This window comes from Poecilia mexicana, unplaced genomic scaffold (assembly GCF_051168715.1).
Source record: "Poecilia mexicana isolate PSO_F unplaced genomic scaffold, ASM5116871v1 scaffold_18, whole genome shotgun sequence".
Lineage (NCBI taxonomy): Eukaryota > Metazoa > Chordata > Actinopteri > Cyprinodontiformes > Poeciliidae > Poecilia > Poecilia mexicana.
This window is the reverse complement of record NW_028263387.1, coordinates 587091-1131977: the sequence shown is the minus strand read 5'-3', so window position 1 is coordinate 1131977 and position 544887 is coordinate 587091. Positions and strand designations below refer to the sequence as shown.

The 544887-nt window shown below is 41.0% G+C and overlaps 4 protein-coding genes and 4 long non-coding RNA genes across 15 annotated transcripts; 2 read left to right on the top strand and 6 right to left on the bottom strand.

The window, feature by feature from the left end:
- Positions 1–98269: 98269 nt before the first annotated feature.
- Positions 98270–363041, bottom strand: ablim2 (actin binding LIM protein family, member 2). 5 transcript variants are annotated; one of them, XM_088015825.1, is made up of 22 exons: positions 345610–345910; positions 317787–317951; positions 166654–166837; positions 156811–156923; positions 156533–156659; positions 155459–155552; positions 146557–146644; positions 145356–145414; positions 142533–142574; positions 138888–138965; positions 138061–138204; positions 133677–133794; positions 132999–133286; positions 120153–120260; positions 112675–112728; positions 110731–110768; positions 110473–110581; positions 110314–110372; positions 109585–109645; positions 101637–101644; positions 101458–101538; positions 98270–100441 (listed from the first exon to the last, which is right to left on the bottom strand). In XM_088015825.1, the coding sequence occupies exons 1-22, from the start codon at positions 345623–345625 to the stop codon at positions 100328–100330; spliced, it is 2148 nt and encodes a 715-aa protein (XP_087871951.1). In that variant the 5' UTR covers positions 345626–345910; the 3' UTR covers positions 98270–100327. The 5 variants fall into 5 exon arrangements, with proteins under 5 accessions (XP_087871951.1, XP_087871947.1, XP_087871948.1 ...); XM_088015821.1 differs by lacking the exons at positions 98270–100441; positions 101458–101538; positions 101637–101644; positions 345610–345910 and adding an exon at positions 362766–363041 and having other exon boundaries at positions 103350–109645; XM_088015822.1 differs by lacking the exons at positions 98270–100441; positions 101458–101538; positions 101637–101644; positions 142533–142574 and having other exon boundaries at positions 103350–109645.
- On the bottom strand, positions 335333–337482 carry LOC148153843 (uncharacterized). Its single transcript, XR_015766236.1, has 2 exons — positions 335975–337482; positions 335333–335852 (listed from the first exon to the last, which is right to left on the bottom strand). It is a non-coding gene; the product is annotated as an uncharacterized LOC148153843 (long non-coding RNA).
- Positions 363042–365549: 2508 nt separating the features above from the next.
- Positions 365550–390207, top strand: zcchc4 (zinc finger, CCHC domain containing 4). 4 transcript variants are annotated; one of them, XR_001415148.2, is made up of 14 exons: positions 365550–365733; positions 367840–367958; positions 368033–368115; positions 368218–368490; positions 368895–368963; positions 376379–376451; positions 376523–376673; positions 377183–377283; positions 382374–382495; positions 383661–383736; positions 383825–383876; positions 383955–384102; positions 384245–385139; positions 388307–390207. XR_001415148.2 is itself a non-coding variant. In XM_088015250.1 (14 exons), the coding sequence occupies exons 1-13, from the start codon at positions 365646–365648 to the stop codon at positions 384363–384365; spliced, it is 1476 nt and encodes a 491-aa protein (XP_087871376.1). In that variant the 5' UTR covers positions 365550–365645; the 3' UTR covers positions 384366–384376; positions 388307–390207. The 4 variants fall into 4 exon arrangements, 3 of the variants coding, with proteins under 3 accessions (XP_087871376.1, XP_087871375.1, XP_014825934.2); XM_088015250.1 differs by having other exon boundaries at positions 384245–384376; XM_088015249.1 differs by having other exon boundaries at positions 384245–384376; positions 385000–390207.
- Positions 370270–376337, bottom strand: LOC106905552 (E3 ubiquitin-protein ligase TRIM62). The gene is given in 8 exon segments (XM_088015251.1): positions 370270–370990; positions 371104–371234; positions 371314–371333; positions 371427–371660; positions 371773–371827; positions 371829–371866; positions 375505–375737; positions 376175–376337. Coding segments are annotated over 7 exon segments (1290 nt in total). The 5' UTR covers positions 375724–375737; positions 376175–376337; the 3' UTR covers positions 370270–370397.
- An 8943-nt stretch (positions 390208–399150) lies between the features above and the next one.
- Positions 399151–401559, bottom strand: LOC106912618 (uncharacterized). Its single transcript, XR_015766197.1, has 4 exons — positions 400578–401559; positions 400037–400255; positions 399777–399922; positions 399151–399480 (listed from the first exon to the last, which is right to left on the bottom strand). It is a non-coding gene; the product is annotated as an uncharacterized LOC106912618 (long non-coding RNA).
- Positions 401560–401729: 170 nt separating this feature from the next.
- Positions 401730–540988, top strand: pde5ab (phosphodiesterase 5A, cGMP-specific, b). Its single transcript, XM_088015949.1, has 22 exons — positions 401730–402050; positions 408534–409038; positions 419977–420150; positions 427160–427249; positions 435788–435859; positions 437201–437290; positions 437363–437500; positions 459490–459557; positions 487364–487472; positions 487555–487630; positions 487966–488141; positions 490806–490856; positions 511059–511205; positions 515618–515743; positions 516902–516996; positions 517089–517176; positions 529938–530038; positions 531044–531121; positions 531453–531516; positions 539221–539295; positions 539410–539493; positions 539594–540988. Exons 1-22 carry the CDS (start codon positions 401953–401955, stop codon positions 539711–539713), a joined length of 2625 nt encoding a protein of 874 aa, XP_087872075.1. The 5' UTR covers positions 401730–401952; the 3' UTR covers positions 539714–540988.
- On the bottom strand, positions 463970–466781 carry LOC148153842 (uncharacterized). Its single transcript, XR_015766198.1, has 3 exons — positions 465895–466781; positions 465217–465308; positions 463970–464350 (listed from the first exon to the last, which is right to left on the bottom strand). It is a non-coding gene; the product is annotated as an uncharacterized LOC148153842 (long non-coding RNA).
- On the bottom strand, positions 478263–484014 carry LOC148153841 (uncharacterized). Its single transcript, XR_015766199.1, has 2 exons — positions 481475–484014; positions 478263–481424 (listed from the first exon to the last, which is right to left on the bottom strand). It is a non-coding gene; the product is annotated as an uncharacterized LOC148153841 (long non-coding RNA).
- Positions 540989–544887: the final 3899 nt, after the last annotated feature.

Sequence of the window (544887 nt, the reverse complement as noted above, 5' to 3'; positions counted from 1 at the left end):
AAGTTTGATATAAATGTACAGCCTTGCTTCGCAAGGCTGTCAATTAACCTGAGTGAAAGAATTGCTAAAATGCTTATTTTAAGAAAGTTTGATATAAATGTACAGGCTGTCAATTAACCTGAGTGAAAGAATTGCTAAAATGCTTATTTTAAGAAAGTTTGATATAAACGTACAGCCTTGCTTCGCAAGGCTGTACAGTTAGAACAAAAACTGTTTGAAGCATATGAGAGGGCTGTTTGTCGTCTGATGCAGTTCACTATCCTGAGAAAAAAAACATAAAATAAGATTTATATTATTTTATTGCACTCACTTTTGTGAGTGCAATTTTCAGAGTTTTATTTTGAAACTTTCAGTAAACTTAATTTTCATAACCACACTAATCCAATGTGTAACAGTGGTTTGGTTAATCCACCTGTATAATGCCCAAAACAGGAAGTAGTTCTAACTGCCAGCTGAGGCCTCCTCTGTAATAATTGAGTGTTCCACCATGTTGTAGTTCTGACCTTCTGCTCTGCCCTCTGTATTAAAGTGTTCCGCCATTCTTAGGACTACAGAGTCTTTGTAGTCCAAACCCCAGCAGTTCTCCCTCTCTGCATTCTGTTGCTATAGTGATGAAAGTGCCCTGTGTGTGTCAGACTTATCTATCTTTATGAGACACCCAGTCAGTTTTAATGAAAAAAGCAGTCCGAACAACTGCTTCCCGTTCAGGATCCGTAAGGCCGATCCAAAAACCGTTTGAAGCAAATGAGAGGGCTATTTGTCGTCTCATTTAGTACCGCGATTCATATCTGTAGCTCATTCACAGTAATTGCAGTGTTGAGAGGAAAATGTTGTGCGCTGAGCTCAGAGATTTTTCAGAAATGTATGTAAAACACTGGGGAGGAGCGTCAGTTATCCTGTCCCAAAACTTTGCTCTGAAGCACCTAGACCGAAAACCGTAAGCCCTAGGGAAATTTTGAAAACATTTTACCGGAGCAGGCATTCGTATCAATGTCATGACCGACTTTCATACCAATAGAGCAATTTTTGCACCCATGAGAGCGATTTCAAAATTATTTTGGGGTCAAAATTCCACCCTGTTTCTCACTCTAAAAAAGCGGCAGTTGGTGTCAGTTACACTCTGCGTTTCGGCAGTTGGAAATTTCGCTCGTTTTTCGCTTTTTACGTCGCCATCGTAACTCCGATCCCCAATAAAAATAATAGCTCCCTTCTCGGCATCGAGCCGCACGATTTGATACCACTTTTGTGGGTGGGCACGCAGCGGTACGAGCCGCATTAACGGTAATGGAAGAAAAATAAAGATATATACTAGAAAATTCCACAGAAATTTTAAGGGGCCTGCCAAGTGTGCCCTCCGCTTTAACCCCAGCGTTTCAAATTAGCCGTGAAAAAAACATAAAAGCATGTCTGACATACTTATCCCACCACTAGAACACAGTAACTGTAAATATTGTCAGGTGTGTTATGAAAATATGAGTTACCATTGGGAAGCAGAATATAAACCCCAAGTCAGTGAAATTCAATCTGAGACCGACGACTATAAGCTTCGCACATGTGGTTCTTACTCATGGTCCAAAATAAAAAACATGAATAAAGTTGGTAATAGTTAATTTCTAAAAACTATTTCAATTTTCTTAGTAAAGATTTTAATTTACACTCAAAAATTCAGACAAGTATTAATTTTATGTAAGCAAAACATGAATAGTCACACGAAATATGTATTCTTCCCACAATGCATTGTGAGATCTGATTCAGCGCTGTGGGAATACTCACTGCCTCTGTCTAGGGCCCGTTGCTATGGTAATTAATGATCTGCACCTGGGCTGGCTCTCTCCCTGGTTTCTATACTTGTGAGACACCCAGCGTCAGTCTCCAGGACCCTGACAAAAAACCATAAGCCCTAGGAAAATTTTGAAAATATTTTACAGGAGCAGGCATGTGTATCTATGTCATGACCAACTTTGAGATAAATAGGCCTCTATTTATGCCTGTGAGGGGGAGTTAAACAGAGTTTTGGAGTCAGACCTCCACTTTCCTGTGTGTGTGTTTCAGAGAGAAATCTTAGTGATGCTGTGAGACATTCAGCCTAAACTTTTGTCGTTTTTCTCAATTTATGTCGTCATTTTTACACAGAATCCCAATAAAAGTAATAGCTCACTTCTCGGCATCGAGCCGCACGATTTGATACCACTTTTGTGGGGGTACACGCAGGGCTCCGAGCCGCATTAACGGTGACGGAAGAATAATAAATAATAATAAAGAGACATTCTATTGGGTGTAGAACAATAGGTGCCTGCCATGCAATGCATGGAGGCAGTGTCTGACCTGCTTTGCAGGTCAGTCACTGCTCTCCCTATGCATTGCTGGCAGGCCCCAACTAGAAAATTCCGCAGAAATTTTAAGGGGCATGCCAAAGTGTGCCCGTCGGTTTTTAATCAAGCGTTCTAATGCAAAAAATTAGCATTAATGCTAAAGAAAGCTTCAATGTAGTCAATAACCTGTGGTGAGTCAGAAACATGTTGACTAAACTGCACCTGTACCATTCAGTATGTTGAAATTAATGCATAAGCCAAAATGCTAATATTAGCGTGAAGACTAATATTCATGTAGGATGTTAGGATGTGCACTGCCTTGCGCAGCAAGGCAGTGCACTAGTGGGGGCAGTAAAATGCTAAACTTGTGCTAATGTTAATGAACTGCCTTGCTGCGCAAGGCAGTTCACTATCCTGAGGAAAAAAAATGCGAAAAAAGCTTAATATTATTGCAACGCCTACGGCGTTGCACTAGCATGAGAGGAATATGCAGACTTTTATTTTGAAACTTTCAGTAGGCTTCATTTTAACCACCACACCAATTCAATGTGTAAAAGTAGTTTGTTTAAACATTTCACATAAAGCCCAAAGCTGATGTGAAAAATATCAAGGCTTTTATTTTGAAATTTTCATTAAGCTTCATTTTAATTGACCACAGCAATAAAATGTGTAACAGTGGTTGGGTTAATCCAACTATATAATGCCCAAAACAGCAAGTAGTTCTAAATGCCAGTTCAGCCCTAATCTGTGGTATCTGAAAGTTCCGCCATGTTGTAGTTCTGACCTTCAGTCATTGTAGTTCTAAAGAGCAGCTCAACTATCATGTTAGTGAGACACACAGGGAGAGAGAATTCTAACTGTTTGAAGCAGTTAGTTTTTCTGATCAAAGCGGCTTACTGTTCAGCATCCATAAGAGCAATCCGAAAACTTTTTGAAGCATATAAGAGGGCAATTTCTTGTCTCCGATGGAAACACGATTTAAATCTGTAGTTGTCTCTGCACTAACCTGAGAGAAAAACATAATAAAGGCCCAAGAGGAATATTCAGGCTTTTATTTTGAAATTTTCAGTAAGCTTCATTTTAAATGGCCACACTAATCCAATATCTAACAGTGGTTGGGTTAAACCAGTTTATATATAATGCCCAGAACATTCTGCCCTGTCTGTAGTTATAACATTCTGCTCACCTTCTTTCTGTAATAAGTCAGAGTTCCACCATTATTTACTTCTTAACTGCCAGCTCAGCCCTCCTTTGTAATGATTGAGGGTTCCACCATGTTGACCTTCCGACCTTCTGCTCAGGCCTCTGTAGTAAAGTGTTCCATCGTGTTTAGAACTACAAAGATGGTGTTTTTGTAGTCCTAAGGAGCAGTTTGGCTTTTGTCTGTGTTCTGTTGCTATAGTGACCAAGCCTCCCCCTGTGTTTCTCCAGACAGGGGGAGAAACAATTCTATCTGTTTGAGCCAGCCAGTTTCACTCCAAAAAGCTGTTCGAACAACTCCTTTCCATTCGGGAACCGTGATACGTATTCGAAAACCGTTTGAAGCGTATGAGAGGGCTATTTGTCGTCTCATTTAGTACCGCGATTCATATCTGTAGCTCATTCACAGTAATTGCAGTGATGAGAGAAAAATGGTGTGCGCTGAGCTCAGAACTTTTTGCAGAAATGTATGTAAAAAGAGCAATTACATGATGTAAAAATTGTCAAGGCTTTTATTTTGAAAAATTTCAATAAGCTTCATTTGAAATTGCCACACTAATTTCATGTGTAATAGTGATCAGGTTAAATCAGTTATATAATGCTCAAAGCACAAGTTGTTTATAATACCAGCCAACTCCTCCTCTGTAATAATTGAGTGTTCCGCCATGTTGTAGTTCTGACATGCTGGTCAGGCCTCTATTTTAACTGAGTCTTGGCCATAGATAGAACTACAGTTATGGCAGTTATGGCTGCTGGTTTGTAGTCCAAACCAGCAGCCTTTCTCTGGATTCTGTTGCAATCTTTAAGACAACCATGAAATGCTAATGTTAATGAACTGCCTTGCTGCGCAAGGCAGTTCACTATCCTGAGAAAAAAAACATAAAAAAAAGATTTTCATTTTTGCATCGCCTACGGCGATGCACTTTTGTCAGTGCAATTTTCAGAGTTTTATTTTGAAACTTTCAGTAAACTTAATTTTCATAACCACACTAATCCAATGTGTAACAGTGGTTTGGTTAATCCACCTGTATAATGCCCAAAACAGGAAGTAGTTCTAACTGCCAGCTCAGGCCTCCTCTGTAATAATTGAGTGTTCCGCCATGTTGTAGTTCTGACCTTCTGCTCTGCCCTCTGCATTAAAGTGTTCCGCCATATTTAGAACTACAGAGTCTTTGTAGTCCAAACCCCAGCAGTTCTCCCTCTCTGCATTCTGTTGCTATAGTGATGAAAGTGCCCTGTGTGTGTCAGACTTATCTATCTTTATGAGACACCCAGTCAGTTTTAATGGAAAAAGCAGTCCGAACGACTGCTTCCCGTTCGGGTTCCGTAAGTCCGATCCAAAAACCGTTTGAAGCATATGAGAGGGCTATTTCTCATCTCATCTATTACCGCGATTCATATCTGTAGCTCAATCACAGTAATTGCAGTGATGAGAGAAAAATGGTGTGCGCTGAGCTCAGAGATTTTTCAGAAATGTATGTAAAACACTGGAGAGGAGCGTCAGTTATCCTGTCCCAAAACTTTGCTCTGAAGCACCTGGACCGAAAACCATAAGCCCTAGGGAAATTTTGAAAACATTTTACCGGAGCAGGCATTCGTATCAATGTCATGACCGACTTTCATACCAATAGAGCAATTTTTGCACCCATGAGAGCGATTTCAAAATTATTTTGGGGTCAAAATTCCACTCTTTTTCTCACTCTAAAAAGCGGCAGTTGGTTTCAGTTACACTCTAAGGTTTCGGCAGTTGGAAATTTCGCTCGTTTTTCGCTTTTTACGTCGCCGTCGTAACTCCGATCCCCAATAAAAGTAATAGCTCCAATGCCGGGATCGAGACACACGTTTTGATACCACTTTTGTGGGTGGGCACGCAGCGGTACGAGCCGCATTAACGGTAATGGAAGAAGTTGTTATAATAATAATAATATCCAGGCGTTCTATTGGGTGTAGAACAATAGGTGCCTGCCATGCAATGCATGGAGGCAGTGACTGACCTGCTTCGCAGGTCAGTCACTGCTCTCCTTATGCATTGCTAATGGCATGCCCCAATAATAATATCCAGGCGTTCTATTGGGTGTAGAACAATAGGTGCCTGCCATGCAATGCATGGAGGCAGTGACTGACCTGCTTCGCAGGTCAGTCACTGCTCTCCTTATGCATTGCTAATGGCATGCCCCAATAATAATATCCAGGCGTTCTATTGGGTGTAGAACAATAGGTGCCTGCCATGCAATGCATGGAGGCAGTGACTGACCTGCTTCGCAGGTCAGTCACTGCTCTCCTTATGCATTGCTAATGGCATGCCCCAACTAGAAAATTCCACAGAAATTTTAAGGGGCCTGCCAAGTGTGCTCTCCCTTTTAAACCCAGCCTTTCAAATTAGACGTGAAAAAAAATAAATGCATGTCTGACATACTTATCCCACCACTAGAACACAGTAACTGTAAATATTGTCAGGTGTATTATGACTATATGAGTCACCATTGGGAAGCAGGATATAAACCCCAAGGCAGTGAAATTCAATCTGAGACCGACGACTATAAGCTTGGCACATGTGGTTCTTACTCATGGTCCAAAATAAAAACATGAAGAAAGTTGGTAATAGTTAATTTCTAAAAACTATTTCAATTTTCTTAGTAAAGATTTTAATTTACACTCAAAAATTCAGACAAGTAATAATTTTATGTAAGCAAAACATGAATAGTCACACGAAATATGTATTCTTCCCACAATGCATTGTGAGATCTGATTCAGCGCTGTGGGAATACTCACTGCCTCTGTCTAGGGCCCGTTGCTATGGTAATTAATGATCTGCACCTGGGCTGGCACTCTCTTTCCGACAGGCTGGTTTCTATACTTGTGAGACACTTAACGTCGGTCTACAGGACCCTGACAAAAAACTATAAGCCCTAGGAAAATTTTGAAAACATTATACAGGAGCAGGCATGTGTATCTATGTCATGACCAAGTTTGACATGAATAGGCCGCTATTTGTGCCTGTGAGGGGGAGTTAAAAAGAGTTTTGGAGTCTGACCTCCACTGTCCTGTGTGTGTGTTTCAGAGAGAAATCTTAGTGATGCTGCGAGTTCCTCAGATTAAAGTTTTTTCGTTTTTTTTAATTTATGTCGTCATTTTTACACAGAATCCCAATAAAAATAATAGCTCCCTTCTCGGCATCGAGCCACACGATTTGATACCACTTTTGTGGGGGTACACGCAGCGGTACGAGCCGCATTAACGGTGATGGAAGAATAATAAATAACTAGAAAATTCCGCAGAAATTTTAAGGGGCATGCCAAAGTGTGCCCGTCGGTTTTTAATCAAGCGTTCTGATGCAAAAAATTAGCATTAATGCTAAAGAAAGCTTCAATGTAGTCAATAACCTGTGGTGAGTCAGAAACATGTTGACTAAACTGTACTTGTACCATTCAGTATGTTGAAATTAATGCATAAGCCAAAATGCTAATATTAGCGTGAAGACTAATATTCATGTAGGATGTTAGGATGTGCACTGCCTTGCTGCGCAAGGCAGTGCACTAGTGGGGGCAGTAAAATGCTAAAGTTTGTGCTAATGTTGTGCACAATCTTGTGCTAATGTTAATGAACTGCCTTGCTGCGCAAGGCAGTTCACTATCCTGAGGAAAAAAAATGCGAAAAAAGCTTAATATTATTGCAACGCCTACGGCGTTGCACTAGCATGAGAGGAGTGCAGCAACTCTTTGAAGCAGTTAGTTTTTCTGATCAAAGCGGCTTACTGTTCAGCATCCATAAGAGCAATCCGAAAACTTTTTGAAGCATATAAGAGGGCAATTTCTTGTCTCCGATGGAACCACGATTTAAATCTGTAGTTCTCTCTGCACTAACCTGAGAGAAAAACATAATAAAGGCCTGAGAGGAATATTCAGGCTTTTATTTGGAAATTTTCAGTAAGCTTCATTTTAAATGGCCACACTAATTCCATGTCTAACAGTGGTTGGGTTAAACCAGTTCATATATAATGCCCAGAACATTCTGCCCTGTCTGTAGTTATAACATTCTGCTCACCTTCTTTCTGTAATAACTCAGAGTTCCACCATTATGTACTTCTTAACTGCCAGCTCAGCCCTCCTTTGTAATGATTGAGGGTTCCACCATGTTGACCTTCCGACCTTCTGCTCAGGCCTCTGTAGTAAAGTGTTCCATCGTGTTTAGAACTACAAAGATGGTGTTTTTGTAGTCCTAAGGAGCAGTTTGGCTTTTGTCTGTGTTCTGTTGCTATAGTGATCAAGCCTCCCCCTGTGTTTCTCCAGACAGGGGGAGAAACAATTCTATGTGTTTGAGCCAGCCAGTTTCACTCCAAAAAGCTGTCCGAACAACTCCTTTCCATTCGGGAACCGTGATACGTATTCGAAAACCGTTTGAAGCGTATGAGAGGGCTATTTGTCGTCTCATTTAGTACCGCGATTCATATCTGTAGCTCATTCACAGTAATTGCAGTGATGAGAGAAAAATGGTGTGCGCTGAGCTCAGAACTTTTTGCAGAAATGTATGTAAAAAGAGCAATTACATGATGTAAAAATTGTCAAGGCTTTTATTTTGAAAATTTTCAATAAGCTTCATTTGAAATTGCCACACTAATTTCATGTGTAATAGTGATCAGGTTAAATCAGTTATATAATGCTCAAAGCACAAGTTGTTTATAATACCAGCCAACTCCTCCTCTGTAATAATTGAGTGTTCCGCCATGTTGTAGTTCTGACATGCTGGTCAGGCCTCTGTTTTAACTGAGTCTTGGCCATAGATAGAACTACAGTTATGGCAGTTATGGCTGCTGGTTTGTAGTCCAAACCAGCAGATTTGCCTTCCTCTGGATTCTGTTGCTATAGCGATTGGCCCTCAGCCAACTGCTGTGTGTGTGAGACAGAAAGCTGGGGAAGGATTTCAATCTTTGACACAACCATGAAATGCTAATGTTAATGAACTGCCTTGCTGCGCAAGGCAGTTCACTATCCTGAGAAAAAAAACATAAAAAAAAGATTTTCATTTTTGCATCGCCTACGGCGATGCACTTTTGTCAGTGCAATTTTCAGAGTTTTATTTTGAAACTTTCAGTAAACTTAATTTTCATAACCACACTAATCCAATGTGTAACAGTGGTTTGGTTAATCCACCTGTATAATGCCCAAAACAGGAAGTAGTTCTAACTGCCAGCTCAGCCCTCCTCTGTAATAATTGAGTGTTCCGCCATGTTGTAGTTCTGACCTGCTCTGCCCTCAGTATTAAAGTGTTCCGCCATATTTAGAACTACAGAGTCTTTGTAGTCCAAACCCCAGCAGTTCTCCCTATCTCTGCATTCTGTTGCTATAGTGATGAAAGTGCCCTGTGTGTGTCAGACTTATCTATCTTTATGAGACACCCAGTCAGTTTTAATGGAAAAAGCAGTCCGAACGACTGCTTCCCGTTCGGGTTCCGTAAGTCCGATCTAAAAACCGTTTGAAGCATATGAGAGGGCTATTTCTCATCTCATCTATTACCGCGATTCATATCTGTAGCTCAATCACAGTAATTGCAGTGATGAGAGAAAAATGGTGTGCGCTGAGCTCAGAGATTTTTCAGAAATGTATGTAAAACACTGGGGAGGAACGTCAGTTATCCTGTCCCAAAACTTTGCTCTGAAGCACCTGGACAGAAAACCGTAAGCCCTAGGGAAATTTTGAAAACATTTTACCAGAGCAGGCATTCGTATCAATGTCATGACCGACTTTCATACCAATAGAGCAATTTTTGCACCCATGAGAGCAATTTCAAAATTATTTTGGGGTCAAAATTCCACTCTTTTTCTCACTCTAAAAAGCGGCAGTTGGTTTCAGTTACACTCTAAGGTTTCGGCAGTTGGAAATTTCGCTCGTTTTTCGCTTTTTACGTCGCCGTCGTAACTCCGATCCCCAATAAAAGTAATAGCTCCAATGCCGGGATCGAGACACACGTTTTGATACCACTTTTGTGGGTGGGCACGCAGCGGTACGAGCCGCATTAACGGTAATGGAAGAAGTTGTTATAATAATAATAATATCCAGGCGTTCTATTGGGTGTAGAACAATAGGTGCCTGCCATGCAATGCATGGAGGCAGTGACTGACCTGCTTCGCAGGTCAGTCACTGCTCTCCTTATGCATTGCTAATGGCATGCCATTGCTAATGGCATGCCCCAATAAGAATAAAGAGACATTCTATTGGGTGTAGAACAATAGGTGCCTGCCATGCAATGCATCCCTATGCATTGCTGGCAGGCCCCAACTAGAAAATTCCGCAGAAATTTTAAGGGGCATGCCAAAGTTTGCCCGTCGGTTTTTAATCAAGCGTTCTGATGCAAAAAATTAGCATTAATGCTAAAGAAAGCTTCAATGTAGTCAATAACCTGTGGAGAGTCAGAAGCATGTGGACTAAGCTGTACTTGTACCATTCAGTATGTCGCATATGGTAAAATTAGCCAAAATGCTAATAATAGCATGAATGGTATCAGTAGAATGTGGGGTATCACCACCATGATGTCACCCACTGACTCAGTCCAACCAGTATTCTAAACATGGCTAATAAGTAAAGAAATTGGCTAAAAGCTTATTTTAGGTCAAATGCTAATGCGTGCAAGGAAGTGCACTAGTGGGTGGCAGTGAAATGCTAATGTTTGTGCTGATGTTAATGAACTGCCTTGCTACGCAAAGCAGTTCACTATCCTGAGAAAAAAAACATAAAAGAAGAAGAATATTTTTGCACCGCCTGCGGCGGTGCACTGACGTGAGGGGAGTATGCAGGCTTTTATTTTGAAACTTTCAGTAAGCTTCATTTGAAATGGCAACACTAATCCCATGTGTAACAGTGGTTTGGTTAAACCAGTTATCTAACACAAAAAAGAGCAATTACATGATGTAAAAATTGTCAAGGCTTTTATTTTGAAAATTTTCAATAAGCTTCATTTGAAATGGTCACACTAATTTCATGTGTAATAGTGATCGGGTTAAATCAGTTATATAATGCTCAAAGCACAAGTAGTTTATAATACCAGCCAACTCCTCCTCTGTAATAATTGAGTGTTCCGCCATGTTGTAGTTCTGACATGCTGCTCAGGCCTCTGTTTTAACTGAGTCTTGGCCATAGATAGAACTACAGTTATGGCAGTTCCTTTCTCTGGATTCTGTTGCTATAGCGATTGGCCCTCAGCCAACTGCTGTATGTGAGACAGAAAGCTGGGGAAGGATTTCTATCTTTGAGACAACCATGAAATGCTAATGTTAATGAACTGCCTTGCTGCGCAAGGCAGTTCACTATCCTGAGAAAAAAAACATAAAAAAAGATTTATATTATGCACCGCCTACGGCGGTGCACTTTTGTCAGTGCAATTTGCAGAGTTTTATTTTGAAACTTTCAGTAAACTTAATTTTCATAACCACACTAATCCAATGTGTAACAGTGGTTTGGTTAATCCACCTGCATAATGCCCAAAACAGGAAGTAGTTCTAACTGCCAGCTCAGCCCTCCTCTGTAATAATTGAGTGTTCCGCCATGTTGTAGTTCTGACCTCCTGCTCTGCCCTCTGTATTAAAATGTTCCACCTTATTTAGAACTACAGAGTCTTTGTAGTCCAACCAGCAGCTGTGCCTTCCTCTGCATTCTGTTGCTATGGTGATGAAAGTGCCCTGGGTGTGTCAGACTTATCTTTATGAGACACCCAGTCAGTTTTAATGGAAAAAGCAGTCCGAACGACTGCTTCCCGTTTGGGTTCCGTAAGTCCGATCCAAAAACCGTTTGAAGCATATGAGAGGGCTATTTCTCATCTCATCTATTACCGCGATTCATATCTGTAGCTCAATCACAGTAATTGCAGTGATGAGAGAAAAATGGTGTGCGCTGAGCTCAGAAATTTTTCAGAAAAGTCTGAAAATGAATGGTGGAGTGCCTGAAGGTACCCTGTCACTTGATTTTGCTCTGAAGCACCTTGACAGAAAACCGTCAGCCCTAGAGAAGTTTCGAAGACATTTTACCGGAGCAGGCATGCGTATCAGTGTCATGACCGACTTTCATACCGATAGAGCAATTTTTGCACCCATGAGAGCGATTTCAAAATTATTTTGGGGTCAAAAATCCACTCTTTTTCTCACTCTAAAAAAGCGGCAGTTGGTGTCAGTTACACTCTGCGTTTCGGCAGTTGGAAATTTCGCTCGTTTTTCGCTTTTTACGTCGCCGTCGTAACTCCGATCCCCACTAAAAGTAATAGCTCCCTTCTCGGCATCGAGCCGCACGATTTGATACCACTTTTGTGGGTGGGCACGCAGCGGTACGAGCCGCATTAACGGTAATGGAAGAAAAATAAAGATATAAAGAAATAAAGAGACATTCTATTAGGTGAAGAACAATAGGTGCCTGCCATGCAATGCATGGAGGCAGTGACTGACCTGCTTCGCAGGTCAGTCACTGCTCTCCTTATGCATTGCTAATGGCATGCCCCAATTAAGGGGCCTGCCAAGAATGCCCTCCGCTTTTAACCCAGCGTTTCAAATTCACCGTGAAAAATAGATATATGCATGTCTGACATACTTGTCCCTCCACTAGAACACAGTAACTGTAAATATTGTCAGGTATATTAAGACAATATAAGTCACCATTGAAAAGCAGGGTATAAACCCAAAGTCAGTGAAATTCAATCCGAGACCGACGACTATAAGATTCGCACATGGTGATCTCACTCATGGTCCAAAATAAAAAACATGAAGAAAGTTGTTAATAGTTAATTTCTAAAAACAATTTCAATTTTCATAGTAAAGATTTTAATTTACACTCAAAAATTCAGACAAGTAATAATTTTATGTAAGCAAAACATGAATAGTCACAGGAAATTTGTATTCTTCCCACAATGCATTGTGAGATCTGATTCAGCGCTGTGGGAATACTCACTGCCTCTGTCTAGGGCCCGTTGCTATGGTAATTAATGATCTGCACCTGGGCTGGCACTCTCTTTCAGACAGGCTGGTTTCTATACTTGTGAGACACTTAACGTCGGTCTACAGGACCCTGACAAAAAACCATAAGCCCTAGGAAAATTTTGAAAACATTTTACAGGAGCAGGCATGTGTATCTATGTCATGACCAAGTTTGACATCAATAGGCCTCTATTTGTGCCTGTGAGGGGGAGTTAAAAAGAGTTTAGGAGTCTGACCTCCACTGTCCTGTGTGTGTGTTTCAGAGAGAAATCTTAGTGATGCTGCGAGTTCCTCAGATTAAAGTTTTTTCGTTTTTTTTTATTTATGTCCTCATTTTTACACAGAATCCCACTAAAAGTAATAGCTCCCTTCTCGGCATCGAGCCGCACGATTTGATACCACTTTTGTGGGGGTACACGCAGCGGTACGAGCCGCATTAACGGTAATGGAAGAAAAATAAAGATATAAACTAGAAAATTCCGCAGAAATTTTGAGGGGCATGCCAAAGTGTGCCCGTCGCTTTTTAATCAAGCCTTCTGATGCAAAAAATTAGCATTAATGCTAAAGAAAGCTGCAATGTAGTCAATAACCTGTGGTGAGTCAGAAACATGTTGACTAAACTGTACCTTTACCATTCAGTATGTTGAAATTAATGCATAAGCCAAAATGCTAATATTAGCATGAAGACTAATATTCATGTAGGATGTGTGGCATCACTAGCATGTTTTCTGTCATTGATTTACTCCATTCAGTATACTGAACATCGCTAATAAGTAAGAAAATTATCTAATAGCTACCTTTAGGGAAAAGGCTAATGCTAATGCTATTGCACTGCCTTGCTGCGCAAGGCAGTGCACTAGTGGGGGCAGTAAAATGCTAAACTTGTGCTAATGTTAATGAACTGCCTTGCTGCGCAAGGCAGTTCACTATCCTGAGGAAAAAAAATGCGAAAAAAGCTTAATATTATTGCAACGCCTACGGCGTTGCACTAGCATGAGAGGAATATGCAGACTTTTATTTTGAAACTTTCAGTAGGCTTCATTTTAACTACCACACCAATTCAATGTGTAACAGTAGTTTGTTTAAACATTTCACATAAAGCCCAAAGCTGATGTGAAAAATATCAAGGCTTTTATTTTGAAATTTTCATTAAGCTTCATTTTAATTGACCACAGCAATAAAATGTGTAACAGTGGTTGGGTTAATCCAACTATATAATGCCCAAAACAGCAAGTAGTTCTAAATGCCAGTTCAGCCCTAATCTGTGGTATCTGAGAGTTCCGCCATGTTGTAGTTCTGACCTTCAGTCATTGTAGTTCTAAAGAGCAGCTCAACTATCATGTTAGTGAGACACACAGGGAGAGACAGAATTCTAACTGTTTGAAGCAGTTAGTTTTTCTGATCAAAGCGGCTTACTGTTCAGCATCCATAAGAGCAATCCGAAAACTTTTTGAAGCATATAAGAGGGCAATTTCTTGTCTCCGATGGAACCACGATTTAAATCTGTAGTTCTCTCTGCACTAACCTGAGAGAAAAACATAATAAAGGCCTGATAGGAATATTCAGGCTTTTATTTTGAAATTTTCAGTAAGCTTCATTTTAAATGGCCACACTAATCCCATGTCTAACAGTGGTTGGGTTATACCAGTTCATATATAATGCCCAGAACATTCTGCCCTGTCTGTAGTTATAACATTCTGCTCACCTTCTTTCTGTAATAAGTCAGAGTTCCACCATTATGTACTTCTTAACTGCCAGCTCAGCCCTCCTTTGTAATGATTGAGGGTTCCACCATGTTGACCTTCCGACCTTCTGCTCAGGCCTCTGTAGTAAAGTGTTCCATCGTGTTTAGAACTACAAAGATGGTGTTTTTGTAGTCCTAAGGAGCAGTTTGGCTTTTGTCTGTGTTCTGTTGCTATAGTGATCAAGCCTCCCCCTGTGTTTCTCCAGACAGGGGGAGAAACAATTCTATGTGTTTGAGCCAGCCAGTTTCACTCCAAAAAGCTGTCCGAACAACTCCTTTCCATTCGGGAACCGTGATACGTATTCGAAAACCGTTTGAAGCGTATGAGAGGGCTATTTGTCGTCTCATTTAGTACCGCGATTCATATCTGTAGCTCATTCACAGTAATTGCAGTGATGAGAGAAAAATGGTGTGCGCTGAGCTCAGAACTTTTTGCAGAAATGTATGTAAAAAGAGCAATTACATGATGTAAAAATTGTCAAGGCTTTTATTTTGAAAATTTTCAATAAGCTTCATTTGAAATTGCCACACTAATTTCATGTGTAATAGTGATCAGGTTAAATCAGTTATATAATGCTCAAAGCACAAGTTGTTTATAATACCAGCCAACTCCTCCTCTGTAATAATTGAGTGTTCCGCCATGTTGTAGTTCTGACATGCTGCTCAGGCCTCTGTTTTAACTGAGTCTTGGCCATAGATAGAACTACAGTTATGGCAGTTATGGCTGCTGGTTTGTAGTCCAAACCAGCAGATTTGCCTTTCTCTGGATTCTGTTGCTATAGCGATTGGCCCTCAGCCAACTGCTGTGTGTGTGAGACAGAAAGCTGGGGAAGGATTTCAATCTTTGAGACAACCATGAAATGCTAATGTTAATGAACTGCCTTGCTGCGCAAGGCAGTTCACTATCCTGAGAAAAAAAACATAAAAAAAAGATTTTCATTTTTGCATCGCCTACGGCGATGCACTTTTGTCAGTGCAATTTTCAGAGTTTTATTTTGAAACTTTCAGTAAACTTAATTTTCATAACCACACTAATCCAATGTGTAACAGTGGTTTGGTTAATCCACCTGTATAATGCCCAAAACAGGAAGTAGTTCTAACTGCCAGCTCAGCCCTCCTCTGTAATAATTGAGTGTTCCGCCATGTTGTAGTTCTGACCTTCTGCTCTGCCCTCAGTATTAAAGTGTTCCGCCATATTTAGAACTACAGAGTCTTTGTAGTCCAAACCCCAGCAGTTCTCCCTCTCTGCATTCTGTTGCTATAGTGATGAAAGTGCCCTGTGTGTGTCAGACTTATCTATCTTTATGAGACACCCAGTCAGTTTTAATGGAAAAAGCAGTCCGAACGACTGCTTCCCGTTCGGGTTCCGTAAGTCCGATCTAAAAACCGTTTGAAGCATATGAGAGGGCTATTTCTCATCTCATCTATTACCGCGATTCATATCTGTAGCTCAATCACAGTAATTGCAGTGATGAGAGAAAAATGGTGTGCGCTGAGCTCAGAGATTTTTCAGAAATGTATGTAAAACACTGGGGAGGAACGTCAGTTATCCTGTCCCAAAACTTTGCTCTGAAGCACCTGGACAGAAAACCGTAAGCCCTAGGGAAATTTTGAAAACATTTTACCAGAGCAGGCATTCGTATCAATGTCATGACCGACTTTCATACCAATAGAGCAATTTTTGCACCCATGAGAGCAATTTCAAAATTATTTTGGGGTCAAAATTCCACTCTTTTTCTCACTCTAAAAAGCGGCAGTTGGTTTCAGTTACACTCTAAGGTTTCGGCAGTTGGAAATTTCGCTCGTTTTTCGCTTTTTACGTCGCCGTCGTAACTCCGATCCCCAATAAAAGTAATAGCTCCAATGCCGGGATCGAGACACACGTTTTGATACCACTTTTGTGGGTGGGCACGCAGCGGTACGAGCCGCATTAACGGTAATGGAAGAAGTTGTTATAATAATAATAATATCCAGGCGTTCTATTGGGTGTAGAACAATAGGTGCCTGCCATGCAATGCATGGAGGCAGTGACTGACCTGCTTCGCAGGTCAGTCACTGCTCTCCTTATGCATTGCTAATGGCATGCCCCAATAAATAAAGAGACATTCTATTGGGTGTAGAACAATAGGTGCCTGCCATGCAATGCATGGAGGCAGTGACTGACCTGCGAAGCAGGTCAGTCACTGCTCTCCCTATGCATTGCTGGCAGGCCCCAACTAGAAAATTCCGCAGAAATTTTAAGGGGCATGCCAAAGTGTGCCCGTCGGTTTTTAATCAAGCGTTCTGATGCAAAAAATTAGCATTAATGCTAAAGAAAGCTGCAATGTAGTCAATAACCTGTGGTGAGTCAGAAACATGTTGACTAAACTGTACCTGTACCATTCAGTATGTTGAAATTAATGCATAAGCCAAAATGCTAATATTAGTGTGAAGACTAATATTCATGTAGGATGTGTGGCATCATTAGCATGTTTTCTGTCATTGATTTACTCCATTCAGTATACTGAACATCGCTAATAAGTAAGAAAATTAGCTAATAGCTACCTTTAGGGAAAAGGCTAATGCTAATGCTAGCATTAGTGGGGGCAGTAAAATGCTAAACTTGTGCTAATGTTAATGAACTGCCTTGCTGCGCAAGGCAGTTCACTATCCTGAGGAAAAAAATGCGAAAAAAGCTTAATATTATTGCAACGCCTACGGCGTAGAACTAGCATGAGAGGAATATGCAGACTTTTATTTTGAAACTTCCAGTAGGCTTCATTTTAACCACCACACCAATTCAATGTGTAACAGTAGTTTGTTTAAACCATTCACATAAAGCCCAAAGCTGATGTGAAAAATATCAAGGCTTTTATTTTGAAATTTTCATTAAGCTTCATTTTAATTGACCACAGCAATAAAATGTGTAACAGTGGTTGGGTTAATCCAACTATATAATGCCCAAAGTAAAGTGTTCCATCGTGTTTAGAACTACAAAGATGGCGTTTTTGTAGTCCTAAGCAGCAGCTCTGCTTTTCTGTGTTCTGTTGCTATAGTGACCAAGCCTCTTTGTCAGCTGGGAGAGAGACACACAGGGGGAGAAACAATTCTATCTGTTTGAGCCAGCCAGTTTCACTCCAAAAAGCTGTTCGAACAACTCCTTTCCATTCGGGAACCGTGATACGTATTCGAAAACCGTTTGAAGCATATGAGAGGGCTATTTGTCGTCTCATTTAGTACCGCGATTCATATCTGTAGCTCATTCACAGTAATCGCAGTGATGAGAGAAAAATGGTGTGCGCTGAGGTCAGAACTTTTTGCAGAAATGTATGTAAAAAGAGCAATTACATGATGTAAAAATTGTCAAGACTTATATTTTGAAAATTTTCAATAAGCTTCAATAAAGCTTCATTTGAAATTGCCACACTAATTTCATGTGTAATAGTGATCAGGTTAAATCAGTTATATAATGCTCAAAGCACAAGTAGTTTATAATACCAGCCAACTCCTCCTCTGTAATAATTGAGTGTTCCGCCATGTTGTAGTTCTGACATGCTGCTCAGGCCTCTGTTTTAACTGAGTCTTGGCCATAGATAGAACTACAGTTATGGCAGTTATGGCTGCTGGTTTGTAGTCCAAACCAGCAGCCTTTCTCTGGATTCTGTTGCTATAGCGATTGGCCCTCAGCCAACTGCTGTGTGTGTGAGACAGAAAGCTGGGGAAGGACTTCAATTAACATTAATGCTAATGTTAATGAACTGCCTTGCTGCGCAAGGCAGTTCACTATCTTGAGACAAAAAAACATAAAAAAGCTTAATATTCGTCGTGAGTGGACATTGCAGAGTTTTATTTTGAAACTTTCAGTAAACTTAATTTCCATAACCACACTAATCCAATGTGTAACAGTGGTTTGGTTAATCCACCTGTATAATGCCCAAAACAGGAAGTAGTTCTAACTGCCAGCTGAGGCCTCCTCTGTAATAATTGAGTGTTCCGCCATGTTGTAGTTCTGACCTTCTGCTCTGCCCTCTGTATTAAAGTGTTCCGCCATATTTAGAACTACAGAGTCTTTGTAGTCCAAACCCCAGCAGTTCTCCCTCTCTGCATTCTGTTGCTATAGTGATGAAAGTGCCCTGTGTGTGTCAGACTTATCTATCTTTATGAGACACCCAGTCAGTTTTAATGGAAAAAGCAGTCCGAACGACTGCTTCCCGTTTGGGTTCCGTAAGTCCGATCCAAAAACCGTTTGAAGCATATGAGAGGGCTATTTCTCATCTCATCTATTACCGCGATTCATATCTGTAGCTCAATCACAGTAATTGCAGTGATGAGAGAAAAATGGTGTGCGCTGAGCTCAGAAATTTTTCAGAAAAGTCTGAAAATGAATGGTGGAGTGCCTGAAGGTACCCTGTCACTTGATTTTGCTCTGAAGCACCTTGACAGAAAACCGTCAGCCCTAGAGAAATTTTGAAGACATTTTACCGGAGCAGGCATTCGTATCAATGTCATGACCGACTTTCATACCGATAGACCAATTTTTGCACCCATGAGAGCGATTTCAAAATTATTTTGGGGTCAAAAATCCACTCTTTTTCTCACTCTAAAAAAGCGGCAGTTGGTGTCAGTTACACTCTAAGATTCATCGAAGATTGGCAGTTGGAAATTTTGCTCGTTTTTCGCTTTTTACGTCGCCATCGTAACTCCGATCCCCAATAAAAATAATAGCTCACATCTCGGCACCGAGCCGCACGTTTTGATACCACTTTTGTGGGTGGGCACGCAGCGGTACGAGCCGCATTAACGGTGACGGAAGAATAATAAATAATACTAGAAAATTCCGCAGAAATTTTAAGGGGCATGCCAAAGTGTGCCCGTCGGTTTTTAATTAAGCGTTCTGATGCAAAAAATTAGCATTAATGCTAAAGAAAGCTTCAATGTAGTCAATAACCTGTGGTGAGTCAGAAACATGTTGACTAAACTGCACCTGTACCATTCAGTATGTTGAAATTAATGCATAAGCCAAAATGCTAATATTAGCGTGAAGACTAATATTCATGTAGGATGTTAGGATGTGCACTGCCTTGCTGCGCAAGGCAGTGCACTAGTGAGGGCAGTAAAATGCTAAATTTTGTGCTAATGTTGTGCACAATCTTGTGCTAATGTTAATGAACTGCCTTGCTGCGCAAGGCAGTTCACTATCCTGAGGAAAAAAAATGCGAAAAAAGCTTAATATTATTGCAACGCCTACGGCGTTGCACTAGCATGAGAGGAGTGCAGCAACTCTTTGAAGCAGTTAGTTTTTCTGATCAAAGCGGCTTACTGTTCAGCATCCATAAGAGCAATCCGAAAACTTTTTGAAGCATATAAGAGGGCAATTTCTTGTCTCCGATGGAACCACGATTTAAATCTGTAGTTCTCTCTGCACTAACCTGAGAGAAAAACATAATAAAGGCCTGAGAGGAATATTCAGGCTTTTATTTTGAAATTTTCAGTAAGCTTCATTTTAAATGGCCACACTAATCCCATGTCTAACAGTGGTTGGGTTAAACCAGTTTATATATAACGCCCAGAACATTCTGCCCTGTCTGTAGTTATAACATTCTGCTCACCTTCTTTCTGTAATAAGTCAGAGTTCCACCATTATGTACTTCTTAACTGCCAGCTCAGCCCTACTTTGTAATGATTGAGGGTTCCACCATGTTGACCTTCCGACCTTCTGCTCAGGCCTCTGTAGTAAAGTGTTCCATCGTGTTTAGAACTACAAAGATGGCGTTTTTGTAGTCCTAAGGAGCAGTCTGGCTTTTGTCTGTGTTCTGTTGCTATAGTGACCAAGCCTCCCCCTGTGTTTCTCCAGACAGGGGGAGAAACAATTCTATCTGTTTGAGCCAGCCAGTTTCACTCCAAAAAGCTGTCCGAACAACTCCTTTCCATTCGGGAACCGTGATACGTATTCGAAAACCGTTTGAAGCATATGAGAGGGCTATTTGTCGTCTCATTTAGTACCGCGATTCATATCTGTAGCTCATTCACAGTAATTGCAGTGATGAGAGAAAAATGGTGTGCGCTGAGCTCAGAGCTTTTTCAGAAATATATGTAAAACACTGGGGAGGAACGTCAGTTATCCTGTCCCAAAACTTTGCTCTGAAGCACCTGGACCGAAAACCGTAAGCCCTAGGGAAATTTTGAAAACATTTTACCGGAGCAGGCATTCGTATCAATGTCATGACCGACTTTCATACCAATAGAGCAATTTTTGCACCCATGAGAGCGATTTCAAAATTATTTTGGGGTCAAAATTCCACCCTTTTTCTCACTCTAAAAAGCGGCAGTTGGTTTCAGTTACACTCTAAGGTTTCGGCAGTTGGAAATTTCGCTCGTTTTTCGCTTTTTACGTCGCCGTCGTAACTCCGATCCCCAATAAAAATAATAGCTCACTTGCCGGGATCGAGCCGCACGTTTTGATACCACTTTTGTGGGTGGGCACGCAGCGGTACGAGCCGCATTAACGGTAACGGAAGAATAATAAATTATATTTATAACTAGAAAATTCCGCAGAAATTTTAAGGGGCATGCCAAAGTGTGCCCGTCGGTTTTTAATCAAGCGTTCTGATGCAAAAAATTAGCATTAATGCTAAAGAAAGCTTCAATGTAGTCAATAACCTGTGGTGAGTCAGAAACATGTTGACTAAACTGCACCTGTACCATTCAGTATGTTGAAATTAATGCATAAGCCAAAATGCTAATATTAGCGTGAAGACTAATATTCATGTAGGATGTTAGGATGTGCACTGCCTTGCTGCGCAAGGCAGTGCACTAGTGGGGGCAGTAAAATGCTAAGGTTTGTGCTAATGTTGTGCACAATCTTGTGCTAATGTTAATGAACTGCCTTGCTGCGCAAGGCAGTTCACTATCCTGAGGAAAAAAAATGCGAAAAAAGCTTAATATTATTGCAACGCCTACGGCGTTGCACTAGCATGAGAGGAGTGCAGCAACTCTTTGAAGCAGTTAGTTTTTCTGATCAAAGCGGCTTACTGTTCAGCATCCATAAGAGCAATCCGAAAACTTTTTGAAGCATATAAGAGGGCAATTTCTTGTCTCCGATGGAACCACGATTTAAATCTGTAGTTCTCTCTGCACTAACCTGAGAGAAAAACATAATAAAGGCCTGAGAGGAATATTCAGGCTTTTATTTTGAAATTTTCAGTAAGCTTCATTTTAAATGGCCACACTAATCCCATGTCTAACAGTGGTTGGGTTAAACCAGTTCATATATAATGCCCAGAACATTCTGCCCTGTCTGTAGTTATAACATTCTGCTCACCTTCTTTCTGTAATAAGTCAGAGTTCCACCATTATGTACTTCTTAACTGCCAGCTCAGCCCTCCTTTGTAATGATTGAGGGTTCCACCATGTTGACCTTCCGACCTTCTGCTCAGGCCTCTGTAGTAAAGTGTTCCATCGTGTTTAGAACTACAAAGATGGTGTTTTTGTAGTCCTAAGGAGCAGTTTGGCTTTTGTCTGTGTTCTGTTGCTATAGTGATCAAGCCTCCCCCTGTTTTTCTCCAGACAGGGGGAGAAACAATTCTATCTGTTTGAGCCAGCCAGTTTCACTCCAAAAAGCTGTCCGAACAACTCCTTTCCATTCGGGAACCGTGATACGTATTCGAAAACCGTTTGAAGCGTATGAGAGGGCTATTTGTCGTCTCATTTAGTACCGCGATTCATATCTGTAGCTCATTCACAGTAATTGCAGTGATGAGAGAAAAATGGTGTGCGCTGAGCTCAGAACTTTTTGCAGAAATGTATGTAAAAAGAGCAATTACATGATGTAAAAATTGTCAAGGCTTTTATTTTGAAAATTTTCAATAAGCTTCATTTGAAATTGCCACACTAATTTCATGTGTAATAGTGATCAGGTTAAATCAGTTATATAATGCTCAAAGCACAAGTTGTTTATAATACCAGCCAACTCCTCCTCTGTAATAACTGAGTGTTCCGCCATGTTGTAGTTCTGACATGCTGCTCAGGCCTCTGTTTTAACTGAGTCTTGGCCATAGATAGAACTACAGTTATGGCAGTTATGGCTGCTGGTTTGTAGTCCAAACCAGCAGATTTGCCTTTCTCTGGATTCTGTTGCTATAGCGATTGGCCCTCAGCCAACTGCTGTGTGTGTGAGACAGAAAGCTGGGGAAGGATTTCAATCTTTGAGACAACCATGAAATGCTAATGTTAATGAACTGCCTTGCTGCGCAAGGCAGTTCACTATCCTGAGAAAAAAAACATAAAAAAAAGATTTTCATTTTTGCATCGCCTACGGCGATGCACTTTTGTCAGTGCAGTTTTCAGAGTTTTGTTTTGAAACTTTCAGTAAACTTAATTTTCATAACCACACTAATCCAATGTGTAACTGGTTTGGTTAATCCACCTGTATAATGCCCAAAACAGGAAGTAGTTCTAACTGCCAGCTCAGGCCTCCTCTGTAATAATTGAGTGTTCCGCCATGTTGTAGTTCTGACCTTCTGCTCTGCCCTCTGTATTAAAGTGTTCCGCCATATTTAGAACTACAGAGTCTTTGTAGTCCAAACCCCAGCAGTTCTCCCTCTCTGCATTCTGTTGCTATAGTGATGAAAGTGCCCTGTGTGTGTCAGACTTATCTATCTTTATGAGACACCCAGTCAGTTTTAATGGAAAAAGCAGTCCGAACGACTGCTTCCCGTTCGGGTTCCGTAAGTCCGATCCAAAAACCGTTTGAAGCATATGAGAGGGCTATTTGTCGTCTCATTTAGTACCGCGATTCATATCTGTAGCTCATTCACAGTAATTGCAGTGATGAGAGAAAAATGGTGTGCGCTGAGCTCAGAGCTTTTTCAGAAATGTATATAAAACACTGGGGAGGAGCGTCAGTTATCCTGTCCCAAAACTTTGCTCTGAAGCACCTTGACCGAAAACCGTAAGCCCTAGGAAAATTTTGAAAACATTTTACCGGAGCAGGCATACGTATCAATGTCATGACCGACTTTCATACCGATAGAGCAATTTTTGCACCCATGAGAGCGATTTCAAAATTATTTTTGGGTCAAAAATCCACTCTTTTTCTCACTCTAAAAAGCGGCAGTTGGTTTCAGTTACACTCTAAGGTTTCGGCAGTTGGAAATTTCGCTCGTTTTTCACTTTTTACGTCGCCGTCGTAACTCCGATCCCCAATAAAAATAATAGCTCCAATGCCGGGATCGAGACACACGTTTTGATACCACTTTTGTGGGTGGGCACGCAGCGGTACGAGCCGCATTAAGGTGAACGGAAGAAAAATATGGAATAATAAAGAGACCTTCTATTGGGTGTAGAACAATAGGTGCCTGCCATGCAATGCATGGAGGCAGTGACTGACCTGCTTCGCAGGTCAGTCACTGCTCTCCTTATGCATTGCTATGGCATGCCCCAATAACTAGAAAAATAGCTGTTCCTAGCGAAACAGCCGTGAGAATGCATATTTGCAGAATGACTGCAGCAGAAATGCAAGAAAAATTTGAGAAAAGCAGAAGAGGCTGAACAGTTTGATATATGAATTGCTAAAATTGATTAAAGATTGCAGAACATCTTAAAAGTGAAACAGAGCTTAAATAGTACAGAACAAAATTAGTGCAAAACCAGAAATAGTTGAAACTATTGAACAGTGAAACAGCAAAAAGCTGAAATTAGCAGAAGCAGAAAAACCAGAAATATTTGTAAGAGTAAAAGAGATCAAAAGCAATAAGGATCAGAAGAAGCACAATATAAGCATAAGAAAGCTACAGTCATATTGTAAAAATCCTTTGCCCAGTAGTGGAACTTAGCAAAGGTGTTGCAGAATTCAGCTGAAGACACAGAAGTTTGTGTGCAACCTGAATTATTTGAAAAAGTCAAAAAGTGAAACAGAGCATAAAAAAGACCATAGTTAGCTAAATTATGGTCTGTATATATATATAGATATATTGAGATATAGATAGATAGATAGATAGATAGATAGATAGATAGATAGATAGATAGATAGATAGATAGATAGATAGATAGATATATAGAGATATAGATAGATAGATAGAGATATAGATAGATATAGATAGATATAGAGAGATATAGATAGATATATATAGAGACATAGATAGAGATATAGATAGATATATATAGAGACATAGGTAGAGATAGATAGATAGATAGATAGATAGATAGATAGATAGATAGATAGATAGATAGATAGATAGATAGATATAAAATCAGTGATGTGCTGTCAGATGAGGCAGGAGAGCCAGAGCCGCACCTGTCATCATGGAAAAATAATATATAACAATAAAATCATTTATAAAGATTTTTTCACCCTGTTGTTTTGTCCTATAAAGTCCCTATTTATCATTTGACTAAAATATGATGATGTTTTTTCTTCAAAATCGCTGAATTTTCCCATTAAAATGCTTGGAAGCGAAGCCGGTGAGGCAGCACCGAGCTGAGCCTCACCTGTGATTGCGCAACCTTTCGCTAAGAGCACCGGTTGCCATTCTATGAGAGCATGCTCCTCCTGTCTGTACGTCGCCAATAAAATAGTTAAAAACATTTAATGTATGAACCTATTTTCCATGATTTAGCTTATGTATTTAATGTACTGTGTTTTTATTTTCACCAACTGTGTGTGTCAACATGTTTCGTGTGCTGAGGAGCGATCATAAATGGCATATTATTTGAGACGGCAAACGCCATACAGATTAGAGGTGAGGCAGGCAGTTCTCATCCCTCATCGCTGGGGGCGCTCATGAACCCAGACATTGTGACTCCACAAGTGCAGAGTAAGAGATGGTAACAGCGAGCTGTCCAGCGAGCTAGCCACACAGTAGTTGTGCTGATACAGAGAGCGAGAAAGACGTGGTTTTGAGTTGCACTTTAACGGTTTCTCCCTTTGCTTTTAAGCACAGCACGAAATTAATAATATCTACATGTCTAAGTTTGATTGAGATCAAGGAATCATGAATGGCATGTAAAGGAATAGCCTTTTTGCCCTCCAGCATTGTAGCATGCGAGAAATTTCCTTATGTAAACAATAACATGCAGGGGGTCTAGATTTGTAAATCCGATTATAATTAAGTCGGTGCCTCACCAGGTATGAACCTCACCGCAAGTCACTAATCTATCTATCTATCTATCTATCTATCTATCTATCTATCTATCTATCTATCTATCTATCTATCTATCTATCTATCTATCTATCTATCCATCTATCAAATTAGTACAGATCCAGAAATATTTGAAGGAGTGAAACTTAGTAAAGGTTTTGCAGATTTCAGCTGAAGAAGTAGAAGTTTTTGTGCAACATGAATTATTTGAAAAGTCTAAAAGTGAAACAGCGTAAAAATATCATAATTAGCACAAGAGGAAATTAGTGCAAAACCAAAAATAGTTGAAACGGTTGAACAGTGAAACAGCAATAAGCTTACATTAAGGGAAGCAGAAAAACCAGAAATATTTGAATTAGTAAAACAGCAAAACCAAAAGCAAAAAGGATCAGATAAGCAGAACATTTTCATATATTAATTGCTAAAATTGAATAAAAATTGCAGAAGAACTTAGAAGATAGTAAAAACCAGTAGAACCAGAAGGCAAAACAGAAAAGCAGACTTGCAGAATGCATAGAAAGAGATAAAAACAGTGGAAGTTGAAGGCATAGAGAAAAGTTGAAAAGCTGAAAGGTAGTAAAACCAGTGGAAGGCAGTAGAAACCAGTAAAACCAGAAGGCAAAACAGAAAAGTACACTTGCAGAATGCATAGAAACAGATCAAAACAGGGCACAAGACAAAAATACATTGAAAGAATAGGAGAAAGTGTGTCATGGCTGTACTCCAGAGGAGTTTGGCAGAAAACAGTAAGACCCAGAGCAATAATACTAATAATTCCATAAAGTAGACACACGTAGCTACATTTTAATGCATAAATTATTTCTCTACAGTGAAATATGTATGAACAGCATCATTTTGTTTGTCAAAAAGCAGAAAAAAGTTCAAAAACGGCAGTTAGTAGAGTGTCCACTCTAGCAACTGACGTCTGTTAGTGAATTCCAGCATAGGAATGAATGGGGCAATAAATTTGCACAAAAGGGCAATTATTTCAAAAAGTGCAATAGTGAAGTTTACCAAAAGATAAAGCAAGATTCTCCTGAAGGAGCTGAACGTTTTGATATATGAATTAGTAGAATTAGTGAAAGATAGTAGAAATAGTTAAACGACAAAAAACGTACGGAACATTATATAATAATAATAATAACTAGAAAAATAGCTGTTCCTAGCGAAACAGCCGTGAGAATGCATATTTGCAGAATGACTGCAGCAGAAATGCAACCAGTGGAAAACCAGTCGAAGTTGAAGGCATACACAAAAGTTGAAAAGCGAATAGATATTAAAACCAGTGGAAGTTGAAGGCATACAGAAACGTTGGAAAGCTAAAGGATAGTAAAACCAGTGGAAGTTGAAGGCATACACAAAAGTTGAAAGGCAAAAAGATAGTAAAACCAGTGGAAGTTGAAGGCATACACAAAAGTTGAATAGTTAAAAGATAGTAAAAACCAGTGGAAGTTTAAGGCATACACAAAAGTTGAATAGTTAAAAGATATTAAAAACCAGTGGAAGTTGAAAGCATACACAAAAGTTGAATAGCTAAAAGAAATTAAAAACCAGTGGAAGTTGAAGGCATACACAAAAGTTGAATAGTTAAAAGATAGTAAAAACCAGTGGAAGTTGAAATCATACACAAAAGTTGAAAAGCTAAAAGATAGTAAAAACCAGTGGAAGTTGAAGGCATACACAAAAGTTGAATAGTTAAAAGATAGTAAAAACCAGTGGAAGTTGAAAGCATACACAAAAGTTGAATAGCTAAAAGATATTAAAAACCAGTGGAAGTTGAAGGCATACAGAAAAGTTGAAAAGCTAAAAGATATTAAAAACCAGTGGAAGTTGAAGGCATACATATAAGTAGACAAGCAGAATGCACTGAAACATATAAAAACAGAGCACAAGAGAAAAATACATTGAAAGAATAGGAGAAAGTGTGACATGGTTGTACTCTAGAGAAATTTGACAGAAAACAGTAAGACCTGTAGCAATAATAGTAATAATTCCATAAAGTAGACACACGTAGCTACATTTTAATGCATAAATTATTTCTCTACAGTGAAATATGTAAGAACAGCATCAATTTGTTTGTCAAAAAGCAGAAAAAGTTCAAAAACGTCAGTTACCAGAGTGTACACTCTAGCAACTGATGTCAGTTAGTGAATTCCACCATAGGAATGAATGGGGCAATAAATTTGCACAAAAGGGCAATTATTTCAAAAAGTGCAATAGTGAAGTTTACCAAAAGATAAAGCAAGATTCTCCTGAAGGAGCTGAACGTTTTGATATATGAATTAGTAGAATTAGTGAAAGATAGTAGAAATAGTTAAACGACAAAAAACGTACGGAACATTATATAATAATAATAATAATAATAAAGGGAAACAGAAACACTAGTAGTGAGAATGCATTGGATGCATTCTCACTGATAGGGAAACAGAAACACTAGTAGTGAGAATGCATTGGATGCATTCTCACTGATAATAAAGAAAAACAGAAAGACTATAAGTGAGAATGCATTGAATGCATTCTCACTGATTAGAAAAATAGCTGTTCCTAGCGAAACAGCCGTGAGAATGCATATTTGCACAATGACTGCAGCAGAAATGCAAGAAAAAGTTGAGAAAAGCGTAAGAAGTAGGGAACAGCAGAAGAAATTGAAATAGTTGAAATAGTTGAACAGTGATACGTAGCAAAGAGCAGAAATTAGCTGAAGCAGAAATCAGAACAAAACCACAAATAGATGAAGGTGTGAAACTTAACATAAAGGGCCAAAGAAGCATTTTTGCAGAATGATTGATGCAGAAATATAAGAAACTTGAGAACAAAGAGTAGGAAGTTGGAAAAAAGCATAAGAAAGCTACAGTCATATATTGTAAAAATCCTTTGCCCAGTAGTGGAACTTAGCAAAGGTGTTGCAGAATTCAGCTGAAGACGCAGAAGTTTGTGTGCAACCTGAATTATTTGAAAAAGTCAAAAAGTGAAACAGAGCATAAGAAAGACCATAGTTAGCTAAATTATGGTCTGTATATATATATATATATATATATATATTATATATTATATAATATATATTATATATTATATCCATCTATCTATCTATCTATCTATCTATCTATCTATCTATCTATCTATCTATCTAGGATAGATAGATAGATAGATAGATAGATAGATAGATAGATAGATAGATAGATAGATAGATAGATAGATATAAAATCAGTGATGTGCTGTCAGATGAGGCAGGAGAGCCAGAGCCACACCTGTCATCATGGAAAAATAATATATAACAATAAAATCATTTATAAAGATTTTTTCACCCTGTGGTTTGTCCTATAAAGTCCCCATTTATCATTTGACTAAAATATGATGATGTTTTTTCTTCAAAATCGCTGAATTTTCCCATTAAAATGCTTGGAAGTGAAGCCGGTGAGGCAGCACCGAGCTGAGCCTCACCTGTGATTGCGCAACCTCTCGCTAAGAGCACCGGTTGCCATTCTATGAGAGCATGCTCCTCCTGTCTGTACGTCGCCAATAAAATGGTTAAAAACATGTATGAACTTATTTTCCATAATTTAGCTTATGTTTTTAATGTACTGTGTTTTTATTGTCACCAACTGAGTGTGTAACGTGATTTGTGTGATGAGGAGCGATCATAAACGGCAGAGAACAGATGAGGAGTGAGGCAGGCAGTTCTCGTGTCTCATCGCTGGGGGCGCTCATGAACCCAGACATTGTGACTGCACAACTGCAGAGTAAGAGATGTTAACAGCGAGCCGTCCAACGAGCTAGTCACACAGTAGTTGCGCTGATACAGAGAGCGAGAAAGACGTGGTTTTGAGTTGCACTTTAACGGTTTCTCCCTTTGCTTTTAAGCACAGCACGAAATTAATAATATCTACATGTCTAAGTTTGATTGAGATAACGGAATCATGAATGGCATGTAAAGGAATAGCCTTTTTGCGCTCCAGCATTGTAGCATGCCAGAAATTTCCTTATGTAAACAACATGCAGGGGGTCTAGATTTGTAAATCCGATTATAATTAAGTCGGTGCCTCACCAGGTATGAACCTCACCGCAAGTCACTAATCTATCTATCTATCTATCTATCTATCTATCTATCTATCTATCTATCTATCTATCTATCTATCTATCTATCTATCTATCTATCTATCTATCTATCTATCTATCAAATTAGTACAGATCCAGAAATATTTGAAGGAGTGAAACTTAGTAAAGGTCTTGGAGATTTCAGCTGAAGAAGTAGAAGTTTTTGTGCAACATGAATTATTTGAAAAGTCAAAAAGTGAAACAGCGTAAAAATATAATTAGCACAAGAGGAAATTAGTGGAAAACCATAAATAGTTGAAACAGTTGAACAGTGAAACAGCAATAAGCTTACATTAAGGGAAGCAGAAAAACCAGAAATATTTCAATTAGTAAAACACAGCAAAACCAAAAGCAAAAAGGATCAGAAGGAGCAGAACATTTTCATATATTAATTGCTAAAATTGAATAAAAATTGCAGAAGAACTTAGAAGATAGTAAAAACCAGTAGGACCAGAAGGCAAAACAGAAAAGCAGACTTGCAGAATGCGTAGAAAGAGATAAAAACAGTGGAAGATGAAGGCATCTTCATCTTGAAAAGGTGAAAGGTAGTAAAACCAGTGGAAGGCAGTAGAAACCAGTAGAACCAGAAGGCAAAACAGAAAAGTCGACTTGCAGAATGCATAGAAACAGATTAAAACAGAGCACAAGACAAAAATACATTGAAAGAATAGGAGAAAGTGTGACATGGTTGTACTCCAGAAGAGTTTGACAGAAAACAGTAAGACCTATAGCAACAAAACTTATAATTCCATAAAGTAGACACACGTAGCTACATTTTAATGCATAAATTATTTCTCTACAGTGAAATATGTATGAACAGCATCAATTTGTTTGTCAAAAAGCATAAAAAGTTCAAAAACGGCAGTTGCTAGAGTGTACACTAGCAACTGAAGTCAGTTAGTGAATTCCACCATAGGAATGAATGGGGCAATAAATTTGCACAAAAGGGCAATTATTTCAAAAAGTGCAATAGTGAAGTTTACCAAAAGTCATAGCAGCATTCTCCTGAAGAAGCTGAACGTTTTGATATATGAATGAGTACAATTAGTGAAAGATAGTGGAAGTAGTTAAAGGACGAAAAACGTACGGAACATTATATAATAATAATAAAGAAAAACAGAAAAACAAGTAGTGAGAATGCATTGAATGCATTCTCACTGATGCCCTGATGCCTCCATGAATGCATGGAGGCAGTGACTGACCTGCTTCGCAGGTCAGTCACTGCTCTCCTTATGCATTGCTAATGGCATGCCCCAATAAATAAATAAAGAGACATTCTATTAGGTGAAGAACAATAGGTGCCTGCCATGCAATGCATGGAGGCAGTGACTGCTCTCCTTATGCATTGCTTATGGCAGGCCCCAATAATAAAGAGATCCTTCTATTGGGTGTAGAACAATAGGTGCCTGCCATGCAATGCATGGAGGCACCTAACTGACTTGCTTTGCATGGGCAATATGGGCTACCGCCCAGGGCCTTAGTTTTATTGGGATGGCAGGAGATCTCTGCGGATTGTAGCACAGCGATGAAAGCAAAACAGAATGAAATGAGTTTTAATTTATACTGGTTAAATATATTTCAGCTCTAAGTATTTATATCTAGGTGTTTTTATGGAAATGTGGATCTTTCAGATCAATCTGAGAACCAATTTTGATAGGTGCACTTCATTTTATTGTGTCATGTAGCGCAGGGCGCTGGTCTTGGTCTTGGGTTCGGTAGTCTTGACTACAACTCTGCTACGTGGCTCCTCGATTGCATGTCTAACCCCCCACACCTTCGTTCCATCACCGCAGTGAAGTTAGTTTCAAGTTGGATATTCGATATTCGAGCTCCGCGGAGTAAGCGGCGTTTAGCTCAAGGTTGATCCGATTTATGAACGCTACTGTCGGCCAGCGGTTCTCCACCGCTCCAGGCCACAGCGCCCGAAGGTTCACTTAGGGACTATCAACAAATTACCGAACCAAACATTCCTGTCAAAGAAATGTTAATAAATGCCTTGAATTGAAACCAACTAACTAATTGTCAGTGCTAATTCATGCTTTTACATGAGCCAAAATAGCATCTATAAAATTTTAAAGTCATATACAATATTTTCAATAATTTTAATATTAAATAATATAATGTTTTCTTCAATAGCTTCCAGGTCATTTGACCTAATGACTCAAAATCACTTTGAAATAATTATACTAGTCTCTTTAGATGAGGCACAGACATTTGATTTCCATTTTTAGCCATTTTCCATTTTTTATTGATTTTTTTTCATCAAAATTGAGTGTTTTTCTTCAATAGCTTCCAGGTCATGTGACCTATTGATTCAAAATCACTTTGAAATTGTTCTACTAGTCTCTTTAGATGAGGCACAGTCATTTGTTTTCCATTTTAAATAATTTTCAATTTTTTATTAATTTTTTTTCATCAAAATTGAGGGTTTTTATTCAATAGCTTCCAGGTCATGTGACCTATTGACTCAAAATCTCTTTGAAATAATTCTACTAGTCTCTTTAGATGAGGCACAGTCATTTGTTTTCCATTTTAAATAATTTTCAATTTTTTATTAATTTTTTTCATCAAAATTGAGGGTTTTTATTCAATAGCTTCCAGGTCATGTGACCTATTGATTCAAAATCACTTTGAAATTGTTCTACTAGTCTGTATAGATGAGGCACAGACATTTGTTTTCCATTTTGAGCCATTTTCCATTTTTTATTAATTTTTTTCATCAAAATTGACGGATTTTCTTCAATAGCTTCCAGGTCATGTGACCTATTGATTCAAAATCACTTTGAAATAATTATCATAGTCCTTATAGATGAGGCACAGACATTTGTTTTCCATTTTGAGCCATTTTCCATTTTTTATTGATTTTTTTTCATCAAAATTGAGTGTTTTTCTTCAATAGCTTCCAGGTCATGTGACCTAATGACTCAAAATCACTTTGAATTACTTATAATAGTCCCTATAGATGAGGCACAGACATTTGTTTTCCATTTTTAGCCATTTTCCATTTTTTTGGAATTTTTTTCATCAAAATTGAAAGTTTTTCTTCAATAGCTTCCAGGTCATGTGACCTATTGATTCAAAATCACTTTGAAATTGTTCTACTATTCCTTATAGATGAGGCACAGTCATTTGTTTTCCATTTTAAATCATTTTCAATTTTCTATTAATTTTTTTCATCAAAATTGAGTGTTTTTCTTCAATAGCTTCCAGGTCATGTGACCTATTGATTCAAAATCACTTTGAAATTGTTCTACTAGTCTCTTTAGATGAGGCACAGTCATTTGTTTTCCATTTTAAATAATTTTCAATTTTTTATTAATTTTTTTCATCAAAATTGAGGGTCTTTATTCAATAGCTTCCAGGTCATGTGACCTATTGACTCAAAATCTCTTTGAAATAATTCTACTAGTCTCTTTAGATGAGGCACAGTCATTTGTTTTCCATTTTAAATAATTTTCAATTTTTTATTAATTTTTTTCATCAAAATTGAGGGTTTTTATTCAATAGCTTCCAGGTCATGTGACCTATTGATTCAAAATCACTTTGAAATTGTTCTACTAGTCTGTATAGATGAGGCACAGACATTTGTTTTCCATTTTGAGCCATTTTCCATTTTTTATTAATTTTTTTCATCAAAATTGACGGATTTTCTTCAATAGCTTCCAGGTCATGTGACCTATTGATTCAAAATCACTTTGAAATAATTATCATAGTCCTTATAGATGAGGCACAGACATTTGTTTTCCATTTTGAGCCATTTTCCATTTTTTATTGATTTTTTTTCATCAAAATTGAGTGTTTTTCTTCAATAGCTTCCAGGTCATGTGACCTAATGACTCAAAATCACTTTGAATTAATTATAATAGTCCCTACAGATGAGGCACAGACATTTGTTTTCCATTTTTAGCCATTTTCCATTTTTTTGGAATTTTTTTCATCAAAATTGAGAGTTTTTCTTCAATAGCTTCCAGGTCATGTGACCTATTGATTCAAAATCACTTTGAAATTGTTCTACTATTCCTTATAGATGAGGCACAGTCATTTGTTTTCCATTTTAAATCATTTTCAATTTTCTATTAATTTTTTTCATCAAAATTGAGTGTTTTTTCATTCAATAGCTTCCAGGTCATGTGACCTATTGATTCAAAATCACTTTGAAATAATTATAATAGTCCTTACAGATGAGGCACAGACATTTGTTTTCCATTTTTAGCCATTTTCCATTTTTTTGGAATTTTTTTTATCAAAATGGAGAGTTTTTCTTCAATAGCTTCCAGGTCATGTGACCTATTGATTCAAAATCACTTTGAAATTGTTCTACTAGTCCTTATAGATGAGGCACAGACATTTGCTTTCCATTTTGAGCCATTTTCCATTTTTTATTAATTTTTTTCATCAAAATTGAGGGTTTTTATTCTATAGCTTCCAGGTCATGTGACCTAATGACACAAAATCACTTTGAAATAATTATAATAGTACCTATAGATGAGGCACAGACATTTATTTTCCATTTTAACATTTGTTTTTATTTTTTAGCAATTTGTTTTGTCAATATTTAGTATTTTAATTCAATAGCTTCCAGGTCTTGTGACCTATTGACCCAGAACCAGTGTGAAATTGTTCTTTTATCCTGTATAGATGAGGCACAGTCATTTGTTTCCTATTTTAACATTTTTTTTATGTTTTAGCAATTTCATTTGTCAAAATTTAGTATGTTTTTGCAATAGCTTTCAAGACATGTGTTCTATTGATTCAAAACTACTTTGAAATTGTTGTACTAATTATTAGAGATTAGGCACCCTCATTTTTCCCCATTTTAGATCTTTATCCATTTTTTACATCATTTAAATTTACAAATTAAAAAATATGATTTTTTAATATCTTAAATTTCATGTGACCGACTGAAAAGGAATAAAAAGGCCTAAATGGAATAAAAATGAGTTTGCACCACCTATCCTGTCTAGTAGAATAATTTCACATTGATTTTGAGTTAATAAGACCCAATTAACTTATGGGTCTTATGACCCATAAGCTATTGAAGAAAAATCAATCAATCATCTTCCTCTTGTCTGCAGTCAGGTTGCAGGGTCAGCAGAGGCCCAGACTTCCGTCTCCCCAGCCACTTGTTCCAGCTCCTCCAGGGGAATCCCTGGAGGAGCTGGAACGCTCGTCCACGCTGGAGAAACATCGTCCCTCCAGCGTGTCCTGGGTTTTCCTGTGGGCCTCCTCCTGGTGGGACGTACCCAAAAGACCTCACTAGGGAGACGTCAAGGAAGCATCCTAATCTGATGCCTGACCCACCTCAGCTGGCTCCTCTCGAAGTGAAAAATCAGCAGCTCTACTCTCAGTCCCTCCTGGATGACTGAGCTTCTCATTCTATCACTAAGGGAGAGCCCAGACACCTTATGGAAAAAACTAATTTTGGCCGTTAGTTTGTGATTTTGTTCTTTCAGTCAAGACCTTTAAGCCTATGCCATCGATGAAGGTAGGGACATAGATCGACTGGCAAATCGAGACCTTTGCTTTTCGATCCAGCTCTCTTCACCATGACAGACTGGTACAACGCCCACTTTACTGCACCAATCCTTCTATTGATCTCCTGTCCATTTGGCCCTCATTCTTGATGTTATGGATTCTGTATTTTCCTCCATCTCTTTTACCCTCTTAACACGCTGCAGCATACATACCATGTTTATATGTGACTGCTGACATGTAAACAGACTGAAACTGATTAGAGTACCGCTTAGGGAGGGTCCAGATTGCAGAGATGAATAAAAAGCTAAACTTGCTACAATCTTTGCCTCACTTGGCCCAACGCTGGACGGTGAATGTAACATAAGAAGCATGAAGTTCCATTTGGATGATAAGTATGGCTTGTGGAATTTGATCATCTTTTAGCATTAAAGTTTGTTTTTATATATAACCAAATCTCATTATTTCTCAAGGTCATTTACGATGAGTGGTTCTGGTCGGGTCCTGAAACTGGTTAACGGACATGGGTGGTGAACAGAGACAGAAATGAATGAACTCCAACAGTGAACAAGATCCTAAGATGCTTAAACTCCTCCTCTTGGGTCAGGACAATCTTCCCTGACCCAAATAAGGCGCTCTACCCTTTTCCAGCTCAAGACCATGGCCTTGAATCTGGAGGTACTGATCCTCCTCCCGGCCGCTTCACACTCATCTGCATACTGCTCCAGTAAAGCTGTAGATCATGACCTGATGAAGCCAGTAGGGCCAAATCATCTGCCAAAAGCAGAGGTGTGATCCCAAGGCCACCAAAATGGATCCCTTCAGAACCCCGGTTGTGCAGAACGTGGCCTCAGACAGAAAACACCCAAATCCAAAAATCTAATCAAATTTTATTTATATATCACATTTCAACAACAAGGCATTTCAAAGAGCTTTACACCATAAAAACACAAAAATACAAAGTCATAGAAACACAGCCAACAACTGAAACATTACATTATCTCACTACATATCAGATTGTTTATAAATGTTCCATTAATTATCGCATGGCTCTCATCTCGGGTCATGCGATGAGATGAGACTATTTCTAGTTAGAACCTCTCAACCTCACACACCAGCTCAGGCTCCCACCAGAAAGGTGATGCCCATGAAAAGTCTATCGCCCAGGGTCAGATGGCCAAGGTCCCCTCCCTCGGCCTTCTAACATCCCACATTGCACCCAGCCCTTTTGGCCCACAGTTGGTGAGCCCATGGGAAGGTGAATCCACTGTGGGCTGAGCCTGGCCAGACTCCATGTGTTTTGGCACCAGATGCTGCCAAGGAGAACCAACTCCAGGCCCGGCTCCAGGGTGGAGCCCTGGTGACCTGCGTCCAGGTGAGGGGACACTGTATCCATTGATTGTGTTCTTTATAAAGGGTCTTTGGGCTGCTCTTTGTCTGGTTCATCACCTCTAGCATTGGGTGACCCTATAAGGGGTATGAAACCCCTGACAACATAACTCCTAGAGTCACTTCAACACTCAAACACTTTCATCATGATAAGGTGGCAGCCTATGGAGGTGAAGAGAAAATAGGAAATATATTTTTTAAATATAAAATTGCCTAAAAAATAATAAAATGGGTCAAAATGAATTAAAAATGAGCATACCTCACTGCTCCAGTCTACTAAAACAAATTTACACTGATTTAGAGTAATTGGGTGAAAGTTTAGTGAGAACTCCTGCTCGGGTTCTCACTAAAACCAGGAACATAGATCACATAACACAAGTTTTAAAGTCCCTACACTGACTCCCTGTAGCCCATAGAATAGAATAGAAAAATACTGTTGTTAGTTTATAAATCACTGAAAGGTTTAGTACCACAATACATTAAAGATCTGCTGTTTTATCAACCTTCCAGACCCCTCAGGTCTTCTGGTTCTGGTTCTGCTCTGCATCCAGAACCAGAACCAAACGAGGAGAAGCAGCATTCAGTTTCTATGCACCACAAATTTGGAACAAGCTTCCAGAAAACTGTAAAACAGCTGAAACACTGAGAGCCTTTAAATCTCGACTAAAAACCCACCTGTTTAGAGTTGTATTTGAAACTGTCGAGAAAAGTCGAGATCATCCCACGTCCCCATGCTGGAGATTTAGTTTAATAATAAGAATGAATAAAGTTATCTTTAAAACTGATTACACAGGTGACATCAAGACCCAACAGTATAGTCAGACGGTAATAAAATTAATCTGGTTGTGTGTGTTGTTATTGTGTCCTGCAAACTTTGCTTTAATTCTACTTTTTTCTATTTAATCATAAAAAATCATAATCAGGCAGAAAGAGAGTCATGGAACAGGAAAAGCAGGTTTCCTGGAAAAAGAGGAAGTTTCCAGCCTGCAGTGATTAAAATAGTTCAGACTGCTCATTTTGAGCATTAAAGGTTTAAAGAATAAAATCTAGACATTTTGAGTAATTGGATAAAACCCAGAGTAAAATACTTAAATTAATAATGATAACTTATGATTAAACCAATAATTAATATTGGTTTAAGCAGTGGTTGATGTTGGTTTGATTATAAGAATATTTGCACTTACTCTTAAACTTATGGAAGTACTTACAGGTGAAACAAGTAACTTTAACATGGTGTCAAATAATTAGAATAATGGATTATTCTTGGTTTATTTTCAGAAATGTCTGTAATAACACATCATGATTATAATAAGGGTAACTAATAAGTAATGGTTATTATAAAATGATAAATGAATGCTAAATCAGAGAAACTAAAAGGTTATAAATGTGATTTTGACATTGAACTTGAAATGGTGTAAAATGTGTAACTGTAACTAAAGGTCACTGATGTTGTGTTGGAGGTAGATGGTAGGTGAAGGGTCAAGGAGAGCAGAGGTAGCCAAGACATAAGGTCATTAGAACAGACATCATGTCTCCAAGATGGTGATGGATATGAGATCATCTGTCCAAGCAGTCAGTATGGGAAGTAACAGGAAGTGAAACTGTGTAAGATGCACATAGGAAACAGGTGCAGATGGAAGAAGAAGAACTGAGAGTGCAACTCGGAAAGAAAGAGGGTTAACTAAAGGTTTTTGTTAACCAAGGAAAATGTTGACGTGAGGAAAGTTGTGTGGGCCTGGGGTCAGTGACACGTAGGAGATGGAAAAAGTAAAGATAAGGGAAATGAACGGATGCAGAAGGAATAAAAAGTAACAACGCAGAAAGATCGAGGTTCTTTGTTCCGCAGCGTTCGAGTCGAGCAGATGGAGAAGCAGAGTCAGATGAGGCCTGAGTAAAGACACCCCGGGATGACTGCTCGCTGCCAGTGAAAGGGACAAGATCCGTTTACCCACAACCCGGGACTCTGATTCGACTGTGGCCTCACGCTCAACCCAAAGGATTACATCGATGCTGCAGTGGACATGGGGAATATACCAAGATCCTTTTTGGATAACGAACTGAGTTCAGAGAGGATTCTCACCAGTTCAACTTTGGATTTATTCTGAAAGGATTCTGCCAAGACAAAGACAGGACTCCATCCATGGACGTTAAAGTTTCTTCTGCCAAGATCGTCTCTGCATCTGGGTTCGAGTATTACTGCCTCCCCCCAAAGTCTCTATTTAGATTAAGACACAGCGTAGGGTTAGAAGTAGGAGTAATTTCTGATGATTCTTAAAAGTTTTAATTTCTTATATTGTTTATTAAAATGCTGTATGTCCCTTTCCCCTGCTAAAGCTTGCTAATAAAAATACTAAAGTCTAATTTGAAGTTGTGGACAGTTAAATTAATTGAGTCATCTAGATTTAACTTCTCTGGTCAATGTAAAATTAATGGTTATGGTCCTAGTAACTTATGGTGGCTTCTTACGTTCTTTAGTTCAGATAAATAATGTCCCTGGGACTTATTCCTAGTCACTAAAATTATCCAAGTCGGTTACCAAGTGCACGTTAATTATTAGGAGATGAGCTACCGTGAACAGGTGTGGTTTATGAGTTCGGACATCGGCGGGGCTACTCCGATGTCTGGGCTATGAACTGAAGCGGGGCATAACGTCTGGATGAAGGTAGTTAGAACTTGGACGAGTCATCTCCGCTCCCAGCTTAAATAAAAGTTCTCTAAATTCTTATCTGCGGTAATACCCGAGAATTGGAGTCTTTTCGGACCCGTGAGACGGAGAGCTGGTCAGTAGTCAGTCTGCTGGAGTGGGGAGGAGTTAAGGGCGTGGCTGAGTACTGAGAATTAACAAAACGTAATCAATTACGAATTTAATGACAGCTCTTAACTTAATGTAATGTTTTGATTGTTGATTCTATGTTGCATAACTCTGTGTTTTCATGTTTTTATTATATAAAGCACTTTGAAATACCTTGCTGCTGAAATGTGCTGTACAAATAAAATTGGATTGACTGATTGATGACAGAGAAGCTAATATAAAAATACCTACAAATTATAAAAAGGACTAAAATCGAATATAAATGTCTGTGCCTCATCTATACAGACTAGTAGAACAATTTCAAAGTGATTTTGAATCAATAGGTCACATGACTTGGAAGCTATTGAAGAAAAACACTCAATTTTGATGAAAAAAATTAATAAAAAATGGAAAATGGCTAAAAATGGAAATCAAATGTCTGTGCCTCATCTAAAGAGACTAGTATAATTATTTCAAAGTGATTTTGAGTCAATAAGTCACATGACCTGGAAGCTATTGAAGAAAAACACTCAATTTTGGCAAAAACAATTCTTTAAAAATTGAAAATTATTTAAAATGGAAAACAAATCACTGTGCCTCGTCTATACAGACTAGTAGAACAATTTCAAAGTGATTTTGAATCAATAGGTCACATGACCTGGAAGCTATTGAAGAAAAACACTCAATTTTGATGAAAAAAATTAATAAAAAATGGAAAATGGCTAAAAATGGAAATCAAATGTCTGTGCCTCATCTAAAGAGACTAGTATAATTATTTCAAAGTGATTTTGAGTCATTAGGTCACATGACCTGGAAGCTATTGAAGAAAACATTATATTATTTAATATTAAAATTATTGAAAATATTGTATATGACTTTAAAATTTTATAGATGCTATTTTGGCTCATGTAAAAGCATGAATTAGCACTGACAATTAGTTGGTTACAATTCAAGGTATTTATTAACATTTCTTTGATAGGAATGTTTGGTTCGGTAATTTGTTGATAGTCCCTAAGTGAACCTTCGGGCGCTGCGGCCTGGAGCGGTGGAGAACCGCTGGCCGACAGTAGCGTTCATAAATCGGATCAACCTTGAACTAAACGCCGCTTACTCCGCGGAGCTCGAATATCGAATATCCAACTTGAAACTAACTTCACTGCGGTCGTTCCATCCCCTTTCAGTTGGATTTCTTTCTAAATAAATGTCACTAATGAAGTTCATGCTCTGTTAGGACAGGAAACTGAAAGCATGATGCATAAAATCACATATCTAAGTCTAAACTCTTACAGAGAATAAACACAATAAGAACATGTTTAATCTGTGACATTGTCTATTAAAATGGCACATTTATGGGGAGATCACGTGGGTCAGGACCAAGATGGACGCTTGAGGCTCTTCTCCGCTCCAGGCTAAAAATAATTTTACATCTTCCTCCAGTTAAACTCGTTCTTGTCTACTTTGAAACATTTCAGGGATGCCTCGATCACAACGTGAAAAAGATTTCCCAATTTTTTCCCCGCCGGGTTCTTCCGCCAGGAAGAAAACCGTTCCGAAGGAACCAAGTCAGGGTGAGGCTAATGCTAGCGTTTCGGAGCTAGCCGACCAAACTACAATGGAGCTGATTTTATCTGAGGTAAAGTCGTTGGCCTCCCGGATGAAAGATATGGATGCATCCATCGGCACCCGACTCGATACTATTGATGTCGCACTGGGCGATTTAAAGGCCTCTGTCGGTTCGGTCGAGAGCTCCCTGTCGCTGCTCTCTAGCAGAGCGGCGGACTTGGAAAAACGCATGGAGGAGGCCGAGGGGAGAATCTCCGGGACAGAGGACAGCCTCGGCGCCCACGGGACAAGCATAGCCGCCATGGAGAAGATAGTGGAACAGCTACAGCTAAAAATAGATGACTTGGAGAACCGTGGTCGGCGTAAAAACTTAAAAATCATTAACTTACCAGAGAAAGTAGAGGGCAACACTCCTCTTGTGGACTTTCTCCAAGAAATGCTACCGACCTTGGTCGGTTTACCAGCTGATCATCCAGCATTGGAGATCGAACGGGCCCACAGGGCTTTAGCTCCTGCTCCGGCCCCGAATAAACCACCACGAAGTATCCTGGTTCGTTTCTTGAGATATTCGCACAGAGAGGCTGTGCTTAATGCAGCAAAGAAGAAACGTGACATATTCCATGGCGGCTCTCAACTGAGATTCTACCCCGACCTGTCGGCGGAGGTCCTGAGGAGAAGGCGAGAATTTGGTGCTGTGGTGAAGGAGCTGATCCGCCGCGACAAATACCGTGGATTCGCTTATCCCGCTCGCCTCAGATGTCTTCATGAGGGGCGAATCCGTTTTTTCGATACATCTGAGGCTGCCGCTGCATTTCTGGACTCGCTTAAATGAGGTATTCTGTTTATTATTGTTTCTTTTTTCCTGCTTTATTCAGGAAATTTGGAGGAAGATGGACTTTATACCCACGCTGAGACCTAAAAAACATTTTCACTTTTTCTCCTTTTTGAACTTACTATGTTGGGAGGCCTCTCAGTGTGGCTAAATTTTATTTCATTTTATTTATTTTTTTTTGCCTGGACCACGGATGGTGTTTTGAGCATCCGGTTGTCGCTGTGTTCGAACTTAGAATCGGGAGTTGTATGCTGTTTGGAAACGTTAGTGACATCTTTTTGGGTTGTTCTTTTCTGTCGTTTGGGGACAGGATAGGGGAGGGTGAATGCTGCTGTTTGCAGATTCGGTATTTTATTTATTTTATTTGTTTTTATGTTAAATGTCAGGAACCTAAATGTGTTTTTTCTCTTTTTTATACATACACAAATGTCTATGTACAGCCCAACCTATTCAAATATGACACCCAGTGTTTAAGAGCTGTTTTCTGCCCTTATAGTTTGTATGTCTGGCTCTCTTAGGATTGTTACCTGGAATGTACAGGGACTGGGTCATGTGATCAAGAAGAAGAAGGTTTTGTCTTTCTTGAAAAAAAATAAACTTGACATAGCACTATTACAAGAAACTAGGTTATCTGCTACAGAACATTTGAAACTTAAAAGGGACTGGGTAGGTAATGTATATTTTTCCGCCCATTCACAAAATAAGAAGGGTACGGCCATTCTCATACACAAGAATCTTCCTTTTATTCTGGAGCATGATGAGAAGGATTCAGAGGGGAGATTTATTCTAATTACAGGGTCAATCCATGGACAACATATAACTATTCTCAATGTATACGCTCCTAATGATGACTCGCCTCAGTTTATGCCATGAATGATCTTATTGTTTAACCATCATTGCAAAGGAATTGGTTTTTTGGCTGGTGACTTTAATTGCGTAATGAACGCATCTCTGGATAGGTCCTCCTCTGCGAAATTGCCGAACCCGAAAGCTTCAGCTGTCCTAAAAAACTTATGCACAGATACTGGTTTGATAGATATTTGGCGACATTTACATCCTAAAACAAGGGACTATACATTTTATTCACATCCCCATAACTCTTATTCCAGGCTGGATTATTTTTTTATCCCCAAGTCGCTTTTACATTCAGTTCAAAGTTGTAACTTAGACCCCATAGTCTTGTCAGATCATGCACCAGTATTTTTAAGTGTTGATCCAGTATTACGTATGCCTAGAACTTTCACTTGGAAATTCAATGCCTCCTTCTTAGATAATAAATCCTTTTGCAACTTTGTCCGGAATAACCTATTGCAGTTCTGGCTTGACAACAAAAACTCTCCTGTATCTTCTGCTATGATCTGGGATGCAGCAAAAGCTACTTTGCGCGGCCATCTTATTTCTTACTGCTCTCACCAAAAAGCGGCTCGAGCGGAGAGAAGAAATAACCTTGAAAAAGAGGTGATTCGACTAGAACAAATACACAAACAATCACCAACATTGTCAAATTTAAAGGCACTAATGGCTGTTAAATCTGAGCTTAATATAGACTACACCCGCCAAGTTCAGAAATTACTACTTTATACTAAACAGAAATACTATGAATTTGGTAATAAGTCTAGTCACATGCTTTCTCATTTATTGAAAAACCAAGATAATAGTCGCTTAATCAATATGATAAGAACGCAAAACGAAGACGTCTCATATGACCCAATAATTATTAACAGCACTTTCCGGGATTTTTACACATCTCTATACAATACAGACATGGCAGACCCGGAAGATATCACCTCCTATTTGAGCAATATATCTCTACCTTCTGTCACGGGAGAGGATCGTGCCTTTTTAGATGCTGCAATCACTCCGGAGGAAGTTTGGGCTGCAATTAAATCTATGCCAAACGGAAAGTGTCCTGGACCTGACGGGTTTCCATTGGAATTTTTTAAGTCATTTTGGCCAGAGATTCAACCAATATTAATGCCCGCTATTAATGACATTTTGAGAAATGGCATCCCCCCCTCGTGGAGACACGCTTCCATCAGTCTTCTTTTAAAAGAAGGTAAAAGTCCCCTGGATTGTTCCTCCTTCAGACCTATTAGTTTGCTTAACGTTGATTATAAAATTGTGGCAAAAGTATTGGCCCGGAGATTGGAAAATATCCTCCCTAAAATAATAAACCCAGATCAGGCAGGTTTTATAAAAATGAGATATGGCACAGACAATATACGACGCGTTCTTAATGTTGTTCAATACCTTAACACTCACAAAAAGCCTGCTGTAATTGTTTCCCTTGATGCCGAGAAGGCCTTTGACCGAGTTGAATCGCAGTTTCTTTTTCAGGTGTTACATAAATTCGGTCTGGGCCCAAATTTCATCAACCTGGTTAAAAGCTTTTATTCAGACCCAACAGCCTCAGTTAACACAAATGGCTTGATGTCTGAGCCCTTTAAGATTCATAGGGGTTGTAGGCAGGGGTGCCCCCTCTCACCCTTACTGTTTACATTGTTTATAGAACCTCTGGCCGAGATTATCAGGACTAATCCAGATGTATCTGGAATCAATATAGGCGGTAGAAATCATGTAATTTCACTATTCGCAGATGATGTACTTCTGTATATGTGCAATCCTGAGAAATCAATTCCAGCTATCTTGGAATCTATGGCCACGTTCAGTGCTTTGTCAGGATACAAAATCAACTTAGGAAAGTCTGTCGCCACTCCTTTCGGCATCCCCCCAGAAAAGTTCATGCAATCTCCCTTTCATATGTCTATGAGAGGCTTCAAGTATCTGGGTATTTTTGTTACACCTGATCTGAATAATCTTTTTGGAGCTAATTATTCACCTCTAATTCAGAAGATAAAACACGATTTAATAAAATGGGCTCCTCTGCCAACTTCTTTCTTAGGGAGAATCAATATTATAAAAATGAATATTCTCCCGCGACAACTATTTATATCAAAATCTTCCCTGCTATTTATCTCCTGCACACTTCAAGTCACTAAATTCTCATTTATCTCGCTTTGTTTGGAACTACAAACACCCAAGAGTTAAGTTTTCTATACTAACTAAGCCAAAACATCTTGGAGGACTGTCATTACCATCCCTGCAACTTTATTATTGGGCAGCACAACTTAAAATAATTTCAAATTGGTTTATGAATAGAAGTAACTCTTTATGGTTAGATCTGGAATCCCAATCCTGTTTCCCCAGCAAACTTAATTCTCTTTTCTTTATAAGTGGCATAGACCAAATACCCCATCTCAGAAGCAACTTTATTGTTTATAATACCTTGCTGGCTTGGCGAGATGTGAAGAAATATCTTAATATCTCTCCCATCCTCTCTTCTTGGTCGTCGTTAACCTTGAACCCAGATTTACCAGCGGAGATTAGAAACATTGGTTTGTCTGAATGGTCATCTAGGGGACTGTCAATTATTATGGACATACTGGACTCTGACTCTGTTAAATCCTTTGAACAAATTAAGGCCAATTTCAATATTTCTAATAGAGATTTTTATAAATACCTACAGATCCGTCATTTTGTGAACTCTCTCAGGAGAACAGGAGACTTACGCACAAGATTGTCAGAGTTAGAAAATATAATTGTCATGACCAAATCTCCAAAAGGACTTATCTCCAAGATATATAGTTTATTATCTGGCTCTGACTCCTCAGCTTACGATGCTATGAAGCTGGTGTGGGAACATGATCTAGGGCTGAAGTTTGATCTAGCAGATTGGGAGGAAATTTGTATTGGGGTTTTTCCCAACTGCACCTCAGTTTCTATACATGAGCAGAACTTTAAATTTTTCTACTGAACTTATTATACACCTGTTCGCCTTCGGAGGATGTTTCCAGATACTTTAGATCTTTGTCGTAAATGCAAAACACATAGGGGCACATTTATTCATCTGTTTTGGTCTTGCAATTGTATTCAAGTTTTCTGGAAAGCAGTTCATCTGATGATACAAGAGATCTTTGGTAAACGGTTCCCACTAACTCCCTCCTTCTGTCTTTTTAATCATACTTCGGAAATTCTATATAATGCAGATACTAAACATTTGCTTGTAATCCTCTTATTTCTGGCCAAGAAATGCATATTACTGAGATGGACAGCACCGCAGGCCCCTACGGTTGATATGTGGATTTCACAAATCTCTGATATTGTTTTAGTTGAAAAGTTGACTCATGATTTTCATCAAAAGTCAGACAAATTCTGGAGGATCTGGGACCCAGTACAATCTTTCTTACAGAGACTGTAATCTTTATTTATTTTATTAATTTACTTGTTTTTTTTATTTCTTTACATTTTATATATCGTTCACTTGGCTGTCTGGGAGCTTTGACTATTTAGAATGTTGCCTGGGAATGTCTGTCTGTACTTTGTGTATGTGGGCTGTATGTATGTTTTTTTTTTTTTTTTATTTTATTCTATGTTGACACTGCTGTGCTTCTTGTTTATTTGGGGTGGGTTGTTTTTGTTTACTTTTGTTGATGTGTACATATAGTAAAAAAAACAATAAACAAATATTTTAAAAAAAAAATGGCACATTTATGATGTATTCAAATTAAATACTATCGGCACACTTAATGATATTAGCGATTAGGTTATGTATTCAGCAAGTACTTTTAATACTTAAGTATTTTTAAAAGCCAGTGCTTTTTTACTTTTACTTAAGTAAAATGTTAATGTGGTACTTTGACTTTTACTTGAGTACATTTTTGCCTGTGTATTTGTACTTTTACTTAAGTACATTTTTTGAGTACTTTCTCCACCACTGGAAATCGATGATTAAAAACATTTTTTCCATTTTTTTGGAGAAGGAGCGTTCTGCATTTTTTCAACCTGACTGCGTTCGGGATTGTGTTATATGTTACAAAACTGGACTTGGTGAGTTAAAAAGTGTATTTTATTTTCTGAGAAGAACGTATTTGTAAAGTATTTTTATTTCGTTGAAACGGAAAGCTAAAGTAGCGCATTTATGTTTTATGTTCAAAAACTGTGGAAGTAACGGATGAGCTGAGGTGGGTGAAGCATGTCTCCCCCACCCACACACGATGTTCAACCGCCAATTTGGCGAGTATATTACTTTGTTGGTTATTAAACGAGACCTTTTTAAGGTTCTGCTGGAAATTGGACCGGGAAATTCCGAGTCGATTGCTGAGTTGGATTCCGCTTGTGAGAATCAAGATGGTGAGCTGTAGCTCCTGCTAAACACCGTTTAGCAGGAGCTACGCCCTCTGTTGGATACTGCAAGTCATCCAAACTGGTATGACCTGCCCATGTTTCCTGCTGAAATAGCAGCGGATTCAGAGAAACGGAATTAACCCTTCAGGATCATCAGAGAGAAAAGACATTGATTTGAAGTACAAGTTATTCTGTCTTTTCCTGGATTGTGTCTGTTTTGTTTTATTGTTTTTTTCCCCTTTGAACCACATTCAATGTCTGTTGTTACAGTGTGTGAAATGTAAAATTGTCTGTTGGGTTTGAAATATAAGTAAGAAATGGTTAAAACAGGAAATTAAAAAAACTTTAACTTATTAAAAGAACACTAAACTAAAATAGATTTAAAAGATTAAAACAAACTGTGAATTAAATAGATTAACAGTATCAACTTGAACTTAAATAGAACTATTATGGAGTGAAAATAGTCTCAAAATATCTGTGCGTGTGTAATACTGGATTTGTAAACGTTAAAAATAAAATAAACCTTCTCCTACGCCTATACATGTTGAAAAAGTACACACAAATCACCTGGTACACACACACAAAACTGCATTTACACACAGATCCAGTTACGAGTGCACAACTATTTTTGAGACTCATTTCACGCTTCGGGGAAGCTCCCAGATTTGTGTGTAGATGGTGTGTTTACATGCTAGTAAAAGCTGGGACATCTGAGTTTTGCTCTGAGTTTAGTGTTTTTATCCTCTGACGTTTCTCACTGTGCTTGTGCCGAAGTGGCAAATACTTTAATTCGTGGAAAACGGAATATCTCAGCACTTCCTTTTAATATCCTAAAATTATTTATAGACATATTGTGCACTTTTGAGCGGTACAGGAGACTAAGTGGTCTGAAAAACGACCACTGGGTGGCAGAATGGTTCGCTGGTTGGAAAAATAGCCAGGCAAACCCAGAAGCAAGACGACGCGTCCCGGTGGTCTGTCCTCTGAAGTAAGTAGGAGCTAAACCTGCAGGCTTTGCCCTCCGATTATAATGAGACATGGAGTAATTATAAATGATTTCAGGTTACGTTTTATATGTCTGGTATTTTGATACTCTGCCCTCCTCATATGTTTCTGTTAGCGGGAGCTAATGTTTATGTCAGCTATGCTACTTTAGATGTTGGGAGCTGAGTCCATGTATTTTTATTGTCTCATTCTGCAGTTTGAATCTTTAATCCATAAAAAATGATCTCTGTGTGGTTCTTACAGTATCTGTTTTGCCCAAAAGGTTCCAATCACATTTCTAAGTCAAGTTGCTGACTGATATTTGTATATATAGTTTGTGAGATATTCTGATTTGCCTTGTACTTAATTCACTAAGTGAATATAATTAAGTGAAATAAATTGCCTTTTGATTCTAGTTTATTGACTTTCTGTGTATAAATAACATTTTATATTTATCTCTACACAGGATGAAACGGCTGTCTGATGGATCTGGTCTGGTGTTATTTGACTTTCTGGAGGATCAGGATCTTTCAGATCTCATCTACCTTCTGATCCAATGGAGCTGCTGCAGGAACACACTGATCCTCTAACAGGATCCTCAGATCCAGGCATCGATGTCTGGCGTCCTGCAACATTTAGATACATCCTGGTCCAGCACGCCTGAATTAAATGGCTGCTTAGGACAGTCAAGTCCTCCAGAGTCGTGCTAATGACCTCTGACCTCATGATTTGACTCAGGTGCATTAAAGAATAGACATCTAAAGATTGGAAGACACGACCTTTATGAACTGGAGTTAAAGTCCTGCCATACAATTTTCACTTAATCGTAATTACATTTATTTGCGTACAGTGGAAATTTTACCTGTGTTGAGGTAGATGAGTTTACATAGCGTCTTTACTTTAAAATCTTTTTGGTTTCCATTTGTTGAAAGTAAATTACAAACATTTAGCCATAGTTTGACCACTGCTTTATGACAGAAAAAAAGTTTGATGTCACAAATATATGATTTTAATAGAGGCATCATTCAATTTGTACTGTAGAAAGAAGATAAGTGTTTCCTGAATTAACTTTAATGTTCACCTAAATTAACTTTAATGCACACAAAGGACAGATTAAATATTTAAGATTGCAACAAATCTGTTGAATCTTTAACAAAATAGGTTCAAATTAACATGGGTGGTTTCACAGCTACCTAAAGTTAACAATTAAATGTCTTCAAACTTACATGGATGTTCAAATATTTACTATAATCAATTAACAAAAGAAAACACCATAAAGCTGTGTATTCAAATACGACCAAGGTCAGTCTGTACAGATTGAGGATATACCATAACATCTACCAACAGAGCAGGTTAACTACTGTAGTTGTTTGAAAGGCATCTTGGTTCAGTTGACGGCTTAGTTTGAAGCTTCAGGTTTTGGTGTTGAACCTCCTGGAATCTCAGCTGCTGCAGATTGTCTGAAGATGCAGAGAAAAGTACATATATACAGTTAGTCTACAGTTATGTTGATTTTCCTGAACAGCTGATGCACTGACAGACCTGACTGTGGCAGAACATTACTGAACCTGAAAATTACTTGAATCATCACAATGTATGTAGAATTTTTTCTTTTTATGTTCATCACATGTTTTACATTAAATGTTTTGCTGTGAAGGCTATGTTTGCAGTGGTGCTTTAAATAAATGCATAAAATATTTATTTTCTTATGTATGTCTTTATTAGCTCTCAATTGTGTCATAATATCAATTGAGAAAGAAATTTACTGCTTGTGAAAATCTAAACCATCTGAATACATTTTACCATCTACATTAATCAACTTGAAATGAAGATGAACAGGAACAGCAGGTTTGTCCTGGTTTGCAGACGAGGTATATATTTGTTTAAGGGCCGATGAAATGGGGTCCAGACACAAACTGTCATATTGTGTGGTTTGAGGTGGTGAGGATGAGGACGCGGAGACCCAGGTAAGATGAAGAATGATGAATTTAATGATAATTGTCCTGTCACTTTGACCGGCGGAGGCTCTGCGTTAAAGAAGGAAGTGAGGCAACAAATGTCTTTGAGGTGGATTTATTTGGGAGCTCCAAGTCTTCATTACACCAACACCTTTTTTTTAGTGAAACAAAGAAGCTGACATTTATACCTGAGGCAAGTTCCAACACTGACACCAGGTAAAGGGGTGATCAAAAAGAAAAGACAAACAAACACTACTTACACAAAACTAACAAACAATAAATGATCCAACAAATATTTACATGCATGCAAATTATTAAAATTAAACTAACCTAAAGTCAATCAAAAGTAAATATATCTAAATATAAATCCTCAGAGTATTCCCCCTCCTAATGGAAGCTGGTATGCTCCAGGAGCATTCGTCTCCCTCTCTGCTCCACCTTGCTGAGACACACCCAGAAAGGCAAATACTCAATTAACTCAAATTGAACTAATCTAAATCAAAACAAACTGACATTTTCCCCCACATTCTCTGAACAGGAAAGATGGCCAGTCTCCCTACCCAAAAAGAATGTTCACCAAATGTCACCATGTAACTGAAATAAAGAACTAATACAAAACACATTTTGAACTGAAAACAACATAATATCAATAATCAACATGGGATGGAACCCCTGGTCTCCATCACATTTCCTCCCCCGTCACCCAGGACAACAGTACTCAGTCCTCAAACATCCTTGACAGAGAGTCAGCCACAAGGTTAGACTTCCCTGACCGATACTGCACTGTAAAATCAAAAGGTTGTAATGATAGATACCATCTTGCAATACGCATATTAGAGTCTTTCATTTGGTGTAACCATTTCAGCGCCCGATGATCTGTCTCCAGGGTAAAATGGCGGCCCAACAGATAGTACCACAGTGATTCCACAGCCCACTTAACTGCGAGGCATTCTTTTTCGACTGTGGAATACCTGGTCTCTCTGTCTTGAAGCTTCCTACTGAGAAAAACAATAGGATGTCTCTCACCATCAATGTCCTGCAGCAATACAGCACCAAGGCCTACTCCAGAGGCGTCAGTTTGCAGTATAAACGGTTCATCAAAGTCTGGACTGTAGAGAACAGAGTCACTTGAGATTGCAGACTTCAGGTCCTTGAAAGCTTTGTCACACTCCTCAGTCCACTGTACTTTATTTGGTGCAGAGACTTTTGTTAAATCTGTAAGAACAGCAGCCCTGTCTGCAAAATGGGGAATGAACTTACTATACCACCCCACTAACCCAACAAAGGCACGGACCTTCCTTTTTGTTGTAGGAACTGGGTATGCATGAATCGCTTCTACTTTTCCCACTTGAGGTCTAACTTGGCCATGTCCCACCACATAGCCCAGGTATTCTACCTGCCTCTGAGCCAACTTGCATTTATTAGGGTTAATGGTGAGGCCAGCAGATCTAATGAGCTGTAAAACATGCTGCAAATGATGAACATGCTCCTCCCAGGTCTGGCTGAAAACCACCACGTCATCCAGGTATGCTGCAGCAAAGTCAGATGCCTCCCTCAGCACCTGGTCCATGAGGCGCTGAAATGTTGCTGGTGCCCCCTGCAGGCCAAAGGGCATCACCCTAAACTGAAAAAGCCCACATGGTGTTTTAAATGCAGTCAGTTCTTTTGCCTCTGGTGCCAAGGCCAGCTGCCAGTAGCCCTTGCTGAGGTCAAGTGTGGTAATAAAATTGCATCTCCCAACTCTCTCCAACAGTTCATCAATGCGAGGCATTGGATAAGGGTCAAATTTAGAGACACTATTTAGGTATCTAAAATCAATACAAAATCTTAAAGTGCCATCCTTTTTTGGTACTAGCACTACTGGACTGCACCATTCACTCACAGAGGGCTCAATGATCCCCAGCTCCAACATGAACTGTATCTCATTTTTGAGTTGTGGGACGAGACGTTCTGGAACCCTGTAGAACTTCCTGCGGGGTGCAGCATCGTCTCTGAGGTGAACCCTGTGTTTCATCAGGCTTGTGAACCCAGGTTTTTCCTGAAACAGCTCTGGATCCAAAAGGGGTTTCATGTCCTGCTGTTGGGATGGCTGAAGATGAGAGAGAGAAATTGCGACAGGTACGGAGCTACAGGCTGGAAAAAATAGCTCATCTTCCTCCTCATCGTCCACCACACGCACAAAGAGTTGCGGTACAACAGTTTCTGCATGCTCCTCATTCTGCATTGGAACCTGTTGAGATGACTGAGAAGCAGATGGCATTGCAAACTGTTGTGGTGAGTCGTGGTATTGTTTCAAAAGATTTACATGGAAAGTTTGATGTTTCTTCTTCCTTTCTGGCATATACAGTTCATAATTAAGCTTCCCAACACATCGTGTGACCTCATAAGGGCCCTGCCATTTAGTGAGAAGCTTATTGTCACTGGTGGGGAGCAACAACAACACTTTCTGTCCAGGATGAAAACTCCTCTCCCTAGCCTTTTTATCGTACCAGGTTTTTTGTTTTGCTTGAGCAGTTTTCATGTGTTGATGTGCCATTACAGCCATTTGTTCAAGTCTCTCTCTCATTTTTATCACATAGGACACCACATGCTCACCCGATGGACTTGGGCTTTCCCATTGCTCTTTAAGAAGATCCAACGGCCCCCTCACTTGTCGTCCATACAGCAGCTCGAATGGAGAGAATCCAGTTGACGCTTGTGGAACTTCTCGATATGCAAAAAGCATATAGGGCAGCCATTTGTCCCACTCTGTGCCAGTCTCTGAAACAAACTTGCGCAGCATGTTCTTCAGTGTTTGGTTAAAACGTTCAACCAGTCCATCTGACTGGGGGTGGTACGGGGTGGTGTTTATACCCTTTATACCTAACAACTGATAGACCTGCTTCAAAAGGTTTGACAGGAAATTAGTCCCGCAGTCTGTAAGGATCTCTTTAGGAATGCCTACCCTTGAAAACAGATGAAGCAAACAGTTAGCTACTTGTTTAGCTTTCACTGATCTCAAAGGAAAAGCTTCAGGGTATCTTGTAGCATAATCACAGATAACCAGAATGTAACGGTTACCAGAGGAGCTTTTCTCCAGGGGACCCACAACATCCATTCCTATCCTTTCAAATGGTGTGTCTATGATAGGTAACGGCTGTAGAAGTGCTTTAGAAACACCTCTGTTCGTAGTTAACTGACACGTGTGACAGGAAGAGCAGAACTGTTGCACCTGTGTGTACATACCTGGCCACACAAACCGACTTGCTATTCTATGAAGGGATTTCTGAAATCCAAGGTGCCCAGCCCAAGGAACTGAATGAGCGAGTTCCATCACTTTCCCCCTTAGCTGCTGTGGTAAAGCAATGGCTTCTGATCTACCTTTAACCTGATAAAGGACACCATTCTTCACAACATAAGTTGCATCTTCCAAGGCATTTATTTTACCCTGCTTCTTTCCCTCTACTTCTGTAACCTTATCAAACCATGGTTTTAATGTTGGGTCTGATCTCTGATGGGCAGAAATATCTGAAGGAATATCAAAGTCAAATAACGGGCAAGGTTTCATCTTTCCTTCCACCTCCATTCTGGCTGAACCTAAAAACTTCTCCTTTCTTCTTTGTGCTCTGGATTTGGATGGTTTTATACTGCCCACCTCCAGTTCTACATCATAGAATGGTAATTCCTTAAGTGAGTTCTGTACCGCCTGGGCTCTAGTAGTGACCAAGCTACAGATTGGAGAGGAAAGTTCTACTCCTGTCACTATGGGGACATTTTTCTGGAAGAGTGTAGTGTTCTGAGTCTTTAACTGTGTTCCCTCATGGCCATCAGTTTGAGTCAACTGTCCAGCTGCTGTGTTTGATACTAAATCAGTCAAAGTGGGGACATCCAAGCCCAAAATGACAGCATAAGGAAGCCTTGAAGCTAATGCTACAGGTAACAGAAATGTCTGACCTCCTATAGTTAGATAAATCTCAGCTACAGGATACTCCATTTCATCACCGTGAATGCAACTTATTTTTGTCTTAGCCTCACTCCATAGTTCTCGTGGCACTAAGCTAGACAGAACCACAGACTTGAAACTTCCTGTGTCTAACAAAGCTGTTTCATGTTGACCATTAACTAACACAGGGACTGTGTGAGCAGGTTCAGGGGCAAGGGATGGGGTGGGTGGTCTGGGAACTGAACAGAGAAGGGAGGGCTTACTCCGTGTAGTGGCAGGACATGTATACTGTGTATGACCCATTCTGTTACACTGAAAACACCTGACATCTGGTCTTGAGGAAGAGTAGTTCTTAGCAGGGTTGGGTTTAGCAACAGAAAATGACTTGGTAGCTGAATAACTCCTAGTCTGACCTATAGCACCACCCCTTTCACCCCCATCAGACTTACTTCTTCCCGTAGGAAAGTTTTCACGGCCAAAGTGGGCTCTTCTCGTCCCCGTCCTTGCTGACAAGAAGACTTCTGCCAAACTTGCCGCCTCCTCTGCAGACTTTGGGGCTCGTTCCCGGATCCACACCTCCAAGTCCGGATTCACCATCCACAGGAACTGCTCCATGATCATCAGTTCTGAAATGTTCTTCACTGTAGAAGTCTCTGGTTTGACCCACTTATAGAACATGTCTTTGAGTTGAACATAAAGTTCTTTTGGAGTCTCACCCTGATGAATGTCCAGGGATCGAAACCTCCTTCTATAGGTGTCGGCAGTTATCTCATATTTGGTCAGAATGGCATCTTTCACCCTGTCATACATGTGAGAATCTGCAATGTCCATCAGCACATAAGCACTACGTGCTTTCCCAGTAAGTAGTGGAACCAGTCGGACCGCCCACTCATCTTTAGGCCAATGACAGACCTTAGCTATCCTTTCAAAAGTTGTCAAGAAGTGCTCCACATCATCATCAGAAGCCAATGGAAGCAGCTTTGGCTCCCTCTGTGTGGGTGGAAGCTGGAAAGACATCTGACTGTGTCCATCATCATGGCTGTCTCCGTCGTCATCATGAGTGTGAGGATCCTCCTCCAAATAGTCACCCTCATGCTGTCGTTCCTCCTTCAATTCCTCCACATGAGTCTGGAGTTGTCGAAACTGTTGTTGTAAATTCTTCCATCTTACTTCTTGGCGTGCTGATTCCTTCTCAATCTGCTGGTCTCGGGCAGTTTGAGACTGCATCAGTGACTTGACGAGGCTTGCCAGCTGATCCAGTTTGTCATCAGTGCTAGCACCAGTAGCTGCTTCAGCTCCACTCATAGCAGCACTACTCTCTGGATTCTCAGTTTCATTACTTCTTTTACCACCTCTTGTCATCATCGTCTCATTGTTCCTCCAAAAGCCACACTTCTGACACCATTTGTCACTTTGACCGGCGGAGGCTCTGCGTTAAAGAAGGAAGTGAGGCAACAAATGTCTTTGAGGTGGATTTATTTGGGAGCTCCAAGTCTTCATTACACCAACACCTTTTTTTTAGTGAAACAAAGAAGCTGACATTTATACCTGAGGCAAGTTCCAACACTGACACCAGGTAAAGGGGTGATCAAAAAGAAAAGACAAACAAACACTACTTACACAAAACTAACAAACAATAAATGATCCAACAAATATTTACATGCATGCAAATTATTAAAATTAAACTAACCTAAAGTCAATCAAAAGTAGGGCTGTTGTAAACGAATATTTTAGTAATCGAGTAATCTATCGATTATTCTTACGATTAATCGAGTAATCGGATAAAAAAAATTATAAAATGAAATATTGGTAAATCTGGCATAATACCGGTGTTACAATCAGATATCAATATCAGTCCAATTTTTCATATTTGAGCATCCCTAACAGTTGCTTTTTTGTAGTTTAGAAAACTAACCTGTAACAATAATAGCTCACTTTCTAAGTTAACCAGAAGAAAAGTTATAGAAAAATATGAAATTATATTGAATTTAATAACAAAGAGGCAGGCTCACAAATATGCTTATAAAAAATGTCTACAATCCAGCTTTTAGTTTATGTATTCATCTTCAGTGAGTTTAATAGATTAATTAAACTCACCTTGCCACCTAACCTGTCACGCTTTGGGTTTGAAAATACGGGAAATGCCGCCTGGAGTGGGAGGAGAGGAGGAAATAGACCAGCGGACTGACGAACCGTTAGACCGGGGGACGAACACGGGGGGAAGCAATACGGGATATTTACGACACCTTCACTGGTCACACTCAGAAACTCATCTACCAGCCATGTACGATGCGCTCCGCCACCCGTTTCTTCAGACCGGGATATGAAATTTATTGTGCGGTTCGTCGGTAAAGCTACATTTACACGGTAAGCATCAGCTACTCAGCCGCCCGCCCTGTTCAGGCTATCCGCTCACCTCAGCGCTCTTCCCGCCGTTCGCTTTCAACCAGCAGCCCCGGAGGAGAAATGCTGCCGTACTCCAGGCATTCCCCCAGTCATTTTAAGGATGCTTATTGGTTCCCCAAAAACGATAAAAAGTCGGGCATTATCATCAATCAATAAAATCCCCACGGGCCAATCTTGAAGATTGAACTTTATGCCGCTGAGACTTAGCTTTTGTCAACAACTCAAAGGCGGAAGTGAGAGCTCCGCGCAACGCAAATGAAGTCCCGGCCGGAACACGGTGCGCTCACTAATAAAACATAAATTAACGAAGCTTCGAGGCAGGTAAATTTTCCTCGAGGAATTTTAGTAATCAAGGTACTCGAATCATTCGAGGAATCGTTTCAGCCCTAATCAAAAGTAAATATATCTAAATATAAATCCTCAGAGTATTCCCCCTCCTAATGGAAGCTGGTATGCTCCAGGAGCATTCGTCTCCCTCTCTGCTCCACCTTGCTGAGACACACCCAGAAAGGCAAATACTCAATTAACTCAAATTGAACTAATCTAAATCAAAACAAACTGACATTTTCCCCCACATTCTCTGAACAGGAAAGATGGCCAGTCTCCCTACCCAAAAAGAATGTTCACCAAATGTCACCATGTAACTGAAATAAAGAACTAATACAAAACACATTTTGAACTGAAAACAACATAATATCAATAATCAACATGGGATGGAACCCCTGGTCTCCATCACATGTCCAAGCACGGAACAACGAAGAACAGCACGGAGGAACACAGACAACAGGTGAGATTAAATACACTGGGAGGGTAATCACAGGAACGAGACACAGCTGGGATCACAGGACAGAGACTCACAGGGAAACGGGACTAAACACAGAAAATCTCAAAAATAAACATACAGAAACACGGATCATGACAGTACCCCTTCCTCAAGGGGCGGCTACCAGACACCCAATAGAAAAGTCCAAAAACAAAACAACCCAACAGGGTGGGCGGAGGGGTGACGGCAGGAGGGCTAGAGTCCAGAAAACAAAACTTAATCCAAACAGGAACTCAGACACGGAAAACCGTCCGGGGACCGACCACGGCACAGGAGGTGGACTTCTCGTGGGAGGTCCGGTGGGCGCCGCCGGCGCAAGGAGCGGAGTCCAGGAGGCAGGTCCGGAGGTCCGGCGGTCTCCGCCGCCGGCGCAGGAAGCGGCTCTGGAGGGCCGGCAGGAAGGCCGGCTGGAGGCTCTGGAGGGCCGACAGGAAGGCCGACTGGAGGGTCTGGAGGGCCGGCAGGAAGGCCGGCTGGAGGCTCTGGAGGGCCGACAGGAAGGCCGACTGGAGGGTCTGGAGGGCCGGCAGGAAGGCCGGCTGGAGTCTCTGGGGGAGCGTCCGCAAACTCGGGGGGCGGAGCCACAGGATACTCGTAGGGAGCGTCCGCAAACTCGAGGGGGCGGAGCAGGCAGCTCAGGAAACTCTGGAGCGGGGGGCTGCTCACATGCAGCGGACGCAGGAAACTCTGTGTGGGCCTGCCACATGCGTCCCTCACCTTTTCTGTGGTCGGATCCTACTGTCATATTGTTTGGTTTGAGGTGGTGAGGATGAGGACGCGGAGACCCAGGTAAGATGAAGAATGATGAATTTAATGATAATTGTCCAATCACGGAACAATGGAGACAGCACGGAGGAACAACTGACGGCACAAGGAAACAGATAACTCTTGACATACATGACAAGGATCCAACGACGAACACAGACAACAGGTGAGACTAAATACACTGGGAGGGTAATCACAGGAACGAGACACAGCTGGGATCAATCAACGGGGAGGACAGGACAGAGACTCACAGGGAAACGGGACTAAACACAGAAAATCTCAAAAATAAACACACAGAAACACAGATCATGACACAAACACAGTTTAATCTGAAGATTCTGGAGGATGTGTGAGTAGGCCTGTTACGATGAAAAAAAATTACCGTATGATAAGTTGTTCCAAAATTCTCAACAAACGATAATATAGTTCTTTTGAGACCATTTTTTAAGTTATATAATGGTAATGATGAAATAATAATGCAAGAACACATTCTCAAAGGTCATTAAACTTTAAATTCTAATGAACATTTAACACTGGAATTGGAAGACATTTTTAGTATCCAGAATAAATAAAACTAATGAATTTTGAAGTCTTTTTAAACAAAGTTGCTTTTCAAAATAAGGTCTAATCGAGACCAAAGTACCAAACTGAAGACTTTTATTATCCAGTTTTTGGTATAAAGAGAGAAAAAAAAGAGAAATAATAAATCATGCCAATGGAAATGATTGAGTTTGTTTTAATTTATCATCAGATTAATTGATTTATTGATTATACTGACAGGCCTATGTATGAACATTAAACTAAATCCTTAAGTATGTTGAAAAGTCAATATAAATGAAGTACCTTTCAGTTTGTTATGGTGAATAAAGTCTAGCTGCAGACGATGTTCCTGCAGGTCCAGATCTACCTTCATTAATGCTGAAGCAACAAAATACGGTTTCAGTGATAGTGACCAACATCTACAACTGCCATAATCTCCTGAAGATGCTTGTCGACTTCGGCATCATAAAACTTAATCAACCTGGGTTAAAGTTAAGACTGAAGACAGACTATCAAACTGTGCAGAGTGAGACAACAAAAATACACGGACTCAGCTCCCAACAGCTAACGTAGCATAACTGACATGAACCAATTGACAGTGATGGTATAGTTACTTTGAAAAAGTAACTTTAATCGGATTACTGATTACTCTTCGAAAAAGTAACTTAGATTACTATTTACTTTATTTGGAAAGTAACTAAGTTACATTTAAAGTAACCGTTTTAGTTACTTTCAGAAGCTGTTAGCAACAACACTCCACCACCTATGAAAACTACATTGATCTTTGCCAATACTTAATTGCAAGTTATTTTATAATGGTAACATCAACAATGTATCTCCAAGGTAGAACTGAATGGGAGATTGTTTAATAGTTACAACAGTACTGTTGGGAACTGGGGTTTTGGTCTCTTCGTGGGATATTTTTCTGTTTGGTTGCTGCTTCCGCCTTCATCCACTAGATGGCGACTAGAGGCTGCACACCTTGGAGGGTGTACCCGCTGACTGTCGGTGCACCTGTGATTCATCACTCAATCATCCTGGAATATATGAGGAGCAGGCTGCCGGCACTTAAACGCCTGAGTGTTTGCCAGTCATGGTACTCTGCGCCATAGACATAAATACGTAGATGCCTCATGGAGCAGGTCAGCCCGTTGCTGCGATACGTAACAGCGTCCGCCATATTGAATGTGGAATATGTGCCAGTAAGCTAATACAGGTAAATGAACCGAACTTTCTTAAGTTAATTGCCGTTCGACAAAGTATTTTGAGTTAATTCCTCTCATTGACATATTTTCTCACACACACTAATATATTTGGCAATCAAAGAAATGACAGAGTTTCTAACTTTTGATGTGATTATTTAATTGTTTCGGGGTATTTCTGAATAAAGAGCACAATGTTTTTATTTGATAGAAATGATTCTGATCATTTTTATATTAACATTGATGAACAGACACTTTTACAGGTTTAAAGAACATATTTACATAATTCCATAATTTAATGTACATTTAACATTTCAAGACAAGAAACAAATAATTTTCTTGTATTTATTTTTTATACATTGAGAAATGACTTTTGATTTATAAATCAGTCATTGTCACACATTAAACTACATATTTTTCTTACTTTTTTCCAGAGAAAAAGATATGTATTACAGTATGTCAACTCTGCTATTGACAGCAAAGCGTGAAAATAATTCTAACAGAGTAAATTATTCTTATTTCATTACATAAGCTGTATTAATACACTAATACTTCAGATTGTGATATTTAAAAATACACAAAAAGTAAAAGAATAAAACATTTATTTATTACACTGGGAACACTGATCTCAGGCAGGGCTTCAGTCTGCTGGTCACACTGGGAGAACTCAATGACTTCTGAGACGTCCTGAGACAGGACATTTAACATTTAGCCTCCAGCCATGAGACATGGTCATTTAGCCTCCAGCTTACTGAGACTGTAAGCTGGAGGCTAAAGCCAAGGATAAAAGAGAAATTATCCAAACATGTAATAGAAAATATGTTTCCTTCACATTCAGAAAAAGACATTTTCAGCATGTTGGGCTCTGACTTGTAGCATCTTTATAGCTAAATACCAACATGGTGAAGCTGAGCTGGGAAACTGAAGAACAGCAGCTCCAGCTCTGATCCTGACTGATCTTTCCTCACAAAATCCTCTGGTTTTTAATTAACTTAACAGCGGTTTTTCATCAGCTCTCTCTCATTAGGTAACAGTATGAAAACGTTAGCTCCTACGCTAACAATCAGCAGTTATTTCGGGCCAATTAAACTACATAGGAAATATTTTTCGGTTGTTTAGAAGTGAATTTCTGGCTGCAAAGTCAAGTAATTCTGATCTTTCCTGCCATTACCTGTGAAAGGTAATGGCAATGAATCCAGTTTGTTTAGTAAAACAGTTGAAACAAGTCCACGCAGCACAGGACTGCGTGGACTTGTTCCTGTGCTCCTTAAGTCACGCAGCACAGGACTTAAGGAGCTCCAATCACCCTGCTGCCACATAGAAGATAGCGGACGCTGTTACGTACAACTCAGCACTCCATGAGGGGTCTACGTATTGATGCCTATGCTCTGCGCCCCTCCGAGCTAGCCCTCTGTGTTATCTCTGAAAGAGCTTCTAGTAATGTATCCTTGTCGCCTCTCTCTTAGGTGTTTCCTTGTGATGCCTTGGAAATTCCCCTGTGAGCCCGAGATCCTGACTTCCTGGGGCCTCATGCATAAAGTGTGCATGCGCACAAAAAATGTGCGGCGCCATATTTTACGCACAAGTCGGCATGCATAAAAATTAACTTTGCGTTGGTGTGAAAATGTGCGGCAGCCACACAAACTTTTTCTGTTGATAATATCAAACTACAAAGCATCAAAACTCACCTAAATACACTGAAATCTGACTACATTCAATGTTATTTAGACCAAGAAGCATCAAACACGATGTTTTTTTGATGGTTTAATTTTTTTTATTGCTTAAATGTAAATGATAAAACTGAACTGCATTTACTCCCAGACAATAAGGTAACACGAACACAAAATAAGGAAAATAAAAATAAAAGTATGTGAAAACCCCACTTGAATGTGAATAGTACTTTTCCTAAGTTTTTGTCTCATAAAGATGTAACGTGTCGGTCTGTGCGCTGAAGTGCATGAAATGCATCTATGAGGTCATTTCATTCTCACTAACCCCCCCACCCAAAAAAAAAACAAACAAAAAAAACGGGTTGGATCAGCAGATTAACTCCAAACAGGTTTGAACATTTTTAAGGTACACAATCCCGTATGCAATGCCTGGCTGCTCAAAGATGTGCCGCATTGTGGAGCGTTTGACTCTGATGGATAACATCGCCAATGGAAGGATTCAGAGGGAGCATATGTTCAGAGATCATATTTATCTTCTGTTGATGGTTTATTAGTCTTTAGATTAATCCAGACTGATCATCCTGGAGCTCTGAGCAAAACTTAAAGAAGGAGCCGTGCGGTACTGGTACCGGTGCAACTGCAGTCATCGAGCCGCCAGCTTTGTGAATGCGCCTTTCTGGACAAAAAGAATCTTTATTCTGTAAATGTACAACTTATGTACATGATTCTACTATTTAGAATAAACGTCCACATTCCCCACTCAAAGACTCTCTGTCTGTCTTTAAATCACGGCTGAACGCTCTGCTGTTCTAACAAGCATTTTCAGGATCTCTTTATTTTATTTGGATTTTATTTTTTTCTTTAAAATGTATTATTTTTGTGAGGTGACCTTATGTGCCCTGAAAACACCTTTTTAATAAAATATATAATTATTATTTATATAGGGTTAGGGTTAGGGTAAGGGTTAGGTAAGGGTTATTTATGCCCACCAGCGAAATGACAGCAAATGTTAACTATCAGTCTTCAGCCGGAGATTTGATGACAGGAATATGTTTCAAACAGGCCTGCTCACAATTTCAGTAGCTTTGGTTAATTATCATTATCAACAAATCTTAATCAAATTTGGAGTTTTATGTTCTTTGAAATATGAAGATCAAAAATAGTGAGTGTAATGTTTTTCTGAATGCTCAGCTTAAGAAGGCAACAAGGCTCCTTAGTTTCAACCGTTGCCTTTTTATTTTTGCTTTGTTATAACAGTTATGTGCAGATCAGCCAGTACAAAATAACTTCAATGAACTCACTAAATAACACTTTATGAATAAAATAACATGGACCTCATTCGGACAATGTTTTTTGTGTACATACTCCCAGATATAACGTTTTTGTTTTAAAGGTTTCCAAAAGATAAAGAGATGAGGAAGAGGTGGGAAATAGCTTTGAGGAGGGATGGATTCACTGCAAGTGATTCATCTGTACTATGCAGTGAGCATTTCAAAACAGAGGATTTTGACAAAACTGGTCAGATTGTCAGACTGAGAGCTGATGTGATACCATCAATTTTCAGCTTCCCAGTTCACCTTCAAAGAGTAGGTGCATTATTATAAGTTCATTAGCATTCATAAATGTGCATAATGTTAGTCTTAAGGGATGGTGAGATATGTGTGTTTATGTACAGGTAGTACATACTGTAAAGTCCATATTCATAAGGTTTTTAATTTAAGGTTGAAAACTACAGGACTACAATAACTTCCACAAAAGCGCAAACTAGTGTGTCTGTACCCTCTCAAGATGACCCAGAAACTTGTAGTTCAGACCTGCAACCTCAGTCTAATGATTAGTATTTTTTCTATTGTAAACATCATATCATAATGGTCAAGATCATATTAAAATCTAAATTGTTTTTTAATGCTCATGTTGAATGTTCTCACAAATAAAACCTACACACAGTTGAAGACACACACAGTGCTGCTGTTGTCTGAAAGAAAGTGTGCCATAGTGGTGTTTAAGTGATGTGTGATATCCATCCCTCTGTCTATAGGATCATTGCTATGTCTTGCCAGCTTCTCTTACCGCTGTCACTGCAAAACTTAAGAGAGCCTTGGCAAGAGTGGAATATCTGGAGCGGGACAAGAAAAACACCATGGCCAGAGAGAAGAGGGCAAAGACCACAGCAGAGGTGCAAAAAGTGGGTATGCAGCGTATGCAACGCATAGGGGCGCAGCACCAGAGGGGGCGCCGCACCGATTATGTTTTCCCATACACTTCAGCGCGCCTCACGCTCCTTCACCTGTGGCACATAACGAGGTAAATGTAGCGATTTTTACACTTCACATAGCGTTGCCTGGGAAGAAGGGGGGGGGAGTGAGCGTCGCTCCTTCACCTTGACGTTCCTTCCCTCGGGGGGGAGGAATTTATGTTTTCGCATCCACCTGAATAATGTGCAGTTGCGCCACTGGACCACAGCAAAGTCACTTTTGGGGGAATTGAGTGAAAAAAATCTCATTACTGAAGAACTTAAAGAACGGCTTGAATTCTACTCTCGTAATTCAAAATTAATTCCTCAAAATTCATGTACATTTCCTTGTATGTTTTTTTTTCTCCTGAGCTATATCAGAAGGAGAGTTTATATTTTTTCCTCTTAAATTGTCAGATCTACAACTAGAATTTATGGAGAAAAAGGGCCATGAATACTCCAGCGAATATAGAGTTTGCCCTCACACTTCATCTCCATGACCCAAATACCTTAGAGAGAAGCGAAGATTTCCCCTCCCACATCCGCACACATTACAAAGGTAGCCTTAACATTGAAAAAATAATTTTTTTAATTTTATTTAACCTTTTAATATTGCAAACATGTCAAATATTGATGCTCCTCCTCCTGGTTGTGTTCAGTAAATGACAAGCCTGGCTTGAACAAGATGATGCTGGAGGTATGTATTGTATGTGTTCTAGTTCAAGTTCATATTGGTGGTTTCTGAAAATACCGTTTAGCGCTTTGAAGCAGCATCACTATGCTTTTCTGTGGTGCTTTTTTGAAGTGTCTTGTTTAGCCATGTTCAAAGCAATAAAACCTTTTTCTTTTGCAGGTACCTCTCTGTCATTGGATTTGTAATCAACATTGACACATTACTGCTGATGATTCCTGAACTGCTCCAAGCGTAGCAGTATGTCCTCACATACAGGTTCAGCCAAGATCACTTGGAGCTCCTATTTAATTCCATCAGAGCATCAGGTACTGTTGATGTCCTTTCAGTTACAATAACTTTATAAAATATACTTCATGAATGTGCTCATATGTTATGTCGTATGATTAACACATGTATCCTCCAAAGCTGTCCTCCGTCACATATATCGTTCGTGAAGACATTGGAACAGAAGACGTTTTCCAGCTTGGGGAACACACTCAGGAGACACAATTTGGCATTGACAATCATCATTCTGACTTGTTGGTTGTCACTGGTTGTGTCTGTGTTTCTGAAGATAAGGATGCACCACATTGCAAAAGTCACCTGTCTTGGTTTGCAGAAAGGCAGCACCAGAAAAAAGCTCTGCAAAACTGTCCTATTTCAAGGCTATTAGATTGTGTAAAAATGTAATGAACATGTAAATATTGATGTCACAACAGATAAGTATGTATGTATGTGTATGTGTCTATATATGTATAAGCTGTATATATATGTGTGTATATATATATATGTATATATGTGTGTGTATATATATATATATATATATATATAAACAGGAGAAGCTGGACTTAAAATGGAGCGACAAACTAGATGTGAATTATGACATAAAAACAGAGAATCCGACGCTGAACAGTAAAAAATCAACACATGATGTGAAACATGACGATTAGGCGGCGCAGCAGGTGATGAGTGAAGATTAATGATGGTCAATAAATGATAAAATAAATCTAACAACAGGAAAGAGACTAAAGTGGACATAGCAATAAACCAAGAGAGGATAATAATAATCAAAGGAAACTAAATGGAACTGAATGAAGAACAAAATGCAAGAATAAACTAAGAAACTAAAGTAAATACAGAGGAATAAACTGGTATGGCAAGACCTTTAGAGCAATAATTAATACAGAGACTGTATGGCAAGAATAAACAGACACTATTTCCAGATAAAAGGTAAAATAATATTGTTGAAATGTCATGGGTTTGTTGAGACACTTATGTTTTTAATTAGATTTGATATATTTATTTCTTCAATATTATATTTCATGTTAATGTCATGGTGGTGTTCAGTGACTCCATGACACTTTCAATTTGACTCATTAGGATTTGATTAAGAACCAGATTTGTTCTTTGTAATTTCTGTCCAGTGAAACTATTAATCTATAAATCAATAGACAATAAAGATATAATCCATGTTTCTGTCTCATATTTCTATGGCATTAAAAGGACCTGGAACTTTTGTTTTTCCACTGAAAGTTCTGGTTTGCACAATAAATGCCATGTGGGTGAAGTTTTATGGATGATACTCTGATGTCCCATTCTCCTGAAGGCAGCACAGAGCTGGACCACCAGAAACTCACAGAAACACTGAAGAGAAGAAAAGTTATGATTAATGTAGTTACAGTTCTATCCATGGTTTAATGTTGCAGAGCTCAGTCGTTTTGCAAATAGTTCAAAGTTTAAACTGGCATGTTGTTCATCTTTTATCATTTTCTAGAATATTTAACAAATAGAAAATGACAAAGAACAAGAATATTTTTTCCTCTGATTGGCTGCTCTTAGGTCTACAGATTTTAACTTGAATGTTCATTGCATTTTTCGTAGACAGCTGTGAAAATGATTTCTATTCTCATGGCTTTTTTGTTCTCTGGGAAATTATTTTTGATGATAAATACAGAAACAAGCATAAAAATCAAAACATCTACAATAGTGACAGTAATATTAATAATAAAATAATAGTCAGTGCAAAGTAGCCTACAAATTCTTTGGTGGGGGCGGTGAGGGACCTGGATAAAGGCTTGGGGGGCGCTGGGCCGAAAAAGGTTGAGAAACACTGGATTATAGCAACCTGGGCCACTGGTTGTAGGGAGAAACGACAACGTCAGCTTTTTGCTCCGTCGTACACTAAATATCCGCCAGCTGTGTGCTACTGATCGCTAACATCTACTGTTCTTAGGCAGGATTTTGTTCACCCAACCAATACAACGTAGTCACGTGACATAAAATGACTTGATGATGAATTTTGTCAATGCTGGCTACTGGCTGAACCGTGTCGCCGTGGGCGAATGGCGAATTTCAATCCGTCACCGAACGCATACAGTCGTCTCTAACTCATACATGCATCATTGGATTTGCACTAAACGTTTTATGATTGACTTTTGTGAACCTCTAAAGAGCCCAATAGCAAATTAGACTCCACTGCGCCCTCTATGTTATTTCATCAGCTATATCTCCTTGCTGGAACTTGCGGTAACTGTGGAAGAGCGTCTACGGTGGCAAGCGGACGGCGTTGCTGGAGCTTCCGCGATCGCCATGAGGCCAAAGCGATGCTGAGCTACCAGGGCCATTCAAGGTTTCTTGTGTCTTATTTTGTTTTGTGTGTCCACCACCAGTCACAGTCCAAACTAGACCGTATTGATTTATTTCAGAAAGACTCTTCTGAAAGACTTATTTTAGCAGAGGATTAAGGTCATTGAAAGAGAAAAAGAATTCAGACTTACTTTTCCTCAGAATTCTGACTTTAATCTTCTGAGATCAAAAGTCAGAATTATGATATTAAAATCATGGCGGAGGGGGAGCGTAACAATTGCTCCACAGTTTTTTTTTTGTTTTTTTTTTACCAGCAATATGCTCTATTGAGTATTAATAGAGCAATATGCTCTATTACATAGAAGTAGAAGAAAAAGAGGAACCAATCAAAGTCCATAGATAACAGCATCACACTTAGCAATGGGGTCAACCACACCTTCTCACTGTGATGGGAATTTCTGTTGTTCTCAGGAGCTGATTGAATCACTCCTGAGCTAAGACTCCTGGGCAGGAATTTTTAAGATGAGATGGGGCTCTATGAGAGGACTCTTGAGAATCTTTGTGAATATGGGCCAAAGTTTCAACAAAAACGTTCTGAAACATGAGCAGGCTTGTTGGGAAGTTGGACCTGAACTCTGCTTAGGAAACTGACCTCCCACAGTGGATCAAAAAAAGGAAATCTAGAGGAGAGCTGGTCCTCCCTCTGTTGTTACTGGGCTACGAGGTCAGCAAAGTGGACGAATTCCCCCCTGATAAAGGCCATCTGTGTACAGAAGGGGTTGGGTGTAGAATACAAACACACAGCTGTGTGTTGGAGAGTCTATGTGAGCAGTCAGTAAGCCTGTTTGGATTTCATATGATACACCCCCCCATTCCCCAGCAGAAAAACTGCAGCCAAACCGAGTAGAAGTACCTTATTGCATCCTTAAAGATGCAGTAAGGTACCCAATACACACACACACACACACACACACACACACACACACACACACACACACATTTCTCTGACAAGCAAAATGGGGCCTTCATCTTCTGTGGGTTGGACTCTCCATGACAACATGTGACTTTTCTTTTCACTGGTGTTGACAACCTCAGCAGTGTTGGAGGAATTGTTCTTTATAGAGGAAACCTTCAAACATGTCCCTGGTGTTAACAGTAACGCCTTTCAAATCTGCCAAAATTAGAATTATGGAATTGAGGAGCAGTTCTTTGTTGTGTCTGGTTAATCTTGAAGAGTGCAAAGGTCAACTGAGTTGAAGCCAGCTCAAACACCGACAGCTTCTTAAAACTGAGAGGAACATAGTGTTTTCTGTTAGTAAGAACTGAAAGCTCTTCTTCAGTCCTTGTTAAAAGAATAAATTACCTAGAATACCTAGAACAAGAAATTTTTTAAACAATTCACATTGTAGGATTAAAAGGTTCTTGTTTGGTCCACTGCATTCTTGTTAGCTCTAAACCAGGAGTGCCCAAAGTTGAGCCTAGGAAGGCTTAAAAGATAAGTATGATTTCAACATGCTTGTAGCTTATAAAATGATGATTGGTGTTTATGGTGGATTGTAATTTGTGTTTGGTTGTTTATCCTCTTTTATAGAACCACACATACACTCTTGATCAAAATCTTAAGACCAGTCAAAAAATTGCAAGAATTTTCATTTTGCACCATTGGATCTTAAGAAGGTTCTAAGTAGAGCTTCACAATGTTAAAGGAAGAAATCAGTGCAAGAGACAAGAACTTTTGAGCAGGGAATTTTCTGAAAACTGCATTTACACTCAAACATGATTTTTTTTTCAGCTGATCAAAAGTTTAAGACCAAAGTCTTTAAAAGCCAAAAGCTTTGCAAAAATCTGGATTCCATGTCATTTTCTGTCAAGTCTTTACACTGTCAAGACCTCCTGATGGCAAAACCAAAAAACCTCACTGACTTTGAACGTGGTAGGATTGTTGAGCTGCATAAGCAAGGCCTCTCACAACGTGCCATCGCTGCTGAGGTTGGACGCAGTAAGACAGTCATTTTGCATTTTTTAAATGATCCTGAGGGTTATGGAACAAAAAAAATCAAGTGGTAGACCCAAAAAAATTTCACCAGCTCTGAGCCGCAGGATCCAATTGGCTGTCCGTCAAGACATGGGACGATCCTCTACCCAAATTAAGGCCATTACTGGTGCTGACTGCAGCCCAATAACCATCAGATAGCATCTGTGAGAGAAGGGCTTCAGAAACAAAAAACGTCTTCAAAGGCCACGTCTTCTTCAACGCCACAAAATTGTCCGTTTGAACTTGGCAAGGGTGGACCAAACATGGGACATTGAAAGGTGGAAGAAAGTTGTCATCTCTGATGACAAAAAATTTAGCCTTGATGGTCCTGATGGCTTCCAACGTTGCTGGCATGACAAAGAGATCCCACCTGAGATGTTTTCTACACGGCACAGTGGTGGGGGTGCCATCATGATATGGGGTGTGATTTCCTTCAATGGAACAATGGAGCTTCAGGTTGTGCAGGGCCGTCAAACAGCAGCTGGCTATGTGGAGATGTTGCAGCAGGCATCCCTCATGACTGAGGGCCCTCGTCTGTGTGGTAATGATTGGGTTTTTCAACAGGACAATGCTGCAGTTCACAATGCCCGCCTGACAAAGGAGTTCTTCCAAGAGAATAACATCACTCTTTTGGACCATCCTGCATGTTCCCCGGATCTAAACCCAATTGAGAACATTTGGGGATGGATGGCAAGGGAAGTTTACAAAAATGGACATCAATTCCAGACAGTGGATGCCCTTCATGAAGCCATTTTCAACACTTGGAGCAACGTTCCCACTAGCCTCCTGGAAACACTGGCATCAAGCATGCCTAAACGATTGTTTGAAGTCATCAGCAAGAATGATGGAGCTACTCATTACTGAGTCCTTTTTTTTTTTGACACTTTGATTTCTGTTTTGGGGGGTTTTCAGGGTTTTTTGAGCTATGGTCTTAAACTTTTGATCAGCTGAAAAAATCATGTTTTTGTAATACTGGTGCAGTAATACTGGTGCTGACTGCAGCCCAATAACCATCAGACGGCATCTGCGAGAGAAGGGCTTCAGAAACAAAAAACGTCTTCAAAGGCCACGTCTTCTTCAACGCCACAAAGTTGCCCGTTTGGACTTAGCAAGGGTGCACCAAACATGGGACATACTTCATATGGCTGGTGCAGATGGTGTTCCTTACAACTTGAAAATCTACACAGGACGAGCCGTACCACCACCAAATCTTCCAGATGTGGGAGCTGGTGGAAATGTTGTCCTTTGCTTGGCTCAAATTCTACCAAAAAAATCAGAACTACAAACTCTTAAAAAAAAGAACCTGCAGCCCTAAGTCCTGTCACTGATGTGAATCTGGTCGCTACAACCCATAGATAATCAGATAAACAGATGGTGATTCCCAGGTATGCCAATAATCAAGTGCCAAAAACATGATGCACACATTTTTTCACATCAGCAAGCAATTCCTTCCTGATGTTTAACATATAATAGGGAAAAAGACTGATTTCAGCATCCTTAGTGATTCTAACTCTCCCAAACATACACATGTACAAACACACAAATGCTCGTTTTAGTAATTTGTGCAAATGTACCATTCATTAATGAAAGTTAGTTGTTTATTTTATATTTGATGAGTTGGAACCATGTCTGATTTACTTTTGCCAAAAAAAAGTTTTTTATGAATATAGTTTTTGTTTGATTTGTATTTCATTTCTCATAATCACTGTAGAAAACTTGGCGTTTTAGACCCCTTGTAGCTCAATGTTGACCTGAGGCAACAAACCCAAATCCGGTTCTGGGAGATGTCAGGGTCCGATTTTATGATTGATATGTAATTAGGGGCCAACAAGCTCCCAAAGATTGCAGGAAAATATTGAGAGTTAATTAACACAAAGCTTTAGCCTGTTATAGCCGCCGGAGAGAAACTTGATGTGTGAATCAAACATAAACTGGAAATGCGCTTTTATTTTGAAAAGAGAGCGCCATAACTTGTGCTGTTGCGCACATTAAAATCGAGTGCAGGCTGGCTTTACTGCCATTTCCGAAGAGACGGCTAGCTTTATCCCACTGATAGATGGGGTTTCCGATGCTGGCTGTCGGCTCCTAAACACTTCTGATAATGCTGACATTACTGTAGGAGCGCTAACGATGTCATTTAAAATATTCACTGTTGCCTCTGTTAGTCGCTGCCGCTCAGCTATTTTTCTGTCCGTGAAAATCCGCCTACTCCTGCCAGGGGTCCAATCAGAATTAAGTTAACTTCCGTTGCAATCAAACTCTGTAAGAGTTTGATAGTACGTGTAAGAGAGTTTGTAAGTTTTGGCCCATGGGGCCTCTCATACCATCTGTTTAAATTAGATTTAGACTCATGATTTAATCAATATATTACTTAATTAGTAAAACATTTTTCTTATATATAATAATCACAGTTTGATTAAACTCTATGCAGTAGAGTTTTTGTCTTGAGGTGGGGGTGAAGATACATGCAGTAGGACCCAGGTGGTTGAAGGTGATGATGGTTTAATGATGAAAAAAATGACAAAAATCCAGGCAGCACAGAGTGAGCAGAGAAAGTAGCTAATCTCTGGTAGCAACTGGTGAAACAGTAGCAGAATGACAACGGACAAGAGACAACTAGGCAGTGTGACAAGTCAGTATAGACAAGGACCTGACAGAGAACAAGAAACACAGGTGGGTATAAATACACAGGAGGTAATCAAGGGAATGAGATAAAATCTGCCAAATCTTGTAGATTAGATTTATTATTAAGTATATATCAATTATTAGTTTAGCTACATAATAAATGTTTTGTTCGATTTGTCTGGATTCCTGCTTATGTAAGTGTAGAAGGAAATGAAGAAGTAGATGTATTAGCTAAACAGGTCCTGATATCAGATACTATTAACTTAAGTATTCCTTTAAGCAAAAGTGAGGGGAAATCTATGATTCAAAATAAAACCCTTAAGCTTTGGCAGGAACAATGGGATAATCATGATAATGGTAGACATTTATACATAATTCAAAAGACTGTGGGGGATAATGGTTGTATGAATGAAAGGCGGAAAGAAGAGATAGTCATTTCTCAACTTAGAATTGGTCATACTGGACTTAATAGTTCTCTTTTCAGAATAGGGAAACATGAAACTGGGACTTGTAATTATTGTAATCAGATGGAAACAGTGGAACATGTCTTATTAGAATGTAATAAATATTCAGAGGAATGTCAGCATTTAAAGTCGATACTAAATAGAGAGAATATAGGATTGCCTATAATAAATCTTTTAGGAAATAAATCAAATTATGTTAGAAATCAATTAATTAGATTTAAAAAAAATACTGGGTTATTTAATCATATTTAAAGCGTATGTGTGTGCGGGAGTGTGTGGGTGTGTGTGTATGTGTGTATATATATATATATGTGAATACACACACATACATATATATAAATGAGTGTGTATGGATGTGAATTTGCACATTCGTGCATACCATTGAGGTTAAATTAAATTCCCTCTGAGATCACTGATGACCACACTCCAGTCTGGTAGGTGGCTGTAAATGCACCTTAAGTTGGTTGCCATCCGCCAATAAAACTCAAAAGAAGAAGATGGGAACTAAACACAGCTGGGATCAATCAAGGGTAGACAGGACAACACGGAAACTCAACTGACACAGAAACCTAAATAGACACACAGAAAAACTCAAGTCCTTACAGTTTATTTCATATTAGATAACATTTCTAAGTGTATAAGTCATACATTCATCTGAAAAATGTTTTTGTTCTTTATAACCAAAGATGCAGAAAACTAAACAGAAAATATTAAGTGTAATAGATGTCATAGTATTGCAATTGGTCATGAATGTTTTATACAAGTTTGAAAATATGATATGAAACGTGTGCTAATTTTTATAATCAAGATCTGCTGTTTAATGCACTGGGTCTTTAAACCCAGTGCATTAAACAAAAGTCAGGAGAACTCTGTGTGGTTCAGGAACCAGTTTGAGGCAATTTGAAAGGATGAAAAACAGAGATAGCTGATAAACTTCAGTCCCACTTTCTTTGACTAAAATGCTTCCCTATGAAATAAGCACATCTGTTGTTCAAACCCTGAGAAAGTAAGTGATGAGGATGACTTAGAGCAGGGGTCCTCAAACTTTTTCCTGCGAGGGCCACATAGCTGTTCCTTTCTCTGGTCGGGGGCCGGTCTTAGTTTTTGGAGAAAGAAACCTTAGAAAATTTTTGTGTGGGGGGGGGGAAGAGGGGGAGGGCTGTTCTGTCTCTGAAACTGTCGAGCGGGGGGGGGCGACACATTCGCGCTTTTAGATAGATTTTTACCCAGAATGCAAATGGAAAAAACCGTGAGTGAAACGGTGTCTGGGACTGACTAGTATATATTCCATTGAGGGAAAGTTAGTTTCACATCTGCTCAAGCCCCCTGGTGGTTGAAGAAATATAAACCAGAAAATACAATATATGAAAAAAAAAAAAACACTGAATGCTCTGTGGTATGAGGAGGCGGGCCGGATCTGGCATTGTTCAGGGGGCCGGACCAAATGACGTGGCGGGCCGGATCCGGCCCGCGGGCCGTAGTTTGGGGACCCCTGACTTAGAGAGTGGATCAGGGGTGAAAGTAGTTTTAAATTCTTGGGGGTACTATGACAAATATAAACTGGTTCTATTGATCCTGTGTCCAGACAGAGGGATAATCAGTAGCCCAGCATCATGACCTGTTTGTTCTGAAGATCCTCCAGCTTCCACTTCTCTTCCTAACATGGCGCCTCCTCACCCTGACTCTCATACTGACAGGAGGAACCACAGAGCTCTGTTAGGTTAAAGCTCATCTTCTGAAGTTGGGATATTTTTCCTCCAACAGGTTTCAGAGGAATCACCTCAAACCAGATGCTGGACTGGATTTTATTTCACTGTTATTTGTGAATGTTAGAGCCTCATTTTCAACAGTGGAGCTATAAAGGTTGAAAAAGGTTATCATTTTGGAGAAAATCTCATCAACATTAATATTTCCACTAAATAAGAGGCAAAAAAAAAAACAAATTGTTTGATAAAGGAAAAGCCTCTCAGACTCTGAGCCTGACAGCACCAAACTATTTTTTTATATTAGACAATTAATTTAATTTCAGATAATTATCGCGGTAGAAGCCATTTGTTTGTTAAATACTTAATGAAACATATTTACCGTGTTTCAGAAACTACAGCGGCTGTGAAGAGCCACAGCAAAGGTAAACAAAGGTAAAACAACCTGAACAGGTGATCAACTCTAAACCACTGGCACCTTTTTACTCTCCGTCTCTCTCTGTCATTTAAGCATACCCGTTGCCATGGCAACCTCCTGCGCTCCCCAAGCCGACCAGAGATTACGTTAAAAAAATAACATTCAGTCCGTTACAATATCAGGGTTGCAGGCTTGATATTTATTTTATGATCATTAATAAGCCCCTCATGAACACAGCGGTGGTTGATGAGTTAATTTTAAACTCCTGCTCTGCTCGTTATTTTAATAATGGAACCGAAACGCACAGAATTGCGCAACACCTTGTTGAAACAATAATCACTGAGATTATTATTGTTGTTGGGTCATTAATTTGAACACGTTTTGTTGATTTTTTTGTTGTTGTTCTTTAATAAAGTTATGAACGTTTTGATAAGCCAATCAGATGAGGACCTGCTGGTCTCAGCCTCCTGGCGGCGTTCAGTTTGTCACCTAATGCTGAGATCGACTCAAAGCCTTCTGCGATCGACGTTTTGCACCGCTGCTCTAGTAAAGCATTAAGAGTTCAGAAACAATATGAAATGGGGAAAAAAGTTATTTATTAACTGATTTAGATTGTTCTTGAAAAACTAATCAGTCATGGCTGCACAGTGAACCCGTTGATTCTTTACAGCAGACAGCCGCTCCCCTCTCTTGCAGGTACTCCATACCCCCTCTAAATCTTTTAGGGGTACGCGGTACCCAACTGTACCCCCTTACTTTCACCCCTGCGAGGCGGTGAACAGAGCTGTGCCACACGCTCACTAAGTGCATCTTAAAACCTAAAATAGAATTATTCATGTTGGGCAATCTACTGGCTGGAAGAAAATGTTTGTTTTGTACCCACTTAACTCCAGTCTATTTTTCTTTTATTACACTTCTAAATTACAAATAGCCCTAAAATGTTATTAGTGCACATAACAGTTGTAATAAAGAAGTTTTTTGATTCCATGTGTTTTCTATCTTTGGAAAGCTTAGAATGCATACCTTCAAAATTTGTAAGTAACTCAGAACACCAAGAAGATGTGTTCATGGTCGTATTGTGGCCAGTCGCATTTACAAAACAGTGCCACCATTCACATTAGGAGGAACAAAGACAATGAGTTGAGAAACAAATATTTAATATTAGTCTCTCAAGTTAGGTGGTCTGTGAGTGTTTGTTAAATAGGGTAAGTGGTAGGGGTGGCACCAACTAGTCAACTAGTCATTTGTGTAGCGTGAGCTAGTCAACGGGTCGCAGACTCGTGACAAAAATGATTTTTACTTAAGAAGATGGACTAGGTGAGTTTGTCAGACAGTTGTAATTGTATACAAATGTAAATAATTTCTCAAAGGGATTGTTACAGATAAATGATTATGTGTTTTCCTTTGTCTCTCTTAACTGCTTGCATGCTCCCATGCACACACACACACACACACGCAAACACACACGCATGCATATATATACAGACGCAAGATTAAGGACATGACCTCATAGGGGTACACCCTCTTTTATTTAGGGCATAACTTAGATCAGTGCTTCTCAATTCCAGTCCTCAGCCCCCCTGCTCTGCATGTTTTAGATGTACCTCTATACCAGAATAGCTGATTCAAATGATTGCATGACTATCAAGTACTGCAGAAGCCTGTTAATCACCCACAGATTCAATCCAGGTTTGTAGCAGAAGGGAAATACCTAAAACATGCAGGGCAGGGGGGCCTGAGGACCGGAATTGAGAAACACTGGCTTAGATAGAGGGCTAGAAAAGGAACTGGAAACTGTTCAGGGCCATTTTCTTTGTTTCCCTTGGCAAAGGACCAGTGCTGTAACAGTAAACTATTTCTCCGTTGTTCCAAAACAATATTACTACTTATATGGCTTTAATAAATTGGACTGATGATTTTACCTCGGTTTTCATGGTCATTCAAGATGATCCCTCCCAAGGAAAGAGTCCAGGCTGTATACCGCAGCAGTTCAGAATTCTACTCCCATCATCAGTTTCCTTGATCCATGGCTCTCTCCCCTTAACTTCTCCCCCTCCTCTCTCTCCCTATTTTGTTGGATTATTGTCAAATAAAGGCAACTATTGCCGAAACAATTCTTTAAAAGAAAAGGGCCGGAATACTGTGCTGCAATGCGTCATGATGTTATGCTTTTCATACATCCAACTGATCAGCATCAACCATGTTGACGGTTTTAACTGGCAGCTTCATGCTCTTATAAAAATACTGTTTGACAACATCTGGAAATGAAGTTCAAGCTGCATTCTGAGGATATGAGAAAGGCTATTTCTGCCACTGTCTGCCTGTCGGTTCATCCCACAAATCGGGGGGCATGGTGGCTTTTCAGAATTTAACTAATCAAACAGGATCCGTTCATAATAAGTTTAATGATTTTCCAAAAGCATAATTGTGATTAATGTAATAATTTGACTACTATATGTGCAGCTATCCTGATCATAAGCACTCGCTTCAAATGTTATCCGCCCATTGAAAGGTCATTATTAATGGTTAAAAAAAAAAATCAGGCCAACTTTGTGCAACTTTTTGGACCACCTCTGCTCCGCTGGGGATAAGGTTCTGCTTCTTGTTCTTTTAATTCTGCATAACAGACTTAGTATAAGTGGGTTTTTTGTCAATATTTGCCGTGAATATATCCAACAAAGCCTGCAAGTTGTTGTGACGTATTTTCACTTACGTTGCTTTGACGTCACTCCGACTAGTCGATGTTGACTGAACTTTTATCATGTTGTAGTCAAGTTTAAAAAAGATGAAGTTGTGCAACCCCTAGTAAGTGGTCCTCAGCCTGAAACGTTTTTGGAAACACTGGCCTAAACCCACCTATGCAAGTGTTTATCTGAATCTGCCTATTAATAATCACCTGTATTTGGTTTGGCATCATTGAGACATTTAACCAGTGCACACTCTGAGATCACCACCATAGTAGTCGAAACCCTAGTTGTGATAAAGATATTTCCTCTGTCGATCCCAGAGTTACTGGCTGTGTTCCAGTGTTAGTATGAAACACAGCAATAAATCAAGTAGCAGCAATATCACTGTGTGAGCTTTGTGCCTGTTTTCCATGAGGAACTATCACAACCCAGTGATATTGCATTAGCAGAGAAAAGGAAATCCCCATGTTAGCTTTCCATCACACCAACATGCCCCACAACAAGGATGTATAAAAAATGTGGATTTTGCTTTATGATCCCTGTTCTTTGGAAAAGAGGCAGCTAAGATGAGTTATTTTTCATCTGGTTCTGTTTGAGTCTGTCTGAAACGATGTATCATTTCTGAGTAAAGTCGTGCAAATATTCATGAAATGTCCAGATGCTTCACATTACCCTTTGTTAAACAAATTCTCACATGCCAGAGTTTCATACTTTTGCAAGAGCCCACAAAACACTTGGCAATGAAAGTGGAGATGCTGAGACGCAGGTAAATCAGCGTCAGTCGGCCATCACATGGCTGGGGCAGCTGAGGAAATGGGGTAATTCCACGGAAGCTAACACCTCAGTCTCACTTTTCACTATGGAAAGCGTACAGGGAATGATGATGTCAAGCTGCTGCAAATCTCAGGTGGCAGAGTGTCACAGTTGCCAGCTCTTATGTCCAAATCTGGAAGTCCCATCATCATCATCCTTTCTAAAGTCAATGAGCAGAATATGGAAGTGTATGTGACTGCTCAGGACAATGACATTAAACCTGTCTTTATAATAACAACTCAAAACCTGAACATCTGGACACAGTAAGTGCAATAAAGTTTAAGTTTCTGCTTTGTGTCTAAGGCAATGCTTATATGGGACAATGCCTGGGAAAAGTACCAAGTTTGGAAAGCACCGCCACACCTTGAGTCAGCTGTAATTGTCATGCCAGGCCACTAGAAGGTGCTGTGACTTTAGTATGTCATTGAATACACAATAGTGAAAGCTAAGCTTTTGATGCTTAGCTTCCACCTCATTGTAAACAGTAACCGGTCTCTGTCTCTCATGAATGAATTACTCATTTTACATCACTTATCAGAAATTATGTTAAGTTGAACAGATCAAAGTGTCATGAACACAATAAAACCACATGGGTAACACTTTATTTGAAGGGGGTGATTAAGACTGACATAACACCTGTCATAAACATGAATAAACCTTCATGAATATTTATGACTGTTGTCATAAAGCATCATTCGGTAAATTATGACACTTTTAATACAAAGTTGACATTATTCAAAATGTCTTTGTTATGACAACTTGACATTAGCCAAGAAATCATTACTGATTAAACTTTACCTTTAATAACATAAAGTTACCTCATTTTTAAAGTGCAATCATTAATACTTTTATAACAAATTTATATCAGTAATGATTTCTTGGTTAATGTCAAGTTGTCATAACAAAGACATTTTGAATAATGTCAACTTTGTATTAAAAGTGTCATAATTTACCGAATGACGTTTTATGACAACAGTCATAAATATTCATGAAGGCTTATTGATGTGCATGACAGGTGTTTATGACAGTGCCATGTCAGTCTTATTCACCCCCCTTCAAATAAAGTGTTACCAACCACATGCATAATTTAAAAAGATTAATTACTTTGCTTTCATTTTGTGTACACAACAGCTTTTAAAAATAAATTTTTGTCACAGAATTCTATAAATGCAGTGTTGCTGTTTTTGTCATTTATCTATGATTAAGACCACTACCACCTTTGTCCTATGACACTGGTTAGTGTTTTGCAGAGACCACATTCAAAGTAGTGCTACCGTCCACCTCCATCTTCTGCATTGTCAGAAGAGCACGGCTATTCCTGTTAGTATTTTTCATCACTCTACCATGTGGCCCGCCATTTTAAGTCAATCATCGGCCCGCCGATGATTCACATTTTATGTGGCCCGCCCCAGCATTTTATAGGCCGATGATTGACTTAAAATAGGTTTTGAGCACGAATTGAAAACTACATCTCCCATAATGCATTCCGATTGTTACCAGCCAACATTACGGCTTCTCACCACTAGAGAGCAGCAGAGTCACCTCAAGCTGCTTATTGATTTTCCCAGCGAATAAAACTGAGACATAGACAAGCTAACATCAAAACGTCCAAGAAAAGAAAAATCGATTTACAAGTAAGACTGTGAATGAAGATGTGTGTGAGTTGGTGTCAGGGCGGCAGGTGGCGCTAGACTTTTTTTGTTATCCGATATCCTGACCGACAACATAAGAAAAAAATCGGTCATGTACTATTTTTATCCGTGAAATTACAATCATATTAACATCGACTATTTAGTCGCATTTTATGCGGTTTAGTTAATATTCACCGTGAATCCAGATCCCATCACAAATTAAACCGATAAATGCATCTGCATTTTTCTCGTAGTGAGAAAAACCACTGACTGAGGCCCCAATAACTTTTAATAAATTAAATTAAGCGAATTTACTTAAATTAGCATCACTTCACCCGCTGGGGTCTGAACCTTCCTCCTGGTTCCCATCTGCAGAAAAATCTGCGCTAATTCATCAGTCAGTTGATCTGTTTGATCCAAACAGATCAACTGAACTCTGTGAGTGTTTTACCGCGGTCCGGTGTGCGCTTTTACCAGATTTTTTTATTTTATTTTTTATTTTTTGCGTGGTTTCGCTTCTCCGAAACGGACAGATGTTACGTCTGCAGCCCCTCCAGAACGCCGCTCTCCTGGGTAACGTGCACCAAGGCTCCATTTGTTAAATAAACTGCTGGATGAGTTACTCCCAGCGGTTTCTAATTCTTTGCAGCGGCGGAGCCACATCCGCAGTGGTTGAGCAGCGGACTGCGCATGTTACAGTCTAATTAACTTCTGCATCGTCATTTATTTCCTCAAGATAGACTGCCAGCTCCTCAAATGGATTAACACAACGTTGCATTCTCTTTAGTTTTCTCTGGTCTGTAATGGAGACTTGAATTTAACCAAAGGTTTGTAACGCGCTTCCTAACCAGACGCTCCAAAGCGTCCGGTCCATAACTCTTCAACACGCTGTCAGCTCCCGGTCAGAAAGACGCATTTAGTTCAGAGACCATGAGATGATATTCAGAAAGGATTTTTTTAATTAATTGATTTCAGTTGCCTCTGAGACTAAATCTTTGCGTAAAGTCTATAATGTCTGCCCATGTGATTGTTTTTATTATTTGTTTGCTTACCTTTAAACACTGATTTAAATATTGTAATTTTTAAACTGAGCAGTAATTTTACATCCATGGAAACTCAAACTTCAATACATAAATTTAGTTATTTAACAGTATGAGGTGGTGTTTAATTTATTTTTAGCATTGTATTTTTATATATTAATGCTAGGGCTGTTTTCCAGAGCTACCATCTGCAGCTTTAGATGCATTACTTCTCTAACTCACCTGGACCATTGACTCATTCGAAGCCTCTACAGAACTGAATGAGGGAAGTCAACCTTTTGTCTGGGATGTTTTAGCAGGGATGCACTCCTGATTTGTACCGTCAATGTGGCCCGTTGAGGGTGGCCAATATGCTGAAGTGGCCCTCGGTGAAATTGAGTTTGACACCCCTGCTGTAGACGGAATGTAGGCTGAACAAACTCTCACAAAAAAAAAAAAAAAAAAGTAGACTTGGTTTCATCACCCTGGTTTTTTTCAACGTATTGTTGGTTCCTAAAACTACAACTTAGGTTCTTGACTCATGACTTCATTGTCTTGACATCAACTTGCCAGGGTTTTAATTTACCTGTGTCATTCAATTAATAAAAAAAATATTTAATTATCCCAAAGTGGAATAATTAAGTATTTCAGTATATGCTGAATGCACTCATGTTGCATTTAAAGGCGGCTTGAAAAAACAGGTTACGACGTGTTACAACATATTAAACAGTTTTAACTGCTGAAAAAAGTGACAGAAGGCACAGGTATGAGAAGTGCGGAAGCCCATAGTGTATCAAATCAATATAGGAATAACAGAGAGTTGGCCATTCTGAGGTAAAAACAACAAACAGTTTCCAGTCCCGGGGGGGGGGGGGGGGCATGGGTGATTCTGTGGGCAGGCAATGTCCACCCATGCTGCTGGGCCTGATTGCTGCAGCTCTGCAGAAGAAGCCTCTGACTGAAGACACTCTGATGTTTTTTTAACAGCCTGATAAAGAGGATGCTCTTGGTTGTCCATAATTTTTCAGATTTTATGAAGAATCCTTCTTTGCATAAGCTGATGAAATTTGCAGTATATTAATTCCGCCACACTTTGCGCTATCTGAAAAATTACAACGGTTTCAGAAAGGGGAGACGTTAATGTTGGGAACTGGGGCTTTTGGTTTCTTTGTAGGTTTTTCTCTGTTTGCCTGCTGCTTCCCCCTTCATCCACTAGATGGCGACTAGAGGCTGCACACCTTGGAGGGTGTACCCGCTGACTCTGCCGGTGCACCTATGATTCATCACTCAATCATCCTGGAATATATGAGGAGCAGGCTGCCGGCACTTCAATGCCTGAGTGTTTGCCAGTCATGGTACTCTGCGCCCCTCCGAGCTAGCCCTCTGTGTTATCTCTGATAACACAGAGGGCTAGATAGTAATTTATCCTTGTCGCCTCTCTCTCAGGTGTTTCCTTGTGACACCTTGGAAATTCCCCTGTGAAGCCTGAGACCTAGCTTTCTGGATCCTCCCCCACCCCCTCATGACATAGTGGATTGTTACCCACTGGTTGCCCAAGTACCTTCTTCACTCCTGCAGATCTCCAATAAACTGTTCCCAGATTCTCAGCTGGCAGTCAGTTCGCTCCTCGTTCCTCCTGACCCGAACTTACCCGTCCTCCCTCCACCGCAGCCTCCACATCATCAACCAAGAACTCACTCCATCAAGACCTCTCACTGGAATCCAGACCAATTCAAGGACACCCAAACAGTGGTTTCCATACTCTGGAACGCATTTGGAGGTACATTTGAATTTAGACATCAAGGGATGTAGGAGTGAGTTTGGACATACTAAAAATAACCTAAAAGTAAGTAGATTTTTGCTATGTTGATGTCAAATGTATTTATATAGCACAATTTCAACAGGTCCAATTGCACAAAGTGCTTCACAAGTTAAACAAGGATAAATAAAATGCATACTAGTGGTACAATCAAATATTTGAAAAAGTCAATTCAGACCAATTATGCATTAAAGATTCCAGCTTGGTTCACCCCTTCAATGGCAAAATTACAAAGCTTTTTAAACTACCTAACTATATGTCGTCCTAACAAATATAACATATAATTAAATATAATATAAACATAACCTCACTAAATAAAAACTAACAGATTCCCACCACTGATGGACTTCTGGACATATATTGGATCTGATCCTTAGGATGTTTTCATACCCTATAGTCTCATCACCTGATAGGCTCTTGGCTAATTTTCAGCTGCTGAGGTTAATTTTCACAGCACTACGTCAAACAAACCAAACCCTTTGACCAACCTGTTCCCCCGCCTTGCCTGTGGTGGTGTTGCATCATGAACCATTGAAAGAACAAGACATCAGCTGTGACACCAGTTTCTAGTGTAACAGCCAGCTTTCTGGCTGAATATGCCTAACCTGCCGATTCCAATTTTGGCCAATACCAGTATTTTTGTTTAAAATGTTGCTCAATATAGCAAGAAAGTTGGCAACAGTGGGGTAACTATTGTTAACTATAAATGTGCAGACATAACCTGAAAGGTCAGTCTATCAGTCAAACCTTCTCATGGGAGAGCAAAAGAGCATAGTGGTTGATATTTAGACATTCGTCGAGCTAGATAAGATCGGCTGATCACCGATCTCCCAAAATTAAGGAAATCAGCGCTGATAAATCAGCTGGCCGATAAATTGGTGCACTTGTCCTAACTAGTAATCAGGCCTTATCTGGGCTTAGTGATGGACTCAGACCTGAACCTCCAGAGATGTATACAAACAGTTACAAGTCAGCTTGAAGAACATTTCCTGGCTTAAAGGACTAATGCAAGATCAAAAGAAACTGCATTTATCTTTAATCACATTGGTTACTGTAACAGTGTCTCTAAAGGTCTGGCTAGAAAAAAGTCAATCTGACAACTGGTGATGATCCATAATGCTAAAACTAGGAAAATAAAGCACATCACCCCAGTTTTAAATTTTTTACCTGGTTTCCTGTAGCACAGAGAACACACGGTTATAAATCACTGAATGACTTAGCACCAAAATGCATTAAGGGTCTATTGTTGTTGTATCAACCTTGCAGACCTCTCAGGTCTTCTGGTTCTGGGGCCTCATGCATAAAGTGTGCGTGTATACAAAAAATGTGCGGAACCACATTTTACGCACAAGTCAGCATGTATAAAAATTAACTTTGCATCAAAGTTTGTGTAAATATACGCACACTTTTTCGCTGGCATGAAAATGTGCAGCAGCCACACAAACTTTTTCTGTGAATGTCAAACTACAAAGCATCAGAACTCACCTAAATACACTGAAATCTGACAACATTCAGTTATTTTGACCAAGAAGTATCAAACCCGATGTTTTTCATGATTTTAATATTTTGTTTAAACATAAACGATAAAAGTGAACCGCATTTATTTTCATACAATAACGTAACACGCACACAAAATAAAGAAAACAAAAATAAAAGGATGAGAAAGCCTCACTAGAATGTAAATAATACATTTCCTAAGTTTTTGTCTCATAGAGATTGGACTGTGCGCCGAAGCGCATGAAATGGATCTGTGGGGTAATTTAAAAAAGAAAATGGTGTTGGATCTGCAGACTAACTCCAAACAGGTTTGATTATTTTCACGGTGATCAAGGTGTGTACACAATCACACATAGCCTCCTGACTACCAGTAGTTCATTGTTGTCCTCTGTAGAGGACATTTCTAAACTTGAATATCTCCCACCCCCTGCATTCTACTGAATTAATTCCTTTTGGTATCTGGAGAGGACATTTAGGGCTTTTCAATGATACCACATATGAAGGGGTGGGACTTTTGTATGTATCTTTTTGTAATTCATAAAAATTGTGTTCATCAGTAATAACACATTTTATGGGAAGAGACAAAGTAAGTGCATAAAACCTTTTATTACCTTACAAAGAATGTGGGATTTAAAAAAAATGGTGATTGGACAATATTTTTTTTCCTGGTAGTCTTATCAAAAGCTGCATAAAGGTGAGCCGCGTAATTGTGGAGCGCTTTGGCTCTGATGGAGAACATCACCAATAGAGGGATTCAGAGGGAGCAATTGATCAGAGATCATATTGATCTGACGGTAAATGTTAATGATGGTTTATTAGCGTTTAGATTAATCCAGACTGATCATCCTGGAGCTCTGAGCAAAACTTAAAGAAGGAGCCGTGCGGTACTGGTACCGGTCCAGCTGCAGCCATCCTTCAGTCGAGCCGCCCGCTTTGTAAATACGCCTTATGGACATAAAGCATCTCTATTCTGTAAATGTCCAATATGCACACGATTCCACTATTTGGAATAAACGTCCTCGTGATGGCCAAAGTCATGGCCACACTCTGAAGTCAGAAGTCGGAAACTCTTTTATGCACAATTTATTGTTTTCATACAAACACAACACTTTAGTTATTATTTAGTTATTAGTTGATTTGGATACATTTGTTCTTTTTGTTAGTGCGCACATTTAGTTAACATATGTATTTATATCAACTTAAAGTTTAATTTTGTTTGCTTAAGACTAACTCTTGGTTTGTTTTGCCGGTACTTACCTGCCTTCGAGTGGTCAGACAAAGACGGGGGCCAGGGCTCAGCAGGCTTAAATCCTGATTGGACTGCACCACTAGTTCCTGCTAGCAGGGGAAATGTGTAGTTTCTTTGTTTAGATAAGGTTTGTATTTAAGTAAATATTAGTATTTAAACTTTAATATTTTTTATTTTCATTGTTTGGGTCTTTAGTTTAGCCAAACTTAGCTGTACTGTTATTTGTTTTGTGTTATTTGTAATTGTATTCTTTTTTTGGTCTGATCAGCCAGTATATAAACCCCTGTGTGTCATTTCTTTGTTAGGTCAGTTATGTTTGTTTGTGCAGCCAATTTGTTTACATTTTTGCCTGAGTTCAGTTTTGTTTCTTTGACCTCTTTTATGAGCTCAGTTTATCTTTTTGTCATTTATAATCTTTGGGTTAAAATAAAAAAAACCCTATTTTTCTAACATATCCTGTGACTCCTTCTGTTTTTAACTCGGTCCATCACAGTTCCCCCAAAGAACTGTGATGGACCCACTCAAAGACTCTCTGACTCTGTCTTTAAATCCCAGCTGAAGGCTCTGCTGTTCTAACAGGCATTTGCACGATCTCTTTATTTTCTTATTTAGATTTTTTTCTTTGTTTAAAATGTATTTTTATTTTTGTGAGGTGACATTATGTTCCCTGAAAGGACCTTTTAAATATAATATATAATTATTATTATAATAAATACTTATACTGCTACAAACAAGGACGTTGCCATGGTTACTGCTTCACATGGTGGCAGACTTTCGGGTATTTATACAAATTTACATTTAAGGGTGGCGACAGGGCGGACCACCAGCTGCACTCTATTTACCTCGAATTAGGATTTCTAAAGGAAAGGTGTGCGACCACGTGTGTGCGCACGGCTTTATGTGTTTGAATTTTTTTGTTCGCTGCAATTTTCTACATTTTTCAGTACGCCAAGTTTTAGTGTGAAAACTGCGCATTCTTTTTGGGCCTGGTCTGCTATGCATATCCAGTACTAAACATGGATATGCCACAAACTAAAAACATAACTGTTTAGATTTGCCCTCAATTCAAATCTGGAACATCATTAATTTTAGTCTGGATTGAAGGGTTTTTTTTATTACTCCTCTTTATTTTGCGACTGCAATGTAATGTTTATTCCTTTGTTCATTTTCCACTTGGACCTGCTTCCTTCAAGAACGTCTCCAGCTGTCACTCACTGAGAGCGTCTGTAATCAGAACTGTGACTATAATAATAATAATAATAACAATAATAATAATGGAGGAAGTTGGGTTGCGGTCTGAGAGAGGAATTCAAATGATTGATTTTTTTTATCACAGAAAACACTTTGAATGACCTTGTTGCTGAAATGTGTTGTCCAAATAAACTTACATTTATTGCTTTGTGATTAATTGTGAACTGTAAGAAATAAATAAATCTTTTTTTATTTTTTACATTTTATTCAAGAATCCCAAATATGTAAATTTAAAAGGGAACCACTATCAGCTTCTCTCCTGGATGCTTCAGTGTTAAAGGGCAACATTCACAAGAATTAAATAAAACTGTGTTGTGGTGGAGGGTCAGAGGTCAGCCCTTTGTCTGCTGTGCTGAGACTCCTCTGGTCCTGAGGCCTCATGCATAAAAAAAGAGTGCACAGTTTTCAAACTAAACCTTGGAGAATGAAAAAAATTAGAAAAGTGCATCCGGATGCATAAAGCCGTGTGCACACACGTGGCTGCGCACCTTTCCTTTAGAAATCCTAATTTGCAGGAAATAGAGCAGCTGCTGGTCTGCCCTGTCGCCACCCTTAAATACATATGTAAATTAGTATAAATACCGGAAGTCTGGCACCACGTGAAGCAGTATCCATGGCAACGTCCTTGTTTGTAGCAATTTAAGTATTTATAATAATAATTTTATTATATATTTTATTTAAAAAGTTCTTTAAGGGCACATAATGTCACCTTACAAAATAAAAATACATTTCAAAGAAAAAACAAATCCAAATTAAAAAAATAAAAATAGAGATTGTGCAAATGTCTGTTAGAACAGCCGGGATTTAAAGACAGACATCGTGTCAGAGAGTCATTTGAGTGGGAATGTGGACGTTTATTCTAAATAGTAGAATCATGTGCATAAGTTGTACATTTACAGAATAAAGATGCTTTATGTCCATAAGGCGCATTCACAAAGCTGGCAGCTCCACTGAAGGATGGCTGCAGCTGGACCGGTACCGGTACCACACAGCTCCTTCTTTATGTTTTGCTCAGACTGATCATCCTGGAGCTCTGAGCAAAACATAAAGTCGTGCGGTAACACTCATAAACCACCATCATTTCCCAGCAGATCAATATGATCTCTGATCAATTGCTCCCTGTGAATCCTTCCACTGGTGATGTTCTCCATCACAGCCAAAACGCTCCACAATTACGCGGCTCACCTTTATGCAGCTACTTATATACGTGTGACTGCATACACACCTTGACAATAATCAAACCTGTTGATTATTTTTAATCAGGAGGTTTGAGTTAATCTGCTGATCCAACCCTGTTTTCTTTTTTTAGTGAGAATGAAATTAGCCCACAGATGCATTTCATGCGCTTCGGCTCACAGACCGACGCGTTACATCTTTATGAGACAAAAACTGAGGAAAAGTACTATTTACATTCAAGTGAGGTTTTCACATCCTTTTATTTTTATTTTCTTTATTTTGTGTTCATGTTAGCTTATTATCTGAGTATAAATGCGGTTCAGGTTTTATGCTTAAACAATAAAATATTAAAATCATGAAAAACATCGGGTTTGATGCTTCTTGGTCTAAATAACTGAATGTAGTCAGATTTCAGTGTATTTATCTGAGTTTTGATGGTTTGTAGTTTGATATTCACAGAAAAAGTTTGCGTGGCTGCCGCACATTTTCATGCCAGCAAAAAAAGTGTGCGTATATTTACGCAAACCTCGACACAAAGTAAATTTTTATGCATGCCGACTTGTGCGTAAAATATGGCGCCGCACATTTTTTGTGCGCAGGCACACTTTATGCATGAGGCCCCAGGTGATTTGATCCCTTCTGGCACAAGTCAGTGCCAAGAGAATGAGCCTCCGGGCGCGAGTGGCTATCCATGTGGGGAAGTTTATTAGGAGGCAGTATGGGAATCTGAGATAGACAGTTTCTAGACTGAGGTTTGTAGGTGGACCAGAGTTCACTTTATTGTTCCACAGCAGAGTTTGATTAAACATTCATACCTCCCCAAATGAAGCAGACTTTGTAGGAAAATTAAGTAAAGTTTGATTAAAGTTGACTAAATTTCAACTAACAGACTGGAGAACACCAGACTGAGACATTCTGTTACTCAGCTAACCTGAGCCATGACACCCACAATGATAATGCAGTCTTCTCCTCCCATAGCCATGTTCTGTAATCCATCCTCCCAACAATTTTACAGTAAAACCCTTAATTTTCAACAACCATTCTGAAAATCCAACTTCAATACAGAACATAAGATTCATTTAAAGGAGCAAAGATAATATTCAGCATGTAATTTTGTATCAAAACTCTGGAGCATGTTTAACCATGAAAGACCAAATAAGATAAAGAGCTAAGACCCTGTCGTTGACACCCACCCTGCAGCTCCCATCTTATCCTGTGCAGAAGTTCACAGGATGTTTACATGAGGTCTACCTGCCATTGTCTATTGTTCAATAGCTGGAGACAGCTTGTGGAGAAACTGTGCTGGCCTTTTACACAAATAACAAAATACCAAGACACACACACACACGTTACACACACACATGCAAACAAACTAATATGGAAAAGGTTGAAGTGAAAAGGAGCAAACACTAGTTGCACATGTCTGAGGAAATCTGGGAATTCAATTTGACCACTGTAGCCAGGTCAGCTGACGTAAGAAGAATCTGGCCAGGTGGCGCTGTGGTGGCGCAGGGGCAAAGCACAACCCATGTATTGAGGCCTTAATCCTCATGCCGGTGGTCGCAGGTTTGATTCCCGGCCTGGTGAAATTTGCCCCATGTCTTCCCCCTTTCTCATAACTCTCTTTCCTGTTGAACTACTTTCAAATAAAGACCACCAGAGCCAACAAAACCTTTAAAAAAATGTGATCTCTCATGGGCCTTGTGAAGTTTGAAACATGTCAGGGTTCACAAAAAGCATCCAACATGTCTGTCAATATTGTAGAGGACACTAATCAGCAGTCCCATTAGTAGCTTACCAAATGTTTAGGTTTCTGAAAAAGAAAAGCGTAGAGAATCACATGGAGAATCTAATACTGAAAAACTGTTGAAAAAATAGTTTCACAATACATATTTATTTGAAATATTCAGAATCTGTTAGAGTTCATAGAGTTTTGAAAAAAATAACTTTACCAAAATTTGTCAGGTTCCAAAGAGTATTTTGACTGGAAGAGTTGCAGAGAGCCGAAGCTCACGTGTGATAATTTGTGCTCCACAAATTAGAAACATAGGAGACATAGCTAACATGGTTAAGAAAATGCTTTGATCAGAGGAGACTAAAACTTAACTATAGAGAACAGAACAAATACTGAAGCATGACCACAGTGAAACATGGTGGTAACAGCATCATGTACATATGCAAGAACAAGAGCAGGTAAGCTGGTCGGAGATGCTGAGAAGATGGATGAAGCAGCTAAGTCCAGTATAATCCTGGATAGGCCAAATCCTTTTAGCACACCTTGAACACAATAGTCTTTTCCAGCATCCAATCAGATTGTTTTTTTATTTTGTAGCAGCAAAAGAAAAAACAGGTCCACATCAGAGTTTGATTACACATTCACACCTCCCCAAACAAAACAGACTTTCTAGGTAAATGAATGAATGTTTCATTAAAGTTGACTAAACCAGGGCTGGTGGGAACTGAGCCAACCTGAGCCATGACACCCACAATGCTAATGCAGACTTCTCCTTCCAAAGCCATGTTCATGTTAATTCATGTTCCCAACAATTTTACAGTAAAATCCTCAATTCTCAACAAGCATTCAGACGGATTTAAGTTGGATTAAAGAGAAGAAGCTTGGGGTGGGCCAAGCTTTGTCATCCGTTTGTGTATGTCACTTGTGCATCAGATTTATATCAATATCAATTTTCCAACTCTGGACTTTTGTATTTAAAAAAAAAGATTAACTGCATTGCAATTTTTAAGGCGTTGAAATCGATGTAATTGATTAATCGTAATGAGCTCTATTAATTAGGTGACTTCTCAAGGCAATTTCTTACACTGGATTTTATTTAAGAGTAGCAACGTAATGACTGCTTAATCCATATGTACACTACTCTTTTTTGATGTTTGCTTGCACAACGTTTTTAACACCGTTTTCTTCCTCGTCACAATTTTTCCTTACTTTATGTTGGTCAGTCACATAAAATTCCAATAATACATTAAAGTTTGCAGTTCAAATGGGACAAAAATTTGGAAAAGTTGAAAGGACATGAAAACTCACAGCCAAATTTCTCCATGCATGTTCATGTTTATGTCTCATGTATTTACTTAACAAGTCTTTTGGTAACATGTCTTTCAAAAAATGTGTAAATACAAATAGCTCATTATTTCTGCAGGTCTAATTAAACTCCATTTTCTAAGCCAGCAGATGTTCTCATTGATTTCAGCCAGCTTAATATTGATGCCAGGTTTTGCGTGAAGGTTGTGCTTCAATGTTTGATGAATTGGATTTATCCCACAGGCCTGAGTTACATTAACCGTGGAGTAGGTGAGAAGGGAGGAACATCAGTTTATGCCTGTGGTTCCTCCTGATTATACAGACCTTGTGAAAAATAATATTCTACTAAAATTACAATAAGTCTAATTAAAGCTACAATAAAAAACCAAGTCATGCAAATTATGGGATGTAACAAGCCCTGCTTTTAACTACTCAATAATGACTTCTGGCCTGTGGCAGACAGAAGGGAGAATGGGGTCCCAGCTGGTCTCTTCTCCTCCCCCACCCTGCCTCCTCCTTCTCCTCTTCCTCATCCCATCCTGTCCTCTTAGCCACATGGCTCTTTGTATACACTCCCATTCACCTCACTGTGTTCAACACACACTTTGCTTGTCTGATAACATGCATTTATGAGCAGCTTTCATTATTTCTTGTCAAATAAGCCACTACAATAGTTAATAAGCTAATAATAAGCTCAACTACTAAGAAAAACACACAGCATTCTAGTTGTAGAAATAACTGACTGGTAAACATGTATTTAGAAGATGTTTCAAATGTTACAGGCAGAAGACTTCCAAAATAAAGGAGACGCAAGAAAGCTGAGAGGCAGAAACACACCGACGGTTCAGATGGCCACTGTATGATCTGAGCCTCACATTCACTCAGAGACAGAGCAGCTGCATGGCCTCTCTGACAGCCACTTCACACCAAAGCAAACAATGTGCATCCAACCTATGAATGACACTGTTTTTAAAGCAGTAGTCAGTCTTACCTCTGTTGCTGTGCTTCTTTGTTTCCATGTTAGACCCTACTATTGCTTTGTGGACCGCAACAATAAAGATGGGCAGGGGGCACTGCTCATGAATGACCGACAGAATCAGCAACCAATTGGAGGCCATGAGCGGGGGAGGTGGGTCCTGTTTGGAAGCCCTTGTGTTCAGAGGATGAAAATAAAGCAACAAAGCAGAAGGTTGGTTGCTGCTTTGAAAATAATAAAAAAAGAAAGAATAAAATAGCTAACATAGATATGCAGGGACGACTGGTATACGTGGGCTAGTAGGGCTAAGGCCTCCCTGACATTTATAATAAAGTTGTTAAAAAAACAACTTAAAAATAACTACCTAAAAAATCAATTTTATAAATAATGTAACACATTTTGTTAAATTTTCAACCAACTTGGTGTCAAACTGCCAGAGGAAAATCCCTGGGTCGTTCCGGAGGGCTAGCATCCGACAGCCCCATGGACCTTACCAAACTCCGCCCAGAAACGCCCCCTAAAATCCCACGTGGCTGCATGTCTCACAAACAAAGCCTCGCGGAGCTTAGTTTCTATGTAAACATGGCGTCTTTCACTTCGACTGACTCTCTGCAGAGTATTTCTGAGTCGATTAGTGTAGCATTTCTGCCGGATTTTCAAAAAATATCAGCCACGACAATGTACAGGGTAACCAACAAGTTCATGTCATCTTTTTTGGACGACATCAAGGTGTTTGAGCCACAGGATGCCTCCAACATTGTGCGCGTCGCAGCTAAATGCTACCGGTCGATGAGGAAAACAGCAGATCCTCACAGCCTCAGCATAAATATAGCTGTGGACAAGATCACTGATGCGTATTGTTCTTGCAAGGTTGGGTAAGTCGGCATTCATGGTTTTGAGGGTTACTTTTGAAATCAGTGATTTCTGTTGTTGGCAAACAACAACAGAACAGGATGAGTGTGCCTAGGCCTGACACACTGTACTCGGTGCTAGCGTGGCTAACATGATTACAGTTTAGTAAAAAGCCTTTTCAGGTAAAATAAAATCTTTAATGTGTGTCAGACACGGTACACATTGCATATTGATCTGTTCAGCTAACGTAAGACTGTGTAGCAGACAGGCTTCAAGGTGTAGAAGTTGTATCGGTACTGCCATTATGCTGTACTTAGCTAAAAGGTTTTCATAATGGATGTGTTAATTATTGACTTTCTTTTTGTCATTCACTAAACACAAAGAAAGCAAAGCAATAATACTTACACCAGCACACACTCCTTTGTTCTTATTGATCCTACGACGGTTGAGCTGCAAATGCGGTCGTCCACAAGCTTTGATCCAAGCAAGGCATCCCGTTTCAGATTTTGGAAATCTGTGAATTTTAGTTCCACAAATACGATCAGGATACCTGACATCGCCTGTACAGATACTCCACTTACAGTGGAGAACCATTCTTTTTCGAGTCCTGACGCAAAAACCTTCTGCCGGTCTGCTAGTCCACAATGTACATTAGCATGTGTTTACTACTGTAGCTTGTGTTTGTGAGACCATAGACATAATATAAGCATAGACGCCTCATGGACCGCTCCGGCGCAGGAAATACGGCGGCCATCTTGGAGCGGTATACCCTCCTACTTTGCTCAATCAAAACAGCAGAAGATGCCTCAGCACTGAGGGATATTGTTGTTCTGGTCGATGGATTATTGATGTGAGGGCTCCACAGACAACATTTCACAAGTAAGATGGACATATTATTGTGTATATATTGTGATTAGAATATTACTTTACTGTATTTATGTCCACCGGCGAGATACCAGCTAATATTAGCTATAGTGTTTTGTGTAATACGGTTTCAGCCCCTCTATGAAGGCTAACTGAGATTCCGTAAATCTAAAAAAATTAATTATTCTCTAACAATGACTTAGATTATCTGACACAAGGGCCTATATTAGAAATGAAACAATATAACACATATTATAAAACTTATATTATGTTATATTATATCTATGATTTTAGTTGCACTGTGTAGCACTTTGAGATTTTTTTAATGAAAAGTGCGGTACAAATTAAATTGATTATTATTATTTTTATTGTTATAACATTCACCGGCAAAGTTTACACAGGTGGTAAAGACTATTATTTATATTCTTTCACTCTGTCAAAAATCTTCCGTTTTTGTTTTGAAAATTTCCTAAAGACACGATGTGAGGAAGAAGAGGGAGAAATCTATAAAGAGAGACGGATTCACTGCAGCACGGATGGATCTCACATCGGATTTTGGACTCGTCGGCTGAAAAACATATATACACATATATATATGTTTATATAATTCACTATTAATCATTATTTATTTGTGCCATTATTAATCTTTATTTATTAGTGTTTGTATAGTTATATAAAATATGTATTGATATTACTAAATAATTTATTAAATAAATTATGAACTGCTGTGTGCTTTGTAATATGCTCTTCATACATCGATATCAGAATATTCCATTCCTATTCTATTGTTATAGCCACTAAGCATATTTAAATATGATGAACTATGTATTAAAAACACTTAAAAATACAATTGTTTATAAATGTTGCTTTGATAGATGTTTGAATATGGTTTACAGTAACAAAAAAGTGTGTTATGATCGATTAAATCCGCTGATTGTGCCTGCTAAAACACATAAGGCTGAGTGGAGTGGAGTACCGCTCCAAGATGGCCGCCCTAAATCTCGTCAGCGACAATAGGCGAGAGCGGTCCATGAGGGTCTATCCTTATATTATGTCTATGTGTGAGACGGTCACGCACGTGGTAGCTGCGCTGTGACGTGAAATGGGCATTAGCCAATGAAATGGCCCCTGTGGTAAGGTCCATTCAGTGTTACTGTCTATCGCGGCTGACAATGATTGACGGATGTCTAGCCACGCCCCCTCAGTTTGGGCTCCATCCATTTTCTAACACCCTTGCCCTAGAGGTCGGGAGGGGCGCAGGTGCCTAACTCCAGCTAAAATTCCGGGCGAGAGGCGGGGTACACCCTGGACAAGTTGCCACAGGGCTGGCCCAAGGCGTAAACTAAGCAGCCGCGTAGGGCCCCCAGGCCACTAAGTGGCCCCCTCAGTTGAGCTGATTTTTTTTTTTTTTTTTTTTTTAGTAATAATTTCTGTCATTATAATAGCAAAATGTTTTTACGTCAAGCTACATAGCTGCTACATAGATGAGCTGCTGTATGCTGTAGTTGGGGATATGTTGTTTGCTGCTGAGCAGAATCATATTGTGGCTAAAAACATTATTTTTACATCAACTTCTAAGTTGAAAAAAGACTCAACTGATATAAATTACATTTTTAGCTATTGGAGTAATGCTTAAGAGAAATTTATCTAATAAAAGAATGTCATGAATATCTGTGTAGGGCTGCACTGATTGCAGTTTTCTGACCGATCCCTGGTTACCGATCTTTAAAAAGCCTGACCTGTCGATTTTAATTTTGGCTGATACCAATTTTTTTTGTCTGAAATGTTGCTAAATATATCAAGAGTCTCTTGGCAACAGCTGGGTGAACATTGTTAACTGCAAACCTGCAGATCTGACCTGGTGGGTCAGTCTGTCAGTCACACCTCTCACTGCAGAGCACAAGAGGACAGAGGCTGATTTTTAAACCTTTGCTGACGAGAATAAGATTAGGGGATAAGATGGGCTTATCGGCCAATCACGATCCTCCAAAATTAAGGAAATCGTTGCCCAGAAATCAACTGGTCGATAAATCAGTTAGCCAATAAATGTATCCTATTATACATGTATATAATGTAAACAGCACTGCCAGAGATGCAATAAGTTTATAGCAAGTGTGTGAATGATCTAATGATCGGACTGCTGATTGCAACCAGTCTACATTGTTAGCAGAACTAGAGGGCCCCAAAACCAAATTTCGCTTGGGGCCCCATGGATGCTTGGGCCGGCCCTGCTCAACAGAACACAAAAACCTAAAAAAACACACACAAAAAACTCAAATCACCACAATGTCATTGAATGCGACTGTTTACATGTGCTCCTCGAATGTGCCTTTTTGCGAGGCAGTGCAAGTACACCTCGCTGCAGCAAACAGAAAGGGGCCAGGACGGACCACTGTCATTCTCATACCTTATTTGGAAATGGGACCATTCACTCCGGAAGTGAAGGGGGGGCAATTTCCTATATTATTCGCTCTACTTCATAGGCAAATCCTGGGATGGGATGCACCCCTCCTACCCACCAATCTTGGAAAAGTCTAGAATTGTCCCCCCACCCCCGAAGAAATCATGAAAGAAACCTTTGTATTTAAACAATATCAATATAAAAAAAGGTAAATTTACCATTCCTCTATGAAAAAATAATAATTAATTTTTAGGTTCCCCCCACTATTGTTAGAACAATGGTTCAGTCCAAAGTGCAGGCGGAGCAACAGCAGCGCTGAACACACAAGTTCCATTAGAGCCGCTGAAGTGAGGAGCTAGCTGTTAGCTGTGGCTCTACAGCACTAACAAAAAACCCTCCAGTAAGTAAATACTTAAAGCAAAAGACATGCTACACCTTTTTATTTACTTTCACTGCTCAATAGGAACAAACATATGAACAAAAATCAGACTGCAGTTTGTTCATTTCATTACTTTGGCTGAATCATGATAAACCTTATGCCTTGGAAATCAAGACTAGCAAAACTGCTACATTGCTTTCATAGACTTAGCTCCTTTTTCTGTCGAAGGTAGCCAATATTCCAATTATATTTAGCTCTCTAACTCTTACTTTAATAAGAAGAGTCTGAAACGGGAGGGAGCGGCTGAGCATTACCACTCGCTGACAGCTCAGTACGGGAGCCGAGAGCAGAGGGACTACTGCAGCTGACGGTAAAAGTAAATTAAGTATGTCTTTATTTCTCATCATCTTCAACGTAGAGCCTTTAAAACCACAAAATAAAATCTGAACATTTTTCTAGAAAACTCTGGTGCTGACCCAACTTATTTTTAATTAAAGTAACAATAATAATAATGTATTATTTACAGAATGTGGATACATTTCTGCCTACAGGGCAATTAAAAATAATGAAACAAAAAACAGGGTAATATAAGTGAGCCAAAGAGCCACTGTCTTTGGCTCACTGATTGATTCATGGAGAAAAGAGTCCATGAATCAAGGGGGGAGTTCATTTAAAATCAGTGTTGAAGTCGTAAGCATCATCTGTATAAACGGTATGGGCTGCAGGTCTGAGGCATTTTGTTAGCATGTTTTCTATCATTCTTAGCTTGATATAAGCCCCATCCAAACTGGCAACCTACGTTAATAAAATGGTGAAATAATATTGACCACAAAACACTTTATTTATAAGATATCAATGTTTTTCCTACACAATCCTAACAAACATTTTTAATGTTGAAAAAAATAAACGGTTTCTCTTCACAATATTTATTAATTTGTTTATTAATCTATTTGTATGATTTGTTCTTTAAATTGCCATTTATATTATTTTTAGGTCTCAGGAAATGATTGAGGGATGAAGAGACTGATGTCTGGTCCTATATGTTCTGACGGGGCGTTCTCCTGACCCATTCTATCTGATATCAAACAACCCACTGTGCGCCACTGAATATCGCTGACACATTTTTTTAATGCCCATATTAAATTTCACTGTAATTCCCACTCACGTCTGTATTTTTGCCAGAAGTTTACTTCTGAGGACGGTGTAGAATCGGGTGGACATTTTAAAAAAGACGCGGGTTGATAGCAGCTCACCCGTATCTAAGCAACTGTGACAACATCGTCAGTTCGTGGGGGTGGAGGAGGGGGTCCTATTTAGGTCCCACAACGACAATTTAGTTGACCTTAATATCCTGTGTTTTGTTTTGGTCATTATTATTAGTTATTGTTGAGATGTGTATTATAGGTTTGTCTATCAGACATTTATAGCAATTCGGAATAAATCGCATCCCGTATTGGTTCAATACAGGGCGGAGACAACAACAGCCACCTGTCATTTTAGGTTAGCTTAAGCTAACCTGAATATTTGCAACCACTTCTGTTGATACACTGACATTACTTATCTACTGTCTTTCAACCACTTTGAAAAGCTTTTCTTCGTCTCTCCAACATCTTTATCCCTCCCCTTCTTCCGTTTTCTGTTTAGTGCCCCGGAGTTTTTTCTCTGGGGCACTAAAAAGCTTCTCCCAGCTTTAGCTCCCTGTTGTCGAATGCATTCCTACAATTCAAATTTAAAAGAAAAAAAAAAATGCGCCTCAGCGCGTTCTCGAAGGGAGTACCAAGCTAAATGTATGGGAAGCCGTGCGGTTAGCAGGAGGGGAGGGCCGCCTAATCAGTGCTGTTCCTGTTATTGATCATTTCATACCCAAACAGCTGTTAAGTAGCTACATAAAATACTGACTAGAAAAAAATACTCCCGCAATCGTTTTTGCGCCTCCTCTAGTGCAGCGCCCCTGTGCGTTGCATACAGTGCATACCCACTTTTTGGGCCACTGCGTGTTTTCTGTTTTTTTGTATTCTTTCTTTGGACTCTTATCAACTAATAAGCAATTTCCCTTAGGAATCAAAGTATATTCTACTCTATTCTTAAGTTACATTGATTACTGTAACAGTATCTTCACAGGTCAGCCAAAAAATAAAAAAATCAAACCTCCACCTGCAGCTAATCCAGAATGCTGCTGTTGGAGGTCTCTCTAAAACCAGGAAGCTAGAGAACATCACACCAGTTCTATAGTCCTTACATTGGCTCCCTATAGCTCAGAGTATAGACTTTAAAATACTGTTTATAAATCACTTAATGGTTTAGCACATTACATTAAAGATCTGCTGTTGTTGCATCAGCTGCAAAACAGCTGAAAAACTGAGTTCCTTGAAATCTAGACTATAAACCCACCTGTTTAGAGTTGCTTTTGAAACAAAATCAATAAAACATTAATCAATATTCTGATGTGTAACGATGGAACTTGACAGAACGTAATGCTTCAATTATTGACTGTGTTCTATGACTTTGTATTTCTGTCATTTTCCACTTTGAACTGCCTTGTTGCTGAAAAGTGCTATACAAATAAGCTTGGATACGGCCAAAAAGACCAACTCGCACTAAATTTCCATTAAGCAAATTTAATTTCAAAGTGTCAATTGCACCATTATGTGGTCAATGGAAACGTGGTTACTAACAGTGTCTTCAGTCAGATGCTTCAACACCGATTGCTACAGGAGATCCTTCTTGCCCACAGATATCAGAATCTACAACAACTCTTTGAAGAAACTTGGGTCATATGAGTTAAAACAATGTTTAATTTCCCTTTGAGATTAATAAAGTACTTCTGAATTTGAATTGAACTCTGATTGTTATAGTTGTGTGACATACAAAAGTGTGCAGTCTGGTCTGGTGTAGCGTGATTGTGGATACCACTCACATTCACCAAGCACAAGCACTGAAACAAACAGTAACACTGTCTGGTTAAAGCACTTTAATAGCAGATGGATATTAGAAATTCAGTGTTAAGATAATGACAGGAGTTAGTGTGATCTACAGGAGAAACATTTGATCATACATTAAGATGAAACTCAAAATGTGATATGTCTCTTGTCATCAGTTTTATCATATGATGCTTATGCATTTGACACTACACCCTAATCATTTAAAAATAATATAACTTCCATAAAGTTGCATTTAAATAAATACCTTACAGAAGCAAAAGTAAACAGTGAATTTAGGCATTTCATGTGACAATAAAATATTCAAACACTGATGATGTTTTCATACATTTCTAATATGAGGTCAGTAGAGAAACCCCATTATGTTCCCATCCTCATGCATGCTTAAAGATACACCAAGGCTTGTATACAGACAGATAAATCTAGTATATGTCCAAGTTTATTTAAACATACATTCTGTATATGACCTGATGGTGACCTTAGTTGATAGCCCATTAAAATCAAGCAAGCTGATGGCATTCATTTAAAATGTAGAAGTTTGACTCTATGCAGGAATTCATGTAAAACTAGCTGAGGACAGAATACAACATCAGAGTATCAGAGTGTTGGGTTTAAAATCAATCAAAATTAAAATTACTTCAACTCCACCTCAATACAAGTTCAAAGATCCTTCCAAAAATAGCTTATTAAAATATTCCTGGTCATGTGACCATTTCCTGACTCATGTGGTTGCTATCCACGTCCTTCCTGTTGTTGATTGAAGGGTTAGAAAGAAACTTGAAAGAAGAAACTTGGAAATGTTCTGAGGATCATCAGAACCATTCAAGCTCTCAAACTTGTAGATGAGGTAAAATGAAAAATAGAAGCATATGATACTGAAGAAGTACATCATCACCGCAGACAGTTTTTAACTTCGTCTTTGTCTTCTAAGCTTAAAGGTAATGGCAATGGTGTAAACCAAATCAACTTGTTTGTCAATGTACAAAACTATGTAAAACTATGCAAGCATTTTCTCCTAGTCACACAGCTGAGCTGTGTGACTAGGAGTTTGCTAGGAGACTAGGAGACAGCAGAGCTGTGTGACTTCATGTAAAAACTATGTTTTTATGCAAAACTCTGTTGATATTACACTAATGTTGAAAAAAATCAATTTCACAATTGCAGTATTTCCATTAAATAAGAAACACATCTAAATCACACGTGAATATGTTTGCTCACGCAAAAAGTCACTAAAAACATGCTTCGCCATAATACTCCAACTAACTACTTCCTGTTTTCTTCATAGTTTGGGCCAACAGCAACATGATGTTCATGATCATGTGACTTATGTGTTGTGAAAAAAGTGTTTTCATTGCAGTTTTGCAGAATAAACCAATTTCAATATGGCCAAAAGAATCACCTCACTCTGGTGCCAAAACTTTTCATCGAGAGTTTTTTTGAAACTAGTTTGTTTTGATTAAGAAAATGTATTTTCAAAATGTCAAATTGTGTGATTATGTGGTCAGTGGAGAAGCAGCTAGTGAGTTAGGAGGCAGAGGACAAAGACACAGAAAAGGGCATTGCAGCAAAAACATGTTGAAATAGGAGACAAGATGAACAGAGAGAGGACAAACAGGCAGAAAAACAAGACGGCTCATGTTTGAAAATGTAAATATTGGTGCACATAAAACAACCAGAACCACAGAAAGCCTGGGGGAAGGCCTGCAACTAGAATGAGAAAGAGCAGTTCTTTTTTTTTTTTTAAATCAGAATTTATGGATGCACCAGGAGAAAACTGGGGAGGATACAGAACTTCACAGGAAGCAAGGAGAAAAACACGAACCATGCAAACACATCTCCCCTTTCTCTTCTGTGGGATTTTTAATCAAACATTCGCACCGAACTGCATACAAAAAGCTACCCATACTATTACTGCCCCCGATTATGTGAAAACACAAGTCGCCTCTATGTAGCTGCACAGGCAGAATACATGAAGATTTGCAAGCGGAGAGTCTGAGGAGGTGCATACTGATATTTCAGGCGTTATCTTTTGCTTCCTTAAAGATTGCAGTTTGCAGCGGTTATTTAATGATGGCCTAAAACAGACGGGCCTTCTTCTTCATGTCGTTCCTCTTCCACAGGGCCATCCGGTCAAACTGTTCCAGTGTCATTCCAAAAACCTGCTGAAACTCGTCTGGAGATAAATGCCTCTGGAAATGGAGGACAGGTTGGAGAGACTTTTACTTGACGGTAAACACAACAGACTTAACACAATGCTTGAAAGCTATATTACTCAAAAGAAAAAAACCGCTTCATATTCTCAAACTCCTTGTTTTCATTAGAGCTAAATGCTCAGCTCCCAGAGTTAACAGTAAAGTATTGGAAGAACTGATCAAGTCTACCATTTTTTCTACATATGATGGTATCATTTATTCAGCATAATTCAACTGAAAACCCAACAAATTGGTTCAAAAGAAAGAAAGATAAAAGGCAAAAGCAGGGTGTGCCCACCATTAAACTAAGCATCAAAACAGATTCCATAGAAATCTGTTGTTCACAGCTAATCTGCCAATAGCAGAGCAAATTTTTGATTTAGCTCATTAGTGTTTTTACTGATTTTAAAAACTTTTAATGCACTTTTGCTTCCCCTAAAAATGTTTATCCACATAAATTCTAGAGGGCTAATTAACTTGTTTATTCTATAAACTATGGTGGCCCTGAAGTACAAAACCCCAATTAACTAAGCACAACATAATTAAGAAAACACAATGACTTCAATTAAGCACAATTACAAAATAAAAAAATTGCCTTATTTTGTAGTTGGCATTTTGCACAGTTGAATGGTTGGCATGGAGATTAAATGATTTCCAAAAACATGCACGAAAGAATCAAGGAAACACTCCAGGCAGTTTTTGATGAAGGAATAACATTATAACATGATGTAAAGCTAAAAAAACAAAATTTATTTTACATAATTCTGCACCTTTTATGTAACTGATCATACTGAAGCTCATCTCATTTTGTTTTCATCCATCTAAGTTGTATCTTAACATAGACTAAATCTTCAAAGGACTGTCTTAGGTCATTCCAAACAGCTGACCAGTCTTTTCTACTGTAATTTGAATCATTTCACAGCCATGTTTTAACATTTTCTCCAGGTTAACAGGCTGTGGAAAGAAGGAGGGGGCTGGAACTATAGAGCAGGGAGGAAAAGATTAGGGCTCACCTCCAGTCTGGTGCGATCTACATCTCTGGGAAGCTTCACTTTCACTTTATGTGTCACTGCTAGTATTTCATAGGGGTAGATCTGGAATAGAAAAAGGGTTGAGAGAGATTTGTCAGTGAGTAGTATTAGGAAACTTATGTAATCAGCTAATTTAATCATAAAGCGAGAATATCCCTTACCTTGTAATCTAAACAGGAGAGAAGGGAGAGAATATATTAAATATATTAAATGACAGATTATGATGCTAGAGTACTGAGAACTCTCTCCTTGGCAGATACACTAAAGACTGTATGCATATACACATGAAAGCAGAACATCACCTCTCCATGATCTCACCTTAGGTCACCAGAGTACAGAGCAGTCATGGCATAATTACTTTGAAAAAGTAGCTTTGATCAGATTACTGATTACTCATTGAAAAAGTAACTAATTAGATTACTAATTACTTAATTTGGAAAGTAAATAAGTTACATTTAAAGTAACTTTTTAAATTACTTTCAGCAGCTGCTAACAACGCTCTGCCGCCTGTGAAAATTGCATTGATCTTTGCCAATACTTAATTGTGAGTTATTTTATAATTGTAACATCAACAATGTGTCTCCACATAAGGTTGAACTGAAGGGGAGATTATTTAATGGTTTCAATAGTACAAAAAAACTTTAGTAATTTGTGCATGTTTTTGTGTGTTCCACTATTCTCCACTAAACTCTAAATAGGATTTTAGACCTCCCACCCCTCCCTGCCCCAGCCTCCAGGTTCTGCGTTACGGCCCTGTGTTTGCTGTCACAGCGCAGCGCACAGAGCTCCTCCTGTGGCTCCACAACTCAGACGGCTCCTGCACAGATTTGTGACATTTATCCTAATATTAATGATTATATTGGCGTTTAGTTGCACAACTTTATGAACACGTTCATTCATGTTTGCTTTCATGTTTATTGCGCTGTTCATATTAATCTCGATGTTTGCAGTTTGTTGTAGCGCAACCCATTCACAGCAAATATATTAACTTGACTTTACGAAAAACACAGCAGGACGGATCATCCGGGAAATGATGGACAGGGAGAGTCTGACTTTAGTGACTAATTAGAGGTCAGACAAAATCTGTTTATTTCCAAGCCCAAATAAGCAACTTCACGTTCAAAAACAGCCCAAAAGCGCAGCCCGCGACTCATTAAATTTGTTAGCAACTTTAGAAAAAACCAAGCCCGAAGCCACTTATAATAATCGGACTTGGTGACTGAAACTCAAAATAGTTCCTGTTTTTCCAGCAACAAAATGCGCATCTCTCTCTTCCCTCCATTGTTTATGTTTCTGTCGCTGCTGATACTGTTGCATAGAAACGGCGATCACTCCCCAAGACACGCAGAGGAAATACAATTAAATTACAAAAGAAAATAGTAACGCAAAGTGATTTCGATAAGTAACTATAATCTGACTACTGGATTTGAAATAGCAACGCGTTAGATTACTTGTTACTGAAAAAAGTAGTCCTGGTAGAGAGGGTCTCTATGCTAATGGAATCAAAGATTCATAATTATTGGAAAGCAGATATGGTGGTTTGTATGTTAATCCATGAAACCTGATATAGCTGATGGTATAACAGAGTCTCACAGGTAAAGTATCATGTCCCTTGAACTTTTCAACATTTTGTTCTGATATAGAAACAAACCTTTGTGTATTTTATTGGGATTTATGTGACAAACAACACATAGTGCAGAATTGTCAGGTGGAAGGAGAAAGAGACAGTTGTCTGTTCTGAAAAGAAAAATGTGAAAAGTGTTTATTTGTAATGAGTCAATACTTTTCAGAATGTCTTTTGACTGAAGGTCTTTTGGGGGTTGTCTCTGCTTTGAACAAACCCCAGCAATTTTATAATGTGCTCCTCACAACTCTTTTTATCAGAATAGTCTTATCATAAGATTAGTTAGCTACAGTGTCATAAACAGCAGGAGATAGGTTTTTGATCCTCAAGACTAAGTGTTACTTTCCCGACCCAGCATTTATCAGGATTGAAGCTGTCCTGGGTGTGCTGTGGTGGCACATGGGTTAAGCACGAACCATGTATGGAGGCCTTAGTCCTCGACGCAGTCATCGCAGGTTCGATTCCTGGCCTGGCGACCTTTGCTGCATGTCTTCCCCGTCTCTCATTACCAATTTTCCTGTCAATTAACTATCAAATAAAGGCCACTAGATTCAATAAAACCTTTTTAAAAAAAAAAAAATGGATCAAAGCTGTCCTCATTAGCATCAAACACAACCTCCTTTTATTAAAAAAGATAAATGGTAAGGCCATCTGTGTTGAGCTCCGCAGAATCCTCGGAGCATAACAACTAAATCTTCACAACTATAGATGACAACCTGCTGTTACAAGATCTGCTGATCAGAACCTAGAAAAGGCAGCCAGGATCAAATGTTAATTAGAGCAGACTCGACAAACTCCCTTGACTCTGTATTTTTGTCCTCACCTGCCAAGGTTTTTATAGGTTTCTTATTTCTTCTCATCCAGACTCTTGTTAAAGTACTTTTTTTTTCAACAACACCTACACACTGAATTTTTGTCAATCCTTCTTTGCAAAACAGCTCAAGCTCAGACTGTTTAGTTTTCTCATCTTGCCAGAGTTTTAAGTTGCATTTAGCACTAAGACATGGATATGCGTTGATGTAAACAGGGCCGGCCCAAGCCTCCATGGGGCCCCAAGCAGAATTTGGTTTTGGGGCCCTCTAGTTCTGCTAACAATGTGGGCTGGCTGCAATCAGCAGTCCGATCATTAGATCATTCACACACTTGCTATAAACTTATTGCATCTCTGGCAGTGCTGTTTACATTATATACATGCATAATAGGATACATTTATTGGCCAACTGATTTATCAACCAGTTAATTTCTGGGCAACGATTTCCTTAATTTTGGAGGATCGTGATTGGCCGTTAAGCCCATCTTATCCCCTAATCTTATCCTCGTCAGCAAAGGTTTAAAAATCAGCCTCTGTCCTCTTGTGCTCTGCAGTGAGAGGTGTGACTGACAGACTGACCCACCAGGTCAGATCTGCAGGTTTGCAGTTAACAATGTTCACCCCACTGTTGCCAAGAGACTCTTGATATATTTAGCAACATTTCAGACAAAAAAAATTGGTATCAGCCAAAATCAAAATCGACAGGTCAGGCTTTTTAAAGATCGGTAACCAGGGATCGGTCAGAAAACTGCAATCAGTGCAGCCCTATACAGATATTCATGACATTCTTTTATTAGATAAATTTCTCTTAAGCATTACTCCAATAGCTAAAAAATGTAATTTATATTAGGTGAGTCTTTTTTCAACTTGTTGATGTAAAATAATGTTTTTAGCCACAAAATGATTCTGCTCAGCAGCAAACAACATATCCCCAACTACAGCATACAGCAGCTCATCTATGTAGCAGCTATGTAGCCTGACGTAAAAACATTTTGCTAGACAATGTCAAACATTGAGAAGGTTCAATTATTGTTATCAAACATTATCAAACTCGGCGTTTTGAAGCCAAAAATACCTCAATAATATACAGAGCCAACCATGAGAATCAATTCATCTAAAGTTTAAACTCAGTTTCACACAAACACAAAGACCCTAACATAAATGTTTGGCTGTTGAACTTGGTCTGGTCAAGGTAATTTTCTATAAGCAGCTTTACAAATCTTTTACATTTGCATTACATTACATTACCAAGGCACATTAAAACAAACCTTTATCTTGGCTTTTTTCTATTCTTCCTTTCTTTTCTCCCTCCCTGAAGGATAAGTCCTTTTTTGAGACATTGTTTTGCTAACTTAACTTCTGACCGGAGCTTTGGACGTTTGGATGCTCTGCTCATTGCAGGGCAGCTCGTTACCGGCGAAGCGTGCGGTACCTACCGTGGCCACCAGGGGGGGCCCGAGAGCAATTTTCTTTTTATTTTTATTGATAAAATAATAATTTCTACATACATGATCAAATATATATTATTGTAAAAACAAGTAACTTCACAGTGAAAGTGTGTTTGTGATATAATATTATAATGACATAGAAACTATTACTAAAAAAAAAAAAAAAAAAATTAGCTCCACTGAGCCCGAAAATTATCTCGGGAGTGAAGCACGTCATAATGCATCAATACAACAAATCTAATATGGCATTTAAAAAACAAGCACTTGTCAGAGTTTGGCTACATGGAGGCTCAACGCAGGAGCAAAAGGACAGCGGCCAGACAGCAGGTAAAGCAGCGCACAGCTACACTCACCCGGATTAGCATCATGGTCAGAAAGCTAAACAAATAACCTAAAAAATAATTCAAGTCTTCGAGCTAGCTGTGTAAGACCTGGTTCTGCTCTTGCTCTTGGACCGCCGCAACGCGATAATGGTAGTAATATTTTACAGACATAGCGCTGCTCAACCTCCACCCAGCAGTGAACTCTCACACTGCTTAAAGCTGCAGCATGTAACGTAAACAACAAAAAAAATTCAGATATTAAAACTTTCACTATGTCCAAACATGAGAGATAATTTATGAAAAAAAAAAAAAAATTAAAGCTGCAAGCAGCCTCGAATGGCCCTCGCAGCTCAGCGCCACTCCGGCCTATTGCCCACCGCGGGGGTTCCAGCACCGCCACACGCCACCCACCGCAGACGCTCTCATGTGGCTCCCGCTCTTGTCCTCCAGGCAATACGCATTGATGCGTTCGGCAGCGCTCCTTGGCGATGCACAAAAAATCTTGTGCAGTTTGGGTCATGTAGCAAGGAGATACAGCTCTTTGATTAACCTAGTGGGCGCAGTGGAGTTAAATTACAATGTATTGCTATTGGGCTCTTTAGAGGTTCACCAGAGTCAATCATAAAAAGTCTGGTGCAAATCGGATGATGCATGTGTGAATTAGAGATGATCGTAGACATACGGCAAGCATTGCTATTCGCTATTTAGCCACGCCCACATGGTTCAGCCAGCAGCCAACATTCACAGAGTTCATCATCATGTCATTTTATATCAGTTGGCACAGGATTGATTCCATTTGAATCATAGAGTATAAGTAAGACATCCAGCAGAAAAAACAGGTGACTTCCTTTTGGAGGGGGGCGGGAATTAGGTGATGTCATCAATTCACCATGTTAATGTGATCAGGGCTGGTCTATAATGAGACATGGAAAGTCTGACGCAGCTCTGACCTGGCATTTGGAAGTTATTGCACATTCATGTTTCATGGAGAAAAATACAATTTTGACACTTAGCCACGCCCACATGCTTTAATGTACGAGAATTCTTTAGATAGCTTTTCACCTTCAATGTCTCAAGAGTGTGCTGAGTGAGTTTGAAGTCTGTATCTCAAAAGCTGTAGGAGGAGTTCGATCAGATGTGATGTGTATGAAAAAAAGGAAATGGTGGGTTTGATCCAAAATGGCCAACTTCCTGTTGGGTTTGCACCATAGCTCCAAGACACTTTTTTGTATTTCCTGACAAGATACACATGTGTACCAAGTTTCATATTTTTAGGTTAAAGCATGGCTTGGGGCTGATCATTTAAAAAATTCTAGGGGGCGCTGTAGAGAAATTAGGCCACGCCCATCAACGACTGTTATGGATTCCTGTTCGGGGATGGATAAGGATGCATCCTACTGAGTTTGGTGCAGCTTGGCTCGAAAATATAAAATTTACAGCCAAATGTATGGCAACGGAGTTACAGGTCACTTCACCACACCGCCATTGCCACGCCCTCCGTTGAAAACTCTTGGCACTTTAAAGCAAGTGAGACCAACTTGTTATCTGTCATCCAACACAGAATCATCTTGATTAAGTTGAAAGAGCCAGAGATGGAGCTTTCCAAGGAAAAAGAAGGCACTTCCTGTTGTGAGGGGGCGGGGCTTAGATGACGTCAGACTATGACGATATAGGATCGTAAGGGATCCAACCAGGATCACCCATGTCAAGTTTGGTGCAGCTCTGCTCATAATTGTGAAATCTAGAGCCAAATGTATAGCAACGGTGTTACAGGTCACTTCGCCACGCCGCCACGCCCACCTGCTCCATCGAAAACAAACAGGGTTGTAAATCCACATTACACCAACATGTTTTCTGTCTGTGGACACAGTTTCATCTTGATTAGCTCAAAGGGGTCAGAAAGGGACCATTCAGACTAAAACATGACACTTCTTGTTCTCAGGGAGTGTGGCCTAAGTGATGTCATCATTTGACCATTGACCATCACCCGATGATGATCAATCACTGAAAGTTTGGTGCCTCTGTGAGTTTTTGTGTAGGAGTTATAACAGTTTGGTGTTTCATGGTGAATAGGTGAACTTTGACCCCAGGAAACCCCCCTTTAGCAGGCACGAAAACGCAAACCTTTGATAACTTTTAATCGGCCAAGCCTTATAAACGATCTGACCGAGTTTGAAGCTGATTGACCGAAATCCCTAGGAGGAGTTCGATCAAATGCAAAGGCTGTAAACGGCCAAAATGGGGTCAAAATCGGAACTTCAATCCAAAATGGCTGACTTCCTGTCATACTTGCACTATGACATTAATTGTAAATTCTGAGCGTCTTGGGGAGCTCTACAAGTGTACCAAATTTCATGTCTCTGCGATAAAGTAAGGTAATAGGAAAGGGTCTTTTGAAAGTTGCTAGGTGGCGCCATTGAGCTGTTTCCTTTGCGATGTTTGCGTTGACCTTAAAATACGTAAATTGTTCACAGTCTCGATACGTCCGCCATGTTTGGTGAGTTTCTGAATATGATAAAAAGCCAATTTATTTTACGGAAGCATAATAATTTACAGCACAATTTCAATAGGCCTTCGCAGCGCTTAGCTGCTCGGGCCTCATAATCAATCTCCTCTGCCTCCTCCCTGTGTTCAGCAGAATTACTCAACTATGTCAGAACCAGCCAATCAGAACCAGCATTAATCAGCTAGCCGTGCTCTCAGGAAGTTTGGATTTTGTAACTTATGATTATTTTGATGGAACCTCCATTTGACTTTGAATGAATGTTTCCCTCTTTTACTAGACATTATTTGATATAAGTTTTATGAGATTTATTTGACTCGTATAATTTGGGGTCTAGAGAACTTTACTGTTAAATGTTGTTTAACTGGTTGCAGGTTTATCAGTTGTCCTTTTGACTGAGTAGCTGCTCTATTGTGCCTTCAAGTATGTTGCATATTTACGTTAACTAGGAATAACAAGGGCTCCAAAACCTTGAGGTATACCAAAATAAAGATGACTAAGAATTTGAGCAGCCACTCAGAAAGATATGTCGAATCTACTGTAAATCAGTGGTAGGTTTGCAATTATGTAATTTTCTTTCCAGAATGGTGCCCAAAGTTCAACATCATGTGTTGAAGTTGTGGTTATTGACTGCAAAGTGGGTGAAGACCGCTTATGCAGTAGTTCCATTGCCTCTCCTCACATTCTCTACCTGTGATGCAGTGCAGAAAGTGACATATATTCTTTACCCAGAATGCATCGCTAAACAGTAAACAGTGTATCCTATGTGCTTTCAGACCAAAGCTCTACTGTGGTCAACTAGGCAAAATCTGCAACAGAATTAGTGTTAGTGATACTCAATAGCTATAAAGCTAAAGTCATGAATAAAATGCCTGATCCAAACAATCACTTCCTGAATCACAAACTGTAGAAGTAGGTGTGGAATAACACATTTGACCCTGTTGAGGGTCATATACAATGTGATCCACTCTGAGGGATATCAACATGGTTGAATTTAGCGCTTTAATATTAGCTCTAGCTTCCACTAAATAGGTACCATGTTCGAGTGGCGCTTTAGCTTTAGCATAACTAATGTTAATGATTAGTGCAACTACATTTTTAGTTAGCAGTACCCACCATTGATGTGTGTGTATGACCACCTGATATTTTTTTTCCCAAAGACCAGTTGTAACAGTGCAAATAAGGTTGTTTCACAGTGGAGTAGCTGACTACTCTGGTTATTGTTGTTCATTGTGTCCATCAGAAAAACAGCCTTAGGGATGAAATTGTGTCTGTGGTGCTCTGTAAGGCCGACCTGCAGGCATAAATCTAAACAGTTTGTATTAAAGTAAGTGAAGCAGATTTATGCTCCATAAGACAGAAACTGAAGCTAATATTCTCAACTTGATATTTAGTCTCACCTCTCATGCCTCCCCAGCTGTGGGAATCAGGGTCCACGTCATCCTCCACCATATCAGCAGCCTGTAGGAATATACACATTAAACACAAACTCCCATCATTAACTTAGGTCTTTCCCACCATAGAGCTTCCAGTTCTTAACCACAAATGGTTCTTAACTGATTCCATAAAAGAATCTGTTTCCTTTTCCACGGACTGAGAGCCAAGTTGGAGCCACCTCACAATAAACCTTGATCTGTCACTTGAGTACCAATAAAATACATTGAAGTTTGTGGCTGTGATGTAAGTGTAGGCTAGATAGAGCCTTCTCACTCTGGCAATGTGCCATAACTACAAGGGAATAACTACAAATCTTGTAGTTATGCCACTCCCAGTAGTATAAATGAAGACTGAAGCCACAAGAATCCCTTCATAGAGCTCCAAGTTAAAAATGAGGTTATTTTTGTTTTTCTTCAGAGAGAAACTGGGTAAAGGTAAAATCCACACTACAGGATAATACGTAGCCAATATATTTTTATATATTTGCATTTCTGCCAACACATGATTTCTACTCAGCCTGTTTATTATTCTATTTATGAGTCAGTGTAGCACATGAATATTAGATTATTTAAATCTTTCAGGGATTTCATATCAGCAACAAAAACAAAACCCGTTGTGCCACAGTTTAAACTGATTTTATCCATCACTTGGGTATTTATAATAAGCTGTTTAATCAAAAACTGGTTGCTCACCTTATAGATGCCATTCCTTCCATAGCCGGGTAATGATGCAGATTTATTGTAGGGGAAATCTACAGAGGTGTCAAATTTTTTATTTTATTTTATTTATTTCATTTTTTTTGCACTTTTGAATGATTCAACATCAAGCTGGAGTTGTAAATAGTTTCTCACTTGGCTGAGATGTGTCCATGGGGAGACTGCATGTGGATTTACAGGGGTTCAGGTTTTCAGGAGCTATCTCACCGTCAGTCTCACTTTTCAAGATTATCCAACTTGTTCTCTATAGAAGGAAAACAAAGGATGGAGAAAACAGAAAGAGGACAGAATGATTGACAGGAGTGATGGAGGATGGCAAGATAGTTAGATAATTAGTTTATTGAGCTTGAGAACAGATTTGCAAATTCAAAATAAGTGTCCACACAGACCCACCTTGCTATCATCACCCTCCTGCCAGGATGTTCTAGAAGCTGTAAAACAGTCAAATGTTACAGCATGTCACAATCAGTGTGCTGGATCACCTTACTCTGAGTTAACCTGTCCTCCAGGGTGAGTCCAAGTCAAACCTGGAGCATAACATCTACAGCTGCAGATTTAGCTTTGCTACATGTACAGTCTAAAAAAGTGAGGGTCATAAACAATGTGATCCACTCCTATTATAGACTAACACTGGATTTGAAGAACCGCAAAGAAAACTATTGGTGTTTACGTAGGCATACATCAAAGAAGGGCAACAGCAAACCTAGTTACTTGGGAACTTTGATTGTATTCCTATTATGATGATGAATAATGCTTCAACCACATTACATGTATGCAATAGATAGTTAGTTGTCTTTGATCTGTCTTTTATTACATGACCACTGGCCCATATGCCAGAGAATCATTCCTTACAATATCTAATGGCATGATGTCACCCAAGCTGTTTTTATATGATAAACTCTCTCTATTGGTCCACCAATTATTCTTCAGCAAAAAATAGAGGAAAGTGCACCATCTTACAAACTTTCTTACAAACTTCTGTTTCCAAAGAACAGGGAAGTTTTCTAGAAAGCACGAAAGCTATGGAAAATAAAAAACAAATTCAGCCCATTTACTAATTTGTTAAATAAAAAAGCAAACAGGTTAACAGTCTTAGGAAGATTATGAAATATGGCTACATTTACGAAAACTTCACAAGTCTAATGAAAATTACATTTGTATGTTTATGGGACAAAAACAACCCTGAAGACACGGTGAACATGAGTGAGACAACACAACACCAATGTCAACATCCAAAGTTATTCTGAGTGTACACACACTGCATCACCACGAACCCAACAGATGAGCTGCTGAGACGAATGCTAGCATGCCACTGACTGAGGTGAAAAACGGAGCCTCCTGCTAAATCAGCTGCAGTCCAAAGCTTTTCTTCACCACTGTATCTCTACATACTGACGTTAATGAAGATAATATTTACTTCCTGAATCTTAAATATATCCTTTCATATGTTCCTACTGAGAAGGCATATATAATTGTTGAAATTGCTTTTTAGCAATTTATAAAATAACTTTAGTTGAAGCAGATGCTTCCAAAAATCATTAGCCTTTCATTGAGGCAGAATGCAAACATTTTAATCTGAATACTATAAACACACACTTTGAAACCTTAATACAAGACATCAATCAAATGGGGCACTGAATTAACTATTGTGCAAAAAATATCCATACATCTTGAATGTTTACTCACATTTTGTGTCATTCTACCTACAAACTCCACAGTACTATGTTAGGATTTCATGTAAGATATTTTAAGCAATATTTTTTCAATAAACAGCTTAAACTGAGTCGGATTAGATGAGGATGAAGAACACCTAGGAACACCAGTTCATAAATCTTGTAATAGTTTTTCAGTCAGATTTAACTCTGGACCTTGACTAGACCATTCTAAAACATGCACTTTGATCTGAACCATCCCACTGTGGATCCAGTTGTATGTTCAGAGTTGTTAAACATTCACCCCAGTCTCAGGTTTTCTGCAAAACACCTAAATGTTGTTCTGTTTCATTCCAAGATGTACATTTCAGATGTACACAGCTAATTGTCAACTGTGACTAGTGGAGATTGACTTCATATTGACTAAATTGTTAGACGCAAATGCAGTAGGTATTGTCAGTATTCTTTGGTTTAACTTTTTTTAATCACCAGTTTACGTTTTCCTACTTCTTCGAATACAATGCGTGGAATACAGAGCAGGGAGATCCATAAACTACCAAAATTGCAAGCCGAAGAAACCAGAGGAACAGAACTGGGGGGAAAAAAACAAGATGACCGACATGCAACACATCGTGCAGAGACCAGACCAGAGAATTAAGTGTTATAAAGGCGAAGTTGACTGTACCATGCTGTTTGTAGATGGGGGGTTTTCTATAGATATTATCTTTGACCGTAGCCTCTGAAGATGGATACAGAGCAGAGAAAATGGAGGAAGCCAACATGGGTGGGAGAAAGAAAGAAGGGAAAAGAGAATGGAGAAAAAGAAGCATGAGTTAGCATTATATTGAATAATGAACATACTGGGGACGGTATAGCTTGCTTCAGCACAGCACATTTTGTAATTTCAGCTGTAGCACAACTAGAGCATTGGGTTTTTAATAGTTTACATGCAACAAAATAAAGATATAAATATTCATTGGTCTGTATTATGAATGAATATAAATATGCAGGGTTTCCCCCAGTGTGTTATAGGCCTGGCGGCCGCCATGCTTTACTAGCCCCACTGCCAGGTTAAGCTTTTCTTGTTTATGTTTTCAGGAAAATAATAATTAAAAAAATAAATAAATAGATTGCTTTTTAAAAAAAAAAAAAAAAAAAAAAAGCCGGATTGCAAGAATCTCTGTTTCACTGGAGGAGCAGATTTATTCCTAAAGGATAAGTTTATAAATGATAAATATATTTTCTAGCTCAGTGGTTCTTAACCTTTTTTGAGGTACCGAACCCACCATTTTCATATGCGCATTCACTGAACCCTTCTGTAGTGATAAATAAAATATCGCTATTGTGTGCCCCCTAGTTGGGGCACACAGCGGTTCCCCAACTAGAGTCTAGTTGGGTCACCCCATGATCACTAAGTCTTCTTAAAAGGTAGAGTCTCTGAGAACAGTTCTTCAAAATATAATCAGTGTTTTCAGCAAAGTTGAGCTGACTGTCCAGGAACGATCCAAATTTGCCACAGTTTCAACAGGTTGGGCATCGAGAGAAACTGGAACCACTTTAAGGTCTTGTTTAGATCATTTAATTAGCTCTACATTCTTAAGAGAATGAAAAATATATAATAAATAATAAAAACTTTGCGGTATTCTGATTTAGTAATGTAATTTTATTAGTTGTGTTACCACCCCCACGCCACTAGAGGCAGTATCAACCCCAAAAAGATGCGACTAAGGAGCAGATTTAGAAGTACACCGAAAGCTACAGAATAGGGTATACGCCACGAGAGGTGGTGACGTATTTCCGTTTGAATTTATTCCACATAGGTTGGTTCCGGGTCCTGCTTGCTCCTATTGTTCTTGGCAGAAGCCAAGAACAATAGGTACCATCCAGTGCTTAGTTTTTTCATTTTCCAGCTGATGTCAAGGCGACAGCGGATTGTAGCCAAAACTTAGCCACTACAGCTAACACCCGGTTTGTAGCTGCCTGCTATTTCAAAGCTTGAGGATATTGAAGATCCAGCGTCAGAAATGGGAAGATGGGGGATATAAAGGGAGTTGTATGTGGTTCGTTTAGTGGAATAATTTGTTGGAGGAAAATAATGCCGGAGGAAATCCACTGCAACGGGAACAGGCTGAGAACAGAGGCAGCGATTCGGAACAAGGTAAGTCAATATGTGTGTTGATGTGCGTTTGTGTTATACGGAGTATGAAATTGTTAGGCAACTCCTTAGTTTTTGTTTATGTGACAATTATATAAAATACATTTAACATGCAGTCAGAGCGATACCGAGCACGGTAATTTAAAAACAGCAGAGAGCAGCAATGCTCCAAACCACACAAGAAGTCAGTCAGATTAAGGTCCAAAACCTTCGCTTTACAACCGTTTAAGTGGCACCGACCCACATAAAAACCCACAGAACAAATGGTGCAAATCACGTCTTTCCCGAATCCCGAATATATGATTATCTACCTTTGCTGTTTCATCATTATTATCCACGTTAGAGTGATTTTTTCCACTTAGCTGCTATAATCTGTTCTTGCGTTAGACAAAGTAATTTCTCTTTTTTTCCCTCTGAGATTCTGCTTAGAAAATGAGGTTATGAAGTTACATCCTCCTGCTGCTTTTTGTTTTTAAAATGGTTAACGGTTACTGTGGGCAAATCCAGCAAGGACCAAGTGAAAAACTCCATCTCTAACACAGAGTGACCTGTGCACCGGAAGCAGGCTATGTGGAAAAAAAATGCGGAAGTGCTAAAACGGAAGTCCGTGGCATATACCCCATTTGGTAAAAACTGTGAGTTTTGCTGAAGTAATTAAAGACACAAGTTCAAATCCATGCTGAGAGTGGAGCTCCTTCAATCAGTGCTCCTCCGCAGCTCTGATTGGCTAAGGAATGTAACCTGATCCTCTACAGCAAGTGATGGCAAAGCGGGGCGTCATCACAACTTTGCACAAGTGTGTCTTTGCCTCTGCGGCAGAAGCTCCGCCGAACCCCTGAGACCGACTCATTGAACCTCTGGGGTTCGATCGAACCCCAGAGGTTAAGAACCACTGTTCTAGAGTTTATAGTTTATGCACCAATCACACCGCTGGTGCCTCTGCGCGTTGCCTGGCGCGCTGCAGCAGCTGCATGTCTTAAGTTTAACTCAGCGGTGATCACGTGCACCTCCTTTCACTCAGACTGGACACAGGCTGACTTGTATGGATATTTACATCAACCCCCTGTGAGGAATTATGATTCTTTTCAGAGGTTTTGATCAAGGTAGGAGTTTAAGCCCCACTGCGTTAGCTCTGGTTGTGCAGCTCTACGTGAATTGCAGGGATAACTTGTAGTCACGCTGTCAAAGATGCGTGTTAAGGAGCAGTGAGAATGCTTTATCTTTGTGAACAAAGAATTATATGCGGACTTTACAGCTTAACACGCTACTCAGTGCCCTCTGTGTGCACTGATAAAGTGTATGTGTTCCCGGTTGGTCGGAGCATTAATGGTTAACAAACCAGCGCTAAGCTCATCAGGTTCAGGTCGGTGAGGAGATTTCGCGCTTACCTCGCAGTCATGCATCACGCTGGTTTTATATTATTTTCTTATTATTTTTAGTACTATGTTTCAGTTATACGATGCATCAAACCATATCAAATGCTTTGTCCACATAGACAGAGTTAATGTGTGAGGCTGCGCGGAAATTTGAGAAACTCGTCCCATAAACACGAAATGGACCAGCTACTAAAGCCACATTAGCAGCATTGAATTAAATCTCCCATTTGTTGCCCATCTCTGCGCACAGTGCAGAGGATTTAACTCATACAGGGCCGCTCCAAGGCTATGAGGCCTGGTGCAGAATTTGTCTTAGGGGCCTTTCTTTCTGCTAAAACCATCAGCACCTCTAACAGTGTTAGATTTAATCTGAGAGAGGGGGAATAGTTTAATTGGCCACCCTAAAAAAAAATTATAATTGCAGTTTATTAATTTGTATTTGTGAACAAACAGATCTCAAAGATTAAACTCATAGCATCAGATTGTTGCTATGGTAACAAAACAATCTAACTATGAATATTGTTTTTTGAACTTTTACAAAGTAAACTTGCCAGCTCCTTAAAATCTTACATTTAAATGTTAAACAATTTAAAATCTTTTAATTTAATTTATGTATGCTGATACCATCAAATGAAATTTAGCAGCATTGATCATCTCAATAAACAAATGTTACATTTATGTATCTGTGGTCTGCGTTAAAATATTCACATTTATGGGCTAATAAATGCTTATGAAGCCGCTGACTTACTTTGGATTAAACAGAAGTGCAAATAATTGATATTCATTTTAATTATATTTTTTAATTTGTTATTTTTAAGACTAGTTGTGGGTTTAAATAGCATTTCACTCGCACTGTTTTCCTGTAACATGTAATTAGCCAGTAATATTTTTACATTTCTTGTCTACTTAACATCTTTAAATACAAAAACACGATGGACCGCTTCAACGCCCGGACCACCGGGCTCAACAAGTTTTCTGGGAGAAACCCTGATATGGTTATTTGAAGCAGGACATTTCAAGGAATACATGGTACCATCAGTTTTTAGAAAAATCCACATTCATGTTGAGAGTGATGTATTAACTGCAACACTGGATGAAGTGTCTCTGGAGCAAAATAAGACAATGATCTCCCTTATGGCTGATTTATTCGCTGTAGTAGAAAATTATTTTAAGGTAATTCCTGCTAGTTATATTGCTCTATGTTTATTCTAATTTCTTGTATATTCCCACCAGATAAAGTTATTTGGGTTACATGTACAAGGTTGGGAGTTGTTTCCTACAGCTGCATGAGAACCAGACTGTCTCGCCCCTTGCTTTGGATCCCTTATCCTTGGAATAACACTCATGTGTGGTCTCTGCTTGGCAGAGCTTTTCACGCCAGTCACTGTAAAAGGTTACTGGAGCCTCAAGAAGACACCCATCCTGGTGAGGAGAAATCTGTCCAGCAGTCAACAGGACAACAGACCAAGGAGGACAACGCAGAACTTTCTGAATGAGGATAAATTACCTTACTGCTGCTGGTGTTAAGTGCTAGTAACCTCTGACACCCCAGACAGTCACATTGATTTCCTGAATCACTGACATACCATTATTAAAATTGGTGTTAAGTGCTAGTAACCTCCAACACCCTATAGGCTGACATTCAGGAAAGGAAAAGAGAAGAAACAAAACAATATAAAAGAGACAAAAACAACAACAAACACTCATTCTAATACATCAAAAGGCTCCCCAACCAAAGAACTATTGCTGATCCACTGGAGAGTGGTCGAATTGGGGAGTGAAGATTAAATTAAATATTAAAATAGTTCCAGGGAAAAAAGAGAAAATGGGATTTCATCATAACAACGATCATGCCTTCATCTTGTTCCCAACTCACGTGGTGGGGATCATTTTTCTCTGATAAGGTGGAGAATTCTTCTTTACATGAATATTAAATAGCTGTCTACCATTGACTTGCAACTTAAATACTCCACTGCTTACACCTTGTATTTGTGGTACCACTATGCTAAGTATATGGCTCAGGACAGGTCAAATTGCTATGTTTGCTTACACATGCCTTTAGCTGGCCACTCACCAATGGTGATTCCACAACCTTATCCAAACATCTCTGACTTGTTCCCAGACATTTTGACTTCTCCCTTTCAGGGTCTGCACCCTATCGACACACACACACACACACACACACACAGGAGGTGCTCCTCCGCTTCCAGCTCTTAAGAGTTCCAGAGGCTTCACAAAGTTCCTTCACGTCACCAACACATCCTTTGAGGAATCCTTAATTGGCCCTGTTCACATTTCACCTAAGGTAAAATTTGACTGTTATTCTAACTCAAAGGTTAGACTGATGGGTCACACTCCTATATTTTTGGGCAAAATACCCCGTTCATATTGTAAATCTGTGCTTGTTCCCTGCATTCTGTATGCTAATAATGCTTCTCTTAATTATTCTCAAGCTTTTCCAGGAACTACCTGTTCCCTTATTACCAGGTGCTGGATGTTCTTGGCACTTTGCCCCAAATTGATATCAATCAAATTTTATTTGTATAGCACATTTCAGCAGCAAGGCATTTCAAAGTGCTTTACATCATTAAACACAAAAACACAGAGTCATCCAACATTGAATCAACAATCAAACACATTAAATTTCCTGTCGAGTTGAAGTTCTGCCCTTATGGGTACCTCATATAAAAAAGGGGGAGACTCTAAACCTGCACCCTTTTTCTTTCTAGCGCTTGAACCCGGGTTGGGATTCAAATCCCAATTGTTGTTTATGTTCCATAAGCAACTCTAAACAAGTGGGTTTTAAGTTGAGATTTAAAGGCACCCAGTGTTTCAGCTGTTTTGCAATTTTCTGGAAGTTTGTTTTAAATTTGTGGTGCATGGAAGCTGAATGCTGCTTCATTCATATGTTCTGGCTCTGTGGATATTCCCTATACCTGGCTCTCCCAGTAAATTGGGCCAGTAGGAATGCGCCAGTTACAGCAAAACACTCTTATGTTGTTAGCGCTGTAGAAATTCATGAACAATGCCAACGAATCCACAGGTCACCCACAGACTCACATGACCCATGCTGACACTGTTGCACATTAATGCCACAAAAGTAAGATAGGTTACAATAAAACAACATGGGTGTCATTTTTTTGTCTGGTTTGCTTCAAATGTGTAAGCTAGCAAACGGTATTGGAATCAGAAGTAGAAATGTATAATTTACAATCCAAATGAGAATCTTTTAAGAAGTAAATCAAGAACGTGGTGCTGTGGTGGCACAGGGGTAAAGCACAACCCACATATAGAGGACTTGGTCCTCAACGCAGCCGTCACAGGTTTGAGTCCCGGCCTGATGACCTTTGCTGCATCTCTTCCTGCTCTCTCATTACCCACTTTTCTGTTGATTCACTATCAAATAAAGGCAACTAGAGCCAATTAAACATTTTTTAAAAAAGAATTAATTCAAGAACTAATACCTGTGTAGCAGTATTGCATATGTGTTCCACTTCAGTAGGGTAGGAAGACACAATGCCAAATAACCCTCTAGCATTGGGCTACTACACATTTTACAGTATTGACCATTTGCAACTATGTCACTTAATCATTCAAGATGCTATGATGGATGTCGGAAGTGAGTGACTGGAGTATTGAACAAACCAACTGAAATTGTTTTCCCAACTTGTTTTTGCCAATTTATTAATGGCTTCAACTTGTCTGGGTCAAGCTTATTTAAAGTTGTACAATAAAATGACAAAACTGGTTTGCAACCTTGTCTATTTGTGCAGTCAACAGTAAAGCACCCTATGACAATTTTTAAAGTGAAATCAATTAAGTCAAAGCAAGCTGCTACTACATGTCTATTTCTTGACAGATTTAAAGGAGCGCATTGGTTGTTTTGATGTTCGTTATGGTGGAGTGGTCACCAGATAAGCAAGCCTACCACAAGGTTTGAATACAAGTCAAATGCTGCAACTTGCGTACACAACGTAAACTGCACCATTGCTACATAATTCACACTACACTATGAAGTCTGTAATAATATACGTCCTCTCACTCCAGGATGCCAAATGCTTGAAATTGAAAGTGAAACTGACAGCTTGTTCTACTTTGTAGCATAACATTGAATTTCACATTATTACACCAAATATAAATGCTCTATTGAAAAGGGGAATGAAATCGACACTCACTTCAAAGACAGGACAGGACTTCATGTATCACAAAATCTAGTTCATTTTCTCACACCTGTGCCAAAATCACAAGTATTTTTTAATATGACAGCAGCAGATTTATTTAAAACCAATGTTTTGGGTTAGCTAATCTTCATTAATCAACTCATCTGCATTGGGACTCTTGTCCCAATGCAGATGGACAAGAGTCCCATCTGCATTGGGACTCCAATGCAGATGGTGATAGTATCTCTAACCATCAAGGTTAGAGATACTATCACCTTCAACACAGATATGAATCGCAACACTGTTTTGCTCTTGGGTACCATTAAACCATTACTGATCTAATTACTAAATATGAAATTAGTTTTCATCAAATTGTTTAGTAACGAATCCAGAACTCACCTTATGCTTCACCTCTTCGTCATTAGAAAATGTAAAACAGTGGCCAAAAATGAACAGCACAGCTGTGGCCTACCTGGTATGTGGAAATGCCGGGGAGCAGCCACATATGTCGAAGTAGATGAGGGAGATTTGCCATCAGAGTAGGTGGATAAGCTGGGAGTACTCCGACCGCTTTCACTACCTCCAATGGATTATGGATGTTAGAGATAAAGGGAGAAGGGAAATGAGGTTACAAAGGTTGTGGAGGAGGGGAAACAAATATAGCTTTATGGAAAGCATATTTGCAAAAAACCAAATGAGAAAGTCTAGCTACAAACACTTGTACTAGTGATTTGATAACCCAACCTATTATGTACAGGAAAATGTCCCCCACCTAATTGCACCACCACCACCAGGCTGAACTGTTGATACAAGGCAGGATGGATCCATGCTTTCATGATGTTAACACCAAATTCTGACCCTATTATCTGAATGTTGCAGCAGAAATTGAGACTCATCAGACCAGGCAATGTTTTTCCAATCTTCTATTGTCCAGTTCTGGTGAGCCTGTACAAATTGTAGCCTCAGTGTCCTGTTAGCTGATAGGAGTGGCCAGGTGTGGTCTTCTGCTGCTGTAGCCCATCCACCTCAAGGTTCGATGTACTGTGCGTTCACAGATGCTCTTCTGTATACTTCGGTTGTAACGAGTGGTTACTTGAGCTACTGTTGCCATTTTATCAGCTCAAGATCAGTCTGGCCATTCTCCTCTGACCTCTGGCATCAACAAGGCATTTGCGCCCACAGAACTGCCACTTACTGGATATTTTCTCTGTTTTGGACCATTCTCTGCAAACCCTAGAGATGGTTGTGCGTGAAAAGTCCAGTAGATCAGCAGTTTCTGAAACACTCAGACCAGCCCGTCTGGCACCAACAACCATGCCATGTTCAAAGTCACTTAAATCACCTTTCTTCTCCATTCTGATACTTGATTTCAACTGCAGCAGATTGTCTTGGCCATGTCTACTTGCCTAAATGCATTGAGTTGCTGTCATGTGATTGGCTGATTCAACATTTGCATTAATGAGCACTTGGACAGGTGTACCTAATAAAGTGGCCGGTAAGTATGCTCTACATCCAGAGAAACACAGAGAAAGTTGGAGCATGTGACTGAGTATGAGAGAGTGTCAGCTGACTGTACGCAGTCTCCTCCACATAGGGAAACAACTCATTGGCAGTACTCTGGATGCAAGTAGATGAGATCACTAACAGAGTGTCATGTGTAAGTGATCTGATTTACACCATTACACACATGCTGAGAATTCCACACATGAAGTTCAGAAAGCTGCTAGTGTCAGCCTAAACGTGGAACAGATCCTCTACACAAAGAAAATACTTAGTGGTGAAGATATTTATCACCAAATGACCAGTGGGAACACTAGGCACTGTGTTACATCTCCTACTGAAGAATGAAGAAGGAATTGGGTTAGCATTAAAAAGCATGGTTCAGTAATCCTACAAGTATTACATGACCCTACAGCCAGCAATAGATATCAAATTACATCACAGTCCACCCTGTATATCTGCACTTTTTATTTTATCTTTTGAACTATCATGGGGAATACCACATGGCTCAAATTTGAAACTCTTCACTTTCTACTATACCTGCTGCCACTAGGCACCATTTTCTACATTTTGCTGACAGTTACACATGTAGATTTTACAATCTTATCAGAAAAAGATCACAACAGAAGAAAAGGTATTTTTTGTCAGTTACTCAAGGGATTTTTCATACAGTCCAATGGACTCGATTCAAATAGGGAACAAAATTGCAAGACTGTAACATTTCATCTGGTACAGTTCATTTTCACCCTGCACCTAGGGCGCCGCCAGGAGTCTTGGGTACCATGACAAAAAAATTGCCCCCTCACCCCCGCTGTTACAATTTCTTGAGTCTATTTGACCAATAAAAGGCGTCACATTTTAAAGGCTTGCAACAGCCTTGTTTTCTTTGGATACTAGCACAATATTTACTGCTGGTGAACTTTACATGCAACTAGGGTTGCCACCTTTCAGAAATCAAAATAAGGGACACCCACTAATGTGCGTTGTCTTAGTCTCATGAGCAGGCAGGGTGGCGGAGGCTGGGGGGGTGCTTTGACTAGGGTTTTTTTTTTTAAATTTTAAAAATTAGATTTAGCTGAAATGTCTCTCCCCACGAGCAACAGTCATAGGCAACATGCAAAACATAAGTAAAGCAATTCAGACTTCTCAAAAAATGGTAGTTGCATTTCATTCAAGCTGCAGTATACAACTTTAACAAAAAATATGTTATCTCTATATTTGTTAAAGCTGTCACCATGTCGTGACAGTTTGCTATGAGACAGATAATCTGTGAAAAAAATCAACCTCCTACAACTCCTCCCTGAACTACTATTGCTAGCTAAAGTAATACAACGTTCTAGCCAAAAACAACCAATCAGAACTAGGAGGAGGGTCGTAGCGCTGTCAATCAACCTCACTCACTGCTGTGCTAAAGGCAGAGAAACTACTTGTCGTTACAGGAAAACTGTTTATCTGCCATCATTGATCGCTATGCTGGCTAGACAGAGCATTCACAACAGGCTGTGCTAGCTGCAGCATAGCACACAGCAAGGGGGAGAAAGGATGAGCAGCTACATGAGATTATTAACTGCACTAAAACCAGCCTCCTGCTTCTGATTGGTTGTTTCTAAAGAGCACTGGGAGAAGGCAGAGGAAATACATTTTTCACAGATTATCTCTTATGCCATACTTTCACAACATAATGACAGTTTTAACAAATATGTAAAAAAAATATATTTTCATAAAAGTTACATAATGCAGCTTTAATTTCACTTGGGAAGCCCTGCCAGCATCCCTAGGTGGGCCCCATGTGGGGAAAAGGAGGGCAGACCATATGGGTCCCATATGGGTTTGTCCGCGGGTTCCACGATGGCCCCAAATGGGTTTGCCCATGTAGGGCCACAGCCCACATGGGCCCTATATGGTGGTGGCCCACATGGGTTTGTCCATTTAGGGCCCATGTAGGGCCCATGTGGGCTGTGGCTGTAGTCTATAGCTAAGCTAACTGTGCTAAATGGTTGACAATCTCACAGTCTACTCGCATCTCTGGAGAAAAACTGGGTTACAAATTGACACTCTTGTCTTTTTCTCTATATATATTTTTTGAAAACCTGTCATTATAATTGTTCTTAGCAGCATAGTAAATGTCACAGTAGTTCTGGTCTTCTGCTCACTGCTGCTGAACACCATCACTGTCAAGCGCACCAAGCAGGAACAAACCATTTCCTGCAGATACAGGGGGTGTTCAGTGCGAATATGGATGTGTGCTTTCAGGTCTGGGAGGGGTAACATTTAATTTTTACTGCTAAAAACAATTTTTAATAAAAGAATATGATTAATTTTGCAATTGACAGGGCTCCAATTTTTTTTTATTTCCATGAACAGAAAAAATAAATAAATAAATAATATACTGCGGGGGATGTGGGTGCCTGTTGGTCAAGGGCCGTTGGAATTGTCCTAACTTTTCGCCTCTATGTAGCGCCCCTGCACTGCACTGTGTCAAACAAACCAAACCCTTTAAGCAACCTGTTACCCCCCTCACCTGTGGTGGCGCTGTACCAAGAATCAATGAAAGAAACTTCTTCATGAAATGTAGATGAAGTGGCCTCAGATATTAGCATTTTTAGGATTTTTCTTTTGTCTCTGGTAGCGCTAGGCATGCACTTTTACCTTGGCTGTAATTACCCAGAATGACCTGCTTTCTGCTTTTGGAGCAGTCTTCCATCTGCTTTTTAAAACATTTTTATTTCCTTTATTTAACCAGGCAAATCCTGTTGAGATTTAGATCTCATTTTCAAGAGGGATCTGGGTAGAAGTCTGCAATACACAACAACCTGGTTACACAAAAATAAAACTAATTGATATGCACAAGTATAAAACAATACAAAGCAATTTAAAAGCAATGACACTGGTTAATAGAATCACGTGGCATGTTTTTAAGAACCGCTTGGTGTTCACGCATGAATTCGAACTGCACCAACCCAAACGAGACCTATGGACCAGAGTTCACTTTTTTGGTCTGCATCAGAGTTTGATTACACATTCATACCTCCACAAATGAACTGGACTTTCTAGGCAAATAAACTGGAATTTGATGAAAGCAGACTAAACAGGGCTGGTGTGAATGCACTCTTAAAGCAGCAGTATGTAACTTTTTCGAAACCATGGACTTGGCCTGAAAATTTTAACAAGTTCATTATAACCCAATGGGTAAAAAACTAATCAGAAAATATTGAGTATAATAGATGTTTTGGTATTGAAACTGTTCATGTCTGTTTTATAAAAATTTGAAGATATTATATGAAATGTGTACTAATTTTTATAATCAAAATCTGCTGTTTGATGCACTGGGTCAGAAGAGAGGTCAGGAGAGCTCTGTGTGGTTCAGGAATCAGTTTGAAATGAGAAACACAGATAGCTGATAAACTTCGGTCCCGCTTTCTTGAATAAAATGTTTCCGTATAAAATGAACATATCTATTATTCGTATCCTGGGAAAGTGCGCAGAGAGAATGGCTTAGACAGCGGATAGATTCAGAGAGAATGGCTTAGACAGCGGATAGATTCAGAGAGAATGGCTTAGACAGCGGATAGATTCATCCCTGACCTTGGTAACACCTGCATGGTGTCTGGTGTACAAACAGCACGTAATGACGTAGTGCTGTTTGTATGCAGGCAGAGACCACCTCTAAAACAGTACGTCGAAACTTATCAGAGTGTAAAGAAGTAACTGAGCTAAAACAGCCAGTCAGATCACTGGAGTGGAACTGTCTTTTTTCCTTCCACATGCGGTGGTCTCTTCATCTTCGTATTTTGCATTTTGCTTCCTTTGTGGCTTTGGTATCTGATGACCATGTTGAGCTGTTGGTGTGATTTTTAAGTATTTGATTGTTTGAATAAATTCTGGTTGATTGTGAAGTTGAACAGTGACTGTCTTTGGGGTTTCACTTTTACACATGACATTAACGGACCTGGGAAGACAAGATAACAACAAGCAACAGGCAGAAAATTTCTCATTTCTCAACACAAGTCAGTGAATTAGCAGTTTACATTTTTTGCTTTACACTGTGTAACATTTCATCTGTATGTTTGGACATGGAATTTATGGCCTCCGATAAGGGATTTACACCAACAGCAACAGGCACGGAGAAAAGGAAGCTGTGGAAGGCCTGTCTGAGATAGCCCACAATAAAATAATTTCACCAAATCTAAATTAATTTAATTCTGATCCAAACAATGTGCTGCTGCTGCTTGCTGCGCACCTCCTTTCACTCAAACTGGACACAGGCTGACCTGTATAGACACTTATATGAACCCCACGTGTGGAATTATTTTCCCTTGGTGAGCGCCACATCAAGGTAAGAGTTTAAAGCCCACCACATTAGCTCTGGTTGCGCATCTCTGTGTGAAGTGCAGGAATAACTTGTAGTCGTGCTTTCAGAGGTACGCATTGAGGGAGCGGTGAGAATGATTTATCTTTGTGAACAAAGAATTATATGTGACGTTTACACGCTGCCCTCTATGTGACTCTGTCTTCCCTGTAAAGTTTATGTATGTGTTCCTGGTTGGCCAGAGTGTTAGCGGTTAACCAACCAGCGCTAACCTCATCATGCAGGTTCAGCTCAGTGAGGAGCTTCCACGCTCTCCTTGTAGTTACACTTCACGCTGGTTTTAGATTATTATATTATTTTTTATATTTTTTAGTATTATTTTTCTGGTTGCGTGACAGACCAAACCATATCAAAGCTTTGTCCACTTAGTCAGCTAGAGTTAATGCGTGTAGCCGCGCAGAGATCAGAAAGTCTCGTCCCATAAACCTGAGCAACCACAGTTTCTGTGGCCCTTATTAAAAACAGACATGAAATGGATGAGCTACTAAAGCCACATTAGCAGCATTAAATGAAATCTCCAGCACATCTCTCCACGCAGTGCAGTGGATTTAACTGCCATATTTTTCAGACTATAAGCCGTTACTGTTTTCCCAGGCTTTGAACCATGTGGCTTGTAGCCCGGTGCAGCTTTTCTGTGGATTTTTATTCAATTGCCACTGGGCTCTTTAGCAGGAAGTGAATCATTGGAAGTCAAAATTGGAACTCAAAGGAGAAAGTGCTAATTTTCATTTAAAACAAGCACATGCTAGCAGCAGGCACAATGGAGAAATTTCTTCAAACTCATACCCCCACACGAAGAAGTTCATCTGATGAAGCTTTTAAGTTGAGGGCTATCGATCTGGTAGTACAGAAGGGAAATAGAGCCGCTGCACGTAAACTCGGCATGAACGGATCTATGGTTCGACAGAAACGCAGGGCTGCATCCTTGTGAAAAACCGAGAGTGGCAGAGATACCAACGGCTAATAGCCCAGTGTTATATATGTAACAATATATATGTAACAACTTCTGTGTTTGATTTAGTGAACACACACACAGATAAAAAAAAAATTCCCTTCTCACCCTTCGCGGGTGGTCTCTTTCATCCTCTGAGCTCGGGTCCTCTACCAGAGGCCTGGGAGCTTGAGGGTTCTGCGCAGTATCTTGGCTGTGCCTAGAACTGCACATTTCTGGACTGAGATGTCTGATGTTGTTCCTGGGATCTGTTTGAGCCACTGCTCCAGTTTGGGGGTGACTGCCCCGAGGGCCCCGATGACCACAGGCACCACTGTGGTCTTCACCTTCCAGGCCTTCTCCAGTTCCTCTCTGAGGCCCTGGTATTTCTCCTGTTTCTCGTGCTCCTTTTTCCTGATGTTGTGGTCACTTGGTATTGCTACATCCACCACAACGGCTTTCCTCTGTTCTTTATCCACCACCACAATGTCCGGTTGGTTCGCCATTACCATTTTGTCTGTCTGGATCTGGAAGTCCCACAGGATCTTAGCTCGGTCATTCTCCACCACCTTTGGGGGTGTTCCCCACTTTGACCTCGGGGCTTCCAGTCCATATTCGGCACAGATGTTCCTGTACACTATGCCCGCCACTTGGTTATGTCGTTCCATGTACGCTTTCCCTGCCAGCATCTTGCACCCTGCTGTTATGTGCTGGACTGTCTCAGAGGTCTCCTTGCACAACCTACACCTTGGGTTTTTGTCGGTGGTACATCCCATGTAGGGGCTTGTCTTCCCATGATGGTTCCTCCAGCACCTCGTCCTCTGTTCCCCATTGTCTGACACATTCGCTGAGCACATCGTCCATTGAGGCTTTGTCCTTGATGTATTTATGGATCTTGGATGTTTGGTTTCTGTTATGGTGTTGGTAGGGATATATATATATATATATATATATATATATATATATATATATATATATATATATATATATATATATATATATATATATAAGACGTCGCCCGGCCAAACAAGGTCTGCGTCAGGTGCTGGGGAACCAGAGCACCTTGATGAAAAATGGGCTACTGGAACAAGACGGAAATGGGCGAGAGATGAAAACATGGATCTGTTGGAATGCTACTACTCAAGTAACCCTAGTCAGAGGGGCTACATGCAAAGACTGTGGGAGGAATGGATACTTCGACATCCCCAGTCGACACTAACTGCCAAACAACTAGTAGCTCAGTCTTCCAACATCCGCAAACGGCAACTGCTATCACAACTTGAGATTGACGAGGTACAACACAAAGGGGGGAGGAGCCAGGACGCCAGGTCAGGCCAGAGACTGGGTATGTAGCCCCAGTAATGAACGAACCATCTGAGCTGAACGAGGCAGCAACTGACCTGAGAGAGAGAATCATGGCCCGAATGAACACCAGACAACGGCTGAGTGAAGTACCATCAGAAAGTCTCATTGAAGATGTGAATGATCCCTACCAACACCATAACTGAAACCAATGAACTGATATACAACTCAGCATCAGTGATCCTTGAGATGCTTGGCTATAAGAGCAACCATGACCCAATTTGGAAAAGACGGTTAGAGGCTAAGATCAAGATAACAAGGAGGGAAGTGAGCCAACTGTCAGAGCTCCAAAGAGGTGCAATGAAAAGATCAGTACCTAAGAAGTACAGCCAGATGCCCATACCTGAAGCACTCGAAACTGCCAAACAAAGGCTCCAAGCCTTGGCCAGCCGCCTAAAGAGATACACAAGAGAGAATGAAGCCACCCAACCAGCTAAAGTGTACTCTCAATGGCAGGGTAATAACAGACCCACCAAGGCTGGAGAGGAAAGGCATATGGGAAATGGATGACATCAGAAAGAGTCTCAGGTATGAAAAACTGGACAGCACCAGGGCCTGACATGATCCATGCCTACTGGCTAAAGAAACTCACTGCCCTCCATGAGTGACTGGCAGCTCAACTGAACCAGTTGCTACAGAATGGGACTCACCCTGAATGGTTAACTGAAGGGCGAACAATCCTGATCCAGAAGGATCCCTCAAAGGGTTCAGTCCCATCCAACTATCGGCCGATAACCTGTCTCTCTACAACATGGAAGCTCATGTCAGGCATCATAGCGGGCACATGGATAAATACATGAGCACGGCACAGAAGGGCATCGGCATAAATAGCAGAGGAGCCAAACACCAACTGAACCCCCTCAGCCAAATCATCAACCGACTCAAGAATGGGGCCACAATCAGTCACCTCCTATACATGGATGACATCAAGCTGTACGCCAAGAGCGAGCGAGACATCGACTCACTGATCCACACCACCAGGATCTACAGCACTGACATTGGGATGTCATTCGGACTAGAGAAGTGTGGCCGGATGGTTACAAAGAGAGGGAAGGTCGTCCGCACAGAAGGGGTCTCACTCCCAGAAGGAACAATAGCAGACATAGAGCACAGTTACAAGTACCTGGGAATACCACAAGCAAATGGCAACCTCGATGAGGTCACAGGGAAAGGAGCCACAGCCAAATACTTCCAACGAATAAGGCAAGTCCTGAGAAGCCAGCTCAATGGCAAGAACAAGATCCATGCAATAAACAGCTATGCCTTACCAGTAATCAGATACCCTGCCGGAATAATTAGCTGGCCAATGGAAGAGATAAAGGCCACGGATGTTAAGACTCGGAAGCTACTAACCATGCATGGAGGGTTCCACCCCAAATCCAGCACCCTGAGACTGTACACAAGCCGTAAGGAAGGAGGCAGAGGACTAGTGAGTGTGAGAGCCACTGTCCAGGATGAAACATCCAAGATCCATAAATACAAAGGACAAGGACAAAGCCTCAACGGACGATGTGCTCAGCAAATGTCTCAGGCAATGGGGAACAGAGGACGAGGTGCTGGAGGAACCATCATGGGAGGACAAGCCCCTACATGGGATGTACCACCGACAAAAACCCAAGGTGTAGGTTGTGCAAGGAGACCTCTGAGACAGTCCAGCACATAACAGCAGGGTGCAAGATGCTGGCAGGGAAAGCGTACATGGAACGACATAACCAAGTGGCGGGCATAGTGTACAGGAACATCTGTGCCGAATATGGACTGGAAGCCCCGAGGTCAAAGTGGGGAACACCCCCAAAGGTGGTGGAGAATGACCGAGCTAAGATCCTGTGGGACTTCCAGATCCAGACAGACAAAATGGTAATGGCGAACCAACCGGACATTGTGGTGGTGGATAAAGAACAGAGGAAAGCCGTTGTGGTGGATGTAGCAATACCAAGTGACCACAACATCAGGAAAAAGGAGCACGAGAAACAGGAGAAATACCAGGGCCTCAGAGAGGAACTGGAGAAGGCCTGGAAGGTGAAGACCACAGTGGTGCCTGTGGTCATCGGGGCCCTCGGGGCAGTCACCCCCAAACTGGAGCAGTGGCTCAAACAGATCCCAGGAACAACATCAGACATCTCAGTCCAGAAATGTGCAGTTCTAGGCACAGCCAAGATACTGCGCAGAACCCTCAAGCTCCCAGGCCTCTGGTAGAGGACCCGAGCTCAGAGGATGAAAGAGAGAGACCACCCGCGGAGGGTGAGAGGGGAATTTTTTTTTTTTTTTTTATATATATCAGTGACGTGCGGTCGGGGGAGCCAGGTGAGGCAGAGCCTCACCTGTCATCATGGAAAAATAATATATAATAATATATTATAATAAAATAATTTATAAAGATATTTCCACCCTAAGGTTTGTACTATAAAGTATCTATTTTTCATTTAAGTTAACCAAATCTGATGATTTTTTTTCTTCAAAATCGTTGAATTTTCGCATTTTCCCATTCAAATGCTTGGAATCGAAGTCAGTGAGGCAGCAGCGAGCTGAGCCTCACCTGGGATTGCGCAACCTCTCGCTAACTGCACCGGTTGCCATTCTATGAGAGCATACTCCTCCTGTCTGTTCATCGCCAATAAAATGGTTAAAAATATTTAATGTATGAACTGATTTTCCATAACTTAGCTTTATGTATTTAATGTACTGTGTTTTATTGTCACTAACTGTGTGTGTAACGTGTTTCGTGTGCTGAGGAGCGATCAGAAACGGCAGAGAACAGTTTCGAAGTGAGGCAGGCAGTTCTCGTGCCTCATCGCTGGGGGCGCTAATGATCCCAGATATTGTGACTCCACAACTGCAGAGTAAGAGATGGTAACAGCGAGCTAGCCATACAGTAGCTGCGCTGATACAGACAACAAGAACGACGTGGTTTTGAGTTGTACTTTAACGGTTTCTCCCTTTGCTGTTAAGCACAGCACGAAATTAATAATATCTACATGAGATAACGGAATTATTCTGCGGCGGCAGCGCGGCTAAGCATCAGATGTTAAAGAATAATCTTTTTGCCCTCCAGCATTGTACGCATGCACGAAATTTCCTTATGTAAACAATAACATGCAGGGGTCTAGATTTGTAAATCCGGTAATTAAGTCAGTGCCTCACCAGCTATGAACCTCACCGCACCTCACTGGTGTATATATATATATATATATATGTATATATATATATATATATATATATATATATATATATATATATATATATATATATATATATATATATAAACTTAAAAGAAATTTCACTTCCTGATTTAACACCTTGAAATTTGGCTTCTGCCTCTTGAAAAACACATCACAACTCTACCTTCAGGAAGTCATCACAATAGTCCCTCTCTGATAACCCTTTAACAGTGTTTTTACCAGCATTGCACTGAGAAGCAGCTACTGGCTAGTCTGTAGGAGCTTGGACACTGCACTAGATCCAAGGTGGGACTAGATCCAACTAGGCATTTTACACATCTGAATGATTGCCATGTACATTAAAGGATTTATCAGACATGAATGAAATAATTAATAATTTTTGATGAGGGAATAACATATCATGATGTAAAGCTCAAAGAAGTCGTTTTGGAATGATGCTGCCCCATTAAGGTGAAATTGAAATTAAAAAAATTACTGCAAGTAATCTTTGGAAGCTGGTTGCTGGAAAGGGGATGTTTATATTCAAAAAAGTTTACATGAACTGTTCCAAACTCTAGAATTGCATTTTAGACTACTGGGCTGAAGTCGCAAGATAGTTATTTGAAAACGGTAGAAAAGGTACAGGTTGTCTGACAAGACAAGGGGAAAGGTTCATTTGTATAAAAAAAGTACATGACAGCAACAATTTGGTTTGATTAACTGCATAAAACAAGAGAACTTCTGGAACAACACCATCTGAACCTAACAGAAACAAGATTCTTGAGTCAAAAGTGAGGTGATCTGTCCTTGTGGAAAATCTTTAACAAAACATTAAGAAAAAAAATAAGAATTTCAAATTGAGCCAGTTGTCTGATATATAACAAGACATTCAAATGAACACAGCTAGAGTTGAACATTAAGAAGATAAGGCCATATGGCACATAAATAGGGATTATTCAGTTATTCAGATGAATAGTTGATAAAATGTCAAAGGCTGGCAAACAACGGGGACAGTAATCTAAACAGGTCGACACAAAATGAAATCCCCAACCTTAATAAAAATAAATGTCAAATGAAAAAGCATCACAATTAGAACTTCTACATTGAGTTAAACCATGCACCACAACACCACGTCCACAAACACAAGTGAATAGAGCAAGCAGAATACAAGAAGTCAATGGTCCTGTGAATATTCTTTGAGGAATCCCATGAAACTCAGCAACACCACGATACCAAACAACAACATCACAAAATCTCCGAACTACTCCACAAGGGGGAGAAGAGACACAAACAAGAGAAAGACTAATGGTGTCTTTACCGTTGGGAGGTGGTAAACTGAGGTGCAGGGATGTCCTAGGCTTAGGACCGGGAACGGGGTCCTGTTTGAACCCTGAGGCGTGAGGGACATCAAGCAATGGGGAGAAGATGAGGCCCAGGAAAGTTGTTGGACAAGCCTTTCAGCAGGGGTTTCAGAGGGTGACTAGTTACAGTGCTGGTTTGTGATGTTGATTTTATGAGTGTGTGATATCGTGAATAGCATTATCAGTTTCATGGCTTTAGTTTGAAAAAAATAAAAAACATGAATCTTTATGGCTTGAAAAATAGTGAATATAGCCCCATGTAATAAGATATTCTGTTTCCAATAGTAGGTCATCAATCTATAGTTAAAGAATCCACAGATTAAGAGTTTCCAACATACAATGAATCCATGTTAAACCACAACCCAGGGTTAACAGTTAATTCAGAAAGCCTTTAACAGCACTCCCATTCATGAGGGCCTTGGTGGCAAGACGAAAAATAGAGTTGGCAGGCATGTTGCTGCTTTGTTGAAACCCACATCATCTTTCCAAGAGATTTATAGCTTTTCTACTAAGGTTTGACAGATTTTAGGTATATCACATTACAGCTTTTGCTAGTTTGTTTTCCTTTCTTAAGGCTGACAGCAGCAACAATCCCAGCAACTCCTCCAGTCACTCCGTCTCAAACATGCTTTGATACCTCTGAAATAAGGGATGTAGTTGTGCTGCTGGAGCATTGCCAGGGTTGTAGGGTTCAGATGTAAAGACAAGCTTGCACTGCCACTTAGAGGTGTTGGTGAGTACTTGTCAATGCCTACAGCACCCCCACTCCCTTCAGCCCTGTCAGAGCAGTGTGCTGGGAGGGAGGAGGTATCCCTTGCCAAGGTGGAGGGGTTCCTTACACCACCCAGGAAGGGTTTAGGTGAAAGGAGGGAACTGGAATCACGGGCCAGGCTGATGTATTTAGCACCCATGTGTACTTCTGGTCCTGGATGTCCAATTACATAAGAAACGTGGAAATATTTGTCAAAACCCTATTGAGTTGTCCAACTCTTCAGTCCAAAGAACTTAGCGTTTTCCCAAATATGTTCTAAGTTAGATAATTACAGTTTCCCCAAAAAAAAAACAACAACAAAATGCCATTAGACATTTAGAAAATGTCTAATGGCACTTTAATTCAAAACTGGCAGCTTAAAATGAAAATGTTTAGCTATTGTTTCTATTGCTTTGTTTGAAGCAGATGCATTGAGAGAAAACACTATCACCAACAGCGATGAACATCCATGGCGATATTGCCCATATCCCTTAGAATCTCTGTTTTACAAATCAAGTTTACTCTTTCACAGGTTAAAGAATCATGGCACAGTGGGGTTATTACCTGGTCTGCTGTAGTTCTGAGGGGAACGGGACGGGGTGTACCGTCCATACCCCCCCAGAGAGCTGTTGGAACTGGGGCTTGAGGGCCTCCGCTGACGGGGTGACTTCTCCCCATCACCCTGGATACAAAAACAGACAAGAGAAAGTCATCTACCTGCCTTTGTTCTACGCTGCAAATGAACCCAAGAATGTAGGGAAATTCCATCAATGAAATACTCCTGATGAATGAAAGAAAAAAGCAAGAACAAAAGAACAACAGGACAAATGATTTGATTTTAACACATTTATTTTTCAAAAAATACACATTTTGACCGAGTTTACCCTAACATTTACATAAACGCAGAGTTAAAAACTAACTGTCCATCAACCACAGAACACACAACTTTGTTAAAATACCACAGAGAGAAAAGCTCAGTCAGAATTTATGTGAAATTAAACATAAATTCAGATTTTACCGGGGGATGGAGGATATTACCATCAAAGTAAACACAGTGTCAACGTTTTCCCCTTTAACACTGATTAATTTATTTCTTCTACTAGTATAAATTGAAAATTTTGCCTCTCTAATAAGAAAATGTAACAATTTCCACTTATTAGCTTCTTTTCAAACATTAGTTTGTTGGGGCTTTCTATGTAGGAAAAATATTTTTATCTTTTATAAATACTGTGTTTTGTTGTCAATGTTATTTCACTATTATTTTATTAACGTGGGTTGCCAGTTTGGATAACCTGACTTCCTATTAAGCTATAAGAATGAAGGAAAACATGCTAACAAAATGCCTCAGACCTGCAGCCCATAGGTAGTTCTAGAGGCTGGCAGAAGTGGCTCTTTGGCCCACTTATATATTAAATAATAAAATATTGCCCTATTTTTTGTTTCATTCTTTAATTGCTTTCTAAGCTGCAATTTATACACATATCAGGAAGGAATAATAACATTAGGGAGGCAACAAAAACCGATGGTTTTAATTTAATTACTGTAATTTATAAGTGCATGAATAAGGGAGAGTTGTATGGACATATTAAACCTTGGGGGTGGGGCGCTGATGACATGTTCACATACACCTCAGAAAGTATGCAGTTCCAACCCTGTCTCCAAGTCAAATTCTGCTCCAGGCCTCAATCAACCTCATTCACTCACTGCTAAATGTGCTAATGGTGGAGAAACAACTTATTGTTACAGGAAAATTGTTTATCTATTACTGGTAGCTATGCTAAGCATTTACAACAGGCTATGCTAGCTGCAGAATAGCATAGAGCAAAGGGGAAGAAGGATGAGCAGCCACACGAGATTGTGATTGACAGCTCTAAAACTCTCCTGCCACTGACTGGTTGTTTCTAGCACCGGGAGGAAGCTGAGGAAATAGATTTTTCACAGATTACCTCTCATATCAAACTGTCACAACATAATGACAGTTTTAACAAATATGTGGGAAAAAAAACATATTTATATAAAAGTTACATACTGCAGCTTTAATTTAACTTAGGAGAGGGCAGGTTCGGAGGGACATGGGTTAGAGCTGCTGCTGATTGACTCATCTGTTAAGTGCTAAAAGGTACAAGGGACAAGTTATATGAATATGTTGGTATTTTTTTTCCTTAATTCATTAAATACTAGTGAAATGGAGGTAATCAGTAGTCTGTAGCTAGGCTAATTATGCTAAATGGTTGATTTACTTCAGCAGAACCACTCCCCTAGCTACTGAGTTACCTATCCACCAGTGTATTGATATGTGTAACATTGAGACTAAAGTGAAGCTCAGTAAAGAAGTCACGTTCATTTTACCTTCGAGTTGAATCCTTTTTTTAAATATACTATGTTGGAGTAAAGACACAACAAAAACAATCTTTGAAAATACGATATGATTAATTTTGTAATTGACAGGGCCCCATTTTTTTTTTAATTTCTATGAACAATAAATAAATAAACCCTGCTGGTCAATGCCCCTAGAATTGTCATCACTTTCCCCCCCTATACCGCACCCCTGCCGACAGGTACAAACACCCAGCAAACACGAGAAAAACAAATGCAACAGAGAAGAGATGCAAAATGTTGGAGCAATATTGCAATTAGGTGATGCGCTGATGAACAGAGCAGAAATGTGATACATCTACATTCTCGCCTACAAACATTGTATAAATCATGTTGTGTCATGGTTGCTAAGCAACATAACGCCGAGGTGGAGGCTAGGCAGCTAGCTGAAGGCTACAGCTTCTCTCTGCAATGCTCTCTGCCTTCGAAGGATCCCTCTACCGTAGACCGGGTCGTTTCTCAAGCCCATGAAAGAATAAGCTTGAAAGGATGCAGACTGTCAATTCGGACACAACTGCTCTAATGGTCTGGAACATTTCCGATTTCAGTTTTTATTTTTATATTTTTTTGCATCTCTTTTTTGTGGTTGTGGTCTTATTTGTTTGCGTCTTTTCTTTGTTGTATTTGTTTTGTTCGTGTTTGCTGCGCATTTGCACCTGTCGGCCACCGTAGTATGTTAACGATTCTGTGTTTTAGTTCACATATGTTTATGTGTATTTGTTGTAAGTTGCGTTGTGATCCTTATTGTTATGTGTAGAGTGTAATGAGCTTCCCCAGTCTGACTCTGCTGACTTCCACTCACATGTGACCAGGGGCTCGGTAAAGGGGTGAAAAGTGATGACAATTCTAGGGGCCCTGACCGGTAGGGGGCCCTCCACAATTTAATTATTTAGATTTTGTTCATAGAAATAAAATAAAAAAACGGGATCCTGTCAAATACAAAATTAATCATATTGTATTTTCAAAGATTGTTTGTAGCAGTAAAAATTTAATGTTACCCCTCCCAGACCAAAAAACACACATCCGTTTTTGCCCTGATCTCCCCCGAATCTGGATGAAATGGTTCGTTCCTGCTTGGAGCGCTTAACAGTGATGCAGCTGCTGTCAGTAGAAACTACAGCTGCCATGAAAGACCGGCAGTTACCATGCTGCTAAGAAAAGTTATAAAATCAGGTTTTCAAAAACAAAATAGAGAAGGAGAGAGAAAAAGGCAAGAGTGTTAATTTATAACCCAGTTTTCTCCAAGAGAGGTGGGTAGACTGTGTAAGATTATAAACCATTTAGCATAATTAGCTTAGCAACAGACTACTGATTACCTCCATTTCACTAGCATTTAATGAATTAAGGAAAAAAAATTACCAGCATCTTCATATATTTAACTTGTTCCCTGTGCCTTTTACTACTTAACAACAGATGAGTCAACCATTCTTTTTATTCACTCATAAAGACCTGCTTAATTCTTGTCTTCATCCCAATATTTCATAACATTTGAGAAAATATAATGCTTGATGCTTGTTTTTCCAGTTTTATGTTCGCATCATGTAAAATATCTTGCCTTACCTTGCCCTGTCCTGCCTTGTTCCGTCTTTTCTTGTCTATTCAGTCAACATAAAAACCAGCAGTCAATTTGGGTGGAGTGATGAACTCTTACCTGAACCTTCAGAGTCACATAAAGGCAGTTACAAAATCGACCTTCTATCATCTGAAGAACATCTGCAGGATCATAGGACTAATGTCTCAGCGAGATCTAAACTCATCCATGTGTTTATCTTCAGTTGCATTAATTACTGCAACAGTGTCTTTGCAGGTCTGCCTAAAAAAATCAATTCTCCAGCTGCAGCTGATCCACACTGCTGCTCGTGTTCTCACTAAAACCAGGAAGATCACATCACTCCCTACAGCTCAGAGAATAGACTTTAAAATACTGTTCATTTATAAATCACTGAACGGTTTATCATCACAATACATTAAAAATCTGCTGCTGTTGTATCAACCTTCCAGAAGTCTTAGGTCTTTTGGTTCTGGTCTGCTCTGCATCCCCAGAACCAAACATTGAGAAGCAGCATTCAGCCTCTATGCACCACAAATCTGGAACAAACTTCTGGAAAACTGGGAAACTGCCAACACACTGAGTTCCTTTAAATCTAGACTAAAAATCTACCTGTGTAGACTTGCTTTTGAAACACAATCATGAAACAATCAATAATCTGATTTGTAATGATGACAAAATGTAATATTGTTGACTCTGTGTTCTATGACTGTATTTTTGTGTTTTTATTATCTAAAGCACTTTGAAATACCTTGAACTGAAAGGTGCTATACAAATAAAATGTGATTTGAAATTTGGTAGTCAATCTGTGCTTAATTTAATGTGAGTATAAATGCAGTTGTTCTGTGAAAAATTGCAAACCCCTCAAATGAACCAACATGTTGCAACAGTTCTGCAAAATTAAGAGGCCTAAAGTTATCTGCATCAACTCTACCTGCTGTAGGAGACTAGGGCCTTTGATTTCAATATTCACTCTGTAACTCTTAACAAAAATGATCTGTGAACTGAAAGAAAGTATCGTACCTCTCCATAGTGCCTCTCCTCAGATGGGTAGCTGATATAAGGAGAGTAGGAAAGCATGTCAGGCCTGTCGATGTTATAGATAGCCTTTGTCTTTGGAAGTGCTGCCAGGTCCTTATAGTCCAGCATCTCCTCTCCTAGTTTGGCCTAGCAACCAGAAAACAAGGAGAATGTTAGGTATTTTGTAGTATTATCAACTATTTACTATACTTTTATAACAAATAGGGTTAGGGTTAGGGTAACCCCCTATTTGTTTTAGTCATATCTTTTAAGAAATGTTTCTGTATTGTTAATCACTCTGATTTCCTTTCTCAGAGGGCCTCTCTGAAGAAGAGCAGAGACAGCACTCAGAACGCAGAACTCAGAACGCCCTGCTTTGAGCTGTTAAGATAGCTATAAAACCATCGCCGTGAAGATTCACAACTTGTCCTGTTTGATCCTGGGTCAGGAACTAGATAAGCTAGTGTGAGATAGATTGTGTTGTTAGTTAGTGATAATCTTGGCGCTGTGACTGTGTGATGAAGTGTCTTTCCCCCCTCCCTTTAGAGTTACAGCGCTCTGTGTGATCAGGGATCCTAAAGACAATAAAAAGAGAGGGGCAGGCAAATGTGCTTTCAGAGCGGTAGGAGATTTGTAACTGAAAGCACATCTCTGTCTGTTCTCCTCGCGAGTATTCAGAATCTAACTTTCTCTTGTCTTTCCTGTGTTATTTGCTGTGTTTAATAGGTGTCAACTCTGACAGAGAATGTCTTTAACCAGTTCTTTGTTCAAACAACACAAAGATAACTTTTTAGAACATATTAAAGCTACAGCACAGTGAGCGGTCTTACATAGATGACTCTGCTGGGCGAGCCAGAGGCACTGGATGCAGGAACTGAAGTGATGCTCTCAGAGGAAGTCCGGGTTACCTGAAACACACACACTCGCTGTTTAATCCCACTGCAGGCTGAACAGCTAAGAAAGATAGCACATTCAGACACTCAGTGGAATCACTGTCAACAATGGCTTAATTAAGGGTTTGAAAGCGCAAAGTCATCTGGACGTCAGTTCAGTTTTAGTTTCAGTGTTTTAGTGTCCTGCTTCCTGAGGGATACATTAGCAAAAAGGGAAACACAAGTAGAGCTCGATTGTCCACTAGGAGGCGCCTGCGGACCACAGTCTGAGAAAGAATGGTGTAGGTGGACACACCCTTGGAACGGAACAGTCCAGTCTAGTCTGCTTTTCCGTCAGGCTGTCAATTTTCAAAAGCACAGTGCACATGGACCTCACACAGAGTAAAAAACTCATGGGGTCTCAGCGACACTGTCTCTTAAGACCACTGGAGGGTTAAAACTATTTCTTTGAAAAACAACTGCAATGTTTAATAACTTTTAAAGTTAAGAATCAAACTTTCATCTTAAATCTGCAGCTGTTGCTAGGTCAAAAGTTTAAAAAGAGTGAGGCTAATTTCCGTTTTCATTTATCATTTTGGTCCAAACTATGAAAATCCTGACAGTGAACCTCTGAGTCCATGAGACCCACTAATTGAAACACATGTTCTGTCTGAGCTTCCACACAAAAAAGAAGAAAATCAGGAGTTATAACACTGTTTTCTAATAAAGTTGCCAAGCTCCAGCTCACTGATAACTTGTTGGTAGGTTGCCATCTTTCTTGCAGCAACGCAGAGTGTGATGCTAGCTAACCAACTGGGAGACGTTGTAGCCTAAAGACACCTCCCCTCCTCATCATCATAAAGAAGCAGAAATGAATAAGGAAAATAGGAAAATGATAAATTAATAAGGAACCAGACCAAGCGCAGCCCGAAGACCCTTTATGATGATCAATAACAATGGATCTCATGTTCCTTCACCCGGACGCGGGTCACGGGGACCCCACTCTGGAGCCAGGCCTGGAGGTGGGGCAAGATGGAGAGCGCCTGGTGGCTGGGCTTTTACCCATGGAGCCAGGCCGGGTTCAGCCCAAAGAGGAGACATAGGTCTCCCTTCCAATGGGCTCACCACCTGTGGGAAGGGCCAAAGGGGTCAGGTGCAGTGTGGGGTGGGTGGTGGCCAACGGAGGGGGCTCTGGCGGTCTGATCCTTGGCTGCAGAAGCTGGATCTTGGGACGTGGAATGTCACCTCTCTGGTGGGGAAGGAGCCAGAGCTAGTGTGCGCGGCTGAGAGGTTCCGGCTAGAAATAGTCGGTCTCACCTCAACACATGGCTCTGGTTCTGGAACCAGTCTCCTTGAGAGGGGCTGGATACACTCCCACTCTGGAGTTGCCCAAGGTGAGAGGCGCCGGGCAGGAGTGGGCATCAGGCGCCGAGATGGGGATGTTGCCCCCCATCTCGGTGCCTGTAAGTTGGAGTTTACCCTGGTGAACGAGAGGGAGACCTCCCTCCGCCTATGGGTGGGGGGATGGGTTCTGACTGTTGTTTGTGCTTATGGGCCAAACAGTTCAGATTACCCACCCTTCATGGAGTCCTTGGAGGGGGTACTGGAGAGTGCTCCCTTGTTCTACTCGGGGACTTCAAAGCTCATGTGGGCAATGACAGTGAGACCTGGAGGGGCGTGGTTGGGAGGAACAGCTCCCCGATCTGAACTCGAGTGGTGTTCTGTTGTTGAACTTCTGTTGCTCATCACGGATTGTCCATAACGAACACCATGTTCAAGCATAAGGGTGCCCATATGTGCACTTGGCACCAGGACACCCTAGGCTGCAGTTCGATGATCGACTTTGTTATCGTTTCATTGGATCTGCAGCCGTATGTCTTGGACACTTGGGTGAAGAGAGGTGCAGAGCTGTCCACAGACCTGGTGGTGAGTTGGCTCCGGTGGTGGGAGAGGAAGCCGGTCAGACCTGGCAGGCCCAAACGTGTTGTGAGGGTCTGCTGGGAACGTCTGGCAGAGTCTCCTGTGAAATGGAGCTTTAACTCCCTTCTCCGGCAGGACTTTGAACACCTCCCGGGGGAGTTGGAGGACATTGAGTCTGAATGGACCATGTCCCATGCCTTCATTGTCGAGGGGCTTATCAGAGCTGTGTGGCCACAAGGTTGTTGGTGCCTGTTTCGGCGGCAACCCTCAAAGCCGTTGGTGGACACCTTTGATGAGGGATGTTGTCAGGCTGAAGAAGGAGTCCTACCACATTTTGGCCTGTGGCCTGATCCCACAGACCAAAAAGTCCTGTGGGACTCCAGAAGCAGCTGATGGGTACCGACAGTCAAAGCGGCATGTGGCTCGGGTGGTTGCTGAGGCAAAAACTCAGAGAGTTTGGAGAGGCCATGGAGAAAGACTTCCGCACGGCTTTGAGGTGATTCTGGTCCACCATCCAGCGTCTCAGGAGGGGGAAGCAATGCAGCACCAACACTGTTTATAGTGGGGATGGTGTGCTGCTGAGCTCAATTCAGGATGTTGTGGGTCAGTGGGCAGAGTACTTCGAAGACCTCCTCAATCCCACCTACATGCCTTCCATTGAGGCAGCGGAGCCTGGGGACTCTGGGTCGAGCTCTTCCATCTCTGGGGACGAGGTCACTGAGGTGGTTAAAAAGTTCCTCGGTGGCAGGGCCCCAGGGAAGGATGGGATTCGTCCTGGGTTCCTTAAGGCTCTGGATGTTGCAGGGTTGCGTTGGTTGACGTGACTCTGCAATATTGCATGGACATCAGGGGCAGTTGTCCTGGATTGGCAGACTGGGGTGGTGGTCCCCCTGTTCAAAAAGGGGGACCGGAGGGTGTGCTCCAATTACAGGGGGGTCACACTCTTAAGCCTCCCTGGCAAGGTCTATTCGGGAGTCCTGGAGAGGAGGGTCCGTCGGATAGTCAAACCTCGGATTGAGGAAGAGCAGTGTGGTTTTCGTCCTGGTCATGGAACACTGGACCAGCTCTACACTCAGCAGGGTCCTGGAGGGTGCATGGGATTTCGCCCAACCAGACTACATGTGTTTTGTGGACTTGGAGAAGGTGTTCAACCGTGTCCCTCAGGGAGCCTTGTGAGGGGGTTCTCTGGGAGTATGGGGTACTGAGCCCTTTGATACGGGCTGTCAGGTTCCTGTATGACTGGTGTCAGAGTCTGGTTCACATTGCTGGCAGTAAGTCGAGCTTGTTTCCGGTGAGAGTTGGACTCAGCCAAGGCTGCCCTTTGTCATCGATTCTGTTCATTACGTTCATGGACAGAATTTCTTGGCGCAGCCAAGAGTCGCGTCAAACAGCAGTCTGACTACTGTTTGAATTGACCAGTGAAATGGTCAGTTCAAACAGCACTGACTGAAATAATCAGTGGCCGTGCACAGACTGATCATTTTCACTCTGCTCACATCTGCGAGCTGTTGACTGAAGCAGGAATCACTGGAAGTTGGACACTAATAGTTAATGGCAGAAAGGTCAACCTAGCAGTTTCAAACAGTTAGAACCAACCCATGCAGCTAATGACTGTGGCATACTGTGGCAGGAGGGAGGAAGTGGGTCGTTTGGAGATGGGCTTGCAAGGACAAGCGCACCCACCTGTTTATTAGGGGCTTCACTGAGCTGTATCCGGACCTGCTTCTGAGAAGGAGAGGTCATAAGGAATATAGAAAAGAGATGGATCACAGGGTGGACTACTAAAGTCACATGGTTTGCTGATAATATGACACTATTTCAACAGCAATTGGATATTTCTACAAAATAAAACAAATATGGAACAATTTTGCACATCAGTTGTGATTGCTTTCCCCAAAATTAACTGAATAAATTATTTATTTAATTAACACTTATAACTTGAGGGATTTTCTAGAGAGTTATACAAGGGAGGACCATTGTCCCTACATGTCTCATCTAATATCTTTTTTATTACTGGTTGAATGTCATAAGTTTCGGCAAGAAATTTTATGTGTTTGATTGTTGATTCAATGTTGCATGACTGTGTTTTTGTGTTTAATAATGTAAAGCACTTTGAAATGCCTTGCTGCTGAAATGTGCTATACAAATAAAATTTGATTGATTGATTGATAAGATCAACTGATTACACATCAACAGTTTTGTGCCAATATTTGTTTGCATTTTACTGGAGAAATCCCATTCTGATTATATGTTTCTCAGCTCAGAGTCCCAGTCAATGCCTTTTTAAAGGATATTTATCAGAGTCACTGACCAAACTCAACTACTCATGCCTTTAGAAGATAAACACTTACAGTTTGTAATTTTTACCCTCAGTAAGTTGTGCTAAGACTATGATGGAGTATTAGGGTCATTGTAGATGAAAGAAACAAAATGGCCACCAAGGAGTCAAAAAACTCAGACCTTAGAAAATAATTTGCGACAAAAATCTTCTAAGATTGAGGTAGTAGAATCAGGGGATATGCTTCTGGATATATTTCAAATTGCAAGATGTAGATCTGGGTTCATTTTTTTCACCAGAACATCTCCTGAGTGCAGATCTGATACAATCACGTTGCAGCTTCTTCCTCTATGTCTCAGGTATGTATTCTGGATCCCATTCCACGGCAAGTCTGCACCTGAGGTGTTGTTATGATATCAGAAAATACCCTGAGTCTTCAACTTGCACGTTAGATCCAGATGAACATCTCCTAAATTTATTACAACCTTACAAGATTTTTGTTACTTTTTTGCTGCAAATGTGACTTTCCACTGTCAAAAAATGTCTTAGTTTTAAATATATGCTTTTTTTTTTTTTTTTTTTTTTTTTTTACAATTTTACGGAAGCGCATTGCTATCACGCAGTAAAAAAATTTTTTCGGTCGCTATCTCGTTATTACGAGATACGTATCTCGTTTTAACGAGTTACGTATCCGTAACTGTGAGAAACATACTGTAATCTAAAAAAATCTGACACAATTCATGAAGTTTATCCAACTCAATATATTATCATTTAACTCAATTCAATAAGCTCACCCAACTCAAAGAAAGTGTTTTTAACTGAATTCATTAAGTGTGTTTAAAATGACAAATTTAAGTCAGTCTTACTCAGCAAAGGTCATCAGGTTGGAATTGAACCTGTGACGGCCGCGTCGAGGACTAAGGTCTCCTTATGGGGGTTGTCCTCTACCCTAACTATCATAGCAGGTACAGGATCTGTCCCTGGTGAAGCTTCTGTCATGACATCAGACGTAGGATATGAACACAGCATTGAACTTAATTATTTCAAATACACTTTTGGAAGTGCACACTAAGAAGTGTACTCTAAAAATACACTTTTTAGAGAATACTCTTAAAAAGTACTCTAACAGTGTATTTTTAGAGAATACTATAAAAGGTGTATATGAAACAAATAAGTTCAATGCCGAGTTCATACCCGATGTCTAATGTCATGACACAAGCTTCACCAGGGACAGATCCTGTACCTGCTATGATAGTTAGGGTAGAGGACAACCCCCATAAGGAGACCTTAGTCCTCGACGCGGCCGTCACAGGTTCAATTCCAACCTGATGACCTTTGCTGCATGTCTTCCCTCTCTGTCATTACCCACTTTACTGTCTAACTACTCTTAAATAAAGGCCTCCTGAGCCAAAAAACCCTGGTAAAAAAGAGATAATTTATTAGTTTCCTTCTTTATTTTTAGTAAATTAAATGATTTGAGTAACACTGACTTAAATTTGACATTTCAAACACATCTAATGAATTCAGTTTTAAAATCTTAATTAAATGAGTTAGATTGTAATATATTGAGTTGGATAAACTGATTCAGCTGGCATTGAGTAAATTGTATTGAATAAAGTCAAAGTAAAATGTAAAGATTTGTAACTTCTGAAGCTAACTGAACACAAAAAAGTAAGTTGTCATCACTAAATCAAACTAATTAAGTGAGATTAATGTAAATAAGACCATAAAATGAACAGCAGCTCAAATAGACTTTTAGAGTGTATGTTGCCAGTTTGTGTTATTTCCTTGTATCTACAATGGCTTCAGAATGCTATTGCAGTGTGCAGCTATGTTTTGAAGGGTCTATTCTGCTAATATCACAGTCAAATTTAAATGTATGTCATTTAGTTGGTGTAAAGTGCCTTGAAAAATATTTTCTTGTCAATTGATGGTTTAAAATATGAAATGAACTACAGGTAGTTGCCACCTAATAACTTCAAAGAAAAGAGCAGACATTTCCATTTGATTTCCAATGTCTGAGGGTAAAATGTAGAGATGTTCAGCAGATATTTTTATGCTATTTAAAACAGCCTAGTTTTGCTACTACATGTAATAGAAATGCACTGAAGGGAATCCAACATTACTTTCTTAAACCTTAGTTTACACCTGTGATTCTACAACTAGAAATTGTTTTTTTCTGAGCGTTTATGCTCCATCGCCTTCAGCTGCAGGTGTCTTTAACCCACCTTGCTTTTCTCTTCCTGCTTGGCAGCTTGTCTGCATGGGGGATGCCAGATAGATGATCCTGAAGACAAAAGTAGATAAACCCAGCAACTGTTACACATTTCATTTAGTCTAAAATGTTTTCAGAGTTTGATTCTGATTCAAACAGCTCACTCATTTATGGACAATATTTCTTTGTTGAATTTATGTGTTGCAAATTACACCCTCCCTAATACTGTTCTTTTGTTCAAATGTGCTACATGATAAAGTGGGCATTTATTACTTTATCATGTACTTTATCATTTATTACTTTATTATTATTTCTTCAGGTTGTGTTATCTTCCATTTTACCTCCCAGTCTGAAGAAATACAAAAAGCAGTTTTCAAATGACAATTTAATTCACTAAAGGATAAAAACCACATAAACCAATGTGACCCTATGCAAAACTATTAATACTCCCTTGCTAACCAGATATTAAGTGCAGAATCATTAACCTCATCCGCACTGATTACTGTCTGACTTGAAGAGTCAAAAAGTCACTAAAGTGGAACTTGTCTGAACCTGGTGATATGGATTTAATGATCTCAAAAAGCAACACATCATGCCATGATATAAAGAAGTCCAAGAACAAATGAGAAACTAAATTCCTAACACCCATCAGTCTGGAAAGGGTTATGAAACCATCAAGGCTTTGGGACTCCAGAGAACCACAATGAGAATCGTTATTCACATAGAAGAGTGAAGAACTTCCCATAAGTGGCTGCCCAAACAGAATTAATCCAAAGGGCATCAACAATTCAATATTTCTACCTCCTGTAGACATAGAAAATTTTGAATCCAGAATGGGGACCCAGATGCTTTAAAAAGGTACAAATAGTTTTCTAAATGCCAGTTTAAGAGGACAGGAATACGTGGAAAATCAGCAGTGACTTAGTTGTTTAGATAAATATAACCAGCTGGGTCAGACTAGACAGAACTTCAGCAGCTATGCCAGCAGGCACTTCAGAGAAGATAACTCCCCATGTCTATATTGTTCTGAGGTTTTAAGGTTCTTCTTTTTTTTTTTTTTTTTGTTATGTTGGTGGTGTGGAATAATCTCTGCAATGGCAGATTCCTTGGAATCGCTGACAACTGTGTTTTACTGTTTGTGGATAGAAGAGGGAAATAAAATGATAAAAACAGATCCAAAAATATGAGTCCAGCATGTGACAGCCGCCCCTCACCTTGTAGATACATTTCTTCTCCTTCTCCAAACATCTGCTCACAGCGAGCGCATCGGGCACATGTGGGGTGGTAATGCTTCTCTCCAGCCTGTTGGCCAAACAAATGACGTTAGACTGGTGCTGAAGGATATTCAGAGGAATCACAAATGGAATGCTACTGTACTCATTAACTTGTACAGCACTCTTATTTTCTAAATTCCAATTTATAGATATCAAGGTATTATCTTTGACTGCCAAGGTGAGGTGCACCGTGCTATTTGAAATAGATTTCTTTCAGTTACCAAAGCAAACTCATGGAAACAAGACTAGAGAGATGTGTTTTATCAGTCACAAGGTGGAGCTATTGTAAAACAAAGACAGCAATGTACCAGTGTAATGATAGCAGAAGCAAGAAAGTAAAAACTTCCTTTGGCTACATGAATGCAACTAAATGTTCAAACTTTCCAGCAAGGTCCTTCGTAGATCATCTCAACGGCCTTTCTGTGACCCTCCATTTCTCATGACTCGTATCTTTAACGCAGGGTTGTCATGTGCTGGCTTCACATCTAGAAACTAATGGGAATAATATTGTGTCAGGGCTCTGAGGAGAATTGCTATGGATATGACAGATTTGTCAGTTATATTCAGACTTGGAGATATATTTTTTAACCTCTCAGTGCTCCACTGGGTTCTATGTTATGTTATGTTATGTTATGTTATGTTATGTTATGTTATGTTATGTTATGTTATGTTATGTTATGTGTGTCCATGCGTGCGTACATATGTACTCTGACTGTTAGGTGTTCTGGAGGTAAAAGTATAAACTGCTGTGTCCAGGATGTGTGGGGTCTGAAGAGATGTTAGTGGCCCTTTTCCTGACTAATGCAAATCATGACAGTAGAGAAGATCAGCCTTGATGATCATGATATAATGAGACCTGATATTTTGTTGCTGCTTGGATCTGTCCTGTTTTGTGGATGAGCCAAACCACTACAGTGATGGAAGAACATTGTACAGACTGAATTATAGCTTTATGAATTGCTGCAAGTGTTATATCTCTTAAAGTGTGGGGATATGCTTGTTGAATTTCTGTATGCAAGCTCCTTTTAGTAACAATTCCAATAGTTCTTGTGAAAATGAAGCCTGGAACATCCTTTAACAAGTAGAGAGTCTTTGAGGCTTTTCATTTCACAAGGTTTGGTCATTTAAAGGTAAAACAAGTAAAGGTAAAGAAGAACACATCTTTCTTAAAAAAACAACAAAAAACTTCACTGTTATAGGTTATAGATTATAGTGTTTGGTTTAGTTTTGTGATAAAGTAAACCAACCGCTCATTTATGGAAAACTTTGTCATATCCATCATCAGGCTGATGCAGTCAGAGCACAGGTCTTTGAACTCACTGGATATTGTGCTCAGATCCCCATTCAATGCTTCAAATAGAAATATAGCTTTTGAGTAGAATTTCTAACATCTCATGATCTGGATCTGATTCTGCTGACCCACAGTGTCCTCTCATTAGACAGACGATCATCCAATATCTCTGCTCTGTTTGCACAGAGACAGACTCATGCTGCAATGAATTTGTCTATTCACAGATTTTCTTCGTCAAGCAGAGGTCATGTTAATGGAATATTTTCAGTATTTGACCATTTTCTTTTTTAAATGACGGGAAAATTTAAAGCCCATCTGTCATTTAACAGGTTATAATTAACACCCTTGACTGGTTCACATGATGGGCAGATATTATAGACTATTGAAGAGTTATGGACAGGACACTTTGGAGCACGTCTGGTTCAGAAGCACATTGCAAACCTTTGGTTGAAATAGCGCGTTTAATTCCAGTCTCCATTAAAAGACCATAGAAAACTAAAGAGAATGCAAAGTTGTGTTAATCTATTCATAGTCTGAACAGAGGAGCCGGCAGTTTACTGTGAGGAAATAAATAAAGTGCAGAAGTTAATTAGACCATAACATGTGCAGTGCGCTGCACGCTTAATGTGGACACGGCTCCGCCGCTGCGAAGAATTAAACTTAACTCATCCTGCAGTTTTAACAAAAGGAGCTGGAAGATGTTACCCTTCCATGTCCAGAAGAATGGCGCTAAGGAGGAGCGCAGCAGACGTAACACCTGTCCGTTTCGGGGAAGCGAAACCATGCAAAAAAAATAAATTAATTAAAAAAATAAAAATAAAAAATCCTCGTAAAATCGCACATCTGGACCGCATAGGGTAAAAAACTTGCAGAGTTCAATGGATCAGTTTGGATCAGACATATCCAACTGACTGATGAACCAGCACAGATTTCTCTGCAGATGCAACCAGGAAGAATTTGTGAGGCTGTGCGTTCAGACCCCAGTAGGTGAAGTGCAGGTAATTTAAGTGGAGTCGCTTAATTTCATTTATTATATTATTGGGACCAAAGTCAGTGGTTTGAGTCACTAGGAGAAAAAGTTAGATACATTAATCTGCTTTATGTGGGATGGGATCTGGATTCAACCAGGTGAAAATTAACTAAATCGCATATAAATACGGCTAAATAGCCGATGTTAATATGATTGTAATTTGATGGGTAAAAATAGTACATGACCGATTTTTTTTTTTAATGCCGTCGGTCAAATGACACATAACATAAAAGTCTAGCGCGACCTCTGTCGTCAAGCATACCTAGAATAATTATTCCAAAGAAAATGCAAATTGGGAAGTTGAAATACTTGGGCACAATGTTACTTGACACTGGCTGACATTTAAAAAGCAAGCAATCAAAGAGCGGCATTTGATTTCCTTGACACTGATTGTTCTTCTAATAGCAGAGATTATAAGGAGCATGGATGTTAGCTTCTGCTATAGTGCTAAGATGGTTTCCAATGTGTGTATTATTGGATATTAAGGTAGGTTTGATGTTTGAACTACTGCTGTATTACTGGAGACCGTTTTTGGCCTTGAGAGCACTTTTTGATGGTCTCAATCCCATGTGTACTCCGTCTTATCTCAGTCTCTGACATTTTCAAGACCAATCAAGGCCAAAATAAGGGAAATATCACCTATTTGCAAGAATAAAGTCCAATTAATTTATTTGCATGCTTGCTTTCATTGGATGTAAAATGTACCAATTCAACTCCAAGCACGCAAGCTATGTATAAGTGGTGCTAGTAAAGTAAGTTATCTAAAGTTGGCAATCTGCCTCTGTACCAACATTTTAGGGGAGCTGGTTTTTGTCTTGGGCTAGGTCACATCGACTACAAAGCTAGTTTTAATTATTAAAATATGATAGTAAAATATTTCTAGAAGGAGTACCAAATATTTACAGATTTAAGCTATTTGTCCCTAACTCCCACAAATAATGGTGGTACACTACATTTTCTTTTGTCATGCTTTCTGTTGCAAAAAGAAACACTTCATAATAAATCAGTGCATCATGAAACCAAGTAAATTTATGTCATTCCTTTCAAATTTTCTTGCTCTCTGATCTCACCCATAATTTCAACAACTCCATAGAGACAAGCCTTGCAGTGAACTCATTAAATCCATTAGGAGTTGCTCTGCTTTGCTGCGTCATCTGAGCTGGAAAAAACAGCAGAAATCAGGAACGCCAACGCCCTGTTGGATAACATACTGTTTAGTGCTTGTCTGAAACAAATGGATACCAGATGGAGAGTGAAGGCATTCGGGGACAGATATGCACTGAAATTAAATGAGCAAAGAGACTTTAGGTCAAGGTGGAACTGGGTCAAAAGGAGACAGGTCTGGCACTTGAAAATCCTCAGAAGGTACAGGAGGCCATGCGAAGAGTTCATATTTGAACTAGATTAAGTCTGAATGATGGATAGGGCATAAGAAGAGAGGATGTTGACTTTGGAACACGGAGATACCAAATGGATGGAAAAGGATTGAATTTTAAACATGGAACGTATGAGTGGACAGGAAAGTAGATACTACCATTATCAAATCCTGTCTTTGTTGAAAGCCAAGCCTGCACGAAGGAGAAATTATTTCCTTCAAAGTCCTGCAGGGCTGATCTTTCAAGTAAAAGTAGAAATGTGAAACTTAAAGCAAATGTGGCATGATGTTTGGCATAAGAGGCAGGCCTATAAAGACCCAATGAGTCCATCTCTTTCCCATCACTACTTCCTAGCACAGTGCTCACTACACCTCTATGTATCTGCAGAGGGAAGAGACTATTTAGGTGAGGGAACAGACTCACTTTAATAAAACAGAGTGGAGCTACAGAGTGGGACATCCTCTCCAACATTCAATCCACATGAACAAAACATGTTCATGTAAAGTGAGGTGTATCCAAGGGTGTAACTTTGTGTTGCAAATTGGTGGGGACGCATTGTGAGGAAGAATGGGTGGGGGTGGGGCAGTTAAGAATAAGGCCAAAACTTAAATGTGAGTACAGCCTTATTCAATAACTCAGGATTTACATCCTGATGAAGCTTATAAGATAAATAATGCGTTTTGAAAATAGAAACATTTTAGCAGGCATAAAGCATACTAAGAAATGTAAAGATGTTCAAACATAAGTCATCCAATTAATCTATATAACATCTGTCACTTAGTGATAGAATTACTAAAAAATTAACTTATCAGTCATACTCTGATTTATGAAATTAGTGTGTGTATTTGCTCAATGCTTGCCTACATTTGAAAACAGTTGCAAAATTCAGCTCATGTCATCCCCCCAACACGGTGCTGCCTTGGACAATTGTCCATATCAGAAAACGCCACTGCAAGTCACATCCGTGTCTCAGCTCGTCAAGATTTTCTGTGGGACTTTGTTTGGAGCTAGATGGGGCAGTTGAGATGTAGAGTGACCATCAATATGCACTGGACATCGCCTATTAGCCGCCATGGCTAATGACATGCACCTGAGGACAGTGGATGCCATTATATGTAGTCATGTCCACAAAAGCATATACAGTTCTAATGTAGGATGAGCAGTAATCTGTCACAAACAATAGTCATAGACCCCATATGGACGATCTAATTTCTTTAATGTGTGGTTTAAGTTAAATATGTGAAAAGTGCCGATGTTTGGATATGTATTCTCTCTGGATATAGATATAAACAACTTTGTTTCTGTCAGTTCTGTCAAGATGCAGTAGAGGATTAAGTAAATTTCTCTTTTAAAGCCAATAATTTAATTTTACCTAATTGCTGCTGTAGGAGAAAGAGTTAACAAACGTTGACTCCTATGGTTCATATAATATTTCATCCTATTTTATGATTGCTGTGAATATGGCCACATTCTACAAACAAATGATTCAATTAGTCCAGGGACATAGAAACCCAGGAGAACAATTTGAAACTAATTCTCTTTTTCATTAATCATAGGGGTTTACACGACAACGATCCAATAAAAACGGAAGTTTTGTTCCGTTTTTGTTGGATCGTTTACACGAAAACGTTCTAATTACGATCTGTGTTTACACAGTAACGGCATACATCGAAAACGTGTAATGCTCTCGCTGCGCCTAGTTGGTGCTAGGTTCTTTGAAACTGAGTGCGCATGTGTTTAAAAAAAAGTTCTACTTGAAGGCATGTGGATTCATGTTTCCCTATAGATTGGGAGAAAACACGCATTGTGTGCGTCTGATTAGGGCGCATGCAGTTGGAAAAAGTGGGATAACTTTGCTGCAACACTTTGTTTGAGCTTTCACGGTGTCCGTAGCGGGCCCCGGACTGGAAGCTGTTTATTGTTTTTACCTTGGAATGGCCAACAGTCTGTTATTCCTATATATGTAACGGGTATTAGATATACAGATGAAATTCCTGCTAAAATATGTTCACAGTTATCCTGTAATTGGTGGTTTTTGGCGCCCCCTACTGGTTACCTATAAATTGGATGAGAAACCAAAAATTCCACACAGTTGGTTCAGCGCTCTGTTGTGGTAAGTCAACAAATCCGGTTCTCTTCCAAATGGTGTTGGAGGTTTGTTTGGGAGGGTGACTGGAATCTTTGTTGCATTGCACAGAGCCATAGGTTGACCAGTAGAGAGGCTCACTGCGCCATATGTGTTTTGTCAACCACTGATTGCAGGTAATTATGTTATATTGAATGTCAGTAATTTATTTTGTCAGATATGTGTATCAGTTTGTCAGTTGGTTTGTTATATTTATCAGTTTGTCAGTTGTGGTTGCCATTCTGTTTGTTTGTTGGGTTCTATGGCAACATGACATGTTCTTTTCCACTAATCCCCAGAGAGCTTTTAATGACTGTTGTTGTATTTATTATTCATATTTTTATTTATATTCTAAAACTATACGATCAAATGGCCTAGAAAATATTCACTATAATTATTTGTAAATTACACAGTTGGTTCAGCGCTCTGTTGTGAGCCATAGGTTGACCAGTAGAGAGGCTCACTGCGCCATATGTGTTTTGTCAACCACTGATTGCAGATTGTAATAAATCAACTAAAAACCAACCAACCGGTCTCCGAGTGTGCATAACAGGACGGAGGGGTAAAGACAGAGCTGTTACATATAAATTTGATAAAATAGGAGCTCCCGCCCTTCCCATATCCGTGTCCTCTGTCACCTTTTCCAGCAGTTAAAACAGTTTAATCCGTTGCTAACAAGTCGTAACCTGTTTTTCCGAGCCGCCTTCAAACGCAACATTAACGCTGAGACGCTCGCGCAGGGTTTACACCTGTGAGGCAGCAAAGGAGACCTGCTGCTGCTGCGCAGGTGTGTTAGAATCATGGCAGCAAACCAGCAAAACGTAAATAACTTTGCACAGTTTTTTCCCCCAAACTAACCGACTGAGTTGAGTAAAGCTGTTGGATGCAGGTAAAGTTAGCTAAAAGATGACTAGCTAATATCAATACAGCACGTTAAGCTTGTTAACAAGTAGCCTGTATGCTATTGATGTTGTTGTCTATGTTCAGCTACGTAGACTCATTTTGCCCCCACAAAATAAGTCGATGCCCCCCCTGTTAAACTCGTCAGGAGCCGGGGCTGGTCCGTAGTTCTCTAGATAAGAGGCTGAACAAGCAGCTGTGTATTTTGCCACCTGGGCGGTGGAGCGGTGAAGAGATGCTGAGGGAACCGTATCTGATGGGGAAACAGTAACACCAGTATTGTGAGTAGTTTCTTCTTCTTCTGTGGATTGTAGGAAGCAGCTATGTTTTGCGTCATACTATGCATGAGCTGGGGATTCTCTGGAAGAAAAGATCCGTTTTCTCGGTTTACACGACAACGGAAAACGGTACGTTTCAGAAACATCGCACTCTGGAACCCGTTTTCAATCTGTGCCGTTGTCAGAGAAAACATTCGGTGGTTTCGTGTAAATGCGCACTACAAACGCAACAAAACTCTTCCGTTTTCCCCCGAAATCGTTGTCGTGTAAACGGGGCCTATATCAGCTTAATATGACACGCAGAACCGTTGCCATGGCAACAAACATACAACAGCTCCAGGTGTAGAAAGGGCAAAGATTACATTAAAAAAACACAAACACTTCCCACACGGAAAGTATGTAAACACACCAAAACAGAACATTCAATCCACTATAGATTTCTGTTTTTTGAATTTTCAGTCTTGATGTTTATTTTGCGACCATTAAAAAGTAATTGCCTAAACACTTGTGGTGGTTGATTAGCTAATTTAACCCTTCTAGGCGGGATGTGTCGGCGGCGACACATCCAAATTTGCAGTACCGTAATTCCGCCACACGTAGCGCTATCTGAAAAATTCCAACGGTTTCTGAAAGGGGAGGCGTTGCCCTTTCCAGCAAGTATCGGGTTAATACGGCAACTTCACAGCTTCAGCTGCAGAGAGGTAATTAATCCGGGGGGCACTCGTTTTATAGACGGCATATTGCGAAAATAACTTGCTGGATATTGAAAGTTCCAGTTGTTATCGATACATGGGTAAGTATATCATCTCACAGGACATTTAAAGAACTACTTACAATTAAAATAAGGAAGGTTTATTTAGGCAGACGCTTGAAACTCCGGCGTAAAACACCTGCTCTACTGATAATCTGTCATACAGTAGATGTGTGGGTTGCCTTATTTTTGTGCTAACTGAACTGAAAGACACTGAACTATGCAGCTTGGGTATGCTAAGTTTGTCAAAGTCAAGCTACAGCAACTAACCTACTCCCCATATTTTATGTATATATTTTTTAATTAAAACTTTTCACTGACATGCAAAATGTGATTTCCTTGGATGTTATCTTGCTGTTATAATGTTGACAATTAATAGCAAAACATTGCATTCCTTTTTCAGATTCTTTGTTAATTTCCTGACCACCGATATTCCTGACTCAATGCAAAGCAGTAGCCCATGTGTCGCACTGTTGGTGGGGACATGTCCACACCAATCTTTGGTATACCAATCTCCAGATAGAAAATATAGATATTATTTAATTTTTGATGTATCCAAAGCAAGGTATGGAACTATAGCAAAAATAGGTAAATGGCAAAAATAATAATTTTACATATAGTAAATGTTGTTTTTTAATAATAATAGATTTATAAATCCAACCATTTATGTACTCATCACTAATTTGACTTATTTTATGATCCATTTAATGACTTATTTATTTGTGTCAGTCTGGCCGTTCATAGAACTAATTAAACAAATAAATTCTATATTATGAATACTGAAATATTGATACATGCCTTTAAGAGATTTAATGAATTCAATTGCAATTAATGAATGTTTTAAAAATAAAGATATTTATATTATAAGTTTCTTCTGAACATTTTCTTTCTTGTGTATAGATACCGTTATTTGTTTATCCACTATAATATATTTCTTTATGTACTTGTTTATTCACATTATATATTTATGATATGTATGCATAAATATATAACAAGTCACTCATTTTTTGAATCATAAAACTTTGACACTCCATAAAAAGGAGTGGGACACATGAGGCAAAGAATTTTCCCCATATAAAAAAACAGTATACCTCCAGAACCTTCCCAGTGATGTACTTCTTACAGCTCTCACACTGGATGCCAAACATAGCATGGTAATCCATCTCACAGTAGGGGATCCCATCTCTGTTTGGGCAACACATGAGAAATTATCTAGAGACAGCACACAGCAACAGACATGCTTAATACCACACAGATAATCTAGTGTCTAACATATCCAATCAAGACACTTTGTCTTGACACTTTGCCAAGACAAAGTGTCCTATCTTGGCATTTCAGGTATACTACATACAGAAATAGTTGCCTACATGTAACAAGGCAGCATTTCAAAAAAGATGAAGATGGATGGAGATTACTCGATTGAATCAAGACTGGATCTGGCATCAAAGTAAACAGGTCGGATTCATGAAATAACCTGTACATGTACAAGCTTTAAGCATTTGGATTATTGGATTTGTGTGAGAGTGTGTTTGTGTGTGTGGCCTTGTACTTGATACATTGTAAGGACCATTTTCCTAACATGCAATATGTTGTGGAGACATACTGATCCATGTGAAGATCAAGGCCTGGTCCACAGGAGAAGTGTTGTTTATGGGTTAGGGTCATGGTTAGGCTGTAGTGGTGAACGGAAGTCAAAGCAAAATCCAGGTAAAGATGAAGGAAAATAATATGTGTTTGTGTGGTTCCATGGCCAATACAAAACTCCTTTGTGTTTTTCATGAACACAAAGGAGCTGTTTGTCACCGGAGGTCTGTGTGAACCTTTCTTGAAGACATTTTGTCAATCTGGTGAAGGAGCTAATTCATTCCTAGTCAAGCCCAGCAAACAGCAGTTAGAAGGAACACATTACAGCAAATATGACATATTGCATTGTATTTAGTTTACAGTCGGACTGTCATGGGATATGTTTGATTTGGAGATGCCAGAAACCTTCTGGAAATCTTCCAGTTGAGCAGTGGTTCCCAAACCTTTCCAGCTTCTTCTGACACACAAAATAAAGTGCAAGAGAGTCTTGACACCAACTCTTGGTTGAGCACACAAACATTTTTACAGAGTCAATTAAAAAGAGGATAGCTGGACCTCTGTTAATAGCTAGAGTAACTTACTTGCTTATGTACTCAGCATTGAGCACCTTGTTACACACTTTACACTTGAAGCAGCCCAGGTGCCAGTGCTTGTCCAGAGCAACAAGAGACTGTTCATTCTTGAACTCCCTCCCACAACCACAACAGTCTGCACAGAGCACATGTAGATGAAGATAGAATAAGTTAGCTTCAGTTTCATCATGGAGTAAAAGTGACATCAGATATTATGGGAAAATTCAAGTTCATGGGGATGGAACACAGAGTTCAGGTTTGGGACAGGAACTAGAATCAGTACTAACTGTGGACAGCCTGAATGGGTGCTGGGCTGTTGGCAGGCAGAGGTTGGGTACACTTCTGGCAGATACACTCTTTTCCATTAAATGTCACCCGATCACCAGCTGGGAATGGCTGCCTGAAAACAAACATGTAAAATCAGATGAAAGATTTCACTGGGGCTGCGCCATGTGACAAGAGTTAGGTTTAAAGTTAGGAGAACAAACCCTGAGCCAACACTGACACCTATCAGCTGTTAATGAGAGGTCTTCATGGGAATATGATGACACATTGAATAGAAGTGTTCATAAAAAGGTCCAACTGTCATCAACCATACAAAAAGATTTGGTTATCTTCTCTAAACTCTTCTCATATTGTTTCGTTGTGGTTCTGAAAAGAAAATAGACATTTTTCATATTTTTTATAGTATATTTCAATCTATTCACACATCCCCCAGAATGTACCAGAATGTTCATGAGCATCATGGGCAGGGGCGCGGCATAGGGGGGAAAAGTGATGACAATTCTAGGGCCCTGACTAACAGGGGGCCCTCCACAATTTATTTATGTATTTTTTGTTCATAGAAATAAAATTAAAAAAAATCGGGGCCGTGTCAGTTACAAAATTAATTATATTGTATTTTCAAAGATTGTTTTTAGCAGTAAAAATTTAATGTTCCGACTCCCAGATCAAAAAACACACATCCATATTTGCCCTGACCCCCCTATCTGCGTTAAATGGTTCGTTCCTGCTTGGAGCGCTTCAGAGTGATGCTGTTAGCAGCAATCAGTAGGAAACAAGAACAACTGTGGCAGTTACTATGCTGCTAAGAGAAGTTATAAAATCAGGTTTTCAAAAAAAAGAGAGAGGGAGAGAGAGAATAAGGCAAGAGTGTTAATTTATAACCCAAATTTTCTCCAAAAGGTGGGTAGACTGTGTGAGATTATCAACCATTTAGCATAATTAGCTTAGCTACAGACTACTGATTACATCCATTCCACTAGCATTGAATGAATTAAGGAAAAAACTACCAATATATTCATATTCATATATTTAACTTGTTCCCTGTGCCTTTTACGACTTAACAGATGAGTCAGTCAGCAGCAGCTCTAACCCACATCCCTCCTGACCTATAATCTCCTAAGTGAAATTAAAGCTGCAGTATGTAACAAAAAATGTTTTTTTTTTCACATATTTTTAAAAATTGTCATTATGTTGTGACAGTATGGTATGAGAGGTAGTCTGTGAAAAATCTATTTCCTCTGCCTTCTCCCAGTGCTAGAAACAACCAGTCAGTGGCAGGAGAGTTTTAGTGCTGTCAATCACAATCTCATGTGGTGCTGCTCATCCTTCCTCCTAGATTTGTATCGCGCTGCAGCTAGCATAGTACAGAGCTCTGCAGATTCAAACTGTGAATGCTCAGTTTAGTTAGCATAGCTACCAATGACAGCAGATAAACGGTTTCTTGAAATGATAAGTTGTTTCTCCACTATTAGCACATTTAGCAGTGAGTGAATGAAGTTGATTGACAGCGCTTAAGAGCGTCCTGCTAGTTCTGATTGGTCATTTTGGTCAGAACGGTGCATTACTTTAACCAGTAATAGTAATTCAGGGAGGAGATGGAGGAGATTTATTGTTTTCACAGATTATCTGTCTCATAACAAACTGCTACAACATGATGACAGCTTTAACAAATGTGGAGAAAACATTTTTTTTTTTTATTAAAGTTATGTACTGCAGCTTGAATAAAATGCAGCTACGTAGCATTTTTGAGAAGTCTGGATTGCTTTATGTGTAGTTGCACGTTGCTTTTGACTGTTGCTCATGGAGAGACATTTCAGTATCTAAAACTAATAGAAAAAATTTAAGCAACCTACTTGCATACTGTATGTGGACTGTTGGATGTTAAATTCATGAGCAGTAAATATTGTGCTAATTATCAGTATTGAACCAAAGAAAGCAAGGCAGTTGCAAGCCTTTAAAATTGTGACGCTTTTAATGGGTCAAATAGACTCAAAAAATTGTAACAGCAGCTATGCAGGGGGGCCCAAACAAATTTTTCGTCAGGGGCCCAAGATTCCTGGCAGCGCCCCTTATCATGGGATTGGTATTTTTGTTGGAAGATAGGTGGACGACTCTCTGTCTCCTTCAGTGTCAGTGAATGGGAAGATGTGAAAGATACTGATTCATAATTTGAGAGTAGATGCTCCTTCCCAAACCTGTAAGGATTAAACAGCTATAATCAGGGCCGTGCAGAGACCACTAAAGGGGCAGGTGCTCAAAAAAATAAGGGCACATCTAACCGCATTCTAGGACAGAATATTAAAGCCACACAGCTTTCAGAGTTTAATAAACAATGATAAATTACAAAATTGTGACATATACAATCAAAGCTAAGGAACATCTCTATATAGAGCATATAACTATGCATATGTAAGATATTTTATTAGTAATTTCTTTCTTCAGGTCTATTTTGTTATAGGAAAGTATTGCAATATTCAAACCCGCAATTTAGCAAGATATGTAAATCAGAGCTGGACCACCAGACATATTTTGTCTTTACAGAATTACACTATTAAAAATATAAACAAGGGCACAATGCAACCTTTTAGTGGACTGTAATCTATATAAAAAAAGAGCTGCCTGTTTGCTACACTTGCAGTGGAGATGAAGATGGTTCATTCAGGAAAGCAGAGCTGCATCAACGTGGAACTGCAGAAAAACGATGAAAAAAAACAAAAGCAAAAATTGAATTGTTAATGCATGTCACCATGAGAAAAACCTACTGAGTTTTGCTTAAAAAAAAAAAACTTTTTAAAAAATTAAAATCACACAGTTTTGTCTCATGAAGTGATTTATTTTTTATTTTTTTCAAAACAAACTTATTTGTACTTGTCATAAATCTTTTCTTGCTATTCTAAGTTTTTGTTTGTGACTCAAAGTTTTGCTTGTGATTCTCACATGACATCGGGGCAGGGCCTAAAATCGCAACAAAAGATTTCTGATGTGTGCAAATACAAGTTTGTTTGGCAAATAACTTTTTAAGTTCACGAGACAAAAATGAGTTATTTAATTTAAAAAAAGTTTTTTAAACAAAACTTTTTGTTAAAAAAAGAAATCATTACAATTCCAAAAGTTTTGATTTCAATTTTATTTTACTTAACTGAGGTTAGTTTTTTTTTTTCATTGAATAATTGGGGAAAAAAATTAACTGCATACTCTGCGAACCAGACCCTAAAGTCTGGAATGAGTTTTTTCCCCTTCATTAATGACACACTTTTATTACATACATTATATCTATCATGGTAGTTCAGGGTGAGTTATTTTTAATTCTAAATGAATATCCTTGTTGGACTTTTATTTAAGTGCTATTCTCCTTCAAGATACATTTACCTAACGCCAGAATAAATGCAATGTACATTATGCAGCAAAGGAAATCAGAAGACATACATCTATTATGGAGATGATCGGTTTTGGATGGGCGATTTGCCCCTATTGCATAAGCGATACTGAAGAATGACTATTATCATTAAAGATACAGGGAAGAAGCTTCTTATTTATCTTGCTTTGATAGCAAAGTCGTTAGCTAGTAGCTAGCTAATAGCACAACAACAACAGCCTGTCAGTATGATAAAAATACTGAATCGATAGATAAGAACAGTTTTTCCTCACCTGGCTGTCTCCTCCCGCTCAGTAGTTCTTCAGAGAAAAGCAGACGCAGAGGCCTGTCAGTGTCTGTTGTATTTCATTACCTCTCTGCTTAAACCGCTGAAGCAGAAACGAGACTTCAGTGTTTTCCGTCATCTGACAAGTAGCAAGTCTACTCTACTTTATTCACCAAAAACGTTTTGCAATCTGGAATGTTCGCTATGTTGAGATCCGCAGTTAGCCGCTTTATCTCACTGCGCGAGAGTCAATTGCGTCGTGCGTCACGGGCTAAAGGTCAAAGGTAACAAGGTGACCAGAGGGCTTATTATGTTGTACAAAAAAACCCCAACAAAAAACAAATAATTTTAGTACATGTTATTATGTGTCAGAAGAGGGCTTAGGAAATAATAACCCCTAACCCCCTCCCTCTGCACGTGCCTGGCTATAATAGCTGAAAGGTGAAAGGCATGTCTGAAGGAGGAGTCGCCTAGGTTTGAACTACTTAGTGGAGCCACAATCAGATTTGAGGTGGTAACTTTTATTCAACTCTTTGCTTAGTCTGGGAAGGTTATGATTTTATCAGCATCTAAAGTGGAACAGCTAACACTGTACTCTTATCAAGCGAGGAGAAGCAGCATTCAGTTTCCATGCACCACAAATTTGTAACAAACTTCCAGAAAACTGTAAAACAGCTGAAACACTGGGTGCCTTTAAATCTCAACTTAAAACCCACCTGTTTAGAGTTGCTTATGGCTAAATTAGGATTAGAGTGTGGGTTTTGATGTCTTCGATGTTTTTAATGTTTTTATCTATACTTTTTATCTTTCTTTTTATAATGTTTTTATCTTTACTTTTTGTATAGTTTTTAACTTCTTTTTATTTCTCTTTCACACTGTCTATGTAAAGCCCCCCCTTAAAACGTCCCAGTTCAACGAATCTATATCTAGGGGTGTGAGAATCCTTGTTAAATGACGTTTAACTAAAGTCCTACGGGGTTTAGAGTCCCAGTTGACGGCATTTCAACTAAAAACCTAGAGGTTGGAGTCCTTGTCAAACGGTGTTTTTGACTAAAGTCCCAGAGGGTTAGAGCCCCAGGTAAACGACATTTAACTGAAGTCCTAAAAGGGGTTTTAATGTTTTTATCTTTTTTTAAAATCTTTTTCAAAATGTCTTTCTCACTGTTTTTTCAATGTCACATGCTGCTTTTATTTTAATTATGTGAAGCACTTTGAAATGCCTTGCTGCTGAAATGTGCTATACAAATAAAATTTGATTGATTGATTGATTGATTGATCATCATTCACCAAAAAAAAGGATTTCTCTTCAGAGACAAAATGCAAAATGCAGCTGCAGACACATTCCAAGTTCAATGAAAATAATTTAATGTTACTGATAGTGGCTGGTTATGAATTTTCTTTCCACAAAGTTACTACCACCGAACACAGATAGGATGATGATCATTTGGTAAAGCAAGGCTCCGACTGGCTGCCATGTGCTGCTTTTCTGAGCTCAGAAATGTGACACTAGTGCTGCAGTCACGCCGTCAGGTGATGAGAAATAACTGCAGGTGGGTTGAGGGAGACTGATTATGAGTTAGTCCTTTAGAAGTAGAAGAGAGGTTTTATTGAGGTTTTGGGATGGATTAACTTTCTTACATAAAGAGTCCAATCAATATTGTTCATACATTGTTGAATGCATGAACATTCAATATTGTTCCTTATTGAATTTTCAAGGACTTTTCAAGGGATTTTGTGCAAAATACAAATACAAAGTCAAAAACAATCTGAAAAACTTGGTGTCCTGTGGGGAGTAAACACTTGTATTAAGCCTCCTTCACCCAGATAGCCCCAGCAAAGAGACCCATAGTCCCTTTGGAGGAGTTGCAGAGGTCCACCCTTCTGGTGAAAGAATCTGTCCATGGGTCATTGTGTCTGTCTCCATCTTCGACGTGATTATATATCATCACTGTCAAATAAGCTAGAAGGAAGGATTGGCTGCTTCTTTAACAACAGAATATGATTTGGGATTAAAATCTCATTGGATAATCTAAAGCAGTAAAAGACGATCATTTATGATTGCTTCCACTTCACATAATAGTGTGTGAAGACCATCTTCATCTAATGTTTGTTGCTTCAAAAATAGAGTTCGACACCTTCCTGAAAGTACAAATCTATCTTTCCCATATTCCACCTTGATGGGAGGCAGTTGGAGTGTTAAAGGTCGCCTTGCTGCTGCAAGGTCCAAAAGGTCCAAAAAAGTTCACTCTCACATGTGTGAACTTAGGCTTGTCTGGGAGTACACACTGCTCCAATAAGTCTGCCATTTTTTGAACTGCAGGCCTCACATGTAATTTCCTGAATTTGATGCATTTTGATATTATTGTGCGGACTGCTCTGTTCAGTCCTGGTATCCAGTACTGCTGTGTGACCTTTGCACAGTGACCATTCAGTTGATGAAGCTGTTACTTCTGGATGAGAGTGGTAAATTTTGTACCACGTGAAGCCATATCTGCTGGATTAAGTGAACTAGTCATGTATCTCCATTGAGATGGTGAAGTAGCTTACCTAATGAATGCAACCCATAAATCATCTGGCTTCATAAATATCTTTATTTGGAACTTGGTAGCTCCTTGGGTTCTGAAACCCATTGCATTCATCTTTGCAAATCTCCTTCTCCAACATCCTCGTCCCAGCTCAATTTTCTTTGACAGAGTTCTCTCAAAATCAGCTTGACAGGAAGAATACATGGGGAAATTAAGCCCAGAGAATCATAAACTGAGTTAACAACTTAGAGAATTCCTCTCCACATGGCAGGTTTTCTTGGTACGTTCACCTTAAACGTGAAAGTGTCCAACTCCGTACACCAGTGTATTCCTAGAGCTCTTTCGGTAGGCAGAGTGTCCTTGTTCAAGTCTAAATCCTTTATCTCTGCAGCTCTTTCATTTTCAGGAATGCATGATAGAACCTTTCTACTGTTACTGACCCAGTTTGTCAGGTTGAATCCACCATGCAAGCATAGAGTTTTTAAAGATTGTGAAAGTGCTGTTGCTTGGTCCTCTGTAGTCACACCTGCCAAACAGTCATCCATGTAAAACTTTCTCTTGGTTGTTTTAGCTGATTCAGCTGTTGTCTCATCTTCTTTGTCCTCTGCTGTCTTTCTTAAGGCAAAACAAGCACAACTTGGAGATGACGTGGCTCCAAAAATATGTACAGTCATTCTGAATTCCTCCAGTTTTCTGTTCAAATTTCCATTGGGCCACCATAGAAAACACAGGAAATTGGAGTCCTTTGAGGGTACCCTGACTTGGTAAAACTTTGCCATCAATGCAACTTTCTCCTCTCTAAACCTTGTCAACACTCCAACCAAAGTATTCGTCAGTTCTGGGCCTTGGAGTAACTGGTTGCTCAGTGAAACTCCTTGATATGTCGCAGTACAGTCAAAAACAACTCTGATTTTCTTATTTTTTTAGATGATACATCCCCTTTGCTATGATGTCATACATGAAGGCTTTATAGTCAGCATGAAACTCAGGGTTCTTTATGAATCTCTTTTTGAGATTGATGGCTCTCTGCTCAGTTAGACTGCGTCTTGTTCTTAAGTGGGAGACTTATACAATAATGTCTGTCGATGAGCTGATAAGACTGTTCCACATCTTTCATGAACTGCAGATCTTCTTGTGACATCTTGTGACAGGAATTTCATGTTGTGTGAACACTGAAGGTAGGTCAATTTATCTTTCCTCTTCAAATCCACTGACTTCCAGTTCTGACAGGATGTGACTATGGACAAGCTTCTCCTGTCCCATAGCTCGGAGTAAAATGTCCGTCTTTCTGCCTCTTAAGTTCAGTGCTCCCATGGTCTTCTCTGTGCAAAATGTCGCTGAACTGCCAGGATCTATAAAGGTGTATTTCTCAACTATTGTGTGCTTTTCTTGGACTTGAGCTTTACCGGAACAATGGCCAAAACTCCTTCTTTGCTTCCGGTCCCAGTGTATCCACACATCTCCTGGCCTACAGCACTAGTGGCCTGAGTTTCAGATGTGCTGTTTCGTTCATTTTTGGGTGATGTCTTTTCTTCTCTTTTTATGTGTAGGATGCTTGGATGTTTCCACAAATAACTGACATGTCAATCTTCTTGAACAATCTTTACTCAATGGATTTCAAATATTCAATATTTTCCTTGTGTGCTAGCTTCTGGAACATTTCACAGTTGTCAAGTGTGTGATTCTTGTCAGATTACAAACAGTTATTCTGAGATACTTTGCCATTGTCAGTCTTTGTGATTTGGTTTGACTGTGACAATTTATGTTTTTCTGTGTCAACACTTGTAGCAAAACTGCTACTTCTTGGAGAACTTTCCTTTGATTTCCTCACAAAACAGCTTTTTTTTCTCTTTGTTTTGTAGATAGACTGACTTCCTGGAGATCACCAAACAATGGATCTAAAATGATCTTTGTTTGTCTGTCAATGTAATCTACCAGATCTGCGCACCTTGCTCTTCTTCCTTTGGTCTCCTGCATTTCAAATGCCACATTACGCCATCGCTCCCTCATCTTATATGGCAATTTGGACAGAATGACTCTCACATTTGCTGGATTATCCATTTCTTCCATATAGTCAACATCTTGCATCGTGTTTTGGCAACCAATCAGGAAGAGAGAATAAGCGTTTAAGCCCTTAACATCATCTGTCTTTATCTGTGGCCATTTTAAAGCCTTTTCGATGCAAGCCATGGCTATTTTTAAATTATCACAATATTGCTTTTGAAGCAGTTGTCTGGCTTCTCTGTAGCCTATCTCTGGGATCATGTGTTCAAAGCTTCTCTCCAGATCTTGTGGCTCTCCACATGTCTAATATATTGTAAAGCCCAACAGGAAGCAAGCTTTTCAAAATAAAACTAAGCTTCACAATAAAATTGGTCTGAACAAATATTAACCTTCTTTACTAAATCTGACAAAATTAAAAAAAATCAAAGCATTGTACAAATAATTTAAATATTTCTTATGTATAGCTCTAACAAATACTTTTGAGGACCGTTGATCAGATGCAATGAGGAATTACTTACATTTGTACAATTATTCAATGAATAACTATATTCATTGACAAATTGACACAGACTGTCAAATGGCTCGAATATCTCAGATGGAAATTACATTGTTGTCAACAGAGGAGGCTGTTTCAAGAAAGAGGTGGCGCTCTCTCCATGACTGTTTCGTTAAGGCAAAATAGAGGATGAAGGGACAGAGGTGTGTACCCCAGGTGGTCTGCACTGTGTGTGTATGAACAAGAAAGCCCCTCAACAACATGACTACAAATTGACTGTTTGGTTTAGAATGGCCTAGCTAAAGTGCAGACAAAGGCAAGACTTGAAAACTGATTTCAGAGACACTCCATCAAATTTGACTCAGCTTGAATTATAGTGTAGAGAAGAATGTGCAACATTTTAGGCTATTTATGTTCAAAGAAAACAGCTGTATTTGTAGCAACAGGTGGCTATGCAAGGCTTCAAGTCAGCGGAGCTATATAAATGCACACCAGACAATTCTAAATAATTTCTTTGTCAAAAAATATGAAAGCCATGTTGCCTCCTTCTACATTAGAAATATGTGCCACTTTGTGCTGGTCTGTCACATAAATTTACAACAAAATACAGGGAAGTTGACAAAAAGTACTGGAACATGACAAAATGTGAGAAGATAAAGGCATAGGAATATTTTTGTAAGTCACTTCTTGTTGAAATTTTTTTTTGAAATGGAATTTGTGAAAAAATAATAAGATTGCCTCAAAACTGTGAATTATGAAACCAAGGAAACTCAACAATGAGACTAAACAACTGAATTATTGATGATCAGTAGAGTCTTCCCATCAGCGCAGACATAAAGTTAAGCCTATCGCCTTCCCACAAGCAGTGCTTCCTTTCTAACTCTGACTTCTATTCATGTTCCTAACAATAAGCACAAGTGTTTTCCCTCCACAAAAGGGATACTTGTTTAAAAATAAATGCACTGAGGTTATATGATCACATTACAAACCTTGAATGCCACATTGAAACATTCATGTCAGGTTCAGCAGAGGGTAAGTACAGCATGAGGAACCTGGAAAATATGTCCTGAATGGTTCAGGAAGCTATAGGCTTGAGATTAGAAGTATGGTCTTGCTCCAAATTTTTTTCACTTTAGAATTTCTTTAATTGAAATTCTACTTCCCAACCTTTGCTCTTACTTGCATGAGGCGCAGACAAAGCAACGGGGATGATAGGTCTTCCCCAGAGCTGACACCACCTCCCCCTCAATGAAGTCTTGGCAGCTGAAGCAGCGAGTCCCGTACAGCCTCTGGTAGTCCAGAGTACAGATGTATTCACCTTGGCGCACAAAGAAGCCTCCTTGGGCAAGTTCACAATTACATACTAGGGGGGAAAAAAGCACAGGAGAAAGAGAAAAATGTAAGGAGGAAGAGTTACGTATATTTGAAACTAATAACACCCAAATTGGAATAATTTATCTTTGTTGTGTTTTTATCTTCCATACTTTATTAGAAGAGAAATGGCTTTAGTTTCTTTGTTCTAAGTTTACTAATTAGATGACTTCTGAACACACAGCCAAATTTTAACTGTATATATACTTCTCCTTCAACTCAGCAGTGTAGAACTACTTTGTGTTAGTCATATAAAACCCAAATCAAATACAATGAAGTTTGCAGTTTGCAAAAAGAACTATATATATATATATATATATATATATATATATATATATATATACAATTACATCAGAGGCCCTGTCATCAAAATCTGACCAATCAGAAACCTCCACGCATTAACACATTAAAGCTGCAGAATGTAACTTTTTCGTAACCATGGATGTGGCCTGAAAATTTGAACAAGCCCCTCCCCCTTGTTCCCTGCTGTGTCTCGCAGCCCTCCCTCCACAGCCCCTCTCACACAGAGAAAACTAGTGTGAACGCACCATCTATTAAACAAGGCTCCACAACGGTGGGTATACAGCTATGGCATCGGTAGGTATCAACGTTATGCTTTACATTTAAATAGTAGTCAGTTCATATTTTAATGTTCACTCTTTTTATAAGTTATAAATTGCTAGCAAGCTAACATAAAAGCAGCTACAGTGTGTAATTATTCAATGTTTGATAAGGTTTGCTAAAACTACCTCGGCAACATGTCAAGCCAGTGAGTTAGCAGTTCAAATTTTTCGCTTTTCACGTTGTGACATTTCATCTGTATGCTATGCGACTAGAGTTCTGACATGAAGTCCATGGGCTACAATGAGGAAATTACACAAACAGCTACGGGCAGTAAGAAGAGGAAGCCATGTGCGTGAAGCATCAGGCAGGGCAGGTGGGAGATGGGTCATAGGTCACGGAGTCGGTCCAACTCCTGACCATCACATCAGAGGTCTTAACGACATGTATAAAAATTAACTTTGTGTCACACTTTGCGTAAATATATTCACACTTTTTTCCTGGTGTGAAAATGTGCAGCAGCCACGCAAATTTTTTCTGTGAATAATATCAAACTACAAAGCGTCAAAACTCACCTAAATACACTGAAATCTAACTACATTCAGTTATTTAGACCAAGAAGCATCAAACCTGATGTTGTTTTCATGATTTTAATCTTTTATTGTTTAAACCTAAACGATGAAACTGAACCGCATTTATCCTCAGACAGTCATCTAACAGCACACAAAATAAAGAAAATAAAAATAAAAGGATGTGAAAACCTCCCTATGATGTAAGTAATATTTTTCCTCAGTTTTTGTTTCATAAAGATGTAACTCATTGGTCTGTGCGCCGAAGCGCATGGAATGCATCAAGGGCTGACCCAAGGCATAAACAAACTAAGCGGCTGCTTAGGGCTATGGGGCCGCAAGGGGGCCCCCTAAGAGGAACTGATTTTTTATTTTTAATGATTTTGATGTAATTATATTAACAAAAACACATAAATTCATTCTAAAATTGTGATAATTTTTTTTTACAATATATATATTTCATAATGTGTGTAGAAATCTTTCTTAAATGGGCAAAAAGAAAAATAAGTTAAAAAATTGCTCTTGGGGCGACTTAATAAGTCGATGAGCTATTCTAAGCTGTAGTTGGCGATATGTTGTTTGCTGCTGACAATTTATGCATCTTAAATAAACATTATTTTTACATCAACTCATAAATTATGTGAAACTTCTCCAATTAAAATTGTTTGAAGGCACAGAATTAACCTGGCACTGGTCTGCATTCTCAAGTGAGAAAGACTCACCTGGTATAAATTAAATTTGTATCTATTGTAATTACACCCTAGAGAATTTAATTTAATTAAAGAATGTCATGAATATGTGTGTATGTATTCCATCTTAAGTTGGGTTGCACCAATTGCAGTTTTCTGGCCGATCTTTAAAAAGCCTGACCTGCCAATTTTGAGTTTGGCCAATAATTTTTTTTGTCTGAAATGTCACTAAATATAGCAAGAAAGTCACTGAGTTGGCAACAGTGGGGTGAACATTGTTAACTGCAAACATGCAGACCTGACCTGGTGGACCGATCTGTCAGTCAAACTTTTCACTGTATGAAAATGAAACATTATGCTTTTAAAGATATTTGTCTATACTTTAAAATATATGCTCAATAGAATTGTTTAAACTTCACTTAAAAAGTGAAGTTTAAAATTTCACTTAAAAACATTTACTTTAAAAGTAAACTATTAAATATACTGAAATTTCAGTATGATTTAAATTACATCTTAGTATATACATTAGGCTAATAAAGTATGCCTTTTTAGGTGCCTTAATAATATTTTACCATTTTGTTTAAACAGCAAAGAATAAAAAAATTAACAATCCTTATAATGGAACTTATGTAATGTTGTTTATCAAAGTAAATCATGTGTTCATGCCTCAAAATATCAAACAATGACCCTTTAGTGAAAGAGGTTCTACAACAAAAATAATACTTGTCCTTAACACTAAATGTAGCAGGTATCTTCAGTTTTACATCTCTCCAAATATAATCTGTTGTTTATAGTTTTTTAACTAAAACATGGAAGCTGTCTTTACCCAATCTATTTTCAGATGTATGATGTAAGATCTATCTATTAGTGAACAGCATTAGCTCCAGTTCACACTCCAGACCAGATGAATGCACACTTTGTTTTTTTTTTTTTTTTTTGAAAGCGTCATTAAAAAGAAGAACAGCATCATTATGAAGCCGGGGAGGAGAATAAATGCTGTTCAAATAAGCCATTTTTACTAGCATAATATTGCCATAAAAGTAGAGAGGGCCTTGATAATAGTTCGTGGTTAGTAGACAAGAACTGGATAGAAATGAAATGTGGGTCACTTTTTTTTTTTTTTTTTTTTACTGAGCAGCTGGCCACATTTTTAACAACAGCAAAAACTGGTGTCTTTCCAACACTAAGTGCTTAATAAACATGATTTTATGTTAAAATAATTGGACAGAATTTTTCTGAATTTTTCCCCTTATTAATCTACCATTTCTCTTTCATACATTTTATTCATTGTTAACTGAATAAAAGTTAACAGTAATGGACTGTGATGGTCACAGTCCATCACAGACCTGTGATGGACTGGTGACCTGTCCAGGGTGAACCCTGCCTCTCATCTGATGACTGCTAGAGATGGGCACCACCTGCCCCTTCACCATCCTGCAAGGATCAATGTGTTCAGATCATGGATGGAAAGATTTTAAGGTAGTTTGTCTCCTTAAGTCCACACTTAAAACAGCTTCATAGTTGATGCCAACATCAACTGATTCTATGACATTGCTGACTATGTTTTACAGGCAAAGAAGACACCCAGAAAGGTTTTTCCACCCAGGCATCTGGTCCCAATCATCATCAGTTCTGATGATGTCACATATATGGCGAGTCCACAACATCTTAAAATTGTCATGCTTTTTTCTTTGCCGTTTTTCTGTACTCTTTAAAATACAAATGCTCTTTTTAATTGCTCTATTGTTTTATTCTTTTTGTAGGTTTCTGTTAAAAGGATCCAGGACTAGTTGAACATGTTGGCCTAAATATGTTGCAATTTTCCTATTACCTAAAAAATTGCAGTTTGTGATATGCCAAAACACATAATTACTTCAAAAATGTACATGTTTTGATATATTTTTCACCCATGGAGGTCGCCATTTTTTCACCGATGGGTTGATGACACGTTTTGGTCCATTCTGTACTGGAGTACAGAGTAAACACAGGAAGGCAAACTTTACCATTGTAGTTGTTTATCATATGGAGTTTGACTGGTGTCATTTTAGATAATGCCATACTGTGTTACTATTGTCTGTAATTTAAAAAAAATAAAAATTGAGGCGAATCTGGATAATTTCTCACATGAAAGAAAGGAGAGCGCAGTGCGAGAGCCGGAGTTGAACAACTTCTGAAGGACCTAATCTGGACCCTGGACATTTCTTCAGGGGGCTGATGCATAAAAGACTGTGCAGTTTTGACACTAAAACTTGGAGTACGGAAACATTTATAAAAATTAGGTGCACAAAAGAAAATCAGATGCATAAAGCCGTGCGCACACACGTGGCCGCGCAATTTTTCTTTATATAAATCCTAATTTGCAGGAAATAGAGCGCAGCTGCTGGTCCGCCTTGTTACCACCCTTAAATGTAAATTAGTATAAATACCCAAAAGTCTGCCACACGTGAAGCAGTAACTATGGCAACGTCCTTGTTTGAAGCAGTATAAGTATTTATAATAATAATAATAATTATATATTTTATTTAGAAGGTGCTTTGAGGGCACATAATGTCACCTCACAAAAATAAAAATAATACATTTCAAAGAAAAAAAGAAAACAAATAAAAACATTTAAAATAAAGAGATTGTGGAAATGCCTGTCTGAACATTTATTCTAAAATATAGAATTTTTAGAAAATTCTATTCTAAATAGTAGAATCATGTGAAGTTGGACATTTACAGAAGAGAGATACTTTATGTCCATAAAGCGCATTCACAAAGCTGGCAGCTCCACTGAAGGATGGCTGCAGCTGGACCGGTACCGGTACCACACAGCTCCTCCTTTAAGTTTTGCTCAGAGCTCCAGGATGATCAGTCTGGATTAATCTAAACGCTAATAAACCACCATCATCATTTCCCAGCAGATCAATATGATCTCTGATCAATTGCTCCCTGTGAATCCTTCCACTGGTGATGTTCTCCATCACAGCCAAAACGCTCCACAATTACGCGGCTCACCTTTATGCAGCTACTTATATACGTGTGACTGCATACACACCTTGACAATAATCAAACCTGTTGATTATTTTTAATCAGGAGGTTTGAGTTAATCTGCTGATCCAACCCTGTTTTCTTTTTTTAGTGAGAATGAAATTACTCCCCAGGTTGCTTTCCATGCTCTTCGGCTCACGGACCAATGCATTACATCTTTATGAAACAAAAACTGAGGAAAAGTACTATTTACATTTGAGCAAGGTTTTCACATACTTTTATTTTTATTTTCTTTATTTTGTGTGCGTGTTAGCTTATTGTCTTAGGATAAATGCGGTTCAGTTTCATCATTTGCGTTTAAGAAATAAAATATTAAAATCATGAAAAATATCGGGTTTGGTGCTTCTTGGTCTAAATAACTGAATGTAGTCAGATTTCAGTGTATTTAGGTGAGCTTTGATGGTTTGTAGTTTGATATTGTAAACAGAAAAAGTTTGCGTGGCTGCCGCACATTTTCACGCCAGCAAAAAAGTACGTATATTTTACACAAACCTTGACGCAAAGTTAAGTTTTATACATGCCGACTTTTGCGTCAAATATGGGACCTCACTTTTTTTTTGTATGCACGCACACTTTATGCATGAGGCACATGCAAACAGGTTCTTCACTTTAATCCCCTGTAAAAACTTGGACAAACATGTTGGAAATCCTTTCCTGAGAAACCTTTCCTTTTTTATTTGATCAATTCCCACCAGGGAGCACAGGCAACTTTTTTAAACAACCACAACAATACAAGCGGAAATGTTTTCACAGGAAGTGGATGACATATTTTCCAGCAACTGCAGCAGGCCCTGGAACATCTGTATGGACAATCTGTCTAGAATGAGATAATGCTTAAGGCTAATTGGATAGATTGATGGATAGATGGGGGACGGGGGGTTTCTTCTACTTCACAACCATATGCTCCTTTGTGTTTGTCTGTCAGATAAAATGCATGAAAAATACATGAAACCCCTTGAATTTATGACAAAAACTTTAGTGCCAAAATTCATGTTTTGGTTGCAAGGGTTTTATGGGATGAGTTGTTACCTGACTTCAAGTAGACAAAGCAATTGATATGCATTGTGTTGCCGCAAAACATGAAATAAAATAAAAACAAAGCAACGTGCTGCACTAGTCACGAGGTGACTCCATGGGCTGAACCCCAGGTCCACTAACACACCAGCCAGGCACGTACAGAGGGGAGTAATGGGGGGGGGGAGGGGGGGTTGGGTTAAGAACAAAAAGAAATAAAGGTTCTTACCATGATCAACATGCAGTTTTTGGTAGTGAACAATATATTTAATATTACAAGGCAGCTGTTATGTTAAGATGTACTAAATCTAGTTGTATATCTCACAATTTGTAATTTATCAAATTACAAATTGATAAATTTGTAATTTATCAATTACAAATTGATCAATTTGTAATTTGATAAATTTGAACAGCTCAGAGCTTTCAGAGCTGTTCAGAGCTCTGAAAGCTCTGAACAGCTTTCAGAGTTTATTACACTCTGAAAGCTGTGTGACTTTGTTAATATTCTGTCCTAAAATGCGGTTAGATGTGCCCCCCCCCCCTTTTTTTTTTGAGCACCTGCCCCTTTAATGGTCTCTGACTCAAACTTTATCACCGCAGACAGAGTCAGCATGTTGAGACAAAGTAAGATGTGCTGCATGTAAACACACATGCAGCACATAATGCGCTCAATGTGCACCTCTAACTGTGCACTTGTGCAGCACACATTTGCGGTTCACATTGAGCTGTGCGAGCAGAGCAAGCGCTGTGGATTTAAACTTGACTCTTACCTTGATAAATTCTACAAAGAAACATGGGTCCTCATCCTCACAGAGGGTTGATATAAATGGCCATATAAGTGAGCCAATATGAGCGATCCGCGCCGAGGTGAACTTCACAGATCAAGCCGTGTCTCCATCATTCACACTCAGGGGCGCTGCCAGGAATCTTGGGCCCCCTGACAAAAAATTTGTTTGGGCCCCCCTGCATAGCTGCTGTTACAATTTTTTGAGTCTATTTGACCCATTAAAAGCGTCACAATTTTAAAGGCTTGCAACTGCCTTGCTTTCTTTGGTTCAATACTGATAATTAGCACAATATTTACTGCTCATGAATTTAACATCCAACAGTCCACATACAGTATGCAAGTAGGTTGCTTAAATTTTTTCTATTAGTTTTAGATACTGAAATGTCTCTCCATGAGCAACAGTCAAAAGCAACGTGCAACTACACATAAAGCAATCCAGACTTCTCAAAAATGCTACGTAGCTGCATTTTATTCAAGCTGCAGTACATAACTTTAATAAAAAAAAATGTTTTCTCCACATTTGTTAAAGCTGTCATCATGTTGTAGCAGTTTGTTATGAGACAGATAATCTGTGAAAACAATAAATCTCCTCCATCTCCTCCCTGAATTACTATTACTGGTTAAAGTAATGCACCGTTCTGACCAAAATGACCAATCAGAACTAGTAGGACGCTCTTAGCACAAACACTATAACTTTCACATAAAAAAGTCAATTGGCCCGAAACTTGGCATGAGTGATCCTGGTTGGTTGGATGTTTGATGATCCTATGTTATTATAGTCTGATGTCATCTAAGCCCCGCCCCCTAAAAACAGGAAGTGACTTTTTTTTTTGGAAAGTTCCATCTCTGACCCCCTTGACCTAATCAAGATGATCTTGTCTCAGAAGATGCATAACTAGCTGGTCTCACTTGCTTTAAAACACAAAGAATTTTCGGTCGAGGGTGAGGCCATGGCGGCGCTGTGAAGCCACAGGCGATGCCATTGTCATTTATTTGGCTCTAAATTCCGCATATTTCAGCTGAGCTGCAACAAACTCACTGTGATTGATCCTTGTCCACCCCCCTGACAGGAATGCAGTCAAATAATTGGGGGGCATGGCCTAATTCCTCCACAGCGTCCCCTAGAATATTTCATAAATCAACCCAAGCCTTGCTTTGACTGACAGTCATGAAATTCAGTGCACATATACATCTTGACAGAATGTAGAAGAAGTCTCTTGGAACCACGATCCAAACACATCAGGAAGTCAGCCATTTTGGATAAAAAACCACGCCATTTTCTCTGTGTCAGACATGTCATATCTGAGTGGACTCGTCCTACAGCTTTTTGAGATCCAGGCTTCAAAATCAGTCAGCACAGTCTTGAGGCATTGAAGGCCAAAAGTTATCAAAGAATTTTTTTTGTACATCAAAGCATGTGGGCGTGGCCAAGCCTCAAATCTGACTATTTGCCATGAAATATCAAGGTGGAATAACATAAGCTGACAGCTGCATCAAACTCTCTTTGTGTCGTCACAGACTAGAGTTCATCACATTCATATGGTCAGTTGGTGACATCACCTTAGCCCCACCCCTTTCAACAGGAAGTCACCTATTCTGACAGTTTTTCTTCCTTTCACCCTATAGTTCATGTGTTTAATGAAATAGAACATGATGGTAAATCCTTTTCTCAATACTGGCTGCCGGGAGTATGTGCGGTGGCTGAATGGCGAATTCTAATCCCTTGCCATTTGCATATTGTTATGATGATATAATTGACCTTTATTAGTGGGTGGCGTTCGAATAAATACCGATTAAGAATATATTCTTTCTCTGGTTCTTTGGGTCTTGAAACAGTTTTTCCTCACTCTTTGCTAAAGAAAAATTTCCACAACAGTTTGGCTACCATAAGGCCGGAACAGCACTGAGCTGCGAGGGCCTCCAGTGCTGCTTGCAGCTTTAATTAGGCCCGAGCAGCTAAGCGCTGCGAGAGCCTATTGAAACCTTGCTGTTTATTAGGCCCGAGCAGCTAAGCGCTGCGAGAGCCTATTGAAACTGTGCTGTTTATTAGGCCCGAGCAGCTAAGCGCTGCGAGAGCCTATTGTTTTCGTACTGTTTCTTATTAGGCCCGAGCAGCTAAGCGCTGCGAAGGCCTATTGTAATCGCGCTGTTTATTATTAGGCCCGAGCAGCTAAGCGCTGCGAAGGCCTATTGTAATCGTGCTGTTAATTAGGCCCGAGCAGCTAAGCGCTGCGAGAGCCTATTGTTCCTGTACTGTTTCTTATTAGGCCCGAGCAGCTAAGCGCTGCGAGAGCCTATTGAAACCTTGCTGTTTCTTATTAGGCCCGAGCAGCTAAGCGCTGCGAGAGCCTATTGAAACTGTACTGTTTCTTATTATTAGGCCCGAGCAGCTAAGCGCTGCGAGAGCCTATTGAAACCTTGCTGTTTCTTATTATTATAGTTCTTCAGCCAAATGAATTGGCTTTTTGGGGGCTTTATCATACTCAAAAACTCACCAAACGTGGCGGGGGCATAGAGCCCGTGTAAAATTTACGTATTTTAAGGTCCCCAGAAAAATCGCTAAAGAAACGGCTCAAGGGCGCCACCTAGCAACTTTCAAAGGACCCTTTCCTATTCACTTACTTTATCGTAGAGACTTGAAACTTGGTACACTTGTAGAGCTCCCCAAAACACTCAGAATTTACAATTAATGTCATAGTGCAAGTATCACAGAATGTCGGCCATTTTGGATTGAAGTTCCGATTTTGACCCGATTTTGGGCGTTTGCAGGGTTCGCATTTGATCAAACTTGTCCTAGGGATTTCGATCGATCGGCTTCAAACTCGGTCAGATCGTTCATAAGGCATGGCCGATCCAAAGTTATCGTAGGTTTGCGTTTTCGGGCTTGCTGAAGGGGTCTTTCCGGGGGTCAAAGGTCACCGATTCGCCATGAAACATCAAACTGTTATAACTCTTTGAAAAAAACTCATAGAAGCACCAAACTTTCAGTGATTGATCATCATGGGATGCTCTACAATACCCAACGGTCAAATGATGACGTCACTTAGGCCACGCCCCCTGAGAACAGGAAGTGTCATTTTTTACGCTGAACGGTCGCTATCTGACCCCTTTGACCTAATCGAGGTGAAACTGTGTCCACAGACAGAAAACATGTTGGTGTGTTGAGGATTCCAAGCCAAGCTCATTTGAATCCAGCAGGTGGGCGTGGCGGCGTGGCGAAGTGACCCTAAACGCCGTGTCCTTACGTTTGGCTGTGGATTCCACAATTTTGAGGCCAGCTGCACCAAACTTGACATGAGTGATCCTGGTAGGGTCCCCTACGATCCTATGTTGTCATAGTCTGACGTCATCTAAGCCCCGCCCCCTCAGAACAGGAAGTGCTTTTTTTTCCATGGAAAGCTGCCTTTCTGGCTCGCTGCACCTAATCAACATGATTCTGTGTTGGATGACAGATAACATGTTAGTCTCACTTGCTTTAAAGCGCCAAGAGTCTTCTGTAGAGGGCGTGGCCGTGGGACCGCGGCGAAGCAGAGGTAACGCCGCCGCCATACGTTTGGCTCTAGATTCCACATCGTTCAGCCCAGCTGCACCAAACTCACTAGGATGCATCCTTATCCATCCCCGAACAGGAATCCATAACAGTCGTTGATGGGCGTGGCCTAATTTCTCTACAGCGCCCCCTAGAAATTTTTAAATAATCAGCCCCAAGCCATGCTTTAACCTAGAATTATGAAACTTGGTACACATGTGTATCATGTCAGGACCTACAAAAAAGTCTCTTGGAGCCATGGTGCAAACCCAACAGGAAGTCGGCCATTTTGGATCAAAATCAGCCATTTCCTCTTTTTCATAGACATCGCATCTGATCTATCTCCTCCTGCAGCTTTTGAGATAGAGACTTCAAACTCAGTCAGCAGAGACTTGAGACATTAAAGATGAAAAGTTATCGTAGGAATTTTTCTATGTCAAAGCATGTGGGCGTGGCTAAGTCCCAAACTTTGACTATTCGCCATGAAACATCAAGATGCAATAACTTCCACATAGAAGGTCACAGCTGCATCAGACTTCCTATATCTGACTACAGACCACCCCTCATCACATTGAGATGGTCAGTTGATGACATCACCTTAACCCCGCCCACTTCCGACAGGAAGTCACCTGTTTTTTCTATTGTATGTCTTACTTTTACTCTCTAAGTCATATGGGTTTCATCCGGTGTAGGCTGACATGACATGATATGATGATGAACTCTCCCATGATGAACTCGACTGACCCGTGGGGGCGTGGCTAAGTCCCAAACTTTGACTATACAGCATGAAACATGAATGTAAAATAACTTCCAAATGCCAGGTCACAGCTGCATCAGACTTTCTATGTCTCATTATAGACCAGCCTTCATCATAGTTAGGTGGTCGATTGATGACATCACCCTAGCCCCGCCCACTTCCGACAGGAAGTAACCTCTTTCTTCAATTGTATGTCTTACTTTTACTCTCTAATTCTTATGGGTTTCATCCGGTGCAGGCTGACATGAAATGACATGATGATGAACTCTCCCATGATGAACTCTACTGACCCGTGGGGGCGTGGCTAAGTCCCAAACTTTGACTATACACCATGAAACATGAATGTGAAATAACTTCCTAATGCCAGGTCACAGATGCATCAGACTTTCTATGTCTCATTATAGACCAGCCCTCATCACAGTTATGTGGTCGATTGATGACATCACCCTTGCCCCGCCCACTTCCGACAGGAAGTGACCTGTTTTTTCTACTGTATGTCTTACTTTTTCTCTCTAATTCTTATGGGTTTCATCCTGTGCAGACTGACATGAAATGAAATGATGATGAACTCTGCCGTGATGAACTCTACTGACCCGTGGGGGCGTGGCTAAGTCCCAAACTTTGAATATACATCATGAAACATGAATGTGAAATTACTTCCTAATGCCAGGTCACAGATGCATCAGACTTTCTATGTCTCATTATAGACCAGCCCTCATCACAGTTAGGTGGTCGATTGATGACATCACCTTAGCCCCGCCCACTTCCGACAGGAAGTCACCTGTTTTTTATACTGTATGTCTTACTTTTACACTGTAAAACATGTTGGTGTGTCATGGATTCCAACCCTGTGCAGACTGACATAACATGACATGATGATGAACTCTGTCAATGCCTACAGACCCGTGGGGGAGTGGCAAAATGGCTGTCCCTCGCCATATGCATATGATCGTCTCTTATTCACAAACGCATCATCCTATTTGCACCAGACGTTTTATGAGTGAAACTTGTGAACCTCTGAGGAGCCCAATACAGTTTAATTGCAATTTGACTCCACTGCGCCCCCTAGGTTAATCAAACAGCTGTATCTCCTTGCCACATGGCCCAATCTGCTCCAGATTTTGGGTGCATGGCCAGTGAACGCTGCCGAAGACATCGAAGCGGATCGCATGGAGGACGGCGCGCGAGCGTCGGCGGTGGCCGGCGGGAGGCGGTGCTGGAACATCCGCGGTGGCTATAGGCTTGAGCGGCGCTTGGCTGCGAGGGCCGCTTGAGGCTCCGCGGAGCTTTAATTATTATTATTTTTTTTATCTTCCCAAATGAATTGGCTTTTTGGGGGCTTTATCATATTCAAAAACTCACCATACTTGGCGGGGGCATAGAGCACGTGTAAAATTTACGTATTTTAAGGTACCTGGAAAAATCGCACAAGAAACGGCTCAAGGGCGCCACCTAGCAAATTTCAAAAGACCCTTTCCTATTCACTTCCTTCATCGTACAGACTTGAAATTCGGTACACTTGTACAGCTCCCCAAGACACTCTGAATTTACAATTAATGTCATAGTGCAAGTATCACAGATTGTCGGCCATTTTGGATTAAAGTTCCGATTTTGACCCGATTTTGGGCGTTTGCAGGGTTCGCATTTGATCGAACTTGTCCTAGGGATTTCGATCGATCGGCTTGAAACTCGGTCAGATCGTTCAAAAGGCATGGCCGATCCAAAGTTATCGTAGGTTTGCGTTTTCGGGCTTGCTGAAGGGGTCTTTCCGGGGGTCAAAGGTCACCGATTCGCCATGAAACATCAAACTGTTATAACTCTTTGAAAAAAACTCATAGAAGCACCAAACTTTCAGTGATTGATCATCATGGGATGCTCTACAATACCCAACGGTCAAATGATGACGTCACTTAGGCCACGCCCCCTGAGAACAGGAAGTGTCATTTTTTACGCTGAACGGTCGCTATCTGACCCCTTTGACCTAATCGAGGTGAAACTGTGTCCACAGACAGAAAACATGTTGGTGTGTTGAGGATTCCAAGCCAAGCTCATTTGAATCCAGCAGGTGGGCGTGGCGGCGTGGCGAAGTGACCCTAAACGCCGTGTCCTTACGTTTGGCTGTGGATTCCACAATTTTGAGGCCAGCTGCACCAAACTTGACATGAGTGATCCTGGTAGGGTCCCCTACGATCCTATGTTGTCATAGTCTGACGTCATCTAAGCCCCGCCCCCTCAGAACAGGAAGTGCTTTTTTTTCCATGGAAAGCTGCCTTTCTGGCTCACTGCACCTAATCAACATGATTCTGTGTTGGATGACAGATAACATGTTAGTCTCACTTGCTTTAAAGCGCCAAGAGTCTTCTGTAGAGGGCGTGGCCGTGGGACCGCGGCGAAGCAGAGGTAACGCCGCCGCCATACGTTTGGCTCTAGATTCCACATCGTTCAGCCCAGCTGCACCAAACTCACTAGGATGCATCCTTATCCATCCCCGAACAGGAATCCATAACAGTCGTTGATGGGTGTGGCCTAATTTCTCTACAGCGCCCCCTAGAAATTTTTAAATGATCAGCCCCAAGCCATGCTTTAACCTAGAATTATGAAACTTGGTACACATGTGTATCATGTCAGGACCTACAAAAAAGTCTCTTGGAGCCATGGTGCAAACCCAACAGGAAGTCGGCCATTTTGGATCAAAATCAGCCATTTCCTCTTTTTCATAGACATCGCATCTGATCTATCTCCTCCTGCAGCTTTTGAGATAGAGACTTCAAACTCAGTCAGCAGAGACTTGAGACATTAAAGATGAAAAGTTATCGTAGGAATTTTTCTATGTCAAAGCATGTGGGCGTGGCTAAGTCCCAAACTTTGACTATTCGCCATGAAACATCAAGATGCAATAACTTCCACATAGAAGGTCACAGCTGCATCAGACTTCCTATATCTGACTACAGACCACCCCTCATCACATTGAGATGGTCAGTTGATGACATCACCTTAACCCCGCCCACTTCCGACAGGAAGTCACCTGTTTTTTCTATTGTATGTCTTACTTTTACTCTCTAAGTCATATGGGTTTCATCCGGTGTAGGCTGACATGACATGATATGATGATGAACTCTCCCATGATGAACTCGACTGACCCGTGGGGGCGTGGCTAAGTCCCAAACTTTGACTATACGCCATGAAACATGAATGTGAAATAACTTCCAAATGCCAGGTCACAGCTGCATCAGACTTTCTGTGTCTCATTATAGATCAGCAATCATCACAGTTAGGTGGTCGATTGATGACGTCACCTTAGCCCCGCACACTTCCGACAGGAAGTCACCTGTTTTTTCTACTGTATGTCTGACTTTTTCTCTCTAATTCTTATGGGTTTCATCCTGTGCTGACTGACATGAAATTAAATGATGATGAACTCTGCCGTGATGAACTCTACTGACCCGTGTGGGCGTGGCTAAGTCCCAAACTTTGACTATACACCATGAAACATGAATGTGAAATAACTTCCAAATGCCAGGTCAGAGCTGCATCACACTTTCTATGTCTCATTATAGATAAGCCCTCATCACAGTTAGGTGGTCGATTGATGACGTCACCTTTGCCCCGCACACTTCCGAAAAGAAGTAACATGTTTTTTCAAATGTATGTCTTACAGTCTAATTCATATGGGTTTAATCCTGTGCAGACTGACATGAAATTAAATGATGATGAACTCTCCCATGATGAACTCTACTGACCCGTGGGGGCGTGGCTAAGTCCCAAACTTTGACTATACACCATGAAATATGAATGTGAAATAACTTCCAAATGCCAGGTCACAGCTGCATCAGACTTTCTGTGTCTCATTATAGATCAGCAATCATCACAGTTAGGTGGTCGATTGATGACGTCACCTTAGCCCCGCACACTTCCGACAGGAAGTCACCTGTTTTTTCTACTGTATGTCTTACTTTTTCTCTTTAATTCTTATGGGTTTCATCCTGTGCTGACTGACATGAAATGAAATGATGATGAACTCTGCCGTGATGAACTCTACTGACCCGTGGGGGCGTGGCTTAGTCTCAAACTTTGACTATTCACCATGAAACATGAATGTGAAATAACTTCCTAATGCCAGGTCACAGCTGCATCAGACTTTCTATGTCTCATTATAGACCAGCCTTCATCACAGTTAGGTGGTCGATTGATGACATCACCTTAGCCCCGCCCACTTCCGACAGGAAGTCACCTGTTTTTTCTACTGTATGTCTGACTTTTACTCTCTAAGTCATATGGGTTTCATCCTGTGCAGACTGACATAAAATGCCATGAAGATGAACTCTGTCAATGGCATCTGACCCTTGTGGGTGTGGCAAAAATGGCTGTCCCTCGCCATATGCATACGATCGTCTCTTATTGACAAACGCATCATCCCATTTGCTCCAGACTTTTTATGAGTGACACTTGTGAACCTCTAAGGAGCCCAATAGAGTTTAATTGCAATTTGACTCTACTACGCACCCAGGTTAATCAAACACCTGTGTCTCCTTGCGATATCAGCTGATCTACACCAGATTTTTGTGCATTGACTGGGAGCAATGTCGAACATGACAGGGTGACTATCTTCAGGGCGGGTTTGGCAGCTCCGTGAGAGCAAGGCGGTGGCTGGGGGTAGGCGGTGGCTGGGGTGACATGGTGCTGAGGGGAGGCAGTGGCTGGGGGGAGGTGGTGCTGAGGGGAGGCGGTGGCTGAGGGGAGGCGGTGCTGGAACATCCGCGGTGGCTAGGCTTGAGCGGCGCTTGGCTGCGAGGGCCGCTTGAGGCTCCGCGGAGCTTTAATTAGGCCCGAGCAGCTAAGCGCTGCGAGAGCCTATTGAAACTGTACTGTTTTATTATTTTTATTGTGCCAAAAGAATTGGCTTTTTGGGGGCTTTCTCATATTCAAAAACTCACCAAACTTGGCGGGGGCATAGAGCCCGTGTAAAATTTACGTATTTTAAGGTCCCCAGAAAAATCGCACAAGAAACGGCTCAAGGGCGCCACCTAGCAACTTTCAAAGGACCCTTTCCTATTCACTTACTTTATCGTAGAGACTTGAAACTTGGTACACTTGTACAGCTCCCCAAAACACTCAGAATTTACAATTAATGTCATAGTGCAAGTATCACAGATTGTCGGCCATTTTGGATTAAAGTTCCGATTTTGACCCGATTTTGGGCGTTTGCAGGGTTCGCATTTGATCGAACTTGTCCTAGGGATTTCGATCGATCGGCTTCAAACTCGGTCAGATCGTTCATAAGGCATGGCCGATCCAAAGTTATCGTAGGTTTGCGTTTTCGGGCTTGCTGAAGGGGTCTTTCCGGGGGTCAAAGGTCACCGATTCGCCATGAAACATCAAACTGTTATAACTCTTTGAAAAAAACTCATAGAAGCACCAAACTTTCAGTGATTGATCATCATGGGATGCTCTACAATACCCAACGGTCAAATGATGACGTCACTTAGGCCACGCCCCCTGAGAACAGGAAGTGTCATTTTTTACGCTGAACGGTCGCTATCTGACCCCTTTGACCTAATCGAGGTGAAACTGTGTCCACAGACAGAAAACATGTTGGTGTGTTGAGGATTCCAAGCCAAGCTCATTTGAATCCAGCAGGTGGGCGTGGCGGCGTGGCGAAGTGACCCTAAACGCCGTGTCCTTACGTTTGGCTGTGGATTCCACAATTTTGAGGCCAGCTGCACCAAACTTGACATGAGTGATCCTGGTAGGGTCCCCTACGATCCTATGTTGTCATAGTCTGACGTCATCTAAGCCCCGCCCCCTCAGAACAGGAAGTGCTTTTTTTTCCATGGAAAGCTGCCTTTCTGGCTCACTGCACCTAATCAACATGATTCTGTGTTGGATGACAGATAACATGTTAGTGTCACTTGCTTTAAAGCGCCAAGAGTCTTCTGTAGAGGGCGTGGCCGTGGGACCGCGGCGAAGCAGAGGTAACGCCGCCGCCATACGTTTGGCTCTAGATTCCACATCGTTCAGCCCAGCTGCACCAAACTCACTAGGATGCATCCTTATCCATCCCCGAACAGGAATCCATAACAGTCGTTGATGGGCGTGGCCTAATTTCTCTACAGCGCCCCCTAGAAATTTTTAAATGATCAGCCCCAAGCCATGCTTTAACCTAGAATTATGAAACTTGGTACACATGTGTATCATGTCAGGACCTACAAAAAAGTCTCTTGGAGCCATGGTGCAAACCCAACAGGAAGTCGGCCATTTTGGATCAAAATCAGCCATTTCCTCTTTTTCATAGACATCGCATCTGATCTATCTCCTCCTGCAGCTTTTGAGATAGAGACTTCAAACTCAGTCAGCAGAGACTTGAGACATTAAAGATGAAAAGTTATCGTAGGAATTTTTCTATGTCAAAGCATGTGGGCGTGGCTAAGTCCCAAACTTTGACTATTCGCCATGAAACATCAAGATGCAATAACTTCCACATAGAAGGTCACAGCTGCATCAGACTTATTATATCTGACTACAGACCACCCCTCATCACATTGAGATGGTCAGTTGATGACATCACCTTAACCCCGCCCACTTCCGACAGGAAGTCACCTGTTTTTTCTATTGTATGTCTTACTTTTACTCTCTAAGTCATATGGGTTTCATCCGGTGTAGGCTGACATGACATGATATGATGATGAACTCTCCCATGATGAACTCGACTGACCCGTGGGGGCGTGGCTAAGTCCCAAACTTTGACTATACAGCATGAAACATGAATGTGAAATAACTTCCAAATGCCAGGTCAGAGCTTCATCAGACTTTCTATGTCTCATTATAGACCAGTCCTCATCACAGTTAGGTGGTCGATTGATGACATCACCTTAGCCCCGCCCACTTCCGACAGGAAGTCACCTGTTTTTTCTACTGTATGTCTGACTTTTACTCTCTAAGTCATATGGGTTTCATCCTGTGCAGACTGACATAAAATGCCATGAAGATGAACTCTGTCAATGGCATCTGACCCTTGTGGGTGTGGCAAAAATGGCTGTCCCTCGCCATATGCATACGATCGTCTCTTATTGACAAACGCATCATCCCATTTGCTCCAGACTTTTTATGAGTGACACTTGTGAACCTCTAAGGAGCCCAATAGAGTTTAATTGCAATTTGACTCTACTGCGCACCCAGGTTAATCAAACACCTGTGTCTCCTTGCGATATCAGCTGATCTACACCAGATTTTTGTGCATTGACTGGGAGCAATGTCGAACATGAAAGGGTGACTATCTTCAGGGCGGGTTTGGCAGCTCCGTGAGAGCAAGGCGGTGGCTGGGGGTAGGCGGTGGCTGGGGTGACATGGTGCTGAGGGGAGGCAGTGGCTGGGGGGAGGTGGTGCTGAGGGGAGGCGGTGGCTGAGGGGAGGCGGTGCTGGAACATCCGCGGTGGCTATAGGCTTGAGCGGCGCTTGGCTGCGAGGGCCGCTTGAGGCTCCGCGGAGCTTTAATTCTTATTAGGCCCGAGCAGCTAAGCGCTGCGAAGGCCTATTGTAATCGTGCTGTTAATTAGGCCCGAGCAGCTATCGCTGCGAGAGCCTATTGAAACCTTGCTGTTTATTATTATTATTTTTCTGCCACCTTCTTTGGGGGGCTTTTTGGGGGCTTTATCATATTCAAAAACTCACCAAACGTGGCGGGGGCATAGAGCCCGGTGAAAAATTTTGTATTTTATGGTGGTTGCAAAAATCGCAAAAGAAACGGCTCAAGGGCGCCACCTAGCAACTTTCAAAAGACCCTTTCCTATTCACTTACTTTATCGTAGAGACTTGAAACTTGGTACACTTGTAGAGCTCCCCAAAACACTCTGAATTTACAATTAATGTCATAGTGCAAGTATCACAGATTGTCGGCCATTTTGGATTAAAGTTCCGATTTTGACCCGATTTTGGGCGTTTACAGGGTTCGCATTTGATCGAACTTGTCCTAGGGATTTCGATCGATCGGCTTGAAACTCGGTCAGATCGTTCAAAAGGCATGGCCGATCCAAAGTTATCGTAGGTTTGCGTTTTCGGGCTTGCTGAAGGGGTCTTTCCGGGGGTCAAAGGTCACCGATTCGCCATGAAACATCAAACTGTTATAACTCTTTGAAAAAAACTCATAGAAGCACCAAACTTTCAGTGATTGATCATCATGGGATGCTCTACAATACCCAACGGTCAAATGATGACGTCACTTAGGCCACGCCCCCTGAGAACAGGAAGTGTCATTTTTTACGCTGAACGGTCGCTATCTGACCCCTTTGACCTAATCGAGGTGAAACTGTGTCCACAGACAGAAAACATGTTGGTGTGTTGAGGATTCCAAGCCAAGCTCATTTGAATCCAGCAGGTGGGCGTGGCGGCGTGGCGAAGTGACCCTAAACGCCGTGTCCTTACGTTTGGCTGTGGATTCCACAATTTTGAGGCCAGCTGCACCAAACTTGACATGAGTGATCCTGGTAGGGTCCCCTACGATCCTATGTTGTCATAGTCTGACGTCATCTAAGCCCCGCCCCCTCAGAACAGGAAGTGCTTTTTTTTCCATGGAAAGCTGCCTTTCTGGCTCACTGCACCTAATCAACATGATTCTGTGTTGGATGACAGATAACATGTTAGTCTCACTTGCTTTAAAGCGCCAACAGTCTTCTGTAGAGGGCGTGGCCGTGGGACCGCGGCGAAGCAGAGGTAACGCCGCCGCCATACGTTTGGCTCTAGATTCCACATCGTTCAGCCCAGCTGCACCAAACTCACTAGGATGCATCCTTATCCATCCCCGAACAGGAATCCATAACAGTCGTTGATGGGCGTGGCCTAATTTCTCTACAGCGCCCCCTAGAAATTTTTAAATGATCAGCCCCAAGCCATGCTTTAACCTACAATTATGAAACTTAGTACACATGTGTATCATGTCAGGACCTACAAAAAAGTCTCTTGGAGCCATGGTGCAAACCCAACAGGAAGTCGGCCATTTTGGATCAAAATCAGCCATTTCCTCTTTTTCATAGACATCGCATCTGATCTATCTCCTCCTGCAGCTTTTGAGATAGAGACTTCAAACTCAGTCAGCAGAGACTTGAGACATTAAAGATGAAAAGTTATCGTAGGAATTTTTCTATGTCAAAGCATGTGGGCGTGGCTAAGTCCCAAACTTTGACTATTCGCCATGAAACATCAAGATGCAATAACTTCCACATAGAAGGTCACAGCTGCATCAGACTTCCTATATCTGACTACAGACCACCCCTCATCACATTGAGATGGTCAGTTGATGACATCACCTTAACCCCGCCCACTTCCGACAGGAAGTCACCTGTTTTTTCTATTGTATGTCTTACTTTTACTCTCTAAGTCATATGGGTTTCATCCGGTGTAGGCTGACATGACATGATATGATGATGAACTCTCCCATGATGAACTCGACTGACCCGTGGGGGCGTGGCTAAGTCCCAAACTTTGACTATACAGCATGAAACATGAATGTGAAATACCTTCCAAATGCCAGGTCACAGCTGCATCAGACTTTCTATGTCTCATTATAGACCAGCCTTCATCATAGTTAGGTGGTCGATTGATGACATCACCCTAGCCCCGCCCACTTCCGACAGGAAGTAACCTCTTTCTTCAATTGTATGTCTTACTTTTACTCTCTAATTCTTATGGGTTTCATCCTGTCCTGACTGACATGAAATTAAATGATGATGACCTCTCCCATGATGAACTCTACTGACCCGTGGGGGCGTGGCTAAGTCCCAAACTTTGACTAATCACCATGAAACATGAATGTGAAATAACTTCCAAATGCCAGGTCAGAGCTGCATAACACTTTCTATGTCTCATTATAGACCAGTCCTCATAACAGTTAGGTGGTCGATTGATGACATCACGTTAGCCCCGCCCACTTCCGACAGGAAGTCACCTGTTTTTTCTACTGTATGTCTTACTTTTACACTCTAAAACATGTTGGTGTGTCATGGATTCCAACCCTGTGCAGACTGACATAAAATGAGATGATGATGAACTCTGTAAATGCCTGCTGACCCGTGGGGGCGTGACAAAATGGCTGTCCCTCGCCATATGCATACGATCGTCTCTTATTCACAGACGCATCATCCGATTTGCACCAGACTTTTTATGAGTGACACTTGTTAACCTCTAAGGAGCCCAATAGAGTTTAATTGCAATTTGACTCCACTGCGCCCCCTAGGTTAATCAAACAGCTGTATCTCCTTGCCACATGGCCCAATCTGCTCCAGATTTTGGGTGCATGGCCAGGAAATGCTGCCGAATGTATCGAAGCGGATCGCGTGGAGGACGGCGCGCGAGCGTCGGCGGTGGCTGGCGGGAGGCGGTGCTGGAACATCCGCGGTGGCTATAGGCTTGAGCGGCGCTTGGCTGCGAGGGCCGCTTGAGGCTCCGCGGAGCTTTAATTAGGCCCGAGCAGCTATCGCTGCGAGAGCCTATTGAAACCTTGCTGTTTATTATTATTATTTTTCTGCCACCTTCTTTGGGGGGCTTTTTGGGGGCTTTATCATATTCAAAAACTCACCAAACGTGGCGGGGGCATAGAGCCCGGTGAAAAATTTTGTATTTTATGGTGGTTGCAAAAATCGCAAAAGAAACGGCTCAAGGGCGCCACCTAGCAACTTTCAAAAGACCCTTTCCTATTCACTTACTTTATCGTAGAGACTTGAAACTTGGTACACTTGTAGAGCTCCCCAAAACACTCTGAATTTACAATTAATGTCATAGTGCAAGTATCACAGATTGTCGGCCATTTTGGATTAAAGTTCCGATTTTGACCCGATTTTGGGCGTTTACAGGGTTCGCATTTGATCGAACTTGTCCTAGGGATTTCGATCGATCGGCTTGAAACTCGGTCAGATCGTTCAAAAGGCATGGCCGATCCAAAGTTATCGTAGGTTTGCGTTTTCGGGCTTGCTGAAGGGGTCTTTCCGGGGGTCAAAGGTCACCGATTCGCCATGAAACATCAAACTGTTATAACTCTTTGAAAAAAACTCATAGAAGCACCAAACTTTCAGTGATTGATCATCATGGGATGCTCTACAATACCCAACGGTCAAATGATGACGTCACTTAGGCCACGCCCCCTGAGAACAGGAAGTGTCATTTTTTACGCTGAACGGTCGCTATCTGACCCCTTTGACCTAATCGAGGTGAAACTGTGTCCACAGACAGAAAACATGTTGGTGTGTTGAGGATTCCAAGCCAAGCTCATTTGAATCCAGCAGGTGGGCGTGGCGGCGTGGCGAAGTGACCCTAAACGCCGTGTCCTTACGTTTGGCTGTGGATTCCACAATTTTGAGGCCAGCTGCACCAAACTTGACATGAGTGATCCTGGTAGGGTCCCCTACGATCCTATGTTGTCATAGTCTGACGTCATCTAAGCCCCGCCCCCTCAGAACAGGAAGTGCTTTTTTTTCCATGGAAAGCTGCCTTTCTGGCTCACTGCACCTAATCAACATGATTCTGTGTTGGATGACAGATAACATGTTAGTCTCACTTGCTTTAAAGCGCCAACAGTCTTCTGTAGAGGGCGTGGCCGTGGGACCGCGGCGAAGCAGAGGTAACGCCGCCGCCATACGTTTGGCTCTAGATTCCACATCGTTCAGCCCAGCTGCACCAAACTCACTAGGATGCATCCTTATCCATCCCCGAACAGGAATCCATAACAGTCGTTGATGGGCGTGGCCTAATTTCTCTACAGCGCCCCCTAGAAATTTTTAAATGATCAGCCCCAAGCCATGCTTTAACCTACAATTATGAAACTTAGTACACATGTGTATCATGTCAGGACCTACAAAAAAGTCTCTTGGAGCCATGGTGCAAACCCAACAGGAAGTCGGCCATTTTGGATCAAAATCAGCCATTTCCTCTTTTTCATAGACATCGCATCTGATCTATCTCCTCCTGCAGCTTTTGAGATAGAGACTTCAAACTCAGTCAGCAGAGACTTGAGACATTAAAGATGAAAAGTTATCGTAGGAATTTTTCTATGTCAAAGCATGTGGGCGTGGCTAAGTCCCAAACTTTGACTATTCGCCATGAAACATCAAGATGCAATAACTTCCACATAGAAGGTCACAGCTGCATCAGACTTCCTATATCTGACTACAGACCACCCCTCATCACATTGAGATGGTCAGTTGATGACATCACCTTAACCCCGCCCACTTCCGACAGGAAGTCACCTGTTTTTTCTATTGTATGTCTTACTTTTACTCTCTAAGTCATATGGGTTTCATCCGGTGTAGGCTGACATGACATGATATGATGATGAACTCTCCCATGATGAACTCGACTGACCCGTGGGGGCGTGGCTAAGTCCCAAACTTTGACTATACAGCATGAAACATGAATGTGAAATACCTTCCAAATGCCAGGTCACAGCTGCATCAGACTTTCTATGTCTCATTATAGACCAGCCTTCATCATAGTTAGGTGGTCGATTGATGACATCACCCTAGCCCCGCCCACTTCCGACAGGAAGTAACCTCTTTCTTCAATTGTATGTCTTACTTTTACTCTCTAATTCTTATGGGTTTCATCCTGTCCTGACTGACATGAAATTAAATGATGATGACCTCTCCCATGATGAACTCTACTGACCCGTGGGGGCGTGGCTAAGTCCCAAACTTTGACTAATCACCATGAAACATGAATGTGAAATAACTTCCAAATGCCAGGTCAGAGCTGCATAACACTTTCTATGTCTCATTATAGACCAGTCCTCATAACAGTTAGGTGGTCGATTGATGACATCACGTTAGCCCCGCCCACTTCCGACAGGAAGTCACCTGTTTTTTCTACTGTATGTCTTACTTTTACACTCTAAAACATGTTGGTGTGTCATGGATTCCAACCCTGTGCAGACTGACATAAAATGAGATGATGATGAACTCTGTAAATGCCTGCTGACCCGTGGGGGCGTGACAAAATGGCTGTCCCTCGCCATATGCATACGATCGTCTCTTATTCACAGACGCATCATCCGATTTGCACCAGACTTTTTATGAGTGACACTTGTTAACCTCTAAGGAGCCCAATAGAGTTTAATTGCAATTTGACTCCACTGCGCCCCCTAGGTTAATCAAACAGCTGTATCTCCTTGCCACATGGCCCAATCTGCTCCAGATTTTGGGTGCATGGCCAGGAAATGCTGCCGAATGTATCGAAGCGGATCGCGTGGAGGACGGCGCGCGAGCGTCGGCGGTGGCTGGCGGGAGGCGGTGCTGGAACATCCGCGGTGGCTATAGGCTTGAGCGGCGCTTGGCTGCGAGGGCCGCTTGAGGCTCCGCGGAGCTTTAATGTTTATTATTATTATAGTTCTTGTGCCAAATGAATTGGCTTTTTGGGGGCTTTATCATATTCAAAAACTCACCAAACTTGGCGGGGCCATAGAGTCTGGTGAAAATTTACGTATTTTAAGGTCCCCGGAAAAATCGCACCAGAAACAGCTCAAGGGCGCCACCTAGCAACTTTCAAAAGACCCTTTCCTATTCACTTACTTTATCGTAGAGACTTGAAATTTGGTACACTTGTAGAGCTCCCCAAAACACTAAGAATTTACAATTAATGTCATAGTGCAAGTATCACAGATTGTCGGCCATTTTGGATTGAAGTTCCGATTTTGACCCGATTTTGGCCGTTTACAGGGTTCGCATTTTTTCGAACTTGTCCTAGGGATTTCGATCGATCGGCTTGAAACTCGGTCAGATCGTTCATAAGGCATGGCCGATCCAAAGTTATCGTAGGTTTGCGTTTTCGGGCTTGCTGAAGGGGTCTTTCCGGGGGTCAAAGGTCACCGATTCGCCATGAAACATCAAACTGTTATAACTCTTTGAAAAAAACTCATAGAAGCACCAAACTTTCAGTGATTGATCATCATGGGATGCTCTACAATACCCAACGGTCAAATGATGACGTCACTTAGGCCACGCCCCCTGAGAACAGGAAGTGTCATTTTTTACGCTGAACGGTCGCTATCTAACCCCTTTGACCTAATCGAGGTGAAACTGTGTCCACAGACAGAAAACATGTTGGTGTGTTGAGGATTCCAAGCCAAGCTCATTTGAATCCAGCAGGTGGGCGTGGCGGCCTGGCGAAGTGACCCTAAACGCCGTGTCCTTACGTTTGGCTGTGGATTCCACAATTTTGAGGCCAGCTGCACCAAACTTGACATGAGTGATCCTGGTAGGGTCCCCTACGATCCTATGTTGTCATAGTCTGACGTCATCTAAGCCCCGCCCCCTCAGAACAGGAAGTGCTTTTTTTTCCATGGAAAGCTGCCTTTCTGGCTCACTGCACCTAATCAACATGATTCTGTGTTGGATGACAGATAACATGTTAGTCTCACTTGCTTTAAAGCGCCAAGAGTCTTCTGTAGAGGGCGTGGCCGTGGGGCCGCGGCGAAGCAGAGGTAACGCCGCCGCCATACGTTTGGCTCTAGATTCCACATCGTTCAGCCCAGCTGCACCAAACTCACTAGGATGCATCCTTATCCATCCCCGAACAGGAATCCATAACAGTCGTTGATGGGCGTGGCCTAATTTATCTACAGCGCCCCCTAGAAATTTTTAAATGATCAGCCCCAAGCCATGCTTTAACCTAGAATTATGAAACTTGGTACACATGTGTATCATGTCAGGACCTACAAAAAAGTCTCTTGGAGCCATGGTGCAAACCCAACAGGAAGTCGGCCATTTTGGATCAAAATCAGCCATTTCCTCTTTTTCATAGACATCGCATCTGATCTATCTCCTCCTGCAGCTTTTGAGATAGAGACTTCAAACTCAGTCAGCAGAGACTTGAGACATTAAAGATGAAAAGTTATCGTAGGAATTTTTCTATGTCAAAGCATGTGGGCGTGGCTAAGTCCCAAACTTTGACTATTCGCCATGAAACATCAAGATGCAATAACTTCCACATAGAAGGTCACAGCTGCATCAGACTTCCTATATCTGACTACAGACCACCCCTCATCACATTGAGATGGTCAGTTGATGACATCACCTTAACCCCGCCCACTTCCGACAGGAAGTCACCTGTTTTTTCTATTGTATGTCTTACTTTTACTCTCTAAGTCATATGGGTTTCATCCGGTGTAGGCTGACATGACATGATATGATGATGAACTCTCCCATGATGAACTCGACTGACCCGTGAGGGCGTGGCTAAGTCCCAAACTTTGACTATACAGCATGAAACATGAATGTGAAATAACTTCCAAATGCCAGGTCAGAGCTGCATCAGACTTTCTATGTCTCATTATAGATAAGCCCTCATCACAGTTATGTGGTCGATTGATGACATCACCCTTGCCCCGCCCACTTCCGACAGGAAGTGACCTGTTTTTTCTACTGTATGTCTTACTTTTACACTCTAAAACATGTTGGTGTGTCATGGATTCCAACCCTGTGCAGACTGACATAAAATGAGATGATGATGAACTCTGTAAAGGCCTGCTGACCCGTGGGGGCGTGACAAAATGGCTGTCCCTCGCCATATGCATACGATCGTCTCTTATTCACAGACGCATCATCCGATTTGCACCAGACTTTTTATGAGTGACACTTGTTAACCTCTAAGAAGCCCAATAGAGTTTAATTGCAATTTCACTCCACTGCGCCCCCTAGGTTAATCAAACAGCTGTATCTCCTTGCCACATGGCCCAATCTGCTCCAGATTGGGGGTGCATGGCCAGGGAACGCTGCCGAAGGCATCGAAGCGGATCGCGTGGAGGACGGCGCGCGAGCGTCGGCGGTGGCCGGCGGGAGGCGGTGCTGGAACATCCGCGGTGGCTATAGGCTTGAGCGGCGCTTGGCTGCGAGGGCCGCTTGAGGCTCCGCGGAGCTTTAATTAGGCCCGAGCAGCTAAGCGCTGCGAGAGCCTATTGTTCCTGTACTGTTTCTTATTATTATTACGATTCTGCCACCCTTTTTAGGGGGCTTTTTGGGGGCTTTATCATATTCAAAAACTCACCAAACGTGGCGGGGGCATAGAGCCCGGTGAAAAATTTCGTATTTTAAGGTCCCCAGAAAAATCGCACAAGAAACGGCTCAAGGGCGCCACCTAGCAACTTTCAAAAGACCCTTTCCTATTCACTTACTTTATCGTAGAGACTTGAAACTTGGTACACTTGTAGAGCTCCCCAAAACACTCTGAATTTACAATTAATGTCATAGTGCAAGTATCACAGATTGTCGGCCATTTTGGATTAAAGTTACGATTTTGACCCGATTTTGGGCGTTTGCAGGGTTCGCATTTGATCGAACTTGTCCTAGGGATTTCGATCGATCGGCTTGAAACTCGGTCAGATCGTTCATAAGGCATGGCCGATCCAAAGTTATCGTAGGTTTGCGTTTTCGGGCTTGCTGAAGGGGTCTTTCCGGGGGTCAAAGGTCACCGATTCGCCATGAAACATCAAACTGTTATAACTCTTTGAAAAAAACTCATAGAAGCACCAAACTTTCAGTGATTGATCATCATGGGATGCTCTACAATACCCAACGGTCAAATGATGACGTCACTTAGGCCACGCCCCCTGAGAACAGGAAGTGTCATTTTTTACGCTGAACGGTCGCTATCTAACCCCTTTGACCTAATCGAGGTGAAACTGTGTCCACAGACAGAAAACATGTTGGTGTGTTGAGGATTCCAAGCCAAGCTCATTTGAATCCAGCAGGTGGGCGTGGCGGCCTGGCGAAGTGACCCTAAACGCCGTGTCCTTACGTTTGGCTGTGGATTCCACAATTTTGAGGCCAGCTGCACCAAACTTGACATGAGTGATCCTGGTAGGGTCCCCTACGATCCTATGTTGTCATAGTCTGACGTCATCTAAGCCCCGCCCCCTCAGAACAGGAAGTGCTTTTTTTCCATGGAAAGCTGCCTTTCTGGCTCACTGCACCTAATCAACATGATTCTGTGTTGGATGACAGATAACATGTTAGTCTCACTTGCTTTAAAGCGCCAAGAGTCTTCTGTAGAGGGCGTGGCCGTGGGACCGCGGCGAAGCAGAGGTAACGCCGCCGCCATACGTTTGGCTCTAGATTCCACATCGTTCAGCCCAGCTGCACCAAACTCACTAGGATGCATCCTTATCCATCCCCGAACAGGAATCCATAACAGTCGTTGATGGGCGTCGCCTAATTTCTCTACAGCGCCCCCTAGAAATTTTTAAATGATCAGCCCCAAGCCATGCTTTAACCTAGAATTATGAAACTTGGTACACATGTGTATCATGTCAGGACCTACAAAAAAGTCTCTTGGAGCCATGGTGCAAACCCAACAGGAAGTCGGCCATTTTGGATCAAAATCAGCCATTTCCTCTTTTTCATAGACATCGCATCTGATCTATCTCCTCCTGCAGCTTTTGAGATAGAGACTTCAAACTCAGTCAGCAGAGACTTGAGACATTAAAGATGAAAAGTTATCGTAGGAATTTTTCTACGTCAAAGCATGTGGGCGTGGCTAAGTCCCAAACTTTGACTATTCGCCATGAAACATCAAGATGCAATAACTTCCACATAGAAGGTCACAGCTGCATCAGACTTCCTATATCTGACTACAGACCACCCCTCATCACATTGAGATGGTCAGTTGATGACATCACCTTAACCCCGCACACTTCCGACAGGAAGTCACCTGTTTTTTCTATTGTATGTCTTACTTTTACTCTCTAAGTCATATGGGTTTCATCCGGTGTAGGCTGACATGACATGATATGATGATGAACTCTCCCATGATGAACTCGACTGACCCGTGAGGGCGTGGCTAAGTCCCAAACTTTGACTATACAGCATGAAACATGAATGTGAAATAACTTCCAAATGCCAGGTCAGAGCTGCATCAGACTTTCTATGTCTCATTATAGATAAGCCCTCATCACAGTTATGTGGTCGATTGATGACATCACCCTTGCCCCGCCCACTTCCGACAGGAAGTGACCTGTTTTTTCTACTGTATGTCTTACTTTTACACTCTAAAACATGTTGGTGTGTCATGGATTCCAACCCTGTGCAGACTGACATAAAATGAGATGATGATGAACTCTGTAAAGGCCTGCTGACCCGTGGGGGCGTGACAAAATGGCTGTCCCTCGCCATATGCATACGATCGTCTCTTATTCACAGACGCATCATCCGATTTGCACCAGACTTTTTATGAGTGACACTTGTTAACCTCTAAGGAGCCCAATAGAGTTTAATTGCAATTTCACTCCACTGCGCCCCCTAGGTTAATCAAACAGCTGTATCTCCTTGCCACATGGCCCAATCTGCTCCAGATTGGGGGTGCATGGCCAGGGAACGCTGCCGAAGGCATCGAAGCGGATCGCGTGGAGGACGGCGCGCGAGCGTCGGCGGTGGCCGGCGGGAGGCGGTGCTGGAACATCCGCGGTGGCTATAGGCTTGAGCGGCGCTTGGCTGCGAGGGCCGCTTGAGGCTCCGCGGAGCTTTAATTATTATTATTATTATGCTTCCGCCAAATAAATTGGCTTTTAGGGGGCTTTATCATATTCAAAAACTCACCAAACTTGGCGGACGCATCAGGTCTGCGTGAAAATTACGTATTTTAAGGTCCCCGGAAAAATCGCAACAGAAACGGCTCAAGGGCGCCACCTAGCAACTTTCAAAAGACCCTTTCCTATTCACTTACTTTATCGTACAGACTTGAAACTTGGTACACTTGTAGAGCTCCCCAAGACACTCTGAATTTACAATTAATGTCATAGTGCAAGTATCACAGAATGTCGGCCATTTTGGATTGAACCTCCGATTTTGACCCGATTTTGGCCGTTTACAGGGTTCGCATTTGATCTAACTCCTCCTAGGGATTTCGATCGATCGGCTTGAAAATCGGTCAGATCGTTCAAAAGGCATGGCCGATCCAAAGTTATCGTAGGTTTGCGTTTTCGGGCTTGCTGAAGGGGTCTTTCCGGGGGTCAAAGGTCACCGATTCGCCATGAAACATCAAACTGTTATAACTCTTTGAAAAAAACTCATAGAAGCACCAAACTTTCAGTGATTGATCATCATGGGATGCTCTACAATACCCAACGGTCAAATGATGACGTCACTTAGGCCACGCCCCCTGAGAACAGGAAGTGTCATTTTTTACGCTGAACGGTCGCTATCTGACCCCTTTGACCTAATCGAGGTGAAACTGTGTCCACAGACAGAAAACATGTTGGTGTGTTGAGGATTCCAAGCCAAGCTCATTTGAATCCAGCAGGTGGGCGTGGCGGCGTGGCGAAGTGACCCTAAACGCCGTGTCCTTACGTTTGGCTGTGAATTCCACAATTTTGAGGCCAGCTGCACCAAACTTGACATGAGTGATCCTGGTAGGGTCCCCTACGATCCTATGTTGTCATAGTCTGACGTCATCTAAGCCCCGCCCCCTCAGAACAGGAAGTGCTTTTTTTTCCATGGAAAGCTGCCTTTCTGGCTCACTGCACCTAATCAACATGATTCTGTGTTGGATGACAGATAACATGTTAGTCTCACTTGCTTTAAAGCGCCAAGAGTCTTCTGTAGAGGGCGTGGCCGTGGGACCGCGGCGAAGCAGAGGTAACGCCGCCGACATACGTTTGGCTCTAGATTCCACATCGTTCAGCCCAGCTGCACCAAACTCACTAGGATGCATCCTTATCCATCCCCGAACAGGAATCCATAACAGTCGTTGATGGGCGTGGCCTAATTTCTCTACAGCGCCCCCTAGAAATTTTTAAATGATCAGCCCCAAGCCATGCTTTAACCTAGAATTATGAAACTTGGTACACATGTGTATCATGTCAGGACCTACAAAAAAGTCTCTTGGAGCCATGGTGCAAACCCAACAGGAAGTCGGCCATTTTGGATCAAAATCAGCCATTTCCTCTTTTTCATAGACATCGCATCTGATCTATCTCCTCCTGCAGCTTTTGAGATAGAGACTTCAAACTCAGTCAGCAGAGACTTGAGACATTAAAGATGAAAAGTTATCGTAGGAATTTTTCTATGTCAAAGCATGTGGGCGTGGCTAAGTCCCAAACTTTGACTATTCGCCATGAAACATCAAGATGCAATAACTTCCACATAGAAGGTCACAGCTGCATCAGACTTCCTATATCTGACTACAGACCACCCCTCATCACATTGAGATGGTCAGTTGATGACATCACCTTAACCCCGCCCACTTCCGACAGGAAGTCACCTGTTTTTTCTATTGTATGTCTTACTTTTACTCTCTAAATCATATGGGTTTCATCCTGTGCAGGCTGACATGAAATGACATGATGATGAACTCTCCCATGATGAACTCGACTGACCCGTGGGGGCGTGGCTAAGTCCCAAACTTTGACTATACACCATGAAACATGAATGTGAAATAACTTCCAAATGCCAGGTCACAGCTGCATCAGACTTTCTATGTCTCATTATAGATAAGCCCTCATCACAGTTAGGTGGTCGATTGATGACGTCACCTTTGCCCCGCCCACTTCCGAAAGGAAGTAACATGTTTTTTCAAATGTATGTCTTACAGTCTAATTCATATGGGTTTAATCCTGTGCAGACTGACATAAAATGAAATGATGATGAACTTATTGATGATGAACTCATTGATGATGTACTCTACTGACCAGTGGGGGCGTGGCAAAATGGCTGTCCCTCGTAATATGCATACGTTCGTCTCGTATTCACAAACGCATCATTCAATTTGCACCAGACATTGTATGAGTGACACTTTTGAACCTCTAAGGAGCCCAATAGAGTTTAATTGTGATTTGACTCCACTGCGCCCCCTAGGTTAATCAAACAGCTGTATCTCCTCTCTACATGGCGCGATGTGCTCCAGATTTTTGGTTCATCGCCAGGGAGCTCTGCCGAAGCCGTAAAAGCGGATAGCGTGGATGAGGGCGCGCGAGCGTCGGCGGTGGCGGGCGGGTGGCGGTGCTGGTACCCCCGCGGTGGCTATAGGCCGGAGCAGCGCTAGCTGCGAGGGCCGCTTGAGGCTCCGCGGAGCTTTAATTATTATTATTATTATTATGCTTCCGCCAAATAAATTGGCTTTTAGGGGGCTTTATCATATTCAAAAACTCACCAAACTTGGCGGACGCGTCAGGTCTGTGTGAAAATTACGTATTTTAAGGTCCTCAGAAAAATCGCACAAGAAACGGCTCAAGGGCGCCACCTAGCAACTTTCAAAAGACCCTTTCCTATTCACTTACTTTATCGTAGAGACTTGAAATTTGGTACACTTGTAGAGCTCCCCAAAACACTCTGAATTTACAATTAATGTCATAGTGCAAGTATCACAGATTGTCGGCCATTTTGGATTAAAGTTCCGATTTTGAACCGATTTTGGGCGTTTGCAGGGTTCGCATTTGATCGAACTTGTCCTAGGGATTTCGATCGATCGGCTTCAAACTCGGTCAGATCGTTCAAAAGGCATGGCCGATCCAAAGTTATCGTACGTTTGTGTTTTCGGGCTTGCTGAAGGGGTCTTTCCGGGGGTCAAAGGTCACCGATTCGCCATGAAACATCAAACTGTTATAACTCTTTGAAAAAAACTCATAGAAGCACCAAACTTTCAGTGATTGATCATCATGGGATGCTCTACAATACCCAACGGTCAAATGATGACGTCACTTAGGCCACGCCCCCTGAGAACAGGAAGTGTCATTTTTTACGCTGAACGGTCGCTATCTGACCCCTTTGACCTAATCGAGGTGAAACTGTGTCCACAGACAGAAAACATGTTGGTGTGTTGAGGATTCCAAGCCAAGCTCATTTGAATCCAGCAGGTGGGCGTGGCGGCGTGGCGAAGTGACCCTAAACGCCGTGTCCTTACGTTTGGCTGTGGATTCCACAATTTTGAGGCCAGCTGCACCAAACTTGACATGACTGATCCTGGTAGGGTCCCCTACGAACCTATGTTGTCATAGTCTGACGTCATCTAAGCCCCGCCCCTCAGAACAGGAAGTGCTTTTTTTTCCATGGAAAGCTGCCTTTCTGGCTCACTGCACCTAATCAACATGATTCTGTGTTGGATGACAGATAACATGTTAGTGTCACTTGCTTTAAAGCGCCAAGAGTCTTCTGTAGAGGGCGTGGCCGTGGGACCGCGGCGAAGCAGAGGTAACGCCGCCGCCATACGTTTGGCTCTAGATTCCACATCGTTCAGCCCAGCTGCACCAAACTCACTAGGATGCATCCTTATCCATCCCCGAACAGGAATCCATAACAGTCGTTGATGGGCGTGGCCTAATTTCTCTACAGCGCCCCCTAGAATTTTTTAAATGATCAGCCCCAAGCCATTCTTTAACCTAGAATTATGAAACTTGGTACACATGTGTATCATGTCAGGACCTACAAAAAAGTCTCTTGGAGCCATGGTGCAAACCCAACAGGAAGTCGGCCATTTTGGATCAAAATCAGCCATTTCCTCTTTTTCATAGACATCGCATCTGATCTATCTCCTCCTGCAGCTTTTGAGATAGAGACTTCAAACTCAGTCAGCAGAGACTTGAGACATTAAAGATGAAAAGTTATCGTAGGAATTTTTCTATGTCAAAGCATGTGGGCGTGGCTAAGTCCCAAACTTTGACTATTCGCCATGAAACATCAAGATACAATAACTTCCACATAGAAGGTCACAGCTGCATCAGACTTCCTATATCTGACTACAGACCACCCCTCATCACATTGAGATGGTCAGTTGATGACATCACCTTAACCCCGCCCACTTCCGACAGGAAATCACCTGTTTTTTCTATTGTATGTCTTACTTTTACTCTCTAAATCATATGGGATTCATCCTGTGCAGGCTGACATGAAATTACATGATGATGAACTCTCCCATGATGAACTCGACTGACCCGTGGGGGCGTGGCTAAGTCCCAAACTTTGACTATACAGCATGAAACATGAATGTGAAATAACTTCCAAATGCCAGGTCACAGCTGCATCAGACTTTCTATGTCTCATTATAGACCAGCCTTCATCATAGTTAGGTGGTCGATTGATGACATCACCCTAGCCCCGCCCACTTCCGACAGGAAGTAACCTCTTTCTTCAATTGTATGTCTTACTTTTACTCTCTAATTCTTATGGGTTTCATCCTGTGCAGGCTGACATGAAATGACATGATGATGAACTCTCCCATGATGAACTCTACTGACCCGTGGGGGCGTGGCTAAGTCCCAAACTTTGACTATACACCATGAAACATGAATGTGAAATAACTTCCAAATGCCAGGTCAGAGCTGCATCAGACTTTCTATGTCTCATTATAGATAAGCCCTCATCACAGTTATGTGGTCGATTGATGACATCACCCTTGCCCCGCCCACTTCCGACAGGAAGTGACCTGTTTTTTCTACTGTATGTCTTACTTTTTCTCTCTAATTCTTATGGGTTTCATCCTGTGCAGACTGACATGAAATGAAATGATGATGAACTCTGCCGTGATGAACTCTACTGACCCGTGGGGGCGTGGCTAAGTCCCAAACTTTGATTATACATCATGAAACATGAATGTGAAATTACTTCCTAATGCCAGGTCACAGATGCATCAGACTTTCTATGTGTCATTATAGACCAGCCATCATGACAGTTAGGTGGTCGATTGATGACATCACCTTAACCCCGCACACTTCCGACAGGAAGTCACCTGTTTTTTCTACTGTATGTCTTACTTTTTCTCTCTAATTCTTATGGGTTTCATCCTGTGCAGACTGACATAAAATGAAATGATGATGAACTTATTGATGATGAACTCATTGATGATGAACTCTACTGACCCGTGGGGGCGTGGCAAAATGGCTGTCCCTCGTAATATGCATACGTTCGTCTCGTATTCACAAACGCATCATCCGATTTGCACCAGACATTGTATGAGTGACACTTGTGAACCTCTAAGGAGCCCAATAGAGTTTAATTGTGATTTGACTCCACTGCGCCCCCTAGGTTAATCAAACAGCTGTATCTCCTCTCTACATGGCCCGATGTGCTCCAGATTTTTGGTTCATCGCCAGGGAGCTCTGCCGAAGCCGTAAAAGCGGATAGCGTGGATGAGGGCGCGCGAGCGTCGGCGGTGGCGGGCGGGGGGCGGTGCTGGTACCCCCGCGGTGGCTATAGGCCGGAGCAGCGCTAGCTGCGAGGGCCGCTTGAGGCTCCGCGGAGCTTTAATTAGGCCCGAGCAGCTAAGCGCTGCGAAGGCCTATTGTAATCGCGCTGTTTATTATTCTTATTATTATTATTATTATTATGCTTCCGCCAAATAAATTGGCTTTTAGGGGGCTTTATCATATTCAAAAACTCACCAAACTTGGCGGACGCGTCAGGTCTGTGTGAAAATTACGTATTTTAAGGTCCTCAGAAAAATCGCACAAGAAACGGCTCAAGGGCGCCACCTAGCAACTTTCAAAAGACCCTTTCCTATTCACTTACTTTATCGTAGAGACTTGAAATTTGGTACACTTGTAGAGCTCCCCAAAACACTCTGAATTTACAATTAATGTCATAGTGCAAGTATCACAGATTGTCGGCCATTTTGGATTAAAGTTCCGATTTTGAACCGATTTTGGGCGTTTGCAGGGTTCGCATTTGATCGAACTTGTCCTAGGGATTTCGATCGATCGGCTTCAAACTCGGTCAGATCGTTCAAAAGGCATGGCCGATCCAAAGTTATCGTACGTTTGTGTTTTCGGGCTTGCTGAAGGGGTCTTTCCGGGGGTCAAAGGTCACCGATTCGCCATGAAACATCAAACTGTTATAACTCTTTGAAAAAAACTCATAGAAGCACCAAACTTTCAGTGATTGATCATCATGGGATGCTCTACAATACCCAACGGTCAAATGATGACGTCACTTAGGCCACGCCCCCTGAGAACAGGAAGTGTCATTTTTTACGCTGAACGGTCGCTATCTGACCCCTTTGACCTAATCGAGGTGAAACTGTGTCCACAGACAGAAAACATGTTGGTGTGTTGAGGATTCCAAGCCAAGCTCATTTGAATCCAGCAGGTGGGCGTGGCGGCGTGGCGAAGTGACCCTAAACGCCGTGTCCTTACGTTTGGCTGTGGATTCCACAATTTTGAGGCCAGCTGCACCAAACTTGACATGACTGATCCTGGTAGGGTCCCCTACGAACCTATGTTGTCATAGTCTGACGTCATCTAAGCCCCGCCCCTCAGAACAGGAAGTGCTTTTTTTTCCATGGAAAGCTGCCTTTCTGGCTCACTGCACCTAATCAACATGATTCTGTGTTGGATGACAGATAACATGTTAGTGTCACTTGCTTTAAAGCGCCAAGAGTCTTCTGTAGAGGGCGTGGCCGTGGGACCGCGGCGAAGCAGAGGTAACGCCGCCGCCATACGTTTGGCTCTAGATTCCACATCGTTCAGCCCAGCTGCACCAAACTCACTAGGATGCATCCTTATCCATCCCCGAACAGGAATCCATAACAGTCGTTGATGGGCGTGGCCTAATTTCTCTACAGCGCCCCCTAGAATTTTTTAAATGATCAGCCCCAAGCCATTCTTTAACCTAGAATTATGAAACTTGGTACACATGTGTATCATGTCAGGACCTACAAAAAAGTCTCTTGGAGCCATGGTGCAAACCCAACAGGAAGTCGGCCATTTTGGATCAAAATCAGCCATTTCCTCTTTTTCATAGACATCGCATCTGATCTATCTCCTCCTGCAGCTTTTGAGATAGAGACTTCAAACTCAGTCAGCAGAGACTTGAGACATTAAAGATGAAAAGTTATCGTAGGAATTTTTCTATGTCAAAGCATGTGGGCGTGGCTAAGTCCCAAACTTTGACTATTCGCCATGAAACATCAAGATACAATAACTTCCACATAGAAGGTCACAGCTGCATCAGACTTCCTATATCTGACTACAGACCACCCCTCATCACATTGAGATGGTCAGTTGATGACATCACCTTAACCCCGCCCACTTCCGACAGGAAATCACCTGTTTTTTCTATTGTATGTCTTACTTTTACTCTCTAAATCATATGGGATTCATCCTGTGCAGGCTGACATGAAATTACATGATGATGAACTCTCCCATGATGAACTCGACTGACCCGTGGGGGCGTGGCTAAGTCCCAAACTTTGACTATACAGCATGAAACATGAATGTGAAATAACTTCCAAATGCCAGGTCACAGCTGCATCAGACTTTCTATGTCTCATTATAGACCAGCCTTCATCATAGTTAGGTGGTCGATTGATGACATCACCCTAGCCCCGCCCACTTCCGACAGGAAGTAACCTCTTTCTTCAATTGTATGTCTTACTTTTACTCTCTAATTCTTATGGGTTTCATCCTGTGCAGGCTGACATGAAATGACATGATGATGAACTCTCCCATGATGAACTCTACTGACCCGTGGGGGCGTGGCTAAGTCCCAAACTTTGACTATACACCATGAAACATGAATGTGAAATAACTTCCAAATGCCAGGTCAGAGCTGCATCAGACTTTCTATGTCTCATTATAGATAAGCCCTCATCACAGTTATGTGGTCGATTGATGACATCACCCTTGCCCCGCCCACTTCCGACAGGAAGTGACCTGTTTTTTCTACTGTATGTCTTACTTTTTCTCTCTAATTCTTATGGGTTTCATCCTGTGCAGACTGACATGAAATGAAATGATGATGAACTCTGCCGTGATGAACTCTACTGACCCGTGGGGGCGTGGCTAAGTCCCAAACTTTGATTATACATCATGAAACATGAATGTGAAATTACTTCCTAATGCCAGGTCACAGATGCATCAGACTTTCTATGTGTCATTATAGCCCAGCCATCATGACAGTTAGGTGGTCGATTGATGACATAACATTAGCCCCGCACACTTCCGACAGGAAGTCACCTGTTTTTTCTACTGTATGTCTTACTTTTTCTCTCTAATTCTTATGGGTTTCATCCTGTGCAGACTGACATAAAATGAAATGATGATGAACTTATTGATGATGAACTCATTGATGATGAACTCTACTGACCCGTGGGGGCGTGGCAAAATGGCTGTCCCTCGTAATATGCATACGTTCGTCTCGTATTCACAAACGCATCATCCGATTTGCACCAGACATTGTATGAGTGACACTTGTGAACCTCTAAGGAGCCCAATAGAGTTTAATTGTGATTTGACTCCACTGCGCCCCCTAGGTTAATCAAACAGCTGTATCTCCTCTCTACATGGCCCGAGGTGCTCCAGATTTTTGGTTCATCGCCAGGGAGCTCTGCCGAAGCCGTAAAAGCGGATAGCGTGGATGAGGGCGCGCGAGCGTCGGCGGTGGCGGGCGGGTGGCGGTGCTGGTACCCCCGCGGTGGCTATAGGCCGGAGCAGCGCTAGCTGCGAGGGCCGCTTGAGGCTCCGCGGAGCTTTAATTAGGCCCGAGCAGCTATCGCTGCGAGAGCCTATTGAAACTGTACTGTTTATTATTTTTTTTATTCTCCCAAATGAATTGGCTTTTTGGGGGCTTTCTCATATTCAAAAACTCACCAAACTTGGCGGGGGCATAGAGCCCGTGTAAAATTTACGTATTTTAAGGTCCCCAGAAAAATCGCACAAGAAACGGCTCAAGGGCGCCACCTAGCAACTTTCAAAAGACCCTTTCCTATTCACTTACTTTATCGTAGAGACTTGAAACTTGGTACACTTGTAGAGCTCCCCAAGACACTCTGAATTTACAATTAATGTCATAGTGCAAGTATCACAGATTGTCGGCCATTTTGGATTGAAGTTCCGATTTTGACCCGATTTTGGCCGTTTACAGGGTTCGCATTTGAGCGAACTTGTCCTAGGGATTTCGATCGATCGGCTTGAAACTCGGTCAGATCGTTCAAAAGGCATGGCCGATCCAAAGTTATCGTAGGTTTGCGTTTTCGGGCTTGCTGAAGGGGTCTTTCCGGGGGTCAAAGGTCACCGATTCGCCATGAAACATCAAACTGTTATAACTCTTTGAAAAAAACTCATAGAAGCACCAAACTTTCAGTGATTGATCATCATGGGATGCTCTACAATACCCAACGGTCAAATGATGACGTCACTTAGGCCACGCCCCCTGAGAACAGGAAGTGTCATTTTTTACGCTGAACGGTCGCTATCTGACCCCTTTGACCTAATCGAGGTGAAACTGTGTCCACAGACAGAAAACATGTTGGTGTGTTGAGGATTCCAAGCCAAGCTCATTTGAATCCAGCAGGTGGGCGTGGCGGCGTGGCGAAGTGACCCTAAACGCCGTGTCCTTACGTTTGGCTGTGGATTCCACAATTTTGAGGCCAGCTGCACCAAACTTGACATGAGTGATCCTGGTAGGGTCCCCTACCATCCTATGTTGTCATAGTCTGACGTCATCTAAGCCCCGCCCCCTCAGAACAGGAAGTGCTTTTTTTTCCATGGAAAGCTGCCTTTCTGGCTCACTGCACCTAATCAACATGATTCTGTGTTGGATGACAGATAACATGTTAGTCTCACTTGCTTTAAAGCGCCAAGAGTCTTCTGTAGAGGGCGTGGCCGTGGGACCGCGGCGAAGCAGAGGTAACGCCGCCGCCATACGTTTGGCTCTAGATTCCACATCGTTCAGCCCAGCTGCACCAAACTCACTAGGATGCATCCTTATCCATCCCCGAACAGGAATCCATAACAGTCGTTGATGGGCGTGGCCTAATTTCTCTACAGCGCCCCCTAGAAATTTTAAAATGATCAGCCCCAAGCCATGCTTTAACCTAGAATTATGAAACTTGGTACACATGTGTATCATGTCAGGACCTACAAAAAAGTCTCTTGGAGCCATGGTGCAAACCCAACAGGAAGTCGGCCATTTTGGATCAAAATCAGCCATTTCCTCTTTTTCATAGACATCGCATCTGATCTATCTCCTCCTACAGCTTTTGAGATAGAGACTTCAAACTCAGTCAGCAGAGAGTTGAGACATTAAAGGTCAGAAGTTATCACAGGAATTTTGGTATGTCAAAGCATGTGGGCGTGGCTAAGTCCCAAACTTTGACTATTCGCCATGAAACATGAAGATGCAATAACTTCCACATAGAAGGTCACAGCTGCATCAGACTTCCTATATCTGACTACAGACCACCCCTCATCACATTGAGATGGTCAGTTGATGACATCACCTTAACCCCGCCCACTTCCGACAGGAAGTCACCTGTTTTTTCTACTGTATGTCTTACTTTTTCTCTCTAATTCTTATGGGTTTCATCCTGTCCTGACTGACATGAAATTAAATGATGATGAACTCTCCCATGATGAACTCTACTGACCCGTGGGGGCGTGGCTAAGTCCCAAACTTTGACTATACACCATGAAACATGAATGTGAAATAACTTCCAAATGCCAGGTCACAGCTGCATCAGACTTTCTGTGTCTCATTATAGATCAGCAATCATCACAGTTAGGTGGTCGATTGATGACGTCACCTTAGCCCCGCCCACTTCCGACAGGAAGTCACCTGTTTTTTCTACTGTATGTCTTACTTTTTCTCTCTAATTCTTATGGGTTTCATCCTGTGCTGACTGACATGAAATTAAATGATGATGAACTCTGCCGTGATGAACTCTACTGACCCGTGGGGGCGTGGCAAAATGGCTGTCCCTCGTAATATGCATACGTTCGTCTCGTATTCACAAACGCATCATCCGATTTGCACCAGACATTGTATGAGTGACACTTGTGAACCTCTAAGGAGCCCAATAGAGTTTAATTGTGATTTGACTCCACTGCGCCCCCTAGGTTAATCAAACAGCTGTATCTCCTCTCTACATGGCCCGATGTGCTCCAGATTTTTGGTTCATCGCCAGGGAGCTCTGCCAAAGGCATCAAAGCAGATCGCGTGGAGCACGGCGCGCGAGCGTCGGCGGTGGCTGGCGTGAGGCGGTGCTGGAACATCCGCGGTGGCTATAGGCTCGAGCGGCGATGGCTGCGAGGGCCGCTTGAGGCTCCGCGGAGCTTTAATTATTATTATTATAGTTCTTGTGCCAAATGAATTGGCTTTTTGGGGGCTTTATCATATTCAAAAACTCACCAAACTTGGCGGGGGCATAGAGCCCGCTGCGAAATTTTGTATTTTATGGTCGTTGCAAAAATCGCAAAAGAAACGGCTCAAGGGCGCCACCTAGCAACTTTCAAAGGACCCTTTCCTATTCACTTACTTTATCGTAGAGACTTGAAACTTGGTACACTTGTACAGCTCCCCAAAACACTCAGAATTTACAATTAATGTCATAGTGCAAGTATCACAGATTGTCGGCCATTTTGGATTAAAGTTCCGATTTTGACCCGATTTTGGGCGTTTGCAGGGTTCGCATTTGATCGAACTTGTCCTAGGGATTTCGATCGATCGGCTTCAAACTCGGTCAGATCGTTCATAAGGCATGGCCGATCCAAAGTTATCGTAGGTTTGCGTTTTCGGGCTTGCTGAAGGGGTCTTTCCGGGGGTCAAAGGTCACCGATTCGCCATGAAACATCAAACTGTTATAACTCTTTGAAAAAAACTGATAGAGGCACCAAACTTTCAGTGATTGATCATCATGGGATGCTCTACAATACCCAACGGTCAAATGATGACGTCACTTAGGCCACGCCCCCTGAGAACAGGAAGTGTCATTTTTTACGCTGAACGGTCGCTATCTGACCCCTTTGACCTAATCAAGGTGAAACTGGGTCCACAGACAGAAAACATGTTGGTGTGTTGAGGATTCCAAGCCCAGCTCATTTGAATCCAGCAGGTGGGCGTGGCGGCGTGGCGAAGTGACCCTAAACGCCGTGTCCTTACGTTTCGCTGTGGATTCCACAATTTTGAGGCCAGCTGCACCAAACTTGACATGAGTGATCCTGGTAGGGTCCCCTACGATCCTATGTCGTCATAGTCTGACGTCATCTAAGCCCCGCCCTCTCAGAACAGGAAGTGCTTTTTTTTCCATGGAAAGCTGCCTTTCTGGCTCACTGCACCTAATCAACATGATTCTGTGTTGGATGACAGATAACATGTTAGTCTCACTTGCTTTAAAGCGCCAAGAGTCTTCTGTAGAGGGCGTGGCCGTGGGACCGCGGCGAAGCAGAGGTAACGCCGCCGCCATACGTTTGGCTCTAGATTCCACATCGTTCAGCCCAGCTGCACCAAACTCACTAGGATGCATCCTTATCCATCCCCGAACAGGAATCCATAACAGTCGTTGATGGGCGTGGCCTAATTTCTCTACAGCGCCCCCTAGAAATTTTTAAATGATCAGCCCCAAGCCATGCTTTAACCTAGAATTATGAAACTTGGTACACATGTGTATCATGTCAGGACCTACAAAAAAGTCTCTTGGAGCCATGGTGCAAACCCAACAGGAAGTCGGCCATTTTGGATCAAAATCAGCCATTTCCTCTTTTTCATAGACATCGCATCTGATCTATCTCCTCCTGCAGCTTTTGAGATAGAGACTTCAAACTCAGTCAGCAGAGACTTGAGACATTAAAGATGAAAAGTTATCGTAGGAATTTTTCTATGTCAAAGCATGTGGGCGTGGCTAAGTCCCAAACTTTGACTATTCGCCATGAAACATCAAGATGCAATAACTTCCACATAGAAGGTCACAGCTGCATCAGACTTCCTATATCTGACTACAGACCACCCCTCATCACATTGAGATGGTCAGTTGATGACATCACCTTAACCCCGCCCACTTCCGACAGGAAGTCACCTGTTTTTTCTACTGTATGTCTTACTTTTTCTCTCTAATTCTTATGGGTTTCATCCTGTGCAGACTGACATGAAATGAAATGATGATGAACTCTGCCGTGATGAACTCTACTGACCCGTGGGGGCGTGGCTAAGTCCCAAACTTTGAATATACATCATGAAACATGAATGTGAAATTACTTCCTAATGCCAGGTCACAGATGCATCAGACTTTCTATGTCTCATTATAGACCAGCCCTCATCACAGTTAGGTGGTCGATTGATGACATCACCTTAGCCCCGCCCACTTCCGACAGGAAGTCACCTGTTTTTTATACTGTATGTCTTACTTTTACACTCTAAAACATGTTGGTGTGTCATGGATTCCAACCCTGTGCACTCTGACATAACATGAGATGATGATGAACTCTGTCAATGCCTACAGACCCGTGGGGGAGTGGCAAAATGGCTGTCCCTCGCCATATGCATACGATCGTCTCTTATTCACAAACGCATCATCCTATTTGCACCAGACTTTTTATGACTGAAACTTGTGAACCTCTGAGGAGCCCAATACAGTTTAATTGCAATTTGACTCCACTGCGCCCCCTAGGTTAAACAAACAGCTGTATCTCCTTGCCACATGGCCCAATCTGCTCCAGATTTTGGGTGCATGGCCAGTGAACGCTGCCGAAGACATCGAAGCGGATCGCATGGAGGACGGCGCGCGAGCGTCGGCGGTGGCCGGCGGGAGGCGGTGCTGGAACATCCGCGGTGGCTATAGGCTTGAGCGGCGCTTGGCTGCGAGGGCCGCTTGAGGCTCCGCGGAGCTTTAATTAGGCCCGAGCAGCTATCGCTGCGAGAGCCTATTGAAACCTTGCTGTTTATTATTATTATTTTTCTGCCACCTTCTTTGGGGGGCTTTTTGGGGGCTTTATCATATTCAAAAACTCACCAAACGTGGCGGGGGCATAGAGCCCGGTGAAAAATTTTGTATTTTATGGTGGTTGCAAAAATCGCAAAAGAAACGGCTCAAGGGCGCCACCTAGCAACTTTCAAAAGACCCTTTCCTATTCACTTACTTTATCGTAGAGACTTGAAACTTGGTACACTTGTAGAGCTCCCCAAAACACTCTGAATTTACAATTAATGTCATAGTGCAAGTATCACAGATTGTCGGCCATTTTGGATTAAAGTTCCGATTTTGACCCGATTTTGGGCGTTTACAGGGTTCGCATTTGATCGAACTTGTCCTAGGGATTTCGATCGATCGGCTTGAAACTCGGTCAGATCGTTCAAAAGGCATGGCCGATCCAAAGTTATCGTAGGTTTGCGTTTTCGGGCTTGCTGAAGGGGTCTTTCCGGGGGTCAAAGGTCACCGATTCGCCATGAAACATCAAACTGTTATAACTCTTTGAAAAAAACTCATAGAAGCACCAAACTTTCAGTGATTGATCATCATGGGATGCTCTACAATACCCAACGGTCAAATGATGACGTCACTTAGGCCACGCCCCCTGAGAACAGGAAGTGTCATTTTTTACGCTGAACGGTCGCTATCTGACCCCTTTGACCTAATCGAGGTGAAACTGTGTCCACAGACAGAAAACATGTTGGTGTGTTGAGGATTCCAAGCCAAGCTCATTTGAATCCAGCAGGTGGGCGTGGCGGCGTGGTGAAGTGACCCTAAACGCCGTGTCCTTACGTTTGGCTGTGGATTCCACAATTTTGAGGCCAGCTGCACCAAACTTGACATGAGTGATCCTGGTAGGGTCCCCTACGATCCTATGTTGTCATAGTCTGACGTCATCTAAGCCCCGCCCCCTCAGAACAGGAAGTGCTTTTTTTTCCATGGAAAGCTGCCTTTCTGGCTCACTGCACCTAATCAACATGATTCTGTGTTGGATGACAGATAACATGTTAGTCTCACTTGCTTTAAAGCGCCAACAGTCTTCTGTAGAGGGCGTGGCCGTGGGACCGCGGCGAAGCAGAGGTAACGCCGCCGCCATACGTTTGGCTCTAGATTCCACATCGTTCAGCCCAGCTGCACCAAACTCACTAGGATGCATCCTTATCCATCCCCGAACAGGAATCCATAACAGTCGTTGATGGGCGTGGCCTAATTTCTCTACAGCGCCCCCTAGAAATTTTTAAATGATCAGCCCCAAGCCATGCTTTAACCTACAATTATGAAACTTGGTACACATGTGTATCATGTCAGGACCTACAAAAAAGTCTCTTGGAGCCATGGTGCAAACCCAACAGGAAGTCGGCCATTTTGGATCAAAATCAGCCATTTCCTCTTTTTCATAGACATCGCATCTGATCTATCTCCTCCTGCAGCTTTTGAGATAGAGACTTCAAACTCAGTCAGCAGAGACTTGAGACATTAAAGATGAAAAGTTATCGTAGGAATTTTTCTATGTCAAAGCATGTGGGCGTGGCTAAGTCCCAAACTTTGACTATTCGCCATGAAACATCAAGATGCAATAACTTCCACATAGAAGGTCACAGCTGCATCAGACTTCCTATATCTGACTACAGACCACCCCTCATCACAGTTAGGTGGTCGATTGATGACATCACCTTAGCCCCGCCCACTTCCGACAGGAAGTCACCTGTTTTTTATACTGTATGTCTTACTTTTACACTCTAAAACATGTTGGTGTGTCATGGATTCCAACCCTGTGCACACTGACATAACATTAGATGATGATGAACTCTGTCAATGCCTACAGACCCGTGGGGGAGTGGCAAAATGGCTGTCCCTCGCCATATGCATACGATCGTCTCTTATTCACAAACGAATCATCCTATTTGCACCAGACTTTTTATGAGTGAAACTTGTGAACCTCTGAGGAGCCCAATACAGTTTAATTGCAATTTGACTCCACTGCGCCCCCTAGGTTAATCAAACAGCTGTATCTCCTTGCCACATGGCCCAATCTGCTCCAGATTTTGGGTGCATGGCCAGTGAACGCTGCCGAAGACATCGAAGCGGATCGCATGGAGGACGGCGTGCGAGCGTCGGCGGTGGCCGGCGGGAGGCGGTGCTGGAACATCCGCGGTGGCTATAGGCTTGAGCGGCGCTTGGCTGCGAGGGCCGCTTGAGGCTCCGCGGAGCTTTAATTATTATTACGATTCTGCCACCCTTTTTAGGGGGCTTTTTGGGGGCTTTATCATATTCAAAAACTCACCAAACGTGGCGGGGGCATAGAGCCCGGTGAAAAATTTCGTATTTTATGGTCGTTGAAAAAATCGCAAAAGAAACGGCTCAAGGGCGCCACCTAGCAACTTTCAAAAGACCCTTTCCTATTCACTTACTTTATCGTAGAGACTTGAAACTTGGTACACTTGTACAGCTCCCCAAAACACTCTGAATTTACAATTAATGTCATAGTGCAAGTATCACAGATTGTCGGCCATTTTGGATTAAAGTTCCGATTTTGACCCGATTTTGGGCGTTTACAGGGTTCGCATTTGATCGAACTTGACCTAGGGATTTCGATCGATCGGCTTGAAACTCGGTCAGATCGTTCAAAAGGCATGGCCGATCCAAAGTTATCGTAGGTTTGCGTTTTCGGGCTTGCTGAAGGGGTCTTTCCGGGGGTCAAAGGTCACCGATTCGCCATGAAACATCAAACTGTTATAACTCTTTGAAAAAAACTCATAGAAGCACCAAACTTTCAGTGATTGATCATCATGGGATGCTCTACAATACCCAACGGTCAAATGATGACGTCACTTAGGCCACGCCCCCTGAGAACAGGAAGTGTCATTTTTTACGCTGAACGGTCGCTATCTGACCCCTTTGACCTAATCGAGGTGAAACTGTGTCCACAGACAGAAAACATGTTGGTGTGTTGAGGATTCCAAACCAAGCTCATTTGAATCCAGCAGGTGGGCGTGGCGGCGTGGCGAAGTGACCCTAAACGCCGTGTCCTTACGTTTGGCTGTGGATTCCACAATTTTGAGGCCAGCTGCACCAAACTTGACATGAGTGATCCAGGTAGGGTCCCCTACGATCCTATGTTGTCATGGTCTGACGTCATCTAAGCCCCGCCCCCTCAGAACAGGAAGTGCTTTTTTTTCCATGGAAAGCTGCCTTTCTGGCTCACTGCACCTAATCAACATGATTCTGTGTTGGATGACAGATAACATGTTAGTCTCACTTGCTTTAAAGCGCCAAGAGTCTTCTGTAGAGGGCGTGGCCGTGGGACCGCGGCGAAGCAGAGGTAACGCCGCCGACATACGTTTGGCTCTAGATTCCACATCGTTCAGCCCAGCTGCACCAAACTCACTAGGATGCATCCTTATCCATCCCCGAACAGGAATCCATAACAGTCGTTGATGGGCGTGGCCTAATTTCTCTACAGCGCCCCCTAGAAATTTTTAAATGATCAGCCCCAAGCCATGCTTTAACCTAGAATTATAAAACTTGGTACACATGTGTATCATGTCAGGACCTACAAAAAAGTCTCTTGGAGCCATGGTGCAAACCCAACAGGAAGTCGGCCATTTTGGATCAAAATCAGCCATTTCCTCTTATTCATAGACATCGCATCTGATCTATCTCCTCCTGCAGCTTTTGAGATAGAGACTTCAAACTCAGTCAGCAGAGACTTGAGACATTAAAGATGAAAAGTTATCGTAGGAATTTTTCTATGTCAAAGCATGTGGGCGTGGCTAAGTCCCAAACTTTGACTATTCGCCATGAAACATCAAGATGCAATAACTTCCACATAGAAGGTCACAGCTGCATCAGACTTCCTATATCTGACTACAGACCACCCCTCATCACATTGAGATGGTCAGTTGATGACATCACCTTAACCCCGCCCACTTCCGACAGGAAGTCACCTGTTTTTTCTATTGTATGTCTTACTTTTACTCTCTAATTCTTATGGGTTTCATCCTGTGCAGACTGACATGAAATGAAATGATGATGATGAACTCTGCCGTGATGAACTCTACTGACCCGTGGGGGCGTGGCTAAGTCCCAAACTTTGAATATACATCATGAAACATGAATGTGAAATTACTTCCTAATGCCAGGTCACAGATGCATCAGACTTTCTATGTCTCATTATAGATAAGCCCTCATCACAGTTATGTGGTCGATTGATGACATCACCCTTGCCCCGCCCACTTCCGACAGGAAGTGACCTGTTTTTTCTACTGTATGTCTTACTTTTTCTCTCTAATTCTTATGGGTTTCATCCTGTGCAGACTGACATAAAATGCCATGAAGATGAACTCTGTCAATGCCTACTGACCCATGGGGGCGTGGCAAAATGGCTGACCCTCGCCATATGCAAGCGATCGTCTCTTATTAACACACGCATCATCCCATTTGCTCCAGACTTTTTATGAGTGACACTTGTGAACCTCTAAAGAGCCCAATAGAGTTTAATTGCAATTTGACTCCACTGCGCCCCCTAGGTTAATCAAACAGCTGTATCTCCTTGCCACATGGCCCGATCTGCTCCAGATTTTGTGTGCATCGCCAGGGAACGCTGCCGACGGCATCAAAGCGAATCGCGTAGAGGACGGCACGCGAGCGTCGGCGGTGGCCGGCGGGAGGCGGTGCTGGAACATCCGCGGTGGCTATAGGCTTGAGCGGCGCTTGGCTGCGAGGGCCGCTTGAGGCTCCGCGGAGCTTTAATTAGGCCCGAGCAGCTATCGCTGCGAGAGCCTATTGAAACTGTACTGTTTATTATTTTTTTTATTCTCCCAAATGAATTGGCTTTTTGGGGGCTTTATCATATTCAAAAACTCACCAAACTTGGCGGGGGCATAGAGCCCGTGTAAAATTTACGTATTTTAAGGTTCCCGGAAAAATCGCTACAGAAACGGCTCAAGGGCGCCACCTAGCAAATTTCAAAAGACCCTTTCCTATTCACTTACTTTATCGTAGAGACTTGAAACTTGGCACACTTGTAGAGCTCCCCAAGACGCTCTGAATTTACAATTAATGTCATAGTGCAAGTATCACAGAATGTCGGCCATTTTGGATTGAAGCTCCGATTTTGACACGATTTTGGCCGTTTACAGGGTTCGCATTTTTTCGAACTTGTCCTAGGGATTTCGATCGATCGGCTTCAAACTCGGTCAGATCGTTCATAAGGCATGGCCGGTCCAAAGTTATCACAGGTTTGCGTTTTCGACCTTCCTGAAGGGGGGTTACCTGGGGTCAAAGTTCACCTAGTCGCCATGAAAAATAAAACGGTTATAACTTTTAAAAAAAAACTCACAGCAGCACCAAACTTTCAGTGATTGATCATCATCGGGTCCCCTACAATACCCAATGGTCAAATGATGACATCACTTAGGCCACGCCCCCTGAGAACAGGAAGTGTCATGTTTTACTCTAAACTGTCGCTATCTGACCCCTTTGACCTAATCAACATGAAACTGTGTCCACAGACAGAAAACATGTTGGTGTGTTGAGGATTCCAAGCCAAGCTCATTTGAATCCAGCAGGTGGGCGTGGCGGCGTGGCGAAGTGACCCTAAACGCCGTGTCCTTACGTTTGGCTGTGGATTCCACAATTTTGAGGCCAGCTGCACCAAACTTGACATGAGTGATCCTGGTAGGGTCCCCTACGATCCTATGTTGTCATAGTCTGACGTCATCTAAGCCCCGCCCCCTCAGAACAGGAAGTGCTTTTTTTTCCATGGAAAGCTGCCTTTCTGGCTCACTGCACCTAATCAACATGATTCTGTGTTGGATGACAGATAACATGTTAGTCTCACTTGCTTTAAAGCGCCAAGAGTCTTCTGTAGAGGGCGTGGCCGTGGGACCGCGGCGAAGCAGAGGTAACGCCGCCGCCATACGTTTGGCTCTAGATTCCACATCGTTCAGCCCAGCTGCACCAAACTCACTAGGATGCATCCTTATCCATCCCCGAACAGGAATCCATAACAGTCGTTGATGGGCGTGGCCTAATTTCTCTACAGCGCCCCCTAGCAATTTTTAAATGATCAGCCCCAAGCCATGCTTTAACCTAGAATTATGAAACTTGGTACACATGTGTATCATGTCAGGACCTACAAAAAAGTCTCTTGGAGCCATGGTGCAAACCCAACAGGAAGTCGGCCATTTTGGATCAAAATCAGCCATTTCCTCTTTTTCATAGACATCGCATCTGATCTATCTCCTCCTGCAGCTTTTGAGATAGAGACTTCAAACTCAGTCAGCAGAGACTTGAGACATTAAAGATGAAAAGTTATCGTAGGAATTTTTCTATGTCAAAGCATGTGGGCGTGGCTAAGTCCCAAACTTTGACTATTCGCCATGAAACATCAAGATGCAATAACTTCCACATAGAAGGTCACAGCTGCATCAGACTTCCTATATCTGACTACAGACCACCCCTCATCACATTGAGATGGTCAGTTGATGACGTCACCTTAACCCCGCCCACTTCCGACAGGAAGTCACCTGTTTTTTCTATTGTATGTCTTACTTTTACTCTCTAAGTCATATGGGTTTCATCCGGTGTAGGCTGACATGACATGATATGATGATGAACTCTCCCATGATGAACTCGACTGACCCGTGGGGGCGTGGCTAAGTCCCAAACTTTGACTATACAGCATGAAACATGAATGTGAAATAACTTCCAAATGCCAGGTCACAGCTGCATCAGACTTTCTATGTCTCATTATAGACCAGCCTTCATCATAGTTAGGTGGTCGATTGATGACATCACCCTAGCCCCGCACACTTCCGACAGGAAGTAACCTCTTTCTTCAATTGTATGTCTTACTTTTACTCTCTAATTCTTATGGCTTTCATCCTGTGCAGGCTGACATGAAATGACATGATGATGAACTCTCCCATGATGAACTCTACTGACCCGTGGGGGCGTGGCTAAGTCCCAAACTTTGACTATACACCATGAAACATGAATGTGAAATAACTTCCAAATGCCAGGTCAGAGCTTCATCAGACTTTCTATGTCTCATTATAGATAAGCCCTCATCACAGTTATGTGGTCGATTGATGACATCACCCTTGCCCCGCCCACTTCCGACAGGAAGTCACCTCTATTTTCTACTGTATGTCTGACTTTTACTCTCTAAGTAATGTTGGTGTGTCATGGATTCCAACCCTGTGCAGGCTGACATAAAATGAGATGATGATGAACTCTGTAAATGCCTACTGCTAAGTTTGGGACTAAGCGTGGCTTAGTCCCAAACTTTGACTATTCACCATGAAACATGAATGTGAAATAACTTCCTAATGCCAGGTCACAGCTGCATCAGACTTTCTATGTCTCATTATAGACCAGTCCTCATCACAGTTAGGTGGTCGATTGATGACATCACCTTAGCCCCGCCCACTTCCGACAGGAAGTCACCTGTTTTTTCTACTGTATGTCTGACTTTTACTCTCTAAGTCATATGGGTTTCATCCTGTGCAGACTGACATAAAATGCCATGAAGATGAACTCTGTCAATGGCATCTGACCCTTGTGGGTGTGGCAAAAATGGCTGTCCCTCACCATATGCATACGATCGTCTCTTATTGACAAACGCATCATCCCATTTGCTCCAGACTTTTTATGAGTGACACTTGTGAACCTCTAAGGAGCCCAATAGAGTTTAATTGCAATTTGACTCTACTGCGCACCCAGGTTAATCAAACACCTGTGTCTCCTTGCGATATTAGCTGATCTACACCAGATTTTTGTGCATTGACTGGGAGCAATGTCGAACATGACAGGGTGACTATCTTCAGGGCGGGTTTGGCAGCTCCGTGAGAGCAAGGCGGTGGCTGGGGGTAGGCGGTGGCTGGGGTGACATGGTGCTGAGGGGAGGCAGTGGCTGGGGGAGGTGGTGCTGAGGGGAGGCGGTGGCTGAGGGGAGGCGGTGCTGGAACATCCGCGGTGGCTAGGCTTGAGCGGCGCTTGGCTGCGAGGGCCGCTTGAGGCTCCGCGGAGCTTTAATTATTATTATGATTCTTATCCCAAATGAATTGGCTTTTTGGGGGCTTTATCATATTCAAAAACTCACCAAACGTGGCGGGGGCATAGAGCCCGTGTAAAATTTACGTATTTTAAGGTCCCCAGAAAAATCGCACAAGAAACGGCTCAAGGGCGCCACCTAGCAACTTTCAAAAGACCCTTTCCTATTCACTTACTTTATCGTAGAAACTTGAAATTTGGTACACTTGTAGAGCTCCCCAAGACACTCTGAATTTACAATTAATGTCATAGTGCAAGTATCACAGATTGTCGGCCATTTTGGATTGAAGCTCCGATTTTGACCCGATTTTGGCCGTTCACAGGGTTCGCATTTGATCGAACTTGTCCTAGGGATTTCGATCGATCGGCTTGAAACTCGGTCAGATCGTTCAAAAGGCATGGCCGATCCAAAGTTATCGTAGGTTTGCGTTTTCGGGCTTGCTGAAGGGGTCTTTCCGGGGGTCAAAGGTCACCGATTCGCCATGAAACATCAAACTGTTATAACTCTTTGAAAAAAACTCATAGAAGCACCAAACTTTCAGTGATTGATCATCATGGGATGCTCTACAATACCCAACGGTCAAATGATGACGTCACTTAGGCCACGCCCCCTGAGAACAGGAAGTGTCATTTTTTACGCTGAACGGTCGCTATCTGACCCCTTTGACCTAATCGAGGTGAAACTGTGTCCACAGACAGAAAACATGTTGGTGTGTTGAGGATTCCAAGCCAAGCTCATTTGAATCCAGCAGGTGGGCGTGGCGGCGTGGCGAAGTGACCCTAAACGCCGTGTCCTTACGTTTGGCTGTGGATTCCACAATTTTGAGGCCAGCTGCACCAAACTTGACATGAGTGATCCTAGTAGGGTCCCCTACGATCCTATGTTGTCATAGTCTGACGTCATCTAAGCCCCGCCCCCTCAGAACAGGAAGTGCTTTTTTTTCCATGGAAAGCTGCCTTTCTGGCTCACTGCACCTAATCAACATGATTCTGTGTTGGATGACAGATAACATGTTAGTGTCACTTGCTTTAAAGCGCCAAGAGTCTTCTGTAGAGGGCGTGGCCGTGGGACCGCGGCGAAGCAGAGGTAACGCCGCCGCCATACGTTTGGCTCTAGATTCCACATCGTTCAGCCCAGCTGCACCAAACTCACTAGGATGCATCCTTATCCATCCCCGAACAGGAATCCATAACAGTCGTTGATGGGCGTGGCCTAATTTCTCTACAGCGCCCCCTAGAAATTTTTAAATGATCAGCCCCAAGCCATGCTTTAACCTAGAATTATGAAACTTGGTACACATGTGTATCATGTCAGGACCTACAAAAAAGTCTCTTGGAGCCATGGTGCAAACCCAACAGGAAGTCGGCCATTTTGGATCAAAATCAGCCATTTCCTCTTTTTCATAGACATCGCATCTGATCTATCTCCTCCTGCAGCTTTTGAGATAGAGACTTCAAACTCAGTCAGCAGAGACTTGAGACATTAAAGATGAAAAGTTATCGTAGGAATTTTTCTATGTCAAAGCATGTGGGCGTGGCTAAGTCCCAAACTTTGACTATTCGCCATGAAACATCAAGATGCAATAACTTCCACATAGAAGGTCACAGCTGCATCAGACTTCCTATATCTGACTACAGACCACCCCTCATCACATTGAGATGGTCAGTTGATGACATCACCTTCACCCCGCCCACTTCCGACAGGAAGTCACCTGTTTTTTCTACTGTATGTCTTACTTTTTCTCTCTAATTCTTAGGGGTTTCATCCTGTGCAGACTGACATGAAATGAAATGATGATGAACTCTGCCGTGATGAACTCTACTGACCCGTGGGGGCGTGGCTAAGTCCCAAACTTTGAATATACATCATGAAACATGAATGTGAAATTACTTCCTAATGCCAGGTCACAGATGCATCACACTTTCTATGTCTCATTATAGACCAGCCCTCATCACAGTTAGGTGGTCGATTGATGACATCACCTTAGCCCCGCCCACTTCCGACAGGAAGTCACCTGTTTTTTCTACTGTATGTCTTACTTTTTCTCACTAATTCTTATGGGTTTCATCCTGTCCTGACTGACATAAAATGAAATGATGATGAACTTATTGATGATGAACTCATTGATGATGTACTCTACTGACCCGTGGGGGCGTGGAAAAATGGCTGTCCCTCGTAATATGCATACGTTCGTCTCGTATTCACAAACGCATCATCCCATTTGCACCAGACATTGTATGAGTGACACTTGTGAACCTCTAAGGAGCCCAATAGAGTTTAATTGCAATTTGACTCCACTGCGCAACAAGGTTAATCAAACACCTGTGTCTCCTTGCGATATTAGCTGATCTACACCAGATTTTTGTGCATTGTCTGGGAGCAATATCGAACATGACAGGGTGACTATCTTCAGGGCGGGTTTGGCAGCTCCGTGAGAGCAAGGAAGTGGCTGGGGGTAGGCGGTGGCTGGGGTGACATGGTGCTGAGGGGAGGCAGTGGCTGGGGGGAGGTGGTGCTGAGGGGAGGCGGTGGCTGGGGGGAGGCGGTGCTGGAACATCCGCGGTGGCTAGGCTTGAGCGGCGCTTGGCTGCGAGGGCCGCTTGAGGCTCCGCGGAGCTTTAATTAGGCCCGAGCAGCTATCGCTGCGAGAGCCTATTGAAACTGTGCTGTTTCTTATTATTAGGCCCGAGCAGCTAAGCGCTGCGAGAGCCTATTGTTCCTGTACTGTTTCTTATTAGGCCCGAGCAGCTAAGCGCTGCGAGAGCCTATTGTTCCTGTACTGTTTCTTATTAGGCCCGAGCAGCTAAGCGCTGCGAGAGCCTATTGAAACCTTGCTGTTTCTTATTATTATAGTTCTTCAGCCAAATGAATTGGCTTTTTGGGGGCTTTATCATACTCAAAAACTCACCAAACGTGGCGGGGGCATAGAGCCCGTGTAAAATTTACGTATTTTAAGGTCCTCGGAAAAATCGCAAAAGAAACGGCTCAAGGGCGCCACCTAGCAACTTTCAAAAGACCCTTTCCTATTCACTTACTTTATCGTAGAGACTTGAAACTTGGTACACTTGTAGAGCTCCCCAAGACACTCTGAATTTACAATTAATGTCATAGTGCAAGTATCACAGATTGTCGGCCATTTTGGATTAAAGTTCCGATTTTGACCCGATTTTGGGCGTTTGCAGGGTTCGCATTTGATCGAACTTGTCCTAGGGATTTCGATCGATCGGCTTCAAACTCGGTCAGATCGTTCATAAGGCATGGCCGATCCAAAGTTATCGTAGGTTTGCGTTTTCGGGCTTGCTGAAGGGGTCTTTCCGGGGGTCAAAGGTCACCGATTCGCCATGAAACATCAAACTGTTATAACTCTTTGAAAAAAACTCATAGAAGCACCAAACTTTCAGTGATTGATCATCATGGGATGCTCTACAATACCCAACGGTCAAATGATGACGTCACTTAGGCCACGCCCCCTGAGAACAGGAAGTGTCATTTTTTACGCTGAACGGTCGCTATCTGACCCCTTTGACCTAATCGAGGTGAAACTGTGTCCACAGACAGAAAACATGTTGGTGTGTTGAGGATTCCAAGCCAAGCTCATTTGAATCCAGCAGGTGGGAGTGGCGGCGTGGCGAAGTGACCCTAAACGCCGTGTCCTTACGTTTGGCTGTGGATTCCACAATTTTGAGGCCAGCTGCACCAAACTTGACATGAGTGATCCTGGTAGGGTCCCCTACGATCCTATGTTGTCATAGTCTGACGTCATCTAAGCCCCGCCCCCTCAGAACAGGAAGTGCTTTTTTTTCCATGGAAAGCTGCCTTTCTGGCTCACTGCACCTAATCAACATGATTCTGTGTTGCATGACAGATAACATGTTAGTCTCACTTGCTTTAAAGCGCCAAGAGTCTTCTGTAGAGGGCGTGGCCGTGGGACCGCGGCGAAGCAGAGGTAACGCCGCCGCCATACGTTTGGCTCTAGATTCCACATCGTTCAGCCCAGCTGCACCAAACTCACTAGGATGCATCCTTATCCATCCCCGAACAGGAATCCATAACAGTCGTTGATGGGCGTGGCCTAATTTCTCTACAGCGCCCCCTAGAAATTTTTAAATGATCAGCCCCAAGCCATGCTTTAACCTAGAATTATGAAACTTGGTACACATGTGTATCATGTCAGGACCTACAAAAAAGTCTCTTGGAGCCATGGTGCAAACCCAACAGGAAGTCGGCCATTTTGGATCAAAATCAGCCATTTCCTCTTTTTCATAGACATCGCATCTGATCTATCTCCTCCTGCAGCTTTTGAGATAGAGACTTCAAACTCAGTCAGCAGAGACTTGAGACATTAAAGATGAAAAGTTATCGTAGGAATTTTTCTATGTCAAAGCATGTGGGCGTGGCTAAGTCCCAAACTTTGACTATTCGCCATGAAACATCAAGATGCAATAACTTCCACATAGAAGGTCACAGCTGCATCAGACTTCCTATATCTGACTACAGACCACCCCTCATCACATTGAGATGGTCAGTTGATGACATCACCTTAACCCCGCACACTTCCGACAGGAAGTCACCTGTTTTTTCTATTGTATGTCTTACTTTTACTCTCTAAGTCATATGGGTTTCATCCGGTGTAGGCTGACATGACATGATATGATGATGAACTCTCCATGATGAACTCGACTGACCCGTGGGGGCGTGGCTAAGTCCCAAACTTTGACTATACAGCATGAAACATGAATGTGAAATAACTTCCAAATGCCAGGTCACAGCTGCATCAGACTTTCTATGTCTCATTATAGACCAGCCTTCATCATAGTTAGGTGGTCGATTGATGACATCACCCTAGCCCCGCCCACTTCCGACAGGAAGTAACCTCTTTCTTCAATTGTATGTCTTACTTTTACTCTCTAATTCTTATGGGTTTCATCCTGTGCAGGCTGACATGAAATGACATGATGATGAACTCTCCCATGATGAACTCTACTGACCCGTGGGGGCGTGGCTAAGTCCCAAACTTTGACTATACACCATGAAACATGAATGTGAAATAACTTCCAAATGCCAGGTCACAGATGCATCAGACTTTCTATGTCTCATTATAGACCAGCCCTCATCACAGTTAGGTGGTCGATTGATGACATCACCTTAGCCCCGCCCACTTCCGACAGGAAGTCACCTGTTTTTTATACTGTATGTCTTACTTTTACACTCTAAAACATGTTGGTGTGTCATGGATTCCAACCCTGTGCACACTGACATAACATGAGATGATGATGAACTCTGTCAATGCCTACAGACCCGTGGGGGAGTGGCAAAATGGCTGTCCCTCGCCATATGCATACGATCGTCTCTTATTCACAAACGCATCATCCTATTTGCACCAGACTTTTTATGAGTGAAACTTGTGAACCTCTGAGGAGCCCAATACAGTTTAATTGCAATTTGACTCCACTGCGCCCCCTAGGTTAATCAAACAGCTGTATCTTCTTGCCACATGGCCCGATCTGCTCCAGATTTTGGGTGCATGGCCAGTGAACGCTGCCGAAGACATCGAAGCGGATCGCATGGAGGACGGCGCGCGAGCGTCGGCGGTGGCCGGCGGGAGGCGGTGCTGGAACATCCGCGGTGGCTATAGGCTTGAGCGGCGCTTGGCTGCGAGGGCCGCTTGAGGCTCCGCGGAGCTTTAATTAGGCCCGAGCAGCTAAGCGCTGCGAGAGCCTATTGTTTTCGTACTGTTTCTTATTAGGCCCGAGCAGCTAAGCGCTGCGAGAGCCTATTGAAACTGTGCTGTTTATTAGGCCCGAGCAGCTAAGCGCTGCGAGAGCCTATTGAAACTGTGCTGTTTATTATTATTATTTTTATTGTGCCAAAAGAATTGGCTTTTTGGGGGCTTTCTCATATTCAAAAACTCACCAAACTTGGCGGGGGCATAGAGCCCGTGTAAAATTTACGTATTTTAAGGTCCCCAGAAAAATCGCACAAGAAACGGCTCAAGGGCGCCACCTAGCAACTTTCAAAAGACCCTTTCCTATTCACTTACTTTATCGTAGAGACTTGAAACTTGGTACACTTGTAGAGCTCCCCAAGACACTCAGAATTTACAATTAATGTCATAGTGCAAGTATCACAGATTGTCGGCCATTTTGGATTAAAGTTCCGATTTTGACCCGATTTTGGGCGTTTGCAGGGTTCGCATTTGATCGAACTTGTCCTAGGGATTTCGATCGATCGGCTTCAAACTCGGTCAGATCGTTCATAAGGCATGGCCGATCCAAAGTTATCGTAGGTTTGCGTTTTCGGGCTTGCTGAAGGGGTCTTTCCGGGGGTCAAAGGTCACCGATTCGCCATGAAACATCAAACTGTTATAACTCTTTGAAAAAAACTCATAGAAGAACCAAACTTTCAGTGATTGATCATCATGGGATGCTCTACAATACCCAACGGTCAAATGATGACGTCACTTAGGCCACGCCCCCTGAGAACAGGAAGTGTCATTTTTTACGCTGAACGGTCGCTATCTGACCCCTTTGACCTAATCGAGGTGAAACTGTGTCCACAGACAGAAAACATGTTGGTGTGTTGAGGATTCCAAGCCAAGCTCATTTGAATCCAGCAGGTGGGCGTGGCGGCGTGGCGAAGTGACCCTAAACGCCGTGTCCTTACGTTTGGCTGTGGATTCCACAATTTTGAGGCCAGCTGCACCAAACTTGACATGAGTGATCCTGGTAGGGTCCCCTACGATCCTATGTTGTCATAGTCTGACGTCATCTAAGCCCCGCCCCCTCAGAACAGGAAGTGCTTTTTTTTCCATGGAAAGCTGCCTTTCTGGCTCACTGCACCTAATCAACATGATTCTGTGTTGGATGACAGATAACATGTTAGTCTCACTTGCTTTAAAGCGCCAAGAGTCTTCTGTAGAGGGCGTGGCCGTGGGACCGCGGCGAAGCAGAGGTAACGCCGCCGCCATACGTTTGGCTCTAGATTCCACATCGTTCAGCCCAGCTGCACCAAACTCACTAGGATGCATCCTTATCCATCCCCGAACAGGAATCCATAACAGTCGTTGATGGGCGTGGCCTAATTTCTCTACAGCGCCCCCTAGAAATTTTTAAATGATCAGCCCCAAGCCATGCTTTAACCTAGAATTATGAAACTTGGTACACATGTGTATCATGTCAGGACCTACAAAAAAGTCTCTTGGAGCCATGGTGCAAACCCAACAGGAAGTCGGCCATTTTGGATCAAAATCAGCCATTTCCTCTTTTTCATAGACATCGCATCTGATCTATCTCCTCCTGCAGCTTTTGAGATAGAGACTTCAAACTCAGTCAGCAGAGAGTTGAGACATTAAAGATGAAAAGTTATCGTAGGAATTTTTCTATGTCAAAGCATGTGGGCGTGGCTAAGTCCCAAACTTTGACTATTCGCCATGAAACATCAAGATGCAATAACTTCCACATAGAAGGTCACAGCTGCATCAGACTTCCTATATCTGACTACAGACCACCCCTCATCACATTGAGATGGTCAGTTGATGACATCACCTTAACCCCGCCCACTTCCGACAGGAAGTCACCTGTTTTTTCTATTGTATGTCTTACTTTTACTCTCTAAGTCATATGGGTTTCATCCGGTGTAGGCTGACATGACATGATATGATGATGAACTCTCCCATGATGAACTCGACTGACCCGTGGGGGCGTGGCTAAGTCCCAAACTTTGACTATACAGCATGAAACATGAATGTGAAATAACTTCCAAATGCCAGGTCACAGCTGCATCAGACTTTCTATGTCTCATTATAGACCAGCCTTCATCATAGTTAGGTGGTCGATTGATGACATCACCCTAGCCCCGCCCACTTCCGACAGGAAGTAACCTCTTTCTTCAATTGTATGTCTTACTTTTACTCTCTAATTCTTATGGGTTTCATCCTGTGCAGGCTGACATGAAATGACATGATGATGAACTCTCCCATGATGAACTCTACTGACCCGTGGGGGCGTGGCTAAGTCCCAAACTTTCACTATACACCATGAAACATGAATGTGAAATAACTTCCAAATGCCAGGTCAGAGCTGCATCAGACTTTCTATGTCTCATTATAGATAAGCCCTCATCACAGTTATGTGGTCGATTGATGACATCACCCTTGCCCCGCACACTTCCGACAGGAAGTGACCTGTTTTTTCTACTGTATGTCTTACTTTTTCTCTCTAATTCTTATGGGTTTCATCCTGTGCAGACTGACATGAAATGACATGAAGATGAACTCTGTCAATGGCATCTGACCCTTGTGGGTGTGGCAAAAATGGCTGTCCCTCGCCATATGCATACGATCGTCTCTTATTCACAAACGCATCATCCCATTTGCTCCAGACTTTTTATGACTGACACTTGTGAACCTCTAAGGAGCCCAATAGAGTTTAATTGCAATTTGACTCTACTGCGCACCCAGGTTAATCAAACACCTGTGTCTCCTTGCGATATCAGCTGATCTACACCAGATTTTTGTGCATTGACTGGGAGCAATGTCGAACATGACAGGGTGACTATCTTCAGGGCTGGTTTGGCAGCTCCGTGAGAGCAAGGCGGTGGCTGGGGGTAGGCGGTGGCTGGGGTGACATGGTGCTGAGGGGAGGCAGTGGCTGGGGGGAGGTGGTGCTGAGGGGAGGCGGTGGCTGAGGGGAGGCGGTGCTGGAACATCCGCGGTGGCTAGGCTTGAGCGGCGCTTGGCTGCGAGGGCCGCTTGAGGCTCCGCGGAGCTTTAATTATTCTTATTAGGCCCGAGCAGCTATCGCTGCGAGAGCCTATTGAAACCTTGCTGTTTATTATTATTATTTTTCTGCCACCTTCTTTGGGGGGCTTTTTGGGGGCTTTATCATATTCAAAAACTCACCAAACGTGGCGGGGGCATAGAGCCCGGTGAAAAATTTTGTATTTTATGGTGGTTGCAAAAATCGCAAAAGAAACGGCTCAAGGGCGCCACCTAGCAACTTTCAAAAGACCCTTTCCTATTCACTTACTTTATCGTAGAGACTTGAAACTTGGTACACTTGTAGAGCTCCCCAAAACACTCTGAATTTACAATTAATGTCATAGTGCAAGTATCACAGATTGTCGGCCATTTTGGATTAAAGTTCCGATTTTGACCCGATTTTGGGCGTTTACAGGGTTCGCATTTGATCGAACTTGTCCTAGGGATTTCGATCGATCGGCTTGAAACTCGGTCAGATCGTTCAAAAGGCATGGCCGATCCAAAGTTATCGTAGGTTTGCGTTTTCGGGCTTGCTGAAGGGGTCTTTCCGGGGGTCAAAGGTCACCGATTCGCCATGAAACATCAAACTGTTATAACTCTTTGAAAAAAACTCATAGAAGCACCAAACTTTCAGTGATTGATCATCATGGGATGCTCTACAATACCCAACGGTCAAATGATGACGTCACTTAGGCCACGCCCCCTGAGAACAGGAAGTGTCATTTTTTACGCTGAACGGTCGCTATCTGACCCCTTTGACCTAATCGAGGTGAAACTGTGTCCACAGACAGAAAACATGTTGGTGTGTTGAGGATTCCAAGCCAAGCTCATTTGAATCCAGCAGGTGGGCGTGGCGGCGTGGCGAAGTGACCCTAAACGCCGTGTCCTTACGTTTGGCTGTGGATTCCACAATTTTGAGGCCAGCTGCACCAAACTTGACATGACTGATCCTGGTAGGGTCCCCTACGAACCTATGTTGTCATAGTCTGACGTCATCTAAGCCCCGCCCCTCAGAACAGGAAGTGCTTTTTTTTCCATGGAAAGCTGCCTTTCTGGCTCACTGCACCTAATCAACATGATTCTGTGTTGGATGACAGATAACATGTTAGTGTCACTTGCTTTAAAGCGCCAAGAGTCTTCTGTAGAGGGCGTGGCCGTGGGACCGCGGCGAAGCAGAGGTAACGCCGCCGCCATACGTTTGGCTCTAGATTCCACATCGTTCAGCCCAGCTGCACCAAACTCACTAGGATGCATCCTTATCCATCCCCGAACAGGAATCCATAACAGTCGTTGATGGGCGTGGCCTAATTTCTCTACAGCGCCCCCTAGAATTTTTTAAATGATCAGCCCCAAGCCATTCTTTAACCTAGAATTATGAAACTTGGTACACATGTGTATCATGTCAGGACCTACAAAAAAGTCTCTTGGAGCCATGGTGCAAACCCAACAGGAAGTCGGCCATTTTGGATCAAAATCAGCCATTTCCTCTTTTTCATAGACATCGCATCTGATCTATCTCCTCCTGCAGCTTTTGAGATAGAGACTTCAAACTCAGTCAGCAGAGACTTGAGACATTAAAGATGAAAAGTTATCGTAGGAATTTTTCTATGTCAAAGCATGTGGGCGTGGCTAAGTCCCAAACTTTGACTATTCGCCATGAAACATCAAGATACAATAACTTCCACATAGAAGGTCACAGCTGCATCAGACTTCCTATATCTGACTACAGACCACCCCTCATCACATTGAGATGGTCAGTTGATGACATCACCTTAACCCCGCCCACTTCCGACAGGAAATCACCTGTTTTTTCTATTGTATGTCTTACTTTTACTCTCTAAATCATATGGGATTCATCCTGTGCAGGCTGACATGAAATTACATGATGATGAACTCTCCCATGATGAACTCGACTGACCCGTGGGGGCGTGGCTAAGTCCCAAACTTTGACTATACAGCATGAAACATGAATGTGAAATAACTTCCAAATGCCAGGTCACAGCTGCATCAGACTTTCTATGTCTCATTATAGACCAGCCTTCATCATAGTTAGGTGGTCGATTGATGACATCACCCTAGCCCCGCCCACTTCCGACAGGAAGTAACCTCTTTCTTCAATTGTATGTCTTACTTTTACTCTCTAATTCTTATGGGTTTCATCCTGTGCAGGCTGACATGAAATGACATGATGATGAACTCTCCCATGATGAACTCTACTGACCCGTGGGGGCGTGGCTAAGTCCCAAACTTTGACTATACACCATGAAACATGAATGTGAAATAACTTCCAAATGCCAGGTCAGAGCTGCATCAGACTTTCTATGTCTCATTATAGATAAGCCCTCATCACAGTTATGTGGTCGATTGATGACATCACCCTTGCCCCGCCCACTTCCGACAGGAAGTGACCTGTTTTTTCTACTGTATGTCTTACTTTTTCTCTCTAATTCTTATGGGTTTCATCCTGTGCAGACTGACATGAAATGAAATGATGATGAACTCTGCCGTGATGAACTCTACTGACCCGTGGGGGCGTGGCTAAGTCCCAAACTTTGATTATACATCATGAAACATGAATGTGAAATTACTTCCTAATGCCAGGTCACAGATGCATCAGACTTTCTATGTGTCATTATAGACCAGCCATCATGACAGTTAGGTGGTCGATTGATGACATAACATTAGCCCCGCCCACTTCCGACAGGAAGTCACCTGTTTTTTCTACTGTATGTCTTACTTTTTCTCTCTAATTCTTATGGGTTTCATCCTGTGCAGACTGACATAAAATGAAATGATGATGAACTTATTGATGATGAACTCATTGATGATGTACTCTACTGACCCGTGGGGGCGTGGCCAAATGGCTGTCCCTCGCCATATGCATACGATCGTCTCTTATTCACACACGCATCATCCGATTTGCACCACACTTTTTATGAGTGACACTTGTGAACCTCTAAAGAGCCCAATAGAGTTTAATTGCAATTTGACTCCACTGCACCCCCTAGGTTAATCAAACAGCTGTATCTCCTTGCCACATGGCCCAATCTGCTCCAGATTGGGGGTGCATGGCCAGGGAACACTGCCGAAGGCATCGAAGCGGATCGCGTGGAGGACGGCGCGCGAGCGTCGGCGGTGGCCGGCGGGAGGCGGTGCTGGAACATCCGCGGTGGCTATAGGCTTGAGCGGCGCTTGGCTGCGAGGGCCGCTTGAGGCTCCGCGGAGCTTTAATTATTATTATAGTTCTTGTGCCAAATGAATTGGCTTTTTGGGGGCTTTATCATATTCAAAAACTCACCAAACTTGGCGGGGGCATAGAGTCCGGTGAAAATTTACGTATTTTAAGGTCCTCGGAAAAATCGCAAAAGAAACGGCTCAAGGGCGCCACCTAGCAACTTTCAAAAGACCCTTTCCTATTCACTTACTTTATCGTAGAGACTTGAAATTTGGTACACTTGTAGAGCTCCCCAAAACACTCTGAATTTACAATTAATGTCATAGTGCAAGTATCACAGATTGTCGGCCATTTTGGATTGAAGTTCCGATTTTGACCCGATTTTGGCCGTTCACAGGGTTCGCATTTGATCGAACTTGTCCTAGGGATTTCGATCGATCGGCTTGAAACTCGGTCAGATCGTTCATAAGGCATGGCCGATCCAAAGTTATCGTAGGTTTGCGTTTTCGGGCTTGCTGAAGGGGTCTTTCCGGGGGTCAAAGGTCACCGATTCGCCATGAAACATCAAACTGTTATAACTCTTTGAAAAAAACTCATAGAAGCACCAAACTTTCAGTGATTGATCATCATGGGATGCTCTACAATACCCAACGGTCAAATGATGACGTCACTTAGGCCACGCCCCCTGAGAACAGGAAGTGTCATTTTTTACGCTGAACGGTCGCTATCTGACCCCTTTGACCTAATCGAGGTGAAACTGTGTCCACAGACAGAAAACATGTTGGTGTGTTGAGGATTCCAAGCCAAGCTCATTTGAATCCAGCAGGTGGGCGTGGCGGCCTGGCGAAGTGACCCTAAACGCCGTGTCCTTACGTTTGGCTGTGGATTCCACAATTTTGAGGCCAGCTGCACCAAACTTGACATGAGTGATCCTGGTAGGGTCCCCTACGATCCTATGTTGTCATAGTCTGACGTCATCTAAGCCCCGCCCCCTCAGAACAGGAAGTGCTTTTTTTTCCATGGAAAGCTGCCTTTCTGGCTCACTGCACCTAATCAACATGATTCTGTGTTGGATGACAGATAACATGTTAGTCTCACTTGCTTTAAAGCGCCAAGAGTCTTCTGTAGAGGGCGTGGCCGTGGGACCGCGGCGAAGCAGAGGTAACGCCGCCGCCATACGTTTGGCTCTAGATTCCACATGGTTCAGCCCAGCTGCACCAAACTCACTAGGATGCATCCTTATCCATCCCCGAACAGGAATCCATAACAGTCGTTGATGGGCGTGGCCTAATTTCTCTACAGCGCCCCCTAGAAATTTTTAAATGATCAGCCCCAAGCCATGCTTTAACCTAGAATTATGAAACTTGGTACACATGTGTATCATGTCAGGACCTACAAAAAAGTCTCTTGGAGCCATGGTGCAAACCCAACAGGAAGTCGGCCATTTTGGATCAAAATCAGCCATTTCCTCTTTTTCATAGACATCGCATCTGATCTATCTCCTCCTGCAGCTTTTGAGATAGAGACTTCAAACTCAGTCAGCAGAGACTTGAGACATTAAAGATGAAAAGTTATCGTAGGAATTTTTCTATGTCAAAGCATGTGGGCGTGGCTAAGTCCCAAACTTTGACTATTCGCCATGAAACATCAAGATGCAATAACTTCCACATAGAAGGTCACAGCTGCATCAGACTTCCTATATCTGACTACAGACCACCCCTCATCACATTGAGATGGTCAGTTGATGACATCACCTTAACCCCGCCCACTTCCGACAGGAAGTCACCTGTTTTTTCTATTGTATGTCTTACTTTTACTCTCTAAGTCATATGGGTTTCATCCGGTGTAGGCTGACATGACATGATATGATGATGAACTCTCCCATGATGAACTCGACTGACCCGTGGGGGCGTGGCTAAGTCCCAAACTTTGACTATACAGCATGAAACATGAATGTGAAATAACTTCCAAATGCCAGGTCAGAGCTGCATCAGACTTTCTATGTCTCATTATAGATAAGCCCTCATCACAGTTATGTGGTCGATTGATGACATCACCCTTGCCCCGCCCACTTCCGACAGGAAGTGACCTGTTTTTTCTACTGTATGTCTTACTTTTACACTCTAAAACATGTTGGTGTGTCATGGATTCCAACCCTGTGCAGACTGACATAAAATGAGATGATGATGAACTCTGTAAAGGCCTGCTGACCCGTGGGGGCGTGACAAAATGGCTGTCCCTCGCCATATGCATACGATCGTCTCTTATTCACAGACGCATCATCCGATTTGCACCAGACTTTTTATGAGTGACACTTGTTAACCTCTAAGGAGCCCAATAGAGTTTAATTGCAATTTCACTACACTGCGCCCCCTAGGTTAATCAAACAGCTGTATCTCCTTGCCACATGGCCCAATCTGCTCCAGATTGGGGGTGCATGGCCAGGGAACGCTGCCGAAGGCATCGAAGCGGATCGCGTGGAGGACGGCGCGCGAACGTCGGCGGTGGCCGGCGGGAGGCGGTGCTGGAACATCCGCGGTGGCTATAGGCTTGAGCGGCGCTTGGCTGCGAGGGCCGCTTGAGGCTCCGCGGAGCTTTAATTATTATTTTTATTGTGCCAAAAGAATTGGCTTTTTGGGGGCTTTCTCATATTCAAAAACTCACCAAACTTGGCGGGGGCATAGAGCCCGTGTAAAATTTACGTATTTTAAGGTCCCTGGAAAAATCGCAACAGAAACGGCTCAAGGGCGCCACCTAGCAACTTTCAAAAGACCCTTTCCTATTCACTTACTTTATCGTAGAGACTTGAAACTTGGTACACTTGTACAGCTCCCCAAAACACTCAGAATTTACAATTAATGTCATAGTGCAAGTATCACAGATTGTCGGCCATTTTGGATTAAAGTTCCGATTTTGACCCGATTTTGGGCGTTCGCAGGGTTCGCATTTGATCGAACTTGTCCTAGGGATTTCGATCGATCGGCTTGAAACTCGGTCAGATCGTTCATAAGGCATGGCCGATCCAAAGTTATCGTAGGTTTGCGTTTTCGGGCTTGCTGAAGGGGTCTTTCCGGGGGTCAAAGGTCACCGATTCGCCATGAAACATCAAACTGTTATAACTCTTTGAAAAAAACTCATAGAAGCACCAAACTTTCAGTGATTGATCATCATGGGATGCTCTACAATACCCAACGGTCAAATGATGACGTCACTTAGGCCACGCCCCCTGAGAACAGGAAGTGTCATTTTTTACGCTGAACGGTCGCTATCTGACCCCTTTGACCTAATCGAGGTGAAACTGTGTCCACAGACAGAAAACATGTTGGTGTGTTGAGGATTCCAAGCCAAGCTCATTTGAATCCAGCAGGTGGGCGTGGCGGCGTGGCGAAGTGACCCTAAACGCCGTGTCCTTACGTTTGGCTGTGGATTCCACAATTTTGAGGCCAGCTGCACCAAACTTGACATGAGTGATCCTGGTAGGGTCCCCTACGATCCTATGTTGTCATAGTCTGACGTCATCTAAGCCCCGCCCCCTCAGAACAGGAAGTGCTTTTTTTTCCATGGAAAGCTGCCTTTCTGGCTCACTGCACCTAATCAACATGATTCTGTGTTGGATGACAGATAACATGTTAGTCTCACTTGCTTTAAAGCGCCAACAGTCTTCTGTAGAGGGCGTGGCCGTGGGACCGCGGCGAAGCAGAGGTAACGCCGCCGCCATACGTCTGGCTCTAGATTCCACATCGTTCAGCCCAGCTGCACCAAACTCACTAGGATGCATCCTTATCCATCCCCGAACAGGAATCCATAACAGTCGTTGATGGGCGTGGCCTAATTTCTCTACAGCGCCCCCTAGAAATTTTTAAATGATCAGCCCCAAGCCATGCTTTAACCTAGAATTATGAAACTTGGTACACATGTGTATCATGTCAGGACCTACAAAAAAGTCTCTTGGAGCCATGGTGCAAACCCAACAGGAAGTCGGCCATTTTGGATCAAAATCAGCCATTTCCTCTTTTTCATAGACATCGCATCTGATCTATCTCCTCCTGCAGCTTTTGAGATAGAGACTTCAAACTCAGTCAGCAGAGACTTGAGACATTAAAGATGAAAAGTTATCGTAGGAATTTTTCTATGTCAAAGCATGTGGGCGTGGCTAAGTCCCAAACTTTGACTATTCGCCATGAAACATCAAGATGCAATAACTTCCACATAGAAGGTCACAGCTGCATCAGACTTCCTATATCTGACTACAGACCACCCCTCATCACATTGAGATGGTCAGTTGATGACATCACCTTAACCCCGCCCACTTCCGACAGGAAGTCACCTGTTTTTTCTATTGTATGTCTTACTTTTACTCTCTAAGTCATATGGGTTTCATCCGGTGTAGGCTGACATGACATGATATGATGATGAACTCTCCCATGATGAACTCGACTGACCCGTGGGGGCGTGGCTAAGTCCCAAACTTTGACTATACAGCATGAAACATGAATGTGAAATAACTTCCAAATGCCAGGTCACAGCTGCATCAGACTTTCTATGTCTCATTATAGACCAGCCTTCATCATAGTTAGGTGGTCGATTGATGACATCACCCTAGCCCCGCACACTTCCGACAGGAAGTAACCTCTTTCTTCAATTGTATGTCTTACTTTTACTCTCTAATTCTTATGGGTTTCATCCTGTGCAGACTGACATGAAATGAAATGATGATGAACTCTGCCGTGATGAACTCTACTGACCCGTGGGGGCGTGGCTAAGTCCCAAACTTTGAATATACATCATGAAACATGAATGTGAAATTACTTCCTAATGCCAGGTCACAGCTGCAACAGACTTTCTATGTCTCATTATAGACCAGCCCTCATCACAGTTAGGTGGTCGATTGATGACATCACCTTAGCCCCGCCCACTTCCGACAGGAAGTCACCTGTTTTTTATACTGTATGTCTTACTTTTACACTCTAAAACATGTTGGTGTGTCATGGATTCCAACCCTGTGCACACTGACATAACATGAGATGATGATGAACTCTGTCAATGCCTACAGACCCGTGGGGGAGTGGCAAAATGGCTGTCCCTCGCCATATGCATACGATCGTCTCTTATTCACAAACGCATCATCCTATTTGCACCTGACTTTTTATGAGTGAAACTTGTGAACCTCTGAGGAGCCCAATACAGTTTAATTGCAATTTGACTCCACTGCGCCCCCTAGGTTAATCAAACAGCTGTATCTCCTTGCCACATGGCCCAATCTGCTCCAGATTTTGGGTGCATGGCCAGTGAACGCTGCCGAAGACATCGAAGCGGATCGCATGGAGGACGGCGCGCGAGCGTCGGCGGTGGCCGGCGGGAGGCGGTGCTGGAACATCCGCGGTGGCTATAGGCTTGAGCGGCGCTTGGCTGCGAGGGCCGCTTGAGGCTCCGCGGAGCTTTAATTATTATTATTATGCTTCCGCCAAATAAATTGGCTTTTAGGGGGCTTTATCATATTCAAAAACTCACCAAACTTGGCGGACGCATCAGGTCTGCGTGAAAATTACGTATTTTAAGGTCCCCAGAAAAATCGCACAAGAAACGGCTCAAGGGCGCCACCTAGCAACTTTCAAAGGACCCTTTCCTATTCACTTACTTTATCGTAGAGACTTGAAACTTGGTACACTTGTACAGCTCCCCAAAACACTCTGAATTTACAATTAATGTCATAGTGCAAGTATCACAGATTGTCGGCCATTTTGGATTGAATCTCCGATTTTGACCCGATTTTGTCCGTTTACAGGGTTCGCATTTGATCGAACTTGTCCTAGGGATTTCGATCGATCGGCTTCAAACTCGGTCAGATCGTTCATAAGGCATGGCCGATCCAAAGTTATCGTAGGTTTGCGTTTTCGGGCTTGCTGAAGCGGTCTTTCCGGGGGTCAAAGGTCACCGATTCGCCATGAAACATCAAACTGTTATAACTCTTTGAAAAAAACTCATAGAAGCACCAAACTTTCAGTGATTGATCATCATGGGATGCTCTACAATACCCAACGGTCAAATGATGACGTCACTTAGGCCACGCCCCCTGAGAACAGGAAGTGTCATTTTTTACGCTGAACGGTCGCTATCTGACCCCTTTGACCTAATCGAGGTGAAACTGTGTCCACAGACAGAAAACATGTTGGTGTGTTGAGGATTCCAAGCCAAGCTCATTTGAATCCAGCAGGTGGGCGTGGCGGCGTGGCGAAGTGACCCTAAACGCCGTGTCCTTACGTTTGGCTGTGGATTCCACAATTTTGAGGCCAGCTGCACCAAACTTGACATGAGTGATCCTGGTAGGGTCCCCTACGATCCTATGTTGTCATAGTCTGACGTCATCTAAGCCCCGCCCCCTCAGAACAGGAAGTGCTTTTTTTTCCATGGAAAGCTGCCTTTCTGGCTCACTGCACCTAATCAACATGATTCTGTGTTGGATGACAGATAACATGTTAGTGTCACTTGCTTTAAAGCGCCAAGAGTCTTCTGTAGAGGGCGTGGCCGTGGGACCGCGTCGAAGCAGAGGTAACGCCGCCGCCATACGTTTGGCTCTAGATTCCACATGGTTCAGCCCAGCTGCACCAAACTCACTAGGATGCATCCTTATCCATCCCCGAACAGGAATCCATAACAGTCGTTGATGGGCGTGGCCTAATTTCTCTACAGCGCCCCCTAGAAATTTTTAAATGATCAGCCCCAAGCCATGCTTTAACCTAGAATTATGAAACTTGGTACACATGTGTATCATGTCAGGACCTACAAAAAAGTCTCTTGGAGCCATGGTGCAAACCCAACAGGAAGTCGGCCATTTTGGATCAAAATCAGCCATTTCCTCTTTTTCATAGACATCGCATCTGATCTATCTCCTCCTGCAGCTTTTGAGATAGAGACTTCAAACTCAGTCAGCAGAGACTTGAGACATTAAAGATGAAAAGTTATCGTAGGAATTTTTCTATGTCAAAGCATGTGGGCGTGGCTAAGTCCCAAACTTTGACTATTCGCCATGAAACATCAAGATGCAATAACTTCCACATAGAAGGTCACAGCTGCATCAGACTTCCTATATCTGACTACAGACCACCCCTCATCACATTGAGATGGTCAGTTGATGACATCACCTTAACCCCGCCCACTTCCGACAGGAAGTCACCTGTTTTTTCTATTGTATGTCTTACTTTTACTCTCTAAGTCATATGGGTTTCATCCGGTGTAGGCTGACATGACATGATATGATGATGAACTCTCCCATGATGAACTCGACTGACCCGTGGGGGCGTGGCTAAGTCCCAAACTTTGACTATACACCATGAAACATGAATGTGAAATAACTTCCAAATGCCAGGTCAGAGCTGCATCAGACTTTCTATGTCTCATTATAGATAAGCCCTCATCACAGTTAGGTGGTCGATTGATGACGTCACCTTTGCCCCGCCCACTTCCGAAAGGAAGTAACATGTTTTTTCAAATGTATGTCTTACAGTCTAATTCATATGGGTTTAATCCTGTGCAGACTGACATAAAATGAAATGATGATGAACTTATTGATGATGAACTCATTGATGATGAACTCTACTGACCCGTGGGGGCGTGGCAAAATGGCTGTCCCTCGTAATATGCATACGTTCGTCTCGTATTCACAAACGCATCATCCGATTTGCACCAGACATTGTATGAGTGACACTTGTGAACCTCTAAGGAGCCCAATAGAGTTTATTTGTGATTTGACTCCACTGCGCCCCCTAGGTTAATCAAACAGCTGTATCTCCTCTCTACATGGCCCGATGTGCTCCAGATTTTTGGTTCATCGCCAGGGAGCTCTGCCGAAGCCGTAAAAGCGGATAGCGTGGATGAGGGCGCGCGAGCGTCGGCGGTGGCGGGCGGGTGGCGGTGCTGGTACCCCCGCGGTGGCTATAGGCCGGAGCAGCGCTAGCTGCGAGGGCCGCTTGAGGCTCCGCGGAGCTTTAATTAGGCCCGAGCAGCTAAGCGCTGCGAGAGCCTATTGAAACCTTGCTGTTTCTTATTATTATAGTTCTTCAGCCAAATGAATTGGCTTTTTGGGGGCTTTATCATATTCAAAAACTCACCAAACTTGGCGGGGGCATAGAGCCCGTGTAAAATTTACGTATTTTAAGGTACCTGCAAAAATCGCACAAGAAACGGCTCAAGGGCGCCACCTAGCAACTTTCGAAAGACCCTTTCCTATTCACTTACTTTATAGTAGAGACTTGAAATTTGGTACACTTGTAGAGCTCCCCAAGACACTCAGAATTTACAATTAATGTCATAGTGCAAGTATCACAGAATGTCGGCCATTTTGGATTAAAGTTCCGATTTTGACCCGATTTTGGGCGTTTGCAGGGTTCGCATTTGATCGAACTTGTCCTAGGGATTTCGATCGATCGGCTTGAAACTCGGTCAGATCGTTCATAAGGCATGGCCGATCCAAAGTTATCGTAGGTTTGCGTTTTCGGGCTTGCTGAAGGGGTCTTTCCGGGGGTCAAAGGTCACCGATTCGCCATGAAACATCAAACTGTTATAACTCTTTGAAAAAAACTCATAGAAGCACCAAACTTTCAGTGATTGATCATCATGGGATGCTCTACAATACCCAACGGTCAAATGATGACGTCACTTAGGCCACGCCCCCTGAGAACAGGAAGTGTCATTTTTTACGCTGAACGGTCACTATCTGACCCCTTTGACCTAATCGAGGTGAAACTGTGTCCACAGACAGAAAACATGTTGGTGTGTTGAGGATTCCAAGCCAAGCTCATTTGAATCCAGCAGGTGGGCGTGGCGGCGTGGCGAAGTGACCCTAAACGCCGTGTCCTTACGTTTGGCTGTGGATTCCACAATTTTGAGGCCAGCTGCACCAAACTTGACATGAGTGATCCTGGTAGGGTCCCCTACGATCCTATGTTGTCATAGTCTGACGTCATCTAAGCCCCGCCCCCTCAGAACAGGAAGTGCTTTTTTTTCCATGGAAAGCTGCCTTTCTGGCTCACTGCACCTAATCAACATGATTCTGTGTTGGATGACAGATAACATGTTAGTCTCACTTGCTTTAAAGCGCCAAGAGTCTTCTGTAGAGGGCGTGGCCGTGGGACCGCGGCGAAGCAGAGGTAACGCCGCCGCCATACGTTTGGCTCTAGATTCCACATCGTTCAGCCCAGCTGCACCAAACTCACTAGGATGCATCCTTATCCATCCCCGAACAGGAATCCATAACAGTCGTTGATGGGCGTGGCCTAATTTCTCTACAGCGCCCCCTAGAAATTTTTAAATGATCAGCCCCAAGCCATGCTTTAACCTAGAATTATGAAACTTGGTACACATGTGTATCATGTCAGGACCTACAAAAAAGTCTCTTGGAGCCATGGTGCAAACCCAACAGGAAGTCGGCCATTTTGGATCAAAATCAGCCATTTCCTCTTTTTCATAGACATCGCATCTGATCTATCTCCTCCTGCAGCTTTTGAGATAGAGACTTCAAACTCAGTCAGCAGACACTTGAGACATTAAAGATGAAAAGTTATCGTAGGAATTTTTCTATGTCAAAGCATGTGGGCGTGGCTAAGTCCCAAACTTTGACTATTCGCCATGAAACATCAAGATGCAATAACTTCCACATAGAAGGTCACAGCTGCATCAGACTTCCTATATCTGACTACAGACCACCCCTCATCACATTGAGATGGTCAGTTGATGACATCACCTTAACCCCGCCCACTTCCGACAGGAAGTCACCTGTTTTTTCTATTGTATGTCTTACTTTTACTCTCTAAGTCATATGGGTTTCATCCGGTGTAGGCTGACATGACATGATATGATGATGAACTCTCCCATGATGAACTCGACTGACCCGTGGGGGCGTGGCTAAGTCCCAAACTTTGACTATACACCATGAAACATGAATGTGAAATAACTTCCAAATGCCAGGTCACAGCTGCATCAGACTTTCTATGTCTCATTATAGACCAGCCCTCATCACAGTTAGGTGGTCGATTGATGACATCACCTTAGCCCCGCCCACTTCCGACAGGAAGTCACCTGTTTTTTATACTGTATGTCTTACTTTTACACTCTAAACCATGTTGGTGTGTCATGGATTCCAACCCTGTGCACACTGACATAACATGAGATGATGATGAACTCTGTCAATGCCTACAGACCCGTGGGGGACTGGCAAAATGGCTGTCCCTCGCCATATGCATACGATCGTCTCTTATTCACAAACGCATCATCCTATTTGCACCAGACTTTTTATGAGTGAAACTTGTGAACCTCTGAGGAGCCCAATACAGTTTAATTGCAATTTGACTCCACTGCGCCCCCTAGGTTAATCAAACAGCTGTATCTCCTTGCCACATGGCCCAATCTGCTCCAGATTTTGGGTGCATGGCCAGTGAACGCTGCCGAAGACATCGAAGCGGATCGCGTGGAGGACGGCGCGCGAGCGTCGGCGGTGGCCGGCGGGAGGCGGTGCTGGAACATCCGCGGTGGCTATAGGCTTGAGCGGCGCTTGGCTGCGAGGGCCGCTTGAGGCTCCGCGGAGCTTTAATTATTATTATTTTTTTTATCTTCCCAAATGAATTGGCTTTTTGGGGGCTTTATCATATTCAAAAACTCACCATACTGGGCGGGGGCATAGAGCACGTGTAAAATTTACGTATTTTAAGGTACCTGGAAAAATCGCACAAGAAACGGCTCAAGGGCGCCACCTAGCAAATTTCAAAAGACCCTTTCCTATTCACTTCCTTCATCGTACAGACTTGAAATTCGGTACACTTGTAGAGCTCCCCAAGACACTCTGAATTTACAATTAATGTCATAGTGCAAGTATCACAGATTGTCGGCCATTTTGGATTGAAGTTCCGATTTTGACCCGATTTTGGCCGTTTACAGGGTTCGCATTTGATCGAACTTGTCCTAGGGATTTCGATCGATCGGCTTGAAACTCGGTCAGATCGTTCAAAAGGCATGGCCGATCCAAAGTTATCGTAGGTTTGCGTTTTCGGGCTTGCTGAAGGGGTCTTTCCGGGGGTCAAAGGTCACCGATTCGCCATGAAACATCAAACTGTTATAACTCTTTGAAAAAAACTCATAGAAGCACCAAACTTTCAGTGATTGATCATCATGGGATGCTCTACAATACCCAACGGTCAAATGATGACGTCACTTAGGCCACGCCCCCTGAGAACAGGAAGTGTCATTTTTTACTGTGAACGGTCGCTATCTGACCCCTTTGACCTAATCAACATGAAACAGTGTCCACAGACAGAAAACATGTTGGTGTGTCATGGATTCCACCCCTGCTTGGTTTTGATGGAGCAGGTGGGCGTGGCGGCGAGGCAAAGTGACCTGTAACGCCGTGTCCATACGTTTGGCTGCAGATTCCACAATTTTGAGGCCAGCTGCACCAAACTTGACATGACTGATCCTGGTGGGATGCCTGACGATCCTATGTCGTCATAGTCTGACGTCATCTAAGCCCCGCCCCCTCAGAACAGGAAGTGCCTTTTTTTGACTTGTAAAGCTCCATCTATGGCTCTCTCAACCTAATCAAGATGATTCTGTGTTGGATGACAGATAACATGTTGGTCTCACTCGCTTTAAAGCGCAAAGAGTTTTCAGTAGAGGGCGTGGACGTGGCAGCGCGGCGAAGCAGAGGGAACGCCGCCGCCATACGTTTGGCTCTAGATTCCACATGGTTCAGCCCAGCTGTACCAAACTCACTAGGATGCATCCTTATCCATCCCCGAACAGGAATCCATAACAGTCGTTGATGGGCGTGGCCTAATTTCTCTACAGCGCCCCCTAGAATATTTTAAATAAGCTGCCCCAAGCCATTCTTTAACTTACAATTATGAAACTTGGTACACATGTGTATAATGTCAGGACCTACAAAAAAGTCTCTTGGAGCCATGGTGCAAACCCAACAGGAAGTCGGCCATTTTGGATCAAAATCCGCCATTTCCTCTTTTTCATAGACATCACATCTGATCTATCTCCTCCTGCAGCTTTTGAGATAGAGACTTCAAACTCAGTCAGCAGAGACTTGAGACATTAAAGATGAAAAGTTATCGTAGGAATTTTTCTATGTCAAAGCATGTGGGCGTGGCTAAGTCCCAAACTTTGACTATTCGCCATGAAACATCAAGATGCAATAACTTCCACATAGAAGGTCACAGCTGCATCAGACTTCCTATATCTGACTACAGACCACCCCTCATCACATTGAGATGGTCAGTTGATGACATCACCTTAACCCCGCCCACTTCCGACAGGAAGTCACCTGTTTTTTCTACTGTATGTCTTACTTTTTCTCTCTAATTCTTATGGGTTTCATCCTGTCCTGACTGACATGAAATTAAATGATGATGAACTCTCCCATGATGAACTCGACTGACCCGTGGGGGCGTGGCTAAGTCCCAAACTTTGACTATACACCATGAAACATGAATGTGAAATAACTTCCAAATGCCAGGTCACAGCTGCATCAGACTTTCTGTGTCTCATTATAGATCAGCAATCATCACAGTTAGGTGGTCGATTGATGACGTCACCCTAGCCCCGCACACTTCCGACAGGAAGTCACCTGTTTTTTCTACTGTATGTCTTACTTTTACTCTCTAAGTCATATGGGTTTCATCCTTTGCAGACTGACATAAAATGAAATGATAATGACCTCTGTCATGATGAACTCTACTGACCCTTGGGGGCGTGGCAAAATGGCTGTCCCCTGTCCCTCGCCATATGCATATGATCATCCCAAACTTTGAGTATTCGCCATAAATCATGAAAGTGAGATAACAGGGAGATACGAGGTCACAGCTGCAACAGACTTTCTATGTCTCATTATAGACCAGACCTCATCACAGTTAGGTGGTCGATTGATGACATCACCTTAGCCCCGCCCACTTCCGACAGGAAGTCACCTGTTTTTTATACTGTATGTCTTACTTTTACACTCTAAAACATGTTGGTGTGTCATGGATTCCAACCCTGTGCACACTGACATAACATGAGATGATGATGAACTCTGTCAATGCCTACAGACCCGTGGGGGAGTGGCAAAATGGCTGTCCCTCGCCATATGCATACGATCGTCTCTTATTCACAAACGCATCATCCTATTTGCACCAGACTTTTTATGAGTGAAACTTGTGAACCTCTGAGGAGCCCAATACAGTTTAATTGCAATTTGACTCCACTGCGCCCCCTAGGTTAATCAAACAGCTGTATCTCCTTGCCACATGGCCCAATCTGCTCCAGATTTTGGGTGCATGGCCAGTGAACGCTGCCGAAGACATCGAAGCGGATCGCATGGAGGACGGCGCGCGAGCGTCGGCGGTGGCCGGCGGGAGGCGGTGCTGGAACATCCGCGGTGGCTATAGGCTTGAGCGGCGCTTGGCTGCGAGGGCCGCTTGAGGCTCCGCGGAGCTTTAATTATTATTATTCTGCCACCCACTTTGGGGGGCTTTTTGGGGGCTTTATCATATTCAAAAACTCACCAAACGTGGCGGGGGCATAGAGCCCGGTGAAAAATTTAGTATTTTATGGTGGTTGCAAAAATCGCTAAAGAAACGGCTCAAGGGCGCCACCTAGCAACTTTCAAAGGACCCTTTCCTATTCACTTACTTTATCGTAGAGACTTGAAACTTGGTACACTTGTAGAGCTCCCCAAGACACTCTGAATTTACAATTAATGTCATAGTGCAAGTATCACAGATTGTCGGCCATTTTGGATTGAAGTTCCGATTTTGACCCGATTTTGGGCGTTTGCAGGGTTCGCATTTGATCGAACTTGTCCTAGGGATTTCGATCGATCGGCTTCAAACTCGGTCAGATCGTTCATAAGGCATGGCCGATCCAAAGTTATCGTAGGTTTGCGTTTTCGGGCTTGCTGAAGGGGTCTTTCCGGGGGTCAAAGGTCACCGATTCGCCATGAAACATCAAACTGTTATAACTCTTTGAAAAAAACTCATAGAAGCACCAAACTTTCAGTGATTGATCATCATGGGATGCTCTACAATACCCAACGGTCAAATGATGACGTCACTTAGGCCACGCCCCCTGAGAACAGGAAGTGTCATTTTTTACGCTGAACGGTCGCTATCTGACCCCTTTGACCTAATCGAGGTGAAACTGTGTCCACAGACAGAAAACATGTTGGTGTGTTGAGGATTCCAAGCCAAGCTCATTTGAATCCAGCAGGTGGGCGTGGCGGCCTGGCGAAGTGACCCTAAACGCCGTGTCCTTACGTTTGGCTGTGGATTCCACAATTTTGAGGCCAGCTGCACCAAACTTGACATGAGTGATCCTGGTAGGGTCCCCTACGATCCTATGTTGTCATAGTCTGACGTCATCTAAGCCCCGCCCCCTCAGAACAGGAAGTGCTTTTTTTTCCATGGAAAGCTGCCTTTCTGGCTCACTGCACCTAATCAACATGATTCTGTGTTGGATGACAGATAACATGTTAGTCTCACTTGCTTTAAAGCGCCAAGAGTCTTCTGTAGAGGGCGTGGCCGTGGGACCGCGGCGAAGCAGAGGTAACGCCGCCGCCATACGTTTGGCTCTAGATTCCACATCGTTCAGCCCAGCTGCACCAAACTCACTAGGATGCATCCTTATCCGTCCCCGAACAGGAATCCATAACAGTCGTTGATGGGCGTGGCCTAATTTCTCTACAGCGCCCCCTAGAAATTTTTAAATGATCAGCCCCAAGCCATGCTTTAACCTAGAATTATGAAACTTGGTACACATGTGTATCATGTCAGGACCTACAAAAAAGTCTCTTGGAGCCATGGTGCAAACCCAACAGGAAGTCGGCCATTTTGGATCAAAATCAGCCATTTCCTCTTTTTCATAGACATCGCATCTGATCTATCTCCTCCTGCAGCTTTTGAGATAGAGACTTCAAACTCAGTCAGCAGAGACTTGAGACATTAAAGATGAAAAGTTATCGTAGGAATTTTTCTATGTCAAAGCATGTGGGCGTGGCTAAGTCCAAAACTTTGACTATTCGCCATGAAACATCAAGATGCAATAACTTCCACATAGAAGGTCACAGCTGCATCAGACTTCCTATATCTGACTACAGACCACCCCTCATCACATTGAGATGGTCAGTTGATGACATCACCTTAACCCCGCCCACTTCCGACAGGAAGTCACCTGTTTTTTCTATTGTATGTCTTACTTTTACTCTCTAAGTCATATGGGTTTCATCCGGTGTAGGCTGACATGACATGATATGATGATGAACTCTCCCATGATGAACTCGACTGACCCGTGGGGGCGGGGCTAAGTCCCAAACTTTGACTATACAGCATGAAACATGAATGTGAAATAACTTCCAAATGCCAGGTCACAGCTGCATCAGACTTTCTATGTCTCATTATAGACCAGCCTTCATCATAGTTAGGTGGTCGATTGATGACATCACCCTAGCCCCGCCCACTTCCGACAGGAAGTAACCTCTTTCTTCAATTGTATGTCTTACTTTTACTCTCTAATTCTTATGGGTTTCATCCTGTGCAGGCTGACATGAAATGACATGATGATGAACTCTCCCATGATGAACTCTACTGACCCGTGGGGGCGTGGCTAAGTCCCAAACTTTGACTATACACCATGAAACATGAATGTGAAATAACTTCCAAATGCCAGGTCAGAGCTGCATCAGACTTTCTATGTCTCATTATAGATAAGCCCTCATCACAGTTATGTGGTCGATTGATGACGTCACCTTTGCCCCGCCCACTTCCGAAAGGAAGTAACATGTTTTTTCAAATGTATGTCTTACAGTCTAATTCATATGGGTTTAATCCTGTGCAGACTGACATAAAATGAAATGATGATGAACTTATTGATGATGAACTCATTGATGATGAACTCTACTGACCCGTGGGGGCGTGGCAAAATGGCTGTCCCTCGTAATATGCATACGTTCGTCTCGTATTCACAAACGCATCATCCGATTTGCACCAGACATTGTATGAGTGACACTTGTGAACCTCTAAGGAGCCCAATAGAGTTTAATTGTGATTTGACTCCACTGCGCCCCCTAGGTTAATCAAACAGCTGTATCTCCTCTCTACATGGCCCGATGTGCTCCAGATTTTTGGTTCATCGCCAGGGAGCTCTGCCGAAGCCGTAAAAGCGGATAGCGTGGATGAGGGCGCGCGAGCGTCGGCGGTGGCGGGCGGGTGGCGGTGCTGGTACCCCCGCGGTGGCTATAGGCCGGAGCAGCGCTAGCTGCGAGGGCCGCTTGAGGCTCCGCGGAGCTTTAATTATTATTATAGTTCTTGTGCCAAATGAATTGGCTTTTTGGGGGCTTTATCATATTCAAAAACTCACCAAACTTGGCGGGGGCATAGAGCCCGCTGCGAAATTTTGTATTTTATGGTCGTTGCAAAAATCGCAAAAGAAACGGCTCAAGGGCGCCACCTAGCAACTTTCAAAGGACCCTTTCCTATTCACTTACTTTATCGTAGAGACTTGAAACTTGGTACACTTGTACAGCTCCCCAAAACACTCAGAATTTACAATTAATGTCATAGTGCAAGTATCACAGATTGTCGGCCATTTTGGATTAAAGTTCCGATTTTGACCCGATTTTGGGCGTTTGCAGGGTTCGCATTTGATCGAACTTGTCCTAGGGATTTCGATCGATCGGCTTCAAACTCGGTCAGATCGTTCATAAGGCATGGCCGATCCAAAGTTATCGTAGGTTTGCGTTTTCGGGCTTGCTGAAGGGGTCTTTCCGGGGGTCAAAGGTCACCGATTCGCCATGAAATATCAAACTGTTATAACTCTTTGAAAAAAACTGATAGAGGCACCAAACTTTCAGTGATTGATCATCATGGGATGCTCTACAATACCCAACGGTCAAATGATGACGTCACTTAGGCCACGCCCCCTGAGAACAGGAAGTGTCATTTTTTACGCTGAACGGTCGCTATCTGACCCCTTTGACCTAATCAAGGTGAAACTGGGTCCACAGACAGAAAACATGTTGGTGTGTTGAGGATTCCAAGCCCAGCTCATTTGAATCCAGCAGGTGGGCGTGGCGGCGTGGCGAAGTGACCCTAAACGCCGTGTCCTTACGTTTGGCTGTGGATTCCACAATTTTGAGGCCAGCTGCACCAAACTTGACATGAGTGATCCTGGTAGGGTCCCCTACGATCCTATGTCGTCATAGTCTGACGTCATCTAAGCCCCGCCCTCTCAGAACAGGAAGTGCTTTTTTTTCCATGGAAAGCTGCCTTTCTGGCTCACTGCACCTAATCAACATGATTCTGTGTTGGATGACAGATAACATGTTAGTCTCACTTGCTTTAAAGCGCCAAGAGTCTTCTGTAGAGGGCGTGGCCGTGGGACCGCGGCGAAGCAGAGGTAACGCCGCCGCCATACGTTTGGCTCTAGATTCCACATCGTTCAGCCCAGCTGCACCAAACTCACTAGGATGCATCCTTATCCATCCCCGAACAGGAATCCATAACAGTCGTTGATGGGCGTGGCCTAATTTCTCTACAGCGCCCCCTAGAAATTTTTAAATGATCAGCCCCAAGCCATGCTTTAACCTAGAATTATGAAACTTGGTACACATGTGTATCATGTCAGGACCTACAAAAAAGTCTCTTGGAGCCATGGTGCAAACCCAACAGGAAGTCGGCCATTTTGGATCAAAATCAGCCATTTCCTCTTTTTCATAGACATCGCATCTGATCTATCTCCTCCTGCAGCTTTTGAGATAGAGACTTCAAACTCAGTCAGCAGAGACTTGAGACATTAAAGATGAAAAGTTATCGTAGGAATTTTTCTATGTCAAAGCATGTGGGCGTGGCTAAGTCCCAAACTTTGACTATTCGCCATGAAACATCAAGATGCAATAACTTCCACATAGAAGGTCACAGCTGCATCAGACTTCCTATATCTGACTACAGACCACCCCTCATCACATTGAGATGGTCAGTTGATGACATCACCTTAACCCCGCCCACTTCCGACAGGAAGTCACCTGTTTTTTCTACTGTATGTCTTACTTTTTCTCTCTAATTCTTATGGGTTTCATCCTGTGCAGACTGACATGAAATGAAATGATGATGAACTCTGCCGTGATGAACTCTACTGACCCGTGGGGGCGTGGCTAAGTCCCAAACTTTGAATATACATCATGAAACATGAATGTGAAATTACTTCCTAATGCCAGGTCACAGATGCATCAGACTTTCTATGTCTCATTATAGACCAGCCCTCATCACAGTTAGGTGGTCGATTGATGACATCACCTTAGCCCCGCCCACTTCCGACAGGAAGTCACCTGTTTTTTATACTGTATGTCTTACTTTTACACTCTAAACCATGTTGGTGTGTCATGGATTCCAACCCTGTGCACACTGACATAACATGAGATGATGATGAACTCTGTCAATGCCTACAGACCCGTGGGGGACTGGCAAAATGGCTGTCCCTCGCCATATGCATACGATCGTCTCTTATTCACAAACGCATCATCCTATTTGCACCAGACTTTTTATGAGTGAAACTTGTGAACCTCTGAGGAGCCCAATACAGTTTAATTGCAATTTGACTCCACTGCGCCCCCTAGGTTAATCAAACAGCTGTATCTCCTTGCCACATGGCCCAATCTGCTCCAGATTTTGGGTGCATGGCCAGTGAACGCTGCCGAAGACATCGAAGCGGATCGCGTGGAGGACGGCGCGCGAGCGTCGGCGGTGGCCGGCGGGAGGCGGTGCTGGAACATCCGCGGTGGCTATAGGCTTGAGCGGCGCTTGGCTGCGAGGGCCGCTTGAGGCTCCGCGGAGCTTTAATTAGGCCCGAGCAGCTAAGCGCTGCGAAGGCCTATTGTAATCGCGCTGTTTCTTATTATTATTATTATTATTATTATTATAGTTCTTGTGCCAAATGAATTGGCTTTTTGGGGGCTTTATCATATTCAAAAACTCACCAAACGTGGCGGGGGCATAGAGCCCGTGTAAAATTTACGTATTTTAAGGTCCTCAGAAAAATCGCACAAGAAACGGCTCAAGGGCGCCACCTGGCAAATTTCAAAGGACCCTTTCCTATTCACTTACTTTATCGTAGAGACTTGAAACTTGGTACACTTGTAGAGCTCCCCAAGACACTCAGAATTTACAATTAATGTCATAGTGCAAGTATCACAGAATGTCGGCCATTTTGGATTGAAGTTCCGATTTTGACCCGATTTTGGCCGTTTACAGGGTTCGCATTTTTTCGAACTTGTCCTAGGGATTTCGATCGATCGGCTTCAAACTCGGTCAGATCGTTCATAAGGCATGGCCGATCCAAAGTTATCGTAGGTTTGCGTTTTCGACCTTCCTGAAGGGGGGTTACCTGGGGTCAAAGTTCACCTAGTCGCCATGAAAAATAAAACGGTTATAACTTTTACAAAAAAACTCACAGCAGCACCAAACTGTCAGTGATTGATCATCATCGGGTCCCCTAGAATACCCAATGGTCAAATGATGACATCACTTAGGCCACGCCCCCTTAGAACAGGAAGTGTCATTTTTTACTGTGAATGGTCGCTATCTGACCCCTTTGACCTAATCAACATGAAACTGTGTCCACAGACAGAAAACATGTTGGTGTGTCATGGATTCCAACCCTGTTTCGATTTGATGGAGCAGGTGGGCGTGGCAGCGTGGCGAACTGACCTGTAACGCCGTCGCCATACCTTTGGCTGTAGATTCCACAATTTTAAGCCCAGCTGCACCAAACTTCACATGAGTGATCCTGGTGGGATGCCTTACGATCCTATGTCGTCATAGTCTGACGTCATCTAAGCCCCGCCCCCTCAGAACAGGAAGTGCCTTTTTTTGACTTGTAAAGCTCCATCTATGGTTCTCTCAACCTAATCAAGATGATTCTGTGTTGGATGACAGATAACATGTTGGTCTCACTTGCTTTTAAGCGCCAAGAGTCTTCAGTAGAGGGCGTGGCCGTGGCAGCGCGGCGAAGCAGAGGGAACGCCGCCGCCATACGTTTGGCTCTAGATTCCACATCGTTCAGCCCAGCTGCACCAAACTCACTAGGATGCATCCTTATTTATCCCCGAACAGGAATCCATAACAGTCGTTCATGGGCGTGGCCTAATTTCTCTACAGCGCCCCCTAGAATTATTTAAATAATCAGCCCCAAGCCATGCTTTAACCTAGAATTATGAAACTTGGTACACATGTGTATGATGTCAGGACCTACAAAAAAGTCTCTTGGAGCCATGGTGCAAACCCAACAGGAAGTCGGCCATTTTGGATCAAAATCCGCCATTTACTGTTTTTCATAGACGTCACATCTGATCCATCTCCTCCTACAGCTTTCGAGATACAGACTTCAAACTCAGTCAGCAGAGAGTTGAGACAATAAAGGTCTGAAGTTATCACAGGAATTTTTGTGTGTCAAAGCGTGTGGGCGTGGCAAAGTCCCAAACTTTGACTATTCACCATTAAGCATCAAAGTGACATAACATGCACATACAAGGTCACAGCTGCATCAGACTTTCTATGTCTCATTATAGACCAGTCCTCATCACGGTTAGGTGGTCGATTGATGACATCACCTTAGCCCCGCCCACTTCCGACAGGAAGTCACCTGTTTTTTCTACTGTATGTCTTACTTTTACACTCTAAGTCATATGGGATTCATCCTGTGCAGACTGACATAAAATGACATGAAGATGAACTCTGTCAATGCCTACTGATGCGTGGGGGCGTCGCAAAATGGCTGTCCCTCGCCATATGCATACGATCATCTCTTATTCACAGACACATCATCCGATTTACACCAGACTTTTTATGAGTGACACTTGTGAACCTCTAAGGAGCCCAGTGGAGTTTAATTGCAATTTGACTCCACTGCGCCCCCTATGTTAATCAAACAGCTGTATCTCCTCTCTACATGGCCCGATGTGCTCCAGATTTTTGGTTCATCGCCAGGGAGCTCTGCCGAAGCCGTAAAAGCGGATAGCGTGGATGAGGGCGCGCGAGCGTCGGCGGTGGCGGGCGGGTGGCGGTGCTGGTACCCCCGCGGTGGCTATAGGCCGGAGCAGCGCTAGCTGCGAGGGCCGCTTGAGGCTCCGCGGAGCTTTAATTATTATTATTATTTTTTTTATCTTCCCAAATGAATTGGCTTTTTGGGGGCTTTATCATATTCAAAAACTCACCATACTGGGCGGGGGCATAGAGCACGTGTAAAATTTACGTATTTTAAGGTACCTGGAAAAATCGCACAAGAAACGGCTCAAGGGCGCCACCTAGCAAATTTCAAAAGACCCTTTCCTATTCACTTCCTTCATCGTACAGACTTGAAATTCGGTACACTTGTAGAGCTCCCCAAGACACTCTGAATTTACAATTAATGTCATAGTGCAAGTATCACAGATTGTCGGCCATTTTGGATTGAAGTTCCGATTTTGACCCGATTTTGGCCGTTTACAGGGTTCGCATTTGATCGAACTTGTCCTAGGGATTTCGATCGATCGGCTTGAAACTCGGTCAGATCGTTCAAAAGGCATGGCCGATCCAAAGTTATCGTAGGTTTGCGTTTTCGGGCTTGCTGAAGGGGTCTTTCCGGGGGTCAAAGGTCACCGATTCGCCATGAAACATCAAACTGTTATAACTCTTTGAAAAAAACTCATAGAAGCACCAAACTTTCAGTGATTGATCATCATGGGATGCTCTACAATACCCAACGGTCAAATGATGACGTCACTTAGGCCACGCCCCCTGAGAACAGGAAGTGTCATTTTTTACTGTGAACGGTCGCTATCTGACCCCTTTGACCTAATCAACATGAAACAGTGTCCACAGACAGAAAACATGTTGGTGTGTCATGGATTCCACCCCTGCTTGGTTTTGATGGAGCAGGTGGGCGTGGCGGCGAGGCAAAGTGACCTGTAACGCCGTGTCCATACGTTTGGCTGCAGATTCCACAATTTTGAGGCCAGCTGCACCAAACTTGACATGACTGATCCTGGTGGGATGCCTGACGATCCTATGTCGTCATAGTCTGACGTCATCTAAGCCCCGCCCCCTCAGAACAGGAAGTGCCTTTTTTTGACTTGTAAAGCTCCATCTATGGCTCTCTCAACCTAATCAAGATGATTCTGTGTTGGATGACAGATAACATGTTGGTCTCACTCGCTTTAAAGCGCAAAGAGTTTTCAGTAGAGGGCGTGGACGTGGCAGCGCGGCGAAGCAGAGGGAACGCCGCCGCCATACGTTTGGCTCTAGATTCCACATGGTTCAGCCCAGCTGTACCAAACTCACTAGGATGCATCCTTATCCATCCCCGAACAGGAATCCATAACAGTCGTTGATGGGCGTGGCCTAATTTCTCTACAGCGCCCCCTAGAATATTTTAAATAAGCTGCCCCAAGCCATTCTTTAACTTACAATTATGAAACTTGGTACACATGTGTATAATGTCAGGACCTACAAAAAAGTCTCTTGGAGCCATGGTGCAAACCCAACAGGAAGTCGGCCATTTTGGATCAAAATCCGCCATTTCCTCTTTTTCATAGACATCACATCTGATCTATCTCCTCCTGCAGCTTTTGAGATAGAGACTTCAAACTCAGTCAGCAGAGACTTGAGACATTAAAGATGAAAAGTTATCGTAGGAATTTTTCTATGTCAAAGCATGTGGGCGTGGCTAAGTCCCAAACTTTGACTATTCGCCATGAAACATCAAGATGCAATAACTTCCACATAGAAGGTCACAGCTGCATCAGACTTCCTATATCTGACTACAGACCACCCCTCATCACATTGAGATGGTCAGTTGATGACATCACCTTAACCCCGCCCACTTCCGACAGGAAGTCACCTGTTTTTTCTACTGTATGTCTTACTTTTTCTCTCTAATTCTTATGGGTTTCATCCTGTCCTGACTGACATGAAATTAAATGATGATGAACTCTCCCATGATGAACTCGACTGACCCGTGGGGGCGTGGCTAAGTCCCAAACTTTGACTATACACCATGAAACATGAATGTGAAATAACTTCCAAATGCCAGGTCACAGCTGCATCAGACTTTCTGTGTCTCATTATAGATCAGCAATCATCACAGTTAGGTGGTCGATTGATGACGTCACCCTAGCCCCGCACACTTCCGACAGGAAGTCACCTGTTTTTTCTACTGTATGTCTTACTTTTACTCTCTAAGTCATATGGGTTTCATCCTTTGCAGACTGACATAAAATGAAATGATAATGACCTCTGTCATGATGAACTCTACTGACCCTTGGGGGCGTGGCAAAATGGCTGTCCCCTGTCCCTCGCCATATGCATATGATCATCCCAAACTTTGAGTATTCGCCATAAATCATGAAAGTGAGATAACAGGGAGATACGAGGTCACAGCTGCAACAGACTTTCTATGTCTCATTATAGACCAGACCTCATCACAGTTAGGTGGTCGATTGATGACATCACCTTAGCCCCGCCCACTTCCGACAGGAAGTCACCTGTTTTTTATACTGTATGTCTTACTTTTACACTCTAAAACATGTTGGTGTGTCATGGATTCCAACCCTGTGCACACTGACATAACATGAGATGATGATGAACTCTGTCAATGCCTACAGACCCGTGGGGGAGTGGCAAAATGGCTGTCCCTCGCCATATGCATACGATCGTCTCTTATTCACAAACGCATCATCCTATTTGCACCAGACTTTTTATGAGTGAAACTTGTGAACCTCTGAGGAGCCCAATACAGTTTAATTGCAATTTGACTCCACTGCGCCCCCTAGGTTAATCAAACAGCTGTATCTCCTTGCCACATGGCCCAATCTGCTCCAGATTTTGGGTGCATGGCCAGTGAACGCTGCCGAAGACATCGAAGCGGATCGCATGGAGGACGGCGCGCGAGCGTCGGCGGTGGCCGGCGGGAGGCGGTGCTGGAACATCCGCGGTGGCTATAGGCTTGAGCGGCGCTTGGCTGCGAGGGCCGCTTGAGGCTCCGCGGAGCTTTAATTATTATTACGATTCTGCCACCGTTTTTAGGGGGCTTTTTGGGGGCTTTATCATATTCAAAAACTCACCAAACGTGGCGGGGGCATAGAGCCCGGTGAAAAATTTCGTATTTTATGGTCGTTGAAAAAATCGCAAAAGAAACGGCTCAAGGGCGCCACCTAGCAACTTTCAAAAGACCCTTTCCTATTCACTTACTTTATCGTAGAGACTTGAAACTTGGTACACTTGTACAGCTCCCCAAAACACTCTGAATTTACAATTAATGTCATAGTGCAAGTATCACAGATTGTCGGCCATTTTGGATTAAAGTTCCGATTTTGACCCGATTTTGGGCGTTTACAGGGTTCGCATTTGATCGAACTTGACCTAGGGATTTCGATCGATCGGCTTGAAACTCGGTCAGATCGTTCAAAAGGCATGGCCGATCCAAAGTTATCGTAGGTTTGCGTTTTCGGGCTTGCTGAAGGGGTCTTTCCGGGGGTCAAAGGTCACCGATTCGCCATGAAACATCAAACTGTTATAACTCTTTGAAAAAAACTCATAGAAGCACCAAACTTTCAGTGATTGATCATCATGGGATGCTCTACAATACCCAACGGTCAAATGATGACGTCACTTAGGCCACGCCCCCTGAGAACAGGAAGTGTCATTTTTTACGCTGAACGGTCGCTATCTGACCCCTTTGACCTAATCGAGGTGAAACTGTGTCCACAGACAGAAAACATGTTGGTGTGTTGAGGATTCCAAGCCAAGCTCATTTGAATCCAGCAGGTGGGCGTGGCGGCGTGGCGAAGTGACCCTAAACGCCGTGTCCTTACGTTTGGCTGTGGATTCCACAATTTTGAGGCCAGCTGCACCAAACTTGACATGAGTGATCCTGGTAGGGTTCCCTACGATCCTATGTTGTCATAGTCTGACGTCATCTAAGCCCCGCCCCCTCAGAACAGGAAGTGCTTTTTTTTCCATGGAAAGCTGCCTTTCTGGCTCACTGCACCTAATCAACATGATTCTGTGTTGGATGACAGATAACATGTTAGTCTCACTTGCTTTAAAGCGCCAAGAGTCTTCTGTAGAGGGCGTGGCCGTGGGACCGCGGCGAAGCAGAGGTAACGCCGCCGCCATACGTTTGGCTCTAGATTCCACATCGTTCAGCCCAGCTGCACCAAACTCACTAGGATGCATCCTTATCCATCCCCGAACAGGAATCCATAACAGTCGTTGATGGGCGTGGCCTAATTTCTCTACAGCGCCCCCTAGAAATTTTTAAATGATCAGCCCCAAGCCATGCTTTAACCTAGAATTATGAAACTTGGTACACATGTGTATCATATCAGGACCTACAAAAAAGTCTCTTGGAGCCATGGTGCAAACCCAACAGGAAGTCGGCCATTTTGGATCAAAATCAGCCATTTCCTCTTTTTCATAGACATCGCATCTGATCTATCTCCTCCTGCAGCTTTTGAGATAGAGACTTCAAACTCAGTCAGCAGAGACTTGAGACATTAAAGATGAAAAGTTATCGTAGGAATTTTTCTATGTCAAAGCATGTGGGCGTGGCTAAGTCCCAAACTTTGACTATTCGCCATGAAACATCAAGATGCAATAACTTCCACATAGAAGGTCACAGCTGCATCAGACTTCCTATGTCTCATTATAGACCAGCCTTCATCATAGTTAGGTGGTCGATTGATGACATCACCCTAGCCCCGCCCACTTCCGACAGGAACTAACCTCTTTCTTCAATTGTATGTCTTACTTTTACTCTCTAATTCTTATGGGTTTCATCCTGTGCAGGCTGACATGAAATGAAATGATGATGAACTCTGCCGTGATGAACTCTACTGACCCGTGGGGGCGTGGCTAAGTCCCAAACTTTGAATATACATCATGAAACATGAATGTGAAATTACTTCCTAATGCCAGGTCACAGCTGCATCAGACTTTCTATGTGTCATTATAGACCAGCCATCATGACAGTTAGGTGGTCGATTGATGACATAACATTAGCCCCGCCCACTTCCGACAGGAAGTCACCTGTTTTTTCTACTGTATGTCTTACTTTTTCTCTCTAATTCTTATGGGTTTCATCCTGTCCTGACTGACATAAAATGAAATGATGATGAACTTATTGATGATGAACTCATTGATGATGTACTCTACTGACCCGTGGGGGCGTGGCAAAATGGCTGTCCCTCGTAATATGCATACGTTCGTCTCGTATTCACAAACGCATCATCCGATTTGCACCAGACATTGTATGAGTGACACTTGTGAACCTCTAAGGAGCCCAATAGAGTTTAATTGCGATTTGACTCCACTGCGCACCAAGGTTAATCAAACACCTGTGTCTCCTTGCGATATTAGCTGATCTACACCAGATTTTTGTGCATTGTCTGGGAGCAATGTCGAACATGACAGGGTGACTATCTTCAGGGCGGGTTTGGCAGCTCCGTGAGAGCAAGGAAGTGGCTGGGGGTAGGCGGTGGCTGGGGTGACATGGTGCTGAGGGGAGGCAGTGGCTGGGGGGAGGTGGTGCTGAGGGGAGGCGGTGGCTGGGGGGAGGCGGTGCTGGAACATCCGCGGTGGCTAGGCTTGAGCGGCGCTTGGCTGCGAGGGCCGCTTGAGGCTCCGCGGAGCTTTAATTATTAGGCCCGAGCAGCTAAGCGCTGCGAGAGCCTATTGAAACCTTGCTGTTTCTTATTATTATAGTTCTTCAGCCAAATGAATTGGCTTTTTGGGGGCTTTATCATACTCAAAAACTCACCAAACGTGGCGGGGGCATAGAGCCCGTGTAAAATTTACGTATTTTAAGGTCCCCAGAAAAATCGCTAAAGAAACGGCTCAAGGGCGCCACCTAGCAACTTTCAAAGGACCCTTTCCTATTCACTTACTTTATCGTAGAGACTTGAAACTTGGTACACTTGTAGAGCTCCCCAAAACACTCAGAATTTACAATTAATGTCATAGTGCAAGTATCACAGATTGTCGGCCATTTTGGATTAAAGTTCCGATTTTGACCCGATTTTGGGCGTTTGCAGGGTTCGCATTTGATCAAACTTGTCCTAGGGATTTCGATCGATCGGCTTCAAACTCGGTCAGATCGTTCATAAGGCATGGCCGATCCAAAGTTATCGTAGGTTTGCGTTTTCGGGCTTGCTGAAGGGGTCTTTCCGGGGGTCAAAGGTCACCGATTCGCCATGAAACATCAAACTGTTATAACTCTTTGAAAAAAACTCATAGAAGCACCAAACTTTCAGTGATTGATCATCATGGGATGCTCTACAATACCCAACGGTCAAATGATGACGTCACTTAGGCCACGCCCCCTGAGAACAGGAAGTGTCATTTTTTACGCTGAACGGTCGCTATCTGACCCCTTTGACCTAATCGAGGTGAAACTGTGTCCACAGACAGAAAACATGTTGGTGTGTTGAGGATTCCAAGCCAAGCTCATTTGAATCCAGCAGGTGGGCGTGGCGGCGTGGCGAAGTGACCCTAAACGCCGTGTCCTTACGTTTGGCTGTGGATTCCACAATTTTGAGGCCAGCTGCACCAAACTTGACATGAGTGATCCTGGTAGGGTCCCCTACGATCCTATGTTGTCATAGTCTGACGTCATCTAAGCCCCGCCCCCTCAGAACAGGAAGTGCTTTTTTTTCCATGGAAAGCTGCCTTTCTGGCTCACTGCACCTAATCAACATGATTCTGTGTTGGATGACAGATAACATGTTAGTCTCACTTGCTTTAAAGCGCCAAGAGTCTTCTGTAGAGGGCGTGGCCGTGGGACCGCGGCGAAGCAGAGGTAACGCCGCCGCCATACGTTTGGCTCTAGATTCCACATCGTTCAGCCCAGCTGCACCAAACTCACTAGGATGCATCCTTATCCATCCCCGAACAGGAATCCATAACAGTCGTTGATGGGCGTGGCCTAATTTCTCTACAGCGCCCCCTAGAAATTTTTAAATAATCAGCCCCAAGCCATGCTTTAACCTAGAATTATGAAACTTGGTACACATGTGTATCATGTCAGGACCTACAAAAAAGTCTCTTGGAGCCATGGTGCAAACCCAACAGGAAGTCGGCCATTTTGGATCAAAATCAGCCATTTCCTCTTTTTCATAGACATCGCATCTGATCTATCTCCTCCTGCAGCTTTTGAGATAGAGACTTCAAACTCAGTCAGCAGAGACTTGAGACATTAAAGATGAAAAGTTATCGTAGGAATTTTTCTATGTCAAAGCATGTGGGCGTGGCTAAGTCCCAAACTTTGACTATTCGCCATGAAACATCAAGATGCAATAACTTCCACATAGAAGGTCACAGCTGCATCAGACTTCCTATATCTGACTACAGACCACCCCTCATCACATTGAGATGGTCAGTTGATGACATCACCTTAACCCCGCCCACTTCCGACAGGAAGTCACCTGTTTTTTCTATTGTATGTCTTACTTTTACTCTCTAAGTCATATGGGTTTCATCCGGTGTAGGCTGACATGACATGATATGATGATGAACTCTCCCATGATGAACTCGACTGACCCGTGGGGGCGTGGCTAAGTCCCAAACTTTGACTATACAGCATGAAACATGAATGTAAAATAACTTCCAAATGCCAGGTCACAGCTGCATCAGACTTTCTATGTCTCATTATAGACCAGCCTTCATCATAGTTAGGTGGTCGATTGATGACATCACCCTAGCCCCGCCCACTTCCGACAGGAAGTAACCTCTTTCTTCAATTGTATGTCTTACTTTTACTCTCTAATTCTTATGGGTTTCATCCTGTGCAGGCTGACATGAAATGACATGATGATGAACTCTCCCATGATGAACTCTACTGACCCGTGGGGGCGTGGCTAAGTCCCAAACTTTGACTATACACCATGAAACATGAATGTGAAATAACTTCCAAATGCCAGGTCAGAGCTGCATCAGACTTTCTATGTCTCATTATAGATAAGCCCTCATCACAGTTATGTGGTCGATTGATGACATCACCCTTGCCCCGCCCACTTCCGACAGGAAGTGACCTGTTTTTTCTACTGTATGTCTTACTTTTTCTCTCTAATTCTTATGGGTTTCATCCTGTGCAGACTGACATGAAATGAAATGATGATGAACTCTGCCGTGATGAACTCTACTGACCCGTGGGGGCGTGGCTAAGTCCCAAACTTTGAATATACATCATGAAACATGAATGTGAAATTACTTCCTAATGCCAGGTCACAGATGCATCAGACTTTCTATGTGTCATTATAGACCAGCCCTCATCACAGTTAGGTGGTCGATTGATGACATCACCTTAGCCCCGCCCACTTCCGACAGGAAGTCACCTGTTTTTTATACTGTATGTCTTACTTTTACACTGTAAAACATGTTGGTGTGTCATGGATTCCAACCCTGTGCAGACTGACATAACATGACATGATGATGAACTCTGTCAATGCCTACTGACCCGTGGGGGAGTGGCAAAATGGCTGTCCCTCGCCATATGCATATGATCGTCTCTTATTCACAAACGCATCATCCTATTTGCACCAGACGTTTTATGAGTGAAACTTGTGAACCTCTGAGGAGCCCAATACAGTTTAATTGCAATTTGACTCCACTGCGCCCCCTAGGTTAATCAAACAGCTGTATCTCCTTGCCACATGGCCCAATCTGCTCCAGATTTTGGGTGCATGGCCAGTGAACGCTGCCGAAGACATCGAAGCGGATCGCATGGAGGACGGCGCGCGAGCGTCGGCGGTGGCCGGCGGGAGGCGGTGCTGGAACATCCGCGGTGGCTATAGGCTTGAGCGGCGCTTGGCTGCGAGGGCCGCTTGAGGCTCCGCGGAGCTTTAATTCTTATTATTATTATTATTATGCTTCCGCCAAATAAATTGGCTTTTAGGGGGCTTTATCATATTCAAAAACTCAACAAACTTGGCGGACGCGTCAGGTCTGTGTGAAAATTACGTATTTTAAGGTCCTCAGAAAAATCGCACCAGAAACGGCTCAAGGGCGCCACCTAGCAACTTTCAAAAGACCCTTTCCTATTCACTTACTTTATCGTAGAGACTTGAAATTTGGTACACTTGTAGAGCTCCCCAAAACACTCTGAATTTACAATTAATGTCATAGTGCAAGTATCACAGATTGTCGGCCATTTTGGATTGAAGTTCCGATTTTGACTGGATTTTGGACGTTTACAGGCGTCGCATTTGATCTAACTCCTCCTAGGGATTTTGATCGATCGGCTTCAAACTCGGTCAGATCGTTCAAAAGGCATGGCCGATCCAAAGTTATCGTAGGTTTGCGTTTTCGGGCTTGCTGAAGGGGTCTTTCCGGGGGTCAAAAGTCACCAATTCGCCATGAAACATCAAACTGTTATAACTCTTTGAAAAAAACTCATAGAAGCACCAAACTTTCAGTGACTGATCATCATGGGGTCCCCTACAACACCGAATGGTCAAATGATGACATCACTTAGGCCACGCCCCCTGACAACAGGAAGTGTCATTTTTTACGCTGAACGGTCGCTATCTGACCCCTTTGACCTAATCGAGGTGAAACTGTGTCCACAGACAGAAAACATGTTGGTGTGTTGAGGATTCCAAGCCAAGCTCATTTGAATCCAGCAGGTGGGCGTGGCGGCGTGGCGAAGTGACCCTAAACGCCGTGTCCTTACGTTTGGCTGTGGATTCCACAATTTTGAGGCCAGCTGCACCAAACTTGACATGAGTGATCCTGGTAGGGTCCCCTACGATCCTATGTTGTCATAGTCTGACGTCATCTAAGCCCCGCCCCCTCAGAACAGGAAGTGCTTTTTTTTCCATGGAAAGCTGCCTTTCTGGCTCACTGCACCTAATCAACATGATTCTGTGTTGGATGACAGATAACATGTTAGTCTCACTTGCTTTAAAGCGCCAAGAGTCTTCTGTAGAGGGCGTGGCCGTGGGACCGCGGCGAAGCAGAGGTAACGCCGCCGCCATACGTTTGGCTCTAGATTCCACATGGTTCAGCCCAGCTGCACCAAACTCACTAGGATGCATCCTTATCCATCCCCGAACAGGAATCCATAACAGTCGTTGATGGGCGTGGCCTAATTTCTCTACAGCGCCCCCTAGAAATTTTTAAATGATCAGCCCCAAGCCATGCTTTAACCTAGAATTATGAAACTTGGTACACATGTGTATCATGTCAGGACCTACAAAAAAGTCTCTTGGAGCCATGGTGCAAACCCAACAGGAAGTCGGCCATTTTGGATCAAAATCAGCCATTTCCTCTTTTTCATAGACATCGCATCTGATCTATCTCCTCCTGCAGCTTTTGAGATAGAGACTTCAAACTCAGTCAGCAGAGACTTGAGACATTAAAGATGAAAAGTTATCGTAGGAATTTTTCTATGTCAAAGCATGTGGGCGTGGCTAAGTCCCAAACTTTGACTATTCGCCATGAAACATCAAGATGCAATAACTTCCACATAGAAGGTCACAGCTGCATCAGACTTCCTATATCTGACTACAGACCACCCCTCATCACATTGAGATGGTCAGTTGATGACATCACCTTAACCCCGCCCACTTCCGACAGGAAGTCACCTGTTTTTTCTATTGTATGTCTTACTTTTACTCTCTAATTCTTATGGGTTTCATCCTGTGCAGGCTGACATGAAATGACATGATGATGAACTCTCCCATGATGAACTCTACTGACCCGTGGGGGCGTGGCTAAGTCCCAAACTTTGACTATACACCATGAAACATGAATGTGAAATAACTTCCAAATGCCAGGTCAGAGCTGCATCAGACTTTCTATGTCTCATTATAGATAAGCCCTCATCACAGTTATGTGGTCGATTGATGACATCACCCTTGCCCCGCCCACTTCCGACAGGAAGTGACCTGTTTTTTCTACTGTATGTCTTACTTTTTCTCTCTAATTCTTATGGGTTTCATCCTGTGCAGACTGACATGAAATGAAATGATGATGAACTCTGCCGTGATGAACTCTACTGACCCGTGGGGGCGTGGCTAAGTCCCAAACTTTGAATATACATCATGAAACATGAATGTGAAATAACTTCCAAATGCCAGGTCACAGCTGCATCAGACTTTCTATGTCTCATTATAGATAAGCCCTCATCACAGTTATGTGGTCGATTGATGACATCACCTTAGCCCCGCCCACTTACGACAGGAAGTCACCTGTTTTTTCTACTGTATGTCTTACTTTTACACTCTAAAACATGTTGGTGTGTCATGGATTCCAACCCTGTGCAGACTGACATAACATGAGATGATGATGAACTCTGTCAATGCCTACTGACCCGTGGGGGAGTGGCAAAATGGCTGTCCCTCGCCATATGCATACGATCGTCTCTTATTCACAAACGCATCATCCTATTTGCACCAGACTTTTTATGAGTGACACTTGTGAACCTCTGAGGAGCCCAATACAGTTTAATTGCAATTTGACTCCACTGCGCCCCCTAGGTTAATCAAACAGCTGTATCTCCTTGCCACATGGCCCAATCTGCTCCAGATTTTGGGTGCATGGCCAGTGAACGCTGCCGAAGACATCGAAGCGGATCGCATGGAGGACGGCGCGCGAGCGTCGGCGGTGGCCGGCGGGAGGCGGTGCTGGAACATCCGCGGTGGCTATAGGCTTGAGCGGCGCTTGGCTGCGAGGGCCGCTTGAGGCTCCGCGGAGCTTTAATTAGGCCCGAGCAGCTAAGCGCTGCGAGAGCCTATTGAAACCTTGCTGTTTCTTATTATTAGGCCCGAGCAGCTAAGCGCTGCGAGAGCCTATTGAAACTGTACTGTTTATTAGGCCCGAGCAGCTAAGCGCTGCGAGAGCCTATTGAAACCTTGCTGTTTCTTATTATTATAGTTCTTCAGCCAAATGAATTGGCTTTTTGGGGGCTTTATCATATTCAAAAACTCACCAAACTTGGCGGGGGCATAGAGCCCGTGTAAAATTTACGTATTTTAAGGTCCCCGGAAAAATCGCAAAAGAAACGGCTCAGTGGCGCCACCTAGCAACTTTCAAAAGACCCTTTCCTATTCACTTACTTTATCGTACAGACTTGAAACTTGGTACACTTGTAGAGCTCCCCAAGCCACTCTGAATTTACAATTAATGTCATAGTGCAAGTATCACAGATTGTCGGCCATTTTGGATTGAAGTTCCGATTTTGACCCGATTTTGGCCGTTTACAGGGTTCGCATTTGATCGAACTTGTCCTAGGGATTTCGATCGATCGGCTTCAAACTCGGTCAGATCGTTCATAAGGCATGGCCGATCCAAAGTTATCGTAGGTTTGCGTTTTCGGGCTTGCTGAAGGGGTCTTTCCGGGGGTCAAAGGTCACCGATTCGCCATGAAACATCAAACTGTTATAACTCTTTGAAAAAAACTCATAGAAGCACCAAACTTTCAGTGATTGATCATCATGGGATGCTCTACAATACCCAACGGTCAAATGATGACGTCACTTAGGCCACGCCCCCTGAGAACAGGAAGTGTCATTTTTCACGCTGAACGGTCGCTATCTGACCCCTTTGACCTAATCGAGGTGAAACTGTGTCCACAGACAGAAAACATGTTGGTGTGTTGAGGATTCCAAGCCAAGCTCATTTGAATCCAGCAGGTGGGCGTGGCGGCGTGGCGAAGTGACCCTAAACGCCGTGTCCTTACGTTTGGCTGTGGATTCCACAATTTTGAGGCCAGCTGCACCAAACTTGACATGAGTGATCCTGGTAGGGTCCCCTACGATCCTATGTTGTCATAGTCTGACGTCATCTAAGCCCCGCCCCCTCAGAACAGGAAGTGCTTTTTTTTCCATGGAAAGCTGCCTTTCTGGCTCACTGCACCTAATCAACATGATTCTGTGTTGGATGACAGATAACATGTTAGTCTCACTTGCTTTAAAGCGCCAAGAGTCTTCTGTAGAGGGCGTGGCCGTGGGACCGCGGCGAAGCAGAGGTAACGCCGCCGCCATACGTTTGGCTCTAGATTCCACATCGTTCAGCCCAGCTGCACCAAACTCACTAGGATGCATCCTTATCCATCCCCGAACAGGAATCCATAACAGTCGTTGATGGGCGTGGCCTAATTTCTCTACAGCGCCCCCTAGAAATTTTTAAATGATCAGCCCCAAGCCATGCTTTAACCTAGAATTATGAAACTTGGTACACATGTGTATCATGTCAGGACCTACAAAAAAGTCTCTTGGAGCCATGGTGCAAACCCAACAGGAAGTCGGCCATTTTGGATCAAAATCAGCCATTTCCTCTTTTTCATAGACATCGCATCTGATCTATCTCCTCCTGCAGCTTTTGAGATAGAGACTTCAAACTCAGTCAGCAGAGACTTGAGACATTAAAGATGAAAAGTTATCGTAGGAATTTTTCTATGTCAAAGCATGTGGGCGTGGCTAAGTCCCAAACTTTGACTATTCGCCATGAAACATCAAGATGCAATAACTTCCACATAGAAGGTCACAGCTGCATCAGACTTCCTATATCTGACTACAGACCACCCCTCATCACATTGAGATGGTCAGTTGATGACATCACCTTAACCCCGCCCACTTCCGACAGGAAGTCACCTGTTTTTTCTATTGTATGTCTTACTTTTACTCTCTAAGTCATATGGGTTTCATCCGGTGTAGGCTGACATGACATGAAATGATGATGAACTCTGCCGTGATGAACTCTACTGACCCGTGGGGGCGTGGCTAAGTCCCAAACTTTGAATATACATCATGAAACATGAATGTGAAATTACTTCCTAATGCCAGGTCACAGATGCATCAGACTTTCTATGTCTCATTATAGACCAGCCCTCATCACAGTTAGGTGGTCGATTGATGACATCACCTTAGCCCCGCCCACTTCCGACAGGAAGTCACCTGTTTTTTATACTGTATGTCTTACTTTTACACTCTAAAACATGTTGGTGTGTCATGGATTCCAACCCTGTGCACACTGACATAACATGAGATGATGATGAACTCTGTCAATGCCTACAGACCCGTGGGGGAGTGGCAAAATGGCTGTCCCTCGCCATATGCATACGATCGTCTCTTATTCACAAACGCATCATCCTATTTGCACCAGACTTTTTATCAGTGAAACTTCTGAACCTCTGAGGAGCCCAATACAGTTTAATTGCAATTTGACTCCACTGCGCCCCCTAGGTTAATCAAACAGCTGTATCTCCTTGCCACATGGCCCAATCTGCTCCAGATTTTGGGTGCATGGCCAGTGAACGCTGCCGAAGACATCGAAGCGGATCGCATGGAGGACGGCGCGCGAGCGTCGGCGGTGGCCGGCGGGAGGCGGTGCTGGAACATCCGCGGTGGCTATAGGCTTGAGCGGCGCTTGGCTGCGAGGGCCGCTTGAGGCTCCGCGGAGCTTTAATTATTATTATAGTTCTTGTGCCAAATGAATTGGCTTTTTGGGGGCTTTATCATATTCAAAAACTCACCAAACTTGGCGGGGGCATAGAGTCCGGTGAAAAATTTACGTATTTTAAGGTCCTCGGAAAAATCGCAAAAGAAACGGCTCAAGGGCGCCACCTAGCAACTTTCAAAAGACCCTTTCCTATTCACTTACTTTATCGTAGAGACTTGAAATTTGGTACACTTGTAGAGCTCCCCAAAACACTCTGAATTTACAATTAATGTCATAGTGCAAGTATCACAGATTGTCGGCCATTTTGGATTGAAGTTCCGATTTTGACCCGATTTTGGCCGTTCACAGGGTTCGCATTTGATCGAACTTGTCCTAGGGATTTCGATCGATCGGCTTGAAACTCGGTCAGATCGTTCATAAGGCATGGCCGATCCAAAGTTATCGTAGGTTTGCGTTTTCGGGCTTGCTGAAGGGGTCTTTCCGGGGGTCAAAGGTCACCGATTCGCCATGAAACATCAAACTGTTATAACTCTTTGAAAAAAACTCATAGAAGCACCAAACTTTCAGTGATTGATCATCATGGGATGCTCTACAATACCCAACGGTCAAATGATGACGTCACTTAGGCCACGCCCCCTGAGAACAGGAAGTGTCATTTTTTACGCTGAACGGTCGCTATCTGACCCCTTTGACCTAATCGAGGTGAAACTGTGTCCACAGACAGAAAACATGTTGGTGTGTTGAGGATTCCAAGCCAAGCTCATTTGAATCCAGCAGGTGGGCGTGGCGGCCTGGCGAAGTGACCCTAAACGCCGTGTCCTTACGTTTGGCTGTGGATTCCACAATTTTGAGGCCAGCTGCACCAAACTTGACATGAGTGATCCTGGTAGGGTCCCCTACGATCCTATGTTGTCATAGTCTGACGTCATCTAAGCCCCGCCCCCTCAGAACAGGAAGTGCTTTTTTTTCCATGGAAAGCTGCCTTTCTGGCTCACTGCACCTAATCAACATGATTCTGTGTTGGATGACAGATAACATGTTAGTCTCACTTGCTTTAAAGCGCCAAGAGTCTTCTGTAGAGGGCGTGGCCGTGGGACCGCGGCGAAGCAGAGGTAACGCCGCCGCCATACGTTTGGCTCTAGATTCCACATGGTTCAGCCCAGCTGCACCAAACTCACTAGGATGCATCCTTATCCATCCCCGAACAGGAATCCATAACAGTCGTTGATGGGCGTGGCCTAATTTCTCTACAGCGCCCCCTAGAAATTTTTAAATGATCAGCCCCAAGCCATGCTTTAACCTAGAATTATGAAACTTGGTACACATGTGTATCATGTCAGGACCTACAAAAAAGTCTCTTGGAGCCATGGTGCAAACCCAACAGGAAGTCGGCCATTTTGGATCAAAATCAGCCATTTCCTCTTTTTCATAGACATCGCATCTGATCTATCTCCTCCTGCAGCTTTTGAGATAGAGACTTCAAACTCAGTCAGCAGAGACTTGAGACATTAAAGATGAAAAGTTATCGTAGGAATTTTTCTATGTCAAAGCATGTGGGCGTGGCTAAGTCCCAAACTTTGACTATTCGCCATGAAACATCAAGATGCAATAACTTCCACATAGAAGGTCACAGCTGCATCAGACTTCCTATATCTGACTACAGACCACCCCTCATCACATTGAGATGGTCAGTTGATGACATCACCTTAACCCCGCCCACTTCCGACAGGAAGTCACCTGTTTTTTCTATTGTATGTCTTACTTTTACTCTCTAAGTCATATGGGTTTCATCCGGTGTAGGCTGACATGACATGATATGATGATGAACTCTCCCATGATGAACTCGACTGACCCGTGGGGGCGTGGCTAAGTCCCAAACTTTGACTATACAGCATGAAACATGAATGTGAAATAACTTCCAAATGCCAGGTCAGAGCTGCATCAGACTTTCTATGTCTCATTATAGATAAGCCCTCATCACAGTTATGTGGTCGATTGATGACATCACCCTTGCCCCGCCCACTTCCGACAGGAAGTGACCTGTTTTTTCTACTGTATGTCTTACTTTTACACTCTAAAACATGTTGGTGTGTCATGGATTCCAACCCTGTGCAGACTGACATAAAATGAGATGATGATGAACTCTGTAAAGGCCTGCTGACCCGTGGGGGCGTGACAAAATGGCTGTCCCTCGCCATATGCATACGATCGTCTCTTATTCACAGACGCATCATCCGATTTGCACCAGACTTTTTATGAGTGACACTTGTTAACCTCTAAGGAGCCCAATAGAGTTTAATTGCAATTTCACTACACTGCGCCCCCTAGGTTAATCAAACAGCTGTATCTCCTTGCCACATGGCCCAATCTGCTCCAGATTGGGGGTGCATGGCCAGGGAACGCTGCCGAAGGCATCGAAGCGGATCGCGTGGAGGACGGCGCGCGAACGTCGGCGGTGGCCGGCGGGAGGCGGTGCTGGAACATCCGCGGTGGCTATAGGCTTGAGCGGCGCTTGGCTGCGAGGGCCGCTTGAGGCTCCGCGGAGCTTTAATTAGGCCCGAGCAGCTAAGCGCTGCGAAGGCCTATTGTAATCGCGCTGTTTCTTATTATTATTATTATTATTATTATTATAGTTCTTGTGCCAAATGAATTGGCTTTTTGGGGGCTTTATCATATTCAAAAACTCACCAAACGTGGCGGGGGCATAGAGCCCGTGTAAAATTTACGTATTTTAAGGTCCTCAGAAAAATCGCACAAGAAACGGCTCAAGGGCGCCACCTGGCAAATTTCAAAGGACCCTTTCCTATTCACTTACTTTATCGTAGAGACTTGAAACTTGGTACACTTGTAGAGCTCCCCAAGACACTCAGAATTTACAATTAATGTCATAGTGCAAGTATCACAGAATGTCGGCCATTTTGGATTGAAGTTCCGATTTTGACCCGATTTTGGCCGTTTACAGGGTTCGCATTTTTTCGAACTTGTCCTAGGGATTTCGATCGATCGGCTTCAAACTCGGTCTTGTCCTAGGGATTTCGATCGATCGGCTTCAAACTCGGTCAGATCGTTCATAAGGCATGGCCGATCCAAAGTTATCGTAGGTTTGCGTTTTCGACCTTCCTGAAGGGGGGTTACCTGGGGTCAAAGTTCACCTAGTCGCCATGAAAAATAAAACGGTTATAACTTTTACAAAAAAACTCACAGCAGCACCAAACTGTCAGTGATTGATCATCATCGGGTCCCCTAGAATACCCAATGGTCAAATGATGACATCACTTAGGCCACGCCCCCTTAGAACAGGAAGTGTCATTTTTTACTGTGAATGGTCGCTATCTGACCCCTTTGACCTAATCAACATGAAACTGTGTCCACAGACAGAAAACATGTTGGTGTGTCATGGATTCCAACCCTGTTTCGATTTGATGGAGCAGGTGGGCGTGGCAGCGTGGCGAACTGACCTGTAACGCCGTCGCCATACCTTTGGCTGTAGATTCCACAATTTTAAGCCCAGCTGCACCAAACTTCACATGAGTGATCCTGGTGGGATGCCTTACGATCCTATGTCGTCATAGTCTGACGTCATCTAAGCCCCGCCCCCTCAGAACAGGAAGTGCCTTTTTTTGACTTGTAAAGCTCCATCTATGGTTCTCTCAACCTAATCAAGATGATTCTGTGTTGGATGACAGATAACATGTTGGTCTCACTTGCTTTTAAGCGCCAAGAGTCTTCAGTAGAGGGCGTGGCCGTGGCAGCGCGGCGAAGCAGAGGGAACGCCGCCGCCATACGTTTGGCTCTAGATTCCACATCGTTCAGCCCAGCTGCACCAAACTCACTAGGATGCATCCTTATTTATCCCCGAACAGGAATCCATAACAGTCGTTCATGGGCGTGGCCTAATTTCTCTACAGCGCCCCCTAGAATTATTTAAATAATCAGCCCCAAGCCATGCTTTAACCTAGAATTATGAAACTTGGTACACATGTGTATGATGTCAGGACCTACAAAAAAGTCTCTTGGAGCCATGGTGCAAACCCAACAGGAAGTCGGCCATTTTGGATCAAAATCCGCCATTTACTGTTTTTCATAGACGTCACATCTGATCCATCTCCTCCTACAGCTTTCGAGATACAGACTTCAAACTCAGTCAGCAGAGAGTTGAGACAATAAAGGTCTGAAGTTATCACAGGAATTTTTGTGTGTCAAAGCGTGTGGGCGTGGCAAAGTCCCAAACTTTGACTATTCACCATTAAGCATCAAAGTGACATAACATGCACATACAAGGTCACAGCTGCATCAGACTTTCTATGTCTCATTATAGACCAGTCCTCATCACGGTTAGGTGGTCGATTGATGACATCACCTTAGCCCCGCCCACTTCCGACAGGAAGTCACCTGTTTTTTCTACTGTATGTCTTACTTTTACACTCTAAGTCATATGGGATTCATCCTGTGCAGACTGACATAAAATGACATGAAGATGAACTCTGTCAATGCCTACTGATGCGTGGGGGCGTCGCAAAATGGCTGTCCCTCGCCATATGCATACGATCATCTCTTATTCACAGACACATCATCCGATTTACACCAGACTTTTTATGAGTGACACTTGTGAACCTCTAAGGAGCCCAGTGGAGTTTAATTGCAATTTGACTCCACTGCGCCCCCTATGTTAATCAAACAGCTGTATCTCCTCTCTACATGGCCCGATGTGCTCCAGATTTTTGGTTCATCGCCAGGGAGCTCTGCCGAAGCCGTAAAAGCGGATAGCGTGGATGAGGGCGCGCGAGCGTCGGCGGTGGCGGGCGGGTGGCGGTGCTGGTACCCCCGCGGTGGCTATAGGCCGGAGCAGCGCTAGCTGCGAGGGCCGCTTGAGGCTCCGCGGAGCTTTAATTAGGCCCGAGCAGCTAAGCGCTGCGAGAGCCTATTGAAACCTTGCTGTTTCTTATTATTATAGTTCTTCAGCCAAATGAATTGGCTTTTTGGGGGCTTTATCATATTCAAAAACTCACCAAACTTGGCGGGGGCATAGAGCCCGTGTAAAATTTACGTATTTTAAGGTACCTGCAAAAATCGCACAAGAAACGGCTCAAGGGCGCCACCTAGCAACTTTCGAAAGACCCTTTCCTATTCACTTACTTTATAGTAGAGACTTGAAATTTGGTACACTTGTAGAGCTCCCCAAGACACTCAGAATTTACAATTAATGTCATAGTGCAAGTATCACAGATTGTCGGCCATCTTGGATTGAAGTTCCGATTTTGACCCGATTTTGGCCGTTTACAGGGTTCGCATTTTTTCGAACTTGTCCTAGGGATTTCGATCGATCGGCTTCAAACTCGGTCAGATCGTTCATAAGGCATGGCCGATCCAAAGTTATCGTAGGTTTGCGTTTTCGGGCTTGCTGAAGGGGTCTTTCCGGGGGTCAAAGGTCACCGATTCGCCATGAAACATCAAACTGTTATAACTCTTTGAAAAAAACTCATAGAAGCACCAAACTTTCAGTGATTGATCATCATGGGATGCTCTACAATACCCAACGGTCAAATGATGACGTCACTTAGGCCACGCCCCCTGAGAACAGGAAGTGTCATTTTTTACGCTGAACGGTCGCTATCTGACCCCTTTGACCTAATCGAGGTGAAACTGTGTCCACAGACAGAAAACATGTTGGTGTGTTGAGGATTCCAAGCCAAGCTCATTTGAATCCAGCAGGTGGGCGTGGCGGCGTGGCGAAGTGACCCTAAACGCCGTGTCCTTACGTTTGGCTGTGGATTCCACAATTTTGAGGCCAGCTGCACCAAACTTGACATGAGTGATCCTGGTGGGATGCCTGACGATCCTATGTTGTCATAGTCTGACGTCATCTAAGCCCCGCCCCCTCAGAACAGGAAGTGCTTTTTTTTCCATGGAAAGCTGCCTTTCTGGCTCACTGCACCTAATCAACATGATTCTGTGTTGGATGACAGATAACATGTTAGTCTCACTTGCTTTAAAGCGCCAAGAGTCTTCTGTAGAGGGCGTGGCCGTGGGACCGCGGCGAAGCAGAGGTAACGCCGCCGCCATACGTTTGGCTCTAGATTCCACATCGTTCAGCCCAGCTGCACCAAACTCACTAGGATGCATCCTTATCCATCCCCGAACAGGAATCCATAACAGTCGTTGATGGGCGTGGCCTAATTTCTCTACAGCGCCCCCTAGAAATTTTTAAATGATCAGCCCCAAGCCATGCTTTAACCTAGAATTATGAAACTTGGTACACATGTGTATAATGTCAGGACCTACAAAAAAGTCTCTTGGAGCCTTGGTGCAAACCCAATAGGAAGTCGGCCATTTTGGATTAAAATCCGCCATTTCCTCCTTTTCATAGACGTCACATCTGATCTATCTCCTCCTACAGCTTTTGAGATACAGACTTCAAACTTAGTGAGCAGAGAGTTGAGACACTAAAGGTCCAAAGTTATCACAGGAATTTTTGTATGTAAAAGCATGTGGGAGTGGCTAAGTCCCAAACTTTGACTATTCACCATTAAGCATCAAAGTGACATAACATGCACATATAAAGTCACAGCTGCATCAGACTTTCTATGTCTCATTATAGACCAGACCTCATCACAGTTAGGTGGTCGATTGATGACATCACCTTAGCCCCGCCCACTTCCGACAGGAAGTCACCTGTTTTTTCTACTGTATGTCTTACTTTTACACTCTAAAACATGTTGGTGTGTCATGGATTCCAACCCTGTGCAGACTGACATAACATGAGATGATGATGAACTCTGTCAATGCCTACTGACCCGTGGGGGAGTGGCAAAATGGCTGTCCCTCGCCATATGCATACGATCGTCTCTTATTCACAAACGCATCATCCTATTTGCACCAGACTTTTTATGAGTGACACTTGTGAACCTCTGAGGAGGCCAATACAGTTTAATTGCAATTTCACTCCACTGCGCCCCCTAGGTTAATCAAACAGCTGTATCTCCTTGCCACATGGCCCAATCTGCTCCAGATTTTGGGTGCATGGCCAGGGAACGCTGCCGAAGGCATCAAAGCGGATCGCGTGGAGGACGGCGTGCGAGCGTCGGCGGTGGCCGGCGGGAGGCGGTGCTGGAACATCCGCGGTGGCTATAGGCTTGAGCGGTGCTTGGCTGCGACGGCCGCTTGAGGCTCCGCGGAGCTTTAATTAGGCCCGAGCAGCTAAGCGCTGCGAGAGCCTATTGAAACCTTGCTGTAAATTATTAGGCCCGAGCAGGTAAGCGCTGCGAAGGCCTATTGTTTTTCTATCGTTTCTTATTAGGCCCGAGCAGCTAAGCGCTGCGAAGGCCTATTGTTTTTCTAATGTTTATTATTAGGCCCGAGCAGCTAAGCGCTGCGAGAGCCTATTGAAACCTTGCTGTTTCTTATTAGGCCCGAGCAGCTAAGCGCTGCGAAGGCCAGCGCTGCGAAGGCCTATTGTTTTTCTATCGTTTCTTATTAGGCCCGAGCAGCTAAGCGCTGCGAAGGCCTATTGTTTTTCTAATGTTTATTATTAGGCCCGAGCAGCTAAGCGCTGCGAAGGCCTATTGTTTTTGTGCTGTTAATTAGGCCCGAGCAGCTAAGCGCTGCGAGAGCCTATTGAAACTGTGCTGTAAATTATTATTAGGCCCGAGCAGCTAAGCGCTGCGAAGGCCTATTGTAATCGCGCTGTTTCTTATTATTATTAGGCCCGAGCAGCTAAGCGCTGCGAGAGCCTATTGTTCCTGTACTGTTTCTTATTATTAGGCCCGAGCAGCTAAGCGCTGCGAAGGCCTATTGTAATCGTGCTGTTAATTATTAGGCCCGAGCAGCTAAGCGCTGCGAAGGCCTATTGTAATCGCGCTGTTTCTTATTAGGCCCGAGCAGCTAAGCGCTGCGAGAGCCTATTGTTCCTGTACTGTTTCTTATTAGGCCCGAGCAGCTAAGCGCTGCGAAGGCCTATTGTTTTTCTAATGTTTTATTATTATTATTTTTTTTTTTTTTTTTTTTTTTTTTTTTTCTCCCGTCAAATGAATTGGCTTTTTGGGGGCTTTAACATATGTGAAAACTCACCAAACTTGGTGGTCCCATAGATCCTGTTTAAAAATTACGTATTTTAAGGTCGTCGCAAAAATCGCAAAAAAAATGGCTCAACAGCGCCCCCTAGAATTTTTCAAAAGACCCTTTCCTATTCACTTAGTTTATCGTAGAGACATGAAATTTGGTAGACTGGTAGAGCTCCCCAAGATGCTCAGAATTTACAATTAATGTCATAGTGCAAGTATTACAGGAAGTCGGCCATTTTGGATTGAAGTTGTGAATTTGAGCCCATTTTGGTCGTTTACAGGGTTCGCATTTGATCGAACTAGTCCTAGGGATTTTGATGGATCGGCTTCAAACTTGGTCTGTTGGTTCATAAGGCATGCCCGATTCAAAGTTATCAAATGTTTGCGTTTTCGACCTTCCTGAAGGGGTGATACCAGGGGTCAAAGTTCACCGACTCACCAAGAAAAATAAAACTTTTATATCTCCTACACAAAAAGTCAGAGAGGCACCAAACTTTCTGTGTTTGATCATCTTTCAGTGCTCTACAAGATGGTATAGTGAAATTTTGAGATTCCATAAGCCACGCCCCCTTAGAACAGGAAGTGTCATGTTTTACTGTGATTGGTGGCTATTTGACCCCTTTGACCTCATCAACATGAAACTGTGTCCAGAGACAGAAGACATGTGGGTGTGTATTGGATTCCAACCCCATCTGGCTGGGATGTAGCAGGTGGGCGTGGCAGCGTGGCAAAGTGATCTGTCAGAAAGTGCTCATACTTTCGGCTCTGAATTCCACAATTTTGGGTCCAGCTGCACCAAACTCACTAGGATGGAGCTTTGTCCAACCCCGGAAAGGAATCCAGTGCAATATTTGGTGGGCGTGGCCTAATGTCTCAACAGCGCCCTCTAGCATGTTTTAAATGATCAGCCCCAAGCCATGCTTTATCTCAGAATTATGAAACTTGGTATACATATGTACCTCATCAGGATGTACAAAAAAGTCTCTTGGAGTCATGGTCCAAACCCAACAGGAAGTCGGCCATTTTGGATCAAAGCCGCAATTTCCTCTATTTCATAGACGTCACATCTGACTTAACTCCTCCCACACCTTTTGAGATACAGACTTCAAACTCACTCAGCAGAGGTGAGACATTAATGGTGAAAAGTTATCAACAGAATCTTTGTACATCAAAGCATGTGGGCGTGGCTAAGCATCAAACTTTGCCTTTGTGAAATGACACTTATCACCCAAAACATGATCAGCCCCAAGCCATGCTTTATCTCAGAATTATGAAACTTGGTACACATATGTACCTCATCAGGATGTACAAAAAAGTCTCTTGGTACCAGGCTCCAAACCCAACAGGAAGTCGGCCATTTTGGATCAAACCCGCAATTTCCTATTTTTCATACACGTGGCTTCAGGTCAAAATACTCATACAGCTTTTGAGATACAGACTTCAAACTTACTCAGCATAGAGGTGAGACATTAAAGGTGGAAGGTTATCAATAGAATTCTTGTACATCTAACCATGTGGGCGTGGCTAAGCGTCAAACTTTGGCTTTGTGCCATGAAACATTAGAATGCAATAACTTCTCCAGGACAGGTCAGAGCTGAATCAGACTTTCCATGTCTCATTATAGACCAGCCATGATCGCATTCTCATGGTCAATTGATGACGTCACCTAAACCACGCCCCCCTCCAACAGGAAGTCACCTGTTTTTCTCTGCTGCATGTCTTACTTTTACTCTGATTCAAATGGATTAAATCCTGTGCCAACTGATAGAAAATGACATGTGAAGCCCTCTGTGAATGTTGGCTGCTGGTTGAACCATGTGGGAGTGGCTAAATAGCGAGTAACAATGCTTGCCATGTCTACAATCATCTACAAATCTAACATGCTTCATCTAATTTGCACTAGACTTTATGTGATCAACTCTGGTGAAGCTCTAAAGAGCCCAATAGCATTATAATATTACTTGACTCTCCTGCGCACCCAGGTTAATCAAACAGCTGTGTCTAATTGCGATATCAGCCGATCTGCACCAGATTTTTGTGCATTTTCTGGGAGCAATGTCAAACATGATAGAGTGACTATCTTAAGGGTGGGTTCGGCAGCTCCGTGAGAGTGAGGCGGTGGCTGGGGGGAGGCGGTGGCTGTGGGGTGGGGGCAGGTGGTGCTGAGGGGAGGCAGTGGCTGGGAGCAGGTGGTGCTGAGGGGAGGCGGTGGCTGGGGGAGGTGGTGCTGAGGGGAGGCGGTGCTGGAACATCCGCGGTGGCTAGGCCTGAGCGGCGCTTGGCTGCGAGGGCCGCTTGAGGCTCCGCGGAGCTTTAATTAGGCCCGAGCAGCTAAGCGCTGCGAGAGCCTATTGTTCCTGTACTGTTTCTTATTATTATTACGATTCTGCCACCCTTTTTAGGGGGCTTTTTGGGGGCTTTATCATATTCAAAAACTCACCAAACGTGGCGGGGGCATAGAGCCCGGTGAAAAATTTCGTATTTTATGGTCGTTGAAAAAATCGCAAAAGAAACGGCTCAAGGGCGCCACCTAGCAACTTTCAAAAGACCCTTTCCTATTCACTTACTTTATCGTAGAGACTTGAAACTTGGTACACTTGTACAGCTCCCCAAAACACTCTGAATTTACAATTAATGTCATAGTGCAAGTATCACAGATTGTCGGCCATTTTGGATTAAAGTTCCGATTTTGACCCGATTTTGGGCGTTTACAGGGTTCGCATTTGATCGAACTTGACCTAGGGATTTCGATCGATCGGCTTGAAACTCGGTCAGATCGTTCAAAAGGCATGGCCGATCCAAAGTTATCGTAGGTTTGCGTTTTCGGGCTTGCTGAAGGGATCTTTCCGGGGGTCAAAGGTCACCGATTCGCCATGAAACATCAAACTGTTATAACTCTTTGAAAAAAACTAATAGAAGCACCAAACTTTCAGTGATTGATCATCATGGGATGCTCTACAATACCCAACGGTCAAATGATGACGTCACTTAGGCCACGCCCCCTGAGAACAGGAAGTGTCATTTTTTACGCTGAACGGTCGCTATCTGACCCCTTTGACCTAATCGAGGTGAAACTGTGTCCACAGACAGAAAACATGTTGGTGTGTTGAGGATTCCAAGCCAAGCTCATTTGAATCCAGCAGGTGGGCGTGGCGGCGTGGCGAAGTGACCCTAAACGCCGTGTCCTTACGTTTGGCTGTGGATTCCACAATTTTGAGGCCAGCTGCACCAAACTTGACATGAGTGATCCTGGTAGGGTCCCCTACGATCCTATGTTGTCATAGTCTGACGTCATCTAAGCCCCGCCCCCTCAGAACAGGAAGTGCTTTTTTTTTCATGGAAAGCTGCCTTTCTGGCTCACTGCACCTAATCAACATGATTCTGTGTTGGATGACAGATAACATGTTAGTCTCACTTGCTTTAAAGCGCCAAGAGTCTTCTGTAGAGGGCGTGGCCGTGGGACCGCGGCGAAGCAGAGGTAACGCCGCCGCCATACGTTTGGCTCTAGATTCCACATCGTTCAGCCCAGCTGCACCAAACTCACTAGGATGCATCCTTATCCATCCCCGAACAGGAATCCATAACAGTCGTTGATGGGCGTGGCCTAATTTCTCTACAGCGCCCCCTAGAAATTTTTAAATGATCAGCCCCAAGCCATGCTTTAACCTAGAATTATGAAACTTGGTACACATGTGTATCATATCAGGACCTACAAAAAAGTCTCTTGGAGCCATGGTGCAAACCCAACAGGAAGTCGGCCATTTTGGATCAAAATCAGCCATTTCCTCTTTTTCATAGACATCGCATCTGATCTATCTCCTCCTGCAGCTTTTGAGATAGAGACTTCAAACTCAGTCAGCAGAGACTTGAGACATTAAAGATGAAAAGTTATCGTAGGAATTTTTCTATGTCAAAGCATGTGGGCGTGGCTAAGTCCCAAACTTTGACTATTCTCCATGAAACATCAAGATGCAATAACTTCCACATAGAAGGTCACAGCTGCATCAGACTTCCTATGTCTCATTATAGACCAGCCTTCATCATAGTTAGGTGGTCGATTGATGACATCACCCTAGCCCCGCCCACTTCCGACAGGAACTAACCTCTTTCTTCAATTGTATGTCTTACTTTTACTCTCTAATTCTTATGGGTTTCATCCTGTGCAGGCTGACATGAAATGAAATGATGATGAACTCTCCCATGATGAACTCGACTGACCCGTGGGGGCGTGGCTAAGTCCCAAACTTTGAATATACATCATGAAACATGAATGTGAAATTACTTCCTAATGCCAGGTCACAGCTGCATCAGACTTTCTATGTGTCATTATAGACCAGCCATCATGACAGTTAGGTGGTCGATTGATGACATAACATTAGCCCCGCCCACTTCCGACAGGAAGTCACCTGTTTTTTCTACTGTATGTCTTACTTTTTCTCTCTAATTCTTATGGGTTTCATCCTGTCCTGACTGACATAAAATGAAATGATGATGAACTTATTGATGATGAACTCATTGATGATGTACTCTACTGACCCGTGGGGGCGTGGCAAAATGGCTGTCCCTCGTAATATGCATACGTTCGTCTCGTATTCACAAACGCATCATCCGATTTGCACCAGACATTGTATGAGTGACACTTGTGAACCTCTAAGGAGCCCAATAGAGTTTAATTGCGATTTGACTCCACTGCGCACCAAGGTTAATCAAACACCTGTGTCTCCTTGCGATATTAGCTGATCTACACCAGATTTTTGTGCATTGTCTGGGAGCAATGTCGAACATGACAGGGTGACTATCTTCAGGGCGGGTTTGGCAGCTCCGTGAGAGCAAGGAAGTGGCTGGGGGTAGGCGGTGGCTGGGGTGACATGGTGCTGAGGGGAGGCAGTGGCTGGGGGGAGGTGGTGCTGAGGGGAGGCGGTGGCTGGGGGGAGGCGGTGCTGGAACATCCGCGGTGGCTAGGCTTGAGCGGCGCTTGGCTGCGAGGGCCGCTTGAGGCTCCGCGGAGCTTTAATTAGGCCCGAGCAGCTAAGCGCTGCGAAGGCCTATTGTAATCGCGCTGTTTATTATTCTTATTATTAGGCCCGAGCAGCTAAGCGCTGCGAGAGCCTATTGAAACCTTGCTGTTTCTTATTATTATAGTTCTTCAGCCAAATTAATTGGCTTTTTGGGGGCTTTATCATATTCAAAAACTCACCAAACTTGGCGGGGGCATAGAGCCCGTGTAAAATTTACGTATTTTAAGGTACCTGCAAAAATCGCACAAGAAACGGCTCAAGGGCGCCACCTACCAACTTTCAAAAGACCCTTTCCTATTCACTTACTTTATCGTACAGACTTGAAACTTGGTACACTTGTAGAGCTCCCCAAGACACTCTGAATTTACAATTAATGTCATAGTGCAAGTATCACAGATTGTCGGCCATTTTGGATTGAAGTTCCGATTTTGACCCGATTTTGGCCGTTTACAGGGTTCGCATTTGATCGAACTTGTCCTAGGGATTTCGATCGATCGGCTTCAAACTCGGTCAGATCGTTCATAAGGCATGGCCGATCCAAAGTTATCGTAGGTTTGCGTTTTCGGGCTTGCTGAAGGGGTCTTTCCGGGGGTCAAAGGTCACCGATTCGCCATGAAACATCAAACTGTTATAACTCTTTGAAAAAAACTCATAGAAGCACCAAACTTTCAGTGATTGATCATCATGGGATGCTCTACAATACCCAACGGTCAAATGATGACGTCACTTAGGCCACGCCCCCTGAGAACAGGAAGTGTCATTTTTTACGCTGAACGGTCGCTATCTGACCCCTTTGACCTAATCGAGGTGAAACTGTGTCCACAGACAGAAAACATGTTGGTGTGTTGAGGATTCCAAGCCAAGCTCATTTGAATCCAGCAGGTGGGCGTGGCGGCGTGGCGAAGTGACCCTAAACGCCGTGTCCTTACGTTTGGCTGTGGATTCCACAATTTTGAGGCCAGCTGCACCAAACTTGACATGAGTGATCCTGGTAGGGTCCCCTACGATCCTATGTTGTCATAGTCTGACGTCATCTAAGCCCCGCCCCCTCAGAACAGGAAGTGCTTTTTTTTCCATGGAAAGCTGCCTTTCTGGCTCACTGCACCTAATCAACATGATTCTGTGTTGGATGACAGATAACATGTTAGTCTCACTTGCTTTAAAGCGCCAAGAGTCTTCTGTAGAGGGCGTGGCCGTGGGACCGCGGCGAAGCAGAGGTAACGCCGCCGCCATACGTTTGGCTCTAGATTCCACATCGTTCAGCCCAGCTGCACCAAACTCACTAGGATGCATCCTTATCCATCCCCGAACAGGAATCCATAACAGTCGTTGATGGGCGTGGCCTAATTTCTCTACAGCGCCCCCTAGAAATTTTTAAATGATCAGCCCCAAGCCATGCTTTAACCTAGAATTATGAAACTTGGTACACATGTGTATCATGTCAGGACCTACAAAAAAGTCTCTTGGAGCCATGGTGCAAACCCAACAGGAAGTCGGCCATTTTGGATCAAAATCAGCCATTTCCTCTTTTTCATAGACATCGCATCTGATCTATCTCCTCCTGCAGCTTTTGAGATAGAGACTTCAAACTCAGTCAGCAGAGACTTGAGACATTAAAGATGAAAAGTTATCGTAGGAATTTTTCTATGTCAAAGCATGTGGGCGTGGCTAAGTCCCAAACTTTGACTATTCGCCATGAAACATCAAGATGCAATAACTTCCACATAGAAGGTCACAGCTGCATCAGACTTCCTATATCTGACTACAGACCACCCCTCATCACATTGAGATGGTCAGTTGATGACATCACCTTAACCCCGCCCACTTCCGACAGGAAGTCACCTGTTTTTTCTATTGTATGTCTTACTTTTACTCTCTAAGTCATATGGGTTTCATCCGGTGTAGGCTGACATGACATGATATGATGATGAACTCTCCCATGATGAACTCGACTGACCCGTGGGGGCGTGGCTAAGTCCCAAACTTTGACTATACAGCATGAAACATGAATGTGAAATAACTTCCAAATGCCAGGTCACAGCTGCATCAGACTTTCTATGTCTCATTATAGACCAGCCTTCATCATAGTTAGGTGGTCGATTGATGACATCACCCTAGCCCCGCCCACTTCCGACAGGAAGTAACCTCTTTCTTCAATTGTATGTCTTACTTTTACTCTCTAATTCTTATGGGTTTCATCCTGTGCAGGCTGACATGAAATGAAATGATGATGAACTCTCCCATGATGAACTCTACTGACCCGTGGGGGCGTGGCTAAGTCCCAAACTTTGACTATACACCATGAAACATGAATGTGAAATAACTTCCTAATGCCAGGTCACAGCTGCAACAGACTTTCTATGTCTCATTATAGACCAGCCATCATGACAGTTAGGTGGTCGATTGATGACATAACATTAGCCCCGCCCACTTCCGACAGGAAGTCACCTGTTTTTTCTACTGTATGTCTTACTTTTTCTCTCTAATTCTTATGGGTTTCATCCTGTCCTGACTGACATGAAATGAAATGATGATGAACTCTGACGTGATGAACTCTACTGACCCGTGGGGGCGTGGCTAAGTCCCAAACTTTGAATATACATCATGAAACATTAATGTGAAATTACTTCCTAATGCCAGGTCACAGATGCATCAGACTTTCTATGTCTCATTATAGATAAGCCCTCATCACAGTTACGTGGTCGATTGATGACGTCACCTTAGCCCCGCCCACTTCAGACAGGAAGTCACCTGTTTTTTCTACTGTATGTCTTACTTTTTCTCTCTATTTCACATGGGTGTCATCCTTTGCAGACTGACATAAAATGACATGAAGATGAACTCTGCCGTGATGAACTCTACTGACCCGTGGGGGCGTGGCTAAGTCCCAAACTTTGAATATACATCATGAAACATGAATGTGAAATTACTTCCTAATGCCAGGTCACAGATGCATCAGACTTTCTATGTCTCATTATAGACCAGCCCTCATCACAGTTAGGTGGTCGATTGATGACATCACCGTAGCCCCGCCCACTTCCGACATTAAGTCACCTGTTTTTTATACTGTATGTCTTACTTTTACACTCTAAAACATGTTGGTGTGTCATGGATTCCAACCCTGTGCACACTGACATAACATGAGATGATGATGAACTCTGTCAATGCCTACTGACCCGTGGGGACGTGGCAAAATGGCTGTCCCTCGCCATATACATACGATCGTCTCTTATTCACAAACGCATCATCCGATTTACACCAGACTTTTTATGAGTGACACTTGTGAACCTCTAAGAAGCCCAATACAGTTTAATTGCAATTTGACTCCACTGCGCCCCCTATGTTAATCAAACAGCTGTATCTCCTTGCCACATGGCCCAATCTGCTCCAGATTTTGGGTGCATCGCCAGGGAATGCTGCCGAAGGCATCAAAGCGGATCGCATGGAGGACGGCGCGCGAGCGTTGGCGGTGGCTGGGGGGAGGTGGTGCTGAGGGGAGGCGGTGGCTGGGGGTAGGAGGTGCTGAGGGGAGGCGGTGCTGGAACATCCGCGGTGGCTAGGCTTGAGCGGCGCTTGGCTGCGAGGGCCGCTTGAGGCTCCGCGGAGCTTTAATTCTTATTAGGCCCGAGCAGCTAAGCGCTGCGAGAGCCTATTGAAACCTTGCTGTTTCTTATTATTATAGTTCTTCAGCCAAATTAATTGGCTTTTTGGGGGCTTTATCATATTCAAAAACTCACCAAACTTGGCGGGGGCATAGAGCCCGTGTAAAATTTACGTATTTTAAGGTACCTGCAAAAATCGCACAAGAAACGGCTCAAGGGCGCCACCTACCAACTTTCAAAAGACCCTTTCCTATTCACTTACTTTATCGTACAGACTTGAAACTTGGTACACTTGTAGAGCTCCCCAAGACACTCTGAATTTACAATTAATGTCATAGTGCAAGTATCACAGATTGTCGGCCATTTTGGATTGAAGTTCCGATTTTGACCCGATTTTGGCCGTTTACAGGGTTCGCATTTGATCGAACTTGTCCTAGGGATTTCGATCGATCGGCTTCAAACTCGGTCAGATCGTTCATAAGGCATGGCCGATCCAAAGTTATCGTAGGTTTGCGTTTTCGGGCTTGCTGAAGGGGTCTTTCCGGGGGTCAAAGGTCACCGATTCGCCATGAAACATCAAACTGTTATAACTCTTTGAAAAAAACTCATAGAAGCACCAAACTTTCAGTGATTGATCATCATGGGATGCTCTACAATACCCAACGGTCAAATGATGACGTCACTTAGGCCACGCCCCCTGAGAACAGGAAGTGTCATTTTTTACGCTGAACGGTCGCTATCTGACCCCTTTGACCTAATCGAGGTGAAACTGTGTCCACAGACAGAAAACATGTTGGTGTGTTGAGGATTCCAAGCCAAGCTCATTTGAATCCAGCAGGTGGGCGTGGCGGCGTGGCGAAGTGACCCTAAACGCCGTGTCCTTACGTTTGGCTGTGGATTCCACAATTTTGAGGCCAGCTGCACCAAACTTGACATGAGTGATCCTGGTAGGGTCCCCTACGATCCTATGTTGTCATAGTCTGACGTCATCTAAGCCCCGCCCCCTCAGAACAGGAAGTGCTTTTTTTTCCATGGAAAGCTGCCTTTCTGGCTCACTGCACCTAATCAACATGATTCTGTGTTGGATGACAGATAACATGTTAGTCTCACTTGCTTTAAAGCGCCAAGAGTCTTCTGTAGAGGGCGTGGCCGTGGGACCGCGGCGAAGCAGAGGTAACGCCGCCGCCATACGTTTGGCTCTAGATTCCACATCGTTCAGCCCAGCTGCACCAAACTCACTAGGATGCATCCTTATCCATCCCCGAACAGGAATCCATAACAGTCGTTGATGGGCGTGGCCTAATTTCTCTACAGCGCCCCCTAGAAATTTTTAAATGATCAGCCCCAAGCCATGCTTTAACCTAGAATTATGAAACTTGGTACACATGTGTATCATGTCAGGACCTACAAAAAAGTCTCTTGGAGCCATGGTGCAAACCCAACAGGAAGTCGGCCATTTTGGATCAAAATCAGCCATTTCCTCTTTTTCATAGACATCGCATCTGATCTATCTCCTCCTGCAGCTTTTGAGATAGAGACTTCAAACTCAGTCAGCAGAGACTTGAGACATTAAAGATGAAAAGTTATCGTAGGAATTTTTCTATGTCAAAGCATGTGGGCGTGGCTAAGTCCCAAACTTTGACTATTCGCCATGAAACATCAAGATGCAATAACTTCCACATAGAAGGTCACAGCTGCATCAGACTTCCTATATCTGACTACAGACCACCCCTCATCACATTGAGATGGTCAGTTGATGACATCACCTTAACCCCGCCCACTTCCGACAGGAAGTCACCTGTTTTTTCTATTGTATGTCTTACTTTTACTCTCTAAGTCATATGGGTTTCATCCGGTGTAGGCTGACATGACATGATATGATGATGAACTCTCCCATGATGAACTCGACTGACCCGTGGGGGCGTGGCTAAGTCCCAAACTTTGACTATACAGCATGAAACATGAATGTGAAATAACTTCCAAATGCCAGGTCACAGCTGCATCAGACTTTCTATGTCTCATTATAGACCAGCCTTCATCATAGTTAGGTGGTCGATTGATGACATCACCCTAGCCCCGCCCACTTCCGACAGGAAGTAACCTCTTTCTTCAATTGTATGTCTTACTTTTACTCTCTAATTCTTATGGGTTTCATCCTGTGCAGGCTGACATGAAATGAAATGATGATGAACTCTCCCATGATGAACTCTACTGACCCGTGGGGGCGTGGCTAAGTCCCAAACTTTGACTATACACCATGAAACATGAATGTGAAATAACTTCCTAATGCCAGGTCACAGCTGCAACAGACTTTCTATGTCTCATTATAGACCAGCCATCATGACAGTTAGGTGGTCGATTGATGACATAACATTAGCCCCGCCCACTTCCGACAGGAAGTCACCTGTTTTTTCTACTGTATGTCTTACTTTTTCTCTCTAATTCTTATGGGTTTCATCCTGTCCTGACTGACATGAAATGAAATGATGATGAACTCTCCCATGATGAACTCGACTGACCCGTGGGGGCGTGGCTAAGTCCCAAACTTTGACTATACAGCATGAAACATGAATGTGAAATAACTTCCAAATGCCAGGTCACAGCTGCATCAGACTTTCTATGTCTCATTATAGACCAGCCTTCATCATAGTTAGGTGGTCGATTGATGACATCACCCTAGCCCCGCCCACTTCCGACAGGAAGTAACCTCTTTCTTCAATTGTATGTCTTACTTTTACTCTCTAATTCTTATGGGTTTCATCCTGTGCAGGCTGACATGAAATTAAATGATGATGAACTCTCCCATGATGAACTCTACTGACCCGTGGGGGCGTGGCTAAGTCCCAAACTTTGACTATACACCATGAAACATGAATGTGAAATAACTTCCTAATGCCAGGTCACAGCTGCAACAGACTTTCTATGTCTCATTATAGACCAGCCATCATGACAGTTAGGTGGTCGATTGATGACATAACATTAGCCCCGCCCACTTCCGACAGGAAGTCACCTGTTTTTTCTACTGTATGTCTTACTTTTTCTCTCTAATTCTTATGGGTTTCATCCTGTCCTGACTGACATGAAATGAAATGATGATGAACTCTGACGTGATGAACTCTACTGACCCGTGGGGGCGTGGCTAAGTCCCAAACTTTGAATATACATCATGAAACATTAATGTGAAATTACTTCCTAATGCCAGGTCACAGATGCATCAGACTTTCTATGTCTCATTATAGATAAGCCCTCATCACAGTTACGTGGTCGATTGATGACGTCACCTTAGCCCCGCCCACTTCAGACAGGAAGTCACCTGTTTTTTCTACTGTATGTCTTACTTTTTCTCTCTATTTCACATGGGTGTCATCCTTTGCAGACTGACATAAAATGACATGAAGATGAACTCTGCCGTGATGAACTCTACTGACCCGTGGGGGCGTGGCTAAGTCCCAAACTTTGAATATACATCATGAAACATGAATGTGAAATTACTTCCTAATGCCAGGTCACAGATGCATCAGACTTTCTATGTCTCATTATAGACCAGCCCTCATCACAGTTAGGTGGTCGATTGATGACATCACCGTAGCCCCGCCCACTTCCGACATTAAGTCACCTGTTTTTTATACTGTATGTCTTACTTTTACACTCTAAAACATGTTGGTGTGTCATGGATTCCAACCCTGTGCACACTGACATAACATGAGATGATGATGAACTCTGTCAATGCCTACTGACCCGTGGGGACGTGGCAAAATGGCTGTCCCTCGCCATATACATACGATCGTCTCTTATTCACAAACGCATCATCCGATTTACACCAGACTTTTTATGAGTGACACTTGTGAACCTCTAAGAAGCCCAATACAGTTTAATTGCAATTTGACTCCACTGCGCCCCCTATGTTAATCAAACAGCTGTATCTCCTTGCCACATGGCCCAATCTGCTCCAGATTTTGGGTGCATCGCCAGGGAATGCTGCCGAAGGCATCAAAGCGGATCGCATGGAGGACGGCGCGCGAGCGTTGGCGGTGGCTGGGGGGAGGTGGTGCTGAGGGGAGGCGGTGGCTGGGGGTAGGAGGTGCTGAGGGGAGGCGGTGCTGGAACATCCGCGGTGGCTAGGCTTGAGCGGCGCTTGGCTGCGAGGGCCGCTTGAGGCTCCGCGGAGCTTTAATTATTATTATTATTATGCTTCCGCCAAATAAATTGGCTTTTAGGGGGCTTTATCATATTCAAAAACTCACCAAACTTGGCGGACGCGTCAGGTCTGTGTGAAAATTACGTATTTTAAGGTCCTCAGAAAAATCGCACAAGAAACGGCTCAAGGGCGCCACCTAGCAACTTTCAAAAGACCCTTTCCTATTCACTTACTTTATCGTAGAGACTTGAAATTTGGTACACTTGTAGAGCTCCCCAAAACACTCTGAATTTACAATTAATGTCATAGTGCAAGTATCACAGATTGTCGGCCATTTTGGATTAAAGTTCCGATTTTGAACCGATTTTGGGCGTTTGCAGGGTTCGCATTTGATCGAACTTGTCCTAGGGATTTCGATCGATCGGCTTCAAACTCGGTCAGATCGTTCAAAAGGCATGGCCGATCCAAAGTTATCGTACGTTTGTGTTTTCGGGCTTGCTGAAGGGGTCTTTCCGGGGGTCAAAGGTCACCGATTCGCCATGAAACATCAAACTGTTATAACTCTTTGAAAAAAACTCATAGAAGCACCAAACTTTCAGTGATTGATCATCATGGGATGCTCTACAATACCCAACGGTCAAATGATGACGTCACTTAGGCCACGCCCCCTGAGAACAGGAAGTGTCATTTTTTACGCTGAACGGTCGCTATCTGACCCCTTTGACCTAATCGAGGTGAAACTGTGTCCACAGACAGAAAACATGTTGGTGTGTTGAGGATTCCAAGCCAAGCTCATTTGAATCCAGCAGGTGGGCGTGGCGGCGTGGCGAAGTGACCCTAAACGCCGTGTCCTTACGTTTGGCTGTGGATTCCACAATTTTGAGGCCAGCTGCACCAAACTTGACATGACTGATCCTGGTAGGGTCCCCTACGAACCTATGTTGTCATAGTCTGACGTCATCTAAGCCCCGCCCCTCAGAACAGGAAGTGCTTTTTTTTCCATGGAAAGCTGCCTTTCTGGCTCACTGCACCTAATCAACATGATTCTGTGTTGGATGACAGATAACATGTTAGTGTCACTTGCTTTAAAGCGCCAAGAGTCTTCTGTAGAGGGCGTGGCCGTGGGACCGCGGCGAAGCAGAGGTAACGCCGCCGCCATACGTTTGGCTCTAGATTCCACATCGTTCAGCCCAGCTGCACCAAACTCACTAGGATGCATCCTTATCCATCCCCGAACAGGAATCCATAACAGTCGTTGATGGGCGTGGCCTAATTTCTCTACAGCGCCCCCTAGAATTTTTTAAATGATCAGCCCCAAGCCATTCTTTAACCTAGAATTATGAAACTTGGTACACATGTGTATCATGTCAGGACCTACAAAAAAGTCTCTTGGAGCCATGGTGCAAACCCAACAGGAAGTCGGCCATTTTGGATCAAAATCAGCCATTTCCTCTTTTTCATAGACATCGCATCTGATCTATCTCCTCCTGCAGCTTTTGAGATAGAGACTTCAAACTCAGTCAGCAGAGACTTGAGACATTAAAGATGAAAAGTTATCGTAGGAATTTTTCTATGTCAAAGCATGTGGGCGTGGCTAAGTCCCAAACTTTGACTATTCGCCATGAAACATCAAGATACAATAACTTCCACATAGAAGGTCACAGCTGCATCAGACTTCCTATATCTGACTACAGACCACCCCTCATCACATTGAGATGGTCAGTTGATGACATCACCTTAACCCCGCCCACTTCCGACAGGAAATCACCTGTTTTTTCTATTGTATGTCTTACTTTTACTCTCTAAATCATATGGGATTCATCCTGTGCAGGCTGACATGAAATTACATGATGATGAACTCTCCCATGATGAACTCGACTGACCCGTGGGGGCGTGGCTAAGTCCCAAACTTTGACTATACAGCATGAAACATGAATGTGAAATAACTTCCAAATGCCAGGTCACAGCTGCATCAGACTTTCTATGTCTCATTATAGACCAGCCTTCATCATAGTTAGGTGGTCGATTGATGACATCACCCTAGCCCCGCCCACTTCCGACAGGAAGTAACCTCTTTCTTCAATTGTATGTCTTACTTTTACTCTCTAATTCTTATGGGTTTCATCCTGTGCAGGCTGACATGAAATGACATGATGATGAACTCTCCCATGATGAACTCTACTGACCCGTGGGGGCGTGGCTAAGTCCCAAACTTTGACTATACACCATGAAACATGAATGTGAAATAACTTCCAAATGCCAGGTCAGAGCTGCATCAGACTTTCTATGTCTCATTATAGATAAGCCCTCATCACAGTTATGTGGTCGATTGATGACATCACCCTTGCCCCGCCCACTTCCGACAGGAAGTGACCTGTTTTTTCTACTGTATGTCTTACTTTTTCTCTCTAATTCTTATGGGTTTCATCCTGTGCAGACTGACATGAAATGAAATGATGATGAACTCTGCCGTGATGAACTCTACTGACCCGTGGGGGCGTGGCTAAGTCCCAAACTTTGATTATACATCATGAAACATGAATGTGAAATTACTTCCTAATGCCAGGTCACAGATGCATCAGACTTTCTATGTGTCATTATAGACCAGCCATCATGACAGTTAGGTGGTCGATTGATGACATCACCTTAACCCCGCACACTTCCGACAGGAAGTCACCTGTTTTTTCTACTGTATGTCTTACTTTTTCTCTCTAATTCTTATGGGTTTCATCCTGTGCAGACTGACATAAAATGAAATGATGATGAACTTATTGATGATGAACTCATTGATGATGAACTCTACTGACCCGTGGGGGCGTGGCAAAATGGCTGTCCCTCGTAATATGCATACGTTCGTCTCGTATTCACAAACGCATCATCCGATTTGCACCAGACATTGTATGAGTGACACTTGTGAACCTCTAAGGAGCCCAATAGAGTTTAATTGTGATTTGACTCCACTGCGCCCCCTAGGTTAATCAAACAGCTGTATCTCCTCTCTACATGGCCCGATGTGCTCCAGATTTTTGGTTCATCGCCAGGGAGCTCTGCCGAAGCCGTAAAAGCGGATAGCGTGGATGAGGGCGCGCGAGCGTCGGCGGTGGCGGGCGGGGGGCGGTGCTGGTACCCCCGCGGTGGCTATAGGCCGGAGCAGCGCTAGCTGCGAGGGCCGCTTGAGGCTCCGCGGAGCTTTAATTAGGCCCGAGCAGCTAAGCGCTGCGAAGGCCTATTGTAATCGCGCTGTTTCTTATTATTATTATTATTATTATTATTATAGTTCTTGTGCCAAATGAATTGGCTTTTTGGGGGCTTTATCATATTCAAAAACTCACCAAACGTGGCGGGGGCATAGAGCCCGTGTAAAATTTACGTATTTTAAGGTCCTCAGAAAAATCGCACAAGAAACGGCTCAAGGGCGCCACCTGGCAAATTTCAAAGGACCCTTTCCTATTCACTTACTTTATCGTAGAGACTTGAAACTTGGTACACTTGTAGAGCTCCCCAAGACACTCAGAATTTACAATTAATGTCATAGTGCAAGTATCACAGAATGTCGGCCATTTTGGATTGAAGTTCCGATTTTGACCCGATTTTGGCCGTTTACAGGGTTCGCATTTTTTCGAACTTGTCCTAGGGATTTCGATCGATCGGCTTCAAACTCGGTCAGATCGTTCATAAGGCATGGCCGATCCAAAGTTATCGTAGGTTTGCGTTTTCGACCTTCCTGAAGGGGGGTTACCTGGGGTCAAAGTTCACCTAGTCGCCATGAAAAATAAAACGGTTATAACTTTTACAAAAAAACTCACAGCAGCACCAAACTGTCAGTGATTGATCATCATCGGGTCCCCTACAATACCCAATGGTCAAATGATGACATCACTTAGGCCACGCCCCCTTAGAACAGGAAGTGTCATTTTTTACTGTGAATGGTCGCTATCTGACCCCTTTGACCTAATCAACATGAAACTGTGTCCACAGACAGAAAACATGTTGGTGTGTCATGGATTCCAACCCTGTTTCGCTTTGATGGAGCAGGTGGGCGTGGCAGCGTGGCGAACTGACCCTAAACGCCGTCGCCATACGTTTGGCTGTAGATTCCACAATTTTAAGCCCAGCTGCACCAAACTTCACATGAGTGATCCTGGTGGGATGCCTTACGATCCTATGTCGTCATAGTCTGACGTCATCTAAGCCCCGCCCCCTCAGAACAGGAAGTGCCTTTTTTTGACTTGTAAAGCTCCATCTATGGTTCTCTCAACCTAATCAAGATGATTCTGTGTTGGATGACAGATAACATGTTGGTCTCACTTGCTTTAAAGCGCCAAGAGTCTTCAGTAGAGGGCGTGGCCGTGGCAGCGCGGCGAAGCAGAGGGAACGCCGCCGCCATACGTTTGGCTCTAGATTCCACATCGTTCAGCCCAGCTGCACCAAACTCACTAGGATGCATCCTTATTTATCCCCGAACAGGAATCCATAACAGTCGTTCATGGGCGTGGCCTAATTTCTCTACAGCGCCCCCTAGAATTATTTAAATAATCAGCCCCAAGCCATGCTTTAACCTAGAATTATGAAACTTGGTACACATGTGTATGATGTCAGGACCTACAAAAAAGTCTCTTGGAGCCATGGTGCAAACCCAACAGGAAGTCGGCCATTTTGGATCAAAATCCGCCATTTACTGTTTTTCATAGACGTCACATCTGATCCATCTCCTCCTACAGCTTTCGAGATACAGACTTCAAACTCAGTCAGCAGAGAGTTGAGACAATAAAGGTCTGAAGTTATCACAGGAATTTTTGTGTGTCAAAGCGTGTGGGCGTGGCAAAGTCCCAAACTTTGACTATTCACCATTAAGCATCAAAGTGACATAACATGCACATACAAGGTCACAGCTGCATCAGACTTTCTATGTCTCATTATAGACCAGTCCTCATCACGGTTAGGTGGTCGATTGATGACATCACCTTAGCCCCGCCCACTTCCGACAGGAAGTCACCTGTTTTTTCTACTGTATGTCTTACTTTTACACTCTAAGTCATATGGGATTCATCCTGTGCAGACTGACATAAAATGACATGAAGATGAACTCTGTCAATGCCTACTGATGCGTGGGGGCGTCGCAAAATGGCTGTCCCTCGCCATATGCATACGATCATCTCTTATTCACAGACACATCATCCGATTTACACCAGACTTTTTATGAGTGACACTTGTGAACCTCTAAGGAGCCCAGTGGAGTTTAATTGCAATTTGACTCCACTGCGCCCCCTATGTTAATCAAACAGCTGTATCTCCTCTCTACATGGCCCGATGTGCTCCAGATTTTTGGTTCATCGCCAGGGAGCTCTGCCGAAGCCGTAAAAGCGGATAGCGTGGATGAGGGCGCGCGAGCGTCGGCGGTGGCGGGCGGGTGGCGGTGCTGGTACCCCCGCGGTGGCTATAGGCCGGAGCAGCGCTAGCTGCGAGGGCCGCTTGAGGCTCCGCGGAGCTTTAATTATTATTATAGTTCTTGTGCCAAATGAATTGGCTTTTTGGGGGCTTTATCATATTCAAAAACTCACCAAACTTGGCGGGGGCATAGAGCCCGCTGCGAAATTTTGTATTTTATGGTCGTTGCAAAAATCGCAAAAGAAACGGCTCAAGGGCGCCACCTAGCAACTTTCAAAGGACCCTTTCCTATTCACTTACTTTATCGTAGAGACTTGAAACTTGGTACACTTGTACAGCTCCCCAAAACACTCAGAATTTACAATTAATGTCATAGTGCAAGTATCACAGATTGTCGGCCATTTTGGATTAAAGTTCCGATTTTGACCCGATTTTGGGCGTTTGCAGGGTTCGCATTTGATCGAACTTGTCCTAGGGATTTCGATCGATCGGCTTCAAACTCGGTCAGATCGTTCATAAGGCATGGCCGATCCAAAGTTATCGTAGGTTTGCGTTTTCGGGCTTGCTGAAGGGGTCTTTCCGGGGGTCAAAGGTCACCGATTCGCCATGAAATATCAAACTGTTATAACTCTTTGAAAAAAACTGATAGAGGCACCAAACTTTCAGTGATTGATCATCATGGGATGCTCTACAATACCCAACGGTCAAATGATGACGTCACTTAGGCCACGCCCCCTGAGAACAGGAAGTGTCATTTTTTACGCTGAACGGTCGCTATCTGACCCCTTTGACCTAATCAAGGTGAAACTGGGTCCACAGACAGAAAACATGTTGGTGTGTTGAGGATTCCAAGCCCAGCTCATTTGAATCCAGCAGGTGGGCGTGGCGGCGTGGCGAAGTGACCCTAAACGCCGTGTCCTTACGTTTGGCTGTGGATTCCACAATTTTGAGGCCAGCTGCACCAAACTTGACATGAGTGATCCTGGTAGGGTCCCCTACGATCCTATGTCGTCATAGTCTGACGTCATCTAAGCCCCGCCCTCTCAGAACAGGAAGTGCTTTTTTTTCCATGGAAAGCTGCCTTTCTGGCTCACTGCACCTAATCAACATGATTCTGTGTTGGATGACAGATAACATGTTAGTCTCACTTGCTTTAAAGCGCCAAGAGTCTTCTGTAGAGGGCGTGGCCGTGGGACCGCGGCGAAGCAGAGGTAACGCCGCCGCCATACGTTTGGCTCTAGATTCCACATCGTTCAGCCCAGCTGCACCAAACTCACTAGGATGCATCCTTATCCATCCCCGAACAGGAATCCATAACAGTCGTTGATGGGCGTGGCCTAATTTCTCTACAGCGCCCCCTAGAAATTTTTAAATGATCAGCCCCAAGCCATGCTTTAACCTAGAATTATGAAACTTGGTACACATGTGTATCATGTCAGGACCTACAAAAAAGTCTCTTGGAGCCATGGTGCAAACCCAACAGGAAGTCGGCCATTTTGGATCAAAATCAGCCATTTCCTCTTTTTCATAGACATCGCATCTGATCTATCTCCTCCTGCAGCTTTTGAGATAGAGACTTCAAACTCAGTCAGCAGAGACTTGAGACATTAAAGATGAAAAGTTATCGTAGGAATTTTTCTATGTCAAAGCATGTGGGCGTGGCTAAGTCCCAAACTTTGACTATTCGCCATGAAACATCAAGATGCAATAACTTCCACATAGAAGGTCACAGCTGCATCAGACTTCCTATATCTGACTACAGACCACCCCTCATCACATTGAGATGGTCAGTTGATGACATCACCTTAACCCCGCCCACTTCCGACAGGAAGTCACCTGTTTTTTCTACTGTATGTCTTACTTTTTCTCTCTAATTCTTATGGGTTTCATCCTGTGCAGACTGACATGAAATGAAATGATGATGAACTCTGCCGTGATGAACTCTACTGACCCGTGGGGGCGTGGCTAAGTCCCAAACTTTGAATATACATCATGAAACATGAATGTGAAATTACTTCCTAATGCCAGGTCACAGATGCATCAGACTTTCTATGTCTCATTATAGACCAGCCCTCATCACAGTTAGGTGGTCGATTGATGACATCACCTTAGCCCCGCCCACTTCCGACAGGAAGTCACCTGTTTTTTATACTGTATGTCTTACTTTTACACTCTAAAACATGTTGGTGTGTCATGGATTCCAACCCTGTGCACTCTGACATAACATGAGATGATGATGAACTCTGTCAATGCCTACAGACCCGTGGGGGAGTGGCAAAATGGCTGTCCCTCGCCATATGCATACGATCGTCTCTTATTCACAAACGCATCATCCTATTTGCACCAGACTTTTTATGACTGAAACTTGTGAACCTCTGAGGAGCCCAATACAGTTTAATTGCAATTTGACTCCACTGCGCCCCCTAGGTTAAACAAACAGCTGTATCTCCTTGCCACATGGCCCAATCTGCTCCAGATTTTGGGTGCATGGCCAGTGAACGCTGCCGAAGACATCGAAGCGGATCGCATGGAGGACGGCGCGCGAGCGTCGGCGGTGGCCGGCGGGAGGCGGTGCTGGAACATCCGCGGTGGCTATAGGCTTGAGCGGCGCTTGGCTGCGAGGGCCGCTTGAGGCTCCGCGGAGCTTTAATTAGGCCCGAGCAGCTAAGCGCTGCGAGAGCCTATTGAAACTGTGCTGTAAATTATTAGGCCCGAGCAGCTAAGCGCTGCGAGAGCCTATTGAAACCTTGCTGTTTCTTATTATTATAGTTCTTCAGCCAAATGAATTGGCTTTTTGGGGGCTTTATCATATTCAAAAACTCACCAAACTTGGCGGGGGCATAGAGCCCGGTGAAAAATTTCGTATTTTAAGGTCCCCAGAAAAATCGCACAAGAAACGGCTCAAGGGCGCCACCTAGCAACTTTCAAAAGACCCTTTCCTATTCACTTACTTTATCGTAGAGACTTGAAACTTGGTACACTTGTAGAGCTCCCCAAGACACTCAGAATTTACAATTAATGTCATAGTGCAAGTATCACAGATTGTCGGCCATTTTGGATTAAAGTTCCGATTTTGACCCGATTTTGGGCGTTTGCAGGGTTCGCATTTGATCGAACTTGTCCTAGGGATTTCGATCGATCGGCTTCAAACTCGGTCAGATCGTTCATAAGGCATGGCCGATCCAAAGTTATCGTAGGTTTGCGTTTTCGGGCTTGCTGAAGGGGTCTTTCCGGGGGTCAAAGGTCACCGATTCGCCATGAAACATCAAACTGTTATAACTCTTTGAAAAAAACTCATAGAAGCACCAAACTTTCAGTGATTGATCATCATGGGATGCTCTACAATACCCAACGGTCAAATGATGACGTCACTTAGGCCACGCCCCCTGAGAACAGGAAGTGTCATTTTTTACGCTGAACGGTCGCTATCTGACCCCTTTGACCTAATCGAGGTGAAACTGTGTCCACAGACAGAAAACATGTTGGTGTGTTGAGGATTCCAAGCCAAGCTCATTTGAATCCAGCAGGTGGGCGTGGCGGCGTGGCAAAGTGACCCTAAACGCCGTGTCCTTACGTTTGGCTGTGGATTCCACAATTTTGAGGCCAGCTGCACCAAACTTGACATGATTGATCCTGGTAGGGTCCCCTACGATCCTATGTTGTCATAGTCTGACGTCATCTAAGCCCCGCCCCCTCAGAACAGGAAGTGCTTTTTTTTCCATGGAAAGCTGCCTTTCTGGCTCACTGCACCTAATCAACATGATTCTGTGTTGGATGACAGATAACATGTTAGTCTCACTTGCTTTAAAGCGCCAAGAGTCTTCTGTAGAGGGCGTGGCCGTGGGACCGCGGCGAAGCAGAGGTAACGCCGCCGCCATACGTTTGGCTCTAGATTCCACATCGTTCAGCCCAGCTGCACCAAACTCACTAGGATGCATCCTTATCCATCCCCGAACAGGAATCCATAACAGTCGTTGATGGGCGTGGCCTAATTTCTCTACAGCGCCCCCTAGAAATTTTTAAATGATCAGCCCCAAGCCATGCTTTAACCTAGAATTATGAAACTTGGTACACATGTGTATCATGTCAGGACCTACAAAAAAGTCTCTTGGAGCCATGGTGCAAACCCAACAGGAAGTCGGCCATTTTGGATCAAAATCAGCCATTTCCTCTTTTTCATAGACATCGCATCTGATCTATCTCCTCCTGCAGCTTTTGAGATAGAGACTTCAAACTCAGTCAGCAGAGACTTGAGACATTAAAGATGAAAAGTTATCGTAGGAATTTTTCTATGTCAAAGCATGTGGGTGTGGCTAAGTCCCAAACTTTGACTATTCGCCATGAAACATCAAGATGCAATAACTTCCACATAGAAGGTCACAGCTGCATCAGACTTCCTATATCTGACTACAGACCACCCCTCATCACATTGAGATGGTCAGTTGATGACATCACCTTAACCCCGCCCACTTCCGACAGGAAGTCACCTGTTTTTTCTATTGTATGTCTTACTTTTACTCTCTAAGTCATATGGGTTTCATCCGGTGTAGGCTGACATGACATGATATGATGATGAACTCTCCCATGATGAACTCGACTGACCCGTGGGGGCGTGGCTAAGTCCCAAACTTTGACTATACAGCATGAAACATGAATGTGAAATAACTTCCAAATGCCAGGTCACAGCTGCATCAGACTTTCTATGTCTCATTATAGACCAGCCTTCATCATAGTTAGGTGGTCGATTGATGACATCACCCTAGCCCCGCCCACTTCCGACAGGAAGTAACCTCTTTCTTCAATTGTATGTCTTACTTTTACTCTCTAATTCTTATGGGTTTCATCCTGTGCAGACTGACATGAAATGAAATGATGATGAACTCTGCCGTGATGAACTCTACTGACCCGTGGGGGCGTGGCTAAGTCCCAAACTTTGAATATACATCATGAAACATGAATGTGAAATTACTTCCTAATGCCAGGTCACAGCTGCAACAGACTTTCTATGTCTCATTATAGACCAGCCCTCATCACAGTTAGGTGGTCGATTGATGACATCACCTTAGCCCCGCCCACTTCCGACAGGAAGTCACCTGTTTTTTATACTGTATGTCTTACTTTTACACTCTAAAACATGTTGGTGTGTCATGGATTCCAACCCTGTGCACACTGACATAACATGAGATGATGATGAACTCTGTCAATGCCTACAGACCCGTGGGGGAGTGGCAAAATGGCTGTCCCTCGCCATATGCATACGATCGTCTCTTATTCACAAACGCATCATCCTATTTGCACCAGACTTTTTATGAGTGAAACTTGTGAACCTCTGAGGAGCCCAATACAGTTTCATTGCAATTTGACTCCACTGCGCCCCCTAGGTTAATCAAACAGCTGTATCTCCTTGACACATGGCCCAATCTGCTCCAGATTTTGGGTGCATGGCCAGTGAACGCTGCCGAAGACATCGAAGCGGATCGCATGGAGGACGGCGCGCGAGCGTCGGCGGTGTCCGGCGGGAGGCGGTGCTGGAACATCCGCGGTGGCTATAGGCTTGAGCAGCGCTTGGCTGCGAGGGCCGCTTGAGGCTCCGCGGAGCTTTAATTAGGCCCGAGCAGCTAAGCGCTGCGAGAGCCTATTGAAACCTTGCTGTTTCTTATTATTATAGTTCTTCAGCCAAATTAATTGGCTTTTTGGGGGCTTTATCATATTCAAAAACTCACCAAACTTGGCGGGGGCATAGAGCCCGTGTAAAATTTACGTATTTTAAGGTACCTGCAAAAATCGCACAAGAAACGGCTCAAGGGCGCCACCTACCAACTTTCAAAAGACCCTTTCCTATTCACTTACTTTATCGTACAGACTTGAAACTTGGTACACTTGTAGAGCTCCCCAAGACACTCTGAATTTACAATTAATGTCATAGTGCAAGTATCACAGATTGTCGGCCATTTTGGATTGAAGTTCCGATTTTGACCCGATTTTGGCCGTTTACAGGGTTCGCATTTGATCGAACTTGTCCTAGGGATTTCGATCGATCGGCTTCAAACTCGGTCAGATCGTTCATAAGGCATGGCCGATCCAAAGTTATCGTAGGTTTGCGTTTTCGGGCTTGCTGAAGGGGTCTTTCCGGGGGTCAAAGGTCACCGATTCGCCATGAAACATCAAACTGTTATAACTCTTTGAAAAAAACTCATAGAAGCACCAAACTTTCAGTGATTGATCATCATGGGATGCTCTACAATACCCAACGGTCAAATGATGACGTCACTTAGGCCACGCCCCCTGAGAACAGGAAGTGTCATTTTTTACGCTGAACGGTCGCTATCTGACCCCTTTGACCTAATCGAGGTGAAACTGTGTCCACAGACAGAAAACATGTTGGTGTGTTGAGGATTCCAAGCCAAGCTCATTTGAATCCAGCAGGTGGGCGTGGCGGCGTGGCGAAGTGACCCTAAACGCCGTGTCCTTACGTTTGGCTGTGGATTCCACAATTTTGAGGCCAGCTGCACCAAACTTGACATGAGTGATCCTGGTAGGGTCCCCTACGATCCTATGTTGTCATAGTCTGACGTCATCTAAGCCCCGCCCCCTCAGAACAGGAAGTGCTTTTTTTTCCATGGAAAGCTGCCTTTCTGGCTCACTGCACCTAATCAACATGATTCTGTGTTGGATGACAGATAACATGTTAGTCTCACTTGCTTTAAAGCGCCAAGAGTCTTCTGTAGAGGGCGTGGCCGTGGGACCGCGGCGAAGCAGAGGTAACGCCGCCGCCATACGTTTGGCTCTAGATTCCACATCGTTCAGCCCAGCTGCACCAAACTCACTAGGATGCATCCTTATCCATCCCCGAACAGGAATCCATAACAGTCGTTGATGGGCGTGGCCTAATTTCTCTACAGCGCCCCCTAGAAATTTTTAAATGATCAGCCCCAAGCCATGCTTTAACCTAGAATTATGAAACTTGGTACACATGTGTATCATGTCAGGACCTACAAAAAAGTCTCTTGGAGCCATGGTGCAAACCCAACAGGAAGTCGGCCATTTTGGATCAAAATCAGCCATTTCCTCTTTTTCATAGACATCGCATCTGATCTATCTCCTCCTGCAGCTTTTGAGATAGAGACTTCAAACTCAGTCAGCAGAGACTTGAGACATTAAAGATGAAAAGTTATCGTAGGAATTTTTCTATGTCAAAGCATGTGGGCGTGGCTAAGTCCCAAACTTTGACTATTCGCCATGAAACATCAAGATGCAATAACTTCCACATAGAAGGTCACAGCTGCATCAGACTTCCTATATCTGACTACAGACCACCCCTCATCACATTGAGATGGTCAGTTGATGACATCACCTTAACCCCGCCCACTTCCGACAGGAAGTCACCTGTTTTTTCTATTGTATGTCTTACTTTTACTCTCTAAGTCATATGGGTTTCATCCGGTGTAGGCTGACATGACATGATATGATGATGAACTCTCCCATGATGAACTCGACTGACCCGTGGGGGCGTGGCTAAGTCCCAAACTTTGACTATACAGCATGAAACATGAATGTGAAATAACTTCCAAATGCCAGGTCACAGCTGCATCAGACTTTCTATGTCTCATTATAGACCAGCCTTCATCATAGTTAGGTGGTCGATTGATGACATCACCCTAGCCCCGCCCACTTCCGACAGGAAGTAACCTCTTTCTTCAATTGTATGTCTTACTTTTACTCTCTAATTCTTATGGGTTTCATCCTGTGCAGGCTGACATGAAATGAAATGATGATGAACTCTCCCATGATGAACTCTACTGACCCGTGGGGGCGTGGCTAAGTCCCAAACTTTGACTATACACCATGAAACATGAATGTGAAATAACTTCCTAATGCCAGGTCACAGCTGCAACAGACTTTCTATGTCTCATTATAGACCAGCCATCATGACAGTTAGGTGGTCGATTGATGACATAACATTAGCCCCGCCCACTTCCGACAGGAAGTCACCTGTTTTTTCTACTGTATGTCTTACTTTTTCTCTCTAATTCTTATGGGTTTCATCCTGTCCTGACTGACATGAAATGAAATGATGATGAACTCTCCCATGATGAACTCGACTGACCCGTGGGGGCGTGGCTAAGTCCCAAACTTTGACTATACAGCATGAAACATGAATGTGAAATAACTTCCAAATGCCAGGTCACAGCTGCATCAGACTTTCTATGTCTCATTATAGACCAGCCTTCATCATAGTTAGGTGGTCGATTGATGACATCACCCTAGCCCCGCCCACTTCCGACAGGAAGTAACCTCTTTCTTCAATTGTATGTCTTACTTTTACTCTCTAATTCTTATGGGTTTCATCCTGTGCAGGCTGACATGAAATTAAATGATGATGAACTCTCCCATGATGAACTCTACTGACCCGTGGGGGCGTGGCTAAGTCCCAAACTTTGACTATACACCATGAAACATGAATGTGAAATAACTTCCTAATGCCAGGTCACAGCTGCAACAGACTTTCTATGTCTCATTATAGACCAGCCATCATGACAGTTAGGTGGTCGATTGATGACATAACATTAGCCCCGCCCACTTCCGACAGGAAGTCACCTGTTTTTTCTACTGTATGTCTTACTTTTTCTCTCTAATTCTTATGGGTTTCATCCTGTCCTGACTGACATGAAATGAAATGATGATGAACTCTGACGTGATGAACTCTACTGACCCGTGGGGGCGTGGCTAAGTCCCAAACTTTGAATATACATCATGAAACATTAATGTGAAATTACTTCCTAATGCCAGGTCACAGATGCATCAGACTTTCTATGTCTCATTATAGATAAGCCCTCATCACAGTTACGTGGTCGATTGATGACGTCACCTTAGCCCCGCCCACTTCAGACAGGAAGTCACCTGTTTTTTCTACTGTATGTCTTACTTTTTCTCTCTATTTCACATGGGTGTCATCCTTTGCAGACTGACATAAAATGACATGAAGATGAACTCTGCCGTGATGAACTCTACTGACCCGTGGGGGCGTGGCTAAGTCCCAAACTTTGAATATACATCATGAAACATGAATGTGAAATTACTTCCTAATGCCAGGTCACAGATGCATCAGACTTTCTATGTCTCATTATAGACCAGCCCTCATCACAGTTAGGTGGTCGATTGATGACATCACCGTAGCCCCGCCCACTTCCGACATTAAGTCACCTGTTTTTTATACTGTATGTCTTACTTTTACACTCTAAAACATGTTGGTGTGTCATGGATTCCAACCCTGTGCACACTGACATAACATGAGATGATGATGAACTCTGTCAATGCCTACTGACCCGTGGGGACGTGGCAAAATGGCTGTCCCTCGCCATATACATACGATCGTCTCTTATTCACAAACGCATCATCCGATTTACACCAGACTTTTTATGAGTGACACTTGTGAACCTCTAAGAAGCCCAATACAGTTTAATTGCAATTTGACTCCACTGCGCCCCCTATGTTAATCAAACAGCTGTATCTCCTTGCCACATGGCCCAATCTGCTCCAGATTTTGGGTGCATCGCCAGGGAATGCTGCCGAAGGCATCAAAGCGGATCGCATGGAGGACGGCGCGCGAGCGTTGGCGGTGGCTGGGGGGAGGTGGTGCTGAGGGGAGGCGGTGGCTGGGGGTAGGAGGTGCTGAGGGGAGGCGGTGCTGGAACATCCGCGGTGGCTAGGCTTGAGCGGCGCTTGGCTGCGAGGGCCGCTTGAGGCTCCGCGGAGCTTTAATTATTATTTATTATTATTCTTATTCTTCCGTAAAATAAATTGGCTTTTTGGGGGCTTTATCATATTCAAAAACTCACCAAACTTGGCGGGGGCATAGAGCCCGGTGAAAATTTACGTATTTTAAGGTCCCCAGAAAAATCGCACAAGAAACGGCTCAAGGGCGCCACCTAGCAAATTTCAAAAGACCCTTTCCTATTCACTTACTTTATCGTACAGACTTGAAACTTGGTACACTTGTACAGCTCCCCAAGACACTCAGAATTTACAATTAATGTCATAGTGCAAGTATCACAGAATGTCGGCCATTTTGGATTGAAGTTCCGATTTTGGCCGTTCACAGGGTTCGCATTTTTTCGAACTAGTCCTAGGGACTTCGATCGATCGGCTTCAAACTCAGTCAGATCGTTCATAAGGCATGGCCGATCCAAAGTTATCAGAGTTTTGCGTTTTTTTTTCTTCTAAATGGAGTTACCTGGGGTCAAAGTTCACCTTGTCGCCATGAAAAATAAAAGGGTTATAACTTTTACAACAAAACTCACAGCAGCACCAAACTTTCAGTGATTGATCATCAACGGGTCCCCTACAACACCCAATGGTCAAATGATGACATCACTTAGGCCACGCCCCCTGACAACAGGAAGTGTCATGTTTTACTGTGAACGGTCCTTATCTGACCCCTTTGACCTAATAAACATGAAACTGTGTCCACAGACAGAAAACATGTTGGTGTGTCATGGATTCCAACCCTGTTTGGCTTTGATGGACCAGGTGGGCGTGGCGGCATGGCGAAGTGACCTGTAACGCCGTCGCCATACGTTTGGCTGTAGATTCCTCAATCTTGTGCCCAGCTGCACCAAACTTGACATGAGTGATCCTGGTGGGATGCCTGACGATCCTATGTCGTCATAGTCTGACGTCATCTAAGCCCCGCCCCCTCAGAACAGGAAGTGCCTTTTATTGACTTGTACAGCTCCATCTCTGGCTCTCTCGACCTAATCAAGATGATTCTGTGTTGGATGACAGATAACATGTTGGTCTCACTTGCTTTAAAGCGCCAAGAGTTTTCAGTAGAGGGCGTGGCCGTGGCAGCGCGGCGAAGCAGAGGGAACGCCGCCGCCATACGTTTGGCTCTAGATTCCACATCATTCAGACCAGCTGCACCAAACTCACTAGGATGCATCCTTATTCATCCACGAACAGGAATCCATAACAGTCGTTGATGGGCGTGGCCTAATTTCTCTACAGCGCCCCCTAGAAATTTTTAAATGATCAGCCCCAAGCCATGCTTTAACCTAGAATTATGAAACTTGGTACACATGTGTATCATGTCAGGACCTACAAAAAAGTCTCTTGGAGCCATGGTGCAAACCCAACAGGAAGTCGGCCATTTTGGATCAAAATCAGCCATTTCCTCTTTTTCATAGACATCGCATCTGATCTATCTCCTCCTGCAGCTTTTGAGATAGAGACTTCAAACTCAGTCAGCAGAGACTTGAGACATTAAAGATGAAAAGTTATCGTAGGAATTTTTCTATGTCAAAGCATGTGGGCGTGGCTAAGTCCCAAACTTTGACTATTCGCCATGAAACATCAAGATGCAATAACTTCCACATAGAAGGTCACAGCTGCATCAGACTTCCTATATCTGACTACAGACCACCCCTCATCACATTGAGATGGTCAGTTGATGACATCACCTTAACCCCGCCCACTTCCGACAGGAAGTCACCTGTTTTTTCTATTGTATGTCTTACTTTTACTCTCTAAGTCATATGGGTTTCATCCGGTGTAGGCTGACATGACATGATATGATGATGAACTCTCCCATGATGAACTCGACTGACCCGTGGGGGCGTGGCTAAGTCCCAAACTTTGACTATACAGCATGAAACATGAATGTGAAATAACTTCCAAATGCCAGGTCACAGCTGCATCAGACTTTCTATGTCTCATTATAGACCAGCCTTCATCATAGTTAGGTGGTCGATTGATGACATCACCTTAGCCCCGCCCACTTCCGACAGGAAGTCACCTGTTTTTTATACTGTATGTCTTACTTTTACACTCTAAAACATGTTGGTGTGTCATGGATTCCAACCCTGTGCACACTGACATAACATGAGATGATGATGAACTCTGTCAATGCCTACAGACCCGTGGGGGAGTGGCAAAATGGCTGTCCCTCGCCATATGCATACGATCGTCTCTTATTCACAAACGCATCATCCTATTTGCACCAGACTTTTTATGAGTGAAACTTGTGAACCTCTGAGGAGCCCAATACAGTTTAATTGCAATTTCACTCCACTGCGCCCCCTAGGTTAATCAAACAGCTGTATCTCCTTTCCACATGGCCCAATCTGCTCCAGATTTTGGGTGCATGGCCAGTGAACGCTGCCGAAGACATCGAAGCGGATCGCATGGAGGACGGCGCGCGAGCGTCGGCGGTGGCCGGCGGGAGGCGGTGCTGGAACATCCGCGGTGGCTATAGGCTTGAGCGGCGCTTGGCTGCGAGGGCCGCTTGAGGCTCCGCGGAGCTTTAATTAGTATTATTACTATTATTAGGATTATTATTAATAATAATAATATTACTTAGGTTGCTGTATACCATGTTGCAAACAGAATGTAGATTGTTTTTCCTTAGAGCATTTTCATAGTTATTTTATTGTTTTATCAACACATCCTCTACTGCATATCTCCATTTTTGGATCAAAATTCATAACGTGGTAAAAAAAAAAAATACCCAAAATGATGTATGATTACAGAGTTTAGTAGAAGAAATTAATTTTGAACATCATTGTGGAAGGAAATTGAAAACTGGGGATTTTAAATGCCAAAACATGTTCCATTTTTGACAGAGCTTGAGTGACTTCCATTTTATAAACTTTAGTTCCAAGATATGGATAATGGGACTCTGGCAACTTCACTTATTTTATTCACCTCAACCTCAACTTATTTATTACTAAAACTGTGTGTGTCATGTGTTTCCAAATATTTCTTCAGAGTAATCAGTTTGGAATAATTTTCTTCGTTTAAGACACGTGGTTCCACCTACTTTGGAAAAATAAAAACTGTTTTTAACTTAATGGAGAAACCGGAGGAGTGAAATAACAAGACGCCACACCCATGTTAGTGTTATTCAGGGCATATGAAGCTGTGTGTATGACATAAAGACTTTAAATGTATTTAAATAAAGAGTTCAACCTTATACAGTCATGCATTTATCAGTTTTCAGACATTAGGGTGTTTTCATGTTTTTGTATTCCCCCAAGTGTACAAATATGTTTGCCTACTGGGAGCTAAAGCAGATTATGAATGGAACTGTGCCTGAGCTGTTTGTCTGTAGCTGTGTGCTCCTAATAGTGTCTCATATCTCTTAAAATATGCCTGAGAAGCAGATATAACAGGATACAGTTAGAGAGCCACAGTTGGCACAAAAAATAAACTTCCTTACATCATACATCATTGTGTCAACAGCTACCATGAAAATAGCAGTCAGCACTCATCAGAAACATAATGTTGTAATAATCATTACTGTATGGAAATGAGATTTGAGGACAAAGATAACATTTTCTTAATTTTGCTGCAATAAGATATTTATCATAGGAACATTTTTTATAACCTTTATAAAAAGAAGTTGCCCTCACATATTAAAAAAAACATTCTGGAAAATAATTTATGAAACGTAAATAAGGATAATTTAAATCTTTAACCTTTTTTGGAATAAAAAAGTACTAAAGTCCTTCCCCTGGTTCTATGAAATGAAAACATCATGACCAGTAGCAGGTACTATGCCTGTGAGTTGCAGAAAATTATTTTTGCTTTTACACCTCCTTGAAAAACACACTTACGCATCAAATCAAGCACCTAATCTGGAGAAAATTTGGTACACATTATATAAAGAAAGTTCGTACTCCTACATCTGTATTTCTATTTCTTTTTGTGTTTCTGCTTGGACTTCTTAAACCTCCAATTAGTCACGGTAGATAGCCGCTTGTACAGAGCCAGGTTCTGGTTCTGCTGGAGGGGTTTTCCTGTTAAAGGGGGGTTTTTCCTCTCCACCGTCGCTACATGCGCTTCCAGGTGGAGTAAATGTTGCAAGTCAATGACTTGATGCAATCTGCTGGGTTTCTTTACTAAGAACATTTTTTAAATCACTAAAGTAATGTTGAATGCATTGTTTGTTATCTAGGTTCAGTTGAAATGTATGTAGGATTAGATTGAAATTTAGTTTTTTGTAAAGTGCATTGAAGTGTGTTCAACTGGCGCTACATAAATAAACTGAACTGAATTGAAATGTGCTTCTTCATATGGTATGGCTGTTTGTTCTTGTTTCTAGTTATTTCCTGTTCTAGTTTGTCAGATTTCAGTCCAAGTTATTCTTTAGTGTTAGAATTATTTCCTGCTCCAACTACTCACAACTTGAAAAAATTAGCTGCTCAGATCTCTTGTCTAGCTCACAACCTCCCCAGTATTTTAACCCCTCAGTCAGTTGCAACTCCTTGTCACTCACGTCACCTTCCCTCGTCCCTTTCTGGTTCACTCGTCTTCATTTTGGATTTATGTTTGTTCCTTGGACTTGGTTTTTCTGTAAATTTGGATTCTTATTTTTTGTCATTAAATTTTCAAACTTGCTGTCATGATGTTGGTTGTTGAAGTGTTGGAGCCAGGTGCACATGCAATAGCTGAGTTGTAGCAGTTTAATTAAAAAATGAGGGAATACTGAAGGTCTTGCAAAAAATACTTAGAGAAAAACCAAAATAAATCCAAAACAACATCCAACCAGGAGATGAGAACGCAGGAAAGCACAAAGGCAAAACAGGAGAGAACATGAGGATCTGGCAAGTTATGGAAGAAAATGAGAGGCTTAAATACTGGGGAAGGTTGAGAGTTCTTGTTAAAATTTATTGGCAGTTGGCAAGAAACATTAGGTGAGTATTACCGCCACCAACAGTGGCCTGTTATAAATAAATTAAAAAAAAACTATGTCCTATTATCCAACTTAGTGTTTCAAAAAAATCTAATACAGCCTGCTATCCTCTGCTTCCTGAATCCTCTTACAGTAAAACAACAATGTCAAATTTCATTTCATATTACTGAGGTTCCTAATTAACTTGTTTCTCTGAATCCAGTAATTACTACGTTGCAAAATAACATGTCATATTGTCTCATCTTCCCCACAGTCACATTTCCCTGTCTGATGTTTCCCTATCAAAAATAATGAACTATTCACTCCGGTGTGTCTGATTATAAGTTCTGAAATAATTCTCTTCTCTCCTGTTTCTTTCTGTTCTTCTCAGAAAGAAGATTATAGAATCTCTTTTAGATTCTATAAAACCACTGCCCTTTCCTTTCGTCTACCCATAACTTTTGTCACCTTTCTTGAATTTCTTGTTTAATTATACCCTTTAATGAAGCCTAGGTGTAAATTCAAACTGGAAGACTCTATTCATCTCATCATGCACCTCGATTCCAACAGCCTCCTTCTCCAGTCATCAAGCGTCGCTCCCTTGATAAGGTCCAGATGTTCATCGGCTTCTACTCCTTGGCCAAGCTTCAACCTTCCTCCATCCATCCTCCACCTTCAACTCGTGGTTTCTTCAATATCCATTCAGTCTTCAGCATACTCTCCACCACCAGTGTCAGGACCCAAGGGGGGAAGACGTCTCCAATCTTCATACACAGCGGCTCTTTCTCTCTGACAGTGGTTACCAGCGCAACATTTTCCTCCTGGATCTGAGTGCCAAAAACTTTCATTTGTCAATTAAACTTTCTCATTCCACTCTCTCTCTGTGTGAGTCTTTCCAGGTTGAATTTCTGTTTTACTAAAACTAACATTAATATCTATTCTTACCCAATTGGTACTCTCCTTAGCCATCCTGTTTGCCATTTCATTTCCCTCAACTTTGTGATATACTAGAACCCATATAAAACTTACTGTTAGTCCCATCATATTAATTCTATAAAGTGTTTGTTGTATTTCAATTAAAATATCTCGTCTGCTGTCTGACTGATAATTTTGCAAACTGACTAATGAAGAACTAGAATCTGATCAAATTATTGATTTTAATGGTCTTACCTCTTCCACCCATTGAACTGCTAAAAATAAAGCAAATATTTCTCCCTTTATAAACCAAAACTCCATCACTAACCCTTTTTCCTATTTTAATTTGAAACTGTTAATTTGAAGCCATCCCTACCCTATTAGTTGTATTTTTGATGCATATGTGTATATTTGTACATAGTTATACTGATTTAAGTATTCCTGTACTATATGTTTATTCATAAAGAGAAATTTATCTTTGTTCTTATTTTCTAATAATGAAAAGTCTACTTCACCAGGAAGTATCCAAAGTGGTATTGCTGGTAATGGAACTGCCACAATCAGTAAATTGTGATTAAAATTTATTATGTGTATAAAGTTATGGGCTTCCCCTGTCTAACTCTGCTGACTCCCACTCACATGTGATAGACCTGTCATGTGGGCGGGTGATCAGGGGAGCAGCAGGACCAGGACCGGAAGAGGAAAGAGTTTGGTGTGTTAGCAGTGAAGCTAGTTCAGGGAGCGTAACGGTTCGTTGGAGGCGTGAGCTGCGGCCTCAGAAATCGCGGCTCGTTCTAATTACTAATAAACCCAGCAGGGCCGAGCGCAAATCAGTGTCACGATTTGCGCCTGCTGTCTCTCAATAAATCCTGTTGGCGTCATTACAATATAATTCAAAATAGTAAATCCGTCTTTTTCTTAAATTAGATCTCAGAAAGCTTCTGTTCTGGCAGCTGAAGCCCGGAAAAATCCCTTGTAGTCGTGTAGCATTGAAGCATCGGCGAGTGATCGCACGCTCGGCCGTTGGCCCAGTAAATTCGCTAAAAATTGGCTAAAATACCTAATAACTGTTCAAATTTAATAAAAATAAAATTGTATTGTAAGATTTTATATCATTATTATTGTGTATGTTGTATTTTTTTTCTATGTAATTTTACTTATTTTTCTATTAGTACATATTTTAATATTTCAACGATGCTATGGTGCTGTAATGTGCTCTTCTATTAACATTACTTAGGAAATTTCTGTTCTCTGTAGGTCAGAGCTAATGTGAGTTTCTAATCCACATTCTGAATGTTAAATTTAGTGTTATAGATGTACTTTATTGGTACTTTTAGATTTAAATTTTTTTTTTTACCACATATAAGCTAATTTCTTTAGTTTACTGATGTATTGGTAATATTTAACTGTGATAACAAATGATATTGTTGTACAACATGGAAAAACTTGAAAATTAATAAAAGAGCTATTTGAGTTGTTGCTTAAACTTTATTGATGTTAAACATCCTGAATTTTAAGATACTTTGCTTTGGCCTTTTTCCAGGTCAGGTTTTTTTTCTTTGTTATGGTGCACTTTTGACCTGCAGTGCCCAGAGACATCAAGATCACCCTCACAAGAACTTGGATGGCGAGCCTCAGGCCAGTCCTTTTTAGTTTGTATGGTAACAGTCTTCCTGAAATTTGCTCTGAAGTCAACCTGCAAATGTATACTGATGACACCATTGTTTACAAATCGGACAAAAGCACTAAGGTAGTCAGTGAAAAACCTGCAGAGATTATCATCATGGCTAAAGGATTCCTGTTTAACTCTCAATACAAAGAAAACAAAGTGCATTTGCTTTTCCATAAAGAAAGCATCATTACAGTCCTTGCATATCCAGATCAATGGGGACTCTATTGAACACTATCACAAGAAAAATATTTAGGAATAATTTTGAATGCTCAGTTAAATTTTAGGAGCCATGTTGATAAAATCAGCAAAACTGTTAGATCAATATAAATTTATTAGAAATTGTCTAACACTTCACTGTGCAGAGATGTTTTTTAACTCAATGATCCTCACATTTTTCCTGTGGAGCTACTGTCTGGTTGTAGACTAGTCAAACTGTACTCAAGCCATTAGCAAGTCTCTATAATCGGGCCTTAAAGGTTTTATGTCAAAAGGTAATCAGATTCCATCACTGTCACATTTTGGCTAAATTTGGCATTTTGGACTTTTTCCAATTTTATAAGTCATAACCTTTTAAAATAAATTTTTAAGTGTTTAAATGGACTTGCACCTACACCATTAGGTGATTGTATACAGAGACTGCAGGGTAACTAGAGTGGCTTTAGATGGAAATTGTAAGGTCCCCTTTTGAAGAACCACTTTTGCTCAAAGTGCTCTGTCTGTGAGGGGATCTACAACTTGGAACTCACTTCCTGTTAATTTAAAGTCTGTAACCAGTTTTAGTACGTTCAAAAAACAAGCAAAACTCTGGTTGTGTCAAAAACAGAACTTTACCCATATATAATGTTTTATGTTTCATTGTATATATGGTATCAACATTATGTTGTGCCATTTTAAGTAATTACCTCAATTTTTGCTAGTTTTTAAGATGTACAGTTTAAAAGCCCATAGGGACAAGTGCTGTGAATTAGCTGTTGCTATTGCACTATAATGCAAACATGGGATCGCTGCTCTGCTCAGTTTGTCTATGTCTGTGTGACTGTCCCTATAAAATAAACTTAAATAATAATACATTGAGGTTGAATATTAGCTATTAAAACATCTTAATGCTGACTTAATCCAAAACAAAAAGGAATAGAGAAAAAGAAACCTATTTGTCTAGTATTTATGTGTTATTTATTTAATAATTTGTTTTTATCTGATGGGTCTTTCATTCTATTGTTTGTATAAATGGGAGCTACAGACCACCATATAGTTTTTCTTTGGGCTCAAAAAAGTATTTGTCTAGTATAGAAAACATTTCTTGGAATGTAAAACCTGAACAGAGAAAAACAAGGAAGTAACTACATTCAAAGTTTAGCATGTAGTTACAGTTCTGGGTTAGATGGTAAACATGTCACTTCAGACACAACTCCAATTTAAGGTTGATAATTCTGCACTATGTTCATGTCACATCTGATGTAAACACAAACATCAATAAAATCCAAAAACTCAAACAGGGATCAACAGAGGAATCCTGTGATTCATCTGTTGTGTTCCCATCATCTCTTCATCTGGAACTCAGCTCACAAAAACTAGAAAATTAAGAATACTGTACTTTGTCAAACTGCACTTGAGGAAAAAAATTAACGTAAAATTATATGGTCAGGATTTGGAAAGAGTGAAACAAATTAAACTTCTTGGGATGTGGTTTGATGAAAGAATGACATGGGGTGTGCACATTAAGAAAATAACTGATAAATAGGAAGGTGTTAAATATAATGAGGTGTTTAGATGTAACAGAGCGGGAAGCTGATAGAAATTCATTACAAGCAATTTATACTGGGTTAATTGTGTCATTCTCAAACTATGGTATGTACAGTTTATAACTCAGCAGCAGATACAAACCTCCATAAGTTAAATATTTTCCAATATCAGGCTTTAAGAATATGTATTGGTGCTTTTAAAACATCTTCAACAGCAGTATTACAGGTTGAAATGGGAGAAATGCCTCTTAATGTTAGAAGGGATCAATTATCTTTAAACTACTTGTAACCCACAAGAAAGGTTACTTTAAATACACTTGATAATAGTAGATGGCAAGTTAAGTTAATTTACTTTACTAATACCAACACTACAGAAGTATAAAGGAAGTTGGGCCTGATCAGGAGATTCTAAATTCGTGGGAGCCTAGGTGTGAACAACAGAGGAGAGCACACAATGTATATAAGAAAGAATAGAATTTAATATAGACAACATTTGTGGATCCACATTGTACAAATAAACAAAAATTGTGTGCTTTAAAAAAAAATCAACATGAGCCTGTGCCTACAGAGGGTCCCTGTAATGTGGAAAACATCCAGCATTGTTCCGGTACGAAAGACTACAGGCCTTTGGTGCTGACCTCCCACATCATAAAGTACCTGGAGAGACTCGTCCTGGAGCAGCTCCACACTCTGGTCCAATCAGACTTGAACCCCTTGCAGTTGGCCTGTCAGCTTGGAGTTGAGGATGCCATCATCTAAGTACTGAACAGTGAATTCACTCACCTGGACCAGACGGCAAGCACTGTGAGAATTATGTTCTTTGACTTCTCGAGTGCATTCAACACCATCTGTCCGGCTCTACTGGGTGAGAAACTGACGGTGATGCAGGTGGATCCCCCCTTACGTCCTGGATTGTGGACTATCTAACTGGCAGACCACAGTTCATGCGCCTGCGACACTGTGTGTCAGACAGTGTGGTCAGCAACACAGGAGCTCCACAAGGGACTGTCCTTTCTTCCTTCCTCTTCGTGCTCTATACATCTGACTTCAGCTATGTGCAATAGCATTCTATTGCCTGCATTCTCCAAAAGTTCTCAGATGACTCAGCTGTGGTTGGTTGTATCATAGACGGTGATGAGGTTGAGTACAGGGCTGCTGTGGACAACTTTGTCACATGGTGTGGACTGACCCACCTGCAGCTCAATGTGACAAAGACCAAAGAACAGGTGGTGAATCTGAGGAGGAGGATCAGGACATTGGTGACCCCTACCATCCAGGGGGTCAGTGTGGAGAATTATAAATATCACTGATAAAAAACTGGACTAGGTCAAAAACACTGATGCTGTCTACAGAAAGGGCCAAAGTCACCTCTATTTTCTGAGGCAGCCGAGGTCCTTCAACATCTCTCGGACTTTGCTCAGGATGTTTTATGACTCTGTGGTTGCCAGTGCCATCCTGTATGCTGTGGTGTGCTGGGGCAGCAGCCTGAAGGTGGAGGACACCAACAGACTGAACAAACTGATCTGGAAGGCCAGTAACGTTGTTGGAGTGGAGCTGGACTCTCTGACAGAAGAAGAAGAAGGATTATGTCCAAGATGCAGGCCATCTTGGACAACGAGTCTCATCCACTCCATGACGTGCTGGCTGGAGCCCCTTCAGCCAGAGACTCACATTGCCAAAGTGCACCACAGAGCAACACAGAAAGTCATTTGTATCTGTTGCCATCAGGCTTTACAATGTCCAAGTCTGTGCTAATTGATAAAAAAAAATGTCTGCACTCATTTATAGGTTGTTTATTGATTAATATATTGCATGTGATTGCTTGTTATTTATTTGTTTACATCTAGTCAATTTGAACTTATCACTCTTAGGTATATACCAGTGACGTGCGGTGAGGTTCATAGCTGGTGAGGCACCGACTTAATTATAATCGGATTTACAAATCTAGACCCCTGCATGTTATTGTTTACATAAGGAAATTTCGTGCATGCGTACAATGCTGGAGGGCAAAAAGATTATTCTTTAACATCTGATGCTTAGCCGCGCTGCCGCCGCAGAATAATTCCGTTATCTCAATCAAACTTAGACATGTAGATATTATTAATTTCGTGCTGTGCTTAACAGCAAAGGGAGAAACCGTTAAAGTACAACTCAAAACCACGTCTTTCTTGTTGTCTGTATCAGCGCAGCTACTGTATGGCTAGCTCGCTGTTACCATCTCTTACTCTGCAGTTGTGGAGTCACAATATCTGGGATCATGAGCGCCCCCAGCGATGAGGCACGAGAACTGCCTGCCTCACTTCGAAACTGTTCTCTGCCGTTTCTGATCGCTCCTCAGCACACAAAACACGTTACACACACAGTTAGTGACAATAAAACACAGTACATTAAATACATAAAGCTAAGTTATGGAAAATCAGTTCATACATTAAATATTTTTAACCATTTTATTGGCGATGAACAGCTGCACAGTGGCGTAGCTGGTAGAGCTGTTGCCTTGCAGCAAGAAGGTTCTGGGTTTGATTCCCGGCCTGGGGTCTTTCTGCATGGAGTTTGCATGTTCTCCCTGTGCATGCATGGGTTTTCTCCGGGTACTCCGGTTTCCTCCCACAGTCCAAAAACATGACTGTCAGGGTCAATTGGTTTCTCTAAATTGTCCCTAGGTGTGAGTGTGTGTGCATGGTTGTGTGTCCTGTCTGTCTCTGTGTTGCCCTGCGACAGACTGGCGACCTGTCCAGGGTGACCCCGCCTCTTGTCCGGAACGTTAGCTGGAGATAGGCACCAGCAACCCTCCCAACCCCACTAAGGGACAAGGGTGTAAAGAAAATGGATGGATTGGCGACGAACAGACAGGACCAACATGCTCTCATAGAATGGAAGCTAGTGCAGTTAGCAAGAGGTTGTGCAATCCCAGGTGAGGCTCAGCTCGCTGCTGCCTCACTGACTTCGCTTCCAAGCCTTTGAATGGGAAAATGCGAAAATTCAATGATTTTGAAGAAGAAAATCACCAGATTTGGTTAACTTAAATGAAAAATAGATACTTTATAATACAAACCTTAGGGTGGAAATATCTTTATAAATGATTTTATTATATTATTTTTCCATGATGACAGGTGAGGCTCTGCCTCACCTGCCTCCCCTGACCGCACGTCACTGGTATATACATATTTTACAAACTTTGCATGTATTACCTAAGATGGAGTAGCTTTCAACAAATAAGCAATTCCCCCTTGGGGATCAATAAAGTATATTCTATTCTATTCCATTCTAATGATTCAAAAGCAACTCTAAGCAGGTGGATTTTAGTCTTGATTTCAAGGAGCTCAGTGTTTCAGCTGTTTTGCAGTTTTCTGGAAGTTTGTTCCAGATTTGTGGTGCATAGAAGCTGAATGCTGCTTCTCCATGTTTGGTTCTGGTTCTGGGGATTCAGATCAGACCAGAACCAGAAGATCTGAGAGGTCTGGAAGGTTGGTACAACAATAGCAGATCTTTAAACCGTTCAGTGATTTATAAACTAACAATATTTTGAAGTCTACTCTCTGAGCTACAGGGAGTCAGTGGAAGGACTTTAGAACTGGGTGATATGATCTTCCTGGTTTTATTGAGAATGCCAGCAGCAGCGTACTGTCTAATTGAGTTTTTAGGCAGACCGGTAAAGACACTGTTGCAGTAATTAATGCAACCAAAGATAAATGCATGGATGAGTTTCTCTCGATCTTGCTGAGCCATTAGTGCTGGGAGTATTTCCTCTATCAGCCTCTGTGTCATTAGCAAAGCAGGCAACCTTTGCTTTCTTTACACTACAAAAACTGCTCATCATCACAGACAAAAAGGATTTTTGGTGTAGACTTTAGTTTCTGGGGCACTTTGGGAGGCAGCTGTGTTGATCTTGTATCATATCTCTTGTTGATGCTTGGAGGCAGGGTGTCCGTTGTAGGCTCCTGCTGAAGAATAACAAACCTGTTTTTCAGTGGAATTTCAGTGGAGTTTACTGGGTTTCCAGTTGGAGAAATGACGGATGTGTTCCAGCCCGAGCTGGCTGATTAGTACTTGGTACTGAGGTGAATTGAAGGTGGTGATGTTTGATGTTTTTTCTTTGGTGCAGAACGTGTAGATGAGGGGACATCTCGGCTCATAGTTGACTATGCCGTCTTAGGTGGGGGGTCCATCCTGTTAGTTGTCTAGTAAGAGGTTGATTTTTTTGGCTTTGCATCAAGGCAGTTCCAGGGGAGTGAGCTGCTTGCTGAGGACCTCATAAGTTGTTTGTTGTTATGAGACATTGGCAGAGTCGGTTCATTTTCCAAACTTGTGTTGATTTGAAAATGTACCTCCAGTCAATCAATTCTATCAATTGAATTCTCTGTATGATACTGCTGATGACTGCAGGTATCTTGCTCTTGCTCGGAAAAAATAACAAATAAAAGATAAAAATTCTGCTGTCCTTGGATCTTAAATTTTTCAGTTATGAAAGTAGACAATCCAAGAGTAAAAACTATAAAAACTAGGTATATTAAGTAACTTTAGCAGTTTGTCCTGGGAGAGAGCAGGACTAGGTGTTCCTCCCACTCTAGATGTTCTCAAGACTCAGCTTTTATTTTGAGAGTCCATTTCTGCTCATCAGCAAGTGAATTTGCATATTAGCTAAATATTTTGAGTGAAGCTAAATTAGCAAGGTAAATTAGCTTGTCTCCAACTATAGCTAATAGTTGGAGGCATTTAGATTCAACTTTAGTATTTAGTAAGCAAATAAAATATTTGCTAACTAATATCAAATCAGTAATTCTTGAGAATAGGGACAAAATTCCATTTTTTTTATTATGCCTCAGCCTTATGTATGCAAATATGACAAATAATGTTTTGGAAATGTAAAGAGGCTAAGGTGCAGTTGCAACATTTTTTTTAAAAATTACATTTTTAATCAATCTGACCCAGAACTTTGTCATCACCATCTGACAAAAATAAATATAAAATATTTTTTAATGGTCTTATTAGTGATATTTTTACTCAGTTTTACAGACAAATACTTCTCAAGAAACAAAAGAAATATTATTTAAAACAAAAAACAAAAAGTCCATCTGAGGGAGTTGACAGAACTGAAGGTGGTGACAAACTAGTGAGTAAAATGAAATACTTGATACATATGAAGTAATGCAGTTTATATAAAATACATTACAATTTATTAATTGCACATTTAAGTGAGATTTGTCAATAATTTCACTGAAAGAGTCACAAAAACTGATGGAGTTTGACAAAAAGTCAAACTACCTCAATGATGTTATTCTGAAGGAGGCTATATTGTAGCTCATCAGGTCCATTAAATCTTTATAATACACCAAAATTAAGTTTTTATTTTACAAAATTTCATCAAAGTTTTGTAAATTGTCAGTTATGGATTTGATACATCATGGTTGTGACAAACAACTTAGGAATAAAATAGAAGAAAAAAAACTAAAGAATAACATAAGCTAACCAGAGCTAACTAGCCCTCTTAGCAAAGGAAGAGATGGGAAGTGGTCATGGGGTCCTCAGAAGTTCTGGTGCCCCCAATAATGCCTGATTTAAAAAAAAAAAAAATTACATTCTTTTCATGTCTGACGGTGTTGACAAAAACTTGGGACAGATTTCAATGGAGTTGTAAAATATATAAAAATGATTTTTAATTCAATTTATTGATATTTTTACAATTATTTATGAGTACTTATACTTAATTGTCACAATATACTATCTTAGTATTCCTTTAATTGTTTTAAACTATTCTGCTCCAGGACAAGGGATTTTAAAGACACCATCCACCTACCACAATGTTTAAAATAAAAAAAATATTCAGCAAACACCAGGAAAATACACATTGTTGTGCTTACATGACCCAGGTTAGTTTAGTCAGATATTTGAAAAAAATATATTTTGTGTATATTTTATTCAAATTTTGTGCTTTATCCATAGAACCTGTTTTGTCCCTATTCTCAAGAATCACTGAAATATTAGTTAGAAAAACTATTAAATCAAGTCTATTATTGTTTTTCTATAGCCATACATATATGATGCATGGCCATAGAAAAGCAGAAACAGAGGTGTAGTTAGCAAACTAAATCTTTAGCAAGCTAAATGTTTAGCTTACTAAACATTTAGTTTGAAGCTAAATATTTAGTTTCAAGGTAAATATTTAGATGGCAAACAAAATATTTAGCTTACTAATTAAATATTTAGTTGAAATTGACAATTACAAATGAATTAATAACGTGGTCAAAATCTGACTGAAAAATGAATCCCCATTTTTCTTTCTTTTATGATAGACTTAAGAAGCCAAATTATTGCTATATTTTTTCAAACATTATTGCTATACTTGGCATCATGGGTAATGCTGCTGCCTCACTCTGTGACCATAAGCTCAAAGATGGTAGGGCCTGCTGGCCAGAATCAGGTTAAAGGTGATAAACATTATGAAGCTGTCATTACTTGTAAGACCCCCTCTGTTGCTTAGCAACCATAGTGTATATTGAAAACAACAATTGTCTAACACAGACCTTATGGTGAGAGTCAGAGCAGGGAAGGGCACACACAGCAACTACAGTTAGCACTCCAAACACACACACCCTTACCCTTTAACCCAAATTCTATTTCATGGCACACGGTCAGCATTCAGATGGATTAGCTTGGCCCTGTGTTTGTGTGGAAACAGACTGGAGGGAACAGTCGGAAGCGGCTGTTACATACGTTTGCAGACAAAACACTTTATGTGAAAGTGTTTGTTCTGAACACGGAGAGCCTCCCCCTTACAGGGATTCCCACAGTTGTGACAGGCGACGGCACCACCTCCTTCCTGTTTCATCTTCTGCGTCTGCTGCTCCAAAGTGCTGTGTACAGCCTGCTGTTGAAACACTGCACAAGACACAGAACACAGGAATAGTTACATACAGTAAGTAAGATTTATAGCAATAGCAGATATAACAGTCATGACAGTGAATAAATAATGACGTTTGGATTGAGCACCATGATGAGAGAGGAAAAATGAGGTACTGAATATTAAACTATATATAATTGTAAAACACATTTCTTCCTTTTAAACATAATGATTCAACAACCATCTGCCAATTGCAGATTCTGTACACTGCTCTTATTTTCAATTATCATCCCGTTTTTGTCCAGTTTGCACAACGCTGTACATTTGCCTCGTTATTCTCCATAAGTACCAATGGTGTGGTCAACAGTCCAGTATGACAAGCAGAAATATTCATGACAAATATGTCACACTCTCACATAGAATGATGCATCATTGTGAGATAGAAAGAAATAGTTTTCTGCAGGTCTAGCTAGAGGGTCTTTGGGGTTTAAATATGCTGGACAATTAACAAACCTAGTTCTGCTTTAAATGTCTCCACAACTTTCTCCCAGACCTGCCTGATGGTTCCCTGGTATCCAAGATGCTGTTTGTTCCCTAGTGTTTTCTAAGAAACCTCTGAGGCCATAAACAGAACACCGAACTGGATTTAGCAGCTCGTTTCTCTGAAGAACTGACAGTAATAAAGAGAAAAGCAGAGAAGCTGGTCAGAGATCTGAGCTGCCATTAGCGCCGACAGTGTAAAGCACCAGAACTACATAATATTAGCTTGGTGTGATATAAATTTTATTTTCGTCTGTATATAAAAAATAATAAAGTTCATGATCTGAGTCTTTATCATTATGTTTGGGCCAGGAACATTTTTTATAAGACAAAATAAAATATCTGGGCTCATTTAGTCCATCACAACCAGAATCTCAAGGTTCTCCTGCTGAGTGTCGCTGCAAATGAGTGGAGAAATGACCGCAGCTGCTGCGCTCGGTTCTGGTTCCCACTGGACCAGAACCGAACCGAATCCCACATTAACCTGTTATAGAGAGCAACCTGCCACTGGAAAGTGTCTGCCCTTTCGAAGCTTGGGTAGCCGTTGTTCTGTTCGTGGCTGTACTTCAATAATCAGACCAAGTTAAATTTGTGGCTGCAACAACAGGTGTGTCTTGAACGTGCTTCCATAACAAAGGCAGTAGTTTTCATCACTTACTGACAAATAAGGAAACAAAAAGAATTTGGTTAAAAATTGTAAACTTGAAGAGAGAACCCAAAATGCTTTATGTGTGCTCATTTCACTGTGTGGATAGAAAGCCAAGGGAAGAAAACCCGCATCTGCAACTGAGTCAGTGAAGTAGCTAACTTTGCTAGTGTGGGTTATTTACGGCCATTTCTTCAAGTCACCATCCCTCCCCGCATTAGCTGTAGCTAGCGGTAAAATAATATTGCTACGTGTAAGCTGTGATAGCTGGAGTTCCCACATATTTTATAGCATAAAACCTCTGTGGACAGCCGGTTAGCGAGTTGCTAACATGTAAACAAATCGCGGTTCCGGTTAGCAGCGGAAGTCGCGCCCATAAATCACGCAAAGCCTCATGGGGTCTAGGAATAAGGTGGATACAAGAAAAGAAATAGACTCGGCTTTGGATGAACAGATATTTTTGTCCAGAACAGGTGGTGCATAAGGTAAGACATGTTTTTGTTTAGTTTTTTAAAGGTAAGTTGCTGCCGGTGTTATGCCCAGAAACGCATCCCCTCTCGCGGGAGCGCGCATCGCTCTGTTCTCTCGCATATTGACGAGAAAACGGACTGAAATATGACCGAAGAGGAAATTTTAAAGATATTTGTAACATTATCACGTTTCTTAACCATGTAATCCCTAAAATGGTGGGTTTTATTTCGCAAATTACTTGAAATAAATACGGTTTTTACACCTTTATTGACACATATGAGTCGAACTTTTTTTCAGTCCGTCTCTGTTAAAAACGTTCTCCGCAAATGGTTTGAAATTCTGTTTTTTTTCTTTTGATACCATAATAGCTTAAAAGCATTACAAAACAGAGGCCCATTATGTAGAACATTTTACATCATGCATAACTTTCTAGTCTGTTAATGTAGGAGGAAATGCATTTTAATTAATGAGCCTGAAAATATTTGCATCCATCCTGTTCTTATAAAAATTATAGCATTAGCTCAGAGAACAAGTGTCATTACGTAGAAATGGTGAAATCCTACTCTAATCATGTAGAAAAAGTTATTTCACTCTTAACTCTTTATTTCTCCAGGTTAACACAGGGATGCATTTTTTGGCAACATGGATTTCCAGACTGCCACGATATGCATCCCCCCTCTATTCTCCCCAAATATTATCATATTGATATAAAACTCATACCAGTAGTTTACAGAACTACTCTAATCATGTAGAAAAAGTTATTTCACTCTTAACTCTTTATTTCTCCAAGTTAGCACAGGGATGCATTTTTTGGCAATTTGCTTTTCCAGCCTGCCAAAATATGCATCCCCTCTTTATTTTCCTCAAATATTATTCTAGTGATTTAAAACTTATGCCAGCTGTTTATGGAACTACTCTAATCATGTAGAAAAAGTTATTTTACTCTTAACTCTTTATTTCTCCAGGTTAACACAGGGATGCATTTTTTGGCAATTTGCTTTTCCAGCCTGCCAAAATATGCATCCCCCCTCTATTCTCCCCAAATATTATCATATTGATATAAAACTCATACCAGTAGTTTACAGAACTATTCTGATTATGTAGAAAAATATATTTCACTCTTAACTCTTTATTTCTTAAAGTTAGAACAGGGATGCATTTTTTGGCAATATAGATTTTGACTCTGCCAAAATATGCATCCCCTCTCTATTTTCCCCAAATATTATCCTATTGATATACAACTCATACCAGTAGTTTACAGAACTATTCTGATTATGTAGAAAAATATATTTCACACTTAACTTTTTTTTTCTTAAAGTTAGCACAGGGATGCATTTTTCTCAACATACATGCCTTATTTATTGTCCCCCATATATGAAACTTATGTATTACATATAATTTTCATGTAGGATGGTCAGTTATGATATTTTTTTATATCGGTACAAAAGTCATGTTGAACATTTTTATTTATTGTCGTCATAATAAATCACACTTTATAATGTTGACAAAATTGTCTGTATTGTGATTATAAATGGTTCCCCTTATTACAGTTTTTCATTTTATTTTTATTTATTGAGAGCATCATTTAAATATGAATGTATTTGAATTGACTGTTCAACACATTGTGTTGTATGCACTTAAAATTCATACTTGTCTATATTACCAGTGTACTTCTCATTCGTAATGCATGTATTTCAATCAATCACTCAAATTTTATTTGTATAGCACATTTCAGCAGCAAGGCTTTTCCAAAAGTTACTGTTATGAATACCATTTCATTGAAGTTAATAATTGTTGTTTTTTTTTTCATTTTTATGTTAAACCAAAATAAAAAAAATTGTATATGCTTTACATTTAGCAAGGTTGCATGTCAGATTTATTTCCTTCACTATCTTAGCAACAGTGATAATAAACATGACTTTTGTACTGATATAAAAAATATCATAACTGAACATCCTACAAGAAAATCATATGTAATACATAAGTTTCATATATGGGGGACAATAAATAAGGCATGTATGTTGCCAAAAAATGCATCCCTGTGCTAACTAAGAAAAAAAAAGTTAAGTGTGAAATATATTTTTCTATATAATCAGAATAGTTCTGTAAACTACTGGTATGGGTTTTATATCAATAGGATAATATTTGAGGAGAATAGAGGGGATGCATATTTTGGCAGGCTGGAAATCCATATTGCCCAAAAATGCATCCCTGTGTTAAATTGAAGAATTAAAGAGTTAAGAGTGAAATAACTTTTTCTACATAACCAGAATAGTTCCATGAACTACTGGTATAAGTTTTAAATCAATAGGATAATATTTGAGGAAAATAAAGAGGGGATGCATATTTTGGCAGGCTGGAAATCCATATTGCCCAAAAATGCATCCCTGTTCTAACTTGGAGAATTAAAAAGTTAAGAGTCAAATAACTTTTTCTACATAACCAGAATAGTTCCATGAACTACTGGTATAAGTTTTATATCGATAGGATAATATTTGGGGAGGATAGAGAGGGGATGCATATTTTGGCAGGTTGGAAAAGCAAATTGCCAAAAAAAAAATGCATCCCTGTGCTAACTAGGAGAAATAAAGAGCTGAAAGGATTTCATCTTTTCTACGTAATGACACTTGTTCTCTGAGCTAATGCTATAAGTTTTATATCAACAGGATGGATGCAAATATTTTCAGGCTGATGAATTAAAATGCATTTCCTCCTACATTAACAGACTAGAAAGTTAAGCATGATGTAAAATGTTCTACATATTGGACCTCTGTTTTGTAATGCTTTTAAGCTGTTATGGTATCTAAAAACAAAGCAGAGAATTTCAAACCATTTGCGGAGAACGTTTTCAACAGAGACGTACTGAAAAAAAGTTCGACTCATATGTGTCAATAAAGGTGTAAAAACCGTATTTATTTCAAGTAATTTGCGAAATAAAATCAACCATTTTAGGAATTACATGGTTAAGAAACGTGATAATGTTTCAAATATCTTTAAAATTTCCTCTTCGGTCATATTTCAGTCTGGTTTCTCGTCAATAAGCGAGACGTTAGAGCGATGCGCGCTCCCGCAAGAGGGGATGCAATTTTGGGCAGGCATGCGTTTCTGGGCATAACACCTGTCCCAGTCTGCTCCAGAGCCTCGAGCAGCGTTGGCCCCTGGCCTCCAGCTGCAGCCACCAGTCCGGGCGGTCCTTTGTGGTGGACCTCCGGTCAACCGCCATGCTTGGCTGAGGGCCCTCAGATTCCTCCGGTTGCTCCATCCGAGCCAGCTGGTTCTAGCCCGGCGGCTCAGCCTTGGATGTCGTCGTCTGCTGGACTTGCGCCTGTGTAGGGCGTTCTTCCCGATGCACCATCACTCACCGGTTTACAGACTTTTGGGTTGGTCCCGAGTTGCCCACAAGAGGGCGCCAGGAACTGTTGTAGTTTGGTTTTTTTGGGTCTGTTATCCGCCATTGAAGGGGGGGTACTGTCATGATGCGTTTCTGTTGTCCCTGTGTTTCCTTCATCCCCGCCACCTGAACATTATCATTCGCACCTGTTTTGAGTTCATGATTGTGTAGTTCCCAGTATATTTAAGTTCTGTGTTCTTTGTTTCTTGTGGTATCCTCTGTTCACACTTACTGCGTTCTCAGTAAAGTTAGAGTTGTATTTTGTTGTCTGGAAAGGTGCCAGATCTGAAAATAAAAGCTGTTACGCTTTCACACTCGACTGGTCTTCCCTGTGTTCCCCACAATGGCGAAACCCCATATTAAGCCTAAAACATACTACTACAACAGACTGAATGTTCTGTTCTGTGTGCAAAATTCTTGAATGTTTTTTTTTTTTGGTATAAAATCCTAAAACATGAAGTGGCATTGTTGTCAGTTGCTATGGCAACGGGTCTGCGAGTAGCTTGGCCTATAGCAGTGTTTCTCAATTCCAGTCCTCACGCCCCCCTGCTCTGCATGTTTTAGATGTTTCCCTTCTGCCACACACCTGGATTCAATATTTTGGTGATTAACAGGCCTCTGCAGTACTTGAAGGTCATGCAATCATTTGAATCAGCTGTTCTGGAACAGAGGCACATCTAAAACATGCAGAGCAGGGGGGCATGAGGACTGGAATTGAGAAGCACTGGCATATACAGAGCGAGAAAGTGGTTTCGGTTTTTCCCTTTGCTGTGGATCATAGCACGAAATTAATTAATACCGACATTTCTAAGTTTCACTGAGTTAACTCGGCTATGGATGACATGTAAAAGATTAGTCTTTGCCCTCCTTATTACTTTTAACCAAGAAAAGGAATTAGAACAAACTTAGAATTGTGGAGTACTCACTTTAACCCAGAAAAGGAATTAAATCAGTCATTCTTTAGCTCAGAGGTTCCCAAACTGTGGGGCGCGCCCCCTAGCGGGGGCGCCGTGTCATTGCAGGGGGGGCGCGGGAAGCCGTCTGGATGAAAAAAAAACAAAAAAGCATAAACACTGTATGCGCTGGGTTTTTACCTTAGAATGGCCAACTCTCTGTTATTCCTCTGTCAATTTGATACAGTAGAGGCTTCCTCACTTCCCATATCTGTGTCCTCTGTCACTTTTATCAGCAGTTAAAACTATTTAATCCGTTGTTAACATGTTGTAACCTGTTTTTCTGAGCCGCCTTTAAACACAACATGAGCGCTACGACGCTCACGCTGGGTTTCCACCTGTGAAGGAGACCTGCTGCTGCTGTGCGGAGCTACAGGTGTGTTGGAATCACGGCAGCAAACCAGCAAAACGCAAAGAACTTTTCAGTTTTTCCCTCCAAACTAACCAACTGAGTTGAGTGAAGCTGTTGGATGCAGGTAATGTTAGCTAAAAGATGACTAGTTAATATCAATACAGAACCTTAAGCTTAACAAGTACCTTGTAGGCTACCGATGTTGGTGTCTATTTTCAGCTACGTACATTCATTCATTTTGCCCCCAAAAAAGTCGATGCTCTTCTCACCCTCCGCGGGTGGTCTCGTTTTTCATCCTCTGAGCTCAGGTCCTCTACCAGAGGCCTGGGAGCTTGAGGTTCTCCTCCAGTATCTTGGCTGTGCCTAGAACTGCACATTTCTGGACTGAGATGTCTGATGTTGTTCCTGGGATCTGTTTGAGCCACTGCTCCAGTTTGGGGGTGACTGCCTCAAGGGCCCCGATGACCACAGGCACCACTGTAGTCTTCACCTTCCAGGCCTTCTCCAGTTCCTCTCTGAGGCCCTGGTATTTCTCCTGTTTCTCATGCTCCTTTTTCCTGATGTTGTAATCACTTGGTCACTATAAAACACCTAGATATTAAATAATTAGAGCTGAAACAAATTTAATCAGTAAAGATCCGTCCAGAAGAATCGGATCGTTCCTGAATGTCATATCAATACAGACTTTGGTCACAGCGTTGTCCCATATTTGCGACACGTCAGTCAACACCTCCACACAATAATTCAGCGCATGAGTGACAACTTGTTTTCATCGTAGATGCAACATGTGTCTCTGTACAGCTAGCTTTGCTAGCATCACGTCCACATACCTTACCTTTCTTTAAGCTTTCCTTCGAAGTGACGCTAAAAGTTGGACTAAGTCCTCACCGTCTGTGAAAGCGAAGCGCTGCTTATTTTACTTGTCGCCATATCTATGATTTATGCAGCTATTGTCAATTAGTTAGACATCTTCTACCGCTCAGAGGAAACCACTGCGCATGTCTTGGAGCTCCGCGTGCGAGTAAAGGGGGAGGCGATGGGTGACAACAGACATTAAGTCACGTTATTGCTTGGATTTTACGGCGTCACCTTAAGTCCCTGAACTTCACATTTTAACGGACAAAAAGGGTGCGTTCACACTGCAGCCTGAAGTGACTCAATTCCGAGTCGTCAGCACAGGTCGGATTCTTTTTCGAATGTGACCCATATCCGATACGTATCCAATTCAAATGCGACCTAACGTCCAGATCGCATTCATCTGAACTGAACGTCACTGATTCTCAACAAATCTCTCTATTCTGCGTCCTGATAAGCGCAAGTGGGAAGAAAAACAACAACCATGACGGATTATGAGGATTAAGTTGTTAATATGCTGCTCCGGCCGGATAACAACTTCAAATATATAAGCTAAGCTCCACCGTTAGCCTCCATGTTTACTTCCACAAACACTGAGCACTTCTTTTTATGGCGGTTGGCAGAACACTGAGAACGCTGATGCTATTGCGCCCTCTACTGTGCATGCGGGACACTTTCACGTCGTTTACACTGCAGAACGCATACAGGTCGCATTTACTGGCAGTGTGAACGGCCCCGGCAAAAAAATCGGAATTGAGTCACTTCAGGCTGCAGTGTGAACGCACCCAAAGAGAGCAGTGCGACTTGGATGTAACGAGTAACACAACAGTTTTGTAGAAATGTAGTGAAGTAAAAAGTACAGATACTTACTGTAAAATGTAGTGGAGTAAAAGTAGAAAGTATCCATTATCAAATCTACTTAAGTAAAGTACAGATACATGAAAATTGTACTTAAGTACAGTAACGAAGTACTTGTACTTCGTTACTTCCCACCACTGATTAACTGTTTTAGATTGTTTTAGATTGTTCTTGAAAAACTAATCAGTCATGGCTGCACAGTGAACCCGTTGATTCTTTACAGCAGACAGCCGCTCCCCTCTCTTGCAGGTACTGCGTACCCCCGCTAAATCTTTTAGGGGTACGCAGTACCCTACTGTACCCCCTTACTTTCACCCCTGGTTACGCATCATAATAACTGTCCAAAAGTAAAAATGTAAGAAGAAAAATCCTTCCAGCTGCAGAACATCTGAAACCAGAGGGAATAATTGTCCTAACATGGAACAACTCAAGCAAAAAAAGAATGAAAATCTACAAATGACCCCCATGTGGGGGGAAAGGAGGGCTGATATATGGGTCCCATATGGGTTTGTCCGCGGGTTCCACGATGGCGCCACATGGGTTTGCCCATGTAGGGCCCATGTGGGCTGTGGCCCTACATGGACAAACCCATATGGGACCCATATATCAGCCCTCCTTTCCCCCCACATGGGGCCCACCTAGGCATGCTGGCAATGGCTTATAGTCTTGGAATTTACGGTAATCTCATTTTCTTACAAATGTTCCAGAATCTTTGTATTCAGGGGCGGATCTACTGGGGTGGCATGGGGTGGCAGTTGCCACCCCAACCGAGAGCCTTGCCACCCCTGTTGCCACCCCGGCTGGCGACTATGAATTCAATAAATTGTTACGGCAAATCGGACATTAAGTGCATGAAACTATTTCTTCCGACAACATTGAATGCAACACAATGTAACCTGACACCTACTGCTAAGTAGCGGGAAGTGCGTGAGAAGGACAGGGCGCGAGGCAGCAGCATTGATGGATATATTACTGGACTGGACATTACGTGACTTATCGCCATTGCTGTCCATTGAATCAGGAATATCAGTGTTCAGGAAAATACTACAATCACTCAAAGAATCCGAAAAAAGGACGCAATGTTTAGCGGTTAATTCCATGCTATGACAGCCATAGATAACAAGGGCTTCAGGTTTAACAGGTGAGGAAAAAGTTTTAATTTAAAGAAAACATTGAACAAGTGAGCAGTGGGTCAGTTATACTAGCCTAACTGTTGCTGGCCTGGTATTGACTTTGATAACCTTAACATGTGCTGCGCAGTTCGGTGTGTTTTGGTTCTGTTAGCACTAAACTAAGACAACCTGCCCACCAAGTCATCAGTAAATCAGCTAATCAACCACCCGCGGTGGTCAGGCGAAAACTTATGAATAATGTCAATATAGACATCTAGCCTGACAACAAAATGTAACAGACTGAATGTTCTATTTTGGTGTTTTTGATACTTTTTTTGTGGGAAATGTTTTTTTTGTTGTTGTTGTTTTTTTTGGTGTTGTTTCAGGGGAGATTACTGATCAGGGGATCGGTAATCTCCGCTCTATCTGCTCGTTGAGCTGTTGTTCTGTCTAGTTTGGTCCTTCACCTGTTTATCAGCTTCATTGCAACTTTATTGTGGCGTACTGCAGCCGCTGCAATTCCTAAAAGTTAAACAAGCGACAAAAACTGATCTAATCCCCTCTGTTTGTAAAACGAGGAGAAAAATCCTCCCTTTTTGCATCTTGACAGAACTAACAGAAATCAAACTGTTTATAGATTTGTATCATGGACAATTTATCAAATATCAGTTTTCTCATCTTTATTTTAAGTTTTATTTAATAGTATATCCGATAACAAATGGTGGCGCTACTAATATTTTTGTGACAGATTTCTGCTTGTCCTGTATTGGGATAAAATGGTTTTCTGGATATAATGAATCACATAGTGACTAGTCCAATCCAGTAATACATATTAATTAGCAGCAGTATGAAATACATAAAAATAATTAACTATACTATATTAAGAAATTATATTTAATCCTCAGTGCTACATGAAGCTCATTTTGACACAATGCAAGTTAAAAACAATATTTTGCAACAAGTAAATCAAGTAAATTAAGTCTAATGTTAGGTCTGTGTAAGCCAAATGTGAGAGTGAGACATATTATCTATCTATCTGTAGATGGGTACATACATAGATACGCCCATAAATCTGACATACAGCCAACATCTGCTAACAACAGTAATGGACAACGAAGCTGCTTCTCCTGACACTGGAGGCTAATTTTTCCTTCAAAAAACAATCTGATGGGAGGCTGGAAAAGACTATTGTTGTGTTCAAGTTGTGCTAAAGGATGTTAGCCTATTAGCGAAGCTATTCAAGCTTAAAATCGCATTTTGGTTGATCCACGTCCATGTTTAAAAACTGAAGTTTAGAGGGCCTTTCAGTCAGTGGCCCCCAAGGGCCCCCTTTTCAGCTTCATTTTGCAGAGTCTGAGGTTTATAAAAGAAGCTACTAAAAGCATTTTTATTTTCCCAAGCTTTTATCTATTGATTTTACCGTGTTACTTATGTTTTTATGCTTTGCATAGTTTTAACTCAAATGTCATTAGTCCACATTTCCTGATAAATGTTTAAGTGCAAGTGCAATGTTGTCATTGAAAAGAAACATGAAATATTCTGCCTACCACATTCTTGGCCATGGTAGGCAGAATGAAACCTTTCAAATAATTGTCCATGGATGATGCTGAAATTCAAATGGTTGCTTCAGACCATAAATCAACGTTACTATGTGACCTCAAACTGAAAATGCCCTCATCTACAAATTGAATCAAGACAGAAACAGGTTTCAAATAAGAATATATTTTTTCCTTTTTACTGAGGAAAGTAAAGATCTTGAAAGTAAAAACCAACTGGAAACATTATGAAAACATGTTTGGGTCAGTTATAAAAAAGTTAAAACACAACATCGGATGAGATCAACACCTTTTTAAGTATGTCAGTATATGTCTTGACTGATTGGCTGATATAGTTAATTCAACTATCAGCATCGTCATAGTTTTTGCAAGATCAGTTCTTCACTGAAATTGGTTCATGAACTAGATGAAAAACATCTTTTGTGGAAAGTCAAACCAACTCCTGATAGAAGTTATCCAAGGTTGCCGCCACCTACCAAGACCAACATAGGTCTGTATTGTTCCTTTGATCAATTTGTTAGTTCATGTCTGGGAAGCTAAATCCATCAGGACTAATGGTGTTTGTTCTTGCAAGTCCAGATGGCTTTGTGCTGGATTTTGAAATCTACATTGAATAGATACCTTAGCGCAAGTTCAAAAAATGGGAATTGGTGGAAATATTTGCTGAGACATTTCCCAGAGGACCTTTGGTCTACTTTGACTGGTATTTTACCACCACTGGTCTTCTTAATGCATGTTTCACAAGTTTCCTTTCTTAAACACATTTAATTTAGATGGTTGAAGTTCAACAATAGTTATTTTTTTAAAACCTAAATTGCTTGGATGATGAAAAGATTTTAGGGGAGCTTTACTTTTTTTAATTCATATAATATTACCTATCATAATTCTTTTATCTTCTTCCTAATTTTATATTGCCATCTTTTTACCTGTAAAGAATAAAGGTATACTACAATGTCTGTTTTTATGAGGATTGGCTAAATCATTCTTTCCAATTAAAATTTCTATATTCATTAATCAGACCTATTTTAGCTCATGGTTTATTCCCAGTGTGCATTTAATCATTCAGCCACTGGGCTGGTGGTTCAGGCCAATCAATCAATCAATCAAATTTTATTTGTATAGCACATTTCAGCAGCAAGGCATTTCAAAGTGCTTTACATAATTTTAAACAGTGAGAAAGAAAAAGAAAGTAATAAAAAGATAAAAAGAAAAGATAAAATCACAGCCTAACAGGACAAGGCCTCCAGCCTTGCAGCACCAGGCTCCGTCCGCCTGTTTCGCGAAAATTTTGCGCTAGGACTTTCGCTGTCCTACGCGGATTTTGTGCATTAATTGGTTACCTGTTAGTCTAGAATTTACAGGGTTTTATATACGCGCAATGACTCCCAGTCACTCGCAAATACATAGAAGGCATCAATTGCCATAAGCAACTGTAAACAGGTGGGTTTTAAGTTGAGATTTAAAGGCACCCAGTGTTTCAGCTGTTTTACAGTTTTCTGGAAGTTTGTTCCAAATCCGTGGTGCATAGAAACTGAATGCTGCTTCTCCTCGTTTGGTTCTGGTTCTGGGGATGCAGAGCAGACCAGAACCAGAAGATCTGAGGGGTCTAGATGGTTGGTACAGCAATAACAGATCTTTAATGTATTGTGGTGCTAAACCGTTCAGTGATTTATAAACTAACCACAGTATTTTAAAGTCTATTCTTTGAGCTACAGGGAGCCAGTGTAGGGACTTTAGAACTGGTGTTATGTGCTCCATCTTCCTGGTTCTAGTGAGAACGCGAGCAGCAGCGTTCTGGATCAGCTGCAGCTGTTTGATTGATTTATTAGTCAGAAGATGCTGTTGCAGTAATCAATACGGCTAAAGATAAACGCATGGATGAGTTTCTCTAGATCCTGCTGAGACATCAGTCCTCTAATCCTGGAGATGTTCTTCAGGTGATAGAAGGCCGACTTTGTGACTGTCTTTATGTGGCTCTGAAGGTTCAGGTCAGAGTCCATCACTACTCCCAGGTTTCGGAAATGTTTCTGCTGTGTTTTCTGTGAAAGTACGTTTTGTGATAGTAGCTGTTTGTCCAAGTGGGTTAATGGATAAAGAACATTCAAAGATAACAGCAAAGTGGTCCGACAGGGCGACATCAGTTACAGAGACATTGGAAATATTCACACCCTTACTGATAACCAGGTCCAGTGTGTGTCCATGAGTGTGTGTTGCTTGTTTGACATGTTGTGTTAAACCAAAACTCTCTAATATATCAAATAGCTTTTTTGCCCCTCGGTCTTGGGGGTTGTCAACATGAATGTTGAAATCACCGACAATTATCAAACAATCGTAGTCAATGCATATGAGAGATAGAAGTTCCATAAAGAAATTTTCCACATATGTTGGAGTTTTGTATACTTTAGCACAAAGAGATCTGGTGTTTAAAAGAGCCAGTTTAAGTGACTTGGAGGCTGAAAGTTCTTCAGTCTGAGGTTCCTGTATGCAGGGGATCAGTTTGAGGTTTGAATTAATCAGGATAGCCAAAAGGCTATCCTGATGCCATTGTCCCAAAGATTTCCACAAGGCACGTGGTCATCTGAGCAATCAAATGCTACATGTCAGCATTACATATAGTAACACCACCAGAAGCCTCTGAAGCACCACACTGGCCACATAGGCTTACCACCTGGAAATGTATGCAACACACCTGGTATTTTCAGAGGTAGGCAAACAAAACATGACTATACCACTGCTTGGCGGCATGTCATCATGACATGTCATACATTTATACCACAGGTCACAGCTCTGTGCAAGGCTGAAATATCTATATGTCAAATACCTTTTCAGGAGGCCATACTCCTAAGCCTACTAAAAATAGCTCCCTTGACTCATAGGCATTCCATGGTGCTTGGGATATTCTAGTGGAAGGCATCAAGACGATGACATTACCACAGTATCAGAGCTATAGGATGTCCAAACTTTGAACTTGAGGTCTTTCACTTTCTTAAGCCTAGGCAAGTTTTGATGTTACCGTGAAGACAAAAATAACCAATATACACCTGGATAAGGTTCAAGAGATAAAGACTTACATTTTTGGACTGGACAGTTGAGAGAGCACATGTTTGCCTTTGCAGTGATGGTGAAATTTACGATGGCATAGTAGGGCCATTGCAGATAAAAAAAAAGGAGTAAATAAGAAAAAACTCTGAAATTTTGGGGTTAATAAAGAAAACATGAGGAAATTCTGAGCTGGAAAAAAGTTTGAACTTTTTTTATTTCAAGCAAATTTTTGACTTTTTTTCTATCAACACTAGCTCTAATACACCGTCATAGAAATTTTAACTGGTGTTGTAGTTGAATGCTTTTGATTTTTCTGACATATTTGTTGCCAGAAATGATGCTAAAACATTGTTGCATGTTGCACCTTTTAACATTAAGATAATCTAGTCAGAACAGTTGATCATGGCTTAATTTCTGGGATAACGTTCAGATACTTCAAGCAAATGTTCAAACAGCCCGTTCTCTTCTATATTCCCAGATTTACGTTGTCAACCATGCCATACTACTCAAAGCTAACATATCATACTATCTCTTCAAACAATGCAGACACTGACATTTTCCATATCTGTTAATATCTTAAAAGTTAGGCCGGAAAAATGGCACAAGCAAAGGCTGCCTAAAGTTCATAGCATAATGTGACTTTATTCATTTATTGTCATCAAAAGCAGTCTTACTCATTGTTGAATGGTTCCCATACAAACCCTTCACCATAATGCAGTATAATAACACTCAATAAACAAAGTTACATTGCTTTATTTTTCCTGACAACATGTTTGAGCTGTTAATTTGCTTTTAACAACTTAACCGGCTTTTATGAAGATACTTTAACACAAGACAACTTGAATGTTCTCAAAGTATTTGGTCCAACTTATATTATCTATGTTATTTACATTTTCAGGAAATAATGTTTTTGTCCCATTTTTTGTTAAGTGTACAAAGACATTTTAAGTTCTTTGTAGTAAAAACTATAGAAATGAGTGGGAGTGGAAGTGGACGTGCTTTCAGAACAGTGTAGAGCTGCAAAATTTCAATTACAAATTAAATACTAAAATATTTCTGATGTGATTCCTTAAAGGATCTTATCCTCAAAACCATGATTGTAAGGATAATACAACATAACTGACTAGCTAGAATTTTCTTTTAGCATAGGTTGTCAAGAAAACTGGCATGGACTTGTGAGATCTCTCTAGGTACACGCAGAAAGCAGGGTAAAAGGCCTGAGGAGTAACGATGATCTTGTACGTTGATTTAAGAATGATTAAAGAAATGAAATGAAATACATATGTGTGTAATTAGTTGAAATGATTGATGTTTTGTAACCACAATGTCTGTAATGTATGACTGAAATATATAATCAGTATTCATGATCGGCGGTAACAGTAACAACTTAATTGTTATATGTTTTCAATGTTTTCAATGTTTTCAATGCACAAAATCCGCGTAGGACAGCGAAAGTCCTAGCGCAAAATTTTTGCGAAACAGGCGGACGGAGCCTGGTGCTGCAAGGCTGGAGGCCTTGTCCTGTTAGGCTGTGATTTTATCTTTTCTTTTTATCTTTTTATTACTTTCTTTTTCTTTCTCACTGTTTAACCCTGTAAATTCTAGACTAACAGGTAACCAATTAATGCACAAAATCCGCGTAGGACAGCGAAAGTCCTAGCGCAAAATTTTCGCGAAACAGGCGGACGGAGCCTGGTGCTGCAAGGCTGGAGGCCTTGTCCTGTTAGGCTGTGATTTTATCTTTTCTTTTTATCTTTTTATTACTTTCTTTTTCTTTCTCACTGTTTAAAATTATGTAAAGCACTTTGAAATGCCTTGCTGCTGAAATGTGCTATACAAATAAAATTTGATTGATTTGATTGAATGATTTCAGATAATGGTAAAACAAATTGATTATGCTTTGAGTTGATTGTGTTTCATGGTACGTTATAAGAAGACTGTAGAGTTGATCACAGGACAGGAACAGAGTGAATTAAGTCACTAGCACTGGCTGGGCGGGGGCCTCAGAACAAATTGCCAAAAAAGGTAATAACTACCAGATGGCCAACAGAAAAGAGAGAAGTGTTGCAAAGGAGTTGCAGCAGTCAAACGCAAAAGAGGGAGGTCTGTGTATTACCAAATTCAGGGTGGAACAAGGTTTGGGCAGGACGGTACTTCCCAATGAGATATTCGGGAAGAATGAGTCATAAGACCTCTCCCATACACAACTGTGGGCCAAGAGGGTTTAAAAGCCAGCGAGCTGGGGAGGAAACTGTTCTTAGTCCGCGGCGCTGAAGGGGAATCAACAAGAGGACGCAGGCAAAAGATCAGCGGAGGACCACACCCTGGGACCGGGGGAAAAGTTTGAGACTTCTCGCCGCAAAGAAGGACAAGATCCGTCAGCCCCAGCCCTGGCCCCTGAATTTGACCGTTTCCTCTGCCTCCACCCTACGATCCCTATTCAACAGCAGCAGACTTGGGGAAAAGACAAAGGTCACCTAGTGATGAAGATTCTGTTCGTCTAAAAGTGGTTGGACAGATTGACTTTGCTACTTTTCCGGAAAAGGACTTTGCCCGGCTAGGACAGAGACTCTAACCAAGGACGTCTAAAGATTTCGGCTGCCAAGATCGACTAACATCGGGTGTGAGTTGCCCTGCCCCTAAAGCCTCGCTCAGTGAAATTAGTGACACAGGTTAGGGATAGAAATAAGATAGGATATGGTTGATTTGGTTCATTTTATAATTTGAGATTAATACTTGTTACAAGTTTACAATTACTTTTATTAAATCTGCTTGTCATTTACCCCTGCTAAAGCTTGCTTAATAAAATATAATAAAAGTAAGAATGGAGGTTGTGGACATTGAATTCAATTGAGTCACTGTTTGATGAGGGTTCTTCTGGTATAAGTAAAATCTAAATGCATGATTCTAGAAATTGGTGGCTTCGTACTTTCCTTTGGCGAGCAATAAATAATGGCCCTGGGACTTATATCTAAGTCACTAAATCCAATCTAGCCGATAACAAGTGCACGTTATTTTAAGGAGGAAAGCTACCGTTAACAGGAGTGGTTGTTGGAACTACGCGGCAGCTAGTGCTACTCTGTCGACTGTTTCTCAACTGAAAAGGGCCGTAACTTCTGGATCTGAAGGTAGTTAGAGCTAGACGAGTTTTCTCCGCCGCCAGTTTAAACAGAAATTCTCTAGTAAACCTGTGATAGGGTAAGACCCAGGTTTCAGGGATTTTCCGGACCTGTTAGACAGAGAACTGGTCAATAGTCAGTCAGTGGTGAGGTTAGGGCGTGGCTGGCTATTGCAGAATAACGAACAAGGTACACACCAAATCCAGGAGGCCCAGATTAACACTGTCAGATTTGATTTCAACACTTTTAAAGTGTCTATATGGGTCCACATCAGAAAGTGTTAATTTAACTCTTTTTGGAGAGTTGGTACCTTAAATCTTATAAAGTGTCAAATATCAAATCTGCTGGAGTTAATAATTTAACACTTACTAACACTAATTCAGAGTTAGATCTTAATATTAACTCTCACAGAGTACTTCTTTAACTTTTTAAGAGTTATTTGTAATTAATATTAAATAGGTATTTTATTGTTTTGAACTTTTAAAAATTCTTTGGAAAATAAAAATTTAATAAAGAGGCAATGATTTTCTCAAATCCATTTATTTCAAAATGTGCACCATAATTACAAAACATATTACGTGGAATAATGTGCATGTTTCACATATCAATTTCATTCACATATTGCTTATTAAAAGGTCTAATATATCAGCTGTGCAATACAAAATGAGGTATGCTTAATACATTTTTCTTCAATACTATATGCATGAAATTGTTCAAAGTACAAGGTGGAGAAAGTAAAGCCTGTATCAATGCATGCAGTTCATGTAATATGATAGAGTACATTTTCTTTTAACAGGTAGATTACCAGATATGTACAGTACATAACAGACCAACCTGATATTCAGATCCATCATTTCTTATCCAGTTTATGTTTCTGTTGATAAGAGAAAGTTCCTCTCTGCACTCCACCAGAGAGATGTCCATCACTAACAGATTGTCTTCAGGTTGTTGGGCTGTTCGTGAAGTTTGGCTGGAGACACCAACATGCTCCTCTACTGCATTAGACAGTCTCTTCAGTCTGAGTACAATAGCCTGTGTCGGTCTCTGGATCATAACAAACAAAAAACATAACAATGTGGAATGGAACGAAGGAATACATTTTACTACAACTCTAACAATAAGACTCAATTACAGAGATGTGGAGTTTCAGAGATATTAACACTTACATAATTTTTGGAGGTTGAATCTTTAAGAATCCTTGGAATGATCGGGAGGGGGAGGTTAGGCTGACGACTGGCGATTCATCCGCAACCAAACTGGTTCTAATATATACAAAAAGGCAATAAAAGGATTAAATATGCTGCAAAACGTATATAAGAAGACACAACAGCGGGAATAATGCTTTCAACGTGAAAAAGCTTTTTACATTTTTTCAAAGGAAAAAAATCGATCAGAAAGGTTGATAAAGCTGACCAATATGCATGTAAACGTTCAACATCATGAAAAAAAAACATACTCCAGATTATTACGGATCTCTTCAAGTTAGCCAGTCATTTGACTGAATCTTCACCGGCTTGATTTTTTCCAACACTTCGCCAACAGTCGGCATGCTAAGCTAAAAATGCTAACACCGAGCCGTCTATCATACAGGTTGAGCTCAACTCAAAATAATAATTATAAACCATCTCAGAAAAAATGACTTACCAAGCGTGGTAAACACCTCAGACAGGTGGAAAGTAAAAAGTCCTGAAATAACTTGGCTTCTGTCGCTTCGCTTCAGTGGGAATCTGTGAGTCTGGGGCGAAGTCAGTGAATTAACTCCTTCAGTGTTAGAGCCGCTGGTGGAGTTCAGAGTTAAGAAGTAAAGAGTTATTGATTCTATTTTAACACCTCTAGATTTGATAGGAAACACTTTGTTTTAACACTGGAGTTTAACTACTAATAATATACACCCCAGAGTTACATAAACAGAATGTGACTCTATAAGTGTAAAATTAACTCTGCTTTTGCACAAAGTCTACTTGTGCAAAAGCACAACTCTAACAACAAGCCTCCATTTTGAATTTGCTGTATAAGGGTCAGAACTAGACAGACCAGTAAATCGAGAGCTTTGCTTTTTGCATCTCTGCAGCTCATCCAAGATAATTGTCACTTATTTGATTGGCCAAACTGTGCATTTAGTAAGACACTTATATCTTTATGGTTGTAAAATGTGAAACATTTTAAGAGATTTGAACACGCTAGTGAAAAGCTATGTCTTTAGCTACCATACATAGCAGGTCAGGATTAGCTGGACTGAAAGAGTTGGAGCAAAATGGTGGAAGAGTTTGTAGCTATGTTTGTTTTGCAGGTCGTGTGTTTCAGCCCACAGCGAAACCATGCCTAATGAATAGAGGCCATCTGTGGAAACCATTTTCAGATGTTTGATGCACAATCTCAGGCCAAGAAGTTTCAGCACATCTGAGGGAAACAGGACAGTAAGCAGCAGAGGTGGGATCAAGTCATTGTATTGCAACTTACAAGTAGACTCAAGCTTCTCCACCAATGTCTTGCATCAAGTCCCAAGTTGAGTTGATGTCCAAGTCATTTGACACAATGTCATTTAATCAAAGTAATAAAAAGTTGAGATATTTAATCAAGTCTAAAATGTGATTTAGTTTGCCAATACAACCAGCAACAGGAAGTGAATTTCAAAATTAAATGAAAATCAGAGCTTATGTTGCTTCTTACAGCAAATATTAAACTAAACTTAGACATTAATGAACAAACTGATAATGCATCATAATAAAAACATCAGATTATAAAAAAATGTTTATGCAATTTTATAAAAGTTAATTTTGTTGTCAAATTCATTTTATAAAACATTACTATGGCGCTGTCTACCAGCTTTGACACACTGATTTTACAGTTCAGGGTCAAAGCTCAGAGATTTTCCAGGTGCATATAGTAATCAGATGAAATAATTCAATGCAGAAAAGGAAAACACTGGGAATGTTTGTGATAAGCAGGTTGCAATGTTAACCATCTGATTTAAATGTTAATCTGAAATCTTTCAGTTCTCATTGGACTTAGAACCTATGACTTCCCAGGCTTCATTATTAAATTTGCAAGCAAAAAAGGCCTGACTGTTAAACTAAAATTAGGATAACATTTAGATATGCTGACACATATAATGCATTAGTCCTTTTGCTAGCTTTGATTAATCATTCTTTGTGCAAGTTTAAATCTCAGAAAAAAGTTAAATGTTATTGTCTCTGTACTTTAGTTTTCGATCCACATGTTTTATTAAGTTAAATTTATTATTTATTTATCACTTTGTAGTCTTTGCAAACAAATTTAAATTATACATTGTTTTTCTCTGTTGTGTTAGATGTGGAGACAGTAAAAATGTACTTAAAAACTGGCTGGAAATTAATAAATCTGATTCAAAAATTTTATAAGAGACACTGTAAATGTAAGGTGGAAGGACTCAGGATTATCATAAACAAGCAATTTATATATCTTTCAAATATGCATGTGGAAAAGTAAATAAATAAAAAATCTTTTTAGCATTGTAGAGTCATTAAATCTAAACTTTAGCAATGATGCATAGCAAGCATTACATAGAGGATATATTAATTATTCCTAAATAACAGGTATCAGGTGGGTCACCGGCAGAACAAATATTGTATCGGTGACCCACCTGCTTGTCAATCAAAGTCAGTTTATTTCAATCAATCAGTCAATCAAATTTTATTTATATAGCACATTTCAGCAGAAAGGCATTTCAAAGTGCTTTACATAATTGTAAATGTGCGGATGTTGTTCCTGGATTTCAGCTCAGCGTTCAACACAATCATCCCACATCATCTGGCAGAAAAACTGGGACACCTGGGCTTCAGCACCCCCCTGCGAAACTGGCTGCTTGACTTCCTCACCGACAGACCTCAGTCAGTCCGGATCGGACAACAACACCTCCGATGTCATCACCCTCACCACAGGCTCCCCTCAGGGATGCGTCCTGAGCCCTCTGCTGTTCACTCTGATGACACACGACTGTGCACCCAGGTTCGCCACCAACCACATAGTGAAGTTCGCGGACGACACAACGGTGGTGGGCCTCATCAGAGACGACAACGACCTGGACTACAGAGAGGAGGTGGAGCAGCTGGTGGACTGGTGCAGAGACAACAGCCTGATCCTGAACGTTGACAAGACGAAGGAGATGATCGTCGACTTCAGGAAGAACCGGCCCAGCCACGCTCCACTGCTCATCAACAGCTCGGCTGTGGAGGTGGTCAGCAGCACCAAATTCCTGGGGGTGCACATCACTAAAGACTTCTCCTGGACTGTGAACACTACGTTTCTGGTCAAGAGGGCACAGAAACGTTTGTATTTCCTGCGGAGGATGAGAAAAGCACACCTGCCCCTCCCATCCTCAAGACATTCTACAGAAGCACCATAGAGAGCATTCTGACCAGCTGCCTCTCTGTGTGGTGTGGAGGCTGCAGCGCCTCCGACTAGAAGAACGTGAGGAGAGTGGTGCGGACAGCAGAGAGGATCATCGGGGCCCCCCTTCCCTCCATTCAGGACATTTCATCCCAGCGCTGCGTGTCCCGAGGCCGAAATATCGTCAGTGACCCCTCACACCCCCACCATGGACTGTTCTCCCTGATGCCCTCGGGAAAGAGGTTCCGCAGCATCCGGTGCAGGTCCACCAGGTTCCGAAACAGCTTTTTCCCACTTGCCATCAGACTGCTGAACTCTAAACCGCACTGCACTTAAAATCTGGTCTCCACTTTATACCTTGCACATGTACAGAACTAAATAACTTATTCCTGCACTTTATATCTTATAATTATATTCATATTTTATATATATTTATATATATATATATATATATATATATATATATATATATATATATATATATTTTTTTTTATATTTATATTCATATTTTATACTGTATTTTATTTTATTCTGGAGTAACCTCACAACATTGAAAGCTCAAAACACTGTCCTGAGCCGTATGCAACGAAATTTCGTTCTGTATACACCTTGTGCATGCAAAATGATAATAAAGTCAGTCTAAGTCTAAGTCTAGTCTAATTAAAAAAACAAACAAAAAAAAACAGCATGTGACATTGAATAAACAGAAAGAGAAAGAGATTTTGAAAAAAAAAGATTAAAAAAGATAAAAACATTAAAGCCCGCACACTTCTTAGGACTTCAGTTAAAAGCTGTTTAACTGGGACTCTAATTTAAATTGTGCCAATTCTCATCAAATATTATCACAAGCAAGGCAAATTACAATAAAGTCAATAACATTCAATCAGACAGATTCCAAATCACTGCATACATTCTAAGTGATCCTTGTCAAACAATGCAGTCAAGTTCTGTTTTTCATTTAAATTAGTTAAACAAGTTCTGTGTAAGGAAACCTAACAGCTCACATCTAGTCATTGTTTTGCAACACTGATTCCTCTATGAATCAGTGGATAGAGGAGGTTGTGAGCAAGGACATTAGGACTTTTTTTTTTCTCTCTTGTTCTCGATGAAGGCGGACACTTTTTTCCTCTGCTCCCTCCCTGCCCTTGTCTGCCCTGCTTGCTCTGTTTTGTCTTTTTCTATATTTTTGGAGCCTTTCTTTGCACATCCTCCAAATCTACAAATTATAGATCTGGTCAATCGATCTCTCAATGCAACTGATCAATTTTCGATGAGAAGTCTGGGCACAGGATAGCCCTCTTGTCCTGTGGGGACACACCCGGCGGGATTCACCCTGGATTTATTCATGATAACAGGATTTCTGCTGTTTGGAGTTTACAGATACCTGGATTATCTACAAATTTATGACAGACTTGGCCGAACAAGCGAACACTTGGACTGTTGGTGTGGACAGAGACGAGGACTCTAAAACTCACTAAAGAGTTGAAATCGATCTTGGAGAAGTTGCTAGTTTCGGTTCAGTGGAACCACCAAACTAATTTGGATGATTGGGAACTGAGATGTATCGGAGAGACTTTAGGGAAGATTGAAATTTATAATCTTCCCGACCTAAGACATTCTGTTTATGAATTGGCTTTCCCCATGTGGCCTTTGAAGGGCTGCGTATCTCTAATCTCCTTGAAGATATGTAAACACAACGCTCCTTCCCTCCTCACCCCCTCCTGTTTCCATGGAGCTGTGGAGCTGAGCGCTCCCAAGGACATCATTCCTCGATAAACAACACCTCTGTCGGACTTTGCCAGGGACCACAGCCACCTGGCTTCGTGGCCCTTTAACGTCACCGCCTTCACTCGTATATTTGTTTTGCCCCTTTGTTTTGTCTGAATGTTGCCACCTGCCCTAATGTGTCCTTTCCTCTTTTTTGTTAGAAACGGTGGAGTACTCCCTATTTAACCCAGAAAAGGATTATTTTAGTTTATTAGTAATATCAGAAATTGTGGAGTACACACTATTTAGATCAATATTATACAGCCCAGAAATGGAATCAGAATCAGAATTAGAATAACTACGAACTTGGAATCCAGAAATACTAAACAGGAACAGTCACTGCTTAGTTTATATTACTTTTAACCCAGAAAAGGATTTAGATCAGTCACTCTTTAGCTTATTTGATCAGAAACTGTAGAGTACTCACTATTTAGAAATGGAATTAGATACTTAGCAACACTGAACAGGAGCACTTAGTTTACATACTTTAGAACATTAGATTAGTTTTCTTTCCTCTTTTTTCTTTCCTTTGGTTTGCTATTTTGTTTGTATTTCATTTTAACTCATGTAAAACACTTTGAATTGCCTTGTTGCTGAAAAAGTGCTACATAAATAAAATTACCTTACCTTGCATACGTCACGGCCAAACATTAGTGATTGGGTAAAGTCACATTCCATTATTTCAAATTTTAATAGAGCCCACACTTCTAGCAAGCAATGATTTTTCAATGATTTTTCCAGATTCTCTATACAAGTAAAGCGTTGAACAAGGGGATGGTCTACACGTTGGAAAAAGAAAAAAGGGCCTGATTTTTACCAGACTATGATCACAGGAGTAACAACAACACTGGCAAGACTGTTCCTCAGTACCACCAACTCTCCATGAACCCACAGGCCATTGTACAGGGTAAAAATCTTGAAGGCAGAAGTTTTGGGCTTCTCTGCTGCTTGGCACCTCTTTTAGTGCGTTCTGGCTTGGGTTACTGAAACCCAAGTACAGTATCTGTTGGTCACCAAATGTTCCCCCAGTACCCACAAACTAAAAACACAGAGGAACTTCAGTCACATTGTTCTATTGTTGTGTTTGGATAGGTTATTTAAGAAGCCAACAATGTACTAAATTGTTGGCTGCATAACAATATACCATAACATCAGTCATGGATGTCTCGTGTTATGAAGGAAGACATGAGACTTCCACTTTAACTGGGTTATTTTCACTTCGATGTTGCCAGCTGTTTTCAGTCATCAACTTAACACTCAGAGCTTCAACCTGAACACTCAGGACTGTAACGGGAACACAGTCCACACGATGAAAAATACAATGAACTGAACCAGAAGTATTAGTTTGCCCTGAGGAGTGGCGACACAGCACTAAACTCATGCTTATGTCATTTCCTAGAATAATATTTCATGCAATATTACAAAAACATGCAGAAAATGTCAGAGTGTTATATATACACATGTAGAAGGAGGTGCTCTGATCACATGAGATCACAATAAAATCATTGGAGGTACATGCAGGTTGATATATGAGGTGAAAACTAAACATAAGGGATGAGGTGATAAAGCTCACAAGACACGATATGGAGTTCACAAGACAGATGAAATTTTAAAATTACTTAAGAAAACTTAAAAAATCAAATTTATGTTTCATAAAGGTATTTATTTTAGGTCTTCATTTTGCCACAAACTCAAAAAATTATTCTTTTTTATATATCTATTTCTTCAGACCTCAGGAGAGTGCTTTAACTATGAATATTCTGCAGCCCAACATTTCCCAGCAACTATTGATAGTTTGCTGTGATTGTTTTGTAGCTCAATGTACCCTAGATGTCCAGTCATCAGTTGTAGCAATGCTTTCTGCCGCTTTCAGTGTTTGAATAACTTGCAGTGTTTACAGTGGATACTGAAAGTATTCAGACCCCTTTAAATTTTTCACTCTTTGTTTCATTGCAGGCATTTACTAAAATCAAAAAAGTTCATATTATTTCAATTGGGTTTAGGTCAGGGCTCTGTCTGGGCCAGTCAAGAATGTTCACAGAGTTGTTCCGAAGCCACTCCTTTGTTATTTTAGCTGTGTGCTTCGGGTCATTGTCTTGTTGGAAAGTGAACCTTCGACCCATTTGAGGTCCCGAGCTTCCTGGAAGAGGTTTTCTTCCAGGATATCTCTGTACTTGGCACATTCATCTTTGCTTCAACTGTAACCGGTCGTCCTGTCCCTGCAGCTGAAAAACACCCCCATAGTTTCGCTGTTGGGATTGTATTGGGCAGGTGATGAGCAGTGCCTGGTTTCCTCCACACATACCGCTTAAAATTACCACCAAAAAGTTCAATCTTTGTCTCATCAAACCAGAAAATCTCATAGTCTGGGAGTCTTTCATGTGTTTTTTGGCAAACTTTATGCAGGCTTTCCTATGTCTGCACTGAGGAGAGGCTTCCGTCAGGCCACTCTGCCATAAAGGCTCGACTGGAGAGCTGCAGTTATTGTTGACCATCTCCCCACTGCATCTCTGGAGCTCAGTGGTGATCTTTGGGTTCTTCTTTATCTCTCTCATCAATGCTCTTCTCCTGCGATTGTTCCGTTTAGTTGGACAGCCAGGTTAAGGAAGAGTTCTGCTCGTCCCAAACTTCTTCCATTCAAGGAAAATGGAGGCCACTGGGCTCTTGGGAACCTTGAGTGCTGCAAAAATTCTTTTATAACCTTGGCCTGATCTGTGCCTTTCCACAATTCTGTCTCTGAGCTCCTTGGGTGGTTCCTTCCACCTCATGATTCTCATTTGCTCTGACCTGCGCTGTGAGCTGTGAGGTCTTGTATAGACAGCTGTGTGCTTTTCCTAATCAAGCCCATTCAGATTAATTAAACACTGCTAGACTCCAATGAAGGAGTAGAACCATCTCAAGGAGGATCAGAACAAATGGACAGCATGAGTTAAATATGAGTGTCACAGCAAAGGGTCTGAATACTTATGACCATGTGATATTTCACTTTTTCTTTTTTAATAAATTTGTGTTTTTTCTGTCAAGATGGGATATTGAGTGTACATACAAGAGAAATAATATGAACTGTTTTGATTTTAGCAAACGGCTGCAATGAAACAAAAAGTGGAAAATTTAAAGGGGGCTGAATACTTTCTGTTCCCACTGTAAATACTGTTCATGTCTTGTCACTCTCTTGCCATTAATAGTTGGGTTAGGGGGTGTCAACACTTTAGCAAAGCACTGTCATTGCTGGTTGTAAACAGATGGGTAGATGGTCTGTTTACTGTTAGGTCTGAAATAGTGCAGGGCGTCTCTGTGTCGGCTGACTACCAGCCAATGAGACACGTCACACACCTCAGATCCTCTGTCCCCCTCTTGGGCATGGGGCAATAGGGGGCCAAGGGGAAATTGGCAACACTGAGCCACTACTGGCACTTTCATGTGTTGTGTGCACTTTCATGGCAGAAAAGTATTTCAATTCTACACAAGAAATAAATCAGATCAGATGTTTGCAGCTAATATAGGGTGTGTGCTCACCAGCAAGCATGCTTTGTTCCTTTGTGGTGACCGGAGATATGCCTTCGCACTATACAAAAGTAAGGTATGAAGACAGCAGTGAACAGATGGAGGTTACCAGTGCAAGCAAAATGATTGGGGATAAGAAAAGGAAGATTTCTTGTCATAGCCAACTGGGTCAACAATGAAAAAATGTTCCTGAAGTACTAGATGATTTCTGAAAAGCTAGACTTTGTTTAGGGCTTATTTGTTCCTTCAAACCAATGTTATTATAGGTCAATATAGTGTGTTTGCTAGTTTTTGTTTGTTATTATTATTTAAATATTGTTTAGTTTTAGGTTTGTCATACTTTGGTTAATGTTTTGGTGCTGAAAAATTATAAACCTTATATGTATAATATAATAACCTGACCTGGTCATTTTATATAAGGTTATACAGTTATTATATGATATATTATTACCAATGAAATAACAAAAACTGAAATTCAGAAAGCATTTTTGTTAACTGAAATAAATTAAAATAGTAATTAATGGGGGAAAACTATAACTAACTAGAGCCTTATTGTGCATGTAGAAAAACTAACTAGCTTAATACTTTACAAATATAGAACAAATATAGAAAATATCATCTACTTAGCAAACCAGAACTGGAACCAACATTTTGTTATAAACTTACTAATAGCAACACTGTGAACAACAATCAAACATCGAGAACCAACATTTAGTTCTATACCTCACTAATCAAGACTCTCCTGCTAGATTATGCCTTCTGGAGTACTTATTACTTTAGACCAACATTTAGCTTTATACTTTAATATCGGAGCAAGAGCCAGAGTTAGGGATGCTGGTTAGGGACGTTGCAGCAAAGGCATTAAGGTTTCTGCCACTGTCCCATTCACATGGGAAGCACTTTAAGCTTCAGGACGGAATTACGCAACACACAAACACATTGAGCAGTAGGTAAAGGCAAACTGTTTGAGTCAGTACTCCACACAAACTTTCATCTTTAAGGTGTAGAATGATGCTTCTAAATTGTCATAGAACAAAAACAAAAGCAACATTAACATAAGGTTAAGTGTTGCTTATCTACAAAACAAAGTCTACCTTTAACCCTCTTGCCCTGTGAGCACACTACAAGTAGCTCTTTGAAGGTTAATGGATGTCATTTCTACCTTTCTCTTCTGGCATTGTCGCTCAGCAGCTGCTCATATTTCAAGAAGAAGAATTCCAGGTGAAATCCCAGAAATCTTTTCTGAATCCACTGACAGTGTTGGAACACATCCTCTGCATGCAGCAAAGCTCTGGTGTAATGAAAAGCAGAGTGAGTTTTCTGTCCGCCACTATCTCTGGAATGAGCTGGAGATCATGTGACTGTCTCTCTCTCCCACCTCTCTGAGTTATGGCAAATATTTGTTATAAATAGAAGCATGCAGAGCTCAAAGAGAATGTCACCTCCTCCTGATGAGCTCCTGCTGGGTGTGTCCCAGTCTTCCTAGTCTACACAACACTCAACTTTGACAGCTCACTGATAACCTAACCATTAAGAATGCCAGAAAAAAAAAGGAAACTCATCAACTTGAATTGACAAATATAAAATATTGGTCATTCTGAAAAGTCCCACTGAAAGGTAGTCAGTGAACATATCAATGGCAAAATGAGAAGTTTCAGATTTTGATTGTAAGCTGTGTAGGAATGCCTAAGCTGTTTATTTAAATATCTCTCATTACATCACAGTATGAGGTTGGCACTTTTTTATGGCTCTCTTACTGGTTGTAGAGTATATATTCATTATCCGACATGATAAAGTAGTACCAGCTACTTCTTTTTTAGCCAGTACTACAACTGTGTCTGTGAACAGTCATTGCATTAAACACATTAAAGGGAAAGTAAAGAGTTTATTGCACCTTTCACCTCTTGAAGAGTTAATTCAGACTCAAGATAGTCCCTATCAGGTTTATTCAGGTTAGATTGTGTCACATTATTCTCAGAAGAATGTAGCTCAGAGTAGAACTCTGAATCTGCGTCTTATGTCAGCAGGGTTGGTTAAAAGAGTGCTGGTTTTAGATTTGATGATACAAACATTGTGGTTTGGGCATTCTTATGTCATTGTGCCAGCAGCTTGCCAGCCATGCATCTTTCCTTTATAAATCCTAATTTGCGGTAAATAGAGAGCAGCTGCTGGTCTGCCCTGTCGCCACCCTTAAATATATATGTAAATTAGTATAAATACCGGAAGTCTGCCACCACATGAAGCAGTAACCATGGCAACGTCCTTGTTTGTAGCAGTATGAGTATTTATAATAATAATGATTATATTTATACATTTTAAAAGTGCTTTCAGGGCACACAATGTCACCTCACAAAAATAAAAATAATACATTTTAAAGAAAAAAAAAATCCAAATTAAAAAAAGGAAAATAAAGAGATCGTGCAAATGCCTGTTAGAACAGTAGAGCGTTTAGCGGGGATTTAAAAACAGACAGCGTCCCTGCCAGCATGCCTAGGTGGGCCCCATATGGGGGAAAGGAGGGCTGACATATGGGTCCCATATGGGTTTGTCCGCGGGTTCCACGGTGGCCCCACGTGGTTTTGGAGTTAATCTGCTGATCCAACCCTGTTTTCTTTTTCAGTAAGAATGAAATTACCCCACAGATAACATGCATTTCGTGCGCTTCAGCGACCAGAACAGTGCCTTACATCCTTATGAGACAAAAACTGAGGAAATATATTATTTACATTCTAGTGAGGTTTTAACATCCTTTTATTTTTATCTTCTTGATTTTATGTGTGTTTTAGGTTATTGTCTGTGAATAGATGTTGTTCAGTTTCATTGTTTACATTTAAACAATAAAATATTAAAATCATGAAAAACATCGGGTTTGATGCTTCTTGGTCTAAATAACTGAATGTTGTCAGATTTCAGTGTATTTAGGTGAGTTTTGACACTTCGTAGTTTGATATTGTCCACAGAAAAGTTTGTGTGGCTGCCGCACATTTTCACGCCAGCAGAAAAGTGTGCGTATATTTACACAAACTTTGACGCCAAGTTCATTTTTATACATGCTGACTTGTGCGTAAAATATGGCGTCGCACTCTTTTTGTGCTTTATACATGAGTCCCATGGTGATTTAGAAATTTGGAATTTCTTTCCAAACTGGGAAGAGCACTGTTGATTTTAAAAAGGCGTTTTTCCTCTTTTTTTTAAGAGCTGACACGTAGGAATTTATATCATCGCACAAAATGGTCTTTATTGCTTCCCATAAGATGGAATCAGATACTTAGGGTCAAGGAATGAGACACACTCTTGACGGGGAAGACGCAGAAACAACAGAGACTCACAAGACAGAAACTGAACACAGAAAACACAGAAAAACCTTAATATAAATACACAAAAACAGGGATCATGACAGTTGGGGAAAAAAATCAGTCCTGCAGTGAGATTTATGTATATGTGAATAAAATGAGTAATTTCTATATGTTGGATGTTGAACTGTCCAAATATCAACCATATCCCTAATCTAGAAAGGGGTCAAGAAAACAGTTCTAATCACTTACAATTATTATATTTGAATGGTCATCATCTGGAAGCAAGTCAAAAACTTCTCTATGCTGAACTTTAAATGAAACGCATGTGCCATTCTTGATAAAATATGGATATACTATCTTCAGTCAATATTTATAAAGCGACCAACACTTGAAGTGACAAGGGCAAGTCAGGCATCCCAACAACATTCCATTGAAACCTTTATGTATCAGCACAAAAGAACCCACTGTTTGGCTTTTAAAGAAGAAATGGAAGATGATTAGGTTCTCTTCAATTGCTTTTGAAATTAGATAAAAGACTGTTATTAATAATGAAACACCCTAACATGACAATACTGTATATACAGAGTAGCAAAACAATGACTTCATTCTTCATTCAGCTGGTACAGGGTCACCTTAGGGTAACAATGATGATGTTGGACCTTCTCCATGTTCAAGACTCCAACAGAACAATGGCCACCTCTATAACAGCAGACAACCCGCTCAAACTCATTAGGCAGGGAGCCAGACAAGACTGAATCACATGTCCTGAAGGAGTGGACGAATCGCCATTACTGGTCTTATGATTGATCCTCAAGTGCATGACCTTGGTAAATATGTTTTGTAGTGTAGAATGTAGTTGGTATATCACTTTGAGAGTGAACAAAATTCTTGCATGAACTACACAAAGAACAAAATTGAAGAAACACTGAAACTAAATGCAAAAATGTAGTGAAAAGGCAATATGGTGGTATGACTAAACAACAGAGAAATAATCATAAATTCAAACAGATGAAAACCATAGGCACAATGCTCCTTGACACACTCTGGGTTGGTGTTTGCAAAGCAGCCAACCAGGAAGCATCATTCATTAGATCTTAGCAGCTGAGTGCGGTGAAGGCCTATTGTAACCATAATGTTTATTTTCTTTTCAGCTTCCATCAAATTAATTGACTTTTTGGAGGCCTTAACATATATGAAAACTCGCCAAACTTGGCGGTAATCACGCCTGTGTGAAATTTACATATTTTAAGGTAGTCGCCAAAATCACAACAGAAACAGCTCAACAAGCCTCCTGGCAACTTTCAAAACACTCTGTGCACTTCATTGTAGAAGCATGATAATTGGTACACTTGTACAACTCCTCAAGGCCTGCAGAAAAGTCTCTTGCACCCATTGCCTACACCAAACAGTAAGTTGTATGAGGGAATTTTTTTTGCCGTAATCCAAGAGCATACATTTTCAGTCTGAAAGCAGGATTTCATGTCTTTTGCTCTCAAAACTTTTAATGCTTTTGCTTACATTTTCATTTTGAAAGCAGGACTTTATGTCTTTCTTCTCAAAACTCCTAACTCCTAACTCAAAACTTCTCGCGCTCACACTTGGTCTCTGCTCGGACTCTGCTCACTTTTGGGAACACCTTTTGGCACAGTCGCCTGGCAATCTCTCAGCCAATAGAATGAAAGTGTTGTACCGGGTACATTTGTTTCTTTCTAATGGCTGTGTGTGTGTGGCTACTATTGACTGAAGTAACCTGCGCCACCCACTGGCGACTAGTGGGTGAGACACAGGCTTAAAAGCTGGGGAAGGTTGTGAGTATCTTCAGTCAGAGTCTTCTTCAGATTCGCTGCAATATAGACCTCTACAAGAATCGGTATTCCTGCCAACAGCCATCACTGTCTACAATAACTCTTTGAAGAATGGATTAATGAACTACACAGTTCAGAGAAACATGGTTGAGCAAGTTTGGTGTAGAGGAGCTTCACTAATCTGGACAGAACCTTACAGAACAACTTTAAGGATAAATTAGAGCAGAGACTGTAAGCCAGACCTTCTTGTCCATCATTAGTATCTGACCTAACAGATGTGATCTGAAATATCAAAATTCCTTTAAGGACCTAAATCCTGTGGGAAGTTTTGTCAGAATAGTTGAAGCTGTTTTAGCTGCACTCTGGGCCTTCATTCTAAACCCTAGATATAAGTAGGCCTGTTGCGATAAACGATAAATCAATTAATCACACGATAAATTAAACCTATCGACCTCATTTTAATTATCGGCTTTATCGTCTCTTCCTGCTGTTTTTTCTTTCTGTTGATGACATTGAAAGAAAAAAGGCTCAACTTCAGTGCTCTCCACTGACCCTCCCGTCCTCATTTCCTTAGTGTAATGTCCAGCTCACACTACACGAGTTGTCGGCCGACTGTCGGCCCATTTTCAAAACATGAGAGACCACACATTAGCCGACAGAAACTCTAGGTAACGGTTCGATCGGGTTCGATCGTGCCGTGTGGTGTCCAGCTACATGGGCACAAAATAATGTCTACATACAAGTCCAGTTAACTAATTTTAAAATCAGTAAAGCATTAATCAATGCTTTACTAGAATCCACCTGTGATGCATGTGGCTAGAGTCAGCATAAAGTCCTGACTGAATGAAAATCATTATAACCTATTTATGTCACATTAACAAGAACAACTGAAAAGTTACCGGGTTTATCAACTGCGGTAGCAATTTGGCTCCAACTCCTCCCCTGGTCATTTCTATATTCTTTGTATAAAATGTTAAATATTAATGTTGTTTCCACGTATCATCTCCAATGTCCGCTGGACTTCGTGTCGCGCCGTGTCAGCTGTTTGGGATTCCCCTCTGTAATTTTCCCTCAGAAAGCCCGGAGGAGAATCCGCGCTTTCTGATTGGCTACCTGTCACATTCAGCGTTAAGCTCCCAGTCGGGGAAAACCCCTGATTTAGATCGGAGCGGACACGACGATCTACCCTAACACACCACACACTGCAGGATGATCGGTTACGAAATCACCAGCGACAATCTTAGATCCGCCAACGTTCTAAAAAAATAGGGGCAAAAAAACTGTGTAGTATGAACTATTGCATCAGGTGGTCGGATGTGCCCATCTTCTCTATTTAAATCTCGTGATAACTGAAGGGCAATACAGACCTCATAATCTGTACTCTTTTGGTTGAATGCAGTATTTATTTTCACTTTGGTTTTTATTCAAGTACGTTTTTTGTTAATGGAGACTGAGAATCCATTTTATTTTTGGTTGTTTTGTTTATTTAGTTTATCAGTTCCAGTGTTATGTGTTCTTTTGAAAATAAAGTGCATCTATCTATGGCAGGAAATCACATGCATTATTGGTCAATTCCATTAAATCAGTGTCAAAAGGTCTTGAAACAATATCGCAATAATTTTTTAGACAATTAATTGCTCAGCAAAATTTGTTATCGTGACAGGTCTAGATATAAGGAATAACACAAGTTTGTATGTGTGTGAAGGCAAGAATATATTTCTATTTTTGTCACTCTGTGACCCATTCCCAGTCATAAAATATTGCTAGCTAAATTAGCACTAGCTAATTTAATTTCCCTTTGGGATTAATGAAATATTTTTGAATTTGAACAAACTTTCCTGTGCATAAAATCATTGAAGTGTATGTCGATTATCGAACATTTTACAAAAAATACAAATATTTGATTTATTGACAGTGTTGAGTTGAAATGTATTTTATTGGTGATTTCTTGATATATTGTAAAGTTCTTTAGTCAATTCTAATTGTTTTTACATGTTTAGTAGAAATAAATTTTGAGTAAATACATGGGTTTCTTGGTTAGATATACAGATTACTGTTGTAATAAACTGATCTGTACAGTGCTTGTTATGTTTTATCCTTTGTACAAATACAAAGAAGCTATATAGTTGTTAGGATCTGTGTTTTCTGTGTAGTTTCTGTCTGTCTAGTCCTGTTTTCCCCTGAGTCTCTGTCTTGATTGATCCCAGCTGTGTGTCGTTCCTGTGATTACCCTCCCAGTGTATTTGGTCCCACCTGTTGTCAGTGTTCCTTGTCGGATCCTCGTCGTGTAGCACCCTCCTCTAAGTCTGTTTCCCTGTGGACTCTTATCATTAAATTCATCATTTTCACCTTCATCCTGGCCTGCCTGCGTCTCATCTCACCTCACCAAACCCTGAATCATGACAGTAGGATCCGACCAAACAGAAGGTGAGAGACGGGTCATGCGGACAAGACGGAGTAGCGCTTGGCGGTGTTTTGGAGCGGTCCCCTTGGAGGAGTTTTGTGGCGGAGCTCTTCTGTGGGGATCGCGGCTGGCGATCCCCCTGCCTGGAGTGGAGCAAAGCCGTCGCCGCAGCCCTGAGCCGCCGGAGGTCCCGGCCCCTGGGCAAAGCCGTCGCCGCAGCCCTGAGCCGCCGGAGGTCCCGGCCCCTGGGCAAAGCCGTCACCGCAGCCCTGAGCCGCCGGAGGTCCCGGCCCCTGGGCAAAGCTGTCGCCGCAGCCCTGAGCCGCCGGAGGTCCCGGCCCCTGGGCAAAGCCGTCGCCGCAGCTCTGAGCCGCCGGAGGTCCCGGCCCCTGGGCCCCGCCTGCAGCTGCCTCCGGTCCCCGCACCGAGGCAGCGTCTGTCCCAGCTGCCTCCGGTCCCCGCACCGAGGCAGTGTCTGTCTCCGCTGCCTCCGGTTCCCGCGCCGAGGCGGCGTTTGCTTCAGCCCCCAGTGTTTCCCGAGTCTGCTCCGTGCGAGCCCCCAGTGTTTCCCGAGTCTGCTCCATGCGAGCCCCCAGTGTTTCCCGAGTCTGCTCCGTGCGAGCCCCCAGTGTTTCCCGAGTCTGCTCCCCCCGAGTTTCCTGAGCCTGCTCCCCCCGAGTTTCCTGAGCCTGCTCCCCCCGAGTTTCCGCCCCTTGAGCCTGCTCCCCCCGAGTTTCCGCTCCCTGAGCCTGCTCCCCCCGAGTTTCCGCCCCCTCCTCCCGAGTTTGCTGATTCGGTCCCTTCTCCCGAGCTCCTTGTGCCTCCGAGCCCTCCTCCCGAGTCTCCGGAGCCACCAGCCGGCCCACCTCCCGAGTCTCCGGAGCCACCAGCCGGCCCACCTCCCGAGTCTCCGGAGCCACCAGCCGGCCCACCTCCCGAGTCTCCGGAGCCACCAGCCAGCCCACCGGAGCCTCCGAGGGTCTGCCTCCTGCGCCGACGACGCCCGCCGGACCAGCCCAAGGGGGTCCGCTTCCTGCGCCGGCGGAGGAGACCGCCGGACCCGCCTCCTCGCTTCCTGCGCCGGCGGAGGAGACCGCCGGACCCGCCTCCTCGCTTCCTGCGCCGGCGGAGGAGACCGCCGGACCCGCCCAAGGGGGTCCGCTTCCTGCGCCGAAGATGCCGCCCACCGCGGCCCAAGCTTCGCCTCCTGTGCCGTGGGCGGCCCCCGGACTGTTTTCTGTTCCTGTGAGGATTTAGTTTTGGACTCTAGCCTTGTCGCCCCCCCCGCCCACCCTGTTGGGTTGTTTTTGGTTTGGTTTCTGGACTCTGGCCCTCCTTCCGTCGCCCCTCCGCCCTCCCTGATGGGTTGTTTTTTTTGTTGTTTTCTGTTGGGCATCTGGTAGCTGCCCTTGAGGGGGGGGTACTGTTAGGATCTGTGTTTTCTGTGTAGTTTCTGTCTGTCTAGTCCTGTTTTCCCCTGAGTCTCTGTCTTGATTGATCCCAGCTGTGTGTCGTTCCTGTGATTACCCTCCCAGTGTATTTTGTCCCACCTGTTGTCAGTGTTCCTTGTCGGATCCTCGTCGTGTAGCACCCTCCTCTAAGTCTGTTTCCCTGTGGACTCTTATCATTAAATTCATCATTTTCACCTTCATCCTGGCCTGCCTGTGTCTCATCTCACCTCACCAAACCCTGAATCATGACAATAGTAGGGTCACTTGACTATGTGGCTACAGGTGTTTAGTGTACCTTGTAGTTACCCTCAGCTTGTAGTTTTACTCTTTGTTTGCAGTATAATGATTATCTCCCTTTGAATGCATGGCTGACCTTGATGACTGCTGCCATATCAAAATGTCTCCATGTTCAGCATAGATGTTTGAATTAACATCAAGCACAGATCAACTTGGGGCTAGGAAAGTAATGTACAATGACACATATTACTGTTTTTGTTTTTAGAAAGTGACAAAAGACCCTGCTCACAAATAAAATCTAAAATGTGTCACTTTGCTAGGCATCAAATAGTTTCCAATTGTGTTTCTCTCCTCAATTTATTTACAGAATTGTTTCATCTGGAGACAGATCATAGTATTCCAGCTTCAGTCCAATATATGTTTAGCACCTCTGAAAAGTCACATGTGTGAACAAACTGCTTGTGAGAGGGTAAACAACATGCCATTCCCCACATCATCAAAGGCCTGTGTAAAACAGCAGGGTGAGGGGAAATGTCACAAGCCAACACCAGGCTGCAGGCCTAATTACTGCTCTGAGTGTGTGTTTGTGAGAAACACCAGCTTAGGTGCTTTGCACCAGTGAGCTCAGCTAGTATTTACCCAGTAAAAAAGGCTGTGGCATCCTCTCTGAGTATGCAGAGGAGCTGTGTCCATTGCTTTTTCACTTGGCATTGGTGGGTCAGGACTGCAGAAATAATCCAGTCAAAGTTGTCTTTAAACTGTAGTATACTGGGTTTTATTTCAGAATGAATTGAACTGAATTTTATTTCTCTACGATAGACTTCCACACATCAAGATGCAGGAGGAATGTGGTCTGCATCATGAAGGACTCCACCCATCCTGCACACAGACTGTTCCAGCTGCCCCCCTCAGGCAGGAGGCTGAGGAGCATCCAGAACAAAACCACCAGGTTGAGCAACTGTTTCTTCCCTGCTTCTACATCTTACTTTTTTCAAAATGTATTTATTTATTTACACACACATATAGCATAGAGTACTCCATTATTTATTTATTAGACTTCTTGATGTGGGACCTGAGTTTGAATTTCATTCCACAAACAAGCAATAGCAGAATGGTATGACAATAAAAATAATTGAATCCTTGAATAATCTCCATCTCACAACATTTACAGTCATATTCAATGAGTTAGAATATATATTCTGACAAAGCTTATTTATTATATTAAAAGCACAAAAACTTAATGTGGAGAAAGTTGCATTTTATGTTAAAACATTTATTTGACAGAGAGATTGTTATTGTTTAAGCAAGTTTTAATTTTGTCTGAATCAAATACAATATGGTACATATTTTGAATTACAGTTACTTCCTAATTCAATAAGAATTGAAAAGAGTAAGTAAGGAATCAAATCAATAAGTAAGATCAATAATGGGATCGGTATCAATAAATTCTTATCAATTTCCATCCCTATGCCAAATAGAGTGAAGGAAACACAAAGAAGCTTTGGAATTATTTTACTGCAATAGACAAAAAATGCCATTAAGGATCAAGTACAAAAACAGTGAAAACATACGAAATGATCCCATACTCAGTCTGTTAAATTTGTCTTGCTTCAAAATGATTTACTTAGAACAGTAATCTTATAGTTTCTTGTTCTAAAATAATATGCAAATTAATGTGAAGATGTTCCCCAAACTTTGAGGATTGTTAGTTTTACAGTTTTTTCTCAGTGACCTTTGTTCATTTCTCATACCACTGCAAACATTTGTCCAACAGGTAGTGCATTTCTTAAAAAATAAAGTTTTAAGAAGCTTTTACAGTTTTTCTACTTTCTGATTCAACATTTAGAATGTGTCAAGGTTCTGATAGAATGATGTTATGGCATTTTGCTTACCAGCTTTAGACCAAAAGATATAAGCTTAAGGCTACCAGATTCACTCAGAGAGAACAGGCAGAAACCACGAGAAGTTATTGACTGGGTCTCTCCTCATGAGGTCTGTGGTAGTGATCTAGCAAGGAATTAACGGACAAGGTTCAATCATCCTTCCCCATTAATCACTAAGTATTATTCCCTGAAGTGAAGCTGCTCATTGCAGTGAGGTTGTCTAAGCATCCATCCACTTTTCCTTCCATGGCATAGCTGGTCCTATTTCCATCAGTCATTAGATCAGAGGTGGGGCACACCCTGGACAGGTTGTCATTCCATCACTGGGCAACACAGAGATATACAACCATACAAAAACACACACACACACACACACACACTCATGCCTAACTGCAATTAAGAATAGTCAATTTATCCGGCTGTAATGTTTTTGGACAGTTGGAAGAAGTATCCAGAGAGAACCCACACATGCATGGGGAGAACATGCATACTCTATGTAGAGAGACCCAAAGTCAGGATTCAAATGGTTTTGTTGTGAAATAAAAGTGCTACCAATTGTGCAGCCCTGGAACTAAACCTAAGGCCTGTAAATAATCCAACCAAGCTTGGATTGCTTCCATTGGTAACAAGTAAATCAACTAAGTCTATCCAACTCAATATATTATGATCATCTAACTCAATGTATTTATTTATTTATTTTTACTGAATTCATTAGGTGTGTTTAAAATGCCAAATTTAAGTCAGTCTTACTCAAATCATTTAGTTTACTTCAAATAAAGAAGGAAACTAATAAATTATCTCTTTTTTACCAGGGTTTTTTGGCTCAGGAGGCCTTTATTTAAGAGTAGTTAGACAGTAAAGTGGGTAATGACAGAGAGGGAAGACATGCAGCAAAGGTCATCAGGTTGGAATTGAACCTGTGACGGCCGCGTCGAGGACTAAGGTCTCCTTATGGGGGTTGTCCTCTACCCTAACTATCATAGCAGGTACAGGATCTGTCCCTGGTGAAGCTTCTGTCATGACATCAGATGTAGGCATGGGCAGAAATCCCAGGGGAGTCGGGGGGCACGAACCCCCCCAATCTTGGAAAAGTCTAGAATTACCCTCCCAAAATAAATCTGCCTTTCATCAAAGAAAAAAATTTAAATACATTTTTAACTCCACCCCTGCCATTATTAGAACAATGGTTCAGTCCAAAGTATAGGAGGAGCAACAGCAGCAATGTAAAATGCTGGCCATCTGGGAGCAGTCCTCCCTCCTTCTTGGCTAAACCAAAACAGCAGAAGAAGCTTCAGCTCTGCCAGATATTTTTGTTTATATCGACATACTATTGATGTGAGATCTCGGCGGATAATGTTTCACAAGTAAGATGGAAATATTACTATTTATATTTTGTGAATAAAATATTACCATACTGTATTTATGTCCACCTGCAAAATGCCAGCTAATATTAGCTATAGTGCTTAGTGTAATACTGGAGTTCAATCCCCGCTATGAAGGCTAATCGAGATTTTATAATTTTGTAATTCTTTCACTCTGTCAAAAGTAAGATAGCTCCCGTTTTTGTTTAGAAGGTTTCACATTGAAAACGATGTAGGGAGAAGTGGAAATGTCTATAAGGAGAGATGGATTCACTGCACCTCACGGATGAATCTCAGCTGCTGAATCTCTGCTACAACAACTGGACTGGAAAACATGAACAAAACCTATATGGATATTATGTATTTACTCATGTGCATATAAATATGTGCAGTTTAATAAATATTATTCAGCATTAATCATTATTTAATCATCTTTGTTTCTCTATAATTCTGTGTTTGTATATTTATATAAATATGTATTGATATTACTAAATAATATACTTTAAAAATTATGACTGGTTGTGTGCTTTGTAAAATGCTCATCATACATCAATATCAAAACATTCTATTCCTAATCTATTCTGTTTTACCCATTAAGAATATTTAAATATGCTGAACCATGTATCAATCTAATTCAAAAATACTTAAAAACATGAATTTCCTTGCAAATGTATCTATGATATCTGTTTGAATAAGGTTACAGCATAGTAAATGTTGAAAATCAGTTTAGTATTTGGCGAGTTATGATACTTCATTATGCCTGTAATAATGGCCGCCCTAAATCAGCGACAATAAGCAAGAGCGGTCTATGAGGCGTCTATTCTTTATACATGTCTATGAACGGTACAGGCTCAGTCAGAGCAGCTGAAGTGAGGAGCTAGCTTTGACTCTGCAGCACAAACAAAACACTCGCCAGTAAGTAAATACTTAAAGCACAAGATAAGTAACACCTTTGATTAATTTCACTCTTCAATAGGAAGAAACACATTAACAATAAAAATCTGACTGCATTTCATTATTTTATTACTTTGGCTGAATTATGATAAATTGCATTGTTATGCCTTGCAAATCAAAATGAGCAAAACTGGCTACATTGATTTGACAGACTAAAGCTTTTTTTTTGTCGAAGGTAGCAAATATCTCAATTATATTTAGCTCTTAACTCTTACATTAATGAGAAGAGTTTGAAATGGGAGGGGCTAAGTGCTACAACTAGCCGACAGTTCTGTGAGTAGGAGCCGAGAGCAAATATAGAACAGATAGAAAAACAGAGAAAAGGTGTCTTTATTTCTTATCATCTTCAACATAAAGCCTCTAAAACCATACACAAAAAAATCTGGCTATTTTTCTATAAAAACTCTGGTGCTTTGAGTGTTCAGTTTAAGTTATATTTCCCAGATATGCATTATTTCTACCTACTTATATATTAAGTAAATAACACAAAACTTGTATTGAGAGCCACTACAATAAATCAATATTTATGAGGAATTTTATCAAGTGGAGTTACTCATTAAAACTTGCTTTTATTAGCCTTAAATTTTTGTAAAGGTATAGCAGAGATCATATCCAAAGTCATATTTAAAATTTTAGTTTGACTTTTATTTTTCTCAATTTGCTTACTGAGAAAAATACAGGTTTGTATTTTTCTCAGTAAAATACTGATCAAAAATGACTCACTAGTCATTTTTGATCTTGCAGCTTGAACACATTAAAATCTTTGTAAACCACATATTATGTTACATTTCACTGTAACTTTGCCAACCCCCCCCCACCCTCAAAGAATTGCTCTTAAAAATTCTGTTTATTGTCCCCCCGCCCCAATAATGAAATGGGATTCCCTCCCTTGGACGTAGGATACGAATGCAGAATTGAACTTAATTGTTTCAGATGCACTTTTGAGATTGCACTTTCAGAAGTGTACTCTAAAAATACACTTTTTAGAGAATACATTTGCTGCATGTCTTCCCTCTATTTATTAAGTTGGATAAACTTATTTGAATTACTTATTACCAATTGAAGTCATGCAATGAAGTTGGTTCAGCTATTTTCTTTATTCAGTGTACAATATATTTTAAAAACTAAAATAACATGTTGAAACATGCATTTAAAATTATTTAAATTCAAGTCATATTTTAAGCACAATGTGAGTGATAATGTAATTTTGGATAGTTTAGTGTTTTAGTTTGGATCAACTTAAAAATTTGAATTTACTTTCTGTAGAATTTAGTCAAGTAGATTTGAATTATTAGAAAAATATTATATAAGAAAGAGTGACTTAAATTTGTCATGTTAAAAACAGTTAATGAATTAAGTTTAAAAAATAGGTAAATTGAGTTGGATAAATGTAATGCATTGGGTTGAATGATCATAATAAATTGAGTTGGTCAGACATAGGATACAAAACTGGCATTGAACTCAATTGTTTCAAGTAAAGTCAAAGTAAAAAAGTTCCTTTAAGTTAGTTAGATTTGTAACTTTTAATTGAACACAAAAAAGTATGTTGTCATCACTAAACCAAATGAATTAAATTAGATTAAAGTAAATAAGTCCATAAAATGAACAACAGCCAAAAACACTTTTTAGACTGTAGGACCTGACAGAATGAGATCACCAAAGGGTTTAGCTGTGGGTACCATCATCCAGCCAAGTCTGCATAAATGCAGACTTATCAGGTAAACAGTTTCATATCCAGGTGAAACAATCACACTGAAACAGGCGTAGACGGAAAGCTCAACTCAGGATGTAACACTTTGTGTAGACTTGAGGAAACACCAAGATAGGATCAGGACAGGATCCCTAGAGGATCAGGCTACAGCGGACTGTTTGCACTAGGTTAGATATTCTTCATGGTATTTCTGTAAATCTATTGGCCAGACCAGATGGAGCACATTGGCTCAGTCAAAATGAAATTGAGAATCAGGACAAAATTAAGGAGAATACTGGAATACAATGAGGTTCTATGCCCTTTTGTAAATTGCACACATTAATAAGAAGTCAGTTTAATTAAATAGGATTCCCACTCATAAAGCAAAAGATGCAACGATATTTGTGTGAAGTGATACTAGAGTGGAAGTTCCTGTGTTCCAGGCAGCATTCTTCACACATTCAGAGGCAAAAGGTCAGACTTTCTACTAGTCCAAGTTCCAGACAAACAATAGCGTTTGGTAAGCTCTTTCACAGGCAGTTTCCAGCTGTGTGCTAATGGATTTCTGCTGTCTGGAGAGCCAGACACACTGCAGAAATCTCATTAGTAAGTTCCGGATATTCTCGTTAAAAAACAGGGCAACCAGGATGTTCAAAGGTGAGGAATAAATCAATAGTCAGGTAGTATCAGCTTAATAACTTATGATTTTTACTGAATTGACTATAAGTGATCGAACAATTCTTGTAAAATCCACAACCAAGATTCATCTGAACATGGCCTCGTCTTCTCTAAATAGAACATCTTTTATTTGAAATGAAAGTAAAACTCCGATTTCTTATCAAGTCTTGAAACTAGAAAAGTATACCCAGAGAAAAGATGAGCACAACCACAAGAAACTATTAAAACCAAAAACAAAAAACTTTTAAATGCCCAAATTTGAAAAATATTTGACATATTTGTAAAGGTTTGCCCTGCGACAGACTGGCGACCTGTCCAGGGTGACCCCGCCTCTTGCCTGGAACGTTACCTGGAGATAGGCACCAGCACCTACTGACCCCACAGGGTCAAGGGTGTATAGAAAATGGATGAATGGATGGATGAAAAGGTTTGTCAGGATGAGACCTCTCTGAAACAATATGGAAAGCAAATTAAAAAGTTGCACCCAAAAACCACACAAGCTGGCTCTGCCTCTCATGCCTCAGGCTAAAGGGTGAGATTATCCTGAACTGTCGCTGTAGTTTTGCAGCTGTAGGAGCAGACAACTTTTCCTCACTTTCTAGACAAAATTCTAGATCGGTTCTCAGTGACAATGTGGCCAATCCATACAGGCAGATCTATCCAGTCTAATGCTATGTTTTGTGCTTTGAACGAAATCATACTTTATTATTTATTTTACATTGTTTTTAGAATTCCTAATTGAACTTTCTGAACCATTTGACAGAAGATTTTTTAAAGTTTATTTTGACATGTTTCACCCAAGTAGTCAACCTATTGTTTTAGTTGGTTTCAGTTTATTTATTATTCACTGTACATTGACTGCTATATTTCTAATTGCACTGACGAACAAATTAAAGTTGTTGTTTTTACATGTTTGATCAAGCTTGTGATTTGTTGCAGATATCAGTATCAGAAGTAAAGAAAAAGTGGATCGATGCATCCCTAGTTTGGCTGTGACACCTTCCTGGAGGAGGACATTGGCTGAGAAAATGCTGCCAACAATGAAATGTTCTCCCTCCCTGACGTCACCTTTTTAGTTTTCATAAATATAGAAAGTAATCCTATATCAGTTTGTCTTTTTTTGTGTATTCTGCTCTGTCTTCTCAAGACTCCAGTCATACGTGGTAGACGGTTGCTTGTACTGAGCCAGGGAGGTTTTCCTCTCCACTCTCACTACATGTATGCAGGAGAAATCAGTGTCTAGCTTCTGGGCTCCCATAGAGGTGAAGGGCTAAATTTAGCCATTTGACAAAATTTTATTTTCTAGTTTTATTAAAATGTAGCTTCAATGAAGAGAAAAAACACAGAACATAAAGTTAAAAACTAGAACAACAGCTAATAATGCAAGACTGGAGAGCAGTAGGAGAAAGTAGCAAAGTGAGGAAAAGTGGCCATCATGTCCTCCAGTAGCATAACTACAGAGACAGTTTGCCAAAGCCAGTATAGGCTTTATAACAAAGGAATGTAGACAGGGTATCTGTCAGAAACTCTAGGAACCACCAGTAAACATGAAGTCTGAGAGCAAAGTGCTAGTAACATCTGGAACAATCTGATCTATAACAGAGCCTGATTATTATGGGTTTTATATGTGAGAAGACTTTGAAATTCTATTCTGGATTAAACAAGGAGCCAATAAAGGGAAGCTAAAATGGATAGATGTGATCTCCATTTTGAATTTTCTTTTTCTTTTTGCCTCTAGTGGCCATTAATGAACACTAGAATAACAGGAAAAAGGGAAGACATGTAGCAAGTGGTCCAAGACTGAGAACTGATCCCAAAACAACCAGGTCAAAGTCAATATACTCCACACAGTCAAGTCTATTTGGTCATTTTCAGACTTATAAATGCAACTGGATAGGATGGATTTTATTTAGGAGTGCCAGATAAAAGGAACACATATGAATGCTGCACTTTTCAAATTTTATTGAATAAAACCCTCTTCCTCCCACCTTACTTTTGCATGACTTTGCATTTGTCAAATAAAATCCAATCAAATATACCAACATTTGTGGTTCTAATGTGACAAAATGCTTAGATTTTTTGTCTTGTATGCGTAAGTTGTGGAACTTGTAGCATTGACTAAAACGTGCATTTTTATTACTGTGTACTTTCAGAACTGCACTGGGGCAGGGTTTAGGTAAAAGTTCCCTTTATTTGTTCCATTAGGGTCCACAGAGACAAAAGCAGCTGTGGCAGCAGCAGCAGCCCACCAGGACAGCGACCTGCCGGGGTTCAGTCTGAACAAGGAGTGACTGCAGTGTCCCACTAGAAAAAGATCTCTGTACACCCCATCCTCTATAATTAGCAAACATGACTTTATTTGCCAAAGAACTATGATTAACAAACAATATGTTTGTGCATAAATGTGACAAAATGTTTACTCAAGAAACGAAAAACAGCATAAACAAAGACAGAGCAGCAACAGACGAAGTGCTGATTAACAATACACAAGATCTGGTCGAAATAGCCAGATCCCTTCATTGTACCTGCAGTCAAACGCTTTAGCAATGTCTTTCTTACCAGCGCTGCTCATGACAGCAGTCAGATGTTTTCTTCAATCAGATGATGCCTAGTAAACAACTCCCCGTCCACAATGACCCTACATGGATGATGCCAGCAGCAGCCTTAGACAGCAGCCTGCAGTGATGAGGACGAGAGGGGGATGACTCCGGGCTGTCCCCGCCTGCTGATGCCGCTCAGAACTCCACAAACAGCCGCATCAACAACACAATGTCCTGCGTGGGATCCACTGCGGAGCTGCTCCGGTTCCCCCCCGCGCGCAGCACAAGGCGCAGGCTGGGTGTGGGTGCACCGTGGGGCAGCGCCGCTGGAGTCAAGTTAGACTGCCATCGATATAATCGCTTCCGCTATGACCTTTCAGATTTATATATATATATTATCAGAATAAACCGGACTAATTGGTTCTTTGCTTGTTTTTACATTGACTGCAATATAACTTTTATTCAAAACAGTAATTATTTGCTCAAAAATACAATTTGTTGTAATTAAGCTGGAAAAAATGAAAATGAATAAAATTATTGAGTTAAAGTTTTTCTTTTTTAGAATAATCTGTGTATTTTATGTGTATTGATTTATTTATTGTGCTATTTCTGCTATTATTTTTAATATGTCAGTTTTGGTCCTCCATACTTACCTAACTTTTGTTTTTGTCCTCTTTCCCCCCAAACGTTCCAACCGTTCACCAGTCAGCTTCTAGTTTTTATTTTGGAGGGGACATATCCCCAAGCTTCCGGTTTAGTGTTGGGTAACAGAAATCGATCTGACAGAGGATCCAGCGCCTCTCTGCTGCTGGCGTGAGAACACATGGGAGATGTAGTCCATATCAAATAATAAGGGGTTTATTTCATTTCATCGAAACATTTGCTTTTATGTTATTTTATTTGAACTGGATTTAATTTTGATTTGCCTCTGCAGGCTATCTACTGGCTCCTGTCCAGTGTCTGCTGGATATGGGTGCCAAACTATTCTGCAACCCCCATTTTTAAAATTTATTTTACAAAACAATCACGGTCAACAAAATGGGGCTTTTTTTGGTCAGAACTTTATATTAATACCTGTATTAAACCACGTTTTCATGTCAAAGATCCCTATTAGGACCAATCAGCAGCTGATGATAAAAACTGATTTTACATCTTCCTAGTTCACTTTATCTATTTATTTTATTTTACCTTTATTGACCAATGATATAAGAAACAAAGTGAATAATATCCTCCTGACTACCAGGAAAAAAAAATAGTCCAATCACCATTTTTTTTAAATCCCACATTCTTCGTAAGGTAATAAAAGGTTTTATGCACTTACTTTGTCTTGTCCCATAGAATGTGTTATTACTGATGAACACAAATTTTATGTATTAGAAAAAGATATGAAAAAAAGTCCCACCCCTTCATATGTGGTATCATTGAAAAGCCCTAAATGTCCTCTCCAGATACCAAAAGGAATTAATTCAGTAGAATGCAGGGGGTGGGAGATATTCAAGTTTAGAAATGTCCTCTACAGAGGACAAAAATGAACTACTGGTAGTCAGGAGGATATGGAGCAGCTCATCAAAAGCAAAGATTTAATGTAAAAATTAACAGTTTCTTTCCTTCAGCCATTAGATTGATAAACAATAGTTAGCTGACTCTGACATAACACAGCCACTTTATCCACCTGTTACTCTGCACATGCATACATATGTTTTTTTTCTTTTTCATATTCATATTTTATTTAATTAGTTATTTATTTGTTTTTGCATCATGCCAATGCAGGTACCAAAAAAATCTGCTGTGACTGGCTTAACTGACTACTGTCCAGTTTCACTAACCTGCCTTTCTCACCAACCGACCTCAGGTGGTGAAAATAGGGGACTGGACATCATCCACCCTGGTCCTCAATTCAGGCACACCACAGGGCTGTGTGCTTAGTCCAGTTCTTTTTACATTGTTCACTCATGACTGTCTAGCTATCCACTTCTCCAACAGGGTTCTAAAGTTTACAGATGATACCACTGTAATGGGTCTGATAACAAACAATGATGAGACCCTGTACAGAGAGGAGATCCCAAACCTGTCCCAGTGGTGTTCAGTGAACAACCTGGTGCTCAGAAACTCTTGCATCCATCCACTCTCAGAAGTTTCTGGATTGTTTTCTCTTTATTTGGTAATTAATTAGAAGAACAGATGTTGCTTTTTAATCATTATTGATCAGTTTTAGGAATTCAATCAAATAATTTCAGCTCTGATTGAAATATAAAAATTTTCTGGCTATATCACAAAACAAAAATGTATGTGTTGTTGTTTTTCATTTAGAAGCTATGCAAATCATAGGATTATGTAGAATTTTAAAGTGCACTTCTTTTTGCTTTGTTAGAGTCAGTATTTATGAAGGAAGAGCCAGGCCTTTCTCCAGTTCATGCTTTCAGTTTGACCTCTCCATTAAAACTTACCTTTAGGTACAATGCTGTCCTTTCTATGACAGCATTGATGTAAATAGTAAGTGTTTGTTGTTTCATGTTATCTGTTAGTTTAATTCCCTCCAGTGTGAGAGTGAGTCTTTTTGTAAAATCACTTAAGTGATTTATTTTACTAGTTGAGCTAACTCTGGGAATAGCATGAGTTATCTTGTGAAATTCTCTGGAAGAAACAGGAAAACTGGACAGACATAAAGTGCTCATATATTGCCACTGATATCAAATAGTCCAGTTTATATAATGGTTACATGGTCTCTGTCTCCCTTTTCAATATGGCGGCCAAATTGACGTGTCGCTCCAATGACACCTCCGAAAGGAGGGACGTAAAATGGGCGCGACTTAATACAGCATGATTCTGGTATTTTTTCAAGTCGTTGTTGTATTTGAAGTTGTGGAGAGAAGCAGGTAACCGGACATACAGCTCAGACATGGAGATTATCGAGGCAAATATGGACAGTTTTGGAATAGAAGTTATTCTTCCAGAGGAGGGAAAAACAACGCCACGTTGTCCGCATGGTGAGCTGATAGCTGCAGCACAACAGCAAACTAGGTCGTTTCAAAAACTGTATGTGTTAAATTTAGTGTTAAATAATTAGCCCTGTGTGATTAACTTCTGCTAAACTCAGGATTTGTGTTTATGTTTAAAAAACGCTTTGAAATCAGTTAACTTTAAAGAGGCTAGGGTTATTTCTCAAGATGAAAATCTAGAATACTTAAAGATGCTGTTCCGTGATCTGCTTGTTTTCTTTTGCAAATGATTTTTTAACTTTAACTGGTTGGGATTCCTGTTTCTGTCTGATTGGTTTCTCTGCATGGTTTTCACTCTGAAATTGCGTAAACACTTTATTCTGCATTTATCAACGTGAAGAGAATGATTTGCAGCATTAACTTGTACTGCTTTAGTTAACCTGAACAACTTGTGTTGTTCTGCCTGCTGAGAGATGGGGCGGGGGGTTCTCAAAAGAATGATGACAAAGGTATTGACTTTACTCGTGGTGCCTGCATTGGTAGGTTTGGTAGATAACTCCAGGCCTGGAGGGCCCGTCTCCTGCAACTTTTAGATTTGTCTCTACTTCAACACACCTGAGTCAAATAATGAGGTCGTTAGCAGGACTCTGGAGAACCTGACTGCACTGAGGAGGTGATTCAGCTGTTGGATTCAAGTCTGTTGGACCAGGGAGACAGACGTCTAAGAGTTGCAGGACACTGACCCTCCAGGACCAGGATTGCCCAACTCTGTACTAGTATCTACTCAGTGCAGCTTGACTCTATTATAATGGTTTGCTGAGCAATTAATTGTCTAAAAAATTATTGCGATAAACGATAATATTGTTTCAAGACCTTTTGACACTGATTTAATGGAATTGACCAATAATGCATGTGATTTCCTGCCATAGATAGATACACTTTATTTTCAAAAGAACACATAACACTGGAACTGATAAACTAAATAAACAAAACAACCAAAAATAAAATGGATTCTCAGTCTCCATTAACAAAAAACGTACTTGAATAAAAACCAAAGTGAAAATAAATACTGCATTCAACCAAAAGAGTACAGATTATGAGGTCTGTATTGCCCTTCAGTTATCACGAGATTTAAATAGAGAAGATGGGCACATCCGACCACCTGATGCAATAGTTCATACTACACAGTTTTTTTGCCCCTATTTTTTTAGAACGTTGGCGGATCTAAGATTGTCGCTGGTGATTTCGTAACCGATCATCCTGCAGTGTGTGGTGTGTTAGGGTAGATCGTCGTGTCCGCTCCGATCTAAATCAGGGGTTTTCCCCGACTGGGAGCTTAACGCTGAATGTGACAGGTAGCCAATCAGAAAGCGCGGATTCTCCTCCGGGCTTTCTGAGGGAAAATTACAGAGGGGAATCCCAAACAGCTGACACGGCGCGACACGAAGTCCAGCGGACATTGGAGATGATACGTGGAAACAACATTAATATTTAACATTTTATACAAAGAATATAGAAATGACCAGGGGAGGAGTTGGAGCCAAATTGCTACCGCAGTTGATAAACCCGGTAACTTTTCAGTTGTTCTTGTTAATGTGACATAAATAGGTTATAATGATTTTCATTCAGTCAGGACTTTATGCTGACTCTAGCCACATGCATCACAGGTGGATTCTAGTAAAGCATTGATTAATGCTTTACTGATTTTAAAATTAGTTAACTGGACTTGTATGTAGACATTATTTTGTGCCCATGTAGCTGGACACCACACGGCACGATCGAACCCGATCGAACCGTTACCTAGAGTTTCTGTCGGCTAATGTGTGGTCTCTCATGTTTTGAAAATGGGCCGACAGTCGGCCGACAACTCGTGTAGTGTGAGCTGGACATTACACTAAGGAAATGAGGACGGGAGGGTCAGTGGAGAGCACTGAAGTTGAGCCTTTTTTCTTTCAATGTCATCAACAGAAAGAAAAAACAGCAGGAAGAGACGATAAAGCCGATAATTAAAATGAGGTCGATAGGTTTAATTTATCGTGTGATTAATTGATTTATCGTTTTTCGTGACAGGCCTATAATGGTTTTCCACTAGTAACATTAGCCAGGTACCTAAAAGATAAAATGATAGTGACATCACATCCTGTGTTTCAACAGGTCCTACTTTACTTTTTGAGAAGGTTGAAAATGGAGGCAATAAGGGCAGGCGGTTTTATGCGTGCTCAGCCTGTCGAGACAGGAAAGACTGTGGCTTTTTTCAGTGGGAAGATGAAAAGGTATGTAAAAGTTATTTGTAATGTTTGGATATTAAGTGTTGCAGGTTAATGACTTTGATATATTTCCATTAAAGGTGTCAAAAGACAGGATGCTGGCTAGAGAAGCAGAGATGCTGTCAAAGAGGCCTCGGTTCTCTCAGCAGGAATGTTGTAGCAGGTAAGAGTTGTGCTCATAGGACTCTGAACTGATCTTGTCTCTGATACTTTATGAATAAACAAATGAATGATAATATTTACTGACCAAAGCTTGTCTCCTCAGGTTTCTGCAGTTTGCTTCACTCCCATTTATTGAGAAGAAGTTCTGTGAGGATTGTCAGATTCTCCTCCTGCCTGCAGAGCACAGCGCTCACTCTGCTCACAGGACCACAGCGGTCACTGCGGCCCAGCTGAGGAGGCCCAGCATCCTGCTGCGTCCACTAGACAATAAGAAGAGCAACGCCCAGTACCTGTTCACTGATCGCAGTGCACACTTCCTGCTGGATACTTTAGCTGGTCTGGGATATAAAAAGGTGCTGTGTGTGGGGACACCTAGGTGAGACAGATTACATTTAAGGGTCTCACCACATTAGGCAGGCACACTTGCCTTCACAGGCTGTGAGTTAACAGGGAATCAGGAGTTCTGAAAGGTTCCATAGGATCATTCCTATCTTGTTTTCATTACAAATTAAACAATATGGTTATGAGCATGTGTCACATCATATGTCATAACTCATATATTGACATTGTAAAAATTAGTATCAGTTTAACTGTCATGTCTACGGTGGGCCAGGAGGGTTAGCAAAATGTAAAGACTACAATAAAACAATGAATGCCACAACTTCTGTTATGACTTTTACTGGGGTTTTTTTACCCTTCTTGGCCACCATACATGCTACAAAACTTTGACTATGTAAATCTTAATCTTGCATTAATAACAGTTATGGCGGTTTGTGCCAGACTACAGGAACTGATCAAGCTGAGAAACCTGGAGCCAATGAAGAGTTTGTTACTGGACATTGATTTCAGGTAAGTTTCACTGTATTCTTTATTCATTCATTTTTCCAGTATTTTTTTCAATGGGAGCAAATTCTCTATATCTTATTGCTGCACTAGAAGCTCCAATCATTAACCCTCCTATGCTTTACTGTTGAAATAGGCTGCTTTGAGAGAGTTACTCACATTTCAAGTTCTGTCTTGGAATATTTTGAAATGTATTGTATTTCAGTACCGGACAACAAATCAATTTCAATAATTAATTGAGGAACAAAAAATGTCAATTATAATATCAATGTAGGTTTCAAAGCTCAATAGACAAACCTAACCCCTAACAGCCAATATGTGTGGCCACTATTATTTAAACCTTCCTGTTCATAAGTTCAGTCATTCAGATTTCTCTCTCTCATTTTAAGAAACCCCAGTGAAAGGTGGGAAAATATTCTGTTGCTGTGACCCCTGGTGTAAATTATTTAGACTGTTCATTACAAAAAAAACATGTTTGTGATCTTGTCAAAAACCTCTTGAAGGTTTTTGACAGGTCTTACTGCTGTTGTGAATAAACTAATAAAGTTAAAGGAATAATTTGCAGAACTCAAATCTGGAGAGGATATGAAAATCCTCAGTGGCACTGATTTCTTAAAAAGAAATTGTGTTAAGACCACATTCAACCATGATGGAGTGGAACATAGAACAAGTTTGGAACCACAAGAACCGTCAATAGAACTGGTTGTTTGACCAAACTGAGTAGACTAGCCTTGGTCAGACACAGGACAAAGATACCATCCTAAGACAGAGCTCTAGCTCTGGACATAAGCATTGCTCATGCACTCCACCACTCAGAAGAAGATGTTCTTCATTTTACATCACACAGCAGCTCGCTTTGAGTTTGTCAAACTGCAGCTTAGAGACCAAGTTTATACTCTGGATTGATGACATCAAAGTAAAACCTCCTGAGCTGAACTTCCAGGGGTGGACACTGCTGGTAACCTGGAAAACACCATGAGAAAGTGCCTTCACAGTGGTGCAGCATTGTGGTGGCAGCATCAGAAGTGATTTGATGTGTGCCTGCCTTTGATGTCCATCCAGCATCACTAAGCATAAAATACACAAAACGGGTGTGCCAACCTGATAGGGGTGCAAATATTTGTGAAAGACTGGATTAACAACCAAGTAGCATTTCAAAAAACACATCTTTATGAAAAATATTTTTTTTTTCTTGACTATTGTTGGGTACTGAGTGTAGCTCTTTGAGAACACTAAACCCATGCCCAAAAGAAGTTTGACAAACGCATGAAAAAAAGTAATTACAACAGCATTAAGTTTGTATGGATCTCAAAAACATAGCTGACCATTATCAAGTTCATTTCAAGAGAAATCAACTGTGTCGCAGAGATTTCAAAAGGAGGGAGGGAGAATCCTAGTGACGATTCACAGTGCCTCTGTGGAACAAATGGGCTTGTAGGTTTAAAGGGAATAACAGAACTCTAGATGGTTTGGGCAGTTCTGGTTCTCTGCTGGTTTCAAGAAGCGTATGGCTGGGAACAATGGCTCCGTGAACTGGTGATGAGCCCTGTCAAACACTGGAGACAAGGCTGCTGAAAATCTTTGCAGTAAAACCATACTATCTGCATCATAAAACATCAACTGACCCTTATCATAATTCACCCAGACTCCCACTCTCCCTGGTGGGCTCTGCCCTGCACCCTGACACACCACATGTCGGTTGTTGTGCCAAGACGTTAGATTCCCTTTCTTGAGCTCCATGCACCAGGAGTTCCTGTTCCGGCCCAGCTTGGCACCTTTGTCCTGGCCCTTCCTCTGTAGGCTTCCGTAGGCCACACCCACTGCCCAGGTGGAGCAACAGCGGACATCAACTTCCCAGTACCTCACACCTTCGGTGACAGGGGATGACCCCAGAGCGCAGCAGACCTTATCAAACTGGAGAGGATGCTCCAGAATGGCGGGCAGAATGTTGGACAAGGCAGCACCCCGCCCCTCTGAGGTCAATGTGATATGGCTGTGGCAGGTCTGCATGTCAATCACAATGGGCAATGAATCTGGGGAAGGAAGAAGGAAAGCATAATGGAACTAAAGTTCTTATAACCCTGTCACTCTTCCATTTATTTTAAACTAATATCAGAATGGGCTAGGAATTTTTTTTTTGAAATACCTAACAGCATAGTCTTCCTTTGTAGTTGGGCCTTGAGGTTTTTGGAGATGGAGGAAAGGGTTTTTAGAAGCTTCTCAAATCTCTTGTCATTAAGTTTGATATCCTTCTCTGCGGCGTCGGGCCTTTTAGGGCTGGATGTGTGATTACCCAGAGGAAAGTCACAATGAGTGATATGAAGTAAAACCTTCTAAATTAAGATGATTAACTTACCTGACAATCTCTGACTGACCCTTGAGAAGAAGGACATGCAGAAGTAAGACATCAGTTGAGTACCTTTAGGTGTTGCTGGTAAACCATCATATTGTAAAGAATTGGAGTCAAACCTTATCTTCCTTTGGTGTGAGGGTCTTATTCAGCACAGTCAGAATAATGCTGATGCTCTTTGTGACTTGCTCCTGATGGTTCACCCAGTTCTTCAGTATCTGGTCCAGCCTGGTTCTGGTCCGTTTCAGCTCCATATCCAGAGAGTCGACTACGGCCTTCTCGTCCTGCTTTAGGACACACAGCATGTTTTCGAAGTGGTCCTTTACCTGATGTTTCATTACCTCTGTGGTCCGCTTGATGGGGGAGAAGGGAGGAAACGACATACAGACAGATGTTATAGTTCTGCAGTTGAAATGCAAGCAGATCATATGCTTAAGTTCTACCAGTGTTCTGTCCCATACTCACTGAGAGATCTGCTTTGCGTTTCTTCAGAGACTGGATGTGCGCATCTGTTTTGGCTCTCAGCTTTTAGCTCCTCCAGACGTTGGGATAGCAGCTCCTGCAGACAAGTCAGCTCAGTCGGTTATTAGTTTAACACCTCGTATATTTTGATATGTTTACAATTTTAGAATCTTGAAGTGAACCAGGCATTGCAAAGAATGCCAGTATTCCCTCTGCCCAGCAACTTGAGGGATAATCCATGTCTAGTGCATGGTGCACTAGACATATCTCCATATCTCCAGTGAGTTATTCTCACTAGAGAATTCCTCACTACTGAGGTATTCTGGGGTGAATATTCAAGGGAAAGACCCAAGACATGGTGGAAGACTGTTTCACCTTGCTATTCCCTCTCAATCAATCAATCAATCAATCAATCAATCAAATTTTATTTGTATAGCACATTTCAGCAGCAAGGCATTTCAAAGTGCTTTGCATGATTAAAATAAAAACAACGTGAGAGAGATTTAAAAAACATAATTAAAACGTAAACAGTGAGAAAGAGAAATAAAAAGCTGTAGAACTTTAGTTGAGACGCCGTCAACTGGGACTCCAACCCTTTGGACTTTAGTCAAAACGCCATTTGACAAGAACTCTAACCTCTCAGACTTTTTTTTTTTAAGATAAAAACATTAAAATCACCAAAACAGTGAGAAAGAGAGACATTTTGAAAAAGATAAAAACATTAAAACCCGCATCCCTTTGAGGACTTCAGTTAAATGTCGTTTAACTGGGGCTCTAACCCTCTGGGACTTTAGTCAAAAACACCGTTTGACAAGGACTCCAACCTCTAGGTTTTTAGTTGAAACGCCGTCAACTGGGACTCTAAACCCCGTAGGACTTTAGTTAAACATCTTTTAACTGGGACATTTTCTGGGGGGCTTTACATCATTAAAACGTAAACGGTGAGAAAGAGAAGTAAAAAGAAATTAATAAATAGATAAAAACATTAAAAACATCGAAGACATCAAAACCCACACTCTATCCCTAATTTAGCCATAAGCAACACTAAACAGGTGGGTTTTAAGTTGAGATTTAAAGGCACCCAGTGTCTCAGCTGGCTCAAGTTGCTGGGGAGAGGGAAGACTGGCATTCTCTGCTAATGCCTGGTTCACTTCAAGATTTTAAAATTGTCAGCCAACTTTCAAAATCTGAGACCACCCACACGGTTATTAAAAGGTCTTGTACATAAATACTTTGTGTGCATTGTGTGGTGTACAGCCACAAGGCAGGAGCAACACACTACACACAAACCAATTTCACTCTTCAACACTGAAAATCTTGCCAAACTGTCGTGAAACCTGGTTGGGATCTTTCCAGGACACACAGAAAACAGGTCACAAAAACCCAGGGGTAACAAGCAATCTTGAATTATGATTTAATGTTGATTGAAACATATAAGAAAATTCTGTATTATGATTAATGTGATTAAAAACTAAAGTAATCCTTACTTTAAAATGTACTATTGATTAAGGTGATAAGTTATGTGAGCTTGATTTAAGAAGTAAATGGAAAATAAATCATAAATGAGTATTCTGGTTCAAGTTAGATGGAAAGTCCCGTACTGTGTTTCAATCAGAGGCTGTGTGAGAAGGAGAGCTGTGAGCATGGAAGAAACAGGAAGTGAAACTTATAGGAGCACCAGATGCTGAGTGTGGATAGAAACTCCAGCAGGCAAAAGAGGAAAGAGGCAACGGTTAACAAAGACGTTTGACGTCAAGGAAAGTTGTGCAATAGGAGATTGTTCGAGCAGTTAGAACATGCACAAAGAAGATACAGAAGTGTAGAGAATTGTGGAAGCCGCAGATGCGCACGTGACCGAGACAACAGGGGATATAAAAAGACAAGCGAGTGTTTGAGTCAAGACCACACGAGGTTGCAGATAAGGGCTACGCTTTGAAACCACGGGAAGACGAAGACTTCACACTGCTCGAGAAAGGAACAAGATCCGTTTACCCACAACCCGGGGTTCTAATTCAACATCTGCCCTAAGCTCAACCCAGGAAAAATCTCAGAGATGCTGCAGTAGACATGGAGGATAGACAAAGATCACTTATGGATATGGAACTGAACTCATCGAGGATACTCACCAGTTCGACTTTGGATTTATTCTAAATAGGATTCTGCCAGGACAAGACAGATTCCAACCATGGATGTTTAAGTTTCTGCTGCCAAGACCAACTCGGCATCTGGGGACAAGTGGAATTACATCCCAAAGCCTCTCTTATAGTTCTGCGACACAGTATAGGGACTGGAGGGAAGTTTGATTTCTAAATATTTTACATATATGAAACTTCTAATTTTTGATTTGAATAGCTGTATGTCATTTCCCCTGCTAAAGCTTGCTAATAAAATATTAAAGTCTAAATTAATGTTGTGGACAGTTAAATTAATTGAGTCATCTAAATATTAATTCTTCTGATTAACAAGAAATTGATGTTTATGATCCTAGTAAACAAGGGGGCTTCAGACGGTTCTTTAGTTATGATAAATAATGACCCTGGGACTCAGTCCGAGTCTCTAAAATTATCTAAGCTGTAACAAGTGCATGTTATTAATAGAGAAAGAGCTACCGTTAACAGGTGTGGTTTATGCTGTCGGGCATCGGCGGGCTACTCCGATGTCTGATTCATAAACTGAAGCGGGTCATAACGTCTGGATCTGAAGGTAGTTGGAGCTTAGATGCATCTTTCTCGCGCCCAGTTTAAACAAAATGTCCTCTATATTTGTATCTGTGGTAATACTCAGGAATTAGAGGCTTTTCGGACCCGTTAGTTGGAGAGCTGGTCAGTAGTCAGTCCGCTGGAGTCTGGGAGGTGTTGGGGGCGTGGCTGAATACTGCGTAATAACAAAACTTAAGCAATCAAACAGGAGTCCAGAGTAAACAAACATGACCGACTGAGAAGAAGTAATGGCGATAATATGTGGACTATAATTAAAAAATATAAACACATCTAAAATGTCCACCAGATTTTCTGGTGTGCCATAGCAGTTGTTTGTCTTATGTCTATTTAGGTTCTGCTCACCAGTTACGTCACATACAAGGGGCTGCCTTCATATTTGTCCTCAAAGACAAACTGAAAAATCAGACAAGACAATCCACCATGTCCAGTATCTCTGATTTTAGATCAGAGTGGTCCCTCAGTCCTTCCAAGTGGACCACATAATTCTTGGCACACAACACACAGCAGGAATTTTGCTTCAGATTATCTTAAGAGTCGTACGGTCATCCTTAAGGTTGTCAGAAGGGGAAAATCAGACCAAAATGTAACATAAAAATAATGCCACTAGATCAGGTAGAAGATGATGGCTGTAGCACCTAACCCCTATGAATATCAAAAATCCACTATATTAAACTTTTGTCTTATCAGGTCATGTATTTGACCAGGTGAATGAACTGTTGTTTGTGCTCACAGTTATTGTGATATTAATGATATCACAATAACTATTTCTGCTAAACACTACATGCATTTAATGTTTATTTTCTCTCCCTGCGATTTGCTGTAGATATTGTTTGAAAGGCTCTATGCGATAAATTAACTCGCGTTGCAAATTTGGACTTTATTTTGAGAGCGTGACCGAGGAAAAATTGCTTTTCTTATCTCAGCTTGAGTTGGTGCTCATAAACCTTCAACACAACCAAATGTTCAAATCAACACCCAGGTTTTAGAGTCTGAAGGAACTCGGTCACATATTTACCTGAGAGGGCTGGGCGTCTTTGGCCGCTTTCCCTTGTAGTTTGGGTGATCGTGGAAAAGGCTGAACAGGCTCGTCACTGCTGGAGTCCAGAGGAGTGAAGCTCGCTCCATCCTGCAGCAAGCCAGATAGGCCAGCAGAGGGAGCCAAAAGCTCACCTTGAATTGCCTGAACTGGCTGTCCATTACTGACGCCATCCATCCCTGCTTTGTTTTCAGCCATTTCTCATTTCGCAGCTAGTTGAAAATTAACCAAAATATGTCAAAAACGTTAAATTCATATTTTGATTATATTAGTGTTAATATTAATATGTTAGTATTTTCTTGTTTAAAACATTCCTGCTGATAGAATAACAGTTGTTTCATGCAGGTGATACTTTTAAGTCTTATTTCAGATTTGAACTACTGAAACAATGAGCGAAGGGAATGAGAATGCTCTTCTAGACCTGAGTGGCTTTCTTATGCAGGGATCCATTATATCATTTCTGAAATGTGAGGTATCATTCCAAGTCTCAAACCTTGGTCAGTGTAGAAAACTGGAGTTTTAATCTCTAGACTACTACCATTATTTTCCTTTCATTGCAAGCTGACCATTAATCTTCTCTTCAGTATCTGAGACAGTAAAAGCTGCTTCAAAAAGAATTAAGAAGAAGTTTAGTTTAAAGAACTCTTACCTGAGTCACTGCACCTCGTTTCTGGCGTTTCTCTAAAGAATTGTGGACCGAGTGGGTTGTGGCTTTTCAAGCTTCAGCCTCTAACACAAGTTACCTGGGTACATTCGGTGGTTCTGTTATGTGTGCACTCCCTAGAACACAGACAGGCCCAGACGAGCCTAGACGGGTTCCATGAAGCATCAGAACTATTTGTGTGTGTTTCAGATATGCTCAGTTCTACAGTCAGGACGAGTTCTGTCATTACAACATGTTTAACCATCACTTCTTTGGCGGAGAGGTAAGAGTTGAATTTGCAGATCCAGCTTAAGGCAGTTTTCAGCTCTGAGTGATGGAGTGTTGTCCTTTCAGGCCTCCAGAGCTGTTTTGGATGGATTCTTGTCAGAGGCGGACGGGGAGCAGGTGGTGATGGTAGCGGACCCTCCATTCGGCGGACTGGTCAAACCTCTGGCCAACAGTTTCTCCTTGATTTCCCAAACGTGGAGGAAGCTGCGGAACTCTGGTTAGCAGTTTTTTAGTTCCTTGCCACATGTATTACTGACAGATTTGTTTGCTTCAAACCTCCTCAAAATAACAGAGACATCAATAAATGACAATTCTGTGAATATTCAAAATTCCAAAATACTATTGATCCCAAAGGCATTAAAAATTGTTGTAAATCATTAATTCAGATTCTTCAAAGAGTTATTGTAGATAGTGATGGCTGTTGGCTGGAAAGATCTCCTGTAGTGATCTGCATAACAGTGAATTTGAAGAATCCTCTGACTGAAGACACTGAGTTTTTCCAAGACAATCTCATGGAGAGGATGGTCCTGTGTCCATAATTTTACAGGCATTAGTCTACTGGATATTGACTAATTTCTGATCTAATGCCTACAGAAAGAGGAAAAGTTGCTTTAACCCCTCATGCCTTGAAATGTCATTCAGCAATGATGTGGATGTTGTTTGCCAGACTCGGTCTGATTTAAATGCAGGAACTCCTGTGTTGAACTCTGACCTCTATGTGTTCAGGTGACTCTAACATTGACATTCCCATCATTTGGATCTTTCCGTACTTCTTTGAGCCTCGCATCCTGGAGTGTCTCCCTGCACTGACCATGTTGGACTACCAGGTACCAGCTTATTGAAAAATACACCTCTTCATTCCCAGGAGATGTTTTTAATGTTATCCTGTACCTGAACTAAAACAACCCCCCCACCCCCTCCCCCAATACTTATGAGCTTTGGGGACCACAGCCGCCTGCAAATAGCTAATATATGCAAATACTTGAGACTCCCTCTAAAGCCAGTCGTAATTACCGTTTTATTAGTTTAGACACCAAATATACCTATGTGCATTAATATACACAGTGGAAAACATTTTAGCACTAACTTCCACAGCTTTCCTTATCTCCGCTACTGGATCTACAGCCAATCGGCACCAAGGAAAATGATGGCGCTCTTGGATTGGCTGCTCTGCAAATTGCAGCCAATAGATTGTCATGTAGCATTGCCCCCAGGTATTTCAGCTTCTTTGGCTGCATTTTCTTTCATATATTTTAGGTACACTCTATGAAATACTCTGGAAATCTTGGCTGATTTTCAGACCTTTGTGAAGGAACATACCATCGGTTTCTCATGCAAGTATCGGCTTATTGCTGATCTTCCAAAATAATGGAGATCCATGGATAGGCAGTAAGATGCTGCAACTACACTGGAATCGGTGTAGGAGGTTGGTCCGTGTATTTTCAGGCAGTTTGTTTTTTCGTTTGAAATGCAAAATGAAAAAACAAAAATAGACTATAACCACGGAAGAAGATTTTAGGATTGCATAACATTTAGCTAACACCAGCATTATTATTTCTTTAGATTAAAGTCAGAGTTCTGACTTTTTTCCGTGGCTCTAATCCTCTTCCTAGATAATTATTTATTTAGTTAAGCTTTTAATAATCTCATAACATTGGCACATTATTTCAAACTTTTCCTACTTGGTAGATATGGGAAATGGCTACATTTTTATTGTATCTTTTGGATAATCATACTTTTCTCCATCCATGTTCGTGACATAACATTTTATAATCGGTAAATGTGCAGCAAAAAATAGTGGTGGTAGAGGGCCGCACTGGGTTCAACTCGGGGAATGTTGTCTGTCTGACGCCAGTTTCAAACCAACTCCAGGTCACTTCTTTGTTCAGTCAATGATTGGTTTATTCCATTTTAGATTTTCTTGCTTTGAACGTTGAGACAAGGACTGAGACACAGACTGACCAGGTCAATAATGCATAAGAGCTAACATAATTCGATAAGACAACATAACACGGTCAACAGAAATTATGGCGACCCCATGCACCCAATTTCCTGATGCACACGAAGGCAGCGCACCAGTAACCTGCCATTCATATCTGGTGACGGTCACGTCCACATCGACACACCCACCACCGAAGTGTCAAAGCCACTTGCTCACCTGTCATGTCGTCAATACTTATTTTATTCACATGGATCTTACAACTGCTATGCTAATGCTATTGATAAAGGAAAAACTTGAACTGTATGCTTTGAATGACTGTCAGAATGTGCTAGTCGTGGTTTGAGCGTCTTGAATTGTGGTTTTTAAACTAGAGTAGATTAAAGACTCTCAAGGTTGTAAAAAATTGGGTGGACTAGCCCTTTAACCATTTACTGAATCAGAAGCTACATTCAGAAGCCAACTTTAGCTCTGAATACAAAACAAAGTTAGAATATAAGTTCTGTGAAGGTATCATGATGAAATTAATTATACTTGTATTAATTGCCGCTTTGGACAAGTGTACAAAGTGTGCAGGTCAGAGAGAACTTCCAGGTCAGACCGCTTGTCAAAAATGAAATCATAAAAATTGAAATTCAGCGCTCGTTATCCGCTTTTTCCATTTCCGTTTTGTGCACTAAATGAGAAATCGGATAAACTAGCCGAGCTGATTTTCGATTTTGGTCTGATAAACGAAAAATTAAAAAGAGTCTATTTTTGTTTTTTCATTTTTCATTTGTCATTTCAAACGGAAAAAATGGAAAATACACAGACCGAAGTCCTTTAAAAGTACAGTTATCGTCATCTGTTCCTGTATCGAATCGTCACACTTGCTCCCCTCTTAGCTGGTACAGCTTTCAATGCTTGGGTTCTAAAAGGAATACATTTATTATATGATCTCTATCTAGACAATAAGTTTGCCTCACATGAACAGCTGGTACAGAAATTTGATATCCACAAATCACAGTTCTTTAGGCATTTGCTTTTGAGACATTTTGCGATCTTAAACTGAGTGCTTTCCTTTCACTTCCCTTGTGGATAAGATTCTGGAGTGTAGGTCCGACACAAAATGTTTAGAATAAACGTTTAGAATTTATTCATTGCTCAGTTCATTCAATAACACCAACTTGGATTCTTTGAAATACAGATGGCAGATGGACGTTTAGGAATCCATATCAGACTCAGTTTGGCAAAAGGTTTTTTGAAATATTTATTCTTCCTCAATATATCCGAGGCATATTATTGTTCAATTTAAGGTAGTACATTGTCTACATTGGTCCAAAGACACATTATACATTTAGAAAGAACTTGGATCCAACATCTGATCGATGCAAATAAACACCAGCCACACTTTTACACATTTTGGACTTGTCCAAAGCTAAATGGTATTGGTAGTCTGTTTTTGACACTTTCTCAGGAATATTTGGACAAACTGTACATCTTTCACCACCGATGTTCCTTCTAATTCTTCATGTGTCTGGGCATACACACAAGCTCCCTGAGTATACTGAGGACCACTGTGAGCAACGTCAGGTGTGCGCACTATGGCTACACACCAGTATTACATTTGTTATAAATCTGGGGTCATAGAAAGTTACATGGCTTATTAAAAGAATCAGATTACAGCAGCAACTTCCATTAGTTTGCTTTTAATATAAGTGATTTGCCCCACTTAAAATGAAAAAACAAAAACATTGCTGTTCATGAGATGCATAGTATGTTATATGTAAGAGTCCTGCTTTGGCCATGGTGAGAAATGAGACATTACACCTTTCAGACATAACTTTTTGTTCACATTAAAACATTCACATTCTGCACAATGAACTGTGTGTCTAGTTTGTGATACTGTATAAATTCTTGTCTGTAAAATATTTAATTGCACAGTTTTTTCACATCTGTCTTTCTCACTTCTCCAGTGGTTGTACACTTTGTCCAGTGTAGAAATATCTGCTGATCCATAGTCAAAACTGATGTCTGAGCTCAGTGCTTCAATGTCAAATGCTGACACTCCTTTAATTCATCATTTGGAAAACGAGCATCCGTGTGACCACAGAGCTTACTAACAAAAAGAGTAATCTCACCAGTATTTCTCCTCCGACAGCCATCCATCCATTTTCTGTACACCCTTGTCCCTTAGTGGGGTCGGGAGGGTTGCTGGTGCCTATCTCCAGCTGACGTTCTGGGCAAGAGGTGGGGTCACCCTGGACAGGTCGCCAGTCTGTCACAGGGCAACACAGAGACAGACAGGACACACAACCATGCACACACAATTTGAAGAGGCCACTTAACCTGACAGTCATGTTTTTGGACTGTGGGAGGAACCCGGAGTACCCAGAGAGAACCCACCATGCACAGGGAGAACACCCTAAACTCCATGCAGAAAGACCCCAGGCTGGGAATCAAACCCAGAACCTTCTTGCTGCAAGGCAACAGCTCTACCAACTGCGCCACTGTGCAGCCCTCTCCGACAGCCATTCCATCTTAAAAGAAGCACATTTCTTTTTTATTTTGGTTGATGAGTGGATGTCCCACTGCCCGTTCACTTAGCCATGATAGGGTGTTAGCTTTCACGTCTCTTAACTCTGCCACACTGTTCCTACCTAGCTAATCTGCACGGTGCCACAGCTCATATGACCAAGGCACGTACACACAATAGCATGCGATGATTGGCTGCGTAACGAAAGTGAACCGTATCGTATCATTGGCTGGACACTTGTGACTCACTGAGTTAGATCGTTATGTGTTATTGGTCCATGGTCAAAACTGATGTCTGAGCTCAATGTTCAGTTTATTTGGATTTTATTTTATGCGCTACGTAGATTTTATTTTGCGCTGAGAATGTACGAGCAGTGCGCGATTGTGCAAGCACACAGCTTAGAGGGAACATTGGTCACCACCCATCGTGTCTCTTTGGGGTGGCCCTAGCAGATGCTTCCCTCAGCAAACATCAGAAGACTATGTTAGCTTTATGCTTTCTACTCATTCATTCTTGGACTCATTCTTTGTAGATGGAAGGATCCACATCCTCTAGTAAATGGTCACTAGTTAAAGGAGGTTATGTGTTACATTCACTTGGAGAAGATTAGTTATACAGTCAGATGATCTGTTCAATTCTATGACATCTGGTAGCCATTTATATCTTATGTTGAAGTTATTTCAGCAGATACATTTGTGTAATGGTCAGATGTTGGTTGTATCATTTATGCACAAACCTGAAATTTGCATTGGTTGTTTTATGAGCACAAGGCGGGTACATATCAGGGTAATAGATCCGGTGTAGAAGGGATTTCTGTAGTGTGTGTGTCTTTGCTATTGTTTTGTGTTGTTTACATAAAAAACAATAAAAATACTTTGATAAAAAAAAATTAGGGCAGATTTATTGGTGCACCCCTTTCTTTGTACCCTGTCAATACAGGGTACAAATGATACAAAACCATTTAAAGTCCAGCTTTGATCTGCTTGATTGGTTCAATCTTGGGTTGCAAGTTATTAAAGGTGTCTTTGGACCAGTCTCTTCTTGAACAGTGTTCATGAAGTCATGGAGATGACTTCATGAACAGTCATGTTCATGAAGAGAACATGACTGTTTATCAAACCATGTTTGATAAACACATTGCAGAAGGAAGCTGAAGTGATAGACCAAGTAACAAACAAGTTTACAATGTCATTTTTCTTCTTCACACATGAACTTTACTATTGGTCTTCTTGTGTACAGCTCTCTATGATTGCTTTAAGTCATAGTTGCTGGACAGCATTAATCTGTCATTTGACGAAATGATTGAAATGGAAGTCACAAGTCAAACGCCCAGAAAGACTGGCTGGATTAGATGTAATCTGGAGGTTCAGGGAGATGTGGTATCCTGAGTAGAGTAGATGCTGATGGGGCATTCATCAAAGTTTTTTGGATTCTAACTGTATTTTTTATTTTTTTTTAACAAGGTGGACTATGACAACCATCCTCTCTATAAACACGGGAAGACGGGCAGGAGGCAGTCTCCTGTCAGACTCTTTACTAATATTCTACCCAAACACATTGTTCTGCCCAGAGAGGAGGGCTACAGGTATTGACTTGTCATTGACTCCTAATACAAAAGAGTTCCGTTTTGCATATGCCGTTGAAACGAGACTTTTACATACACTTGTCAAAACTATTTCTGTTTGCTTAATTCAACAATAAGAGACAGAATATTTCAGAGATTTATTTTTTAATGTTTTCAAAATCAGAAGTTTACATACAGAATGCTTACTATCTCTCCAAACAATGAGAAGAAAGGACAATGATGTTGTGACTTTGGAAACCCCTGGAACTCACTGCTTTCTGGTTTGACACGATGGGGAAAGTCAAAAGAAATCAGCCACGGTATCAGGAAGAGAATTAGCTACACTAGTCCAGTTCATCCATGGGAACAATTCACCGATGGTTGAAAGACTGGAGCCACGTTCATCTCTTCAAACAATTATATGCAAGTATAGACGTGATGGGAATGTCCAACTATCATACCGCACTCAGGAAGGAGACATGTTCTGTGTCCCAGAGATGAACTGGCTGAAGCAGCGCCATTATCTCAATGAAACATGTTCTGGACTGACATGGGCTGAAAGGCCGCTCAGAGAGGAAGACGTGATTGGACCAAAAGAAGTGGTTGGATGAAAGCAGAACTGTTTGATCATAACGACCGTCATTACAATTAGAGGAAAAACTGGGATGCTTGTACCATCCTAACTGTAAAGAATGGAGGTGTCAGCATCATGTGGATACTGTTGCAGCAAGAGGAACTGGAAAAACAGATGGAATTATGAGGAAAAAACATTATGTAGAAATATTGAAGCAACATATAAAGACATCAATGAGGAAGTTAAATGGGCAATGACCAGTGGTTACAAAGGACAACAAAGTCAATGTTTTGGTGGCTATCACAAAGCCCTGATCTCAATCCTGTAGATAATTTGTGGGTAGATCTGTAAAGTCATGTGAGAGTGAACCAGCCAGTTCTACTGGGAGCAATGGGCCAGAACCCCAGCTATTGGGAGAACTTCTAGAAGGAAACCCAAAATGCTTGATCCAAGTCATGTAGTTCAAAGACAATGCTACCAAATACTGAGAAAATGTATATAAACTTCTGATTTCCACTGTATTTTGTTATACATCATCTTACATGATGCAGAATAATGTATCAAAGTTTGTGTTTAATACAGAGTTGTCTCATAATTTATCTATTTCTGCAGGTTTTGCTCCATGTGTCAGAGATATGTGTGCTCCCTGAACAAACACTGCACTAAATGCAACCTTTGTCCATCCAAGGTATCACGTTCTTCATAAATGTATTCTAAAACTGTAATAGTTTCTTAAAGTCCATAATAAAAACTCTATTTTCTGTTGGTGATTTGAGGATGGCCGTGAATGGAAGCACTGCTCAGCATGTGGGAAATGTGTGAAACCATGTAAGACATGACATATTTGAATATTGTTTAGTTTTTTGTGCTGGATGTTGAGAATAAAAAAACCTTTTCCAAAATCAGCCTGGAGCCACTGCACGTCCTGTGGCCGCTGCGCTCTGCCGGACCATCCCTGTCGGCAAGCTGATGGGGGTAACGGCTGCTTCAGCTGCGGCAGCCTGGAGCACCGACAGAAGGCCTGTCCTCTCAGAGATATGCAAAGGAAGAACAGGTAAGCCACGTCACATCCTGGGAGGGATTACATATTTTCCTTCACCTACAAAGAATTGAATATGGTGCGTCTTAAGTTGTCTCAATATATCTGTGTGTGTGTGTGCGTGTGTGTGTGTGTGTGTTTTCTTTCCTTCTTTTAGTTTTGGGCCTAAAGCCAAGAGTCTGGGCAAGAAAGCTTCCCATTATCTAGCAAAGCCTGGAGCCAAGAAGAAGTCTGGAGCAGCAAACGGAGCAAAGAAAAGAGCTGCTCATGCTCTGTGAACTCTCATCAGGTTATTTTTGTAACTTTTACGAAAATTAATTTTTTCCATATTTGTTAAAACTGACACCATGTCTTGACAAAATAATATGAGACAGATAATCTGTGAAAAGATCGAAATGCACCATTCCTGGTCAGAAACAACCTATCAGAGCCAGGACGAGGGCCTTAAAGCTGTCAATCAACCTTGTGTACATGCTGCTCCATGTGCTAAAGGTGGAGAAACACCACCAACTTATTACTTGTTGTCATGCTAACTAGCATGATTGACAGTGCCAAGACCCTCCTCCTGGCTCTGATTGGTTGTGTCTGATTAAGTGGTATAATTTTCCCGTTAGTACTGGAAACACTGGGAGAAGGCAGAGGAGCTCAATTTTTTTTCACACATGATCTGTCTTATGTTATACAGTTACAAAGATAATTTTAACAAATATGTAAAAAAAACTGTTTTTATTAAAGATGCGTACTGAATTTTTACCAGCTTCAAACATTGTTAGAAACTAACTGTAGGTGTGGAGAAACATATAATTGACTCACCTGTACTTTTATAAAACAAAGATGAAACCAAGTAGGAAAAGGTGTGTAATTGGATATCTTGTAGAACTCAAGACTCATTCTCATCTCATCAATCCATAGAACCTTTGAAAAATCTGTTCAGATCTGTCTTGGCCCAGGCTTGATGTTCCAACTTATGTGTCTTGCTCGATGGGGGTCGGGTTTCAGCGTTCCTCATCTTGGCCATGTCTCTGAACATCTTGTACTTCTGGGCACTGCAGGTAGGTTGCAGTTCTGGAAAATGACAGGATGGGTTCCTGTAGCTTCACGTTTGATTCTTCTCAACTCTTTGGCATTTAATTTACATCTTTTTTCCTCAACACGTTTCTTGTAAACCTGTTAGCTATTTGCAGCAAAACGTTTGATGGTTGTGTGATCACGCCCCAATATCTTAGTAATTTCAAGCGTGCTGCATCCCTCTGAAAGACCTTTTACAATTTTGGACTTTTCAGAGTCACTTAAATGTCTTTATTGGCCCATTTTGCCTGAGGAAAAGAAGCTGCCTAATAATTATACACATCTTGATATTGGATGTTGATCTTGTATATAAATATATAAGAAGCACTGAACAGATGCTTAGAACAGATAAATGTCTGTGATGTGCCAAAACTTTCTCCAGCTGAACAGAAACAAAATTGAAATGATTATGTTTGGGTCTAAAGAAGAATGATCTAGAGTCAATGAATAGCTTCAGTTATTCAAGCTAGAAACTAGAGATCAGGCCTGAAATGAGGGAGTAGTGATGGACTCCGACCTGAACCTTCAGAGCCACATTAAGACAGTCACAAAGTCGGCCTTCTCCAGGATTAGAGGACTGATGTCTCAGAAAAATCTAGAGCAACTCATCTATATCTTTAGTTGCATTGATTACTGCTGCAGCATTTTCACAGGTCTGCCTAAAAAAATCAATCCTCAAGCTGCAGCTGATCCAGAACTCTGCTACTGGTGTTCTCACTAATACCAGGAAAATAGATCACATCACCCAGCACTAAACTCCTCCCACTGGCTTTGTGTAGCTCAGAGACTAAACTTCAAACTGCTGTTGTTAATTTATAAATCTGCTGTTGTATGAACCTTTCCAGACCAAGAACAAGACTGATCTCATCAAAATAAGAAGCTCACAAAATAATAATAAAACTAGAATCAACCTAAACTCCAAAACAAAGTAAGATCCAACAGACCATATAAAACATGAAAAATAGCAGATTCCAGATAAAGTCAAAATCACTGCTAGTAACTGGCAGATTATTTCATTTTAAATTCTTTAAATTTGTTTTAAATTATTTTACTTTTCCCCTTCAGCTATTCCCATGTGTGTTTTACTTCAGCACACTGAATTTCATTTGAATGTCCTGCCATAAAGAGCTAGAACTGAAACTACTTTAAAATACCTATTTTCAGTTGTTTTTGATGCCCCTTGTGAACAAGAACAATTAAAATGAATTACTTCATTTGAAACTATGATGTTAAATACTTTGAGCAACTTTTAGATTCATTGTGAATAATGGAAAAAGTCCTTACATTATAAAAGGAAAGGGTCACCAGATTGGAGGAAAAATCTAATTAGGAAAAAATCTAGCAGAGGAAACTCACAAAAGATGAGACATAAGGCCACTAAAGCAAAGAATTGCTAAACAAAGGTGGATGATTTAAATGCTAAACAGGGAAAGGAATATCTGTATGTGAGAGCATTCTCTGCTATGAAATGGAAATGAGGTGAGAATGAAAACAATGCTCTAATTAGACATCCAGTGAAATGTGAAAGATTGGACCTTTTTTCACTTCAACAGTAGCAGGTTTTATATTGAAACCTCAAAACAGCAGAACAGAACAAAGTGACACATAGTTTAAGGAAAAGGGAAGATTTAATGAGCTGCTTTTAGCGATGAAAGGAGACATAAAAGAAGCGTGCCTCTTTAACCAGTGAAAAGAATAGTTTAGTGTTTTTTATAAATAGGAATATCCCCATTCAGGTTTTTGTTTAGATACAAATCTTTAAGTCTTTTAACAAATTCAATTTGATTTGATTTGAACAGTAAAGCAAGGATCCAACATCCTTAGGAAAAATCTAATTAGGAAAAAATCTAGCAGAGGAAACTCACAAAAGATGAGACATAAGGCCACTAAAGCAAAGAATTGCTACACAAAGGTGGATGATTTAATGAATACTGGTGGATTCTAGTGAATATTGGATCCTATTCAGATACCTTGTTGAAGTTAATCTAATGTTTTAGTTGGAAAACTCAGTTTTAACTTGCAGTAACAATAGCACCCAAGATTGCATCACACTTCAAAAACACAAAATCTTACCAAGTATTTTTGTCTACTTTCTAAGGCAAGTATCTCAGTACTCTTGAAACAAGACAAAACTAACTTATAATGATCTTTTCAGCAAGCTTGTTTTTAGTCAACAATTCCTTCATATTGATCAAAATGACTAGTTCCACTCGCAGATTATTTCACTTATAACAAGACATTTTTCCCATGTTCTAAGTGAAATAATCTGACAGACACTAGTACTTTTTCATCAGTATTAAGGAATTGTCTACTTAAAACAAGCTCCTACGTCTTGCTGAAAAGTTAACTGTAAGCTCGTTTTGCCTTATTTCAAGTGTGCCGACATATTTGCACTAGAAACTAAAAAAATCTTTAAAAAAAAAAGATTCTGTTTTTGCAGTTTAATACATATACTTACTCACCAGTAAGTGAGTATGTGTCTTACTTACACATACTTAATAGAGCTGTGATCATTACTGTCATCAGTAATGATCTCCAGTCCCCAGTTTTCTTGACAGTAACTCTCTTTTTGTCTGAACTACAGTTTGTGCTTCAATGTTACCATTCAGCTCAAGCACAGGTGAAAAAGCTGAATAAAGCTGTTATACAATGTAAAAACTGTTTGGTTATGTTGGGTTTCATTGTCCTTTAATAACAACCTGCCCGTTTAGACACCAGACTGAAGGTTTTTCTTAGAAAACCACCTCAGACTGAAGAAATTTGTCATAAATGTAATCTGTGTATTTGTTGTGCTTTTATCTATTTTCTTTTCAAAGAAATTTATTGTTCAATAAGTGTCACTACTAAATGATTTAAATGTTTAAGGCAGTCTTTAATAACAAATACCAGTAAGTTGAACATAAGTGAGAATTTCTGTCAGATTTATGTTTCTAAACCCTTTTTAAATGTACAGGAAAAATGTTTTTGAGGTCACAATAATTAAACTGTTTATTGTACATATTTTCAAACTGTTACAGATTAATATTATTTTAGCTGCTGTTGTAAATCAGTAAAGCTGTTCCTATACAGATGAAGACAAATCCTGTTCTTGTACTTGTTTTGCAGAAAGTGCCATGTTTACTCCTCAGGTTTGCTTTCTGTCTTTTCTCAGAGACTTCTGTTTAGTTGGTGGGAACAGGAAGAATGCTTCAAGTTAGGTGGGCCAGCCTCCCAGACCAGCTTTACACTGTCATTGACTTCTACTGGCTCAGGCACAATAAAGCTGTCAGTGACAATAAAATACAAAAGGTGTTGAAAAACTGTCCCCAGCCTGGTCCTGGTGAAAGGCTCTTCTTCAGGAGACTCTCTATCTATACAAAACTATATCATAAAATTAAATGAGATTGATCCAGAAACCTGCATGAACCCAGCGTAAAAAGGAAAATAAACATTTTTACAAACATTTTAAACCACATTTTACGTTGCGTTTCACTGTAACTTTGCCGACCCCCCCTAATATTGGTCTTAAGAAATTTTCCTGCTTATGGTCCCCCCCAATAATGAGATGGGATCTACGCCCTTGTATATGGGTGTAGATCCATACACCCATATATGGGTGTTAGCAGTTTTTACATTGCAGTGTCGTGACATCATTTAAAGCAGACCTCTCTTCACTCATGTACGCTCCTGTTGACAAAGTTTTCATCCAGAGCAACAAGATCGACTTACAATGTATTTCAGTGCAGTTCCAGGTTTTTTCTACTGCTTCAGAAACTCAACACTTTTTTATGGTTGTTCTGACATGGAAACATGAACCAATGATTAGCAAGGCTATTGAAAATAAGAAATATATTTCTTATACATTACAAAAAAACACCCATATTTTTGGTAATAGAATAAAATAGATGTGGTTCAGGAGTTTCTGTCTTACTGTGTCTCAACAAAAGTTGTTTTATAAAAAAAGAAAGATGAGAGCCTGAGATAAAATATGTGATTGGCATTTCCTTTCAGAGGTTCTTTGAATCCATGAACCCTCTGTAGCCTTTTGAAGCAGGTGTTTGCTGTGCTTTAATCTACTGCTATCAAAGAAAGAATACTGCAGGTGGTCACTCTCTGGACAAGCACACCTGCCAAATATACAAAAGCTGGAGTGGTTGTATTTGAAACGTGAACAGTGTGCAAACACACAAACTCACCATCACTAAATTTTACTTCAAACAAAACAACATCCAAACACATGGATGTTATTTTAATAACAAAGCTAGTTATGATAATGTTCAGCATTGGTCATTGGTATGTGTGTTTGTGTCGGTGTGTGAAGCTAGGCTAACCTCCAGGCAAACTACCAGATGATGCCAAAAGAATGACAAGATGTAGGCAACTTAGAATAAGACCATGGCTACTAAAGGGACAGAAAATGGACCTGATCTTGTGAGGTTAATGAAGTATTGAAGAATGTAGTTTTGTTGTATTGACTGCTTCACCCCCCAGTCAAATGGTAATGCTGCACACTGCTATTGTCTTTCAGTCCACAGGTTGTCAGCCCAATCTCTTCAAGGGTAGAAAGTCAATAGAATAGGATTGTACTATGTGACACTGTGTGGAATCTTCTGAAACACAACCGTTTGTGATTTGCCACTAAAAATGGTAATACATCCCCCATTTTGTAAAGAGAGGAGCAAATAGTTGTACCGCTATATGAATATGCTGTAATTTCTGCAAATATAGGAGAAATCTTGCATCTTGTGTGTAGTGTTGTGTGTGGTTTTTCCCTCTGCAGAGATATTTTATGAAACAGTCAAGGACTGTAGACACATAATTTGAGATTTGCACTCTGGCTTAGGGACCAGAGGTTATTATCAGGAACTCGACTTGAAGATGAAACTACATGCTTGAGGAACAGTTTCTTTACTTATTTTAATATTGTAGTTACAAGTATGTGTGGGTTTGTGTGTGGGGGCTAAGCTAACAAACAGTCAAATGAAGAAGGAGGGGGGGGCACACCAGATTCCAGATGATGTCACTTTGTTACACCAAACTAGATCAATAAAAGTATACTTTGTACGTGCAAAATGCATCCGACAAAATTTTCACACTCACATCCAGCAAGACTGTGTCCCTCCTTCTTTCTGTGACTGAAAACTTGATTTCTCTGTCTAAAAAAGGACACAACATATTTGAGGACACGGATACATGAGTGAGAGTTCAAGCATTCTTTTTATTTAAATACTTTTTCTTGAAACTTTCTTTTGTTCAGCTGCTTTTAAGTGATCAAATATGAATAACAAAATATAAGAACTTATTAATAATTATAAAGTGCCCAAAATGCATAACATTCCCACAACTTGCAGACCTGATGTACAACTTCTTGGAAAATTTTCTTGCCTGTCATCTTTGCTACAGTGTGAGCTTATAAGATAAAAATTGCTCAAAAATTTTCTCAAGTAGTGCATTGAATTCGACTACCTCCACCACTAAAACACAGTTTGTTTGTCGGAGGTTTGCTCTGCATTCGCATGGAAGTGGAGCCGGCGTCATGTCAGTTGACTATTTTTTATAGTTCAGTTTACACCAAATATACCTTTATATACATTAATACACACAGTGGAAAACATCTTAGCACCAGCAGATATGCTATCATCCATGGTTGTCCTTATCTCCACCTTTGGGGGTACAGCCAATCGGCACCAAACAAAATTAATGGGGCTTCTGGATTGGCTGCTTTGCAAACAGCAGCCAATAGCATGTCAAGTAGCATTGCGCCAAAGTACTTCAGTATCCCAAACTGCATTTTCTTTTAGATATTTCAGATTTAATCTCTGAAAATTTCATAAATAGGCAAATAATTTGTAAATGTCTTGGGAGTCACATTCTACAGACAAATCTACGAATAAACAAGGGTCTATAGTTCTTGGTCATCCTTTCTCTCTTGTTCTCGATGAAGGCGGACACTTTTTTCCTCTGCTCCCTCCCTGCCCTTGTCTGCCCTGCTTGCTCTGTTTTGTCTTTTTCTATATTTTTGGAGCCTTTCTTTGCACATCATCCAAATCTACAAATTATGGATCTGGTCAATCGATCTCTCAACGCAATTGATCAAATTTTCTACGAGAAGTCTGGGCACAGGATAGCCCTCTTGTCCTGTGGGGACACACCCGGCGGGATTCACCCTGGATTTATTCATGATAACAGGATTTCTGCTGTTTGGAGTTTACAGATACCTGGATTATCTACAAATTTATGACAGACTTGGCCGAACAAGCGAACACTCGGACTGTTGGTGTGGACAGAGACGAGGACTCTAAAACTCACTAAAGAGTTGAAATCGATCTTGGAGAAGTTGCTAGTTTTGGTTCAGTGGAACGACCAAACTAATTTGGATGATTGGGAACTGAGATGTATCGGAGAGACTTTAGGGAAGATTGAAATTTATAATCTTCCCGACCTAAGACATTCTGTTTATGAATTGGCTTTCCCCATGTGGCCTTTGAAGGGCTGCGTATCTCTAATCTCCTTGAAGATATGTAAACACAACGCTCCTTCCCTCCTCACCCCCTCCTGTTTCCATGGAGCTGTGGAGCTGAGCGCTCCCAAGGACATCATTCCTCGATAACAAACACCTTTATCGGACTTTGCCAGGGACCACAGCCACCTGGCTTCGTGGCCCTTTAATGTCACCGCCTTCACTCGTGTCTGAATGTTGCCAACCTGCCCTAATGTGTCCTTTCCTCTTTTCCTTTGGTTTGTTATTTTGTTTGTATTTCCTTTTAACTCCTGTAAAGCACTTTGAATTGCCTTGTTGCTGAAAACGTGCTATATAAATAAAATTACCTTACCTGCAATTTCTAGGACTATTGATATAGAATCTCCCCTATATCACACAATAACAAATATTTTTTCTACAATTCATTGTTGTCTGTCATTAATTAGATTTGGTTTTTGAAAAACATTAGCTACCAAGATATCCCCGCTCCTGAGGAGAAGGAGAGGAGAGGGTCTGAGTGGACAGCCTCCCTGGAGGCCAGCGGTCTCCCAGCTACAGAGGAGAGGGAGGAGGAGAGATGAGGGAAAAGCACAGATAATTGAAGGGAACTGAGGTACACCACAGAGACCGAGAGGCTCCCAGCATGAGACTGCTTCTAATAGTCATGCCACCTCTGCCTACCTGAAGCACATTTAAATTATTTAGTAAACATTGTGAAGTTATAAGTAATAAGTAATAAGGAAGCAACTAAAGTGAGAGAAAACAGTGAGGAGACCTCTCAGGAGGAAAACGCCTTTGGTAAAGCCACGAGGACTTCTGTCCACTGCCATGGGGTGAGTATGATGCTGAACAGAACATGGAGGCAGCAGCTGGCTTCAGCAAACCACAACTGCATTTATAGAACCATGAGAGAGCCCCCTGTTGGGGTGGGTAGCCGTGTGCATGTGGGTTAGGGAAAACAAGGAGGAAAAGACACTGTTATACATTATACGAACTGTTTGCATGAGAGACTTGTGGTGCTTAAGAGCACCAGAAGAAGTTATGTTAGAGCAGCTATGTTAGTGAAGTCTTTCTAACTTTGTGATGGAAGAGCTGGATCATTGCAGTGTAATCTTTTCTGGGCAAGACTTACTTATATTAGAGGATAAAACTGCTGCATCTCAACCGTAGTTGCAAAACCCAACTTCAAGTTTCAGCAAACGTTCTGAGTCACTTTTCAATTCATTTGTCTCCACAGCTCCACAGTTACTTCATGAGTATCAGATGTCTTTTTTCTGATTTTTATTCTCCAAACATTTTTAAAAGAATGTATGTTTGGATTTTTACTTTACAAAAGTGCTATATTTAGGAGATCTGTCACATAAAAACCCTACTAAAATAAATGTAAACTACATCCTGTCCAAGAAAGAAACAAAAATGCAAGAAGAATGCAGGTCATACAGGCCTGCATTTCATAGCAATACTTCCCACAAAGTCATGGGACATGTAGGCTGGATTATAAAACTTGAAAAGCTAAGCCAGCAATCATCACGTTTGCTCAGACTCCTCCCAGTTTAGAAGTTAATTACACAGTGGAACACACTTTTGGATTTGAATGTTTGTTTTTTTTACGTAGTGCTTTCTGTCTACTGTTCCCTGTGCTTTCAGTTTCTTTCTCATGTCACATTCTCACTTAATCTCTTTCTCAAATAAGTGTATTCACAAACAGTAAACTCTGCTGTTCTTCACATATTTCCCTTGTGAGCTCAGGATTCTGAACATTGTTTTCTTTTTTTGCTTCTAAAACAACTCATCTGCTGTATTGGCTTATTGCAGAGCTTTGGAGAGGTTGCCTCGGGCCACTCCAGCATGAGGATGAGTTCTCTGTGACTATATAAGGCCTCTGTATGCTCTGCTGCTAGTCCTGCAATTTGGTCTCTCTAATAGTGGAAATATGTCAAGAGGCCTTTTTGCTTTGTTTATAACCACATGGGATCAGAGATGTTTATCTACTGACTGTGTTTCAAAGGATGTGGAAATTGGATGAAAAGGAGCACACTGGGTTGTTTTTAGTCTTTAGTCTTGGTCTTGATGTGGGTAAGGTGGATGAATAAAAGGTCTGAAGGCAAACAAGGAAAACTGGAAACAGTTTTTACTGCTAAGCTTCTAGCAACTGACATCCCAAAAGTTATGGAATGTTGACAATTTTATTTTAACCCTTTCATGCATAGTGGTCACTACAGTGGACAACTATCTAAAAGCCATTTCCTTGTGCTTCTTGTGGATTTTTATGTTATAAATGCACTGAAGTGGGCACTAATGTATCATAAAATACACTATCAACTACTGGCCGTCAGCTGCAAATGCAAGAAATTATTTCTGTTAAATCCAAAATGGCCGACAGACAAAAAAGCATGCCAACCAACCCTGTCCCTTCTACTGTAGATGACTCTCGCAGGTAAAAACAAAATATTGTGATAACCCCTAAAGAACAATACTACTGATGTTTTTTTGTTTGTTTTTTCAAATAACTTTGTATTTGGAGAAAATTACAATTCATCACCTAAAAAAAATTTAAAAATTAAAAAAAAAAACATTACAAGTTTTAGCAGTATATATTCCAAAACGTTGCCCTGCGACAGACTGGCGACCTGTCCAGGGTGACCCCGCCTGTCATCCAGAACGTTAGCTGGAGAGGCACCAACAACCCTCCCGACCCCACTAAGGGACAACGGTGTACAGAAAATGGATGGATGGATATTCCTAAACAAAAAAATTTTACAAAAAGAACAACAGATAATTTATAAAAAAAAATTTCAGCAGAGATGTTTGCAATTATTTTTGGCATTGCAATGGGTGATGGAGGTGAAGCCCAGTAAGGTGGTTATCTGTTCAGATTCAATGTCTTGTTTAAACCTGAGTGAAGTTGGCCCCCCCACCTTCTTCAAATCAGACAAAATTGGTGTCAAACGTTTGTGCTGGTTTGTGTAGCAAAAATTTTCGTTTGTGCCGCTGTCATTTTAAAGATATAAAGAAATGTTTCTAAAGGTCATCCAAGGTCAACCAACCCCCCACCTTCTTCAATTCAGACAAAATGGGTGTCAATCAACTCGGCTACGTTTGTGTTGATTTGTGCAGCAAAGATTTTTGTTTGTGTTGCTTTGGCTTTGAAGATATTAATGAAAGTGTAAAGGTCAAAAGGTCAACCAGCCCCCCAATTTTTATGAAATCCAACTTTCTTTATATCTTTAAAATGATAGCGGCACAAACAAAAAATTTTGCTGCACAAACGTAGCACAAACGTTTGACACCAATTTTGTCTGATTTGAAGAAGGTGGGGGGGCCAGCTTCACTCAGGTCTTGTTTAACTAGTATTATAAGTGGAAAATCTGAAAGCCGTCAAGATCTTTTAGATGAAGTTAGTTATTTGATATATAAAGCAACAAAAAATAAGTATTCAATTCACATGGGTTCCAGCACATAAAGGAATTGAAGGTAATGAAAAAGTAGATAAGTTGGCTAAAGAAGCAGTTAAGGCAAGATAAATTGAATATAATGTCCCACTAAGTAGAGCAGAAATAAAAGTAATTTAAAATAAAATAAATAATATATGGCATACGGAATGCATGGAAGTTCCTGGATGACATATGTAGCAGTTCAGTAATCACCTGAATTGACAATTCAAGTGATTACTAGCATTTTCACAATTTTAAAAGGTGATTTGGTGTATATTGAAATTTTTTTACCTCATCATAAAACCTGTAAAAGAGTAGTTTGTTTCATATTTCTTGCTTTTAAACAAGTTTTTGTTATGTAGGCTGTTTGTGGCAAGACCAAAATGTAGACAGGAAAAAGGAATTGTCATAGATTTCATAACTTAGAAAAGTGAAAAATTTACAATGGATTAAAATGCAGGACAACATGGTGCCAAATGACGAACAACTGAAGGAGCCAGTAGAGGACAATGAAACAGTGAGGGAACTTAAATACCCAGAGGAGGGAGTGAAAATGACAAAAGAACCAGAAGAGTTAATCACAGGTAAGCAGATGCAGCCAGGAAAGAGAGCGGGAAGGAACAAATGAGGAAATGAATAATAGCTGGTTCAGGGAGCAGAATGATAGACTGAAGTGAGGTGGAAAAAACAGAAACAAAGAAAAGGGAAATCTGAACTGACAAGAGAACTAATCTGATGAAGCAAATCCAAAACACAAACATTGAGAAAAACTTAACACAAGGTTTAAACTAAGAGGGCCAGATATATATATATATATATATATATATATATAAAAGGAACAAATAAATTATAAAAATAGAAAGTAACAAAATGTAACGGATCATAACTGCTATCAGGACTTGCGTTTTATACATAGAAGAGGACTATGATGGCATCATTGGATGAAGCAGCATCTTTCTCGCCCCACTCTCTTTATCTCTGATAAGAACCCTGTTGTCTTTGTTCGGCTGTTTCTGCCAGCAGTATAGGGTAGAACACTTGATGGGGGGTGGGGAGGAATTCCCCCCTGGGAAACACCAGCCGCCATCTGTCAGTAAAGTGACACCACCAAGGGGGCTCAAGTGTCCTGCTGGAGGACATTGGAAACCTGTGCAGCAAATGCAGATTCAGACCTTATCACTAGAACCCTGACTTCCTATTTCTTGAGAAGAATTATATTTTGTTAACACATTTCATTGGTATTTATTAAGGCAGCCAAGTGTCTACATTTAGTTAAAAATGCAATGCAATGAAGACATTTCTAATACATCCAAACTACCACTAATGCCTATCAAAGGGAATCATTTGCTAGGATCAGATCTATAAAAAACCAGAACCATATCATATCTTCACTTCCCTCTGGACAGGAACCTCCAAGAAAGCCATCCACACTTTAAGTACATTTCTTTTTTAATTGTTCATTAGAACTCAGACGGTTTTTCTTCAGGGAATGGTTCCATAGATATGGTGATTTCAAATCAGTTTATTGATAAAGTGCACAGCAAAAGGTTAAAAACTCCCGTAATTTTTAAAATGTCATTCAAAACACTTCCAAAAGTGGACAACAGACTCCACCACAGCAGCCCTGCTCAAGACCAAACATGACTGATTAGTAAGAATTAATGGTCACAGTATGTGGACTATATTTAATAATAATAATTAAAAAAAAAAAAAAAAAAACAATACCAAGACGACTTCTACATCCACCAGACTTTCTGGTGTCATGACAGTTGTTTTGTCTTCTGTTTATTTTGGAATCCCCTTCAGTTTCCATCACCTCACTCTCTGATTGGCTGCATGTCACCTTTAATAGGCTGCCTTTGTCCTGTTCAGGGAACACCACACATGCTTTGATATCAAGTCAATTCAATTGAATATCTCCAATTCTAGATCGGAGTGGTCCCAGCGTCCCAGAGTGGACCACATCACTCTTAACATAACACACATAGCAGGAATATTTCTTAAGATTCTTAAGAACCATCCTGATAATCAGGACATCCTTCAGCTTGGTGGAAGGGGCAAATGAAAACAAAAGTCTGTACTTTTGTGAAATAGGAATTAGCATGACAAAAACCTCAAAGCGCCATTATTACTGATTATCTTTAGTTTATTGATAGAAGTTAGTAAGATCTTCATGCTCTGATGTTTACAGAGGTAAACTTGTTCTTTAGCTGGACATGAATCCTGGCCAGGCAGTCATGTTTCTCAATTGCACTTCACCTTATTTGGTTGAAGAAAACTTTTGGGTTCATCACAACGACAAATTATGATGGGCTTATTTTTGTTATTTCAGACTTGCTTTTAGGGTTATTTCACCCCTTATATGTCATGAAAATACCACTGTCCTCATGTCTTTTGAAATACAATGTGTCAAAATGATTGTGTTCATTTCATACGCTTAGTGTTTGAAATGTATGAAAACTTTACTGTAACTTTCTTATATAAAAATCAGAAACTTTGCTCCTAACCTTTAGGAGTAATTCCAGGAATCTTCAACTGCATTCAATAATTCTATGAAAATTTACAGATGTTCTGTATGTTATCTTCCAACATAGCAAAAGAAAACAAGAAACAATTATGCTTTATTGAAGTACTATCACAGAGATGTTATTTCTGTATAACATCAGCCTAATAAAAGATGACAAGATTTTTTTTAAAACTGTAGTTTATATGTAGTTTATATATGACCTTCATAAGTCTTTCCTGAGGGGACATGTGGGAACTTTAACTCTATGGAAAGATATTTAAAACATTTCCCTTCAGATTTCTAATGGTGAAGAAACATACTGCTGTGAGATTTTTTTAGCGTCACTATTACTACAAATAATGTTTGACCACAAATTTGGTCGGGATATTTTGCCCCTATAGCTAATCTACCTTTTTAATATTTTAATACTTCTTTAGAAAACTGTACGGAATATGTCCTAAATAAAGCACATGAATAACGCTGGATGCTGACCAAAGCTGTGTTCGGCAACAAGCAGAACACCACCCCTTTCTGGACACTGTGTGGAAATAACTAGATTTTTCTTATTTTATATTTTTTATTTACCGTAAACGTCTGAGAAATAAAACACACAAAATGAAACTTCTACAGGTCTGGCGGATTTAACATCGACAACAACTAGAGTCCAGGAAAAAACAACAACAAAAAACAACCCAACCAGGGTGGGTGGAGAGCAAGAGTCCAGAGACAAAACAGAAGAAACTCAGTCCAAAACAAAAAGAAAAACATCACGGCGAAGGCAGGACCTGCCACGGTGCAAATCGCCAACTGCGATCCCCTCCAAAGCGTTGGGCTTGGGAGAAGCTGCTCCAATAAACTCCTCTTTGGACCTCCACCGTGGCCTCTGTCTCTTGGGTGAGTCTAAGTCGGAGGCGAGACCCAGTTCTTCCAGCAGCAGCGGAGAAGGCAATCTCTACATTCTTGTAGAGATCCGTTTGGCCAACTCCAGCTGCTGCTGGATCCACACCTCACGGGCCTTTGTTGCGTCCTCATCTTTCTGGTCGGGTCCAGAACTAAATAAACTCAAAAAACCTAGAAATAAATACACAAGAAACACAGATCTCAACAGAATCACCCAGCTAGCATTGAATGTTTGGAGCACGTCCGCTAAAAGTTGTCTTGAACGTCCGTGATTACGTTTGGTCGACGTCCAAATGAAACTCCAAAAGACGTCCGCGGGACGTTCACCGGACTCGAAATCGACCACCATTAGACTTTCAGCGGACTTTCGCATTTTATTCAAAAATCAAAAGCTATATAATGGTTATGCTAGGTCCGTGGAAATGCTAACATAGCAGCAATTTTATTGGAATGAAAGGTTTTCATGAGGAACAGTTGTCTTCCATTACCATGGGATATTAATCCAATGTTTTAACAAATTGTAGAAAAGGAAAACTGGCCCCACACTTACTGTTTTCACATGGAACGGTTGTCTGTTTCCAAAACATATTAATCTAATGTAATAAATTGTAAAATTGATGACAACCACTTAAAAACACTTGGCAAAGAATTTATTAAGTTTATAGTATTAACATTAAAGACTACCCACAACAAAATATGATAATCACATTTATTTGTACATATGTACCAAAAAGACATGAAATCTTCTTAGAACAAAGTAAAACAGCACAGTATACATTTTAATACAAAGGGTTTTTAGAAAAGACATTCACAATAACAAAAAATCAAAGCAAAGTCAGCAAAGTAACCCGGTGCTTAAAAATATAATTTTAAAAGAAATATTTACACCAGAACTTATTTTATGAGCGTTGACACAAAATAATAACAAAAGAAACAAAACCAAAAAAAAACAAACAAACCAGACAACCTTGAGCCTTAAAACTTTTGGTGTTCTGAATCCGACGCTTGGTTCTTTGGTACAGCCTCTGAAAAACAGACAAAATTTATATTTTAAACTGAGACGTGTATTCATGGTTTTATGAACCAAAACATTTCATTGGCTACAGAGAAACATGCATAACAAAGTCCAGCTATAGGATAATATACAACAATTCACACAATTTTAGACTGAAAGGCACATGAGATTCTGCGACAGACTGGCGACCTGTCCAGGTGACCCCGCCTCTCGCCCAGAACGTTAGCTGGAGAGGCACCAGCAACCCTCCCGACCCCATAAAGGGACAAGGGTGTATAGAAAATGAATGGATGAGATTATACTTACTAAATATTTCAGTCATCAGGAGCTGGTGACCAGAAAGACGTCTCTCTTCACCCAGTCTGAATAGATCTCTGCTGCTCTGCTTGGTGGTTTGAAAGGATCTTGGATAAAATGTTGCAGACAGCAGAGCAGGTCCCTCTGAGATCCAGCTAAAAAAGTAACAGAGAATTTAAAAGTTAATATTTAAACAGTACTGCACCTGATGGAAGGAAAGAATAATGTGAAGAGAAAGGCTAATTATGTTTTAAAAAAATTATACATACCATTTATTTCTGAACAGCTCCTGATTCCAGTGTTTGGTTCAGGACTTCTAATTTCTCTGCAGTGGAGGCTGGAAGGCCGAGCTCATCCAGTGAGTCCATCTCTTTAGCAGAACCAGTGACTGTCAGACGGGTCAGAACGACTCGCAGCATCCCTGGGTTTCCCAGGCAAACTTCTTCAACTCCTTAAGGCTTTGAAGACGTTACACAGAATGCTTCAGTCTGCAAAGAATAATAATAATTTTAAAAAAAAGCTGTAATGTAAAATAATTTATTACAATGTAGACTGGGGGTGTTCAGCCCTGCAGGTCAGGACCCTCTGTCCTGCTTTAGATGAGTCTCTGCTGCAGCTCACCTGGATTAACACAGGAAAACTAAAACAGACAAAACTCCCACCACACAAACCTTTATTTACATGTAACTCTCTTATTCATGTCGTCAACTAATCAAATCCAAAAATGCCTTACATCTATAAATAATTTAATTAAAAATATGATACATACACAAAGTGTAGTCACTGTTATTACATGTTGGTTAAATTTACCTGATAGAGGAATTTCCAGTTGAAGGGAGTCGGTTAGTGGAGTTACTGGTTGGACTAAACAGATACAGGTGAACACAGAGCAGCTGGTGGATGAGATGGTGAAGATGGAGGACAGGTGGGAGTGAAGGTGGAGGACAGGTGGGAGTGAAGATGGAGGACAGGTGGGAGTGAAGATGGAGGACAGGTGGGAGTGAAGATGGAGGACAGGTGGGAGTGAAGGTGGAGGACAGGTGGGAGTGAAGATGGAGGACAGGTGGGAGTGAAGATGGAGGACAGGTGGGAGTGAAGATGGAGGACAGGTGGGAGTGAAGATGGAGGACAGGTGGGAGTGAAGGTGGAGGACAGGTGGGAGTGAAGGTGGAGGACAGGTGGGAGTGAAGGTGGAGGACAGGTGGGAGTGAAGGTGGAGGACAGGTGGGAGTGAAGGTGGAGGACAGGTGGAAGGCTGTGGCTGCTGGTCATGGGGGAGATTTTCTGGATCTGTGGCTTTTCCTCAGAATCTGAATGATCTCAGTTCACCTGTAACAAAAACATTTAATTAAAAACCTGCATAAACATCAGTGTGATTTATTCAATTAATCAAAGTTTTGTCCAATAATACTTGATTATCATGTATTTCTAAGTGGTCTGTAATACTGTAGTAACTCCTAAACACATTGAAGCAACATAAAGGGATCAAACTGAAGGAAACCATGAACAGCTCTCTCTCTCTCTCTTTGCAGATAATAATCCTAATTACTGCCTTACAAAAACTTTTTACCTGATCCTCTTGGGCTTCTGCTTTGAGGTCTGACATCTTCAGCCAGACGACATTTCTGTATGACTTTCATGTTGTCACCTGAAATTACATATGAGAAGAAAAAAAACAATTACTTTAATCAAATAGAAAACATTCACATAAAGACAATAATGTCTAGGGAATATTATAGAAAGCAATTTTTTCTGAAAGCCGCACTTCTTGAAAATCATGTCATTTTGTTAGAATTGTATATCTCTAAAAAGAAAAACATAAATTAAATTTGGCAGAAAGTTTTGCATATCAAGTCTGCAGACCGGCATGTATTTTCAGCCCTCCCAAGTTGCGTGTGCTTGAAAGTATAGTTGGTTTATAGGCTCTGTTGCTGTAGGGGCTGTTGTTTGTACAGTCTCTCCGTCAGAGGGGTACTTACTGCCCTCTGCCTCTCTCCCTCGTGCTCCACTCAGCCCTCCCAGACTCGATTCAGCAACTCGGAAGCGCCGCGCGCAGTCTCAGCTGCTGCCTTCGGCCAGCGAGGGGATTTGCGCTCGCGCCCCTAGTACTTCATCGCACCGCGCGCAGATGTAAGACATCGGAGCTTTTCAGCGGGAGAAAACTTGCTGTAGTTATTTGAGCTCCATGGAGGACCGCTGCTCCCCGGAAAACGAGAGGATGGAAGCGTGGCTGGACGACCACTTGGAGTTCACCCACTCATACTTTGTCAAGAAGGCATCAAGGTAAAGATACGAAGCGCTTGACAGAATGGAGGGGTTACTTAATTGCGTGCTGTTCACATTCTTCACAGCCATTCCGAATCCGTTTAATTTCCTCTGTCTACCTGCCTGTACTTAACGAGCGGCTATAGTAAAAGCAGTCCCAGTGTCAGGCGTGGAACCCCGTGTTCAGGTGTAGTGGGCTTCACTCTGACAATTCACCAGCCAGTTCACAATCAGCTGCCCCTCTTAGTTCAGCCTCCAGCACTGTAATCATTAACTTTTACTGCTGTTAGGGACCGTTTTTCATTGCTTAGTGTTGGATCGGTTCTTGGTGATAATTATACGAGCCTACATATATAGGCCAATATCATAAATGAAAGTATTGCACTTCAGCTGCAGTGATGTGTTATTGACCCCCAAGAGCTGGTAAGTCAGTCAGTTTACTTCTTGAACAGACTCCAGATCAGTCTTCCTGGAGACCTAAAAGCTACTGACTTTTAAATGCTTTTTATCACACAGGAGGTTCTCTGCAGCCTTGACAAGTGGCATTTATTCCAGAGGTATTGATTCAGCCACACCTCCTATAGATGCATTAAGCTTTGTTTTGTTGGAAGAAAGGGAGTTCACCAGACTGAGTCTGATAAGACATTGTGATTTGATGCTCTTAACTGACACAGACTTATGTTATCCATCCATCCATCCATTTTCTGTACACCCTTGTCCCTACTGGGGTCAGGAGGGTTGCTGGTGCCTATCTCCAGCTAACATTCTGGGCAAGAGGCAGGGTCACCCTGAACAGGTCGCCAGTCTGTCGCAGGACTTATGTTATAGTTTCATTAATATAATTTCAAACATTGCTGACATCTGGATTTACTGGATATTGGTGCTTAATTATGATGCATGTTTTATGTCGATGTAAAAGTTGGATTAATGCAACATCACTGTTCAGACAACAGCTTTGAAAACTATTGTAATCTATCAGATTTAATACCCCATATGAAAGTGGCACAGATTGGATTTTTTTCTTTGCTTTAAAAAGTTAAAAACCAAAGCAAATAACTGTTCAGAAAGCACAAAACCAAACCAAATAGCAGCTGTTCAGACTGCTATGAAAAATTGAGATTTGGGTCTTGTTTGGGGAAAAAATATTGGATTTGGGTCGCATTTGCCTGCTGTGTAAATATAGCCGTAGTCAACCCACACTCTCTCCACACACATCGTTTTGCATGTACAGATGAGCTGAATATTATTTACACTATGGATGCACTGATAAATTGACTCCCACTTCCTTAATTTTGGAAGAGTGGACGATACCTACATGAGAAACCGATCTTATCTCTCTACCTTTACTTCCTCCTCCAAGCTCTGAAAGTCAGCCACTGTCCCCTTGTGCTCTGCTGTGAGAGAGGGCTGACTGACAGACCTGCCCACCAGGCCACGTCTGCACCTGACAATAGTCACCCCACTGTTGCTAACATTCAGACTCCAGTGCAATATTTTGACAGGCCAGGCTTTTTAAAGATCAGTGATTGTCCATAAATTAACTACAGTTGGTGCACCCCTAATTTATACCCCTTGTTTCTAATAGAAAATGACGTAGAAATCAATATAATACTAAAAAATGTAAAAGGAGTAATAGTTCTGAAAAAGTATTTCCACTTTGTTGAAAATGGCATGTTGAATACTATTGTACCCCATCTTTCTGAGCTTGACAGCAATCACATGCTTTTGCATTTTAAATTTTTATCTTTAGTGATGTGCGCCACATTTTTGAGGCGGGAAGGCCTCCTTATCGTCAACTTAATAATTAGCTTTAGATTCTGTATCAAATTTGAAGTTGGGTCTCTGACTGGGGCACAACAAAATTTTGATATTACTTCCAGTCAGAAGAAACAAGTTGATCGAGTTTAAAGATTAAACCTAAATCTGCTGAGGGTGTGAATGATTATGGACTGATACATTGATCAGTGGGCAGTTCTGCTATCGCTCCATATGTCTTTTTTTTTTTACTGCAGTGAGCCTCGATGTAGCCAAACTCCGTCAAGTGTCCCAGCCAGCATGCCTAGGTGGGCCCCATGTGGGGAAAAGGAGGGCAGACTATATGGGTCCCATATGGGTTTGTCCGCGGGTTCCACGATGGCCCCACATGGGTTTGCTCATTTAGGGCCCATGTGGGCTGTGGCCCTACATGGAAAAAACCGTGAGTGAAACGGTGACTGGGACTGACTAGTATATATTCCACTGAGGGAAAGTTAGTTTCACATCTGCTCAAGCCCCCTGGTGGTTGAAGAAAAATCCACATATAAACCGGAAAATACAATATATGAAAAAAAAAACACTGAATGCTCTCTGGTATGAGGAGGCGGGCCAGATCCGGCATTGTTCAGGGGGCCGGACCAAATGACGTGGCGGGCCGGATCCGGCCCGCGGGCCGTAGTTTGTGGACCCCTGCTCTACAGTATGTAAACTTCTAATTTTGAAGACATTAACCAACAAATTTCTGACATATTATTTCGCTCATTACTGTGGCATTAGTAAATAGAAATAATTTTGGTTGTCCTACCTGATCTCAAACAAAATAAGTTTGGTCTGATTTAACTTCAGGCAGTGATGGTAAAAAGGGTGGGGATGTCTTTTTATTCAGTGTATGTAAACTTCTGGTTTCAACTGGATCAGTAATTGGGATTTTTTTCTTGTTTCTTTACTGTAAGTCATGAACATTTTTGTGTCAAGTCAATGATATTCCTTAGTGATATGCGTCATTACTTGTCTGTTACATTAACACAATGAAATCACATTTTAATGAAAGAACATTTACCTCTCTTTGGTCAGCCATTAACTAGTGGTCAGTATCCTCTGTAAAACTAGGTGCTACTTTAAGAATGTTGAGCATTATGAAGGGCTTCCCATTGAACACCAGGTTACAAGGTTGCATGTTTCACATGATCCTGTCTCAAAATTATTTTTCTCAACAAATTTTGGTCATTATGAGTCCTGAATGTGACAGCGAATGCTCTGAGCTTTTTATCAATACATTTCCTTGAACCTGTGTTCATTAAATGCCTCAGGAAAGCCAGGAACATTTTAAAAGACTCCTCACACCCTGGACACAATTTATTCCAACTGCTGCCATCTGGCTGCAGATACAGGAGCATTAAAAACAAGGACAAGCAGACTGAAGAACAGATTATACCTGGTAGCCATAAGGGTATGAAATGCCACATAGTACCATTTATCACCCAACTTTGTTATAATCCATGTAATTGTATTGCATTTTTTCTATAATGACAAAGTTTATTATTGTTATTATTATTATTATTATGAAATGGGCAGATTATGCACAAGAGTTGGTCCAGGTAACCCACGCAACAGCTCATGTCAGCATCTGGAAACAAAGTGTGAGTAGCTTCTCTTTGTGGCTCCATCTGAGCAACAGTTTGTTGCCTGGTTATTGCTATGCAAAATGTGGAAAGCTTACTCTAAACATGACGAGGCTTTCTGTTTCTTGCTGATATTTAATGTCAGAACTTGTTAGGATAATAGTTTTTGATGCCATTCAATGCGAGTCTAAAACCAGCTAAGGTACAGCTCAGTCCGACAAAAGTGGGGCTGCCATTTTGTTCCATTGGTCCTTCTGACCAACACCTGCAGACAAGGCTCATTTTGGCCCCCACAACATGCCACCCTGGGTGGTTGCCCATGCCACCCATATCAGAAACTGCCAGTGCAGTCAAGCATGCCAGCAGCTGTTTATATTTAAGAAATTGGTTCTATATCATGTTGAAGCTGTATAGGTGAGTTTGTTCTAGGATTAAAGGATTGTAAACTGCTGATGTTTATCACTGCTCTCAACCTGGAGTGTCGGCCAGAACATCACTTAGGCCAGGATTCAAGCTCAGGACCAGGTGTTAGGATGAGGTGGAGCAGATGGAATAATGAAGACACGAGGCAGGATCCCTTTAACTGTTCTGTATTCCAAACTGTATTACAGATCTTGATCCAATTGAACATGGATGGGCATAAAGGTGTGTTTGTGTTTGTGTGAATGTGTGTGTGATTTCATTTATAAGGAGAACACACATATCTTACAAGTTTTTCCCATGTGTTGGCACAGGGGTTAGGTTACCAAACTTCCCCACCAGATGTCAGCAACATTGGTTACGGCAAGGTGACAAAGTCATCACTGCCCTAACTACGGTATGCCTTAAGGGACAAAAGTAACGTTGAACAGAAATCACGTAATACAAACATTAGTACTCAACATCAAACTTAAACTATTTAAGGGTCTTTTGAACAAGCTGAGTTTGTCTTTTTCAACTTGATTGGCATAATAAAGTTGAAAATCTGTAGTGTCAACAGCTTCTTTGTTCCTGTAATTCCCTCTTTTGTTGTCAAAGTTCTTTAATATTTACCTTAGCCAAGCCCTTCAAAGGAAATTCTCTGAACGTTTCTTCATATTAGTTAGGTATAAAGATTTCTAGGAATAGTTTTATTTGAATTAAAAGTGCAAATACACAGTGCACATTTCTTGGTAAATGGCTGTGCACTATGCAGTCATTTTTCAACTTGAGTCAACAACTTGTTTATTGTTGATATATTCTTCACGGTGATGCGTCTGTGCAGTGTTGGCTACCATCTACCATGTCCTTCAGGTCCTGGGTATTAAATATTCTATTCTGTTACGATGATTTTGAACTTGACTGAACTGGTTTTGGCTGTTTTATGGTGATACAGTGAAGGACATCTCTTCTTGCAGTCTCCATGACTGAATAGGCATAACTTCTACTAAACATCCTCACATCAAAGAATTTGTTTCTGTGCAATGAAAAACAAATCTGTGATTTATATCACTGACTTCCCATTAGTCCATTACTGTTAGATTTGAATTGAATTCAACATGTTAAATGTTAAGGAAACAGAAAACTCCTGCAGCACCATCTTTGATTTAAGTACATTTCCTTACAAAAAGTAGTAATGCTCCTGTAATGAATTCACATTTTGTGATTTTGTAATGGCAAAGTTAATGCAGTTTAATACATTTATGCTAACAGCTAGGACGTAACGTACATAACGTCTGTTGTTGAGACCAAACATTAGATCACTTCATTTTATTCCAAAATGAAGCTGGCTTGTCCAAATGTGCTTTTCCATACCTCGAACAACTTGTGCGTGCAGAAAAGGCTTCTGTCACATCAATCTCATGTTTGTGCAAAGTGTGCTCAATTGTTGAATGATCCACAGTGACACCATCTACAGTATGATGATGTTGTAGGTTTTTGGAGGTTTTCAGTGGGTTGTCTTTGACTGTTCTCACCATCATTCTTCTCTGATAGTTTTCTTGGCCTTCCACATGTGGGCTTAACAAGAACTGCCCATGTGGTCCTCCATTTCCTTACTATGTTCATCACAGTGGAAACTGACAGCTAAAATCTCTGAGATAACTTATTTTATCCTTCCCCTAAATCATAACATTGAGCAATCTTTGTTTTCAGATTGCTGAAAACAAAGATTTCAGCAAAATCTGAAATCTTTTGTAGTGCAAAGAAGTTGATCTCTTCTTTGCATCTCTGAAGAGTGGCAACATTGGGGCCTCAAACCCCCAAACATCTGGGGGTTTAATGACAACCCCCAGATGTTGTCATCTGGGGGTTGTCATTAAACCCCCAGATGATGACATCATCATCATCTGGGGGTGATCACCCCTCAAACATCTGGGGGTTTGAGGCCCCAAATGTTGCTTGGGGCCTCAAACAACATTTGAAAGTTGTTTGAGGCCCCAATGTTGCCACTCTTCAGAGATGTAAAGAAGAGATCAACTTGCAATTAAGGCAATTAATCACCTCAAATAAGGTGATTATTTTCAAGTTGTTCTCTGGATTGACTTCTCTTTAAGCTCCAACCAATAGCATGCAAAGTAGCATTGCATCTAGGAGTTTATGCATCCTAAGCTGTGGACTACAAAAAAATTTGCAGTCAAATGTTTCACAAATAATTTACGTTCTACAGAATACTCCACAAATACTGAATCGCAAAACAGTTGGGCTGCTACTGTATTTTATAAGCATGATTTCTCTATGTGGATACTGAAGTCCACCCATCTATTATAGAAGTTGTAAGGGACGGTAGGGTTAGACGGTAAGCACTAGCATCTCTACAATAACACTGTGACTCTCTCACTATGGAACTTTCAAGCCTTTCACAGGATGGAAGGACAATATTATTCCTGCAGTGAGTTTTGGATCTTCTGATTTCCTTCCAGTTGGATGTGCCAAAATATTAAAATAATTGGAACTTGTAGGCCCCTTAGTCAGCCCTTTGATTGCAGCAGTAGTAGTAGTAGTTATGACTTGGCTCAGGTCTAATGTCTGAACTCCTTAACACTCCCACTCACCAAAGTAAATTCATCACCGTTATCCTCTTCTGTCAGAGTACAGTGCTTATAATTACTTTGAACTCCAGCCAAATATGTTGCATAGTAATACGTGTTCTTTTCTGTGTCCACAGGGAGATGGTGAATGCCTGGTTTGCTGAGCGTGCTCATACCATCCAGCCATCTGTCCCTAAAGAAAACTGTTCCCAGCAGCGAACCCACCAGTCCTCCTCAGATCTTTGCCCCTCTTCTAACTCCACCATCCTCTCTTCAAGCCTCACCCTCCTGGACAACCGCTGCCCCTCCCCTGCCACTGTACCAAGCCCAGCTCCTGGTACCCCAACTCGCAAAATCTCAGCTTCAGAGTTTGACCGCCCACTAAGACCCATTGTGGTCAAAGACTCTGAGGGATCCCTCACATTTCTGAGTGACTCGGAACGGGAACCCGTCTCTCTCTGTGGTTCGGTGATGGGAGAGGGTGGTGGTGATGATGGGAGTGGCAGGGAGGTTGATCGCTGCACCAGGCTGCTGGAGCTAGTAAAGGAAGTATCAAGTTATCTGGATGTGACAGCGCTCTGCCATAAGATCTTCCTACACATCAATGAGCTGATCACTGCAGACCGATACTCACTCTTTCTGGTAGGAACCGGAAAAGATACATTAATCCAAGCTCATGCTTATTTCACTCTAACACCTTATTTTTAAGTGGATCCCAAAACCAGAAACCACATTCAGAATGAATCCAAAAGTTTTAAATCCAATGATTTTATTGCCACAGTAGCACAGATTGTAATATTTTTCAATGAGATGCAACATTGTTAGCTTACTGTTTTTTAAATTTCTCACTGTGCAGTGCATGTTATCCACGAACGCTTAGCAGTTTTCCCCAGAAAACTTGCTAAGGTGGTCGACCGTGTTTTTGTATAAAAAGATGTTAAGCTGACAGGAAATATAAAATTTTACTGGGTATTTATGTTACTGGCAAACATTGTCGACAACAAACACAGCAAATCAAAAATGCTATAAATGCTGTCATTTTAACACAGACCACAGATATAGAAATGTAAGATTTGTTTATTAAAAATATAAATGCTATTGGATTTGATTTAGTGGTTGCAGCAAAGATAAAATAAAAGATTTCAAATTGTTTAATATTTAAAATTTTAAGGAGCTGGCAAGTTTACTTTGTAAAATTTCACAGCTATAGTCTGATGCTGTGAGTTTAATCTTTAAGATTGAGTTCTGTTTGTTCACAAATACATTTCAGTAAATTACAATTATTACTGATTGCTTTTAAGGTTGGTCATTTAAACAAAGCCCCTTTTCCCAGAATTTAATAAAGGTGTGCGATCCACACCGAGGTAAACTACAGAGATCAAACTGCGACAGCGTGCACTGGTGCCAGCAGTGTGATTGGTGCACGCTCCCCTCCTGGCTTCATGTCTGGAGGGGATTCTGTCCTGCCAGTGATATATGCAGCGCGGCAGTCTGGCTTATTTAAAAACAAAACAAATTATTATAAAAACAAAAACAAGCATTGCTTAGCCTGGGAAAGAGGTGGGGGGTGTTCTTATTCACTGGGGGAAATCCTGAATTTAGTGAATGTTTGCAGATAAAGTTCATCAAATGTCAATATAAAACACCATGTCTTAGACATTCAGCCAACAATGGCTGTATGATGGCTGGACATTTGCTGAATGGCCACACACTGAACGTTTAATAGTACGGTACTTAATTTTGCCTTTCAGTGAACATCGTCTACAAACATTCACTGAATGTTTATGTTCAGAATATGTTGTCTGAACATTCAATGCTTCCTGCATTGTCCCTACATAATTAACAATGCTCACAAGTTCTGAATTATATTTTCTGATTTCTGGGAAAAGGGCTTAATGACATAAGAAAATACCTTGAATTTCAACCTTCTGCAAAAAAAATCTAGGTTTCACTTCAGCTGCACCTTGTACTGGTACTGAAACATTTCATGGAATTGTTGAAGAAATAACACATCCAAGAAATTTACTCAATCATTTACTTCAACACTTAGCATTCTAGTTATGTAGTCAACACTTTTTAAGGAAAAGGATTGTTTATTTAAATAAATATGTGAATATTCATCTAAGTAAAGTCACAAGATTCCTAAGAATTGCTTAAGAAAAATTTGTTTAAAAATGCACTGGGCGGAGTTGTGTGATTCAGAATATTTTATTCACTCAGACACGGCCTATTACTTTAACCCAATATTCTTGTGTTGCTTTTCATGGATTTGGTTTGGAGTTTAGTGTAGAAACTTTGTTTAAACATTTCTTGGTTACATTATTTTTGTTGACTCGATTAATAAGAAACAAAGTTAAAACATGACATTTCAAATAGCTTCACTCTCTATAACTATTTCTATGTTACAATTCTATTAAAAATGATTTTCCTTCCAACCTGTTTTGTCACATCAAAGTTATGAGCTTTAAAGTATTCCATTAGAATTTTACAAGATCGACCAATCCACAGGAGTAGCTGATTTTTTAGCATAAGGAAAATTCCGCATGATTTTTACACAATGTGCAATGTTAAGCTCACTTTATTTTAATATCCACTGACAACTCGAGACCATGGTCTTTAGCTGTTAAAGGGTGGAGGACCTACTCTGGGTCAGGGATGGGGTCTTGTCCTACTTCTTTGTAAAATAGGGCAGAAATTTATGACTGCTTAAGTAATCAATTACTTTATCAATTATTGGACAACTAATCAATTAATCTGATTAATTTAAGATTTTTCATTGAACTATTTAAGCTTATTTTACACAATGTTAAAAGTACATTAAAAGATGAAAATGAAGAAGTCAATCCATCAAATTTATGTGTGCAGCACGTCACCTACAAACAAAAATAAAAAGGCATGAAAACACCATAAAGTCAACAATTGAGAAACCAATAAAAATACATTTTGATGAGTACCATCATCAAGATCATTAATGTGTAACAGACCAGGTTACATAATCACAGGAACCTGAGGTCAGGTTTTTACTTTACTGTGGTACTAAGCCGCTAAGTGATTTATAAACTAACAATATTTTAAAGTCTCTGAGCTACAGGGAGCCAGTGGGATGATTTTAGAACTGGGTGGTGTGCTCTATATTCCTGGTATAAGTGAGAACGCCATCAGCAGCGTTCTGGATCAGTTGCAGCTGGAGGGTTAGGGTTAGGGTTTTTGTTTTGGCAGACCTGAGAAGACATTGATCCGGCAGAAACATTTGTCTTTTAATCCTGGAAATGTTCTTCAGATAACAGAAGGCTGACTTTGCATCGGTCTTTATGTAGGGCTGGGCGATGTATCGAGTATACTCGATGTATCGCGAGTTTTTCTACTCACGATTGTTAAAATGGCTATATCGCAACCATCCAGTATAAATTGTTCAAATAATAAGCTTTCGCCATCAAATTTATGGTTTATCCAACAACCTATGAATGTATCACCAGTCCCTCGCCCCTCCCAACTTGAAAATATTCTACCAATCACACTGCGCGGAGAAAACAAACAACATGGTGATAGCGACAGTTTGGCGTGCCGTGAATGAGACGGAAACTGAAGAGGAATGAGATTAACTAGTCTAGCAACGAAGAGAAACAGCGCTGGATTAATAATTTGGTAGTAGTTCAGATTAGTTCAGACCCCACATGTTCGTCACAATTGCTCTTGGTACTCTTTTGACCCATATGCAAACACACTTAGAAGAAGGAAGCAGAATTCAGAAAAGTTTATTAAAAATTAAAGATCTGAATGTGGAGTTATGGTCAGGCGGATCAAAGTCAGGAGGATTTGGCACAAGGAGATTATTTTAAAAAAAGAAATTATTTCCTTTATTTAACCAGGTAAAATCCCAGTGAGATCCAGATCTCAAGAATTACTTGGGCAGAAATCTGCAACACACAACAACCTGGTTACATAACAGTAAAATATATGGACAGGTTTAAAACAAATTTAAAAAACTGTTTAAAAGCAATGTCATTGATTAATAGAATCATGTTGCATGAGTTTAACAACTGCCCAAAAAAGTTCCAAAGAAATAATATCCAAAATCTTTAGTTCAGACTGGAGCTGATTAAATACTGCAGGAGCCAACACACTGAATGCTGCCTTCACATGGAACATGCAAAAGATAAAATAATGTTATTGGAGCATAAAGAATAGAAAGTAACAGATTGTTATAGGAGAGAATTTAAGTAGGTTGGAGCCAAGGTGAGTAGAATTTTATAAATCAGGATCAAGTGCAGAGCTGGCCCAAGCCTTCACCCTAAACAAAATCTGTTTTTGAGGCCCTCTATTTCTGCTATTAACGTGGAATGCTGCAATCAACAGTCAGATGATTAGATCATTTGTATGCCTGTTATAAACTATTGCATCACTGAGTGTTATTATTACCGTGTTTCCCCGATAGTAAGACACCCCCGATTGTAAGACGTATCGGGGGTTTCAGGGGGGTCGGCTAATATAAGCCGTACCCCGAAAGTAAGACATATGTCTTACTTTTCGGGGAAACACCTCTCATCTAGCTGCGTGCCGCCTCCTGCCCACGTCCGCACCGCCCCCCTCTCCATACGTCACCGCGCCGTCCCCCTCTCCATACGTCACCGCGCTGTCCCCCTCTCCATACGTCACCGCGCTGTCCCCTGCACTTGTTACTGCCGTTAATTTTATGGTTAAAACAAAAAAATCGACAATTTTTTTCCAATATAAGACATACCCCGAAAGTAAGACACAGTGGGGCTTTTGGGGATAAAAAGAAAGTAAGACACTGTCTTACTTTCGGGGAAACACGGTATCATATCATATAAGCATCTTTAATATAGGATACATTTATCAGCCTGCCAATTTGTTGGCACCGATTTCCTTAATTTTAGGGGATTGGTTATCAGCCAATACTTGCAAGTGAAACAGATTTTATCCTCTGATAAGATCTGTTTAAACCTCAGCAAAGGTTTAAAAATCAGCGTCTGTCCTCTTCTGCTCTGCAGTCAGAGATGTGACTGACAGACCGGCCCACCAGGTCAGGTCTTCACATTTGCGGTTAATAACATTTTCCCCACTGTTGCCAACTCAGTGACTTTCTTGCAATATGTAGCAACATTTCAGACACCAAAAAAATTGGTATCGACCAAAATTAAAATCAGCAGGTCAGGCTTTTTAAAGATCAGTAATCAGCGATCGGCCAGAAAACTGCAATCAGTGCAGATCTACTTAAGATGGAATACACACACATATTTATGACATACTTTGATTAAATGAATTTCTCATAGGCGTAATTACAACAGATAAAAGTTTAATTTATACCAGGTGAGTCTTTCTCGTATGAGTTTGTGGACCAGTACTGGGTTGATTCTGAGACTTTAAATAATTTTGACAGAAATTTCACATAGCTTAGAAATTGAAGTAAAAAGAATGTTTCGTTGACCACATAAATTATCAGCAGCAAACTAAGCTAAGTGGCAGCTTAGTTTGCTTATGCCTTGGGCTGGCCCTGATCAAGTGATTGTCTCTCCGTACGCTTAAACCTCATTCTGCTTTTGCATACAACTCACAACGATGTGTAAGACGCCTGCTACCTGTTACAGACCTTAAAGCACAATGATAGACAGTATTCAAGGACTCAAGGCATTTGGTTGAAGCATTATGCAAAACATCGCCATAATCCAGGAGTGTTACTGATATTTTTTTTCTAGCTTTGAGGGCCCATTACAATAATAACATCCAATCTTCATTTTTAGTGTCTGTAATAAATTTTCAATGTGTTTTTTAAAAGAAAGCTCTATCTGAAATAAAACCAAGATATTCATAATTACTGACAAACTCAATTTTGTGCACCTAGAATAGCGTTTTTTAACGGGGGTGCCCACCAGGGGCTGATCAGAGGACGGCAGGGCGCGCTGGTAGAAACATTTACAACAGGAGGGCATTTGCTCAAAGGTAAATTTTACCCCTACATGCTCAACAATACCAGCTTAGACTTTGAGCTACTTGCTAAAAACTGAGATGTGTAACATAAAAACATGGACTGTATCGATGCGACAGTCCATGTTAGATGGCAGTTCTCCTATTCAGTGTTTGTAGCTTCTTGGTGCAGCTCCACGCTCCTTCTACTGGTAGCTTCACCGCATCAGTTCAGCGGCACTAACAGCACTTTTAAATACTGACTGGTCAGTATCGGGATTTTATAACATTGTTGTAACGGGTTTACATCAGTCAGTGGCGCAAAAAGTGGGTATGCAGCGCATGCAACGCATAGGGGCGATGCACCAGAGGGAGCGTCAAAACCCCGTCTGGAGGGGGTGGCGCCCCGATGATGCCTTCCACTTCACCGCTCCCTTACGCTCCTTCACCTCGCGCACATGTAAATGTAGCGAGTTTTACCTTTCACGTGCCTTCGTCTGGGGGTGTAAACATACAGTCGCTCATACGGATAGAGCGACCGTATGTTTTCTACGCTCCTTCACCCTTATGTACCTTCCTTTTTTGGAGGGGGGTGTGGGGGGGGCACCGATTTATGTTTTCGCATCCACCTGAATAATATGTAGTTGCGCCCCTGACATCAGTCGGTCTTTCCGCATCGATATGTTCCCTGACAGAAACTCTCCGTAGGGGGTATGTGACAGGGTTCTCTTATGACTTGGACAAACAAAAAAAAAAGACTGCCCAAGGCCGGAGATCACTGTAGTGAAATTTATTTAGCTTTTCTTTAAGTGAACAAAGATGGCAGGTGCAAAATATATACAAGGACGGCCAAGGCAGGTTAAAATCAGAAAAACAGCAGCACCTTCAATGTGACTTCTCAGGAGTCTAGCCACTAGGGGTTGAACGACTACATATTTTTTAAGGTCGACTACATCATGATAATAGTTGAGTCGATGTCGACTAGTCGCGGTGATGTCATAGTGACGTAAGCGCAAAAACCCTTCACAACTACTTGGAGGCTTTATCAGCTATTTTCACGGCAAATATTGACACTCCTCCCCTTCTCCCGCTTTTACTAAGTCTAGTATGCAGAATTAAAAGAGCAATAAACAGATCATTCTTCGTGAGTATTGAAGAATTGAAGGGTGGCTATACTCTTAAATATATAAGTAAGAGAAATAATGCACGGAGACGTAGTTCTTGCTGCTAGGCCATAGACGAGCTGGAGATTTATTACACTAACACGGATACCTCGTTACAGTTTCATCAGTTCAATACTCAAAAATCTTCCATAGTCTCAACACAAAAACTCTCCCCGAAGTCTTAACATCAATCTTTTTTATACCTTCTCATCTTCATCAGTGTGTGTTGGAAAGTTTCAACCAATGGCGTGCTACTGTTGTTTACCAGAAAGATTCTGGCACGTTTTATACTGAGTGTGTATTGGGCGACCTTTAAAATATTTTGGACCCCACGAACTCAACATCTGCTCAATTTCAGAATTGCTGAATAGGACAAATTATCCTTTCCAAGTCCTTTTTTTGGTTCCATTTGCGCTTCGCACGCAAATGGAAGGAAAGGAGGTGGTCAGGTTGACCTAGTGCGAAGCCAAGGTCTTTTTTCACAAAAACACTCTTTATATACTATTTCCGCTCTTACATAATCCCCCTTATTCCGCTTTCAAGTGGAATCCTAATTAACCTTAGCAGTTGTTTTTGTTAATTGCTATACTAAGTTTACATATCTACCTGTGAGTACAACTCTGTATATAAACCTTAGAAATATATATAAAAGTCACTTAAAAGTGAAATAAAGTGAATAGTGGGGGTAAACATTGTTTTCATGAGTAACTGTAACTAATACAACAATTCCAATACATTGATTAAACACACGTGGTCATTGCTTCCATGAGTGTTCTTCCATTTGTATAAGGTCGAAAAACCCTGTTGGCCTTTTGTTGCTTTCCAGGGAAAAAATTACCTTCTGACGAACTCACCTAGTCCACCTTCTTTCATTTCCTTGGAAAAATCTGTTTAGTCATGTGATTGCGACTAGTCGACTTGCCCAGAAAAAAGTCATTGCAGAGAAAAGAATCAACGAGTCGACTAATTGGTGCAACCCGTACTAGCCACAGACTGACTCCCTGTGGCGCAGAGCCCTGGTTTTAAAGCCACAGGCTCCGCCCACAGAAAGACCAAACAAGCAAACAAAAACAATTAAACAATTACTTCTAACTCAAATGAACTCTGAAAGTAAACAAAGTAATAAATAATACCAAGGGAAAAAAGAAAAATATCTAAATAAACTTGTAATCAAAAATACAATAATCAATTTAATAGAAAACACTCAGTATGCTCTGTTGACGTCACTATGTCATCACATGACTCCCTCCCGGTGCGCCACAATCCGGAAATAACCCTGCTTGAAAACAAAACCGGGAAAATGTTTGGAACTGAAAACAGGTTAGGATGGATATGCTAACTGAAGCAGGAACACCGCGTGTGCACCCACGATGAACCGCATCAGTTTAAGCTGCAACAGAAGTAAGTTAGCGATTGTGTACGTTTGTGTGTATGTGTGTGCGGGCGTGCTCGCATGTTGACACGGCTCGTGGCGGCTCCTCCGTCACAGGGTAAAAAAAAAAAAAAGACGCACACTTTGCGCAAAACTCAGAAACAAGCAAGAGAATCGGGACATCGAATGGAGCAACGAACTAGATGTGAATCGGGGCATAAAAACAGAGAATCTGACTCTGATTCACGCTGAACAGTGAAAAGAGCTCATACTGGCAGGTCAGGTGAAACGCATGATGATGAGGCGAGGCGGTGCAGCACAGCAGGTGAATGACATGATAAGTGAAGATGGTGAGCGTCAATAAAAAAGGGAAGCAAATTAACAACAAGAGATAAACTAAAGAGGACAAACGGTAAACTAAGAAAGGATAGTACTAATCAAAGGAAACTAAATGGAAATGAATGAAGATCAAAATGCAAGAATAAACTAAGAAACTAAAGTAAGTATGGAGGAATAAACATGACAAGAACTTTCAAGCAATAATTAATACATGGAACTCTGGCAAGAACAAACAGACACTATTTTCGGATCAAAGCTTAGATAAAATTGTGCCATGTGTTTGGGAACACATCTAGTACTAATATTTTACAGATTGCAACAGTAAGAAAATAATCACTTATTTATGTTTTTAATTCAATTTTATTTTGTATATTTATTCAATATTTTTCATGTCAGCTTTAACGTCATGATGCGACTGTGACTGCGAAGTGACTCCATGACACTTTCAATTTGACTCATTAGGATTTGATTAAAAACCAGATTTGTTCTTTGTCATTTTTGTACAATAAAACTGTTAATCTATAAATCAATAGACTACTGAAAAATATCATCCATGGTTCTGTCCCATATTTGTATACCATTAAAAGGATCTCGAACTTTTGTTTTTTCACTGAAAGCTCTGGTTTACACATTAATGTGATGTGGGTGAAATGTTATAGATTATACTCTGATGTCCCATTCTCCTGAAGGCAGCACAGAGCTGCACCACCAGAAACTCACAGAAACACTGAAGAGAAGAAGAGTTATGATTGATATAGTTAGTTTTATTCATGTTTTAATGTTGCAGAGCACTGTCATTTTTGCAAATAGTTTAAAGTTTAAATTGGTATATATGTGACTTATCTGTCCATTTTGTGCTAAATTTAGCAACTAACATCAGAAAATGGCACAGAACAAGATTCTTTTTCACTCTTATAGACCTACCAGTTTCAAGTTGAATGTCATTTTGCATTTTTCTTAGACACCTTTAAAAATGATTTTTATTCCCATGGCTTTTTTGTACTTTGGAAACTAATAATTCAGTAATGTTTTTCTTTTAAGGATTTTTGATGATAAACACTGAAAAAACAATACAAATCAAGACAGCAACAATAATGATAATAATATGAATCATAAAATAATATTCAGTGCAAGTAGCTTACATCTTCTTTGATGGGGGCCGGTGAAGGACCTGGATAATGGATAGGGGGGTGCTTTCCCAAAAAAGGTTGAGAAACACTGACCTAGAGCTTTGGAAAACAGAGGCTTTCCCATTGCATCTCGGATTTATCTCTTATAGATAATTCTGAATGGAACTGTCTTATTGTGTAGATGAATGGTGCAAGTCTTCTCGGGAAGGTGATGAAAGGAATCCGGGAAGTGAATCAACAGAGTGGATGGAGGAGAGGAGAACAGTCTTTGGGTGAATTTTTTTCAGTAAGGTTGAAGGAAGCTGTGTTGTGGAGATGTTGGAGAGTGTACACATAACTCAGCAGCAGATGGATTGGATGGAGCCAGCTGTGGAGGATAGACCAGAATCAACAGAACTTGAGCGGAATGAGAAACCAGAACAACACTAACAGAATCCAGGCTTGGAGATCAGTGAGAACCTACACAAAGAAATATTAAAGGAAAGTAATATTCAATAAGAACCAACAATAGGTGAGACACTGGGGTAACTCGGAGGGTTTACCAGTGCATGATTAACTCTCAGATGTCAAAGTGCTGGTAAGGACAGGTTTAATCTGTGAGACATGAAAGGTGGGATGAATCTGGAGGGTAAGAATAAGGCGGAAATGAAGAGATGTGGGGCTGATGATGCAGTCCATTTTGGATGGACCTATGAATTTGGGAGACAGTTTTCTGGACATGGATTTTAGTGGAATGTCATGAGATGAGAGCCAGATCTTTTGAACAGATGTGTACTGGGGTGCAGGAGTCCTTTTTTGGCTGGCAAAAAGGTGGTTCTGCCCTGCGCCATAATTTGGGATATTTACGGGAAAATACTAATATGGGAGCACAGCAGGAAAGGGGGGGTAAAAACAGTAGTTTCCCAGCCAAAAAGGGGGACTTGACAGGTATGCCTTGTGGAGAGATGGGATACCTCTCTCCATCCATCTACCTGTGGAGATGGCATACCTGTGGAAGATGAGAGCAATACTGTGACTTATATTGGGATTGGGGCAGAACTTTGAGGTGTGAAAACAGTGAATGAGACGTGCTCGGACTGAGGTTAGGACATCGGTGCAGTTCGTAAGTCTGGTTCCGGGATTAGGTTAATCTCGAATGGTTTGGCTCACAATATTTTCAATGTACCATGAGAGGGTACCCATAGTACATGTGGGAATGATTGGCACTGGAATCTTTTCTGTGTCATCGATGGAGTACTGACAAGAGAACATCTGGTTTTACATTTTTAGATCCTGGACGGTATGCAATGGGCAAGTTCAAATGTGAGAAGAACAAGTATCTATGGAATTGATGTGAATTAAGTCTCTTGGCAGATTGTAAATAAAATCAGTTTTTATAATCTGCCCGAACCACCACAGGATGGAGGGTGCCCTCCAACCAATGGCACCACTCCTCCAGAGCCATCTTAATGGCCAAGATCTCACAACCCCCCAGATCATAGTTTCATTCTGGGAGAGACTGCCTGTCAGAGAAAAAATCCCAAGGATTAAGCTTTAGGTCTGTCTCAGAATATTGTGATAAAACGGCTCCGACCTCCATTTCAGAAGCATCCCTCTCTCCACGAACTGCTTTTGGAAATCAGGCTGAATGAGTGTGTGCTTGTTTTTCCAGGTGGGTGAAGACAGCTCCAACAGGAAGTTTTTGGTCAGCCGGCTGTTTGATGTTGCTGAAGGATCCACATTGGAAGAATCATCCACCAGCTGCATTCAACTAGAGTGGAACAAGGGGATAGTGGGACACGTAGCTTCCACAGGACAGCTGCTCAATATCAAGAATGCATATGAGGTGAAGTCTGTGCTTTTTTTGTAATGTGTGGTTATTTTAAGCATGGTTTTTGAGTTTCTGTCTGTGCTCTAATAGTTGGGGTCAATTAGTTGTTCTTGCTGACAGAGTAAAGGTCTTGACCACAGCTCACAGGAGACTAAACCAAAGAAAGCGAAATTGGGTCAAAGGGCTCATTTGAAGGCTTTATCCTTACTATGCACACACACTTATTTGCTGCTGTAATGACTATTTTAGTAAAGTGATCTACATGGTCATATTTCTCCAGCTACCAATTGAAAAAAAACTATTTACAATGGTGCTATCCATCCATCACTCCATCCATCCTTTTGGTGTGAAAAGGACAGAATAATTTTTTATTCTGTCTGTCTATGTCTTTCTCTTTGTCTCTGTCAAATGACACTAATGAAAAAACAGCAATTTGCAAAATATATGTCCGTCCATCCATCCATCCATCCATCCATTGCCTGACCATCCATTCCTCCATTCAACATCCATCCATTGTCTATATATCTGTCCATCTGTCCATCCATTCTTGTATTGCCTGACCACCCATCCCACAGGATGAAATTAGGTCTGATAGGAGTCAAAACCCAATGACGACTCAAATATAACTCCTAGATTTTTTTTACATTGGATTTGCTTACTGAGCAAAAAAAAGTAACTGTCTGAATTTAGAATGCAAGTGACAGGAACTATTATTAAGGTATTTGTCTTATTTGTGTTTAAAACATTTACAATCCTGACTAAAACTAGACATATTCTGAATAATAAATCACTTCATATTCTATACAACTCTCTGATTTTGCCATATTGTCCAGAAGTGTGGGGATTAATTCCAAAAGCTCTTTACATCCACTAAGTATCCTACAGAAATGAGCCATTAGAATCATCCATAATGTTGGTTATTATGAGCACACAAACCCGTTATCCTTAAAATCTAGAATTCTTCAATTTGAAGAGCTGGTGAAATTTAAAATCGCTTAAATTATGTTTAAGGCATCTAATAAACTGCTGAGCTCAAACAGAACATGTTTGTAACAGCTGATCAACATTTCAAAAGCTCAAGTATGACCACAGCTGTTAAGAGAGCGCAAGACTAAACAGCAGCAAGAGAAGGAGGCTCATATCCCCTACTCCAACATCTCCCTTGAAAAACTTCTAACCATACAGCCAGACAGAGATTCTAAGAGGAGCAGCAAAAGCAAAAGAAGTGGATTAGCACATGATGTTCAGATATTTGTTGTATTTTTTTGTCTTTAAAGGATAAGTCCTTTTTTGAGACATTGTTTTGCTTCGTCTGACAAGAGCTTTGGATGCGCACTTCACTTTGCAGCTCATGTTACCGGTGAATCATGTGGTATCAACTGCGGCCACCAGGGGCCCCCAAGAGCATTTTATTTTTTTCTTTTTATCCATAAAATAATAATTTCTAAATACATGGTTTAATTGTAAGACAGTCTAAAACTGTCTTTTGTGTTGTGAGGTAGCAGCAGAATAATCAACTCACTAGTACTAAAGATAACTGTAGTAAAGTACACCAGCCATGATGCTTGTCTATTCTTCTTTATTCATCTTCTTTTCTACATAGATCTCTGCACAACTCTTTACTCATGCTACCTGGTGGCAACATTGTGAACACAACATTTTCCCGTTTTGTAAAATGACTTACTTGTATAACAGAAGAATACAAGTTTCAATGTAAATAAGAAACATTGAGTAAACTTGTCGGAGCAACCTGTAAGTATTAAGATAAAATGTATGTTACCTTAGCAGATAGCATACGCAATATCAATATCAATATCAAAATTCAACAGAAAACTTCTGTAACCAAAATATTGTAATATCAGTATTTGCAGTCAGACATGGCCATAAACGGATATGCTGCATATATTTTTTTCTTTTCTTAACACATTAATAATTAACCTGTCATTCACGAGAGGACCCAAATTTGGGTCCTCTCGTGACAGGGGTGTCAAACTCCAGTCCTCAAGGGCCGCTGTCCTGCAACTTTTAGATGTGCCTCTGCTGCACCACACCCAAAAAGAATAATTAGGTCATTAGCAAGGCTCAGGAGAACCAATCTACACAGGGAGGAGGTAATTAAGCCATTTCATTCCACTGTTTTTTACCTGTGGCACATCTAAACACTGCAGGACAGCGGCCCTTGAGGACTGGAGTTTGACACCCCTGTCATTGTGAATGACAACCTGTGAATGAGAGGTTAACTTTTACTATCAGCACAAGAGCCACAGATTATTTTCAAAACAACCAATATAACAGCGTAGCATCTTATCTTTAGAAAACATTTGCATAGGGTGCTGTAGTGGCGTTGGGGCAAAGCATATTATTTAACATTAAAGTTATTTAAAATATTGAATATGACTTGACATTTTAATAGAGGGTAGTGTGTCTCATGTAAAAGCATGAATTACCACTTTTCTCTATCAGTTGGTCACAAGGCAAGTCATTAATTAACATTTGTTTGACAGGAGTGTTTGGTTCGGAGATTTGTTGACAGTCTCTAAGTGAACCTCTGAGCGCTAGAGGAGGGAGCTAGACAAGTGTTTTTCAACCTTTTTTGACCAAAGGTACATTGTTTTAATTGAAAAAATCACAAGGCACATCATCAACCAAAAATGTAAATTAAGATACTCTGTAGCCACCAATATTACACATATAGTCTTTCTTATCAAAGTGCCTTAAATAGGAATCAAACACAAAAGTTTATTTTTTATCATATTTTACATTTCTTATTTCAAATTGCACGTAACATGTCCACTTCAAAAATACACCTGAACAGGGCCACAACACTGTGGTTTTAAATTTAAAGAAGATCTAGAAAACTTCAAAGTGTTTTACAAACTAATCCACAAGCATTCTTTTAGCTGGAATAAAGAAAATAATTCTTATTCTGAAAGAAGCAATAATGTTTGGGAAAGATTTCACTTCATATTCACTGTTACAATGTGAAGAGTTGCATGTACAAAATGTCAATATCTGTATATTTTACCCATCTAGTATGAAACCTGTGCATGTTTGGATGAAAACAGCTGATTTCCTGGCAGAAATTGAAGAAAGACAAAGCTCTTCCTCAACAGCTCTCAGTCTCTCTCTGGTTTCAGTTTTTATAGTATCCAGGCTTGAGAAGCTCACTTCACACAGACATGTTGAGGGAAATGGACCCATGTTCTTTCCAACTACTGCTGAGCTTCACTGTCTTTTCCATCACTGTCGTCAGTCTTGCTAGATACGATGCTCTCACCGCTACCTGCAACATTCATGCATCACTAATTCTCTTGTTTTAATGTAAAATGCTCTGTACCTACTGCCATCTAGTGGTAAGAAAATTACATGATTATGCCACTCTGTCTCTGCTGTAGTCACTACTACAGCAGAGACACTCGAAGATGGCATTATTTGCAAATAATTCATTTGTTTTCAAAAAATCTTTTAAGACCAATTACCAGACTTTAGAGCGCACCATACTATAAGCCGCTGGTATCTCTGCTGCTCTCGGTTTTCCATAAGGACCCAGCAGAGGGCAGCAGAGGGCTGAGTCATAATAAATCTGCTGGATATATTAAGGACGCAGCCCTCTGTCTCCAATGGTTTCGTTCACGCCGAGTTTACGTGCAGCGGCTCTATTTCCCTCCTGCAGTGCCAGATTGACAGCCCTCAACTTACAAGCTGCATCATCTGAGTTTGAAAACATTTCTCTGTCGTGCCTGCTGCTAGCATGTGCTTGTTCTAAATGGAAATTGTTCTTCTTTGATTTACAATTCTGACTTCTAATGATTCACTTCCTGCTAAAGAGCCCCCTGGTGGTTGAAGAAAAATTCACAGAAAAGCTGCACCAGGCTACAAGCCGCATGGTTCAAAGCTTAGGAAAAAAGTAGCGGCTTATAGTCCGAAAATATGGTACCGTACGTGAAATTGTATAATTTCCACGGCACACCTGACGTTCACTGCACAGTGGTTGAAAAACACTGAGCTAGAGAACCGCTGGCCAAAATTAGCGTTCATAAATCGGATCAACCTTGAGTTAAACGCCGCTTGCTCAGTGGATATTAGAATATCCAATATCCAACTCGAAACTAACTTCTCTGCAGTCAGTAACACAATAAAACCACCGGGATAAAGTTTGTTTTGGTCTGTGGCTTGTAAAGATGGCACCGAGCGAGTGCGCGAGATGTAAACACCCCACAACATCTGACGCAGTGACGTTGGTTCCAAAGCTCTATTGACCAATAGTAGAGGAGCTGGACATACAAGGCAGCTCTCCTCATTAACATAACAATGCAGCAGAAAAAGAGCAAGCAGAAAAGAGAGAAGGGGAAAAAAAAGACAAAACAAAATATTTACTTTTCTTGACAAAAACGCATGTTTAGGGGAAATGAAAAAGAAAATATATACATTATTTGACGGAAACTCGTGTGTAAGGAACAGGAAAAACAAAATATATATGTATGCTTTTATTTCTTATTAAAATATATATTTATGCTTTTATTTCTTATTATGTCTGTTTTGGTCCTCCATAGTGGCTTGCATTAGCTATGATAAAAGCTTATTGTGTGGAGGTGTTGACTCATGTGTCACAAATGTTCTTCAACGGTGTGACCAGAATCGGCTTGTTCCAAGAAGAACAAGCCGATTCTTCTGACCGGCTCTTTATTATTAACGTTAGGACTGGAGTCTCACTGAGAACCGTTCTGTTCTTTGTTTTTGTAATGCTCAGTGCACACTGCAGTATCCATTATTATTTTATTTTATCAATTTTATTTAATAATTGAATAAATAAAATACAAGAATGTAAGATCACACAGAGCGCATGCTCATTGCACTTTGATTATTTTCATCACCTGCCATCGGTGCGCTACCTGGTTTCACGCAGCGGGAGACAGAGTGACAGTGGTGTGCTTCTTTTGCTTGGTTACTTCTTGCTTGTTTCTCCTTGGTCAGTGTTCATAGTTGAGCGTTGTTTTCCATTGGTGCATGGTCATGATTGTTATGTTTAATGATTCAGACAGTGGTGGTTCCTGACATTGGCCATATGAGCAACTACCCAGGGCTTTATCTTGTTTGGGGCGACATGAGACCTCCGCAGATTGTGGCACAGATATTGAAGCAAAACAGAACAAAAAAGAATTTAAATTGATAATTATTTATTTTAGCATTTTAGCATTAATATCTAGGTGTTTTTATATGAGAATGTGGATCTATCAGATCAACTTTAGAAGCAATTTTTAATCATATTTCACATTTAATTGTCATGCAGTGCAGGACACTGGTCTTGGTCTTGGTCTTGACTCGGTCTCGACTTCCGTTGGTCTTGGTCTCGACTTGGTTGTTTTGGACCCTAAAAGTCTTGGTCTTGTCTCTGTCTCGATGCACTCTGGTCTTGGTCTTGGGTTAGGTGGTCTTGACTACAGCACTGCTTGTAGTTGAAGATGTATCAGTTACAAGTAGGAGTGTAATGTTTTGATAAGTGTGATGCATGGCATTTCTTACAATCAACCAACAAATAAGGTACACAGACCTATTTTCTTCTTAACAGTCACTGGCTGAAAGTTGTGTGGATGTGCTTTTGGCACTTGAGTCGGCTTCCTTACAGTTTTTTTCTCTTCATCAAAAAGAAGAGAGTGTGCATCCTGACTTGAGTTTGTGTAGGACTGCATTTTCACCTGCTTGGTTGAAACTCTGTGGTGGAGTGAAGCTGTATTAGTGAGTGTAAGTTGCTGAAGTGGTTTTTGAAGCTAGGTGAAGTCTGGATCTGATGCTGATGCATTGTTCAGCCATTTGCTGCTCTTGCATAAGGTCTGCTTACTGTCTGTTGACATTTAAAGTTTGCACACAGCACATAAGAAGTCAAAAATTAAACAAACAGTCCATTCATTTGCTGCTGTGCTGAAGTGTAACCTCCGTTCTGCAACTTTTGAACAGTTTGTTTAAGTCAGGGGTGCCAAAAGGAGGTCTCTGCAGCTGTGCTTTGAGTTGGAGATGGAACCAGTTCCATTTTTAACCCAGGAACACTCCTACACAAAAGTATTCATACCATCTGAATATTTTATCACACTAGAGCCATTAACATGGATGGGTTATATTGAAATTTAATGACAGTAGGGGTGCACCTATTGCAGTTTTCTGGCCAAACATTGATCTTTAAAATACATGAACTTCACCAATATTCCCCAAAATATTTTTAGCTGGTAATGCAGCCAAATGTGGTGGAAACATGCATTGCTCCAGCAATGTTGAGGGAAAATACATTCCAGACTTTTCAGACCTTCATTTACTAAAAAACTAATTGCAAACTATGCATCGTTTTTTTTCTTTCACTTCATCAATATACACTACTTGCAGTTAGTCTGTCACATGTAATCCACATAAAAGAGTTCAGAGTAGGGGTGACTGATATAGAGTTAAAGTTTTATCTCAATATTTTGTGATACTATTGTGATTATTCTAAAAGTTGCAATAAGAACTAGTCACTATTTATTTTTAGGTAACTGTCTTGCTGACATGGCAATAATGTCCCCAGAAACAGAAATACTGCTCTTGATAAACATTCCCATATGATTCTTTAGGACACCAGTCACATAAAAAAGTGTGATTTATATCACTAAGCTGTGCACAATAAGTGCATTAATCATATTTTTCTATTTATTGACTCTGACTGAACTAACAGTTGAGAAAATCGTAACAATAAAAATCCTGACAGTATGGGCAGTATGGGTCTGACAATATGTCCTAAAGATCATAATATGGAATTTATTGTGACAACAACAAATAAGAAAGAAATTTATCACAATAAATGATAAACAATGCAATAAATGCCCAAATGTAGTTCAAGGGACATGAACACTTTACAAGCCCCGTGTACTTAACTTAATAGCTATCAGAATTGGTCATATTTTGCACCATACCATGTTGTGAAAGAACATTATGTTTGGGACCAAAGTAACCTCACTTCATACTAACAAGATGACTTGTGGAACGTCTGCCTCCCTAGGACCCAAGATTCAATGCAGAAGTTGACCTGATCACAGGCTACAAAACCCAAAGTATCCTCTGTCTACCCATCAAGAATCACAGAGAAGAGGTGAGGTGGCATATCTTTACACTCTGTTCAATCCTTTCTGTGACTGATGAAATCAGATGCTGTGCCACAATGGCAGCAACCTAGCTGTGGATTTTAAGGTGAATAATGTGGAGGTAGTCCTTCTCTTTCTTTATAATTACCAATGATTGGAGCACGGGGAATCTTTGTGGATCTGCATGATCGTAGTCCATGCAGATATAATACTGCCTTCCCACTGGACTGTTATACTGGTGTTTTCAGCAGTTTTCATGTTATGTGAAAGATGGGTTGTGTAAGTTCTTGAGATTTGAACCTGTTAATTAGTTAATTTTCTTCTTAGTATAACATTTTGGGTCCCAGAGGGACATGGTCAAATGCCTTCTCCAAGTCCTCAAAGAACATGCAGACCCTGCTGGGTCCTGGAAGGTGCGTGGGTGGTTGGGAGGGTGTAGCGCTGGTCCAGTGTTTCACAACCAAGACAAAAACCACACTGCTCTTCCTGAATCCGAGGTTCAACTATCTGTCCAATGGACCCTCCTCTCCAGAACCCCTGATTTAGACCTTACTAGGGAGTCTTAAGAGAGTGACCCCTCCGTAGTTGGAACACACTCTGCAGTCACGCTTTTTGAATAGGAGGACCACCACCCAGGTCTTCCAGTTCAGGGGAACTGTTCCCAGCAGGCACGTGCAGAGGGGGGGGGCTGGGGGTGCTTGAGCATCTGCCCTTTTTGCTCCTTGCCCCAAAGTGCCCTTTTGGTCAATGTTTTTTTTTTTTTTTAATTAATTAATTAATTAATGTATTTTTTTGGTATTATTATTTTCAAAGCCCTCTTCTGACACATAATAACATGTACTAAAATTATTATTTTTTGTTTTGTTTTTTTGTACACCATAATAAGCCTTCCGGTCACCTTGTTACCTTTGACCTTTTGCCCGTGACGCATGATGCAGTTGCCTCTCGCGCAGCAAGATAAGGCGGCTAACTGGAGCTCAGCATAGCGAACGTTCCAGATTACAGAACAGTTTTTGGTGAATTATATATATATATATATATATAAAACGTTTTTGGTGATTAAAGTGGAGTAGACTTGCTACTTGTCAGATGACTGAAAACGTTGAAGTCTCGTTTCTGCTTCAGCCCGGAGTCGCGGTTTAAGCAGAGAGGTAATGAAATACAACAGACACTGACAGGCCTCTGTCTGCCTTTCTCTGAAGAACTACTGAGTGGGAGGAGACAGCCAGGTGAGGAGAAACTGTTCTTATCCATCGATTCAGTATTTTTGTCATACAGACATTAGGCTGTTGTTGTTGTGCTATTAGCTAGCTGCTAGCTACGACTTTGCTAGCAAAGCTAGATAAATAAAAAGCTTCTTCCCTGTGTATGAGGCACATCGCCCGTCCAAAACTTATCATCTCCATAATGGATATATGTCCGATCTTCTAATTTCCTTTGCTGCATAATGTACATTGCATTTATTCTGGCGTTAGGTAAATGTGTCTTTAAAGAGAATTACACTTAAATAAAAGTTCAACAAGGATATTCATTTAGAATTAAAAATAACTCACCCTGAACTACCATGATAGATATAATGTGTGTCATTAATGAAGGGGAAAAAACTCAACCCAGACTTTAAGTTTAGGGTTCGCAGAGTATGTAGTTAATTTTTTCCCCAATTATTCAATGGGAAAAAATAAACTAACCTCAGTTAAGTAAAATAAAATTGTAATCTAAACTTTTGGAATTGTAATGATTCCTTTTTTAAAAACAAATTCTTTCGTTTAAAAAACTTTTTTTAATTAAATAACTAATATTTGTCTTGTGAACTTAAGAAGTTATTTGCCAAACATAAACTTTTATTTGCACACATCAGAAATCTTTTGTTGCTATTTTGGGTCTTGCCCATGACGTCATGTGAGAATCACAAGCAAAACTTTGAGTGAAACAAAAACTTAGAATATCAAGAAAAGATTTCTGACATGCACAAATAAGTTTGTTTTGAAAAAAAATTCCCTTCATGAGACAAATGTGTGATTTAAATGTTTAAAAAAGTTGTAAGCAAAACTCAGTAGGCTTTTCCCATAGTGACATGCATTAACAATTCAATTTTTGCTTTTGTTTTTTTCTTTTTTTCTGCAGTTCCACCTTAAAGTTTGATGCAGCTCTGCTTTCCTGAATGGACCATCTTCATCTCCACTGCAGCAAACAGGCAGCTCTTTTTTTTTATAGATTACAGTCACTAAAAGGTTGCTTTGTTCCCCTGTTTATATTTTTAATAGTGTAATTCTGTAAAGACAAAATATGTCTGGTGGTCCAGCTCTGATTTACATATCTTGCTAAATTGCGGGTTTGAATATTGCAATACTTTCCTATAACAAAATAGACCTGCAGAAAGAAATTACTAATAAAATATCTTACATATGCATAGTTGTATGTTCTGTATAGAGATTTTCCTTAGCTTTGATTACACAGGGTTACAAAAAATTTTTCTTTGAAAATAGTTTATCTTTTGACAACTGATTTATTACAAACATCCACTACTGAATCCAAAAATAACATCCATTTCTATCAATCAGGTCACGTTTTTATTCTAAGTTCATTTTTAAATCCGAGTTTTTTGTCTAAATGGATTATTATGGATAATTCCATTTTTTTACATTATCGGTTGATTTTTAGTAATATTTCTCATCCGAATTAGATTTTTAAGATATCAATTGTTTTCTAACTCAATTTATTGATGAAATGTTACAAACATAGGTTACTGTAAATGTAGCAGTCCACAATGATTAGTTAATTAATGTTATGGACATGTGAAGTGCATGTTACCGTCATCATTGTTCCAAATTTTGGGCTTGAACTTACGTTTTGTGGAAACCCGAGAATGCTCAGCGACAGAGATGTCTCTCTTCAGAGTCCAATGTAATCAGCCATCATGACTGCATCCCAGCGTCCCTGATATCTGGTCTCCATTTCTTTTATGTCCTGATGAAATCTCTTGCCCTGCTCATCGCTCATTGATCCCAGATTCTCCGGAAACCGATCCATATGTGAGAATAAGTAATGCATTTTGATGCTCATGTTGCATCCGAGGTTTCTGAAAGCAGTCAGCACATTGGTGACAAGTTCTGTGTAGTTGCTGGCCTTGGTATTGCCAAGAACGTTCTTCACGACCAAAACAAAAGCCTTCCATGCTTCTAGTTCCATTCCATTCATTGATTTTTCGAAATCTGAGTCTCTGATAAGCTGACGGATTTGAGGGCCGTCAAAGATGCCAGCTTTCAACTTCTCTATGGTCAATCCTGGAAAAGCCTGGCACAAGTAAGTGAAGCAGCCACCATTCTTGTCCAGAGCTTTGGTGAACTGTTTGATCAAGCCGAGCTTGATGTGCAGCGGTGGGAAGAGTATCCTGTCTCTGTCCACCAGAGGGTTGTTGATGACGTTCTTTACTCTGCAAGGCACCAATTCCTCCCGCATAGGCCAGTTCCTCCTCGTGTAATGCTGATCTCTGTCCCGTATTGTGGCACTCCAAGCGTATGCAGAAGCTGCGCAACATCTGTACAGCACACCAAGTCCTTCTCTTCAGAGAAAAAGCAGAGGTACTCTTGATGCCTGTTGCGATAGAAGGTGATGCGAGCACTGTCAGAGAGGAGGTTCTTTTCCTTCAATCTGGATGCCAACAGTTCGGCTAAGGATTTTGACAAGCCGAGATCGCGAACTAGATCGTTCAGCTCATTTTGGGAAAAAGGATGTGGAGCATCACTGTCAAAAACCACTTTTTCTTCTTCTTCTTCAACACTGGTGGAATCTTCGTCACCATTATCAGGAAGTTCTCCAAAGACAGGTACTGGAATTTCATCACAATGAGCTACAGGACGACGTGCTGGTTGAAGATCAGGATACTTTAGGCTGCTCCAGTTCTTTCTGTTGATCCCAGTAACATCAATGCCACAGAAGTAGCAGTCACTGCAGTGGTTTGTTGGCTCCCTCCAGACCATCGGAATTCCAAATTTCAGACAACTCTTGTTGCCCTTTGTCCACTGACGCAGATACTCGATGCTTGCTTTGCATACCATGTGTGGCGCCCAAGCTTTGTCCTGATCTCCAAGTTTCATACCAAAATAAGCATGGTAAGCACGCTTTATGAAACTTGTGACTGGATTCCTGTTAGGCACAAGGGTGTATTCGCCGCAGATGTAACAGAATACGTCAGGTTTATTTTTGCAAGATCTTCTGGCTGAAGCCATTTCGTTTTAGGCAATAAAGAGGCTTTTCACTTTACTCTTACTAAAATGCTATGACCGGAAGCGAATTAAGAAAATGACGTTTCGAAATTGATGACATCACCCATTAACTTGTAGTCTGAATAAGTAAGTAATTTCATTTCTAGAACGTGAAATAAATAAAATTGAAATGAAATAAAAAATGCATGTAAACAGAATCGCAAAAAATCAAGATTTGCCTATGGCTCAAAAAGTTGACCTGATGGAGCAAAACGAATGTGATTTTTGGATTCAGCTCATCGAAATACTACTAAGTCAGCTGAAAAAACTTAGACAATTTTTTTTGTGTTGACCAGTGTTATATATTTCACAATTTTGTAATTTATCATTGTTTATTAAACAATGAAAGTTGTGTGGCTTTGTCAATATTCTGTCCTAGAATACGGTAAGATGTGCCCTTTTTTTTTTTTTGAGCACCTACCCTCTTAGTGGTCTCTGCACGGCCCTGGTTCCCAGTGTCCTTCCAATATTGAGTCATGTCAGCCAACACAACCCTTCAATAACTAGAGCCTTAAGGAACTCTATGCAAATCTCATCCACCTCTGTTTTAACTGCCTGGAACCATCTGCTGCTCCTGGGGTCCCTGAGGCCAAATAGGCCCGACAGGACTCCTTCTTTAGCCTGACACCATCCCTCACTGAAGGTGTCTTTCAGCGGATTTGAGGGTTGCTGCTGCGACAGGTGCCGACAACCTTGCGGCCACAGCTCTAATAAGCTGCCTCAACAATGGAGTCGCGGTATATGGCACACTAAGCCTTAATGTCCACAGCAGTAAATTAGCGCAATTACAATTTATCTGGAAAAACGAAGCTAGAGGAAGCTAATTTTCCTCTAGAAAAGTAGAGGAACAAACTAGTAACAGACTACAAAGCACCCAAAATCACCTGCTCAATGTTTTCTAATTTGAAACTAAATTAAAAATTAGCTCTGCTATTAGCATGTGCCCATTCCTACACATCTAAGTCCTTGATGTCTTCCAATACTGGACCCCTCTATTCTTTGTAATTTTAAGACTTTCTCCATTCTACCCTTTTTTCTGAACTCTGCTCCTTGGAAACTTAGGAGCATTTCTTATAATGCTTTTTAAAAAGCACAGTATGCTAAAAGGCTAGAGTGGGATTCCCTCTAGGAAGCAGTCTGCCCATATACAGACTGCTTCCTAGCAGTCTGTATATACATATACCCATGTTAACACTCTGTAATCATGAAACTGTGGTATTTTTACTCAGTTTTCATGGTGTGAGAATAATTAGTTACCCCAGTGTGGGGTAAACTCTGCTGCTTAAAATAAATAAAACGTAAATGACCCAGTCTATAAAACAGCTTTATGAATGGAATGGATCCACAATATGTTGTGATCTCCCTTCAAAGAACTTTACATCCCACCTTTGTTCTCAAGTAAAAGCAGTATGGCTGAAGTTATTATGTTGGAAGATTCATTAACCACCTATCTTTCCTCTTCTTAAAGATTTCACAGTAGTCACTGATCTCTCAATGAATGCCTCTTCCAGCACCTTTAATAGAAAAAAAATGTCCCAAATCAGTGTTTCCCATCATAGTTGACATTGAAGATGGTGTTCTTCAAGTCCTACTCAGCATGTCTCCTAAAAAACACAGCAGAATGTGTTGATGTAAAAGAGCTCTATTTTTGTCTCCTCTGACCACAGCATTTTCTCTGAAACCTTTACCATTTAGGTGTTTGCAAGGAAATCACAAAGGTACAGGTGGTGATTCTTCTGCAGTGTAGCATATTTCTGCTACACTTCAGTCCCTTACAGAGTAGTCTGAGTGACTGTGGTCCAATAGCCTTCAGATCATTATAACAATCCCATTTTATATAACTGTGGGTTGATCCCTCAACCTTCTCATGATTATCTTCACCCTAATATTTTCATTCTCACTAAGCTTCTAGATTATGTTCTTGGAGCTATTAGCAAATCAAATACTTATTTTTCTCCCTGTTGTTCGACACCAGATTTTTTTTTTAAAGTCATTAGAACACACAAATCAATATGAACTTTATAACCATCAGTACTGTATGAAAACCTGTGCCACACTTGGAATAAGGAAGGTAGGAACAGCTTCCATTTGGTCTGATGAGCCAAGAATGACAACAGCCCCCCCCTGAGACATGTTGGTTTTTCCATGTAAACATTTAAACTGCATTTGTAAAAAATGTTTATGGTGTTTTCACTTTCCATTCTACAAAAGAAAAATGACTGAGCACCACCAAACCAGCTCATAAGGCAGTATATTTTTACAGTCAGTGTGACACATTTAACATAATCCTGCTGTGTCAAGATCTTGGTTTTTTTTAGTGTTTTGATTATTTAATTCCAGTTTGATTATTCTGTCTTTCTTAGTCTCTTTCGTTGATTAGATCAGTCTTGTTTCTGTTTTATTTTAGTTCAGTCCTTCTTAGTATTTCTACCAATTTTTTGTCTAGTTACTCCTTAGTGTTAGATTAATTTCTTTCTCCCTTGTGTATTCTCCCTCGCCCCCCCCCCCATGCCATTTTCTCTCCCTCTCTTCTCTGCCTGGCTTCTGCTGTTTCTCCTGACACCTGCAAACCGTTAGCTCATCAGTCGGGGAATCATCATATATAAAGTGTGCATATATGCACAAAATATCTGCAGCACCATATTTTATGCACAAGTCGGCAAGTATAACAATGAATGTGGGTTAAAGGTTTGTGAAAATATATGCAAACCTTAACCTTTACCTGGCATGAAAATGTGCGCCAGCCACACAAACTTTTAGTGTGGACAATAATAAACTACAGAGAGTCAAAAGTCACATAAAGATGCAACTGTGTCTTGGTCTAAATACACTGAAACCTGACTCCATCCAGACCAAGAACCTGATGTTTTTTCATCATTTTAATCTTTTATCGTTTAAACTTAAAAGATGAAATTGAACCATATTTATCCTCTGACAACAACATAACGCACACAAAATAAATAAAATAAAAATTAGAGTAAAATCTCACTCAAATGTAAATACTGGTAGTAAATTTCCGAAGTTTTTGTAAAGATATAACTGCGCATCGGTCTGTCCGTCCAAGTGCATGAAATGCATGTTGTCTGCGGGGTAATTTCATTCTCACTGAAAAAGAAAACGAGGTCAAATTAGCAGATTAACTCCAAACAGGTGAGTTTTGATTATTCTTAAGGTGATCAAGGTGTGTAGACAATCGCACTGTTAACGGCTCCACAAAGGTGTGCCACGTAAATGTGTGACTCTAATGGAGAACGTGGCTAATAGAAGGATTCGGAGGGAGCGATTGATCAGAGACCACATTGATATGCTGGGAAATATTTATGATGGTTTATTAGCATTTAGATTGTCCCCTGAGTGATCATCCTAGAGCTCTGTGCAGAACTTAAAGAAGGAGCTGTTCGTTACTGGTGCAGCTGGGGCTGCTGCCAGGTCAGGCAGTGCTTCGGTCGAGCTCTGCACACTGTCTTTCTTTAAATCCCAGCTGAACTCCTTGCTGTTCAAACAAGCTCCTCCATTTGGATCTCTTTATTTGTTTTTAATTCTAATTGGAATTTTGTCTTTAAAATGTATTACTTTTGTGCGGTGAGCTTATGTACCCTGCTGGCAGATATTAAATAAAAAATACAATTATCATTACAGCTACTTAAACTACTACAAACAAGGCAGCGTTTCCATGGTTATTGCTTCACGTGGTGGCAGACGTCCGGGTATTTATTCTAATTTACAGATGTATTTATTGGTGGCTGCAGGGTGGACCAGCAGCTGAGCTCCATTTCCCGCACATTAGGATTGTGTATAGGAAAGGTGTGTGGCCACGTGCGTGCACATTTTTATACATCTGAATTTTTTTTATGCACTGCACTTTTCTAAATTTTTCCATACACCAATTTTTAGTGTGAAAGCCGTGCACTCTTTTATACATGAGGCCCCAGAACTTTTGTTCAGCATTCAGCCTCAAAGTCTTTAAACCCTTCTCTTCTCACACTCCATGCTGGTTCCTCCCATTATGCCCTGTTGTTTTCCTGTTTTTTCCTCTGTCTCTTGCTGGTGTTTTCCTTGGATTTATGATTTTTGGTCTGCTCTGTCTCCCTGTGTTTTTTTTATTTTTTCATTTTTCATTAAAACTTTCTACATAATTTATGCTCCCAGCTCCTGTCTGCATTTTGGTCCATCCTCAAACTCGCATCATGACATGCTGTTCTGAAACGGTTTCTGATGATATAAAGCTGCTCTAAGTGAATTACTTTGTCTTTGCTTTATTATTATTCCTATGCATTGCAGGTTGTTGGAGTGGTTCAGGCTATTAACAAGAAATGTGGAGAGAACAGTGCCTTCACTGAACAGGATGAAAAGGTTGGTCAGTTTGACTGTGTAACATCTATCAGCCAGTGGTTTTCTTCCCTGCTTTACTGTTGCTTTTGATAGTCCTCATCCGTAGTCTGGCAAAAACCAGCCCTTTATTCTACACTTTGCTTCAACCAGAGGGTGTAGATCCTTGGCTATTGAGAAGTAATTGCTGGAGGCATGATTGATTTGATCCAATCACTAACATTTGGCCTAGGCATATGTAAGGTGCTAGTTTGAAGCTGTGAACCATACCGGAAATTTGCTTGCGCTGTAAACAACCATCCTTCACTATGAAGAGAGAGGTCCTGAGCCAAACATCAAATAAAATACCTTAAACATTCCTCTTGCTTCAACTTATTAATTCATTTATTTCACCATGTAAAAATCCCATCACAGCTTCAAACAAGTCCTCCTTCTGTTTAATTGGTCTGGTTGAAATTCTACTGGAAAAATCAAGCTCACTGGGAGAAATCCCAGACAGAGCACTGAAGGGAGATGAGAATTGAGCAGAATTATGTACGTATACATGCCAGGCTAGTTCATCCATGAATAAAGCGGCATTTGGGTCTCTTAGCAGACTGTTCTGTTTAGCCTTGTCTACAGAACCCTGGAATATGTTTGATTCTGCCAGATCTGTCTGAAGATGGACAGGCGGTGGTGGACTTTATGAAAATGATTAAAATGGCTGTTGTAAACCCTCTTTCTCCCAGAAGAGGCAGGGACGTAGGGTGACTTATAAAAGGAGAAGGTAGGAGCACACAGGTGGACTACATCTTATTTAGACATAATCTGAAGGAAATTAGTGACTGCAAGTTAGTGGTAGTTAAGAGTGTAGCTGGACAGCTTTGGGTTGAGGACTGTAGAATGAAACTGATAGGAAGATGAAGACAACAAAGTCAGAGCTGAACTGAACTGAAAAAATAGTGCTGTGAGGCTTTTAAGGAGTAGTTAAGGCAGGCTCCTGGTGGTCAATAGGCAATCCCTGGTACCAAACCCCAACAACCAACCTTGCTGCCCCAGGCCTCCATGCAGCAGGTCACCCTGGCATCCAGGTGCACAGTATTGTACCATCCCATCTGATTGGACAGCACCAGGGAGGTCAAGGTAGCTGGAGCCTCACATGGGTCCAACTCAATCCCTGAAGCCCAGAAGGGATTGAGGCATTGACCACCAGCCAGGAGCCCACATGACATGCTGAGAGCCCCAGTATGACACCAGAGTTGCACCCTCCATATGAAATGTATATCTATTTATATTTTACCATGAAGCACTTGCTATATAGATAAAAATGATTTATTACTTACCTCCTATTACATGGTCCTTGCTTACTATTTTGCTTCCCAACAGGATTTTTCTGCCTATCTAGCCTTTTCAGGCATAGTTCTGCACAATGCACAGCTGTACGAGACCTCGCAGTTGGAAAACAGACGCAATCAGGTAAGGGTGGATGTCTGCGCAGAACCACATACATGCAGGTGTAGCTTAGTGTGTGATGTGCTGAATGTGCAGGTGCTGTTGGATCTGGCCAGACTGATCTTTGAGGAGCAGCAGTGTTTGGAGGTTGTGCTGCGGAAGATTGCTGGAACCATCCTGTCCTTCATGCAGGCTCAGGCCTGCACTGTTTTCATTGCTGATGACGACTCAATGGTTAGTGCACATACACACGTAGACACATAGACACACACTGATCAATCACTTGTATGATGCCTTGCAAAGCATTTATACCTTGTGAACATTTCTACATTCTATTATAACAATGGTGACAAGAAAAGTAAATGATGCTTCATTTCAATTTTTAATTGTTTTTCATAAATAATAGCTGTGTGTTGTTAAACCCAGCTGTTCTATGAAGGCCTCAGAGGCTATTAGAGAATATTAAATAACCCACTGCCCCAAAAGGACCAGTTTAAAGTTTAAAGCAGTTGGGGTTGGGTTCTGGTCAAATTGGACCAAACTTAAACTTTCTGAGCTCCATACAATCTGACACACTATATTCATAGCGACACTTATATTGGTGGCAGGATCTTGCTGTGGGTATGCTTTTCTTCAGCAGGAACAGGTAAGTTCGTCAAAGTTTATGGAACTAAATCCAGTAAAAGAAAATGTGTCGGAGACTGCAGGAGACCTGAGACTGCATTAGACTCTCACCATCCACCAGGACAACCACCGTAAACATACTGTTAGTGGTGCACTGGAGTGGTTTAGATCAAAGTAGATTAATGTGTTAGAATGGCCTAATCAAAACCTTAAAATGTATTTTCACAGACCCTATTTATCCAATCTGATGGAGTTTGAGTGAGTTATTGAAGAATGAGAAGAAATGTCAGCCTGTAGAGGTTTAAAGTTGGTAGAATCTATTGGTGGGCAATGTGGCCTTAAAATTTTATTGCAGTGTTTTGCGGTTAGTACCACAAAAAAAATCTAATAATAATAAAAAATATGGTAAACTATTTATTCTTTTTTAGGTAACTTTATGGCTGTGACTGCATGGCAAAGCATTTATAGTACCACAAACATTGATCTTTAAAACCATTTCCATTTTCCATTACTTAAAGAAAGTTCATATCACCAAACTGCACAACAACCACATTTAGTCATATTTTCCAGCGTACTAATATTGGAAAATAGAATTGATTATCATTAAGGGTGCAAATATTTTCAGTGTCTCAGTAACTGATTTCGCCCTGTCTGATCAATTCTGTTGTTTTTGAAAGTACACTCTCCATTGACTCACTAAGCAAAATGGCTATTACAAAATGTTCTTACATGGACAACACAGCAGAAACATTTAATCAATTCTACTCTTTCTACTCTTCCTTGCACATTGCACAAACATTAATGCTTGAGCTTTATTTACCACAGTTGACAGACGCACAAGCCCTCCTGTGATTGTACCACCTGAACTCCACTCTAACAAGGCCTGCGATGAATTTGCCAACTTCTTTACAGAGAAAATAAAAAGGTTAATCTGAACATCCACGCCAAAAAAAATCAATGCTATGCCCAAACAACAAATACAAAAAATGACTAATTTTCAACTATTTAACTGTAAACGTTTAGAAGAAATTCTAAATCAATTAAGCTCCTCTTCCTGCTGTCCTGCTATCCTACCCACAACTTTCCTTAAAGTTCTGCCTGTCGTTGCCTCTGATCTGATTCAAATAGTGAACTCATTCGTTTCATCAGGTGTTTTCCTTCAGGCTTTAAAAACAGCAGTTATCAAACCACTGATAAAAAAAACAATCTGGACAAATCACTACTGCAGAATTACTGGCCAAACTCCAACATTCCATTCATCAGCAAAATTATTGAAAAAACAGTGTTTCAACAACAATGACCAACCGCTTTGATGTCTTTCAGTCTGGTTTCTGTAGTTACCACAGTACTGAGACGGTCAAAGTGTTCAATGACATCCATATAAATAAAGACTGGAAAAGCCACTGTGCTGATTCTGTTGGACCTCAGCACAGCATTTGACACTATTACAGCTTTCCAATCATTACTGAAACAATTGGAGAGCTGGGTAGGACTCCCCAGTCCAATACTCAATTGGTTTGAATCTTGCATAAAAAACATGGCTTTCTTTGTTTCAATAGGGGATTCTCATCAAAACGGACAGAAGTCATATGGGGTACCCCAAGACTCAATCCTAGGACACATCTTATTCAATATATATATGCTCTTAGCTCAGGTTATAACAGGAAGTAAGATAACTATAACACACAACTCTACATTACGATGTCACTAGGTGACTCAGAATCCATCCAATCACTGAATAACAGATACATATGTTGTAATACAGGGGTCACCAATCTCTCTCTTTTTTTTTTTTTTTTTTTTTTTTTTTTTTTAAGGTTTTGTTGGCTCTAGTGGCCTTGGGTCCAGAGTAACACGAAGGGCTGCTTGTTTGGTACAGACATACATTTTGTTGGCTCACTCTTTATAACAATAACACATATGTATGATTACATGTGGTCTGATCATATTAATGTTATGGACTACTCGTTATAGTTATCAGTAATGATTTACCATGGCAGATATGGTTAATTGCTATTATGTGATAAAAGTTCTTAGTTAAAAGTTTTAAGTTTGATTCCCTTTTGGAGCTTTTCTGTGTGATTCTAAATTGCCCACAAGTGACTGACGGTATGGATTATTGCAGCAGCAGCTGCAGCTGTACGGCTGGACGCACCGAGTACCTTGAGATTTTCCTTTAAATAAAAGAGAAAAGAACAGTTATTGTACGTTTTATTATCTAACCCACTTTACTATTAACAAAATTGTGGAGACAAAAAGATATTTTGTGTCAAAACATTTTGTACGTAGCACACATCAGTGTGAGTCTGTGGGGGTCAAAGGGCATGCCAAAGGCTAAATCTTATTGGTCAGTTTACTTTTCTTAATTTGGTGGCTTGGCGCTTTTTCTGTGAGCTAAAACTGAATGAGCTCCTCCCGTTGTTCTAAGATCCTGCCTGAGCTTTTCTACCGTTCTGACGGTCACCAGTTTATTAGCCTTTTTGTGGTTTCGCGAACTGAAAAGCTGACTGGTTACCCGTCAAAAAAAAAAAAAAAATTAGAGATCGGAGAGTAGCACAAAACTATCACTGCACCTGACCTGCAAGAGCACAACCAAAACCAGCACAAACCTAAACCACAAAAGCAGCTGACGGGTTTTTTTTTTACACAAACGATGCTATAAAGACATGGAAGTGAAGCCTTACCAGTGTGATGCACAGAAAGACTGGGATGTTGATTCCCAGGTTCAGGTGGTGTCAGACGTCCAGAGGAGGAGAAGGTGATGCAACATTGTTTGCTTAATTTATACTCTTTTGGAAACTAGATTAAATTCTTTAACCCGCCGTCTGAGACAGATGTCAGCCATCCAGTGACCCGCCAGAACCGCACACACTAAAAAGCTCAGCTGGGATCCAAAGACCGCTGTTAGAACTACAAGTGGGATCAAACTCTGCTCATTCATTTTTAGCTTACAGTAAAAGCACCAAGCCGCCAAATAAACAAAAGTAAACTGACCAGTAACATTTAGGCTTTGACTTGCTGTGGGTCCAGCCGTACAGCTGCAGGCGCTGCTGCCCTCTGCAACATCCTGCAGGCGTCTGCACATAATTCTGAACTTTAACCCCAGAAAAGAGTTGTGCACATACAGCAAATTATTTTAAACATTTTTATAATTCACTTAAAAACAAAAATCTAAAAATAAACAAATGTTATTATTTCAAGGTAAAAACATTTAATTTAATAATTTTTTGGCAGTGCTCCCTAATGGCAATGGCTATTTTTAGAACTTGCTCTGCGGGCGACTGACAAGGTCCCCTCGGGCGACCGGATGCCCGTGGGGACCATGTTGATGACCCCTGTTCTAATATGTTATAAGCATTCCAGCTGTAACAGATGAACAGAAACAAAACTTAAGTTATTGTCTTTGGACCTAAGAGGAATGAACTAGAGCAGGGGTGGGCAACTCCAGGCCTGGAGGGCCGGTCTCCTGTAACTTTTACATGTGTCTCCACTTCAACATACCTGAGTCAAATAATGAGGTCATTAGCAGGACACTGAAGAACTTGACTGCACTTAGAAGGTGATTCAGATTGAAGTGTGTTGGACCAGGAAAACATCTTAGAGTTGCAGGACACCGGCCCTTAAGGACCAGGATTGCCCACCCCTGATCTAGAGCAAGTCCAGTCCTCAAGAGCTACCATCCCGCAACTTTAGATGCATCCTTCCTCCAACAGACCGGGATCAAAAGGCTGAATTCCCTCACCAGCAGTCAGTCAGCTCTGAACAGGCCTGGTAACAAACCATTCATTTCATTCAGGTGTGTTGAAGCAGGGATGCAGGATGATGGATCTGGAGGACTGGACTTGAGCACCCCTGATATAGAGTCAACACACAGCTTCAGTTATTACAGCTGGAAACTAGAGAACAGGTCTGAAGTCTGGGTGGAGTGATGAACTCTGACCTGAACCTTCTGAGCCATATAAAGACAGTTATAAAGACAGTTACAAAGCCAGCCTTTTATCACCTGAAGAACATCTCCAGGATTAGAGGACTTGTTTTCTCAGAAAAATCTAGAGAAACTCATCCATGCTTCTGCGCAAATTCAATCTGGAAGGCTCTTTAGCCTCACCTGCCTCATCAATCAGCGTCTCCCTCTCTTCACCCTGGACCTATCGGCATTGGATCAAGCCTCACTTCGGCCAATCATCGTTGGAGCTCCAGTTGAAAAGGACCTCCTGGCCACAGCCTCCTCCGCTTACCAGCTGCGATCAACCCACCTCCGCCCCATCTCCACCTTCTGCTCCTGGCTCTCAGGCCACATTCTTCTTCGACTGCTGCCACCAGTACAGGCCCCAGGGGCATTATATTCCTATGCAGCATCAGGAATGTTTATTGATCTCATCGAAGTTCCAGCTCTTCATCCCCAGCCGGGGCCTGAATACCAAAGGACTTTAATGTTTGTCATTAAACTTTCTTTAATCGCTCTCTTTCTCTGTCTGAGTCTCTCCAGATTGAATTATCTTTAGACATATTAATTACTGCAGCAGTGTCTTTATAGGTCTGTCCCACAGTACGCTGCTGCTGGCGTTCTCACTAAAACCAGGAAGATCACATCACCCAGGTCTAAAGTCCTTCCACTGACTCCTTGTAGCTCAGAGAATAAACTTTAAAATACTGTTACTAATTTATAAATCACCACAATACATTAAAGATCTGCTGATGTTGTACCAACCTTCCAGACCTCTCAGATCTTCTGGTTCTGGTCTGATCTGAATCCCCAGAACCAGAACCAAACAAGGAGAAGCAGCATTCAGCTTCTATGCACCACAAATCTGGAACAAACTTCCAGAAAACTGCTAAACAGTTGAAACACTGAGTGCCTTTTAATCTAGACTAAAAGTTGCTTTTGAAACATAATCAATTAAACATTAATCAACATTCTCACGTGTAATGGTGGAACTTGACAAAATATAATGTGTAAATTGCTGACTGTGTGTTCTTTAACTTTCTACGTTTGTGTTTGTATGATGTAAAACACTTTGAACTGCCTTGCTGCTGAAATATGCTGTACAAACAAACAGTGGCAAAAATAACATTTCCAATAATACTCCATTTTTGTTTTTTTAATGGACATCATTAATTAGAATTTATCAAGACAACATCCATCCATTATCATACACACTTATCCCTAGTGGGGTCATGAGGCGTGCTGGTGCCTATCTCCAGAGGTCAAGGGGTGAGAGGTGGGGTCACCCTGGACAGGTTACCAGTCCATCGCAGGGCAAAGGAGAGACGGACAGGACAAACAACCATGCACGCACACACACACACACACACCTAAGGAGAATTTGGAGAGATCAGTTAACCTAACAGTCATGTTTTTGGACTGAGGGGGGGAAGCCAGAGTACCTGGAGAAAATAAATCGAAATTCTTATCATATGTTTTTCACAATGAAAAGTGTAATTTCAGCACTCTTGAAATTACAATAAATGCCCACACATAGCAGATATCTACCCCAAAACCCATGAATGACACTTGTATGCTGTTGGAGAGGGCTGACTGACGAAACCCGCCACAAGGTTACGTTTGCGGTTAACAATAATCCCCCACTATTGCCAACTTAATGACTTTTTTGCTATATTTATGAATGTTTCAGACAAAAAATCAGTATCCACCAAAATCGGAATCAGACTTTTTAAAGATCTAAATTGGTTGAAAAACTGCAATTAGTGCACCTCTTAAAAGCATGCATCATTGTCAATGTACATATTGATTATGGACTACACTGTGTTGTTGGATCACAAAAAATCACAATAAAAGAATGTGATTACAGTGTGACAGAGTTCAACAGGAGGGAATGTGTTTGTCAGGCAGCATAACTGAGCTGTTTTTCTCTTGCTAAAGTCTCCCCTTTGTCTACAAACACTGTACCCCTGGGACAGATTGTGCAGGATAATTTTTAATGAGATTAGTCCATCTGAGGGAATTGAAATACAGTCGGTGCCCTCAGATGCCCAACAGATCACTTCCATGATGAGTTTCATTATTGCACATGATAGATGACAGGCGGGCAGCGGCGAGGTCACTGCTAAATATAAACATCCACTTTTCCACTGTAATGCAGGTAATGATTGTTGCAAGAGCAAACAGTGTAATTTATTCCTGCCAGCATCTTTATTCCATAGTTTTTTTTATTCAAGTGACACTGTGTGCACAATTATAATTTAGTTTTGATATCATAATTTGTATGCATATTTTCCAATTCCAGGCTGCATAAACTTGAATGCTTGTTGAATCTAAACATATCAGCTGATGTGTATTTGTTTAGTGAGGGAGGGTGGGGCTAAGAAGATCAACATCCAATATCAAGATGTGTATAATTATTAGGCAGCTTCTTTTCCTCAGGCAAAATGGGCCAATAAAGACATTTAAGTGACTCTGAAAAGTCCAAAATTGTAAAAGGTCTTTCAGAGGGATGCAGCACGCTTGAAATTACTAAGATATTGGGGCGTGATCACACAACCATCAAACGTTTTGCTGCAAATAGCTAACAGGTTTACAAGAAACGTGTTGAGGAAAAAAGATGTAAATTAAATGCCAAAGAGTTGAGAAGAATCAAACGTGAAGCTACAGGAACCCATCCTGTCATTTTCCAGAACTGCAACCTACCTGCAGTGCCCAGAAGTACAAGATGTTCAGAGACATGGCCAAGATGAGGAACGCTGAAACCCGACCCCCATCGAGCAAGACACATAAGTTGGAACATCAAGCCTGGGCCAAGACAGATCTGAACAGATTTTTCAAAGGTTCTATGGATTGATGAGATGAGAATGAGTCTTGACGGACCAGATGGATGGACCTGTGGCTGGATCAGTACTAGGCACAGAGCTCCACTTCACATCAGACACGAGCAAGGTGGAGGCAGGGCGCTGGTATAGGCTGGTATTATTAGAGATGAGCTGGTTGGACCTTTTCGGGTTGAAGTTGGACTCAAAATCAAGTCCTAAACCTACTGCCAGTTTTTAGAAGACACTTTCTTCAAGCTGTGGTCCAGGAAAAAGTCTGCATCTTTCAAGAAGACCATGATTTTTATGCAGGACAATGCTCCATCGCATGCATCAAAGTACTCCACTATGGAAGGCCTTAAAGATAAAAGAATAATGAAGTGGTCCCCTTCCTCACCACCTAAACCCCACTGAGAACCTGTGGGCCTTTCTTAAACAGGAGCTTTATGGTGAAGGAAAACGGTTCACATCTCTGATCAGTGTCTGGGAGGCTGTGGCTGCTGCTGCACAAAAAGTTGATCGTCAACAGATCAAGAAACTGACGGACTCCATGAAAGGAAGGCTTATAAGTGTTATGGAAAAGAAGGGTGGCTGTAAGGGTCACCGATTTATTTTCTAAATGTCAGAAATGTTTGTCAATTTTGAGTTGACAATAAACAAGTGAGATGAGAAAAGTTTCAGTTTTAATTCAGAGGCATAGTAATTCTGCGCATACAAAAATATTGTATTAAGAAAGCCAGAATCTCATTTTTATTTTCTGAAATATTCAGTTTCGAGATAATTAACATTTTGGATTGACCGAGAGCGCTGTAGTTGTTCCACAATAAAACTATTCCTCAAAGCTACACCTAGCACAATACTTGTGCACTCAGTGTATAACAGTATCTTACAATACATGGCTCATCAGAATAAGTAAACTACAGGCAGAAATGAGACCAGTTTACAATTATCCTTTGGATAACTTTGTGCCTGTTTTTGTTTCCATTTTACCTCTCCTGGTTGTGAAGTATTTTAATAACATAAGGCAGGGGTGTCAAACTCAATTTCCCCGAGGGCCACTTCAGCAAATCAGGAATCCTCCAGACTGCAACTTTTAGATCCATCCCTGCTAAAACACTCCCCAGACAAATTCCCTCATTAGCAGTAACTCAGTTCTGTAGAGGCTTATAATGATCAATGATCATTATCAACTGGTCAATAATCCAGGTGTGTTAGAGAAGGAACGCATCTAAAGTTGCAGATGGTAGCTCTGGAAAACTAGACTTGGGCACCCCTAGCATAAATGTATGAAAGTACAATGTTAAAAATAAATTAAACAACACCTCATATTGTTAAATAACTAATTTTATGTATTGAAGTTTTAAATATTACATTTGAGTTTGCATGGATGTAAAATTACTGCTCAGTTTAAAAATTACAATATTTAAATCGTTGTTTAAAGGTAAGCAAACAAATAAAAACAAGTTTCGATGTTAACTCTCAACTTCATTCACAAAACTTTTCTTTAATTACACAGCCAACATGTATTTCACATAACAAAACAATGAGGTGATGTTTGCCTGTCCTTGAACTTAAAGCTGATCCCTCTTCACCCTGACACAGAAGTCCGTTAACTGAATATTTTCCATATTTGACCAGTTATTTTTTTAAACGACCAGAAAATTTAAAGCCCGTCCGTCATTTGACAGGTTCTAATTAACACCCTTAACTGGTTCACATGGGCAGACATTATAGGCTTTACGCAAAGTTTTAATCTCAGAGGCAACTGAAATCAATTAATAAAAAAATCATTTCTGAATATCATCTCATGGACTCTGAACAGGGCCGTGCAGAGATCACTAAAGGGGCAGGTGCTCAAAAAAAAGGGCACATCTAACCACATTCTAGGACAGAATATTAACAAAGCCACACAGCTTTCAGAGTTTAATAAACAATGATAAATTACAAAATTATGAGATATACAATCAAAGCTAAGGAACATCTCTATATAGAGCATATAACTATGCATATGTGAGATATTTTATTAGTAATTTCTTTCTGCAGGTCTATTTTGTTATAGGAAAGTATTGCAATATTCAAACCTGCAATTTAGCAAGATATGTAAATCAGAGCTGGACCACCAGACATATTTTGTCTTTACAGAATTACACTATTAAAAATATAAACAAGGGCACAATGCAACCTTTTAGTGGACTGTAATCTATATAAAAAAAGAGCTGCCTGTTTGCTACACTTGCAGTGGAGATGAAGATGGTTCATTCAGGAAAGCAGAGCTGCATCAAACTTTAATGTGGAACTGCAGAGAAAATAAAAAACAAAAGCAAAAATTGAATTGTTAATGCGCATCACCATGAGAAAAACCTACTGAGTTTTGCTTAAACATTTTTCTCACCTGACGTCGTGGGCAGGGCCCAAAATCGCAACAAAATATTTCTGACGTGTGCTAAGTTTATGTTTAGCAAATAACTTTTTAAGTTCAAGAGACAAAAATTAGTTATTTAATTTAGGGAAAAAAAACGTTATTTAAACAAAATATTTTGTTTTTAAGAAAGAAATCATTACAATTCCAAAAGTTTTGATTACAATTTTATTTTACTTAACTGAGATTTTTTTTTTTCATTGAATAATTGGGGGAAAAAAATAACTTCATACTCTGCGAACCAGACCCTAAACTTAAAGTTTGGAATGAGTTTTCCCCCCTTCATTAATGACACTTTTATTAAATATATCTATCATGGTAATTTAGGGTGAGTTATTTTTAATTTTAAATGAATATCCTTGTTGGACTTTTATTTAAGTGCTATTTTCCTTCAAGATACATTTACCTAACGCCAGAATAAATGCAATGTACATTATGCAGCAAAGGAAATTAGAAGATCAGACATCTATTATGGAGATGATCGGTTTTGGACGGGCGATTTGCCCCTATTGCATAAGCGATACTGAAGAATGACTATTATCATTAAAGATACAGGGAAGAAGCTTTTTAGTTATCTTACTTTGCTTATTATATTGTACAAAAAGAAAAACCCAACAAAAAATAATTTTAGTACATGTTATGTGTCAGAAGAGGGCTTAGAAAATAATACCAAAAAAAATAAATAAATTTGACCAAAAGGGCACTTGGGGGCAAGGAGCAAAAGGGGCAGGTGCTCAAGCACCCCCAGACCCCCCCTTCTGCACGTGCCTGACTCACGTCTGGTTAGGAAGCGCATTCAAAACCTTTGGTTGAAATGGCGCGTTAAATTCAAGTCTCCATTACAGACCAGAGAAAACTAAGGAGAATGCAACGTTGTGTTAATCCATTTGAGGAGCCGGTAGTTTATCTTGAGGAAATAAATGACGACACAAAAGTTAATTAGACTGTAACATGCGCAGTCCGCTGCTCAACCACTGCGGAAGCGGCTCCACCGCTGCGAAGAATTAAAAACCGCTGGAAGTAACTCATCCAGCGGTTTTAAGAAATGGAGCCTTGGTGCACGTTACCCAGGAGAGCGGCGTTCTGGAGGAGCTGCTAATGTATGGAGAGCCATTTCAGCCAACATTAAATAAATAAATAAATGGGTGAAATAAATAAAAAATGAGTAAAATAAATCAATAAATGAAGAAAATGAGTCAAACAAATACAAAATTAGTTAAATAAATAATTTAGCTTTTTCATTAACCCAATTTTTCATTTATTTACTTTTCATATTAATTTCTCAATTTCCCTTTTTTCATGCATCTATTTTTCATGTATTTTTAATTTACCCATTTTTCATTAATCTGTTTTTCCTTTAACCATTTTTCAATGTCCCTTTTTCATCAATCCAATTTTCTCATTTATTTTTCAGATTATCAATTTCTCTTTTTCATTTATCTATTTTTCATTTATCTCTATTTTTTATTTTTTATTAATCTATTTTTTTAATTTAACCATTTTTCAATTTCCTTTTTCCATTAACTCGATTTTCTATTTCCCAGTTTCATTAATCAATTCCTCATATATCCTTTTTATTTACCCATTTTTCTTGTATCTATTTTTCATTCAACATTTATTTGAAAAATTTTTAATTTTCCCATTTTCCAATTTCCCTTATTCATTTAGTATTTCCTTATTTTCTTATTTATCACATTCCATTTCCCCGCAAAACTTAGAAAAAAAAATGCAAATGAGGAGAGGCACGTCATCAGGCTACAACTTCCCCTCATTCTTTCAGCTCGATGCTCCATAGAGCTGCCTCTGGATATTGCAGTTCACTTGCGATGTACAATAAAGTCTGCTCCTTATAGTTGGGTCACAGCTGGTAGCTACGAAGGTGTCCCGAACCTTCAATCGTAAGCCAACTTCAGCGGCCGTTTCGTCCAAACTATAAAAACCCCCGACGGTGAAGCTCTGAGTCCATGAGAGCCGCCAGCTGAAACACGTTCTGTCTGAGCGGCCACACGAAAAGTAAAGTATTTTCTAATGAAGTTAATGAGCTTCAGCTTATTGATAACCCGTTAGTAGGTCGCCATCTTTCTTGAAGCAAAGTACAGGTGACGCTAACCAACCAATTGGGGAAGTTGTAGCCTGATGACGTGCCTCTCCTCATTTGCATTTTTTTTTCTAAGTTTTGCAGGGAAATGGAATGTGATAAATAAGAAAATAAGGAAATACTAAATGAATCAGGGAAATTAGAAAATGGGAAATTTTTAATTTTTTTAAACAAATGAATGAAAAATAAAAGAAAATGGGTAAATAAAAAGGGGATATATGAGAAATTGATTAATGAAACTCGGAAATAGAAAATCGGGTTAATGGAAAAAGAAAATTGAAAAATGGTTAAATTAAAAAATAGATTAATGAAAAATAGATAAATGAAAAAGAGAAATTGAGAAATTGATAATTGAAAAATAAATAAATGAGAAAATTGGGTTAATGAAAAAGGGAAATTGAAAAGTGGTTAAATGAAAAATAGATTAATGAAAAATGGGTAAAGGGATAAATGAAAAATAGATTAATGAAAAAGAAATTGAGAAATTGATATGAAAAATAAATGAAAAATTTTGTTAATGAAAAAGCTAAATTAAAAAATTGTTAAATGAAAAATAGATAAATGAAAAATGGGTAAATGAAAAATAGATGCATGAAAACAGGGAAATTGAGAAATTGATATGAAAAATAAATAAATGAAAAATTGGGTTAATGAAAAAGCTAAATTATTTATTTAACTAATTTTGTATTTATTTCACTCATTTTCTTCATTTATTGATTTATTTCCATTTCACTCATTTTTTATTCATTTCACCCATTTATTTATTTATTTAATTTTGGCTGAAATGGCTCTCCATACAGAGTAACACCTGTCCGTTTCGGAGAAGCGAAACCACGCAAAAAAAAAAAAAAAAAAAAAAAACCTGGTAAAAGCGCACACCGGACCGCACAGGGTAAAACACTCAGAGTTCAGTTAATCTGCTTGGATCAGATAGATCCAACTGACTGATGAATTAGCGCAGATTTTCTGCAAATGGGAATTTTTTATTACAATCCAATCAGAAAATTGCATAGTATTTGCTGATTTTAAATGTTGGAGCTTGTGCCCATTTTATTCAGTTGATTGTAATGAAATATGATCTTTGAAAACATGCGGCTCCTGATATTAATCATTATTTATTGAGCCTGTCAATACTATATAACTGACTCTGTTGCTTAGCCAAAATTAAATGATTTAATTCAATGGTAGTAGAGTGTGGGAAAGTGGTCATTATGACCTCGAAAAGCTAGACCTACAGTTTAGATCAAGGTACATTTCTTTATTACATGGCCTAGTTTAGACCTAAACCTAATGGAGAATCTCTTGCTAGACCTTACCTTAATCATATCATATAAAATGAAAAACATAGCAGTTTCTCTTAGTGTTCAGGTTTGACCTTCCTCTTGCATTGTTCCATGCATACATAGTACTGTATTAAAGTATTGGGTCCCTTCAACTTTTCAGCCGTTTGCCACTTTTCAGGCTTCAAACATAAAGATCTAAAATTTTTATTATTTTGTGAAGAATCAACAAGTGGGACACAATCGTGAGGTGGAACGAAATTTATTGTATATTTTCAACTTTTTTAACAAAAAACTGCAAAGTGGGGTTGTGCAATATTATTCGGCCCCCTTACTGTCAGTGCAGCAAATTCACTAAAGAAGTTCAGTTTGGACATCATCAGTCCTAAATGACTGATGATAAGTAGAATCTACCTGTGTGTAATCAAGTCCCTGTATAAATGCACCTGCTCCATGATGTTCTCAGGATTGTGTTCAAAGCACAGAGAGCATCATAATCCGTGTATGGTTCGTCCTTTGGTTTTTTCGTTTCAAAATAAAATTGGAAAAACAAAACAAGCATGTGTTTTTTTTGTTTTTAAAACAAAATTAGAAAAACGGCCTGTTAATTTCGCTTGTCGTTATTTCATTATTGACAAGCGATCTGACCCGGAAGTTCTCTCTGTCCGGTTTACACAGGGACCGTATCGCACACATTATGCAGGCTGCAGGAAGACGAGCTTGTTCGTTTTAGCCTTTATACTGTTTTTTTTTTTTTATTTTTGCCAGCCGCAAGTCAGTTGAAATAATGCTCCTGTGAGAAACAAATAATACCGGACATTGGTCATTTGCGGCTGGCAGAAAATACTACAGTATATAGCCTGAAACCAACAATCGTGTCTCCCTGCAGCCTGCATAGTTCTCTCTGTCTCTCTGTTGTTTTTCTACACTCGTCCAAAGCGGCATGTAATTAATTTGACCATAATACTTTCACACAGACAGCCTTTAACTCCGACTCTGTTTTGTATATGAAGCTAATGGCTGCTAAATGCAGCTTCACTTTCAGTAAATATCTAAAGGGCTAGTCCGTCCAATGTTTTTTTTTTTTACCAACCTTAATCTGCTCTGGTTTAAAAAGACGCTCAAACCGCCACTAGAACATTCTCAGTCATTCAAACCCTTTAGTTTTAGTTTTTCCTTTCTGAATAGCATTAGCATACCAATTATAATCCGGTATGTCGTGAACAAACATGCAAAAAAGGTTATCCAAAATATACAATATCTTGGATAAATATTTTATATTTATCCAAAATAAATATACAATATATTGTATTGTATATACAAAAAAATGTATATACAATACACTATACTAATAGATGGATAGTATCTATTTCAAGCAAATACCTGGAACTAGATTTCTACCAGGTAGTGAAATAATGTGCCAGATTATTAAAAGCTTAACTAAATAAATGTTTGCCTACAGAAGAGGATTTGGGAAAGAAAAGAAGGTCATTATTATGACTTTACTCTTAGAATTCAGACTTTAATCTAAAAAAAAAAAAAAAAAACAACCATCTTGTACATCAATTGGTGTTAGAAAAATGTTACAGGCCCCTTATCCTCTTCTGCAGTTTAACACCTCATAATATCTTTTCACATTTTTATAAGTGACATATTACTGTCCAATTAGAAATGAAAACCTTTGTCCCTTTCATGAGACTTATTTATCCATCCAACCATTTTCTTCCACTTATCCGGGGTCGGGTTGCGTGGGCAGCAGCTTCAGAAGGGAGGCCCAGACTTCCCTCTCCCAGCCTCTTCTTCCAGCTCCTCCAGGGGAATCCAAAGGCGTTCCCAGGCCAGCTGAGAGACATCGTCCCTCCAGCATGTCCTATTTATTATAACTTATTAGACTCAACTGACTAAACATAGTGAACAACTTTTGAGTTGATACTTTTCATTATTTCTTAGCTCTGGTTTATAAGCAAGAAACATTAAATAATTATTAATATTTAATTTGTATCAACCTATATGTAGTCAGAGCTTTAAATTCAAATCTTACAAAATAAACAGAGACAAAACATTAAAATGTATTTATTACAATAGCATATGTAGATATTCAGCCAATGTTTGGGGAATCATAAAAAAATATTCCTATAATTTATGTATATAAAAGATGAGGAGACAGTGAGGAAGACTATGTCAGGAGGAGGAAGAGGATCACTGGGAGATTCTGGGAAGCTGCATCCAAACCTGGAGCTCCTCCTGAAGAGCCGCCTGTATGAAAGAATAAAAATTAATATAAAAAAAGTTCACACTGCACTTAAGAAGCCAATCGAAGGGAAGAATATATTTCACTCACACACAATAATATGAATTTACAAACTACAAAAAGATCAGAGGAAGGGAATATTAGTAACTGGTATTGGATGACGTCAATGTTTCCAACATCTTCAGAAGTATCGAACTCTCCAGAGAGGAATATTATATTTTGATACACCTATCAAACAGTATATATGCAAACACATTAAACTCTTCATGTCACACTTTGAGACGCTACGATCAGATATCAAGCAGCAGAATACGACAAGGTGACTTGCCCAGACCGCGGTTAGCGGGGTAAACACCTCCACCTGCCCGCTGAGCCTGGAGCCGCCTGGCCCAGTTAGCGGAGCTACGCTGCTCCGAAAACTCCGGAGTATATTTCAAACTTCACATAACTAAGTGCGTAAATGAAGCTATAAGGGCTACTTTCTAGCCTAAAAACATCCTAAACAACTTTTTGCGACAAATTAATAGTGTACTTACCTCTGTTTGTCGCTGCTGGTGGCGCAGTGCAATGGTGTCCATCTCGCAGGTCCAGAGACCAGACGGTGTGGCTGTAGGATGGTTTGGAAAGCCACTACACGGTGCTCTGGCCTTTCAAAATAAAAGACTAAACTAAAAACTCAGGCTAACCATTTTTCTCGGTGACCAGATGTCCGGTATTACTTGTTTCTCACAGGAGCATTACTTGCGGCTGGCAGAAAATACTACAGTATATAGCCTGAAATGAACAAGCTTGTCTCCCTGCAGCCTGCAGCTGTGTGTGATACGGCCCCTGTGTAAGCCGGACAGAGAGAACTTCCGGGACAGACCGCTTGCCAAAAATGAAATAATGAAAATCGAAATTGACAGCTCATTTTCTTTTTTATTTTTGCAATTGCCGTTTTTCTAATTTTGTTTTAAAAACGAAAAAACAAGAAAACACACGCTTATTTTGTTTTTCCAATTTTATTTTGAAACGAAAAAACCAAAGAACGAACCATACACGGATTCATCATGAAGACTAAGGAACACAGCAGGCAGGTCCCAGATACTGTTGTGGAGAAATTTAAAGCTGGATTTGGATATAAAAATGTTTCCCAAGCTTTAAACATCTCAAGGAGCACTGAACAAGTGATCATATTGAAATGGGAGGAGTATCAGACCACTGCAAATCTACCAAGACCCGACCGTCCCTCTAAACTTTCACCTCGAACAAGGAGAAAACTGATCAGTGATACAGCCAAGAGGCCCAGGATCACTCTGGATGAACTGCAGAGATCTACAGCTGAGGTGGGAGAGTCTGTCCATAAGACAACAGTCGTACAAAATCTGACCTTTATGGAAGAGTGACAAGAAGAAAGCCATTTCTCAAAGATATCCATAAAAAGTCTCATTTAAAGTTTGCCACAAGCCACCTGGGAGACACAGCAAACATGTGGAAGAAGGTGCTGTGGTCAGATGAAACCAAAATCCAACTTTCTGGTCACAATGCAAAACGATATGTTTGGTGTAAAAGCAACACAGCTCATCACCCTAACACACCATCCCCACTGTTAAAAATGGTGGTGGCAGCATCATGGTTTGGGCCTGATTTTCTTCAGCAGGGACAGGGAAGATGGTTAAAATTGATGGAAAGATGGATGGAGCCAAATACAGAACCATTCTGGCAGAAAACCTGTTGGAGTCTTTAAAGACCTGAGACTGGGACGGAGATTTATCTTCCAATAAGACAATGATCCCAAACATAAGGCAAAATCCACAATGGGATGGTTCACAAATAAATGTTTCCAGGTGTTGGAATGATCAAGTCAAAGTCCAGACCTGAATCCACTGAGAATCTGTGAAAAGACCTGAAAACTGCTGTTCACAAGCGCTCTCCATCCAACCTCACTGAGCTCCAGCTGTTTTGCAAGGAAGAATGGGCAAGAATTTCAGTCTCTTGATGTGCAAAACTGATAGAGACAAAACCAAGTGACTTGTAGCTGTAATCGCAGCAAAAGGTGGGGCTACAAAGTATTAATGCAATAATATTGCACGCCCCATTTTGCAGTTTATTTGTTAAAAAAGTTGAAAATGTATAATAAATTTCGTTCCACCTCACGATTGTGTTCTACTTGTTGATTCTTTATGTTTGAAGCCTGAAAAGTGGCAAAAGGTTGACAAGTTCAAGGGGCCCAATACTTTCTCTAGTCACTGTAGCTGCTGATGTAGCCTCAGCTCGTATGCATTTGTCCCTCTCATGAACTCTCTCTGTCCAGACAAGCTGGCTCCTCATTGCTTACCTCCCCTCTTTGTCTCTAATCTGTTTCTTTCCCTACCAAACATTTACCCAGAGGTTAAGGACTTCTGGCTTATTTTCCATCTTTATGCAGGTGTCAGTATTTCATGTCTGTATTTTCTCAACTAGGTCCATTAGTCAGCAGATTTTAACACAATGTTTTCTACAGGAACAGAGTTTCTGTCTTTTGGAGGTGAAGTAAGAGGCAGTCCGGAAAGAGCAAGAAAATGTTTGCTGCCTTCATTTTGCTCACATTGGGAACTGTCTACATGTCTGCTGTATACTCTCTATATGCACTTAACCCCTATAAAGGCCAGGAGATGTTTAGCTTTAACTGACATTTTGATTCTCCAGTCTCTTTTTTGTGGTACTCAAGTTGCTCTGAAGGAACATCTGGTTGTTACGTGCGTGAATGTTACTTCACTGTATCTCAGTGTGTTGGCATTTGGAAGTATAAGTGTGTCTGCCGGTGTTTACATAAATTATGTCTGATTGGGTTTGACATCTGCATCACCACTGGACATGTTTCTTCCCCCACTAGTTTAATTCTCTCCAGAGGAAATAAGGAGCTGGAAATGAAGACACGTATGAGAAAACATTTCTCATAGTATTTCTGCACACACAGTCTATATTAATAGTTATATCCTTAAACTATAAGCACATATAGATACTGTATTATCTACATGTGCCCTAACTTTTCCACATATTGTCACATTAACTACAGATGGGGATATTAATTAATCAGTATTGTTAAAGAAAAATACCACTTGGTTTTAAAGGGTAACTAAACCTTAAATTAACTTTTATTTTTCAGATGAGCTAAGGATGTTTTCACACCTGATTGTCTGGTAAACTTTGTTTGATTTGGAGCCAAAACTGCAACATTTGTTACATTTTCAGCTACTGTGGTTCTCTTTCACACTGCACTGCATTATAAAAAGTGCTTTTGGCTGTTCATCTTATGTACTTATTTACATTAATCTCACGTAATTCATTTGGTTTATTGATGACAACTTCACTTTTTTGTGTTCAATTACTTTAGCAAATCTAAATAACTTAATTAACTTAAAGCAACTTTTTACTTTAACTTTGCTTGAAACAATTGAGTTCAAAGCCAGTTTTATATCCTAAGTCTGACCAACTCTAATTATTATGATCATCCAGATCATTTCATTAAGTCTATTCAACTGAATTTACTAAGTTTTTATAACTTAACTCATTCAGTGTGTTTAACATGACAAATTTAAGTTACTCTTACTTAAATCATTTATTTTTTCCTAATAATTCAAATTTCCTTGAATTATTAGAAACTTACCGGTAATTGAATTGCTTCAGCTAAGTTGAAGCCGTTACCAATTGAAGCAATTAAATTGGACCAATTAAAAAATGTGCTTCGATCTAAACTTAATTTGGACCAAATCTGGTTGAACCAGCTTAATAAATTGAGTGACTATAAGGCTCCATAAGGAGACCTTAGTCCTCGACGCGGCCGTCACAGGTTCAATTCCAACCTGATGACCTTTGCTGCATGTCTTCCCTCTCTGTCATTACCCACTTTACTGTCTAACTACTCTTAAATAAAGGCCTCCTGAGCCAAAAAACCCTGGTAAAAAAGAGATAATTTATTAGTTTCTTTCTTTATTTGATGTAAACTAAATGATTTGAGTAACACTGACTTAAATTTGTCAACTTTGTTCAACTTGTTTCTTTTTAGTGTGTGTCATATCAACAGGTAGCCTTTAGCCTGTTCGCCCCCTTTGCTTGTGGTGGCGCTGCATCAAGAACTGCTGAAGGAAACAAAATAAAAACCTCTGAAGAAGACACTGAGTGCAAATGTTTTCTTCACGAAATGCAAACAAAAATGGATGCCACTTTTGTCTTTGAGCCTTTTCTTCCGCCAGCGTACACACATACCTTTGTTTTGGTTGCATTTACCCAGAATGCCCTGCACTTTCGGTGGAGATAGGCACCAGCAGCCCTCCTCACCCCACTAGTGACTAGGGTGTAAGAAAAAGGATAGCCCTGCACTTTAGTCCACTTCCTGCTTTTGGAGCGGTCTCTGGTCCGCTTGGCATTCATATATTCATTCAAGATATGACACTTCAACTGAACCAAGACTGAAGACCAAGAGTTTGCTTTTTGGTTCCACAGACTTCGATTAGGAATTCACATCTCCCCAAATGAAGCAGACTTTCCAGGCCAACAAACTAGCACTGGCAGGAGAAACAACTTCGGTCTTTTACCAAAGACAAAACAGAAATCCTATAATCACTAAAATCTCACTCCACGCCATTTTTGTTTACATTTTGCGAAGAAGGAAGTCGTGCTGTCTTCTTTAGAGGTTTTGGTTTCCTTCAGTGGTTATTGGTGCAGTGCCATCCCAGGAGAGAGGATGAACAGGTTTTTCAAATGGTTTGGTTCCTTTAGCAGAGTACAGTGTAAAAACAACCTGCAGCAGCAGAAAATGTAACAAATTTTGTAATTTTGGTCCCCAATTTAACCAAGTCTACCAGAGTATCAGCTGTGAAAACACTGATAAATCCATGAAAGAAACAGAAATTCCTCTGCTCTCCTGAGATTCTTTTGCTGTCCTTCCTCGTCAGGTACAGCTTTTATGGATAGCTCCAAATGTATCCTGGATTTGGTCCAATTTTCCATTATCCTGTATTATCCAGTTATAAACCGTCCTGTCTGTCACAGACCCCAATAAATGTCATAACATTGCTGACTCCTTTTTCTGTTTAAAACATCTTTATTGGCCTCACCTAGACAGATCTAGTACTACAGAGAAAGCTGTGTATATAGCATGTGTGCACAATAGTGCACATTATTCCAAAGCGAAGACGCTTCTTCCAGCTTCAACATCCTGTTCCTACACTTTAGATGGAAAAATGATGCTTTTGTGAGGGTCTGAGAGAGCAAGTTGAGAGAAAACAAGTCCCTATAAGGGGGGAAGGCTAAAGGAGTGTTGAAGTAAACTCTGCTTGATGAAAGGCTTAATTCTCCTTTTCCCTACTTTACTTCCAGGCAGTGTGCGTGGTTTTACTGTTGGATATTTTGAGCTGAGCTTTGTTGTGATAACCTAATTTCAGGGTAGGAGGTACCTAATATGACTAGAGCACTCAGGATAAAACACAGAGGAGCTTCTCCCTAGAATGAGCTTGAGTGAACTCAGACCAAGTATGTAATCTGTTAGATAAGCTAAAATCTGCATTCAGACCAAATGGGTTGTGCGCGTCCAAAAGCCGTCCAACATCTCAAGTTGGGTGCTCACTTTAAGGTCAAAGAGTAGGAAGAGGGAAAAGAAGTCTGAAAGTTGTGGGTCCGATTCCACCTTTTTCCTGCCACATTTCAATGTGCTCCTGGGCAGTGGTGTGCATACTTTTGTTTTAGAGCTTTAGCTTTTTCTTTTTGCTAACTATGAAAACATTTTAGTGCACTTAGCTGCCCCTAAATAAATTTTTTCTGCATATATTCGAATGAACTAATTTATATGGCTGTTTGTAAACCTTCAGTTGAATAAAGTTTGACTTTAGTATTGAACTTTTAGCTACCAGCTGTTAAGTATTCTTCAAGTAGTTTGATAAAAACAGTTTGATCATGCTTTTATTTTGAAGTGGGTGGAGACTGGTCACACTGCAGTTCTGTTTTCTCCCTTTTTCCCCAAAAAACCTTTATTTCAAATAAGAAACATAGGAGCAAAATGAAGCACAGAAAGTAAAAAGTATATAAACAGAAGATGTAAACATAAACAAGTACAATATCTAACGGTTTTGTAGGACATGTAAATTATAATGTCAAAAGTAAATTGGACCTCGATGGTTGTATTTTTTTAAGGACACATATTATTTAAATTGAACTTAGTATTTAGAATTAGCTTCCGCTAAATATAACCTTGGTGTAGCGCTCATTGCAGAACTGACTCTCATTTGTGCTAATGGTGTAGTTAGAGGTGCTGATGGAGATTATCCTTTCTCCATTTAGGTTCTTAATGTATGAGGTTCAAGAAGAGTCAGTGAGTTTATTTAATCAATTCAATTTTTTAAGACCAAAATGTGGTTCTGGTCCATTGTCATGCTTTCCTTATGTGACAACAGAGCAAAATGGTCCCCAATTCTTCTTGTTGGCTTCCATCTAAGCTAGAGGGCATTCCTAGTGTGTCATTTCCTTTAACCTTAGCTTTGTATCTATGTGTGCATGGGTACTACGTGTGTGTATATATGAGCATGCAAGCAGCTAAAAGAGATAGAGGAAAACACAGAATTATTTACTCCCAACAGCGCCCGACACTGTCCCTGGCGTGACACTTAACCTCAAGTTGCCTACTGATCTGGGTATCAGTGAGTGGATGTGTGCATGTTGTGAATGTGATTGGCTGCAGTGTAAAGCACATTGAGTGGTTGGTATAACTAGGAAATTTAGACTATTTGCTTATTTTCCAAGCCAAATAAACTTGTTTCATTCTTTCTGTAGAATTCCTTCTCCAGTGTATTTCACATGGAACATGAGGAGCTGAGGGAAGTCCTAGATACTCCCAAAAGGTAAGAGGATCCCCTTAGCTGCAGGCTGTCCCAGATTGGTTCTGCTCTTCCCTCCCCCATTTATCACAACTAATAATTCCTTAATTTTGCAACCTACACTTTTCCCTCTCCCTCAGAGGCCATTTGATGATATTTGTCTTACAGACACCTTCATAAAGTTTCATTATTATCATATGGAGGGAAATGTATCTTCTTGACATAATATTGAAATCAAAAAGAGAAGCATGGAGCAAAAACAGTCTCAGTATTAACAAATGCACCGAACAAGATTCACAAATGGACAGAACAACATTTTTACTTGTTGCTTCAGCCAATCATATGAACAGACCCTACATGGGTAACTTAGCCAATCACATTAACCCATTCCAACAGCACTGTACAGACTGTGGAAGTACAGACATTTTAGACCTCAGTATTGCTTCTGGCAGCGACAGAGGAGCAGTAAGTGACATATTTAGCTACTTGTATCTTGATATGATTATGACGGGGAAACATTGTCAATTGGGTAAAATTTTAGACTTCAACAGAGGAATCAATCGTTTCCCATTAATCAAGAGTCCAGACACTCTGGACAAAGCAAATATTAATGGACAAGGGACTGGTTTTTACCCGGCTAGTGACTATAGTGATTGCGTGAACTGAACTGTTTTCCTGGGATGATGGTAGTGACTGTGGTAGGAGTTTGCCATGCCAACTAAAAAATACGGTAGCAAATCTGCATTGCAGAATTGCTACCGTATTTCATCTAGCTTCATCCTACAACACTGCAGATAAATTGCTCATATCTTCGGTGAAATCCTCATAACTTCTTCCATCCGTCCATCCATTTTCTTTACACTCTTGTCCCTAATGGGGTTGGGAGGGGTGCTGGTGCCTATCTCCAGTGAGACATTTTGGGCGAGAGGCTGGGTCACCCTGGACAGGTCGCCAATCTGCTGCAGGGCAACACACAGACAGACAGGAAAAACAACCATACACACATACCTAAGGAGAATTTAGAAAAAACTTGACAGTCAAATTTTTGGACTGTGGGAGGAAACCGGAGTACCCGGAGAAAACCCACCATGCACAGGGAGAACATGCAAACCCAGGAGTCTTAGTTTGGCCTGAAAAATCGCTCTGTATGACAACATTGAGCAAGAGAAGGTTTCTTCTTCCACATCACCTGCTTAGGTAAAATGATAGAGAAGATTAATTAATATAATATATATGCGGATTGAAAAAGGCATTCAAATATATGAGAAAGTGAAAACTATTTCCATGAGTGTAAACAGTTCAAATGTGGTGTATGGATGTTTTCCGCCTTCTGGTTGTTATTTGTGGGTACAAGAACAGGGAAAGAGAAAATAATAATTGTGGAAAACATTCTGAGAATAGCTGAATGAGACAAAAACCAGATGTCCTTTTTCGCCATGTTGTCCTTTAGATATCCTTCTCTTTTTCAACCAGCTTCCAGTGCAGTTTCTCCTAACCTAATCACTTCTGTGAATGTCATTATGTGTTTGTGCTGGATTTCCTCTTGGCAAGATCAAATTCAGCAAAATTGGACATCTCCAACAGGGCCAACTTGGGAGGGGAGGGGTCCTGCAGGATGTTGGCTTTAACCGGCTCCAACCACAGGAGGCTTTTTATAGTGGCATTAACCAAGGCCTGCGGCTTCCCAGTGACCCACCATCTGTTTCTCCAAAGCAGGAAGTTCAGTCGAGCAAAACCAATGTTTATCCAACTCGCAAGAATCACAGTCGGAGCATTTCAAGTAGAAAAAATTGAACAATTAAGTTGCCCCGGATACAGAGCTGGATTGTGCTTCCATACAGAAATCTATAGTTATACTGTCACACTTTTTGGGTGATGGCAGTAGTGAGGCCTCGTTTAACTCAATCGAACAGAGAGGAGGGAGAGAAAAAGTGAACTGAGTGAGCGAGCAAAGAAACTAAATGGATGCTCAGAATGTCAATCTGATTATGCGTGCTGAATTTAGTTGCACGCAACTCCGTCCGTCCGTCCGTCCGTCCATCCAAGGTGGGGTCGCCTGGACAGGTGGGAGTCTGTTGCAGGGCACCGCAACAGACTGATGAGAAATTAGCCTGAGGCTTTGTGTAAAAGCCAAGAAAGAACAAAAAGTTAGACACTCAGAAATAATGCCTTGATCTCAGTGTATTGGTGCAGACCATTGATGACAATGTGAAACCAGCTGGACAGTCTAAAATGGCATAGTGACTTCCAGCTGTGGTTACATTTCTACTAAAATACCAGAGGTAAAAAGATGAGATCATGAAGCATTTCTGAACTTACTTTACTTTCTTCACCTTCAATGCAACATACAGTATATTATGTACAATTTAACAGACAAAATTCAATATGTGTGGGAAAAATATAAAACATAAAAAAGGTGCAATGTTATGATTAGCAAATTTTCCCCCAGAAAATTTGCTAAGCCCGGTGGTCGGGGGCACTGAGGCGGTCTACCGGCGGTGCACTATGTTTGTATATTAAAAGATGCTAAGTAGACAGAAAAAGTAAAAATATTACTGGATTAGATATGTTACGGGAAAACATCACCAGTGAAACACTATTTAAACCCACAACTGGTCTTAAAAACAACTAATCAAAAAATTCAATTAAAATGAATATCAATTATTTGCACTTCTGTTTAATCCAAATTAAGTCAGCGGCTCCATCAGGCCCCTCAGGCCTTCAGGGCCCCATAAATGCTAATATTTTAACACAGACCACAGATACATAAATGTAACATTTGTTTATTGAGATGATCAATGCTGCTAAATTTCATCTAATGATTTCAGCATACATAAATTAAAATATTTTAAATTGTTTAACATTTAAATGTAAGATTTTAAGGAGCTGGCAAGTTTACTTTGTAAAAGTTCAAAGAACAATATTCATAGTTAGATTGTTTTGTTACCATAGCAACAATCTGACGCTGTGAGTTTAATCTTTGAGATCTGTTTGTTCACAAATACAAATTTAACTCTGTGTGACTAAGTGGACAAAGCATTTGATATGTTTTGATTAGGGCTGCTACCCGTCCCGTAAAATACGGAATTGTCCCGTATTTGGCTGTTAAATGTTGCGTCCCGCAATTTGTTCCGTATTTCTATAAATGTCCGATAGACATACCTATCACACACATATCAACACTAAGTGTAACAATAATGACCAAAATAAGACACAGGAAATATTAAGGTCAGCTAATTTCTCTTTGCAGGAGCTAAAGGACCCCAGAACGCTACGGACCGACGCATATTTTATGAATTCATTGTTCAGTGGTCATTAATGCACCAGACACAGACCTGCGGTCCAGTCCAGGGGCGGTTCTAGATGGGGGCCAACGGGGTACCAAAGAAGTTATACTAAATAAATGTCTTATGTTAATACTCAGTGGTGGATTTTTTTTAACCTGCACAATTTTACTTTAACAATGAATTAAAAATTATAGTGCTGCACTGAAAAAAATAACTCTTTGGATTAACATAAAAAAATCATGGAAAGATTTTCCACCTGATTACTTTGCTTTATTTCAGCACTATGTAATTCTGTTACTCCAATTTAAAGGAAATGTGTTGGCTCAACTTAATTTATTAAGGTTATTCCAATTTAAAGCAAATGTGTTGGTTCAACTTAATTTATTAAGGTTACTCCAATTTAAAGGAAATGTGTTGGCTCAACTTAATTTATTAAGGTTATTCCAATTTAAAGCAAATGTGTTGGTTCAACTTAATTTATTAAGGTTATTTCAATTTAAAGCAAATGTGTTGGTTCAACTTAATTTATTAAGGTTATTCCAATTTAAAGGAAATGTGTTGGTTCAACTTAATTTATTAAGGTTATTCCAATTTAAAGGAAATGTGTTGGTTCAACTTAATTTATTAAGGTTATTCCAATTTAAAGGAAATGTGTTGGTTCAACTTAATTTATTAAGGTTATTCCAATTTAAAGGAAATGTGTTGGTTCAACTTAATTTATTAAGGTTATTCCAATTTAAAGCAAATGTGTTGGTTCAACTTAATTTATTAAGGTTATTCCAATTTAAAGCAAATGTGTTGGTTCAACTTAATTTATTAAGGTTATTCCAATTTAAAGCAAATGTGTTGGTTCAACTTAATTTTTGTGGTTGATTCAACTTATTTACTTTAGTTGGACCCAATGTAATTTAATAGAGCCAGCCTAACTAATTTTACACTGATAACTTCACACTACTTAATTACGTTGATCCAACTCATGAAAATTAAGTTAGCTGAACAAACATGCTTCATGCTGAAAGAAAGCTATATAATCGTGTGGAAAATCTTTCCATGATTGAATTATGTTAAATCAAAGACATTTTCTTAAGTGCTATTAAATGAAGTGTTTTAAGACCACACTGAAAGAAGAAAGAACACTCAACAATGAGAAAAAGTACAACATGAACTGTATTTTCAAAATTGTTATCCATTTTCTTTTTACACAGCACCAAAAACAGCTGAGTTGAAAGTTGAAATAAACAACAAAAGGTCAGTTTTGTTATTCCAGAAAAAAACTGGGCTGTGTTTAGCATAGATCAAATTCTTAACATAAAAAGTGTCAGTAAATTCGCTCAACTTTGCGAACTGTAACAGTTAAAATTTAGTTTTCGACTGCGGTCTTTAGAAAAACATGTAAAGATGCATTGCTCAAGTTGTTCATCACTTCCACCCCGTCCAGGAGAATCCCAACATCCTCAATGGCATCGCCAGGCTCTGCACTCTCCGGTCGAATAACGAAGATTCCACAGACGGTCTCGGCCATTTGTGCACCTTGATGATGGGAACATGGGTGGGGTATTGGGGGGAAGAGATTTCACATCTCATTAAATAAAAAAATAACTTTACACTTATTTGGCTGACTCAACAACAGCTAAGGTCCATCAAAGACCTGTCTGTGTTAATTGTGAGTCCAGTGATAAGATTTCCCATTTAGAAAAGGTACCATATTTTCTACATTTTCACAAAAATCGTCTTATAATCCGGTGCACCTTGTGGTGCGGAAAATACGGTATATTGTCTCATATGGAGAAACATGAAGAGAAGGGATGAATCCCAAATAGGCCCCATATTCCATGGCCTGTTCTCCTCAATTGAAATGACAGTCTGAGGATCCACCACACAGACTGTCATTCTAAACCAGTCCTACTTATGTGCAAACAAAGCCCTGACACTGTACACAAACCAAACATCTTATACATGAAGAACCTGTCTTGTTTCCTGGATGGAGGAAATGTCATGACTATGTGTGGTAGTTATTTCCAAATAGATCAGTACTAACATCTTAGGTAAAGTTAGTTCATATTTTTGTCTGCATATGAAACAATGCTGTTAGAAAAAAAGGCTAAATAAAACAGGCCAAAGATCTTTTTGTGGAGTTTAACTCACCTAAAAATCCTCATTTTAAACCCACTTAACAATAACTGTAATTATATCAATCTTACTAATGATTATCCTTTTCTGTGGGAGAAATCTAAAAGCATCTCAAAAGTCAAATTAAAATTGAATGTACCCAAGTGAAAAAAATGAAGAGTTTTAATGATCTTCTCTTAATTTAAATTTATTGGTAATTCACAGGAAGTCCAATTAACTCCAACTGTAATCACCTCTTTTGTGGACACAAAGATAAATTAACATACCATGTACTCTTTCTCCAGCTTCTCTGGATCTTCATCCAGGTACGCACACATCCTTTTAGGATCCACCCTCGTCTGACTTCAGCCGTGTTTTCCTAAATATGCAGATCAGAAAACAATGAGAACAACCGCAAAAATCCAGCAGTATACTATAAGGTCACATACTTGAAAACTTAAATTCAAATGAAGTCACAACGAAAGTGATCAGTGGCTTGCAGCCTATTTGAAAGACCTTTAAAATTGTTATTCTCCTTTCATTATGCCATGACTAAAATTAAGTTTAACATTTTATTTAAACTTCTAACTGAAGCTGTCACCTAAGAAATATTTATGTCTGAAACAAGGGTTCAGTACAGGGGGATATACTGTGAAAAATCTATTTCCTCTGCCTTCTCCCAGTGCTAGAAACAACCAGTCAGTGGCAGGAGAGTTTTAGTGCTGTCAATCACAATCTCATGTTGCTGCTCATCCTTCTTCCCCCTTGCTCTGTACTAATCTGTAGCTAGCACAGGGCTGATAGCAGCTCATATCTACTAGACAGAGAGAGACAACACTCCTTACAGTTCCACATCCCCACGCAGATAAAGACAAATAAAACTGACTTGCCAAATACAAGTTCAGCTGAACCCTTATGATCGCTCTAACACTAGATTCAGTCATTTTAGATCTGGCAAAACTTACCATTAGCCACTGAAATCTAAAACTTGATGGCCGATGACCCCCTTCACCAGAGCTTATGTAGGTGGATAACAGACAGGTGATGTTCTGAAAGAGATCAGATTTTCAAACATTAAAATATGTAATTCACCCTGAGCAGAGTTGTATCTGAACATTCAAACTTTTAGTACAAGTCTCTTGAATGCATCATGAATCAATCAATCAAATTTTATTTGTACAGCACATTTCAGCAGAAAGGCATTTCAAAGGGCTTTACATAATTAAAAACAGAAACACAGAGTCATGCAACATTTAATAAACAGTGAAACAGATAAAAAGTAAAGCCAAAAACATTAAAAACATTGAAGACATTAAAACCGCACTAAGCCTAATTTAGCTATAAGCAACTCTAAACAGGTGGGTTTTAAGTTGAGATTTAAAGGCACCCAGTGTTTCAGCTGTTCTGAAACTGAATATAACCACTGGGCACATGCAAGCATGTATGTGCAGAACAGTGGTGACTTTAACATGGTAGAAAGCAATAAAAATATAAAACATAAAAATCTAAACAAAAACCTCAACATTTCAAAATTAAACCGATAAACTTAAAAATTGTTTTTGAACTACAGTTATTTATGGAAAAACAAGTACAATAACAAAATACATCTTTAGAGCAGAGGAATATATGTATTTAAAAATAAGAAAGCTCAAGTCTGTTCATGGACTAATAGGAATAATGGACAATCCTCTGAGTGTTTCAGCCAGAAAACAATACTAGAAATCCATAGCTACCAGGTGGACATTTATGTGGACATTGCAAGCACATTTAAAGCTCTAACAGCAAAGGCCTCCGCAGGTTCCTGACTCAAATTTAATACTTTTTATTATTAATAAGTGAAGAATCTGTATTACAAAAGTGTGTGTGCATCCAATGTCCACTCTGCATTTACCTACATAATAACAGTACTGAAATAAAATAATAATAAAAAAACATTTAAATAGACTTATGTTTGGCCCCAGTGTTTAAAATCCACTAAACCTCAGACTTCAGAGTTTGTATGGCACCAGATGCTGAATTTACATCAGTCCAACTTTTTTCCAGGGAGTTTTAACAACCTGAGGAGGAGCAAAACTGTGACATTTATGGGGTCCGTTTTTTGTCTTGACAGCAGCTTTGTGACCCTTACACTGCTTCATGTGATGTTAGCATGATTTGAGTACATCAATTACATAGAAACGTGACCGAACATAGAAAAAAATGTTTTTTTAAAAAAAAAAAGTCTGATGATTTTAATTTGCATCTTTTTATTTCGATTTTTATTTTGATTTAGACGGATGAAAATAGACTGAATCTTACCTTTTTCAAATTAAGCAGATCCAAATCAGGAATCTTCCCGCTTCTCTTGAAAGAACAGTTTGAAGTTTTCCCAGACACAAGATCTCGCGTGATCTCGCTAGCATCTCGCGTGATCTTCCGTAATTTCGCTAGCATCTCGCGTGATTTTCCGTAATCTCGCTAGACCATCTTCAGCGGGAGATCAGTCTGACTAAATTGAATCACGTTGTCTCAACTTGAATACATTTTATTAACGCTAGGTTGTTGAATTTTATGTTTGTTCAACATGATTTTATCACCTTTTTGTTTAAAACATGAAATTATTGTGTTAAAAGTACATGATATTCTTTTATTAATGTAATAACCCCCTAAGTTCATTTTTTTGAGTGTGAGTACATCAATTACATAGAAACGTAACCAAACATAGCAACACTGATATGTGCACAATCCTGCCAGGAAAATTTAGTATTCTCTAAACTGCAGCTAGCATTTTCCTGGCACGAAAAACAATCATCTCGCGGGGCCTCGTGTGATTTCCCATGATCTCGCGGGATCTGCCGTGATCTCGCTCGTCGCCTCCAGCACAAGATCAGTCTGACTATAATGAATCGTGTTATCTCAACATGATTCAATTTCATAAACGTTAAGTTGATGAATTTCTTGTTTGTTCAACATGATTTTATCACGTTTTTGTTTAAAACATGAAATTATTGTGTTAAAAGTACATGATATTCTTTTATTAATCTAATAACCCCCTAAGTTCATTTTTTTGAGTGTGCACTTTTAGCTGCTGTATAGGATCACACTTTCCATTTGCCAGGGATCTGCAAACTGGATCTCTGGAGACATGTGGCTGTTTGGCTCACTTATTATATCAACTGATGAAATATTGCTCTGTTTATTTTTTTGTTTGTTTGTTTGTTTTTGTTTTGTTTTGTTTGTTTTACTCTTTTTCAAGTGTTGCCGTGGAAAAACACCAACTATCCTGGCCCCTGTGGTAAATCTGGTCTAGAACCAGCCTCCAAACCTAACTCCTTATTTATATAAATATTTTGGTAATACTCTGTAAAATATCAGAATGTTCACATAACTTATACTTTTGGCTGTCTGAGGACACATTTTGAATATTAAATTAGGTGTTATGATCAGTTACTCAGTGGTTTACCAAATACTTTTTACACTTGGTTAATTAAACGTATTTAAAGTATACTACTCTGATTGGAGTACATAGAGTACAACCTCTATGCATGAACAACTGCTCTGTGGATCACTTTTTAAAGACAAAAAACACTGCCATAAAATATTATACATCCCACCCCAATGGGCGATGTGCCGTGTTAGGCGTCTCTTGTTTTGATTTCTGAAAGGTGGCAACCCTGGTTTTGATGCATCGTGTATCTGGAAAAATTATTACTAAAAATAATAATAAAATAATATAAAATCAGCGTGATGCGTGACTTCGAGGCGAGCGTGAAAGCTTCTCACCAGGCTGAACCTGCATGATGAGGTTAGTACTGGTTGGTTAACCACTAACGCACTGGCCAAACGGGACCATACTTAAACTTTACAGGGAAGACAGAGCCACACGTTGGGCAGCGTGTTGAGGTGTAAATGCCGCGTAATGTTTTGCTCACAAATATAAATCATTCTCACTGCTCCCTCAACCCTCACCTCTGAAAGCGCGACTACAAATTATTCTGGTGGTTCACATAGAGCTGCGCAACCAGAGCTAACGCGGTTCGTTTTAAGCTCTTATCTTGATATAGAGTTCTCCAAAGAATCATAATTCCTTACAGGGGGTTGATGTAAATATCCAGACAGGTCAGCTTGTGTCCAGTTTGAGTGAAAGGAGGCGCGCGCGATCTGCGCTGAGGCAACTTCAGAGATAAAGCAGCAGCAGCGCGCGCTGTGTTATTGGTCCGAGGGCAGCCGGCTTTAAATACATAAACCTATAAATCTTTTAGAAATAAATGTCCTCCACAAGTGAAACTCTGAGACGCTTGTGTTCCGTGAAATTCTGAACAGGATCGGAGGTGATCGGCAACAAAAATGAGTCAACACGCTGATCTGCTAGAATAAATGTGTCTTTTATTACGCCACAGATTTCAGCAAAGCAATCATTCATACATTTATACGTGATGCTAAATATTGTCCTTTAATATATCGCTCTTACCGTGACACATGGACTGGAGAGCCGTCAGTCCAGGCAGAGAGCAGCATTCACGTGGCTGGACGTTCGTACGCAACCCACGGCAGACTCTGCCAAGACGAGGGACTACCCCGATTTTAACAAACATCCTTGCGTGAGAGCGAAGAATGGCCACTTCCTCTCTCCCAGGTAGGTCCTCCAAGAATAGTGCGGCCGCCGCCCGGGTCACATTGACCACGGGCCTCGGGCATTGTTTAGCATGAGCTCAGAGCGTGATCAGGTTATGAAACACATTATATTGTCAAAGAGCATAGTATACATTATCAAAGAACACATTTTAATATTTCTATATCACGCTTGCAATTCGGCTTTAAGATTAAAAGAATTAAATAAGATGAAGCATTCCCCCCGCCAATTATTAATTTTTCTAAAAGTAAAATCAAGCAATGCTTAGCCTGGCAGGGGGCCTAGCAAAGCGTGGCAGGCCGCCAGGCTTATAATACAATGGGGAAAACCTTGTATTGAACTAATACTTTGTTGAAACATCTTTTGATTTGATGTATGTTTGGACTCGTGGTGATGCTGAAAAATGAAATCTTTCTTCAGCTTGAAATGAAAATGAAATCCTTAAGCAGCTTCTAGCAGCCTGAAGGTTTTCCACCCTTCAGGCTGCAAATTAAAAATAAACTTTTAGAAAACTTTTTAAAAATGTTTTTACAAAAAAAATACATTATTGAAGCCAACACAACCCTTTAATTAGTGAGATTTAGGTCAGACCCAGGCTGATTGCTGGGCAAAAAAGTATTTGGTAAACTACCGAAGTACTGAGTAACTAATCATAACACCTGATTTAATATTCAAAATGTCTCCTCAGGCAGCCAAAAGTATAAAAGTTATGTGAAGATTCTGGTAGTGTAAAGAGTATTACCAAATGTATTACCAAAATATTTATACAAATGAGTTAGATTTGGAAGCTGGTTCTAGACCAAGCACAATAAATCCACACATTAAAATGATATTGAAAGTGGTTGGTGACTTACATGTGAAATCAACATTAGGGTTTCTTCACCCCAGCCACAGGCTAAGCTTTACTTTTTAAAAGGTTTTATCGGCTCTAGTGGCCTTTTTTTGATAGTTAATTGACAGGAAAGTTGGTAATGAGAAAAGGGGGAAGACATGCGGCAAAGGTCACCAGGCCGGGAATCGAACCTGTGACAGCTGCATTAAGGACTAAGGCCTCCATACAAAAGTTGTGCTTAACACCTGCACCACCACAGCACACCCTGTTTTGTTTTTTTATTAGTGGGACTGCAAGCATCTCCAGACTGATTCTGCCCTGCATTTTACTAGCAGAGCAGAATTGTTCCTGAAAGATAGGTTTCTAGTTTTTTGATGCATTGAACAGGGAGCATGTACCAGTCGCTTCAACTGCTGTCACAGCTTGATCTCTAAAGTGTACCTCGGTGCAGATTGCGTGCGCCTGCTTTCATTCAAACACACTGGCTCACACTAAAGCCACATAAATTAAATCTCCTGTTTGTCCTCTGTATCCAGCAGGAAGATGCGCAGTGCAGCGGATTTAACTCATCATGCAGGGCCGGTCCAAGATTGTATGAGGCCTTGAGCAGAATTTTATTTAGGGGCCCCTCTTGCTGCTAAGCACCACTAAAATCATTTCACCATGGATTTAGATAAATATTGTTGAGAGAATAAGTATTAAAAACCTCTCTTATGCCCGTTGTCGTATTTCTCTCATGGCTACGTTGTTTGTATCAACAGAAACCATAGAGACAATAAATCAAATCGCTGTTCAAGTACGATCATAGAGAATTTATTGAACAATCAAATGCATAAAGTTACAGCTCATCATAATCATCCGAAACCACCTACCAATACATAATTACCTGAGACAAAGACAATAAACGAAGACGGAATACAGAGACACATTTTCAAGACAAACACATCTCAAGAGAAACACGTGGTGCTCTGCCCTAACATTTCCAGGCACCCTCTTTTGTTCAAGAAGGTGTGTTCTCCTCTGTACCGTATGTAAATTAGGGGAGTGCCTCTAGCGGCATGAAAGAAGATTTACGACTGTGGAAAGTCTGTTTTTTCTCTGAACTTTAAGAAGTTTTTGTCTCTTTCGTGAGACAGAATGTTATCAGTTCTTATCCAAACACAGGGAGAAAGCTTTATGTTCAGAGAACCACATTTCATGTCTCTGTTTATGCTTGCTGGGTTCACCGAAAGGCTAAGACACATATAAATGGTCCTTTGACCCTAGACACATAAGTTTACAGTGTTCTCACATACTTATGTTCCAAAAGCATACAGGCTTAGTTTAAGCTAAGACGATCTCCGTGACACACACATTTTCTAATAAATGCATAACTTCCATAGTGATCATGGCTGTAATTTAATATAGAAAACAGCAGTTTAAACTACTTTTAATCAAATCATGGTAATCTAACAAAACTATTCTAGTGATGAAATTATATTGATTGAAGCATGAATTTAAATTTAACTTAAATTTGGGCCTATTTAAAACAATGTTAACTTTGTCTAAAATTTAAATGTGATTGAAAATTAAAGCTAACATTAAAATGAGTATAATTAAGCTAATAATTCCAACAATATGCGACAGGGGCCTTGTTTAATGGACAGTGTTCATAGTTGAGCGTTGTTTACTGTTAATCCTTGCCTTAATTGCTATCTTTAATAGTGCAGACAGTTGTGGTTTCAGACATGGGCAATATGGGCAACCGCCCAGGGCGTTATCTTTTTAAGGATGCCTGGAGACCTCAGCAGATTGTGGCACAGAGATGGAAACAAAGCAGAATTTAGAAGAGTTTGAATTGATACTGGTTACATTTATTTCAGCTCTAAGTATTTAATATCTAGGTGTTTTATGGGAATGTGGATCTTTCAGATCAGTTTGAGAACCAATTTTGATAGGTACACTTAATTTTATTGTGTCATGCAGTGCAAGGCGCTGGTCTTGACTTGGTGTTAGGTGGTCTTGACGACAACTCTGCTACGTGGCTCCTTGGTTCCATGTCCTCCCCCACCCACCTTCTTCCCATCCCCTTTCTGTTGGATTTCTTTCAAAATAAAAGTCACTAGTGGCAAAAGAAAGTGAAGTTCATGCTAAGTTAGGACAGGAGACAAGATGTTTCCATCCCTGAAATTATGATGCACAGAATCACATGTCTAAGTCTAAACTATGTTGCAGAGAGTAAACACAATAAAAACATACTTTATCTATGGCACTGTTCATTAAAATGGCACATTACTAATGTATTAAAATTAAATACAATAGGTACTCTTAATGATATTGTATTAACGATTAGGTAGTGCATTCAGCAAGTACTTTTACTTTTAATGCTTAAGTATTTTTAAAAGCCAATACTTTTTTACTTTAGTACATTTTTTGAGTACTTTATCAACCACTGGTAATGACAGAGAGGGAAGACATGCAGCAAAGATCATCAGGCTGGAATTGAACCTGTGACGGCCGCGTCGAGGACTAAAGTCTCCTCGTGTGGGTTGTCCTCTACCCTTACACCACCGCAGCTTCTGTGTCCCTGGTGAGGCTTCTGTCAAGATGTCAGCTGTAGGATATGAACACAGCACTGAACTTAATTGTTTCAAATACACTTTTGAGAGAGCACTTTAAGAAGCGTACTCTAAGAATATTCTTTTTCGAGAGTTCTTAATTATTAATTTTCTTAATTTATATTTTGTCTTTATTCAGTGTACAGGATCTTTAAAAAACTAAAACAGCATGTTAAAACATACATTTAAAATAATTTAAAGTCCAGCCGTATTTTAAGTACAATGTGAGTAATAATGTACTTTTGGATATTTTAATTCTTTTTAGTTTGGAACTTAAAAGTTTTAGTTGATTTTAGAATTTAGTCAAAGAGATTTGAATTATTTATTAGACAAAAGTAAATGATTTGAGTAATAGTGACTTAAATTGGTCATGTTAAACACACTTAATGAATTAAGTTTTAAAAAATCTTAATAAATTGAGTTGGATAAACATAAAGCTAAACAGGTGGATGTTCATCCAACTATTTAGCTGGATGAGAGTTGGTCAGACTTAGGATTCAAAACCGGCATTGAACTCAATTGTTTCAAGTAAAGTCAAAGTAAAAAGTTTTTTTTAAGTTAGTTTAGTTAATTTAAGTTAGTTAGATTTGTAACTTTTAAGTTAATTGAACATAAAAAAGGAGGTTTTCATCACTAACCCAAATGAATTAAGTGAGATTAATTTAGTTAATTAATTTAGTCCATAAAATGAACGACAAACAAAACCACTTTTTATTAGAAAGATATCACAATCCACTGTCTTAAGCAGTGCTTAATGTAGTACTTGATTTAACTTGTGATAAACCCCAGCCAATAATAAAATCCTCTCACCCACAGCTCAGAAAGGAGAGGAGGAAAAGGGATGTGACAAACAGCATACATTGATTCAACATTGATCGGATGTTGATCAGACGTTGGTATTTCATCATTCAAATTTGACCAGAAAACAACATTTATTCAATGACGTCTTCACCATTAATTGTCGACCTTCACCAACCTTTTTGACCATAACTCAACATTGAATTACCATCAATTGCTGTCTGGGGAGGATTATTATAGCAAATGGTGGAATTTTGTGGAAATTTTCCTGGTCCTCACTTTTTTGCAGTCGTTCTGAACTCAATTAGTTAGCGCCAAAACTTTAGTGAATGCAAAGTCCTAATATGGGTACATATAGGAATATCTGTGGGCACACTAATGAACACTTTCTTTCTACTCATAAATGCTCTATTTGTGTTTTTGTTTTCCATCTTGCAATACATACTCCCAAAACACAATTTCTATTTGACATGCTCTATGTCCATTAATAATCTCCCCATTTGTGGCGTGGCATTATGGCTAGCTAAATCTTACAGGCTTACAGATGTGACAGTGTGAGGGATTTACCCTCGCCCTAACAGGTGCTGATTTTTTTTGTACTTCTATATTTTAATTTATCTGGTAAATGTATTTCTTGTCTGGAGGAAGTAACTGACTTTATTTAGTGAAAAGCGGACAGATCTCCATTTTCTGAGTTGACAGGACGGCGGCAGGTGTGCGAGATTGGAGAACGCGGATTTCTAAGAGTGGAAGAGTTTAAGCGATTTCTGGCGAGTAAAAAGTTGATTTCTAAGGCGGTTTTGGTATAATCTGGACTGTGAGTAGATTAAGATGGCTAGTTGTAGTGGGGGATGTTCAGAAGATGAAAATATGGATACAGGTTGGGCGTTGGTAGAAAATAGAAAAGGGGGAGGAGGGAGAGACAAGAGTAAAAAAGGACTAAATATAGGCAAAAGATCTTTGGAAGATGAGGAAGAAAAAAATGATGGAAGAATTCAAAGTTATATTAAAATTTAAAACAGGACAAGATATGATTGGGGTGAGTCCGATCAATTTATCAAATGGACTAAAGAAAGTTGTCGGAGATGTGAAAATGGCTAAAGTCTTAAGGGATGGGAGCCTTCTTATCATCTGTAAGAATGCAGAACAAAAGAATAAGGCATTAAAACTCCAAGTAGTATGTAAAAAAGAAGTGGTGGAAAGGAAGGTAGTGGGGGAAGAAAGAGGAACAAAAGGAGTAATATCAGGGATCCCGATTGGAGAAAACTTGGAAGAACTAAAGAAAATAATAAAAGGAGGAGAGATTTCAGACATAAAACGATTACAGGCTTTTAGAAATGGGGAAAGATTGGACAGTACATCTGTGTTACTGGAATTCAAAGATGAAGTTAAACCTGATAATGATGAGTGATGATTGGATACATGAGTTTCAGTGTAAGAACTTATATTCCACCACCTCTCAGGTGCTATAAGTGCCAAAGATATGGTCACATTGCAAATGTGTGTAGAGGAAAACAAAGATGTGGTAGATGTGGAGGTGATCACCCTTATGGGGAATGTGGAGAGAATCCAGTTAAATGTTGTAACTGTGGAGGTAATCATACTGCAGCTTATGCAGGTTGTGTGGTGAGGAAAGAAGCAACTGAATTCAGAAAATTAAAACTGATAAAAAAATTACTTATGCTGAAGCAGTGAAAGAGTTGAAAAGTACGGAAAATGCTAACAAAACAAAGTTAGGAGACAGAAGATACTCAAAATAATGTCACGTTAGAAAAACTGATCCCATTTCTAGCATATATCATTAATTGTTCAGAACAAGCAAGAACTAAAACTGAAAAAATAAAAATTATAGTAAAGGCAGCAACAAAATTCTTTAATACCAAAGAACTGTCATGGGAAAAAATTCAGGATGAACTTAGATGTGGAGAAGGACCGTCTGAAAATGAAGGCCCTCAAATCACTACATAATTCTAATACTACAATGGAACGCTCGAAGTTTAATAGCTAACGGACAGAAATTTAAAGGATTCATTAACATATTAAGTATAAAACCAGACATAATATGTATTCAAGAAACATGGCTTAAATCAACATTGCAATTCAGTATTCATGGTTATGCAGTTTTACGTAAAGATAGAATAAATGGAAGTGGAGGAGGATGTGCCATATTTATAAAGGAAAACATAAAATTTATTCAAATGCAAATAAATACGGATCTAGAACTTAATGTGGTTAAAGTTTGGACAAATAATGAAGTCATTAAAATAATAAACTATTATAATCCTTGTAAGAAAATAGAGAAAGCAAAACTTGAAACGATCCTTAGACACTGGAGAGGGAAAATAATTTGGTGTGGGGATTTTAATGCACATAGTACTTTATGGGGAGAACAAGATGATTATAATGGTGGAGTCTTAGAAGAATTGATTGAAGAAATAGAAATGGTAGTGTTAAATAATGGTGTAGCCACTAGGGTAGATTTGATAAGAGGTAAAGAATCAGCCATTGATCTGACACTGGTATCACAATCTTTGGCAGATAGTTGTAGCTGGAAAGTATATAAAAATAGCACTATAGGAAGTGATCATTATCCAATTTTTGTTGAAGTAGAAATGGATTTAGAAGAAGAACAGGCAGTAAGTCAAGGGAAATGGAGATTTGGGGATACAAATTGGGAAAATTATAAAAGAATAAGTGAAGGGGGTATGGTAAATATAGATATAAATAAACCAATAAATGATTTAAATTTAGAAATTAGTAATAGTATTGTTCATGCAGCAAAAACAGTCATTCCTAGAAGTAAAGGGGTTAAAAAGAAGAAGATAGTTCCTTGGTGGACTCTAGAATCTACAATAGCAATTAAATCAAGAAACAAGGCCTATAAAAATCTGAAAAAATATATTTGCTTCCAAAATCTAATAAATTATAAGAGAAAACAAACAGAAGTCAGGAAGATCATAAGAAATGCTAAGAGGGATTATTGGAGAAAATATTGTGAGTTATTGGGGAAAAATACGGCATTAGACAGGGTATGGAATACCATTAAAAAATGTCAGGTAAATCAAAAGAGTACTTTTTTCCAGTAATAAAAGATAATGGTAACACTATAATAGATAATAAGAATAAAGCTGAATTGTTAGCAAGAGCATTTACTAAGATACATAGTATGGAGAATCTTAGTAATACTGGAAAAAAAGGACGGGAAACAACATTAAAAAATCACAGTGAGTTGCTGTGTAATGATGAAGATGATGAGAATATTATGAATATGAAATTTTCTTTAATGGAATTAAATAGAGCATTAAAAAATTCTAATAAATCAACACCTGGGGAGGATCAAGTTATGATTATTATGTTGAATAATCTTAGTGAAAAAAGTAAGAAGATATTACTAGAAATGTATAATAAGATATGGGAGGAAGGAATTTTACCGGATAAATGGAAAGAAGCTATAATTATTCCCATTTGTAAACCTGGCAAAGATCCACATTTAGCTGAGAGTTACAGGCCGATAGCATTAACATCATGTATTGGTAAGGTGATGGAAAAGATGGTGAATAACAGATGTTGTTGAACAACACCCCCCCCCCCTTCTCTCTCTCTACTTCCTCTTCTGAGAGGAGGGAGATGTTGCTCCCAGCTCTCCGTCTAACGGGTGAATTGAGTTTCCTAAATCTGCCGAGATTTACCCTACCCAGAACTGAAGTAAACTCTGTTTAAGCTGGGTGCGAGAAAGACTAGCCTGGTTTCTAACGACCTCCATCCAGATGTCCCACCCTTTTTCACTCTGTGAATTAGCCAGATTAAGTAGCCCGGAATCAGCTAGTTTCACAGAGCACACCTGTTAACGGTCGCTCTTTCTCTTATTACAACTTGCACTTGTTATTGAACCAGGTTAGTTTTAGTGACTCGGGCGAGTCCCAAGGGTGTTGTTTTAGTTTTGGCTAAAAGCAACCTATAAAACATTTTCCACTTTCTCCTCCCAGAATCAAACTTCATAGCTATTTTACAACCATCAAAGAACTTTAAGGTGACTCATTAACTGAATGTCCACAACATCTTTTAGATTTTCTTAATGCTAATTATTTTATTAGTAAGGCAATTTTGCAAGGGTCAGTACAGCTTAAATCAGTAGCAGAAATAATCAAATAAGTAAAATCAATAATCTAGCCTGTCTTTCCCTAATGCTGACACTGTGAACTAAAAAAGATAAACTTTGAGAGAGACGGACGGTGTTTGGCATTTTGAACCCCAGAACTGGCCTGATGATGAAAAAGGTGTTGCAGCAGCAGGAGGCTCCCAGTACAGGAAGAGTACTGAGTCAGAGCGGCAGGTCTCGGGCCTCAGGGTGACTTCCTCATGCGCATAGCGGCCCTCTCCTTCTTGTCTTGCAGCTCTGTAGCTCCTTTCTCTTCGTCTCACGATCTTTCTGGTCTCTAGAGATGTAGAAGGGCTGGTCTCATGGAAGGAACACACCAGTTCTTCCTCTTTGCCTTTGTTCTTTGCCTTTGTCTTTATCTTCATCTTTGCCTTGGTCTTTGTCTTTGGGGTCTCGAACCCAGCTGAGAAAAGTGCAATTTGAAGCCACATGTTGCGGGGCTAACGGGTTGGTCCCCATGTGCAGAACAGTCTTCGGCTCTGTGGCTCCGGCTCTTCTTCAGCTTCAGAGTTCTTTGTCCATCTCGATCTTGGCTCGAAGCTGCCTGAAGGATCCAACCAAAGATTCCTCTTTTGCACTCACCTTATATAGGGTTTATCCACCCTTTTGGTGCATTTGCATTGGCTAGCTTTGTTGCTGTGCCTGTTTCATTGGCTGACTGCTTGGACCGATAATCTCATATCCATCACCATCTTTGGACATGTCCTGATGTCTGTTCTAATGTCCCCGAGTTGCTCAACAGCCCTCTTGTGTCTAACCTTCTCTTAGGTAAGTTGAAGTTTAGCAATAAGGCGTTGGACACCTCCGCTCTCCCATCAGTTCCTCTTTCCACCTGACCTTTCACCTACCATCTACCTCCAACACAACATCAGTGACCTTTAGTTACAGTTACACATTTTACACCATTTCAAGTTCAATGTCAAAATCACATTCATAACCCCTTAGTTTATCTGATTTAGCATTCACTTATAATATTATAATAACCATTACTTATTAGTTACTCTTATAATCATAATGTGAGTTATTACAGACATTTCTGAAAAGAAACCAAGAATAATTCATTATTCTAATCATTTGACACCATGTTACAGTTACTTCTTTCTCCTTTAAGTACTTCCATAAGTGTAAGAGTAAGTATAAATATTCTTATAATCAAACCAACATCAACCACTGGTTAAACCAATATTAATTATCGGCTAAATCATAAGTTATCATTATTAATTTAAGTATTTTACTCTGGGTTTTATCCAATTACTCAAAACGTCTAGTTTTTATTCCTTAAACCTTTAATGCTCAAAATGAGCAGTCTGAACTATTTTTAATCACTGCAGGCTGGAAACTTCCTCTTTTTCCAGGAAACCTGCTTTTCCTGTTTCATAACTTTCCTTCTGTCAGACTATGATTTTTTATGATTATATAGAAAAAAGTAGAATTAAAGCAAAGTTTGCAGGACACAATAACACACACACAACCAGATTAATTTTATTACCATCTGACTCTACTGTTGGGTCTTGATGTCACCTGTGTGATCAGTTTTAAAGATAACTTTATTTATTGTTATTATTAAACTAAAATCTCCAGCATGGGGAAGTGGGATGAGCTCGACTTTTCTCGACACCCCCTCCTCGAGGTCGGACCTTTCACATGCTGGGAACCCAACACCCTCCTTCAGGTCTGCGTCGTCATCCCCTGGAAAGAGAAGATGGTCCTCTGGGATGTGAAGATGCAGATCCTCAGTCGTCACCAAGGACTCAGCAGCTTGTGATGTGAAGATGCAGAGTCTCAAAACTCCACTGCTCTTTGACACCCCCTCCTCAGAGTTTTGATGCCTCCCAGGAAGTGACGAGTGTCGAAGAGAACCCAGGTCGCTCTGATCCTCAGCTGGATGAACTGTCGGTTCTTCAGGATGTGGCAATTCCTTAGGAACATGTTGATGAGCTGACGGGCTGAGGCAGAAACCTCACAAAAAAAAAAATCTGGAAGTTCAGCAGAACAAAGCAAAAAGCCTAAGCAGCATGACGCTTTATCCACAATCGTAATCCTTTTCCGTCGCTGGAGGTCATTAAGGGGTACTGGAGTTGTTGGAGACATCAGAAGTTGTTCAGGTCCTGGGAGGAAACTGTTGACCCTTCCCCTTCCAGGTGTTCAATGCTTTGTTGCAGGATGATTTTGGTGGTTGTCTACGATGCCACTCCTTCCTCACGACTTCAGTCCCTTTTCCATTTTAATCCATCTGTTTGTGACAGGAGTTCTTCTTTAGCATAATCCAATTTCTTCAGGGCCCTCCCAGTCAAAGCCTTGAAGTTGTTCTTTGAATGGCAATCATCCTGTAATAGTGGAAAATCTAACACAGGATGGCATGTTGCTTGATTCTTGCAATGTTCTGGTTCGCTTTAGCTAAGAACTGGCTTGAGCACTGACCTTGTGGACCCCTTTCCTCATTAATAGTACTGTTTTGCAGTGCAGTACTTGCTTCACAAAATTCTTTCCGTTGAATTTCAGCTTGATCACCGTTGTTGCAGGCTGATCTTGAGCTTTAATCCAAACTTTCTGCCCTGTTTTCAATGACACTGCAAACCGCAACTTCCCCTTTCCCTCTCTGGGCCAAAAGGAGAAGCGCCTCCGCCCTCCTGCTTTCCGTGACGTGAACGGAGTTTCTCTGCAGGGGAAGACCTACTCTTCTACAGCTGTCACTGTTACATCATGTCCATCAGCACCAAGAGGTACTCCTGACCTCTCTTTTCTGTTATCCATGGGGTCTGCTACATCCATGCAGACTGAAGCCCTGGGTAATGTGCTCTTTGATGAACACCCTTCCAACCGTTGCCCTCGGCGACCTGCGTTGTATTTTCCACACACTTCACAGTCCCTCAGCACGCGTTGGACTTGTTTCACTGGGATCCAAAGTTCATGCTCTTCCAGCTCCTTACGGGTGGATCGCACGCCTGCATGTCCTAAGGCCCCATGCACGCTCCGCACGACCTCGTCCACGTACTCTTCTGAGACCTCCCTTCCTTGGGAGAACTGTCCCACTTCTCGATTCCAACAAAGACAACCTTCCTTTGATTCACTCGAGTCCATGTCTCAAATCCCTCGCCATACCGAATCACTCTCACTGGGGCTGACTGGAACAGGGATTTAGACAGGGATCAATCTTCATCTTCTCTCCTGCTTGTCTTTGTGTTCGAGTCGCCTTTCCCCCAAAGCCTCTCTTTAGCCTTCAAGCAGGGATGGGTTTAGGCTATTGGCTACTGGCTTCTCGTCCGGATATTCGAATCTATCCTCAGCAGAAGCTCTCCCTCACCTGCATGCCATACAGTTACTGCGAGGGTTGTGACTGACAGCCGGATCAGTCACCACTAACTCTATTCCTTAAGAGCTAGCCTCCAAGTGAGCTATTCAGATACTCGCCTCTCTGTTTTTACTGACTTGGTTAACGTAGGTCCTTCCTACTCAATTGAAATGGGCCCACCTCTTCTCAAGGGGCGGTGCCCCACCTCTTCTCAAGGGGCGGTGCCCCACCTCTTCTCAAGGGGCGTGGCCCCACGTTGGGCGCCACCTTGTTGTTGCACAACACCCCCCCCCCCCTTCTCTCTCTCTACTTCCTCTTCTGAGAGGAGGGAGATGTTGCTCCCAGCTCTCCGTCTAACGGGTGAATTGAGTTTCCTAAATCTGCCGAGATTTACCCTACCCAGAACTGAAGTAAACTCTGTTTAAGCTGGGTGCGAGAAAGACTAGCCTGGTTTCTAACGACCTCCATCCAGATGTCCCACCCTTTTTCACTCTGTGAATTAGCCAGATTAAGTAGCCCGGAATCAGCTAGTTTCACAGAGCACACCTGTTAACGGTCGCTCTTTCTCTTATTACAACTTGCACTTGTTATTGAACCAGGTTAGTTTTAGTGACTCGGGCGAGTCCCAAGGGTGTTGTTTTAGTTTTGGCTAAAAGCAACCTATAAAACATTTTCCACTTTCTCCTCCCAGAATCAAACTTCATAGCTATTTTACAACCATCAAAGAACTTTAAGGTGACTCATTAACTGAATGTCCACAACATCTTTTAGATTTTCTTAATGCTAATTATTTTATTAGTAAGGCAATTTTGCAAGGGTCAGTACAGCTTAAATCAGTAGCAGAAATAATCAAATAAGTAAAATCAATAATCTAGCCTGTCTTTCCCTAATGCTGACACTGTGAACTAAAAAAGATAAACTTTGAGAGAGACGGACGGTGTTTGGCATTTTGAACCCCAGAACTGGCCTGATGATGAAAAAGGTGTTGCAGCAGCAGGAGGCTCCCAGTACAGGAAGAGTACTGAGTCAGAGCGGCAGGTCTCGGGCCTCAGGGTGACTTCCTCATGCGCATAGCGGCCCTCTCCTTCTTGTCTTGCAGCTCTGTAGCTCCTTTCTCTTCGTCTCACGATCTTTCTGGTCTCTAGAGATGTAGAAGGGCTGGTCTCATGGAAGGAACACACCAGTTCTTCCTCTTTGCCTTTGTTCTTTGCCTTTGTCTTTATCTTCATCTTTGCCTTGGTCTTTGTCTTTGGGGTCTCGAACCCAGCTGAGAAAAGTGCAATTTGAAGCCACATGTTGCGGGGCTAACGGGTTGGTCCCCATGTGCAGAACAGTCTTCGGCTCTGTGGCTCCGGCTCTTCTTCAGCTTCAGAGTTCTTTGTCCATCTCGATCTTGGCTCGAAGCTGCCTGAAGGATCCAACCAAAGATTCCTCTTTTGCACTCACCTTATATAGGGTTTATCCACCCTTTTGGTGCATTTGCATTGGCTAGCTTTGTTGCTGTGCCTGTTTCATTGGCTGACTGCTTGGACCGATAATCTCATATCCATCACCATCTTTGGACATGTCCTGATGTCTGTTCTAATGTCCCCGAGTTGCTCAACAGCCCTCTTGTGTCTAACCTTCTCTTAGGTAAGTTGAAGTTTAGCAATAAGGCGTTGGACACCTCCGCTCTCCCATCAGTTCCTCTTTCCACCTGACCTTTCACCTACCATCTACCTCCAACACAACATCAGTGACCTTTAGTTACAGTTACACACTTTACACCATTTCAAGTTCAATGTCAAAATCACATTCATAACCCCTTAGTTTATCTGATTTAGCATTCACTTATAATATTATAATAACCATTACTTATTAGTTACTCTTATAATCATAATGTGAGTTATTACAGACATTTCTGAAAAGAAACCAAGAATAATTCATTATTCTAATCATTTGACACCATGTTACAGTTACTTCTTTCTCCTTTAAGTACTTCCATAAGTGTAAGAGTAAGTATAAATATTCTTATAATCAAACCAACATCAACCACTGGTTAAACCAATATTAATTATCGGCTAAATCATAAGTTATCATTATTAATTTAAGTATTTTACTCTGGGTTTTATCCAATTACTCAAAACGTCTAGTTTTTATTCCTTAAACCTTTAATGCTCAAAATGAGCAGTCTGAACTATTTTTAATCACTGCAGGCTGGAAACTTCCTCTTTTTCCAGGAAACCTGCTTTTCCTGTTTCATAACTTTCCTTCTGTCAGACTATGATTTTTTATGATTATATAGAAAAAAGTAGAATTAAAGCAAAGTTTGCAGGACACAATAACACACACACAACCAGATTAATTTTATTACCATCTGACTCTACTGTTGGGTCTTGATGTCACCTGTGTGATCAGTTTTAAAGATAACTTTATTTATTGTTATTATTAAACTAAAATCTCCAGCATGGGGAAGTGGGATGAGCTCGACTTTTCTCGACACAGATTAATATATTTTCTGGAATCCAAGGAGAAGATTAAACCATATCAGTTTGGGTTCAGGAAAGGAAGAAGTACAATAGATCCTATACTATATTTGGAACATGAAATTAGGAGGGCACAGGTGAATAAAGAGGTCTTAATAGCAATCTTTTTGGATATAGAAAAAGCATATGATATGTTGTGGAAAGAAGGATTATTGATTAAAATAAAACAAATAGGTTTAAGGGGTAAAAATTTTTAACTGGAAGAAATATAAAAGTTAAAATAGGTAGTGAAGTAAGTTCAAAACATCAAATTGAAAACGGTACTCCTCAAGGAAGTATAATAAGTCCTATGTTATTTGTTATAATGATTGATGATATTTTTAGTAAAATAGATAAATATTTTGGAGTATCATTATTTGCAGATAATGGCCTTATCTGGAAAAGGGGGAAAAATTTAAAATTTATAAATAAGAAAATGCAAGAGGCAATACATAATGTAGAAGATTGGGCTTTAGAATGGGGTTTTAGAGTTTCAATATCTAAATCTAAGTTCATTACTTTTACTAATAGGAAAATAAATACAAATGTAAATCTTAAATTATATGAGAATGATGATAGAAAGCATAGATCAGATTAAATATTTAGGAATTTGGTTTGACAAAAAACTTACGTGGAAAATATAAAAAAATAATTGAGAAAAGTAAAAAAATCCTAAATATAATGAGATGTTTAAGAGGTAAAGATTGGGGAGCTAATAGGAAGGTATTAAAAACAATATACATAGGACTAATTAGATCAGTAATTGATTACGGATGTATTGTGCTTAGTTTACTAAAAGAAATAGATAGAATACAATATCAGGCTTTAAGAACTTGTTGTGGAGCAATGAAAACAACCCCAGTATCAGCTTTACAAGTTGAAATGGGTGAGATGCCACTAGAACTTAGAAGAAAACAACTAGCTATAGTTGGGCAAATGTAAAAGGGCATAAGGAAAACTTTCCTCCAAATGTTATATTACAACCATGTCGGGAAAAAAAAAAAAAAAGAGAGAATCAATAGTTTTGGATGGATTATAAATAATGAGATAAGTGAGTTAGGAATAAATCATTATTTAATTAGTCCTGTGATGAGTATTCCAAATACTCCACCTTGGGTAAGTGGAAAACCTGAAGTTGATTTAAACTTATTGGAAAAAGGCAGACAAATAGAAAAAAAAAGAGGTGGAAAAGTATATAAATAAAGAATATGCTGAATACTTACAAGTATTTACAGATGCTTCTAAAATGTTAAATGATAAAATTGGAATAGCATTTATAATTCCAGACTTAAACATTATGAAAAATAAAAGAATAACAGATAGAATGACAGTTTATACAGGTGAGCTAGTGGCTATATTAATGGCTCTAGAATGGTGTGAGGAAACAAGAAAGAAGGAAATATTGATTTGTTCAGATTCAAGCAGTGCATTAATAAGTATTTTAGAACAAAATTCAGAATTGAGACAAGATATCATATTGAATATTAATCAATAAATTTTTAAAATTAAAACATATGGATCTAGGGTTAAGTTAATTTGGATTCCTGCTCATATTGGGATAGTAGGAAATGAATTGGCGGATCAATTTGCTAAGAGTGCAGCAAAAAGGGATAATGTTGAGGTAAATATCAAAATAAGCAGAAATGAGGTCAAAAATATTAGTAAAATATATTTTAAAAAGAAATGGCAGGAATTATGGGATAGAGAAGAAAAGGCAAGATTTTATTATAGCATTCAAAGAAAAGTAGGGGAATGTAGGGAAGGTAATAGGAATAGAAAAGAAGAGGATATTATATCCAGATTAAGGTTTGGGCATACGGGGCTAAATAGTACTTTGAAAATAATTAATAAACATAGTACAGGGTTGTGTAATTATTGTGGAGAGACAGAAACAGTGCAGCATATTTTTCTAGATTGTGATAAGTACAATCGGGAAAGAGAGATATTAGTCAGAGAGTTAAATAGAAATAAAGTAATTTTAGATATTAAAAATCTGCTGCAAAGGTCCTCTGAAGATGTAATATTTAACAGCATTTTCAGTTATCTTAGGAAGTCAGGTTTTATGGGAAGATTATCGTGATAGGATATCTAATCTATACTCCAGTCTGGAAGGTGGCGGTAATGCCATGGTAGTTGTTTGCCAACCGCCAAAAAAAACCTAAAAGAAGAAGAAGAAGAAGACTTTATTTAGTATGTTGTTTTAATCATTCTCTCTTCTCGTTGAGGTCACCTGGTCATGTGTTGCCATGGAAGCGCGCCCATGAGCAGTGCTGACAAGGTGTTTTCAATCAGCCTCACTAGGGAAATCCATTGTTTGAGAGGGAGGGGAGAAGTTTTTGGATTTTGTTTAGGCCCAGATTGTTTTTGTTTTAGTTTTGAAGTTGTTTTAGTTAATTGTAATTGTGTAAATATTTTTGTAGGAATATATTCTAGTACAAATTAGTTTTTTCTATCTGGAAATGTAACTGTTGTCTCCACCCTTTAATTAGTCCTGGTAGGAGCCAAACCTTTAAAAGCCAGGTGTTTTAGATCAGAGGGAGACTCTCCCTCTTGTTGATTGAATGCATGTTATGCTGTGAACTGGATTGTAAAGTTTCAAGAACTGCAAAAAGAAAAAATTCAGAGCTCTACAATTTCTGGATCCTGTCTGATTTTCCATCGCAAACCAACAGACATACAGCTCGGCTCTCAGAAAAGGACTCAGGTGTTGCCCTTAAGCTGCAGTTCCTCCAGCTACCATCCAGATGTTTAATTCTTCATTGTTGCTTAGAACAAGCAGATGTTTTGGTGGAATTGGTCTGGTCTGCTTACAGATGGCCTTAATCAGATTTTATCCATGTTTTGGACTCATGATCCAGTTAGAAGTCCATGCTTAGTCAGATCCAACTAATCCAGGCACGTGTGGCACATGGCAACTTATTTTCCCAGATACTTCATCAGATGGCCAAAAATTGTCATTTTATAATGTAATATCACAGTGCAATTAGTAAAATATCATTTTGAAAACATGTACAGTTATAAGATGTGATTGTAGTTCAGCTTCCTGATAACAGAAATACTGTTGGCTGTACAACTCCCTCTAAGAAAATACTGCAGCACATTTTATTTCATGTGGTTAGTGCTTTTTGTATGTAGTGGATAAATGAACAAAACAAGCTATTTACAGTGAAATGAACAAAATAAAAGGGATATTTGGCTACCAAGTGTCTGTACCCTGACAAGCTTTAAAGGTATCAACGCACACACAGGTTGTTTTGCCGTCTGTCGTGGCAGAGTGGACTACTCTCTGAAGCACATGACATCTTGTGCAAAGGGTCAATAAGTTGCTCTTCTGTTCATGTGCTGTTTTTCTCACTGACTGAATGTTTAGACTTTTAATGGCGAGCTGGGGACAGTCCTGTGTTCAGGATCAGTAGATAAAAATAAGTTCCTAGTGAATTAGGCACAGACGGATAAATTCCATAGATTTCAAATGTCTCATAAATATGTTTCCCAGCCCTAAACTAAATCCACACTCTGTGATCTGTTCAAATACAGATATAACTATTTGTGAAGATGACCTTATCAGTTTATGATGCTTTGCTTGTTCCATTTGAATGTAACTAAAGGTATTTGCTATGTTGTGTGTTTTCTTCCTCAGAGACTGTGATGTCAGTCGGATAAACTACATGTACGCTCAGTATGTTAGAAACACCATGCAACCTCTCAACATCACCGACGTCACCAAGGACCTGCGCTTCCCTTGGACAGTCTGTGCCTCACACTTCCTCACTTTTCTTTATTTCATTTTTTTCCCATTCCTATTAAATAATCCCCTTTGTTATTTAACAGTGTGAGAGCCCTGATTGTCGGATAAAAAGTTTGCTCTGCACTCCAATCAGAAATGGCAAGAAAGACAAAGTCATAGGTATGGGCCTTGTTGCTTTCTTTGTTTACTGGCCCAAATTTCACCGTGTTGGGATTGAATCTGGTAGACCAGGTCAAGGTTCTGCAAAACAAGGGATTTTTTTAAAATAAATGCTACAGGTAGACTGTAGCATTTAGCAATAAACTCTAAACTCTATAGCAATAAACTCTACTGCACCCATTGACTTTTAAAGTCTCATGACTGAAACATGTCCAGGGTTTTCCATAGTGGTGGCAGTGTAATGCTAGTGGGGGTGATTTACTAAATTTCCATGTAAGAACCAAATTGAACAATTTGTGTTTTGTGTGTCTGCTTGCGTGTGTGCGTGCTTGTAGGTGTGTGCCAGTTGGTGAACAAAACGGACGAAGCGTCAAGCACCGTCAAGACCTTCAACAGAAACGATGAGCAGTTCTTGGAAGCGTTTGCCATCTTCTGTGGCCTTGGCATTCAGAACACACAGATGTATGAGACTGTGGAGAGAGCCATGGCCAAACAGGAGGTCACTCTGGAGGTCAGCCCCGCTTACCTTGTTCAGATCTGGAAGAACACATTGGACCCCGCCTAGTCATGGTTCAGTGTTCAAAGATTTTTTTGTGAAAAGTAACTCCAAATTATCTGCGGAACATATGCAGATTTTTTTTGTAGAGCATATCTCAAATATTTGAAAGAAAATGGGAAGCTGAATGACAGTGTTGGCTGACATTAAAGCACCCAATCCAGGCGTTCATTTTCCTTGGCACTGATTGGCTGTGCCCCCAAGAATGGAGATAGATAGGAATGTCACGATCCAATATTGATATTGGAAAACAGTCTGATATCACCAATTTTGAATATCAACTACTCATGATTACAGTGGCCTATTAAACACAGCACACATGTCAGGGAGAAAGTTCTGAAGAAATTAAAGCAGAGTTGACTTTTACAACAATATTGCAACCTTTGAAGATGTCACATCTTGTCTCCAAAATATTTTCTTTGTTTGGGACACAAAGGGGGCCAATGGGCCGACTGAAAGTGGGAGGGAGTCAGGGAGTCTTCATATTTGGAATAGAATGACTTTAGGTTCTCTTTATGTTGAGTCAGAAATTACCCATTTCTTTTAATTATTGTTCCAACTATACACTGTGTGCACAATTATAATTTAGTTTTGATATCATAATTTGTATGCATATTTTCCAATTCCAGGCTGCATAAACTTGAATGCTTGTTGAATCTAAACATATCAGCTGATGTGTATTTGTTTAGTGAGGGAGGGTGGGGCTAAGAAGATCAACATCCAATATCAAGATGTGTATAATTATTAGGCAGCTTCTTTTCCTCAGGCAAAATGGGCCAATAAAGACATTTAAGTGACTCTGAAAAGTCCAAAATTGTAAAAGGTCTTTCAGAGGGATGCAGCACGCTTGAAATTACTAAGATATTGGGGCGTGATCACACAACCATCAAACGTTTTGCTGCAAATAGCTAACAGGTTTACAAGAAACGTGTTGAGGAAAAAAGATGTAAATTAAATGCCAAAGAGTTGAGAAGAATCAAACGTGAAGCTACAGGAACCCATCCTGTCATTTTCCAGAACTGCAACCTACCTGCAGTGCCCAGAAGTACAAGATGTTCAGAGACATGGCCAAGATGAGGAACGCTGAAACCCGACCCCCATCGAGCAAGACACATAAGTTGGAACATCAAGCCTGGGCCAAGACAGATCTGAACAGATTTTTCAAAGGTTCTATGGATTGATGAGATGAGAATGAGTCTTGACGGACCAGATGGATGGACCTGTGGCTGGATCAGTACTAGGCACAGAGCTCCACTTCACATCAGACACGAGCAAGGTGGAGGCAGGGCGCTGGTATAGGCTGGTATTATTAGAGATGAGCTGGTTGGACCTTTTCGGGTTGAAGTTGGACTCAAAATCAAGTCCTAAACCTACTGCCAGTTTTTAGAAGACACTTTCTTCAAGCTGTGGTCCAGGAAAAAGTCTGCATCTTTCAAGAAGACCATGATTTTTATGCAGGACAATGCTCCATCGCATGCATCAAAGTACTCCACTATGGAAGGCCTTAAAGATAAAAGAATAATGAAGTGGTCCCCTTCCTCACCACCTAAACCCCACTGAGAACCTGTGGGCCTTTCTTAAACAGGAGCTTTATGGTGAAGGAAAACGGTTCACATCTCTGATCAGTGTCTGGGAGGCTGTGGCTGCTGCTGCACAAAAAGTTGATCGTCAACAGATCAAGAAACTGACGGACTCCATGAAAGGAAGGCTTATAAGTGTTATGGAAAAGAAGGGTGGCTGTAAGGGTCACCGATTTATTTTCTAAATGTCAGAAATATTTGTCAATTTTGAGTTGACAATAAACAAGTGAGATGAGAAAAGTTTCAGTTTTAATTCAGAGGCATAGTAATTCTGCGCATACAAAAATATTGTATTAAGAAAGCCAGAATCTCATTTTTATTTTCTGAAATATTCAGTTTCGAGATAATTAACATTTTGGATTGACCGAGAGCGCTGTAGTTGTTCCACAATAAAACTATTCCTCAAAGCTACACCTAGCACAATACTTGTGCACTCAGTGTATAACAGTATCTTACAATACATGGCTCATCAGAATAAGTAAACTACAGGCAGAAATGAGACCAGTTTACAATTATCCTTTGGATAACTTTGTGCCTGTTTTTGTTTCCATTTTACCTCTCCTGGTTGTGAAGTATTTTAATAACATAAGGGATTAAACAACAGTTATCAAGCGTATCTATAGGTAAAACTGTTAGTGAAACTCAGTTCAAATTTTAAATTGACCTAATTGCAGGGTCTGTAATTGATTGATCACAATTAATTACATTTTATTCAAACACATTTGAAAACCCTTTTTTGCCCCTAAATTATTGAACAAACAGAATCACATTGATGTAATTATTTAATTGAAAGTAATGTGGTAAAGTCTCCCCCCTGCAAGTATTCAGACCCTTTGCTCAGTAGTGATTAGAAGCACCCTTTTCACACCAGGATTCCTCTGCCATTCTTCCTGTTTTGATTTTAGGAAGTGGCTGTAATGAAGTGAAACGGAGTGGAAAATTTTAAAGGGGTCTGAATTCTTTCCATAACCACTGTATTTCCATATGTGCAGCATGTGCTGCCACATGCTGCTGAATTTGATTTGTCTGTGTCCTCCAGGTTTTATCATATCATGCCTCTGCCACAGAGGAGGAAACTCGGGAACTTCAGGTAACTGCTGTAAATTAATATTTCAAACTATGCATGTATGATACAAGCATTAATATGAAACTGGAGGCACAGTGACACTCAAAGAAGGGGTTTCTAAAGTCACAAAGAGCAGACATTCTGTTTGATGAGTCATGAAATGTAACACAACTGAATCAGTACAAAGATTCCAGTAAAAACAGCTCTAAATGTCTGCTTTCTGTTCATATTCACAACTGGAATAGCAGGAGAAGTTATTTAGCACTGAAGTGAACATTTAGCTGCCTTGATAATTGATGATGTGTGATGCTGAAGTAGTTACCAAAGACCCAGAAACTCTATTTCAGGCTTTATAGGCCATAATTAGCATGCTAGCTATGGCCGGTATAAAACAAACTAAACAAGAATGATAAGTCGGTATGAGATTCTCACTATGTGATAATGTTAAATATGAAAGATTTCTTTCATATTTCTGATTGTTTGTTGTTGCTTTCAATCTTTACTGTATAACATTTTTAAGTGTCTAGAAAAGTGTTTTATGAATAAAATGCATTATTCAGAAAATACCACAATCATACAAACAGATTTCCGATTAATTATGTACATTACAAATTGATCCCAGCTATCAGACAAAGCACTCATGTTCAGTTGATTTTTTTCAAATTGGTTGAAAAGTTTTCTGTCAAAGGAAACCCAGCAGATTGCATGGAGTCTTTGACTTGCAGCACTTACTCCTCCTGGACGAACACAGACAGTGGAAAGGAAAACTCCTCCATAACAATTAGGAAATCTCCAGCAGAACCATAACCTGAATCAGGTTCTGCCATGGGGTCTTCAACCTGTGGCTGTGGAGCCTCGTGTGGCTCTGTGGACCGTCTTCAACGACACACCCCAGAGGAAAATGTGTCCAAATGATATAGTTTTTGGGAGTTTTTTTTAGAATGACCAACTTACCAGAAGAAATGTATCAAGACGGCTCTAAATGAGTATATTATCTAGACTAGCGGTTCTCAACGTGGGCGGTACCGCCCCCCCAGGGGGTGTTCAGAGGACGGCAGGGGGCGCTGGCGGAAATTTTTACAAAAGGGGGGCGCTGGGATTCCTTTGGGGGTCGTTTGGTCGAAGGTAAACTTTACACCTTAAATGCAGAACAATACCAGTTTAGACTTTGAGCAACTTGGTAAAACTGTATTGTGTAACATTAAATCATGCTTGGCTGCAACAGTATCGATGGCAGCTCTCCTTCTATTCAGTGTTTGTAGCTTGTAGCTCCTCTCCTGCTACTAGTAGCTTCACCGCATCAGTTCAGCGTTACACCGGCTGATGACGGTGCTGTGATTCACTTTGTCTGGTATTTTTGTACAAATGTTTTGACAGTAATGTGATCATGTCAAAGCAGCAACTTATATTAAAAAGTGTTTTATTTCCGTTTGAAGGCTGCACACTTCCATGGAAGGACAACAGAAAATCGATCTTATAAACATGTAATTACTAAAATCACGATACCCTCACTGTGTATCCCTCTGAAAAATGAACCAATTTAAATAAAGAAATCTCTCCATAGTGATACCACGACAGAGAGTGTTCATTTTATAGCGTTAACACCGGAGCTGTAAGTGGTCTGGTATGAAACTGGGGTGATGGAACAACACAATTTCAATAATTAGAATACCGAAATTGTTTCCGTTGTTTTAAAAGGTTTATGTCAGTCTGCCTTTTCCCCATCGATACGTTTCCCGAACGCTGCGCACCAGAGGGAGTGAAAAAAATAAAATAAAAACGACTCGCACATTCTGCAAAACTCTGAAACAGGAGAAGAGGGTCATAAAACGGAGCGAAGAACTAGATGTGAATTATGGCATAAAAACAGAGAATCCGACGCTGAACAGTGAAAAATCAACACATGATGTGAAACATGACGATTAGGCGGCGCAGCAGGTGATGAGTGAAGATTAATGATGGTCAATAAATGATAAAATAAATCTAACAACAGGAAAGAGACTAAAGAGGACATAGCAATAAACCAAGAGAGGATAATACTAATCAGAGGAAACTAAATGGAACTGAATGAAGAACAAAATGCAAGAATAAACTAAGAAACTAAAGTAAATACAGAGGAATAAACTGGTATGGTATTTATGTTTTTAATTAGATTTGATATATTTATTGGGGCCTGCCATAAGCAATGCATAGGGAGAGCAGTGACTGACCTGCGAAGCAGGTCAGTCACTGCCTCCATGCATTGCATGGCAGGCACCTATTGTTCTACACCCAATAGAATGTCTGTTTATTATAACATCTTCTTCCACTACCGTTAATGCGGCTCGTACCGCTGCGTGCCCACCCACAAAAGTGGTATCAAAACGTGCGGCTCGATCCCGGCATTGGAGCTATTATTTTTATTGGGATTCTGTGTAAAAATGACGACATAAATTGAGAAACACGAAAAAACTTTAGTCTGAGGAACTCAGAGCATCACTAAGATTTCTCTCTGAAACACACACACAGCACAGTGGAGGTCTGACTCCAAAACTCTTTTTAACTCCCCCTCACAGGCACAAATAGCGGCCTATTGATCTCAAAGTTGGTCATGACATAGATACACATGCCTACTCCCGTAAAATGTTTTCAAAATTTTCCTAGGGCTTATGGTTTTTTGTGAGGGTCCTGAGACCGACGCTAGGTGTCTCACAAGTATAGAAACCAGCATCTCGTGTGACAGAGAGAGCCAGCCCAGGTGCAGATCATTAATTACCATAGCAACGGGTCCTAGACAGAGGCAGTGAGTATTCCCACAGCGCTGATTCAGATCTCACAATGCATTGTGGGAAGAATACATATTTCCTGTGACTTTTCATGTTTTGCTTACATAAAATTATTACTCCACTGAATTTTTGAGTGTAAATTAAAATCCTTAGAATGAAAATTGAAATTGTTTTTAGAAATTAACTATTACCAACTTTCTTCATGTTTTTTTTATTTTGGACCATGAGTGAGAACCACATGTGCGAAGCTTATAGTCGTCGGTCTCGGATTGAATTTCATTGACTTGGGGTTAATACCCTGCTTTTCAATGGTGACTCATATCATCATAATATACCTGACAATATTTGCAGCTAATGTGTGCTAGTGTTGGGTTAAGTATGTCAGACCTTGATGCTGGGTTTAAAGTGATGGGCACAGTTGGCAAGCCCCTTAAAATTTCTGCAGTAATTTTCTAATTTCTTCAATATTATATTTCATGTTAATGTCATAGTGGTGTTCAGTGACTCCATGACACTTTCAATTTGTCTCATTAGGATTTGTTTAAGAACCAGATTTGTTCTTTGTAATTTCTGTCCAGTGAAACTATTAATCTATAATCAATAGACAGGTCTATATAAAGATATAATCCATGTTTCTGTCTCATATTTCTATGGCATTAAAAGGACCTGGAACTTTTGTTTTTCCACTGAAAGCTCTGGTTTGCACAATAAATGCCATGTGGGTGAAATTTTATGGGTGATACTCTGATGTCCCATTCTCCTGAAGGCAGCACAGAGCTGCACCACCAGAAACTCACAGAAACACTGAAGAGAAGAAAAGTTATGATTAATGTAGTTACAGTTCTATCCATGTTTTAATGCTGCAGAGCTCAGTCGTTTTGCTGTTAGGCCTACCAATTTTAACTTGAATGTTCATTGCATTTTTCATAGACAGCTGTGAAAATAATTTCTATTCCCATGGCTTTTTTGCTCTCTGGGAAATAATTTTTGATGATAAAAACAGAAACAAGAGGGACTTCCGGTGGACGCGGAGCAAGATGGCAGCATAAGTCCGAGCTCCCTTGTCGAAGAATCAAAAAACCTCCCTAATCCAAGGAAATTAGTCAAAATACAATTTTAACCAGACACGAAATGAGTGGAGGACGTAAGCAGAGAAGCATAAGGAAGAAAATGGCAGAAGAACACGACCCCGACGTTGAGCAAATGGAAGAAGAAAGCGGCGACTCGAATCAGCTACAGGCCGTGTTGGAGGGGCTTACATAATATCACGGCGGAAATCCGTGACTTTAAAAAGGAGGTGAAGGAGAATCTCATAAAATTCAAAGACGAGTTCAAAGAGGAGGTGAAGCGAGAATTTATGGGCTTTAAAGAAGAAATTAAGAAAAAAGTGGCACAGAATGATGCGGAAATACAGAAACAACAAGAGGACATGACTGAGGCGCAGGGCCGCATAGCAGAGCTGGAAGAGGGCAACACGGAAGCGAGGGACGCCATTCTGAACCTCTTAAAACAGCAGAGAAAACTACAAGAGAAGCTAACGGAATTGGAAGGACACGGCAGGCGCTGCAACATGAGAATTTACAACGTGGCTGAACAAGACGGCGAATTAGTCCAAGAAATGGTGGAGAAGCTACTACATCGTGAGCTAGCCCTACCGGCCGGAACCGAGTTGCAGATCCAACGGGCTCATAGAAGCCTCGGAAAGAAACCTCCACCCGAAGCTAATCCCAGGTCCATAGTGGTTAACTTTCTTAAATATAAAACCAAAGAAGAAATTCTGACAAAAGCATGGAAAAAGAAAATCCAAGTCGAGGGGAAGCGAATATTTTTCGACCATGACTACCCCACCTAGGTAATAGAAAAACGCAAATCCTACTCCGAGATTAAAAAGGCTCTGAAAGACCGAAAGATCCGCTTCCAGACGCCAATGACTAAAATACGGATTCACTGGTCAGATGGGATCAAGATTTACAACAACGCGGAGGAAGCTGCAATAGTCATGAGGAGACGAGGGCTGGAGATGAAGAACAAGAACGACACCAGACCTTCGCCCGAGGAGAGGATCCAGACGGCGGTACCCTGGCAGCGCATCGGGAAGAAGCATGGGACGGACGACGGGACCTCCGCTACGGGCTCTGGTCAGAACGCGAGTAGCCGAGCGAGGGAACGGCTGCAGGAGTTTCAAAGAGGAGGACATTGAGGACGCGGAGGTAACGGGGGCATAAATTGCTCATTAAAGAAGGGGGATGGAAGAGACTATAGTCTTCTCTAAAGTTTGACTAAATAACGACAGGGAGATCCACCAAACAAGGGACTGTTGGACTTGCCTAGCAGGTCGGGGAAACCCAACACAGGTTTGCCCAAAACCACTAGCGGGGGGCCCTCTTCATAAAAGGATACCCCCCTCCCTTTCCAGCAGGGGGACAGGGCCTCTTGGGAATATGAGCCATATTTAGTCGGAAGTTCAGAGTTTTTGTTAGTTTAGTTCTTGTTCATAGTTCAAGTGGAGAGGATGAGATTCAAACCAAGATATACAAACAATGTCTAAGGTTATAACTGTGGTATCACTGAATGTCAATGGTTTAAATAATATCAAAAAGAGAGATAAGGTCCTAAATAAATTTAGAAAAGAAAAAGTACAAGTTATTCTCTTACAGGAGACACATCTAACAAAAAAAGGACATGGAAAGTACAAAAAATTAGGGTATGGAAACTCATTTTCCTCCTCATTTGGAGAAAGGCATAAACGAGGAGTTATGACATTGATCTCAAATAGTGTAAAGTTTGAATTGTTGGAGGAAATTGGGGATAAAGAAGGAAGATACTTAATGATAAAGGGCAAATTGGAAAACCAGTTAATCACACTACTCAATGTATATGTCCCTCCAGAAAGCGATAAAGTACTCTTTAAGAAAATATTTGATCTCATTAACTTGGAAGCAGAGGGAATATTGATATGTAGCGGGACTTTAATGCTGTGTTAAACTATAAGATGGATACTACAAGCAATAAAAATAGTAAAAAACAAATCAGTAGGTACATGAACACCATGATGTCAGAAATGGCAATTGTAGATGTATGGAGAGAATTTCATCCCTTAGATCAAGATTATACTCATTATTCAATACCACATGGTGTTTATTCCAGAACTGACTATATACTAATGAATAAGAGAGAACTACACAGAGTGAAAGAGTGTAGGATTGGAGTTTCAGACGTTTCCGATCATAACGCTATCTATCTTAAGATCCATCTGGACAGCAAAAAGAACAATACTTTATGGAGACTTAATGAAGGAATATTAAATAACAAGGGTCTAGTTGGTGAAGTAAAAGAGGAGATAATCCGATATAGAGAGGAAAAATGATAATGGTGAAGTAGATCCAGTAATTCTTTGGGATGCCCTGAAGGCAGTAATACGGGGGAAAATGATTTCTTACACAGCATTTATGAAAAAAGCAAGATTAGAAACATACAATAAACAAATAAGGAAGCTAAGAGATTTAGAACAACAACATAAACAAACAAATGACCCAGACATATTTAATCTGATTAAAGAAACCAGGAAAGAAATGGATGAGAGTTTATGGGAGGAAGTAGAAAAGAAGGCTAGATTTACTAAACAAACGTACTATGAGGGGGGTCCGAAAGCTACAAAAAATGTGGCTAGGCGCATTAAGAAACAACAAACATTAGGTAGCATACATAAAGTAAGAGATCCACTATCCAATACAATTTTATATGAACAAGAAGAAATACAAAGAACATTTGAGCAATACTACAAAAATCTATATGCACAACCACCATCGGCAGGGGAAGAGGATTTGAGTAATTTTCTGGAAAAATTGGACTTACCAGCAATAGGCACAAAACAAAATGCGACACTGACTTCTCAAATTACAGAGGAAGAGATTATAAAGGCAATCGGCAGGACTAAAACAGGGAAGTCACCAGGGTCAGATGGTTTAGGGGCTTCTTTTTATAAAACCTTCAAAGAAGAATTAACACCACTGTTATATGACTCGTTTAACTAAAGTCTCAGGACTGGCAAGATGCCTCCTTCTTGGAAGGAAGCCATTATTTCCGTAATCCCAAAGGAAGGTAAAGACCAAGAATACTGCCACAACTACAGACCGATATCGGTACTAAATGTAGACTATAAACCGTTTTCCTCTATCATAGCTAAAAGAATGGAAAATTTAATGGAAGATTTAATTGATGAGGATCAAACGGGTTTTATAAAGGAAAGACAAACACAAGACAATATAAGGAGAACTCTTCACATCATAGACCACCTGCAAGGAACAGGGGAGGGGGCAGTTCTGATAAGTATAGATGCGGAAAAAGCCTTCGACAGTGTCAATTGGAACTTTTTGTATAAGGTCTTAGAAAAATTTGGATTTAATGAGACATTTGTAAATTGTATTAAATCAATTTATCAAGAGCCAACTGCAAGGATTAAAATAAATGGCAACCTGTCAGGAAGATTTACTCTGGAGAGGAACAAGGCAGGGATGCTGCCTCTCACCGAGTCTTTTTGCACTGTTTATAGAGCCACTAGCTCAGATGATTAGGCAGGAAGAGGAAATAAAAGGAGTGGAAATAGGAGGGGAAGAACATAAAATAGGGTTGTTTGAAGATGACATTTTGATTTATCTAAAAAACCCAAATGAAATGTTTTTAAAAACAGTAAGTTTGCTTGAGGATTATGGGAAATTCTCTGGATACAAAATTAATGTGGAAAAAACACAGATCCTAACAATAAATTACTCCCCGCAGCAGAAAATAAGGGATACCTACAAACTTAAGTGGAATGAAAAATCTATAAAATATTTGGGGGTAAACATAACCAAAACAATTGACAAACTCTATGATGCAAATTATTTAGAAATCAACCACAATATCAAGAAGGACCTGGGGCGATGGATGGACATGGATCTCAGCTCTAGAGTGGAGATAATTAAAATAAATATTTTACCACGACTGCTACACCTGTTTCAGTCCCTGCCACTAACTATTCCGCAAAAACAATTTGTAGAATGGGACAGATGGATTTCAAGGTTTATATGGAACAGGAAGAAACCCAGGGTCAGATATAAAACACTTCAGCTCCCAAAAGACAGAGGAGGTCTGGGTTTACCAGCCCTAAAAGAATATTTCTGGGCCGCACAAATTAGACCTCTGGTATGTTGGTGCAATGATGACTATGTTTCAAAATGGAAAAATCTGGAAATAGGTAGAAAAGACATAGAAGTTAAAAATTTAATAGCACATAAAAAACTCTTAGGCAAATTAAGCAACAAGCTAGATTCAATAACTAAAACTACCATTGAAATATGGAACACAGTAATTGATAATTACAAGTTAGAGAAGGAAACAAGGAGTTTGAGCTGGTTTGCTTGGGATCTGAGGTTTAAACCAGGTATTTATGATACAGGTTTCAAACAATGGGCAAATAAAGGTGCCACAGCAATGTGTAAATTGACTGAAAAGGGCAAACTGCTGAGCTTTAATAGCTTAAAGGAAAAATATGAACTGGAGGATCAAGACCAGTATAGATACCTGCAAATAAAAGATTATTATGAGAAAGAGATAAAAACCAACATAAGTAAAATAATAGAGATATTTCATAAGGCCTATGAGGGGAATAAATTACGAGTTATTTCAGCACTGTACCAGGGACTGATGGCAGGCTGGAAGACATCTACTATGTACATTAAAGAAAAATGGGAGGACGAATTGAAGGAACACATAAGCGAGGAAGAATGGTTTAAAATTTGTAAAATGCAGTGCACAGCCACCTGCTCCCGTGTGTGGAGGGAATTTAATTGGAAAAATATGATTAGATTTTTTTATAACACCAAAGATCAGGACCAGGATGGTATCCAGTTCACAGCCATGCTGGAGACTTTGTGGCCAGTCTGATGTAGGCCACACGCACATATTCTGGTCTTGTCAAAAGCTAACCACATACTGGCATAATGTTTGCCTTATCTTGAAAAACATATTGGGATATGGAATACCCAGATCATGTAAAACACTCTACCTGGGATGCCTCACACACGATGTAATTCAAAAGGATGATGAATATCTGTTAAAAATATTACTTTCAGCATCAAGGAAAACTATCACAAAATTATGGTATAGACAAGACCCCCCTGCGGTGGAGCAGTGGCTGAGCATTGTGGAAGAGATCTTCATAATGGAGAAAATCACATATAGACTAAGATTGCAGGAGGACAAGTTTGACGTTAAATGGAGCGACTACAGACGCAATGAGAATGCCATTGTATCCGGTTAAATATTGACACGGTTGTCCAACATTGTATATGAAGTTGAATGTATTGATGCCTCTCCACTGAATGTGTTCAGAAATGTTCAATAAAAAATAAGTATTAAAAAAAAAAAAAAACAGAAACAAGCATAAAAACCAAAACATCTACAATAGTGACAGTACTATTAATAATAAAATAATAATTAGTGCAAAGTAGCCTACAAATTCTTTGGAGAGCGGTGAGGGACCTGGATAAAGGCTTGGGAGGCACTGGGCCGAAAAAGGTTGAGAAACACTGATTTAGACTGAGGTCAAGAATGACCCTCTATGTTGTAAAGGTTGTAAACCCCTGGCCTAGAGGTTTGAGAAGACAGAAATAAAACACAGCAACACTGATCCAGGAGTACTTTCTGTTTTAAAGGAAAGTTAAAAGTTAATGGCAGTAGTAGCTGCTTGAGTAGGAGAGACACACGGCTAAACAGATCAGCTCTGAGCCTGTTAGGATGAAAAAGAGCAGATCCATTCAACATAGTAAAAGCTTAGCCAATGGCTTTGTCGTGTTAAACACTGGAAGACAGTATGGAGGACCAAAACTGACATAGTTAAAAATAAAAGCAGAAGTGTATAGCTTTTGTTTTTCATTTTCCTTGCACGTGCATTTTCATCAATAACTATATAAGTCTTGAAAATAAAATATATATTTTTAATTTGCCTTTCTGTATGCAAGAGTTTGTTCTTTTCAGATTGAATCATCTCCTTTTTTCACTTTTCTTTATGCATTTCTGCCTCATTATGCAAATGAGGAAGGTGGTGTCAAGGCTGTCCAGCAGTTTATAGATGAACTGAAGCTTAACAACTACATCAGAAAATAGTGTTATAACTCCTGATTTGATCATTTTTTGTGTGGACCCTCAGACAGAACATGTTTCAGTTAAGCGTTTTTAATGGACTCAGAGGGTCACTGTCAGGATTTTCATAGTTTGGACAAAGCAGTCACTGAAGTTGACTTCTGATTGAAGCTTCAGGAGTCCTCCGAAGCTACCAGCTGAGGTACATCAATGAGGTGCAGGTTTTTCTGTAGATTATAAGGAAACTGTAATATTCAGAGGCAACTCCATGGTGCACTGAAGAATGAGTTGCTGTTTTTGTTGAGCTTAGAGAATGAGAAGAATAACAAGCCTTGCTGATCTGCGTCGGAGGCCGTCTGACCAGCACCCTGACATCCACAGACACACATTTAACACGCTGCTGTCTATCCGGCCATGCTGCTAGCGTGAGCAGTGTGTGGCTATATCTGCCTGGTTTATACTGGATTGTATTTTATGGTGGCCTATAGAGTCATGAAGACATGGAAAATAGTTGCACGGACATTGAAATGAAGAAGAATCTTGAAGAAAACTAGGTTGGTATAATTTTTTAATGACTGTATGTTTAATAGTTACAAAACAAGTAGTTATTTTTGTTTGTACCTTTAAATTTACTCATAAATATTTCTGTTTTGATAAACATGTTTGCATGCATATAAAGTAAATATGACTTTAATTTAAATTGTTCTTTGTGGGTGTATAACTTGTACACACTACTATGTCTGTGATTTTTGATCTACATATATGCTTTAACATCTGATTACTCTTCTCAGGGAACAGATGAAGGTGGCCCATGGCTGACATGGTGAACAATGAGGAAAACCATCTGCATTGTGAGCAGCACCAGAACTCCAGGATGAATTTCGTCCAGAAGAAGCAGCCATCAGCAGAGAAGAGTTGAGCCAGACATCAGAGGAATAATAAATGCTACCTACCCGTCTCTTTTCTTATAACTACCCACACATATCTTGTAGTTTGCATGGTTTTGTGGCCTTGCTAACATTTTTTGCCTACTTAACTAGCATTAAAACACAGAACATCCAGAAATGTGATGAACTTGGGTTAGGGAATAAATGGTGAGCATAGTTTGGTCTCAGTATCCATCCAGTCTTGTCTTTTATCTAAAATTATTTTTTGGCACAACCATTATTTTAAAATGACAGTAAGTTCTGTTTTATCCCACTCTTCTATATTCATTTGTATTTTTTATAGAGTTGATTTAAAATTCAGGTTGACTAGATCCTTTAGGTCAGGAGTGTCAAACTCCAGTCCTCAAGGGCGACTTGTGCAGTTTTTAGATGTGCCACAGGTACAAAACACTGGAATGAAATGGTTTAATTACCTCCTCCTTGTGTAGATCAGTCCTCCAGAGCCTTGCTAATGACCTAATTATTCTATTCAGGTGGTGCAGCAGAGGCACATCTGAAAGTTGCAGGGCAGTGGTCCTCCAGGACTGGAGTTTGACACCTGTGCTCTAAGTCTTGTCTAAGCTGTATTCCCAGATATTTTGTGCTCTTTGGGACCCACTTAAAATTGTTCCACTATGTACGCTTGGCACGTTGTCATGGTGGCATGACATCAGATTTACTCCAGTTGATTTATATCCTGATATTTTGGAATATGCCTGGATAGTATCCATTAAATGTGGCAGAGCTTCCTCTTGGAGAGATTCAAATTTCATTAAATGTTTGTGGTAATTTGCTTTTCAAACATATTTTTCACTGCTGATGTAATATTTTAATTTTAAGTTCCATGTTTTCATTAGCTATAATCATGAAGGCAGAAATCGGAGAGGAAATCGGAGAGGAAAAAGCAAAAAAAGGAGAATGAAGCATTGTAAAAAGAACAAATCTTTTTATAAGGAAAAGACAAAACAAACTATTAACAGATTTGGTCCTCCATAAGACAGGGCCAAGTGTATCATCTATGGAGAAGAAGATCATTACGCTGATGACCGTCACCATCCAGGAAAGTGTTACAACTAAGCATACTAAGCAACATGACATAACATTTGACATGAACATCAGTAAGTCTTCATGAATATTTGACAGTTGTCAAAGTGTCATTCGGTAAATCATGACACTTTTAATACAAAGTTGACATAATTCAAAATGTCTCTGTTATGACAACTTGACATTAACCAAGAAATCCTGATCTGCCATAAATTTGTTATAAAAGTATTACCGATTAAACTTTAAAAATTATGTAGCTTTATGTGGTAATATTATATTCCTCTGCCATTTTGTTTAGTCTTAAATTTCTTAATTTAATTGATCCCAGGGTTTTACAACAAGATGTCTACAAAGCACTTATGTATGGAGGACCAAAACTGACATAATTAGAAATAAAAGCATAAATATATATTTAGTTTTTCCTGTTCCTTACACATCAGTTTCCATCAAGTAATGTATATACTTTCTTTTTCATTTCCCCTAAACATGCGTTTTTGTCAAGAAAAGTAAATATTTTGTTTTGTTTTTTTCTTATACAAGCCCTCGTTCTTTTGTCATTGCCGCTTCTCCTCTCCTGTTTTTACTTTTCCGTGTGCATCGTTATATTAATGAGGAGAACTGCCTTCTATGTCCAGCTCCTCTACTGTTGGTCAATGGAGCTTTGGAACCAACGTCACTGCGTCAGACATTGTGGGGCGTTAGGTCCAGTCCCTCGGTTCCATCTTTACAGACCACAGACCAAAACAAACTTTATCCCGGTGGTTTTATTGTGTTACTGAATAGTAACACAATAAGTTAGTTTCAAGTTGGATATCCAAATATTCCAATATCCGCTGAGCAAGCGGCGTTTAGCACAAGGTTGATTCAATTTATAAACACTAATTTCGGCCTGCCGTTCTCTCACTCCCTCTTCAGCCCTCAGAGGTTCACTTAGGGACTGTCAACAAATCTCCGAACCAAACACTCCTGTCAAACAAATGTTAATAAATGACTTGCCTTGTGACCAACTGATACCAAAAAGTGGTAATTCATGCTTTTAAATGAGACACACTACCCTCTATTAAAATGTCAAGTCATATTCAATATTTTAAATAACTTTCATGTTAAATAATGTTTTTTTTCAATAGCTTCCATATTGTGTGCCACATTGACTAGAAATGAGCATGTAATTATTGTACTAAACTCTATATATGAGGCACATGGATTTTTATTCTATTTTAACTAAATTTTTATTTTTGTTACTTATTTTTTTATGTTTAAATTTAGTATTTCTCTTCAATAGCTTCTAGGTCATGTACAAAGGGTTTGTTCTACAGTTATGATGGTAGTTATAAGTAGTCCAGTGTGTTCCACTTTACTTGAGGTAAGACTTAATATTAGTGACTCTGTTAGTATAGCATTTGCCACTGTAATAACACTGAATGACATTTTTACAATTGTTGCCATTTGTTTCACTTGAGGTAAGAGTTAATATTAATGACATTGTAATGACATCTTCATAACTGTTGCTACTTGTTTCACTTTACTTGAGGTAAGAGTTAATAGTAATGACTCTAAATATAGCATTTGACACTAATAACACTTAATGATATTTTCATAACTTGTCATGGTTTTGGGTAGTTTCTTTGCCCACATGCAGAACACACTCAGGAGGCAAGTGATAATGTCCTAGTCTGGACAGGTTTGATCTGGGATACGTGGAATGTGGGATGAATGCGAAGAGAGGGGGAAGGTGAAGATGGACTGCTGTGGGACTGATTATGGAGTCAATCTCATACGGGCCAATGTATTTGTGGGCGGGTTTCATGAAGACAGACTTGAGAGGCACATTACCTGCTGATAGCCAGACCTTCTGTCCAGGTGAATATTGTGAAACAGGAATTCTTCTACAGTCAGCAAAACAGCGGTTCTGTTCTGAGGTGCGATGTAAGGCTTGGATGGTTCTGGACCAGATGTGTTTGCAGCGGCGGATGTGATGGTGGACTGATGGTGATCGTTTTCATTTGTAGGAAAAAGTGGAGGTTGATAGCCAAGGGAAACTTCAAATGGGGACAAACCAGTAGCAGCAGAAATGTGTGAATTATGTGCGTACTCAACCCACGGAAGGTACTGGCTACAGTCTGCGGGGTTGGATGAGGTGAGGCATCTGAGTCTTGATTCTAATTCTTGGTTCATTCTTTCTGTTTGTCCATTAGACTGAGGATAGTAACCGGAGGTGAGAGTGACTTGAGCATCGAGAGCAAAGCAAAAATGTTTCCATACTTGAGATGTGAACTGGGGACCACGATCAGATAGGATCTCTTGGGGAATGCCATGGAGTCTGAAAACGTGCTTGACTAAGAGCTGAGCTGTCTGGAAGGTGGTTTGTAGTTTTCTGAGGGGAATAAGATGACAGGCTTTGGAAAAATGGTCAATTATAGTGAAAGTTGTGGTCATACCTTTGGAGAATGGAAGTCCAGTGACGAAATCGATTGCGATGTGAGACCAGGGACATTTGGGGAAAGTTCTGTTTGGGGGACCGGTACCAGGGTCAGGTTCAGTGAGGTGGGGTTGTTTTCTGGAATCTTCAATGTCCCAGGAAACTGCTCCAATGGTGCAACTGGGAGGTAGGTAGGATGAGGGTAGGGTCTTGTCTTGGTCATCATCAGAGAATTGTCGGGAAAGAGCATCCGGCTTGACATTCTTAGAAACTGGGTGATAAGAGATGGAGAGATTAAAGCGTGAGAAAAATGGAGACCAGCGAGACTGACAGGGGTTAAGACGTTTGGCAGATTGGAAGTATGAGAGATTCTTATGATCAGTCCAGACCAACACGGGAAATTCTGCGCCCTCCAACCAATGACGCCACTCCTCCAAGGCATGTTTTATGGCAAGAAACTCTTGGTCTCCCATGTTGTAATTGCACTCAGTGGGGGACAGTCTGCGGGAATAAAAGGCACAAGGATGAGTCTTGTTATCAGAGGATGATTGTGAGAGAACTGCACTAACCCCTCTATCAGAGGCATCAACCTTGAGAATGAATTGTTTATGTGGATCAGGTTGAATGAGAATGGGGGCTTTAGCAAAGCGGTCTTTGAGGTCAAGAAAAGCTGAATTAGCTTCCGGAGTCCATGAGAATGGAATCTTGGTAGAAGTGAGAGCAGTTAGAGGTGCTGCGGTCTGACTGTAGTTTTAAATGAAGCGGCGATGGAAGTTAGCGAAACCTAAAAACCTTTGAAGTTGTTTGCGTGTCTCAGGTAGGGGCCAATCCAGAACAGCCTTGACTTTCCCTGGATCTGTGCGAACCTGTCCGCCCTCGAGGATGTAACCAAGAAATGTTAAGATGTCTTAAGAAATTCACGCTTCTCTGCTTTTACATAAGGATGATTCTCAAGGAAACGCTGAAGAACCAGGTGGATGTGTTTTTGATGTTCTGCCAGGGATTTGGAGTAAATGAGAATGTAATCTAAATATACGAAAACAAAGACATTCAGTAAATCACAAAGAACGTCGTTAATTGGTGCTTGGAAAAATGCGGGAGCATTACAGAGTCCGAAGGGCATGACCAAATATTCAAAATATCCGATGGGGGTTTTAAAAGCTGTTTTCCACTTATCTCCCTCCCTAATGCGTACAAGGTAGTAGGCGTTGCGGAGGTCTAATTTGGTAAAGTGGGTTGCTCCATAAACAGGTTCGAGCGCTGAGGAGATAAGAGCTAATGGATATTTATTTTTTATTGTGATCTAATTCTGATTTTTGGCCACACAAAAATAACAGCGCCAAGTGGGGAGGATGAGTGGTGAATGATTCTAGCTGCTAAGGAGTTACTTAGATATTTTTCCATTACCTCTCTCTCAGGACGGGAAATGTTGAAAAGTCGGTTCGTGGGTAAGGGAGCTTCAGGAAGTAAATCAATAGCACAATCATAAGGACGTAAGGACGATGAGGTGGGAGAGAGGGTGCTTTATTTTTACTGAAAACCACTCCCAGATCGTGATATTCAGCAGGGTAGGGGAGTCATAGGGTCAGCCCCATCAGGATCTGTCAGGCTGGAACCTGGAGGAACAGCGGACCGGAGGCAGGAAGCGTGGCAGTTGAGAGACCAAAATTCTATGCTCAAGTCTGACCAGTTGAGAGGTGGATTGTGCATCTGTAACCACTCAAAACCTAATACTATGGATGAATGAGAGATGGGGAAGACAAAGAATGATATGCCTTCATGATGGTTACCTGACAAGATGAGTTGAAGAGGTTTGGCTTTGTGTGTAATCAGAGGCAAGCCTCTCCCATCAAGAGCTGAGACATAAAGAGGAGAAGGTAATGGAATGGTTTCAATGTTAGACTAGATTACGAAAGATGAATCAATTAGGTTTCATTCACAACCAGAGTCAATGAGAGCAGACAAATTGATCGATTCAGAATTAAAACAAAGCGGAGCTGAAAGCAGAAAACTGGGGCATGGATTTCTCCTGAGACAGTCCGCCAGTTTTCCTTTGTCTACTGACGGACCCTCTCTTTTGGCCGTATTGGGCAAGCCGCAATATAGTGACCGGGAGAACCGCAATAAATGCATTGATTGGCTTGGATGCGCTGTAATCGTTCCTCCGGGGTCAATCTGGTTCTGCCTATTTGCATGAGTTCGAGATCACTGTGTGAAACGGCAGCAATTTACAGGAAGCGGTGATGAAGTAGGTTTGGATGAAAAGCGCTTGGATCGATCTCTATTACGGTCTCTTAATCGATTATCCAAACGGTTGGCCAAAGAAATGAGTTCATTTAGAATACTGGGTTTGTTTAAAGGTGCCAACTTGTCTTTAAGAGTCATTGAAGGCATGAAAGAAAACACTCTATAAATCTGGTGAATTCCAGCCAGAGGCTGCAGCCTTAATTATAAATTCCACAGCAAATTCTGCTGCAGAATGCTGTCCCTGTTTTAATGTCCATGGGTTTCTAAATGTTGACTAAACGTTTGTTTGAATTCCAGTAAAAAGTCTTCAAATGAACAGCCAAAACAAGAGTGGTCCTGGAAATGGGCTTCAGCCCATTCTACAGCCTTCCCAGTGAGAAGGCCTATGATATATGATATCTTAGCATCATCATGGGGAAAACTTTGATGTGTTCGGTTAAAAACTAATGAGCACTGTAATAGAAACCCCCAGCAGCACCCAACGTCACCTGCATACTTATCCGGTATAGGTGAGCTGATGTCACGGAAAGAGGCGGAAGGCTTGGAAGCCAACTGAGTAACGGAGGGAGCATTGGGGATGATTCCCAATGCTCCCAAGGCTGATTCCGGAGATGGTTGCAGATTCTGTAAAAGTCTTGCTAAATGATTCAACTGTTAATTTGTGTTTTCTTGTTGTTCACAGAGAGATCTCAGGATGGCGTCATGGGATTGAATGAGCGCATTCTGTTTGGAGAGCGCGCTCCCGAGTGTGTCAGTGGGATCTGTCTGGCCCGAGTGTTCTGTCATGGTTTTGGGTAGTTTATTTGCCCACATGCAGAACACTCAGGAGGCAAGTAATAGAAAATAAAGTTTATTGTACAAAGATGACTATGAATGTGAGTCTTCAGTCTGGGAAATCGGGGAGCCAGGAGTTGGGGACGGAACTGGAACAGTGGACAGCGGTGAGTGGCAGGAGATGACAGGGTAAAAATGTGTAGAAGCAAAAAGTGATTCTTACTGGTGGCGCGGAGAAAGAATCTGTGGGGGGAGACGGCACGTGTGGGGAAGCGTCTTGGTGTCGGGGAGATCCTGATACTGTCCAAAGGGACAACCGCCTGGTGGTGGAAGACAGGTTCGCAGGTATGAGGAAGAGAAGTTGGATGTTGCCAGCCGTGATATGTGATCCGGAGGAACTTCTTCAGAAGAAACCATAAAAGCTAACAGGCGTCAAGGCACTGGCAACAACTCCTCTTATCCTCTGACTGATGAGCCCAGATGAATTGCAGGTGTGCAAGATGCATAGCAGGTGCATCCTCCACAGCGGCTCATTTGCTCCCTCTGGAGGACACTGAGGAAGGCAAAACCCACACAGAACCCAAAATCCAGCCTCCTGACATAACTGTTGCTATTTGTTTCACTTTACTTAAGGTAAGAGTTAATAGTAATGACTCTGTAAATATAGCATTTGACAGTGTAATAACGCTTAATGACATCTTTGTAACTGGTGCTATTTGTTTCACTTTACTTGAGGTAAGAGATAATATTAATGACACTGTAATAACACTTAATAACATCTTCATAACTGGTGCTACTTGTTCCACTTTCCCTGTTGTAAGAGGATTTAACTGTTATTAAATCATTTGACAGTGTAATAAAGCTTAATGAAATCTTTATTGTTGGTCCTATTTGTTCCACTTTATTTCAGGTAGGGGAAAATATTGAGCTTTTGACAGTGTAATAACACTTAATGACATGACTACTATTATGACATACTTATGACATGATGATTCTTGGTTAATGTCAAGTTATCTTAATGAAGACAATTTTGACTAGGTATGTTGTCATAACAAAGACTAGGTGTGCTGATCGATCAGCCACCGATCAAAATCAGTAGATTTCCATGAAAACGTGTATGATCGGTGATCACCGATCACGGTCTCACCAAAACTGACTTCGCAGCCTGCGTGTGCAGCTCATCTCGTCTTTCTTTCACATTATGCAAGTGCGCAGCAACAAATCCTAAGCGATGCCATGTGGAACTTTAATGCTCTAAGAGTGAATGGGGATATTTGAGTGTTGCGGGGGAAAACCCGGGGTTGAAGCACATCAAAATGCATCAACACAACAAATCTGACATTTAACTCTCACACAGAATGTTTGCTTAACACTGCAGCATCCAAGTTAAACAGACAAAATATTTTGCATATGTATTAAAACGTTTGCTATGTCTTAACATAAGACGGATAATCTCTGCAAAGATCTCTTCTGCCTCCTCCTGTGCTCTGCAGAATTACTCAGCCCAGTCAGAAACAACCAATCAGAACCAGAACAAAACAGTCATGTTCTCAGGAAGTTTTGATTTAGTAACTCAGGATTGTTTATTTTGATGCAACTGGTGTTTAACATTGAATGAATGTTTCCTTTTTTACTTGACATTATTTGATATATGCAGTGTTATGAGATTTATTTGATTTATATATAAATTAGGCTTTTGAGAGTCTTACTGTTAAATATTGTTTTACTGATTGCAGGTTTTTCAGTTGTCCTTTTGACTGAGTAGCTGCTCTATTGTGCCTGCGAGTGTTTTGCATGTTATATGTCTTAAATTATGTGAATTTATTGCCAGATCATTTTTCCATTTCGGAAGATCACATATTATCATTTATACCTAATGTGAAAAATTAACAGCCAGTCAAGGTGATCGGCATAGATCGGAGATTGGCCTCATGGGTGATCGGTATTGGAATTGGCAGCAAAAATCCTGATCGGAACATCCCTAACAAAGAAATTTTTTTCTAGATTAATGTCAAGTTGTCATAATTTTTGAATTATGACATATTAAAAAAGTCACATTTTGAATAATGTCAAGTTTGTATTAAAAGTATCATGATTTACTGAATGACACTTTATGACAACATTCATAAATATTCATGAAGACTTACTCATGTTCATGACAAGTGTTATGTCATGTTTATGACATTGTCATGTCAGTCTTATTCACACCCTGTCAAAGTGTTACCAGCCAAGCTTATCCACTGATCTTATCTACCTCAACAAAGGCCTAAGAATCATTCACTGTCCTCTTTTGCTCTCCCATGAGAAAGGTTTGACTGACAGACCGACCCACCATGGGATATCTGCATATTTACAGTTAACAATAGTTACCCCACTGTTGCCAACTCAGCAACTTCCTTGTTATAGTAAGCAACATTTCAGACAAAAAAAAAATTGGTATTGGCCAAAGTCGGAATCGGCAGATAAGGCTTTTTAAAAGATCAGTAATCGGCCAGAAAACTGCGATCGGTGCAGCCCTACTAGCAACCAACAGTAAACCTGTAGTCTGAGAGGGAAAGGTTCTGTTGGGAATATATGGGCCAACCAGATCTCTACTACATTAGCTCAAACAATGGGATCACAGGATCAGCTAAGGTCCAGCTCTGTCCTTCTCTTCTTAGTGTGAAGTGATTGTAATAACAGCACAGCCTGATGAGGGGCCTCCCTCTGGTGCTACAAAGAGACTGAATCATCTGATCAGACACATGCCTGATTTTCTGAGGCCACTACATGCCGTTTGTGACAATGCAAGACAAGAAACTTTCATAAAGACCTTATTGAGGTTCTCATGGCATCAAAAACAAGCAAAATTATGATCTACAACTGAGTACTGCATAAGGTTCACTTCTGCAGTCTTTTCCAACTCATGGGTGTGTGTTGGTGTTTGCAGGTGACCACAGTTCCTTCGGCACAGTCGTTGCATCTGCTGGACTTCAGTTTCAGTGATTTCGACTTGTCAGACACTGAAACCACCCTGGCTACTATCCGCATGTTTATTGACCTCAAACTGATCCAGAACTTCCAGATGAAGTACACGGTAAGAACTTGCCTATATTCTGTATAGTTAATATATTTCCTTATCCTTCTCTTCATTTCCTATATACCTTGGATTTCTTTAATTATAAGTGCTGTCAATAGATTTACATTTTTAATCAAATTACTCACTCTGGCACTGTAATTAATCACAATTGCTATGCCTAACTTTGTAAGCTTGAAATATAAATATGCATGCAGTTGTGTGAGTCCCTCATTCTGGCTAATCCCAATCAATTAAAATGCAATAATTGTATTTATTTATGTATATGTTTTTTTGAAGCAGAAAGCAGGTAATGCAGACTTCCAGTACTTAACAGTAACCAAGTGAAATTTACTCCACTACACATTCATACAAGTCTTAGCACACTTATTCAGGGGACAACTGATAGATAAGACATAGTTAATTTCCACTTCTTTATGTATAAAAGAAATATATAAGAAAGTTGCCAAAAAATATTTGAGCGGCTTTTAGTAAAAAAAAATATTTTGGTAATTCAAACTAAGTTTGGTCTGATTTAACTTCAGACAGACAGAAAAAATGTGTATATGTGTTTGTATGTGGTGTATGGGTGTGTGTTCTTAAAATCTTAACTTCACTTGTCTAAAAGTAACTCCTTGCAATGTCTTTCAATTCATTTTGTAAAGAAAGGCAAGCTGGCCTTGAATATGTTAATCACAGGTCTTAAATTTTGTGGCACTACTATTTCATCTTGTTTTCTATGTAGTCTTTTGTTGTGGGACTTTTCTGTCAGGCAAATGTTTGAGTCACTTCCTCTATGCTTTCTCTGTCTTGAAGCAGTCAGGTTTGTTTGAATTAACTAGGTTCTGATGTACTCTTGCTAGCTAGTTGTGTATTGTGTATACCGTTTATTGATCTATGTAAACAGGTTCCCTATTTTATTAATGGCAAAAACTATTAACTTCTTGTAGTGCATGATGGTGAGTAAACACATTTTACTTAGTTTTAACAAATAGTGACTCTTTTCTATAGTTGCATTCATCTGTCTTTTACAGCTATATGTGTTCCACTTTATAAGTTGACAAAAGAGCAGATAACAATAATACTGTCAAATGTTTTAACAATGAATACAATACAATAATAAAGATGAAGTAATGACAAAAGAAAGACAAAACTAAAATATGTAAAACAAATAATTAAATCCCCTCTGAGGTAAGATAGTCCACACATTCTTCACAATGGTATTTTTTATGGGTGCAAATGTGTACAGTGAGTGCAAAAGGGCGGAGATACATTTTGTTAATATCTGCGGAGGGTGACCTCACAAAAACAACTTTGATTGTAGAAAATGAGAAGACAGTCAGTTTGACATTAACACGGAGAGCTGACACTCTGACCACCCCACAGCTTCTCACCCAGGAAGCACACTGGGTGAGATTTACTGTACTAATAATAGTACATTATTAGTATTCCAGAAGATTCATTACTGCAGTCATTCATTCTAATCTATGATCATTTTATGATTACTATGGAAAAAATAAGCCAGAATTTGATTAGCTGAATAATGCTGTAGAGTTCTTGTGGTGCCTTGCTTGAATTATTTCTGCATACTGTTCCTGATGAGCACATAGAGCAGCAGGAAACACCAATTTATGGCAAGAGGGTTGAGTCTCCACTCAGACTGCACAAACAGACTGAGTGAAGACTCAGACTGTTTGTCTGAGTCCTCCAAACAATAACAGTTTGGTTAGCACTGTTTGTCCTGCTTAGCACTGTGTAAAATCCTACTTGCTTTCAGTGACGCTTTACTTTATGACCAGTGTCATAAAGCCCCAGTCTTAGACACAAGGGGGAGCGAGCAACTCAAAAATCCAAGGAACAAACATCAAATTGAAAGTCATTTGTTACAAAATCGCCTCAAAGGTAGGCTCAATAAAACAGCTCTTTTCTAGGTGTTTGCCATAGTCCAACAATTGTCTGTAAAAGTCACCGGGTGAAGGGCCACATTTGATATCTGGTGCCATTGATTGAGCCCCACTTGCTGTGCTGCTTGCGACCGTAGTGATCTGCCTGCAGCGTACTCCTCAGGCCCACACACAGCTGATTCTGTGCCACTCTGGAACCGCTCCACTCCTCAGGTATGACATGCCCTCTCCAGGAAGATGCTCCCCGCTGCCCTGGTCATCAGTGCTGGCCGTCTGTCCACCTCCCATGACTCTTGCACCTAACATGTGGGTTCTCACTCCTTGTCCTGGAGTGCATCCTTTTATCTGGCATCAATTAGTCTTTACAGACACCTGCATGATCAGTCAATTACTCCTTATTAGACAACCAGAGTGTCTTTGAAGCAAAACACTACTAAAATCAAATGCAAAAATAAAAATTTCCACTGTGTAACATTTACTCTGTATCAGGTGTGTTATGCTCTCATATTTTGTGCAAGAAAGAAAGCACAACAAAATGCAAAAACTAGCAACTCTCTAAGGTGATTCAAATAAATAAATAAATGATGATCATATTTTAGATGAATTAGCTGTGGTCAGGGCAGCAACAGCTCTTGGGTAGAAACTGTTTATCAGTGCATCTGTTTTTGACTTTATTGCTCTGGAACGCCTCCTCCAGAGACAGAAGAGGGCAGCCAATCAGTCTCTGGGTGGTTTATGACTCTCTGGAGCTGCTTCATCTCTGCAGTCATGGGTGTAGAGAAAATAGAGTAAGGGGCTTAGAACACATCCTTGTGGAGAACTGGTTCTGGTGCTCAGTGCTGAGGACAGGTGGGTCGCACTCTCAGGAAGTTCATGACCCAGCTGTTGTGGAGTGACTCACATCCCCAAGGTTCCTCACCAGTCTGCTCCGAATGAGGGTGTTAAAAGATGAGCTGAAGTCCAGGAAGAGCAGCTTCACATAGCTCCTTTGCTGTTCCATGTTTGTCAATGTGGAGTGCAGAGCGGTAGCGATTGGGTCCTCTGTAGACCAGTTGGTTCTGTGGGTAGAGTGAGGTTTCTCAAAGCACTTCATGAGGATGGCCCTTAGTGCCACTGGCCGGTAGTCATTGAGACTACTAATGTTCTTGTTTGGCAGAGGGATGATGAAAGACTTTAAGCATTGTGGGTGGGATGGAGCACTGGGTGAGGAACTGATTAAAGATGCTGGTAAAAACCCCAGCAGCTGATCTGCACAGTCCCTCAGCACTCTCCCTGTCACAACGTCAGGTCCAGCAGCTTTCTGGAGGTTCGCTGGCCTCAGATTTCTCCATACTTCCTGTACAGTGATGGTCTGGCAGTGGAGGGATGCTGCTCTGCTGGTGATTCAGCCTCGAAATGGGCAATGAATTTTGCCAAAGACACTGAACAACCTCAGATTATCACAAGCTTTCTGTAGCATTTGTTGCTTAAAATACTTTAAGATTTAGGAGCACAGAACATGACATAAGGTGCTCCCAAGGTGGTGATGATGGTCACCACCTTCATCATCATCATCATCATCATCATCATCATCACCATCTTATCATTAGCTTTGTTCCGATCCAACTGTCATGCTAATCTTGAATGAACACTTAAAGTGTTGCAAAAAAGAATAAAAAAATAAAAATTTGGTGCATTTCTACGAGTTTGGAGCAAATCAACCAGGCTAAACAATTTTGCCAGACGTTGACAGTCCTTTCATAGATGTAGATAAAATGTAGTTTGCAATAGTTTGCATGGACCACATATTTCAGCAAAATGGAGAGTCTGCACCTCTGTGCTGCAAGTTTGGAGTTTTGTTCCCCGATAAGGCACAGACCCACCAGTGGATTGGAAAGTTTTCTATGTAGGAACTTTTTCTGCAGATGACAAAAAAGTTCCTTTTTCGATTGTTTCATCTTTCCTCTAGCGATTTAAAGCCAAAAACCACCAAAAGCCAAAAACCAAGCGAGTGTAAAAATGTTTTTGTGAAATTGAGGAAGTTATTTCCATTGACCTTTTCTAGTCTAATATTCCAAAATATGCATGAAAAACATTTCCAGAAACAGCTAGTGTCTTGGCTCCTCTAACGCACATGTTAGCTTCAGCTCTCTATCTTCAAAAATGAACTAAGATCAAAGATTTCTACAAACAACGTGCTCTGGATATAGACCACCCAGGCACTGACCTAGGACTCAAACTTTTATGGCAACAACTTACAAGAAAGCAAAAAACAAGATAAATATTGGCAATAATGTGCAGCCTCGACTGACACCCTTTTTCTGTTGTGAACATAAAATAAATCTAAAGCTCAACATTGCAATGAATTAAAATGCTGTTTTCTGAACTTTTAAACTAATGTTCATGTGCAAATTGCATTACACAAAGCTTTGCAACATTAGAAATATGATTTTGATTTAGTAAACTATGGATTAAAGTTTGTGTCATCTCCAGCAGGACCTCTGTTTTTTGTGGTTGTCAAACTTTTACCACTTCTTTTATCCTCTACAGGCCTTGTGCCAGTGGGTTCTGAGTGTCAGGAAGAACTACAGGAAGAGCGTGGCCTATCACAACTGGAGACATGCACTGAACACAGCACAGTGCATGTTTGCTCTGCTAAAGTCAGGACGCTTACAGGTAGGTCCTGATTTTTCAATTATGCCAGAGCTTCCATACACTCAGCAGGGCCATTTTCTATAAGGTTGTATAAAGCTACAATATCCATTCTGAACAATATTTAATAATGAGAACTGGGTTTACTTGTCTCTTACATATGTAATAAGACACAAGTATTTAGCCCTGTATTTTACATACAGGGTTAAATATACAGCTAAAATTATTCACATCAAGATTTTGTTTTTATTTGACTGGCATATTTCCTGGGAGTAGAAGTTATATTAATGTTTTGAAGTGTTGATCTGTGGAGGGAGCTAAAAATTGAAGTGATGGTGAGGAGACCTTCTGGCCTCAACGACTTGTATAAATAACATTTGACATGCCATTTTTAATAAAAGAATAACTTAAAAACTTTTAAAAAAACTTATTCCATAGATTAAATCTATAAGATTAAAAATGACTACATTCCATTGCTTTGTCAGTGTTTGAGAGAAGACTACAAACTCCTTTGTAGAATAAAAATCATTTTATTAGTTGCTTCACTCCATTCATATTTTTAACTGAGTTAATTGCAGGGTCTATAATTAATCTAAATTAATCATATTTTAATAAAAAAAATCCCTATGTTGACAAGATAAACATTTTTGATTCAAAAACCTTTTTTGCTGCAAAGTGTTAAATAAATAGACATTTTAGCTCAACGCCAAAGATATTTATAGTTTTTAATCTGTTCTTTTTCACCATCAGATTGGTGCAAAGGGTTATTCTTGGCTTTCAGCTTTCCAGAGCTGATCATTGATGGAACTTTTTTAGAAAGGCCATCCTGTGGATACTGACATGAGCATTGAGGATGTCTGTGCTGCTGCTACATGTTGAGATACTATGTTGCCTTGAATAGCTTTGCTGGTAGGCTAACACCTTGTAGCACAACTAAAAACATAACCACATAAAATCTTGCCATGGTGTTCACAGCTTATATAGAGTAGTATGCAAAAATATTGAGTCATTCTTTGTTTATTTAGTTTTCACTTCAAAGAGTCAGACTGTCTTGTAGCATTTGCTCTTCTAATAATTTACAGTATTTCTTTAGGTATTGACTGGTTTGTCACTCATTTTTCTGTAATGAACATAATCAGTGGCAGCAGTTCTAAGGAAGTAATTCCATTCCCTTTTGGACAGAATAACCTGAATGATATGGAGATCTTGGCCCTGATGATTGCAACTCTCTGCCATGACTTGGACCACAGGGGAGTCAACAACTCCTACATACAGAGGTACAGTAGGAAGTCAGAAAGGGTGAGATGGAGGCTATACATGTAATCAGTGGATTTACAGTGCAGGTGACTGCTATGTCACCATTGTGCAGGAGTGATCACCCATTGGCCCAGCTGTACTGTCACTCTACCATGGAGCATCACCACTTTGACCAGTGCCTCATGATCCTCAATAGCCCTGTACGTATACAGACATAAACACACAAAATATTCAGTCCAACATATTATTTTTATAGCATGACTAAGTTTAAGAAATATTAAAATCTGCTCACATTTATATAATTGTACATAAATTACAATCACAGGAAAAGGCCATGACTTTCAAAGAGCAACTCTGTTTGTGGCACAGAGTAAGCTTGAGAATAGTTCTGGTTTAGATTGAGAAATGCCTAATTAATACCAAATTCATAATGTGACAGGTGAATGTGCAGCAATGGGATTTGTGTACTGGGACGTTTTTTGTAAAGTGCCTTGAGATGAGCTGCATTGTGAATTGGCGACTATAAGTAAACTGTATTGAAACTGAATTAAACTGGGTGTGTTTGTGTGAGCATGTGTATCATAAGGTATGAGTGGTGTTCTTACTTGCTCACTGGTCTTATATGGATGAGGAAGTGGGGATTTCATATTTACTATTGACTGTGTCATAATGTGCATTTAGTCAAAAAAAATTAGAGTCAGCTAGATCTAAATCAAGGTTGATTGTAAATGGTAAAGATGAAAAATGTCTACCCCAAATACATTTACTAACCAGGAGAAAACAAAGATAACACCAGATTGAGTTCCAACAATTCAAAAAATTCACCACATCATTTACATCCAAATAAACAACTGCTAACAGTGTTGAAGGGGTAAAATGAAATTCAAACTTTCAGCAAACGTTAATCTTTATTTTTTCTGCCAAGATGAGACATACCTTCTAGGTAGGCATTAATCTTGTCATTTATTATTTATTGTAATAAATTTCTTATAAGAATTTTCATGTATTGTTATCATGATAAATTCCAATTACATTTACAACAGAGGTGTGCCAATCGGCCACCGATCATAATCGTCCCATTTCCGTGAAAAAGTGTATGATGGGTGATCGCCGATCTCAGTCACTTGTTGCTGATCACCAAAACGATCACCTTTATCTCACTTCATAGCCTGCGTGTGCAGCTATCTCCTCTTTCCTTCACACTGCACAAGCACACAGCAACAAATCCTGTTGTGTGGAACTTTACTGGTCTGAGAGTGGGTGGGGGCGTTTGCATGTTGGGGCAGAAAATTACCTCGGGGGTGAAGCATCAACACAACGAATCTAGTATGGAATTTAAAAAACAAACACTTCACCCTGCCAGTGTATGGGTCTGTTATGGTGAAGAGAGAGCTGAGTCAAAAAGGATAGCTCTCAATTTACTGGTCGATCTACATTTCTAACCTAATCTATGGTCATGAGCTTTGGGTCATGATTGAATGAACAAGGTCATGGATACAAGCAGCTGAAATGAGTTTTCTCTGTAGGGTGTCTGGGCTCTCCCTTAGAGATAGGGTGAGAAGTCATCTGGGTCATTGGTCATCTTGGAGGGACTCAGAGTAGAGCTGAGAGGAGCCAGTTTAGGTGGCTTGGGCATTTGCTCAGAATGCCTCCTGGACCACTCTGTGGTGAGGACCCAGAGGAAGATGGACACGCCGGAGGGACTATGTTTCTCTGTTGGCCTGGGAACGCCTTGGGATTCCCCCATAGGAAAAGGCCCAAGTGGCTGGGGAGAGGGAAGTCTGGCCTCTCTACCTAGGCTGCTATCCCTGCACCCCAACTCTGGATAAGCGGAAGAAGATAGATGGATGGGTGGATGGATGGATGGATGGATGTCAGGTTTTAATATTCTTAAGCTGATCAAGGTGTGTAGACAATCACACCTTGATCAGCTGCGCAAAGTTGTGCTGCATAAATATTGAATGTTTTGGAGAACATTGCCAATAGAAGAATTGGGAGAGAGCGTTTGATCAGAAGCCATATTGATCTGCTGGGAAATGTTGATGATGTTTTATTAGCGTTGAGATTGCCCGGACTGATCGTTCTTGAGCTCTCCACAAAGCTCCAGCTATAAAGAAGGAGTTGTGTGGTTGTGTGTTACCGGTGCAGCTGGAGCTGCTGACAGATCGAGATAGTCATCCTTTTTTTCTTTAAAATTTATTATTTTTATTTTTTTGTGAGATTACCTTAATTTTTCTTTTTATTTTATTTAAAAGCTTTTATTTTAAAAAGATGTGTTTTTTAAGTAAAAGCACCTTTTTTTAAAGCACCTTTTAAATAAAATATATAATTATTATTATAAATACTTTTTGTCATGTTGAGGTCTAACTTCCTAACCCACATGCAGAACAACTCCAGAGGCCGAGAATGATTTAAGAGATTTATTACAACAAAGGGGAAAAAACAGGTAAACAATCCGGGAGCGTTTGGGACTGGATCTCAGGTCAGCTATGGAAGAAACAGACGGTAAGTTTGGAGTCGTGGAAATTTGGAGATGGCGCTGGCTGAGAGCTTACCTCCGATCGGGAGGAGAAAGGACTGGGGGGGGGGAACCCTGGGAAATCCGGAGTCTGTTTGAGGCGCAGAGGACTGCGGGCTGCGGCGGCGTTGGAGGACGGACAGGTAAGTTTGGAAGCCTGAACTGTTCTGCCAGAAGCGAGGCTGCCGATCTGTAGGTCCGGAAGGGTCCTGGGCAGGATCTATTTTCAGCACGTCACAGGACAATCAGCTGTAAGAGGTCAGAGACACAAGTGGATCAGAATTCTGGAAGCAAACAGGAAGAGTTGAGCTGAAGTGAGCCTGTACCATAACTGGCTAACAATCTGGCAGGGAAGTGTCAGCAGCCTCCTCTAGTTATACAGCTCCTGATGGCAGAACGGTTTCAGGTGCGTAGGTCTGGAGACGCCCTCAGATGGAACAAAGCCTCCAGCGCCCTCTGGTGGATGAAACAGCTCCAGATCCCAACAGTACCCCCCCCTCAACGACCGCCACCTGGCGGTCCAACCGAGGAAGGCAGGGAGGAACGATAATCAGAAATCAAAGAAGGATCTAAAATAAAAGAACCAGGAACCCACATCCCATCCTCCAGACCGTGGCCCTCCCAGTCGACCAGGTACCGCCAACCTCGGCCTTGTCGACGGGAGTCCACGATCCGGCGGACGGTGTAAGCAGGATGCCCGTCAATTTCCCGGGGGGGTGGAGGGGGCTCGGACGGAGGGCACAGCGAGCTGGTCAGGACAGGCTTGATCTGCGAGACGTGGAACGTGGGGTGGATACGGAGGGAAGAAGGCAGACAGTAACCGGACAGCAGTAGGACTGATGATGGACTCGATCTTGTATGGACCAATGAAACGAGGAGATAACTTTTTGGTCATGGATTTTAGTGGGATGTTCCTGGAGGATAACCAAACCAGTTGACCAGGTGTGTAGTCAGGAGCAGGACGTCTCCTCCGATCAGCGAAACGGCGGTTCTGTTCGGAAGAACGATTTAGTGCTGTGACAGTGTTCCGCCAAATGGAACGACAGCGGCGAATGTGGTGCTGGACAGATGTAACGGCAATCTCTTTCTCATCCGCAGGAAACAATGGAGGCTGGTACCCTAAGGAGACCTCAAAAGGAGAAAGACCGGTAGCTGATGAGACGTGAGAGTTGTGTGCATACTCAACCCAATGAAGAAACTGGCTCCAGTCAGTGGGGTTGGTGGAGGTGAGACATCTGAGTGTAGACTCGAGCTCTTGATTCATGCGCTCAGTTTGTCCGTTCGACTGAGGGTGACAACCAGAAGATAGACAGACTTTAGCTTCCAAGGCAGCACAAAAACTGACGCAACTGTACAACTGGGGGGCAGAACATTGGCTGGTGTCTCATCGGACTCTTCGGTAGAGTAGAGTCGGGACAGAGCGTCTGGTTTAATGTTTTTGGACCCAGGTCGGTACGTGATGGACAGGTTGAAACGGGAAAAGAAAAGAGACCAGCGGGACTGACGGGGATTATGTCTTTTGGCGGATTGAAGGTATAAAAGATTCTTATGGTCTGTCCAGACCAAAATGGGATGCTCTGCGCCCTCCAGCCAATGTCTCCATTCCTCCAAGGCTAATTTGATGGCGAGAAGTTCTCTGTCTCCAACATCGCAGTTCCTTTCAGCAGGGGAGAGTCTACGAGAGAAAAAGGCACAGGGGTGAGTCTTTTGGTCAGATTCGGAACGCTGAGAAAGCACAGCTCCGACTCCAGAGTCTGAAGCGTCAACCTCTAGGATGAACTGTTTCGTGATGTCCGGCTGAATGAGGATAGGAGCGTTAGCAAACAGAGTCTTCAGCTTTTTAAAAGCCGTTTCTGCTTCGGGGGACCAGTGGAAGGATCTCTTAACTGAGGTTAAAGCAGTCAAGGGTTGGGCCGTCTGACTATAGTTCCTGATAAACCTCCGATAGAAATTAGCAAACCCCAGAAATCGTTGAAGTTGTTTTCTATTCTCTGGAGTAGGCCAGTCTAGAACAGCTTTGATCTTCTCCTCCGATGGTCTTACCTGTCCGCCCTCGAGCACAAATCCCAGGAAGGTGACTGATGGACGGTGAAATTCGCACTTCTCAGCTTTTACAAACAATTTATTCTCCAGCAGCCGCTGGAGTCCTGGAATAGATCAATATGTCGTCAAGATAGACAAAAACGAAGATGTTCAAAAAATCTCTCAAAACGTCATTCACTAAGGCTTGGAAACAGGCAGGTGCGTTTGACAGGCCGAAAGGCATCACTAAATATTCGAAATGGCCCAGAGGTGTCTTAAAGGCGGTTTTCCACTCATCACCCTCTCGGATCCTGAGAAGGTGATAAGCGTTTCTTAGATCTAATTTAGTGAAGACAGTTGCTCCCTGAACCGGTTCAAACGCTGAAGCTAGGAGAGGTAACGGGTACTTATTCTTGATGGTGATCTGATTTAACCCCCGGTAATCTATACAGGGTCGAAGGGAACCATCTTTTTTGCCCACGAAGAAAAACCCCGCCCCGAGCGGAGAAGACGAGTGGCGAATTATTCCTGCTGCCAGTGACTCATTTATGTATTTCTCCATACTTTCTCTTTCTGGTTTGGAAATATTATACAGCCGACTGTTGGGCAGAGGCGCTCCAGGTAGGAGATCAATGGCACAGTCATATGGGCGATGCGGAGGTAGAGAGAGAGCGCTAGCCTTACTGAACACGGGGGCTAAGTCATGGTAGTCTGGAGGGATAGTAGAGAGATCGGGTGGGTCTGCCTCCTGCTGGTTTGCCGGTGACTGACCCGTCGGGACGGCAGAATGGAGACAGGTGGAGTGACAGGAAATAGACCAGGATTCAATATGCCTCTTAGACCAATTGATTCTGGGGTTATGAAGAAGAAGCCAATCGAAGCCCAGGACAACAGGTGAGTTGGCAGCCGGGAAGACAAAAAATGATAACATTTCACGATGGTTACCTGAAACCAGGAAATCCAACGGCTTAGTTTGGTGTGTAATGTCAGGTAGTTCCTTGCCGTCTAACGCTGAAACTCTGAGGGGTGTGGCTAACGGATAGGTTTCTATGTCTAGTTGCTGGACTAAGTTTGAATCGATTAAATTTCTCTCACAACCAGAATCTATCATGGCAGAAAATGTCAATGATTGGTTATCAGTGAACAGGGTAGCTGGTAGCAGAAGACGAGGAGAATTTCCAGATTGTAGATGGTCCGCCAGTCTCCTCATTTCCTCTGGCGGACCACGGCTTTTGCCTTGGAGGGGCAGGTGGAAATGAAATGTCCAGATTCACCGCAGTACAGACAGAGGTTCTCTTTGAACCTTCTTAATCTTTCTTCCGGGGAAAGCCGAGTACTCCCGATCTGCATCGGCTCCGTTTCGGCTGGTTCTGAAGATGGAAAAGCAGAATTACTGGTTTTGTCAGAACATGATCTCACAAACGGGAGGCAACTCTTGGTTCTTTCCCTATTTCTGGAGCGTAGCCTATTATCCAACTGGATGGTGAGGCTTATCAGTTCCTCCAGGGTCTTAGGATCATCTAAAGTCGCTAACTCATCTTTTATCGAGTCGTTTAATGCATGGAAATATGCGCTCTTGAGAGCTGTCTGTCCCCAACCTGAAGCTGCTGCCTTAATCCTGAAGTCAATAGCAAACTCAGCCACCGATCTTCTGCCCTGTTTCAGTTCTAGCAGACTTCGGGAATCCGATGTTTTATCTGTATCCTGGTTAAATGCCTGCTTAAACTCCTTCAAAAAGTCATCAAACGAGCAACCGTAATCTGCGGAGTTGGGAAATCTAGCCTCGGCCCATTCTAGCGCTTTTCCTGATAGATGTGACAAAATGAAAGAAATCTTTCTTCCATCATGGAGGAAACTCTGAGGGGAATGATTGAAGATTATGGTACACTGAAACAAAAATCCTCTACACTTGCTTACTTCTCCTGAAAATCTTTCAGGCAGGGACGGACGGAAATCTGAAACTGCAGAGTGAACTGAATCTTCAGACCTAGAAGTGGATTGTGGAGCCGGAACTGGAGCGGGTGCTGGGGCGGCCGCAGAAGCCTGTGAGCTAGATCCTTGCAAATAACTTGCAATCTCCTCTAATCGGCGGTTTGTTTCCGCTTGACGATTATTTAACTCTCGCAACGCGGCGTCATGGTTCTGAATGAGAGTGTGCTGTTGTTCCAAGGTTCTCCGGAGTGTTTCTGCAGGGCTAAGTTGTTGGCCAGATTGTTCTGTCATGTTGAGGTCTAACTTCCTAACCCACATGCAGAACAACTCCAGAGGCCGAGAATGATTTAAGAGATTTATTACAACAAAGGGGAAAAAAACAGGTAAACAATCCGGGAGCGTTTGGGACTGGATCTCAGGTCAGCTATGGAAGAAACAGACGGTAAGTTTGGAGTCGTGGAAATTTGGAGATGGCGCTGGCTGAGAGCTTACCTCCGATCGGGAGGAGAAAGGACTGGGGGGGGAACCCTGGGAAATCCGGAGTCTGTTTGAGGCGCAGAGGACTGCGGGCTGCGGCGGCGTTGGAGGACGGACAGGTAAGTCTGGAAGCCTGAACTGTTCTGCCAGAAGCGAGGCTGCCGATCTGTAGGTCCGGAAGGGTCCTGGGCAGGATCTATTTTCAGCACGTCACAGGACAATCAGCTGTAAGAGGTCAGAGACACAAGTGGATCAGAATTCTGGAAGCAAACAGGAAGAGTTGAGCTGAAGTGAGCCTGTACCATAACTGGCTAACAATCTGGCAGGGAAGTGTCGGCAGCCTCCTCTAGTTATACAGCTCCTGATGGCAGAACGGTTTCAGGTGCGTAGGTCTGGAGACGCCCTCAGATGGAACAAAGCCTCCAGCGCCCTCTGGTGGATGAAACAGCTCCAGATCCCAACACTTTTACTGCTACCAACAAGGACCGTTGCCATAGTTGTTGCTTCCCGTGGTGGATTAGGGTTCCAGGTATTAATACTAATTTACATATGTATTTATGGGTGGCGACAGGGTGGACCAGCAGCTGCGCTCTATTTCCCGCAAAGTGGGATGTGTAAAGGCTTTATATATGTGCATGCATGGCTTTATACATCCGAATTTTCTAAATTTGTCTGTACACCAATTTTTAGTGAGAAAACTGCACACTCTCTTATACATGAGGCCCCAGGCCTCCAGTGGAAGCTCACAACTTCTATCCATAGTTACTTCAGAAATCAGGAAATTAAAGAAATGGTTTGGCAACTATAAATTGTCACTAAATTTGAACAAAACTAAAATTATGGTTTTTGGAAACTGTTACAAAAAAGCACAAACTCGAATCCAACTAGAGAGTGTGACTCTAGAAAGGGTATACGATAATAAATTTGTATACCTGTCATGAGTTGTGGGTGATGGTGAGAGAGGACGCCAAGGACCCAGGTTGAAAGATGAATGATGAATTTAATGGTGAAAATGCAGCTCGAAACAGTCCAAGATACAGGCAGCACAGTGAGCGTAGGCAAGCACTAACACTGGTAGCAACCGACGAGACGACTGTACACGAAAGCTAAGCCAACACAGGTGTAGTAACTATTTGTCCCCAAAACTTAAATTCAAAAATCACTAAACTCCAAACTCAAAAGTGATCAAAACAAAAGTGAATCCAACTCAAATAGTCACCTGATGTACCATGGATTCTGGTTTACACAGCCCAAAAAGACGAAATGCAGTTCTTTGGTTGTTTTATTTCATAGTTCAGGCAAAAGGTTACAGGCTTCACAGGATTCTCCTTCTCCTGCTCTGACTCCTGCACCTGTTCTCTGACTGGCGACTGATGACTGGTAAACTGGTAAAAAACCTTGTGACCACCCATGTGCATAATATAATATTTATACCGTGAAATACCCACATCCCAACCTGAAAATTAACTAATTAAGTGACTTACTAACCAAAAAACTTATTCTAAATAACGAATTAAACAAAAATTCTAATAATAAATCAACTAGAAAATAAACAAAAAATAAGAATAAATTAAACAATTTAAATTCTAAGATATAACTGAAAATGGAGAAATAGCTCCTACAACAGGACTATACAGTTCTACTGTGATGACAACTCATTGAAGACAGGGTAGAGACTAACAAACGACAAGGATCCGACAAGAGACAGAGACAACAGGTACCTAAATACATGGGGGGGGGATTACGGAACGGGAGACCCTTGGGGACAATCAGGACAGGACGGCACAGACGGAACTAAAAATAAACACAGAAAACTCAAATCACCACAATACCCTGTAATAATTGATGACAAAATTAGTTGAAAAACCTAATAATAAACATATACAGTATAAACTATGTAGAAGCATATCATTTCTGGCTAAAACCAGACATATTCTGAATAATAAATAACTTTGTATTTTTTATAACGCTCTGATTTTGCCATATTGTCCAGAAGTGTGGAGATTAATTCCAAAAGCTCTTTACATCCACTAAGTATCCTACAGAAATGAGCCATTAGAATCATCCATAATGTTGGTTATTATGAGCACACAAACCCGTTATCCTTAAAATCTAGAATTCTTCAATTTGAAGAGCTGGTGAAATTTAAAATTGCTTAAATTATGTTTAAGGCATCTAATAAACAGGTGCACATAGAGAACATGTTTTATGAAAGAGAAGGTGGATTTATAACTGAAGGGGTTACTTAAACCTAAGGATTTGTAGCATATGCACAATAAGAAAGCTTTTGTATTTCAATTTATGGTGTGAAATTATGAAATTGAGGAGTTAAAGTCAAAATTCACCACAATTTCAAAGGGAAGATGAGGAGGTAATTTACAAAAGATACAGAAATATGGGTGAGAGATAGCACTAATGTGTATGTAAACTGAGGTAAACGCACAGTGTGTGTGGGCAGAGGTGGATGTATGTAGGCTCATTGCGATAATAAATCAATTAATCACATGATAAATTAAAATGAGCTCAAAAATAAAATGAGGGCGATAGTAACATCTGTTTATTTCTTTTTGTGGTGTCTCTTTCTCTTTCTACCAAAGAGACTGGATGACTAAAGGTTTCACTCCGGTACCTCGAGTTACTCCTCCCCTTGTTTCCTTGGTAAAAGTTCAAAACACAGGGAGCTAAAAGTGTCCGTTTTGCTCCATTCGGGGTGAACCCAATACACAGAACAAAAGTTGAACAATTTTCAACTTTCTTTTGATGCATCACTAGCCTGCATGTATGAACTAGAAATTTTACATGAACAAATTGCTGTTTGCTCTTCTGGAAGAGGACAAGCGACTCACCGCACAAACTCCATCTTGAATGAATGGAGAGGGAGCAGCACTGTCTCTTGTCACTGTGTGACCATTACCTCAGTTACCTGTCAGGTCTCCAACCACAGAGCATAGCATGAAGCCCGGTGAGGAGGAGCGAGCTGGGGAAACGCAGGTTTAAAAGTCGAATGTGACAGCTGCAGTCTAGCAGCACTTAGATTAAAACCGAATGACTGTGGTGAACCTCTGAACCTGTGGAAGTGCTATGTAGTAAAACAGTAGCAACCAGCGATGTTTTCTGATATGGGCAACATGGGCAATTGCTCCCCCACTCCACCTCCTTACAGCAGAGGATTTGAATGCAAACGGCACCTAATACATAACCCAAGGGTGTAACTTTGTGTTACAAGTTGGTGGGGATGACGGGTGGAGGGGCACCCATCAACCTAGGGATGTGGTTCGTACTGAACCTGGCTTGGCAGTCATGGGTCATCAGGGTGAAGAGCAGTGGGCTCAGTATGCAGTGCTGGGGGGAGCCAAGGCTGAGGGAGATGACCCTTGAAGCATTTTTACCAACCCTGACAGACGGGTCCGTCTGTGAGGAAATCCAGCAGCCAGTTACAGAGGGGGATGTTGAGACCAAGGGGAGCTAGTTTGCTCAGCAGATGCTGGGGGATGATTGTGTTGAATGCTGAGCTGAAGTCCAGAAACAGCATTCGCACATGACCATTCTCCTCCTCCAGATGATTCAGGCTCAGGTGCAGTGTGGTGGAAACAGCCTTTTGTCATCCAGGGTTTCTGATTTGCCCTTGTGGTGATGAGCTTGGGCTTAGAAACGTCCTCCATATACTTCAGGATGTATGCGGACACTGATTTGGCATATTCCTCAACACTGGTGTGATTGTTTGCAGTTACAGCTTCCCTGAATACATCCCAGTCTGTGCATTTAAAACAGTCGTGTAATGCTGACATGGATCCTGCAGGCCAGACTGTCACCAGCTTCTCAATGGGTTTTCCTCTGATGAGCAGGAGCTTATATGCAGGAATTAACATTACAGAAAGATGGTCAGATGAGCCAATGGGGAGGCATGGTGCTGCCTTGAATGCTGCCTTAATATTTGTGTAGGCTCTATCCAGTGTATTTGAGCCTCTAGTTGCAAAGTTCACATCCTAATGGAAAATGAGGGAGAACTGTCTTCACTGGCCTGATTGAAGCCTCCAGAAACAATGAAAACACCCTCTGAATGTGCAAGTCACTGATGGAGCTGTAGAGCACACTCTGAGCCTCCTTAACGTTGGCACTAGGAGGGATATAAACAGCAGTGATGATGATGATGCTAAATTCCCTAGGCATATGAAGGGTCTGCATTTCATGGTCAAAAACTCAATGTCTGGAAAGCCATGAGATGAGACCACCTTGGCATAAATGTACCAGCTGTTATTAATGTAGATGCACCCCTTCTGGTTTTACCACTGAGTGCTCTTCTCCTATCCAAATGGAATATTATCATTCCCACAAGATTGACGGTGTTATTGGAAATAGAGGAGTTTAGCCATGTTTGAGTTAGAATTATGGCACAGCAGTTACTCATCTCACGATTTGATGTTATATCCAGCTTTAAGTAGTCCATTTTGTTCTCCAGAGACAGAATGTTAGCGAGCAAGATAGATAAGAGCGGTGTTTTCCAAGGGTTACACTTTAGCTTCGCTGTTAGTCCCTCCCGGCTGCCACGCTTGTGCTTCCTTTCACAGCGCCTCCGTCTCCTCCAGGTACGGCGGTGGCTGGTGGTGGCATTCACTGTTTCATTGGTCACTGGGTCTGGCTGGCATAACAGTCCAAGGCTGTCCAGAGTTTCCAGAATTTCAGTGTCCACTGTCAGGATATGTGCAGTTTTAAGATAAATTGATCATATTACCCTGCCATTATTATGCCGGAGGTTTCCTGTTGTTATTAGTTGGTATAAATGCCTTTACATGCCTTAAGAGTTCAGTGTTTTCAATGTTCATGTGGCGTTGCAGCCACCACCAAACAGGGAGCCACCATGGTAACAGCTATTTGTATTATTATGCAATTTGTATGCTATTAGTTAACAATAGTCTCAAAATGACAATATTATTGTTTATTGCAATAATTTCTGGGACAATTAGTCACCCAGCAAAATTTGCGATGGTGACAGGCCTAGATGTATGTAGATATTCAGACGTATGTGTGTTTGGTGAGTCAATGGCAAAAAAAGAAAAGAAAAGAAAAGAAAAAAAACAGACAACTTAAAATGGAAAATTAAATAACCTGTTATGATTTTCCTTTTTTGATTTAATAATGATAATCCATCTGAAAACAGTATGGGTTTATGAGGTTCATAAGAATTTTTTTTTACTTATTTTTACTCCTTTTCAAACATGTTAAGGTTACTGTGGTATAAAAATGTCTGTTGCTGTCCTTGTTTACATCTGCTACAGCTACCATGTTTTAAATAAACAAATACATGAAATTTAATATTTATTTATTTATTTATTGCTGTGAACCACTTTGGTCAGCTGAGGTTATTGTAAATGTGCTATATAAATAAACGTATTTGACTTCATTTAACTTAAGATAAACTCCCAAGGGTATCAAATTTTTTTTAGGTCAGGAAAAAGTTTTAGTTTAAAAAAAATAGAGAGGGACAGTGAAATAGGTCACCTATGCTAGCTTGACTTTGACAGCTTGAACATGTAGATGTGCTGCAGAATTCAGTGTGCTTTGGTTCAGTAAAAAACAAAAAGGCGTCCTACACATTAACTCTCTGACAGATCATCAGTAAAGCAGGTGTTTAAATTAGCTGTATTCAGACTTATTAATAATTGCAAAATAAACATTAAACCTGAAAACATTAAAGTGTAACGGATTAAATGTTATGTCCTTTGTGTGGGAAATATTTGTTGAATCCTGATAAACTAGTGGAGCGTTTGTCAGTCACTTGCTATGGTAACAGGTCTGCATGTAGCTTACCCAACACAGAGAGTGAGAAAAAAGGAGCATACGAGTGGTTTGGAGTTGTTCTTCAAAGGTTTTTTGTTCTACTGCAGCAGCACAGCTGTGGATGACAAGCAAAATTTTTTTTTTTTTTTTTTTGCACTCCGGCGTTGTGCTCCGAATTTCCGGACGTAAACAATAACATGCAGCATGTTTACACTCACAGTTTTCTGTCTCCAGGGAAACCAGATCCTCAGTGGTCTCTCTTTGGCAGAGTACAAGACCACTCTGAAGATGATTGAGCAGGCAATACTGGCTACGGACCTCGCCCTGTATATGAAGTGGGTACCAGAGAAAACAATTCTAGACAGGCCAGCGGGAGGCATGCTGGGTAATTTGGTCTAAAGCTAAAAACATTCACTCAGTCATCCAAAACCTGTTTGCTCACCCCATACGAAGACATGTTGAATAGTTTCATAATCCCAACTTCATAAGAACAGATTGAGGACGGTCACTTCCTGTTCCAACGGTCACTGGTGTCCAACATTTTGAACACCAGTGACAAAACAAGGTCCATAAAGACAAAGACGGGGAAGTTAAATGCAGACCAACTTGAGATACATTAGAGCAGAAACTGACTCAGGCCGTCTTGTTCACCATCAGTGTCTGACCTCAGAAATGTGACCTGGAAGAAAGGTCTAAACTTCTATAAATACTCCTAAAACCTGTGCAGAACTTTTCCAGAAAAGTTGAAGATCTTGTAAAGGGAGGCCTTTCACCTAGGCCTGTCACAATAACAAATTTTACTGAATGATAATTTGTCCCAAAAGTTATTGCGATAAGCCATAATATTGCTTTCAGACAATTTTCAAGCAATATAATGGTAAAGGCATAATAATGCAAGAACACATTCTCAAAGATGAATAAACTTTAAATTTGAATGAATATTTAAATAAATATCCAAAATAAACAGAGGAAAACAAATAAATTAATTATGAGTCATATTTTTTATGTCCTTCAAAAAAGGGCTAGTTCATACCAAAACACCAGACTGAAGATTCTTATCATCCAGTTTTTGGTAGAAGGAGAAAAACGATAAATGATGCAAATGCAAATCATTGAATTTGTTTTAATTTATCATCCGATTAATTGATTTATTGTGACAGGCCTACTGACACCTATGGATTAGGTACAAAATGTCACTGAAGTTTATATGTGGATGAAGGCAAACCAGGAGATACTTTGAAACAATCTAGTCTATGAAAGTTTGCTAAAATATGAGTTTCATTAATTGTAGCTGATGCACCAGTTTTAACTTTTTGCTTTCCATCTGCGGGTATTGTCAGAAGACGAGAAGAGTTCTTTGAACTGACCAAGAACAACCAGTTTGTTTGGGAGGATGACCATCACAGGGACCTCCTCAGGTGAACAAAAAGACTGAATTTGAAAGGAGTAAATAAACTATTTACAGCAGGAGGTGGCTAATCTGGGATTAGTTTAGTTATTTCTTATATTGTATCACAATGTAGCCAGAAATCTAGTACATTATGTTTAGGTTTTATGTAAAAATGCAGAAATAATATCTGGATTTAATTTTTTAACAGAAAAATCTGATCTGAAAAGTGTACTGTGCATTTGTATTTTTACCCTCTTTTTTCTGATACACCTAATTAAAAATGTAGGTCAAATATTCTTGAAGTTATGTTTATACCATCACATGACAGTGTTTACATTGTGTCCCTTCATCTCCCTCAGGTCAATGCTGATGACTGCATGTGACATCTCTGCCATCACTAAACCCTGGCCGGTTCAAAAAAGGGTAAAAAACAACAATCATCTACTCAGATTTACCTTTGTCTCTGTTGTGTTTTATTTTCTTTAGGTCACCTAACGTTATTCTAACTGCTGCTTTCTGAATGACAATGGATGAGTTATTCTTTCTCATCATAAGCCTAAGATTTATTACGGAAGCACATTGATAAAAAAAAAAAATTGGGCGTTATCACATTATAACGTGACACATATCTTGTATAAACGTGATACTTTTATGTCCAGGAAGCATCTTTAATCTGTTATATTTTTAAAGCTAACATAATAGACATTTCCGACCTGGAATAGATTATTCATCTCTGATGCTAAGTTGCATAACGATAAATCTGCATCTGAAAAGTTGTTAGCATTATTATCCCAGCTGATGGATCCCTGTAAGCCACAACAGCCAAACAGAAAGGCAGGCGCTCTAGGACAAAAAATGAAAGAAAACAGAAAGTGAAAATAATAGCAAATATTGCAAACGTGATGGTTAATTTCTAATCCATTCCAGATGCAAAAAGGTTTTTAAATCTCTCATTACTGAAGTTTCACAATTCAAATAAAGGTTTCACAAAACACACTAGGTTTGAAATATTCTGCTATTGGGGTAGAATAATCTAGTCCAGATTTGAAGTGTCGATGTATGTGTCATATAAGGACTGATATTTCTGTAAGGCTGGTCGTCATGGCAACGCTGGGGAAATATCGTTGTTGTCGGGTCCTGCTCCTCATGTGATGTTGTGTTGGTTCTGGGCTAGCATTAAAGCAAAGCTAAGAAAGTTCTGGTTAAAGCTGAACACGTGTGTGGACATTCAGTACTTTACAGTATGTTCGTTTTTAAAGCAGAACAGATGATTTCTTAACACTTATGTTAAGTAAATTTCCATGATTAGTTACTTATTTACAGTCATACATTAAGCATAATTTACATGATTATTATTATTCACCGAATTTAACTTGATTGTACATAATTACAAAAAGGTGACGTGAAAAATAATTAAATTCAAAGCATGATTTATTTTGGAGAGAGGAAGTCTTTTATTTTGAAAAATGCTTAACAGGATCTAGTTTTGTCTTTTGCCACTAACTTGCTTTCTGTTGATTTCGGTTGCTTGGTTACGAACAGCCTTGTTATTCAGCTATTGTATTGTTCAATAAAAATCTGAACAGAAACTGTTCAGCAAATACATCTGAGCCTCCGTTATAATCTCCCTTTAGCCATTTCCCGAATCAGAAGCTACAATCGGAAGCCAACTTCAGCTTCGATCCAGACTGTCAGTTAGGAGCGCCGCCACAGCTAGAGGACCGGACTGACGTTTCCTTCTGTGCAGTCCCGTTCTGTTTAGGATCCTGCTCTGAGTGCGCATACTATTAATCAGTGATGGAGAAAGTACTCAAAAAATGTACTTAAGTAAAAGTACAAATACACAGGCAAAAATGTACTCAAGTAAAAGTCAAAGTACCACATTAACATTTTACTTAAGTAAAAGTAAAAAGGTACTGGCTTTTAAAAGTACTTAAATCTTCAAAGTAAAAGTACTTGCTGAATACATAACCTAATCGCTAATATCATTAAGTGTGCCGATGGTATTTAATTGAATACATCATAAATGTGCCATTTTAATAGACAATGTCACAGATTAAACATGTTCTTATTGTGTTTATTCTCTGTAAGAGTTTAGACTTAGATATGTGATTTTATGCATCATAATTTCAGTTTCCTGTCCTAACATAGCATGAACTTCATTAGTGACATTTATTTAGAAAGAAATCCAACTGAAAGGGGATGGAACGAAGGTGTGGGGGGAAGACATGCAATCGAGGAGCCATGTAGCAGAGTTGTAGTCAAGACCACCGAACCCGAGACCAAGACCAGCACCCTGCACTACATGACACAATAAAATGAAGTCCACCTATCAAAATTGGTTCTCAGATTGATCTGAAAGATCCACATTTCCATAAAAACACCTAGATATAAATACTTAGAGCTGAAATATATTTAACCAGTGTCAATTAAAACTCATTTCATTCTGTTTTGCTTTCATCGCTGTGCTACAATCCGCAGAGGTCTCCTGCCATCCCTATAAAAATAACGCCCTGGGCGGTTGCCCATGTCAGAAACCACAACTGTCTGCACCATTAAACCATGAAACATAGCAATTAACGGTAAACAACACTATGAACACTGTCCAACGGCGCAACAAGCAGAAGGAGCACCGTGACTGTTCTCATCCTCCCTCCCTCTGCATGTTTGCCACCATGACAAGAGACGAAAAGCAGTCGCCTTTATCTGCGTTTGATCGTGGCATTTGTTAATGGTAGAAAGTACCGGAATGGCGACTGCAGGAAAGGGAAACTGGTACCGGACTGTTCCATCATCCGCCACACTATTGTTACAAGTGTAGCGTGCATGAAGTCGGCGTAGCTTAGCCTAGCACCGAATGTCAGGCCATGACGAGGAACGGCGGGCCGGACTAACTTTAGAGGTCCGCTCACCCTGTGGGCTGCACTAATGTTATACTTTCATACCACGGTGGGGGCCATGAGACATCGTCCTGTGGGCCGCAGTTGGCCCGCGAGAATGAGACCTCTGTTTTAGACCAAACATGAAGGGAAACTCGACCAATTCCTGTTAGCCACTGTACTTGTCTAGCATAACACCGCCACTTCCTGGACATAAAATGATCACGTTTTAACAAGATAAGTATCACGTTTTTACAAGATAGCTTTCATGTTTTTACAAGATACGTATCACGTTATAACGTGATAGAGCTTGAAAAAAAAATTTCTGCGAGATAGCAATCCGTAATGCTACAGGACTGCTCGTCCATAATTTATTAAGCTAAATAAGAAACATAATTTGCAACATCACACTGTAGAAATACTCAATGTAGGCTTTCAGTTGTTTCAAAGTTGCATATGCCGCTAAATCTCTAAAGCTCAAATAACACTTGAATCTCTGGCAGCTTTTTAAACATATGGTCATTAGACACCATTGAAGTGGACTAACTAGAATCCACATTTTCGTCTACAAATGTGGACAAGAACTACCTAACCTGAGACCAAGTAAAAACCAAGACCACAGTGTACTGAGACCAGCACAAGACCAACACCCACACTAATATTAGGTGACATTAGCTTGTGCAAAAACTAGATAGTAAACAGCTGACAAGAAAACAGAAACTAGCGCTGTAAAACATACCACACAGGTAACTTCAATTGTATAGCTGATATTGACTACATCTTTTTGTGTGAGGGCCGGGTAAAGAATTGCTTATGTTAGACAGCTAGATTTCCTAGCATTACTTAGCTTTCCTTACCCTGTGCTTTTCTTCTAAGTGACAATAAAAGGCTGTGATAGTCCCCACCTTCAAAATTTGTGTTGCCTTCTCCTCAATTTTGTTTTACAGATATATTCTTCATGATTTATGTAGCTAAATTGTATTACTAAAGATTTTGCACACATCTTCTCCTATTAACACATAAATTGGAGAATATTCTAGCAATTTAGTGATATTTCGACAATTATGTTCTTGACTGGCTTTGAAATAAAATCCGGAGTCCTCAATCTCCAACACCAACATAAGACCGAGTACAAACGTGGACGAGAAAGTGTTCTTGAGACCAAGACCAGTCACCAGTACTACAGCACCAGGACTTTTTTTTCTAGTGTATGTACAACAAACATCATAGAGTGACAAAAAGCCATAAGGGGTATTGATCCACAAAATAATTAACCAAATAATAGAATGAATAAGAGCAATAGAAATCAAATAACCAAAAAAAGAGGAAAAAACAAAGCAAACACTAAAGCACAAACAAACAAGGACTTATACATTAAAATGGATACATTAAACACAAAAACAAAAGACAGAACACAGTCAGTTGGTGTCTGTTTGGAGTTCATGTTCAGTTCATCTAGATTACCAAGTAAGGATAGTGGGATGTTGTGGCCAGAGATTTGAGACAGTTTGGTGATTCCTTCTTTCCAGACATTTTGGATTAGTGGACAGAGCCAGAATGCGTGGAGGTGGTCATCAGTCGTATTGAGTGTACAGTGTGTGTCTGATTCTCTAAGTCCCATGATGTGCACCATGTGCTGTGAGAAATGTGTTTTATGGACTATTTTATATTGTTTCAACAGTATGTTGGTGTTGTTGGGGATGCTGAAAATGCTATGGCAAATATTATTCCAAAATTGATTATCTGTATGGATGGTAAGATCTTTTTTCCCATTTAGTGATCAGAATTTGAAGTTCATTGTTTGTTGACGATATTAGTTTTTATAGTTTTGAGAGTGTTTTTGGAGACTTTGCGATTTTGTTGAAGCTATCGAGTAGGAATGGTTGTCCAAGATGAAAGTTATTGATGTTAGTTTTGATTTGATGGATTGTTTTAATGGATTATATTGAAGAAACTGTTTTTTTGTATTTAGCAATAAGCTGTTGAAATTAGGAGTGCGCCGATTATCAGCCAGCCGATTTATCAGTGCCGATTTCCTTAATTTTGTGAGATCGGAGATCGGACAAATTTTACATGTGAAGCTGATCTTATCTACCAATATGTTATCAACCTCTGCAAAGGTCTAAAAATCAACCACAGTGCTTTTCTTTTCTCCCCGTGAGAGAGTTTTGATTGACAAACCGGCCGACCAGGTCATGTCCGGACATTTACAGTTAACAATAGTTACCCCATTGTTGCCAATTCAGCAACATTCCTGATATATTGAGCAACATCTCAGACAAAAAACTGGTATTGGCCAAAATCGGTATCAGTAAGTTAGGTCTGTGTTGGCTGTTTCCTATTTTTGTCTCTTTTAGCTCTGATTACTCGGTTCATCTCTGTTTATGTAGTAGCTGGCAGTGTAGTCCTCGTGCACTCAGAGCTGTGTCCCTACTGTTTCATCTCCCTTGTGCTCTTCGTTATTCTGCTCCTCATTAGGAATGGAAGGCTCAGAGGGAGCTCAGCACTTTGACATGTTCTTTGTGTGTCCATAATTGAGTGCTCATTAATAAAAACAGCTGTGGCCCCCATCATTAGATTACATCTCTCAGGAAAACATGCAACACAATAAACATGCATGCACATGCAAATGATCTGTAACATGGAAACAGGGACAGAAAGGAAGGCATCTTATGTGGGTCTTAGTAAGAAACGTCACATCTTCTAGGACTACAGGAAATGGTTTACTTTAAATTTCTTAGCAAACGTTACCTTATGTTAAGACAGACTAAGTTTGTCTTAACGTCGCTCAAACTGTAGTGTATCCTAATACAATCTGGAGTTGCGCAACATCACTGTGCACAATACCTATTTTGCAATGAACTGTTTGGACGGCAGTAGATATTAGCCAATAAAATTAAGCTGCTCTCTACATGGGGTCTGTTTGCAACAAACCCAAAGCAGAAAGACATTTCATCAGTTTATTTGTCATTAAATAATTTGATTTAATTCAGGTCATCATCACAACATTCTTCAACATTATCACATATCGCCTGGCTTTCCTAATATTGCACAGTTTTAATACAAAGCTGAGTGTTAATAAAGGCAAATGTTAATAAAGGTAGGACAAAATTTTCTTTTAGCTTTTGCTAATTTTGTTTATTGCACTTGGCTAAACCCCAAATTTATTTTTCCAGATAAATTCTAAAGTGCTAATTTTCATGGCTGCTAGCAAACTTTTAGTTGAATAAAGTTCAGCATGCTTTGGTGTTTCAGTTATCAACTGTTAAGATTTTTTCAAGTACTTAAATGTTTACATTAGAGGTGTGCCGATCGATCGGCCACCGATCATAATCGGCCGATTTCCGTGAAAAAGTGTATGATCGGTGATCGCCGATCAAGGTCTCTTGTTGCTGATCACACAAACCGATCATCACCTGCTTCTCATTTCCCAGCCTGCCTGTGCAGCTGGTCTCCTCTTTCCTTCACTCTGCGCAAACGCGCAGCAACAAATCCTAAGCGATGTGGAACTATAACGCACTGAGTGAAATGGGGAAGTTTGTGTGTTGTGGTGGAAAATTGAAGCAGTCAAAATGCATCAACACGACGAATCTAGTATGGCATAAAAACAATGCCATACTAGACGGAGTTTGGCTACATCGAGGCTCACTGCAGTAAAAAAAAAAAACATACGGAGGATCAGACAGCAGGTAAAGCAGCGCACATCTACAAACACCTGGATTAGCATGATGGTCAGAAAGCTAAACAAATAACCTGGAAAATTATTTCAGTCTTCGAGCTGCGATGTCAGACGCTGGTTCTGCTCTCCTGTTGAACCGCTGCTAAGCTACAGGTAGTAATATCTGACAGACGGAGCGCCGCTTCTGCTCCACCTGGTAGTGACTCTCACACCGAACCTGCTTAAAGCTGCAGCATCTAACTTTAAATAATCAATTTTACATACATATTAAAACTTTCGCTGTCCTAACATGAGACAGATAATCTCTGAAAAAATAATCGATCTCCTCCCTGATCTGCATAATTACTCCGCTCAGTCAGAAACAGCCAATCAGAGCTAGCAGTAACCAGCTAGCCACCATGCTATCAGGAAGTTTTCATTCAGTAACTCTGGATTGTTTATTGTAATGGAACCTGTTTTTGCCTTTGAATGTTTTATACTTTAATTCTTTGGCAATGTTGAGAGGTTTTATTCTGACTTTTTGATTTATTTAGCCTCTTCAGAGCCTTCATATGTTATCAGTCTGTTAAAGATAGTATTATTGATAGCAGTACAATTTGCACAATGCCTGTTTTGTTATTTTCTTGGAAAAAGTTATTAAAAACAAATTTTTGTCTAAATTAAGGTAAATTCATGGTTCATTTCTCCACATAATGTAACCAGTAGTGCTTATGATTAAAAAAATAATAATTATGTGATCGGTGTCGGTGATCGGCTCTCATGGGTGATCGGAATCAGAATCGGCAGGAAAAAACCTGATCGGCACATCTCTACTTTATATTAATTCTCTTATTGTGAAGTGGGTGAAGACAGTTTACACCGAAGTTCCATTTCCTATTCTCACATTTTCTCTATTTTTCCCCAGTAACTTAAAAAAACATACAGGAATGAAATACAATAGACGAAAGAGAACAAAATATAAACACTAATATAATATCTAAGGGAACATGTAAATTAGACTTGGTCATTGATCAATGTGGACGTTCTCCAGACTTGAATGACTCCTAAATCTATCTGTAAATCTCATTGTTTTGATGCAGACATGGAAAGGTGTTGCTTTCACTGACGCAAGTAAATAAAGACTTCCTGGATGTTGTTTTTTCTGAGCTATAATAAGATATTACTCAGCTCTGCTGCTCTGAGGCTTGATTACCAACCAATGGAGCCCTGCAGGTGGCGTCAGTATTGACTTCCACAGAGTAATGCTGATTGGAACCTCAGGCTGATCTCTGTAAGCACAAACTTTTTACATAGCAGGACTCTGTTGGCAGGTTTATTATTTCTGTTATTAGCCTTTGTATTTCACGTTTTGCTCTTTTAGAGTTTGACAGCATTAAGAAATATCTTTCATTTAGAATGCCATGTCTCATGGTAGCTTCATTAAAATGCCAGATATGACGGATTGTCAGTACAGCAGCATTAGGGGTTTCCAGCTTCAAACACTGGAATAAGCTTAAAAATACAGTTGTATTCATTTCTGTTTTGGCTTGTATGTGTGTGCAGTCAAATGTTGACGTTGAGTTTTTGCAGATCGCAGAACTTGTGGCCACTGAATTCTTTGAACAGGGGGACAAAGAGCGTCGGGAATTGAACATCGAGCCTATTGTAAGAAGACAAATCCTAACTAACATATTGGAATTTATTCTGTCATATAACTTAAACTGCCAAATCAAGAAACTACAACTTATGCTTGGAATCATTTTATGCCTTTTACTTCAGGATCTTATGAATCGTGAGAAAAGAGATAAGATACCCAGCATGCAGGTTTCCTTCATTGATGCCATTTGTGTTCAGCTATATGAGGTAATTTGGACCCAACTGTCTCTGTCTTTTCCATCTAGTGATCCAAATGACTTTCAGACAAAAGCCACCCTATCATTTTCTGTCATTGTTGTTTTCACAGACCTTGGCTGGCTTATCAGAGCACTGCTGCCCTCTGCTGGAAGGGTGTCAGAAAAACCGGCAGCATTGGAAGCTTCTGGCTGAGGATCGTGAGAAAGGCCTGGTCAATGGCCTGGTGTGATCCAACTACAGTTTGGCTTCTGGAAAAACTGCTAATTTCAGGACTGCTTCCTGTGTCTCCCAGACTCACTAAGCATTCATAAGATTAGTATGATACTACAAATATGTGGACTATGGGCCTTTAACCATTTCTGAAAAGGGAAAGCCACCACAAGGTCTCAAATGTTATGTGGTTCTCACCAAGCAGTTCTTCCCACATCTGTCACTGCAATCATTCTATCCTCTCAAAGCTAAACGTTCTGGTGTGTTCCATTTATCTTGGAAGTCGGAGCTAAGATATGAGAACATAGGCGTAACTTCCTGAAGGCCTCGTCCCCACCAACATTTCCTACACATTTTTCTGTGCCTGCATATATTTGTGGACATTAACTCAGCAGCAGCTGCGCGCTGTGTACAAATATTAACAGCCAGTGGACGACTGCTTTTTAAAATTTCTTTGTAAAACGTAAATGGCGAGTCCGCTCAGTGAGCTAGTTGATAGGACATCACAAGACTTGCAGTGCGCCACATGCGCTATTGGTTTGCGTTGAGCCCAGAATATCGGTGGTCGGGGAAATGACACAGTCAAGCAAAAATCTGAAAAAAGGACACAGTGCTTTGCTATTAATTGAAAACTTTACAACAGCAAGATAAAGTCCAAGGGAATCACTTTTCACATGTCAGTAACACATTTTAATTAAAGAAAGTGGGGAGTAGGTTAGTTGATGTAGCTTAACTTTGACAAACTTAGCATACCCAAGCTGCATAGTTCAGTGTGTTTCAGTTCAGTTAGCACAAAAATAAGGCAACCCACACATCTACTGTATGACAGATTATCCGTAGAGCAGGTGTTTAAATTAGCTAATCAACCACCACAAGTGTTTAGGCAATTACTTTTTAATGGTCGCACAGAAATCTGTAACAGACTGAATGTTTTCTTTTGGTATTTCTTGGTGTGGGAATTTTTTTAGTCTGTTTTTTATGTTAATTCCTAATACACTTGAACTTAATCTTTGAGCTCCTGGAGATGTTGTTTGACAGTTGCCTTGGCAACGGCTCTGTGTGTGACGTTAAGCTGACACAGAATGGAAAAGAAAAAGAATACAATTAGTTTCAAATTGTTCTCCTGGGTTTCTACGTCCCTGGACTAATTGCATCATTTGTAGAATGTGGCCATATTCACAGCAATCATAAAATAGGATGAAATATTATATGAACCATAGGAGTCAACGTTTGTTAACTCTTTCTCCTACAGCAGCAATTAGGTAAAATTAAATTATTGGCTTTAAAAGAGAAATTTACTTAATCCTCTACTGCATTGACAGAACTGACAGAAACAAAGTTGTTTATATCTATATCCAGAGAGAATACATATCCAAACATCAGCACTTTTTGGTATCTTTAATTTAAGCCACATTTTAAGAAAATTGGATCAGCAATATGGGGGCTATGACCATTTTTGTGACAGATTCCTGCTCATCCTGCATTGGAACAGTAAGTGTTTTTGTGGATATGACTAATGGCGTCTGCCGTCAACAGGTCACTGGCTTTAGGACCTAATAGTTGATCTTCAATCCAGTAATAAAAAAAACATAAAAAATTCCCTTCTCACCCTCCGCGGGTGGCCTCTCTCTCTCCCTCTCCCTCTCTCATCCTCTGAGCTCGGGTCCTCTACCAGAGGCCTGGGAGCTTCAGGTTCTCCTCCAGTATCTTGGCTGTGCCTAGAACTGCACATTTCTGGACTGAGATGTCTGATGTTGTTCCTGGGATCTGTTTGAGCCACTGCTCCAGTTTGGGGGTGACTGCCCCGAGGGCCCCGATGACCACAGGCACCACTGTGGTCTTCACCTTCCAGACCTTCTCCAGTTCCTCTCTGAGGCCCTGGTATTTCTCCAGTTTCTCCTTTTTCCTGATGTTGTGGTCACTTGGTATTGCTACATCCACCACAACGGCTTTCCTCTGTTCTTTATCCACCACCACAATGTCCGGTTGGTTCTCCATTACCATCTTGTCTGTCTGGATCTGGAAGTCCCACAGGATCTTAGCTCGGTCATTCTCCACCACCTTTGGGGGTGTTCCCCACTTTGACCTCAGGGCTTCCAGTCCATATTCGGCACAGATGTTCCTGTACACTATGCCCGCCACTTGGTTATGTCGTTCCATGTACGCTTTCCCTGCCAGCATCTTGCACCCTGCTGTTATGTGCTGGACTGTCTCAGAGGTCTCCTTGCATAACCTACATCTTAGAGGTAGATCTGAGCCTCTATTGCTCTGGTTTTTAGGGCCTGTTCCTGTGCAGCCAGGATGAGAGCCTCTGTGCTGTCCTTGAGTCCAGTTTTCTCCAGCCATTGGTAGGATTTCCTGATATCAGCCACTTCAGTTATTTGTCGGTGGTACCTCATTCTCTGTTCCCCATTGTCTGCTATATATATAAAAAAAATTCCCCTCTCACCCTCCGTGGGTGGTCTCTTTCATCCTCTGAGCTCGGGTCCTCTACCAGAGGCCTGGGAGCTTGAGGGTTCTGCGCAGTATCTTGGCTGTGCCTAGAACTGCACATTTCTGGACTGAGATGTCTGATGTTGTTCCTGGGATCTGTTTGAGCCACTGCTCCAGTTTGGGGGTGACTGCCCCGAGGGCCCCGATGACCACAGGCACCACTGTGGTCTTCACCTTCCAGGCCTTCTCCAGTTCCTCTCTGAGGCCCTGGTATTTCTCCAGTTTCTCATGCTCCTTTTTCCTGATGTTGTGGTCACTTGGTATTGCTACATCCACCACAACGGCTTTCCTCTGTTCTTTATCCACCACCACAATGTCCGGTTGGTTCGACATTACCATCTTGTCTGTCTGGATCTGGAAGTCCCACAGGATCTTAGCTCGGTCATTCTCCACCACCTTTGGGGGTGTCCCCCATTTTGACCTCGGGGCTTCCAGTCCATATTCTGCACAGATGTTCCTGTACACTATGCCCGCCACTTGGTTATGTCGTTCCATGTACGCTTTCCCTGCCAGCATCTTGCACCCTGCTGTTATGTGCTGGACTGTCTCAGAGGCCTCCTTGCACAACCTACACCTTGGGTCTTGTCTGGTGTGGTAGATCTGAGCTTCTATTGCTCTGGTGTTTAGGGCCTGTTCCTGGGCGGCCAGGATGAGGGCCTCCGTGCTGTCCTTGAGTCCAGCTTTCTCCAGCCATTGGTAGGATTTCCTGATATCAGCCACTTCAGTTATTTGTCGGTGGTACATCCCATGTAGGGGCTTGTCTTCCCATGATGGTTCCTCCAGCACCTCGTCCTCTGTTCCCCATTGCCTGAGACATTCGCTGAGCACATCGTCCGTTGAGGCTTTGTCCTTGATGTATTTATGGATCTTAGATGTTTCATCCTGGACAGTGGCTCTCACACTCACTAGTCCTCTGCCTCCTTCCTTACGGCTCGTGTACAGTCTCAGGGTGCTGGATTTGGGGTGGAACCCTCCATGCATGGTTAGTAGCTTCCGAGTCTTAACATCCGTGGCCTTCATCTCTTCCATTGGCCAGCTGATTATTCCGGCAGGGTATCTGATTACTGGTAAGGCATAGCTGTTTATTGCACGGATCTTGTTCTTGCCATTGAGCTGGCTTCTCAGGACTTGCCTTATTCGTTGGAGGTATTTGGCTGTGGCTCCTTTCCTTGTGACCTCATCGAGGTTGCCATTTGCTTGTGGTATTCCCAGGTACTTGTAGCTGTGCTCTATGTCTGCTATCGTTCCCTCTGGGAGTGAGACCCCTTCTGTGCGGACGACCTTCCCTCTCTTTGTAACCATCCGGCCACACTTCTCTAGTCCGAATGACATCCCAATGTCAGTGCTGTAGATCCTGGTGGTGTGGATCAGTGAGTCGATGTCTCGCTCGCTCTTGGCGTACAGCTTGATGTCATCCATGTAGAGGAGGTGACATATATATATATATATATATATATATATATATATATATATATATATATATATATATATGTTTGGCTCCTCTACTATTTATGCCGATGCCCTTCGGCACAGAAGGGCATCGGCATAAATAGTAGAGGAGCCAAACACCAACTCCTTGTAGACCACACAGTCGCCCGAGACTGCAAAACCCGACACACCAACATGTGCACCGCTTGGATTGATTACAAGAAAGCCTATGACTCAATGCCACACACCTGGATCATTGAATGCTTAGAGATGTACAACATCAATAGGACTCTAAGAGCCTTCATTGCAAACTCGATGGGGCTGTGGAAAACCACCCTTGAAGCCAACTGCAAACCGCTTGCACAAGTGTCCATCAAATGTGGCATATACCAAGGAGATGCTCTGTCCCCACTGCTGTTCTGCATAGGCCTGAACCCCCTCAGCCAAATCATCAACAAGACTGGCTACGGATACCGACTTAAGAATGGGGCCACAATCAGTCACCTCCTCTACATGGATGACATCAAGCTGTACGCCAAGAGCGAGCGAGACATCGACTCACTGATCCACACCACCAGGATCTACAGCACTGACATTGGGATGTCATTCGGACTAGAGAAGTGTGGCCGGATGGTTACAAAGAGAGGGAAGGTCGTCCGCACAGAAGGGGTCTCACTCCCAGAGGGAACGATAGCAGACATAGAGCACAGCTACAAGTACCTGGGAATACCACAAGCAAATGGCAACCTCGATGAGGTCACAAGGAAAGGAGCCACAGCCAAATACCTCCAACGAATAAGGCAAGTCCTGAGAAGCCAGCTCAATGGCAAGAACAAGATCCGTGCAATAAACAGCTATGCCTTACCAGTAATCAGATACCCTGCCGGAATAATTAGCTGGCCAATGGAAGAGATGAAGGCCACGGATGTTAAGACTCGGAAGCTACTAACCATGCATGGAGGGTTCCACCCCAAATCCAGCACCCTGAGACTGTACACGAGCCGTAAGGAAGGAGGCAGAGGACTAGTGAGTGTGAGAGCTACTGTCCAGGATGAAACATCTAAGATCCATAAATACATCAAGGACAAAGCCTCAACGGACGATGTGCTCAGCGAATGTCTCAGGCAATGGGGAACAGAGGACGAGGTGCTGGAGGAACCATCATGGGAAGACAAGCCCCTACATGGGATGTACCACCGACAAATAACTGAAGTGGCTGATATCAGGAAATCCTACCAATGGCTGGAGAAAGCTGGACTCAAGGACAGCACG

Excerpts from the sequence above, each read along its gene's own strand:
- zcchc4 (XM_088015250.1), top strand. The coding sequence starts at position 365,646 with ATGGAGATTATCGAGGCAAATATGGACAGTTTTGGAATAGAAGTTATT. Across the intron at positions 383,877-383,954 it reads TGGGAAATGTGTGAAACCAT|CCTGGAGCCACTGCACGTCC; the intron begins GTAAGACATGAC and ends TTCCAAAATCAG. Across the intron at positions 384,103-384,244 it reads GATATGCAAAGGAAGAACAG|TTTTGGGCCTAAAGCCAAGA; the intron begins GTAAGCCACGTC and ends TCCTTCTTTTAG.
- ablim2 (XM_088015825.1), bottom strand. Across the intron at positions 155,553-156,532 it reads AATGCTGAGTACATAAGCAA|AGATGGGATCCCCTACTGTG; the intron begins GTAAGTTACTCT and ends TTGCCCAAACAG. Across the intron at positions 138,205-138,887 it reads CGCCCAGCAGAGTCATCTAT|GCCAAACTAGGAGAGGAGAT; the intron begins GTAAGACCGCTC and ends TCTGGTTGCTAG.
- pde5ab (XM_088015949.1), top strand. The coding sequence starts at position 401,953 with ATGGAGGACCGCTGCTCCCCGGAAAACGAGAGGATGGAAGCGTGGCTG. Across the intron at positions 531,517-539,220 it reads CCTGGCCGGTTCAAAAAAGG|ATCGCAGAACTTGTGGCCAC; the intron begins GTAAAAAACAAC and ends GAGTTTTTGCAG. Across the intron at positions 539,494-539,593 it reads TTTGTGTTCAGCTATATGAG|ACCTTGGCTGGCTTATCAGA; the intron begins GTAATTTGGACC and ends TTGTTTTCACAG.